Consider the following 507,240-nt stretch of genomic DNA (forward strand, 5'->3'; position numbering starts at 1 on the left):
GTTAGCGATTCTGGTCGTTATAATCCCTGTATCATTATATTCAACGATTAAAGTGAGGTGGCTTTATCAAAATTTGCTTTAACATTTGAGAATTTTTTGAATATTCGGGTTTTTAACGATTATCCTGCCTAGTCTACAACCCCGGTTCGTTACATTTAGCGAATCAACGTGTGGGCTGTTCTGCCAAATTTTATTTAAGAAATTTCAAATAATTAAAATTTTTATTATCGTAAAAGAACCACACAGGCCCGGATCGTTACAGGGGCGCTTAGATAGACATTGCATGCTGGCGGCAAAGACTCTAGCGCCGGTTCTGATGTGAGGAACCTTTTTCTGGGTCTCTTTCGATTAAAGGTGAGTTAGCCGGTCTCATATAATGATAGAGGGTTTTTCACCTGGAAACTCGGGTTTTTTGTACCCCAGAACAGGCAAACCGTCCCCCGTGAATAGACGCATCTACAGACCTAGACACATATTATGTCACAATGTCCTTTCTATTCTTTCAATATCCTAATCGTATGCGATGGTACAACTTAAATAGTTGCGATGCTCGTTGTACAAGTTTATTATTTGTTACTATTTTTTGTTCTTACAAGATGTTTGCTGTGAATGTCATATTATTAGCTTTTTGTTATAGTTGCATTATACAAAAATTGTTCAAAAATTGGATTTATGTCTATTATAATTTTGGTATCCTTATAAAGGATCTTAATTACTTTTATTAGATGTTTTCATTATCCAGTGGATAACAAAACACGCCTTTATAGAAAGTAATTAATACCTTATTGTCCTGCCTTTCGTAGTAACAACACTACTCAAATGCATCTTGAGAAACTTTTAATTTCTGGTAGAAAGTCTGAGGAACTTTCTGAGGTCTTGTGTTCCTCTAATGAAGATGGGTCGTTCTGACTGTTACTAATGCGTTATAGGTTTGCAACCTATCGCATGGATGATTAATAAAATAAAATAGAATAAAAGAGTGATCATCCTTAAAATCGTCGTATCATTCTTCTCTACTTTGTACTTCTATATCAGAAGCTTCGCATTTCCCCGTAGTTTTACGTAATACATGAAGTTATGCCTTTATCATGTTCAAGTAAATTTAATTTTCTTCTTGTAACTTTTAATAATTGCATATAATCTTCACAATCATTACTCATTTTGAAATCTTAACATAAAATCCATAATAACCGAATGATGTTCTCATTTAGAAATGTTAAATTTAAAAAAAATTTGTACCCAACGCGAACGCCTTTGTCATCCCTCTTGTAATTCTATCCTTTTGGTTGTTAGTCTTTCTCTCGGGTTCGGTTTCGGTCTAACACAGGAGTATCAAACTCAATTGGTTCCGCGGGCCATTCGTATCTCAAAAGTGTATCTCAAATGGGCCCCCAAAAAAAGTTTAGACTAAAAAAACCTTCACTAATTAGAATCGAAGGGAAGTGAAAGAATGAGTATAAATAAATTGGAAAATTAATAACAAAAATTTTATTTATTCTAAGTTATTACAAGACATATAAAAATAATAGTATAATGATTATGACAACTAAAAATAATAATAAAAATATTTTATTATATTTATGTTACGGAAATGAAAGGCGTTAGCTGAATTTTTTTATTAATATTTACAATAGATGGCATTTAAACCAAATTAAACCGACATTAATTTTATTGTTGCTTTGCGTTTGAGTTAGTGGACGCACTCACACACACACACATCTAACTGAAAAAAAAAAAGTTTTTAGTTAGATACTGTGTTTGCCGGTGCAACATATAGTTTTCCTTGAGTCTTAACAGCATGGTTAATGTGGGAGGAGATGTGATTCATTAGTTAGTGCACTGTTTATTCCAGTTATCTCTAATTGCACTAAAGAAATATATTACACAGACACCAAATGTCTCTATACTTTATTCAGTGGTACAATAAAACTACTTGTTTCCCTTACATCTGCAATATAGTGGCAGTTGGGAGAGGGCATGTTGTTTACCGCTGGGAGCGAGTTATCATAAAGTATTTTTTTTTCGTAAAGTAAAATCAGGGGTGCGAGTGATACGCGAGGGCGAGTCATATTCGAGTAAATACGGTAGTTCTGTTTTTTTTTTTTATAAAAAGCAACCATCCTTTTTTTTCCCATCTTTCCTTGAGGCGTCGTGGACCGCAAGAAATTACTTCGGGGGCCTCATGTGGTCCGCGGGCCGGCAGTTTTACACCCCTGGCTCTAACGTGTAGGAATAATTCTACTCTGTTCAATGAGCCATGATAGCGAGTGTCAACAAAGCCAATCACGTGACTCTCATGCCATCGTTTGTCCTCTGCCTTGGTTCAGTGAGCACAAAAGAAGATGGTTTGGGGGGGAGGAGATAAAGCCATCTTATTTCCTTGTGCGTATAAGCTCGTCTATCAACAGCAGATGCAATTATATAAAACCATATTTAATTCTGATTGTCCAGATTTCACAACTGCAATCGATATCAGCTATAATCGTGTAGGTGTCAACAAAAGACATAGTATGTCTGCTCAACTAAGTTATTCGTCCATAGAAAGAAGAAGTAATTTTATTTAGTGAAGACGAGGACTGTGTTAAATACTGTTCTAGTATTTTCTAATTAACCTTACAATAAATTCATTGGATTGAGAAGTAGCATCCGTCGTGACAATGTTGTAACAATATTCGCAAACCAAAGTTACCTGCAAGTTTGAAGTCACAGTTGCACTGACCAATGAAATGCGAATATTGCCATCCCTTTAAAGTTTCTGTTCGTCATCCATAAACTGTTTCGAACTCTTGAAATGAGACTGTTTGCTTTCTAATTGCTATATCACTTGTAGTTCTCATCTGAAAAGATGGCCACAGAATAACTTGGTAGGCTTCGGTTCCATGCAGTGGGGGATCTGAGCATCGGTAAATTCTGTATAGAATTTACCGATGCTCAGATTTACTGCAAAAAACTTTTTCTGCTTAATTAAAAAAAAATTAATTAAATAACAGATTATCGTTTCATTGACTAAAAGGTCAAAAGATAATATATAAACACTAATACTGTCAATTATACTATCTGTTATTGCTCAAACATTTGTAATGTATTTGTCAATTCAGTCCGCTAGTGATGAGTTATTCTATTTGCAGATTTCAACATGCCCTATGAGTCCCTACAACCAAGAAGACGGGGATTCACCATCGGAGGTATTTACTTCGCCGGCAGATTTATCGTAGGCGTTATCATGGCCGGATTCGGTGTGCTATTAGTTGGGGCCATCATCATAGCCATTTCCTTTGGAAGCCAAAGGAGGCCTCTGTTAATGCGAGAGTCTGCAGAAGAACAGCCGAAAGATACATCGAGACATTTGGCTATTAGCGCTATTGCATTCGTTTCAATTGGAGGTTTTATCATGCTCGTTGGAATCGCAATGTGTTTTGCTTCGTTCAGGGCCAGAAGGCGTGAATTTTCTGAGGTTCTTCCGATTCGTCCAGAAACCATACATGCTTCGTGTAGTGCCGAACCGGTGTCGGACTCTAAGAACCTATCGCCTGCAGTGAAATCCGTGGCAAGTACAACCACCAAAGTTGTCTCTGAATCCCCAGAATTTGTTGGGGAAAAGAGAGCTATGATTACTGAGGAAACAGTCTCCAAAAACGTGGAACTCAACGTGATAGTCCCAAGAGAGAATTCTTCCAATCCTGATTCACTATGAACTGGCAGGAATCAGTTACATATGAAATAAAAGCAATTGACGATCTCTCTCTCTCTCTCTCTCTCTCTCTCTCTCTCTCTCTCTCTTATATTTGTTATCTCTGAAAAAGATGACTACTGTTTTTTGAAGAAAAGAATCGTGGAGTTGTGGTGAAATTCACTTGATGTATGTAATATGAATCAATTCTTCGATGTAGAGGTAACTGTGAATCCATAAAGAAACATAAAATACACACGTGACCACAGTGGAAAGATATCTGTATAAAATTTATATTTGACAACATACATATATTTATATCAAGGAATTGCTTCTTTTTTTTTTTTTTCAGGAAAAGAAAAAACTTCTGAACTCCACAAGTGCGTAAATATATCTTGAATCAAAAATTAAAATTATAAAGACAAAAACACAAACATTGCTAAATGAAAAAAAAAAGTAAAACAAACAAATAACTTGCATTCCCTCTTTACCAATTAACCCTACCTTTTTTTTAAGATTTGGACCGAAATTTCTAACGTTATTTGGAACTCTCTTTGGATCTGCAAGCTTCCGACTCCTCACAAGTGTGGTAAATGTCAGCAAGCAAGAGCTTTATATAAGCACCACTGGCACGATGATTCATATTAAGTCACAAAGTAGAAATTGTGACCAAATCAATTTAATAATAATTCACAGTAATGTCACAGTCTCTTCATCGATTCCCCAAGGAATCCATTAGTAGACACGATGATTGAGGAAGAGTCTGTGAGATCACCTTTATTGTATATGTAAACAATATACGTTTAATAAACAATGCCTGTATTTGTTTCAACGTTTGATTTAAGAACAATCACCCTATTTACTTGAAGTTTGACGAAAAATTCCACGTGCGTTATTGAAAGCAGAAGACCAAGATTATCGCGATGAATTCTCCCAGGATGCTAACTGTAGTGTTTCCAATCTTTCTTCGGAGATTCACAAGTAATTTCTCTTAAAAACGTGTTCAAACTTGCTCCGAAGTTGTCTTGACAACAAATTTGACCTCTTCTCGGAATTAACAGCCGCTATGTCATCTTAAATCTTAATTTGTAGATTATTATTGGAATCACAGTGTGATTTTTATTGTCAAATTTGCCGAGATTTAGAGTTAAAAACTTGAGGTTTTGAGAAAATATGCCCTACTTGCTTGGCACTAAACTAATTTAGGATCTGGCTGAAAAATAGCATCTAGCATTTTTGGTAGAAAGTTTTTTACCTTGGGTGTAATATACGTTAAGGATACCAAGAAATTTGATATTTCGTTTTAATCCTTTTCCCAAGTAAAATATATTCACGTCAGAGCTACTTGTATATAGAAGCTAATGATTTCATATCACTTGCCTTAGTATGTATCCTATAATGCAAAGCACCCTCCCCCCTTTCAGGCGTTTATAATGCAATGGGAAGGGCCACTACCCAGACCGATTTCGACCTTATGGATAAGTAAAGCCGTCTCTAAAAATTTGGACGATCCCTAGGCCTCTCAATTCTGGGCGAAAGACCGTCCATCTCAGCGTTGGCTTCACTCAGTGATGGCCTTCCACCCACCACCACAACCGCTCATATTCCGAAGAAAAGCATTCACTGACAAAGCCCCTCACCGGGCCGTGACGGAAAACACTTTCCCCGGAGACTCAAATTGCTCCCTTAAGGCAAAAACCTTAAGAGAGCAAACTCATAATAGCCTCCCACCGATTTCAGCCTTTTTTGAGGCTTCATCAGTGAGTAGCTAGACCACTACCCAGACCGTTTTCGACCTTTACTGAGGAAGTGGAAGTCAGACCGGGGAGAGATACCCATATCCTTATATAAGGACTGGCTTAAAGGGGCAAAGCAAGAATGCTTTTCATCTTCCCCGTTATCTGTAGAGGACATGTGTAGGGATAAGGTGTTACTGAGCTATTAAAGCTGATCATGGCAGGAGGGTAACAGCAATAGCGGAGCCTCAGTTAGAACTTCATTGGCTGCAGCATTATCATCCATTACCCTCCAAGGGTATTAATTACCGCATCTCACGGTCCAGATACCCAGGTTGAAGTAATGCAGAAGTCATATATATCTCATATACAAGTAAACAAAAGGTGCTTGATCTTCTTGATAAAAATCACTCGATGAGAGAAAGATGTAGAAAGTTTTTTATCTTGGGTGTAATATACGTTAAGAATACCTAGAAATTTTATATACTTGGTTTTAATCCTTTTCCCAAGTAAGGAAAACAAAGTTTTGCGCGTGAAATACATTCACGTCAGAGCTACTTGTATAATCTTTGCATTATGGGATACATACTAAGGCAAGTGATATGAAGTCATTAGCCTCTATATACAAGTAGCTCTGACGTGAATATATTCTGTTTTGCTTACTTGGAAAAGGGATTAAAACCAAGCATAAAATTTCTTGGTATCTTTAAAGTATATAACATTTTTCTTTAGCCAACTAGAACAGAATCTTTGCATTTCTTTTGGCAGTCTAGCATTATAGAGCCTGAAACGTCGCCATAGGCAGGATCGTCCACCCGCTAAGAAACTACTACAATGCGGGAAGTTTGGAAGACGGCAAACACCGGCAAAATTGTATCTTAACGAACAAAAGCACCGCTTTTCTTTTATATATTCTCTTTAATTTAAGGTAGACAAAATAGTGTTTTACTAGGCGAAGCATATATCCTAACAACAGGCATCAATTATTTTGAAGTATAACATTTAAAAAATTCGACTGCATTTTAAAGCCAATCAATGAAATATCCTTCATTCAGGCTCATAAAATAAGAAGACATGCGTGTCATGAATGTAATAATCTCAGAAGGGGAAAAAATCGGTTCATGATGTTACTTGAAATTTTGTTTGATTTTATTGTTTAATTAATTATTGTGAGAAATGGAAATTTTACAACTCACCAATCATAAACTCTATTACGGAGAGAATGCACGTTCCCATGGCTGATATTAATATATATATATTAATATATTAATACAGTATATTAATATCATAATATGATATTAATTAATGGTGAGACAAAAATATACTTCACTATATTTTATAACTGCGTAAGAAAGTTCATTTTGACAAACAAAGGTTTAAAACAAAGCAAGTTAAAATCCAAAAGTTAAGGATGTATAAACAAGCCAATCAGCTTCTAGATATGGTAGCGAGGCAAGAGTTTTAAGCAGACGAAACAAATAAAGATCAGAATTTGATCAAATGAACTTTCTTACGCAGTTATTCGGGTGAGTTAGACAATAACGATAAAAAATTCGTGTAAATTACGTTTATCATATATAGTGAATGTAATCCAAACATATTAACAAAACAAGAAATACATATACAATTGACTTTTAATTCAGCAAAAAATTTTACGAATAATATCTGTGTGTAGAGAAAGCTTGGTACTAGATATCAGACTAACGTGTAATTAAATCCATTTACAACCAGTCCGTAAGAGGGTGCAAAGGATGCAATGAACCTGAGCGGCACAATTTAGGGGCGGTATAATCGAACACGTTCATAAAAAAATAGGGAATAAATAATACGCTGAACTGCTTGTGCATATTTGTAACCTTCGAATGTGAGAGATTTCGGTGAGGGGTTGAGTCGCTGGGTAGTTAAATAAATGGTACGACCTTCAACACAACTTACTTTAATCACTGCTCTCAGCACACTGAACAAGCATTCTAGGAGTAAAATAGAGAATAGAATAATTAATAACATACATAATCAACTGTGTGCTCATAGTACATAAGTTGATGATTTTTAGTAAATATCTACGTTAGTATTAAAGAAGGTAAGTTTTAATATTAATTTGGAGAAAAATGAGTTGTCTGAGGATATGAGCAGAGACGCAAATTCAAAATTTCACGTAAAGTGTTTGGCAATTAAAATAAAATCATTTAAATTTATCTGCTCAGTTGTGATATGGTACAATATTAGTCACGAGTGAATGTAGCTAGTAAAGTGTTACAAGAAAATTGATTCCAGTATTGAAAATGGTATAGAAGTTTTACAAAATTAAAAAATTTATGTATATTTAGAAAATTATAGGTCTGATGATGAATTTCAAAATGTTTTATGCGAAGCAAGAGAATTAGCAAAAGAAATAGAAGCTGATACTACGTTTCCTCCTCTGTCAGTAATTCGACGACGTAAAAAGAAAAGAATTTTTGATTATGAAAGTGCAGTTTTTCATTTTAGATTCTGTACGATGAATCTATTCAAGAGCCAGAAACGAATTTTAAAATCAATTTCTTTTTCGCCATTTTGGACACAAGTTTAAATTCTTTAAATGAAAGATTTGAGCTATTGAAATTATATAACGATAATTTTGGCTTTTTTGTGACATCCCCAGTTTATCAAACATGCCGAAAGAAACAAGAATGAAATATTGTCTAGATCTACAAAATAAATTATCTACTGACACCAGAAAAGAAATTGATATAAATGCCATAAATTTATGCGATGAATTAGATACTATAAAGATTATTTAAAACCACAAATGACATGTTTAGATATTTTGCAATTTATATTTGAAAATAATTTAACAACGTTATTTCCGAATTTGGTAATAACTTTACATATTTTTTTAACAATACCATTAACAGTTGCTTCTGGAGAAAGTTCATTTTCAAAATTAAAATGAATAAAAAAATCACTTACGATCGCTTATGTCACGAGAAAGATTAAAAAAAAAATTATCCATATTAAGTATAGAAAATGAAATCTGTAGCAATATAGATTTAGAAGATATTATAAAAGATTTTTCGTAATGAGAGCCAGAAAAACATCTCAGTAGGATACGAATAAAAATAAGTTTTTTTTTACTATTTGTGTTTTTTATTTATTTTAATATATCTTAATGTGCAGTATAATAAAATGATTCGTAACATGTTATTGTACTTCGCGATCTTTTAATTTTTAATGGAAGGGAGGGGGGGCACACAAAATCCATTTTTTTTCTAGATATATCGTATTATTCCTATAAAATGTGCACTTAAAATTTTTAAATAAGTCAAGGTGTTGCATTACCGAATTCAAATAGTATAGTTAAGGTGGCGCTATCTAGTGGACAATTTAACTATTAACACATGTTATAGCTCCCATTTATTGAGCCATTTCTAAGGTTTTCGAGGACGATATTTGTGAACTGATACGCGCTGAGCACTTAAAAAAAAATACATTAAAGCACAGATAATATAGAATTTATAGAGATGCGAAAGTTAGTAAGGAAATAAACGACATCAGAAAAAATAACAATTCGAAAGATAGCAAGAAAAAAAAATCGAATCAAGAAAAAAAAAATCATCGAAAATGATGTCAAGGTTACACGTAATAAAAAAAAAAAAAAAGATTCCAAAACTTACAAATAAGTAAATAATGGTACAGTATAACAGAGAAAAAATAATGGAAATATGCAGTCATTTTTATAGGAACCTATACAAAGGCAGAGAAAGAGACACAAATCTTTTAGTAAATTTAAATGACGTAGATTCTAAACTACCATCATAATAGAAGAATTATGAAACTCATCATATCAGAAATGCAAAATTGAGAATTGAGAACAAGATGGAGGGATAATGCATTAAGGTTTGACATGAGATGGTAGATATTAGTTCAGGACAGAGACAACTGGACATTTATGAGGGAGGGGACCTATATCCAGCAGTAATTAGCAGGCTGAAGAAAATAAGAGCACAGAAAAAATGCAAGTTCAGAGGGGGGGGGCTATTTTGGAGGTATAATTTTTATGCGAAATAAACGTTCTTGTTTTTGCAATGACAAGGAAATGTTGACCTTTCTAACTGTATGTGTTTTTCATTTTATATTCTGTACGTTGGATATGAGGGAACACACGGACACCGAGAAAGCTGTGTGTGTGTGTGTGTGTGTGTGTGTGTGTGTGTGTGTGTGTGTGTGTGTGTGTGTGTGTGTGTGTGTGTGTGCGTGTGCGTGCGTGCAGTGGATGTCGTGGCCCAGTAGCAGCAGCTTTGTTTTAATTCTTACTATAATCTTCAGAAACGAAACCTAAGAAAAAATGGAACCAAAAAAATGTCTTTCTAAAAGAGGGTGGCTCTTCGTTGCAATCTCTAGTTATCAGGAATTTCAAACAGAAGATAAAGCAGGGCTTTGTGGAAATATGTTTATTTATAATTGAGGAAATTAGATGTGAGTGATAAAATTTTGCTCAAGTATAGTATTTAATTCAAGGCTTTCTAGAACACGCTAAGAACGAAGTGGTCACTATTCGCTACACACACACACACACACGAGGGAGATCCAGAAAGTAAGTTCCGATAGGCTGTCAAGAGAAACAAAAGTATACTTGCAAAAAAAACTTTATTGGAAATTAAAGTAGACATCTTTCACTACTTTTCTACATAATTTCCGCCATTGTTCAGGCACTTATCATAACGGGGCACCAAGAGTTGTATACCTTCGTGGTAGAAGGTTGCCGCTTGTAATGTAAACCACGTATTGACCGCTTCTTTGACCTCGTCGTCGTCTTGAAACCACCTGCCGCCAAGGAAAGATTTCAGATGTGTGAATAGGTGAAAGTCGCTTGGTGCGAGGTCAGGACTATATGGGGAATGATGGAATTGTTCCCAGCCGAAGGCGGCGAGAAGTTGTAGTGTTACGCGGGTCGTGTATGGGAAGCCGTTATCACGAATCAAAACGCCATCCTCATGGTAGCATGTCAAGAATTCATGCACTGCCCAGCCGATTCACTCTCTGTTGTACTGTAAGCGACTTCGGCATCCAGCGTGCACACAATTTCATGAAGAGATGAACGTGAAACTTCTGTAAATTGCAGCGAGAGTGACGTCATAACGAATCCTCTATTCTGTCAAATCTTCTCTTCAACTGAACGCATAAATCGTCAGTCACTAAAGATGGTCGCGCGCTCCATTCATCATTGTGCATACCTGTCCTTCCTTCCTTCATTAAAAAGTCTTACCCATCTTCGTACCATTGAATCACTCATTGCTTTTTCTCCATAAACCTCAATAATTTGCCGATGAATTTCAGCTGCTTTAACGTTTCTCGCATTGACTGACTAATTCACATGCGATTCGATTTTCTTAGACATTATAAACACACACCAAGGAGTGTACGACTGCGAGAATGTCTGAAAATGGCACCAATGCCTTGCTAAGGAATTGTTAAATATTTACTCTGCGCCATTGTTATGTCGTTACTTTTCCAAGACTTAAACAATTCCCCTGACTCCAATATCACTTCTTACGTGTTAATTCTATAAGGAAAGCAAATTCTATATCTCTAGCCGATTCGTAATTTTACTCACGTGCTTACCCTGACTGTTAAAGGTTATTCTTTGCTAAAAGAAACGAATCCTCTAATTTCTTTCTGGGGCTGTCTCCTCTTCAGATATTGACAATTTTTTTTTAAAGCTGCACCAGCCAATATCTTAGAATAGAGGGGACTCTTATTTAGGGAGACTTTTCCAGACTTTTGGTGCACATAGGTGAATAAATTAAGCTTAAACTCATAAATTAAACGCTTTACTGTGGCTAAGTAAATTCTGGTTTGCAGTCGTAACCTCTATAACAACATGTTATATCCTTCTTTCAATTCCCCCCCCCCCGCTATGGTTCAGATTAATGAGTGGTAGTTTTGATTCATATCACAGGCAAAACTCAGGTATAGAAGAAAAAACATATTTATTGGAATCTAAAGACATACACTTAGACCAATCTCACTTTCAATTAGTTCAATGACATGCTAAATCAAACTGATTAATACTCTAATGCATGAACAATAAATCCTTCTTTTAAGTTAGAGATTAAACACACATAATATACACTTCTAATCAATATTCTACCTACTATGTTAGTCTTCCACATTAAACCAGTCACAATCATCTATAATCATTCCAGACAATTTGTCTTATGGACATTAGCCACTGCTGAATAATCACTTAAAGTTCTTAAATACTGTCCATACTCGATTATTACACTACAATGATCTTTCCCTTTTACTGATTGGGTAATTATACAACAAAATCTGTATTTGACCATTTCTTGAGGCAGGATCTCCAGGTCCGTCTGAACTGTCCTTTGTTTGAATTATCTCTTGATACTTCCATAAGCCTGCGTCCACGTCGTGAGTCGCTATGGTCATCAGCTTACGCTATGTTCTGCACCTGGCGTTTTTCCCTCGTCTATTCTCGATCTGTTTCGCGCCATTCTCGTTTCTACAGGATACATCCCCGATAGTATTGCGTCGGAACTTTCAGCGAAGCAATGAAGACAGCATATCCCGACATCTCACGCTTTAGTACCGGAAGAAATTCAGACATCGAAGGGAAAAGCGCACCGTCCGATATCGTGCTATCGCCAAGAAACACCATCAGGAATTTCCGATTCACGGGAGAAGTCGAATCATCATCCAGAAAAATAGGCGAAAAAAGCCTTGAGGAAGGGTGCAAACCCTTTTTATTCTCCCTTCACTCTCCCCCCACCCTTTTTTTTTTAGTATCCTGTGACTAGCTGCGATAGCGTCCTCTTACTTTCTACAATCTTTTCCCGTCAGTGGGAATCTCGGCACATCGTGAGATCTCTAGCAGTGTCTTCCGGGAAAAGAATGTTCGTCGCTTTCCAAGATTGCCAATGCCTCAGGCCCGCCCGTGATCTTTGGACTATTGTTTTCATCTAATTTACCCATTCATTGTATACATGATGCATTCATATAATACTAATTTATACACAAAGTTCTTTACATGGTATTGCAATTCTACTAAAAGGAGGTAATTCTATTTCTATTTACAGTTAGTACTTTATTGAATGTGTTCTTTTGTCGGTTTGCTGAATAAGTAAAGTAATTTGCAGAAAGAAAAACCTGAGCTTCAGTGAGGAAAAATCGTGACGTATTTGAATAGGCAAGGGTGGGAGAGTGTTGTTACATCCAAAAATAAAAATAAATTAACAATGTAATTTAATTTATTTTTATAATTTTAGTATGTTATAATTTTAGATCGGAAACACAGCATAAACTTCAAGATATTTTTATAAAAGTATTAAAATAATTTTTAAAATATCTTAAAGTTTATGCTGTGATTTTAAAATATGAATGTTCCTTATTATACGTAATTATTGAGATTACAAATATGTTCACACACACACACACACACACACATGGGATAGAAGATGAAATAAAAACTTGCACAGTTCAGTTCCTTTTCCAGCTGGTAGATTTTGCAACACCCTGTCGATTGGAGGCCAGGCCTTGACCTTAGGACGACAGGTGGAAACTAGCCTGTAGGTGATAATTTTTCAGGCGTTGTGACTTTTAAAAAGAGTAGCTTAACTATGTAGAACTTACGACATTAAAGCGCTACAACTGCTTATTAGGCTTAATATTAAACTGGTTTGCGATAATCCTTAAACAAAATAAAATAAAATAAAAAACTCAATAAAAAAAAGACCAGTAAGGGAAAAGCATTTATGATTCTGCGCATTGTATATCTTACTGGAATTTTGAGATTAGCGTCGTCTGCCTCATTTATTACCCACTTTATTCATCAGTACTGCTTTTAAAAATACAGCAAAACCAATTAAGATATTTAAAGTGGTATTCCCTAAGACAGTGTTTCTCAAACTTCAGATATCCGCGTACCCCTTTTAAATTTTCATCATTACCAAGTACCCCATTATCAAAATAATAAATAAATAAAGCATATTGCATTGTAAATGTCTATGTTATTTGAATTTATATGTTCATACAAAAAATATGATTTATTTTTAATAGAACAAAATTTGGAATAGGTTCCACTTCATTTCCCGTCCATGAAAATCCACATTTCAAGTAATTCATATCATACTTACGAAGATTTTTCATCTTGTTCCTAGTTGGTTCTCTAGAGATGTCAGACGACACACCCTTATCAATTTCATTTGATCCAGATGCAATATCAACGTTTTCTTGTTGCTTACAGCTACTTGTATTTGCTATATTGTTCTGTTTTGTGCGTTTTATAAATCCAGTCTTTAACCAATGATCCACACCTAAGAATTTGAAAGCTAAAAAAATTACCGTATTTACTCGGATATAACTCACACTTTTTTTTTCTCCAAAATTAAAGCTAAAAAATGCGAGATATATGCGGAGATTTTCGGAAACTAAAGTTTTCAGTAAAAAACTGAAAATGGTGTGACTTACCAAGAAACTCTTATTCGCTATCGCTACTTTTGGCATCGAGAACAGTTTCCTTGCGTACATCGTCAAAGTCATTTACCCAAATAGCTTCATCTTCTTTCGCATTATTTCAAACAAAAATTACCAGTAATTTACAAGACTTGAGATAGGTAATGAACAATCTTTCACAAATGACTAATGAGAAGTAAAAGCACAGCACGAAACGGATAGTAATGGTAGGCCAGTAGAGATAGAGCAACTATGAAGTGCATATGATTGGTGTGGAATTAACAAAAGATCGCACGAACCAAAGACAAAGGAAAGCCAACAGTTGAGCTGAAATGCTAATTCTCTTTAACCGAATTCCATAATATCTGAAACACATTCACTATATATTTTTTAGTTCTAACACGTTCACGACGGGGGTGGCGTCAAGCAAAACCATATGCTGCACCGGCAACATGGTTTTGATTGAGTCTATACAGCATAATTTCTGTGGGAGGGAGATGTGATTCATTAGTTAGTGCCGTTTTTATTCCAGTTGTCTCTAATTGCACTATTTGTTGAGAAATATATTACACGGATTGCAAATGTCTCTGTACCTTGATTGAGAAATATATACGTTTAAAATAATTATTATTTTTTCTTAATAATGATCCATGTGTTAATGATGCATAGCCGAAAATTACCACGTACCCCCTGAAGACTTTTCGCGTACCCCCGGGTCACACTTTGAGAAACACTGTCCTATATCAACAATTTCGTTTGGAATATAGGATTTTACTACTGCTAAAAACATAATACTACAGCGATATATAATTGTTAAAATTAATCACCGAATTGTATTCAGTATTTGAAAAAAATGCTCATCTTTCTGACTCATAAGTTAAAATGAATGTAAATAAACGAATGTTTATGTAAATAAACAAACCTGTAGAATATTTATTAAAAGGGAAATATACAATCAATAAACGTACCAAGAGACAAACCGAAAGAGAATCTACGTAACTTCCAATTCAGTGAGCCCAATGCATTCCTTTGCCATTATTCCGATCACCAAGTATATATTGCCATTTTAAGAAACTTAATCTGGAATTCTTAAAAACAAGCAAATATTCAAGATCATCATTATGCATCTTGTGATATCATTTGTATAGTGAGCGCATTTCTTGTTTAAATAACTGAATCTAGACCGCAGGGAGTAGTCGGCGCGCTCATGACCTAACTTTTTGAGATTTCCAAAGACAGCTGAACTCAATATGGTCCAAAATTGATATTTTGGACTTTATCATTGATAGATATTGCCAATATCTCTCAATGAATCAGGATTTTGAGGAGAGACATTACGTAATTCAAGAATTTAAATTCAAGGTATCTTTGATACCGTAAATCTGTCACAAATATAATCATAGTTTTCACAAAAACGACCGCTTTTTTTAAGAACTGAAACTTCAGCTCTGAACATTTATGAAATACACCATTTTTTTCCCCCTATAGCTCGAGAAAATGATCGGTTGGAAACAAAAATGAAATGGCCACAAATTTTCGAAACTTTGAGTTTCAGTAGAATCTATCACCCAGAGTAATCCGAAAGGAATAATTTTGGGAAGGAGGAGCGAAAAATATCTAATAGGTACGCATTTTGAAACGCACCTAAAATGACAACTACGATATATATATATATATATATATATATATATATACACACACACACACACACGATAAGTCATAAGCCAGAGCAGAATTTCCTGTAAGTCAAAATAGGAAATTCATATTTCTATACAGTAGTTCCTTATCTTTATAAGTACTGATGTTGAGGAGCGCCATCATGCGGAATTCTTTTAGTTCTAACTTTTTGGAAATCACTAAGTGACCATCTCCACCCTTGGCCATGATCAGAAGCTAAGCTCATGGCTATTGCTAACTTCGTAAGCATCGGAGAGATGTAAGGGGAAGAACTGTCGACATCTCGTGATCTTTACCCTAACACTTGCATTATCTGTGATGGAGTGAATTGTACGGTCGATTTTTCCGAGTTACGAAATAGAAAAAAAAAAAAAAACTTTGTTTCTGAGGAGGGGGAGAACACAACTGAAAAAAAAAAAAAAAAAAAAAAAAAAAAATATATATATATATATATATATATATATATATATATATACAGCTTGGTCTTGGTTTGGCATAGAAAAGTTTCTCAGACCACTAAGTGTTGTCTTTGTCGATCGTTAGCAGCTATGCATTTAAAAGGCACTTCGCAGAGCACAAACGTACTGCTAATAACCATTGATAGCACTCAGCAAACTATAGTCCAATCATTAGCTTACTATTCACCAAGAAACTGCGCATAGTGGGACTATGGACTTTAGAGAATTAAACGAAATTCTCTTTTTTTTTTTTTTAATTCTCTAATTAAAAAAAAAATTAGAGAATTAAACGAAAGCATTCCTGGTGTGGATGGTAGATGATTTCCGTCCATCATCTGGTGAGATCCCCCCCCCCACATTAATTATTGGAAGACTGAAGTGATTTAAAATGGTACTATATTTCGTTTATGGATTAACCAACCTTTCGTTCACCGGTGGTACTAATGTAGTATAGATTTAACTACCTTTCATGGGAGGGATTCATTCAAATATACATAATGAATAAATGTAAATTGTATTTTTTTAAATCCCAGCTACGGCACATGTTTGTCAAGAACTATATACAAATATACAAAGACCTTGGGAACAGGACTCAACGGTCTTGAGGCTTAATGCAATGTAATTTTTTTTTAATATTATTAACAGTAACAAAACTGCCACATATTAAAGATGAAAGTGGGAGGATAACTTTACCCAGCATGCTTTCTTCAATATGAAGTATAAAAACGGTCTACTGCTTATTCTCAACGTTGTCCTATTAGAAAAAGTAGACATCTGCGTTATATTGGATTTCTGAATTTATAGGCTTTCATTTTTTTAAAATGTTTTGCAGTTTAAAAAAAAAAAAAAAAGGTCGGCTTAGTGTTAAAATGACATTGTCGGTTTTAATTTGTTGACGAACAAGCACACTAGTTTAGGAATCTAGACTGGAAAGAATTCACGTGTCTATTTTGGAGGCATTCCAAACTTGCTCGTGTGTAGGAGCGAAATAGCATGACGTCATTCACCAACATCCTCCGACTCCGCCAACGTTGCTTCCCACCTGGACTGATAGTCATCCTTCTACAAGTCTTTCGAAACCCCCCCCCCCACCTTACTCCCTCCGTTTTCGATGGGCCCCTTTCTCCCCACCTTATCCCTTACACGTCAACAGACCTACATATTCTCACGCAACAGCTGTACAGACACGCCAATTGCCAGGAATATATAGGTCTTCTTCCGGTAGGCTAGTCTACGTGGTGGAGATAATGTATTGCATAAGAGGGCGTACGTTTATCGCTCTGGTGTCCTATTTTGTCTTAGGGAAAAACTAATGAGAAATGTGGGTATTGCTTAAAAACAAACAAAAACAACATTTCGAGCTCGTTAAATACATTCACGTGTCCTTCGAAGTAGTTGTTTGTGTCAAATTTCATACTTATATATCAAGGTTTATCCCTCCTTTATTTTTACATATAGAGTTTTGTTTACAATTGGTATTAATCATAATACGTAGTTGCAGTAAAAAAAGTTCCGTTGTAAATTATGCCCCAATCATAGCTAAAAATTTTACTCTTACAGTATATGAATACCTCGAAATGCCATCTATCAGTAATTCCCGTTAGGCCTAAAATACGATACAGTATACGCGTCCATCATACAGTACGTAGACAGCGAAGAATAGAAATGTTGAACTTTTGGCTTTATCATGTAGCCATTTAACCTTTAAACATTAAGTCACCATTTACGTATAAACAACCGTCCAAAGAACTAACGATCATTAGCTAAACGCTGCATTTTACGAAACAGTATCTAAATTAAACTTTTATAACGAGCGTCATAAGCGTTACTTAAAACTGAAAACGTATACGTCCACGAATTTGTTACAACACTGACGAGCGCCCTCTACATTTAATAATAAAATGAATGTAGTGCATTTTAAACTTTGCTACATAATTATTGCTATTTCTTATACAGTGATGAAATTAATCACAGGAAAATAAAATAATTTCTCTTAATTTCTTCATGTTGAGGTATGTTTGACCGCCTACTTGCATACTCCAATATAGGATAATGATATTCCGTGCGATTAAAGTGAAAAAAAAAAAAAAAGCAACAATTAGTTAATATGGACTCACAGTTAAAACATTTTTACAATATTATCTTGAGACATTCTTCTCGATATTCTTTCCCACCGCTTTAAAATAATCTAAAAGTACTTGAGTTTAATCAGAAAACACAGCTGTTGAGTGGTTTTATGTTAAATAGATGAAGTTCAGAGGATGTAGCGCTCCTCAGTGCAGGACTCAAGTACTTAATGGACCGATTGAAAGCTCTTTGAAAGCTGTATGGAAGCTGTGAAGGAGGGTTGCGCTAACCTCTTAAGGGGGGAGGAGTCTAAGGAATCCTAATACAGGGAAGTTACGCAAGTTTATATAGCTTGAAAAATAACACAAAATTAAAACTTATGTTTGTATTCAAAAAAAACAAACCGTCTCGATACATCTTTTTTTTTTCTTTTTAAAGAAAGAAAACTCAATGCTAAGTTTTCACGATTTAATGAGGATTTATTAAGTCCAGATGACGAGTTCAAGTCTTCATTCTGAAATCGTCAAAATCAGGACTACACAGACTCGATTATAGGAAAGTATATTATTATTATTATTATTATTATTATTATTATTCCTGATGCCTCCAAGGAGTCCGAAGACTCATCGCGGGAGGACACCTACAACTGTCTCACCCACTACACCGAACCTCTACTACGAATCATCTCCATCAACGCCATCTACCGCCCACTCCACCACCACAACAACAACTAGTATTTTTTTTTGTCTGTAAATTGCGTGTGTTCTGAAGGGCCAATTTGTCTGTATGCTGGATGAAAAACCCGAGTTTCCGGGAGGAAAAAACCCTGCTACTACCCCGGTATGAGATCGGCTAACTCACCTTATATCTCAATCATGCAACTGTGAGAGACTTTTCATGGGTCTGTTCTTCTGTTCTGTTTGGAGAAAAATGAGAGCTTTGTTATTACTTGTTAGTTGTGCAACAGCTTATATGGGATTTTAGTGATACATGATCCGTTTCAGATAATAGCAAACCCCTCATTCAGCTAATATTTTATAAAATAGATGTTCTAGATTTGTTGTACTATATAAGTTTTAGGAGAGCTATCGCTTTTCCCTTTTTTAAAAAGAAGTTTCTATTTAACTATTTTATTATTATTATTATTATTATTATTATTATTATTATTATTATTATTATTATTATTATTATTATTATTATTATTATTATTATTATTGAGATAGGGATCAGCTCATTCTTATCCAGATATTCGACACAGAATAAATTTTTGTGGAGTAATTTCTGTGGAGTTTCGCTCAGTAGAAATGTCAAACATACAGTATGTTGCACACGTAATTTGAACGCCAAAGAGAAATAAAGCTTGACTTCTGTATCAGTCGTTTTTCTCCAGTTGTTGACAGAAATGATGGAATGTAACAGATGAGCCATCAGTTAGCACAGGGACAATGGAGTGTGCTAGGCAAACGACAGAAGTAGAACAACAACAACAACACCAACAAAATAATTCTATCTATCATGTTCTAAGCACCTCAAGACATTTTCTACTGAAATATTCAATAGAGAATTTTTCTGTTGAAATCGAATTGCTATGAGGGTTAGATTTTATGGCTATTAAAATAGAAAAATTGAAAAAAAAAAAGATTAGTCAGAAAAATGACAGAAGTTTTTTTTAGAGCAGACTTCACTAGCATCAATTTAGATTTTTTTTAAAAAGCGTTTCACAGAATTAAACAATCCATAAATGATTACAACATCGCAACTGTCTATAACTTCATATATTTTGATCTCACATATAATGACAAACACAGATTTGTTTGAATTCAAACAACAGTGGAATCTCTACATACAGATCGGAAGATAATGTCTTCTAAATCATATAAATAAAATGTCTCCTCAATCACACTAAATAAAAAGAAGAAAAAAATAAGCTTTCTAAAAATATTAGTATATTTTAAAATACCCTTTAGTTGGAAAGACCGAGTTCGAATAATCCCATCCACAACCCAAAGAATCTCTATGAGCCCTTTTCAAATGAGGGTGAGTTATCTGGTCTCATACGAAGGGGAAAGATTTTTCCTTCCAGGAAACAATAAAACATACGCAATTAGCAGGCAATGTACCCCATCAAATCGTTTAAATGCTTCGACAGTAATTCTGAATCATCAAAATATTTTTGTGGGTGATTTTTGCTTGTTTACTCGATCGGTTTGGTCTTAGTAGACACAATCGATATAAGACTTACTTGATGTTCGACTTTTTTGTTTAGCACTGAGTTAGTCTGTCACAGTCTGCTATTTTGAAGTTGGTTTGCCTGCGGTTGGCTGGTTTTCCCTTAAAGCCTTCCTGATTTACGCTCACGCGTAGACCTACACTTAACCGTACAGGTTTTCGAAGCCAAAATCCGATGGAACAGGTTGGTTCATCCTTATGCCGAGAGTGTTAGGTCCGTGTTCACGGGGTAGGGGGGGGACGTTGTTTTCCTGTTTTGAGGGATGAAAAACCTGACTTTGCGGAGAAAAACACCCTCCCCTTTATGATACCAACTAACTCACCATTTGATTGAAAACAGCTCATAAAGATTCCTCACGTCATGGACAGAATTCGGACCCGAGTCTTTTCACCCAAAGGGCTCAATGACCCTAGAAAGATTGGTTGGTCTAGCAACTATATCGGTAGAGGAGGACATAGTTTATAATTTAAATTTAGAGGAGTTTATAAACAGTGTTATTGTGTGATATTCGAGTAGAGCAAGCATTTAATTAATATTATTATGTAATCGCTTTTCATTAATGTTTCTCTTGTAATAAAAACAAAATAGCAATTGATGATTTTCTTATATTTTTGTCTTATAATCCATCAGGGGCGATATTTAATTGTTTGCCACAGGGTGCGATCTAATCTGGCGACGGCCCTGCCGTTGGAGCACTCGCAACTATCTCTGGCAATCCACTCCGCTCATTCGCTACTCTCCAAACAAAGAACTTAGTCCGCACACTCTTACTAACCACACTCTCACACAACTTCCAGAGGTGACGCTTTGGTCTTCCCCTAATCCTTATGAATTGAAAATTTTCTTTTGCGTCACTCTTATAGGATTCCTTTAGTAACTTATAAGTTCCTATCATGTCCCCTTTCCTCCGCCTGTGAACTAAACTTTGCAACCTACACACTTTCAATCTATCCTTACAGGGAGTATTCCACATTCCTGTCAATTGCTTGGTCTCTCGTCTCTGAATCCTATCTACCACTTCTTGATCTCCAAAAAGCCAGGTGACCAATCTCCTCTTCTTAAACTTATTATTATTAAAGAAGTCGACACACAGTAGTCGTCATGATGAATTCTGATGAATTCTTCGACATCCAAGTAATCTTTTGAGCTATTTGCCAACTTTTGCAATACGTCCCCTGAACTGCAAATCTCTATCCACCATCAACCCCTAAATCCTTATCCTGTAATCCAGTATCATCAATATGATACAAAGTATGTAATCTTTTCTTCTCGAAGTGCATTAACTTATATTTTACAACATTAAATTGACGACCATTGTCCTTTGTCCACATGTCAATTTATTGAAATCATCCTGCAAGATATCTACGTTACCTTTAAAACTATTCCTCTTGCCAGTTTTGCATCATCAGCAAAAAATCAAATACCCCCTTATAACCTTCCTCTATATTATTAATATACAAATTAAAGAGTAGTGGCCCTAGTAGAGAACCGTAGGCATCCCACCAGTCACCTCATTTGCCTTGATTGCACTCCCCCATACACCACCCTCTGATGTTTTTCTGTCAGCCATTCCCTCTATCCATTCCACCAGCCTCATATCTATTCATATTTGCTCCGAATTATGTAATAGTTTTCCATGCGGTATTCTGCGAAATGTCTTTTCAAAGTCCAGCAGTATCATAGTGTAGCCATTTCCTTTATCCAACTCCGTTGTCATTTTATTATAAAATCTGTATATATGTATGGCTTTTTCAGTTGAAGGTGAGTTATCCGATCTCATAAACAGATTTTTCGACCAGGCATTCCAGATTTTTGATACTGGACAGCATACAGGCAAATCGGTCAGAAAGCACACGTAATTAACAAACAGAAATGCTATTAGTATGCGATAGATGGTGTAGTGGTGTAATCTGAAGCCGAAAGAGTAAGTAGAGGTAGACGGCGGATTGTGTGGTGTAGAGTACCCTCCGGCGACGAGTCTGTCACGTAATGATGATAATAATAATAATAATAATAATAATAATAATAATAATAATAATAATAATAATAATAATAATAATATGAAAATGACTTCGAACACATTTGATAAAATTGTTATATGTAAATTAGGTTTAATGATGGCTCCTCTCGGAAAGCTAATAATAATAATAATAGTATAAAAAGGTAGCAGCAGCATCAAGTTTAAATTCATGCTGATAATGCCATTTTACTTCTTCATGTTCTTCACGGGTTCCAATATATATATATATATATATAAGAGGATCTCAAAGCGCTAGACTGTGGGAAATTCATGAGAAATTAAATAGTCAAATTAACTTCACATTCATTATTACTGGAGAGAGAAAAAAAAAAACTGAAGATATTCGTAGACTATACTTGTCACTGCTTTCGTGCAAATACGAAAAGCAAAGATAGCAAGTGAATTGTGAAAAGCGAGGGAAAAATTTTCCGTTATGTAATATATTTTTAGCTCCTTCTCTCTCTCCTCCTTTCTGTCACTCATCACCACAAAATCACACCTTCCGTTTGCTCAAGGGTGTTACGCAATTTACGGAAGAAACCCGTAATAGATGTATCTCAATTTAACCAGGCCCTGTACCCCATAAATATGCTATGCGACCAGCGAAGTGCCAAAGAGTTAGAGTGCCGTTGAGAAAAATAATTAATTTCAGCTTGCCTTTCTTCATTTTTCAACAGATAACGGTAATTTAGCAGCCTCACAGAACTCATTGCTCCTCCCTGTTCTCCTTTACTTGGCTATGCTTATTAAAAACATTCGAATATTGCAAAACATTGCAGTAGAAACATTTGCATAACATCCAAATGACGCATAGAATATCATTGTTCTCTCTGGATTTTGGCTCTTACAGATTTTTGTCATGTGTTGTTTAGTTGGAAAAAATTGCTAGAGAAGTCAAAAGACTTTTTTCTTTCGCTATGCTTTTTCAACTCATGTGAAATTAAAGTCTTAGATGGAGATCAAAGAATGTTCTCTCTGCAGAACAAACCAACCGGTACATGAACACAGAATTATGGACATAGAGCTAACCTCATCGTGCTACATAAGTTCTGAAAGACAATTATTTCACTGTAAGACCACCAGACTTAATACAGGAAACAGATGATGATTAAAGGGTGGGAAGGGGGAAGATCAACATTAGATGCCAACTGATAGAAGAACGACAATGCAATAATTAGCTAGTCTAAGCACGGAGCAATTGCCCAACCACTCTAATGTTCAATTTATTGTTCGCCTCAATTAAAAATACAGTATAATCACATGACTCGTTTTTCACGTTTCTTTCTTTCTTTCTCGGTCGTTCTATTATTGCATTCATTTCTACGTAAACACGAATAGCGTGTGTTTGTCGAGTTCGTCATTTCTCCGGTGTTTAATGGGTTGTTCTTGCTGAATGTGTGGCCGTGTCGGAAGATGCAATCAGCACGACTTATTGATGTTACGCTCCTGGGATACATAATCTCAGCAAGACCAGTTACCAATGGGATTTGGAATCCTTCCATGTAACATTCCAAACATGTACGGATATATATCACGTGGAGGGAAAGGGAAGGGTTCCGATGACAGAGAAATAATCTGACAATTTTAATGGCCAAAAGGAGTTGTCAAGGGTATAGTTTGAGATCTACTCTAAAGCTTCCTGTGAACTTTATTCCGAGAAATAATCGCTGTTCAGGGTCCATAGTTGGCGTGATGCATGTTTAGGATGGACGTAAGCTTTTCAGCCATTTTCCCATCTTGTGTTTAAGGGGAAGATGAAATAGTAATGTTTGCTATACTTTTAAAATAGCAATGGGAGGTACAAAAACTGCTGCACCTCCCGAATTACCGACCTTCTTTCGTAAACTATTACGCTACGTTTATTTATATATCTACATATGTAGGCGTGGGACAGGGATGGGAATGGAAGACGAGAGAAAGCAAAAAAAAAAAAAGAAGGCAAACAAAAATAAACGGAAAGGAGAGCCCTAGTTATACAAAGAGAACAAAGAAACAGGAAGAATTCATTAACTTAGCAGATCAATATTTTTTTATGATAGCGCCATGCGTGGAAGGATGTAAGCCTATCGCACATTTTTATAATGAATAGGATGCAGAAATTCTGGATGGTATTTTTTCAAGCCACTTCATGTATTCAATGAACAAGGTATCTTACCGAACTATGATTCCTGGTTTTCCCTTTCAGTCGTTTCCGACCGTAGGTGACTTTGTAGGTATTGCCCACAAAGTATTCCTGGTGAGATTTTCACAGGGTAATTCACCATTGTTTTCCCCAAATCGAGAATTTTCTCCAGTCACGTATTCATGACTGTAATCCATGTGTGTGTTCAGACGGGCCTGTTTTCTGGGGTACGAAAAACCCGAGTTTCCGGGGGAAAAAACCCTACCTCCTTATGAGACTGGCTAACTCAACTTTAGTCGAAAGAGACCAGATAAAGTGGTCTCTGATCGAAACAGACCAGGTAAAAATTCCTCACGTCACTGACGAGAATCGAACCCAGGTCTTTCCGACCAAAAGGGCTTCGTCCATACCTACTGAATATTCATATTACTTAGGTTTACCAAAGAAAAGATTTTGTGTGTAACTAAACTATGTTACCTCGTTGATTAAGTTAAATTTAAACACAAATCAATATTCCGAACCTCTCTCCGATAACATAATTTAAGAAAAAATAAAATCCTTTTATACCAATTGCACCATAGTACTCGTATTATCTAAACAAATTACTTCGGTAAGCGATATTTGTGTTGGCAGAAGAATATACTCATTAAAAATTGGATTTGTATAATTCTGACGGATAACAGTGAAAAAAAAACAAAGTGAACGATGTGTTAAGATAAGCTTATTTGTGTGTGTGTGTGTGTGTGTGTGTGTGTGTGTGTGTGTGTGTGTGTGTGTGTGTGTCGAGAAAGATAATTATTTGATAGAACTCTAAAGATTTGTTATTGAAATATATATACATGGCTGAAAATCTAATAAATAATTTATTATTATTATTTATCACAAATAAAAAGGATTTTTTTTTTTAATATATAAATGAAGTCGGCACCAACCATTGGCGACAACGTCGATTCAAAAACGTATTTTTTGTTAATGTTAATAAATCCTAACAATCGATAAGTTAAAGAAATCACCGAATACCAACTGTTGGCATTAAGCTCTAAATTAGCAACTAAGGTAAAGCTGAAGACACTGTAACACACTGAAAAATACTTCACGCACTGTGGATATTGTGAGCTCTGGGATTGAGGTAAGTGAAGAAAGAATAGTTGCCCTATTAAGTCTTTGAAATTGATACATTTAATACCAAAAAAAGCGTCAAAAATCTGGATAAAAATCGAAACATTTATTTGCTCAAAGATGATGGTGTTTGAAATTCTCTACGTACGCTAGATAATAATAATTAATATATACTGTATCTTTAGCAAGGCAGGTAATTACCATCACAGTACTAGACATAATTATCTCACGTGCACTGTGATTGATAGGTGCACTTGACTTCTAACTTCATACCTTCCATCATTCAGGAAGATATTTAAGTATTTTTAGAGTGTGCAGGCATTTTTCTCTCGCTTCTGAGACATAAAGAGGTTTTTACAAATGTACTGTAGATAGCTCCGTATATAACACTCATAAATAATCCATCTCTCTCCACACACACACACGCGCGCGCGCCTAAAAATTTTGAATAATATGATACATAAAAACACACAAACATAACTGGAATTTCTCTTGATTAACACTTTCATTGCCAAGCTGAAAATTGGAATTTCATGTGGTGGCCAACTTTTTTTTATTTTTTTATTTAGTTAACGACGTCCACGCGATAACGCGTAATCGGCCGTTTAGTGAGAACTCGCATCGCGCGATATCGCGTGATTGGCAATGAACGTGTTAAAACCTAGAACCCGCTCTAGAAAAAAAAAATTAAAAAAAGAAGATTACCGAAATATATAATGTCTTTGAAGAATATAATGAGGGAAAGGTGTAACATCTATTTGTTTATAAATATATCATGTCTGGTTATTTTTTCTTTTAGGGGAGATTCATTTTGTACTCACAAATGGACATCTGTTTTGTCTTTACGTTATTATTATGATTATAATTATTACGTAACACCTCCAAGGGCTTATCGAGGGAGGGCACATTACTCCACAACTGCCCATCAGCTTTTTATTTTTAATTAGAAAAATGCAAATTTAAATATAATTAATTAAGGAGTGAATAAAGTTTCTATTTCTACACAGAACAACGCAAACGTATGCTAAGATTCACCTATTCGCAAGAGGGCGCTGCATCGCATTTTCATTTTGATAAGTTAAAATATTTGTCGGGGGTATTTATTAGCCCTTTTATCAAACGTACTTACGGGGTGTTACTTCGTATCCTAATTATACACCTCTCGATCTGTTATGTTTAAAATTGAAGAGTCTCTGCGGATAACATCTGAGTCTACATCGTCGAATCAATTCTTCAAATTTCTTAGCTACCCACGCTCTGTCATCAGGATTCTTGCTTGCGAGTTTAATCTGTGAGCGATATATACGAATACCCCCTTCTCGGTCTGGGCGTTCCCTTGTAATACTCCTATCAGGGACATTCTGAAGTTTGGCTACTGCACGACCGAAAAACAGTACAGAACTGTCTCCGCGGATAAAACGGAGGCCCAGTCGGCAAACCTGTTTCCTTTGCCAGTTGGCCCATTGATAAAGCGACCAGCCCCGGCGGGCGTCCGTAAACCGTGCCGTTTTAGGCATTGCGAGGAGGTGGGCAGCTGCAGGGTCCAGACGTGACGAGAAAGTCTTCCGACATCGACGACCACGTAGCTCGGGTGTGCCAGAGAAACTGGATCCTACAAGCAGGGGAGCGGGGGCGCCGACTCATGCCAGCGTCTACGTTAGAGGCCTAGCTTCTCGTGCCACTCGCTTGGTCATAGATAGATCGGCGGTTGTAACGGACGGGGTTAACTCGAGAGGAAGTGTCTGTGATTATAGGAAACCCCACCTTTAAATTCAAGACGGTGAACAAAAATACGTACTAACATCAAACCGGCGTTCATACGACTAAAAAGACCAAGCAAAACGTGCCGCCTTCAGCGTTGAACTCGTGCCATACGACCACATGATGTCTCTTGTTCGAAATTCGGTAAAAAGAACGCCGCCACCGTCCGCTAAGCCGAAGAGCAACGAAATGCAGGGATCGCCAGTTAATGATGAAAATAAACCGCCATCAACAACTATTAGTACGATAGCTGTACAGTCCGGAACTACTAGGATCGTTCTTGCCCTCTTACAGGTATGTGAACGAGAGTATGTTGTTACTATAGAGATTGATATATTTATATGCATATACATGCAGTTTCCTGTGTTAGTAATATGTCTGAATATTGCGCAATTTGGAACTGTCAGACTGCTAAGAAGCTAACCTTATAATAATAATAACAGGAAGTTATCATTGTAAGTTTATACAGCTGGATTATTTCATTATTTTCTTATTCTTCATCACTATCCTGCTGTATCGCCGCTATTTCATTAAAAAAAAAATGTGTCCAGGAAATCTAGGGTGTGTGGGGAAGTTATATTGAAACCAAACGAATGACAATGCACACTGCAGTGTAATTTTACATACCGTTTAACATCATAACTATTATGACCAGGGTTATGCACTTCTTCAAAATTATTGTAATATTTTTGCGCTATATTACAGCAAATAGTTTGCTATTCATAAATTACGTTGTGCTTTTTTTGTGCACAAAAAAAGTCATTAATAGAATTCGACCTTTTATTTATCACTATCCCTTCAGCCTTGATATGTATCTCGTTCTATAAACAAAGTTACATTTCACGTACACAGTTATTATTTATTCTACGCTTGGCATTCAAGATCATTTTCATGGACAGAAAACATACCACCAGCCAATCATAAACTAAAGTTTACGATGATAAAGTTTTGGATGCTAAACGTCATTACTTACCGCAGAGTTTCCCAAATTGTGTTCCGCGGAAAGTGAATAAGTGTTCCGTGAAAAATTATCAAAATTAATATTAATTAATTTAATATTAGTATGAGCCAGGAATGGATTTAAATGCTACGAATCTAACCAAGGAGTTCCGTTAACATTTCAGGATTTGTGAAGTGTTCCGTCGTAGAGAAAATTGAGGAAACGCTGTCGGTTTAAACTCTATTTTATCCTGCTTTATATATATATATATCAAATTTATAATGATATCAAATACGATAAAATATTCTTTATAAATATTACTGCATTTATAAAATAACTTTTATAACTACCTAATTTTTATAATGATTGTTTTTATAAATATACAATAATAATAAATTTTATACAGAATATTTTATAAATAAATAACTTTTACATAAATATCATTAACATTAACGAGAAAATATAAGGAAAATAACTTCAGTTGCACCACACCCTATAAGCAAAATGGATGACTTTTTTTTTTAATATATTGTATTAGCTAATCAAACTACAATCAAGTTTTACGAACATTTATTACACGTAAATAAACGGCTAGTTTTAGCAACTACAGTGGCGCTCACTGTTCGCAAAATGGATGGTTTTTACGATTGCTTGAATTAGGATACCAGTAAGGAGAAATATATTATAAATAGAAGTTAATTTACATGAAATAAATATAAATTTATTGTATGATAAATAAATAAATTTATTTAAGCTACAAAAGGTAATTTATTCTAAAAATGACTTTGAATTTGATTATTAAGCATAATGTTGCAGATACTATTACTACTACTAATATTATTACTACTAATAATAAATGCACGTACAACATGTAAGAATATTTTTCTTGTCACAAAATCACATTTAAAATAAATAAATGTCTTCTTACGAGAGAAATTATTAAGAATCAGTAAATGCAATCTGTAATTTTAATTAATTATTATTAATATTAGTATTATTATGCATAAAACTATATTCAAGTAAAAAAAAAAAAATTCCGCTACCAAAATGTTAACATAAGTTTTCTTTTCTTTTTCTTTTTTCTTTTTTTTTTTTTTTTTTATCTGATCAAAGAAATCAGGAGGAAGATATATATATATATATATATTAAATGTCATCTCACAAATGAATAGTTTCTTTATTATTCATATATGTAAAATGTAAGTAACGCCATAATGAAAAGTGAGTTTGGTAAAGATCTGTTGTGAATGTGTGAATAAGTCTCTGATTCTCTGGAGGTCTCTTGTAATAATAATATCGAAGTTGGCCGGCTGTGGCTTAAACATACCAAAGTTATTCCAATAGTTATCGGTGCACATGGCGCAATTTCAAAGAATCTATCCAACTATTTACAGCAATTAAACATCAACGAAGTGACCCCATACGACCTACAAAAACACAGCATTATTTGGAACAGTCCATATTTTACGACGCTACCTGACAGACTATTCTTAGATTCTTGGGTAGAATCTGAATTGTTCTGTATCTCCAGTGAAATTGTTGTTTAAATGATATCTTGTTTTGACTGTGAATCAATTATGTGAATAAATAATAATAATAACATGGAAAACCTATCCATAGGGTTTGCGGAGCCCAGGACCTTGTACTGAAACCGAACCTGATTGTATTGAATGGTTTGTGTATGTATGATGTATGATCTTACAAAGTCCGTTTAACTCTGTACTCTTTATTTTTTTCTTAAAACTCTGTTTTTAGCCTTCCCTCAAGTAATCCATGAGTTTAATTTCTGCAAGCCCCCAGAATTTTAGTGTTAATCATTCATAGTTTCACTTGTTTCATTCCTTAAGTATTTACATCAATGGCTGTTAGGTCAACATTAATAAAGTGAATTTGGTCGCATTTAATATGAAAAACAAAACTAAATAAAGTCATAATCTTAACTGTAGAACGTATCCGAGATAAATGTGGTACATTGAAAGTAACAACCTTTAATACTCCGATGTAACTTATCCACAGCCTTGCTTTTCTTTCTTGGCAGGTCGCTGCCCTTGCTTTCCAAATTTGTGTTTGGGTTTGCTTGTAATGAGCAAGTACGCTAAGATTGATAACAGCGGTAGTCAGGGACAACACAGCAGTAGTTCATTACCGTTGAAGTGTGTCTAGGGTGCTTTGAGGAAATGGAGAGGGCCCTTCCTAACGTCTTCAAGAGTAGGTGTGGAAAAGGTCATCGAAAGCCGAGGTTAAATATCAAATGAAAATTTCTTTTTTTTTTGTGTGTGTGTGTGTGTGTGTGTGTGTGTTTCCGATGAATTGACTACTGAATTTGCACCATTTACGCTACGCATCCTGGCACATAGATGACGTCAATTAATTTCGCTGTTCAAACAGGGGAATAAGTACGAAACATAAATAGTGAAAAAAAAAAAAACACGAAAATAATGTTCAACGCTCAAAATTTATTTCATTTTGACAATCTCCAACGTAATGTTAGCAAGGTAAGCTGTACTATCTTGCAGAGATTATATTGGAAAAAGGGCAGTCACGTTATCATTAATAGTGGGCTACTAGATTCGGATATCCATCCAGTTGGATATCATGGATATCCATGTAGAATGATGGATTCAAGCCTTTCTGCTTTACCAATTTATGTGCCATTTTATATGTCACACATGTCATGTAACAGCTGGATTCGCAATTAGCTTCGTTGGAAATTGTAATTTCTCAGAATTTTTCGTTTCTTGTCTCCCATATATGATGCAAAAGATAATGTAGTATCAGTCTTAATTTGCTTGCGCTAGGTAAGATTGTACTGAGATTCTACATCATAAAATTCTACTGAGGGAGTTAAAAATATGTGAAGAGATATGATAAGAGATATATGTTGTTGCTTCTTTATCAAATAACAACGATTATATGAATTCAGAAAAAAAAAGAATGTTATTTTTATTTGACAATGAAATGAATACATTTCATTGTGAAATAAATCTTTTCAAAAATTTCGGAGCCAACTAACAGCAGCGATATAAAACTTCATTCATTATAAAAATATAGAAGGATTTTTCATTCGGAAACTCAGATATTCCCACAAACAAACAAACTCGCCTAAGGAACATAATGACATTTAAACAAAACTTTTTAAAGATGGCACTGCTGTAGCTAGTACAACGTTCCTCCGCCAGGTGTAAGTGAAGAAAAATCTACTAGAAAATTAGCGTTTATTTCATTCAAGCTACACATCCCGGTATTGCGTTGAGTGTGGTTATGTCGACTTATGCCTCCTATAAACCTGATGAATTTCAAAACAAAAAATCAGGCAAAAAAAGTACTGCATATACATAAAGTTCTAATTCAAATTAGGGAGAAAAATGCCTCAGTAACTTTTGAGATGTTAAGACTTGCTTCGGAAAACAGATAGTAACAAGATTGCGAAAAGACTGGTTTTGCAAATTAAAGGGTTTATTTTATTTTAATTTTATTTTTCTTCTTTCTATAACTCAAGTGATTACTGAAGTGAAAAATTTTGATTTCATCATCTAGATTCAAAATAATAATAATAATAACACTACTTCTGTTAATGTTCTTAACAACGGCTTGAAGAGTGTGAACATAGTGTTGATCAAAGTCACAAGATTATTAACTTCCTTGAAGGTTTAACATGGAATAGCAGATAAATGTAATTATCTTATATAAGAAATGGTAATTTAGAAACTTTTGGATCATAGTTCGATCCATTAATAATTACCTGTCTTAGCGTCTTTCTAAGATGATTTACGCAATCTATACTGCTACCATACTAAATAGTACCTGTTGTTGTCTTTTTCTTGTATTCAATAAGGCTGCAATAAAGATAGGGGTATAATGTTTATGCGTTTATTTACAATATTAAATGTCACGTTTGTCCCCCAACAGTTAATCATACACAGTAACTACTGGGTGTGGTATGTCGCCTACAAAAAAACTTCTTTTTTTATGTAACTTTAAACACTTAAGGAAAAGATTACGATAATACAATTTGAAATGGCATCAAGCCAACATGCTGCAAAGAGATGTGATTCTTTGTCATAATTAGTCAACTCCAGGACAGAGCGAATAAAAGCTACGTGAATAGCAGGTTTAATGCAAATATTATGAAATATTATTGAAATCATTAATTCCAATGATCAAAGATTAGAATATGCATAATTTCGGACAGCTAAGACTAAAGAAATGGTTAAGTCAATAAGTAAGAAACTACTTTAAACGTGGAGGATTTATCAGTCAGTAAGCTAGAGGTTTGAGTGCAAATATCGACGATAAATTTGTTTAGAATTCCAGTGTTTTTTAGAAATCCAGTATTTAGACTTACGGTAGAGACAAAGGTCAAACAAACAATACAATTCGAAGCAACTTATTCTGTTTTTCATTTACCTCAATGAACAACTTTGATGAATGTGTTTACAGACGGTTATATTAGAGCTAAATTTTTAAGGCATCAGTAATATATGTGAAGACCTGGACCACTGTAAATTCCCGTCTACACTGACAAGGCAGTCCCTCTCTGATCTCACATTTGTATCTATTCTAAAGAAAGTTTATCTATCCGAACTTTCTCAGAAGAGAAATTCAGACAACCTCTGTTATAATAATAATAATGAGTTCAGATTATAATCAAAATCTTTCCAAAACATTTCTGAACGTGTCAACAAAGGCTTTCGTTGTCAAATTATCGTAATATTTGCAAATGTGCAGATAATTCGCTTTTATCCATCAAACGCTTAGGTTTGATGGATAAAATTTATTGCTTTATAAAGGAATACCTTTCGTTACCTAAGAGAAAGTCGCATTTTAATCACCCTAAATAAATATAAAATCTCGCATTAAGCGGTTTTAAAAAGTAAATAATTACATAAATAAAATAGCGCACGAACTATTTTTTATGTGCACTTTTATAGCACTTTAAGCAATTAGTGTCAGCCTAAAAAAAAAGGTTGAGAATTGGGTTAGGCTAGTTGATTCTTGAAACCATCCCTTTTCTGGTAATTAATATTTTAATGGTCTTTCGTTGAAATGACCTGTTTACTTTTAACTTTAAGCTGGGTCCAAAATACCATACAGATGCCCTTAATTAATTTTGACGATACAGGATGGTCAGCTGCTGTTTTTCCTGCAATTTAATTATTCCAGCATTGAAAATGCCTGCTTTCAATTGATTTTCCCGTTTCGAATGCTGAAAAATCAAGTTTCTAGAAAAGAAAATCCTAATGACTTCCGTTTAAATACCGAGTAATTTAATTTTGCTTGAAAAATACCTCAAATATTCCTCTAGTCATGGAAGGGATTTAAACTAACTCAGGCCTGTTTTTCAAGTGACTGTGATAAAACCGCTTAGCGACTAGACTTGTGAGAAATTCCAAATAATAAAAATAAACATTACTAAACAAAAGCAGAATGGAACTGTGCTAAACTGAAAGTGGAAAAACTACTTGGCAAAGAATAAAGGCGAGACTTGAGTGGGAGGTAAACAAAAAAAAAAAAGGTGGGAAAATCAGGAAGAGAAAATAATGATGTAAATATAGGAGAAAAAAACAACTAAAGAAGAAAAGGAAAGAGGAAGGAGAATGATGCTGTAGACAAAAAAAAAAAAAAAAAGAGGGTGGGGAGAAGATAATCGGAATTAGAGTGAAAGACAAGGAAAAGTGAGACAATTACAACAATCATTTTTATACTTTTATTCATATTTAGTGAAGAATTTTATCTTGCTTTATGACTTTTTGATAATAATTGTAACAAAAATTATTGTCAAATAATTACAAATCTAGGAGAAAGTTTCGGTACCAGGAAAGAGGCAATAGAAGGATGATCTGATTTACTGAATGGTAGCATCTCCAACTGACAAACTCTTGATTCGAATCTTGATGTGTGTGTGTAGTCTAGATATTTATGAAAGTCCTTAGAGAACTGATAATTTTCACCGCCAGTTTAAAATGGCACAAACGAGCAACATGTTTGATTTCTAAAACAGGATTCTCACTTTATTTGCCTCATAGCCCCATTCATGTGCCTATCTAGGAGGTTTGACCACCATGATGTGACTCATGGGCGTAATGACATGTGGTGAGGCTCTATCTCTTCCACATATTGTCGTAAGTATTCATGGCTGTAAATACGTCTCTCTCTCTCTCTCTCTCTCTCTCTCTCTGTGTGTGTGTGTGTGTGTGTGTGTGTGTGTGTGTGTGTGTGTGTGTGTGTGTGTGTGTGTGTGTGTGTGTGTGTGTGTGTGTGTGTGTGTGTGTGTGTTCACAGGGCCAGTTTGCCTGTTCTGAGGGACGATAAGCCCTCTACCTCCGTATGAGAACGACTAACTCACCTTTAGTCGAAAGAGACCAGATAAAGGTTCCTCACGTCACTGAAATCGAAGCCAGATCTTTCCGACCAAAGGGCTATGTCTATGCCGAGTGAGCTACGGAGACTCTGCCCCATATCCCACTCATGATAATAAATGTATGATAGGTTTACTGTACATGGTGAGATTAACAAATATCACAAAAGAAACTATCTCAAAAATATCGTCTGATACGATATTTTCAACCGCTCTTCCGCCTAAATGATTTTTGTTAACCCTGATCCCCCCCCCAAAAAAAAACATTGAATTTTTAATATGAAAAAAAAAAAAAAAGAAATTTAACTTAATCCCATCATGAATATAACTTATTTATAGTACTGTATTTCGCAGTCTTATTTTCAAATTCTTTAGTCTCAAACAGAAGTTTAAAATAGAAAATAGAAGTTTAAAATAAAAGAAACAAAGATGTGTCTTTTATTTTAAACTGCAGTCTGCGTTCATCCATGAAAGGATTACATAACTTAATCGATCCCATGGCACTAAACCTGTAGCACATTCGGTATCATAGGTCAGTACAGGGTTAGGTAATATGGCAACTATCCTAATGACCAAGGTGGGACATTTCAAGTCACTTCTGACCTGTACTAAGCAAGGTAGACCATTCTGAACTCTGAAAATCATTTACTACCTAAAGATATTTACAGATAACCATGCCATAGTAGGAGCGGAACCTACAGCCTGTGAAGAAACGCAATCCATTCAGCCAACTAGACTTACCATGAGTTGCTTTTATCTACTATATTATTGATTATATATCTCCACCGCATCCCAGTATTCATTCCATGTAGAAGTGGTCTTGCTCACACAGTCTCAGATAAACCACCATCAGTCGTTCATTACTCTTTTTTTGGCAAAACATCCCACTCTTTAGTCTGTAGACCGTCATCTCGTCTACAGAAGATCCAGGCAAACACTAGGTCTTCACAGAGTAGTTCAGATGTAACAAATCAAAACCTTATAAGAAGCAGTAACAACTTTCTTATTTCTGAACACTGCAGTTATCTTCTATCTTGTCGTTTCCGCCATTGCAGCATTCAACTCCATGTCCATTGGAGTTGAATGAGATTCATTGATCAGTTGCTTTGTCAGTTTCAACCGATTTACCATTAATTAATGTCTTCTTATGCAATGATTTATGCAATCTACAATCTCATAAGTCCAAAATACAAATGCCTTCGAGTTGGCAACTGCGATTCCCATTCTCTTCTTCTTTGCTCCTTCATACACCCTTTCATATCTGTCAGACAACCATTCTCTTATCTATGCTGCCAGCATTTGAGTTTATTTATTCTTATTTTTTGGATTGTACAGGACAGCCTTTTTAATAATAAATAAAGAATACGAAATTGAACTTTATAAACATTTTGAATATTACTTGAAATTAATATATTACAGTATGTTAACATTAAATCTACATAAACTGCTATTTAAGTATAACATGTGACCACTAGGTTTGAGAACTATACAGTTAAAATTCAATAAAGATTACAATGTTAATTGAAATTTTGCAAAGAATATAAAATATTTACATATTCTATTTTTCAAGGTTCATCTACGGTGTTCGCGTAAATATATCACCGTCCAGTCGTAAGTTTTTATTTTTTTGTCGATAGAACAACTCTCCAGACTTGAATGTAAGACTGAATCACATAAATCATCTAAATAAAAGATGGCGCTTTTTCTGTAGTTTAAGAGTATCTAGCAGTCACCTTCGATGTCTTGTTTATGTATTTTTTCCTCCAAGACTTTTTCAGTAGCTTCTACTGACAAATAATACTGACCTTCTTAAGTCACTTACAAGGAGGTTCATTAATTCTTTGAGAAGTACATCCCTGTTGTTCTTGAAGTTAGGAATGAAGACTTTCTGGTATACGAAACCGCGGTGAGTGTGCAGCATTTCAAACGTGGGTTGGTGTCAAGTGGCAAGTTAATGAACTGTGGCTAGGACGCAAACCATTGCTGGTAGGAGAAAAACAGAGAATTTCTTTCTGAAATGCTATAAGTCTGGTCAAAGTGATGCAAACCTTGAGAAACGATAAGCTATCTAATCAGAAGCACTTGGGTTTCAGCTGTGTTACAAATATAGCAACAAAAAAAGGATAAAAAAAAATTAAGTCAAAAATCCAAATATGTTTTCATAGCTATATTTCAACAATTTCGAAACTTTAAAGAAGTATTCCATGATACTTCGTTATTTAACTAATACTTTTAGTAAAATTTAGATTTATTTTTTTATGCCTGAAATTGGAATAAAAATATTACAATCCCAAAAAATTTCCATACTGTTTTTGCTAAGTAGGTTATTTTGTCTGCGTTTTAATTTAACACTCTCCCTAATTAATGACTTGCAATTGAATATTGCAAATTTCTCCTTGACTAATTATGGACTAAATGTAATTTATATGTTATATATAAATTTTAGTCCATATAAATATATGGAAAAATACACATATCTTCAAAGAACTTGAAATCAAAGTATATAGTTCAACGGTGCTCTTCGCAGTTTTTTATATTCCAGAGACTTGCGTTGTCAAACAGAAGAAAGAACAAAGATTAACAGCTTTGAAAGCAAGTGTTTGAGGAAAATAAATAAAACACCATCGACTGAACTGAAAACCATTTAAGGAATCAGAGAGGAATTACAGTACAATATTTCAATAATAATAATCGGAGAAAAATAGTTACAGTGGTATGGACATGTGTACAGAGTGCTTACCAAAAGGGTTCCTCAAATTCTCCAAAATGGAAGATTTGAAAGAAAGAAAAAACCGGAAGACCTAGAAGGAAATGGATAGCAAGCATCAAGAGTGATCTGAAGTCTTGACTGCTGAAAGGTATTGCCCATGGTAGCCTCAACCCACCTTAGGCGGATGTGGAAGACAATTATGTGAATTATGTTATATTTCATGATAACATAGAGTAAATCTATCTGCACTGCATTTCCTTCCAAATAATATCTACAGGCAGCCACATATTTTTGCCAACTTCTGGAAAATTTCTGGACAGTCGTCGGGAAGCGTTATTATTATTATTTTGTGAGCGGTTCATTTGTCACACTAAGACAGATCACTTTTCAATTATAGGAAAAAATAAATATTGCAACTGGGCCCAAATCAGGACGTAAGTGTTATGATGATATTTAGGTATAATTTGTAAAGGATAATGCAATTCTTTTTTTTTTTTCGCATTTCTTGGGGGAGTTTCCTTCTGGTGGCATTAATACCTCCATATCTCTCAGTGTTGAAAAGACCTGAATTCGAATTCTGTTAAGAACGCTGAAAAAAAAAAAAAAAACCCTTTATCAGGATTTTGCAACTGAAGGTGGATTAGCCGATATCTCCTTTAGCCAGAGTCGTACTTACTTTTCCCGAGGCTAGTGGGGTACGAGGCGCTAGAGTGCTCAGGGGGCCCTATCCTCATTGTTTTTGGCCCTTAATTGGTCCTAATTTTTCGGGGCCCACAGCTAGCGCCTCGTGAGCCTGTGCATAGGTAACCTTGCCTTTAGCAGTGGCAGTCAGAGAAAAACTCAGGCTTTTCATCCCGCAATACATGCAAACCTGTAGAAGAATACATGCAATTTAAAGACAATACACGTCTCAAAGCCTCAGTTGCTTCGTCGCAGTTCGAACCAACAGTTTCACCCTTCTCTCAGACAGAGAAAAACAAGGATAGAAATATTATCGTATCTGAGCTTTTATCACATAAATAAAATATTCTTCCTCTCTCTCTCTCTCTCTCTCTCAGCAGTGAAAAAAAAAGATAATCCTGATGGAGGGGAATATATATTCAATCAGCAGTAGTAGTGACCAGCAGAATTAGAATCTTAAAATTTATTTAGCCTTGCGAACAATTTAGAAAAACTTCTCCTTATCAGCCTACCTACATTATCCGTATTTCTTCCCACTTGACATTTAGACGCCAATGTAACTTTCATTTAATAAAGATATTATTTCTAAGTTGTCAAGTTGGCGGAGGAGGCACCTGTCTATCCTCTAAAAAACTAAAAACAGTGAAGCGATTGAGGAAAGTACATAAAAACACTATGAATTTAGATCACTACGATGTAATGTGTAAAACCCCATTCATACATGTAAATCAAATCACTACATGCAACATTTATATAAAACGAAATACTGTACCATACAGCACACAAAAAATGATATAAAGCAGATGCTTGTAGCAAAAACAGCACACATATTTATAAGGTTTCTATCACTTACAGATAATTCTGATAGCACATTTTAAGCACTGCTGGTATATCAAGCTCCCATCACGTACACAACTTTCTTTTGTAGTGATATTATATACTCGTAATAACTAATCATTCTAAAAACAGAATAAATAAAGGAATATTTAGTGACCATTGCACAAGTTCTAGAAAACTAAATTGTTGATTAGTTTCAATGAAAATGAACGAGTTCATTGAGAAACAGTAATGCAAGCCATTCCATTAGTATCACAAGAAAATCTGATTTACGAGGTTGTTAAGCCTATCGATATGTGCCACATATCGCTTTAAATGTGAGCCGCTTAACAGGCGTTATGAATGTGTTAAAAGCCTGCTTCTCTTTCTTTTCATTAAATACTTATATATATATATATATATATATATATATATATATATATATATATATATATATATATATATATATATATATATATATATATATATATACGAAAATTTAACTAAATATCTGTTTCATTTGTGCGGCATTCGCGAATAAATGTCAGAAAAAAACACTCCGAGTTTACATTGCATGCTGCGCGGTGAATTGTGTGATTGAAGTTATTTCAACATTACTTCCCCCTTGACCCAGATTCTCCTCCTCGTAAGGGAATGTGCCTCATTGCTTGGAAAACACTGCTTCCCGAAAATCTAGTGATACCACGACTATTGTCGATGGCGAAAGACTACGCTATGTATATTTATCTCGTCATGGCCGGAAAGAATCTCGCTAATAATTTTAGAATTTAGAAAGATACTAAGAATGACTAATTGACTGCTTCAAAAAGCAACTCATCCAGATATATTTTAAGGAATATTCAAAATCTCAATCCCCTAGTAAATAAATTTCATATATAATCTGTCGACTTCTGCTTTTGATTAACTTTCGAAGCTGTTGCTACGTCCTAATTCTGCATTCAAGTATTCAACTTTCTCCATTAACTTGACACGTCCAATTTTTTCCAATCAGAAAAGTAAGTCAGGCTTGTCTTTTGTGGGGTAAATGGCCTACAGCAGGGGGTGCTTCTATTCCTTTAGAAAACAAGCCACTATTTAGGCCATAAGTATTCATGACTTGTATCGTGGTGGATTATACTGGACTGCAGCTATTCCAGCTACTCACCTACTGAGAGAAATTTAATTTAAAGTTAGTTATTTTATACTCCGAACAATTTAAATCATGAAGAACATTTAGTAAGATTATGGAAAAGGGACACCTCATTAACATGATCATTAGTCCCATAGCCCACCCAGTAGGGTTTATAGATTCAACAAAAGAGAGGAATTGCAGTTGATGTCATAGGTAAAAATACACTAATTGACCAGGAACATCAGAATTACCTTCAAATTGAATCCCCTTCTCGACGGAGAGCAAGCAATCATCATAAATTGCCATTCAAGCAAACGTCTAAGTTTGAACGAAGATATTACAAATAAGAACAAGCATTAGTAATTCGAAGGGAACGGTATGATTAAGATGTTAACGATCTTTTGGATATTCTGAATGAAATAACGAATGCCAAAAATCACCTTTATTAATATTTAATTACCTGAATGTATCTTTCATCGCAGCTGCATTTATTCAAATCATGGACAGTTTCTCTACATCATAGCGATACTATGGCGCTTGTCCATACATCTACCAACATGACAAAAGCACCGCCCTCATATCACTACAATAATTACTATTTAATTCGAAGGGAACACCATTATAAATGTGCCATTTTTTTTCGATATTACGTCACACTGATAGGTTACCCTTATGAGAATCCATCTTTTGAAGATGGCACACGATATCAAGAATGTCATTTGATATTTATCAAAATTTGAATCAGAGTACATCACTGATAGAAATAGTGATGCAGTTGCTGAAAAAATGGATCAGTATAGACTGGAACCGTACTCTCTCTCTCTCGAAAGTTGATGGTGAAGGCTTAAAGGATAGAGAATTGCTGCTTGCCTGTCTCCAAAAATTTAGTTAGGAATAAAGGAGTTCTATCTACTCTCTTTGGGAAATAAAGGTGCTAGAAGATTTATTTATATATTATTTTAAATATTTATTTTTTTCCCTGATTTTTTTAATATGAATCCCACCATGAAAGGTGTTAGCTTATAGCACATGATCATTAGTTCCATAGCCAACCAGTAGGGTTTATAGATTTAAAGCCATCCTCCTATAGAGACCTGCAAATGAAACTTTTTTCTTAATCTACTTTGGATCTGCAATAAGAGGGGAGATGGTCTCACACAGATTTATGAAATTTATCTCCTACAGAAAGACAATCCAACATCCTTGGTCAAAGTGGAATTCGAACAGTGTTGGTTGGAGAACTGATATGCTAACTACTCGGTCAACTGGACCGTCTAGAAAAATCAAAGGAAAAAAAAAAATTATCAACACACAGAGACACAATCTGCGTTTATATATAATTCCGTATGCAGGATCTTGTAGAAGTCATCGCTATGAAAAATGTTTCACTGAGTGTGAATTTCAAAATTTTATGATTTTTTTTGAAATATTTAAAACACGATAAAAAGATGAGATGTACCGGTATCATTTTATTCCATTAAAGTATTTCCAGTTCTAAACATTTTTAAGAAGGGTGTTAAAGTATCACGTATACTACCATGATCGCAGTCTTAATCACAGACATGAGTGATCACAAAGGTCATTGGATAACGCTTCATATGAAAGTTGACATACTTTCTCAAAGATCGTCTATGTATGTTTGGTCACATTTCGTATTGAAAAATTTAAACAGTAGAAAACAGCAGATTTATCCTGCTTTCTATATATTTTTTCCTTTTTTTCCAGTTCCAACCATTTATATTAGCCGTATTATACTGATTTATCTAATCTCTGTAACTTGAATTTTCTTTAGTATTGTTACATTTTCGATTCTTAATATTTTCATCTGAATACTTTTATTTGCTGTACTTTCTTCACGTGTTTCTATTGCATATGTTAGTACTAAACCGTGACAACTCTTTTATAGGATTCTTGTTTCTTTATTGATATTCTTATTCTTCCAGATAAGGCTTTTACGACACCCAAGATATTCTTTTATTGCTTGCTTTTAGTAAACAAAGTTTTGGAAATCGGTGAGCGATCAGTCTCTTTGAAGGCATTGGGATGAGAGTATGGCAAACAGCTATCGCCACTTCGTATCCCTGAATCTTTACCCTTGTATTATTGCCAGGAATAGTGTGAGTTCTACGGCTGTTTTTTTTTCAGAGTTGCGAGGTTAGAAACCTGCGTTTCGGAGAGGAAATCAGTCCTGCCTCTGCCAGATATCGCTAACTAGAGAACCGGCTGAAAAATAACTTTGGAAAAAGTTGCACTAATTGGTGACTAGAATTGAACATAATATAATGGTGTTTCGTGGAAGCTTAGCATTATGAACCAAAAAAAAAAAAAAAAACAACTTCGTTGGCATGATCTTTTTATTAAAAAAAAATGTGATATTCTCACATGCCATTTTGCAATTCATCGTTGTTCTAAGAATCATCGTAATTAATAATAAATGAAAAGATTATTATTGCTGTGGTTACAACTGTTTAATTCACGTGCCAATTTGTTATTGCATCTTCTTAAGAATTCAAAAATTACACTTACAAGAAAATTTATGTTAAAGAAGTGTCCCACCTTTAAATCTACTTTAACTTAAAATGAAGACACACGTCTTCATTTTAAGTTCATTTAAAGTTACTTGATATTTGATGAGAGTGATATTTGACCTCTCCTACATCATACTGTTGCACAGAATCATAGATATATGCTTATATTTGTAGAATACGCAATCGACTAATGACCTATATTTGCCTGCATGGTGGCGCGTTGTTCGTCTATCACCAATACCTATCTTGTACATAATTTTTAAGTGCAACTACTAACACACGTTTCATCAAGTCGCTTGCAGCAATAATGGTGGTATTAGTTTATACTGAAAGGAAACTATTTTAACAAATAACCACAATAATAATAATAATAATAATAATAATAATAATAATAATAATAATAATAATAATAATAAAAGCCTGAAGCGAAAGACAGATGTATATTGATTTCATTATGGACGTTTACTTAAGGAAGATTATTATGAACTTAATACACAAATAAAACTTAGTTATTTATAGAATAGATTAATTTTAGCATAAATTAGAAAGTAAACAGACAGACAGACAGACACAGAGAGAGAAAACAGGAGGATGAATTTTATTATTAGCACGCTTCCCGTAAACAAACTGCATTGCATTTCAAAGAAGACTGAGCCGTGTTATGTGGAAGGACAGCTTATTTTAAGATTTTTTTTTTTTTTTTTTTTTAATATGCTAAGATATTGGTTGTTTGTATGTCGTGCTATTTTAAAACTGGATTTTTAAAGAATAATTTGTTTCATCTAATTTTTGGTAAATGACATCCATAAATTTTAAAAACAAAATTCCCCATAGAGGTCGCTATTATGAAACAAAAAATCAACAAACTATATTTTGACTGCTGTTTCTTTCTGTAAATTTATGCTATCTGTAAGGTCATTGAAACCTATTCTGGAAAAAGAACTTCCTGTGTCGTACATTTTACGCGTTTCTATTAAAAGTTACAAAATTAAATGGATATTAATAGCTGTGCTAAATTAAGTCTGGTTTTTTTTCCCTATAGTTTTTTCCCCCGTTACTGAGTTAACAAATAAAAAATTGTACCTGTTACTTTCTTGTGCTAATATTCACGTTTGTTTAGCTATTTAAAATTTGGAATTACACTTTAAATAGTGTTTAAAATCGTTTTACGATTTCAAATAAAGATAGAATAATGCAATCTTAGGTCTAAGATTTTTGGTAATTAAAATTACCAAAAATATTTGTATTTCGAAATTCAAACCTATAGTGTTCAGTGTATTATGCAAAGATCATAAGAAGTATAACTATCCCGTGTTACACAGCTATGCTAATTCAAAAACGTCTGCTTAATCACCTGATTCATTTGATGTTTAAGATCAGAGGATAAAAAAAAAAGCTTGTCTTTTAGTTTTAGTACAATTCTCGGTAGACTGCACGTTTATTTAGATTCTTTTATTATTTTAAATAAACATTTGTTTATTTTTTATGATTCATTATACCTTATAACTTATTTATTTAGCTTGCTACAAATTAAAATATATTTTAGAAAATATATTTTCTAGTTTACCGCGCTGAAAAAAATACCAAGTAAGCACACATGTCTCTGAATTCACGTCACTTGCAAATATATTTTATTGCAAGTAATAGGTTTTTAGTTTTGCATCTGCGTGATGTCATGTATCATGGTAAAATACTGAAGCAGAAATTGTCAGTTCTAATAGCGATAATGGAACCGATTTTAATGATATTATAAAGCTACTAAAATGGGGAAAAAAATAGTAAAAATAGAGGAAGGAAGGAAGGAAGTTATATTTAGCGGATGTAAAGCCAACTCGACTTCGCTGAGTCTGAATATGAGGTTTCTGGTTTTAATAATACTGTACAAGTATATTTGCATTATTAATTCATATAATCTCACAAAGAGAGATCTTCACTCACAAAACATGAAAACATAACACAGAATTACAAATGTGAAAAACTTACCTATTTTTAATGGCTTGAAGCACGTGCTTGCTAATAGAAATGTATAAACACATCCAGCACTGGGCATCTGCTTTATAAACCATTAAATGTAAACTCCTATTTAAGTAAAATGACAGATCAAATTATCCAATATAGAACAAACTCAAGTTTATATTTGAGTAACTTTTCTCTATAACAGTAGACATTAAAATCCACCTCAACACATTTTTTGTTTGTATGTAATGGACGCATGATGTTCTGTTAGAGAGTTCTCTGTTTTACTATCAGTTTTATTAGTAAAGAAAGAGTACAAAATGCTAGATAAATAGAGCAGATAATGAATACAGTTTCACAACATATAATCTCATGGGTCCTACTGAAAAAAAATCATGCGAATATCCATTCGCATGATTTTTTTTTTTTTGCTGACATCGAGGTCAGTCAAGTACTTCAGAGTTAGCGCTTCTTTATTTACAATTCAACTTTCCGTTCTGTTCAATGAATTCTATATTCGTACCCCTCATTCTTCACTCCTGCAGAGCACCAATGGGGACTTTTCACCAGGCCACTCATCCTGCTTCAAGAGGTTTGTGCTTGTCAATGGCATTTCTAAAAGCTGGTTATGTTGATGATTACGTAGGTGGTAGGACAATTGAAAGGTGGATAAGCTAAGCTTATAACGAGGAGAAGGGCAGTAACGTCGTTATAAAAATATGCCCTAACAGATAATGAAATAATTATGGTTAAAAACATGCAACTCAGGATTTTTTTTTTTTAGGGCCCATGAGTTCAAAATATATGCTGATATACCTGATGAATTCCAAATGAAAATACACCAATTCTTTTTCTATAATTATCGGGTATTAAATTGTTCATTTGAAAACATTGCTTAGAAAGATTGAGCAATAGTTTATTTATTTATTTATTATGATTACTATTAAAATTTTCAGTCTAAGAATCCTCAGAAGATCATGATTCCATTGTTTTATTTATTTACATACTAAAATTTGATTCTCAAAATTTATAATAATAGAACACATTATGGACACATCTGTTCTGTCTACTATGACGCGCGTCAGACGCCCGAACATATTTTACTACAGTTTCTTTGTAAAATATAAGGAACATTTTGATTTTGATCCAGATCAGGTCATTTGAACGCCTACTTTACATTGAGATTCATTATATGTAACACTCGTTTATAAAAAAATCTGTCTTCCATTTTAGGTCGTCTTTATATGTTTCTATTAGCAAGACTGCTTGTAGCAACCTTTCTCTGCCATTCCTTATACGTGAAAACTGACTGATATATGACCTGACCTGACCACAGAACTATGAAGGCAGTATTCACTCATATTTCAAAAAAAATCTGGAGATATTAAGAAACAACAAGATCTAAAGGAATCTAGTAGTTAACACCTTATCAAACATTACTTAATAGACTTTACAAGCCAATAGGAACCATATGTTTGAAATGAAATCACGTGAAGTCTGTGCATTATACGCATAGCAACTAATACTCCAAGAGGCCTTCCTTTTAGGATGCAAAAAATGACTTCTCTTCCTCTTCATCATCATTATTACTAGGCATAAAAGAGCTCATTTATTCTTTCTTTCTTTCTTTCTTCTTCTTCTTTTCCTTCACTTTTTCTAACTCTGCTTTCTTGATTTAGCAAGGAGATAAGGCGCTAGGCTGAGAATGATGATATACGGAATCAAATTAATCTCATGTGGTGCATTCCCATTCTCCAGCACATTATATAAAAATGCTTATGTAATCTAAAGAGTATATCCAAAGAGTCAAGTTTTTAAAAACAGGACTACAGCAGAAAAATGACTCGTTCATTGTAAATCTGGGTTACGAGGGAAGTAGGTAGTAAGGCAACTATTACTAAATGGATAATACCATTTGCTGTTGCTGACACCCAAGTGCCCCGACAATGCAAATGTTTCACTATGTAATTGGCTAGCCAGTTTTATTAATAATGCATCCATTTAAGCCATGTCTTATTTTGGTCAATGATTCTATATTTTGTGCCATCTTCAGGAAAGCATAATGTTGCTGGAGGAATACTTCAATGGCTTACTATAAATGGATGAAAATGGAAATCTTACGGAATCCAAAATAGCGATAAAAGTCAGTGTACATCTAACAGGTAATAAAGATAAAAAATAGTATCTTTATCGTGGGAGGACACATTTCTTCATTACAACTCACTATCTTGCTTACATAACAGTATTACCATCAACACAACGCCATCTACCGCCTACCACCAATAGTATATATTTTGTCTGTAAATTGTGTGTTCTCTAGGCCGATTTGCCTTATGCGGGATGAAAAACCTGAGTTTCTGGGAGAAAAACCTTGCAGCCTCTGCGCGAGATCGACTAACTCATCATCAATTGAAAAAGCACATATAAAGATTCCTCTCATCACAACGAAAATCGAACTCAGGCCTTTACCAATCGAAGGCGTTTTACAGAAACAGATTCTAAAAATAAACAATTTCGATAATTTTAGGTTAACTAATTCACAAATAATCAGCTTGTGTAATTAGTAAGTAATATATCCAGTATTAATAATATTGAATATTAATTAGTGGCTGGAATTGGTATTAATATGGTGAGTAATTAAGAAGGTTAATATATTTAATTACAGCTGTATCTCAGACAATAACAACAATATCATAATCATCAGTCATTTTATGGACCTATTTATTTTTTTTATTCATGCATCTTCTTACATGTTTAGGCTCAATGGCCTATCACAACCAGGTAATTTGGTTTCATAAAGACCTAATTAATTAACGTTACAATGGGACCGTTGCTGTTTACAGTGTGTGTGTGTGTGTGCGCGCGCTATGTCTCGTAACTGCTTGTTTCATAACCGGTTTGTCTGTCTGTTTTGTGGACGAAAATTTTGAGTTCCCAGAAGGAAAGCACCTTGCTATCTCAGTGTGAGGCTCCATATAACTACCATTACATTGTAATTATACTTTATATTTATAATTATCGGTTATTTTAAAGTTATAAGAATATTGGTATAGTGACTGATAATCAATACTAGCTTAAGATGATTAAGGAATATGCAGTTACCACTATTGAGCGGTGGAATTATCTAATTTATCTAATTTTCAATAACAATTAATATAAATATAACTAATTAATAATTAATAATAATTGGAACTGTCGTATATATGGAATTTTTTAATTAAAATAATAAACAGTTAATAAATAAAATAAAAAGAATTTTTAAAATAAATAAATAAAAATTAAATTTAATAAAAGGAAAAATAAATTAAACTAAGTCTGTGGATATTCACAGTCCAATCTGTACGTGGGTTGGAAAGATTTTTTATGGAAATTTTAGTATTTTGGTCAGCAGTCAGAGTCCATTTATACTTTGGACTCTGACTGCTGAACTTCTTTTACATTTTTTATACAGGTCCCACCAACTGAAAGGTTTCTAACTATATTACATTTACCAAGGTAAAATAATCTGAAAATCTCCCTCTAGAGAACAAAAATGGAACTTTTTCAAGCTCCTTCAGGCGTGCAATATCAGGATGGTGGCTCACACACACAAGGAGATGGAAATCATGCGATGCGTTGTGATTCGCTGTCTTCTTCCTTCGAGCTAAGTAGATACATTTCATCAAGTTCAGGTGGTACGTCAATTTAAAGTTCGTTTGTCAACTGGACCTATCCACAGATTGAAGTAGGAAGAAAGTGTCACGTGTGCATTTTTCCTTCTTTTTTGATTATACTTTCGTGTGATATCTGTTTATTAGTTTGTTAAGGTTCAACTTAATTAACCATACGCTTTATAAAAGAAAAATAGGTCACTAGTTTAGACCACACTCTTGTATTTCAGTAAAATACACTATGCTGAACCACTGTGGTGGAGTGAATGGAGAGCGTTTGCCTGGTAGAGCGAAGTGACCTCATTTCTATTGCCAACTCACTGAGTAAGCTTTAGCTCGGACTGTGATTGGAATTTTACAAAAAAAAAAAATATATATATATAATATTTTCTTCGGTATTGTTCTTACAATAGACAGAATGATGACCATTTTCTTCCAGTTCATTTACAGGAAGCGTATAAAAAGGAATTGTTTCCCCTTTTAATGAATAGCTGATTATTCGATTTTATACCTTATTGCCAAACCTAAGACAAAACAAATAAAATCATGCGATCAGACGCCATTTTATTATAGTTTTCTGTAATATATTGCATTGCGTGCTAATGTACCATTTTGTATATAACATTTTAAATCCAAATATTTTTGTATTTTTATTATAAAATTATTACAAAAATTTTCCGGTATAAAAATTTTGGGTTGCCACCAGCAGAATATTGCCAAATGATAAAAAGAGAATATGGGTTTGTTGCTACGTAGTTCCGTACAAATGATTTCAGATGAGTTAAGTGAATTAGGTGGTTTAAAATAAAGCCAGAAAGGCTTGAAGATGGAAGGCTTTCCACGTTTTAAAACAAAGTAAAATGACAATTAATAAAAACAGAAAAAAATCCTATACTAGGTTGACACCCTTTCTTAGTAGGAACTTACATAAAAAATATCGTCCTTAGTGCATCGAAAAATATCAAGATGACACTCGATCTCTCTTAGTGGATGTTTTAAAGAATATTTAAAAGATGTTTGGAATAATATGGAGGCTCCGCTAGAAGAGGTATTGATGCATTGCATAATTTTGTAGCATGTTCCGGTACGTTAATGTGATTTCCAAGAAGAATGGCCCAATCCGGAATCAAGTTAGGCAATGCTACTCGTTTTCAGTTCGGAACTTAATTAAAACATGAAATCCAATCATTGCATCCCTCAGAAATATAAAAGGCAGCCTCATCAGAGAAGGCAGAGAAATACAATAGCATCATCATCAACATCATCACGTGTCTGTGATAACATTTCCAGCGAATCTGGTCATTTTCGTATAACATTTTGCGCAAACTAAATGTCTACGCCAGAATCGTTTGTACACCACATTGTACAACTGTTATATTTCTTTACTCCTTCTATCCTCAAATATGTTCAAGAGATTAAAACAATCACTTGTAATTGTCTCAAGTTCTCAATGTGACAGAAAATTTGCGCCATATCTCATCAAATTTGTTCTGGACATATTAAATTGAGTTTATTAGTTGCCAGTTTGCTACACGTGTTTTCAGCTGGAGATTGTTAACTTAAAGAATTTATTTTTAACATGCATTGCTTATAAAGATAAATATGTAAATTTAAAATTACTTTATGCAATATGGGATTCATGAGCAGCTGCGGCATAGATGCTCCTTCTGATAGGTTTTATCTTTTTAATGAATATCGCCTCCCTCCCTAGCTTAAAAAAATGTAATTTATGTCTTTCGTTCTGCATAATTTCTCAATAAGCATTGAAAATTTAACCATTAAGCTAAAAGTAATTTGTAGTGGTAATGAACGAACAAATTTTCACTCATTATGAGTTCAGAAGGATTTTTTGCATTTATTTTTATTGCAAGTGCAATAAATATTGTCTGAAACCGTACAGTTTCAGAAAAGAATCAAAGATGGTTCACCATTTACAATACACTTAATTAAATTTTGTGTATGAATTTCGAATTTTAGATTGAAAAGTGAGGCCACGACTCTGGCCTGAAAAGTGTCATGTTTGATCTTTATTACAGTAATTCCGGATTATCTAATCCGTCTATCCACGATAGTAATGTGCTATAGATTACACCCTTTCGTGGGTGAGCGTCGCATTAAAAAAAAAAAAAAAAAAAAACATAATACAGTTTTATATATTATTATCGTTTGATTTCTTCTACATGAATATAAAAGTTTTCTTTCAGAACCATATTTCTGCAGTATCATAAAAATAATAAAAGCAATTTGAAGCATTAATATTTAAAAATTAATATTTTCTTCTGTTTTGAAGGAATATGCTTTTCAAGCTGTCGAATAACTGGACTAATAGATACTGCTGCCCTCTGGGAGAAAAAAAAACCTGTGAATTCGATTTATACTGCTGACTATTAATTTCCAACAATAAAAAGAAATATTCAAATTATCCTAATTAATTAAAACAGCCCTTTCGTAATTATTTCTTGGTAGACTGTAATTTTCTATGCCATATAAAGTGTTCAGTTCAGTTAACTTCTCTTTAACGGCTCTTAACTTTTTCCTGTCATCAACTCTAAGCCTAAAAGTAAGTATTTTGACCTTCAGACCAGGAACAAACTGTGCTTGGCGTTGTGTTCAGATATAATGGTTATTTTGTAGTTGGTGCTTTGTTTTTTGTTGAGCCTTCAACAAAGACTTGATGTAATGTCAAGTTGTACAGTGCAAGAAGATTGGATTTCTTTCTACAAATATTTCAAAGCATTTGCATTCAGTCAAAAAATGATTACAAACAATATTGCATAAGGGAGTGTTGTAAATATCATTTATTTATTGTGGGAAGCATATTACTATACCACTAGCACATTATTAAACAAAAAAAAATTATACTCGAAAATAGCATTTGTTCTATCTAGCATTCAAATTGACCCCTCGTATAATTCTAGCATTTGAAGTGGGTCAATTCCCCCCCCCCCCCACTCTCTCTATAGGAGCTTTTCCAGTCAAGTTTAGTTAGCTAGGCTACAGAAGTAACAGAAATTTTCCTCTTGGTAACGCGAGTTTTATTTCATCCCGAAAAACAAACCGGCTGAGAATACACGCTTTGATAGACATAGCAGACTATGTAAATAGGATCGATGTACTGACACTGATGATGTGAGTTTACATGAAATCAAGTTTTTGGCCGTGACAGGCCATAAACCTAAACATATTAATGGAAAGAGTACGACAGAAAACTTAAATATTAAATAAATTTATATACCTATTCATAATATCATTTTAGATTGTGTAATAATAAGTATAATGAATTTTTTTCTTTTTTTCTGATTTATACCATCATTGGGTGTGTCAGATTGAAAGATTCACATAATTAAGATTTCGTGATTAGTTTCCGATTAACAATTTTTGTTTTGCTCATTCAACCCACAACCTTTTTGATATGCTATTTTGTTTTGGTTCATTTTTCATCTTCCATTCTGTTAAGTGGCAAAATATACCATGTACGATAATCTCTGTTTACAAATTATTGAATGCTAACAACGTAGTGTTCTTTTCTGATATCTTCGTTTTTTTTTTTAATGTAATTTTGCTATTGATTACCATATGTTCACTCCCTTTCCTAATTTTCCCCTAAATTCATACATGTAGTCAGTGCCGGATTAAGGGACAGGCTGTCCGGGCATCCAGGGCGCCAAAACTAAGGCGGACATTAGCTTTCGCAGATTTAAAATCAAGAAAAAAATACATCTAAATTATAATTGATTAAATTAAAATTACAGTGTAAAATCAATCATTTTTGTTTGTAATTTCTTTCTTTCTTTTGTTATGTAATATATCTGAGTGAATAAAAAATGAAAAGTAGAAATAATGAAGTTATGAAATTATTAATAATTTGAAAAAATACTCACTTACAATTAGGAAGTACTTAAGTACTGTATAAAAATAAAATTAAAATAAAATAAAAAAAAACAGGGGCATCACACACACGGAGTCTGCCCGGGGTGCGAAATTATCTTTGTCTTTTACTGTATGTAGTCCCCCAGTCTTTAATCGCCCTGTTTTATTTTTAGTTAATTTCTTAGATCCATATGCCAAAATTGGTCTTAACCTGCCTTTAATACTGCTAGATTAGTCATTTGGTTTATTTTTCTATTATTGCATATACTCATGAATTTCTTCAACTAGTTTGCGCGACCATACCATACCAGTCTTACCCATTTGCATGTTTAATTTGCCATCTTCACTAAAAATTGTTCACAAATATTTGAAATGTTTTGTTATTTATTTTATAATTTTTCTTTTTATTGTTGATTTCCACATCAAATTTACCACAGCAATTATTTTGGTTAAACTCTTGAAGATCGGTAATAGATTTATTTAAGAGGAAATAACAGGTGCTTTGCACCCAATTTAATATCAAACTTTTTTTTTTTTTTTTACACATCCTTCAGTTGAACCCAATCTTCCAGTCTAGTGTAAAATCCATTAGCTGATAAGGATGAAGCATGCTTCAAAAGTAAAACTGTTTAAAAGCAATTCTACCATTTTCTCATAGTACTAAACCATTATTGTAGCATTGAATTTTAAAATATATTTCATTGACATGTCTTTAATAAAATAAATAAATAAAACTTTTACCTTCATCATCAGATAATGGACACTTCATAAAATCACTTCGCCGTGATTCTTTTTACTATGCTACTGAATCAATTACACATAATGAACTTCTTGTATAAAGTATAATTTTTCGGAAAAGAATTAAACTGTGCATATTTTATAAATAATAAAGGAAACTGTAATTTAAATAATATTATCTAATGTCAGCCAACATCCATTAAGATTATGGAATAATGAACAGATTTATATAATCATTAAAGGGTATTTTGTTGTTGTTACACTGGAAATTTGTAGTCTTAAGCTGGTCGTTATATTTGCATCTTTTATTAAGTATGCGAGCAATTAAATAAAGATTAGTTTTATTGACTAGTCATAAATTCTAGTTCGTCTGCGTGTGCCTGCGATAACTCCACATAAGGAAAGTTGCGTTTAACCTAATCCAGAAGCCACTGTAGGAGTTGAAACTGACGTCATTGCATTGAATATCAAAATTGCCGATAGGTTACCAAACGAATAATTTTTTATATATATAAAAATAACAGGACGCAATAATTGTATTAAAAAAATCGATTAGATTTTTTTATAATATTTGAATATTTAATTACAACTGTTTTATTTTTAAATGAAGCGTTTAATAATTCTCCCTATCATGCAGTCATAACCTCATTACCACAACGAGTAGTACTGGGCGGAACGGTGTCAAACCTGTAGGCACTGTTTTTCACTCAATAAAGCGATGACGACTTCATACGATAACTTCCCTACCCATTGTTTCTATGTATATACGCACTGGTAGTTTAACCAAATCATGCTCTCGCTGTTATTTTAACCAAATGGAACTGTTTTTGTCGTTTGGCGAATGGCAACAAACCGTTCTCTCCTTTTCAGTATCACATTTTCCCTCTCTATCTCTAAAATTGTGCAGTTATCTAAAAATAGCCCCAATTCCAAAATTCTTGGAATAATAAAATCATGAAAATGGTTTTCCTGCTATATATATATATATATATATATATATATATATATATATATATATATATATATATATGTTAAGAATACCAAGCAATTTTTAAAACCTGGTTTTACTCCATTTCCCAAGTAAGCAAACAGACAAATAAGTCAAGTTTGCGCCTGCAAGTGATGCAAGTCTAGCTGATCCTACAGGTAGTGCAAGACCAGGGCAACTCGTGGTAGACGTGGAACAAGCTCCAATCACTAATCTTAATATTTTCCCTTAATGCCAAAACACATCTCCAATAAGGGGATGTATGATGTTTTGTATTAAAGGCAAGGGGCCACTAACTTGACTTATTTGTCTGTTTGCTTACTTGGGAAATGGAGTAAAACCAGGTTTTGAAAATTGCTTGGTATTCTTAACATATATTATACCCAAGGTAAAATACTTTCTACATTTATATCTCCTCCAGAGATTTTTATTTAATAAGGTTAAAACACCTTATGGCAACTTGTTCTGGTAAAATACTTACGAGCTCTGTATTACTAAATCTTGGTATTTCTATTTCTAGCCGAGCTCCCACTGATGAGGCCTCAATAAAGGTCGAAACCGGTCTGGGTAGTGGCCCCTTGCCTTTAATACAAAACATCATACATCCCCTTATTGGAGATGTGTTTTGGCATTAAGGGAAAATATTAAGATTAGTGATCGGAGCTTGTTCCACGTCTACCACGAGTTGCCCTGGTCTTGCACTACCTGTAGGATCAGCTAGACTTGCATCACTTGCAGGCGCAAACTTGACTTATATTTGTCTGTTTGCTTACTTGGGAAATGGAGTAAAACCAGGTTTTAAAAATTGCTTGGTATTCTTAACATATGGTATTCTTAACATATATTATACCCAAGGTAAAATACTTTCTATTTCTACATATTTCTACATATACATATGTAGAAATACATTTCTATATATACATATACATATATACATGTATATATATGTAGAAATATATATATGTAGATATATATGTAGAAATAAATATAGAAATATATATATATATATATATATATAGCAGGAAAACCGGCCTTGAGAACTACAGATATAGGATACGCTGGGGAGTAGGGCTGACCACCTTATCCTGTGAACGGCTTGAGGTCCGATTTAATAAATCCTCCGCAAGGTAAAAGAGGGAAAGGAAGATGAGATGAGATATAATATATTCATATATTAAATAAATATATGTATGTAGCCTCCCTCGATGAGTCCCTGACTCCCTGGAGGTCTCTCTTAATAATAATAATAATAATATGCAGTTGAGCCTTGAAGAACTCGGGTTTGAACTGCGCGGTTCCACTTATACGCGTTTTTTTTTTTTTTTTTGAATAAATATATCAGAAATTTTTTTTGGAGATTTGCGGCAATTTGAAAAAAAAAACTCGCAGACGAACCGCATAGCCTAGAAATATTGAAAAATTAAGAAAAGGTTAGGTATGTCATGAATACATAAATTATAAGTAGAACTAGTCTCTTTCATCCTTTACTACCATTAAGTATACACAAATCTATTATAAAAAGTTGAAAAATTTATCTACGCACACAAACACTTACGAACTGTACTCGTACATGGCCATTTGCAGTCGAGAGAAATGTAAACAAACGTAAAGATGCAGTATTAAATCATAACTGCACAAAATTAACTATTATTAATTAGTTAAATTAATTAATTAGAATAAAATAAAAGTTTTATAACGATTCTACCGCGAAGCAGTCGTATCGATTGCACTAGGATAACCTAGTGCAATCCTATTGCTGCTTCTTCGTTATCAATGCATGAATCGTTATACCTGTAAATAAATATGAATTTCTTTTTCAGATTATCTTTTCATTTTTGATGTGTAGTTTTTGATTAGTAATACATGTAACATCGTTATGATTTTCTTTAATAACATTTTCTTTTCTCTAGCTTACTTTATTGTAAGAATATAGTATATAACACATACATGCCATACAAAATATGTCTAATCGACTGTTTATGTCAGGGCTGCCCGTGGTGCGATTTTATGCGGCTCGCCTGTGGGCTTTGATTTTCACCAGCGAAAAAAATGAATTAACAATTTGAATCGAATGCGTCTTAGATATTTTAATTTTATCACTAATCGATAATCTCTATGTTGGTAATTTTATTCGGTGTTTTTACATCACTATATACCCACGTGTTTTTCAAATATTAGATGCGTCAAAGAAGCGTTCTTACACTGTTTTGTTCCAAAGCGCATGCTCAGGGCGCTCACGGGGAACGTGAGCGCGCGATTAGTGCGCAATTACTGTTGTTCGTTTGTTCAACTTTCGAGGTTGTGTCGCTGCTGCTCACCAAATTACTAGATCAAGGGTCAACTGTATATATAAACCGACTGAAAACTGAATCAATGCAATAAAAAAAAAATTAAAAAAAAGAGGCGAATATACGGGATTTTTGGTCCGAGTTCGTGTCTTTTAAGTAGTACAAACCAAGGCAACTCCGATGCCAAAGGTTACATTTTCATAAATTCTCTGTTAAAATTTCGAAACGTTTCAAGTTTTATTTTTATTTGGTGATGAAAAGATGGATTTTTAGTATCCTCATTATTAAAATAAGTTATTTTGTGAATAACAAAAATAAAATAAAACTCTGGTCTATCTATCCAATCATCAGATGCTTTTTCTTTAAAATTTTGGGAGTAAATGGGATATGAAAGTGTTCAAACAAGCACGGATTAAGTAATATTTAAATGAAATTATTTCAATAAAAGATTGAAGTAACATCACACTGTAAACTCATCACGAATGTGTTAAAACTCTAATTAAAGCAGTTTTGTCTGTATATTTGATTACATTTGTTGAAAAATGCAAACTTTCAGGATTATCTTAGAGATTTTGCAATTAATCTTAAAAATATCATTTAAAGTAATATAAAAGAAGAAATTTTTAATAAAGTTATTCTTAAATTTAAAAAATTACTGTTTAATAGGAATTTTTGAACAATACCATTTATTAAATTATTGCTTAAATATATAGAAATATTTATTATTATTTTTTTTCTTCGATAATCAACATTGTAAGTGACAGTCGCTCAGTTCTGTTTTCTGTTTCTGTTAGAAATTACGTTATTTTTATTTTTATTTTTTAAGTAACCCTACTACAGCTAAGGCCACGATATGCATTTATCAAAAAAGCTTGTCCGTTGGAGAGAAATCACTTTCTATCTTCATCTATGATTGATTAAGTCAATTTAATTGAAAGCTATAATTTTTTTAATTTTTTTTTCATTCTTCTTAATGAGATTTAAGCCTAGGTCTTTCAAACTAACGATCTCTGTCCTTGTTCCGATAATACCATGGAGGCGTCTTTTCTACAGGAACAATATTATCGAGAGGAATTAAGGTCAAGCTGCCAGATCGATATCCATTTTAATAAAATAGTTTCATTGATTTGACCAAGATGAATATGACATAAAACTTTCATGTTTCCATGGGAACGAAACGTTTTGTTAGAATTGAGGTTGAAGGGGTAAAGGTTTAATTTGTAAGTAATTAGAGGAAACATACAGGATATTGCGTTCGAAGCGCGCTGCGCACGTGCCATAAAGGATAATTTTTAATAAAAGTAATCTGTCTCCGTTTGATAACTGGTATTAATAAGACAACTCGCTTGTCTAATATTAATAAGACCCATTAGATAGCGAGGGCTTCCTTTATTTTGATTTGATTCAAATAATCAATTCAAACGAAAAATTTAATAACACTGGTGTCCAAAACCTAAGGACGAAACACTGTTTCTGAAGATTAAAACCACAAATTCAGACGAATCAGCTTGTGACAATTTGCATAACTGACGATTTCAAGTACAGAGTGAGTACATACACGTTCAATAAGGGATCACGTGGTAGCACTAAACAGGATAAAAGGCTGCGCTAAGCGAATTGTGTTTGAAGAAAGCTTTTTTCGTGAAAAAATGATGTCTCAAAGACATCATCTAGATGAGTTCAAGCGGGGAAGAATTATTGGAAAGCTTGAAGAAGGCCGCAGAATTACTGATATTGCCAGAGAGTTTGGAATCTCACATACCGTTGTATCCAGGCTCTGGACACCTTTTGAAGCCAATGGAATGTGTTCCAGATGTTTGCTAAGAGGTTGCCCTAGCCCACTACAGAGCATGAAGACAGATTTTTAACAGCAAAACGTAATCGAAGCACCAAGACAGGTCAACTCGCAAGTCTGCTCCATTCAAGCACTACGCGGATATATCGATAAACTGTGGCAAGACGCCTGCGACAAGTGGGCCTATACGCCCGAAGGCCTGTAGTCTGCGTCCTTTATCCACAGCTCATCGTAGAGCACGTCTTCAGTGGTGTTGTATCCATAAACATTGGACAAGACACCAATGGGCTAATGCACTCTTTACAGATGAGAGCCTTTCCTCCGATTCTAGATGACACTTGATCTGGCGTGAAAATGGTACTACTTACCATCGCGAGAATGTTTTTGAAAGGGATAGATACGTTGGGCGTGGTGTGGGGAGGCATTATACTTAATGAATCCGAGCTATAAGTGCTGGGAAAAGGGGCTATGACTGGTGGACGATATTGCAACGACGTTTTTCAACGCCATGTTCGATTGTTCTGCGGTGCTGTAGGCGAAGCATTCATTTTTATGTATGACAATGCCACACCCCATCGCATGAGCAGTGCAGATACTTCTGGAGACTGAGGATATTAATTGATTCGAGTGGCCAGCACACTCTCCAAATTTCAACCTAATAGAACAAGTTTGGGACTCAATAGGGAGACACATTGCTGCTCGAAATTCCCCTCCAGAAAACAAACAAGGCCTTATCCTTGCTCTGAAAGAGGAGTGAGCCAGTTTGCATCAAGAACTCGTGAATCATTTAGTACTCAGTATGGTACGACGTTGTGAGAGCCGCATCGCAGTTCGGGGTGGACATATCCATACTGAAATGTCTCTCCGCATAGTTTTCTGTAAGCACTGGACATTAATTCCTTTTCTACGTTCTTAGGAAATTTGTAAATTGTGCGAAAAATTTATTGCAATTTAATTTGTACGAATTTTCTAACACATTTTTTGTGTAATATAATTTATTAGTATGCTGGCAATAAATTTATGTATTCATCAAAATGTTTTTCATATACAGGTTCGTCTTTAGCTTTTGGATACCAGTGTATTTTGATGCTGCGAGGTCGCATTTTGCATCAAAATTATGATGCAAAAACAAGAAAAATTTTCCAAGAATTATGAGATCCCTTTCAGGAGTTACAACATCCACCATTTAAAATTTCGACCTCTGTAGTTCAAGATTTGAAATATTTAACATTCAGGACCAAAATTTCTTTATGATAACCAGGCATCTTTTCTGATTATTTCTATCATACGTTTTCACATCAAGTTCTTCAAATAATGATGTATGAATCATAACAAGTATTTGACCCCCCCCCCCTCTTCTCAATACTTTCGACTAAACAGGTGTTCGAAGAAATTGCCAAAAACATTTTACCATTCTTTAGTTTTCTGACAGAGAGATCAGGATACAACCGGAAGTAAAGATCATAGTGCATACCAGTTTTACTAGAAAAGAAAAACAAGGCGCGTGGCCCGCATATAACATCATCTATTATTACGGAAGGCAATACTAAGAAAGTTCAAAGACCCACACTTAGTATTTTAACTCCAGATGTTCAAAGTGAAAATAGGCCTCATTATATTTATATAAAGTAAATATAAAGTTTATTAATTATTAAATTATTTATTAAATAAAAATTGTGGTATAAAGTTTTTTGTGTATTCAGTAGAAAGAAATACAAACGAAAAAAAAAAAATGCGCCATTTATATCATGGACACAAGAAAGAGACACGCATACTTGATTGGTGATTATATCTTATATGCTTGTCTTTTTTTTTTCTTTTCTTTTCTTGTGTCCATGATATAAATTGTCTATTTTTTTGTATTGTTTTTCTGATTTAATGTTTTCCCGATCTATTTTCTTGTATTGTGTAAGTGTCACTTAATTTTTTCATTATTTAATTACAAAAAATATACACATACGTTTGCACATGCGCAGTCCACCCTGGTGCTCTGGAAGCGGGGTTAACTGTGACAGTTTTTGCGAGTTATGAATACACATCTTAAAATGTCATGGAATTCTCAAAATAATGGACAAGTTACATTTCAGCTGTTGTCCTCGTGTTTGGAGGTATTATTATTTAAAATTAAATCCAAAGAAATCTGTTTTCCTTCTTAAAACTACTTTAATTACATACCTACATTACCATTAGTTTACTACGGCTATAGTGTGCTTACAAATAAATAATACGTATGCCTAGAAGTATTTTAATGATTTTTTCTCAGCATTTAACTACACAGAAAACCTCTTGAGAATGCTTTAATAACCACATATGTTTATCTAGCGAGCGAAGCTGTTTCGACAACCCACTTTTGTTCAAGGGCATTACTTATATGTGACTTTGTGCTTTTCTATTTGTTTAATTTAAAAAACAAAACAAAACAAGGTAAAACTCGAATGAATAAAGTGTGCCAGTAGAATCAAGTTTAATTGGAAATAATAATTAAAAACAGTAACTACTTAAAAAAATATTATTTTTGTGACGTAATTATTATAATTCTAGTAATATGTAGTTATGGTTTTTATAAATATTTTATATGACGGGAAGTTTTTTCGTGTACTTAAAATCATAAATATTGCACTTTACTGTGGTATGTCAAGCGAACTACTACATCTGGAATGTTAAGCGATGCGAAATATGACTGATGACGTCACAGCACGTGTTGCATCGCAGACGACACCAGAAGGGAAATGTAAGGCTTAGTTTCACAAGCACAATTGTCAATTTATTTAAGTGACACCCACTGGGTATCAAACGTTTGCCGAACAGGAGGTGAAAATGCCGTCAGTGATAAATATTTTAACTTGAAAAAATGCAATAATAAAAACGATAGAAATGCAAACGTTCTTGTTTCAACCTTCTCTCATCATTATTGGTGCATTTATAAGCTAGTCTGCATGCCAAACGTCGTGGGTTGCAGTACTTGTTTTAAAAGCAGTTTTTTTTTTTTTTTTGCACGCGTGCTTAGAATTGACCCCCAAAATACGTTTTGCTGTCAAGGTACGTTTGGCTTTCAAAATGAAGCTTCCAAAAAACTCAGAACAGAGCTGGTTCCTGATACAGGTTTACAACATTAAGTCTGTGATTTATTTTGACATTCCGATAATAAAAAGGAATGAAAAAAAAACACCCTTACAAACTTAAGTATCTACAGTCCGTCTTTATTTTAATCAATATCTATGGGAGCGTGGTACACGCATCTGTAAGTGACTGAGTTGCGGGATGAACATTGTCAGAATGCGAGTTCAACAGTCACGCTATTAGCGTTATGTAAACATGGTCATTCAACCGATTTCTGTGCTCTGTTATATAACAATAAAATATTGCAGCCTGTATTACCGATAGAACCCTCGCACGCAAACAGATGTTTATTATCACGATCTCATCCAAGTGATTATATAAGTGCTCTACTCCACATTCTTGTCTTCTGTCAAACTGGTCAGAAATCACGTGACGGATTAGTACCGTGGCTTGACAGCAGGTGCGTTTTATGCATTCATTGCATTGTTAATTTGGGAGCTAAATATCTGATAGTATCGTCAGGTGGTCTATGGCTAATTAATCTCGGTCAAAAAAAAAAAAAAGCACAGGTGAAAACTTGTTGATTTAATGATATAAAGTACAAATACTTAAAGATTAATGGAGAATTTTAATCTAGCAGGTGCATATTTTTGATCATATGCATAGAATTTCAATGCTAATAAGCATTCGATTACTGGTTAGGGTTGTAGTCAGAAACTAAGCAGTTAATGACTATTTGCACACACAGTATGTTGATTCTTTACTTTAGTTTTCTTCAACAATAAGCTGCTGAATGATTTCTTGCAGAAAAAATCTTCTAAAGCAACATTTAGAGTCATGCAACATATATGGCAGTTTAGTTTGGATAATAAGAGATTGAATAGTTAATACGTTTAATAGTTAATTGCGTTTGAAGGAACTATATCTCAGAGGTAGGGTCACACAGGGTTTTCTGCCTTTGTGCTGTTACTATTCGAATTGTAGGTTAATGATTTTGCGACTAGTATACGGGGAGATACTGCCCGTGGTAGCATACAGACTTTATTAAGCAAATAAATATAACATTCAAACATTTTGGTCGAGTGGTTAGCGTATCCACTCTCCAGCCAAAAGGCTGCGGGTTCGAATCCCGTGCGGGACATGGGTGTTTGTGATTGTCTGTGAAAATGGTGGTGGTGGGCAGCAAATGACGTTGGTACAAACGATGCGTTGGAGATGGAGAGGTGTAGAGTATGTGCCCTCCCTCGATGAGTCTTTGGACTCCCTGGAGGTGTCACGTAATAATAATAAGAATATCTTGTTCATTTACAGATGATGTAAAGTTTAGCAAAGCTATTCAGAATAGCGAGGACTTGTACGACTTGCCACGTCCATAATAGGATGTTCACCAACAGCAATTAGAGATTTACTAAGAATGGTGGCTCACAGACAATTGTGCGTTCAGAAAGTAATTTATTCTTGGCTGAAGGAGAGTGAAGAACATTGTTGCATAGAACCAACTTGCTGAACTGGCCCAAATGATGTCTCAGTACAACTGCGGTCAACTCCGCTACGCAAATATAGTAGAGAATTTGTTGTGTTCGAGATTATTCACCATCGAATTAGCGAAACTTGAAATGCGCTACCATTAGATTTGATCTGGAGCAGTATGCTAATCCCAGAAGATTTAATAGCAGAATTAATCCACGATATCATAAAAACAGAACATTATTGACATCCCCATTTAGTTCATAACAAACTAACGGATGAGTTTATATATGACTTTGGGACTCATCCACATCCATTCTGTTCCCCAATGTGTGTGGAGTTCATTTTAAGGTCACTTCCTTGCGATAATAGTGGGCAAGCAGGTTTCCCACCAACGTGCCTGAAAACCATTATGTAGTTGACCAATTACTATTTGAATGACAGGAAAAAAAAAAAGCTTTCAACTGCTTCCGATCGCATTTTTTATTGTTGTTACTGCTCACCTGTTTGCAGGCGAAGGTCATTAAGAATAGCGCATATGTTTATGTCAGCTCGTTCTGACACGAGGAGTTGAAGGATGCAGACTTTGTGATGTGTACATAACAATAAGAGTTAAAGAACTGCCCAATTTCTCATTCCTTCCTTCTTTATTTCCCTTCCAGTTTTGGGAGTCACCACCCCATTGCATGTTTTGCCAGTAAACTCGTTGCATTTCAAGTAACAAGCAGAGCTATTCATAAATGTCTCCTAGCCTGACATTTATAGCATTATCTTCGCATTTTACTGTGTTTGTTCGTTTCATGGCTGCACTTTCAGATGAAAACACTTCGTCTCTGTCTAGCATTCGAATTTTAAAATCATTTATGGAACATTTCATTAACGAAGCGCGAAATTAGGAACATGAAAAGTGACTTACTAATTCAAATCTTATTTTTTTCAGTCTCACTCCAGATAAACCTGTCTGAAAGATTTAGAATACTTTACCGTAGCGAAATTATTTCGACATCGTGGTTCAGCGACTAAATTGTAAACCTTTGGCGGCACTTATAATCTCATTCCCTTCAGGGCTTTCACCATTTTTTTTTTTTTTTGTCTCGAAATTGTCCACCATTCTTTTGCAAGGTCAGTGACAACGGCCGCAAAACGAAAGTATGACCTGATAGGATGCTCCAGTGGCTCGTAGTAAATTTTTAAGTTACCAGGTAACTTACGTACACTCCTTAAGGGGCCCCGTGATTAGCAGAAGAAATATCACGATAACGTATTTTTATAGAGTGTGAAAGTATTATGTAATAAAACTTAAAAATATATTCAATTTATTATATAAAATGAATAAATAAATAATTCCTTAAATATATTTGCGCGCGCGCACACACACACACACACACACACACACACACACACACGCACACACGCCATTTATTTCCTATACACCCCTCTGCCTTTCGAGTGTGGAAGTAACATAAAAAAATGAATAATAAAATAAACAAGTACAGTATAATAAAATCTTAACTTCATTATTGAAGGCTTGTTTTGTAAACAGTTAATCAAAATCTTTTGCAGAAAATAATTAAAAGCATAGGAATTAACGCTGTTCAATGGAGCGCCATCTATCTATATATACATATTTATTTATTTAATCCGATCATTGTAAACAAAGTTATAATCCACATAATAAATATACGGTCAGCTTGTGCAGTTATTAATTTCAAACTCAGCTTATGCTGTTAATAAGACTTAATTTTCACCTTAAAATGTAAAATTAATATTATGTTTATCTGACTCGTATCTAAAAAAAAAAAAAAAACTACTTGCAGACGATAATAAAAAATTGCCTTTCGTAATAGAATTTTTGTTTCAAGCGCCATTGCTAATAATAAGAACAATCTGATGCCCTTAAAAAGAAACCGAAAAAGTTATTTAAATCTGTTTTAATTAATTAATTAAATTAATAAAAATTTCTTACTTTAAGTATTTGAATATACATATTTCTAGAGATCGTTCAGTCGATATTATTTTTTAAGAATAATTTTGCTTCGAGATGTGTGTTATCGTTGTACATTAAAATATGATCTCGTATTAAATAATATAAGCTAATCGGAGTAGGATGTCGCCTATTTAACTAGATATTCAACGTCTTCCTCTGTGAGTAACATTCTGATTGCTCAGTAAGATAAACATTTTTGCAGAAGAAGAAGGGGAAAAAAAAAGTGAAAGCAGCTGCTGATTATCACACTATTCTCTCTCTTGGAAAGTGAACTGAGTCATGTTCTAGAAAATAGAATTAAAACACACACACACACACACACACACACACACACACACACACACACACACACACACACACACATACACACCATAATCATAGACATATCCAGCAGATGAGAAAGAGAGAGGAGATGACACACACGCACAATGGTATTGGTGTTTATTTATGTAGGCGAACGTGGTTTTCACTAGCAGGAAAAGAGAACAATCACCACTTCACACTAAACTGTGAACCTATTTGCGGCTAGTTTATAAAAATATCATACGCTGAATGGTCAAAGTTGTTTTCAACTACAAGCGCGATATGACACATTGAAAAGAAGCGGAATTATTTATTTTTCAGACTGCAGCGGAAGTCGTCTGCCTCCAGTAAATTATTATTAAAGTCATTTTGGAACAATAGAGGGCAGGTTGTATATCTGTATCGCGTTTAGTAGCGCAACGGAAGGGTCCATAGACGACATTATGGAGGCCCGAGAAAGAGCCATGAAAATTTAAGAGCACGTGGAGGAAAAAAAAAAAAAAAGCGCAAATACTAGAGAAATGTTAGTCAGTCAACTTCCTAAAAATGCTATTATTAGCAACATGTAGATATTTGATTTAATTAAATATTAAATCAGAATTTTCCTCGAATTACAATTCTTTTTTAGAGTATAAATACCAGTTAGCCATTGTATTTCTAAGACTTTTTTCCCCTGTATATTTCTACTTGATGTAGTTCCTGATAGAAAAAGGAAACTAAATCTCCTTTAAACTGATGAAAATAATTAATTTTTTTTTTTAATCAGTGTTTTACAACCAAGAAAGCTTAAACACACACACACACTTTCAGATAAATTTCCAATTTTTTTTTTTGAACTTCGGTAATTAGTTCGCTATAATTATTTAATAACTACAATAAATTTTATTAACTATACTTTTTTGAAATTCAGGTAATTTCTTTTTATACTGAACAGTATTTTTAGTTTTTAATCGTTCAAAATAAACTTTGTACGTTTCTTTTTTAAAAATTATGTTCTTTAAAAATAAAAATAGTTTTATATTAAAATAATTTTTACGTTTTTTTTTAATTTTAGATTTTTAAGCTTTTAAAAATATGCTAATCAAAAAAATTATGTGAATAGAAGTTATCCATCTCATACGAAAGAGCAGAGTTTTTGCCTCGGGATGGAAAACCCGGAAACTCGGATTTTCCATCCTGCGCACAGACAAATCGGTCTTCAGCACACACGCAATTTACAGACAAAAAATCCTGTTGTTAGTGATTATGGGCCGTTGATGGTGTAGGTCGTAGTAGGATAATTAAGTAATAGTGGAGAGGGTGAGTGGTAGATGTATTTAGTGAAGTACAGTAGAGTGTCCTCCCGCGATGAGTCCTTGGACTCCCCAGAGATGTCATCACGTAATGATAATGATGATAAAAATAATAATAATTTCAAGATTTAGCACTTTTTAGAAAAGTGCCATTAAGAATGAAAATATTAACGTTAAAAAGTGATTATTACCAGATGTTTTATTTATTTATTTGCATTTTTTTATTTTATGAAAAATAGACGCTCCACATAGTTGTGCATCACCAGAAAAAAGTTCTGTATATAGTAATGTCCCATTGTAGGTTCATATTCTACCCTCTCCCATTTCCTCACTGCACTGGTGGAGTAACTCATATATCACGATGCAATGCTCTTCCTTGTTGAACTTTCAAGATGGATTCTTCACGCTAGAATGGTTTTAGCGGTAGATTTATGCCTAATATTTTTCCTTAACTTGTATTGCTTTACTTCCTATCGTTCAGCAATAGTCCCCCCCCCCCTACACACACACACACCAACATTCATCTCCCATAAATATTCATACATACGCCATTCTACGAACGATCAAAGTTAGGAGATAAAAGTGTTTACTAAAGTAGCCATTAGTAACTTAACGAGCTTTGAAGAAATAACACCAATGTGGTCGCGATTTTTTACACATTCCAGTGAAAAACCAGTCTTCTCCACATCGTTCAATATAAATGCGACGTTGCCCAACCTCAGGTGCCAACCGTTGATAATTATAGGTCAGTACTAACCTAGAAGAACCATGTTTATTGCCGTATACATTTGTGTACAAGTTACGAGACTTTTTTTTTTTTAATGTGATATCCACCCACAAAAAAGATGTAAGAATTATTGGACGTGTAGCGTGGGAGATCTAAGCGTTTTTTAAAACTTTTTCAAGCCACTTCAGGCCTCCAATAAGTGGTGTGGTCTCATATCGGTCGATGAAATTCATATCAGCCTAAAGACATTCACATACATCCATGCCATGGCAGGATTTGATCTTTTTTTGAGTTCAATCTTTTTTTGAACCCACAGCTTGATGGATGGAAAGCGAATACGCTACTTGGCTAATCAGGCCGGAAAAGAGTGGCCATATTTTATTGAAATTTGGTATTTAGAATTTTTACAAAAATTTGTTTCAATTGGAGATCACATACAGCGACGTAAATGTGCCAAAATTTATATATTACAATTACTCCTGTCTGACTTGATGAAATTTAGGATGTGTACAAGGGGGTTTATAAATATGGTTCAGTTTTCATTATCCAATCTTTTTTTTTTTTTTTTTTTAAATTAGCAAAACGATTCGAAATGGATCTCACACTAGCTGGACGAATAGAATGAAATTTACTCTTTTTTGAATCTTTGTTAAAATTTTTTCAAGTCGTTTGGTTTTAAGCACACCATTTGTAGCAGCAAAATTAGGCAAAACGAAGTATATGTCTACAGTTTTGGATTAAGCAACTAAGGCCCACGAACCGAAGAACCTATGACCATGAGAAATACTTAAATACCATGAGAATTACTTTCGTATTATTTATTTTATAATAACACCATTTATCTCGACAATGATGACACTAAAAATGAGTGTAGTATACAGGCATAATATTGTTTTCCATAAAAAATGAATCTTTATAGGTCAGTATTGAACTTTTTCCATTGAAAATAAGTTAGCCGATTTCGGATGAAGGTGGGAAGTTTTTTTGTTTTTTTTTTAATAAGAAAATTGGAGTTTTCATCCCACGCGGGAAAATCAGATAGAGAAAACAAACAATTCATAGATAAAAATACTATTAGTGGTTGGAAGATGACGTAGTTTGGATAGTGACTGGCGGGGTTATGTAGTGCAGAGTATCTTTCACGATGAGTTCTAGAACTCCATTCAGCGTAATAATAATAATAATAATAATAATAATAATAATAATAATAATAATTTTGTAATTAGAATGGCCCATTTGAAATGATCCGACAAATTTTAATTTTAATGCAAACTTGCATTCCATTGTGGTGATGGTGAGGAATTAATATCTCGAATCAGTTTGCTAACAAAATCGATTCAACTGAGGAAATTATATATAATATAATATAATACATATAATTAAAAGAAAAACGGAATTATACCAAAAATAAAAATAATCTTTGAGGAACAAGTCTTGGAGCTAATTAAAGGTGGTTGAAAAATTAAAATCACTATACTGAAAACGTATCTACATGTCCAATTAATGAATCCCACAACCTGGCATTCTCTTTTAATTATTTACGTAAGATACTGTTTAAAATTAATATAAAAATTAATATAAAACTGATCTCTTGAGTTTGTGATTGTCCACATTTCTGGCATCTCCGCGAAAATTGCCACAGTAGTAACTATGCGTATTTACAGTTAAAAGAGGGGTTGACTCGAGAAACTTGTTGTGTAAAGAACAGAACTATAGATGCACGACAGAAATGTAGTATTGTTTTTCTTTATTTTGCCACCACAAATGATCTAACTGTATCCGGACACCACTTGTCTGGCAGGCCGTACATGATGGATACAGTCGATAATATGTTGGACCACCCTTTGCAGAAATAGCCGCTGCAACATATGCTCCATCAATAACAGGACATGTGGCTTGCACAGGCCTATGCGGAGCTCCAGAATATCCCACATCACTTCAATGGTTCAAATCGGGACAAGGGAGCAGCTTAATGGCCACCTCTGTGAACCACCTTTGTGTTGTACGCCCAGCATTGCATGGCACATTTTCAATCGGTTGCCTTTTGGCAGTTCAGTATATACTGTTTATTTATATGGCTTTTTAGCGTGTAATCCAATTCAAATCCTATGATATTTTTGTAACGTAGATTTCTTCGGTATTTCTCCACGATTTATCCGTGTTGTTGTTATACATTATGGAACCATAAACCTAAGATATTTACTAGAATGTGGGTGGGGAGGGGTCCTATAAGCGTTGCTCATTTCTAGCATTCATTGGTGTTGGTTAATTTTTAGGCCAGTCCAATTTATCAAACTAATTCAAAGTGTAATACACCAGTCAATATCATTCCCTATAAAGTGAACGATGTCATTTGAGTGTCATAAAAGACATTTTTATTTTTTTATATAAAATTCCATGTTATATTTGACTTATAGTTAATTTATTTTGGTGTAGTTAGTTTCCTTTAGTATTTTTAATAATTGAATCAAATATGAAGAATAATTTATATATAATTCTATTAACAAAGGATATTGCACGAACAGCGAGTAATTTGCCTAACAGCTTAAGCCTTTTGGGATTCATAGTGTTTCCTACAGTCATTTTGAGTATATATGGGGTCGTCCACTAAATATTATTAAACAGTTGCATCGTAAAACTCGGCGATGGTTATCTGTCTTACTGATGTGCCCAACATACATGTAAATGATGAATACGTTTGGCTTTATTCTCAAATGTAGATATATTTTTCGATATATAATGTCGATAAGATATGGATTTTTCTCATTTCCTATCATTCTTTATTTATTTCTCTGTCATTCTCTCTCTAGTAATATCGTTAACTGCTACCCTACTCCAAATTAGTTAGTTTAATCAAATAGCAACTAGACAAAACATTTGTAATACATCTACCTTTCTCTCTTCCCTCCCTGTGGTAGGTCGCATTAATGCGACCTACCACGGAGACGATTTATGAACCTTCATAATATTGGAATGAGGAGTTCCGATGGGAGGAGTACACAGTTGAGATTTTTGCAGTATTAATCATTTTTTTGTTTGTGTGTGTGTGCATATATTATCTTAGGTACTGAGATGAAGCCGTTCACACAACTTGTTTTTCCTTTTCTTTTTTTTCCCCTCCTAACAGGATGTTATTCAAAAATTTAGAGTTCACAAGACCCGATTCTTTAACACCCACCTAGTCATATAAATTATGCTTTTGACGGTTAGGCCATCATAATTGGTGCAGACCAACGCAAGAATGTAAATATTTATGCATGTAGGCGCTCAGCTGCAATAACCGTCGAACAACAGTTCTAGTATAAGTGTTCCTATACATTCATTTGAAACTTGGAGGTAAAATAAAATCCTTAAAAAGCAGCGATCAGACCGATATTCAGAAATGGTAATAATTATGTACCAATGATATTAAAAAAAAAAATGTAAATGTAAATTTACTAGAAAACTTCGACGTCATTACGTAAAAAAAAAAAAAAAACGAAGGAAGTAGACAGCTTTTTAGCCTTTTATGTAATATTTTATTCCTTGCTGTTTTTTTTTTTTCTTTCTTTCTAAAGATAATGCTTGGTTTTTGAAGTATAATTTTACGGATAGAATTTTTCACCTTGTGAAAATTACTTGGTAGAGGAACGGATTTCTAGAAATCTTTCAAGTAGTGCATCCAGGAGGTTTTCAAAGGTAAAATCTATGTTACCTTATATTCCTAAGGGATAATAAATTGTGTGCGTGAGTATTGAGTGTTAGTCAGGTGTGAATTCTCCATGCTTGCTGCGCAAGCTCATTAATTGAGAAAGAAGTGATGTTTATTTGTTAATACATGCATGCACTTATAAGCATTCTGTTTAGGCTTTTATTTTTGTAGACAGAAACGTCTTAAGCTGCTTGCGCGGCAATAATTGAGCTTTGCGTTGTGTATCGAAGGCCGATGTTTGCTTGTCTAGTCAAAACTACCTTGGCTTGCTCGGTTGTAGGAGCTTCTAGCTCCTCGTATCAGCACTGTGATTTCATGATTTCGTATAGCCATTTCACGTCGTCTCACTCTGTTGCTTAAACACAGGCCGTACGCAGTCAACGTAGCTCTTGCCAGTGAGCTTCGGCCAGCCTTTACAAGTGTGCGTGTTGCTTGGGAAAATTAAGTTACAACCAACTTTTTATGACGATGTTATTGACCAGTTCATAAAGAAGAACCGTAGGGTAGAATTTGTATTCAGGTAGCTAAACTAAAAAGATAGAATATCATTTGTAAAATGAATGTTGTATTTGTATGATTAAATGTACATAAATTTCTAAATATATAGTTTTAAACTGTCAGTAATTCATTATTCCGCTAATCAGACTTCAATCACACCTCTCACTCCCTGAATGATAACAAGAGCAAGCGTGAATTTCAAGACCAGCATTCGCCCCTGGTGTTAGTTATATATATTTAACAACCCACTTTCAATCAGTGATGGATCTGAACAAAATAATATTGTGAATTTTTATTTGAAAAAAGATAAAAGAAATAATTTATATACGTTTGTAATTATTATTATTACGTCACACCTCCAGGGAGTCCAAAGACTCATCGAAGGAGAACACCTACTCTACAACTCTCTATCTCCACCACTCAACCCACCAACTACACCGAACTGCAACTACATCAACGCAATCTACAAGCCGCCGCCACCACCAGTGTTTTCACAGACAATCACAAACATCCATGCCCACGGCGGGATTCCATCCGCAGCCTTTTTGGCTTGAGAGCGGATGCACTAAACACTCGGTCAACCAGGCCGGCAGTAATTGGAATATAGATTAAATATTAGAAAAATGTTCTATAATTTAAAAAATTGTGAAAAAAGAACCCCAAAAACATTTATCAATCGCTCTACTATGTCAACTGGTCCTCCAAAAAAGTAATTTGGATCCACTGCTGCTCTCAGTTGCCATTGATATTCATTAATAATTTGCCGGCTTAGAAGGCCGAGGGGTTGGCATATCCTCTTTCCAACCAATAAGCTGTGAGTTTGAATCTCCGTCCTGGACAGGAATGCTTGTGATTGTCTTTAGGTGGGAAATGTAGTTCATCGTCACGTGTGAGACCAGCACCCTGCTCATTGGAGGCCTGAAGTGGATTGAAAAAGTTCCATGTTTGGTCTCTAGAGCAAGTTTCCGAGTTATGTAAAAAATACATAAAATATATAAAACTGATAAAAACTACAAAAATCCCTATCCTTCCGACTGTACGATAGGTTTACAAAAATCTTTCATGGGTGGTAATCACCTAGAAACTCACGTTTTTTTTTTTTTTTTTTTAAGATTATAAATAACATACTTCCGTTTCCAGGCGTCTCATTAACGAAGTGAGTTCTTGAAAAAAGTTCCATGCTATAATTGTGTTGGAAGTAGACATGGTAAAGAAACAACACAAAGATAATATATATATATATATATTTCCAAATTTCAATGTTCCAAATTTTTTTTTTTTCCATAAAAGAAAGTTCGTTATCCTTCTCTGTCACATGAAAATAAATTAAAAAAAAAGTCATTATACACACACACCACACACATACACACGATTTATTCGAATTTAAATTGTATGCTGATGCATGCTAAGGGTCTTAAATGATGCAAAGAAAGAGGCGCCAATGGGAGAAGGAGGCCCTGTACTGTAGAATACTCTCTCTCTCTCTCTCTCTCTCTCTCTCTCTCTCTCTCTCTCTCTCTCACACACACACACACACACACAGAGAGAGAGAGAGAGAGAGAGAGAGAGATCATTTTTCCAAGTTGTAACTGATCCCAAGACTAGTACTTCTGTGTCATAAATGCACTTGCTATAATTGTGTTGGGAGTAGATAAAAGAAACGAGACACAAAATATTTTGTTTTGCAGGAAAAATGCAAGACCATGTTAGTTATAAATATATTAATTGTGTCATTGATAAAAATCGTAGTCATCAATAAATCTTCCAAAGATTTATTGATGACATTTATATTAATCTATTTCATAAATCTTATGAAATAGATCGATATAAAATAGCACGGCAATTTAATTACAGTCTCGACTACTTTGATTAATGTATTTTAATTTATTAAAAACGTTTTTATATAAATTAAGGGACATCGCTAATTTAATGACAGGTTATATAAAATTCCCAGAGAAGGCTAATTTCTAAATCACCTATTTGATATTTGATTGATTATGCATAGAATTTTTTGGTGTTTATGTGTGTGTATAGAGAAATGTATATTTAAAGATCATATTTATTATTGTTATATATTCAAAAACTAAAAAAAATTATCATTGCGTAACACCTCTAAGGAGTGGATTGTGAGAGGGCACTCACCTCACAACCCACTATCTATGCTACTTAATCTTCTGCCGTCCACTAATAGTATTTTTCCCATTACCGGCTTACTTTCCTTCAACTGAACAAATTCATATAAAGGATTCTCTTCATGATGAAAATCAAACTCATCTTTTTCCAGTTGAAGGGGGCGCAATGTCCTGTTGTTCTTCCACTAACTCTATCCCAGAGACACTTAATAAATTATACATAGAAAGAATTATATATATATTATTGCTGTTATAATTGAAAAGCATGATAATTACTTCCTCCATCCAATTCTCATCCGTCCTTAGACGGGTTCGGTCCCTTAATTAAGGGGGTGGGGTAGACAATTTAACAGATCTTTGGGCTATAACTGTAGTTAGAAGCCTAAGATTTAGTCAGGAAAAAATTCTAGGAATATGCGAGATGGAGAAAGGAGTAGTTGAATTTGTGTTATCGTGATAATTTGTCGCTAATCAGAATTCTAACGACCCCATTGAAATTAACTTTCTTTTCTTTTCATTCATTCTTCTATTATTTTGTATTATCCTCCTTAATCCGAATTTCCTATGATACGGATATTCAAATTCAAATTCAAATATCATTTTACTTCTTTCTTTATAACTTGGAACTCATCCACACAAAATTAGTACTACATCCTTTTTTTTCTGTGTATGAGCTTGTCATTGAAAAAAGCTTCCATTAAGATGAACTTAAAAAATAAAAAAGAACAAGTCTAAAATATAAAAAAAAAAATCACCATTAACAACTGACATAATAAAAAAAAAAAAAAATGGCAGCGGTAATACGATGCTGGACTGAAAACTCATCATCAGTTATTCGATTAAGTCCCCAAGGCGACATTTAGCCACATACGTTACTTTAAAAAAAAAGTAAAAAAAAAAAAAAAAACTTTCGTTTTTGTTATCCTGTTTGACTAATTTCTAATTCAAAATCTATTTCATTTTTTGTCATGGAAACGCTACAGGGAAGAAACATTAAAGTTACCGCTCTTTCATATCATTCGCCATAACAGCATTTAGAGGGGGAACTAGTGATTCAAAATCTGATTAGAATGCACAGATAAGTCTGATGGCATGTAACAGACAACAGAAACCAAAGAATGATCGATAGAATCCATGTTACCTCCCCCCCCAAAAAAAAAAAACCCAAAACGAATAATGGAATTTTGATAATAAAAAAGTGAGACCTCTTGGCGAACAGCATATTTTTGCCATCACATCGAACAGAAATAATATTAATTAAATAAAATTTTATGTTTTTTGCAAATGTAATTAGTTTATTTTGGTAGCTTCACATTTCGATAAATTTAAAAATATTAAATATAATTAAAATTATTTAAATTCCTTTAATTAGCAGACAAAAGTTAATACATTGCTATAGCTTCTGATGCGGATTTCTTTATGGTACATCGATGAATACTCCCCCCCCCCCTCACACACACAGATTCCCAGTAAAGAATTCTAACATTATTGTATAATTTTATTGTATAATTTAATATGAGGAATCATATTATTACAATAATGCTAATTTTAATACACCCAATAATAAAAAAAAATGTACTGAAATTTTGTAATAAAACTATTTTTATTATTATTGTTATGACCAATTAAGAGCTATAAAGTAAAATAGAATAATAAATATTTCTAATTATTTTTACTTTCATTTCAACAGCGAGGATACAGATCTGTATTCATAATCGATATATTACTAGCTTGTAGTATTCGTTACGTTTCTTTTTCTTTTTTTTATATAATTAATTTTCAATACTGTATTCTATTTCATTTCGAAATTCATAAAAGATAAATTCGAGTATTACACATTATGACATTTCGAATGATTTGACAGGTGACAAACAGACGTTTGTCACCTGTCAAATCATTCAAATGTCAAATACTGATGATGATGATGCAAAGATAGGTGTGGGATGATCAGAAATGCAGCTAAGATGCAGTACTTGAAGAATGATTTGAACAGGCTGGAACTGTGGGCATAGGAAAATGGATGGCAATTTAACGTTAGTAAATGTAAAGCTACGCATGATGTAATAAGATATCTAATGGATTAATATATTGGTGGAATTATGTTAGAAGAAAGTGATGAGGCCAGGGATATTGGACTTTTAGTAGATAGGAAGTTGAAGTTTAAGGACCATGTAGCAAAGATTGCAAATACAGCTCAGAGGATAATTGCAATAATGAAATGAACATTGGTATGTAAGGATGAGGAAGTCATTTTGTCTCCCTCGATGTGGCTTCTCTCGATGAGTTCTTGATTTCGAGTCCATGCTGGGATTTGAACCTGCTGCCTGTTGGTTGGGGAGCGGATATATATATACATATACGAGGGCTTTTCGAAAAGTAAGATAGTACATTTTTTCCCCTTAATAATGGTGAAAGAGAATGGGATAAAACACGGTGGACAGATAGACCCTTTAATAAAGTTCAAAAAGACCGCCATTGCAGTGTGGAGCTACTGTTGTCTCACAGCTAATTACAGTTGACAGACAGATGGCGGCTACCGTGCGAGTGTAGTCCAAAACGGGTATCCGTGAAGTTATTCGTTTTTTGCCAGCAGAGAGGCTTCACCAAATGACATTCACCGTGAACTAGTTGCTGTGTATGGCGAAAAGATAATATCAAAGAATTTGGTGCAATGAATTTAAAGCGGTGACATTGAAGATCGATATCGGGGCGGACATGCCTTCATTGAGCAAGACAGAAGACACAACATTTCGAGCATTAACGGCATTGTTCTTGAAGACTGGCCAGTGATACCGCATGAAATTGGGCAAGTGGTGAACTTGAGTGAGGCCGCTGTTGGCGAAATTGTTCGCTATCCTTGCTTTTGAAAAGTGTGCTCTTGCTAAAGTGCACATTCCTCCTCCGACAATTTTGAGATGAGCACAAGGCAACGCTCATGGGGATGTCTGGAGAATCTGTGGCGATATAGGCGAGGATTTTCTCGCTCGCCTGGTCACAGGAGCCCAAAACGTTCATCACTTTACCCAGGAGAGTAAACAAGGCTTCATGACTTGGAAACATCCACAATCGCAAAAAAAAAAAAAAAAAAAAAAAAGTTAAAACATTGTTCCCACTCTCCGAAATGTCATGGTCACAGTGTTCTGGGGTTCCCAAGGCGTTCTTGCCGAAGGGAGGAACAATCAATGCAGAGCTTTATTGTGCAACGTTGGACAAACTGAAAGCCAACATTCGATGCAAACGACTAGGACTCCTGTGTGGCGTATTTTTGGTGCATAACAACGCTACTCCACACACACACACATACTGCTCGTGAGTGGTTGCGCTGTAATTGTTGGGAAACTTTTACACATCTCCCCCTACAGCCCAGACTTAGCGCCTACAGACTTCATTTGTTGTTCCTCCTCAAGAAACACCTTTCCGGAAGTACATCAAGCGGTACGATGCGTTGTTGATTACTGGATGTGAGCATGAACTTCTTCAGTACTGGTATGGATAAACTGATCTATTGTTTTGACAAATGCATCAATAAATTTGGAGACTTTGTAGAGAAGTAGTGCATATTCACTTACTTCTTGGTGTAGAATTTCAACTTCCTATTATTAAATATCCTCGATAAAAACGTGTTACCTTGCTTTTCGGAAACCCCTTGTATTTACAAACAATATGCAAGCCCCACATTACTCAAACCAACATGCAGCGTCGTCTAGAAACTTAGAAAGCTGTGTTGTGGAGCGACGAATCATGCTACACCCTCTACCGAGCAGATGGACGTTGTGGGTGTGACAGATGCCCGGTGATGTCTCTTACTAGAGTGGGTAACCCCCAACGATGAAATTTGGAGGTGGCGGTGTGATGATATGGTCCTGTTTTTCCTTATTTGGCCTCAGACCTCTGTTTGTGGCGCCACGAAAATTGAACTACGACAGGAATCTGAACATTCTTGACAATGCGTCCAGAATATTCTACAGTATGGCGTTTCTACAGAACTGACTATTGTCTCTTTAAGCAAGACAATGCACCGTGTCATAAGGCTGCTGCCAACTGCGTAGTTTGTGGACATGAACGTCACCACCACACTTGACTGGCCTCACAGAGTCCTGATCTGAACTCTTTCGAATATATGAACTGGAGCGCCGAGTGAGGTCAAGAGACGTCCGCCCTCACAACCTTCCAGGACTTCATTACATTCTTCCAGGAAGAATGGTCGAAAATTCCTATTCATCGCTATCGTACGCTTATGGAATGTATGCTCCGTAGGATTGTTGTAATCATCGCAGCGAAAGGAGGTCCTGCATCTTATTAAGGTGGGCACCATAGCTGCTTGTTCCTTGCACTATGGTGTCCATTGACTTCTTTCCAAGCAGTGTATATGGGTTACAGTAAGATCATCACTATCAGTGATGACTTCTCTATTTTGGTTTTAAGCCTACAAGTTGCCGAGCGCCCTTGGCTTCGTTTCTTTAATTTTTAGGATAAATTGGTTATTATCATTCCTGTTCAGTATATTTCGCCTCTAATTTGCGTGTGCTTTTCTGGAGTTTGTTGCCGAGTTTCTGGGAGAGAAAACGCTCATCTCTGTATGAGACATCCAAACTTACTTTCAAATGAAAAGCTCTTAGAAAGATTCTTCCCGACCTAGTTGGCAGTCCGTAGTTCAGTTGGTATCGACGATACCAACTGAACTACGGAGGTTCAATGCCATACCTAGAGACATACCCAATTAATTATCAATAACTTTGCTTTAACTTCACGCAGAGTTCATTTCAGCAGATAATGATTTTTTTTTAAGAATTTCATATAAGTAATATCACCAAAGACATTGAAAAATTAACTCCTTATCTGGAATCTGAACCTATCAGAGAACTCCTATGCATTTATAATAGAGTGCCTTTCCAAGATTCTCGTAATCCTTCCTTATATCAATGACCTGTCACAATCAAGTAACTCAGCTTAATAGAAAGCTAATTAATACTCTTCATAGGGCTGTTAATCCTATCTGTATAGTCTGTGAGCTATGGAAGCCCTTGTCTGCAAACTCTACAACTGTCAACCAAATTAAATTTTTAATGCAATTTCCGTTAAACACTCAAGTTTCAGTACACTTTTCGAAAAAAAAAAGTGTACTGAAAGAGATCGACTAACTCTCATCCGAATTTTCAAAAAATAATCTTGTAGTCCGTGATTGAAACCTAAAGTCGAATATTCCTACTTCAAACCAAATGAATACATACTCAGGCAGATGCAGTAAAAATATCATTGCGGAATTAACGATGAAATTAAAATATATATAATGTATAATTATTGAATCGCTGTTGGAATCCATAGTCACTTACTAATACGGGAATTATGGGAAATGGCAAGGCTAGCGAGGAATAGATCAATGATGCGATTTTTTAAAAAATACTCTTGGTTTTGTATATCGATGTTGAATTTGATTATTAAATCAAAGAATAGTGCCTAATAATCCCTTACACTAAAAAGTAAAATATTTTTTCAAAAATTATTTTTGTAATGGCGAATTACTGGATCTTTATCATTCAATATATCTCTGCAAATTAATCAACGTTTACTTCTACTCAATGCATTTCCTTGTAAACAGCTAACCACCACACCGTATGAGATAAACTGAATTCATCTCCATTTCATCTGTGTGTCTTTCTATTGAGCTATAAACGTTAGTGTTTAAGAATTTATCTAGTAACCAGTTCCCATCTGAATAACGCTTTGGAGGTCACAGGAGAAGAGATGCCTAAAACAAACAACTAACTGTTTATCTAAGTAATTATACCAGCGGAGACACCACATGTCGCTGGGGTACATTTTATATTATACTACGACGGGTATAGTTCAAGGAAATTTTAGTTAGGTCAAATCCTCTGTATACAGAGAAGCAGGAATCTTGTTCCTCCCAACCTCCCTCTTTCGACATGAGTCATAAGCCTAATTTTGCTGAAGTTCGGAAATGAATTTTAAAACCCCGAAAGGAAATGTTGTTATATATTTTCGATTTGTCTTGTCTTGTCTGTTGTATTCTTTGTTTTCTGCATGCGGTTACAATTTTAAGTTACTGGTTGCCAATTGTGAATAAAAAATTCAAATATTTTAATACGCACCTTTCAGCAGCTAGCGAATTTATTTTTGAATCCACCTCAATCGAAAACAGATGAACCAATTTGGATAAAACTTAAGATTTGAGACCGTAGGAAAATTGTGGAGAATTTATGCGTCTAAATCTGATAGTAATAATATCAATAACAGTAACATTTCCTTAATGGCATCTCTACCTTGACGCGATAAGGAGACTTGCGCGCACCAATAACCCCAAGAGTTATGCCAACGGTAGCTAAGCTGCTGGTAGGACCTTCCTAGCTGGACAGGTTGAGAGGCAGGGCCAGTCTAAGAGAGATACCCTGGTCCTCCAGGTTGCGGTTTTGAGTATGACTGGTTACCTTACCAAATAAAAAATTTTTACAATTGAGACACTTCAACTGGAAAATTCATCGAACAGAAACAATGGAAAACGACCAAGCAAGGATAAAGGTAAAGAATTAGGAATCTCGGATATTTTAAAAGTAGCCACGTGGTAAAAGTAACCGTGATTTAAAAAAAAAAAAATTACAGGGAACTAAAGATATAGATGGTTCTATTATGTTATATAATGGAGTAGATCAACATATCAGAGCTTCTAATGGAGTGGCCATTTTAATCGATACTATATGGAAAAATAGAATACGAAAGTACGATTTTGTAAATGATCGAATTATAACAGTTAAATTAAAAACAAAAACAGAAGCTACTTAAATATCATTGGAGTATATGCTTCCGAAGAAGGTGGGGAAAAGGACTCTGAACAGGTTTTATGAGGAACTACGAAAGCCGTTAAATGAATCTAATAAAAATGACTACATATTAATAGCAGGAAAACTTAATGCTAGGATTGGAAATAATCCAATCCCAAATATGGAGAACTTTGCATGAATGACAACGGTCAAGAACTATTAGACTTCTGTACTTTCAATAATTTTAAAATAGCCAATACTTTTTTCAAAAAAAAAAGAATATAAATAAATATACTTGGAATGGCAAGAGAAACAAGAGCTATAATTGATTATATCATTACTAATCAGAAACTAGTTTCATGTGTGAGAAAATTACATGTTTACAGTGGAAGTGAATTTTTTTCAGATCATTATTTAGTAGTCTAATATTTTGGTTCTTTAGAACACAAATATTTTCTATATTTGTGTTCTAAAATTAAAATTTTAGAACACAAATATAGAAAATGCAATAAAAGAAAAACAAATGGTATACAAATCACTCCTTCAAAACGATACAAAGGAAACAACAAATATAGCTAAAACCATAGTAGGGAAAGCTCACCAAGATTCTTGGGACAGATTTATTAATAAAATAGAAGGCATACATAGAAGACAAAACATAGGCTACAAAATACTGAGGAAATTAGACAATGAAGAAAGATATCATATCAACGCAAAGAAACAATGGATAGAATATAATAAGAATTTATGATACGACCCAAATTTAATAACAGAAAATAATAATGAAAAAAAGCAATGCTGACATAGAACGAATAAAACTGAAAGAACTAAAAGAAGCAACAAAGATATCAAAAAATAGAAAATCAACCGGATTTGATGACATAAATACAGAGCATTGGAAATACGGTGGAGAATATTTACATCAGATTCTTAAATTGAATAAATAACTGTTGGAGGAAACGTGAAGTTCCATCAGATTGGTCAAAAGCAAAGGTTATCTTTCTTAAATATATATATATATATATATATTTAAGAAAGAAGACAGAGATGATTGTGGAAATTACAGAGGAATAAGTTTATTAAATACGGGTTAAAAAGTTACAGTAAAATCCCGAATAAAATACTTAGAAATATTGCAAACAACTACTGTCGGTGCCAGGTTATTTTGCGCCCTAGGCAAAGTTTACAAGTGCGCCCCTTATTTCCCAAGTTGGATATTTTTTAAAATGAAATTTTAAATATAAAAAATAAAAATTATTTTGGTATGCTTTATTAATAATATACAAAGTAATATACAATATGTATAATATATGAAAATCAAATTTTAATTTTTCTTGCCTTCAATTTTGCAAAATTGTGAAAGTTTTGCGCCCCTTCATGGCTTGCGCCCTAGGCGGTTGCCTAGTTTGCAGCTAAATGGTAACGCCGGCCCTGCAAACAACCTACTCTTAGAAGAACCAAATGGTTTCAGACATGAAAGATGCACTCGTAGAGACAATATTTATCTGTTAAAACAAATTATTGAAAAAAGATGAGAATTTAATTCAGAGACTCATATGGTTTTTATAGATTACGAGAAAGCTTTTGATAAAATACACAGAGAAAAACTATGGAATATAATGTAAAAACAAAAATATTCATTATATTTGGTGCAAACTATGCAAAGTTTATATGAAGATACAAAAATACAGTTAGGTAATAATTAACAAAATAGATTGAAATAAATCAAGGTGTTGGACATGGATGTAGCTTATCTCTAACTCTATTCAATATACATATTGATCAGATTATTAAAATATGGAAAACGACAATAAAACAAGGTATCTGGTTAACCAGAAGAACTGTTATCAACATAATGCTGTATGCAGATCAGAAGATTACATTACAAGACAATGAAGATGACCTCCAAAAAAATTAGTTTATGAATTAAACAAAATAAGCCAACAATAGAATTTAAATTTTCACAAAAGTTCGAGAACATGTTAGATCAAAAATAGGCATAGAAAATTAAAGAATAAATCAAGTTTAATTGTTTAGGCTGCATAATAACATATCGAAAAGATATAGATGAAAAAATAAATCAAAATACTATTTCACTGTTTTAATGACGCTAGAAACTTCGCTGCACAGGAACGATGCGAACAATACAAACACCTTAGGCATCTGTTCGATCGTATCGAACATAATGTTAATATCACTTAACATGGAAAAAACCATACTTGGAATTCTCTTCCAAATCCTTGTACTGAAGTTTTTCCAACAGATGGTCAACAATTTGCAGTGGCTTAAGTTATATTGACGTTTCGCAAATACTAAATTATAGTCATCTGCCTTTCGTGCAATACATCATTTGGAAAAATCATTCCTTTTGATAATATTAATAGTTATTAGGAATTAAATATTAAATATATATATATATATATATATATATATATACTGTATATATCATAATTGGGGCATAATTGGGGCTGCATTGTCTTTCTAAACTGTCTGCAAATGTTTCTGCTTTTTCTTAATGTTTGTAGGCAATTCTACATTCACCTTGAATTAGAGGGAGTGTGTTATGTTATGTTTTGAGCGAAGCGATCTCATAATTTTCCATAATGAGTGATCTTCTGTGTTTCCAAATTTGGTTTTGGTGATCTTTTAGTGCATACCGAACCTGGTTCGTTGCTCTGTTATCTGCCGGATCCATTGTTCTATGATATTGTTTTCGTAACCTGTGTTTTTCTCGGATAAGATGTTTTATGTCCTCTGGGAATCTATTTGGCGGCGCGCGTGTGGTTGTATTTGTTACCTGTGATATTGCTGTTAGTATTTGCTTTTCAAGGGTTGTCACACTGCCTTTTCTATTTCTCCAGTGGATGTTATATGTGGTACTGGGGGGCCAAGGTTTTCCTGGAAGGCTGAGGGGAGTTGTTTCCAGTTAGTAAAGGTGGTGGTGTTTTCAGTTAGATTTTATATTGTGCCTAGTTGCAATATGATTGAGTTTTTATCAGAACTCAAGCCGTGAATTGCTTGTATTTGATAGCTATGCGCTATATCTTTTTAGTAATGCAATATCGAGTACATCTGGATGGTCGGTTGCTCCGCAGTGTGTGGATTCTTTGGGTCTTATTACTGTCGTGTTTCTTGTAGTAGTATATGAATTGAGTATTCTGCCGTTGATATTTGCGTTTCTATGTTACAGATGGAATGTTTAGCATTAAAATCTCTAGCTATGATTATTATTCTACCTGATTTAATATCTCATCTAGGTCTAATTCTAGGATTTTTTTATTCGGGGGGGGGGGGGTTGTAAGCTGCGAAGATCGTGATACTGCTTGTGTCACGAATAATGTATATGTATTTCTCTTCCTGTAGTTTCCATGAGTTCTGTTTGGAGCTCGGCTATTGTGTTATGTTTCATGCTTCTTTTGATAAAGATGGCAGTGCCTCCTCTTGCATAGATTCTGTCTGTGTGGTTATGTAATATAATTGCTGATTCTGATCTTGTCACTTGGACAAAGGTATATTTCGTTTAGGAGAATGATGTCTGCTTAGGTTTCTACTGCAAACTTCTGTAGAGTTTGTATTTTGTTAGGTAGGTAGTTGGCATTCCAGTTGACGATATGTAGGGAAGAGGGTTTACTTTGGAGTTATCCATTAAGGATTTTAGAGTACAGTGACTGTGTGTGTGTCTTAGGATGATATCTTTGGCTTCTTGAGTTGGGATGGTTTGCCGGAGTTCTTCTGCGAGTATTTCTCCTATGCAGCTTGTTACGTTGTGGAGGTTAGTTTGTTGTGACTGGTTTGGTTTTGGCTTTGGGTTCTTTAGGTAGGTTGGTCTTGCTACTTCAGCGTACGTCCTTCTGTTGGTTGTGGAGACCATGATTTGTTGGGAGAACCTGCGTTCTTGTAGGGATCTGTTGATTTGGAGTTCTGTCTTCTAGAAAATTAAATAACAAAAAGGAACCGGGTCCAGCTGGAATCACAAACAAGGCGCTCAAGCTACTCCCATGTAAAGCTATTATGCATCTAGTGGTCATTAACAATGCTAAATTACTTTCCCGAATGATGGAAACTTGCAAATGTCTTCCTAATTCCAAAACCCAGAAAAAATACGACTATGTCATACAAGACGAACAATTTGGCTTTAGGAAACAGCATTCTATAACTCTCCAAATCTGTAGAATAATTGAATACATCACCCAAGGATATGAATGGCACCAACACTTTGGCGCAGTCTTCCTGGACATAACAGAAGCATTTGACAGAATTTAGCATTATGGACTAATTTTCAAGCTACACCAAGTAGGAATTCCATTACCACTAGTTCTACTCATCAAATCACATCTGAACAACAGAAAATTTAAGATAAAAATCAATGGAATCAGATCAGCTGAAAGAAGAGTAACGGCTAGAGTCCCTCATTGTTCTTTGCTATCTCCTTTACTCTTCTCCGTATACATAGCAGATCTCCCCAAGTTGTCCCCATCCATCACGCCCTCTATGCCGATGATAAGATCATCATAGCCAGGTCCCTACGTCCGCAACTGGTCATAAACAATAATATAGTCAGGCAAAGCAATCCGTACACTGTTATCTTTGCATAAAGATTAAATTTTCTTTCCGATTTGCATTTATGATACATTATGAAGCATTAATAGCTTACCCGAGTTCAGATTGTCCTCATATGTAAAGTAAGCCTTCTGAAATTAAAAAAAAGGTAATTACGTTAATTAAAAAAATAGATATTTTATGGCCTACTAATATGAAGGTCATACAGTTGTCAATCTCGAAACTTAGTTAATCTGAAAAACTAAATTTTAAAGAATTATCAGGATTCTAGAGTGCAGGTAATAAACATGGTTCATTAATAAACGGGTGAATTTTTAAATATGGGCATGCACCTTTTCAATTCGATTTATCAGTTTGTCTGTCCGCATATATATTATAATTTCGTTCTTTCTAAACAGATTATACAACCAGTTCAAAGACTTGACCGAAGCTGAACATTTTTTTTGCATACGTCCCTTTTGTTCCTACTGCCGATGTACTATCCGGTTATTCAACAGTTCTAAAATCCCTTTCCCATGCATCTCTCTCTCTCTCTCTCTCCCCGTCTGGCAGCTCTGTTACATACCACAATTTGATAGAACTTTGCGAATTGATCACTTGTTATATGAACGATCTCATTTGCTTCCGACACAAGGATATTCAAGTTTTTCTTCCACATTCATTTTTTTCCTTTTACTTGCAATCTAACGATAAAATTCTTTTAGGTTGCCGTTACCTGCATATTCACGTTGTTTTTTCATCAAAAATTTTGCTTTCGGTACAATAATCAACTTTTTCTGCCTTTAATTTTATAAATTTCATAATTCCTCTCATCCCTTTTCACGATATTCCTTAGTCATGTTCTTCCTATAAATCACATAGTTCCCCCCCAGGGAAATTCCAAACATTCCAAACTCATGACGTCACAACACAATGACGTCATCAAATGAACAATCAATCACCTCACGATTCCTTATCTTGATCTTGATCTGGCCAGAAGTGCACCACCAATCATAACACGAATCCTTAACTCTGCCATCACCCATAATTCCATACGTGAACCAAAACACAAGAACCACGTCACTCACACATATGACCCAAGGAAATTCCAAACATTCCAATCTCATGACGTGCCCACAATGATGTCAACTAATGATGTCATGGTTCCTTATCTTATCTTGAGCTTGATCTGGTCACTAGTGACCACCCTACTACTAACCTGCTATAGTTAGACTGCGACCCAATTATTAAATACTGAATAATCGTTAACTCTGATTCTCTAACATCCGTATGGATTTATTAATTAAAATATTTCATCTCGAGTATAGTTTTAAGTAATCTCAATAAATTTTGTAATTTTTTCGTTTGTGTTATGTTATCAGCTCTTGAATGTTATTATTATTATTACCTTATTCACATCATAGATACACAGTCAAAACAAGATAACATTCAAACAACAATTTGCATGTGATGCAGAGAAATTCAGATTCGACCCAAGACACTAAGAAGATAGTCAGGTACTGTGGTAAAATATGGACTGTTCCAAGTAATGCTGTTTATTGTCGGTCTTATGGGGTCACTTCGATGATGTCTGATTGCTGTAAATATTTGGATAGCTTCTTTTGAAATTGAACCAAGTCCACCGATAACTATTTTGATGATTTTGGTATGTTTAAGCCACATCCGGCCAACCTCGATTACCAGATCTCGACATTTAGTGATTCCCCCCCCCCAGTTGTTTGTTGTTAATGTTGCTATCACTCGTTACAGCATTATCAATAATTCGAACCTGTCGTTCTTCGATAATTGTGATGTCGAGTCTATTGTGTTCCAAATACCAAACAATTTGTATTCTAAAGTCCCAGAGAATTTTTTCCCTTTCGTTTTCAATACTGTATCAATTTTAAGTTGAATTATTTTAGCCAACTGATCATCACTGCATTTATAAACGGAGAGATCTATTTTGCTCCACTGAATAGATGTTCTACATTTTCGTATTTCTAATCACATAATCTGCATTTGCTGTTATTATTGATGTTCAAAATGTTTGCTTTTAATGCATTAATTAGTAGCGCCTGTTGTTGAGCTGCTAGAGTAAATCCATCTGTTTGTGGTTTAATATATCCTTAGCACCACTCAGGAACAGCATAACAATCTATGCTAACACATCAAACAGCCATCTAGCCAAATAGAAACCTTACATCGGAAAATTATTTCCATAGCGATTTGGATGCCCGACATAAACAGCCTAGTAACCGAACCCTATATGGCGATGCACAAAATATTGAGCATAAAAATCTGAAATACTGCTTAATATTACTAAGAAATTATTTCAACAATGCTTATCGTAACAACAGAGACATATATCGCATAACACGACCCACCACAACGGGTTACACCTCAAGATCCTTCACAACTCATACGGTTCTTTTGCGAGATCACGTTATACCCACGCTACTCAACAACCTACCGCAAAAGTTAAAACTCAAAGACAATTACAGAACATTAAATCACGAACTGTGGAAGCTATACCAATCAAAATTAATATAACTGTGATTAGTATTGCAGAGAACCTAGGCTGGTGTTCCCCAGGGCTAGTACTCAGTCCCTTACTATTCCTTTTACATGTCAATAACATTCATCCCTACTTACAGAAGACACAAAAGTAGCTTGCTACGCAGATAATATAGCGATATTTGACCGGATGTACCAACGCAGATGATATAGCCATATTCATACTTCTAACATTCCAAGTTCCAATGTTGTGGGTTCTTGTGAAACAGGAAGCCACCTTTTTCCAACCAGCAACATCCGCTACCAAGCTTCCTTCCGGGTTTGACTTGGACATATCATAAGATGTGGAAGTCATAATTGTAGAAGCTATCTGTTCTTCCCCAGTTGCATGTTGGCGTCATGCCAGTGGGGGTGGCATCCAGCACCATATCGCTCTTTCCCATTTTTGGCATGTTCATAGAATCTCCCAGCTGGTGACAGATCTGCAGAATATTCGATATGAAGATAGATTGAGGGTGGGCGGATTGCACAGATTAGCTGATAGGTGCAAGACCAGGGATATGATAGAAATTTTAAGAGAGTATAAGAATTCTCTAAGAGTGACAAAATAGAAATTTTTCAAGACATCGCAGCAAAGAGTCACAAACGCAAGTTTTGTACGAACTAGGTTCTTAACCTGTACAGTGATTTATTAGTGGAATGAATTGCAAGAGGTGGTTCTTAGCATCCGAAAGTGATAGTTAAAGAGCTGAATAATAGGTATCATGTTAACGGATAGTGTTGGTCTCCTACGATGAGCCTTTTGCTCCATCATGATACGGTATTAATAATAACAGCAATAAAATAGAAAATCCCTATAAGGATAGGAATAATTATCGCTGAACCTCTGTGAAGTTATTTTGATTTGTTAGTAAAATTATGAATACACAATAACAATTTAGAAACACTTTTAGAAACAAACTTTTAACATACGCGATTCTCCTAAAGAAGTGCAATGTCAGCTAAACATAATCAAGTAATAATTCAAATATTGATTATGAGACTGCTTTTTCGAACTAATAAAATATTTCTCTGAAGTAAATAATAAGGCCGATTTCCCGTACCATCGATGAGCATTCTTTCTCTTCGGATGATTAAAAAAAAACCATATATCGCACTGTGGAAGCTTATCTTATGTTGACCTACCATTAACACATTGAACTATATTTATATGTTAAGAGCAATAGAAATATAAAATACAGTGTGCACATGTAGAATATCTGATATCCACATTTAAAATGAGTGCTAGTCTACATACAACGAACTATGCATTACCTACTTTCAATAATGCTGCAAGTTGAGCGCGAGTTCTGCTGAGTGTGGAGATTTATCACCTTTCTTAATGGATATAATTGAGGCCTTCCACTATCTTAATCGCGTTTCTCCAATTCTACTATACTTAAGACTCGCACACAAATCATAGAGGTTAAGAAAGCTAATCATGGTGCAAATAACCCTATTCCCAGGTAATAACTAAGATCTGCGATTTGCATCCAACATTCATAATAATGGCGTTGTGTGTCTTTTCTTTAGCTTTAGCAAGACTTCTGTTTCATCCAAGTTAAAGTTTGGTTTATATTTTCTTTTTTTAAGAAATATATAAACAGTATATTCCATTTTGTCCACGTTGCTGTTATTCGCCAGTAGGCAAAATCTGCTGAGTGTGCACGAGTGTATTTGTTTGAGCCATGGCCATCAGAGACTAGGAGAATGAGAACTGAAACCTCTGTTCTATTCCATCACAATGTGAAGGAAGCCAAGCTTCCCTAAGGAAGGTCACCACGCGTGACATGTAATCAAAGACATAGATGTCACGTGTAGTGACATGTATGTCTTTGATTAGCACTCCACCACATGAAAAGAAAATATATACTGGGATAATATTGACTCATGATTCCCTCTGGCTGCTACTAAACTGCCGTATGTCGAGTTAACCAATGAAAAACATTAGCACAGACATATGCAGTGCCTTGTTTCTATGCATAGCTTGGTTTACATACTTCTCAAAACGATTCACAGGATTGCAAGCGACTGATACGAAACTAGATGGAGGATAAGTCTAGAAAGGTGACACCGAACTTTTTTTGTTTTGTTGTGCTTTGCTTTTAATGCATGCTGCTCTGTAGATAGGCACCGTCAATGTACGCTAACGATCGTTTCTTCAGCACTATTTGACTGCGTTGCAAATGGAGACATTTATTCGACATTCCCAACATTATCATATAACATTTGAGTCTTTTTGAAGATTCTTATAACGGATTTTTAACTGAACAGGAGTTATCCGGTCTTATAGGGAGGATCACATTGAAAAAAAAAACAAAAAAGAAAAGTAAAATTTTCTTTTATTCCTACTTTTTCTCATATCCCATGCATTGTTTTAATTGAAAATTTCCCCATCAAGATTTAACTGTTTACGGTTGGAATTTTCCATCATTACGATATCTTGATTTCTCTTCATAAATCAACAGACTCACTCAAAAATATATTACTATTACATACAAGCTCCTCTATGAAGTCCGTAGACTCATCGCGAGAGGTCGATTTCCAAAACATTAATAAATGATTATCAATACTTGTACAATATCTGTCATATTTTGCCTTGAAATCATTCACCGATAAACAACACACCACTGACTCTGACAATCCGTTCCACTCATTCACCACTCAAAACAAAATATCTGCTACTCACTTCCTTACTGACCACACTCTTAGTCAATTTCCATAGATTATGTCTAGTTTTCCTGACATTATTCATGTACTGAATCTTTCCGCCACATCAATCTCAAAAACTTCCCCTCTTCCAAGCAACTTATACGTCTTTATCCTATCCCTCCTTATCGGAGGATCAACCAACTTCTGTAACCCACAAATCTTTAATCCCTCCTCACATGGAGCATCACACAGTCCTGCCACTAACTTCTGTTATTCTCTTCTGACTATAATCCACCTCATCCAAATCTATAAGAAATCCAGGTAACCAGAATTCTGTGCAGTCATCCAAATGAGGCCTTATCAAAGCATTATAAAGTGAAATAATAACCTTATATCTGCATGTTAGGATGTTTTTCAATAACTAGGTAATCCCATGAGCTGTTTTGATCACTTTTGCAATATGCAGTATAAAATTAACAAAATTAGGAAATCAAATCTTCGGTCAACTCACCGCGTTAACTTTAGGTTTTCAACTTTTCATGGGTGAGAATCACATAAGCATTTTTTAAAAATAAAGTTATTAAGAAACAGAAAAAAGTTCGCACTTATATAAACACATACTCACCACTGAATAAGAAACTTTTATTTAATCCCGCGTTGAACCTCATTTATTCCGGAATTACACTACATAACTTCTTAAACTGTGGGTTGCGACACCAAATGGGGTCGCGAAAAATTTGGCAACAGTAAAAGGTTTCTGAACGCGCAACGACCAAAAATTAATTCAGATTCAAGGCTATTGTTTGTAATTCTTTATTTAAATGGTAAAATTATCTATGTATACCAAAGAATTATTTAAAATAAATTTCTTTATGATTTATGTTTGATTTGTATATCTATTTTATATACCTATATACTCGGGGTGGCATAAAACTTTTTCGGATGAAATGGGGTCGTGAGTGGAAAAAGTTTAAGAAGCACTAGTCTACAACATACTAAGCGCTCACTAGACAGTCCTTTAACTGACTCAGATTTCACAGAAAAGGACATTGATCCCAGATCTCTTTTCCTAATGTGTTCCACACATTCTCAATGGGTTCAGTTCGTTTTTTTTATGCTGGTGAGGAAAGATGGCTGAAGTTGCTATCATGCTCGCTGAACCACTGCTAAACAATCCTTGCGCGATGGTCAGTGGTAGCATTGTCGTGCATGAAACAACCTTCACCTGCTGGATAAAAAGTCAACATTGCAGGATGAACTTGATCGAGAACAATGTTCAGATATTCCTTGGAGAACACCCGACCTTCCAGTAATATTAGGAGATCTGTTCCATACCAACAGAACATGCTCCACACCATGACACCACCTATAGAACCTTGAGATGTATTTACAGGGCAAGTTAGGTTCATTGCTTCATGGGGACTCTCATCAAACTCTCTGCCTATGGTATGCAGAACAAGGTTACTGTGACTGTTCAGACCACATGACTTTTTTCCAGTTTTTAGTCATGGTGTGACACCACTGCAGACGACCGTTCGGTTCTTCGCATAACGGGAACGTTCGTATGGTTTCCATATAGGCATGCGACCACCAATACCGAACCTCTTCAATTCCCTATGCATAGTTCGGGGAGATATGAGTCGAGAACAGCCTTCATTAAATGCTTCGTTTAGTTGCTGTACACGGAAAGTTCTGTTTGTCCGTACAAACCTTCTCAGACGATCGCGTTCCTGACATTCTCCTAGGAATATAATTATGCCTCTTGGAAAAGTAATGTGGGTTGTTTTTCTACTGATTAAACACCAGGGATATCTCACCTTTTGAAAAACCATTCAACTCTGCTGTTTTCAAAATCGTGGCTCCAGCTAGACGGACACCACAATATGTCCTTTGCTGAACTCAGAAAGAGGCTTTGTTTTTCCTATTGTGATCAACACCGTTGACGATTACTGATCAGCAGCATTGTTCAATTGTTGCCTAGAACACGTGGTGACTCGATGCTCAAGTGTTTTACATATACGCTGCGCAAGTGACGTTTACGTATAGCTTATTTTCTACCTTTTCCTCACCTATGAAAGTTTAAAAAAACACAAGGGAATTGCAGATACTTTATTAAACAAAAGAGTATTATGATTTCTGAAATTAATAAATACATGAATTATAACAGCCGTGACAAAACAAAGAGACATTCTGACTAATCCTTTTCTTAGCGATTCTAAATTACCCTAGGGAGGTAAAACCCAACTTCCACGGAAGTTTGAACGACTAGAATCGAACTTTTCAAAACAAGCGTTTTGATGAGCACGGATAATAAACACATTAAACATTTTAAATCCTTCTGATATTCAGATGATATTTTTCAAATTTTTAGACAGCTATATTCCGAATTCATTGAATGATCTATTGACAGGAATTGAGGAACTTTTAATGAAGGGAAAGTGAAAACAAATAACAAGTTCTAAGAAACTACCAACGCGTAGCTTATTTTGGACATCAATACACCTCCGTATACACCTAACAATCTAGTTTACCTACACATTAGCAAGTTAGTGGTTGGAAGTGAGGTGATTGTGGCATGTTTTAAAACAATTTTCCTCATGTTTTCGTAGGTATGTGAGCAATCTGTTTATTGACTGGAAATAAATTTTAATTTATACTGAGAAGAAAAAAAATGAAAAATGAACGTGTGTTATCTACTGGCATTATTAGAATGTCATTTTATATTGTGTTGCGTATAGAGGGCGCATTACTAAAAAAAAAGTCCCCAAATAATTCAAGTTCTTTGTTTATCTGAATATACATATACCATTTATTTCTATTCTACATGCTCACATTGCTAATCTGGTGTATGTATACGATCAATGGGTACTATTAATGACATGTATTTATGTATATTATTATCTGCTCTGGTCCATCGCAACTAAAAGCAAAAGAATCATAAATTGAATAAATAAAACATACAAATGAAACGGTTTGTAGGAAGATATTTATTAAGTGAATAGCTCTTATGAGGTACGCATGCAAAATGAACTATTGATACTGTTATAATTCAGAATGAGCTTACTCGTATAATACACGTAAATTATGGAAAGAAAAATAAAGCATATAATATAAATCACGTATATTTCGTGATGAGTATCTTATCACATCATCAAAGTGAAAACAAAAAGAATGGACAGTTATTATTATTATTATTATTATTACTATTATTATTATTATTATTATTATTATTATTATTATTATTATTATTATTATTATTATTATTATTATTATTATTATTATTATTATTATTATCAGACTTTCATGAAGTCAAGAGACTTATCACACGCAGTCCCATTCTCTCTCTCTCTCTCTCTCTCTCTCTCTCTCACACACACACACACACACACACAGCCCATCATATTCTGACTTCAGTGCATTAACTGTGTCGTCACCCACCACACACTTTCAGGTAATGCATTCCAATCATCCACCACTTTCCACTTAAAAACTTACTCCTCATCCCGTTGCTTGTACAGTTTTCGGCGATGGCCTATTGTTCTTTCCCAGCGATTTTATGAAAAATCATCCACATTAATCTGGTAATTACCCCTTACCAACTTGTATTTCTTGATTATGTCCCTACTCATCCTATTTCTATCCATGAGGCTTTGCAATTTCCATTCCGCAAGCTGTCCTCATACTCAACATTCCAGAAACCCGAAACTGCCTAGATTAATTCCCTCTGAACCCTTCCCAATATTTCATCATTTTGAAAACCAAGCGACCAACTCCAGCGTCATAATCTGTTGTGCTGCTCTCACAATTTTAGCAAAATGTCCCCTTAATTTCAGATCCCTATCCACCATCACTCCCAGATCGTTCATACCCTCCACCTCTTCTAAGATATTCCCAGCAATCTTCTAATATTCACCCCATCTTTGCTAACCAAGTTTTAAAACCTTACACTTTGCTACATTGAACTGGAAGTCCTACTCATTCATCCATCCACCACTCTATTCGAGTCCTCTTGTAGAGCTACAACATCTATTCTACTCCTCACAGCTTTCATGAAATTCACATAATCTGAGAACAACTATAAATCCATTCAAGTCGTTTCTAATGTCATTTACACACAAATTAAACAATAACAGTCCCAAAACCTACCCTTAGGGCACACCTTTAGTGACTTTCCTCTTTTGGGATATCGCCCATACACAACTTCCTGATACCTATCAGACAGCAAATCTCCAATTCAACGCACTAATCTACCATCCAACCCCATCTGTTCCAATTTAATTACCAGCTTGTCATGTGGGAATCTATCAAAAGCGTTCACAAAATCTAAACATACTACTTTATAAGCATCTCACCTTGTCTAACGCATTTGTCACTTTGTTATAATAATTAAGCAAATTACTAAAACATGATCTTCCTTTCAGCACACACATGCTGTTTACAAAAGAAAATTTGGCTGCTGTCAACCAGTGGCAGCTCGTACATAAGCACTGCGAAACTGCAGCACCTTCCAAGGAAAAAATGAAAAAGTTAAATTTTGTCTGTATTTAAAAAAAAAAAAAAAATCAGCTAACGCCTATGTTCCCGTACAGGGAGTAGGCGGCACCGTTTACCTATCTAACTTATGGAGACTGAGTGGGCAGTTCAATCTCCACCGGTAGCCAATCAGATGTAGCTGGCCCAGGCAGGGTAGCGCCAGTAGTGTCCGGCCCTGGTACCTGTGTACATCGCACACATTGCACATATGGCAGGCGTGCCCATGGGCCCAGGGCAATCACTGATTCATCAGTACGCAGTGAAGAAGGCGGCAAGCTAGTGCAGCCATCTAGTGGTCCCTAACCCTAACACAATATTTATAATATCTCAAAATAGTATGGGTTCGACGGTCGATTTTCTTGAGTTTACGGGACTAAAAACACGAGTTTCCGGGAAAAAAACCCCCGCTAGTCTGTGCCAGAGATCGACTAACTCGGGAATCGGTCGAAAAAAGGCTTAAACAAATTTCCTCTATTCGGCGACTATATTTGAACCACCAAATCCTTTCTTCGTGCGATCAAGTGCTATAGAGTGATAACGCCACTTCTACTGAGCTACACAGATTCTCGCTTGTCTTTCTTTATAAATATAATTATAATAACAATGCTTACAATATTATATAAATGCAATACAACATGTTCAAGGTTACAGTTTATGTTTTGGCATTGATTGAATAGTTCATCATCATCAAATTCCTGCAATGTACAGGATATGATAGTACTAGATGAAAAATTTACATCATTACTAACTTCCTATTTACAATTTTCCTCCAGATCAGTCTGTTACTTGTCAAGACTCCAATATTATGAGATCTTACATTTCTATCGTCTAAGGTACTTTGTACCGTATCAATCCACCTATATCTTGGTCTTCCTCTAGGTCGTTTTCCCGCCAACCTCGCAGAGAATACTTGTTTGTCCAATCTTTCCTCACCCATTCTGTTTAAATGACCATACTACCTGAGACTAGCTCTGCTAATGCATTCCTGGATGTCGACAATGTCAAGCTCTTTCCTAATATCCTCGTTTTTAATATGATATTGCCATTGATGCCATCTGTTCACGCCTCTAATCTTTCTCAGTATTCTCATAGCTGTGGTCTCTAGTCTTTGGTCAAGTGTTTTACTTTTGACCGAGCTCTCAGATCTATAAGTTAAAATTGGTTTGAACACTCCCTTGTATACAGCTAATTTAGTGTTCCGACTAATTTCGCTCTTATTCCATGTGAATTTATTCAACTGACTTCCTATTATACCAGCTTTATTGATTCTGTTGTCTATTTCCATATTTAATTTACCATCATCACTAAAAATCGTGCCTAAGTAGGTGAAAGGTTTTACTTGTTCCACAGGTTCTCCGTTCACAATGCAGTTGACATTTTCAAAGATTCTGCCTATTATCATTGTCTTTGTTTTTCTATTGCTGACCTTCATACCATATCTATTACAACAGTATTCAATTTAGTCAAGGAATCTTGAAGAGTCGTAGCGGATTTATTGATAAGTATAACATCGTCTGCATAAAGCAAAGAGCTGACATTAACATCTTCAATTTTGATATCATGTTTAATACCACTTTCCTTCATAATGTGATCCATATAGATAATGAATAACAGAGCGGATAATGTACTTCCTTGTCTCACACCAGATTTAACATTAAACCATCTTCCTGTACTTCCTTCAATTCTAACTGCTAACTTGCAACTCAAATAAAGACTAAATATTGCTTGATATAGTGTCCCATTGACACCATATAACTGTAATATGTTTGAATAGCTTCTTTCTTGGCACCTTGTCGTATGCCTTTTCCAAATCTACAAAACTCAAATAGATATCTTTGTTATATTCCCATGATTTATCCACTATTTGTTGTAAAGTGAAGATCAGATCCTGACAGCCTCTATTTGGCCTGCATCCAGCTTGTTCTTCACCAAGCTCTTCTTCTATAATTCTTCTCAACTGTTTCTCAAGTATACTTGCATAAATCTTGCCAGGAACACTCAGTAGGGAAACACCGCTGTAATTCTTACATTCAGTTTTATTTCCCTCTTTATATATGGGTACTATGAGAGCTGTAGTCCAATCATCAGGAATTCGTCCCTCTGTCCAGGCCTTTTGAACTATGCAGTGCAGCCAGTGTAAGACTTTTATATCAATATACTTCAGCATTTCTGGTCGAATAACATCTACTCCTAATGCTTTTCCACATTTTAAGCTTTTGATGGTTTTTTCTACTTCAAGTATGGATATGTATTCCTGACTGTATGCTTGTCGAGTGTTTTTTACCACTGTGCTATCATTGCTTGTTTCAATTAGCAATTTCTCGAAGTAATTACTCCATACTTCAAGGAAATTTTTTTCTCCTGTTTTCATGTCACCTTTATCATCTCTAACTCCTTTTACAGTACTCTTTCCTCAATTTCTAAGCTTCTTCAACAACCTCCAAAATATTTTGTCTCCTTCTTGATATTTATTTTCTATGTTCTTGCCAAGGTCCTCCCATGACTTTTGTTTAGCCAGTTTTGGACAGTGTTTAGTTTTCTTGCATTTGTCTCTGTATTCTCTAAGAGCACAAGCTGACCTGTTTGCCAGGAAAACTTTTGATATACTTTCTTCTTTTCCTTCACTGCCTCTTTAACTTCCTGTGTCCACCATGGAGTTCTGATTTTTCTATCCTTGCAGACAACCTCACCACATGCCTCTCTGGCTGAATCAATCAAGGTTTTCTTCAAGGCTTGCCACTGAATCTCTAAAGTTTTCCTGTTCTCAAACTCTTTCATTTTTTCTTCAATAATCTTTGTGTATTTTAGTCTACAGTTCACATCTGAGAGCCGCTGAACTTTTATTCGCTTTAAAACTTTCTTACATGTTATTCTTTTCATTAAGTTAAATTTTATCCTGCTCAAGACTAAATAGTGATCACTTTCAATTTCAAATCCTCTGTACACTCTGGTGTCCTGCACAAGGGAGAACCACTATCAACAATAACATAGTCAATGAAACTTTTCTTATTCCTAGCCTCTTCTCTCCATGTGAATTTGTGCACATTTTTATGTTAGAACATGGTGTTATTAATAGCCAGTCCATGTCTTGAGCAGAAATCCAACAGGTATTTGTCATTATTATTAGCTTTGCTCTTTTCTTCAAATTTTCCCAATATATTTTTTTATGTCTGGTATGTTCCAACAAGGACCAACTTTTTCTTTTTCATTGTATCAGATGCTTTCTCTAAATCTTCAAAAAATTCCTCCACTTCTACCTTAGTGGAACCTTTGGTGGGACCATAGGCACAAATAAGTCTCATTGTCCAGTTCCCCATTCTGATATTTGCCCACATCACTCTACTTGAGACTGTCTGCCATTCAAGAGGATTAGCTTCGTATTTAGTGTTGAATACAATTGCTACTCCTTCTTTTCCTTGATTCTCATTGCCTGAATATAACATTTTGTATTTATTGCTCAGAAAGATCTCACCAATTTTTGTCTTTTTGGTTTCAGTCACCCTTATTATGTCGATCTGGTATTTATCTAATTCCTCAGCTAGCTCCATTTCTTTGCCATTCAGGCTTCTTATGTTGATAGTACTGATCTTTAACTGTGGTGATGTTGAGTTGGGGTGTCTTTTCAGATTTGTTCCAGTAGCTGACTTTTCGCTGTTCATCCTGGTTCCCTGGTGAAAACAACGGGGACCTTATTTAACCGAGCGACGCCCCAGCCGGCATGAAATTTTGTCATGTTGTACCATAACATCATTTTGTAATTTGGTTTAAGCCAGTAAGAATTACAATTTGGTCGGCTAAATCCCAAATTGCCAGCCCATCCTAGTTCGTTCAATATCCAGGTAGATATCCAACAGGGTGCACCACGAGAAGGTGAGGATTGGACATTAGGTCAGAAGCCATGGTCGGTTCTCCACATTCCTTTAAAGGCTATGTGGAGGTCTCCTCTCAGTTATACAGCTTTGACCCTTAAGCACACCTGATTGAATAATTAATAATTGGAATTGTTCGATTAAAACGCTTTAGCTTACGACACCAATGCACTGCGATGTAACGCCAATGTTCGTTTGCACTTGTCATTGCACGTTACGTCATTGGATACACTGCTGCTTGGGCAGTGTATTATAAGCTTGCGCACGTTATTTCTGTGAGATATGAAACGTTTATTATTGGTGTGTGTTCGTGGCGAACTATTTTTGTAAATCTTATTTTATTTTGTTAAAATAACATATAATTATTTATTTATTTATTATAGATACAAGGCTGAATTATGACGAGTGTCCCTGTTTGAAAATATGAAAAGAATTATATATTTTCAATTATCGTTACACGAAAAAATGCACTGCCATCTAACGCCGATATTTGTTTGCGCGCTTGTCATTGCTATTGATACGAAACTGTTATTATTGTTTAATCCTAGCCCTCACTAGTCTCTCTAACACCTTGACCATACTTCAGACAAGCAGAACGGCCTATAATTCGAAACTTTAGTCTTATCACGCCACCTCCCTCTTTTGAAGAGGAACAACCTTGTCCTCTTAGAGAGAGAGAGTTTAATAAGCCAAATTTATTAAATTAAAAATAAGATAAATAAAAAATTAAATTATACTATTTGTATAAAATTACATTTATTTAATCCTATGGAGTGCCCCCCCCTTTTCTCCTCCGTGACTAAATGAGGGGGTTAAATATTTTATGATTGTAGATCCGTGTGTTCACGGGGCCGGTTTGCCTCTTCTAAGGGACGAAAAACCCAAGTTTCCGGGTGAAAATATCACCTACCACCGTATGACACCGATTAACTCACCTTTAGTCGAAAGAGACCAGAATGAAGCTTCTTCACGCCATGTTTGTATAATTTGAGTCTCAGCTCAGGAATGATACCACAAGAATGGAAGAAATGTATGACAGTTCCATTGTACAAGGTGATGCAAAAACTGATGTGTCTAACTACCGAACTATCAGTATCTCTGGTGTGGTAGTGGAGAGAAGTTGGTAAGAACTCGCATACAGAAATAGGTAGAAAAACAAGCTATACTCTATAAGAAGCAACATGGGTTTACTAAAGGAAGGTCATGTTTTAGCAATTTGCTCATATTTTATAACACTGTTACTGCCGAGTTGGATAAAGGCAATGAATTCACTATGATACTTTTGGATTTTGCTTAATAATTTGATACGATACCACACGAAATGCTGTTGCATAAACTGGAGAACATGGAATTGGAATTTAAGCTCTTAACTTGGATCAGGGGATTGTTGACAGACAGATATCAAAAAGTGGTATAAGGTAGTTGTGAATCTGACAGATTTAAGATGGCTTGTGGTGTACATCAGGGCTCAGTCGATGGACCATCATTGTTCAATCTATACATTAAACATCAGGCAGGGTTTAACATCACATGTGCAATTGTTTGTTGATGATGCGAAGACAGGCAGTGCAATCAGGGATGATATCCAGCACTTACAAAATGATTTGAATAGGCTGGAAATGTGATCAAACGAAAATGGCTATCATTTTAATGTTAGTAAGTGTAAAGTTATTATTATTATTATTATTGTTCCGGGCAACTCCAAGGAGTCGACAGACTCATCGAGGAAGGCCCTAACATCATGTCAAGAACAACTATTCGACATTCACACAGTATCTATCATACCTTGCCTTGAACTCATTCACGGTCGTAGCACCCACAACAGACTCCGAAGCTTATTCCACTCATTCACTACTCTCCAAGTAAAAAATCTAGCTCTAACACCCTTGTCAACCACGCTCTTTCCCAGCTTCCATTCATGGCCCCTAGTCCTCCCACCACCAGTCATTTTTTGAAAAACATCTTCTGGATCAATCTTATAGAAACCCTTCAGTAATTTGAATGTCTCAATCAAATCTTATCACGCCAAAGTTATGCACTTTGGCGTGATGAGATTTCCAGCGGGATGTTATATTAGCGGGGTTATGATACACGAAACTGATGAAGTTAGGAACATTGAAGTGATGGTGGATAGGAATTTGAAGTTCAAAGGTCACATAACAAAAGTTGCAAATACAACTCAGAGGATAATTGCGATGTCGAAGCGAACCTTGACATGTAAGGATAAGGAAGGCATTTTGCCTCTTTTATAACACCTTGATAAGACCTTACCTGGATTACTGTGCGCAGATTTGGTCTTCAAGGTTACAAGGGGGGGGGGGATAGGGTTCCAAGAGCTGTGGAATGGATGCAAAGAAGAGTTACGAAGATTATAGGATTTAAGACAGATTCAAAGTATGTGAATTGCAGACTCTGTTTAACAGGAGAAAGAGGGGTGATATGAGAGAGAGATCTATAAACTTCTGAATGGGTGTTATAGGATTTCAACTGATGAAATTTTTCATTATATGGAAGGTGGGTAGAGAACATGGGGAATCCATGTAAGTTAAGTTTGTTCACCATCAAGGAAGGGGGAAGAGCTAGGTTTTTCTCTCACAGAGCAGTGAATGGAATAGTTTGCCTTTGGCCTTTGGGATAGTGCGTGCATCTAGTGTGAATGAATTTAAAGGAAGGTATGACAGCTGGTTTGGTTGATTTATTGCCTCTCTCAATGGGTCCTTGACTCCCTGGAGGCCTCAGATACTACTACTACTACTACTACTATAATAATAATAATAATAATAATAATAATAATAATAATAATAATAATAGAATAAAATACATACTGTATATTTTCTTGGGACAGTATGCCATAATAATGGTGTACCATTAACCACTGGCAGGACCGTCGCCAGATTAGATCGCGCCATGAGGCAAACAAATAAATATCGCCCCTGATGGATTATAAGACAAAAATATAAGAAAATCTCCAATTGCTATTTTATTTTTATTACAAGAAAAATATTAATGCAAATTAATGCTTCTGTCGCCTCTATCGATATAGTTGCTAGACCAACCAATCTTTCTTGGGTCATTGCTGTTCGCAATAATTTCAACCTATGAACACACACAAACAAACAAAACACTTAAAGTATATACATAACCTAATGAGACATTCGCTCTTTTGTCCATTGGCTAAGGTTTTTTTTTTTATTGCTGTAACTGTTTTTACAGTTTCACTCGGGTTTTAATAGGATCACGTGATCAACCGGAGAGCTCTGGAAAGAAAGTTGGCCTCCGGAGCATAGTTGGCAGAATATCGGAACATTTCTCCCTTCGATTGGAAAAGACCCGAGTTCAATTCTCGTCGTGACCAGAGGAATCTTTATATGGACTTTTTCCAACTGAAGCTGAGTTAACCGATCTCATGCGGGGTAGCAGGGTATTTTTCCCCGAAAACTTGGGAGAAAATCCGTGCGGGATGAAAACTTTATCATCTTTCACAGACCAATCAGCCTTCAAAACACACGTAATTTACAGACAAAAAATACCATTGTTGGTGATGATGGACGGTAGATGGTATTGATGGTAATAGTGTTGTAGTAGGAGAATTAAGTAGTAGGCGAGACTGTGGGATGTATGTAGCGAAGTAGAGTAGAGTGCCTTCCGCGATGAGTCCTTGGACTCCTGGAGGGTTACGTTATAATAAGAAAGTACCTTCCTGGTAATGTCTGTGGTGTTTGTTGTAATTTCATTTTCCTATAACTATCCGTTCTTTTTTTTTTTGTGTCTTTTTTCTGATGATGTAATGAGATTGCGCGAAATATAATTCTTTTACGTTTAAATTCTTTATTTTAATTTTACGTGGTTTACGTGTATATAAGTTCATCGAGGTTCGCAAATACATTTCTGTGCATTTTGTAAAACTGGTGTTTTTCGATACTTTTTAAGAATTGCATCATTGGCAATAGAAATAGAAGTTTAAGCAGATTTTTTCAAACTTGGAAACGTAATTATATAAAAATGAAAGTTGTTTGATTATTACTATTAAAATATTAATATATTTTATTACAGATTAAATTAAAAAAATCTTGCGCTTACAGTAAATAAATTAACAAATGAATTCACCCAACCGACTAACTAGTAAGTGTATAAAAAATAGTGAAGCTAAAAATGTGAGCGCAAGTCAGTCGGGTAGGTCAATATTTTGTTTAATAGATAAAAAAAAAATCCTTTAACACCTTTTATCCCCATGGAGAGCAGGGGGGAGACCGTTTTAGCTGCATCTAACTTTTGGAGAGTAAGGCGCGGTCGTTTTGTTTATTATTTGGGCAGTTATTCTATTTAATTATTAAAAATATATTTTGTTCTATCCGAGATCTGTTGTCTTCCCTACTTCCTCCAGTACAGCTCCACCAACAGAGTATGCTGTCTCCCATCGATGTATCCCAAACTTCAAGACTTTACATTTTGCTGCATTAAACTGACACTTGCTCCTGTATTTTGTAGATCATTACTCCACCTGCTTTTAGAAGTCCAGCTATAATTCCATCTTCACCTGCAGCTTTTCCATTTTGCAAACTTTGGATACTTCACATAACTCCCCTTGGTTAAAATTTGTTGCACTTCAGTTATTTCATAGCTGTCTTCTTCTTTATTTGATTCTTCATCCTGATATAATATTCAGTAAAATTCTTCAACTGTTTTTTTTTTTTTTTGCTATGGTATATCTATCTCTAGTTATGGTCCAGTCTCATAGTTTGACTGCAACCATCAGTTTATTGCTGTTGTATGAATTTACAATTGAATTTTCTTAATTCAGTGTATTCAGTTTTATTTTGTAGGTTATCTTCCAGTTTCATTTTCCTTCATTTCTTCAGAAATCTGCTCTGTGGTACCAGCTATTTCAATTCAGCATTGCAAAAGATTTTGGGTATTAATGTCATTACTTTCTGATGGATCAACATTGTCAACTATAATAAGATTTTTAAATGTACTGTTTAGTTCATGTTGATTATATTATTTTAATGTTGAGTTTATGCACATCTATATTTTGCTTTGATTTTCAAAACATTTTTCTTCTTTCTTCTTGGCAATCTAACTGCATATCATACGATGGTCATTTTCAATGTTTAAGGTTTTGATAACAGAACAATCCTGAAAAATGTTTTTATTGTTGCTGAGGATAAAGTCAGTTTCACTAGTTTTTCCATTTGGACTTTTCCATGTCCACTTCTTATGTTTTTTCTTAAAAAAGGAATTAATGATATACAGGTTTTCTTTTTCTTCAAATTCTATTAACCTTGCTTCTGTATAATTTCTCATGCCATATTCAAAATTTCCCATTGAGCTTTCATCTGATTGTTGTATACCAGTTCTGGCATTAAAGTCTCCCATTACATTTCGAAATGATGTTTTCTTTTATTGTAAAGTTGGGATACATCATGATAGAAGTCTTCTGTTTCTTTATCAGTATGGCTTATTGTTTGTGCATAGACTTGAACAAAGGATGACCTTGAGAGTGTATCTTTTTGAGATTAGGACAACAATACCTGCTATTCGATCAGATACACTGTCAAATTCTATTACATTGTTCTTCAATTTTTTTTTTGTTAATCATGAATCCAACTCCACTGATTCTTTTTCTATCTTGGTCTCTACAGTACAGTTTGTCTTCAATTTTTAATTGAAGAATTTCTTTTTCATTACATCTAACTTCACACAGTCCAAGAATGTCTCAGGATCGGCTGAGGAAATGTGGACTGCAGAGTTTGGTGGATAGAAGAAGGAGAGGTGATATGATTGAGACTTTTAAACTGTTGAGAGGTGGTTACAGGGTTGACACTGGGGAGTTCTTTCACTTCGTTGAACAGCGGGAAGGAGTGATGACAAGAGGCCATCCCTGGAAGTTACGAAAGGAAACTGTGAGCAAGAGGGTGAGGAGTGGTTTCTTTGTGTGGAGGGTGGTTGAACCGTGGAATGCATTGCCTGATGGAGTGGTGAGAGCGAGAATGGTCAATGAGTTTAAGGAGTGGTATGATAGACTTTGTGTTTCTTAAGGGGGCCTCCCCTCGATGAATCTTGACAGACTTTATGTTCTTAGGAAGGACCTCCCACGATGAGTCTTTTGACTCCATGGAGGCCTGAATAATAATAATAATAATAATAATAATAATAATAATAATAATTTTAGTCACTTTAGCTCTTCAGTTAGTTGTGCTTCACTGCTTAGAATCCTACAGTTTCGAGGTCTGGTTTCCTACAGCAGCATGATCCGGTTACCCAGGGATTTTTAGCACCTTCTGCCTTCATGTTTAACTGCCTGCTGTTATAGGTAGTGACAGTCTGGACTCTGGGAAATGAGAGCCATTTTATTGCTGCTTGTTTCATCTTGGAAAATTAGTCCATAATTCACCATACTAGCCTACTTTTGATTGGTGAATGGCAATAGTTTCACATGGGACCATCAGTCCCAAAACCACTGGTTCATGGCTCTTTATTTAGTTGATAGAAACATATAACTTATTAAAGAGGTTTTATAGTTAACCCAAAAGACTTTTTTTCGATACATGGGGAGAAGTGGGAGAACAAAGTGTCACCACTGGAAAGTGTGTTTAGTAAGGGTATGAGTATTTTTATTTATTTATTTATTTATTTATTTATTATTACATGACACCTCTAGAGAGTCCAAAGACTCATGGAGGGAGGATATCTACTCTACAACTCCCTGTTTATTTATTTTTGCTTGGAAAGTGGTAAACGGATGTGGAATGAATTGCCTGAGGCAGTTGTAAATACTTTTTCAGTGAATGAGTTCGAGAAGTATGATAGGTGTTGTGTGAATAACGGTAGTACAGGCCTCCCACAATGAGTTTTTGGCTCCATGGAGAGTACATTTTTATTTTATTTCTCAAATTAATTTAGTTGAAAAAAAAAAATGAAAAAAAAAAAAGAGGTTTCCGATTTTTGAAGCATGGAAAATATAAGGTCTTCCTAGTTGTCCACCTGCTTCTAAACAGTTTTCCAACTACAAAAAAAAAAAAAAAAAAAAAAAAACTTCTAATGCCTTTTATTCTTGCAGGGAGTAGGTGTCAGCTAACTTTTTGGAAGGTTGGTGGGCATTTGGTTTCATCTTAGCCATCATTGATAGCTAAGTTCAAGGCAATCAGTGATTTCAAGGGTTATGGGTGGAAGACAATTGCTACCATTCCTTGGTCTTAACCCCTAACAGGTGAATATTACTGTTTGAAATAATGTGAGTTTCATGTTGATTAAAAACCTGAGTTTCCAGGAAGAAACCTCTACCAAACTTACCTGTTACAAAGTTGGCTAACTCAGCAGGCAGTTGAAATAAAGTTCTTGTAGTCGCTGATTAGAATCAAACCTATAACAGTCATTCTTCTGTTGGTCTAATTCTATGAAGGTACCCATTTTCAGTTAATAATGAAATTATTTAATGCATTTGTAATTTTAATTAGTTAAAAGCTTTGTATTTAACACTTAGATGTGTTTATTTTTATTATATATATATATATATATATATTTATTTATTTAGAGCAAGAAAAGCATGCAACTGAAAATTCAGGAAATGGATCCTGCAATGGCAGAAATTGGAGCAACTCTAGAAGATGCCATCCGTTTGCTTCAACAGCATGATGAAGCACTTCACAAATTACAGGTATTATATATATGTGTGTGTGCAGTATATATTATTTCTTTTAATGTTAATCCCACCCATGAACTTATAGCACATAACTTATAACACATATCATTCTCGGGGTGGACTAAGGATTAAATTCAGGCCTCCAGTAAGTGGGATGGTCTCTCACACTAGGTGATAAAAGCTGTGTACTGTGTAAAGACTTTCACAAAAACATCCATGTGACAGTGGCAAGCAGCCATATGATTATAGCATCTGAAATTATGAACTGATGACTTTCAAATATGTGATGAAACAATTTTTGTCTCAAGAATAAAACATTCTCTTTTGAAATAATATAACTTCATTATGATATAACACTTCATTTCTATTTCATCTGTTTGAGGCCAAAATCTTTATTTTTTTCCTTTCTTGATATGAGCATACAATATTGCAGATGATAGGTGTTCATTTTAGTGTGGTATCAAGGCCTTGATGTAAAGCTGTCCACATGTGGAACATGGCTAAATACAGTGACAATCGGTGATAGTGCCACATTTGCCATCTGTTATTTAGCAGTTATTTGTTAAATGTAAATTTCTTTTGGAAATCATCATCCCATCCTGTAAAAAAACGTTTTTTCATCGGCTTAGACAGTAGTAAATAGTACTAAACAAGAAATTATATTCTTGTTTTAATCCTTTACTTAGCATAAACAAACAAAAAATTTGTGCATTAAGTATTTTCTGAACTAAACTACTTGTATACTGAGGCTGTTGATTTCACATCAGTTGCTTCATTATCTTATAATGCACAGCTTGTTTTCAGACATATATTGCTATGCATAATAGAAGGGTCACCACATATGTAATGTCTCTTTCCATAATCAATAGAAATGTGACGTCAGTAGCTTCTCTATATAAGTAGTCAGTCATCAAGGTACTTTACACAAACTTTTATTTGATCATGTTTTTTTTTAAATAAAGGATTCAAGCAAGAATATATTTCTTATCTAGTATAATTTTTCTTCATGTTCTGTTATCTAGACTTTGGAGCCAATGATAAATTTTTTAATGAGCAGTAAAATTCTGAGATACCAGTCTCAATAAGTTATTTCTCTGTGAACATGTAGGATGTCTCTGGGTAGTGTCAAAGTCATCATGGAAGATATAGTAAAACTGACACTTTAATAATAGTAATTGCAATAATTTCAGTGATAATCTTTAATTAGAAAAAAAAATTTTTTTTTTTACTTAATAAGTTAATACATTCATGGAAGAACATGGTTCATGCTGCTAGCTCAGTATAAGGCATGACATGCAGCCTGGCTTGAACATGTTAATCTGCAATTCGATTATTTAAAAATGCATACTTGCAAAAGTGTTTGGATACATCTCCAATATCATTAAAGCTACAGATATAAATCCTATAACAGCAGATGATGCCGTCGGTTTGCTTCAACATAGAATCCTACAACAGTCAATATAGAATCCTAATTTAATTGGTGTATGTCTTATTATAATTAGATAAAAATTGTAAGAATGTTGGAGAATGGTAGTAAGTAAACTCAATAAAAGTTCAGATGGATCCCAATTTAAGTTGAAACTTTCACATATATGTAATGATTAGTTACCATTATTTTAATTTAACTGTTATAATTCAATCAGTTACAAAAGTGTACTTTTGTATTATATTTTTCCATCAAGGATGGAAAGATATTGGATTATCAATGCTGGAAAGATTTATGATATAGGTTAGAAAGATATTGGCTACCAAAAGAAGTGGATAAATATGGACCAAAGGAAAGAGAGAAGGAGGAAGATTAGCTTCAAGATTGAAAGACCACTGAAGCCAGAACAGGCAAATGCCTAATCCTTGATGAGAAGAAGTTGCCATTATGGGGAGTTATTCATGCTAAGCCCAAGGTAATTATCCATGAATGCCTTGGACTTAGTTATCAGTGATGGCTAAGATGGAAATCAAATACCCACCAGCCTTCCAACTCAACCAAGACAATTGAATAATGTCTTGGTTGATTAGAGAAAGCAAATCCGTGAAAGTGTGGTAATGGTAGTGTCATGAAAATTAATTTTTTAAACATGGTAAGAAGATTAGAAGATAAGGTTAGAAGAGGAGATATGATAGAAACATTTAAATCACTAAAAGGTTTTTATAAGATTGATGCAGGGGAAATGTTTCAGCTGTGTGATAGTGGTGGAAGAACAAGAGGTCATCCCTGGAAATTAAGGAAAAGTGTGGTTAACAAGGGTGTGAGAATCAGTTTTTTCGCCTGGAGGGTGGTGAATGAGTGGAATGCATTGCCTGACTCATTTGTGGGTTCTTCATCTGTAAATGAATTCAAGAAGAGATATGATAGATATTGTTTTGATAGTTTGGGTCTCCTGCGATGAGTCTACTGATTCCATGGAGATACCCATAATAATAAATAATGATAACATAATTCAGATGATTAGCTGTGTTTGTGTAATCTTTAAATCAGCATCATATATGTACTGTATTATGATAACTGTGGTGCTGCAGCACAAATCCTACAATCCTATGTTATTTATTATTATTCTTCAGTGGCGCACCCAGGGAGGGGGCCAAGGGGCCCTGGCCCCTCCCAAACGAAAAAGGAAAAAAAAACACAAGAAAAATTTAAAAAAATCTTTTCCTAACTAAAATTCATTTTTTTATTTATGTTGTGTCGTGTCATGTCGTGTCTTCTATTTCTACTTATGAATTAGCGGTCACATATGGTAGGATTACCCTATAGCTCTCTGGAATCACTGCTGCTGTAAACGCAAGGTGAACGAAGCAGTGCTCAGGCAGACCTGAGTGCTACTTCGTTTGTCTGAGCTGGACCAGAGGAGATCACTGGTATCATGTATTGATGATCACTGCAGATGCTCAGTCATAGGTCGTATGCAATGTGTAGTGTGTATTCTCAAATCGTCTACTCAACTCGCCTCCCCCCAAGATTAAATCATGAGTGCTCGGCCCCCTCCAAGATTAAATCCTGAGTGTGCCACTGCTATCCTTTAAGTTATATGATTTAGAAGGTCTTTAAAGTTAGTAGTAAATTATTGTTGATATTATTACATGACATCTTCAAGGACTCAACCCATCATCTACACTGCTTAATGTACCACCTACACACTGCATAATCCACCATTCACCCAGATGGTGGATTATGCAATGTTTGTGCAGTTTTTTTCACCTGGAAACTCAGGTTTTTCGTCCCTCAGAATATGCAAACTGGCCCCTGTAAACATAGACAGATAAAGCCATGAATACTTACAACAATGTGAAAAGATAGGGTCCTCACCACATTCTCCTTACAACCATTGTCAACTATGAATCACATCATGGTAGTCGACCTCTTGGACAGAGACGACACATGATAAGTACTATCTTAAGCATTTTTTTGGTCATTTTTGCATTCCTGTACAAGCACTTGCCATTCCCCCCCCCACCCTCCCTAATTGCTTTCATTTTCCTGATTTTGTTTCTGCACACCTGCATTCTTCCAATTCAGCAGTACGTTTTTAAAAAATCTGAACTCCAAATTTGTTTACATTTGAACTGTCTGCCTTTATATAAGTTCTTTTATCCATTCAGTCACTCCACACATCCACAAACTACTCATGATTCATCCTTCTTAACTTGCACATTGAATTTTTTGCAATCATAGACCTCTTTCTCAATTCACCTCTATCATATCATGGCAGTGGACTTATTATGTTTACTCTCGCATTCTTTATGTTTGCTATTTTCAGTAACTCTTTCATGTCCTCCCTCAAACTGTGCTTGTCACTTTTGAAATCATTCATACCTGCCAAAACAATCAACTGCTTCAGTTTGGCTTTCTTGATTCTTAATAGCTTCACTAACATTATTAATCTTGGCATTCTTGAAGCATGATTTTATAATGCTTTTGTCACGTACTCATCTTATCATGGAATTTAGTATAAATTATATATATATATATAATTATTATTAATTTTTTTCCTGATCTATATTACTTTTATTGTTTACTATATATGTTATTTTTTAAAAATTGAGTTACAAATCAAGCACTTCCATAGCACAATTGGAAGATCAGCAGCATTGCACTCTTTGATTGGAAAAAGACCTAAATTCGATTCTTTCATTATGAGAGGAATCTTTATATGGACTTTTTCCATTGAAGATGAGTTAGCCAATCTCATACGGAGATAGCAGGGTTTTTCTCCTAGAAACTCGGGTTTTTCATCCTGTGAACAGGAAAATTGGTGATGAGAACATTTACGGACAAAAGATATAGTTGTAGTTGTTGATGGGTAGTAGATGGCATTAATGGTAGTAGTGTTGCTGTGCATAGTTGGAGAATTAAGTAGTAGAGGAGATGGTAAGATGTGTATAGCAGAATACAGTGGAGTTTTTCCCAACACTAAAGGCTTAAGTGCTGGGAAAAATGTTTGTGCTAGTCTGAAAAACTCATGATAAAAGGTTAATGGAGTGAAACAGCACTGGGAAACAATTAAAAATAATATTTAACGCTTCCAATATTTCAGAAAAATCCAGAATCTTAAAGAAATACAATCCTTGCACCACTTTCAAGTCCCACTTCAAACTAGTTACCCTTATCCACTCCACTAAAGACAAACTCCCTCCCTTTTCAGTTCCAGGTACATAAATTTTTTGGTCTTGGCCTTGGTTGACTCTTCCTGGCCACAGATGGGGATTTCAACTATGGTAACATTGATTGGAAGAGAGGACACATGTGAGAAAGGAACTGGATTTTATTCAATTATTAAGGGATAACTATCTGAGACAGCATGTAATTGAAAATACTAGGGGTTTGAGAGTGCTTGATGTGGTAATAGCATCTGAGAATTTGACTGTAATGAATATGACCATGTTGCCACCTATTGGTGAGAGTGATCATAAGGATTGACCTGGGAGATGGCTAAAGGTGTGGAATTTTCGATTAAGACAGGGTACATATGGAATTACCATGCTGGCAAGTATGACAAGCTTAGGAGATTGCTTGGTTCAATGCCATGGCATGTAAAACTGCAAGGGCTGGATGTCGATAGAGCATGGGAAGTGGTCAAGGAGCATTTATAGGAGGTTATGGCTGATTGTATACCTAGGGTCCAAATAGTAAAACAAGTAGGGGTTAAATGGATGAATAACACCATTAAGCTTGAGCAGAAAAAAAAAAAACAACTGTGGAGGGAATTTAAAGAGAAAGGTGACCTGCAGGCACACGAACGGTATAAAGCGCAGGCCAGAAGGGTGTGGTAAAAAAAGCAAAAGTGGATTATGAAAGGCAACTAGCAATGCAAGCTAAAGAGAATCCCAAACAGTTCTTTCAATATGCTGTAAGCAAAAAAAAAAAAAAACTATACACGGCAGAATGATTTTAAGGAATGCCGATGGTAAGGAGGTCACTGAATCAGTCGATATAGTGGAATTACTGAGTAAGCACTTTGCAAGAGTATATCATCCAGGTGGTGACATTGAAAGAATGAAGGAACCATTAATTTATACGGGAATTGTGATGAATGAAGTGGAGGTGAATAGTCTATTACAGAACCTTAATGTGAATACATCTGTGGGATTGGATGGTATACGGGCACGGGTCTTACGTGAAGCGGCTAAAGAATTATCAGTGCCCTTGACCATGATTGTTTAATCTGAGTCTCAGGTCTGGTTTAATCCCAAAGGTGTGGAAAGAGGGGAAAATAGTTCCACTGCATAAAGGAGGATCTAAGACTACTGTTGCAAATTACCGACCGATCAACATATCAGGAGTTGTTGTCAAGGTCTTGGAGAAAGTAGTCAAGGGAAAAATACAGGAATGGATTGATGAAAATGAGATACTGTACAGGGGACAGCATGGTTTTGTGAAGGGAAGATCATGCTTCAGTACCTTGCTCAAGTTTTATAACACAGTCACGGCTGAACTGGATACAGGTAATGGGTTTGCAGTGATACTGCTGGACCTGGCTAAGGCCTTTGACAGGATACCACATGGAATTCTAATCCGTAAACTGCAACATATGGGAATGGATATAGGGTTGTTGAGATGGATAGGTGGGTGGTTGATGGAGAGATATCAGGGAGTAGTTTATTCAGGAGTAGAGTCCAAAAGACAGCCTGTAACTAGTGGTGTGCCACAGGGTTCTGTTCTTGGACCACTGCTGTTTAATTTGTTCATTAATGATATAGGGAAGGATCTAAGATGAACAGTTCATTTGTTCGCTGATGATGCAAAGTTGGGTAGGGCAATAGTGAATGCAGAAGATGTCAAAATCTTGCAGGATGATTTGGATAGATTGGAGTTCTGGGCTAAGGAGAATGGATGTCAATTTAATGTGACAAAATGTAAGGTTATGCATTTTGGGGTGAAAAGATTAGTAGCAGTATACCACATTGGTGGAACTACTCCAGGAGATTGATGAGGACAGGGACTTGGGAGTGTTGATGGATAGGGATATGAAGTTAAGGGGGACACATTGTAAAATTGGCTAAATCAGCTCATCAACTCACTTGGTTGTTGAAAAATACTTTGACAAGCAGAGACAAGCAAGTTATTGTTCCTCTCTACCGAGCCTTGATAAGACCTCATCTCAACTACTGTGCCGCGATTTGGTCACTGAGGTTTCTTCTTGATGGGGAGGGGGTTGGAGGATCCAGAGGTGAGTGACCAAGATGATAGCAGGTCTATGTAATGAACCTTATGAGAACAGGTTGAAGATTTGTGTGTTGCAGAAATTGGTTGATTGGTGGAAAAGGGGAGATATGATTGAGACATTCAAATTGCTGAAGGGTTTCTATAGGATTAATTTAGAGGATATTTTTGAGATCAGGACCGGTGGTGGGAGAACTAGGGGACCTCTATGGAAGGTGGGCAAGAGTGTGGTTAGCAAGGGTATTAAAGCTGGATTCTTTACTTTTAGAGTGATAATGAGTGGAATAAGCTGCAAGAGTCTGTTGTGGGTGCTATTACCATGAGTGAGTTCAAGGCAAGGTATGATAGATACTGTGAGAATGTCTAATAGTTGTGTGGACATGATGTTTAGGGCCTTTCTCGATGAGTGTAAGGACTCCCTAGAGTCGCCTGTAATAATTATAAAGAGTTCCTAGTTCCTGCAAGTTGGCCTACTATGGATAGACAGAATGATCAGCTACCATCCAAATGGAAGAACATAAAATTAAAATAGATCTGCAGTCATGACTATCATTCAATCTGCCCTTGCAAACCATGCTTTGAATGCAGCTTGCAGAATTAATTTTAAAAAGACCATTATGCTCCATCACAGTAAATTTAGAAGAGAAGGACTATTTTTAGAATCTGCTGCTCTTAAAAATCAGCCTAATTTATATAAATATGATTGCATAAAACTTCCCAAAATATGGGAAACACTAATACTTTGAGATCTCAGTTTACATCCTACGCTGCCGACAGTTGAGGGCATAGAGGGCACCCCCACCTAGTTTGAACGCTAGTCTTTTGTCGCTGTGTTTCAGTCAGTTTTGTGCTGCTATTATGTGTGTGTGTGTTACAAGTCCCATAAGGGAAATGTCGCTGTGGTTCTCAACCAAATTGGCTATACAGATAAGCTTAATGCTTTATTGTTAGATCGGGCAACCTACCTTCCTATTGAATATGATCCCACTAGCTCCCAAATTAGAACACTCCAAAGGCTCCTTAAGAAGGTCACTTCTTGGCCTGTGGAAGTTACTAACAAACCCAAACCTTTTAACTGTAGAACCCCCCCCCCCCGAATATATGGACTTCCAAAAATATATAAATAAAATATGCCATTACGTCCCATAATGGATGGCATTGATTCCCCCATATACAAATTAGCCAAACATTTAGCCAAAGTGCTCACTCACTATGCTGGCAACACACCATCACACATAAAAATCTCAATTCACTTCAAAGCCAGTATAGAAAGCCTCTCACTCCAACACACTGACATAATGGTCAGTTTCGACGTCCCCTCCCTATTCACAAATGTCCCACTCAAGGAAACCTTAGAGCTCATCCAAGCCAAATTTCCTCCCGATATCTGAGCCCTATTTCAGTTCACAGTGAACTCAGGCTATTTCGTTTGGCAAGGAAAATTTTACAAACAGACAGAGGGGACAGCCATGGGTTCACCACACTCTCCACCCCTGGCCAACTTCTTTATGGAGACTTTTGAAGCCTTAAATTCAGCCCCACAAAAACCCACTGTTTGGCTGTGCTATGTCGATGATGTGTTCACTATTTGGCCACATGGCTCAGATACATGCCACTCCTTCTTAACACACTTAAATAACCAACACCCCAGAATCCAGGTTAACCTTAGAAAAAGAAGAAAACAACAGTCCTTTTCTTAGACACTAATCACTTGCCAGCATGATGGATCCTTGACTTTTTCTGTTTACAGAAAACCTACCCATACGAGTAGATACATTCACCAGCAATCTATTTCCCCCACCCACAACAATATGGAGTTATAAAAACATTATATAACAGGGCAAAATTAATCTGTTCAGATGACAATGCCCTAACCACTGAACTAAACCACATCCTTAACACTTTCTTAGCCAGTGGCTACAACCCCCAAAAAATATTAAAACCAGTTAACCACAACCCCCCCCTTCATATCCATCACTGTTCGCTGTATCCGGGGTACCTCTGAAAAGTTAACCAAAATCTTAAAAAAATATGACCTGACTTTTTGTTACAAACCATATAAGAAATTGGCATCCCTTATCGGCTCCACCAAGACTAGCCACTTCCCCTAGACCTACCTGGAGACCTACCAGATCCCTTACAGCTGTAAACTCTCCTACTTTGGCCAAACAGGCAGGACAGCAAATGTCAGGATATCAGAATAAAAAGACTACATCTGGTTTCACCAATACAGCCACTCTGGGCTTGCAGACCATGCTCTGGATACCTGCCACAGAATACACTGGAAGAAAGCCATGTAATTACACAGCAGCAAATTTAAATACAAAACATTGTTCATGGAATCAGACTCAGCTCTAAAAACTTTCCAAACCTCAACAAATTTTGGTGCATGAGACTGTTCCAAATTTGGGAAGCTTGCATCTTGAGAACTTCAGCCCAACAGCCAAGACAACCCAATATAGCCCACTAAGGAGCACCTTTAGGACTCGAGGAACAATTCTAGTTTTCTCTCTTCTGCCTCATTTGCTCTTTGTAGCCTGTGTGTATGTGTCATAGTTTTATGTTCCCATGAAGATGTCGATGTGACATTGCTGAAATATAGGAAGTATTTATTAAAGTTTCTTTTAATTAATATTCCAATATACATTGTAAATTCTTGAAATAATTTAATAGTCATGTGTTACCAACGTGTAATCCTATATACAAGAAGTCTCATTTTGTGCTCCCTGATGATGTCTCTGCAACTGAATGAAATATTGGAAGCATTAAATACTTAAATACTATTTGTAATTGTTTCCTAGTGTTGTTTCAATCCATTAAACTGTTACCATGAGATTTCATTCTTTCTTTCATATGATTCATCAACTGGCAAGCTTAGCCATCAACCATCAAGCATATCTGGCAAAAATGAAATAGTTTTAAAATGAAATAAAGATATTAGATGGATTCCTTTCAACCCAAGGTTGCCTATTTCTCTTCTAAAATTATAGAGGGCAGTATAGAAGGTTATTGCTGACTAGTCATTTGGCTACAATATTGAACCTGCATGGGAGTTTTTACATCTGCTGATGGAATATTCATTTGAATTAGTTAGTGGGATAGAATGTGATGGATATAGTGTGTTCAGGGAGGATAGAGAAAAAAGAATGGGAGGAGATGTATTATTGATGATAGCTGATGAACCACGACCAAAGAGACTGGAAGTTCAACTGCAGGCCATCTGGTGTGAGATAGTGGCCGGCAGAACAAAATATGCAGTTGGATACTTCTATAAATCAGAGAACGTAAAGGGTGATGGGAATAGGATTCATTGACAAATAAGCTCAATGAGTGGACGGTGGCTAATTATTATGGGAGATGTCAACTATGAGAACTTAGATTGGAAGGAAATGGAATATATGCAGTCACTAAAAATAATTACCCGAGACAGCATGAGGTGGAATGTACTAGGGTTTGAGTGCTAGATCTAGTAACTGCATCAGAGAATTTGTCTGTAATCAAAATGACCACATTGCCACCAGTTGGTTGAAAGTGATCATATAGTATAGTCTTGACATGGTATTTTCAGTTAAGGGGGGGGGGATATATGTGAAATTACAAAGCTGGTAAGTATGACAGGCTTAGGTTATTGCTTGGATCGGTGCCATGGCACGTGAAATTGCAAGGGCTGGATGTTAATAGTGCATGGGAAGTAGGAATGGAGTGGTTGAGGGAATGCAACAATAGACGGTATACCTAGAATCAGGAGAATAAATCAAGTGGGAGTTCATATGGATGAATACCATCATTAAGCTGGAGCTACAAAAAAGTGTGGAGGGAATTCAAGTAGAAAGGTGATCAGCAAGCATATGAGCAATACAAAGCACAGGCCAGAAGAAAAACTAGTGTGATAATAAAGGTGAAAGCAGGATATGAAAGAAAATTAGCAGTGCAGGCTAAAGATAATCCCAAAGTGTTTTTTCGGTATGTTGCAAGTAAAAGGAATAATGTTCATGGCAGAATGATTTTAAAGAATGCCGATAGTAGGAAGGTAATTGAATCAGGCAAAATAGTAGAATTACTAAGTGAACATTTTGCAAGAGTATATCATCCAGGCGAAGATATTGCAGTAACAAGAGAGGCAAAGGCTTATATAGAAACTGGCTAATGAACTGAAGGTTCATAGTATATTAGAGAACCTTGATGTGAATAAAAGTATGGGAATAGATGTATACTGCTTTGAGTTTTACAGGAGGATTTCTTTGACCACATTATTTAATCTAAGTCTCAGTTCTGGGTTAGTCATAAGTGGATGGAATGAAGAGAAAATAGTTCCACTGCATAGAGGATGCTTCAAGACTGATGTAGCGAATTACCAACTGATCAGTATATCAGGAGTCATAGTCAAGGTATTGGAGAAGTTTGTCAAGAGCAAAATACACAAATGGATAGACAGAAATGGGATACTATGTGTGTGTGTGGGAGGCAACATGGTTTTGTGAAGGGTAGGTCGTGCTTCACTAACTTTCTCATGTTTTATAATACAGTGGCATCCGAGTTGGATAAAAGTAATAGGTAATAGATTTATAGTAGTGATACTGCTGAACTTTGCAAAAGCTTTTGACAGGATACTGCATGGAATTCTAAGATATTAGAGAGTAGTTTATTCAGGAGAGCCTCTTTAGCTCAGTCGGTATAGATGAAGCCTTTTGGTCAAAAAGACCTAGGTTTTATTCCTGTCCAAGAAGTGAGGAACCTTTATTTTGTCTCTTTCGACTAAAGGTGAGTTAGCTGGTCTCATATGGAGGTGGGGGGGGTTCACCTGGAAACTCTGGTTTTTCATCCCCCAGAACAGACCAACTGGCCCCCTGAACACATGCATCTATGGACATATAGAGCAGCCACCTCATCCTTGAAGCGATCATGGTTTTGAATCGTAATAGGCCATGCCTAATACGAATGTAATGGGACACTAGGCCTAATATGCGAAAGGAGGAAACTCGGGTTTTTCGTCCCCCCAGAACAGGCAAACCAGCGCCCCATGAACACATGCATCTACAGACATAGGACACATCGAGAGGCATAGAGCTAACCACTTTATCTTTGAAGCTGTCATGGTTTTGAATCGTAATAGGCCATGTCTAATACAAATGTAATGGGCCACTAAGCTTAATATGTGAAAGGAGGAGGAGTTTATTCAGGGGTAGAGTCCAGCAGAAGGCCTGTGACTGGTGGAACACCAGTTATTCTTTTATAATAGTCATGTGACCTGTGACTCTCTGCCATATTTGCATAAAAAGGCATTTTTAGTAAGGTAAAGAAAACACATTAAAATAGATTTTTCAGAATATAATTCTAACCTATTTAATTAACCTAACATTTAATGCAATGTTGTACTTTCATCTGGGAAACCAGCTTTAAAATTTGCAGCTGAGTGTTCGTTAAAGCCAACCTTCTCATCCTCAACATTCAGTCTGTTTCTTGCCTTTGTTTTGATATGAAGAAGTGTTGAAAATCCACTCTTGCAGAGATATGTAGAGGCAAATGGAAGTAAAACTCGAAAGGCAAGCATGGTGACATTTGGATATGACTGATACATAGCACACAAGAACTGAACCAGCAACTTTTCATAAAACAAATTATGTGCTGAGGAATTGTTCTGCAGATCCAGTAATTCATCCACTACTTCATTGGGAATGCTGGCTACATTTAGAGAAGCAGAGAATGGGTTTTGTACCAGTGCAGCTTCTTCTTCTGTAAGCTCTGGAAAGTACCACTGAAGTTCCTTTTCAAGGAATTCAAGGTGCCCAGGAATCTCCTCCTTCAGATTCTCAGTGTTACAGCCACTAGTGGAATATTGCAGTGTAGTCATATTGAAATAAATAAGTGTTGAAAACCTTTGTGGTGAAATTTCCTGTAAAAATTACTGTAGCAACCTCCTATAAAATACTTTGTTACACCCCTTGGGGGTTGTGACTCACAGGTTGGGACCCCAGGAACTAGAGGATATGACATTTGACCAAAATGATCAATTATAGAAAAGATTTACTGGTGGTGGTGCTGTATAATTCAGAATGTCTGGTCAGAAAATTGAATTCCAGATGATTGAAGTAGAGTTCTAATAGCAACCATCTTTAGAAAGGGAGATAAAACTGAATCTCTCAGTGGAACCAAGATGTAATGGCTATGACAAGGCATATTTTATATCTACTTGTATGCATATATTATTATTATTATTCAGGCCTTCATGGAGTCAAGACTCATCGTGGGAGGTCCTTCCTAGGAAACACAAAGTCTATCATACCACTCCTTAAACTCAGTGACTGTTCTTGCTCTCACCACTCTATCAGGGAATGCATTCCACTGTTCAACCACCCTTCATGTAAAGAAACCATTCCTCACCCTCTTGCTCACAGCTTCCTTTTGTAACTTCCAGGGATGGCCCTTTGTCATCACTCCTTCCCACTGTTCCACCAAGCGAAAGAACTCCCCAGTGTCCACCCTGTAACTACCTCTTGAGAGCTTAAAAGTCTCAATCAAATCACCTTTCCTTCTTCTATCTACCAAATTCTGCAGTCCACATTTCCTCTGCCAATCCTCATAACTAACATTGTACAGTCCTGAAACCATCTTTGTTATCTGCCTCTGTACCCTTTCCACAGGTAATTTATCCCCTTCAAATCCTGGGGACCAAATTTGAGAACAGTAGTCTAAGTGTGGTCTGATCAGGGTGCTATACAATTGAACGATAACTCTTTTATCTGTGCAAGTCAGCATCCTTCTCAGTATTGCAGCAGTCCTCTGGATTACCTTCACTACCTTTACAATTATGTTCCCTGAATTTCAGGTTTCTATCTGCTTCGTTTGATGAAAAGGATGATCATCCTTTCATCTTCCAATCATCACCCCGAGATCTCATGTCTCCCCTACTTCCTCCAGTACAGCTCCTCGAATTGAGTATGTAGCCTCCCATCGATGTGTGCCCATCATATGCACACCATTTTCTGTATTATGTTTACTTTTTTTCTCTATACATTTATTTTCTACTTTTTTAGAAGATGTTAGGTGAGGTACTCATGAATTGTAAATGTTAATTCTAATTTAGTTCTCATTACATGCTGTTTACATTACTTCCAAAATATGTTCTAGTATATTAATATATCAGCATGCAAAATTTAAACAAAGTATACTTCATTTTTTACTTGTTTTGTTTGTAGAGTAAACAGAGTCCTGTAGAAGAGCTTTTGAGCCAAGTGGATGAGTTGATAGCTAATCAAAAGCCTCAAGCAGAAGTTTATGAAGCCATGGCCGAAAACTTGGGATTAGCTTGGAAAGATCTTAATGCACAACTGGAACATCGAAGGACCATACTGGAGAGGGCTGTTGTTTTCCATACTAAAGCCAAAGAGGTATTATTCACTCATTTTTTTAAATACCATTTCCATACATGAGAGGTTGAAGAACCTATGGTACATTAGTGCCATAGGTAACTTATATCACTAATACAAGTTAATTATTATTTTCTGTATTTTGCCAAGTTAAATTGGTATCATCAGGGAACAATACATAAGTACAACAGATGCATACACAAAGGTGGCATATGAATAAGAGAAACAAGGCTAGTCTTTAATTGAAAATAAGTGTTTTCCAGAATCGAGAAAGTATTATGCAATCGGTTATTCAAACCGAATTAGTTGTTGCAGTTTAGGACCTCAGCACTCGCTTTGTTTCTTGATACTAGTTTTTCTTAATCATGTAATATCTGCATGTACATATCTTTAATGATGATTTAACCCTTCATTCGTGTCTGACTCTTGGTAACTTTATAGGCAAGTGTTCTTGCTACAAAATGTTTCTGGTGAGATTTTTACATAGTAGTTCACCATTGCTTTCCCCTCCCCCCATTTTATCTTGGCTTGGGACTGGCATATAGCTGATGAATCAGGCTGGTGTTCACAGACTGGTTTGTACAATATTTTTTACAGAAGACACATTCCCATACTTGACAAAATAGAATGCTTGACAAATAGAATTTCAAGTTTGCATTATGGGAAGTATTATATTGGAATATATTTATATAGATCAAAAGAAAAGTAACATACCCAGATAGTAGATAAGACATCATCTTGTATACTAGCTAGGTTCTAGTTTAAATTTATGGATCTGTCAGTTAGATTGAAATAGAATAGTTGATCTAAAATGTAAGACCGTGGATAAGAGAGTTCTGAAGAAAATTAGAGCAGTGAGCAAGGTATTATTGTTATTTCGTGTTCCTTCCATGAAGACAAAAGAACTCATCAGACTACTGTACGCTACACAAAACTGTATACTACACAGTCTGCTTGAATGGGTTTTATTCTTGTCATGACAAGAATACTATGGAACATACAGCATGTTCTTCTGATACATTTTTTTTGCTTCTGATACATCTGTTTCACTAATCTTTAATCTCTCTTCTGTTTAATAATTATTATTATTATTATCATCATCCAAGACCTCATGGAGTCAAAGACTCATCTGGGAGGTCCTTTTATCGCACACACATCTCATCATACCGTGTCTTAAACACACTCAAACTCCTTGCAGACACCACACTCTTAGGCAAGGCATTCCAATCATTCACAACTCTGCACGAAAAAAACCTGCCTCTCACTCTCCTACTCACACCCTCTTTATACAGTTTCCAGGGATGATCTCCGGTTCTCCCCTGATCTCCCAGTATTCTCTGTAGAACTTCTCCACCATTAATCTTATAACAACCCCTTACCAACTTGTAGGTCTCTATCATATCTCCCCTCTTCCTTCTCTCCACCAGACTCTGCAAATTACATCTTCTCAGTCTTTCCTCATACTCAACATTCCAGAGGTCAGAAACTACCTAAGTCAGTCGCCTTTGGACCCTTTCCAACATATCTTCATCCTTCTGAAAACCAGGTGACCAAATCTGGGCACAATAGTCCATGTGTGGCCTAATCAAAGCCTTATACAACAGAACAAAAATCTCCCTACTTCTACATGTCAGTGTCCTCCGCATCATTCCCAGAAGCCTTTGTGTTGTCTTCACAATTTTGGTGATGTGCCCCCTAAATTTTAGATCCTTATCCACTATCACCCCCAGATCTCTTATTTCCTCTACCTCCAACAATATATTCTCACCAAGCATAAATTCTGCATCCCATCTTTGTTTTCCAAATTTTAAAACCTTACATTTTGCAACATTGAACTCGCATCCCCATTTGCTTGCCCAATCACTCAATTTATTCAAGTCTTCTTGCAAGGCCACAACATCTTTACTACTCTTTATGGTTCGTCCCAACTTTGCATCATCTGCAAACAACTAAATATCTCCATCCAAATCTTCACCAATATCATTAATATACAAGTTAAATAGTAATGTCCCTAAAACAGACCCCTGAGGCACTCCACTAGTGACTTTCCTTTTCCTGGATATCGCACCCCCATACACAACTTATTGATACCTATCAGATAGCCAGTCTCCAATCCAATGCACGAATCTAATATCCAACTCCATCTGCTTTAGTTTGACTGTCAACTTATCATGAGGTACTCTATCAAAAGCTTTTGCGAAATCCAAGTATATTACTGTGTATCCTTCTCCTCTGTCCAAGGAAGCAGTCACTTTATTGTAATAAGTAAGTAGATTACTAAAACATGACCTCCCTTTAGCAAATCCATGCTGTCCATCAAAGATAATACCATTGTTGTTAACCTAACTCTGGATCCTAGTTCTCACAAGCTTCTCCAACAACTTAACCACAACATCTGACACAGAGATAGGCCTATAGTTTGATGCTTGAGTTCGATCACCTCCTTTATGAAGTGGCACAATCTTGCCCTCCTTCCACTCTTTAGGAACTTGACCAAGTGCAAGACTCGTATTAACAAAATATGTCAAGGCAGGTGTCAACTCTCTGGCACATTCCTTCAGAATATGTGGTGCTATATTATCAAGTCCCACAGCCTTATTTACATCTAGTTTACTCAATTCCCCAAACACCTCTTGCTCACTTATGGTCAGTCTCTCCTCCCCATCATCAACTGCTCTTAATCTCTCCATGAAGTCACATTCACAAGATTGAAAGATCTTTATGAACTGCTCATTAAGTATCTCCACCACACATTCTGCAACAGCTGTCTTTATATCATTTCCTCTGATCATTGTCATCCTTCCATAATCATCTTTCGTTTGCTGGCTACATATCGAAAGTACTCCCTAGGATTCTTTCTGACTTCATTAGCTAACTGCTGTTCATACCTCTCTTTAGCTACTCTCACCAACCAAGTCACCCTCCTTGCCTGTCTTTGTAGACCTCATGAAATTGGTTACTTCCACTTCTCTTATGCTGCCTCCACAATGCCCTTTTTCTCTGTATCGCATGCTTAATCTCTTTATTCATCCATCTCACGTCATAACCATAACCTTAACATAATCATAACCTTATATTATCTCTGCTTACACATTCTTGAATTTCAATAAGATCAATCTTTATTTGATATTTTGTCTCTGATAGTGCAACTGAAATAATATAAGGTTATGATTATTAAACAGAAGAGAGATTAAAGATTAGTGAAACAGATGTATCAGAAGCAAAAAAAAGCAGGGAAAAGCCTAGTGGAAGACTAAGATATTGATGGATTATTGCATTTTGATCTTTAGAAGATATGATTGCCTTTTATAATAAAGTGACAAGAGCAGTTGATGAGAGAAAGGTATATTCTGCCATTGTTTTGGGATTTTACAAAGGCATTTGACAGGGTGCCACATGAAAAGCTGATATTTAAGTTGTAACACATGGGTTTAAATGTCATGTTAGTCAACTGGATTCAGGTTTGGTTATCTAATAGGTATCAGAGAGTTGTGTATGGTGGGGCAATATCAAGGAAGCAGAAGGTTACAAGTGGGGTTCCATAGGACTCAATACTGGGACCTGTATTGTTCAACCTTTATATCAGTGACATTGTCAATGGATTGCAAGAGGATATTCAGTTATTTGCAGATGATGTGAAGCTGGGAAGCGTTATCAGTAATAGTGCAGATGTGACAGCCCTGCAAGAGGTTTTGAACAAACTAGACAAATGGGCAAATGAATGGGGTGTTGGTTTAATGCAGCAAAATGTAAAGTCTTGAAGTTTGGGATCCATTGATGGGAGGATGCATATTTAATTGGAGGAACTATACTGGAGGAAGTAGGGGAGACAAGAGATCTAGAAGTGATGATTAATAGAAAATTGAAATTCAGGAAGCATATTGTAAAGGTGGTGAAGGTAACCCAGAGGATTGCTGCAATACTGAGAAGAACGCTAACCTACAGAGATAAGAGTTATCATTCCGTTGTATGTTCTCAAATTTGGTCCCAAAGATTTGAAGGAGATAAATTAACTGTGGAAAGGGTGCAGATGTGGATAACAAAGATGGTTTAAGGACTGTACAATGTCAGTTATGAAGATTGACTGAGCTAATGTGGACTGCAGAGTTTGGTGGTTAGGAGAAGTGATATGATCTTTTAAACTGTTGTGAGGCAGTTACAGGGTAGACATTGGGGAGTTCTTTCACTTGGTGGAACAACAGGAAGGAGTGATGACAAAGGGCTGTGAGCAAGAGGGTGGGGAGTGGTTTCTTTGCGTGGAGGGTGGTTGAACCGTGGAATGCATCACCTGAAAGAATGGTCAATGAGTTCAAGGAGTGGTATGATAAACTTTGTGTTTCCTAAGAATGACCTCCCGTGATGAGTCTTTTGACTCCATGGAGGCCTGGATAATAATAATAATAATAAAAAAAGACCTATGATCAAATTAGATGCTGAGAAATAATAGATTAATTTGAAAGAATTTGTCAATATGAAACACGTAATAAAATCTTAATTATGTTGACCACTCATAGAATCCTGTACAGCCCTTGAGGGTAAATGCTAGGCAGCAATTATGATCAGTCCTCAACAAATTATGCAAAATTCTACTCACCATGAAAAAAGTGTACTCATTCAAGCTCCCTCCTCTCCTAATTTTTTAAATTAAATATCTTGATAGGTCAGTTGGAGTTCCATAAAGTGATTAGTGGTGCTGTGTCATTGTTTGGAGAATATTTCCTTTTTTGTGAGAACCATTCCCATAAAGAGTAGTCAATAAATAGCATAGATGTTTTTTAAAAAATATAATTTGTTACATTAATTTTTGTTAGTAGAATGGCTCTTTATATTATGAATATTCTCCTGTGTTTTCTGAAAGTTAAAAAAAAAAAATTGTTTAGAAAGTTATGTTTTATTAAATAAAAAAGATTTGTATTTTGTCCAGTCTGTAATGATAAAAAAATACTCACCATGTTAGAATGGACAAGCATATTTATCGAGTCCTGATTATGATGATTTATTATTACCCAAGACCCCATGGAGTCAAAGCCTCATGATTCTAAATAAGGCCTAAAGTTAAACTGCGCTGGTTTGAAAAAATTATACATGTAATAAAATGGGGATAGATAATAATCACTTTCTTGTTATTATTATTTCACATACAAATGGTTTTTAATTATTCTTTACATAAATAAAATTTTTTTATTCTTTTATTTGTATAGTTTTCACATAAAATGGACATTGCTGAAAAAGAAATTTATGATATCGATTTTCCACTAAATGAACAACTTTGTAAAACTCTTCTAAATCACCATCATGATTCTAAGAAATGTGAGTATCCATATATATATGTTACAGATTTAAATACTTTTTATACATTATTTATAAATAATTTAAAAATTAAAGAATATGATGTGTTGTCTGCACAGTTAGCCTAGTGGCTATGCGCTTTGCAACCATAGCCTGGGGAAGGAGTGTCCTAGGTTGATGATGTGAGGAGCTTAAGGATCTTCCTCAACCATAGCCAAGTTAGCCAGTCTTGGCATGGACAGCAGAGTTTTTCCACCATTATCTGGGGTTTTTCATCCCGCAAACAGGCAAACTTGCCCCTTGAACACACAGGCTACAGTCATAGGATATAGTACGGCAAGGAATTCAACAGGAAACCACCTTGCTCATAATCATTTCACTAGTATGATAGCATATAGCTTCCCCCCCCCCACACACACACCACCAGCTGTATGTCTGAGGAAATAGAATAGAATAGAAATATGTGTTGCAAATTATTTACCGTTTAAAAATACTTAATACTTTCATAATAATGCTTCATGGTGTAAACAACACCAAGAGAGGAAAAACATATTTATTAAACTCACTAATATTTAGGAAGACAATTTTGCTGGTTTTATACCCGGTATCACACAATTATAACTGTGACAAGAATACAGCACTGAATTAAGTAATTGTGGAAAACGATTCAAATTCTAACTGAAAACAGAACTAATGTCCCTACATGGGGCTTCTATTGGTTGAATAACCATAAAGTGAATTTAGAGAAGTCAGGCTATCATCAAAATATAGTCTTCCAGATCTTTGGTAAATTAATGCAACCATACTTGTTGAGGTTATTATTATTATTATTATTATTATTATTACGGGTATCTCCATGGAGTCAGTAGACTCATCGCGGGAGACCCAAACTAGCAAAACAATATCTGTCATATCTCTTCTTGAATTCATTTACAGACGAAGAGCTCACAACTAAGTCAGGCAATGAATTCCACTCATTCACCACCCTCCAGGCAAAAAACCTTGTTCTGACACCTTTGTTAACCACACTCTTCTTTAATTTCCAGAGATGACCTCTTGTTCTTCCATCACTTTCACACAGCTGAAACATTTCCCCTGCATCAATCCTATAAAAACCTTTTAGTAATTTGAATGTTTCTATCATATCCCCTCTTCTTCGCCTATCAACCAATCTCTGCAATCCACAAGCTCTCAATCTATCAATGTAGGGAGCATTTTTTATATCACTCACCAACTTGGTCACTCTTCTCTGAACCCTCTCCACAGCCTCCTCATCTCCAAGAATTCCAGGTGACCAGACCTGAGCACAGTAATCCAAATGTGGAAGTATCAATGCTTTATAAAGGGGAATAATAACCTCTTTATCTCTGGATGTCAGTGTGTTCCTCAACAACCAAGTAATCCTATGTGCAATCTTGGACACCTTAGCAATGTGTCCTCTGAACTTCATCTCCTTATCTACCAATACCCCTAAGTCCCTAGCCTCATCAATCTCTTGGAGTACCTTTCCATCGATGTAGTACACAGCTGGTAATCTTTTAATCCCAAAATGCATGACTTTACACTTTTCCACATTGAACTGACATCCATTTTCTTTTGCCCATTTTACCAGCTTATTTAAATCCTCCTGCAAACTTTCAACATCAGCTTGATTTTTTATTGCACTACACAACTTTGCATCATCAGCAAACAACTGAATATCTCCCTTTAAGCCGTTTCCTATATCATTTATATACAAATTAAACAACATTGGCCCAAGCACAGAGCCCTGAGGCACACCACTGGTCACCTGCCTCATTCTGGACTCGGCTCCTCCATACACCACCTTATGGTATCTCTCCCTGAGCCATTCTCCTATCCATATCACCAATTTAATATCCATTTCCATCTGCTCCAATTTGCGTAACAGTGTTCTATGGGGTATCCTGTCAAAAGCCTTAGCAAAATCCAGAAGTACCACTGTGTAGCCAGTTCCTTTGTCCAACTCAGATGTTATTCTATTATGAATAGTTAATAGATTGCTAAGGCAGGATCTACCTTTAACAAAACCATGTTGGCCTCTATAGAGTATCATATCCTGATCCACCCATTCTTGAATTTTGTCTTTAACCAACTTTTCCAATACTTTTACCACTACTCCTGAGATGGTGATTGGTCTGTAATTCAATACCGCAGTTTTAGAGCCACCCTTATGCAAAGGAACCACTTTGCCTAACTTCCACTCCCTAGGGACCATACCAGAGTTCAAACTTAAGTTAAATATCCAGGTGAGAGGGGTTGACAATTCATTTGCACATTCCCGCAACACCCGAGCTGATATTCCATCTAAGCCTACCGCAGTGTTTGCATTTAAGTTTTGCAATATATTTAATACCTCTGATTCTTTAGCTTCAATTCTCACATTAGGTATTGCTGTAGGTATAGAGATATCTCACTTGGGTGATAGACATTTGAAAAGTGATCACTCAGTAACTCGACTATTACATCTGATTTTGTCACCTCAATACCATCAGCACCCACTAAGGTTATCCTTCTGAAGTCATTCTTCCTCTTACTTGCCACATAGCGGAAGAACTCTTTGGGATTACGCTTGATCTCTTTGGCTAAGGTCTTCTCATAATCTGATTTAGCTTTTCTTACTATGCTGGTAACTTTCCTAGCTTGAGCCGCTTCATATCTGTAAAGCACTCTTCATCAGCATCATCTATGATGCTGCACTCTCGCAACCTCAACAGGTATAGTTGCATTAATTTACCAAAGATATGGGAGACTGTTATTTTAAGTCCTCATAGACTGACTTCTCTAAATTAACTTTATGGTTATTCAACCCATAGAGGCTGCCATGTAGGGTCAATTAGTTCTGTGTTCAGTTACAATTTGAATTGTTTTCCACAATTACTTAGTTCAGTGCTGTGTGCCTCACAGTTATAATTGGTCTATGATGATGCTGGGTAGAAAACTAGTGAAATATTAGCAAGTTTAATAAATCTGTTTTTCTGTTCTTGGTGTTGTTTATACCATGAAGCATTATTATGGCTAATCAATGATACCTAAGTCTTTCTATATGTATACTTAATACTTTAATGATCAAATGTATTTTATCTAATAATAATTAAGTACATTTGGTAGTGACAATGCTCTTTGATTGGAAAGACCTGGGTTCGGATCATGTCTAAGACAAGGAACGTTTACAAGGTCTTTATCACAAGTGAGTGATAAGACTGAGGCATTGAATTATAGGTACTTGTAGTTAAGATGCTAGAGAGGTTCATGAGAACTAAGATTCAGAATTAGGTTGGCTGTTGCAGTAGCATCCTCTTTTATGGATAGCATACACTTCTAAATGAAGATTGTTAACTACTCTCATATAGAGATAACAAGATTTTTCCATCCTGCAATTCAGATTTTTTTTCCTACAAAGCAGATGAGCTAGTCAGATAATATATACATAGCAGACTCTGGCAGCAGGATTAACTACTAATTAAGATCATCGCAGTCAGCACCATTGTAGTTCCATAGGACATAAAAGTCATCAACAGTGTATTTAGAAAAAAAAAATAGTGCTTAACAAAAGGTTCTGCGTGTTAAGGGAATAATGAATTATCTGGCATTCTGGTAGTTGGTGAATGATTTGTGTTGCTAACAGCAAACAATTTTGTTTTTTTCATCTTGATCTGTGAAGGTAAAGAAGGATTGCAAGTGAGAATTATGATGTTGAAATGTTCAAGGAAGATTATCTCATTGTTTGTGTAATTAGAATGTATATGATCAACTGTTGCAGGTAAATAATCAAAATGATCATTAAAGTCATCATAATTAGGAGGCAGCAAATGGAGGACCCAGAGAAAGAGGTAAGGAAATCTTAAGCCAGAGCAGATCATATAAAGAGGATTGTGCAAAGCAGATCATATAAGTACTTGAGAAATTATGGGAATATAATAAGGATTTGCATTTAAAATTTTATAGATCTGGAAAAGGAATGTGACCAGAGAACGACTTCAAAATGCTACAGCTGTACATTGTGAACCAGATGTTATATTGAACAGTATGTATTTACCCTTCAGCTTTATGGCTGGTGGGGCAGCATATACTACTATACCAGGAAGATGATCATGAAGCAAGGTGGTTTCCTGTTGACTTTCTTGTCGTAAGTATATTTATGACTGTAGCCATGTGTGTTCACCAGACCGGTTTGCCGGTTTTGAGGGATGAAAACCTGAGTTACCAGGAGAAAAAAACCCTCTATTTCTGTATAAGACCGGTTAACTTACCTTTAGTCGAAAGAGATCAGATAAAGGGTCCTCATGTCATGGATGGGAATCGAACCCAGATCTTAGTACATTGGGGCTGCATTAGTAACAGTCCAGGGCCACACGTGGCCTGTGGGTTGGACACTCCTAGATTACATAAAATAAAGTATTAGTACATTAATTTGAAATTCTGTACTTTAGTCAAACATAGGTTATTACAGAAAACTGGAAACATCAGCTCACTTTTATTGCCTTCCTTTTTAAGCTATTTTTTTTCTTTTTATTTTCTCAGCATTCTCTATGGTATAGTAGAACATATTATGATGTTTAATATAAATGTAATAATGGTTGATAAATGTTCCTTTACCTTACAGAATAAATTAATATGTATATTTTATAGCTGTTCTTGAAGCATCTATGCAGATGATGAATGAAGGGCAGATTTTACTTGAAATGCTTCGTCAAATCAGTTCAGAAAATCTGGGCGATGCACGCCCATCTTACATGGATCCTAGTGTAAGTGCTTCTTGTAGCAATGTAGAACAGCAGATTGAATCACTCCAGGATCGTAGACGCCAGTTAGAGCTATTATGGAAACAAAGAAAAGTTCTGCTAGAACAGCATATTGAAATGTGTCTGATATCCATGCAATTAGATGAGGTATGCAATTGTTTTTATTGAATTTTTATTTAAGTTCAAGAAAAGTTTAATGAAATTATATAATTAATATAATAATAATAATTATTATTATTATTACATAACCAACTACATGGAATCTGTAGATTCCTCAATCTACAGACTCCATAAAGTTGGTTGACATTGATGTTTAAGGTTTCCCTTAAACATCAATGTCAAGCACTAACCATTCACACTATGGGGCAATATTCACACAATATACATGGCACCCACAACAGGCCACCCGGCCTGGTTGGCCAAGTGGTTAGTGCATCCACTCTCTAGCCTAAAGGCTGTGGATTCGAATCCTGCTTTGGGCATGGACGTTTCTAATTTGGGGCAGTAGAATGGTGTTGATGTGAATGATGATGGTAGTTGCAGTCCGTTGTAGTTGGTGGAGACAAAGAGTTGTAGAGTAGGTGTCCTTCCTTGATGAGTCCCTTGTACTCCCTGGAGATGTTATGTAATAATAATAACAATAAAAATAATAAACATATAAGAACATATAAAGCACTGGATCTATTATGCTCATTTACTGCTCTCCAAGCAAAAAAATCTCATCTAATTCTCACACCTTTGCTAACTATTCTGTTGTTCCATTTCCAGGTATAACTAATACTAGTGTGTTCCTCATCTCCATAAGTACTGAAAAATTTCTTTATCAACGTGGCCTAAGATTGTTGGCATTAATGAAATCTGTCTATCACAATCAGATATGGTAAGTGGGATCGAGTGTAATGGGATATACTATTTTTAGGAATAACAGGAATGAGGTTAGGAATGATAGGAGAAGAGGAGTGCTACTAATGATATCAGATGACTTAAGTCCAGTTAGGGTAGAAACACAAGAAAACAATGATGGTAGCAATGTCCCATGTAGCGGTGAGTTTGAGTCCATCTGGTGTGAAGTGGAGGTTAAAAGAATGAAATATATGGTGGGATGGTGCTGCTACACACCTGGCAGCTCAGTTGCAGGGACGAAGAAATGTATCGTCAATTTAGCCTCATTGGTACCAAGCGAATGATCATTATGGGTAACTTTAATTTTCCAAAGATTGATTAGATAGAAGAGAAATCTCATGATAAGAAAGAAAGGAATTTATTGAATTTTTGGTAGACAACTTTCTCATGCAGCATGTGAAAGAAATAACTCAAAGTCAAAGGGTGTTGGATTTGCTCATAGCATCAGAAGGGGTCTCTGTAAAGAATATGGCTATTTTACCACCAATTGGTGACATGTTGATCATGCTGTACTTTCTTGGGAAGTATCTGAAGGGGGCGCTAGTGGGTCAAGCGCTACGAACGTCTTTTGAAGAGCTCCTGATTCAGATAAGTTTTACTAGGAATAATTAAGTATATATGCGTAATTGTTTAAGTAAGAGCGGCTGTAAACGTTGTACGCTACCGATATTATTAGTGTGGGGTTTTTTTTCTTGCTTAAACTAAATACGAAAACGTTAATATTAGACCTAGTAACCTGCAGAGAAAAAAAAAAAAAAAAAATGGCGGCGGCATTGTCATTCCATGATTTTAATTTGGATTTCAGTCAGTTCGTTAAGTGTGAGGTCTGTTATATGTATTCCTTCGACTACATAAATGATTTGTGGATGTTTAGTGCGGATGGAAGAAGGGTGTGTGCGAAATGTGACCTGAACGAGGAATTGATGAATGCGAATATGAAGTTGATGACAGAAAGTGCTAGTACCGATAGTGTCGCGAGTGCACGTTTGAAAGAGACGGATGGCGGGAAAGACAGGCGAAAAAATGTTAAAAAATCAGGAAAAAAGAAAAAGAGCGATTTGACAACCGTAACGGATGTTAAAAGGGACGAAAGTAAGGCGGAAAGAAACGAAATTGAGAGAACGAATGAAAGTAGAAATGGCGTGGTGCAGAAATCGCAAGTAAAAAAAATCGAAAGAATGAATGATAGCGAAAAAAGAATGACTGATGGCGAAAGTTGGACGCATGTTGGAACGAAAGTACTGAACCAAAGAAAGATGAATGACAGTAAAAGTGAGAAGAATGATAGCGAAAGTTGGACGCATGTTAGTCCGAAAGTACGGAAACAAAGAAAGATATGTGAGAGTGAGAAGAATGATAGTGAAAGTTGGACGTATGTTGGACCGAAAGTACGGAAACAAAGAAGGATGAATGAGAGGGAAAGTGAGAAGAGGGGGTCGAGAGTTAGAAAGTTAGAAAGATTTAATGATAGAGTGAATGTGTCGCGAGGTTCAGAAGGTGAATTGGATTGGATGAAGCAAGAAATGAAATGGATGCGGAATGAAATTGAGAGAATTCAGGTCAAAACTATTAAAATAAATCATGATGGCATGAAAGAGATAACAAAAGATGAGCGAGTGGCATTGTATGGCGACTCCATTATTAAAGGTGTGCTAGAGGATAAAATGCACAAGGTATGTTTTCCAGGCGGTAAAATGAGTAGAGTGATTGAGGCATTGAATATGAGGCGGGAACGAGCAAAAGAGTTAATTGTATTAATTGGTACGAATGATTTGAGAGAGAACAAAGAGCATGTCAAAATGAATGTCAGGAGACTGCTTGGAAAGATAAAGGAGAATAGTGTGACAGGAAGGGTAGTCAGTGTGTTGCCTAGATGTGATTGTGGTGAAATGAGGCGGAGAGCAAGGATTATGAATGATATTCTGGCTGAAATGTGTGAGGAGATGGGAGTAGAGTTTGTTAATGTGTGGAATGAGTTTGAGGGACGAAGTGAGCTGTATGGGAGCGATGGACTGCATTTGAGTGGTTATGGTGTGAGTCGCTTGGAGAGACTGCTGCTGGAAGGTAGAGAAGTGAATAGAGAGAATGAATCAGATCGAGAGGGGAGTTATGTGGAAGAGCAGGAGAGTAAGACAGGAGAGATTGAAGGAGTGGAAATGAATGTGGAAGTGAGTGGTATGAGTATAGAAAATGAGAGAATGGGTGTGCAAGAGGAGCAGGGAAACGGCGAGGCTCAGGGTGGACAGGGATACACAGCGTGAGAAAGGTGGATGCTCCAAGAGGAGGTGAGAGAATGTGTAGGCAGGAAAGGAATGGGATGATCAGGGATCAAAAGGAAACAGATGGAATTGCAAAGAGTTCTAAAATGAAGAAGCAGAAAGGGAAATGGCCCCAGTCCAGCATGGAGAGATCACATCGAGTGAGTGGTATCAGTGGAACTAGCTGTAGATCCAGAAATGAGTTGTTGTGTTTGTATACCAATGCTAGAAGTATAAGAAACAAGGTGGATGAAATGGTTGCACTAATTGCGTCTGTGCACCCAGAGATTGTCGGAATAAGTGAGACATGGTTAGATGAGGATGACATCCTGACAGGAATAGAGATGGAAAGGTATGATGTGTTTCGTGAGGATAGAAGGGGTAAAAAGGGAGGGGGAGTGCTATTCATGATAGAGAAAGAGTTATGTCCATACAAGGTAGAGATGCAAGAGGGAAATGGGGCCAGTGGTTTTGAGGCAGTATGGTGTGAGATAGAGGTGAATAGAATCAAATACTTGGTGCGATGTTGTTATAGACCTGGTAATGTGGATGGTGGTGATAGTGAAATGTATAGTCAAATAAGCCAAGCAAATAAGAAAAGGGTGATCATTATGGGTGATTTTAATTATGGCAATATACACTGGAATGAAGAGATAGCAACTGGAAGTAAGGAAAATGAGTTTCTTGAGTTTTTGAGGGATAACTACCTCAGACAGTATGTAACAGAGAGCACAAGAGGATTAAGGGTCTTGGATTTGGTCATCTCATCGGAGGATGTAATTATCAATGAGGTATCAAATCATCCACCAATTGGTGAAAGTGACCATGAGGTGATTACTTGGGTGGTTGCCAGCAGTGCAAGGACCCCAGTGAAAAAAGGGTATATGTGGAACTACAAGGGGGGTGATTATGAAGAGCTCAGGAGACAGCTTGCAGGTGTAGCATGGAATGAGGAGTTAGCTGGAAAAGAGATCAATGCAGCTTGGAGGATTTTCAAAAACTATTTAGTTGATGCAATGTCTAAATGTATACCATGGGTGAGAAGGTTAAATAAGTTAGGTGTGAGATGGATGAATAAAGAGATTAAGCATGCAATACAGAGAAAAAGGGCATTGTGGAGGCAGCATAAGAGAAGTGGAAGTAACCAATTTCATGAGTTCTACAAAGACCAGGCAAGGAGAGTGACTTGGTTGGTGAGCGTAGCTAAAGAGAGGTATGAACAGCAGTTAGCTAATGAAGCTAAAAAGAATCCTAGGGAGTTCTTGCGATATGTAGCCAGCAAAAGAAAGAATGATTATGGAAGGATGACATTGATTGGAGGAAATGGTATAAAGACAGCTGTTGTAGAATGTGTGGTGGAGATACTTAATGAACAGTTCATAAAGATCTTTCAATCTTGTGAATGTGACTTCATGGAGAGATTAAGAGCAGTTGATGATGGGGAGGAGAGACTGACTGTAAGTGAGGAAGAGGTGTTTGGGGAGTTGAGTAAACTAGATGTAAATAAGGCTGTGGGACTTGATAATATATCACCGCGTATTCTGAAGGAATGTGCCAGAGAGTTGACACCTGCCTTGACATATTTTTTTAATACGAGTCTTGCACTTGGTCAAATCCCTAAAGAGTGGAAGGAGGGCAAGATTGTGCCACTTCATAAAGGAGGTTATCGAACTCAAGCATCAAACTATAGGCCTATCTGTGTGTCAGGTGTTGTGGTTAAGTTGTTGGAGAAGCTTGTGAGAACTAGGATCCAGAGTTGGGTTGACAACAATGGTATAATCTTTGATGGACAGCATGGATTTGCTAAAGGGAGGTCGTGTTTTAGTAATCTACTTACTTATTACAATAAAGTGACTGCTTCCTTGGACAGAGGAGAAGGATACATTATATTTGGATTTTGCAAAAGCTTTTGATAGAGTACCTCATGATAAGTTGACAGTCAAACTAAAGCAGGTGGGGTTGGATATTAGATTAGTGCATTGGATTGGAGACTGGCTATCTGATAGGTATCAACAAGTTGTGTATGGGGGTGCAATATCCAGGAAAAGGAAAGTCACTAGTGGAGTGCCTCAGGGATCTGTTTTAGGGCCATTACTATTTAACTTGTATATTAATGATATTGGCAAAGATTTGGATGGAGATATTCAGTTGTTTGCAGATGATGCAAAGTTGGGACGAACCATAAAGAGTAGTGAAGATGTTGTGGTCTTGCAAGAAGACTTGAATAAATTGAGTGATTGGGCAAGCAAATGGGGATGTGAGTTCAATGTTGCAAAATGTAAGGTTTTAAAATTTGGAAAACAAAGATGGGATGCAGAATTTATGCTTGGTAAGAATATATTGTTGGAAGTAGAGGAAATAAGAGATCTGGGAGTGATAGTGGATAAGGATCTAAAATTTAGGGGACACATCGCCAAAATTGTGAAGACAACACAAAGACTTCTGGGAATGATGAGGAGGACACTGACGTGTAGAAGTAGGGAGATTCTTGTTCCATTGTATAAGGCTTTGATTAGGCCACACATGGACTATTGTGCCCAGATTTGGTCACCTGGTTTTCAGAAGGATGAAGAGATGTTGGAAAGGGTCCAAAGGCGACTGACTAAGGTAGTTTCTGACCTCTGGAATGTCGAGTATGAGGAAAGATTGAAAAGATGTAATTTGCAGAGTCTAGTGGAGAGAAGGAAGAGGGGAGATATGATAGAGACCCACAAGTTGGTAAGGGGTTGTTATAGGATCAATGGTGGAGAAGTTCTGCAGAGAATAGTTGGAGATCAGGGGAGAACCAGAGGTCATGCCTGGAAACTGTATAAAGAGGGTGTGAGTAGGGGAGTGAGAGGCAGGTTTTTTTCGTGCAGAGTTGTGAATGATTGGAATGCCTTGCCTGAGAGTGTGGTGTCTGCAAGGAGTTTGAATGTGTTTAAGACCCGGTATGATGAGATGTGTGTGAGATAAAAGGACCTCCTAGATGAGTCTTTGACTCCATGAGGTCTTGTTTAATAATAATAATAATAATAATAATAATAATCTACTTGTATTGAATCTCCAATTAAAACAGGTTACATGCTGAACCACAAAGCTGGAAATTATGATCAACTTAGGAGAATACTATCTTTGGTCCCATGGTATCAGTTATTGAATGGGGAAAAACATCAACAATGCATGGGAATTTTTGAAAAAGTGCTTGAATGAGGCGGTATCTCAATGTATCTCTAGTGTTCGAAGAATAAATAGGTTGGGAGTGAAATGAATGTGCAACCTTATTAAGCAAGAGATCCACAAGAAGAAGATGTGGAAAGAATATCATGAGAATAAGAGTGAGAAGAGTTATGAAATATATAAAGCTCAGGCCAGAAAAGTAAAGAGTATTGTGAGAAAGCTAAAACAGAGTATGAAAAGAAATTGGCCATGCAAGCTAAAGGCAATCCAAAAGAATTTTATTGTTATGCCATGAGCTAAAGAAAGAATGAATGTAGAAGAATAACTTTATTGAATGCAGATGGCAACTGAGTGTCGGAAGCTAAGGAGATTGTTCAGTTAATGAATGCTCACTTTGCTAAGATATATCAACCAGGTGTATGTAATATAGTGCAGAGTGCTACTGCTATGTTGGATGAAGACTTACAGGTTCATGAAAATGAGGTTGAAGAGCTGTTACCTGGCCCAGAATTTGTCAATAGGGACACATGAAATATCAGCCCGTTTCCTAAAGAAATGTTCAGCCGAATTGGTTAGGCTTTTCACATTTATATAACTTTAATCTCAGCTCAGGAATGATACCACAGAAATGGAAGGAATGTATGATAGTTCCATTGTACAAGGGCGGTGCAAAAACTGATGTGTCTAACTACCGCCTATCAGTATCTCTGGTGTGGTAATGAAGATTTTAGAGAAGTTGGCAAGACTCGCATACAGAAATGGGTAGACAAACATGATATACAATGCAAGGAACAGCATGGGTTTACTAAAGGAAGGTCATGTTTTAGCAATTTGCTCATATTTTATAACAATATTGCAGATGAGTTGGATAAAGAGAATGGATACACTATGATAATGTTGGATTTTTCTAAGGCATTTGATAGGATACCACATGAAAGGCTGTTGCATAAACTGGAGAATATTGGATTGGAATATAATCTCTTGGATCAGAGGATGGTTGACAGACAGACATCAAAAAGTGGTGTACAGTGGGTGTAATCTTCCAGATTTAAGGTAACCAGTGGTTGTACCTCAAGGTTCAGTCCTTGTGCCATTATTGTTTAATCTATTCATTAATGACATCAGGAAGGATCTAACATCAGATATGCAATTGTTTGCCGATGATGCAAAGATAGGTAAGGCAATATCAGTAGCATCAAGGATGCTACTGATATTGAGAAATTACAAAATGATTTGAATGGACTGGAAATTTGGATAAACGAAAATGGCCACAATTTAATATTAGTAAGTGTAAAGTTATGCACTTTGGCATGATTAGAGTTCCAGCAGCATATTATATTAGCAGGATTATGCTACAAGAAACTGAAGAGGCAAGGGGATCTTGGTGTATTGATAAGAATTTAAAGTTCAAAGGTCACATAGCAAAAGTTGCAAATACAACTCAGAGGATAATTGTGATGTTGAAGCAAACTTTGACGTAAGGATAAGGAAGTCATTTTGCCTCTTTATAAGGCTTTGATAAGACTACACCGAGATCATTGTGCACAGATTGGGGCTCCGGGTTCCAAGGGGATAAAGAAGCTCTGGAAAGGGTGCAAAGAAGAGTTATAAAGATTATATCTAGATTATGGGATTTAGATTATGAGGACAGATTGCGAATATGTGAATTGCAGACTCTGGTTAACAGGAGAAAGAGGGGTGATATGATAGAGGTCTATAAACTTTTGAATGCATGTTACAGGATTTCAACTGATGAAATTTTTCGTTATATGGAAGGTGGGAAGAGAACATGGGGTTGTCCATGGAAGTTAAGTTTGTTCACAGTCAAGAAAGGGGTAAGAGCTAGGTTTTTCTCCCAGCAAGCAGTGAGTGAGTGAGTGGAATAATTTGCCATTAGGAATAGTGAATGCTCTAGTGTGAATGAATTTAAGGGAAAGTATGATAGGTTTGGGTAATTTATAGCTTCCTTGACTCCCTGGATGTCTCAGATAATAATAATAATCTTATAAAAAATTTTTATATCTCTCATCATACCACCTCTTTTCTGCCTACAGACCAGTTTCAACCTACAATTCAACATATTCTCATAAGAAGCATTCTACCTAAGATAAAAAGCCAAACGGCTATTTTTTCTGGCGAAGTTAATTAAATTAAGGGGATAAAAATCCCTTATTATTTTACAGCCAGTATTGCAAAACTCTGAGATTGAAAACTACGATCTAAGAGTTTCATGCCGAAGAACTATCAGCGAATCCAAGCATAAGTAAACACTTGGTAGTACAACACCAAGGCAACTCGAAGCAAAGATTGAGCAAGCTCCCTCACTATCCTTGATACTTTCTCATAATGTAAAACACAGCTCCTAGGAGACGTAATACTGCCTTACATTATGAGGAGAGGTCACTACCCAGACCGGTTTCAACCTTTTTTGAGGTCTCATCAGTGAGTAGATAGACCTGGATGATATCAAAGTTTAAGTGAAAAGAACTTGCATACCTTCACTATACGAATGTCAGAAAGGTGTGCCCATATATTATAACTAAGATAAAAAGCCAAACTGCTATTTTTCTGGCGAAGCTAATTAAATTAAGGGGATAAAAATCCTTTATTATATTACAGCCAGTATGCGAAACTCTGAGATCGAAAACTACGATCTAAGTATCATGCCGAAGAACTATCGGCAAAAGGTTGAAACCGGTCTGGGTAGTGACCTCTCCTCATAATGTAAGGCAGTATTACATCTCCTAGGAGCTGTCTTTTACATTATGAGAAAACATCAAGGATAGTGAGGGAGCTTGCTCCACCTTTGCTTCGAGTTGCCTTGGTGTTGTACTACCAGGTGTTCACTTACGCTTGAATTCGTCGATAGTTCTTCGGTATGAAACTCTTAGATCATAGTTTTTGATCTCAGAGTTTCGCATACTGGCTGTAAAATAATAAGGGATTTTTATCCCCTTAATTTAAGCATTCTACCTGTCAACATCTTGGTCACTTACTTCTGGATTCTCTTCTCTTCTCCATCCCCAAGAAACATAAGTGATATGATCTGTGTAGATTGATCCATATGTGGACCTATAAAGAGACATAATAACTTCCTTATCACCTCTTCTAAGGGCATTCTGCTTCCTTTGCTTCAGACAATGGAGGTGGACAGAATGAAAGAGGAAGAGGAGAAGTATATTTGGTGTGCTTGCAGTTGCATAGTGAAGGAGTACTGGGAGGCTGCTGCACTTGGATTAACAGCGGCAATGATAGTTGCCATTTCAGTGGAGCAATGACTGTTGAGATATTGAGATGAGAATGCTTAGGTGGATGTGCAGTGTGACCAGAAAGGATCATCTGAGAAATGACTGTGAGGGGAACAGTGAAAGTTACGAACTTAGGAGCGAAGATACAGGAGGCAAGGTTGAGATGGTTTGGTCATGTGATGAGGAGGGAGGACGAATATGTGGGAAGAAGGGTCATGCAGATGGATGTGCAAGGAAGGAGGAAGCATGGGCGGCCGAAGAAGAGATGGAGGGAGCTGGTGGGATGAACGACTTGAGGATGAAGAACTTGGATGTGGTGACAGCCCAGGACAGGAAGATGTGGAGGAGACTCATCATCAACAGTGACCCCACTTAAGTGGGAGAAGCTGCAGAAGAAGAAGAATTACTGTTGAGATAGTGTAGAACAGACACAGTGCTGAAACATTGCATTTCTGAGATAGGGATTGAAGTAAATCTGTAAGAAAGAGAGCAGTCATCTGTGAACCAAATTGCTCCCCTCTGGACATTATCAAGAATTTTTAGAGTTGTTTTAGTTGCATTACCCCAAACATGTGAGCAGTGTTCTAAGGATGGGCAGATTTGAGATTTGTATAAAGTTAATAGCTGGTTGGGTGTAAATTAGCATCTTAAATGATAGAGGATGCTTAGTTTTTTTTAGATACTGAGAAACCTATTGATGTGATGTGTTTATGCCAGGAGAAACTGGGGATAAGTGTAACAGTCCAAGCAGATAGAGATTTGATCATGTCTGGTGATTTGTGTATTATGAGGGTAAGAGTAGGTGAGCTGAGATCTCTTTATAAGAGAAGAGACAAGACTGTGTTTTGTCACCATTGTTAAAAGTTCCCAGATTGTTCTTGTCCCAATTCAGGGTTGTACATAGATCAATGTTTAAAGCATTGATTGTAGATGATCTTGATGCCTGAGATGTTTGTGCACTGCATGGTTTGTCAAATGAGTAGGTTGAATGAAGAGTACTACCATCTGCAAAATTATAAATAGAATTAGTGGTGATTGAAAGTAAGTAATTTTTGTACAGGAAAAGAGAGTTGGTGATAGGACACGGCCCATCCTGCAGTGAATGATGGTGAAGTTCAAAGAGAGGGAGCCATCCATGATGACATGTAGGTAATGAAGGAAGAAAGGAAACTGGTAAGATTATGGAAATTAACAGATTGCATCAATGGCAATGGCTACTACTAATAATAATACATGTTTCTTTCTCATGTCTTCTTCTTTCCAGATATTTTGAGTGATGTTTGTGTTTATAATGAGCCAGATAAATGATTTTGCCTTGGGTATTACATACAGCATGGAACAATGCTATTGAGGGAGGTGAGAGCCAGTTGTAGTGAGTGGCTGTTGCCATTTTTGAAAGGGAAACATAATATTCTTCAAATAATTCTATAGTTGGAAAAGTTGGAGCGAAGAACTTACTTTTTTTATTTTTTTAAAATTTTTTATATTTTTCTTAGTGTTTAAAGTTGCAACCATAATGTAAGCTTGTGATGCATTAATAGCGATTTATACCTTAGTCTTAATTAAATTATTATTATTCAGGCCTCCATGGAGTCTTTTGACTCCAGGTGCTTAATAGATAAACATAAGGTCGTACATTTTGAATATGAATACATAGTGGATAATAATAATAATAAAAAAAATCGATGTATGTGTATTGCAATTTTTTACTTTATTTTCATAATCATTGTATGATACCATTTTAATAATAAAAAACAGTTTATTTCATGTGAAGGAGATGACAAAAAAAAAAAACAAGTAAAAATTTGTGGTATTATTATCAGATACCAAAAATATTATAATAAAATAATAAGTATGATTTAAGTTACCTAAGTCATTTTTTAGGTTCAAATGTGGCTAATGACAACTGGAACAGATTATAAAAACAAAACAGATCTTGGAGATTCAGTAATCAGTGTGGACAAATTACAAAATGAACATCGTGTTGTGGAAGTTGAATTTAAGGTGAGAAGCTTATTTTTGAATTTTGAAACTGAATTTAAACCTTCATTTTAAGTTTAATGATATTGAACATCCCACCACAAGAGCAAAATAATAAAGATATTTATTTAGCTGCTAATTTTTTTGTGGATTTTGTGTATTCTCTCAGAATAGAAGCTGACTTACTTGCTAGAAACATTTGATGCACTTTCTTCTTTTCCATGACTTTAATTTCCTAAGTCCACCATGAAGTTCAGATTTCTATCATTGCAAACATCATCTCTTCCCTCTCTGACTGAATCACTGCTTCTTCAGAGTCTGCCTCTGTTTCTCTGTGGTTTAATTCTTGTTTTCAAATTCTTTCATTTTATTTTTGAATGATATTTGTATAGTTGAATCTACAGTTTTCACCTCTAAAATCTGCTCAATTGGAATTCTTTTTAAAACTTTTGTACATGTTTTATTTTTCATTATGAAATTCATTTTTATCCTGCTCAAATCTAAATAGTTATCACTTCCTATTTTAAATAATCTTCTATACACACTTGTCTTACCTCTTATGTTCAGTTTTCTTTGAGGGCAGTATAGTCACTTTTTTTTGCATTGTTTGTAGTGTTACATACTTTGTAGTTTTTTGCTGAATGGATGTCTTTTCTTGTAAATTAACCTTATTTTAGTGATTTTAATGAATAATTGACCTTAAGTTGTAGATAGTTTTCCCTTCTGATACAAAGTAAATTAAACTTTTCAAGAAATTATGGTTGGCCAAGTGGTTAGAGTATCCTCTCTCCAGCCAAAAGGCTGTGAGTTTGAATCCCACAGCGGGTATGGATGTTTGTGATTATTATCAACACCCGACCTCCATGGAGTAAGAGACTCATCTTGGGAGGGACTCACTATTGCATACAATGCTCATCCAACCACATCTTAAACTTATTCAATGTGTCCACATCCACAGCATACTCAGGCAATGCATTCCACTCACCAACCACCCTCCATGCTAAAAACCTGCTTCTCACTCCTTTGCTCACACCCTCCTTATACAGTTTCCAGCAATGGCCTCTTGTTCTACTTCCTTCTCCAATTCTATGAAAAACCTCTTCCATGTCTACCTGATAACAACCTCTGACCAGTTTATATGTCTCAATCATATCCCCCCCCCCTTCCTCCTATTCACGAGGCTCTGCAACTTACATTCCCCTCAATGTCCTCGTACTCCACATTCAAAGATGACCACTGACTACCTTTGTGAATCTTCTCTGTACCTTTTACAACATATCCTCGTCACCATGAAAACCTGGCAACCAAATCTGTGCACAATAATCCATATGAGGCCTGATCAAGGCCTTATACAATGGAATCATAACTTCTCTATTTCTGCATGTCAGGGTTCTCTGCATCATTGCCATTATTCGATGTGATGGCTTCACAACTTGTACAATGTGGCTCCTGAATTTCAGGTCCTTGTCCACCATCACACCTAGATCTCTCATCTCCTCTTCTTCTGTTAAAGTTTCCCCACCAAGTGTATACTTGGCATCCCATTGTTGCTTACCAAATCTCAAAACCTTACACTTGGTGGCAACATTGAACTGACAGTTCCACTTACCTGCAATCTATTTAAGTCCTCTTGTAAGGCATTAACATCAGCCTGACTGTGCATTGCTCTCCCCAGTTTGCATCATCTGCAAACAGCTGATGATGCAAAACCTTAATTATTGTCTGTTATCCAATCCCACTCTTTCAATTTAATTAAGAGCTCGTCATGTGGCACTCTATCAAAAGCCTTTGCAAAATCCAAGTACACCACTGTATATGCATCTCCTCTGTCCAAGGTATTTGTTACCTTGTTATAGTACATAAGTAAGTTAGTGAAGCATGATCTCCTCTTAACAAACCCATACTGATAACCACAGAGAATACTGCTGTTATGAACCCATTTCTGTATCCTACTTCTCACCAATCTCTCCAGGACCTTCACCACAACTCCTGATATACAGACCAGTCTATAATTTGAAGCTACAGCCTTATCACCACCTTTATGCAGTGGAACAATTTTACCCTCCTTCCACTCTCTTGGAACCTGTGCTGTTGCAAAACTGTTGTTAAACAGGCATGCCAATGCTACCGCCAGTTCCCTGGAACATTCTCTTAAGATGTGTGGTGATATTTCATCAAATCCTATCGCCTTATTAACATCAAGGTTATTTATTTCCTAAAATACCTCCTGCTCACTCAGAACTAAGCTATTCTCTCCTATATCCTCTACACTCAATTCCTCATGATTCCACCCTGATCAGGATGAAACGCACTTGTAAATTGATCACTGAATACCTCAACAATGTCTTCTGCAGCAGTTACCATTCTACCACTTTCATCCCTTAACTTCATTTTTCCATGATCATTCTTCCTTCTACTTGCCACATATCTAAAAAAAAACTCTAGGGTTTTTCTTAGCCTGATTTGCCAATTTCTGCTCATACTCTACTTTTGTTTTCTTACTAATTGAGTCACTCTCCTGGCTTGTTCTTTATATTCTTCATGTGACTGATTACTATTATTCATCTTGTACTTCCTCCAAAGTACTTTCTTTTTCTAGATTTCATGCTTAAGCTCCACATTCATCCATTTTACACCAACCTTATTCAGCCTTTTGGCCTTTGGGATACATTCGTACATTGATGCTGTTATGTATTTCTTTGTAAGTTCCCATGCAGTATTTATTTCCTTACCGCTCAACTCCTCGTTCCATTTTACAGCTCAAAGTTATCTCCTAAGCTTGTCATAATCACCAGCCTTATAATTCCACATATATCCTTTCCTCGCAAAAGACTGCATATGACTAGCCACAACACAGCTGATTACTTCATGATCACTTTCACCAACTGGAGGAAAATGTGAAACCCCTCTAACAGTTACATCCTCTGATGAAATGATGAGATCTAGACCTCTTGATCCTCGTATGCCTTTCTTTACATGCTGCCTGAGATAGTTATCTCTTTCCTTATTTCCAAATGCTATCTCTTCATTCAAATCTATACCGCCATAATTAAAATCACCCATAAGAATTACCCTTCCTTTGTTCACTAATCCAAGTTGTTTATACATTTCTTCATCATCACCTTCGACATTCCCTGGCCTATAGCAACATCCAACTAAATATGTCTTCCTCTCAACCTCCACATTACACCACACTGCCTCATAACCATTGCCACTATTTCCCTCCATCTCTACCTTATGTGGACTTAATTCCCCTGCCATCATCAGCAGCAGCACTCCCCTCCCTTCCTGCCCTTTCTATCCTCACGAAAAATACCCTTCCATTTCTATTCCCATTACGATATCATCTTCATTTAACCATGTTTCACTTATTCCAATGATTTGGGGGCGAATAAACTCAATCACTGAAACCATTTCATCTCATTTATTTCTGATACTTCTGGCATTTGTAAACAAACACAACAGTTCATTTTTAGGTCTATAGCCAGTCCTATCCAAGCCATATGTTGGTTGTGATTTTCCCACTACACCTGCCAAATCACCACTTCTCCACCCACATTGCAATATACCCCATCTTCATACGTACTGCCACTTTCAACATTCACACACTCTCTCTCTCTCTCTATGCATGTCTCCTTGTCCACCCGAGCTCCCCCCCTGTTCCCCTTATATTCCCATTCTCTCTTCCTCTCTCACCCCACTGCTGTTTCCACTGCTGTCTCTTCAGTACTTCTCCTGATTTTTCTCTTCATCTCTTCCTTCTGATCTCTGGCACGCATCACACACTGTACTTCCACACACTATACTTTCATCCAGCAACACTTTCTCCAGCACACACTCCAAAGCCATTTAAATGCAACCCATCACGCCTGTATAATTTCATTCTTCTCTCAAACACATGCCATACATCCACAACCTCCACTCCCTTCTCCTCACACAGCTCCACCAACATACCATTCATGATTTTGGCTCTCTGTTGCAACTCATCATCATCATACCTGAGTAACACACTGACAACCTTTTCTACTACACTGTTATCTTTCACTCTTCTCAATAGTCTCCTGATATTTGTCCTCACCTCCTCCTTATGTCCACTTAGATCATTCGTCTCTACAATCACAATTAACGCTCTCGCTCGTTTTTTTCCTCATGTCCAACACCTTAATTATTGTACTCATTCTCCCACCCGGATAGCAGACCTTATGGACTCGGTCAGTAACTAGCCCCCTAAAAATATTGGGTCTCCATATACTGCTATCCTGGAATCACTCGTCACTTCTTTTACTCTTTGTTCTTTTATTCTGTTTTCTTGCACACTTTCATTAATTTCCACTAGACGCCTAACATCACTCAACATATTCTTCATTTCACTTTTCATTTCCAATATCTGGTTCATTAAATCTTGCATTCTGACAATTTTACTCTCTATCTCGCTACCTCTCATTCGGCTGCACTTTATTTTCTTTTACTCGTTCATACTTTCCTTCACCCCTTTATCACCAATTTTCGCTTGTACATCTTTGTATTCTTTCACTCCTTCAATTTCTCCAACTTTCATTTCATTTCCATTTTTTCAACTTCTGTAACTTTCTCTTCTACATCTTTGTATTCTTTAACTCCCTCAGCTTCTCTCACTATCATTTCATTTCCGTTTTTCGCAACTTTTTCCATAACTTTTGCTTCTACATCATTGAATTCCTTCACTCTGTCAGGCTCTCTATCTTTCATTTGATTTCCGTTTCTTTCACTTACACTATCGATCTTTTCAGTTTCACATTCTGTGTATCATAATCCAACAATATATCGCACTTACGACAAATCCATACTTTCTCTCGTCTTTCGTTCATTCTCTCCCTCTCCACAAAGACATCTCTTATTACATTTCGCCATGCGTACATAATTTATAATTTCAAAACTATTTTTATTTTTTAACATAATATCCCTTAAGACTAATACATTTATTCCAGCGATGCTCCAGCACCATTATCGCATCCCTGTAGCAGTTTTCAGTAAGATCTGCAAAATATCCCTCTACACTGCAATCATCCCTTGATTCAAAGAAAAACGCTGACCAGCAAGGAAGGGTTTTAATTTTGGGAAGGGATGGAAGTCAGAGGGAGCCAAATCTGGTGAATAGAGTGGATGTTCCAACAATTCATAGTGTAGATCCCTTAATTTTCTCATTGCCAAAACACCTTTGTTGGCAGGTACATTGTCCTGATGAAAGATGATTTTATTCTTCTGCAAACCAGGTCTTTTCTTACAAATTTTTTTCATCTAGTCTGGTTAAAAAGATCAGAATAATATTCCATGGTTATTGTTTTACCCTTTTCAAGATAATTAATAAACAAAATGCCTTTAGCATCCCAAAAGACCGATGCCTTGACCTTTCCTGCTGATGGAACCAACTTTGTCTTCTTTGGTGCTGAACAACTGGCTTTTTCATTTGTAATTCTTCATCAAAATATATCCTACACATTCTTTTGAAATGCCTATAGTCTCAGCAATTTCATAAACTGACTAGCCGGTTATCCAATACCATATTGTGCACTTGATCAATGATTTCTGGTGTTGTTACACTTTTTGGATGTCCTTCACGTGGATCATCTTGAAGGCTGGTACGGCCACTTTTAAACTCAGCAGCCCATTTCTTAATTGTCGAAAAGGAAGGAGAGTATCCGTCTTCGGATACATTCACATATATTCATGATATTTTGTGCGTACTCGTAATAGTTTACTTGCATGCATGTGCTTTGTTTCGGTAGCATAGCATTAGTAGCTTTGCTAGTGCAAAACATGTGATGTTTAGGCTGTTGCTGGAGTAATTTTTATTAATCATTATTAATATCAGTTAATATGTCTGGGGTTAAAAGAAAATGAGTAAACTTGATGATAGCACAGAAACTTGAGATAATAAGTAAGTTGGAAAGCTGTGCATCTGCTGCTCATGTTTGTGAACTTTACTTCATGAAAAAGCAAACAGTTTTGGACATATTCAAAAATAAAGACAAACTTACTCAATTTTTGTAAATATAGTGTTGAGAGCTCCAAAAGTGGTTTCACTGTGGCAGATAAGAAACATGTGAAGTTGGCCAATCATGAGAATTTAGAAGAAGGAGTTTACAAGTGGTTTGTTCAACAGCAGTCTAGTGGTGTTGAACTAAGGTTGTGGATGCTGAAAAACTGGCACAACACATGGGCATATAGTTCCAGGCGAGTGATGGGTGGATTTGGCGCTTTCATAAATGCCATAGTATTACAAACAGGCAAACATGTGGTGAAGCACTGAGTGCCGATAATGAACAAGTTGAGCCCTTCAGAAAATACATCAATGAAGTCATTGAATCTGAGGGTCTTATTTTGTCTCAAGTTTACAATGCAGATGAGACAAGCCTGTTCTATCATGCTGTTCCCGAAAATACCCTTGTGAACAAACATGAGATTAGCATGCCTGGTTGCAAATTAAATAAGGAGTGCATTTCAGCCCTACTTTGTGCTAATGCCATTTGGCAAGCATCGCCTCAAGCTGATGGTAGTCGGAAGTGCACAAAAGCCTCGTGCTTTGAAGATTGTTACGAACCAGTTGCTTGTCATCTGTTCCAGCTCAAGGACTGCCTGATTTATAAGTGACATTTCCGACTGGTTTTTCAGTCACTTCATATTTGAAGTGCAAAATTACCAAGAAGAGGTCCTAAAAACTCTCCTGAAGATGTAAAAGCTGTTTTACTTCTTGATAATGCATCAGCCCATCCTAATGCTGGGAAGTTGGTTAGTAGGAATGGAAGAATAAAATGTAGCTTCCTTCCTCCAAACACCACTACTGTAATACAGCCTGTAGACCAGGGAGTCATTGTTGCCTGCAGGTGGTTGTATAAGAAGAAGTTTCTTGAAGCGCTTATGGTTGTCTTGGAGAATGAAAACGATCACAAAGAAGATACAAGAGGAGCCAGGACACTTCAAAATTTGCATGCATATAACATCAATATGCCATCTTTAATTTTGTTGCCACTTGGAAGGAGATAAAGACTACAACATTTGCTAATGGCTGGACCAACTTACTGAATGGGAGTGAACCAGAATACGATTTCAGAGGTTTTGAAACCTCTGATTTCCGTGAAACTGATGCGAACTGGTGATAATGTCAGTGAGAATGACATTGAACAATGACTATACATCGACGAGGATGACCCAGGCTACCAAATTTTCAGCCAGGAAGAGATTGCTGAAGATGTTCTATGGGGCGATCAGGAGGTTGACAGCGAGGAAGATGAAGAAGAAGCGGTTCCAGTTGGTCCGAAACTATAGATGGTTAGAGAACACATGGACGACATCATCTCGTTCATAGGTGCATCTTCAGATCCAGAGGTGATTGCTTATCATGAGCATTTTCGGCAATTTCAATCGTTAATTATTAAGAAACAGTATAAAAGTGGAAAGCAACTGAAACTTGATGCTTTTTTCAAGTCCAGTCCTCAGTAGAATGGTATTTACATAAAGATGTTCTCATTAAAATATATTAATATTGTACCACTGAAAGTGTTTTATTTTTAGTACTATTTAAGATTCACAATTTAGCGGACTTTCGATTTTGCAGATAACCCTTATCCCCTAATAGTCTGTTAAATTGAGAGTTTACTGTATATATATATTAAAGATACCAAGTTATTTTAAATATAAACCTGGTTTTTTACTCCATTTCCCAAGTAAGCAAACAGACAAGTCAGTCAAGTCGGCGCCTGCAAGTGTTGCAAGTCTAGCTGACCGTGCATGTAGTGCAAGTCTGGGTAGTGGCCCCTTGCCTTTAATACATAGCATCATACATCTCCTCTGGAGATGTGCTTTGCACTAAGGGTAAATATTAAGAAATAGTGATTAGAGCTTATTCTACCTTTACCACGAGTTGCCTTGGACTTGCACTACGTGCAGGGTCAGCTAGACTTGCAGGCGCAAATTTGACTGACTTGTCTGTTTGCTTACTTGGGAAATGGAGTAAAAAACTAGGCTTATATTTAAAATAACTTGGTATCTTTAACATATTATACCCAAGGTAAAAAAAATTTATACATCTATCTCTCATCCTGAGATTTTTATTTAATAAGGTCAAAGCACCTTATCCTTGTGTTGGTAAAATATTTATAAGCTCTGTATTACTTACAACTTAGTATTTCTTAGCTTGGCTCCCACTGACGAGACCTCAATAAAGGTCGAAACTGGTCTGGGTAGTGGCCCCTTGCTTTTAATACATGGCATCATACATCTCCTCTGGAGATGTGCTTTGCACTAAGGGTAAATATTAAGAATAGTGATCAGAGCTTATTCTATCTTTGCCTTGGACTTGCACTACATGCAGGGTCAGCTAGACTTGCAACACTTGCAGGTGTAAACTTGACTGACTTGTCTGTTTGCTTACTTGAGAAATGGAGTAAAAAGCCAGGTTTATATTTAAAATAACTTGGTATCTTTAACATATTATACCCAAGGTAAAAAAAAAAAACTTCATCATCATCAAATTCCTGTCATGTACCCTCAAGGGGTGTACAGGATATGATAGTACTACATGAAATAAATTACATTATTACTAACTTCCTATCTACAATTTTCCTCCAAATCAGTCTGTTACTTGTCAAGACTCCAACATTATCAGATCTTATATTTCTATCGTCTAAGGCACTTTGTACCGTATCAATCCACCTATATCTTAGTCTACCTCTGGGTCGTTTTGCTGCCAACCTGGCAGAGAACACTTGTTTTGCTAATCTTTCTTTGCCCATTCTGTTTAGGTGACCATACCACTCTGCTAACGCATTCCTGGATGCCGATAATGTCAAGTTCTTTCCTAATATCCGCATTTTTAATATGATATTGCCAACGCCTATAATCTTTCTCAGGACTCTCATATCTGCAGTCTCTAGTCTTTGGTCAAGTGTTTTACTTCTGACCCAGCTCTCAGGTCCATAAGTTAAAACTGGTTTGAACACTGTCTTGAATACAGCTAATTTAGTGTTCCGACTAATTTCTTTCTTATTCCATATGAATTTATTCAACTGACTTCCCACCATACCAGCTTTGCTGATTCTCTTGTCTATTTCTATATTTAATAATCTTCAGTAAAAATCGTGCCTAAGTAGCTGAAATATTTTACTTGTTCCACAGGTTCACCATTCATAACACAGTTGACATTTACAATGATTCTGCCTATTTTCATTGTCTTTGTCTTTTTATTGCTGACCTTCATACCATATCTATTACAACAGCTATTCAATTTAGTCAGAGAATCTTGCAGACTTGTAGCGGATTTATTTATAGTATAACATCATCCGCATAAAGTATAACATCATCCGCATAAAGCAAAGAGCTGACATTAACATCTCCAATTTTGATATCATTTTTAATACCACTTTCCTTCATAATGTGATCCATATAGATAATGAATAACAAAGGGGATAATGTACATCCTTGTCTGACACCAGATTTAACATTAAACCATCTTCCTGTACTTCCTTCAATTCTAACTGCTGACTTACAACTCAGATAAAGACTAAGTATTGCTTGATATAATGCCTCATTCACACCATATAACTGTAGCGTATTGAATAGCTTCTCTCTTGGCACCTTGTCATATGCCTTTTCCAAATCGACAAAACTTAAATACAGATCTCTGTTATATTCCCATGCTTTCTCGACTATTTGTGGTAAAGTGAAGATCTGATCCTGACAGCCTCTATTTGGCCTGAAGCCAGCTTGTTCTTCACCAAGCTTTTCTTCCACAATTCTTCTCAACCGTTTCTCAAGTATACTTGCATAGATCTTGCCAGGAACACTCAGTAGAGAAATACCTCTGTAATTCTCACATTCAGTTTTATTTCCCTTTTTATATATGGGTACTATGAGAGCTCTACTCCAATCATTGGGAATTCATCCCTCTATCCAGGCTTTATGAACTATGCAGTGCAGCCACTGTAAGACTCTTATACCACCATACTTCAGCATTTCTGGTCGAATATCATCTACTCCTGCTGCCTTTCCACATTTCAAGCTTTTGATGGCTTTTTCTACTTCAAGTATGGATATGTATTCCTGACTGAATGCCTGGGCAGTGTTTTTTACCACTGTGCTGTCATCACTGCTTGTTTCATTTAGCAGTTTTTCAAAGTAATTATTCCATACTTCAAGGATATCCTTTTCTCCCGTTTTCATGTCACCTTTATCATCTCTAACTCCTTTTACAGCACTCTTTCCTCCATTCCTAAGCTTCTTCAACAACCTCCAGAATATTTTGCCAACTTCTTGATATTTATTTTCTATATTCTTGCCAAAGTCCTCCCATGACTTTTGTTTAGCTAGTTTTACACAGTGTTTAGCATATCAAAAGTTCCTGTCAAATAAGTCAGCTTGTGCTCTTAGAGAATATAGAGACAAATGCTCTAAGAGCACAAGCTGACTTATTTGACAGGAACTTTTGATATGCTTTCTTCTTTTTCTTCAATGCCTCTTTAACTTCCTGTGTCCACCAGGGAGTTCTGATTTTTTTATCCTTGCAGACAACCTCACCACATGCCTCTCTGGCAGAATCAATCAATGTTTTCTTCAGAGTTTGCCACTGAATCTCCAAGGTTTGATTCCTGTTCTCAAACTCTTTCCTTTTTTCTTCAATAATCTTTGTGTATTTTAGTCTACAGTTCACATCTGAGAACTGCTTAACTTTTATTCGCTTTAAAACTTTCTTACACGTTATTCTTTTCAATATGAAATTCAATTTTATCCTGCTCAAGACTAAATAGTGATCACTTCCAATTTCAAATCCTCTGTACACTCTAGTGTCCTGCACCAGGGAGAAAACATCACTATCAAAAATAACATAATCAACGAGACTTTTCTTATTCCTAGCCTCTTCTCTCCATGTGAATTTGTGCACATTTTTATGTTGGAACATGGTGTTAGTAATAACCAGTCCATGTCCTGAGCAGAAATCCAACAGATATTTGCCATTATTATTAGCTTTGCTCTTTTCTCCAAATTTTTGCAAAACATTTTTGTATGTTTGACAATCTTTTCCTACTCTGCTATTTAGATCCCCAACAAGGACCAACTTTTCCTTTTTCATTGTGTCAGTTGCTTTCTCTAGACTCAAAACATTCCTCCACTTCTACCTTAGTAGAACCTTCTGTGGGACTATAGGCACAAATAAGTCTCATTGTCCAGTTCGCCAATCTGATATTTGCCCACATCACTCTACTTGAGACTGCCTGCCATTCAAGAAGATTAGCCTTGTATTTAGTGTTTAATACTATGGCTACTCCTTCTTTTCCTTGATTGTCATTGCCTGAATATAACATTTTGTATTTATTGCTCAAAAAGATCTCACCTGTTTTTTTTTTTGTCTTTTTTGTTTCAGTCATAGCTATTATGTCGATCTGGTACTTATCTAATTCCTCAACTAGCTCCATTTCTTTGCCATTCAGTCTTCTTATGTTGATAGTACCGATCTTTAACTCTGGTGATGTTGAGTTGGGGTTTGTTTTCAGATTTGTTCCAATAGCTGACTTTTCGCTGTTCGCCCTGGTTCCCTGGCGAAAACAACAGGGGTCTTGTTTAACCTGGCGACGCCCCAGCCGACATGAAATTTTGTCATGTTGTACCATTATTTTTTATTTTGGTTTAACCAATAAGAATACAATTTGGTCGGCTAAATCCCAAATTGCCAGCCCATCCTTGTTCGTTCAGTATTTAAGTAGATACCCAACAGGGTGCACCACGAGAAGGTGAGGATTGGACATTAGGTCAGAAGCCCTGGTCGGTTCTCCGCATTCCTTTAAAGGCTATGTGGAGGTCTCCTCTCAGTTATACAGCTTTGACCCTTAAGAACATAAAAAAAAAACTTTATACACATATATACAGTGGTGACTTGATTAACAAGGCCTCAGATAACGACGTATTTGGTTAACGACGAGTGGCTGTAAGAAAAATATCTCTTGGTTAATGACACAGGCTTTGGTTAACGACTCTCAATTATGTGAACCTGTATATAATCTAAAAAACCGGAATTTTCCAATCGCACTCAGCCTCGCGCGGGAAAACATTGTCGAATAGAGAACAGCCACGCGGCATAGCTGTGAATCTCAGATATGTTTGACCCATCATAGCCAGCTGTTTACGTTTTCCGTTTATTGTTTCTTTTCTTGTTGTGTACTGTGCTTTATTTTTAAATTTGTGGGTATAAATTCGTTTTATGATGAAAATGAGTATTTAGGCATTTATTTTTTATGTGTTGGTTCATATAGACTATAAATCGGCTGGTGCGTGCCACTGTTTGTTCGCCATCAAAAGGCAAAATCAAATCTCATTTGTATAATAATCATTGTATCTATAAGCTGTTAATCAGTGTATGTTACGGTATCTAATATCTAGTAGTAAGACTTATACGTTGGTTAGACATAACTGGTAATTAATTTACGGAATTAACAACGCATATGAAGTATTTAATTAAAGATAACTTTAATGAATCACTTCTATATTTCGGCAATGTCACATTGCCATCTTCAGGAACATAAAGATATGGTATGTGCACTAAGGAACTAACAAAGCAAATGAGGAAGAAAGTAAGAAACTAATTTTGTTCCTAAAGTCCTAATGGTGCCCTCTTGCGGGCTAATTTGGTAGTCTTGGCAGTTGGGCTGAAGTTCTCATAATGAAAGTCTCCCAAATTTGGGGCAGTTTCATGCACCCAAATTTGTTGAGGTTAGGAACGTTTTTTAGAGCTGCTGAAGATTCTTTGAATAATCTTTCATATTTAAACTTGCTGCGATGGATTATTTTTGTTTTCTTCCAATTTGGAAGAAAACAAAAATAATCCATCGCAATTTTCTTCCAATTTGGAAGAAAACAAAAATAATCCATCGCAGCAAGTTTAAATACGAAAGATTATTCAAAGAATCTTCAGAAGCTCTAAAAAACGTTCCTAACCTCAACAAATTTGGGTGCATGAAACTGCCCCAAATTTGGGAGACTTTCATTATGAGAACTTCAGCCCAACTGCCAAGACTACCAAATTAGCCTGCAAGAGGGCACCATTAGGACTTTAGGAACAAAATTAGTTTCTTACTTTCTTCCTCATTTGCTTTGTTAGTTCCTTAGTGCACATACCATATCTTTATGTTCCTGAAGATGGCAATGTGACATTGCTGAAATATAGAAGTGAGTCATTAAAGTTATCTTTAATTAAATACTTCATATGCGTTGTTAATTCCATAAATTAATTACCAGTTAGGTATCTAATATCGTCACCTTACAAACAAAATGCACTAAGTCAAAAATTGCAGGTTTCGAATTTAGCTGTTAATTTTTATTTCAAAAAGTTTTTTTTTTGAACTTTTATTTTCAGGTGACGATATATTCTTTGTATCCCTTGTATTAGTGTTGTACAATTTGTAATAATACCGTATTTTGCATATCTTTTTTTTATAGAGTGAATTTTTTTACTGTGTGACAAAACGGGTCCCAAAAAGAAAGCTAGTGAGGGGAAAAAAAATGGAAAAATTTTCTTTATTGAACAGAAGAAAGAAATAATAGCAATACATCATTAAGGTGTGAAAGTTATGCAGCTATCTCGAATAATATATGAAACCAGTCATTCTACAATATCAACCATTTTGGCTAAGAAAGAAGAACTTATGATAGCCAAGGTTGCTAAGGGAACTTCAAGATTGAATGTCAGAGGGCTTCTTTTTGAGCAAATAGAAAATCTATTTCTAATTTGGATCAAAGAAGGAGAAATGGCGGGCGATACTACATCTCAAAAATGCCATCTGTCAGAAAGCTAAACAGATTTATCAAGATTCGAAAAAGAAGACTTCGGGATCAAGTTCTGAGGTAGATGATGATGATTTCGAAGGTAGCAGAGGTTGGTTTGACAACTTTAAAAAAAGAACAGGAATTCATAGTGTGGTCAGACAAGGAGAGGCTGCTCGTGCTGACAAAGCAGCAGCAGATAAATTTGTCAATAGCTTTACAAGAATTATAGAAGAAGGAGAATACCTACCTCAACAGGTCTTCAATTGTGATGAGACTGGATTATTTTGGAAGAAAATGCCCAACAGGACATTTAACACAAAAGAAGAAAAAACACTTCCTGGGCATAAACCAATGAATGATAGGTTAATATTGCTTTTAGCAGCAAATGCTAGTGGAGACTGCAAGGTAAAACCAATGTTAATCTATCACTCAGAGAATCTCCGAACATTCAAAAAGTTCAATGTCTCTAAATTCAATCTCGGTATTTCATGGAAGTCTAACAGCAACGCCTGGGTCACAAGAATAGAATTTAGAGACTGGATTCGCGAAGTGTTTGGATTAACTGTCAAAGCCTATCTTGAGCAAAACAATCTGCCTCTAAAAGCAATTTTAACCTTGGATAACGCACCTGGCCGTCCAACGGGCATACAAGAAGAGCTACCAGAGGAATTAGATTTTATCAAGGTGATTTTTCTTCCTCCCAAGACTACATCTCTGATTCAGCCTATGGATCAGCTGATAATTGCAAATTTTAAAAAACTTTACACAAAGACACTTTTTACCAGGTGCTTTGAAATGTGTGAGGCTACCAACATAACCCTAAGAAAAGTTTGGAAGGAAGAATTCAACATTGTCATAGCAATTAGGCTAATTGTAAAGGCTTGGCAAGAAGTAACAATGAAATGTCTCAAAGCAGCATGGAGGAAACTGTGTCCTTCCTTTGGTAATGAAGAAACTTCAAACGAATGACACAAATTGGTAAAGGATATTGTGGCAACTGCTCATGATCTTAACTTGGAAGTAGACGAAGAAGATGTTGAAGAATTATTGGAGATGCATGACTGAGAACTGCCTACTGATGAGCTAAAAGAACTTTTCAAGCAGCAATGTGAAGAAAAGGAAATGGAAATTTCATCTGAAAATGAGGATGGAGAGAGAAAGAACAAATTACGACTGCTGAAATCAAAAATGTTTTGACAAAGTGGGAGGAAGTTCAAAATGTTGCTATGAAATGGAATCCAAACAAATCTGAGATTATCAGAACTGCAGATCTATTTAATGAAAAGTCCATGCAGTTTTTGAGAAACATTTTAAAAAAGAGGCAGAAGCAAACAACCCTAGACGTGTTTTTTACAGGTCCATTTGTCAAAAAACTCCGAAGTGAGCCCAATTGTCCATCTGGTGAAGATTGATAATTCAAAACTGTTTTCATGAACAATTCATTTTATTAATGTTAATTGTTTTGTAGCAAATACATACGGTGTATTGTATAATAAATATATGATATTTACTATATTTGTATGACAATATGTACTATGGTTGTGGAGAGGAGCCAGAACAAATTAATCAATTTTCAATTAAATCTTATGGGGAATTGCACCTTGGATAACGATGGTAATCCTGGAACTGATTACTGTCGTTAACCAAGGCACCATGGTGCGTGTGTGTATATATCTATATATATATATATTTTTTTTTTTTTTGATGATCTTATATTTATTGTGTTTTAGACTTTTTTTGTTTCATTAGCACCAATTATGAGTAGGTCGACATATTATTTTGGCAATTCTTTTGTAGCTTCTGATGCCTCTTATGCTGATGATCTTCAGTTCCATTGAGCTTGAGGTTGCTCCATTAACTGACCTTTCACTCTTTGCCCTTGTTTCCTCTGATAAAAAGAGCAAATGCCTTGTTTAACCAGATAATGCTCCAGCTACCATGATGTCCCATCCATCTGTGTCGTAAATAACATCATATTTGTTTATGGTTTTAAGGTGGTACAGGATGCAATTTGGTTAGCTTAGTACATATCTAATGTGCATATCTAATGGACTTAATGATTTGCTAATCAGAAGATTGTGAGCTCATCTTCTTTCATTTGATATTTCTAGTTATCTGAAACTTTGATAGCTAGAAAAATGAGAGAGACAGCTTCCAAACATCTGACATAAACTTTAGTTTACCTGCAGATATTTTATAATTCATTTATAGTCTATGTAAGTTATCAAGTTAATATGTCATTCTTTTATTAAAACACAGTGGATAAATTATATAGTAAAATAGTTTGTTTATTTAATTAATTAGTTAAAATATAATCATTAATATCAAATAATTGTATATTTTGTATGTAGATAATGTTTGCTGTTGAATGCAACTATAGTTAACTTATTGTTGCTTGTAGATGAATGCTAAGTTCTTATTTAAATTAAAAGTTTAGTTTTCTACTGCTGTCTTCTTTTACAGGAAAAACAGGACCAAACAATTCGTTTGTTGCATAAAGCAGAACAGTTGTTTAATATGGGTTACCCATCAGGAGAGGAAGTTAAAGCTAAAGCATATACTATTTTGGCTGAAAGCTCTGAATTATTGGCCAACATGGATAACAGACTACAACTTCTAGATATGGCTAAGAAATTATTTGAATTAGCCGAAAAGGTATGAAAATGTTTTATAAAAATTTATATTTTCTATAATTAATATTTTATAATAAAACTCATCTAATATTTTGGCCATCTCAGTGGCCAAAATAATAGATGAGTTTTTAATGGTGCTTGTATTGTGCTTATATGTTTCTAATAATCAAAATATTAAAAACATCCTAATGCTAAAGGAAATTAATCAGAAACACACAACGGCCAGCCTGGCTGGCCGAATGGTTAGTGTGTGTCTTCTCTCCAGTCAAGAGGCTGCAGGTTCGAATCCCACCATGGGCAGGATGTTTGTGATTGTCTGTGGAAATATTAGTGGTGGTGGTCGGCAGTAGATGGCATTATAGTTGCAGTTAGTTGGTGAATTGTGAGTGGTGGAAGCAGAGTAGATGCCCTCCTTCGAGGTGACAAATAATAATAACATACGAATACAGGCATCAGCTATAAATAGATTGCTTCTGCAAGATGCTGTCTGTGTTCAAGACACTCCAACAAGTGACAAAAGTTGAAGTCAGATGAATCAGTAAGAAATATCTCGGTAACTTTTGCCCTTCTAGGATGGCCACTTTTAACAGAATCTAAGATATGTCAAAACTGGTGTGATGAATAGGATGTATTAAGTCAGTATCAAGAAAGCTGATCATTGTGAGAGCTGATTAGCAAATCATTAAGTCCATTAGATATGTGCTCCAGTTGGTCAAATGAATGTTCGCTATGGCTAGGAGCTGTGAGGAAGTGTAATGGAATGTGGTGTTGGTCACTATATTGAATTGAGTACAACAGCAAACAGCTATGATGCTATGCCTATCTGTTAAAAACAAGCAGATAACAGCTGAAGCAAATGAAAAAATATCTGCATCTGAGACACCCAAGAACTGGAGAATGATAACATGAAAAAATCGATTTTCAATCCTGTTATTTCATATAAACAGAAGGACAAGAGTATAGAGACAACACGAAGCCATGGATCCATCACATATGGTCAAAACAATGTAATGCAATGGAGTGATGGTATGGAGATTATGTTTTTCTGACACCTTTAGGCTTCTTTGATATTACTAGGGTAAGGGCTGAATGATATAGCCTACCTGATCATTATTAATAACCAAGTACATGTTGATCATGTTGATCATTTACCCTGCATTTGATGGACATTACCAACAGGATAATGTACCATGTCATATGAATGTATAACCTGACAGTGACTTGGTTAATGTGGTGTAGAAAGTGTTTTCATTTGGTTACTTGCCAAGAAATTATATTCTTGTTTAATTGTGCAAATATAAGAAAATGAAGTTTGAAGTATCTTCATTACTAGGCTACTTGTATATAGAGGCTGATGACTTCACATCAGTTGCTTTAGTATATCTCATAATGCAAAGCATACTTCCTTTTGTAAGTATAATTTCCTTAATAACCAAGTGAAAAAACTTTCTACATCTAGCACTGATTCAGAGTATTTTAATAATAAGGTGATACACTATTTTACCACTTCTATTTGTGAAATATATGACTTCTGCATTAATTGTTGGTATCTTCCTGGTTCTTGCTTCCACTGCTGAGACCTTGGTAAAGGTTTCAGCAGAATAACTTCCTTATCTTTGCATGTCAAGGTTGGTTTCACTAGTGGAATTATCCTTTGAGTTTTTAATAACTTTGAACTGATAGCCATTTTTACATAATTTCACACAATTTCAGTCTGTTTAAATCATTCTGCAAGTATTGCAGATCAGCCATTCTTGATACCAGGATGACTGATATTTTTGCTGAATCATCACAAAAAGCTGTATGTCTTCTGTCATGTCCTCCCCAATGTCAATAATGTATAGATTGAATATCAATGGACCAAGAACTGATCCTTGTGGTACACCATTAATTATCTTACTCTTGCAGACTTGCATCCCTTGTATACTGCTCTTTCATATTGTCAGTCAACCCTCCTCTTATCCATGTTAGTATTTTATAATCCAATCCTATATTTTCCAATTTATGCAACAGTCTTCCATGCTGTATTCTGTCAAAAGCCTTAGTAAAATCCAAAAGTATCATGATGTATCTATTCCTCTTATCTAATTCAATGATAGTTTTATTATAGAATGTGTGCAGGTTCCTCAAACATGACCTTCCATTAGTAAATCCATGCTGTTCATTGTAAAGGATAGATTCTGTGTCAACTCATTTCTGTATGTAAGCCCTAACCAGTTTTTCAAAAATCTTCACCACCACTCCAGAGATACTGATAGATTGACAATTGGATACATCAGTCTTTGCATCCTTCTTGTGCAGTGGGATTACCATATATTCTTTCAACCCACCCATGTGGAATCTTCCTTGTTCTGGGACTCAAATTGTATAGCCTGGTCAAAGGAATAGCCAGTTCAACCGAACAATCTTTTAACATCTGTGCTGATATCCAGTAAGTCCCTATTGCTGAATTCTTATTCAGTTTGTTTTAGTTTGTGTAACAACTCTTCTTCATACACCTGAGTTTCTTCATCCATTGAAGGGATAGCACCTCCTGATGGTATCTCTACCTTGTCCTGGTGGAGGGGGGGGGGGGGGCTTGCACATTCCAATGATCCTGCGAGCTATACCAGTGGTAGCATTGCTACCAGCAGGAATTCAGTGTCAAAAGCAGTGGACAGAAACCGGTTGTTCAGCACCAAAGAAGATGAAGTTGGTTTTCCATCAGCAGGAAAGGTCATGGCATCAGTGTTTTCAAGGTGAAGAAAGAAAGATATGATATTTAGATTAGCTAGAATATTTGTGGTTTTTTTCAATACAGATGGTTTTTTTCAATGTGTTGGAAGTTCTTAATGAAGGCGTCTGTGTGTTTAATATGGTCCTTTAGAACATTGGCTAGATGTTTTGATAAAAGATAAGTAGGTAAACTAATGCCATCTACAACTGGCCTAGAATGCCAGTGTTTTTTACTTTGAGTGTTCCATATAGTTGGGAGTGTTAAAGGGAGCATTGATTCCAACTCTTTCTTTAAATCTATAGGCAAACTTATATTGTAATAACTCCTACACCTTTTTATGTATTTTAGTAATGTTGTGGTTCATGTTTATTGTATTTTTTGTTCACCCTAATCCAGAAGAAGCCACTGTATCTCTGGCAAAACTAGTAGGTTTTCATTTTTATGTTGTTCTGACTAAAATAAATCCATTGTATTTCCTTTTATAATTGATTTTTATTGGTTGAAAGTCTACATAATCATCTATTTGGATATTTGTTACGAAAGACATAAATGAAGTAATCACAACTGTTTCATATCATTTTCATATTTTAAAAACATACTTATGGCAATACAATTAATGATTTTAACCAAAAAAAAAATTTGAAAAGGATACAAACAATAAGATATGAAAGAGTTTTGATCATAGTTACTCTGTTAATTAGCCTTGGAGGTATGATTATTTACCATGGTTGGATGATAGGGCTTAGACATCATGTGAGTTACTGTATTTTATTTATTTATGTTTGTGTCTATATTATTGTTTGTGTTAATTATTTCACATTATTTAAGTGTTTGTACATGAATTATTGAGTTAATTCTCACTTTTTATAGGCTTTAATTAAAGTATCAGAAATTGAATTACATCTAGAAAAAAGCTCACCACAACTTAGTCAGATGGCACATCTGGAGAGACAAGCCGATGATCTTATCACAAATGCTTTGGAAGAAGGTTATGCTATACTTAGCAGAGTTCAGAAAAGTGAACCTGGAGCTGGAGGAGTGGCTCGAAAAGTTCGTATAATTTCATTAATATTTTTAAAAAAAAATTTATATTTTAAAAAAAAAATCTTAATAAAATTTAAAAACAATATAAAGATATACATATCTTTATATTGTTTTGTTTGATATCTTGTTATTTTATGATGGATTTTTTATCAATTTCATGACATATACTTCTAATCAATGTAAAATATTGATTAAAATAAAATAAAAGTTGATTAATTTTCTTTGTGTGTATAAGAAATATCTTGAAGTAGATGTTAGTTTGATCTGAAAGATTCCTCTTTACCCATCCTTAAAACAGAATGTTCTTCACCCAGCCACTCTTGATTTCATGTTCTTTGGTGTTGCAAAGGCATTACTGCTCCATCCAAATAACTGAAATAACTCTTTCTGGAATGAAGGACTTCATCCTTCATTCCATACCTAAATCACATCCAGACCTTATCCAAACCTTGGTTTTGGATAAGGTTTTAACAAGTTTTGGAGTGTTTTAACAAGAATAAAACTGATTTTGTGCATTGATTTTTTACTATGGATGAGACTTGGATTCACCATTACACACCAAAATCCAAACAGCAGTCAAAACAGTGGACAGAAGCCAAAAGAAATTCAGTATCAAAAACAGTGGACAGAAGCCAGTTGTTCAGTGCCACAGAAGACAAAGTCGGTTCCATCAGTAGGAAAGGTCATGGCATCAGTGTAGATGAAATAGATGAAAAAATTCATCAGAAAAGACCCGGTTTGCAGAAGAAAAAAATCATCTTTCATCAGGACAATGCACCTGCCCACAAAGGTGTTTTGGCAATGGGAAAATTAAGGGATCTGCCCTATGAATTGTTGGAACATCCACCCTATTTCCCAGATTTCACTCTCTCTGACTTCTATCTCTTCCCCAAACTAAAACTCTGCCTCGCTGGTCAGCATTTTTCTTCGAATCAAGAGGTGATTGCAGCTGTAGAAGGGTATTTTGCAGATCTTACTGAGAACCACTACAGGGACGGGATAATGGTGCTGGATCATCACTGGAATAAATGTATTAGTCTTAAGGGAGAGATTATGTTGAAAAATAAAAATAATTTTGAAATTAAAAATTCGTTTTTTCATTGTTAGGCCGATAACTTTTCAGACCACTCTTGTAGGTATTTTCATGGAAGCCATTCTAGTGGTCTCATTGTTACCATGAATGAATGTTCCCCTTTCATTTCTTTTTATCTCTGTGCTTTAGAGCAAGCTTCTTTCCCATAGAGTTTTCCCCCGCAACTTTCATCCTGTAAGCAGTCACCTTCAGGAGGATTTTAATAAGTTGGACAGTTGGACAAAGGAATGGGTATGTCAGTTTAATTCAACTAAATGTAGTGTCTTGAAATTTTGGATCCAGCAATGGGAGGTTGCATGCCGTGTTGATGGAACTGTTGGAGTAGGTGGACAAGGTAAGGAATCTTAGGATGGTGATTGATAGAAATTTAAACTTTAGGGAACACATTGTATAGATCGTGGCAGAAAGATCGTGGAACAATGGGATGCAAAGTATACATTTGGTAGGGAAATTTTGGAGAAAATTGAGTAGATAAGAGACTTTAGAGCGGTGGACAAGTATCTGAAATTCAGAGGTCACATTGCATACAATGTGAAGTTGCGACATCAGATAATGACAATGATGTGGAGGACCTTGACATGCAGAAATAAAGAGGTTCTGGTTCCATTGTATAAGGCTTTGATCAGGCTTCATATAGATTGTTGTGCACAGATTTGGTCCCCTGGCTTTCGTGGTGATGAAGATATTATTTCCAAGACCCCTTTTCCAAGACCTGGAGTCAAAGACTCATCTTGGAAAGTGTTCAGGGAAGACTGACTAAGGTGTTAACTGGTCTTTGGGATGTGGAATATAAGATAGATTCAGGGAATGCAGTTGCAAAACCTTGTAAATAGGGGGGAAGAGAGGGGATATGATTGAGACATTTAAATTGGTAAAGGATTGTTACCAGGTTAATGTGTAAGAAATTTTTCATAGAATGGGGTAAGGGGATAGAATAAGGGGACATTCCTGGAAGCTATATAAGGAGGGTGTGAGCAGGGGACATAAAGAGCAAGTTCTTTGCATGAAGATTGGTTGGTGGGTGGGTGGAATGCATTGCCTGACATTGTGGTAAATGCAGATACATTGAATGAGTTTGTATAATATAAGCTCTTCTGATTAGACATTTTATGATTCCTGTCTTTTGACAAGGATGATGGGCGATTCTTTAAGAATATAACGACCTGTGAACGTCGGTTTCCTGTAAACTGTAGTTGTAAGAGTATTTGCAGGTGACCAGATGAGGAGAATGTCTAAAAATGATAACTGGTTGTTTTTTTCCATTTCCATAATAAACTTTATACGATGATGTAAGGAATTGATACTGTTTAAAAAAGAAGGTAAGGAGTCTTTGTTGTGAGGCCATACAGTAAAGATGTCATCTATATATCTTACCCAAAAGGATGGTTGAGGGAAAATAGATGAGAAGAGGAAAACTAATTGTTCTACTTCTAATTTTCTACAGAAAGAACCTTTTATTATCTAACAGCACATGAAACTCAATGGCTTTTCCGAAAAGAGTACTGTATAATCTGCCACTAAACAACAAAGATTCAATACGTCGTGTTCTAATTCCATACATCTCCAGGATTTCAGAACCTCTCTCAAGAATTCTGAAGAAATATGAGTTAACAGCTACTTATTCACCTATTAACAAATTATCTTCCCATTTTCCTTCTCCTAAAGGCAAACGCTCAACTATGTCTCTTCCTGGAGTTTATCAAATTCCCTGCAACTGTGATCTCTCCTATTTTGGACAAACTGGACGCTCTAGAAAAAATAATCCAAGAACATGAATCCTCCATTCATCACAATAAACCCAAAAAATCTGGATTGGCTCAGCATGGGATAGAAACTAACCACAACATCCTTTTGTCAAAAACTCGCCTCTTACGTAGATCCCGCTATAAATTTGAATGTTTATTCAAAGAAAGTGTAGAGGCCTTACTCCATTGTCCTAACCTGAATCGGAATGACTGTATATCTGTATCAAAAATCTGGGAAAGTCTAATCAGGATAACTCATTATTTCATATTAATTTTATGTTATTTAAAATTATTGAAATTATTAATTAATATCTTTATTTCAATCATGTCTCTGCTTAAAATATTGCCTTTAATACTTATATAACATCTTATATACAATATGCGATATAATATCATGCGGCTTGTTCTATTTTTAAATAATCTATTGTTTGTATTTTTTAAAACTGTTCTTATAGTGCCACTGAAGATGGTCTGCAATTTTCAGACCGAAATATTTGTCTAATTAAATATCTTTCTTGTGTTTACGTGCTTATATTATACAATCTTTATGTCACAAGTATCCTTAAAATATCAAACATTGAATGAGTTTAAAGCACAGTAGGATGGGCTTTGTGTGTTGTGTGCCTCCCACTATGAATCTTTTGATTCCATGGAGGTCTGGTAGTAATAATAATAAGGATTGGTCATTATGTCAGAAGCTTTAGTTGTTATGTGTGTGTTTTTTCAGGCCACGTGAAAAAATCTTCTCAGTTTTGATCTTTTAGCAATCCCAAACTGAAATTCATTGCTGAAATTGCTACTGCTACTTGCTTATCTGTTCACATAGTGCATCCATCAACATTGTCAAAGCAAACATCTGGTCGGTAAGACAAACAAAAAATGAAATGGATATAGAAACTTAAAGTGAGTAATAAACTAGATCTTAATGCTATAGAATATTTATGGTCTATGGTAAAGCCATGTGTAGTGGCCATTGCCACCATCCCTTCTCAGCTGAGCTCCATATTCATGGATCAAATGCTACTCTTCTTCATTCACTTCCTCTTTTCTGTCATCTTAAAAACAGCCCCTCTTCACATATACTGTATTTGAAAAAAAAAAAAAGAGTATTATCTACAAGCATTCAGGTATAATGGCAATTATCTTTTTTTCTTTCTTTCTGAACTTCTGTCCTCCACAGGGTTAGTATACAGTTGAGTTAAACCTGTAGTGTTTAGTATATCATCATAAAAAATGAATTAAAAGATGATACATGCTAAACATGGCATCTTTTTAATAAGCTGGTTAATTTCAATACATTAAGAAGCAGATACGAATATATAAGTTGCAGACAACCAGTGTTATCAAAGTTATTAATAAAATTCTGAATTTAATGCAAACTTAATATAATTTGCATTTTTTTAACATATTAAATATATTTAAATTATTTATACATAGCATACAGTTAAAAATAACAGAAGATATATTGAAGTTTTAATAGTATAATTTATTAATTTAATTTATTAGATTTTTGATAAACTAGAATACATTAATTTTAATCATAAATAAAACATGATACTTTAGTGATAAATGTGTTTTATTACAGATTTTACTTAAGCTTTTATATTTTGGCGGAATAGTGGTATGATGCATAAGTTTTTTTTTTTAAAATTCTCTTCTATTAGGTAGAAGAACTTGAAGAATGCCAAAAAAGAATTAATGAATTGTTTTCCATCATTACAAAGAAATCTTCTGCTTATAATGCACTTTATGAAAAGTATAACAATGTAAGTAATGGAAGCAATTTTTTAAGTATATTTTGATATCATTATTACTATTATTATTACGGGTATCTCCATGGAGTCAGTAGACTCATCACAATAGATATTGTTTTGATAGTTTGAATCTCCCGTGATGAGTCTACTGACTCCATGGAGTCAGTAGACTCATCACGGGAGATTCAAACTATCAGAACAATATCTATCATATCTCTTCTTGAATTCATTTACAGACGAAGAACTCACAACTGAGTCAGGCAATGCATTCCACTCATTCACCACCCTCTAGGCAAAAAATCTTGTTCTCATACCCTTGTTAACCACACTTTTCCTTAATTTCCAGGGATAGTCTCTTGTTCTTCCATCACTATCACACAGCTGAAACATTTCCCCTGCATCAATCTTATAAAAACTTTTTAGTAATTTAATTGTTTCTATCATATCCCCTCTTCTCTGCCTATCAACCAACCTCTGTAATCCACAAGCTCTCAATCTATCAATGTAGGGAGCATTTTTTACATCATTCACCAACTTAGTCACTCTCGTCTGAATCCTCTCCACAACCTCCTCATCTCCAAGGAATCCAAGTGACCAGACTTGAGCACAGTAATCCAAATGTGGAAGTATCAATGCTATAAAGGGGAATAATAACCTCTTTATCTCTGGATGTTAGTGTGTTCCTCAACTACCAAGTAATCCTATGTGCAATCTTAGACACCTTAGCAATGTGTCCCCTGAACTTCATCTCCCTATCTACCAACACCCCTATGTCCCTAGCCTCATCAATCTCTTGAAGTACTGTTCCATCAATGTAGTACACAGCTGGTAATCTTATTACCTATTACATTATTTACCATTCTACTAGCTTATTTAAATCATCCTGCAAACTTTCAACATCAGCTTGATTTTTTATTGCGCTACCCGACTTTGCATCATCAGCAAACAACTGAACATCTCCCTTTAAGCCATTTCCTATATCATTTATATACAAATTAAACAACAATGGCCCAAGCACAGAGCCCTGAGGCACACCACTGGGCATCTGCCTCATCCTGGACTCTGCTCCTCCATACACCACTTTCTGGTATCTCTCCCTAAGCCATTCTCTTATCCATATCACCAGTTTAATATCCATCCCCATCTGCTCCAATTTGTGCAACAGTATTCCATGGGTATCCTGTCAAAAGCCTTAGCAAAATGCAGAAGTACCACTGTGTAGCCATTTCCTTTTTCCTTTGTCCAACTCAGATGTCATTCTATTATAAAAAGTTAATAAATTGCTAAGGCAGGATTGACCTTTAACAAAACCATGTTGGCCCCTATAGAGCATATCCCGATCCACCCATTCTTGAATTTTGTCTTTCCAATTTTTCCAATAGTTTTACCACCACTCCCGAGATGGTGATTGGTCTGTAATTAACTACCACAGTTTTAGAGCCACCTTTATGCAAAAGAACTATAGAGACCATACCAGAGTTCAAACTTAAGTTAAATAACCAAGTAAGAGGTATTGACAATTCCTTTGCACATTCACGCAAAGTCATTCCTCCTTTTACTTGCCATATAGCAGAAGAACTCTTTGGAATTACTCTTGATTTCCTTGGCTATGGTCTTGTCATAATCTGATTTAGCTTTTCTTACTATGCTGGTAACCTTCCTAGCTTGAGCCTTGTACTGCTCATGGGTGTACTGATCACCTTTCTCTTTGTAAATTCCATAACATTTTTTTTTTTTTGCAAATCATGCTTGATACTAGTACTCATCCATCTAATGCCTACCTTGTTTTTCTTCCTGACCATGAGATTACATTCTGATATTGCCTTCCTCAGATATCTGCTGATTTTATCCCATGCACTGCTAACATCTTTCCCCTGCAATATGTTCTGCCATGGGACGGCTGTAAGCTCACTTCGAAGCTTGTTATAATTGCCTAACCTGTAGTTCCGTATATACCCCTTAACCCCTTAATGCACTCAACCGAGTTAACTCAGGTCCAAGAAACTGAATTTTTTTCTGTGCACCCAAGTTAATACGTGTGACTGTGAATATTAGTGTCACATATAAATACAACTGAATATACATGCTAGACAATTTTTACGTTATATTTATTACCCTATCATGGATAGTGATCAAGACTGGTTATTTAGTTCAGAAGATGAAAGCGGGAAATGCTTCAAGGCCATAAAACAGTTTCTACATTTTTCAAATAATGATGGATTTGATCCAGCAAATGACCCTCACCCAAAGGAAATTGGCGGAAAAACGACCGCTTTCTGATTTTTAATTGGTGCATTAAGGGGTTAAGAGAGAAATCCACAAATTTTGCAACCTCCCAAGTCAGTACCACATGATCACTCTCACCAATTAGAGGTAACGAGGACACCTTACTTATGCATATGTCCTCTGAACCAATGACCAGGTCCAACACTGTCACACCACGTGTTCCTTCAGTTATGTGCTGTTTCAAGTAATTATCTCTTAGAAGATGTATGAATTCCACTTCCTTTTTGCTACGTGATATTTCCTCCTTCCAATTGATTTCACCATAATTAAAATCCCCCCATAATAATCACTAACCCTGCACCCATTGCACTAATTTGCTGATGCATGAATTATATCACCCCCTGTACTTCCTGGCCTATAGCAGCAACCAACTGTACATTTGGTTGCTTTGGTCACTATTTCACACCAGACTGCCTCAAATGAACTATCATTCACATGCATATCTATCCTCTTGATATACTACTTTCTTTGGTTGCAACTCATCGGCTGTCATCAACAGTACTCCTCCCCCCCCCCTCCCTCCTCCGTTCTATCTTCTCTATCCTCCCTGAAAATACTGTACCCATCACATACATTCATTTCCATTAACCACATCTTCTGCTGACAGCCAAGTTTCACTAATGCCTACAACTTTTGGTGAGATTGCACTGACTAATTCCAAAAATTCTTCCCTCTTATTTCAAATGCTTCTTGCATTAGTATACAAAAATTGCAGACTCCCTTTAGTTCTTGTACCAGCTTTAGAACTAATATACATGTCACTAATTTCGGTAGTCCCATCCTTATTTTTATCCACTCTATTCTGCAATTTATTCCATGAATAAGGATGAACAAATATACAATTACTGCATAAGTTTCCCCCTCTTGCACTCAAACTTTTCAATTTTAGTACTATTGCTAATTCTGGGCAAACTTTGAATTAGAAGACTCATTGTGGGATGCCAAGCTATTACAGACCACAGTACATATCATTCCTATCGTTGAAAGCCCTTTCTTTTAGTGTTACATGGTGATCAGCATTCATTTTTGAAATTATGGATTCTACAGCCGTGTTAAAATGACTCTTTTTATTATCCCGACGTTTCGAACTTCATATCAAGATCATCATCTGGAGCATACATAAATATACAAGACAAGCTACGTTACATTTCAAACCGAAAGCTAGAGAAACAATGATTTCATCACATGCTACTCACTGGCATGACCTCTAGTGAAAAAAAAAAAATAAAACATTACATCATGATAGATTTAATTTATGATTACATGAATAAACATTCTTGCTTACAGATGGCTTTCCTTCCAGTAACAGTGATGTCCTATTTCTATTATTACAATTGTTATTTTTGATTTTAAAAAAATAAAAATAAATAAATAAAATAAAATAAAAAATAAAATAAATTATTTATAAATTACAAGATGAATAAACATTCTTATAGATTTTTTCTTTAACAGTGATGTCCTATTTTTTATTATTAAAGTTGTTATTTTAGATTTAGGATCCTGGATTTTCTACAGTCCTGTTTATAGTTGTTCTTAGAGAGGAAGGATTCTTGGGACGAATATATGGCTTCCATATGTATGGGATTTTTATGCCATCATTATTGTTTAGATTGGGATGGTTGATAACGATCTCACAAGTTTCTTAAATTTGCGTTCATACCATGTTTTGGTATGAACGCAAACTAGTGCTTTTCCAGTCAATTCTATGTAAGGTGTTCAGGACATGATCAGAAAGGCCAGCTTCACCATAATTATTATATTTGATGTGTCGTTTATGTTCTTTTTGTCTGATCGGAATTGTGCGTCCTGTTTCTCCTATGTATAGTATGTTGCAGGTGCAGTAAATGCGGTATACTCCAAGGTGGGCCAGCGGGAGGAGTGGGTCTTTGGATGAGTTGAGTAAGCTTTTTAATTTTGCAGGAGGTTTAAAGGTGGCTTCGAGGTTGTATTTTTGTAGTACTCTGTTTATTTTGTCTGATGTCCCTTTAATGTAGGGAATGGTTATAGTTTTACTGTACTCTGGTTTATCTTTGTTTTTTATTGAGGGCTTGTAGAGAATTTTGTTAATAGTGTTTTGGCTGTATCCATTTTTTTGAAAAGTATTGCTGATCACTTTAAATTCGTCTTTCAGTGCCTGTTCACTGGAGCAGATCTTCAGAGCCTTGTTTTTTAGAGTGTTGATGAAACCTAGTTTTTGTGTTGGGTGGAGGTGGTAGGAGTTTATGTGTATATATTGGGCAGTACGTGTCAGTTTCCGGTAAACAGTGAAGGAAAGATTGCCCAAAGGAAGACGTGAGAAGCGAATCTAGAAAGGGCAGTGAGTTATGTTTTTCAATCTCAGTTGTGAACTGTATATGTTTGTGTTGCTTGTTTAGGTGGCTAAGGAATGTGTCTAGCGACCATGAGACCAGATCGTGAGAACATTGTCAACGCATCTAAGCCAGACTTTGGGTTTTAAAGGGGAGGAACCTAAAACAAGTTGTTCAAAATGTTCCATATAAAAGTTAGCAATCGGGGGGGGGGGGGGGGATAATGGCGAGCCCATGGCTGTGCCTTCTTTTTGTAGGTAGAAAGCATTTTGCCATACAAAATAACCAGAACGTAATACATGCGCAAAGAGCGCTGTGATATCTGGAGGAAATTTGTTCTGTAAAAGAAGAATTGTGTCATTAATTGGAACATTCGTAAAGAGGGCAGAGATGTCAAAACTAACTAATAGATCATCTTTTTCTAATGTAATGTCTTTGATGATGTTTATGAAGTGTTGTGTGTTTTTGATATAGGAGAGGGGAATGACTTACCAACTCCTTGAGTGTTGCCGCTAATTTTTTTGGCTAAGTAATAAGTCTGGCTATCAATCGCTTCAACTATGGGCCTTAATGGTGTGTTTTCTTTGTGAATTTTCGGAGCCCATAAATTCTCTAAGCAGTAAGCAGTTCCAAGCGTAAGCAAATACCTGGATGATATAGTGCAGCAACTGACCCTTAAGGTAGTGCAAACTGAGGCAACTCATAGCAAAGGTGGAGCAAGTTCCGATCACTATTCTTGATATTTTTTACCCATAAAGTGAACTTAGCTCCTAGGAGCTGTATTACTGTTCTACATTATGAGAGAAGGTCACTACCCAGACCGGTTTCAACCTTTATTGAGGTCTCATCAGTGAGTAGGTAGACCTAATTAATAATACCAAGTTTGTATAAGAACATGAAATCAAGAGTGGCTGGGTGAAGAACATTCTGTTCTAAGGATGGGTAAAGAGGAATCTTTCAGATCAAACTAACATCTACTCCAAGATATTTCTTATACATACAAAGAAAATGAATCAACTTTTATTTTATTTTAATCAATATTTTACATTGATTAGAAGTATATGTGATGAAATTGATAAAACAGAACTTGCATCCCTTCTCTGAGAATTGCCAAGACGTGTCCTAATAAATTACTAAATATATGAAGAGCCAAAGGCTTCAATTTGGTGACATAACTTATTTAAGTTAAGGGATATTACATCCCATATTGTTTTTTAGCCGAATAAGAAACTCAAAGAGTTTCATGCCGAATATAGAAACTGTATAAAGTTCGGCGATTCCAAGTGTAAGCAAATACCTGGATAGTGAAGCAACTGACCCTTAAGGTAGTGCAAGCTGAGGCAACTCATACCAAAGGTGGAGCAAGTCTGATCACTATTCTTGATATTTACCCATAATGTGATCCGCACTAATTAGTTTGGCAACTCCTATAGGTAGAGATGACTTTGCTAATGCTTCTGCCTGGTATCTCCACTTGGGCCTGGCTCCCTCTGAAGAGACCTCAATAAAGGTCGAAACTAGTCTGGGTAGTGGCTCTTCCCTTAATGCATAACATTATCATATCCGCAAGGAGATGTGTTTTGCATTATGGGAGATACTGAGATAGGAGTGATGTTAGCTTGCTCCACCTTTGCAACGAGTCACATGGTGTTGTATCACCTTACCCCAGTCCTGAAGATACTTTCAGGCACAAATTTTGTTTGCTCACACTTGGATAAAGGATTAAACTAAATATATTACATCATTACTAACTTCCTATCTACAATTTTCCTCCAAATCAGTCTGTTACTTGTCAAGACTCCAGCAGCGGGAAGGAGTGATGACAAGAGGCCATCCCTGGAAGTTACTAAAGGAAACTGTGAGCAAGAGGGTGAGGAGTGGTTTCTTTAAATGGAGGGTGGTGAACCGTGGAATGCATGGCCTGATGGAGTGGTGAGAGCGAGAAAGGTCAATGAGTTTAAAGAGTGGTATGATAGCCTTTGTGTTTCCTACGGGAGACCGCCCATCGATGAGTCTTGACAGACTTTATGTTCTTAGGAAGTACCTCCCACGATGAGTCTTTTGACTCCATGGAGGCCTGAATAATAATAATAATAATAATTATCAGATCTTATATTTCTATCATCTAAGTCACTTTGTACCGTATCAATCCACCTATATCTTGGTCTTCCTCTGGGTCATTTTCCTTCCAGCCTAGCAGAGAACTTGTTTTGCTAATCTTTACTCGCCCATTCTGTTTAAGTGACCATACCACCTGAGATTAGCTCTGCTAATGCATTCTTAGATGCTGACAATGTCAACTTCTCTCCTAATATCCTCGTTTTTAATATGATATTGCCATTGATGCTGACAATGTCAACTTCTTTCCTAATATCCTTGTTTTTAATATGATATTGCCATTGATGCTGACAATGTCAACTTCTTTCCTAATATCCTTGTTTTTAATATGATATTGCCATTGATGCCATCTTGTTCATGGCTGTAATCTTTCTCAGGACTACCCTAATCTGCAGTCTCTAGTCTTTGGTCAAGTGTTTTACTTCTGACCCAGCTCTTAGATCCATAAGTTAAAATTGGTTTGAACACTGTCGTGTATACAGCTAATTTAGTGTTCCGACTAATTTCTCTCTTATTCCATATGAATTTATTCAATTGACTTCCTACCATACCAGCTTCGTTGATTCTGTTGTCTATTTCCATATTTAATTTACCATCTTCACTAAAAATCGTGCCTAAGTTGCTGAAATGTTTTACTTGTTCCACAGGTTCTCCATTCACAAGCCAGTTGACATTTTCAATGATTCTGCCTATTTTCATTGTCTTTGACTTTTTATTGCTGACCTTCATACCATATCTATTACAACAGTTATTCAATTTAATCAAGGAATCTTGCAGAGTCGTAGTGGATTTATTGATAAGTATAACGTCTGCATAAAGCAAAGAGCTCACATTAACATCTCTAATTTTGATATCATGTTTAATACCACTTTCCTTCATAATGTGATCCTTATAGATAATGAATAACAGAGGGGATAATGTACATCCTTGTCTGACACCAGATTTAACATCAAACCATCTTCCTGTACTTCCTTCAGTTCTAACTGCTGACTTATAACTTAAATAAAGACTAAGTATCGCTTGATATAATGCCCCATTAACACCATATAACTGTAGTGTTTGGAATAGATTCTCTCCTGGCACCTTGTCATATACCTTTTCCAGATTGACAAAACTTAAATACAGATCTTTTTTATATTCCCATGCTTTCTCAAGTATTTGTCGTAAAGTGAAGATCTGATCCTGAGAGCCTCTATTTGGCCTAAATCCAGCTTGTACTTCACCAAGCTTTTCTTCCACAATTCTTCTCAACCATTTCTCAAGTATACTTGCATAAATCTTGCCAGAAACACTCAGTAGGGAAATACCTCTGTAATTCTCACAATCAGTTTTATTTCCCTTTTTATGTATTGGTACTTTGAGAGCTCTACTCCAATCATCTGGAATTCGTCCCTCTGTCCAGGCCTTTTGAACTATGCAGTGCAGTCACTTTAAGACTTTTATACCACCATACTTCAGCATTTCTGGTCGAATATCATCTACTCCTACTGCCTTTCCACATTTCAAGCTTTTGATGGCTTTTTCTACTTCAAGTATGGATATGTATTCTTGACTGTATGCGTGTTGAGTTTTTTTACCACTGTGCTATCACTGCTTGTTTCATTTAGCAGTTTTTTAAAGTAATTACTCCATACTTCAAGGATATCTTTTTCTCCCATTTTCGTGTCACCTTTATCATCTCTGATTCTTTTTACAGAACTCTTTCCTCCGTTTCTGAGCATCTTCAACAACCTCCAGAATATTTTGCCCCCTTCTTGATATTTATTTTCTATATTCTTGCCAAAGTCCTCCTATGACTTTTGTTTAGCTTGTTTTACACAGTGTTTAGCTCTCTCACATTTGTCTCTGTATTCTCTAAGAGCACAAGCTGACTTATTTGCTAGGAACTTTTAATAAGCTTTCTTCTTTTCCTTCACTGCCTCATTAACTTCATATGTCCACCATATTTTTCTGATTTTTCTATCCTTGCAGACAACCTCATCATATTCCTCTCTGGCTGAATCAATCAGGGTTTTCTTCAAGGCTTGCCACTGAATCTCCAAGATTTGATTCCTGTTCTCAAATTCTTCCATTTTTTCTGTAATAATCTTTGTTTATTTTAGTCTACAGTTCACATCTAAGAGCTGCTCAACTTTTATTCGCTTTAAAACTTTCTTACATGTTATTCTTTTCAATATGAAATTCAATTTTATCCTGCTCAAAACTAAATAGTGATCACTTACAATTTCAAATCCTCTGTACACTCTGGTGTCTAGATTGTCAGACATACAAAAATATTTTTGTATGTCTGACAATCATTTCCTACTCTGCTATTTAGATCCCCAACAATTTAGATCCCCTACATTTCCTTTTTCATTATGTCAGTTGCTTTTTCTAAAGCATCAAAAAATTCCTCCACTATTTGTTTATGCTATTTGTTTTATTATCTAAATAGCACATGATAAGTGTTTCCCAAACTTTCAGTATTCACATACCCCTTGTAAAATTTTAGTAACATCAGTATATTACTCCCATCCCCTTCTCAGGCAAGAACAATTTGGGAGAAATTATAATAATATTCCATCCAAGCACAAAAAATTCTATTATAACATAAATATTAAACAATATTATTTTTTAATATTTACATTATAATAAATTAAGCATGAATGAGTTCTTTCTTGAAGTTACTGCAATTATTTTCACTTCCTTCACTGTTTTCTATTGCATGTTTCAAACATTCCATTTTTAGGAAATGATTCATCTTAAATGGTTTGAGAAATATAAAAGAGAGAGATATTAATATTTGTTAAATATTTAAAAATTAATTATTATTAGACTATTCTTCAACATTTGTTAATAACCAACAACAAAAACACAGCTACTTAAAAAAGTGTCTGTGCACATATAACCTGTACATTCATCACAACTTATGACACAAAGGTGATTAAAAATACATAAGATGCATGCACAGGTGCTGAAACAATCACTGAGGACCATTACATTTTAAGATTCAAATGATTCTAAAATTTATTGGAGCATTCCGACCACTTGGTTAGATCTATTTGAATTTAAACCTTCAATGCAAACAGTTCAAACTACACAGTCAGAATGCAATATGCCATCAACCAGATGCAGTCGTGACGGAGGTCATTTGATACATGCAAAGAGACACATTTTGTTTAAAACTTCCTTTGGAATTTTTAGTTATTAAAAAATAATTATAGAATAAACCTACACTTATCTTAAGCTTTGAAGAAAACCCTGGTTGATTCAACCAGAGAGGCATGTGGTGAGGTTGTCTGCAAGGATAGAAAAATCAGAACTTGGTGGATAAAGTAAGTTAAAGAGGCAGTGAAGGACAAGAAGAAAACATATCAAAAGTTCCTGGCAAATACAGGGTGTTCGGGATAAATTTGACATATTTATAATTAATTATATTTTTCCGTAAGTTACATGTATTAACACACACTTCTCTTCATTTAAAAGTTTGGACCCTTCTTCATTCATATACAAGATGTCAGAAAGGATGGATAGCTGGAACCCACCTGAATCATGGAAGAGAATAACTTGTATCATGATGATTCGTGCCCGCCATCAAAATAAGGATATTACGACTGCTGCCCAATGCTCCCTGAATACAGTAAAAACAATCAGGCATGAACTAGAGACTTGCAATGGTGACTACGAGGATGTAGCAAGAAGAAAGATCCCTAGCAGACGATCTGATTGCGTTCGTACAGCAGAATTCCTCGCAAATCTGCAGGAACAGGTGTTGAAGAACCCTGGCATTGGAATTCGGGCTTTGTTCGTGGAGTTGCTAACTGTAGTCAAGCCCTGGATAACAAGAGTAGCCAATGGTAGGCCGTATGTATGGCAGCAGGATTCGGCCCCTTGCCACACCTCTGGGAAAAGTCAAAAATGGTTGTCTGAAAATTTCTACGACTTCACCAGTCCAAATGTTTGGCCTCCAAACTCCCCAGACCTTAATCCCATGGATTATTTTGTATGGGGCGCAGTTGAAAAAGACACCAATCGCACTTCCAGTAATACAAAAGCCCAGTTAATGGATAAAATTAAAACAGTTTTTGCGGCCCTTCCCAGGGAGACTGTAGCATCAGCTTGTTCGAGGTTCCGAAGCAGAATTGAAGCTGTGATCGATGCTAATGGTGGTTATTTTGAGTAAATCTTGTTGATAGTATTGTAATTAACTCTGCCTGTAATGTTTTTTTGTCAATTCATTAAATTTAATAGATACAAAGAAGATTTTCTTTTTCCTTACGAAACTGTCAAATTTATCCCGAACACCCTGTAAGTCAGCTTGTGCTCTTAGAGAAGAGAAATGTAAGAAAGCTAAACGCTGTGTAAAATGAGCTAAACAAATGTCATAGGAGGACTTTGGCAAGAATATAGAAAATAAATATCAAGAAGGTGGCAAAATATTCTGGAGGATGTTGAAGAAGCTTAGAAATGGAGGAAAGAGTTCTGTGAAAGGAGTTAGAGATGATAAAGGTGACATGAAAACGGGAGAAAAGGATATCCTTGAAGTATGGAATAATTACTTTGAAAAACTGCTAAATGAAACAAGCAGTGATGACAGCACAGTGGTAAAAAACACTGCCCAGGCATTCAGTCAGGAATACATATCCATACTTGAAGTAGAAAAAAGCCACCAAAGGCTTGAAATGTGGAAAGGCTGCAGGAGTAGATGATATTCGATCAGAAATGCTGAAGTATGGTGGTATAAAAGTCTGAACTATACAGTGGCTGCACTGCATAGTTCAGAAAGCCTGGACAGAGGGATGAATTCCCGATGATTCGCGTAGAGCTCGCATAGTACCCATATATAAAAAGGGAAATAAAACTGAATGTGAGAATTACAGAGGTATTTCCCTACTGAGTGTTCCTGGCAAGACCTATGCAAGTATACTTGAGGGAATTGTGGAAGAAAAGCTTGGTGAAGAACAAGCTGGATTCAGTCCAAATAGAGGCTGTCAGGATCAGATCTTCACTTTACGACAAATACTTGAGAAAGCATGGGAATATAACAGAGATCTGTATTTAAGTTTTGTCGATTTGGAAAAGGCATATGACAAGGTGCCAAGAGAGAAGCTATTCAATACGCTACAGTTATATGGTGTCAATGGGGCATTATATCAAGCAGTACTTCGTCTTTATTTGAGTTGTAAGTCAGCAGTTAGAATTGAAGGAAGTACAGGAAGATGGTTTAATGTTAAATCTGGTGTGAGACAGGGATGTACATTATCCCCTTTGTTATTCATTATCTATATGAATCACATTATGAAGGAAAGTGGTATTAAACATGATATCAAAATTGGAGATATTAATGTCAGCTCTTTGCTTTATGCGGATGATGTTATACTTCTAAATAAATCCACTACAAGTCTGCAAGATTCCCTGACTAAATTGAATAACTGTTGTAATAGATATGGTGAAGGTCAGCAATAAAAAGACAAAGACAATGAAAATAGGCAGAATTGTTGAAAATGTTAACTATGTTGAACGGAGAACTTGTAGAACAAGTAAAACATTTCAGCTACTTAGGCACAATTTTTAGTTGAGATTAGTCTAATGACTCCCTGGAGTTGCCCGTAATAATAGTAATAATAATAATTATTACTATTTATTATTATTATTACCCCAAGACCTCATGAAGTCAAAGACTCATCTGAGAGGTTCTTTTATCACACACACATCTCATCATACCATGTCTTAAACACACTCAAACACCTTGCAGACACCACACTCTCAGGCAAGGCATTCCAATTCACAACTCTGCACAAAAAAAACCTGCCTCTCATTCCCCTACTCACACCTTCTTTATACAGTGGTATGAAGAGGGTGTGGAATGTGGTAAATTAAATGGCGGTAAAGATGGAAAAGATGGTAAATTAAATATGGGAATAGACAACAGAATCAACAAAGCTGATATGGTAGGAAGTCAATTGAATAAATTCATATGGAATAAGAGAGAAATTTGTCGGAACACTAAATTAGCTGTATACAAGACAGTCTTCAAACCAGTTTTAACTTATGAATCTGACAGTTGGGTCAGAAGTAAAATGCTTGACCAAAGACTGGAGACCGCAGATATGAGAGTCCTGAGAAAAATTACAAACATGAACAGATGGCATCAATGTCAATATCATATTAAGAATAAGAATATTAGGAAAGAAGTTGACATTGTCAGCATCCAGGAATGCGTTAGCAGAGCTAATCTCAGGTGGTATGGTCACTTAAATAGAATGGGGGAGGAAAGATTAGCAAAACAAGTGTTCTCTGCCAGGCCGGCAGGAAAACGACCCAGAGGAAGACCAAGATATAGATGGATTGATATGATACCAAGTGCCTTAGATGATAGAAATATAAGATCTGATAATGTTGGAGGCTTGACAAGTAACAGACTGATTTGGAGAAAAATTATAGATAGGAAGTTAGTAATGATGTAAATTTTTCATGTAGTACTATCATATCCTGTACACCCCTTGAGGGTACATGGCAGGAATTTGATAACGATGACCTACACTTATCTGTGACAAAAATATAAAAGTAATCAAAATTAAAAAATAAGTGCCTCATATCCCTTAAAGATCTTTTGCGTATCCCTTATTACACGTATTACACTGATCTAGATGAATGAATGTATATTATATAAATAGGATATATATATTTTATAACTGCAAATAAATAAATACATAAATATATAGTAGTACTACTTGTTTCATTATCCTAAGTAGAGCACATATGATTGAATGAACATATATAAATATAATATATTATATAAATATAAATAAAGGAGGCTCCAAGATTTGAGGCTACAAATTATCAGCCGATCATTTTTGGAGTGGTGGTTAAAGAAAATATCTAGGTAATGTATGGGTAGACAAGAATTGTATACTATATGGGGGGAGGAAGGAATACAGCATGATTTAGTGAAGGGTAGGTCATGCCTCAGTAACTTAGTCACTTTTCATAATAAAGTGATATCTGAATTTGATAAAGGTAATGGCTACATGGTGATACTGCAAGGAATTCTGATATATAAACTGCAGCAAGTGGGGATGGATATAAATTTAGTAATAAAAGGCAAGGGTGGCTGATGTAGAGATACTAGACAGTAGTTTATTCATTAGTAGAGTCCAGCAGAAGGCCTGTGATTAGTGTTGTGTAATTGCAGTGCTCTGTAATTGGGCCACTACTGTTTAATTTTTTATTTTATTTAATTTATTTGTTTATTTTTTATGGAGAGCCCATGCGCAAGAGGTTGGTCAACCTATAGTACATTAGTACTGTGGATGGATGAACATGTATGTTAATGATATAGGAAATGATCTCAGGAGAAGTATTAAGTTGTTTGCCAATGATGCAAAATTGAGTAGAGCAATAGTCAATAATGATATTGAAAATTTTCAAGATGATTTAAATAGACTGGCAATATACACAAAAGAGAGTGGGTATCAATTTCATCGGGCAAAGGTTTAGGTTATGCATATTGGGATGAAAAGATTACCAGCTGTAGTAATCTTTAGGAAATTGAAGAAGCCAAGGATGGTAAGATTTATGCAAGTATATATGGTACATAGCAAAAGTGGCTAAAACAACTTATAAGATTACTTATTTATGAAGAACACCCTGAAAAGAAGAAATAAATAGGTTATTATATTAGTATATTTCTTTATAAGCCTTGGTAAGTCCCCATCTGAACTACTGTGCACAGATCTGGCAATCTGTTCCTTTCTTTTGGTGTTACACGGTGATCAGCATTCATTTTTGAAATTATGGATTTTACAACCGTGTTAAAATAATTCTTTTTATTATCCTGACGTTTCAATCTTCATATCAAGATCATCATTTAGAGCATACACAAATATACAAGACAAGCTCTGTTACATTACAAACTGTAAGCTGAAGAAACAATGAATTAATCACATGTTATTCTACTGGCATGACCTCTAGTGAAAAAAAAAAAATTACATCAAGCTAGATTTAATTTATGATTACTTGAATAAACATTCTTTCTTACAGATAATTTTCCTTCCAGTGACAGTGATGTCCTATTTTTTTATTATTACAATTGTTATTTTTGACTTAAAAAAAAAAAATATATATATATATATATATTATTTATAAATTACAACAAGAATGAATATTCTTTCTTACAGATTTTTTCCTTAGCCACGCTAGTGGCCAGGACGTATATATATACATCCAAGTTACCATGGATGTGAAGTGCTTATTAAAATTGTCATACCACTGATATTACATTGAAATATATGATGGATATGAAGTGTATGCGGATGCATATTTGATCCATAATGGGCGGTAACGTGGTTAACAGTGATGTCCTATTTTTTTGTATTACAATTGTTATTTTTGATTTACGATCCTGGATTTTCTACAGTCCTGTTTATAGTTGTTCTTAGAGAGGAAGGATTAGTGGGACGAATATATGCCTTCCATATGTATGGGATTTTTTTAGACCATCATTATTGTTAAGATTGGGGTGGTTGATAATGATCTCACAGGCTTCCTTAAATTTGCATTCATACCATGTTTTGGTGTGATGCAGATTAGTGCTTTTCCAGTCAATTCTATGCAAGGTGTTCAGGACATGATCAGAAAGGCCAGCTTCACCATAATTATTATATTTTATGTGTCGTTTATGTTCTTTTTGTCTGATCAGAATTGTGTGTCCTGTTTCCCCTATGTATGGTATGTTGCAGGTGCAATAAGTACGGTATACTCCAAGGTGGGCCAGCAGAGGGAGTGGGTCTTTGGATGAGTTGATAAGCTTTTTAATTTTCCAGGAGGTTTAAAGGAGGCTTTGAGGTTGTATTTTTGTAGTACTCTGTTTATTTTGTCTGATATCCCTTTAATGCAGGGAATTGTTATAGTTTTAATGTAGTCTGGTTTGTCTTTGTTTTTTAATGAGGTCTTGTAGAGAATTCTGTTAATAGTGTTTTGGCTGTACCCATTTTTTTAGAAAGTATTGCTGATCACTTTAAATTCGTCTTTCAGTGCCTGTTCACTGGAGCAGATCTTCAGAGCCCTGTTTTTTAGAGTGTTGATGAAACCTAGTTTTTGTGTTGGGTGGTGGTAGGAGTTTATGTGTATATATTGGGCAGTATGTGTCGGTTTCCGGTAAACAGTGAAGGAAAGATTGCCCAAAGGAAGACATGTGAAAAGTGAATCTAGAAAGGGCAGTGAGTTATGTTTTTCAATCTCAATTGTGAACTGTATACGTTTATGTTGCTTGTTTAGGTGGCTAAGGAATGTGTCTAGCGACCATGAAACCAGATCGTGAGAACATCGTCAACACATCTAAGCCAGACTTTGGGTTTTAAAGGGGAGGAACCTAAAAGAAGTTGTTCAAAATGCTCCATATAAAAGTTAGCAATAGGGGGGATGATGGCGACCCATCGCTGTGCCTTCTTTTTGTAGGAAGAAAGCGTTTTGCCATACGAAATAACCAGAACGTAATACATGTGCAAAGAGCACTATGATATCTGGAAGAAATGTGTTTTGTAAAAGAAGGATTGTGTTATTGATTGGGACATTCGTAAAGAGGGCAGAGACGTCAAAAACTGACTAATAGATCATATTTTTCTAATGTAATGTCTTTGATGATGTTTATGAAGCTTTGTGTGTTTTTGATATAGGACGGGGGAATGACTTACCAACTCCTTGAGTGTTGCCACTAATTTTTTTGGCTAAGCGATAAGTCAAGATATCTATCCCTTCGACTCTACGCCTTAGCAGTGTGTTTTCTTTGCGAATTTTCGGTAGCCCATAAATTCTCGGGGGACGAGGGTAGTGCAGAAATAGTTTTTTGATCGGATCTTCGGGCCATGTGGTAATTGATTTAAGTAGATTCTCTGTTTTTTCTTTTATTCTATTGGTTGGGTTATAGTTAACTAATTGGTATGTGTTATTGTCTGAGACCAGCAGATTCATTTTTTCCCCATAAGTGGTTCGGTTTAAAATAATGGTGGTGCTTCCTTTATCTGCTCTGGTTATTACGATGTTCGGATTTGACTTTAGTGATTTTACCGCTGTTAATTCGTGTTTAGTTAGATTGCTTGTTATTGTTTTGTTATGATTTAAAATGTTAGAAAAAATTTGTTATTTGGGATGAATCTTAGGCCTCTTTCAATATTACAAATAAATTCAAGTTTATTTATCGATTTAGGTGCTATGGCAAAATTTAAACCTTTGTTAAGTATCGAGATTTCGTCTTTGTTTAAAGCGTGGTTGGATAGGTTAACTATGTTACTGTTACCTGTAGGTGATTGGTGGCTACTGTTGTTTCTTGCTTCTGGTTGGTTGTTATTGTTCACTGTGGAGAAATTTGAATATGGCGGCTGGTTCTGTCGACTTTTTAGTCTTTAGAATTTGGAAATTAGGTTTTCTTTCTTCATTTGGAGAATGTGGTTCGCTGTGTTGTCAGTAATCTTTTCCGGGATCATCCAGATATCTGCGTTTACGTAGCTTGAAAGTTGCGTTTTTTCCTTTTGTAGCTGGTTTTGTGGTCTCATAGGACACATTCCTTAGCCACCTAAACAAGCAACACAAACTTATACAGTTCACAATTGAGATTGAAAAACATAATTCACTGCCGTTTCTTGTTGTTGTAATTTTTAAATAATATATATACAGCGATTCCGTTTAATTGGGGCAGCCGCTTTTTTGGGACAAATCTCAAAGAACGGAAACCAAACCAACATATTAATACATAATTTAAATGCTTAATTGGGACAGTAACTGAAAAGGAATTTAACAATTTTTGATATATTTTATGGATTTTTCGAAAATATTGCAACACTACGTACACTAATATTTGGCAACACTAGCGTGAAGCGAATCAGTTATCTTTCGTCGTGATTCTGACAAGTATGCGTCTGCTTAAGAATCTACCCTTACTATATAATGTACCTAGCGATATCAATTTATTGTGTCAATTTTATTTACAATTTTTAAATCTTTGCCATGATGCCTAGAAATGATTTTACACTTTCAAGTAAAATCGCTTTTCTGGATAAATTAAAAGCCAGCCATTAAATACAAGCTATCGTAGACTTGCTGATATAACTGGTGTACCAAAATCTACCATAGCGCGTCTCCTACAACAACAAAATCAACTGCATGAGGAGTGGACATTACAGAAAGAAATTCCAGGAACATCCAAAAGAAAACGTGATGGAAAGGATCCAGAAGTCGAAGAAACAATAGATCAATGGTTTTTCTATAGTTAGCAGGCGAGGCATGAATATCAGCAGCCCAATGTTGAAGGCGAAGTCAGAGGAGATCGCTAAAAAGCTGGACCATAACGATTTTAAAGTAACCGCTGGTTGGTTGTCTCAATGGAAAGCGAGACACGATATCAAATTTAAAAAAGCGCACGGTGAAAAGGGCAGTGCTTACAATGTAAGTGCTGAACAATGGCAAAATACTAAAATCCTTACTTTTTTGGAGAATTTCTGTTCAGATGATATTTACAACGCCGATGAAACCGGCCTCTATTACCATGTGCTATGCCAGACGGCTCGCTCCCCTGTGTTATAAGCACATTGCGCTGTCAGGGTATAAAAGGGCAATGGACCCCATTACTGTGTTATGCTGTGCAAATATATTGGGTACGGACAAACAAAAACTACTAATTGTAGGAAAAAAATGCTAAGCCTCGATGCTTTAAAGGGGTTAAGAATAGAGAGTTTACCAGTAGAGTACCATGCCAATAGTAATGCATGGATGACTTCTGAAATTTTTTGGAATTGGCTTACGAGTTGGGAAGTAGAATTACAACGTAAGCAGAGGAAAATTTTGTTGCTTCTCGATAATTGTGCTGCACACCCTCATTTAGATAATCTAAAAAAATATAAGGCTGGAATTTCTTCCTCCTAATACAACATCCTTAGTGCAACCAATGGACATGGGGATAATAAAAAATTTAAAGATGTTGTATCGAGGAAAAATGGTTAATTACATACTGGAATCCATTAACAAGTTCATCAACAGCCAGAGAGATCAGTGCAAAAATTTCCATTTTGCAAGCTATACAGTTGGTCTATGACAGTTGGCGAGCTATAAAAAGCAGCACAATGCAAAACTGCTTTGCTGTTTGTAGTTTAAAACCTTTGGAGGTTCTTGAAAGTTTGAGTAGTGATGAAAATGAAGACATACTGCAAGCTCCTATTATGAATAATGAAGAATTTTCAACAAGAGATGGCAATTTATCATGTTACGATGAAAATGAAAACTTTGAAGATGCAATTGTTGAAGTCATTAAATCCAAATGTCAAAAATTTGACGAAGAATGCGATGATGAGGATGATGACCCACCTGTGTTTGTAACTAATCGTGAGGCCAAAAAATTTATAGTCGGGTTACAGCATTATTTTATGCAGGAAGGTAATGAAGGAAGCCCTACATCCACACTGAATATCTGTGCTTATTTTGTAGAACTGCAAAATTTCAAAAGCAAAAGACAGACTACACTTGATGCATTTTTGCAGAATTAAAATTTGAATCCTGAAAATTAAAATTAAATTAAAATCCTGCAAATTTTAATTGCATTTTTTTTCTGCACAATTTATAGTACAAATATTTTCTGTATTTTGGTTTAATAAACCATTAAAGTAGGTACCTAATTATTATTATTTTTTACCTACTTATTCATTTACCTGCATATTACATATTTTATTTTAGAATTTATTATTAGTTCGTTTAATTGGGGCAGCCGCTTAATTTTGCCAAAATAGATTAGTCCCAACGTGTCCCATTTAAGCGGAATCGACTGTATATATATATATATATATATATATATATATATTTTTTTTTTTTTTTTTTTTTTAATCAAAAATAACAATTGTAATAATAAAAAAATAGGACATCACTGTCACTGGAATGAAAACTATCTGTAAGAAAGAATATTTATTTATATAATCATAAATTAAATCTAGCTTGATGTAATTTTTTTTATTTTTTTTATTTTTTTTTTTTCACTAGAGATCATGCCAGTAGAATAACATGTGATCAATTCATTGTTTCTTTAGCTTATGGTTTGTAATGTAATTCAGCTTGTCTTGTATATTTGTGTATTCTCCAGATGATGATCTTGATATGAAGATCGAAACATCGAGATAATAAAAAGTTATTTTAACATGGTTGTAGAATCCATAATTTCAAAAATGAAATCTGGTAATCTGGGTTTCTTGGGGATGAGGAAGAAGTGTGTGTGTGTGTGGGGGGGGCATATATTCTGAGTATGCTGAGTGTGTGCCCCAAATTTGAAAAATTCATGAAGTCATTTTTGAGCAGTTATTTATTTGAAATAAATTTATTTTTTATTTATATCAGTTATTTATTTGAAATAAATAGTCATGAACTGTTACATATATCAAGAGATTCACACTGTGATTGTAAATCAGAAAAAGTAAGTGTTGCTGTCACAGCACACCTGAGAAAGAGAGAGTAATGTGCAGAGTCTGTGGTGAAGCATCTGTGTGCATTTTTAATGATTGTAGGTGAGAAGAGGCTAAGCAGCACACTCTAAAAAAGCTTGTGCAGCTTAGAATGTGCTGCTCACAGCTAAGCTGACTGAAATTTGTGTGGGATTTAAAGCTGTACAGATTCTTAGCAGAACAGGTATCTTAGTTCTAAATAGTAGATTACCTGCATCCAAAAAAGAAGTGCAGTTAGTTATTCCTTGTGATGTCCTGTTAGATGTGTATTTTTTTTAACTGACATTTATTTTTATCCTGATCAACAACTCAAAATAGGGTTTGAGGATATTTTGTGTACCAACTTTACATAGCATTTACATCTTGGAAATGAAGGCCTTAAGTGATGCATAAATAGTGTTTTTTTTTTCTTAATAAAGTCATCATCATCATCATCATCAAATTCCTGCCATGTACCCTCAAGGGGTGTACAGGATATGACAGTACTACATGAAAAAATTTCATCATTACTAACTTCCTATCTACAATTTTCCTCCAAATCAGTCTGTTACTTGTCAAGACTCCAGCATTATCAGATCTTATATTTCTATCGTCTAAGGCACTTTGTACCGTATCAATCCACCTATATCTTGGTCTTCCTCTGGGTCGTTTTCCTGCCAACCTGGCAGAGAACACTTGTTTTGCTAATCTTTCCTCTCCCATTCTATTTAAGTGACCATACCATCTGAGATTAGCTCTGCTAACGCATTCCTGGATGCTGACAATGTCAAGTTCTTTCCTAATATCCTCATTTTTAATATGATATTGCCATTGATGCCATCTGTTCACGCCTCTAATCTTTCTCAGGACTCTCATATCTGCGGTCTCTAGTCTTTGGTCAAGTGTTTTACTTCTGACCCAGCTCTCAGATCCATAAGTTAAAATTGGTTTGAACACAGTTTTGTATACAGCTAATTTAGTGTTCCGACTAATTTCTTTCTTATTCCATATGAATTTATTCAGTTGACTTCCCACGATACCAGCTTTGCTGATTCTGTTGTCTATTTCTATATTTAGTTTACCATCTTCAGTAAAAATTGTGCCCAAGTAGCTAAAATGTTTTACTTGTACCACAGGTTCTCCATTCACAACACAGTTGACATTTTCAATGATTCTGCCTATTTTCATTGTCTTTGTCTTTTTATTGCTAACCTTCATACCATATCTATTACAACAGCTATTCAATTTAGTCAGAGAATCTTGCAGACTTGTAGCGGATTTATTTAGAAGTATAACATCATCCGCATAAAGCAAAGAGCTGACATTAACATCTCCAATTTTGATATCAGGTTTAATACCACATTCCTTCATAATGTGATCCATATAGATAATGAATAACAGAGGGGATAATGTACATCCTTGTCTCACACCAGATTTAACATTAAACCATCTTCCTGTACTTCCTTCAATTCTAACTGCTGACTCACAACTCAAATACAGACTAAGTATTGCTTGATATAATGCCCCATTGACACCATATAACTGCAGCGTATTGAATAGCTTCTCTCTTGGCACCTTGTCATATGCCTTTTCCAAATCAACAAAACTTAAATACAGATCTTTGTTATATTCCCATGCTTTCTCGACTATTTGTCGTAAAGTGAAGATCTGATCCTGACAGCCTCTATTTGGCCTGAATCCAGCTTGTTCTTCACCAAGCTTTTCTTCCACAGTTCTTCTCAACCGTTTCTCAAGTATACTTGCATAGATCTTGCCAGGAACACTCAGTAGGGAAATACCTCTGTAATTCTCACATTCAGTTTTATTTCCCTTTTTATATATGGGTACTATGAGAGCTCTACTCCAATCATCAGGAATTCGTCCCTCTGTCCAGGCTTTCTGAACTAAGCAGTGCAGCCACTGTAAGACTCTTATACCACCATACTTCAGCATTTCTGGTCGAATATCATCTACTCCTCCTGCCTTTCCACATTTCAAGCCTTTGATGGCTTTTTCTACTTCAAGTATGGATATGTATTCCTGACTGCATGCCTGGTAATTTTTTTTTTACCACTGTGCTGTCATCACTGCTTGTTTCATTTAGCAGTTTTTCAAAGTAATTACTCCATACTTCCAGGATATCCTTTTCTCCCATTTTCATGTCACCTTTATCATCTCTAATTCCTTTTACAGCACTCTTTCCTCCATTCCTAAGCTTCTTCAACAACCTCCAGAATATTTTGCCACCTTCTTGATATTTATTTTCTATATTCTTGCCAAAGTCCTCCCATGACTTTTGTTTAGCTAGTTTTACACACTGTTTAGCTTTCTTACATTTGTCTCTGTATTCTGTAAGAGTAAAAGCTGACTTATTTGCCAGGAACTTTTGATATGCTTTCTTCTTTTCCTTCACTGCCTCTTTAACTTCCTGTGTCCACCAGGGAGTTCTGATTTTTTTATCTTTGCACACAACCACACCACATGCCTCTCTGGCAGAATCAATCAATGTTTCCTTCAGAGTTTGCCACTGAATCTCCAAGGTTTGATTCCTGTTCTCAAACTCTTTCATTTTCTTTTCAATAATATTTCTGTATTTTAGTCTACAGTTTCCATCTGAGAACTGCTCAACTTTTATTCGCTTTAAAACTTTCTTACATGTTATTCTTTTCAATATGAAATTCAATTTTATCCTGCTCAAGACTAAATAGTGATCACTTCCAATTTCAAATCCTCTGTACACTCTGGTGTCCTGCACCTGGGAGAAAACATCACTATCAACAATAACATAGTCAATGAGACTTTTCTTATTCCTAGCCTCTTCTCTCCATGTGAATTTGTGCACATTTTTATGTTGGAACATGGTGTTAGTAATAACCAGTCCATGTCCTGAGCAGAAATCCAACAGATATTTGCCATTATTATTAGCTTTGCTCTTTTCTCCAAATTTTCCCAAAATATTTTTGTATGTCTCACAATCATTTCCTACTCTACTATTTAGATCCCCAACAAGGACCAACTTTTCCTTTTTCATTGTGTCAGTTGCTTTTTCTAAAGCCTCAAAAAATTCCTCCACTTCTACCTTAGTAGAGCCTTCTGTGGGACCATAGGCACAAATAAGTCTCATTGTCCAGTTCCCCATTCGGATATTTGCCCACATTACTCTACTTGAGACTGACTGCCATTCAAGAAGATTAGCCTCGTATTTTGTGTTGAATACTATGGCTACTCCTTCTTTTCCTTGATTGTTATTGCCTGAATATAACATTTTGTATTTATTGCTCAGAAAGATCTCACCAGTTTTGGTCTTTTTTGTTTCAGTCACCCCTATTATGTCGATCTGGTACTTATCTAATTCCTCAGCTAGCTTCATTTCTTTGCCATTCAGGCTTCTTACGTTGATAGTACCGATCTTTAACTCTGATGATGTTGAGTTGGGGTTTGTTTTCAGATTTGTTCCAGTAGCTGTCTTTTCGCTGTTCGCCCTGGTTCCCTGGCAAAAACAACGGGGGCCTTGTTTAACCGGGCGACGCCCCAGCCGGCATGAAATTTTGTCATGTTGTACCATCATTTTTTATTTTGGTTTAACCAATAAGAATACAATTTGGTCGGCTAAATCCCAAATTGCCAGCCCATCCTCGTTCGTTCAGTATCAAAGTAGATACCCAACAGGGTGCACCACGAGAAGGTGAGGATTGGACATTAGGTCAGAAGCCCTGGTCGGTTCTCCGCATTCCTTTAAAGGCTATGTGGAGGTCTCCTCTCAGTTATACAGCTTTGACCCTTAAGCACCCCAACTTCCCAACTTTCTTAATAAAGTAAGTATTTTAAATAAATTTAAATGATTTTTAATAATGTTGCCTTACTGCGGCACACCCACTGTACATCACTGGAAAGAAATAGAGAGGATCCAGAGACAAGTGACCAAGTTGGTGATAGGCCTAAGGAATGCTTCTTATGAAGATAGGTTGAAGATTTGTGGTTGATAAGCCAGAAGAGTGGTGATATGATAAAGATATATGACTTACAAAGATTTTATAGGATTGATGTGGAATAAATTTTTCAGTGCAAAACTGGTGGGAGGAGAGCTGGAAGAGGTCATTGTGTGGAAATTGAACAAGAGTTTGTTTAGTAAAGATGAGGATTAGATTTTTTTCTTGGAGAGTGGTGAATGAATGGAATATGTTTCTAGAATCTGTTATAGATGTTATGTTGGCAAATGAGTTCAAAGCAAAGCATGAAAATACTGTGCAAATATTGGTATGTTTGGTATAATGTTTCATCATCATCTTCAGCCATTTTCTATCCACTACTGGATGAAGCCCCCCCCCCCCATTGTCTTCATTCAGTGCTAGCATGAGTTTTTCTAGTTCCAGCCATTTCTTTAATCTCATCCTCCCACTGTCATTTTGGTCTTCCTGTAGCGCTTTCTATCTCTGGGATACCATTCAGATATTAACTTTGTCCATTTTTGAGTGTTTCTTCTTGCAATATGACCTGCCCATTGCCATGCATAATACTTAGGGCCTACTATTTAAATTACATGGGTACTCCAAGAGTGTAATGGACCCCATGGAGTTGCCCATTTAACAATAATAATAATAATAATAATAATAATAATAATAATATCTCTTCTTCATTTCAGCCATTTTCTGTCTGCTGCTGGACAAAGGCCTCCTCCAGTTCCTTCCACTTTTCTCTGTTCTTGGCAGTGGTTGACCAATTTTTCCCAATAAAATTTGACAATTCATCACTCCGCCTTCTTTTAGGATGTCCTTGGCCTCATTTCCCTTCTTTTGGAATCCAGTTCGTTAGTATGGTGGTCCATCGCTCATCTCCTCCTCTGGATAGATGGCCAGCCCATTTCCATTTTAATCGCTAGTGGTGAAGAATGATGTCAGTGATAAGAGTCTGGCTTCTTATCCTTTAATGTGATGCTTAGCATCAGCCTCTCCTTTTTCTTTGAGTTGTTGCTAATTTATTTGTCAGTGCTTTTATTAGACACCAAGTTTCACAACCATACATGATGACTGGAAGTATACACTGGTTAAATGTCTTCCTTTTTAAACAGATAAGTATGTATATATATATATATATATATATATATATATTAATGTTCATTATTTACTCGGTAGAACTGTATATAAAAAAGGAAATTAAATGACTTTATACCGAGAATGGCAAATTTATTGTTAAGATACAACTAGTTTCGTTGAAATACAACTTATCATTGGCAAAGAGTAAAATAAAAATAACAGGCACATGAAAAAATACATTAACAGATCTAGTATAAAACAAGTACATTTAAAAGTACTCTAGCATACATTCCTTTTAACTGTACTCGTTTTATACTAGATCTGTTAATGTATTTTTTCATGTGTCTGTTATTTTTATTTTACTCTTTACCAATGATACCTGAAGAAGTTGTATTTCAATGAAACTAGTTGTATCTGTAAATTTGTCATTCTCGGTATAAAGTCATTTAATTTCCTTTTATATATATATATATATATATATATATATATATAATGAAATGTATAATTCTAAGTAGATGACTGTGATATATATTAGTTTATAAATATATATAGTGCACATATAGTGCAGGAATTTTCCCAGAAATAATACCTATATATGGTGCACTTTTATTTTTCCTAGCTACATTCTTGGTCAGTTAATATTTTAGAGGCATTTCTGAAGAATAACAGAGAAATGGGAAGTGTTCTGAGTGGAGCCCAGGAATTTCTTGATGGACATATAAAATTTGAAAATGATGTTAGAGTAAGTAGTTCAATAACTTATATAATAAAAGAAAATCTGAAGAATGTTAGGAGAATTTCAAGTTCAAATAAATGTAGGTGTATTACTTTTGCAACATTATAATATTGTAATAGCATTACTATTCTTATTACAACTATGAATGAATTCAAAGTGAACCAATTAAATTAGAAAGAGATGTAAGAAAAACGCATTACTTATTATCACAACATTTTATATAAATAGTATGATACATTTTCAGAGGATTAGAATAGGATAAGAAAAGTTTAATGAAGCAGGTTGATGCGGGAATGGAATAAACTGCCATTTTTTTTTTTGATTTTACAAAAGCATTTGACAGGATGCCACATGATAATCTGATATTTAAGTTACAACACATGGTTTTAGATCTCAGGTTAGTGAATTGGATTGGGTATTGGCTGTGTATGAGAGAGTGTTATCAAGGAAGGAGAAGGTTACAAGTGAGGTTCCACAGGGCTCATTACTGGGACCTGTATTACATAACCTTTATATGAATAACATTGTCAATGGATTTCAAGGGCATATTGATGTTCAGTTGTTTGCAGATGATGTGAAGCTGGAAGAGGTTATTAGTAATAATGCAGATGTGATGGCAGTTCAAGAAGATTTGAATAAGCTGGAGAGATGGAGAAATGAATGGGATGTTAGTTTCAGTCAGCTAAATGTAAAGTTTTGTAGTAAAGCCTTGTATTCAACTCAAGAAAAGAAGAATGTTCCCATTTTTCTTTGCTAGTGTTTCCCATCTAACTGACAGCATTTCAAATAATAATGATAATAATAAATAGATAAATAAAAATAAAATTAAAATAAAATAAAAACACAATAAGTTCTTTCTCTCTTCTTAATGTTTAACTCACACATGTCACTATTATGGTCTTGGTTCTGAAACCGCTCAAGTGTGTATGATATATCAGGAATCATAGCAATTACTCTGAAACCAGGGACTATAGCAAGTCACCGATTACTCTATCTAATTTCAATAATCCAAACCCAAAATTCTGCCTGGAATGTATTGGAGAGATGGGGGCACTGTGTAGCATACAAATGGGCACATGGTGATATCGCTGTTCCCGTTTTTGTAGTTTTAAAGTGGTTCTAATCAAATTAAAAACGCTGTTTTTAATTTGAAATTGTTCAAAAGTTATTCTACTTGTCACACTGAAGACAGTGATATAAAATTCATTGAAACCGGCTAAGAAGAATCCATATTTTGAGTGCAGAAAATTGAACAGAGTGGACCGTGGTCAACAACGAGTGAAGAACAAAGGATGTCGCCATCTTTACAGTCACACTACAGTTGCTCAAGGAAAGAAAGGTGAGTCATGAAGTGCATCAAATGCCTGAAGAATTTAATGTCTGACGGAAATCGTATAACCTGTAGGAAATGCCGTAGGAATCTTCATTTTACATGTTCTGGCCTTTCAGAAACAACCTGGCAATGTAAATCCAATGCAAAACACGAGGAATGGATGTTCCTATTCTGCAGGGAAAACAAAAGAATGCTGCCACACATGGCACAGCTGATTATATTGGAGGCAGAATCAGACAAAAAATACAGGTGAGTCCTATAATTTGAATTCTTTAAATATACTAACAGAAAATAGTTTAGAGACTATAAAAGCCAGCTTAATAGATCTTGTCCAAGAACTCTTTGATAAGCCAGCAAAGGTTGGTCAATTGGTAGAGCCTCTGCTACTAATGGCTCATGCAAAAAGTTAAGCAAGTTTGAGCACAGTTAGTAGTTGGAAGGGGTTCAATTGTTTGATGCTGTTGGCACACTCTCCCTCGATGAGTCTTTGGACTCCCTGGAGGTGTCACATAATAATAATAATAATAAACAGAACGAACAAACAACAAAATCAAGTGAATGTGAGAATTTTGTTAAACATAATTTAGCAGTGGAAGAAGCCTTGCAAACAGAAAGACATCAAAATTGGTGTTAATGTACTAACTGATGGCATAATTTGATGAAAGAGACATCCAAACTCCATCAAGAACTTAATTCCCTAAAACTACAATATGAACTTTTAAATCAGCAACAATATAAAGAAGATCTTGTCATAAATGGTCTTCCTGAAACTGCACCTACAGAAAACTTAAGTGATGTAGTTTTAAAATTAGGCCAAGCAGTTGACATTCCTCTACAGCATAACAACATTCAGACTGTAAATTGGGTTCCCAGGAATAACAAAAAACAAGGCTTGCCACAACCTGCACCAGCCATAGTTCGTCTTACAAACAAGTCCACAAGAGGCAATCTCATAAAAGCTAGCAGACTGAAAAAACCAGTTGCTAAGACTTGAATGCATTGCAAAACAATACACCAACTTTCTATCTGAATATTTAACACCATTCAACCAGAATCTGTTGTATCAAGCAAGAGAAGCAAACATATAAGAAAATTACCAATTTTTGTGAGCCAGAGATGCTAAGATATTCTTGAGGAAGTCACAAACTTCAAAGTTGATACAAATCAAAAGTTCAGAAGAAATAGGCTGCAACAGTGAAAAAAAAAAGCCTTCTGATTAAATCAAAAAGAAGACCACAACAAAGAATGAATGTGAACCATCAGACACCTGAATATATCAGCAATTTCACTTTGATCAGACCTCTCAAACATCAGCCTACTTCTAACACAGCAATCAAACCAATAAACAATAACCAACCGAAGTCATCCTCAGATAAGCTTACTAAAAAGCTTTGAGGATGCAAGCTGAGACATTACATTACAGGTATCCCTCGATTAACACGATTAATTAATCCCTCGATGTTACCACGCATATCAAAATCACGTTAATCAAATCTAATAATCAATGGTAAAAATTACAATTCATCCATGATCAATTTACTGTATTAATAATTCATTTTATATGGTACTTTTTTAGGAAAGATAAAAATTGAATGCAAAGTAAATGTTTAATAAATATTTGTACCTATGTTATTTACATTTTTTTTATCAAAAGAAGTTATCAAGAGTCGTTTGAACAGTTTTAGTTTTTTTCTTATCGGCATAAATTCTACGATAACAAGCAAAGTGACTCTCCAGACCTTGGCAAACAAGCAATAAAACATAAATAAAAAAACTGCAAGTATAATACATGATGGTACAAATTAAGTGGATATTGAATCCAACATTATTTCATAGCTGAATATAGAAACTACAAGAGTTTCATGCCAAATATATAAAAACTAAAAGTTTTGGCGGATGCAAGCATAAGCAACCTTATGGGCAACTTGTAGTAATGGTGGAGTAAGCTCCAGATCACTTTCCTTAGTATTTTCCATAATGTAAAGTGCATCTCTTAGAGGACATGTATGATAAATAAGCCTTTGACTCTCTATTTCACATGATGGTTTATTTATTTTCAGTTACAATCTAGAAATTATTGAACAAAGAATAAAAAAAAAAAACAACAACTAAACCATGCTATACTGACATTGGAGGTCACGGTATCTCTCAGATACATTTTACTATCAAATATCACAAATCTGTACATAACATGTGTTAAACCAAACTGAGAGCGAAAAACAGTGCGGAATATCACTCATAACATTGAATGCACAGCTACTCATGACCACCAAGCTATGCACTGAATTGTGTAAGAATATTTATATTAAGCATTTTGCATGTATCTGTCAGATCAACTGCATGGTTAAGACGCATAGTGATATGTCATCAAATCCTATCGCCTTATTGATATCAGGGTTATTTATTTCCTCAAATATCTCCTGTTCACTCATAATTAAGCCATCCTCTTCTATGTCATCTACACTTAAGTTCCTCATTATTCCACCCTTATAAATTGATCACTGGATACCTCACCAATGTCTTCTGTGGCAGTTATCATTCTACTATTTTCATCCATTAACATAATCTTACTATGATTATTCTTCCTTCTACTTGCCATATATCTAAAAAAAAAAAACACCCTCTCTAGGGTTTTCTTCACCTGATTTGCCAATTTCTGCTCATGCTGCACTTTTGTTTTCTTTACTAACCGAGTCACTCTCCTGGCTTGTTCTTTATACTCTTCATATAACTGATTATTATCATTATTCATCTTGTACTGCTTCCAAAGTACCTTCTTCTTTCAGGTTTCATGCTTAAGCCCCTCATTCATTCATTTCACACCTACCTTATTCAATCTTTTTGCCTTCAGAACATGTTCACACATTGATGCTGTTATGTATTTCTTTGTCAGTTCCCAAGCAGCATCTATTTCCTTACCACTCAACTCCTCATTCCATACTATAGCTCCAAGTTGTCTCCTGAGTTTGTCATAATCATCTTATAACCATTGCCTCTATTTCCCTCTTTCATGTCAACCTTATGTGGAAATAATTCCCCTGCTATCATCAGCAGCACTCCTTCTCCCTTCTTGTCCTTTCTATCCTTGAGAAAAGTACTGTATCCTTCCATTTTTATTCCCATTAGAATATCATTTTTGTCCAGCCATGTTTCACTCATTCCAATGATTTTGGGGAGAATAAAGTCAGCCAGTGAAACCATTTAATCTCCCTTATTTCTGATACTTCTGGCATTTGTAAACAAACACAGCAATTCATTTTTAGGCCTATAGCTAGTTTGAAACATTAATTCCAATTGATGAAAGAAGCAAGGCTTTTAGATAGCAAGGAACATTCCAAACATGTGTTTCTTCTTCTTTTCATTTTCAACCACCCTTGCAGGTCATTATCATCTCACATTGTGTTTCAGACTGTTTCAATCGGTTTTGGAATATAGTTGTTTCATATGTTGCTGAAGTATACCTGAGAATTTCAGCTGATTTGGACAAATATAAAGCAGGGGTTATAAAGGTAATCTCATCTTATGTGGACAATTCTCCTGATCACTCTCCATGATAAAACTGATGAAGTCTTGATCAATTTGAAAAATTTTTTTTTTTTTTGCATTGTTTAAGGTCTGAAAAATTCAGTCCAGTTGGGATAAAATGAATGCATGTGTGTGTTGGTGGTGGTGGTGGGGGGAGAGGATGGTTGCTCTACAGACACACTTCTACGAGTTATATTGTGTACCCAATTTTGAACACATTTGGAATATAATTTTTTTCTTATGTTTATACATCACTTATCAATTTTAGTTCATTCAGTATTATAAAAGATGGGCAGCAGAAAAACTGAGAGAGAGAGAGATCACTTTTTCTGCAGCTACATCTACAGATCACATTCAACCATTTTTGAATCAAATTTTCAATATATTTGTTTCATATGATACTTAAAAAACCTGCGGGAAATTTATCACAGTAGTCAGACTAAAATGGAATGCAGTTTACATCTTCTTCATATACCTCGAAGGCAGTGGTCGCCAAAGTGGTCGATATCGACCCCCAGGGGTCGATATAACATTGTTAGGGGTCGATAGAAAAATATAAGACATCATTGTACGGGTAATATTTAATTCGGTTAACTTGGATTACCTCTATCCTGAATGAGAATGCAATTAAGAGTGAATTGTAGGAACAGTGACATGAAATAGACCTGTAAGATGGAGCAAGGTCATGAAAATAGTTACGGAGGCCAATCAAGTAGGCCAAAATGACGTATTTACCAATAAATGAATGTTGTGGTTCCCGCCTGGCCGGCGCAGCAGGAGCGAGATGGCAGCATGTGCACGGTTGCTTATTTACTTATACTTACACGTATTCGATCCCATTCTCATTTTTGCCATCGACATACAAGTGAGCGTTAATGTTCTAAAATTCATCAACATACATATCATAATTCAATCGTTCTTCATTCACGAACTAAACTTCTCTATGTTGAAGAATTGAGAAGGGCTGGTAGTAATACCAGTGATATTAATACCAGTTTATTAAAACCAGTATATTAATATCACTAGTAATACCAGTGATGTTACTAGTGATAGTAATAGTAGTTGTAATAGTAATATAATAATATATACTATATAGTACATACAATAAACACTGTAACTATACAATAAACAATCTAAAAACTCACATAAGCGTCTTTTTCTCTTGTCCTATTATAATTACATAATAGTAAAATAGAGAGGGTCGATAAAATCAAGAAACTCTTGAAGGGGGGGGGAATGGTCAAAGAAGTTTGGCGACCCCTGCTCTAAGGTCTTCTTTTTTTTCAAGATATAGGCTAAAAGCCTGTTTCGGCATCCTAAGGACTATATTTTCATTCTCTTTTTATGTCTTCGTATGTCTTCTTTTCCCTTCAGTTTATGGTTTGTTACTTCTTTTGGTAGCCTTCCCTCCTCCATTTTTTGTATATGTTCTCTCCAATTTGTTTGGTGTTCTTTGATTGTATCATTTATTGCTTGTATTTGTAATTCCTTTTCGATTTCATATTCTATCTATCCTTGTATATCCTTTAACTATGCTAAAGAATTTCATTTCAGTTATTTGTATTCTACTTCTTTATTTTTTCTTCTCTATCCAACTTTCTGACCCGTATGGTATTGTTGGCATAGCCATGAATTTCTAAAATTTTAATTGTGTTTCCTTCCTTCCTTGCTTTGAATTTTGTTGTTCATGTTATAGTACCACAGATTGTTTTGAAAACAGTGTAACTTTTTCTCTATATCAAATGTTATGTAACATCCTAAATATGGAAAATGTGTTTTACGTATTCTAGAGTTTAGTTTTCAATTACTACTTTTGTTTATGTGGGATATTTACCACACAATGCCATAGTTTTAGTTTTCTTGAATGAGATTTGTAAATTGTATTCACTAGTTAATTGCTGCAGATGGTGAATGGATCTCTGTAGATCGTCTTCTGATTTTTGTATAATTACTTGATCATCTGCAAAAAGTATTATGCTTAATGTTATATGTTGATTGATGTTTATTCCTGGGTTTACTACAGATTTCCACTTCCTTACTAGATCATCTATATATATATATATATATATATATATATATTAAATAAGGCAGGATAGAGGCTACATCCTTATCAGACTCCCTGATTAGTTTCTATTTCTTCTGCTATGTATTATTGATATTTATGATTGCTGTTGTATTGTTATATAGGCTCTTAATTGCATTTAATAAATGTTTTGGATTGCGTTGGTCTTCTATTATATTCCATAATTTTTTTCTGTTAACTCAATCAAAGGCTTTCTCATCATCTATGAATGCTAGGTGAGTCTGTAAATTAAATTCTCATGTTTTTTTTTTTTTTTTTTTCTATGAGAAATTTTAGTGTGAATACATTATCATCAGTGCAATTTCTACCCTTTCTAAATCCAGTCTGTTCTTCTAATAACAAACTGTTGGCAGCAGTAGCAAGTCTTTTATTTAAAATTTTCTTATATAATTAATATGCTCACATGGTTAGCCTAGTGGCTGTGTGCTTCAACCCGGGGAAGGAGTGTCCTAGGTTCGATTCTCGTCGGTGACATGAGTAGCTGAAGGATCTTCCTCAGCCATAGCCAAGTTAGCCGGTCTTGGGCATGGATAGTAGGGTTTTTCCCCAAGTTTATCCTGGGGTTTTTCATCTCGCAAAGCAGGCAAACTACCTTGAGAACTCAACACTTCAGACATAGGATACACCGGGGCATAGGGCTGACCACCTTATCCTGTGAATGGTTTGAGGTCCGATGATTAATAAACCCTTGACACTGCAAGGTAAAAGAGGATAAAAGAAAGATGAGAATTAATATGCTGTATTTAATAAGCTAATGCCACTGTAATTTTCACATAAACTTCTATTTCCATTCTTAAAAACTGATATTATTTTAGCCTTTTCCATTCTTTGGATATGTTGCAGGTAATCCAACAACTGTTTAACAGGTTGAGGAATCTTATTTTAAAAGAGATATCACTATACTTAATTAAATCTGAGGTAATTACAACTGTTCCTGCTGCTTTTCTTATTTTGTTGTTAATAAAGCTTCTTCCATCCCATCATCTCCAATAAGTCTATTCCTGTATTACTTACATTTTTATTTTCTATTTCTTCATCGAGCTTCCATAGCTCAGTCAGTATAGACATAGTCCTTTGGTTGGAAAGACCTGGGTTCGATTCCCATCCATGATGTGAGGAACCTTTATCTGGTCTCTTTTGACTATAGGTGAGTTAGCCAGTCTCATATGGAGGGTTTTTTCACCTGGAAACATGGGTTTTTCATCCCTCAGAACAGGCAAACCGGCCCCATGAATAAACATCTACAGACATATGGATTGACCAACCTATTCTACAGGATTTCGGTTTTGAATGTCTACACAGTGAAGTGTGGGTCTACACATGAAAGTAAATCAACAACAATTTCTTCATTACTAAGGGATGGATTATACCATAGTTGTTTGTAATGTTGTAAACATTCTTCTTTTGAGATACCTGAAATTTCTGCTACATCTTTTTTCTAATTTATTCAAATGTTTCATTAATTTATAAGCAGTGTTTTGGTGGTCATGTAGGTCATTTTCAATATTACTAATAAATTTATCCCAAGAATCTTGGTGAGCTTTTCTCACAGTGTTTTTTGCAATATTTCTTTTATTTCTATAAGCTTCTGGTGATTCTGGTGTTTGTTTTTGCAAGTGTAGCTTGTTAGCTTTTTGTTTTTTTTCTTCTATAGTTGTTGTTCTATAGTTTTTATGTATGTTTTATCATTCTAAATTTTCAGTCCTTTTTTTCTTTTGGTCTTTGTTTTTGTCCCAAGAACTATTTCTACTGTTTGTTTTATTAATTTGCTTATATTTATCTATTCTTTTATTGTACTCATCTCAAATTTCTGTTTCAAAAGAAACAGAAATTTGAGATGAATACTGAGTCAGTTGGTTTTGATATAGATTCCTAATCTTCCTGGAGTAGGTAAGTTTTATATCTTCTTTCTATATTTTTTCTTTTCTTTAAATTCTTCTGATACACTAAACGTTCATATTTTATTTGTAAAATCTTTATTTGTTAACTATAACGAACTTAGCTGAGTTTGAATTACCGCTGTGGACATTGTGGGAATTAAGCAATTAACTTTGCAATAATGCATATAATCACTTAATTGGAATAGTTGAAGTAATGTTAAATCTATAAAAATAAATGTTAATCTTAAATCTCTTATAAAATAATGTCGACATTATAATAGATTTAAGAAAATTAATTTTATATAATAGGAGGTTTAGAATTGTTATACTGTAATAATATGCTTATAGTTTGTTTCTATTTCCATCATTTTGTTTCTGTTTCCATCTCTAACTAAAATAACTCAGCGATTTCCGTGTTTTCTCATCACTAGATGGCGATACTGTATCGCCATCTAGTGATTTCCATTTTGTGATTTCCATTTTGCTCGTATTGGTATTTTGAGATTACTAGATAATAATCTGAATATCTGAATAAAGGTCTTTCAATCTTGTGAATGTGACTTCATGGAGAGATTGAGAGCAGTTGATGATGGGGAGGAGAGACTGACAGTAAGTGATCTAGAGGTATATGGGGAGTTGAGCAAACTAGATGTAAATAAGGCTGTGGGACTTGATAATATATCACCACATATTCTGAAGGAATGTGCCAGGGAGTTGATGCCATATTTTTTTAATGTGAATCTTGCACTTGGTCAAGTTCCTAAGGAGTGGAAGGAGGGCAAGATTGTGCCACTTCATAAAGGAGGTGATCGAACTCAAGCATCAAACTATAGGCCTATCTGTGTGTCAGGTGTTGTAGTTAAGTTGTTGGAGAAGCTTGTGAGAACTAGGATCTAGAATTGGGTTGACAACAATGGTATTATCTTTGATGGACAGCATGGATTTGCCAAAGGGGGTCATGTTTTAGTAATCTGCTTAGTTATTACAATAAGGTGACTGCTTCCTTGGACAGAGGAGAAGGATACAAAGTAATATACTTAGATTTCGCAAAGGCTTTTGATAGATTACCATATGATAAGTTGATAGTCATACTAGAACAGATGGGGTTGGATATTAGATTGGTGCATTGGATTGGAGACTGGCTATCTGATAGGTGTCAACAAGTTGTGTATAGGGGAGCAAAAATGAAAGGAAAAGGAAAGTCACTAGTGGTGTGCCTCAGGAGTCTGTTTTAGGGCTTTTACTGTTTAACTTGTATATTAATGATATTGGTGAAGATTTGGATGGAGATATTCAGTTTTTTGCAGATGATGCAAAGTCGGGATGAACCATGAAGAGTAGGAAAATGTTGTGGTCTTACAAGAAGACTTGAGTAAATTGAGTGACTGGGGATGTGAGTTCAATGTTGCACCACAATGTAAGGTTTTAAAATTTGGAAAACAAAAATGGGATGCAGAATTTATGCTTGGTGAGGATATATTGTCAGAGGTGGAGGAAATAGGAGATCTGGGGGTGATAGTGGATAAGGATCTGAAATTTAGGGGACACATAGCCAAAATTGTGAAGATAACACAAAGACTTCTGGGAATGATGTGGAAGACACTGACTTGTAGAAGTAGGGAGATTCTTGTTCCATTATATAAGACTTTGATTAGGTCACATATGGACTATTGTGCCCAGATTTGGTCACATGATTTTCAGAAGGATGAAGAGGTGTTGGAAAGGGTCCAGAGGTGACTGACTAAAGTAGTTTCTGATTTTTGGAATGTTGAATATGAGGAAAGGTTGAGAAGATGCAATTTACAGTCTAGTGGATAAGAGGAAGAGGGGTGATATGATAGAAACCTGCAAGTTAGTAAGGGGGTTGCTATAGGATCGATGTTGGAGATGTTTTACAGCAAATAGTGGGAGATCAGGAGAGTACCAGAAGACATCCCTTGAAGCTGTATATAAGGAGGTATGTGAGCAGGGGAGTGAGAAGCAGATTTTTTTGCATGCAGAGTTGTGAATGATTGGAATGTCTTGCCTGAGAGTGTGGTGTCTGCAGAGAATTTGAGTGTGTTTAAAGCATGGTATGATGAGCTGTGTATATAATAAAAGGACCCCCCCCCAGATGAGTCTTAGACTCCATGGGGTCTTGGGTAATAATAATAATAATAATAATAATAATAATATATATATATATATATATATATCATTGCTTCTATAAACTATTGTCTCTTACTTATGAAGATAGCATTTTATTAATGATCATAATCCTCTGGCATTCCAAGTATATTTATGGATATCTTTTTTTTCTTTTTCTTTTTTTGAAAAATATGTTTGTATTTTTTAATTCATAAAATGATGAGGAAATCTCTCAATTTGCTTCCATGCTGATTTAAATGTTGTTCTCCATATCTGCCTACAACCTGCAGTGTAACTAGAACCTAAGTCTTGATACTTAGGTTCCCTGCTCTAGCATTAAAGTCTCCTGCAATTATTAAATAATAATTTTTATTACAGTGTTTCATCAGCTTTCTATGTCATTGTAAAGTTTTTCACTTCTATTTTTTCTTCTTCTGAATCATATACACTGAGTTAGCTTGACATTAACTTTGTTATTATGTTTTCCTAATGATAACTTCGATACAGAAGTTTAAATGTTGTGTGTTATTTTCCTAATTATAAGTAAAGTAATTATTCTGATACATGTGTTTTTTGTCTCCATAAATTCTTTACTATGAATGCTGACCACTATGTAACCTTAACACGTTCGCTGCCACGCTCTTCGGGCATAGTTTGTTCCCACACGCCAAGCTCTTTCGCTCCTTCAAGGTCACTACAAGTAATATCGTAGCCGGCTTATCAGACAGAATTTCGTTTCATACACCAACTATGAGTAATCTCATATCGCCCACGTGTTCAAGGTCACTATGAGTAATCTCGTATCACCCCCACCTATATATTGCATGTGCTGACAACTGTGTTTATTGCGTATGACTCCAGGCTGGTGAAGCGTAGATGAGTATTGGACGAACCATCAGTTTGTATATGAGAAGTGTGATTCTGGTGCTCAGCTTACTGCTTCTGTTAATTAGCAGATAGAGCTGGGCTATGGTTTTTGATGTGTTTGCACAGAGAGTCTTGATATGGGAGCTGAAAGTCAGTTTTCTGTCTAATATTACTCCAAGATATTTGATCTCAGTTTTCCATGGGATTTTTGTGTTAAAAAGGAGGATATCTTCTTTAGGAAGCAAAGATCTTTTAGAGAATAGAACGGCTACGCTCTTCAGGGGATTCCAAGTGAATCCCCTGAAGAGCGTAGTCGCCATTTGGTGAAATATTGTTCGATTAGCAGTAGGTTTTCTTGCAGTTTCTTGAGGTGCGGTTTTAAAGATCTGGCCAGTATCACTGTATCATCTGCATATAGAGCTTTAATTGAAGATAATGGATTGTGTGGTATATCACACAAGTATAAGGAAAATAGGATTGGTGCTAGTAAGGATCCTTATGGAACTCCAGCCAAGATGCGTTTTTGTGTTTGAAACTACTCCACACATCTTGACTTGCATACGCCTATCGTAGAGGTGTGCCTTTATAAGATGAATGATTCCCATTGGTACACCAGATGATATCAGTTTGTAATGCACTGGCTATGTCAAGGAAAACAGCCCCAGTGCATTGATGCCAGTTAAAGCCCGTGATGATGTGTTCCACTAATCTGTGTATTTGTTACGTGGTGCTATGAGATTGTCGGAAGCCAAACTGCTCCTCAGGCAGGATGTTTAGTCGGAATACTGAATCTTGGAGTCTGGTAAGAATTACCTTCTCGGCAATTTTGCCGAGATTTGATATGAGGCTGATTGGTCTGTAATTTTGAGGCAATCTGGGATCTTTTCCAGGTTTATGGATTGGTATTATGTCTGCCAGTTTCCAGTAGGAAGGGAAATGTTTGTAGTGAAGGATGGAGTTAATTATATTTGTCAGATGGACAATAGCTCTACATGGTAGAAGCTTTATTACTTTGTTAGAGATACCATCGGGTCCAGGAGCCTTTTTGTTCTTTTTTTTGTTTGTTTATTGCGTCTAGTCTCTAAAAATCTTCAGTTTCGCCATGACCAGTAAAAGAAAACCTACTAATAAAGAATTAGAAGCTTACGCTAATATGAGCGATGATGAATTTAATGAATTCATCATCGCAAATGGAAAGATAAGAGGGAAGTTCTTTCCATTTCAAATATGCACAAATTTGAAATGGTTGAAGCGAAAAATCGGAATGATAAAATTCAGTTAAAACCAAATATTGTTAGGGGCTATAATTTGGGTATGTCAGGCATCAATCTTTCTGATCAAATGCTTTCTTACGATTCCGCCTTACAAAAGACAATTAGATGGCCAAAGAAATTGGCAATATGCATTTTTGATATATACATTCAAAATGCGCATCAATTTTATAATATAATTACTGGAAATGCAATGACTGCGTTAAAATTTAGAGATTATCTCAGTTTTTGTTGGAGTGGATGAGCTTACAGCATCACAGAATATCAGCAGGATTTGGGATCTTCATTATTTGGAAATTTTAAAACCTACAGAAAAAAAGAATCGCCTTACAAAGCCATGCCAAGTATGTACATGAAACAAACAACGATGCAGAACACGTTATTATTGTCCTGTTTGCCAGGAAAAACCACCATTGTGTGGAAAATTTCATTCTTAATTTGAATAAATTGGTTTTTATTTTATCGATTTCATTTTATTATTTTTATTGATTTTATTAGTTTTAATTTGATTTACAAATTACGGGCTAACTCGTGCTTGGCATAGGAGGTCAGTAATCGATATACGAGTATATTCGTAGTTGACTTCTGAGCCACATATATAATAGACTATATTTTAGCTGAAATTATTTCCCTTCTACCAAGCCCCCAGATGTGCTCTCCACTTTATTCACAAGTGAAGGGTCCAAATTAAGGTACTGATACTAAGGGCTAACTCGTGTTTGGTATAGGAGGTCAGTAATCAACCTACAAATATATTCGTAGTTGGCTTGTGAGGCTCATATACCAACTACGAGTATACTCATAGTTGGCAGCGAACGTGTTAAAAGAAAGGATAACATTATTATTTTAATTTCTTGAGAATGTAAATTCCCTTTGAAATCCAGCATTTCATAACCACAACTTTATGATATATTTATAATTTTTGTATTCTAATTTTGATCACTGAAGAGCATTATTCTACTTTCAGGAGAACAGTAAAGAACTTGACACTTTATTAACCTCTGCTACTTGGCAAGGATTGCCTGGAGATCTGCAAATAGTTGAGATTCAACAGAAAATAAATAACTTAAATCAACAGTGGAAACAAATGCACAAAGTGCTGGAGAGGCGCATTCATCTTGCCCAGTACTATATAGCTTTTCATAGGCTTGCAGTACAAGTGAGTGAATTTTTCATTCATGATTTCATGATTAACATTTAAAAATTAACAATTAACATTGATTAACAAAAAAAAAAAACTGCTACTATTGTCCTTCACTTTTCATATAATCAAATGAAGGAGAACAGGATAAATTTTGCTAGTATTTCACTTTTACCGGTGTTTCTCATAATGATAAATTTAGTAATTTTTTGAGATAAATTTAGGTATTTTGTATAAAATGCATATAAACAAACAGTCTGTCAGAAGTTTCATAGCAAAAAAAAGTTTTTGTAGATGATATATTTCTAAAAAATAAGCATTGCTATGGTGTATTGATTATGAAGTTTTTGTATTTTTAGAAGTTATGAAAATTATTTTTACTGCCAAATATTTAGTAAAAATACCTGTTGTTGTTATGTTCCATCGAGGTCGTTTTCGACTCCTGGTAATTCTATGAACTTGCATTCTCCATTTAGATCTGTCCCTGGCCATATCTTTCAGAATTTCTGTCTATCACTGATTTATTGGTTTGCTTTGCAATCCATGCAGTCCATGGTAAGAATACTTACCAAGTATTCTTAGTAAGCGTCTCCAAACCCATAATTCAAATGCATCTATCTTCCTTCTTTCACTCTTTCTCAGGGTCCAACTTTCACATTCATACAGTACCACAGGGAATACCATTGCTTTCACAATTCTGATTTTTGTTGCGAGGCTAATATCTTTAAAGATCTTGCTTAAATTTTTCATTGCTTTCTTTCCAAGTAATAATCTTCTTCTAACTTCCTCAGTACAATAACCATCTTGATCAATTCGGATCCTAGGAACACAAAATTGTTAACTGCTTCCATTTTCTCCCCATCTACTTCAAAATCATTATGTTCACATGGTGCCATAACTTTTGTCTTTTTGAGCTTAAGTTTAAGACCATATTTAGCACTTTCTTCTTTAACTTTCATAATAAGTTACTCCAAATCTTCTTTGCATTCTGCTAGCAAGGTGGTATCATTTGCATACCTCAAATTATTAATATTTCTTCTACCAATTTTAATTCCAACTGAAGACTCCTCCAGCTCTGCCATTCTTAAAATGTATTTGCTGTACAAGTTAAACAGGTACGGAGATAAAATATATCCTTGTCGTACCCCTTTACCTATTGTGAAATACTCAGTTTCTCCAAGATCTGTTCGGACCATAGCTCCTTGTTCATAATAAAGATTTCTCAGAAGGATAATGAAATGCTCGGGGACTCCCATTGTTCTTAACACATTCCACAGTTTCACATGATCTACAGAGTCAAAAGCCTTGCTATAGTCAAGGAAACAAAGGTATACATTCTTTTGATATTCCTGTGCTCTTTCTATTATGCATCTCACATTGGCGATTTGATCTCTTGTTCCTCTGCCTTTTCAAAATCCTGCCTGTTCATCTGGCATTTCTCTCTTCATAAATGGTTCCAGTCTTTTCTGAATGATCTTAAGTAAGACTTTACTTACATGAGAAATCAGTGCTATAGTTCTGTAATTTTTGCACTCTCTTGCATCGCCTTTCTTTAATAAAGTTATATAAATTGATTTTTTCCATTCCCTAGGCCATTTAGTTGTGATCCAAATTCGCTGACATAGAGCTGTTAAAATTTTAACTGCCTCTTCTCCCAGGGCTTTGAGCAGCTCGATAGGTATTCCGTCTCCTCCTGGTGCCTTCTTACTGGATAGCTGTTGCAGTGCCCACCTCACTTCACTCTCGAGTGGTACTGGCTCCTGCATATAATCCTGCTCTTCAAATTTCTCAGTTATTTTGGAGTCCTTTCTGTAAAGGGCTTCTGTATAATCTTTCCATCCTTCTTTGATGTCTGCAGCTTCTGTAAGATATCCTTTGTGTTTACTTTTCAATATTGTCACCTTGGCACTAAACTTCCCTGTTAGTTCTCTGATCTTTTTGAAAAGATCTCTTGTTTTTCCTTTCTTGTTTTGGTCTTCTATTTGTTGGAATTCTTGGTTAAAGTATTTTTCTTTGTCTCTTCTGGCTTGTTGTTGAAACTCTGCATTCAAAAATATCTGTACCTGTGTTTTATTATTATTAACATCAGATTTCCATGGAGTCAAGACTCATTGTGGGAGGCACACATTGTTACATACGAAGCCTATAAAACTGTGTTTTAAACTCATTCAAATGTATATACATTCACCACAATGTCAGGCATTCCATTCACCAACCACTCCATGCAAATAACCTACTGCTAATGATGCCACTGTCACACCTTCTTTATACAGCTTCCAGTGATATTCCCTTGTGCTACACCCCTTCCCCCCATTCTATGAAAAATTTCTTCCACATTAACCTCGTAACAACCCTTTACCAACTTAAAATGTGTCAATCACATCCCCTCTCTTCCTCCTATTCACAAAATTTTGCAAAATGCATTCTCTCAATCTGTCTTCATATCCCACATCCCAAAGACAAGTTAACACTCTAGTCAGTCTTCTCTAGACCCTTTTCAATATATCCTCACCATCATGAAAACCAGAGTTCCAATCTGTGCACAATAATCCACACGGAAACACAATATTTATTTATTTATTTAAAATTTGGTTGATGTTTGAGAGATTTTTGATTTTATTTCCTCTCAGAAATCAACCAAATTTAATAAATACGGTTGCATTAAACTACCAAAAATTTGGGAAACATTATAATCATCTGAGATTCCACCTTATATTCTAGGTCGCCTACAATCACCTATAGAGGGCGCACCACCTAGATAGGACTTGAGAGTTCACCCACGTGGTTAACTTAGTATTGTGTGGTATTTGAGTGTATGTTACATTTGTTTTTTGTAATCCCTGAAGATGTCTCAGTGACTGAGATGAAATATTGGAAGTATTAAAATCTGTTTTAATTTTCCGAGTGCTGTATATGTTCCATTAAGCCTCCAACATGATGTCCTCACAGCACTTAAGCCTCAACATGATGAAGGCCAAGCCAGACTGTAGGTGTAAATATACAAAAAAGCCAGGAGTTAACTTGTTATGTATATACACAAATTCCTGGAGCATCAGAAACCAAACGTTAGAGTTTGTTGCCTTGGTGAATATGTTTTGGCATAAGATTATTGGCATTAGCTAAACCTAGCTATCATAGCCAGATATAAGAACTGGAATCAAGTGAAGAATATAATATTTTTAGGAAGGACAGAAGAGATAGAACAGGAGAGGTACTACTAATTATATCAGATGATCTGTGTCCATTTAATTTGACACTTATCAACACAGCTCATAGTGCCACAAAAGCACTGAGTGAGTAGAAGAGAAATTTCATGATAAGAATGAAGGAGAAATTATTGAGATGTTGCGAGACAGCTTTCTCAATCAGCATGTGGAAGAAGAAACTAAAGGTTGAATAGTGTTAGATCTGTAATGAATATGACTATTTTGCCACAAGTTGATGCCCGTGATCATGCTATACTTTCCTGGGAAGTAGCTAATTATATAGATGTTTCAGCTTTGTAGTTATATGCTGAAATACAAAGCTGGAACCATCTCAGGAGAATGCTATCGTTGGTCCCATGATATCAGTCACTCAATGGGATAATGGATGTGCAACCTTATTAAGCAAGAGATCCATTAGAAGAAGATGGTGTGGAAATAATATTATCAGGATAAGAGTGAGAGGAGGTACGAAGTATATTTCGTACCTCCTGTTTGGCCAAGTGGTTAGCGTATCTGCTCTCCAGCCAAAAGGTTGTGGGTTCGAATCCTGCCGTGGGCATGGATGCTTGTGCTTGTCTGTGAAAATACTAGTGGGGGTTGTCGGCGGTAGATGGCGTTGGTGTAGATGACGAAAGTAGTTGGTGGATTGAGTAGTGGAGACAGAGAGTTGTAGAGTAGGTGTCCTCCCTCGATGAGTCCTTGGACTCCCTCGAGGTGTCATCTAATAAAATAATATATAAAGGACAGACCAGAAAAGATACAAGTATTGTACAGAAAGCTAAAATGGAGTTTGAAAGAAATTGATTGTGCGGGCTGAAGGGACAATCCAAAAGAATTTTATTGTTATGTTGCATGAAAAAAAAAATGAATGAATGTGGAAGAGTAATTTTATTTGATAAAGATGATACTCTTGTATCAGAAGCTGATGAGATTTTTCAGTTAATGAGTGCTCACTTTGCTAAGATATATCAAGATATATATACATGCTGCACATTGTTACCACTGCATTTGATGAAGAGATAGAGGTGCATGAAAATGAAGTTGAAGAGCTGTTGCATAACCTGGATAAGTATTTGGCAATAGGGGCAGATGAAATATAAGCACATATGCTAAAGGAATGTTCAGCTGATTTGACTAGGCCTTTCACATGTTTGTATAACTTGAGCTTTAGCTCAGGAAAGATTCCACAGCAATGGAAAGAATGTATGATAGTTCTGTTTTACAAGGGTTGGGCCAAAAATCAGTTTAACTGCTGACCTATCATTATCTCTGGAGTGGTGGTGAAGATTTTAGAGAGGTTGGTAAGAACTCACATACAGAAATAGGTTGATAGACAAGTTATACTCGGCAAGGAACAGCATGGGCTTACCAAAGGAAGATTACATTTTAGTAATTTGCTTATGTTATAATATTGTTATAGATGACTTGGATAAAGCAGATGGATACACTAGGATATTGTTCGACTTTGCTAAGACATTGGATAGGATATCATATGAAGAGTTATTGCATAAGCTGGAGAATATTGGTTTGGAATATAAACTGTGACTTGAATAAGTAGTGGCTGGTAAATAGATACCAGTCAAGGGGGACTTCACTACTGTTCCCCTTGACTCTCTGTAGGTCTTGGATAATAATAATAATGTAGATTATGATTTATTGTAATTTCAGATTCTTTGAACATTATTGTTATTATTATATAGGCATCATCCATGAATTGAGAAGATCATCAGAAGAGGCTGATTGTAATTGTTCACACAATAATTTCTTAAAGCATACACTGACAAAGCAATCGCAACCACTTTTGCAACCAATTCCAGTCATTTACCATTCTCCAAGGGGGGGGGGGGGGGAATCTGGTCTTCACACAACCACACTCTTACACAACTTCCACGGAGAGGTACCCTTTGTTCTCTCCCTACTCGTGATTCATTGAAAAATTTCTTCTCCATCAAACTTTTAAAAAAAGCGCTTTAATGACTTATAAGTTTTCTATTATGTTCCCTCTTTTCAGCATTCCCCCCCCAGCCCTTTTGCCATCTTATTATTATTATTGTACAGGCACCTCCACGGAGTGTGAAAACTCATTGAGTAGACCCAAACTATCCACACAATCTATCATACCTCTCCTTGAACTCATTAACAGACAATCTACTTACAATTGATACTTGCAATCTATTCCATTCATTCACCGCTCTCCAAACAAAAAATTTAATCCTCACACTCCCTACTAATAACACTGTTACTCAGCTTCTAGAGATGACCTCTTGTTCTGTGCCCTCTGCCAAGTTCTGAAACATTTCCTTGCATCAGTCATATAAAACCATTTAAGTGACTTAAGGAACTATCATATCCCCTCCTTTTTGCTTACCAATCAACTTTTGCAATCCACATACCCTGAATCTATCCTCATAGGGAACATTACACAGACCACTCACCATCTTGGTCACTGACATCTGAATCCTCTCCATCATTTTCTTTTCCCCAAGAAACCCAGGAGACCAGACTTGAGCACAGTAATCCATCTGTTTGGGATCTTCTTGCAAGTCTTTTCTTGTCCAAGAAGACAAGAAAATACCCTCATGCTGATACTGCTTATAGAAGTTGTATTTTGTTAATGTATAAGCAGAAAAAGAAAATAATTATTTTGTTCTTAATTTTTTAATTAAAGCATGTTTTATGTTAATTTGTTCTTATCTTATTTTTTACAGTATGCAAATCTGCTAGATTCAATAGAAATGATTATACAGGAAGAAAGTAATAAACCCACAGATGCCAAACTTCAACAACTAGAATCCAAATGGTTTGCAGTTGAACAGTTGCAGAATCAACTTGACAGTTCTGGAAAAGTATTTATTGAGAATGCATACAAAGTATGTATATTATTATATTTTTTGTAAACATTATTAGATAATAAAGGAAAAAATGGTAGAAACCACACTATCTACCTGAATCTATCTTTTATAACAAGCAGAAATCTTATTTTAACAAGGAAGAAGAATTATTGCGTCTTGAAGCATATTATAATTTTCTATAAAAATCCATTCTCACTCTAACAAACTACCAAAAACACCTCCAGAACATTATAGCCTCAGTTCTATTCTATTCCCATTATTTCTTTAATTTCTACAAGTTTGGTGTTGTGAGAATTGACTGTATAGTATACTCATGTAGAATAATTACATGACATCGTCATCTTTATGGATATTGATACTCTTTAGGTGCTTATTAGTAATGATTAAAATATGTTTTTTTTTTTTTTGTTTTGTTTTACTCCAACCCTAGACATAAAAGGTTGAAAACCTGTAATAACATGGAATTATATCTGAAAATCCTACTCTGAGTCCCAGTATGGTGTTTTCATCCTGCTTTAGACTTTCTTAAATTTCTGAGACCCTGTTTTGGCTACTTTTCATGGAGAGATATTATTATTAATTCTCACGAAGTCAGAAGACCCATTGCAAGACACACAAAACTCATCAAGCTATACTTTAAACTCATTTAATGTTGTCCACATTCACCACTCACAGGTAATGCATTCCACTTGCCAGCCATCCTCCATGAAAGGATTCTGCTCCCTACTCCTCCTTATTTTTTTATTCTTTTATTATTTTTTTTCATGCTACCACCCATTAAAGGTTTTCTTGTAAACCCTTAGTGCATTTATATTATAAGTAGATTTTGTTTTATTAATTAATATTTTTTGTATTTTTTATTCATTTTTTACATAGTCCATGTTAAGTCTCTAGAGACAATATGGAATTTTCATGGACTATGTAAAAGTTCCATGTTAAGTCTCTAGAGACTTAACATGGAACTCTTTCAAGCCATCTTGGGCCTCCTTCACTGGACAATGAAATCCATCTCCCACATAAAGATGTTCACAAACATCCAAGTTGACAGTGGGATTTGTACCTGCAACCTTTGGTTGGAGAACAGATATGCTAACCATTCAGCCAACTAGGCCTTGCTTACATTCTCCTCATACAGTTTTCAGGAATGGCCTCTCCTGTTTTATTTCTAACTCCCTAAACTCTATGAAAACATTTCCACATGTCACAATCATGTCAACCCTTTTCTGCCTGTCAACCAGTTTCTGTGACCCAAAATATCTTCAACCTGTACTCATAAGGTTCATTCCATAGACCTGATATCATCTTGGTCACTCATCTCTGGATCCTCTCCACCTCTTCCTCATCCCTAAGAAGAAACCCAGGTGACCAGATCTGCATGCAATAGTCAAGATGGGATCTTACCAAGGCTATATAAGGAGGTATAATAACCTGCTTGTCTCTGCTCTTCAGTAACCAAGTAATCTGACAAGCTGCTTTAGCCACTTTTGTAATATGTCCTCTAAACTTTAACTCCTTATCCATTAACACTCCCAAATCCCTGGCTTCATCAATTTACTGAAGTACAGTTCCATCAATGTGGTACACAGCTGCTAATCTTTTCACCTGAAAATGCATAACCTTACATTTTGCCACATTAAACTGATATCCATTCTCTTTTGCTCAGATTACAAGTCTATCCAGATTCTTTCAGATCTTTTCCTATATCATTAATGTACAAATTGAATAGTAGCAGCCCAAGAACAGATCCCTGTGGCATGCTGCTAATCATAGGCCTTCTACTGGATTCTACTCCTGAATAAACTACTCTGATATCTCTCCATCAACCACCCTGTTATCCACTTCACCAACTTTATATCCATCTCCATGTGCTGCAGTTTATTGATTAGAATTCCATGCGGTATCCTATCAAAAGCTTTTGCCAAGTCCAGCAGTATCACTATAAACCCATTATCTTTATTCAACTGAGCGGTCATTGTACTGAGGCATGACTCACCTTTCACAAAACCATGTTGCCACCCATATAGTGTCCCATTTCTGTTTATCCATTCTTGTATTTTGTTCTTGACCATCTTCTCCAGTACCTTAGCTACTATTCCTGATATTCTGATCAGTCAGTAATTTGATACATCAGTCTTGGAGCTTCCTTTATGCAATGGAACTATTTTTCCCTCTTTCAACCATCCCCATTGGAACTAACCCAGAGCCAAGACTTAGATTAAACAATATGGTCAAAGGTACTGACAATTTCCTAGCACTGTCTCATAAAACTTGAGCTGGTATATCATCTAATCCCATAGCTGTATTCACATCAAGGTTCTATAATATACTATGCACCTTCAGTTCATTCACCTCAATTTCCATATAAGCTTTTGCCTCTCTTGTTCCTCAGTATCTCCTCCTGGATGATATACTCTTTCAAAGTGTTCACTTAGTAATACTATTTTGTGTGATTCAGTTACTTCCCTACCATCAGCATTCTTTAAAATCATTCTGCCATGAACATTCTCCTTTTTACTTTCATCCCCCAAAATCTTTTTTGAATCTTAGTCAATCTTCCCTGCACCCTTTCAAATGCATCATCATTCCCCACCACTATGAAATAGGGGTGACCAAATCTGTGACAATAATCCATTTGAAGTCTAATACTAGGAGTATTAGGTATAAAGGGGATAAATTGATGGTATTTGCCATTGACAAAAAAAAGAATGTTCTGTATTTTGGCAGGACTAGGAAGGGTAAATGAGATAATGGAGAGAGGGAAAATGGGACTGATGGTTTTGAGAGCATGTGGCGTAAAGTGAAGGCGGGGTGGGAAGGACAGGAAGTCTTTAGGCAGTTTAATTTGGCAAGTACAAAACAAGTTACTATTATTGGAGAGTTTAACTACAGCAATATAATTGAGAACAAATAAAGGGGAACAGAGTTTCTGGAGTATAGAATTCATATAGTATTCAGGGAACAGAATTTCTGGAATACTTGATGGAAAAATGTCTTAAGCAACATGTAGTAGAGGAAACACAAGGTTGAGAGTTTGGAATTTAATCCTAGCATCAGAGGATCTCATTATAACTGACATGCCATCCTTACTCTTGGTTGGTGAGACTGACCATATAGTCTTGACCTGGAGGATGAACAGAGATGCAGAAGTATTGAAGGGAAATGGAATTTATGTGGAATAATAAGGCAGGTGACTATAGTAATCATCTGGGCAGGTTTGTGGATGGAAGAATTGAAATGGAGATAAGCAGTGAATGGGAGCCATTTAAGAAATATTTATCAACAGGTGAAAAAGATAACATGTTTTGAAGTAAAGTGGAATGACTAATGAAATCAAAGAGGAACTTAAGATGAAAAAGATCCTATGGAAAAAAAAGATATAAAGAAGCGTGGTGAAGAGCTGTAGGAGGAGGAATATAAGATTCAGACCAGGAAAGTGACTAGTATAGTAAGGAAGACAAAATATGCTAAGAGGTATTAGCCTCTTAGCATATTTTGCTAAGAGGACAGAAGACATAATGGAGTTCATCATCATCAAATTCCTGCCATGTACCCTCAAAGGGGTGTATAGGATATGATAGTACTACATGAAAAATTTACATCATTACTAACTTCCTATCTACAATTTTCCTCCAAATCAGTCTGTTACTTGTCAAGACTCCAACATTATCAGATCTTATATTTCTATCGTCTAAGGCACATTGTACCATATCAATCCACCTGTATCTTGGTCTTCCTCTGGGTCGATTTCCTGCCGACCTGGCAGAGAACACTTGTTTTGCTAATCCTTCCTCGCCCATTCTGTTTAAGATTAGCTCTGCTAACACATTCCTGGATGCTGACAATATCAAGTTCTTTCCTAATATCCTCATTTTTAATATGATATTGCCATTGATGCCATCTGTTCACACCTCTAATCTTTCTCAAGACGCTCATATCTGCAATTTCTAGTCTTTGGTCAAGTGTTTTACTTCCGACCCAGCTCTCAGATCCATAAGTTAAAATTGGTTTGAACACTGTCTTGTATACAGCAAATTTAGTGTTCTGACTAATTTCTCTCTTATTCCATATGAATTTATTCAATTGACTTCCTACCATACCAGCTTTGTTGATTCTGTTGTCTATTTCCATATTTAATTTACCATCTCCGTTCACAAGCTAGTTGACATTTTCAATGATTCTGCCTATTTTCATTGTCTTTGTCTTTTTATTGCTGACCTTCATACCATATCTATTACAACAGTTATTCAATTTAGTCAAGGAATCTTGCAGAGTCGTAGCGGATTTATTCATAAGTATAACAATGTCCGCATAAAGCAAAGAGCTGACATTAACATCTCCAATTTTAATATCATGTTTAATACCACTTTCCTTCATAATGTGATCCTTATAGATAATGAATAACAGAGGGGATAATGTACAGCCTTGTCTGACACCAGATTTAACATCAGACCATCTTCCTGTACTTCCTTCAGTTCTAACTGCTGACTTGTAACTTAAATAAAGACTACGTATCACTTGATATAATGCCCCATTAACACCATATAACTGTAGCGTTTGGAATAGTTTCTCTCCTGGCACCTTGTCATATGCCTTTTCCAGATCGACAAAACTTAAATACAGATCTTTGTTATATTCCCATGACTTTTCAAATATTTGTCATAAAGTAAAGATCTGATCCTGACAGCCTCTATTTGGCCTGAATCCAGCTTGTTCATCACCAAGCTTTTCTTCCACAATTCTTCTCAACCGTTTCTCAAGTATGCTAGCATATATCTTACCAGGAACACTCAGTAGGGAAATACCTCTGTAATTCTCACAATCAGTTTTATTTCCCTTTTTATATATGGGTACTATGAGAGCTCTACTCCAATCATCGGGAATTTGCTCTTCCGTCCAGGCCTTCTGAACTATGTGCAGTCACTGTAAGACTCTTATACCACCATACTTCAGCATTTCTGGTCGAATATCATCTACTCCTGCTGCCTTTCCACATTTCAAGCTTTTGATGGCTTTTTCTACTTCAAGTAAGGATATGTATTTCTGACTGTATGCCTGTTGAGTGTTTTTTTACCACTGTACTATCACTGCTTGTTTCATTTAGCAATTTTTCGAAGTAATTACTCCATACCTCAAGGATATCTTTTTCTCCCATTTTCGTGTCACCTTTATAATCTTTGATTCCTTTTACAGAACTTTTTCCTCCATTTCTGAGCATCTTCAACAACCTCCAGAATATTTTGCCCCCTTCTTGATATTTATTTTCTATGTTCTTGCCAAAGTCCTCCTATGACTTTTGTTTAACTCGTTTTACACAGTGTTTAGCTCTTTTACATTTGTATCTGTATTCTCTAAGAGTACAAGCTGAATTATTTGCCAGGAACTTTTAATATGCTTTCTTCTTTTCCTTTACTGCCTCATTAACTCTTCATGTGTCCACCATGGAGTTCTGATTTTTCTATCCTTGCAGAAAACCTCATCATATGCCTCTCTGGCTGAATCAATCAGGGTTTTCTTCAAGGCTTGCTACTGAATCTCCAACGTTTGATTCCTGTTCTCAAATTCTTTCATTTTTTCTTCAATAATCTTTGTGTATTTTAGTCTACAGTTCACATCTAAGAGTTGCTCAACTTTTATTCGCTTTAAACTTTCTTACATGTTATTCTTTTCAATGTGAAATTCAATTTTATCCTGCTCAAGACTAAATAGTGATCACTTCCTATTTCAAATCCTCTGTACACTCTGGTGTCCTGCACCAAGGAGAAAACATCACTATCAACAATTACATAGTCAATGAGACTTTTCTTATTCCTTGCCTCTTCTCTCCATGTGAATTTGTGCACATTTTTATGTTGGAACATGGTGTTAGTGATAACCAGCCCATGTTCTGAATAGAAATCCAACAGGTATTTGCGATTATTATAGCTTTGCTCTTTTCTCCAAATTTTCCCAAAATATTTTTGTATGTCTGACAATCATTTCCTACTCTGCTATTTAGATTCCCCCACAAGGACCAACTTTTCCTTTTTCATTGTGTCAGTTGCTTTCTCTAGACTCAAAACATTCCTCCACTTCTACCTTAGTAGAACCTTCTGTGGGACTATAGGCACAAATAAGTCTCATTGTCCAGTTCCCCAATCTGATATTTGCCCACATCACTCTACTTGAGACTGCCCACCATTCAAGAAGATTATCCTTGTATTTAGTGTTGAATACTATGGCTACACCTTCTTTTCCTTGATTATCATTGCCTGAATATAACATTTTGTATTTATTGCTCAAAAAGATCTCACCTGAAAGTTTATTTTCACTTGGTTAGAGTATAATAAATTTAGTTTAATCCTTTATCCAAGTGTGAGCAAAACAAAGTTTGCGCCTGAAAGAGTCTTCAGGACTGGGGTAAGGTGGTACAACACCAGGGCAACTCGTTGCAAAGGTGGAGCAAGATACCAGCACTCCTGTCTCAGTATCTCCTATAATGCAAAACACATCTCCTTGCGGATATGTCTAATGTTATGCATTAAGGGAAGGGCCACTACCCAGACTAGTTTCGACCTTTATTGAGGTCTCTTCAGTGGGAGCCAGGCCCAAGCTGAGACAAGCTGAGATACCAGGCAGAAGCATTCGCAGGTCATCTCTACCTATAGGAGTTGCCAAATGGTGTGCCACCCTTTTTTAATAAATTACTCTGGATTTAGAGAAAGATGTTGAAAGTTTATTTTTCACTTGGTTAGAGTATAATAAATTTAGTTTAATCCTTTATCCAAGTGTGAGCAAAACAAAATTTGCGCCTGAAAGTATCTTCAGGACTGGGGTAAGGTGGTACAACACCAGGGCAACTCGTTGCAAAGGTGGTGTCAAAACTAGTCTAGGTAGTGGCCCTTCCCTTAATGTATAACATTAGACATATCCGCAAGGAGATGTGTTTTGCATTATAGGAGATACTGAGACAGGAGTGTTGGTAGCTTGCTCCACCTTTGCAAAGAGTTGTCCTGGTGTTGTACCACCTTACCCCAGTCCTGAAGATGCTTTCAAGCGCAAACTTTGTTTTGCTCACACTTGGATAAAGGATTAAACTAAATTTATTAAGATCTCACCTGTTTTTGTCTTTTTTGTTTCAGTCATTCCTATTATGTCGATCTGGTACTTATCTCATTCCTCAGCTAGTTCGATTTCTTTGTCATTCAGGCTTCTAATGTTGATAGTACCGATCTTTAACTCTGGTGATGTTGAGTTGGGGTGTGTTTTGAGATTTCTTCCAGTAGCTGACTTTTTGCTGTTTGTCCTGGTTCCCTGGCGAAAACAATGGGGGCCTTGTTTAACTGGGCGATGCCCCAGCTGACATGAAATTTTGTCATGTTGTGCCATCATTTTGTATTTTGGTTTAAGAATACAATTTGTTCGGCTAAATCCCAAATTGCCAGCCCATCCTAGTTCGTTCAGTATCCAGGTAGATACCCAACGGGGTGCACCACGAGAAGGTGAGGATTGGACATTAGGTCAGAAGCCCTGGTCGGTTCTCTGCATTCCTTTAAAGGCTATGTGGATGTCTGCTCTCAGTTTGTATTTTATTAGGATATTTCATCCTGGTAAAATATCTTTCATTACCAGAAGGATGAGAAGGGTTCAAAGTTTCAAAGGGCATGAGGAGAATCTGTTTCAAATATTAAGTATTCTTGATATCAATAATGGCACAGATTTCGTCACCTGGTTTTCAAAAGTATGAAAAGATAATGGAAAGGGGCTAGAGGTGAGGGACTAAGATAATTTCCAGTTTCTGGAATGTTGAGAAGATGCAAATTGCAGAGTCTAGTGGATAGGAGGCAGAGGGGGTGATATAATACAAATGTAGAAGTTGGTAAGGGGTTATAAGATTAACGTCGAACAGGTTTTTCATAAAATGGTGAGAGATGGGGTATAAAGAGGTCATTCCTGGTAGCTATTTAAGGAGGGAGTGAGAAGTTTTTTTTTTCTCGCCATGGAGAGTTATGAATGATTGGAATGCATTTGCTGATATTTAAGGCATGGTGTGTATGACAAAAAAATTGTATTCTTATTAATTAAACCAAAATAAAAAAAATGATGGTACAACATGATAAAATTTCATGCTGGCTGGGGTGTCGCCCAGTTAAACAAGGCCCACGTTGTTTTCGCCAGGGAACCAGGGCAAACACCGAAAAGTCAGCTACTGGAACAAATCTGAAAACAAACCCCAACTCAACATCACCAGAGTTAAAGATCGGTACTATCAACAAAAGAAGCCTGAATGGCAAAGAAAAAAAATAGCTGAGGAATTAGATAAGCACCAGATCGACATAATAGGGGTGACTGAAACAAAAAAGACAAAAACTGGTTAGAGCTTTCTGAGCAATAAATACAAAATGTTATATTCAGGCAATGACAATCAAGGAAAAGAAGGAGTAGCCATAACCAACACAAAATACGAGGCTAATCTTCTTGAATGGCAGTCAGTCTCAAGTAGAGTAATGTGGGCAAATATGAGAATGGGGGAACTGGACAATGAGACTTATTTGTGCCTATGGTCCCACAGAAGGTTCTACTAAGGTAGAAGTGGAGGAATTTTTTGAGGCTTTAGAAAAAGCAACTGACACAATGAAAAAGGAAAAGTTGGTCCTTGTTGGGGATCTAAATAGCAGAGTAGGAAATGATTGTCAGACATACAAAAATATTTTGGGAAAATTTGGAGAAAAGAGCAAAGCTAATAATAATGGCAAATATCTGTTGGATTTCTGATCAGGACATGGACTGGTTATTACTAACACCATGTTCCAACATAAAAATGTGCACAAATTCACATGGAGAGAAGAGGCTAGGAATAAGAAAAGTCTCATTGACTATGTTATTGTTGATAGTGATGTTTTCTCCCTGGTGCAGGACACCAGAGTGTACAGAGGATTTGAAATTGGAAGTGATCACTATTTAGTCTTGAGCAGGATAAAATTGAATTTCATATTGAAAAGAATAAATAACATGTAAGAAAGTTTTAAAGCGAATAAAAGTTGAGCAACTCTCAGATGTGAACTGTAGACTAAAATACACAAAGATTATTGAAGAAAAAATGAAAGAGTTTGAGAACAGGAATCAAACCTTGGAGATTCAGTGGCAAGCCTTGAAGAAAACCCTGATTGATTCAGCCAGAGAGGCATGTGGTGAGGTTGTCTGCAAGGATAAAAAAATCAGAACTCCATGGTGGACACATGAAGAGTTAATGAGGCAGTAAAGGAAAAGAAGAAAGCATATTAAAAGTTCCTGTCAAATAAGTCAGCTTGTGCTCTTAGAGAATATAGAGACAAATGCAAGAATGCTAAACACTGTGTAAAACTAGCTAAACAAAAGTCATGGGAGGACTTTGGCAAGAATATAGAAAATAAATATCAAGAAGTTGGCAAAATATTCTGGAGGTTGTTGAAGAAGCTTAGGAATGGAGGATAGAGTGCTGTAAAAGGAGTTAGAGATGATAAAGGTGACATGAAAATGGGAGAAAAGGATATCCTGGAAGTATGGAGTAATTACTTTGAAAAACTGCTAAATGAAACAAGCAGTGATGACAGCACAGTGGTAAAAAAAAAATTACCAGGCATGCAGTCAGGAATACATATCCATACTTGAAGTAGAAAAAGCCATGAAAGGCTTGAAATGTGGAAAGGCAGCAGGAGTAGATGATATTCAACCAGAAATGCTGAAGTATGGTGGTATAAGAGTCTTACAGTGGCTGCACTGCATAGTTCATAAAGCCTGGACAGAGGGATGAATTCCCAATGATTGGAGTAGAGCTCTCATAGTACCCATATATAAAAAGGGAAATAAAACTGAATGTGAGAATTATAGAGGTATTTCCCTACTGTGTGTTCCTGGCAAGATCTATGCAAGTATACTTGAGAGAATTGTGGAAGAAAAGCTTGGTGAAGAACAAGCTGGATTCAGGCCAAATAGAGGCTGTCAGGATCAGATCTTCACTTTACGACAAATAGTCGAGAAAGCATGGGAATATAACAAAGATCTGTATTTAAGTTTTGTCGATTTGGAAAAGGCTTCTCTCTTGGCACCTTGTCATTATATGACAAGGTGCCAAGAGAGAAGCTATTCAATATGCTGCAGTTCTATGGTGTGAATGAGGCATTATATCAAGCAATACTTAGTCTTTATTTGAGTTGTAAGTCAGCAGTTAGAATTGAAGAAAGTACAGGAAGATGGTTTAATGTTAAATCTGGTGTGAGACAAAGATGTACATTATCCCCTCTGTTATTCATTATCCTGGATCACATTATGAAGGAAAGTGGTATTAAACATGATATCAAAATTGAAGATGTTAATGTCAGCTCTTTGCTTTATGCGTATGATGTTATACTTCTAAATAAATCCGCTACAAGTCTGCAAGATTCTCTGACTAAATTGAATAGCTGTTGTAATAGATATGGTATGAAGGTCAGCAATAAAAAGACAAAGACAATGATAATAGGCAGAATCTTTGAAAATGTCAACTGCATTGTGAACGGAGAACCTGTGGAACAAGTAAAACCTTTCACCTACTTAGGCACGATTTTCAGTGATGATGGTTAATTAAATATGGAAATAGACAACAGAATCAATAAAGCTGGTATAGTAGGAAGTCAGTTGAATAAATTCACATGGAATAAGAACGAAATTAGTTGGAACACTAAATTAGCTGACAAGACAGTGTTCTAACCAAATTTAACTTATGGATCCGAGAGCTGGGTCAGAAGTAAAACACTTGACCAAAGACTAGAGACTGCAGATATGAGAGTCCTGAGAAAGATTATAGGCATGAACACATGGCATCAATGGCAATGTCATATTAAAAACGAGGATATTAGGAAAGAACTTGACATTGTCAGCATCCAGGAATGCGTTAGCAGTGCTAATCTCAGGTTGTATGGTCATTTAAACAGAATGGGCGAAGAAAGATTAGCAAAACAAGTGTTCTCTGCCAGGTTGGCAGCAAAATGATCCAGAGTAAGACCAAGATATAGGTGGATTGATATGGTACAAAGTGCCTTAGACGATAGAAATATAAGATCTGATAATGTTGGTCTTGACAAGTAACAGACTGATTTGGAGGAAAAGTGTAGATAGGAAGTTAGTAATGATGTAATTTTTTTTCAGTAGTACTACCATATCCTGTACACCCTTTGAGGGTACATGGCAGGAATTTGATGATGATGATGATGTGTATGACAAAGAGACCTCCTGTGATGAGTCTTTGACTCCATGGGGAATCTTTTACTTCTTCTTCTTCTGTCAGTTCTCTGTTAGTTTATGCTAATGGCATCATTATGCTTGGAGGCTTGTTTAAATGCTACACATACTACATCTAATTTGATCAAGGCAAGTAAGCCTATGGATCATGGTTTAACCACCCTCCATGCAATATTTGGCTATTGACAGTTACAATTTTGAGCAAGTGGATAGTTTTAAAATATATGCATAAGAGATTGAGAGAAAATTTTGAATGTCATTCTTGTATACTTTGTAGTAGTTTTATGACTCTTGAAATGTAGAATATTATTAAGAAAATCCAAAATTAAAATTATGTTAAAGTTATTTATGCCCAGACTTTATCTACGGTAGAGAGACATTGCCAACAAAAATGGAGATAATAAAAAACATATTTCATTTGAAAGAGAAATACTGAGGAAGATTTTTTTTTTTCATCATCTTAAATTGCAATCAAAATACTGGAAATACTGGACTGTTCAAAGACATTATGAAGAACTATTTAAACCTGTTTCACAGATCCAACATTCAATCTTTTATAAGGAGTAAGAAAACTGAATGATTTGGCTATGTCTGGAGGGCAGATGACCATCAATAAGTATTCGCAAATAGAATTGCAAGACAAGAAGTGAGAGGACCTCAAACTAATTGGATGGATATGATAGTAAAAGGATCTGAACAACTAGATGAATATCTTACTCCAGATGCAGACTACAAAAGGAACAGATGAAACAAAAGTAGTAGTGATTTATTACTTGATTGGTCTATTAAGCAGCTAAAGAAGAAGATAGAGATACTGTGACTAACCTTGTTTCAGTTTTGCAGATTAATTGTGCTTTGCTCATCACACATTAAACTTCTTCAATATTCATATCTATGAATATTGAAGAAGTTTAGTTTCTGCGTTCAACATCATCCTTATCAAATTCCTGATATACAGGGTGTTCGGGATAAATTTGACAGTTTCGTAAGGAAAAAGAAAATCTTCTTTGTATCTATTAAATTTAATGAATTGACAAAAAACATTACAGGCAGAGTTAATTACAATACTATCAACAAGATTTACTCAAAATAACCACCATTAGCATCGATCACAGCTTCAATCCTGCTTCGGAACCTCGAACAAGCTGATGCTACAGTCTCCCTGGGAAGGGCCGCAAAAACTGTTTTAATTTTATCCATTAACTGGGCTTTTGTATTACTGGAAGTGCGATTGGTGTCTTTTTCAACTGCGCCCCATACAAAATAATCCATGGGGTTAAGGTCTGGGGAGTTTGGAGGCCAAACATTTGGACTGGTGAAGTCGTAGAAATTTTCAGACAACCATTTTTGACTTTTCCCAGAGGTGTGGCAAGGGACCGAATCCTGGATAACAAGGGTAGCCATTGGCTACCCTTGTTATCCAGGGCTTGACTACAGTGTTTAGCAACTCCACGTAGCCATCTGAAGTCAACTTGAGGCCCTCTTGGAAAAAATGCGGAGGCATCACATTGCCTTCAGAGGATACACATCCGAAAACCATCACAATTTGGGGAAATTTAGTCTGCATTACACGAGGAATGTCCTTTGTACTGTATGCAAGCCATCTGTTATTCTGCGTGTTGTGTTTTTGATCCTGGCAAAAGTTTTTCTCATCGGAAAAGAACCAGATTGTTTGTGGTTCCGCAGGATGTTTCACTCTGCTTAGAAGTTTCTTCGCGTTTATCAAATGTTTTTCACGGGCCTTTTCTGTAAGCAGCTGACCTTGGCGGTGCTTGTATGAGTAGTAGCGGAGGTCTTCATTGAGTGCAAGCTTCATAGTAGAGGCTGCAACATTCATTTCACGTGACAAAGCCCGAATTCCAATGCCAGGGTTCTTCAACACCTGTTCCTGCAGATTTGCGAGGAATTCTGCTGTACGAACGCAATCAGATCGTCTGCTAGGGATCTTTCTTCTTGCTACATCCTCGTAGTCACCATTGCAAGTCTCTAGTTCATGCCTGATTGTTTTTACTGTATTCAGGGAGCATTGGGCAGCAGTCGAAATATCCTTATTTTGATGGCCGGCACGAATCATCATGATACAAGTTATTCTCTTCCATGATTCAGGTGGGTTCCAGCTATCCATCCTTTCTGACATCTTGTATATGAATGAAGAAGGGTCCAACCTTTTAAATGAAGAGAAGTGTGTGTTAATACATGTAACTTACGGAAAAATATAATTAATTATAAATATGTCAAATTTATCCCGAACACCCTGTATAACCTCATAGGGTCTACAGGATATTATGATAATACTAGATTAAATCTTTTCATTATTACTAACTTTCTATTAACAATTTTCCTCTAAAATTATTCTGTTACTTGTGAGGACTCCAATATTGTCAGATCATATTTTCCAGTCTTCTAAGGCACTTACTGAATTTAGCCACCAAGATTTTGATCTTCCTTTGGGTGTTTTTCCTTGATATCTTGGCAAAAACACTTGTTTTGCTAACCTTTCCCATTCTGTTTATGTGACAATACCACCTAAGATTAGCTCTGCTCACATATTCCTGAATGCAAACAATATCAAGTTCTTTCTTAATATCCTCATTTTTAATATGTTCACTCTTCTAATTTTCTGAAAACCCTCATATCTGTGGTCTCCAGTCTTTGATCAAGTGTTTTATTTCTAACCCAGCACTCAGATCAATAAGTTAATGTTGGTTTGAATGCTGTCTTGTATACAGCTAATTTAGTTTTTGACTAATTTCTCTTTTATTTCATATAAATTTATTCAGTTGACTTCCTATCATACCAGCTTTGCTAATTCTGTTGTCTATTTCCATATAATAATAATAATTATTATTATTATTGATTCAGGCCTCCATGGAGTCACAAGACTCATCATGGGAGGCTCACTCTAGAAAACTCAGTCTATCATACCACTCTTTGAATCCATTGACCATTTGTGCTCTCATCACACCATCAGGCAATGTTTTCCATGGTTTAACCACACTACATGCAAAGAAACCCTCATTACCCTCTTGTTCACAGCTTCTTTTTGCAACTTCCAGGGATGGCCCCTTGTTCTTGCTCCTTCTCCCCTGTTTCACCAAATGAAAGGACTCCCCAGTGTCAACCCTGTAACTGCCTCTCAGCAGTTGAGGTCTCAGTGATATCACCTCTTCTTCTATCTACCAAACTCTGCAGTCCACATTCCCTCAGCCTAGCCTCGTAACTAATATTGTACAGTCCTGATATCATCTTTGTCATCTACTTCTGCACTTTTTTCCACAGTTAATTTATCCTCTTCAAATTCTGGGGACCAATTTGAGCACAATAGTCCAGGTGTGGTCTGATTAGGGCTTTATACAATGGAATGACAATTCTAATATGTGCAGGTCAGCATCCTTCTCAGTACTGCAGCAGTCCTCTTGGTTATCTTCACCACCTTTGCAATAAGTTCCCTGAATTTCAGGCTTCTATAAATCATCATCCCCAAATCCCTTCCCTCTCCTACATCCTCCAACAGAGTATGCAGCCTCTCATCAACGTATCCCAAGATTCAAGACATTACATTTAGCTGATTAAACTGACATCACCATCTCTCCAGTTTATTCAAATCCCCTTGCAGGGCTACCACATCTGCATTATTACTAATAACCATTCCCAGCTTCACATCATCTGCAAACAACTGAATATCCCCCTGCAATCTATTGACAATGTCATTGATATAAAGGTTAAACAATACAGTTTTTTAGTGCTGAGCCCTGTGAGACCCCACTCGTAACCTTCTGTTTCCTTGATACCGCTCCCTCATACACGACTCTCTGATACCTGTCAGATTGCCAATCCCAAATCCAGTTCATCTAAATCCATGCAGTGCAACTTAAATATCAGCTTATCATGTAGTACCCTCTCAAATCCCTCTGTAAAATCCAAAAAAAAAACAAAAAGGCAGAATATGCCTTTCCCTCATCATTTGCTCTTTTCACTTTATTATAAAAAGCAATCATATTACTCATATGATTGCTTTTTGCCCCTTAACAAATCCATGCTAACTCTCACAGATAACATTTCCCTTATCTGCCCAACACTGTATATGGTCCCTCATTAATTTCTAGAAAACTTAAAACTACTGAATGAAATAGAAACTGGTCTATAGTTTTGATACTTCCAGTCTGCTACCACCCTTATGTGATGGCACTATCTTATACTCCTTCCACTCCTTGGGCATCTTTCCATGGCTGACTTTCATTGAAAATCCAGGTCAGTAGAGCTGAATTTTCAAGCTCTTTAGCACATTCTCTCAAAAAAACCTGTGATGAAGTCCCATCCAGTCCTGTTGTGTTACTGACAACCAGAGTACTCAGTATTTGAAACACACACTCTTCTTGCACTTCTAAACCATGAACGTGCCCTATCCCTTTGGTATTAAAACGTACTTCTCTATGTTGAAATACTTCAATTAAGTGTTCATTGAACATCTCCACTATTTCCTTTGCATTATTCACTCTATTCCCATTTTTATCCAGCATTGTCCTTCTTCCACAATCATTTCTCCTCCTACTGGCCATATAGCGAAGGAATTCCTTAGGATTTTCTTTGGATCTCAGAGCCAGTCTCTTCTGATATTCCAGTTTTGCCTTCCTCACCATACTAGTCTCTCTCCTGGCCTGATTCTTATATTCTTCATACATCTACTCTCCACTCCTCTTCTTATATCTTTTCCATATCCTTTTTTACCTGCAGTTCCCATTTAATATTGTTTGTCATCCACTTTACACCAAATTGTGTTCTCTTCTTCACTTACGGTATACAACTTGCTTTGCTTCTATTAAATATTCCTTCACAAGTTCCCAAGCACTGATGATATCTTGCCTTTCCAATTCCTCAATCCATGGAACTACCCTTAGCCAATATCTAAGATTATTGTAATCATCTGACTTATAATTCCACATACATTACTTTCTCTTTGTGACTTCTATGTCTATTCATCTTCCAAGCCCAAACCACATGATCACTTTATACATCTGGTGGGGCAGAGATACCATTATTATTATTATTATTATTATTATTCAGGCCTCCAAGGAGTCAAAAGACTCATCGAGGGAGGTCCTTCCTAAGACTTAAAGTCTGTCAAGACTCATCGAGGGGAGGTCCCCCCCCCCCCCCCCGAGAAACACAAAGTCTATCATACCACTCTTTAAACTCACTGACCGTTCTCGCTCCCACCACTCCATCAGGCAATGCATTCCACGGCTCAACCACCCTCCACACAAAGAAACCACTCCTTACCCTCTTGCTCACAGTTTCCTTTCGTAACTTCCAGGGATGGCCTCTTGTCATCATTCCTTCCCGCTGATCAACCAAGCGAAAGAACTCCCCAGTGTCAACCCTGTAACCACCTCTCAACAGTTTAAAAGTCTCAATCATATCACCTCTCCTTCTTCTATCCACCAAACTCTGCAGTCCACATTCTCTCAGCCGATCCTCATAACTATCCTTGTACAGTCCTGAAACCATCTTTGTCATCCGTCTTTGTATCCTTTCCACAGTTAATTTATCCCCTTCAAATCCTGGGGACCAAATCTGAGAACAATAGTCCAAGTGTGGTCTGATCAGAGACTTATACAACGGAATGATAACCCTCTTATCTCTGCAGGTCAGTGTCCTTCTCATAATAGCAGCAATCCTCTGTGTTACCTTCACCACCTTTGAAATATGTCCCCTAAACTTCAGGTTTCTATCAATCATCAACCCCAGATCTCTTGTCTCCCCTACTTCCTCCAGTATAACTCCTCCCATAGAGTATGCAGCTTCCCATCGATGTTTCCCAAACCTCAAGACCTTACATTTTGCTGCATTAAACTGAAATCCCCATTCATTTGCCCATCTATCTAGCTTATTTAAATCCTCTTGCAGGGCTACCACATCTGCACTATTACTAATAATCCTTCCCAGCTTCGCATCATCCGCAAACAACTGAATATCCCCCTGCAATCCACTGGCTATGTCATTGATATAAAGGTTAAACAATATAGGTCCTAGTACTGAGCCCTGTGGGACCCCACTTGTAACATTCTGTCTCCTTGAAACTGCTCCACCATACACAACTCTCTGATACCTATCAGACAGCCAATCCTGAATCCAGTTGACCAATCTGACATCCAGACCCATGTGCTGCAACTTAAATATCAGCTTATCATGTGGCACCCTGTCAAATGCCTTCGCCAAGTCTAAGAATATTGCAGTATATGCCTTTCCCTCATCTAATGTTCTTGTAACTTTATTATAAAAGGCTAGCATATTGCTAAAACAAGAGCGTCCTTTCACAAATCCATGTTGATTCTCACAGATAACATTACCCTCATCTGCCCAATGCTGTATACGGTCCCTCACTACTTTCTTCAAGATCTTAACAACTACTGATGACACACAGACTGGCCTATAATTAGACATTTCCAGTCTGTTACCACCCTTTTGCAATGGCACTATCTTACCTTCCTTTCATTCCCTGGGCACCTATGCCAAAGCCAGACTTTCATTGAAAAGCCACGTTAAAGGTACTGTCAATTCCCTAGCACATTCTCTCAAAACTCGTGGCGAAATACTATCCAGTCCCACAGCTTTATTGACATCCAGAGTACTCAGTATCTGAAACACACTCTCCTCCTGTACCTCCAGACCTCGAACCAGTCCTATCCCTCTAGCATTAAAATTGACTCCTCTAGGATGAAATACTCTAGGATGAAATAAAGTGTTCATTGAACAATTCCACTATGTCCTCTGCATCAGTCACTCTATTCCCATTTTTATCCCACAATATCATTCTTCCACAGTCATTTCTCCTCCTACTGGCCACATAGCTAAAAAATTCCCTAGGATTTTCTTTGGATCTTAGGGCCAATCTCCTCTCATATTCCAGTTTCGCTTTCCTTACCACACTAGTCACTCTTCTGGCCTGTGTCTTATATTCCTCATGCATCTCTTCACCTGTCTCCTTATATCTCTTCCATAGCCTCTTTTTCGCATGCAATTCCTGTTTAATATTGTTTGTCATCCACTTTACTCCAAATTGCGTCCTCTTCTTCACTCGTGGTATACAACTTACCATTGCTGATAACAAATATTCTTTCACAATTTCCCACGCACTGGTGATATCCCGGCCTTCCAATTCCTCCCTCCATGAAACTTCCCGAAGTTGACGTCTAAGACTATTATAATCACCTGCTTTATAATTCCACATAAGTTCCCGTCTCTTTGATACGCCTGCATGCCTATTCATTTTCCAAGTCAACACCATATGGTCACTCTCTCCAGCTGGTGGGAGAGACGTCAACTCAGTTATTATCAACTCTTCTGATGCTATAACCAAATCCAAAACTTTTGAACCTCTTGTTCCCTCTGTTACATGTTGCCTAAGACATTTGTCCCTCAAAAATTCTAGAAATTCCATTCCCCTATTGCTACATGCATCTTCCTCTCTCCAATTTATACTACTGGAGTTAAAATCTCCCATAACAATCATTCTTCTTGCAAGAAGAATATAACTTATAACCGAGATACCATCTCAGTTATAATTAGATTTTCTGATGCTGTGATCAAATCTAAAACTCTTGAACCTTATGTTCTTTCTACTACATGCTGGCTATTTGTTCCTCAAGAATTTCAGAAATATTATTCCCTTACTGCTACATGCAGTTTCCTCTCCTAATTTATACTGCTGTAGTTAAACTCTCTCATAACAATCATTCCTTTTGCACTCACCAAGCTCGATTGCCTAAACATCTCCTGTTCTTCACTACTCTGTTCCCAGGCTTATAGCAACATTCCACTAAATATCCTACCTTGCCCACATCTACCTCATACCATAGGCTTTCAAAACCATTAGTGCCATTGCCCTGAGAGGACATAACTTATCACTTATCATAAGCAGTACTTCATCACTGTGTTTGCCCTTCCTATCCTGTCAAAAAATGCTATACCTTGCTACGTCTATTCCTGTCAGTATATCATCTTCCATCAACCATGTGTCAGAGATTCCAATAATCTTTGGACAGGTTGATGCAATCAGCATCACCAATTCATCTCCTTTATTCCAGATACTCCTTCCATTAGTATAAAGAATCGAGGCAGTGTCACTGTTTCTATACTTATCATTATGTCCTCCAGACCCAACTGGATTCAACATTACATTCCCCCTTTACCAAGTCACTGTTCCTATAAGAGGCCATCCCTGCTACCATCCACCCTGATAATTCTAGTTTCCTTGCATTGACATACTTACTTGTTCAAAGAACTACATTCTCTCCAGATGTGTACATCCTTCCTCATTGAAGTGTAAGCTGTCTCTTGCATAGAATTCCTTTCTGTCCTCAAATATTTAATTTGCCATTTGCCAAAAATTGTCTTGAATATTTAAGGGAAAAATATAAATATTTGCCTCTTAAATGCTGCTATCCAGTCTATTTTTCATTTGGAAACTAAAGATCTTAATTTCAATGCTAGTAAAGCTTAAACCCTTTTTGTCAACAAGAATTTTCTTTGTTACTTGCTGTAATAATATCCTGATCTTCAGATAAGATCAGATTTTTCTATTTGAAATAGCATTAACATCTTTATCTAATCATAGTATAATCATATTGATATTATAATAAATTCTTCAACATCAGAGAAGCTTGATCTTTCTTTGACTTTTATTTTATTTTATGTTTTTATTTTTATTTTGCTTAAGATTTAATTTAATGTAACTAATATTATTACTTATGTATCACTGAATTTAACAGTGTTAAAATTAATAAAATTGAATTTTTATTAAAATATGTTTCTTTTAATATAATTAATGTTATTTTTAGAATTATTTCTGGTTTAGGTAATTAATTTTTTACAAGAATAAATTGAATACTCTAGCATCCAGATGACCTTCATCTGAATATCAGAAGTGCTGTTTTGTGTGTTGAAACATTAATGGACCAGCTCCACGAAAGAAAAAATATTATTTGGACAGCATGGCAGACTAGACTGAAAGCATTTAAGGAACAGAAAGCTCAATGGAAAACTCTAGTCACTGATATTTTACAGGTATGCAACATTGTGATTTTTAATTAACTTTTAATTTCTCATCTAATCTTTTAAGTTCATATTCAGGTAGCTACTTATGCTCTGATTTTTGCTTTGGTTACTGTGTGTTAAGAAATAGTTAATGCAGTTGATTATAAAATATAAGTTATATATTGTGGTTTCATTGAACACTTGTTTTATTTATTTATTTTTTCTCATAGTCAGTACAGGTTATCACCTCTCTAGATGATGAATTGTTTCCTATAATTCCTAAAGATATGACTCATCCAGATTCTATATCACTTCATTTAGAAAGGCGCCTGGAGACACTTCTGCCTCTTATTAAAGTATGTTTTTTTTTTTTGCTTCTCTTTATTATATATATTTAATTTTATGCTGGTTGTTCAAAATAATATATAGTCTCGTTATCAGTTATAGAGATACCAACTTTTGTTTGGCATTAAGTTGTTATTTTATCAAGTTTTTCTGATGCATTATTGCAATTTTAATTTGATAAATAGTTAAAACTTTCCTTACTTTCTCTTTTCGAATGTGCTGTATTGATGATTATGAATGTCAGCCTGTTGCATCTCACTGTCGGGTAATAGCATCTTCCAAATATCTCTGCTCTTTTCTCTCAGGACATCCCCATCTCCAGTTGTATTTCTATGATCTTATCTCTCCACCTTATCTTCTCTCTTCTTCTGGATCTCTTGCTCTCTCTCTCTGGGAATCCAAACTAGTAAGGATTGTCCATCTGTCATCTTTCATTCTGAGTGCATGGTAAACCTAGTTCCACTTTAATTGTTTGGCTTTTTGAATAACATCAGTAATTTTGTTACCTACCTGATGTCTGTTTTGTATTAGGCATTATTAGCATTATTAAATGAAATATTCTCTTTTTCTTTAGTTTGTTGTAGTAGCATAGTGAACCATAAACATTGTCCCATAATTAATTTTTTTGTCCACCATGGGAGACACCTAATGATTATTTATATTTTTACATATGGAAACGTTTCTTGAAGTTAAGTGCAAGACTAGTCATTCTGTTTTTAAATTCCACAAAAGGTTACTAGCTCATAGTACATGAGTATTCATACAGTGAATGAGGTAATGATTTAGATAATCCAGAACTTGGCTCTTGAGGCCCAACTATGGAACTTTTCAATCCAATTCAGGCTTCTAATAAGCAGGGGGGTGGTCTCATACAGGATGATGAACTTTATCTACCATCTTGATGTTCATAAACATTCATGTCTATGTGGGATGTGAACTCATAGCCTTGGTTTGAAAAGTATATCACCTAATTATTAAATACATCAGATGAGAGATAGCTGTGAAAAATTTTTCCACTTGGTTTCAATGTATGTTATACTTGGCAAGAAATTATATTCTTCTTTTAATCTTATACCTAAGCATAAGCATCTTCACAACTAGTATACTATCTTCTTGGGTCTAGCTTCCACCGATGGAACCTCAATGAAGGTTGAAACCAGTCTATAGTGACCCTTCCCATAATGTTTTTGCATTAAAGGATACTAAGATAACTGATGTGAAGTCAACAGTTTAGATATATAAGTAGACTAGTCATGCTTTTTTTTTTTTCACATTTGCACTTGGGTATATGATTAAAACAAGAATTCCTAATATTTTTCTCACTTACCTGCTCACATGCTTACATCCTCACAATAGTTCTGGTTTCTATAATTTTGCCACTAAACTGAACAACAGTTTTTCCAGACATTTTGCATATCTGAAGATGACAAGGATTGTCCATCTATTAAAGTTTATTTTCTATTTTTTAATTAATTTTATAATTTTTTGTATTTTTATTTATTTTTTACATAGTCCAGAAACCCTGCTCTAAGAGACTAAACAGAAATTTTTCAAGCAACTTCAAGCTTTCAGTAAGCAACGTGTAATAGTCAAATGCTTGAGGTCTAACTTTTAGTTATTTGTTTTTTGAAATGGTTTACAAATTATGAGATCTCTTATTATTAATGCTAGTGCTGTTGTTTTTCAGTGACATAGTGACTTGATTAACTCCAGGTATATAATGATCACACCAGGCTATAAATAATGTTGAAAGTTTATTTTTCACTTGGTTAGACCATAATAAATTTAGTTTAATCCTTTATCCAAGTGTGAGCAAACAAAGTTTGCACCTGAAATATCTTCAGGACTGGGGTTAGGTAGTACCCAGTGTTGTACTACCTTACCTCAGTCCTGAAGATATTTTCAGGTGCAAACTTTGTTTGCTCACACTTGGATAATGGATTAAACTAAATTTATTATAGTCTAACCAAGTGAAAAACAAGTGAAACTTTCAACATCTTTCTCTAAATCCAGAGTAATTTAATTAAAAGGTGGCACACTGTTTGGCAACTCCTATAGGTAAAGATGACTTGCCATTGCTTCTGCCTGGTATCTCCACCTCTGGGCCTGGCTCCCACTGAAGAGACCTTAATAAAGGTTGAAACTAGTCCGGGTAGTGGCTCTTCCCTTAATGCATAACATTATACATATCCACAAGGAGATATGTTTTGCATTATGGGAGATACTGAGATAGGAGTGATGTTAGCTTGGTCCACCTTTGCTACGAGTTGCCTGGTGTTGTACTACCTTACCCCAGTCCTGAAGATATTTTCAGGCACAAACTTTGTTTGCTCACACTTGGATAAAGGATTAAACTAAATTTATCATATGCTACAAATAATCTTGCTGCAGATACTTGAATACTTGAACAGAGGTATTCTTAAAATGCTAATTTTTTTCTATTTTTATTTTTTCAAATCATTTCCATCTTGGATGTTTATTTGTTCATTAGGATTTCATGCTGAGTTAGGACTAATCCAATAATAAATTAAGTTTAATCCTTTATCCAAGTGTAAACAAACAAAGTTTGCGCTTGAAGTATCTTCAGGACTGAGGCAATTCATGTTAAAGGTGGACTAAGCTCTCATCACTTGTCTTAGTATCTCCCATAATGCAAAGCACATCTCCTTGTGGACACCTTTAGCATGAGTTGCCTCAGTCCTGAAGATACTTCAGGTGCAAACTTTGTTTGCTTACACTTGGATAAAGGATTAAATTAAATTTATTATAATCTAACAAAGTGGGAAAAAACTTCCAACAGGACTAATCCAAATTTGAATATCTTGAAATCTGATACATGAACAACAATTTTTCCAGAGATAGTTTGATTTTATTTTTATTGGTACTATTGAATGAACATTATTTCTTTCTCATTTTAGAAAGTTGAACTGGAAATGGAGGCTTACACTAAAGCAGCAGGAGCGAAATGTTTTCTGGGAAATATCGAAAGTGATAAAGATGAACTAACAGAAAAACTCAAAAAGAACTACCAGGACTTTGAAAAGAAAATTAATGGTTATGAAACTCTGGTGAAGGAAATGATTTCTTTCTTCCATAATGTGCAACAGGTAAGGTGATGAAAATCTCACCTTTATATGATGTAATGTTTATGTACTAATGTTGGAATGATTATTGTGGAAGTTTAGTTATAACTCAGTTTGTATAAATATTTTAGTATCAGGTAACTAAAAAAGTTCGTGCAGCTTTTCATAATAAATATTAAACAGCTGCAGAAATTTTCATTAAAATAAGCACCTTCACAATCTACAATTCTTTCCAAATGAGATAAAAGTTTCTAAATTCTGCTTTTATAAAACGTTTTGTTTTTAGAAATAATAAACCTAGCAACCTTCACTTCAATTTCTGTTTTATTATGGAACTGTCTATTTCGCAAATGACTGTCTAGCATCAAAAAAAGATGATAATCACTTGGAGAAATGTCAGGAGAATATGAAGGATGAGGGAGTATCTCCTATCCTAAAGCACAAATCTTCTCATGGGTAAGTTTTTCAGCATGAGATTTTTTCATTGTCCTGTAAGAATAGCACTTTCTTATGATTAGCTAGTCCTGGCTGTTTCTGAAGTAATGCATCCTGCACACACTCGAGTTACATGGAGTAGATCTCATCCATAATTGTTTGGCTTGCAGAGAAAAACTCGTAGTGGACAATACTGGCTCCTGTCCACCAAATAAAAAGCATATCACAGTTTCCCATACTACGTAATTCTCCAACTACACAGAATGACACTACCTACCATCAATGCCATCTACCACCAACAACAGTATGTTTTACATGTAAATTCTTCTTTACTGGTGGGATCTAATATGTATCTGCTGATTAATTAATCTTTAGTACAAGGACTATACCATTCATTCCCACCCTCCACATTTCCTGCCCTATAGTAACATCTAACTAAATATTTCATCCTACCAATCTCTATCTCACCCCATTCTTTCTCCAAACCAGTGCTACTATTTCCTCTTTGCATTTCCACATTATTATTATTATTATTATCATCCAGGCCTCCATGGAGTCAAAAGACTCATCGTGGGAGGTCGTTTTTAGGAAACACAAAGTTTATCATACCACTCCTTGAACACATTGACCATTCCTGCTCCAACCACTCTCTCAGGTAATGCATTCCAAGTTCAACCACCCTCCATGCAAAGAAAACCACTTCTCACCCTCTTGCACACAGCCTCCTTTTGTAACTTCCAGGGATGGCCCCTTGTCATCGCTCCTTCCCGCCGTTCCACCAAGTGAAAGAACTCTCCAATGTCTACCCTGTAACTGCCTCTCAACAGTTTAAAGGTCTCGATCATATCACCTCTCCTTCTTCTATCCACTAAACTCTGCAGTCCACATTCCCTCAGTCAATCCTCATAACTCATATTGTATAGTTCTGAAACCATCTTTGTTATCTGCTCTGTACTCTTTCCACAGTCAATTTATCCCCTTCAAATCCTGGGACCAGATCTGAGAACAATAGTCTAAGTGTGGTCTGATCAGAGTCTTATACAATGGAATGATAACTCTTTTATCTCTGCAGGTCAGTGTCCTTCTCAGTATTGCAGCAATTCTCTGAGTTACCCTCACCACCTTTCCAATATGCTCTCTGAATTTCAGTTTTCTATCAATCATCAACTCCAGATCTCTTGTCTTCCCTACCTCCTCCAATCAAGTATGCATCCTCCCATTGATGGATCCCAAACCTCAAGACTTTTCATTTTGCTGTATTGAACCGACCCCCATTCATTTGCCCATCTGTCTAGTTTATTCAAATCCTCTTTGCAGGGCTGCCACATCTGCACTATTACTGATAACCCTTCCCAGCTTCACATCATCTGCAAACAACTGAATGTCCCCTTTCAATCCATTGACAATATCATTGATATAAAGGTTGAACAATACAGGTCCCAGTACTGAGCCCTGTGAAAACCCCCACTTGTAGCCTTTTGCTTCCTTGATATTGTCCCACCATACACAACTCTCTGATACCTATCAGTCAGCCAATCCTGAATTCATTTGACTTACTCGACATTTCAACCCATGTGCTGCAACTTAAATATCAGCTTATCATGTGGCACCCTAATTCACCTGCTGTCATCAACAACACTCTTCCTTCTTTTTTTGTTCTTCCCGTCTTCATGAGAAGCAACTATGTTTCATTTACTGCAACAATATTTGTGCAAATAATCTCAGTTAGTGAAACTGTTTTGTTTTTGTTATTTCTGATAGTCCTGCTATTCATAAATAAACACAGTAATTTATTTTTAGGTCAGTAACCAGTCCTTTCAAATTTTCAAAAATTTTTGGATCATCCTAGTCTAATAATACAATTCAATGAGTAGACAGGAGTTATCTACAATTAGAATGTAACAGTGCATTATATTCTCATGCTTATTGGTTATTTCAACTTTGGATTGACTCTTTCAGTCTCTCTCTCTCTCTCCTTTTCATCTAAAGATTAATTTATAAAAAAAAAAAAAAAAAATCAACTAACGCCTTTTATTCCCTAATAGGGAGTAGGCGAGGCCTTTATACCCTATCTAGCTTTTGGAGACTGAGTGGACAGTTCAATCTCCACCAGTAGCCAATCAGAGATAGCTGGCCCATGTCTATCACTAATTATAGCAGCCACCGATGAAGAGGCTGGCAAACAAGTGCTGCCATCTCTTGGTACCTAACCCTAACAAGATAGGTCACTGTCTGAAATAATGTGGGTACTACGGTCGATTTTCTTGAGTTTATGGGACAAAAAACCCGAGTTTCCGGGAGGAAAAACTCGCTTGCCTGTGCCAGAGATCGACTAACTCAGGAACCGGTCAAAGATAGGCTTAGAAAAAGTTCCTCCAGTCAGCGACTAGACTAGAACCTGGGTCTAACTTCAAGCGGCCAAGCGCAGAGGATGCAAACGCCACTTCCACTGAGCTACACAGGCCTGTAAGATTAATTTATTTCAGAAAAATATAAAATTTCATCTAAAAATAATATATAATTAGAAAAATATTACTGTCAGTTTACTTAAGGAGCGATATATATTTGCTAGATTCTATAATAGTTTATTTTATGTGAAATTCAAATATTCAAAAATTTCCTTTATTATTTTTAGTGAAGCATTAATTCTTATATTCTTCTAGTTAGAGAGCCTTCTTACTGAAGAAGAAACCAGCTATTCTTCTTTTAATATTCTGACTGATGATGTAGTCAAAGTTAGTCGTCTACTACAGAAGTTCGATTCCAATAGTTCTTTAATTCTGAAATCATTAAAATCATGTACTGAAGACTTGGATCATCTCATCATCAAAATTAATGAAGTGGTAATGTAATTTACATTCCTTATGGTATCTGTTGTGTTATGTGTTAATTGCTTAAAATATCTTGTTTATAAACCAGAATATCCTGTGTTTTTGTATTTTAATTTCTTAAATCTAAATTGTGTTTTATTATTATTGTGGTTAAGGTAGGTGGAATTCAGGAATGGGAATATAATACTGTAGAGGGGGACAGCATGGTTTTGTAAAGGGTCAATCTTGCCTTAGTAATTTAGCAGAGTGTAGTGGAGTACATTGTGGGATTACAATATTGTATGTAAACATATTTTGATGGTTATTGATTGACTGGAAGGCCTCTAGATAAAAATTCATCAGTAGCGAAGAAGTTCACTTTGAAGTTTCTCCATTATTTCTTTCTTAGAGGGTTGAGTGATGGCAATAGGGTGGTAGTTTGAGAATAGACCTGTTTATCTCCCCCTCCCTTTTTTTTAATAGGATAAATATATGCCATAAATTGAGTTACCAGCTAAGTATAAAATATTGTAGAAATGATATAGGATAGATTACCTCTGGAGCACAATATTTGAGTACAGTTGACATTTGTTTTATGGGAAATTAGAGAGATGCCATCAAGACTGGAAGACTTTTTAGAGTCTAAGTTGTTTAGTATTCTTCTCATGTCTTTTATTATTATTATTATTATTATTATTATTATTATTAAACAAGACCTCATGGAGTCAAAGACTCATCTAGGAGGTCCTTTTATCTCACATACATCTCATCATACCCTGTCTTAAACACATTCAAACTCCTTGCAGACACCACACTCTCAGGCAAAGCATTCCAATCACTCACAACTCTGCACGAAAAAACCTGCCTCTCACTCCTCTACTCACACCCTCTTTATACAGTTTCCAGGGATGACCTCTGGTTCCTCCCTGATCTCCCACTATTCTCTGTAGAACTTCTCCACCATTGATCCTATAACAACCCCTTACCAACTTGTAGGTCTCTATCATATCTCCCCTCATCCTTCTCTCCACTAGACTTTGCAATTTACATCTTTTCAATCTTTCCTCATACTCGACATTCCAGAGGTCAGAAACTACCTTAGTCAGTCGCCTTTGGACCTTTTCCAACATCTCTTCATCCTTCTGAAAACCAGGTGACCAAATCTGGGCACAATAGTCCATGTGTGGCCTAATCAAAGCCTTATACAATGGAACACGAATCTCCCTACTTCTACACGTCAGTGTCCTCCGCATCATTCCCAGAAGTCTTTGTGTTGTCTTCACAATTTTGGCAATGTGTCCCCTAAATTTTAGATCTTTATCCACTATCACCCCAGATCTCTTATTTCCTCTACTTCCAACAATATATTCTCACCAAGCATAAATTCTGCATCCCATTTTGTTTTCCAAATTTTAAAACCTTACATTTTACAACATTGAACTCACATCCCCATTTGCTTGCCCAATCACTCAATTTATTCAAGTCTTCTTGCAAGGCCACAACATCTTCACTACTCTTTATGGTTCATCCCAACTTTGCATCATCTGCAAACAACTGGATATCTCCATCCAAATCTTCTCCACTAGTGACTTTCCTTTTCCTGGATATTGCACCCCATACACAACTTGTTGATACCTATCAGATAGCCAGTCTCCAATCCAATGCACTAATCTAATATCCAACCCCAACTGCTCTAGTTTTACTGTCAACTTATCATGAGGTACTCTATCAAAAGCTTTTGCAAAATCCAAGTATATTACTGTGTATCCTTCTCCTCTGTCCAAGGAAGCAGTCACTTTATTGTAATAAGTAAGTAGATTACTAAAACATGACCTCCCTTTAGCAAATCCATGCTGTCCATCAAAGATTATACCATTGTTGTCAACCCAACTCTGGATCCTAGTTCTCACAAGCTTCTCCAACAACTTAACCACAACACCTGACACACAGATAGGTCTATAGTTTGATGCTTGAGTTCGATCACCTCCTTTATGAAGTGGCACAATCTTGCCCTCCTTCCACTCTTTAGGAACTTGACCAAGTGCAAGACTCGTATTAAAAAAATATGTCAAGGCAGGTGTCAACTCTCTGGTACATTCCTTCAGAATACGCGGTGATATATTATCAAGTCCCACAGCCTTATTTACATCTATTACTCAACTCCCCAAACACCTCTTGCTCACTTACAATCAGTCTCTCCTCCCCATCATCAACTGCTCTTAATCTCTCCATGAAGTCACATTCACAAGATTGAAAGATCTTTATGAACTGCTCATTAAGTATTTCCACCACACATTCTGCAACAGCTGTCTTTATACCATTTCCTCCAATCAATGTCATCCTTCCATAATCATTCTTTCTTCTGCTGGCTACATATCGAAAGAACTCCCTAGGATTCTTTTTGGCTTCATTAGCTAACTGCTGTTCATACCTCCCTTTAGCTACTCTCACCAACCAAGTCACCCTCCTTGCCTGGTCTTTGTAGACCTCATGAAATTGGTTACTTCCACTTCTCTTATGCTGCCTCCACAATGCCCTTTTTCTCTGTATTGCATGCTTAATCTCTTTATTCATCCATCTTACACCTACCTTATTTAACCTTATCACCCATGATATACATTTAGACATTACATCTACTAAATAGTTTTTGAAAATCCCCCAAACTGCATTGATCTCTTTTCCAGCAAACTCCTCATTCCATGCTACACCTGCAAGCTGTCTCCTGAGCTCTTCATAATCATCCCCCCCCCCCTTGTAGTTCCACATATACCCTTTTTTCACAGGGGTCCTTGCACTGCTGGCAACCACCCAGGTAATCACCTCATGGTCACTTTCACCAATTGGTGGATGATTTGACACCTCATTGATAATTACATCCTCCGATGAGATGACCAAATCCAAGACCCTTAATCCTTGTGTGCCCTCTGTTACATACTGTCTGAGGTAATTATCCCTCAAAAACTCAAGAAACTCATTTTCTTTACTTCCAGTTGCTATCTCTTCATTCCAGTCTATATTGCCATAATTGAAATCACCCATAATGATCACCCTTTACTTATTTGCTTGGCTTATTTGACTATACATTTCACTATCACCACCATCCACATTACCAGGTCTATAACAACATCCCACCAAGTATTTGATTCTTCACCTCTATCTCACACCATACTGCCTCAAAACCACTCGCCCTATTTCCCTCTTGCATCTCTACCTTGTATGGACATAACTCTTTCTCTATCATCAATAGCACTCCCCCTCCCTTTTTACCTCTTCTATCCTCACGAAACACATCATACCTTTCCATCTCTATTCCTGTCAGGTTGTCGTCCTCATCTAACCATGTCTCACTTATTCTGACAATCTTTGGGTGAACAGACACAATTAGTGCAACCATTTCATCCGCCTTTCTTATACTTCTAGCATTGGTATACAAACACAACAACTCATTTCTGGATCTACAGCTAGTTCCACTGATACCACTCACTCAATGTGATCTTTCCATGCTGGAGTGGGGCCATTTCCCTTTCTGCTTCTTCATTTTAGAACCCTTTGCAATTCCATCTGTTTCCTCTTGATCCCTGGTCATCCCATTACTTTCCTGCCTACACATGCTCTCACCTCCTCTTGGAGCATCCACCTTTCTCGTGCTGTGTACTCCTGTCCACCCTGAGCCTCCTCATTTCCCTGCTCCTCTTGCACACCCATTCTCTCATTTTCTATACTCATACCACTCACTTCCCTATTCATTTCCACTTCTTCAATCTCTCCTGTCTTACTCTCCTGCTCTTCCACATCACTCCCCTCTCGATCTGATTCATTATCTCTATTCACTTCTCTACTTTCCAGCAGCAGTCTCTCCAAGCGACTCACCATAACCACTCAAATGCAGTCCATCGCTCCCATACCACTCACTTCATCCCTCAAACTCATTCCACACATTAACAAACTGTACTCCCATCTCCTCACACATTTCAGCCAGAATATCATTCATAATCCTTGCTCTCCGCCTCATTTCACCACAATCACATCTAGGCAACACACTGACTACCCTTCCTGTCACACTATTCTCTTTTATCTTTCCAAGCAGTCTCCTGACTGCTTTTATTTTGACATGCTCTTTGTTCTCTCTCAAATCATTTGTACCAATTAATACAATTAACTCTTTTGCTCGCTCCCGCCTCATATTCAATGCCTCAATCACTGTACTCATTTTACCGCCTGGAAAACATACCTTGTGCATTTTATCCTCTAGCACACCTTTAATAATGGAGTCGCCATACAACGCCACTCGCTCATCTTTCGTTAACTCTTTCATGCCATTATGATTTATTTTAATAGTTTTGACCTGAATTCTCTTAATTTCATTCTGCATCCATTTCATTTCTTGCTTCATCCAATCCAATTCACCTTCCGAACCTTGCTACACATTCTCTCTATCATTAAATCTTTCTAACTCTCAACTCCCCTCTTCTCACTTTCCTTCTCATTCATCCTTCTTTGTTTCCGTACTTTCGGTTCAACATACATCCAACTTTCACTATCATTCTTCTCACTTTCACTCTCATTTTTCTTTCTTTGTTTCCATACTTTCGCACTAACATGCATCCAACTTTCACTATCATTCTTCTCACTTTTACTGTCATTCATCTTTCTTTGGTTCAGTACTTTCATTCCAACATGCGTCCAACTTTCGCCATCATTCATTCTTTTTTCGCTATCATTTATTCTTTCGATTTTTTTTACTTGTGATTTCTGCATCACGCCATTTCTACCTTCATTTGTTCTCTCAATTTCGTTTCTTTCTGCCTCACTTTCGTCCCTTTTAACATCCGTTACAGTTGTCAAATCACTCTTTCTTTTTTCCTGATTTTTTAACATTTTTTCGCCTCTCTTTCTCACCATCCTACTCTTTCGAATGTGCACTCGCGACACAATCGGTACTAGCACTTTCTGTCATCAATTTCATATTCGCATTCATCAGTTCCTCGTTCAGGTCACACTTCGCACACATCCTTCTTCCATCCGCACTAAACATCCACAAATCATTTATGTAATCGAAGGAATACATATAACAGACCTCACACTTAACGACATGACTGAAATCTAAATTAAAATCATGGAATGACAATGCCGCCACCATTTTTTTTTTCTTTGCAGGTTACTAGGTCTAATAATAACGATTTCGTAATTTAGTTTAGGCAAGAAAAAACCCCCACACTAATAATATCGGTAGCGTACAACATTTACAGCCTCTCTTACTTAAACAATTACGCATATATACTTAATTATTCCTAGTAAAACTTATCTGAATCAGGAGCTCTTCAAATCGTGTCTGCAGTGCTTGGCCCACTAGCGCCCTCCTCCTAGGGTGCTAGATAAAACTTATCTGAATCAGGAGCTCTTCAAATCGCCGCAGCGCTTGGCCCACTAGCACCCTCCTCAGGCACTCCTTTTTGCCAGAAGATCATAGAAGGTTATGATGCTCATTTTCTGGTGTGGTGAGAGGTGATTGGCATCGGTCATCTTTACAGGAGTTGCAGGAAGAGTGATACTAGGAGATCAGCTTTATCTTTAGGTGCAATCTGGTGCAGAGAACTGAAAGCTCAGGTGAGCGGAAGTTGTGTCTAATGCCTTTGCAATAGCCAGAAAGCATTTCTTTCATTGGACAGGAGTTGAATTCTCTGCAACTGACCCTTACAAAGTCCGATTTAGATTTGTCTCATTTATTACATGCTTCAGCATAGGTAGTATATGCAGCTGGTGTTCTTTATACAAGCACCTATGATAAGCCGAGTTTTTTTTCCTTTGACTACTTTGGTACACTTTTTTGTTGAACTAAGGCTTGGAAAGTTGATGGAAATTCTGGCTGAAATGTGGAATGAAAGTCTTCATGCCAATGAGGATAAGTTTAGTTTTTTGACTTGCTCAGAGCAGGTATGTGGATCAGTTGAACAGAAGTGGTAGTAGAGGAATCCAAATATGGCATTTTTTAGTAGGCAATGTTGAATCGCAAAAAGACACAGGTGCAATCTTGTGAGTTTATAAGTGGTGCCACATAGTGTATGTAATGTTAGTGTTTATGCCATGGATGACAGGTTTGGGCCGATATATACTGTCTGGCAGCCGGCTTGTGGCACCACTGAGTAAAGTCACTCACATCGCATTGAGAAGGGAGGTAATGACAGAAATCTGAACCCTGCTCTTGATGCCAAACATGGCCCACTTCATCACTTCAGATCTCTAGTAAGAAGGGTGGTGGTGGCTGTGTTTCACTTGACAGTGAAGGTCATCTCCACCTAGATGATTTTGCTATTTGTTGTGGTTTCCTTCATAACAAATAGTTCTTCTCAATTGCCATATATGTTATCATATAGGATGATAATTGAAGTTAAAAATAAAATTTCTGAAAAACAAGGGATCACTTATACTCAGGGTATGTAATCTGAACCTTTGAATTCACTAATGGAAAATATCATCCAGTGATAGTATAGAGGATGAAACTGGAGGATGAGAATGAAGTTGAAGTCACAATTTTAGGTTCAAAGCATAGGCTTTTAATACATAGTGTCTTAAGTAAGAAATATTCTATTAAAATATACTAATAAAGCACATTGTGAATGGTTTAAGGTATTTTGTTTATATATTCTGTTAATTAGCATGTAATTTATACTAATATATTAATATATTAATATATTTTGTATATAAATAATCTAGTATAAATATAAATCCAAAATAATTTAAAATAAATATAAATCCAAAATAATCTAAAATAAATATAAATCTAGTAGTTTAATTGAAACAGATGTAATTTGATAACAGACTAGTAAGATGGATAACTGATTGTCTGTCAGACAGGTATCAGCACATTTTGTATGGAGGAGTGATATCTCAAAAGAGTAAGGTCACTAGTGGAGTGACACAGTGATCTGTTTTGGGACCATTATTGATTAATTTGTACAATAATGACATTGGGACCAACTTAACTGGAGTTATGCAGCTGTTTGCCAATGATGATGCAAAGTTAGGAAGAGATATGAAAAGTAGAACAGATATTGTGTCCTTCCTTGCAGGAGGAGCTGAATAGACTATGTGAGTGGGCAAATTGAATTGAGTTATCAGTTTAATGTTGCAAAGTGCAAAATTATGAAATTTGGTAGGCAAAGTTGGGATTCAGAATATACAATTAATGGAGAAATTTTGAAGGAGGAGATGAGAGATCTTGGAGTGATGGTGAAAGACATAAAGTTTAAGGATCACATTGTTAAAATTGTAAGAAAATCCCAATGTTCTTACAATTTTAACCGAATTTGGGTTACTGTGCACAGTAACCCAATTGCCTGGACTACTGTGCAGATTTGGTCATCTGGTTTTCAGGAGGATGAAGATGTATTGGAGAATGTTTACTAAGTTAGTGTCTGGTCTATGGAATGTCAGATATGAGGAAAGATTGATGGAATGCAACTTACAGAGCCTTGTGAATAGAAGAAAAGGAAATATGATTGTGACATATAAGTTGGTGAGGAGTTGTTACCAGATTAATTTAGAGGAAATATTTTGTAAGGTAGAGGAATGTGAGAGTAGAACCAGAGGCCATATCTGGAAGCTGTATAAGGAGGGCAGGGAAGTGAGAAGCAGGTTCTTTGCTTGGAGAGTGATTGGTGATTGGATTGCTTGCCTGAAAGTGTGATGAGTGCAGAAACTGTTAATGAGTTTAAGGCACAGTTTGATGATCCTTTTGCATGAGAGAGTATGAACCTCCTGCAATGAGTCCTTTGCTCCATGGAGGTCAGATAATAATAATAGGTATACTGTAAAATACACATTTTTAAAAGAAATTTTGAGGCTTATCTTATATGCCCAATTGCCTTGTACACTAGCATATATGGTAATTTATTCCAAAGCTTTATCATTCTCTTGTTGTCAGAAAGTCTATGTTAACCATATTAATTGAGCTTGATAAGCAGACTTATTATGATTCCAGCATGATAATCTGAATATCTTAGATTATTAATGCATCATTAAAATTGTGAGATCTTGGCATTCCTGCCCTCCAATGGATAAAATACTCTATACTCAAAAAAAAAAAAAAAAATAAATAATAATAATAATTCAATAGAGATTTAATGCTCGTTTGCACATTCTCACCAGTTCTTCAGAGAAGAAAAATTGAGAGAATCTCTCATGCACATTATTTGATGGCCACTCTTTTTAAAGCTCGACAAGCATACTTTTATGATATCTACAGGTGTGAGAAGAACTTAACAAAGTCAATATACTCCCAAGTTGGGAGTATATTGACTTTGTTAAGGCAAGGATTATTGCCCTTCCTCCCAGGTCCCTTGCAGCCCAGGTTAGGTACATAGATGTAATGTGTAGTGCAGGATGAGAAAAACCTCAACACGCATTTACCAATGCTGTTTTCAGACCCACATCAGAGTTAAAAAGCATGTACTACTTGTTTTATCACAGGAATCAGCCTTAAACAGAAAGAGTGGAACTTAATATTGGAGGCAAAATTAGAACTGAGATTAGCATAAGAAAATGTGATCATGCATTAATAAGAGATAGCAGTGTCATTGATTTTGATGTTAAAATAATAAATTCTAGTAGAAATGTGGAGCAAATAAATAATGAAAAGAAGGAACAGTACGTTTATGTTGCTGGTCAGCAAAGGCACTGTTTGGAAGGATTTAAAAGTCTACCTACTGTAATTGCTCTGAAAATATGTAATACGTTTTTATCTACTGTCTAGCAAAGCGACAGCCAAAGGAATGGAATTAGTGGAATCAGAAGAGGAAAAACCCCTGTTGAGCTTGACTGTAGTTCAGCACTGTGAACAGACATGAGAGGTATTTCTTTGCAGATGGTAGTGAAATATAACTGTTTTGCTAGACAGTGGGTATCTTGTTAATACATTCATGCATGTCACTAATTACATGAGGCATTTAGCTTTTGTTTAAAATCATGTTAAACTCTAATGCTAGAGTATATACATGTTTGTTACATTTTTATCCAACACTGACACAGTGCTCTAAGTAAGAGAATATTCACATCATTTAGAACTAATACCCAAAGGAAGCATGTTCTTATATATTATAGGGTACCAAACTAACTCATCTATTAGATATTGTTACAGCAAGTAAACTTTTAAATCCTTCCAAACAGTGTCTTTGCTAAGGCAAACTTAGTAAGGATAAATAGAACATCACATAGAGCAAAAGGACAAAAGCTAGCTTAATTTTGATTTTCAGTATGAATATGGACTGTAAAAGCAGGGTCTATTGATCCTTTTGATTTTCAGTTTTAAGAAAGGGATATCAGAAAAGTTACTACAGAGATAACTGGCTTGTTGCAGATAAGTGTTCATAGTAGTTCCTGTACTACCAAAGAAGAAAAGAAGAAGAGATAAGCTTAGGTAGATAGACTTATATGTTGGTTGCTCATAACTATTATTTTTCAGGAAATAACAACGTATACTAAAATATTAATTATAAAAACTTTAATTAAAAAACTTTCCTGTATTTTTGCAACATTACATTGCCAGGGATCACAAAAAAAAACCAAAAAAAAAAAAACCCATGATATGTGTTATAGGCACTAACACTGGGTAAATGAGGCTGAAGAAAAGCAATCAAAGTCAGCCCTAGAGTCATAAATGTCATCCCAAATGTCACTCCCTGCCCCAGTGGATAAACTGGGTAGTTTTGGCCATTGAGCTGAAGATCTGAGGATTAATGCTTCTCAAATTTGGGACAATCTTATGCATCCAAATTTGTTGAGGTTTGGAAAGTTTTTCAGAGCTGAGGCAGATTCAAGGAACAGCCTTTCATATTTGTATTTGCTGCAATGTAATAGAGGGGCCTTCTTCCAGAGTATCCTGTGGTGGGTGTCCAAATCATCGTCAGCAATTCCTGAGTGGCAATATTGGTGGAACCGGATGTAGTCTTTATGTTCAGAAATTCTGATATTTGCTGTCCTGCCCTGTGTGGCCATAGTAGGACAGTTTACAACTGCAAGGGATCCGGTAGACACCTGGTAGGTTTAGGGAATGTGACTGGTCTTTGGTGGAGCATATAAGGGATGCCATTTTTTTATGTGGTCTGTAAGGTTGTATTTCCTTAGGATTTTTGTCAGTTTTTCAGATGTGCCCTGGATATATGGAATCATGATAGATCTTGAGTAATCTCAGTGCTGAAGGGGGGGGGGTGTTGCGATTACAGGGTATTAATATTTTTTTTGGGGGGATGGTTGTAGCCGTCGGCTAAAACATTGCACTCTTTTTATCCTTTGATGTCAGCTCTTCCTATCATTGCAAAGGAGTTTGACAAGCATTAGATTGTTCACTCAATCTAATGTTGAGTAATCATTGTGATAGCAATTCAGCTTAGGATAAGAGAAAGCATAGGTTCGGACACTTGGTATATGTGCTTGGTTCAGTTGTCAGTGATGCAAGCTACCATCTGTGGAATTATGATTGAATACCTCTAAGTCAAACTCATACAGGCACTACAATGATACATACCTCTCATGCACATTGAAAGGTAATACTAGCTAGAGTTGCTTTTGTACTGTTATGGTATGAATGCTCTGGTGGTGAGGCTGAAAGAATAAAAGCATTAAGGCAGTTTTTGAGATGTGGGTACTGCTTTCTATTCACACCACTTAAGTGTGATGTGCAGGCACTAAATTATCCACAGACAACCTAGGTACTGGTCTAGGTGCTATGATTCAAAAATTGGCAATCGAATGACAAATGAATCGTTTGGTATTAAATCAAGTGAAAGACTTGACGGGACTGTTTTTATGTTGTTATTATTTATAATTTGCAGTTGATTCACAACTGACTCAGTGTATAGCAAATACCATTATAGTAAACTACTGAAAAATTCCAACAAAATCCCCATTTTGTGCAATGATGTTATAAACGAAATTCACTATAACTGACTGAGATTTGTTGTAATTAATTTCCTGTTTTCTTTAGAACATTTTCCCTGAGGTTCCTATGAGTTCACTACATTGAAAGGTGACTGAATATGGATGTTTTCAGTCTTCTTATTGTAAACATTCTGCAAACCACTCACCATCTTGATCACTTGCCTGTAGTTCCTCTACAGGGGATATGGATACTGAAATTTTGTTCAGTATCCATACCCCTTTTAAAATTTTAGTAACATCATCATATCAGCTCTCTGCCAAAGGCATTTTGGAAGAAGTTATAATAATATTTCCTTCAAACATGAATAATTATAAAGGTATTTATTTTTTAACATTTGTGTTATAATAAATTACAAATGTATTACCTCTGTGAGAAAAGCATATATGTGGAACTACAAGGGCTTATGAAGAGCTCAGGAGACAGCTTGCAGGTGTAGCATGGAATGAGGAGTTAGTTGGAAAAGAGATCAATGCATTTTGGAGGATATTCAAGAACAGTAGAAGCAATGTGTAAATGTATTCCAAGGGTCAGAAGTTTAAATAAGGTAGGTGTGAAATGGATGAATGAAGAGATTAAGCATGTGATACACAGAAAAAAGCCATTTATGGACACAGCATAAGAGAAGTGGTAATAACCAATTCCATGAGGATTACAAAGATCAGGCAAGGAAGGTAACTTGGTTGGTAAAGGTAGCAAAAGTGAAGTATGAACAGAAGTTAGCTAATGAATCCAAAAAAAATCCTAGGGAGTTCTTTTAATCTGTAGCCAGCAAAAAAAAAAAAAAAAAAAAAAGAATGATTAAGATGAAAGATTAAGATAAAAAAGATGATTCTTGTGAATGTCACATCATAGAGAGATTGAGAGCAATTGATGATCGGGAGGAGAGACTGACTGACTGTAAGTGAGCAAGAGGTGTATGGGTGAAATGAGCAAACTTGATGTTAATAAGTCTGTGGGACTTGATAATACAGGGTGTCCCAAAATTCACGTAAGATTTAAATTTAGCGCCATTTGTGCGGTAAAGTGTTGCCAACGAGAAAAAAAAGACAGCATGACAGCTGACAGGTCAGAGTTATTAAAAATGACCACACACAGCAAAGAGAGTTCGTTGAATGGATTATGGAACAACAACAAGTGGATGCTTATTTTTCGAACAAAATCATCTTCAGCGATATCAGAAGCATTCCTGATTACCCTATCTACCTACCTATGCTGCCTGTCAAATCCTTCCCAATATCATTAATGTACAGGTTGAATAACAGTGGACCAAGGACGGATCCCTGTGGTACACCACTGGTTATCTTAAATCTTGCATACTCACATCCCCCATATACCACTTTTCGATATCTGTCAGTCAGCCATCCTCTTATCCATGCTAATATTCCAAACTCATATTCTCCAATTTATGCAACAGCCTACCATGTCGTATTCTGTCCAAAAAGCCTTAGCAAAATCCAAAAGTATCATGTGTATCGATTCCTTTTGTCTAGTTCAATGGTAACTTTGTTATAGAATGTGAGCAAGTTGCTAGAACATGACTTTCCCTTAGTAAATCCATGCTGTTCATTGCAAAGTAGAGATTCTCTGTCAACCCACTTCTGAATGCAAGCCCTAACCAACTTTCCAAAATCTTCACCACCACTCCTGAGATACTGATCAGTCAGTAGTTGGAGATACATAGGTCTTTGCATCACTCCTGTGGAATCTTCCCTGTTCTGAGACTGAAATTATATAGCCTGGTCAAAGGAATAGCCAATTCAGCTGAACACTCTTTTAGCACCTATGCTGATATTCCATCAGCCGCTACTGCTGAATTCTTATTCAGTTTGTGCAACAGCTCTAATACCTCTTCTTCATACATCTGAGTTTCTTCATTCAGTGTAGAGGTAGCAGTAAATGCAATGTTACATAGACCAGGTCGATAGCTTTTACTGGGCACTCCTCTTCTACATCTGTCACCCTCACATCATCTATATTCAGTAGAGTTATTATTTCATGTTAATTCTTTTTTTTACTTGCAGCATGATATATGTTTCATATATTTGCAACTAAAAATAGTTATACAAATCCAATATACATACTGTAGAATCAAAAATTATGTGATTTAAATTTTTAATAATAAAATTTAAATCACATAATTTAAATCACATAAATAAAAAAATAATAAGTTTAATCAAATTTAGCAGAGTTCAAGCTGCATGGTTTGTACTACTTGTGTTCGACACAAATAGTACAAACCACACAGTTAGAACACGATCCTGCAATCAACCAGATGCAGCTATAATGGAGGTCAGTCAATACATGCCAAAAGACACATTTTCTGTAAAACTTCTGTTAGATTTTTTAGTTATTAAAAAACTATTTTGAGAATAGGTCATAATTCTGTATTGTCATAAGTGTAGACAATACAGAAACAAAATTCTAAAAGTAAAACAAAACTATATAAAAAAAGTTCCCCTGAAGACTTTTCTCATATTCCTGGGGGTATACACCACACTTTGGGAAACACTGTTCTACATCAAAAAGCAATAATAAATATCTTACTTTTATGTCTTCTTAAACAAGTCTAAGAGCAGGTTGTTTAAAGTGTTAGCTTTAAATATACTAAATGTGTCTACTTTCAACTGCGGTGATCATGTTGATAAACCTAGGATGTGGTTGTCTCTTTTTTTTTTGCATTATGATAACGAGGTTGCGTGTTATTTTCAAGACAGTGAACAAGGCCATTTGGTCTAGGTATACAACTAAGTCCAAAAAAAAAAAAAAACAAGTCTGATATTGTTTTTAGTTACTAACTAAATTATTATTATGTGACACCTCTAGGAAGTCCAAAGACTCATCGAGGGAGGGCACCTACTATACAACTATCTGTTTCCACTACATGAACCGCAACTACACCAACATGCCATCTACTACCCACCACCACCACCACCACCACCACTACTAGTATTTTCACCGACAATCGCAAACATCCATGCCCAATGCAGAATTCGAACCCACATCCCTTTGGCTGGAGAGCAGATATTATTATTATTACTACAGGCGACTCCAACGAGTACTTAGACTCATCGAGGGAGGCCCTAAACATCATGTCCACACAACTATTCGACATTCTCACAGTATCTATCATACCTTGCCTTGAACTCATTCACTGTCATAGCACCCAAAACAGACTCTGGCAGCTTACTCCACTCATTTTCCACTCTAAAAGTAAAGAACCCAGCTCTAACACCCTTACTAACCACACTCTTGCCCAGCTTCCATCGATGTCCCATAGTCCTCCCACTGCCAGTCCTGATGTCAAAAATATCCTCTGAATTAATCCTATAGAAACCCTTCAGCAATTTGAATGTCTTAATCATATCTTCTCTTTTTTGCCTATCAACCAATTTCTGCAACACACAAATCTTCAACCTGTTCTCATAAGGTTCATTCCTAGACCTGCTATCATTTTGGTCACTCGCCACTGGATCCTCTCAACTTTCTTCCCATCAAGAAGAAACCTAGGTGACCAAATCTGGGCACAGTAGTCGAGATGAGGTCTTATCAAGGCTCGGTACAGAGGAACAATAACTTGCTTATCTCTGCTCGTCAAAGTATTCTTCAGCAATCAAGTGATTTGATGAGCTGATTTAGCCACTTTTGCAATGTGCTCCCTAAACTTCATCTCCCTATCCACCAACACTCCCAAGTCCCTGGCCTTATCAATCTCCTGGAGTACAGTTCCACCAATGTGGTATACTGCTGCTAATCTTTTCAACCCAAAATGCATAACCTTACATTTTGTCACATTAAATTGACATCCATTCTCCTTAGCCCAAACCTCCAATCTATCCAAATCATCCTGCAAGATTTTGACATCTTCTGCATTCACTATTGCCCTACCTAATTTTGCATTATCAGTGAACAAATGAACAGTTCCTCTTAGATCCTTCCCTATATCGTTAATGAACAAATTAAACAGCTGTGGTCCAAGAACAGAACCCTGTGGCACACCACTAGTCACAGGCTGTCTTTTGGATCCTACTCCTGAATAAACTACTCTCTAATATCTTTACATCAACTTCCCGCCCATCCATCTCACCAACCCTTTATCCATTCCCATATGTTGCAGTTTATGGATTAGAATTCCATGTGGTATCCTGTCAAAGGCCTTAGCCAGGTGCAGCAGTATCACTGTAAACCCATTACCCTTATCTAGTTAAGTCGTCACTGTGTTATAAAACTTGAGCAAGGTACTGAGGCATGATCTACCCTTCACAAAGCCATGCTGTCCCACATACAGTATCTCATTTTCATCAATCTATTCCTGTATTTTTCCCTTGACTATTTTCTCCAAGACCTTGACAACGACTCCTGATATGCTGATCGGTTGGTAATTTGCAATGGTAGTCTTGGATCCTTTTTTATGCAGTGGAACTATTTTCCCCTCTTTCCACACCTTTGGGACTAATGACTTGACTAAATGGTAATGAGTATATTCAACTTCATGAAGATGCAAATTAATATGCCTAATGAAATAAAAATAAATTGAGCATGAAAAATAAGTTATATTTTAATTTTTCATGCTAAAAATATCAGTATATTATCTACTGTGTTTAAATTATTCAAGAAATAATTGGATTAGAAGTTTTTATCTTATTAAAAGCTTTATTATAAGTATAATTTTATTGAAATCTTTATAAGCTTATTAAAATCATTATTAGTAATCTTTAGTTTCCATTCAGCTTGATTGTTTCAATAACTTTTATAATATGCAGCCTTACTTAATTTTTCAGGAACCTTATTCAGCAGCAGTGAAAGATAGAGATAAAGTAACAACTATAATCAATGGTTACAAATCAAGGAAAAATGCCTTGGATGAATATAGGAAGAAACTAACTGACCATCAACAATATTTGACAGTTGGAAAAGATTTAAAAGAGGTAATTTTAACATTATAGCAGAGCTTTTAACATTATAACAGTTAATATTTTAACTTAGATAAGGGGTGATAAAATAAGAACTACATGTGATTTTTGAAGCCAAAAGATAAGTAGTTTTTTAAAATATTTAGCAATATTGACTAATTTTTTGGATTATTATATATATTATTATGTGACACCTCCAGGGAGTCCAACGACTCATCGAAGGAGAGTGTGCTAACAGCATTGAACAATTGATTCCCTTCCAACTACTAACTGTGTTCAAATTTGCTTAACTTTTGCGTGAGCCATTAGTAGCAAAGGTTCTATCAATCGACCAACTTTTGCTGGATAATTTATTTGTTCAGTTGTAAGGGTTGTTTGCTTGATTGTGTGGTTTTGAAGTTTTTATTCTTGTTTTGCTGTATTCTGTGTTGTATGTCAGGGTGCCAATTCATAAAACAATGGCAGGCCATTTCAACTTGTGTGACTTTGTTTGCTGAAGTGTGGGCAAAATGTATGCACTTTGTTGTCGTATGTCATAAGTGTTTTGAGAGTGAGGGCCAGAAGTGTAAGAAGAATGATAGCAGTGAGTTGAAAGATGAAATGTAAATGGTATGGTTGATGATGATGCATGCACTAAGCATTGATGGCAAGAATGAAATGATGGAAAAATGAAGAGAATGACCAGATGGTAATGGAAAGTGTGCTTACATAGTTCTCTACTGAACAAAATGTGAGACTGATTGGTTAAAAAAAAACACCTGGCAGATGTTATGACAGAGAAGTGAGCAAAGAGGGAGATGCAAGGGGAGAGAAAGCAGATTATGAAAGAGCAAAAGTGAGAGAATAATGATCAAATTTTGTATGGTGATTCATTGATGAGAGAAGTGCTTGACAAATCATGTTTCCCTGAGAATTAATGATTTTGGTGATGCCATATGGATGCAGAGAGAGGTAAAGGAGATGTTTATTTTGGTTGGTACAAATAATCTAAGATGACAGGTGTGGTATACAAGAGGATATGAAAGAGTTGTTAGTACAGGTAAATCAGAGGAGTGAGAAAGTAAAACATATGAGCCTGTTGTCACAGCATGATAGAAGTAAGCTGAGACAAAGAACTGTGATTACAAATGAGTCAGTGCACAGATTGGGTAGGAAGAACTGAACAACTTTCTCTAGTTGCTGGAAGTTTTTCCACTTGGTTATACTATAAATTAAAGATGCCAAGAAATTATATTCTTGGTTTAATCCTTTATCCAAGTGTAAACAAATAAAGTTTGCACTTGAGTATTTTCAGGATAGGGCAACTCATATATAGAGGCTAATGACCTCACATTGCTTGCCTTAGTATCCCATAATGCAAAGCACATATCCTTATGGACATGTATAATGCTATGCATTATGGAAATGGTCACTACGAGTTGCCCTGTCCTGAAAATATTTCAGGCACAAACTTTATTTGCTTACACTTGGATAAGGGATTAAACCAAGAATATAATTTCTTGGCATCTTTAATTTATAACTTTTTCTAGTATTGTTCAATGAGAATTCAGAAGTGCATAATCCAGGAAACTGGAATGTTTGGAGAGGATGTGAGTGAGTCTGGGTCCAGTCAGCCTAGAGGTTAGTAAGTGGGAGAGTGATGACATGACACTGACTGTAGCTAACCAGTTTCTTAACTTTAGTGGTTAAGCAACACATGGTGTAAAGAAGATTGTGGGATGAAGGAGGACTTGCAGTTCATCTATACTAATGCTAGAGGTATTTGGAATTGGTTAGCTCATCTTGGCCAAAAAGTTATAGGCATTAGTGAGACTTGGGTGACTGAGGATGATATAATCAGAGGGATAAAATGCAAAGGATACAGTATCTTCAGAGAGGACAGAAGAAACAAGATGTAGCAAGGGGTTTGGGTAAACAGCAGAAGAACTGAAGCCAAAAAGAGAAGTACATTGGGAGGACAGAGATGAGGGCATTTGAGCATTTGGTGTAAGATTAGAGGCCAACCAGATGAAATGTATAATTGGTTGCTTGCTGTTATAATCCATGCGATATAAAGGAGAGTGTAGATGCATACATTGACAAATTAGCATGATCAGTCAGTGGCATAGCTGGGGGGGTGGGGAGGTGGTCCGTCCCAGCTGGCACTTTGAACCTTACCCTATACGTGGTTTTGACTTGTTGTGGTATTTTCGGTGTGTATTGAGAGGGGCGGCAAACTCAAGGACTGCCCCGGGCGGCAAAAGCTCTAGCAACGCCACTGCGATTAGTGCAGGCAGAGTGATTATTAATGTGAAAGGAAATGGGGAATTTCAAATATGGGGGCATAAATTGATAGGAGGAATAGTTACAGGGAGAGAAGTAAATTGAATTTATATAGCTGCTAAAAGATAATTACCTGAGGCAACATGTAATGGAGGGGATACAAGGTTCAAGAGTGCTGAATCTGATCATGGTATCAGAGAACTTAACACTAACCAGTCTGGCTACGCCTGCCTCCACTCGGGAGATATTCAGATACGCAAAATTTTCTATTAAGAATGGATTTTGTGAAGGGTAAGTTTGGCTGAGTAATTTGTTTACTTTTTTATAATAAAGTGACAGTGGAGGTGAGTAAAGGAAATGGCTACGCAGTATACTGTTGGACTTTTCAAAAGGTATTTGATAGGATTTCACATAGAACTCTGTTGCATAAATTGGAGCAAATGGGGATCAATATGAATCTGGTTCTTTGAATTAGAGGATGGCTGATGGACAGATATCAAAGAATGGTTTATGGAGGAGTTGAGTATAGGAGGAGGCAATTTAATAAGGCCACATCTGAACTGCAGCATGCAGATTTGATTACCTGGATTTTATGGGAATGAAGAAGTGGATCCAGAGGTGAGTGACAAAGATTGTTGCAGGTCTATGGAATGCTTCCTATGAGAATAGATTGAAGGTCTGTTGGCTTCATAAACTAGATAATAGGTGAAAAAGAGGAGACACAATAGAAGCATTTAAGTTATTAAGGGAGTTTTATAGGATTAGCACTGAAGACTTTGTTTTCAGTACATGGTAAGAACGGAATGGTTATGAGTGCTTCATCAGTAAATGAGTTTAAGGAGAGGTATGATAGGTATTGTGTGAATAATGGGTTTTCTGTGATGATGAGTCTTGGAGACACCCATATAATAATAATTATTATTACAAATAACAGAAATACTATGCCATCATAACTGGTGTTACCAATGTGAAACATATTAAAGCAGGTGAGAGTCTTCTAAATGCTAAGTATAAAATTACTTATTCCATCCTTAGAGATGAAGGAAAGGAGGGAGCAGCTATATTTAGTGTGGCATTTAGTTTTCGAGAGTAAAGAAAGAAATTTTTCAACTCATTAGAAAAACAGGTGACTTAAAGAAAAAAAGGGTAAGCTGTTTCTTATTGGAGACCTCAACAGTGGTGTAGGATATGAATCTTCTCTTTACAAAAATGTTTCAGAAAATTTGCAGAAAATAAGCAGAGCTAATTTGTTGTCTAGAGAGAAAGCTTTGTTCACTGAGCATGCTGAAGTTAAAATGCAGGAAAACTTAAGCAATTAGGATGGAAGCAAGTGAGTTTGTGTGAAAGCATCCATGAGGCTAGTGAGTGTGAGAATGACCAAGTGCAGACTCTAGTCTCTCAAGCAAAGATATTGAATAAGGCAGTCAATTCAGGAAGTAAAAGTGGATGTGGGCCTAAAGAGATGCTGCAGTTTTTATATACTGATGCCAGAAGTATCAGAAACAAGAGGGAGGAGCTTTTGGCATCGGTTAGTGCAACCTCTTCAAAAGTTAAAAGCATTAGTGAGACTTAGTTAACAGTAGATGTTGTAGCTACAGGGATAGAATGTGAAGAGTTTAGTATTTTCAGAGAGAAAGATAGAGAAGATAGGATGGTGAGGGGATTATTGCTGATGATAGCAGATGAACTGCAGCCAAAAAGAATAGGAGACAGGCAGGAGGATGGCTGGTCATTTGAAGCACTCTGGTGTGAGATTAAGGCACATAAGACAGAATATACAGATGGTTTGTTACTATAGGCCAGGGAATTCCACTGATGATCTGGAAGACATGCATCACCAAATTAGTACAATGAATACAGGTCTAGTGATTATTAGCAGATCCAATACATCCCTAGTCCCCTCCATCACATGCTGCCTCAATAACTATCTCTTATTAGGTGTATAAATTCCATTTCCTTCCTGCCATATGATCTTCATTCCTTCTAGTCTACATCTCCATAGTTAAAGGAATGAAGATCATGTGGCAGGAAGGAAATGGAATTTATATACCTAATAAGAGATAATTATTGAGGCAGCATGTGATGGAGGGGACTAGGGGTGTGAGAGTATTGGATCTGGTCATAGGAACAGAAGAGCTATCCATAACCAAGCACACTCAGGATTTAATCTTGGGGGGTGCCCGAGTTGAGTAGACTATTTGAGAATACACACTACGCATCGCATACGACCTATGACTGAGCATCTGCAATGATGGCTAATTCATAAGTAGTATAGAAATAGAAGACACGACACAACATAAATAAAAAAATTTAATTTTAATTAGGAAATGATTTTTGGAAAAGTTTCTAGTGTTTTTTTCCTTTTCTTTTGTGAGGGAGCAGGGCCCCTTGGCTCCACTGGTGACCACATTGCCTCTGATTGGTGAAAGTGACCATGCAAACTTGACTTGGAAGATTGCAAAATAAGGAATATTCTGTCGAGAAGGAGTATATGTGGAACTACAAGGCAGGTGATTACAAGAAGCTTAGGAAGAAGCTTAAATCTGTGCCATGGCATAAAACACTGCAGGATAAGGATGTTAATAGTGCATGACACGATTCCTCTAGATCAGGTAGGAGTTAGATGGATGAGTAATATCATTAAGCACCAGTTGCAGAAGAAGAAAATGCTATGTCGGATATATAAAGAGAAAAGTGACCAGCAATCTCATGCTGGTCAATTTTAAGAACAGTACAAGAGTCAGGCAAGAAAGTCAACCAGTATGGCAAAATCAGGGTTATTCAAGTTCAATAACCCTGATTTTCTCTACATATTAACAAGTAGAGATAAGGAAGTTGTCATTCCTCTTTATTAGGCCTTGATATGTCCACATGTAGATTACTGTGCTCAAATCTGGTCTCATGGGTTTCTTGGAGATGAGGAAGCCGTGGAGAAGATTCAGAAGCAAGCAATCAAGATGGTGAGTGGTCTGTGGAATGTTCCCTGTGAGGATAGATTGAGGACTTATGGATTGCAGAAGTTGGTTTATGATAGATAGATATGATAGAAATATTTAAGTTGCTTAAAGGGTTTTATAGGATTGATACAGGGGGCATGTTTCTCTGGAAGTTGAATAAAGGTATGGTTAGTAGGGGTGTGAGAACCACATTTTTTGCTTGGAGAATCGTGAATGAGTTGCCAGAGCCAGTTGTGATGCTTTGTCTGTTAATGGTTCATGGAGAGGTATGATAGATTGTGTGGATAGTTTGGGTCTCCCTCGATGAGTCTTTGGACTCTATGGAGGTGCCTGTACAACAACAATAATAATAGGCTATTATTATTATTATTATTCAGGCCTCCATGGAGTCAAAAATCTCATCGCGGGAGGTCCTTCCTAAGAAACACAAAATCTATCAAGATTCATCATGGGAGGTCCCTCCTAGGAAACACAAAGTCTATCATACTACTCCTTAAACTCATTGACTGTTCTCGCTTTCACCACTGTATCAGGCAATGCATTCCATGGTTCAACCACCCTCCATGCAAAGAAATCACTGCTCACCCTCTTGCTCACAGTTTCCTTTTGTAACTTCCAGGGATGCCTCCTTGTCATCACTCCTTCCTGCTGTTTAACCAAGCGAAAGAACTCCCCAGTGTCAACCCTGTAACTACCTCTCAACAGTTTAAAAGTCTCAATCATATCACCTCTCCTTCTTCTATCCACCAAACTCTGCAGTCCACATTCCCTTAGCCGATCCTCATAACTAACATTGTATAGTCCCGAAACCATCTTTGTTATCGGCCTTTGTACCCTTTCTACAGTTAATTTATCCCCTTCAAATCCTGGGGACCAGATCTGAGAACAATAGTCTAAGTGTGGTCTGATCAGAGTCTTATACAACAGAATTATAACTCTTTTATCTCTGCAGGTCAGTGTCCTTCTCATTATTGTAGCAATCCTCTGTGTTACCTTCACAACCTTTGCAATATTCCACCTAGGACAGGAGCCAGTTATTACAAATACTGTGCTCCTACATAAACTGGGCATAAATTCATTTGGAGAGAATGTATACAAAACAAGAAAAATCTTAGTGATTACATTGTTGATAGTGATGTCTTCGTATTGGAACAGAATTCAAGATTTACAACAGGAAGTGAATACTATCTGGTTTTGCTGGATAGAAATGAGTATCACATTGAAAAGAAAATGTTTACTGAATTTTGTTTTTAAAATATCAGATTTGATCAACTCTCTGTGAATAAAGACTTGCATATACACATTTTATTGGAAGCAAAAGTAAAGAAGTTTGAAAACAAGAACCAAACTATACAAAAGTGAGTGTCAAATCTTATGAAAACTGATTGATTTGCCTAGGGAAGCATATGGCAAATTATCTGTTAGGGTAGAAACAAAAAATCCCATAGCAGGCACAGGAAGTTGAAGATGCAGTCCATAAAAAAACCAAAAAAATCATAGAAAGTTAATAGAAAAGGCAGTGTGTTCCCGGAGAATATACAGAACATTCTAGTGTGTGTCAAATAGCTAATTAAATGTCATGGAAAATTTCAGAAATAACATAGAAAAATAAATATCATGAAGGTGGGAAAATGTTTGGGAGGCTGTTTAAAAAAAGAAAAGTAGAAAGAGTACAGCAAAAGGGAATATCTAGTGGAGTTTCATGATGGCATTCTTTTTAGTAATGTTATTCATCATTATCACAATGACAACATAGAGCCATTTTTGGGTAATGTACTATAGTCATAAATTTGCCTACTTTTGCCACAGAAAATGATAAAATGAAAATGAAAATTGCGATGTCTGGACAAATTTTATTTGAACTCCTAAATTTTACACAATTTAAAGAATTTCATTTGGTCCTCTGGTTTTTGTGGTGATGAGGATATACTGGAAAGAGTCCAGAGTAGACTGACTAAATTGGTAACTGGTCTCTGAAATATGGGATATGAAGACAGATTGAGGGGATGCAATTTGCAAAGCTTTGTGAATAAGAGGAAGAGAGGAGACATGATTGAGAAAAAAGAGTTGTTACTAAGTCAATGTGGAAGAAATTTTTCATAGGATGGGAGAAGGGAATAGAACAAGGTAGCATCCCTAGGAGCTGTATAAAGAGAGTGGTTGGTGACAAATGTGAGCAGGTTCTTTGCATGGAGAGTGGTTGGTGAGTGGAATGCATTGCTTGACATTATTATTATTATTATGAGTATCTCCATAGAGTCAGTAGACTCATCATGGTAAACCCAAACTAGCAGAACGATATCTATCATATCTCTTCTTGAATTCATTTACAGATGAAGAACTTGCAACTGAGTCAGGCAATGCATTTCACTTATTCACCACCCTCCAGGCAAAGAACTTCGTTCTCATACCCTTGTTAACCACACTTTTTCTTAATTTCCAGGGATGACCTCTTGTTCTTCCATCACTATCACACAGCTGAAACATTTCCCCTGCATCAATCTTAATAAAACCTTTTAGTAATTTAGACATTGTGATGAATGCAGACACATTGAATGGGTTCAAAGCATGGTTTGATGGGTGTATAACAGTGTTTGCCTCCTGCAATGAGTTTTTTCACTCAGTGGAGATCTGATGTTGTTAATAATAAATAATAATTAAATTCATCCACCACTGTAACTGAATTATTACTATCATCTAGAATAATTTTGTCAATAAAAATGGCCCAATTTTAACCAAACTTCAGGTGAACGAACACATATCTCATTGTATTCCCAACTAGAACTAAGTTTATGCAGTGCAGATGTATGACATGCTTTGCAAAATTTTGCACTGCAGATGATCCAATTGAAACAAAAATTGAACTCACTTGACAAATTTTGTAAGGATTCTTCTTCTCTCATGTAGTCCTAAATGGACTGTTGAGTCATTCATGACTGGTAGGTGATATTCTTTGTTAGCCTTCTCCAATCTTCTCGGTCTCTTGTTCTTGATGTCAGTTGAGAAAGGGAGAAATTTGTTCATTTTTTGATGTTATCAGTCCATTTTAATCGAGGTCGGCCCCTAACTCTTGGTCCCGGAACGATTCTTTCTAGTGTTTGCTTTGGAATGCCATTAGCCCTCTCCTCATGTCCGAACCATTTCATCTGTCTTCTTTTCTGATGACTGTCAGAATATTTTCCCTTTTTCTCCCATCTATTGGATTGATCAGTTTTCGAACATTTTAATTGGTTTCGTGAGCGGTATAGGGAATTCTCAAAAGTCTTCTGTAAGTTTTCATTTCAAAAGACAGGAGTCTCCTGTCATCCTCCCTCAATAAAGTCCAGGCCTCACAACCATACAAGAGGATAGAATTCACCAAGGTGTCAATTAGTCTTAGTCTGGTTGTGATTGCTATTCTTTTATCTCCCCACGATGGTTTTAACTTCTGTAGGGCCACGGTTGCCTTAGCAATTTGGTATTTAATGTCAGTTTTTGAACGACCGTCTTGACTCAGTGTGCTTCCTAGATAAGTGAACTTGTTTACATTCTCAATTTGTTTATTGCCAATTTGTATCTTTAAGAATTCAATGTCTGATTTTGATGTTTCTGATTTTGAATGATGAGGTTATCATTGTTTTTGTAAGGATTACTGCTTTCAAATTGCAATAAAATCTAACTAGATGCAGCAATATTCAGAAATGAACAAAACTATTGTAATAGGAATCTTAGTGATTGTCCGATCTAATGTATTTTGCAAAACGTATCTAAAAACCAAAGGTAAAGATATTCTGAAGTAATTACTTTGAAAAGCAATTCATCATCATGAATTGAACATAGGTCTTTTCCTATTGAGAATGTCCCATAATGTCATCCTCTAAGTACCCAGTGGTACATAGGCACTTGTAGGATGACATGAAATTTGTTCTACCACACAGCAACTTACTGAAAATGCACACATAATCATACAACTCTAAATTATTGATACTTAATTTCTGTTTAATGAATGTATTTTTTATTCACTAGAGAAATTCTTTTCATTCTTAAACGTGCCAATTGTTTGCATATAGTTTAATGATGCATTAATTGTATTTGCATGCAGTTCTTTCATATTACATGTTAAACTCTATGTGGCATTGCATTAAGCTTTTTAGTTTCATGTGAGATCTTTAGTCACAGAATGCATGAATGAATTCATATTTTATAAGAATAAAATAATTAAATAAACACAGGAATAAAATAACAGAATAGTTTTTTTTTTCATAGTAAACTTTAATTAATTTATTATCCTGATGCTACTGTATATTCCTGATAACTAATTTATTTTTATAATAAATTAATTTAACATAACATATAATGCATATGTGTATGTATTTTTATATATATCTATATATACCTAAGTATTTTTGTTGAAAATACACTATTGCTTTTTACTGGCAGATAAATCAGCACATTGAAGATCTCAGTAAGCAGCTCTCATCTATTAAGGACAACTGTACGAAGTCTCTAAATGCAGCAAAAGCTTCATCTTCAACTTTCTCTGAATTTCAAAGTACAGTCAAGGTAAATCTTTTTTTCTTTTCTTTTTTTGTGACTATCTTTCAATATACACTGCTTGGAAAGAAGTCAACAGACACCCCCATGGGCAAATGTGCACTGCGCTATGTGACAAGTCATGTTTGTGACCAGCATAAATTGGAGGAATATGATGTTTCCAAGTCACTGCAACTGTGTCTTGGTGAAATGGTTGCAAGAAGAGAACTGACAGAGTTTGAAAGAGGCATTGTGATAGAATGCCATGTTGCAGGCTGGGCCATCCCAGGTCAACAACCAGTGATAACCATACTGAGGTTGAAGTGCAGGGGTCAATGGCAAGTACTACCTGCAGTGTATGATCTACCACACTCACTGAACATGACACTAGGATGCTATGAAGGATAATATGTAAAAAAGAATAATATGTAAACTGCTATATAAAAACGAGCTGATGGATGGTGTGGGTGTAGTGGATGTCTGGTAAGCATCTCTTACCAGAGTGCATAACCCTTGACTTTTTGAAATTCGAAGGTGGTGGTATGGTCCTATTTTTTTCTGGTTTGGCCTCAGAACTCTGTTTGTGGTGCCATGAACATTGAACTCCTAGAGGTATCTGAACATTCTGAACAATGCAATGCTTCCTACATCATGGCGTTTTTCTATGGAATTGACTATTGTTTCTTTCAGCAATACAATGCACTGTCATGTGGCTGCTGCTGCAGCTGTGGACATGAACGTCACCACACTTGACTGGCTTCAACAGAGATGGGATGAACTGGGGTGTCAGGTGAGATCAAGGGATGTCTGCTCCCACAACAGTCCAGGACCTCATTACATGCCCACAGGAAGAATGGTTCAAAATTCCCATTGATTGCTATCATATTCTTGTGAAAAGTATGCCCCATAAAATTGCTGCAGCCATCACACTAAAAAGATGTCCTACATTAAGATGGGTGCCATGGCTATTTGTTCCTCACACTATGGTGTTCATTGACTTCTTTCCAAGCACTGTATATGAATACCTAAAATGTATTTTTTATTATGTAATAAATGAAACAGTATGCTTTGCCATTATTGGATTGCTTAAATAAAGGAAAATCTCTTTTAGTATATTACAAAAAAAAGTTTTATTTTTTTACATATTGTAAAATTGAAAGAATACTTCTGAGTGGTGAATTCTTTTTCCCTCAGCAAATAATGTCTAATATACTGTCAGAATTATGATGATATTATAGGAGAGAGAAAGCTGCTTTTTATATATTAGTCATCTTTTAGTAATGAATCCTTCCGGTAGTAGACATCAGTCTATATATATAGATCTGTATATATGTGTGTGTGTTTGTGGGTGTCTGGTGATTTTTTGGCAAAGACATCGAGAAGAATACTAAACAGCTTAGACACTAAAAAAGTCTTCTGATTCATATGACATCTTTCTCCAGTTGTACTCAAATGTGCTCTCTAACTAATATCTGTAATATATCATCTCTACAATTTTCTGTATTCAGCTAAGTTAGAAGACTGCTATCAAACTCATATACTAGCCCTTCATTACTTTTTCGGAATAATGAAGAAAGTCATCAAGACTTCTCCACTATCAGAGGTCTTAATTAGCAACCACTAGTATGGATTCTGTGAATCTAGATTCATAGCTGACTTTTTAACCTACATTACCCACTACTGAACACATGCCTTGGAAACGTTCAGAGAAATATGTGCTGTTGCTCTTGACCTTTCCAGAGCTTTTGATCATATTTGGCATCAAGGTTTGCTCAGTAAACTGCCATCTTTTAGTCTTCCTGCTTCCCTCTGTAATTAGGTAGGCAGCTTTCTCTGTGGTCATTCATGTGTATCTTGGTGAATGGCTTCTCTCTTTGAGCTTTGCCACCAATGTAGAGCTTTGTTCTATCATTTACCTTCTTTCTCTCTTCTCTCTCTCTCCTATACATAAAATGATATACTCTATTATTTATGATGTTCTGTTTATAATGATCCTGTCCACCACTCTGCTGATGATAGTACACTCTTCATCCTTCTCATTTCACAAACCATGTGCTCAGACATCCCAAGCTTCAAGATCATTCTCAATCTGTGCCTTAAGCTGATCATCCATACCATTCTTTATTGGGTTGAGAATAACCTTATTATCTTCATTGCTGCCAAAATGCAGTGCTTGATTTTCTTTTGCAAAAAATGATCTTGGCTTATCTACCCTTACCTTCAGTAATACACAAATCTCCAAACAGGATAAGATCTCCCTCTCCCACTTTGGATTGACATTTACCTCCCACCTCTTCTGGCATAAACACATCACATGTAGCTTCCTCAGTGTCAGCATTGTTTTCCTCTCAAGAAGTTGTTTTTCACCCATTCATCTATTAACTCTATAAAAATCCCGAATCTGTCCCACCTATCTTTAGAACACTGCTCAAACATTTGGAATAGTGCACCTAAATTCTCTGCCAAAAAATTCTTAATGCTGTCTAAAAGTTTGGCTCACAGATGATCCTCCCTCACACACTCACTTCAACCTTTATGTCACAGATGCGCTATTTCAGCTTTGTGTTTTTCTCTACATGTACTTTCAGTTACTACTGCACTGAACTGGCAAACATTCCTACACTTTCTGTTGGGTCTGTTAAGACAAGTACAGCAACTACTCAACAATATCCCTTTTCAATACAATTGCACTGAACTTCTCCTCTTCTTCTGACCTCTAGGGCAGTTTTCCTCATGAAGTGTTTTCTCACTACAACATCCAAATCTTCAAGAAAAATGTCAATAAACTTCTCCTCTCCTCCCCTCACATGCACTGATGTGTCATAGGTTCTTCAACCTCTCATCTCATATGGGATCAACCCATATATACATTGCTTTTTTTTTGGGATGGTACAGCATACTGGCACCTCGATTAAACAGTGACATGTGACATGCAGATGAGATACATTTAGAAATTTGTAATATTCAGTAATTTTTTACATATTTATCTAATATTCATATATGCTTAGTTATATTTGCATTTTTACTATGTCTATTGTTAAGATATTTGCTATAAGTAATTTTAGAGTTTTAAATTACTTTCATGTTTATGTATTAGTGCGTTGAGGCCAGGCTGTGTCTCATGCTAATTGTGCCTCAAGCAGGACTATATTTTATAGCTACAATAAAACTTTTATTTTGGTTTGCAACGATGCAGTATGGTGTTCATTCCGGTTGTTTCTAGTTACTATATTTTTCACTAAATATAGTATTCATTGACCATGTTTATATGCTGTTTTAAGTGCAGCATACAGATTTGATTTACTTTGTTTACTTTGCATCTGTGCTTGTAAGGGGAGATGTGTTTCATTATATAGAATGATTTTCATTCTAGTACTCAACTACCAATATATACTGAATACCACAAACAGAAAGCACTGGACAAATTCTTCTCGCCTCCCTGAAGGTCAAGTACAGCAGGAGTTGATTTGTCTCTCCCTCCCCCCTCTCTCAAACATGTTATGTAGATCATTTTACTAGGTTTTATCTGACTTTTGCAGATGTTCTGTTTATCTAAGAAATAATACATTGTCTTGAACCATAAAGTAAAAAAATGAAAAGGTATCTTTTTCCTTTCCGCGGTTAAGCAATTAAAAACAAGTGACAAAATGAATGAAGAATTCCGTATAGTGGCTCTGTCAAAGACTGTTTTTGTTCATGATGGTATCAGTGTTCAACAGCTAGAAATGACTGGCCAAGTTGCTGAACTTTTAGTCAACAAAAATTACTTTCATGCGAATTTTAACTGGTGAATTATCAAAATAAGAGACTTGGATGCAGGATCATTGTTAGGGTATATGCCACCCCTACATTCAAGAAAACATGTAATTAAAAAAAAAAAAAAAAAAAAAAAAAAAAACAGAGATTTTTTTTAACAATTTTGCAGCTCTCTAAGCTCACTCCTAGACATTGCATTGGTTCCTTGGTGGGTTATGACCCTGCTTGGATGTGCATTATGTAAACAAATGGAAAGAATTGAAGTGGAAAAGAAAATGGGCAAGAAGATTTCTACAGAATGAACAGACATTGAAGTTGCCTATTATGGCAAAAGTAAGCATCAATAGTCACTATCCTTAAGAAATAAAAAATTATCATGCTATGAAGTAACAATATCGGTAATTATTTACTAAAATAAACAGCCAAAAGGTTTCAGTTCCGCAATGCAAAAATTACAATAATCAAGTGGATATTAGATCCAGCATTATTTTAAAGCCGAATGTAGAAACTGTGAAAGTTTCGTAAAAATAAGTTGACCAGAGAGCTTACAGGAATATGTCCACCGACATTTACGAGTCACTCTAGTGTGGACCACTTTAGAAAACATACACTCTGCCCCGGTATCCATATATTCGCTTTCTAATTGTGGCCCATTTTTTTAAGGTGTCACTGACCTGACAGCTGTTTCGAACTTGTTGGTTCTCTTTAGAACCAACAAGTTCTGAAACCTTAAAAAAATGGACCAAATTAGAATGCGAATATATGGATGCCTGGGCAGAATGCGTGTTTTCTAAAGTGGTCAGCGCTAAGGTGACTTGTAAATGACAGCGGGCGTATTCCCGTAAGCTCTCTGGTCAACTTATTTTTATGAAGCTTTCATAGTTTCTACATTCAGCTTTGAAATAATGCTGGATCTAATATCCACTTGATTTTTATAGGTAATTATTTTTTTTTAAAGTTTTCTTTTCATATCTTTTAAATCTTCAATTTTTTTCTGTTAGAAACAACGAATACTGATACCTATTTTTTTTTTAAATGAACTGTGTGTGTGTGTGTGTGTGTATATTATTATTATTATTATCCAGGCCTCATTATTATTATCCAGGAGTCAAAAGACTCATCGTGAGAGGTCGTTTTTAGGAAGTACAAAGTCTATCATACCACTCTTTAAACCCATTAACCATCCCCACTCCAAGCACTCTCTCAGGCAATGCATTCCAAGGTACAACCACCCTCCATGCAAAGAAATCACTCCTTACCCTCTTGCACACAGCCTCCTTTCATAACTTCCAGGGATGGCCCTTGTCATCGCTCCTTCCTGCCGTTCCACCAAGTGAAAGGACTCTCCAATGTCTACCCTGTAACTGCCTCTCAACAGTTCAAAAGTCTCAATCATATCACCTCTCCTTCTTCTGTGTGTGTGTGTGTGTGTGTGTGTGTGTGTGTGTGTGTGTGTGTGGGTATAAGTTACAGCAAATGGATTGGAAAATCAGTTGGTTGATTGGATAGCAAACTGGCTTTCTAATCAATATCAAACGGTGGTGTATAGCAGAGTCATGTTTCTCAGGAGGAGAGTTACCCATGGGGTCACACAGCGATGTAGATGTACTGGTGCTTCAGAGTGATTTGAATAAAGGCTATGTGGGCTGACAAGTGAGGGATATCAATTTACCACCAGTAAATGTAAAGTTTTTGCACTTTGGTTCTCAAAAAAGTAAAGCTGTGTATCAAATCAGAGGTGTTGTATTACATGAGGTGGAGGAAGCAAGGGATCTTGGGATATTTTTGGATAAAGAATTGAAGTTCAAGGGATATAGCTCAAAAGTGATACAAACAGCATGAAGAAATGCCAGTATACTAAGAAGAACACTGACAAGTAGAGATAAGAATGTGGTCATTGTTATCTACATACCGTACATACCTTGTACATACTTTGATTTTAATTAGGCTTTAATTAGACCACCTCTGGACTGCGTATCGATTTAGTCATCTGCATTTCTAGGTGAGAAGCAAGCTCATATAAAGAAATGCCAGTATACTAAAGAAGAACGACAAGTTGAGATAAGGACGTGATCATTATGCTATACAAAGCTTTAATTAGACCACATCTGGACTATTGTGCAATTTTCCAAGAATGACCTCTTTTCATTCTTGGAAGCTGTATAAAGGTGTGGTGCATAAGGGAGTGTGGCCTGACTTTTTTTTGCATGGAGAGTAGTTGATGAGTGGAATGTATTGCCAAATGATGTGGTGAGCATGCAAACATTGAACCATTTAAGACAAGGTATGATAAACATTATCCCTGTTTGAATGCATCTTACTCTTGTCTCCCTTGATGAGTCTTAACTTCAGGAGATGTTTGTATAATAATAATAATAATAATAATTTCATGTCATCAAATAATTGGTTTAAACATTTCATACCTTTCATATAGATAAGCACTATCAGAAGGGATTGTTACTCAGCAGAGAACAAATCTGAAAAATATTTGTTACACTTCTGAAGTAAAAGTGTTGATTTTGTTGAAATAAGAGTGCTTTTTCTGAAAATTATCTGATTAAACAGTCTTCATTATGAAATTTAAAGTTATGGCTAAAGAAATAATCTTACAATGATCCTGTATGTAAATATTTCTGAATGAAAGGTATGAAGTTTGTAGACCTATGGACTGAATTTGACAGGCAGAAGAACTTATTTCTTGTGTAGAGGCTTAAGTGCTGTGAGGGCATTATGTTGGAGGCTTAATGGATTTTTTACAACTCAAAAAGAATTAAAATAGAATTTAATACTTCCTATATTTCGTCCTAGTCACTAGGACATCTACGGGGATTACAAAGACAATTAATGTAACATGCACACAAAAACTTACAATACTAAGCCCAACCACGTGGGTGACAATAAAGTCCTATCTAGGTGGAGCGCCCTCTAAGGGCATTAGTAGGTGGCCTGGAATGTAAGGTGGGACCTCTGGTGATGAGTGTTTCCCAAATCTTCAGAAGTTTAATGCAACCATATTTATTGAGATTTGGTTGGTTTTTGAGAGCTGCTGCTGCTGCTTCTAAGAAAAGTCTCTCTTTCTTGAATTTGCTGTGGTGGAGCATGGTGGTTTTCTTCCATGATACTCTGTGGGTGGTGTCCAAAACATGGTCAGCCAAGCCTGAATGGCCATAGTTGTGTTTAACGATGTACGACTTGTGTTCCTCCAGGCGGATGGATGCTGATCTGCCTGTCTGTCCAAAGTACGCAAGCTTACAGGAACAGGGTACTTTGTAAACTCCAGGCAGAGAGAGAGGAGGGAGCTGATCTTTCGTAGAACGGATAAGGGTAGCCAGTTTGCGGTAGGGCTTATATGCTGTGTGTAGGTTATACTTTTTTAGTATCTTGGCTATTTTTTCTGAAGTGCCACGGACACCATACCCTACATCCGTGGCACTTCAGAAAAAATAGCCAAGATACTAAAAAAGTATAACCTACACACAGCATATAAGCCCTACCGCAAACTGGCTACCCTTATCCGTTCTACGAAAGATCAGCTCCCTCCTCTCTCTCTGCCTGGAGTTTACAAAGTACCCTGTTCCTGTAAGCTTGCGTACTTTGGACAGACAGGCAGATCAGCATCCATCCGCCTGGAGGAACACAAGTCGTACATCGTTAAACACAACTATGGCCATTCAGGCTTGGCTGACCATGTTTTGGACACCACCCACAGAGTATCATGGAAGAAAACCACCATGCTCCACCACAGCAAATTCAAGAAAGAGAGACTTTTCTTAGAAGCAGCAGCAGCTCTCAGAAACCAACCAAATCTTAACAAATACGGTTGCATTAAGCTTCCGAAGATTTGGGAAACAGTCATCACCAGAGGTCCCACCTTACATTCCAGGCCACCTACTACTGCCCTTAGAGGGCGCTCCACCTAGATAGGACTTTATTGTCACCCACGTGGTTGGGCTCAGTATTGTAAGTTTTTGTGTGCATGTTACATTAATTGTCTTTGTAATCCCTGTAGATGTCCTAGTGACTAGGACGAAATATAGGAAGTATTAAATTCTATTTTAATTCTTTTTGAGTGTTGTAAAAAATCCATTAAACCTCCAACATAATAAAGAAGAACTTATATAATGTTGATGGACTGCACTTAAATTATTATTATTATTACGTGACACCTCCATGGATCCAAGGACTCATCGCAGGAGGACACTCAACTCTACCTTGCCAAATACATCTCACCCTCTCCACTACTACTTAATTTTCCTACTATCACACTACTATCACCAACAGCATCTACCACCCATCATTGCCAAGAACAGTATTTTTGGCCTGTAAATTGCATGTGTCCTGAAGGGCAATTTGTCTGTGCATGGGATGAAAAAACCCAAGTTTCTGGGAAAAAAAATCCTGCTACTTCTGTATGAGATCAGCTAACTCATCTTCATTCTCGTAGACAGGCTTATATGTTGGTTATGCATTATTAAAACACTTAAGGAATAGAACAACGTAGTTAAGGATATAAATTAAATTAAACTTTAATAAATATTTTCCGATATTTCGGCAATGTCACATTGCCATCTTCTAAAGGAACTTACAAAAAAAGCACGTGCACGTAGGCACTACAAACACAGTAACTGGGAATGAAGAGATGAAGCTATTGTTCTCCTAAAAGTCCTGATGGTGCCCTCTAGCGGGCTAAGTAGGTGTTCTTGGCCATTGGGCTGAAGGTCTGCTGATTCTAAAGGAACTTAAAAAAAAATCAGCAGACCTTCAGCCCAACGGCCAAGAACACCTACTTAGCCCGCTAGAGGGCACCATCAGGACTTTTAGGAGAACAATAGCTTCATCTCTTCATTCCCAGTTACTGTGTTTGTAGTGCCTACGTGCACGTGCTTTTTTCGTAAGTTCCTTTAGAAGATGGCAATGTGACATTGCCGAAATATCGGAAAATATTTATTAAAGTTTAATTTAATTTATATCCTTAACTACATTGTTCTATTCCTTAAGTGTTTTAATAACTCATCTTCAATTGAAAAAGTTAGGTATCTAGAGAACTTTGTTCAGCTTTGTTCTCTGGAAAATAAAGCTATTAGGGTGGATGCAGGTACCCATGAAGCAAATGAGTGTGAGAATGTCCAAAACATCTAATCTCTTAAGTGACAAAATCACATTGAATAGTTACTACAAGGTGTAAAGGTAGTTGGGGGGGTTTAAGGGGATGCTGTAGCTTATGTATTCTAATGCTAGAAGTATCAGGAATAAGGAGGAGTTTCTGGCATTGTTTGTTGCAACCTTCCCAAAACTTATAGACACTAATGAGACTTAGCTGACAGCTGATGATGTAATTACAGGGATAGAATGCAAGGAGTATAGTATTTTCAGGTAGGGTAGAGAAATGGAATGGAGAGTATTATTGATGATTGCAGATGAATGGCAGCCGAAATGAGGAAGAGGAGATCAGATAGACACCTGTGGGTATGGCAGTTCATTTGAAACAATCTGGTGTGAAATAGAGGCCAACAAGACAGTAATACACGTTTGGTTGCTGCTGTAGGTCAGGATGCAAGGGATGATGCAGGTGACATCCATCAGCAAATTAGCACATTGCATGTAGGTCGAGTAATTATTATGAGAGACTTCAACTATAAAGACATAGACTGGAAGGAGAAACGATCACACGACAGAAAGAAAATGGAATTTATGGAGGGGACTCGGGGTTTGAGAGTCATGGACCTAGTTGTTTCAAAAGATCTGTCCATAACTAAGATGGCTACATTGCCTCCAACTGAGGAGAATGATCATGCAGTCTTGACTTGGGAAATTGCAAAACCTGTGGAAGTTTCAATTAAGAAGGAGTATATGTTTGGATCTACAGGGTAGGTGATTATGACAAGCTTAGAAGGCAGCTTGAAGCAGTGTCATAGGCATAAGAATCTGCAAGGGAAGGATGTTAGCAGTGCACGGGATGCAGTCAAGAAGTATCTGAAGGAAGCGATATCAGATTGTATACCTAGGGTCAGGAGGATAAATTAAATAAGTTAGATGGATGAATAGTATCTTTAAGTAAGAACTGAAAAAAAAAGTTGTAGAAAGTATATTAAAAGAAAGGTGATTAACAAGCTCACAAGCAGTACAAGGCTCAAACAAGAAAGGTGACTAGCATGTTAAGGAAGGAAAAATTAGATTATGAGAAGAAATTAGACAAGTGGGCTAAAGGAAATTTCAGAGAGTTCTTTTGTTATGTGGCAAGTAGAAGGAAGAATGACCATGGAAGGATAATATTAACATGCTGATGATAGCAATGCGATGGAAGTAGACAAAGTAGCTGAGTTACTGTGATCACTTTGCAAGGGTCTGGTCTATCATCCAAGTGAGGATGTTGTTGTGACAGATGTGACAGCAAACAATGTGAGAATAGAGTGTTGACTTGGAAGTGCTTAGGGATAGATGGGATATCAGCTTGCATATTACGAGAATGTGTAAAGGAATTTGCATTGTGTCTGATTAGGCTGTTTAAGTCTGAGCTCTGGCAAAGTCCCAAGAGATTGGAAGGAGAGTGAAATAGATTTGCATAAAGGGTGCTCCAACACTATGGGAGCAAATTATAGATCAATTAGTAAATTTAGTTTAATCCTTTACTCAAGTGTAGGCAAACAAAGTTTGCACCTGAAGTAGTTCAGAACTGAGGCAACTCCTTCAGAACTACTTCAGGCACAAACTTTGTTTGCCTACACTTGGGTAAAGGATTAAACTAAATTTATTATAGTCTAACCAAGTGGAAAATAAACTTCCAATAGATCAATTAGAATTAGAATTCTAATTGATGGATGAATAAAAATATGATACTCTATGATAGATACCAATCCAGCATGGCCTAGTGAAGGGCAGGTCATGTGTTAGTAATTCTAACTTTTTATAATAGAGTGATTGCTGAGTTAGACAAGAAAAATGACTACACAATGAAACTGCTGGATTTTGCAGAACTGCTTGATAGGATATCACATGGAACTATTACACAAATTAGAACAAATAAAAAGGATTTGAAAGTGGTGATATGGATAAAAGGATTTACAGTGGTATATGGAAGAACAGAATATAGGAGAAAGCAGATTTGTATATAAATAATATGGGAAATTATTTGAAGTGAAATATTCAGTTGTTCTTTGATGATGCAAAATTATGTAATGTAAATACCTAATCAAGGTGATGTGGGGAGCTTCCAGGGTGATTTAAATAGGTGAATAGTATGGACAAAAGATAATTCGTGTCAGTTTAATGTAGAAAAGTGTAACGTCATGAATGTGATGAAAAGATTATAAGTAGTATAACATAATAATGAAGCTAGGGAATTAGGGTATTAGTAGATAGATAGAGAGTTGAAGTTCAGAGGGCATATTGCTAAGATGACAAAGGTAGCTTATAGGATTACTTAGTTATTCAACGATACACTAACAAGCAAAAATAACGAAGCTATCATTCCTCTTTGTAAAGTCTTTATATGGTTACATCTGGATTACTATGCTCAGGTCTGATCAGTTGGGTTTCTTGGGCATGATGAAGTGGTGAAGGAGAGGGACAAAGATAGTGAATGTTCTATAGAATGGTCCATATGATGATAGATTGACGGTATGTGGATTGCAAAAGTTGGTTGATAGGAAGAAAAAAATGGGATATGACATTTAAGTTACTAAAAGAGTACATATAATATATATATATATACACACACACACACACACACACACACACACACACACACACACACACACACACTGCTTGGAAAGACGTCAACGGACACAATAGTGTGAGAAACAAACAGCCACACTGCCCGCCCTAATAAGATGTAGGACCACCTTTCGTTGCAATGACTGCAGCAATCCTATGGGGCATACTTCCTACAAGTGTACAATAGCGATCGATGGGAATTGTGGACCATTCTTCCTGTAGGCATGTATGAGGTCCTGGAGCAGACATCACTCGACACCTCAGTTCATCCTACAGATGTTCGATAGGATTGCAATCAGGTCTCTGTGCAGGCCAGTCAAGTGTGGTGATGTTCATGTCCACAAACCATGCAGTTACAGCAGAAGCCACATGATACAGTGCATTACTGAAAGAAACAATGGTCAGTTCCTTAGAAATGCCACAAAGTAGGAAGCATTACATTGTTCAGAATGTTCAGACCTCTCAGAATTCAGTTTTGTGGCACCACAAATAGAGATCCAAGGCCAAACCAGGAAAAACAGGACCATACCATTATAGTGCCACCTCCGAATTTCAGTTGGGGTTACGCACTCTGGTATGAGACACATAGACATCCACCACACCAATCTGCTTGTTAGAGGGTGTAGTGTGATTCATCACTCCATAACTTACCTTCCCATGTTTCCACATCCCACTGTGCATGCTCTTTGCACTACTGAAGATGATACTGCATGCATTTTGGCTAATGTGGGCCTTGTCCTACCATGGAAACCTATGTTGTCAACCTTGGTTCTAAATGTTTTTATGCAGATTCTTATTCCAGTCAATTCCTGGAATTCTGTATGCATGTTGGTTGATGAATGTCATGGTTTACGTATTGTTCTTTATAGCACCCTACAGTCATGTTCCGTGGGTGTGGTGGCTGTCCACAGTGGTAGCACTTGCAGTTGACTCTATGTGCTTTCACAGAACGTCACTGTAGGGTGCTATGACCTGGGACAGGCCAATTTGTCAACAATTTGCTGAACAGATAGGCCTGCAACATGGCATCTTCTCACAACAACACCTCTTTCAAACTCTGTCATCCCTTCTCACAGGCATTTCCCCCCCAAACACAGCAATTGCACTGACTTGGGATCATCATATTCCTCCAATTTATACCGGCTACAAACATGTGGCTTGTTACATGGCACGATTCACCTTGCCTATGGGGGTGTCTATTAATCTCTTTCCAAGCAGTGTATATATACTGAATACGAATATACATTATTATTATTAAGTAGTACATAATATGCTACTTTTGTTTGCTGATGAAGATTGCTAATATCAATAGCTGCTGAATGAGAAAAATAGTTTTCCCTTCCAGTAGAATGGATAGAATAATTCTGTTAATTTAAAACTATTTTTGGAAGTTCACATGTATTTGGAAACACTATGTAAATTATATTACATAGTGTTTATATTATTAATACCAGGAGTGAATATTCCGGGTGTGATAGGTGTGCGGTGCTCATCCACGAAATATCAGTATCACCGATATTATATTTTTGCGTTTATTCCCATTAAAGACTCACCCAATTATTTGCAGACTTCGCACGATTCCTGAAAATAAACACAATGTACTGTACTAATGCTTCATTGTCCTCTTCATGAGGATAATAAAGCATTAGTGCTTCATGAAGAAGGCACTTTTCACCGCGTAAACATTGCATCATATTTGCATATAGCCCGGGTGTGCTTTCAAAATGCATACACCTTTGAGCCATTTGAAAACATGTAAAAAGGGTGCAGTGTGTCAAATTCTTAGCATTGTATTATTTTTAAACCACTGAGAAGGTGTGGCTAGGTGAGCTTAAATTTTGAGCTCACTCAGCACCTAGCAGCTGTGATTGGTTATTGTCCCTTGTCATGAGTTGAGAGATTACTATATCCGATGGCTTTATTACAAACAGATCTTACACATGTTTTCTGGAACTGAAAATTTGAAAGTGAATATTAGGAGAAAAATGCTAATTGTTTTTTCTTTTGCTTGTGCAGTATAGCATCTGTTGAGGTTGCAAAGTTTTTTAACGGTATAGAGACATTTTTATTCTAGTCTTCGGAAACAACAGAGTAAAAAATATCTATTCCTGAATAAAAATGAATATTCTGTGTATTTTAAGACGTTGTTGATCTTCAACAAAATACCAGCATATGCCAGATTGATAAGACAGAGGAACTGCTGATACTTAAAAAAAACCCTAATGAATTTAGGATTCTCGAAATTGTGGATAATTCCGATAATGATCGGATGTCATGTATACTGAGTCTCAGTAAATAAAATAAAATTCTTGGAAAATGGAGCAAATGTATTGTTATTGTTGACTAGCGTTTACGAATTTGTTGCTTTAGCTAAAACTCACTTAACACATCTTTTTGAAGCGCCTCCGTAGTGCAATTGGAAGAACAACGGTACAGTGCACCCTTCGATTGGAATAGGCCTAAGTTCGATTCTCGTCTCGACGGGAGGAATCTTTATCTGGACAATTTTCAATCGAAGGTGAGTTAGCTGATCTTATACGGAGGTAGCAGGGTTTTTCCTCCCAGAAACTCGGGTTTTTCATCCCGCATACAGACAAATCGGCCCTTCAGAACACAATTTACAGACATAGAATACTAGTTTTGGTGGAGGTGGGCAGTAGATGGCATTGATGGAGATGATTCATAGTAAAAGTTCAGTGTAGTGTTTGAAACAGTTGTAGGTGTCCTCCCACGATGAGTCTTTGGACTCCTTGGAGGTGTCAGGAATAATAATAATATACACAATAAATTTTACGAGATGATTTGCTGCTCCATCAAACCATATTTATTCCTGCAATACTCTCTCTCTCTCTCTCTCTCTCTCATAAGTTTTTTTTTTTAAATTATGCCATCATAAATTCACTTATTCATGTTTAGAATTTATAGAATCGTGCTATCCGCCCGACCCAGCAACTTCTAGGACACACATATCACAAATGATAATTATTAATTATTCTTTACCATTAATGAAAGTGCTTCTACTCACACTTATTCCTTCCTATTCTCACGTCTTATAAATGATGGTTCACATATTTTCATCTTTGAGTATTTCAAATATACCAACCAAATATAGCATTCTGTTGCATTTTTGTTTTCTAATCAAGCATAAACTAGATTGTTCCCCCACTCTATGCATTGGACCAATTAAGATGAGTGCTGATGCACTATACCCTCTCAAAACTTTCATACATCGATAAAATGCAATCCCACGGTCATGGACATCTGCAGAGGGGGGGGAATCTCCCCCCCAGATCAATTAAAAAATTCCACAAATTATAATCATAAAATGATTGAGATATGTACATGGGCTGTTCAATAAGTAATAAGACTAATTTTACTGTGGCAAAACCACTCATCACAATATTAATTTCTATGGAACAAAGAAATGTTGCTGTATGTATTAACAAAAGAGGTTGATAGATGGCGTATACAGGCTGATGTGCCAGAGTGTCACGTGACTAAACACAAGTGCTCATCGGCGCGCCTACGAGGTGCGACCAGTCTTCGAAATGGAAGTGTCCTTGGAACAGCGTTATGCGATTAAATTTTGTGTACATTTGCAAAAATCTGCATCAGACACTTTTAACATGATATGCGAAACTTTCCACGATGAAGCAATGTCGAGGGCAAGTATTTTTCGCTGGCATAAAACGTTTAAGGAAGGAAGGCAAAATGTGGAAGATCTTGAATGTGAGGGAAGCCCTTCAACGTCCATCACAGAGACAATGATCAACACAGCAGCGATTATCATCAAGCACGTCAAAAGGAAGCGTCCATTGCTGAAGAATGGCTTCTTATTGCACCACGATAATGCAAGGCCACATATTGCTGGTTGTGTAGTGGACGTTTTGCAGAAGAACAACACAGATATCCTACCACACCCTCCATACAGTCCTGATCTCGCACCGTGCGATTTCTGGCTGTTTCCTCAGCTCAAGAAACCACTAAGAAGCCGCCATTTTGAAAGCAACAAATCATGTGTAAAAGCTGTGGAGGCGGTTTTGAAAGAACTCTCAAAGAACGGACTCTCGCATGTGTTTAAGAAGTGGACGCAACGTTGGGACAAATGCATCGCGTCTCACAGTAGTTACTTCGAAAAAGACCATGTAAATGATGACGATTAAAGGTAATCTGTTTTCTGTATAAGTATAGTCTTATTACTTATTGAACAGCCTACATAATCTTACACTCTCGACCCTGGAAATGCTTTGTCTGTCTTAAAATTTTATTATGGGTTGGCCTGCTGAGGGGTAGCTATAGAACATGTGTTTTATTACTGTAATAAAACACGTGTCCCTGTTTTTGGTTCATCTTTTTCTGATTTGTGAACAGTGACCAGTTAGTTTGCCCTCTGTCTAGTAAGTTACAGAGTGCAGTGTGAATTGTAAATTTATAGTGAATCAAATTTAAACAAAAAAATACATTTTTAAAAGGTAAGTGTATGTAATTTAATATTATTTTACTTGTTAGTTTTATGATTTTTTTTGCTTTTGAACTGAAATAATTTAATTTAGGATTAATTAATTAGTTGATTTTTAATAACATATGTTGGTCAATTTTTTAATATATGAAATTATGCTAAAAACTATTAATTCTGTATACCTTTTTTTTTCCCCCAAGAATTAATGTTTACATCAACAAATAATTACATAAAAAAAAAAGCTAAAAGACGTTTATTGATGTAATTATTTGTCTCCAAGCTTCCCCCCCCCCCCTTCCTGGAAAACATGACAGCACACCCAACTGAAATGATCATGCGACGCCACTGATTATTACATATACTCTCTAAAAATAATTTATTTTGATTTTCTTCTAAATATCATTCTCTGCCACCACCCACACCTCTCAGTAATGGACAATATTTCATACAAATGGAAGTTTGCTATATATCTCATTACTACTGACCAACTAAACTTTCTTTTGATTTTTATATTATTTAAAATTATAAATATAAGTTAATCGTAATTCTACTGATTACAAATATTCATTTGGTATTTGAAACTATTTAACCAGCCTCAAATACTATGTAGTTATTCATAACAGACAATATATGAATTAAGCATATAAAAGTAAGCCTGAACTAAGATAATAGTTGAAAAGTGTCTGTAATAATTTATGCTTTCAATTTCAGATGGTTGAAGAAAGTTTAGAGCATTTCATCAGAAAAACTGACCAGATATTGCAGAGCCAGTCAAGTGGAACAAGCCATCTCTTTCTACAGGTGCAGAATGTTAAGGAAAAATGGTCTAGTCTCATTGCAGAAGTTGACAGGGTTTCTAATCTCATTCAGGTTGCTTTGGAATATTTCCACACAATGATTGATGTAAGTGATAGTTCAAATTAGCGAATAAAACAAGGTTTTGTATTTTTTTGTAGGACTGGCTAAAAGGAGAAGAAAGAGGACATTTTTTTTTCACTTGCTGCAACTACCTTATATGCTGCATGGTATTATATTTCTATGGACCCCTCAAGAGCAGGGAACCTGGTATAACTGTGTCACTATACCAAGATTAATTTAGCATTGCTTATCCCTGATGTTGATGATTAAAATCCTAAAACTCTTCAAAAGGTTTTAGGATTTGGAAATGTAACTACATTTTTTAAAAATGCAAAAAAATTTATAAAATTTATCTGTAATATTTTTTAAAAAATATAACAAATCATCCTTTGTAGCCATGTGAAGGTGGCGTTTGCATCTTTTGTGCTGGGCCACCTGAAGAAAGCCATTCTAAGTTCAAATCTAGTCATTGACTAAAGGAACTTTTTCTAATTCTTTCCCAAGTTAGTCAATCTTGGCCACTAACAAGTGGATTTTTTCTCTAAGAAACTTGGGTTTTGCATTCCGTAAACTCAAAACAATCGACCATAGAACTTATACTATTTCAGACAATAATATTCTGTGTTAGTGACCAGGCAATGTGGCACTTCTTCGCCTCTCTTCATTGATGTTTTATACTTAGAGGCCAGCTATTTCTGATTGGCTACCAGTGGAGATTGAACTGTCCCTCAGTCTCCAAAAGTTAGGGCTAAAATGGCCTTGCCTACACCCTATAGGGAATGAGACATTAATGGATTTATTTTTTTATTTTAAAAATATTACAGTTATTTTAAATTAATCAAAAATATGTAAGTTGTTATTATGATTACATTATATTTTATACTTTCAACATGTTTAATTATTTCAATAACATATTGGGTCTAGATCTATATCTTATGAATTTGCTCAGTTGCATTTTTTTTATGTGAAATATATAGAGGTAAGGTAGCTTTCAAAGACTCAACATGCTATCATTTATAAGGAGCAAGAGAATTGAGTGATTTGGTCATGTTTGGAGAACAAATGGCCAGTTAATCAAACAGGTACTTACAAATAAAATTGACAAGAAAAGGCTCACAGGAATACCCCAAGCACAATGGATAGATGTAGTAAAAAGAGATTTTAGACAGCTGCATGAACACTTTACACCAAATGTAGCTTATGACAGAGACTGATGGCAAAATCTAGTGATGGCAGCATTAGACCTAAATGGCCCATTGAGCTGAAGAAGAAGAGAGTAGCTTTGAGAGTATAATATTCACACAAATGAACCAAAAATGGTTCATTTGTTTTACACAGATTAGGAAAAGGCAAGGAAGTAAATTATCTCTTTTCCCCCAAAACAACTTGCATAAATGTCCAAATCTCAAGGGTTTTACAGCCATGTATGCAACAGGGATTTTAATGTAGTTTCTCACTTACCCATTACTCTACCAAGGCTGGCATTCTGATATATCTGTTTAGTCTGTTTTCATTATGGGAAGTAAACTTTGTAACACCTTGAAATTTGGAATCCATCAATGGAAAGTTGCATATCCTATTGGTAGAACCAGATGAAGTGGAGTTGACAAGGAATCTTGGGGTGATGGTCAGTAGAATGAAGTTTAAAGGAAGGACATATCACAAAGATGGTGAATGTAATCCAGAGGATTGCTGAAGTGTTGAGGGGGACATGGACCAGCAGTGAGAAAAGAGTGGTGAAAGCCATGATCAGATCACATTTGCATTATTTTGCTGAGATCTGGTAATCAAGATTTGAAGGGGATAAATTATTGGAGCGAGTATAGAGGCAGATAACAAAAATGATTATCTGGAATGCACAATATTAGTCACGAGGATAGATAGGTCATGCAAACTGCAAAGGTTGGTGGATAGAAGATAAAGAGGCGATATGATTGAGACATAAACTGTTGAGAGTTAGTTATAGGATTGTCACTGGGGCAATCTTTCATATGGCAGGATGAGAGACCATCCATGGAAGCTATGAAAAGTGAATTTTTTTTTTTTTCATGAAAGGTGGTTGGACAATGGAATGCATTGCCTGATAGGGTGATCAGAGCACAGATGGTGAATGAGTTTAAGGAATGGTATGATAGATTTTATGTTGTCTAAGATGGGCCTTCCACAGTAAGTCTTGTGACTCCATCGATGTCCTGAATAATAATAATTTTTTTAAATCAGTCAATCAAACTTTATTATTCATACCTATGATCCTCTGTAGCTCATTCAGTATAGATGAAACCCTTTGGTCGGAAAGACCTGGATTCGATTCCCATCTGTGAAGTGAGGAACCTTTATCTGGTCTCTTTTGATGAAAGGTGAGTAAGCCGGTCTCATATGGAGGTAGGGGGTTTTTTCACCTGGAAACTTGGATTTTTCGTTTCCCAGAACACACAAACCGGCCCCGTGAACACACATTGATTACACTCAGGAATACTTATGACCAGCCATAGGCCTCATTCATCGGCTATGCTGGTCCCAAGCCCAGATAAAATTAGGGGGGATTGAGATGATGCCGTACTGCCTAGTAAAGGGTTCACAGCCATTGTATCATCATACGAAATTAATAAATAATTCATGCCTACTATTTATATTATGTACGCATACAAGTACATCTACACATAAGTTTCATGGATCTATATTTGTAATCTTGTATGAAACTTAAGATAAAATTCTACATTGCTGTTTACAACTTCTGTACTAAACATGCTTATATTAACTCGACATTCCAGAGGTTAGAAACTGACTAAGGTAATTTCTAACATCTGGAATATTGAGTATGAGGAAAGATTGAGAAGATGCAACTTGCAGTGTCTGGTGGACAGGAGGAAGAGGGGAGATATGATAAAGACCTACAAGTTATTAAGGGGTTGTTATGGGATCAATACTGGAGAGGTTCTACAGAAAATAGTGGGAGATCAGGGGAGAACCAGAGGTCATCCCTGGAGACTGTATAAAGAGGGTGTGAGTAGGGGAGTGAGAAGCAGGTTTTTTTCATGCAGAGTTGTGAATGATTGGAATGCCTTGCCTGAGAGTGTGGTTCTGCAGAGAATTTGAGTGTGTTTAAAGCATGGTATGATGAGCTGTGTGTTTGATAAAAGGACCCCCTAGATGTGTCTTTGACTCCATGGGGTCTTGGGGTGGTAATAATAATAATATGTTGCTCATATAATATGCATTTACAGCATATATTTTCAGTGCTGTACAATAATAAATTTACTGTTACAATAAATGAAATTTTATTTTTATTTTTATAATAATAATACATAATATTATTTTACACACAGTGTCTACATATTTACAGTTATTATTATTACATCTGACCTCCATAGTCAGAGACTTATCATGAGAGGTACATGCTATCGCACACAGTGCTTATCCAACCATGCCCTAAACTGATTCGATGTGTCTACATTCACAATACACTCAGGCAATGCATTCCGCTCACCAACTACTCTCTATGCAAAAAACCTGCTCCTTACTCCTCTGCTCACACCCTCTTTATACAATTTCCAGCAATGGCTTCCTGTTCTACACCTCTCTCCCATGCTATGAAAAATCTCCTCTTTGTTAAAACTCATTAAGAGTTAAAAACCAGTTAAAACTTATTATTGCATTTCCTGTTCAGAACAAATTACCAAGAACATTTGTTTTTGATAAATGTTCACAATAAGTTTCCTCACTGCTTGCACTTTTTTTTCTGTTTGTTCTGGTGATAGTACTGATATCTTCTTTGAAGCTTGCTAAATTATCCAAGAATGATATTATTATTATTATATGACACCTCCAAGGAATCCAAAGACTCATCGAGGGAGGGCACCTTCTCTCCAGCTCTCTGTCTGCACGACTTAATCCACCAACTGCAGTGAACCACATCATCTACACCAATGACATCTGCTATCCACCACTAGTATATTCACAGACAATCACAAACATCCATGCCAATGGCAGGATTTGAATCCACAGTCTTTTGGCTGGAGAGTGGATATGCTAACCATCGGCCAACCAGGCTGGCAGTGCCTTTGTGATTTTAATTCAGTATTCATAACAAGCCAGGTGTTGATTTAACTGTTCATATGTATGTGCATATAATACATATATATAAAATATATATACATATATAACTGTTTTTATTAGCTTGTAGAAACAAGTGTATTAACACAAACACGTACATTTGCATTTTAATCTTTTTTTAAAGATGGGGAGGTGTTATACAGGACATGTTTGTATCATTGAGAAAACTTTTTTTTTCACCCTTGAGTAATTTTCCTCTAATTTATCTTACAATAGTATCTATATAGTGCCATTTTAGCTCTCTGGAGGTCCCTAGGTTTCTCTTATTGAATGACTTGTTGATCATGTCAGATATGTAGAAGCTCCAGAGACTTTTCTGTAGTAATTAATATACTTATATATGATGTAGTTTGTTCAGTGTAGTCTTGTTATCTGATATGCTGTTCTGGTTATGTGTAGTTAGAATTGAAGTAGTGTTTTAGCATGAGTCTGTAGTAGCATAATTATTTTACCATAAGTATTTTGTGTTCTGCCATTGTGGCCCATATGAGTGTGGAACTTGTATTTGTTCCCGTCAGATCAGTTTTACCATTTTATATTGCAACAATTGTAATATGTTAAGTTTGTAGTCTTCATAGAATGTATATGCTGTAATTGCACATCTTAACATGTTTTCGCATATACCTTATAGATTAGTATTTTTATACATATGCAGGAGCAGTTGTGTTTTAATCAGTATAGCTTGCTTGCTGTTATTTGCAGTTTGTGGTGCAGATAATTGATATGGCTATTTCAGTTTACATCTGCATCAAAGTCCTGAGGTGTTGTGTTGCTTTCACTTGATGTTAGTTGTGGTTTTAATAGGATTGGCATTTTGTGCAATAGGGAAATGGAGGTCACATAGTGAGATGCTAAGTTTTTGTGGTTTGGGTCAGTAAGTTTTTGAATATTGTTAGCTTTGTTTTTTTTCAGAGTTTATGTGTATGCTATTTTCATTTAGCCAAGTATGTAGGTTTTACTACATTAATCTAGTGACCAGTTTAATGTCATATTGCATGTTTGTAATGAAAATGATATCTCCTGGTACGCAGATGACACTGCAACAGTAGCCATTCATAATTATTATTATTATTATTATTCAGGCCTCCAAGGAGTCAAAAGACTCATCGAGGGAGGTCCTTTCTAAGACATAAAGTCTGTCAAGACTCATCGAGGGGAGGTCCCCCCCTGAGAAACACAAAGTTTATCATACCACTCCTTAAACCCACTGACCGTTCTCGCTCCCACCACTCCATCAGGCAATGCATTCCACGGCTCAACCACCCTCCACACAAAGAAACCACTCCTTACCCTCTTGCTCACAGTTTCCTTTCATAACTTCTAGGGATGGCCTCTTGTCATCACTCCTTCCTGCTGATCAGTAATATAACTGATAACTAATAAAGTGCACAAAACATGCTTTCCTGGTGGAACAATGAATAATATACAATAAAAACAGCTACTGTTACTATGGCCATGTCATCTGCATATTGGATGATATTATTTTTTAAGGGAAGTTGATTAATGCTGTGCATTAATCAACTTCCCTTAAGAAAGAATAGCTCCTTGTGGTACTTACATTACCAGCAACTTTTCTGTGCACTGATCCTATGTGATATACTTCTGTTTTCCATGGATGCTTTGAATCACAGGAGCTCCTTCAGTTCCAATGTATGTAAATTTGTCCAACAAGGTTTTTTGTGTTAGTGTATTGGACACTTTTTTAAGGTCATTAAAAACATCTAATACTATTCTGTTTTTATCTAACGCTGTGTTTATTAGGAATGTGAAATCTTTCAGGAGCATTGTTATTCCTTTATTCTCTTGAAAACTAGATTGTATTTTTAGGATGGTGTGGAATTTTTCTATAGGTGTGGAAATTTTGTGATTATACTGTACATTCATTGTATGGGGACTTGATCATTAGAGGTGTGATAACTAATAAAGTGCACAAAACATGCTTTCCTGGTGGAACAATGAAGTAAATAACTGATGCGTTGCAAGGAAAGACCAGGCATCAAAATTAGTGATATACTAGTATCTTGGGCACAAATGACTGGGGGAAAAAAGAATGTTGATAGAGACTTGATGAAGCTGTTGTGGCAGGTAAAGAAGAATTGTTGTTGGAAAAGTCATAGGCATGTTTGACTAGATGTGACAACAGTGAATTGAGAAGGAGAGCAGAGATAATGAATAGTAAGGTGGTTGGGTTGTGTGAGACAAAGGGGGTTTGATTTGTAAATCTGCAGAGTGAATTTGAAGAAAAGTTGGAATGGTTTAAAGTTGATGGATTGCATTTGAATAGGTTTAGTGTTGGGCATTTAGAAAGGCTATTGTTTTCTAAGAAGGCCCAGAGTCAAGAAGTTAATGCAGTAAATGATCACAGTCTACTTGTGAAGCAGGATAGCACAACTAGACAGATTGTACGACAGGAGGAAGATGGATATGAGGTTGAAGGTGTGGTTGCAGTAGCATAAGGTGATGGAATGCATAAACATGAGAATGAGACATGTAGGAATGGAAATCAGAGTAAGGATCAGGGAAATGGGAGTGGTCAGACCAAAGAGAGAGGTGTGGTAAAGCAGCTAGAATAGAGAATGTTGGTGCTGGTAGAATGGCCTCAAAGACACAGGAATTGTTAGGTTTGTACACAAATGTAAGGAGTATTCAAAACAAGAGAGCTGAGTTTGTTGCATTGATTGAGTCAGTATGCCCAAAGATAATTGGAATAAGTGAAACTTGGTTGTCTGAGCAGGATGTGATGTCAGGAATAGAAATAGAAAGAATTATAATTTTACAGAAATAGAAATGTGAAAAGAGGAGGGGATGCTGTTAATGATTGCAGAGGAATTGTGTCCACAAAGTGTGGAAGTTTATAGTGCATGTACAGATTTTGAACCTGTATGGTGTGAAGTTGAAATAAACAGGCTAGTATATCTGATATGATGCTGTTATAGGCAAGGGAATGCAGAGAATACTGATTCTGAAATGTTTAAGCAAATTAGTTGGCCATGTAAAAAGAAGGTGATCTTAATGGGAGACTTTAATTACAGGAAAATAGAACGGAAAGAGGAGATCATGTACTGAAACAAAGAGTGGGAGCTTGTTGAATTTCAGAGAGATAAATATCTTAAACAGCATGTGACTGAAGCAACTAGAGGCTTTAATGTATTGGATTTGGTGATAACATCACATGGTTTACTTGTTAATTAGATGTTGACACTGCCACCGGTTGGTGAGAGTGATCATTAGATCACTTATTTGGGAAGTGATGAAACAAGAAAAGGTTATTGTGAAAAATGGCTATATCTCGCAGCATAAAGTGGGTGATTATAGGAAGCTCTAGTCAGTTAGCATTAGTAGATGAGCTGAGCAGAAAAGATGTTGACAATGCATGGAAATTCACAAGGCAGTATCTAATAAAAGCAATGTATAAAGTAGGAGTGAAATGGATGAACAGTGAAATCAAGGAAGTGCTGGAAAAGATAATGCTATGGAGGAGATACAAGACAGTTGGTGGTGATTGAATCCATGAAGAGTATAAAGTGCAGGCTAGAAAGGTGATGAGCATGGTAAAGAAAGAAAAGGTGCAGTATGAGAGGAGATTGGCTGGTCAGGCCAAGATTAACTCAAGAGAATTTTTTGGCTATATGGAAAGCAAGAGAAAGAATAATTATTGCAAGTTGACACTGGTAGTTAATCATGGCAGTAGAATAACAGTTGCAAAGGATATAATGGAATTATTGAATGAGCACTTCATCAGCATATATCACACTTGTGTAAATGATGTTGTGTAATATATAGAAGGGAGGCAGTTATTAGGAGAATTGGAAGTGAAAGAATCAGAGGTGTATCAGGTGTTCAGTGCTGGATTAAGCGGCAGGCTGACAGGGTACCACCCGGAGCACCAAAACTAAAGCCGGCACTAGGGCCTTAGAGCCTCTTAAAATTATTTGTGGAAGGATCAATTTCACTATGGAACTTGAATCAAATGGAACTATAAGGAGTGATTTCATTCTCCATATACCTTCATTGTTGTTTAATTTTTTTTTTATTTCAAGCTGTTTTACATTGATGATGATCCATGATACATGAATTGCAATATCTGTTATTAATCCATCTTAATTAAATATTTTCAACTGTATCTACATGCTACTTATTTAGAATGAATAATGCAGAGTTATCTATTAATAAATATTCCATTCTTTCTTTCAAGGATAATTTTTAGTAACATACAATAAATAAGTGGTTTCTATTTTTGTGTTCCTCTAGGCTGAAGAGTGGATTAAAGAAGGCCAGAAACTATTGGTTGCAACTACACGTAAGTCTATTACTTGTAAAACTGAAGATGATGTTGACAGCCTTTTAGAGGTTATTGAAAATTTCTTGAAATCTGGAAAAGTGAAACAAGATGACAGATTGAGGAGATTGTCATCTTTTGCTATGCAATTATATGGTAAGATATTTCCATTTTTTTAAGTAATAGTATGAGTATATATTCAGAAAATAAACCAGTAAATTTAGCAGCATAATATTTATAATTAAGAAAGTAATCTGTGCTTCAAAGATAAATGATCTGTCATATTTAATAAATCTTACTGACTAACAGTGTAAAAATCATTTCCTGCCACTAGTAGTATTTATTTTGTAGATTTTTTTTATTTATTTTATATACTTCTAAATAAATCTGCTGCAAGTATGCAAGATTCCCTTACTAAATTGAATCACTGTTGTAATAGATATGGTATGAAGGTCAGCAATTACAAGACAAAGACAATGAAAATAGGCAGAAGCATTGAAAATATCAACTACATTGTGAATGGAGAACCTATATAACAAGTGAAACATTTCCGCTACTTAGGCACGATTTTTAGTGAAGATGGTAAATTAAATATGGAAATAGACAACAGAACCAACAAAGCTGATATGGTAGGAAGTCAACTGAATAAATTTATATGGAATAAGAGAGAAATTAGTCAAAACACTAAATTAGCTTTATACAAGACAGTGTTCAAACCAATTTTAACTTATGGATCTGAAAGCTGGGTCAGAAGTAAAACACTTGACCAAAGACTAGAAACCGCAGATATGAGAGTCCTGAGAAAGATTAGGGCATGAACAGATGGCATCAATGGCAATATCATATTAAAAATGAGGATGTTAGGAAAGAACTTGAATAAGAGAGAAATTAGTCAAAACACTAAATTAGCTTTATACAAGACAGTGTTCAAACCAATTTTAGCTCATGGGTCTGAAAGCTGGATCAGAAGTAAAACACTTGACCAAAGACTAGAAACCGCAGATATGAGAATCCTGGGAAAGATTAGGGGCATCAGTGGCAATATCATATTAAAAATGAGGATGTTAGGAAAGAACTTGACATTGGTAGCATCCAGGAATGTGTTAGCAGAGCTAATCTCAGGTGCTATGGTCACTTAAACAGAATGGTCGAAGAAAGATTATCAAAACAACTGTTCTCTGCCAGGTTGATAGGAAAAAGACCAAGATATAGCTGGATTGATACGGTAAAAAGTGCCTTAGAAGATAGAAATATAAGATCTGATAATGTTGGAGTCTTGACATGTAGCAGACTGATTTTGAGGAAAATTGTAGATAGGAAGTTAGTAATGATGTAAATTTTTCATGTAGTATCCTTTACACATCCCTTGAGGGTACATGTCAGGAATTTGATGATGATGATGACCTGACACACAGATAATTTGATGATTTGATTTGAATTGATAACAAAATAAAAGAAAGAGAAATGCCATCAAAAACATACTTTTTTGAATCCAGTTGAAATGAACTTAAATGTTCTTGCACCTGAGAAGACCTTATACAAGAACTTGAAGCAATGAAAATTGACATTGCTGGTATCAGTGAAGTCAAATGGACTAATAGTAGAAAAATAAACAGAAAGAGTCATTCAATTATATACTCATGTGGAGACAGTCATAGGAATGGAGTAGCATTTGTACTAAAAAAATAAGATTGTGCAATCCTTATTTGGATTTTGGTCCATAAGTGACAGAATAATTGCATTGAAAATTACAGCTCAACCTTTTAATATTTTTATTGTCCAAATATATGCATCTACTTCTGATTACCCAGATGAAGATGAAGAATGTTTCTATGAAGACATTCAAAATGCACCAAACAATGCTAAATCAGATGACATAACTATCGTTATGGGAGATCTAAATGCTAAAGTAGGCTCAGAAAAGATCTCCTCCTGCATGGGAAACCAGGGCCTGAGACATAGAAATCCAAGAGGAGAAAGATTAATACATTTCTGTGAAGAAAACGATCTGGTGATAGCAAATATTTTATTTAGCCACCCTCCTAGAAGACTTTACACGTGGGAAAAGTCCCGGAGACAGATTGACTATATAATGATTAAAAAAAGATTCCGGAATAACATCTTACAAGCCAAAACATACCCAGGGGCTGATATTGGGTCAGACCACAACCCTGTGGTCATTAAGGTAGCAATAAAATTAAAGAACTGTTACTGTGTTGTAGAGTACTACAACACAGTAACTGAGAAATTCTCAGTTACTGTGTTGTAGTACCCTACGTGCACATGCCTTTTTTTATAAGTTACTTTTGAAGATGGCAACGTGACGTTGCCAAAATATCGGAAATATTTATTAAAGTGTAATTTAATTTATATTCGTATCTACATTGTCAATTCCTTAAGTGATTTAGTAATAGAAAAATATGATCTTGGCTCCCTTAAAAATCAAGAAATAAAAGATAAATTTTTAAAGGAACTGGCACAATCCACTGCTGTTAATGTTCCTGATCTCACCAAGTATCCTTACCCTAAAGATGAGATTGAGGATAGATGGCAGAAATTTAAAGAGGGCATAAAAAAGGCAGTAAAACAAACAATTCCCAAATTTGAGAAGAAAATTAGTAAATCCTGGATGAATGACAAGATACTGAAAATGATGGAGGAAAGAAAGAAACACAAAAATCATCCTGAATACAAGAACTTAAACAAGAAGATCAAGAAAGAATGTAGGATTGCAAAGGTTGAAAAGAACTATGGCTCAACAACAAATGCAAGGAAATTGAATTTTTGCTCAAAAAGCACAAAACCAGAGAACTTCTTGAAAAAGTTAGGGAGCTAACTAACAAATCTTGCAAAAGGGTAGACTCTCATTGCATTGAAGATACCAGTGGAAATATCCCAATGGAGAAAGACAAAATAAGGGATAGATGGGTAGAGTATGCAAAGGAACTCTACAATCATGATAGAATAGATAAACCAATGCAAGAAGATTTGGAAGGGCCTACTATTCTTACCTGGGAAGTAACAAATGCCATTTGGAAACTGAAACCAGGAAAAGCTCCAGGAATGTATGGATTTATTCAGAATATCTAAAGGCTTTAGATGATAAGGCTGTAAGATCACTGACTGACATATGTAACAAAATATACGAAACTGGACACCTGCCAAAAGATTTTAAGCACTCAACATGTAATACCTAAAAAAAATCGAAGACAATCAAATGTGAAGAATACAGAACAATCAGTCTGATCATTCAGATAGCAAAAGTTATGTTATATATCATCCTAGAAAAAAATAAACATAAAATCAAAATGGAAATTAATGAAACACAATCTGGTTTCCAGGAAAATAAAGGAACTAGAGAAGGACTCTTCAACATTAGAACTATTATAGAAAGATATCTGGAGAGGCAGAAACAAGTCTACTTATGTTTTATTGACTACACAAAGGCCTTTGACAATATACATCATGAACAACTAATCAAATGCATCAGAAATTTACAGATGGTAAAGATACCAGATTACTGATAAATCTATATTAGGAGCAAACTGCCTCAATAAAAATATCAGGAGATATCTCAGAGGAATTCCCAGTAAAGAAGGGTGTCAGACAAGCTGTGTTCTTTCTCCTATATTGTTTAACCTCTATACTGAAAATATCTTCCAGCAATTAGAAGAATTTAAAGGAGTCAGCATAGGAGAAAGGAATATAAACAACTTAAGATATGCAGATGATACAGTACTTCCAGCTGAAAATAAAAAAGATCTTCAAAACCTACTAGAAGAGATGCTGAAGCTAAGTGAAAAATATGGACCTAATTTCAACTTCAAAAAAACCAAAACCATGCTGGTAACAAAAGAAAAAGGGAAAATACACGATATAAATATTAAAAGCAGAGGAAATACTTTAGATCAAGTAGAGAGTTATATATATTTGGGTCAACTAATTACAGAGAATGGAAAGTGTGATAAGGAAATATTAAGAAGAATAGAAATTGCTAGATCAACCTTCCTTAGCATGAAAAACATTCTGACCTCAAGGGAAATTCACACAAAAACAAGAATTAGGCTGTCCAAATGCTACATATGGTCGACACTGCTATATGGAGCAGAAACCTGGACAATATCAAAATATTGTGAAAATAAACTAAAAGCCTTTGAGATATGGATCCTCAACAGAATTCTTAGCGTCCCATGGACTGCAAAAAAAAACTATTTAGAAATATTAGACATGATTGGAGAAGATAGGAATCTGTTGAAAACCATTAAGAAAATGAAATCCACCTACTTGGTCACATACTAAGGCATGAATCCCTACAAAAAAACCTTCTAGAAAAGACAAAGAACAGATTGGATGGGAAATATTAAGGACTGGACCTTTTTTGTCCCATGAAGAATGTAAAAGAGAAGCACAAAACCATATATGGTGGAAACTCATGGTAGTCAACCTCCTGGAAGGAGATGACATCTGACAAGACAGATCTGAGAAGAATATAACCCAATTCTTTAATAACAACAATATTAAGAATTCTGAATTTTAAAACAGGTGACACGATAGTGCAACATGTTGTTCATTGTACTTATTCTTTTTCCTGTTTTATAAAAAAAATTCCATGTTAATAAGTTGTATAATTTTTAATGATAAAACTTAGCAAAGAATTTTAACTAAAAATTGTTTTTAGAACCACTCATCAAATTTAGGGTTTTAATGCTTCTGTAATTGCTTGTTTTTGATATCCATATAAGTTAGCAGAACCGTGATTTGTAATTATTGCTAATTTAAATCTTTGTAATACTAGACAGTTTTCTTACTGTTTGAATTTGAAAAAGTTCAGTAATCCAATAGTGCAAAGCATAAAAATTTATTTTACATAAATTTTCTTTAATAGGTGGATACACCCCTGTTAGTATGAAAGACATTCAGGAGAAAAATAAAGAGTTACTTGATGCACTGGCAAATATTACTGTTGAATTAAGTAATATGATGCAGAGGATAAGAGAAAAAGAGAGTAGGGAGGAAAGAGTAAGTCATTCTGTTTAAAATTTCTTTCTTTCTTTGGATGATGTTTATTATTTTTTAATCGCAAATAAGTGAATGCATGTAGGTTATCTCTAGCTAACTGCAGTTACAAAAATTTCAGCATCATATTCAAAAACGTTTTTTTTTTTCTTAGTAAAAGAAAAATTATTATTATTATGTGACACCTCCAGAGAGTTCAAAGACTCATCGAGAGAGAGTGTGCCAACAGCATCGAACGATAAAATCCCTTCCAACTACCAACCACGCTCAAACTTACTTAACTTTTTGCATGAGCCAGTAGCAGAGGCTCTACCAGTCGACCAACCTTTTATGTCATATTTTCGTTTAAATCCAAGATCCTATTGAAAAAAATATCAACTCCTAATTACAGCAATAGACCAGTTTTTGTTTTAGTACTTATTACTTTCTTAATCTCTTTGATTCTATTTTAATTTCTCATTTGTTATTTAAACTTTAAGCTCCAGCACATTTTGTAAGCCCCTGAAGGTGTTCAAGATAGGGCATATCTCCATAGTACAGAGAAGAATGACCTATATCCTTTACTGGAAAGACCTAGGTTAAAATTCCATCTAAGATGGGGAAAAAAAAATGTATAAGAGTTTTGCCCCTGAAAGTGAGGTAGCAAACATTTGCATCTCTCTTCAAGTAGATTTGTTGGAGAACATGCACAATTTTCAGAAATATATAGAAATATGTGCCTAGCAAACCATCATGTGTCCCATTATACACATGCTACATGTCCTTAGTTGCCTTACCATATCTAAAAGACTGTTGTTTATTTATTTCTTATGGGGTTTCTTTTTCCATCCCTTAAGATGGGTTGAACCTGCCTGACAAGGGATTAAGTATGTGAACACACACAGATCTACAGTATTTTACGACTGTAGATCTGTGTGTGTTCCCAGGGCTGGTTTGCCTGTTCTGAGGGATAAAAAACCCGAGTTCTAGGTGACAAAATCGTCTACCTCTGTACGAGACCAGTTAACTCACCTTTAGTTGAAAGAGCCGAGATAAATGTTCCTCACATCATGGATGGGAATCGAACCTAGATCTTTCTGACCAAAGGGCTTCTTCTATACTGACTGAACTATGAAGGCTCAGTAAGGCTATGGGAATAGATGACATATCACCATGTATTTTTAAAGAATGTACAAAAGAGTTAGCCATGCTGCCCTTGTCCTGGTTATTTAATGAAAATCTTGCAGTCGGAAAGGATCCAAAGGAGTGGAAAGAATACAAAATAATACCTCTCCACATGCACGGTTTGAAAACAGAAGTTTCCAATTATAGACCAGTCTGTAGTGTATCTGCAGTTGTGATCAAAGTGTTGGAAAAATGGTTAGAAATAGAATACAGGATTGGATTGATGAACATGAGATTCTCTATGATGGTCAGCATGGATTTGTGAAGGGCAGGTCTTGTTTTAGCAATCTGCTTATGTTTTATGATAAGATGACGAATGTTGATGGATAAAGGAAAATCATATATAATGACATTCTTGGACTTTGCAAAAGCTTTTGATAGATTACCACATGATAAGTTGATGTACAAGCTGCAGAAGATAGGAACAAATAGTATATTGCTTTATTAGTATATAGGAACAAATAGTAAATAGATGGATTGGCGATTGGCTCTCTGAACTAGTGTCTCAGAAAAGGAAGTTGAGTAGTGGTGTGCCACAGGGTTCTGTTCTTGAGCACCTACTGTTTAACTTGTTTGTTAATGATATTTCATATGAATTGATTGAGAATCTTTGAAGGTTTATCAATGATACAAAGTTAGGTAGAATTATCAGGGTTCAGGGACAATTCATCGCAGCGTGGACAATACATCGCAGGAAAATTGATCACGAGGAAAATTCATCGATAGGAAAATTTATCGCAGGGAAAACTCATCGAGAGGAAAAATCATCGTGGGGAAAAATTCATCGAGAGGAAAATTTATTGCAGGAAAAATTATTGCAGAAAAAATTTGCTGAAAGCATTATTCACTAGAAAATTGAAGTCAGTTTGGTTTAACACATGTTATGTAGAGGTATGTGATATTTGATAGTAATGGTATCTGAGAGATACTGCGAACTCTAATGTTAGTATAGTATTGGTTTAGTTTTTTTTTTTTTTTTTTTTAATTTACCATTGAAAATGGCTGGAAAAATATATCGACAGGCTAATCCATCAGATGTTGAAGAGATTCAGCAAATGTTACTCAAATCCGATAATGAGAATGATAGAGTCAAATGTGAAAGTGATATTTAATAGTAAATTGTATCGGAGAGATACCACAAACTCCGATATCTGTATAGTATTGGTTTAGTTTTTTTTTTTTAATTTGTTTCTTTTTTCAATAATTTCTAGATTGTAACTGAAAATAAATAAACTACCATGTATTATATTTGTATTTTTTTTTTTTTTAAGTTTTATCGAATTCAGCACATACTAGTAATAAATGTATCTCTCGGATACACGCAACCTAAGCTGCAATTTTTTCGACCACGACCTCTGCAGGGTTAACCTCCCAACCGGCCAGGACGTATATATCCATCCAACAAATCCTGGATTCGAGTCAGACCACCTGTTGAAAAAACATTGATATCAAGTGCATTTAATAACTGTCATATCCATTAATAGGTGCGATAATCCTTCGCGCTGATGAGAACATTTAACCAGATTACCTCATGTACGTAGCTATGTTCAGTTACCTATTGCCAGAAATGCAGTTGCTTGCTGTTTGCTCAATAACTGGAATCTAAATTATATTACCTACAAGTTACATTTATTTTTGCTACTTGTTTTATCATATGGCATTTTTATCACATTGACAGGAATAGAGATGGAAAGGTATGATGTGTTTCGTGAGGATAGAAGGGGTAAAAAGGGAGGAGGAGTGCTATTGATGATAGAGAAAGAGTTATGTCCATACAAGGTAGAGATGCAAGAGGGAAATAGGGCCAGTGGTTTTGAGGCAGTATGGTGTGAGATAGAGGTGAATAGAATCAAATACTTGGTGGGATGTTGTTATAGACCTGGTAATGTGGATGGTGGTGATAATGAAATGTATAGTCAAATAAGCCAAGCAAATAAGAAAAGGGTGATCATTATGGATGATTTTAATTATGGCAATATAGACTGGAATGAAGAGATAGCAACTGGAAATAAAGAAAATGAGTTTCTTGAGTTTTTGAGGGATAACTACCTCAGACAGTATGTAACAGAGGGCACACAAGGATTAAGGGTCTTGAATTTGGTCATCTCATTGGAGGATGTAATTATCAATGAGGTGTCAAATCATCCACCAATTGGTGAAATTGACCATGAGGTGATTACCTGGGTGGTAGCCAGCAGTGCAAGGACCCCTGTGAAAAAAGGGTATATGTGGAACTACAAGGGGGGGGGGTGATTACGAAGAGCTCAGGAGACAGCTTGCAGGTGTAGCATGGAATGAGGAGTTAGCTGGAAAAGAGATCAATACAGCTTGGGGGATTTTCAAAAACTATTTAGTAGATGCAATGTCTAAATGTATATCATGGGTGAGAAGGTTAAATAAGGTAGGTGTGAGATGGATGAATAAAGAGATTAAGCATGCAATACAGAGAAAAAGGGCATTGTGGAGACAGCATAAGAGAAGTGGAAGTAACCAATTTCATGAGGTCTACAAAGACCCGGCAAGGAGGGTGACTTGGTTGGCGAGAGTAGCTAAAGAGAGGTATGAACAGCAGTTAGCTAATGAAGCCAAAAAGAATCCTAGGGAGTTCTTTCGATATGTAGCCAGCAGAAGAAAGAATGATTATGGAAGGATGACATTGATTGGAGGAAATGGTATAAAGACAGCTGTTGCAGAATGTGTGGTGGAAATACTTAATGAGCAGTTCATAAAGATCTTTCAATCTTGTGAATGTGACTTCATGGAGAGATTAAGAGCAGTTGATGATGGGGAGGAGAGACTAACTGTAAGTGAGCAAGAGGTGTTTGGGGAGTTGAGTAAACTAGATGTAAATAAGGCTGTGGGACTTGATAATATATCACCGCATATTCTGAAGGAATGTGCCAGAGAGTTGACACCTGCCTTGACATATTTTTTTAATAAGAGTCTTGCACTTGGTCATGTTCCTAAAGAGTGGAAGGAGGGCAAGATTGTGCCACTTCATAAAGGAGGTGATCGAACTCAAGCATCAAACTATAGGCCTATCTGTGTGTCAGGTGTTGTGGTTAAGTTGTTGGAGAAGCTTGTGAGAACTAGCATCCAGAGTTGGGTTGACAACAATGGTATAATCTTTGATGGACAGCATGGATTTGCTAAAGGGAAGTCATGTTTTAGTAATCTACTTACTTATTACAATAAAGTGACTGCTTCCTTGGACAGAGGAGAAGGATACACAGTAATATACTTGGATTTTGCAAAAGCTTTTGATAGAGTAACTCACGATAAGTTGACAGTCAAACTAGAGCAGATGGGGTTGGATATTAGATTGGATTGGAGACTGGCTATCTGATAGGTATCAACAAGTTGTGTATGGGGGTGCAATATCCAGGAAAAGGAAAGTCACTAGTGGAGTGCCTCAGGGGTCTGTTTTAGTGCCATTACTATTTATCTTGTATATTAATGATATTGGCAAAGATTTGGATGGAGATATTCAGTTGTTTGCAGATGATGCAAAGTTGGGACAAACCATAAAGAGTAGTGATGTTGTGGCCTTGCAAGAAGACTTGAATAAATTGAGTGATTGGGCAAGCAAATGGGGATATGAGTTCCATGTTGCAAAATGTAAGGTTTTAAAATATGGAAAAGAAAGATGGGATGCAGAATTTATGCTTGGTGAGAATATATTGTTGGAGGTAGAGGAAATAAGAGATCTGGAGGTGATAGTGGATAAGGATCTAAAATTTAGGGGACACAACACCAAAATTGTGAAGACAACACAAAGACTTCTGGGAATGATGCGGAGGACACTGACGTGTAGAAGTAGGGAGATTCTTGTTCCATTGTATAAGGCTTTGATTAGTCCACACATGGACTATTGTGCCCAGATTTGGTCACCTGGTTTTCAGAAGGATGAAGAGATGTTGGAAAGGGTCCAAAGGCGACTGACTAAGGTAGTTTCTGACCTCTGGAATGTCGAGTATGGAAATATTGAAAAGATGTAATTTGCAGAGTCTAGTGGAGAGAAGGAAGAGGGGAGATATGATAGAGACCTACAAGTTGGTAAGGGGTTGCTATAGGATCAATGGTGGAGAAGTTCTACAGAGAATAGTGGGAGATCAGGGGAAAACCAGAGGTCATCCCTGGAAACTGTATAAAGAGGGTGTGAGTAGGGGAGTGAGAGGCAGGTTTTTTTTTCGTGCAGAGTTGTGAATGATTGGAATGCCTTGCCTGAGAGTGTGGTGCCTGCAAGGAGTTTGAATGTGTTTAAGACACGGTATGATGAGATGTGTGTGAGATAAAAGGACCTCCTAGATGAGTCTTTGACTCCATGAGGTCTTGTTTAATAATAATAATAATATAATTATAGTGTTTAATGCCAGTGCAAATAAGAGATCCTTTCATAATTTTTCACTTAATGTTGTATCACTCTGGAGAACAATGCCACTATCATTTTTTTTGTGCTAATTATCTTAGCACAAAAAAAATTCTTACATAAAAATTCTTAGCTGTCTTTTCTATATGTACTGAGTTGTGAATTGTAGATTTTTTTTAGTTAATATATTTGCTTCAAAGTTAAATCATCTCGTACGTAATTTTTTTTGTCTTCCCAAAACTTGAATCCCAGAACTTGATTCAAGATACTTATTTTTGTCAAACAATTATTTTATAAATTCATAAAAATCCAAATCTTAAAATAAATACAGCCTCCATCTGTTACAAATTGTTTTCTTTATTTTTTATTCATAATCTTAGAAAATTCCCAGATTGCGTGAAAGTTCACTCTTTTACGATATTGCTTTATAGATAATCATACATAAATCTTGAATCATATCACATAATGTATAATATTTATAACATAATCTGTAGCGATAGGAGACCAACTGGTTTCCTGGAATCGCTCATTACATATTGAATCGTTCATTACATATTTTCTGCTAATTTTGATATTATTCGGCAATTTTGAAGTAGCGATACTTTCCCTACAGTTTATCATTCGAAACATAGAGGTGCATGCGTCAAAATGACATTTTATTTCCAAAATTTTCTTAATAAAATCAAAATTTTATTTTATCTTTGATGGCTCACTTTCTCCCCCCCCCCCTCCAAACTATCACACACACACAAATACTGCTAGGTAACATGTGTGCACCTTCTTTTTATTTGAATTCGTTATTTTCCCAAAGTAAGTGTACTAGATAACTTTTAATATTCTCATACTGAAATTAAATTGTGATTATTACAAATGAGCAAATTTTGTATATTTTCTTATTTAGGAAATAATATTTCCTGATAAATATAAATCATTGAATTATGTGATATTTGGAAAATTAATGTTTAAAAAACAGTGTTATCATACAAAAGCAATATCAGAATAAAATTTTTAAAAAATATTTTTTAAAAGAAATATTTTTTTAAAATGTTCCTTGTATGAGAAATTTTTTTTCTCACATATATCTGCGATGAATTTTCGTGCAATTAATTTTTCCCACAATTAAATTTCCAGCGATGAATAGTCTCTGTGATGAATTTTCCTCTGCGATAATTTTTCTCTGTGATGAATTGTCGTTGATCAATTTTCCCACAATGAATTGTCCAGATACAATTATCAGGAGGTGGCACTAATGTTAATTCTCTGCAGGAAGATTTAAATAGACTTTTAGCTTGGACAATGAGTGGGGTTTCAGTTTTAATGTTAATAAATGCAAGGTGTTATCCTTTGGGATTCTTAGATATAGGCTATGTACTGTATTGGTGGAGCTATACTTCAGGAAGTGGATGAGATCCTGGAGTGATGGTGGACAGTGGACTGAAGTTCTGTGGGCATATTGCAAAGACTGCACATCATATAGCTGCTATGATAAAGAGTACATTCACATGTAGAGGTATGGAAGTAGTGGTGCCTCTATAAGGCATTGGTCAGACCATATAATACCATATATAGACTATTGTGCTCAGATTTGGTCACCTAGTTTTCATTGTAATGTGTAAACACTAGAGAGGGTTCAAAGACGAATCACCAAAGTGATATCAGGACTCTGGAGTGTTGGCTATGAAGAGCGTTTGAGAGAATATGAATTACAGAGGTTGGTGAATAGGAGGAAAAGAGAAGATGTGATAGATTCTTTCAAGTTAGTTAAAGGATTCTATCAGATTAATACAGAAGAAATTATAAAAGGAGTGGGTGTTAATATGGGAAGAATGAGAGGCTATCCCTGGGAGTTGTATAAAGATGTGCTGAAGAAGGTTGTGAAGAGTAGATTTTTTATGGAGAGTTGTTAGTGGAATGCATTTCGTGAGTGTGTTGTGAGTGCAGGTAGTGTAAATGACAAGGCTCATTGTGATAGACTTGTTGCTGGTTGAGTGGGCCTCCCAGGATGTGTCTGTTGACTCCACAGAGGTTACTAAATAACAGTAATAATATCACAACCAGTTTACATAAAAATTCTTAGCTGTCTTTTCTATATATACTGAGTTGTGAATTGTAGATTTTTTTTAAATTAATATATTTGCTTCAAGGTTAAATCATCTCTTAAGTAATTTTTTTTGTCTTCCCAAAACATGAAAAAAATTTTAATTCAGTTATCACATCATTCTTGTTTTAATTCTTATTAAATTAATGAAGAAATTCATTGACAAAAGTATTTATTTAAATTGAGTACAATGACAGGATTGAATATTTGGTCATGATATTTAAGACATTTTATGGAGTATGACACAAAGGACTCAAGAGCTTTCATCTTTTGGTTTATCTTATCTCAGATATTATTTAAGATACTCTCATAGTTTTTCAAGTAATGCAAGAGTACTACTACTTTTATTCTCTTTTTCTTTTCTTTACCAATGATCTAAAAAAAATCCTAAATAAATAAGAAATTAAGTGTAATCTTGTAGTGCTATAATTAAAAGTCCTATAAAAAACACTGAAAAAAAAAAAGAAAGAAAGAAATAATATAGTTCCTCTTATCTTATTTGAACTTTCTCTCAGGCATGAGGTAAATGGTGAAATATTCAAAGATGTCTTTAATTATTATTATTATTATTATTATTATTATTATCCAGGCCTCCATGGAGTCAAAAGACTCATCGTGGGAGGTTGTTTTTAGGAAATACAAAGTCTATCATACCACTCCTTGAACCCACTAACCCTCCCCACTCCAACCACTCTCAGGCAATGCATTCCAAAGTTCAACCACCCTCCACGCAAAGAAACACTCCTCACCCTCTTGTGCACAGCCTCCTTTCGTAACTTCCAGGGATGGCCCCTTGTCATCACTCCTTCCCACTGTTCCACCAAGTGAAAGAACTCTCCAATGTCTATCCTATAACTGCCTCTCAACAGTTTAAAAGTCTTGATCATATCACCTATCCTTCTTCTATCCACCAAACTCTGCAGTCCACATTCCCTCAGTCAATCCTCATAACTCATATTGTACAGTCCTGAAACCATTTTTGTTATCCATCTCTGTACCCTTTCCACAGTTAATTTATCCCCTTCAAATCCTGGGGACCAAACCTGAGAACAATAGTCTAAGTGTGGTCTGATCAGGACCTTATACAATGGAATGATAACTGTTTTATCTCTGCAGGTCAGCGTCCTTCTCAGTATTGCAGCAATCCTCTGAGTTACCCTCACCACCTTTGCAATTATGTTCCCTGAATTTCAGTTTTCTATCAATCATCACCCTCAGATTTCTTGTCTCCCCTACCTCCAGTACAGCTGCTCCAATCGAGTATGCATCCTCCCATCGATGTATCCCAAACTCCAAGACGTTACATTTTGCTTCATTGAACCGACAACCCCATTTATTTGCCCATCTGTCTAGTTTATTCAAATCCTCCTGCAGTACTGCCACATCTGCGCTATTACTGACAACCCTTCCCAACTTCACATCATCCGCAAACAACTGAATGTCCCCTTGCAATCCATTGACAATATCATTGATATAAAGATTGAACAATACAGGTCCCAGTACTGAGCCCTGTGGAACCCCACTTGTAACCTTCTGCTTCCTTGATATTGCCCCACCATACACAACTCTCTGATACCTATCAGTCAGCCAATGATGAATCCATTTGACTAACCCGACATTTAAACCCATATGCTGCAACTTAAATAGCAGCTTATCATGTGACACCCTGTCAAACGCCTTTGCAAAATCCAAAAAAATGGTAGTTTATGCCTTTTCCTCATCAACTGCTCTTGTCACTTTATTATAAAAGACAATCATATTACTAAAGCAAGCGCACCCCTTAACAAATCCATGTTGATTCTCATAGATAACATTACCCTCATCTACCCAACACTGTATGTAGTCCCTTACTAAGACCTTAACAACTACTGATGATACACGAACAGGCCTATAATTAGACACTTCCAGTCTGCCACTGCCCTTATGCAGTGGTACTATCTTACCTTCCTTCCATTCCCTGGGTACCTTTCCTTCAGCCATTTATTATATTAAAAGTCAGGTCAATGGAGCTGTCAGTTCTTTAGCACATTCTCTCAAAACCCATGGTGAAATACCATCCAGTCCAACAGCTTTATTGGTATCCAGAGTACTCAGTATTTGGAACACACTCTCCTCTTGCATCTCTAAACCCTGATCCTGCCCTATCCCTCTAGTATTAAAACCTCCTCTAGGTTGAAATACTCCAATAAAGTGCTCATTGAACAATGAGCACTTTATTGGAGTCCTCTGCCACTATGTCCTCTGCCTCAGTCACTCTATTTCCATTTTTATCCCGCAATGTCATTCTTCCACAATTGTTTCTTTGCCTACTGGCCACATTAGCTAAAAAATTCTCTAGGATTTTCTTTGGATATTAGTGCCAATCTCTTCTCATATTCCACTTTTGCCTTCCTCACCATTCTGGTCACTCTCCTGGCCTGCATCTTATATTCTTCATGTATCTGTCCTCTACCCCTCTCCTTGTATATCTTCCATAATCTCTTTTTCAACTGCAGTTCCTGTTTGATATCGTTTGTCATCCACTTTACACCAAATTGTGTCTGCTTCTTCACCCATGGAATACAGCTTACTATTGCTTTTAACAAATATTTTTTCACAATTTCCCAAGCACTAATAGCTTTATTATACATATAGCACAAGAAATTTAAGCAAATGTTACTATAAAGCAACATTTTATAATATTTTAGCATAATTATATTCATTGCAATAAAATTTTTAACAAATATTTTGCACCTCCATAAGGCAGTTTATTGTGAGAGGAATCTTTATATGGCCTTTGTTTGATAAGTTAGCCGATCTCATATAGAGGTAGCAGGGTTTCATTCACATTCTGGATATCCCATCACACAGAATTAGAAGATAGCTGAGTTGCATAGAGGATTCTACAAGTTTGAAAGATTATTTTTAGAATCAGCATTAAGACTATGAAACATTTACTTTACCTCATTGGCTGCATTAATTTGATAAAGACAGAAGGAGGAACTGCCATGATGTTTTTTTTTTTTTTTTTGCTCCATGTTTGGAGAGAAAAAAATGTAATTTTATAAGATTCTTATAGTTACAAACTAAAAGGCAAAACTCATGGAATGCATTCAGTTGAGAAATGCTAGTTATGAATAGGAAAGAAACTGTGACAGCAATGCAAACTCAGAAGGGATGAAGCTATATCAGAAGGTAACAGTGAAAATGACGAAGAGTAATAGGGGAAAAAAGCCTTAAAAAATCAATTTGGAAAATCCTAAAGTGATCAAATAGTTGAGACAGCAAAGGCTGTGATCTTTTTCACTTAAGCAGATGAGGGTAATGTGACTGTCATAATGGATGGAATACAACAAAAATTTACTGGATTGTAGATCAGAATTCTTTGTAAATATAATCGCTGGCAATTTTAAACCATGCATCCACTTTTCTCAAAAATCTATTCCCCAAAAGACATGCTTCATTTACTTGTCCATCCTAAAGTGTATAAACTTCCAAGTGCCTGCAAATTAACTTGCTTTAGACAGACCAGTAGATCTGTTAATATTCACCTTGAAGAACATAAAAATGATTCACAGTTATCACAGCATGTTTAGACTGTTAAATCACATTTTAGATATCCCATCACACAGGATTAGAAGATAGCCAAGTTGCATAGAAGATGATTCTACAAGTTTGAGAGATTATTTTTAGAATCACCATCAAAATTATTAAACATTTGCCTCACCTCAATGGCTGCATTGATTTGCCAAAGATCTGAGTCATTCTAGGACAGCATATAACCTTACTTCTTTGAATTAACTTCCTTTACCCAGCTCTAGAGGATGCCTTGATAGGATCTTAGTTCTTTTTTCAGTTAAGATATGAATTATTTCTACAACCTTGGTTTATAATAAACCAGCATCTTGTGCTCCGAAGATATTGGTTGGAAATCCAGTGAAATCTTATCAACTTTATAAATTATTTATTTTGTTGCGGTGATGTTTATACTGTGAAGCACTACTATGAATGATCATTAACACCTAAGAATGTCTAGAAGACCTGGAAAGTTACCACCAAAGGACAAAATGTTGTTTGAAAGAATATGACTAAAATCTCGGTAGTCCTATTTTGGAAATAGCCTGCCAGCAGTTTGGTTACAGGGTGAGGATCAAGTTAGTAGTAAGACATTTTGTAAAGAGCTGCATAATCTCTATTACTATGGAAAGGTAGCTGCACATAAGTTAAACATCAATGATAATAACAATCAGATAACCACACTGGTTTAAGAAACATCATGACTGGTTGACAGATGTTGATAGTCTGTGATATGAAGTGATGAATGGTCTGAAGCTGTTTTGTAGTATGGACATGAATCTTGGTTCTAGTGGTGACCATAGAGAGATATTCAGTAATTATATATTGGACAAATTTTATATATTTGGCTTTGATTTTACAAGATGTTGTGTGTTAAAAGAATATGAAATATTTCTGAATTATGTCATGTTTAAAATATCGCTGTTGTAATATAGGGAATGAAAATTGCAGAATAAATTATTCATATTAAAATTCATATGAATTAAGTATTCATATGAAAACACTAAATAAATATTCATGTCTCATTTTTATAGATTTCATTGTAGAATAAATACATCAATTAAAGTTAGGAATGTAGGGTTCTAACCTTAAAACATGGTTAAAATTAAGTGGTGTTTAATTGATAGTCTATGATATGAAGTGATGAATGATCTGAAGCTAATGCTAATATCTTAAACTAATGCTTTCTCAATTCAGTAAAGCATTTATTCAAGATTGTCTTGTGTTGTTTTAATGAAGGACAGAATGGAGTCATCTTTGCAGACAGTTCGGGAAGAAGTGAAATCAAGTGTTGAAAACCTCACCAATTATACTTCAAGCACGTTAACCTCAGCTCATTTGGTGTCAACATTTGTCAAGCAGATGAAAAAAACCACAGCTTTAACATCAGAGGCCAGTACATTACCATTAAAATCAAGCTCTCATCTCTACATTGGTTCTGATGAATCTTTATATAAGAGACCTTATTTCACAAAATCTCTTGTTAACTGTGAAGTGCCTGAAGGTTCTAAATGTACTTTTCAGTGTCAAATTGAAGGTTATCCTTCTCCTACTGTAAGTATGAATATGTAGTAAAATTTTTAAGTAAGATTAATGATAATAATACTATACTGATTAATAATGGTAATCAGTAATTGAAATATTAGAGTTAGAAATATTATAAAACAGCAATTGTAATTTCGACTGTCACTAGTGTTTTGCATGGAAGTAGCAGTGTTGCACATGGAATACAGTTAAGTCATTTATTTTAATAAATATTCATGATTAATCATTATTGGTAGTATTTTCCTTACTTCGAGCCTCCTTAGCTCAGTCAGTGTAGACGAAGCCCTTTGATCGGAAAGACCTGGGTTTGATTCCCTTCAGTGACATGAGGAACCTTTATCTGGTCTCTTTTGACTAAGGGTGAGTTAGCCAGTCTCATATGGTGGTAGAGGGTTTTTCTTCCAGAAACTCGGGTTTTTTTTGTCCCTCAAAACAGACAAACCGGCCAGTAGAACACACACAATTTACAGACAAGAATACTTAGAGGCATAGGGGTAACCCTTATCCTTGTATTATAGTTGGGAAGTCCAAGGATACTTGGAAGGCCGTGGGCGCTTAAGTGCCTGTTAAAGCCACTGATGAAATGAAATTTTCCTTGCTTCAGACTGTGTAGTTGAGTGTGTTTCATTGTTTGTGAATCTTATTATGTGATATTGTTTAAAAGGTGTTTTATATAACACTGATGTATATGAGAAGAATAGCAGCCAAGGCTTCTTTATTCAATGAGTTTATTATGAGGTATTTCATACAATTTAGTGTATATTCAGTGTATTAATTGTCAAGTTTAAATGGTTTATGGTAAAAGTGAGAGTGGAGAGAGGGTGTGTAGGAAATGCAGAATTTGTGAGCAAGTGCAAGAAATGCAGGGTGTGTTGAAACTGGGAGAATGAAGTGACTAACATTAACAACATAAGACACAATAGTGAAAGTGTTGTAGAGAATGTAGTAGAAAAAGTGAGCATGAAATTTGAAGGAGAATAAGAAAGAAGTGGCTGAAGGTAATGCAAATGATGAGGTGTCAGTGAGGAGAGAAATAGTATGCCTACGTGGAGTCCTTCACAGAACAAAACATAGGCTCAAGCAACATGGAAAAACAATTGGTGTGTGGCACCACAGGAAAAAGAATAAAAGAAAAGGTGAATGGGAAATGTATAAAAGATAAAGAAACAGAGTAAGAAGCAAGTATCATATGGAGATTTCACAATAATAGGTTTACTTAATGAGAATGTGATGAAAGCATGCTTCTCAGGTGCAAAGATCAAGGATGTTAGTGAAGCTATTAGTTTGCAGAGGGGAGAAGTGAAAGAATTGATTGATATGGTTGGCATGAATGATTTAAAAGGTGAAAAATATCCAATGACAGAAGATATGAATGCTATTGGAAGTGAAAAAGAACAGTAAGAGAGTAAAGGTATGATAGGTAAAGGTCTAAGGTGAAAGAACTGATTGATTTGGTTGGCATGAATGATTTGAAAGGTGAGATATATGCAATGAGAGAAGATATGAAAAATACCAGAAGTGAAAAAGAACAGTGTGAAAGTAAAGGATTAGGAATGGAAGCAGACATCGGGACTGTAGCAGAAGAGCTTCGGGAGGAGTTCGTGAAAATGAAAAGTGACCTTCATCTCCTGAAAGAGGAATTGGAAGTGCTTAGTAAGGAGGTTCTGGAAATTAAAACTGAATTAAATGTGTTGAATAGTATGGAAGTGATTGGAAGTCAACAGAATGAAAGTACAAAAGGTCTAGAAGAAATGAGATGTCATGAAAGTGAGGGAGTTAGTAAAAGAGCTTTGAAGAAAAGTAATGAAACTGGGAGAATCATGCTGAATAGTGTAGAAAATGAGGCCATGAGTGACGCTTGTTTGGATTTGAATGTAGTTATGAGTGGTACAATATATGGTGATTCTATGATTAAGGGTATGGAGAGTGGTATGCCTGAGGAGTGCTTGGCTGGTGGAACAATAGAGAGAGAGAGCGACTTTAGCAATAAAGAGAGGGCATGATGCAGAAAAGATGATAGTTATGGTGGGTACAAATGACTTGAATGGTAGTATTAATCGAGTAGCAAAAGATTTAAGAGCACTGTTAGATATCGTGAAGAAGAAAAACGTCAAAGGGAGGATAGTGTGTGTGTGTGTGTGTGTGTGTGTGTGTGTGTGTGTGTGTGTGTGTGTGTGTGTGTGTGTGTGTGTGAGAGAGAGATGCCTCGTTTTGGAAATTATTAGTGAATGATATGATTGCAAGAATGTGTAAAAAAAGAGGTCTGGAATTTGTTGATGTCTGGAGTGTGTTTGCACACTACAAAAGACAGCTGTATACAAGAGATGGATTTCATCTGAACATGGAAGGTCATAAGCGATTGAAAAAATTACTGGTTTCTGAACAAGTTGAAGTAATTGGGCAGGGAAACTAAAATTGAAAGATTGAGTGTAAGTTCTGTTGATGATAGCTGATGAGTTGCAGCCAAAGAAAGTAGTATATCAAGAGGATAGACATGTTAATGATAGTTCATTTGAGGCGGTCTGGTGTGAAAACCAACTCAACCAAATATATACTTGGTTACTGCTATAAGCCAGGGGGATACAGGGGGTGATATTGAATTCATGCATCTGCAAATTAGTGCAGGGTTAGTGATTATTATGGGGGATTTTAATTATGGTGATATCAATTGGAAGGAAAATATCACATGGCAAAAAGGAAGTGAAATTCATACACCTTCTAAGAGATAATTACTTGAAATGGCACATAACCGAAGGGACTGGTGGTGTGAGAGTGTTGGACTTGGTCATTGGTTCAGAGTACATAAGAATAAGTAAGGTGTCCTTGTTACTACCAATTGGTGAGAGCGATCATGTGGTATTGGTTTGGGAGGTTGCAAAATTTGTGATTTCTCTCTTAAGAAGGGGTATATACGGAACTACAGGTTAGGTAATTATGAGTGAGCTTACAGCCATCCCATGGCAGAACATATTGCAGGGGGAAGATGTTAGCAGTGTATGGGATAAAATCAGTGGGTATCTGAGGAAAACAATATCAGAATGTATTCCCATGGTCAGGAAGACAAACGAGGTAGGCATTAGATGGATATGTAGTAGTATCAGGCTTGATCTGCAAAAAGAGAAAATGCTATGGAGAATTTACAAGGAGAAAGGCGATCAGTACACCCACGAGCAGTACAAGGCTCAAGCTAGGAAGGTTACCAGCATAGTAAGAAAAGCTAAGTCAGATAATGAGAAGACCTTAGCCAAGGAGATCAAGGGTAATCCCAAAGAGTTCTTCTGCTATGTGGCAAGTAAAAGGAAGAATGACTTTGGAAGGATAACCTTAGTGGGTGCTGATGGTATTGAGGTGACCAATTCAGGTGTAATAGTAGAGTTACTGAGTGATCACTTTTCAAAAGTCTGTCACCTAAGTGAGGATCTCTGTACCTGTAGCAATAACAAATGTGAGAATTGAAGTTAATAAATCAGAGGTACTTAGTATATTGCAGAATTTAAATGCAAACACTGCTGTAGGTTTAGATGGAATATCAGCTCGGGTGTTGTGTGAATGTGCAAAGGAATTGTCAATGCCTCTTACTTGGTTATTTAACTTAATGATAAATGAACTCTGGTATGGTCCCTAGGGAGTGGAAGGAAGGCAAAGCAGTTTCTTTGCATAAAGACTGCGGTAGTTAATTACAGACCAATCACTATCTCGGGAGTGGTGGTAAAAGTATTGGAAAAGTTGGTTAAAGACAGAATTCAAGAATGGGTGGATATAAATATGATATTCTATAGGGGGGCCAACATAGTTTTGTTAAAGGTCGATTCTGCCTTAACAATTTATTAACTTTTTATAATAGAATGACATCTGAGTTGGACAAAGGAAATGGCTACCCAGTGGTACTTCTGGAATTTGCTGAGGCTTTTGACAGGATATCCCATGGAACACTGTTATGCAAATTGGAGCAGATGGGAATGGATACTAAATTGGTGATATGGATAGGAGAATGGCTCAGGGAGAGAGACCAGAAAGTAATGTATGGAGGAGCAGAGTCCAGGATGAGGCAGGTGACCAGTGGTGTATCTCAAGGCTCTGTGCTTGAGCCGTTATTGTTTAATTTGTACGTGAATGATATAGGAAATGGCTTGAAGGGAAATATTCAGTTGTTTGCTGATGATGCAAAGTTGGGTAGCACAATAAAAAATCAAGCTGATGTTGGGAGTTTTCAGGATGATTTAAACAAGCTGGCAAAAGGTAATGGATGTCAGTTCATTGTGGAAAAGTGTAAGGTTATGCATTTTGGGAATAAAAGATTACCAGCTATGTACCACATTGATGGAACAGTACTGCAAGAGATTGATGAGGCTAGGGATTTGGGGGGTGTTGGTGGATAGGGAGATGAAGTTCAGAGGACACATTGCTAAGGTGTCCAAGATTGCACATCCATAGGATTACTTGGTTATTGAAGAACACACTAACATCCAGAGATAAAGAGATTATTATTCTCCTTTATAAGGCATTGACATCTTATCCAAACAAATATCTGGATAAGATCTCAAACAGGTGTCATGGATATTGTAAAATACATTAAACAGGCTAAGTGAAGATGGGCTGGCCATATTGCCAGACGCAGTGAGGAGATGGACTAGAAAAACAACAGAGTGGAGACCAGAGTGGTGACCAGACTTTGAATCAAGTCTGGTCACCTGGATTCCTTGGAGATGAGAAGGTGTGGAGAGGGTTCAGAGGAGAGTGACTAAGTTGGTGAGTGATGTAAAAAATGCTCCCTACATTGTTGATAGATTGAGAGCTTGTGGATTGCTGAGGTTGGTTGATAGGCAGAGAAGAGAGGATTTGATCGAAACGTTTAAATTACTAAAAGATTTTTATAAGATTGATGCAGGGGAAATATTTCAGCTGTGTGATAGAAGAATAAAAGGTCATCTCTGGAAATTAAGGAAAAGTGTGGTTAACAAGGGTGTGAGAACTAGAATTTTCACCTGGAGGGTGGTGAATGAATGGAATGCATTGCCTGACTGAGTTGGGAGTTCTGTAAATGAATTCAAGAGGCGGTATGATAGATATTTTGATAGTTTGGGTCTCCCATTAATAATAATAATAATCACAGGAGACTCCCACTAATAATTATTCACACAATATCTATTCTTCCTCTCCTTCAACTTGTTCACTGTTGGAGAACTTACAACTATCTCCGGCAATCCATTCTACTCATTAACCACTCTCCAAGCAAAAGAATCTAGTCTGCACACTCTTATACAACTTCCAGGGGTAACCCCCTTGTTCTGTCCTGCTTGTGATATATTGCAACGTTTGCTTTATGTAAGCCGTAGAATTCCTTTAACTTATAAGTTTCAACAATGCCCCGCCCTCTCCGCTGCCTGCCAATCAAACTCTGCATCCCATGCACACCCTCAGTCTATCCTCATAGAGAGCATTCCATAGATCTGTCAACAGCTTGGTCACTTGTCTCTGACTCCTTTCCACCACTTCTGTCATAAAACCTAGGTGGCTAAATCTGTGCACAGTAGTAAAATGTGGCTGAATCATAGTCTTTTAAAGAGGGATAATAACCTTTTGTGTTTTTTAATATCCAAGTAATCCGCTGAGCTATCTGTTCCCCCCCCCCCCTCCAGATCCATAGCCTTGTCAATTTCTTGCAATCCAATATCATTAATGTGATACAAGGTATGCAATCTTTTCATGCCAAAGTGTATTCCCTTATTTCTGGGAAAAAATGAGTTTTTTCCCAGAAATAATATCCGTATCCCCTTACTTTTGCAAATTTAAGTTGATAACCATTATCCTTTGCCCACATTGTCAATTTATTTAAATCATTTTGCAGGATATCTTACATCATCTTTATCAACTATTTATTTGCCTCTTCGGGTTTGCATTATTAGCAAACAACTGATCCTTCCTTAAATCTTTCTCTATATTATTAATGTACAAATTAAAGAGTAGTAGCCCTAGTACAGAAATCTGAAGCACTCCATTTGTCACCTCATTCTACTAGATTCCACTCCACCATATACAACGCTCTGCTGTCTGTCACTCTCCCTTCTCCCCATCCACACTACCAGTTTGATATTCATTCACATTTGCTCCAACTTTTGTAATAGTTTTCCATGCGCTATTCTGTCAGACACCTTTGCAAAGTCCAGCAGTATTGTGGTGTTGCCATTTCCCTTACTTGATTCTGCTGTCACTATTATAAAATGTGGGTGAATTATTAAAGCAGGACTTCCCTTTTATAAAGCCTTGTTGCCCACCATAGATTATTGTATCCTTATCCACTCATTGATGGATTTACCTTTAACCAACTTTTCCAATGACTTAACCAGCACCTCTCCTGAGACATTAATTGGTCTCCAATTTGTTACTTGGAGCCACCTTTATGCAGTGGAACTATATTACCCTCTTTCCACTCCCTTGGAACCTTGCTAGAGCTGAGACTTAGATTGAACAACTTCATCAGAGGCAATGCCAGTTCTCTTGCACATTCATGTAGTACACAGGCTAGCATGCCATCCAGTTCAACTGTTGTACTAACATTGATATTTTTCAATATGCTAAGCACTTCCTGTTTATCTACCTCACTTTTGACATGAATATCTGTCACATCAACAATTGCAAAATCTCCACTGGATGATACACCTTGGTAAGGATTACTTGCAAATCAATTATTTCTTTTGCCTCTCTCATATTCCTACCATTGTCATCATTGATTAACCTCCCAACTGGCCAGGACGTCTATAGACGTCCAGCTAAATCTGGATACGATGCATGCTATCTGTTAAAAGAACATGGATAAGAAGTGCAATTTGGCCAGCATGTCCATTAGAAGGTGTGATAATCCCTCACGCTGAAGAGAGCACTTAATCAGATTATCTCAGGCTCATAGCTGTGACTCAGTTACCTATAACAAGAAATGCAGTTCCTTGATCTATGCTAGGTAACTGAATTTTAGTTATATTGGATAAACTAAAAATATAGAAATTATTTTTATTTTCTCTTTTTATTGTACAATACAATTTTAATGCCTGGACAAAATAAAGATCCTTGTCTAATTTCTTCACTTAAATATTGCGTTACCTTCCAGAACCAATTTAATTTTTTATTTTTTGCTAATTTTTTCTAATCGCTTACTCCACAAAACATTTTCTTTGTTCTCGAAGAAATTAATTCACGATAATTATTTGAAATATTATTTAAAAAAACCGGCTGCTGACATTCGAGATTATGTTATATTTTTGTTCAAAATCATGATTTGAAGAATACTTCACAGATTTCCTGAAGGACCTGCTTGAGCAACTTTGCTTTATAGAGAATAATGAAATTCTTTAAACATATCACTAAATTTTTTTTCTTTATATTGTAATCTACTGTTCTTTGCACTTTCACCTTCTTAGTTTCCCTGTATAATTGGTCCTTACAAAATAAAATTAATGGTTATGATTTAAATTGATATGTATATATTTTCTGCTAGTTCAGATATTATGCTCCAATTTTATAATAAGCAATACTTTTGCTTATATATTTATATATATACTACAAAAGTTCGACAGAATCAACAATATTATTGTCATATTTCTTTTTCTCATGTGGGAGGAAAAAGGTAAAATGCCACTCTTGTAATTGTATCAGATGTTATAAAATCATTTGTACTTTCTTTTCAAAACACAAAGAGAGAACATTGTAAATTCACCCAATGAAAAAGAAAATACTCCATATTTTTCTTGTGTTATCTAATTTTTTTCTTGTAGTACAAAGAAGAAATCACTGTGCATAAGATGGTAGAATACAAGAGGGCAAAAATCTGTAGATTGATTACATTATAGCTGATAGAGAATTCATGCCAGAAAAATTATTTATATGAGAGTTCTAACATCAGCAGATATAACGACATTTTCTTCTAGTTTAGATACGTGGCATTATTGAAGTAGCTAAATCTTTGCTACTATTTACACTAAAATGAATGGGCATGTTCCCCAAGTGATTTACATTCATAACAGTTGTCTTGTGAACGATTTATAAAATAAATTCTCTGAAATATCTGCAAATTGAATAAGTCTTCAATATAACCTTCCTGCACTCCCCAAAAAATAAGATTATGTGAAGTATATGCTTCTTTTCTTTTAAAATAATTCAAGATAATTATATGAAATAATTAATAATTTTTCGATAATAAAAATAAAACTGATCATTATAAATTAAGAACTTATTTCAGCATAAATACTGTATCAGCCTGTAAAAGAAATGTCTGTATTTTTTTCTATGTTAGGATGTCTACTAATCAACAATTGAAAACGAAACATGACATTCTTGATGTATCTCGCACTATAGCTTGAGGCACTTTAGTGTCCCTTCTAGCTAAGCGTTCTCAATTTTCTTCTAGCTAAGCATTCTCAATAGCACTGAGAGTAATCTAAGCCTTTACCTTTCCCTCCAGCTAAGAAGATTACTACAAGTATTTCTAAAACGTAGATTGCTTCAGAAATAGCAACCAGAAGCAGAAGTAGAAGTAAAAATATTTAGATTATTTTAAGAAAAAGAAACTAAAATAATACTACTGAACTTTTTTTTGTGTGGTATGCATATAAACAATTTTATGTGGTGAAAATATAGCATAGTATTTCTAAAATTTCAAATCATTTCAGCAGACAGTAGAACAGCTGATTTTAGATTGCAAAGAAATAGTACAGAATTAGAAGCTTCAGGGTACAACAATATTATTGTCTTATTTCTTTTGTCGAAACAGTAAAATGAAGTAATGGATTTTGAATACTGTCTGGAAACGTTTTCGAACCTGTAGAAATTTAGAGTGGTTATATAATTGAATTCCAGGAAAGGATAAGGAGGGGGGGGGGTAAGCATTAGCAAATCTTCAAAATGAGCATAAATTTTTAATTATTCTGCATACGATAGCCTTCACATTATATTTTCAACATATCTATAGTGGTTACGCACTGGATATTATAGTAATGTGCATCCTACAGAAAAAAAAAAAAAAAGAAAGAAACTGCGAAGAATCCCTGCTAAAACATCATTGGATATAAATTTTTGATACTAAAAAGATTCACAATCGGAAACCGAGTTATGCAATATAACATCATTTGTTGTTCATAAAACAACAAAAAAAAAAACATTAGTTTCTAGAACTGAAATGTGATAATCCATATAACAGTATTTTGCTAGGAAAGAAAGCAAAAGGTCATATTTATTTCAATAAATATTATTTAAAAATATAAATATGTGACATAATATGTTCAATGAAAACATCTGAAAAATTCGCGAAAAAAGTTGTTTCTATATTGGAACAACCAGTGCAACTGTTCCGTTGCAGTGATTTGAAGAATAAATTTATAACACAGCAAATTTTCTACTACTAAATAGATTCATTGCAAAGGCTGATCGATGGTCATTTCAGGATTGATTATTTTCGCACATGTGAAATTTGTTTCAATTTTTGGGAAGAAACACAATAAATCATTTTAGAGGCAACAAAGTCAAATATTTTAGGACAGTAAAGAAAATTCCAAGTAAAACAGTGTGTGCAAAGACAGGTGACACAAACTGTTAGTCAGGCACTAACAGTCAATCCACGAATGGCTTTAAATAGCCGTAAAGGGATTAACAGTGGAGGGAGGTAATGGCATGATGAAAGGTACAATGCCGATGAAGTTTTGATCCATGCAGAATGCTATGGTGAGCTAGATATTTCATCCACCTCAGCCGGTAGGATGGTTAAAGTCATCCTTCCATAGTCATTTTCCTTCTTACTTGCAACTTAACAAAAAAAGCTGGATTAGTTTGACCTGCTTAGCTAATTATCAGTCATAATCAGCTTTGGCCTTTCTTACCATACTAATCACCCTTTGCACTGCTCACGAGTATGCTGATCATCTTTCTCTTTACATTCCTTTCAGTATCTTCTACTTTTGCAGCTCTTGCTTTATATCTCTACTCATCCACTTAACCCTTCCCACTTGGTTTATCCTCCTGCCTGTTGGGATATGCAGTCTGATACTGTTTCTCTCAAACAATCCCAGATCTGGCCACTTCCTATGTACTACCAACATTCTTGCTTTGTAGCTTCTTAAGCTATGGCACTGCTCCAAGATGCTTCCTAAATCTGTCATAATTATAACTTTATAGTTTAACATAAAAACTCTTTCTTGACAGAGAATTTCACATGTTTAGCAACTTCCCAGAACAAGACTGCATGGTCACATTCCCCAATTGGAGACAAAGTGTCTACTTATATCTGCTGACGCTGTTACCAGATCTGGCACTCTCAAATCCCTGGTCCCATCCATGACTACATGACTACCAAATTACCTGAAACATGCTGTTTCAGGTAATTATCCCTTAGCAACTGTATAAATTTCACTTCCATCTTCTTGCCATATCCCCTTTCCTTCTTCCAATCTGTTTCCCCATAGTTGAAGTCCTCCATAATTATTACCTATAGTCAGTGGTGAACTATGGAAATTTTAACAAAGGGCTCACATTGTTGAGAAAAAAAAAAAAAAAAAAGCCGTATTTCACCAAAACTTTTATTAATACAGCTTGTGTACAAATTCCAATCAAAAAGTATGAGAGGACAATCAACCTGTAAAGGCTATCATTTTTAAACAAATATTTCATGATCTAAACATGAAATATTTGCACACAATCAACTGTGTTAATTTATCTTACATAAGAAACACATTTTTTAAACTATCAAAATATAATAAGAATGAAATCTTTTATAATCTTTTATAAAACATATGATTGGCTACTGGTTTTACCATATGATTGGCTACCAGAAGGGTAAAGATAGCACATGCGCTTATTTTATTTTCAAACTTGGGTGCATTCGTTATAGAGGAGTCGAAACAATAATTCCAAATAATCTGTACACTGCAGAATAGACTAATTTTTGTTAGGCTACCGTATGAGTTTGTCGCTTCTCTTCTTCTTCTTCTTCTTCAATCTTTTGGTTCTGTCCACTGCTGGACGAAGGTCTCCCCCATGATTTTCCAGATCACTTGGTTTCTGCCTCTCCCATCCATCTCACTCCTTGCAATTTGTTCCAGTTTATCCCTCCACCTTCTTCTCGGTCTTCCTCTTTGTCTTTCTCTATCCATTGGTCTCCACTCTGTTGTTTTTCTAGTCCATCTCCCATCACTGCATCTGGCAATATGGCCATCCCATCTCCACTTAGCCTGTTTAATGTATTTTACAATATCCATGACACCTGTTTGAGATCTTATCCAGATATTTGTCTTCCTATCTCTTAATGTTATTTTTAGCATACTTCTTTCCATGTGATGTTGTGTTGCTGTCATCTTTTTGTTTAGGACTTCTGTTAAAGTCCATGTTTCTCCTCCATATATTAGGACAGGAAGTATGCACTGGTCGAAAGCATTCCAATTTTTGGAATGTTTTCGACCAGTGCATTTTTCAACCAGTTTTTGGAACAACATGTTCGACGAACACATAAGTCTGTCCACATGTTTAAAGGTTTATTGTATTCAATTGATTTTTCAATGAGCTGTCTTAATGTGTGAATATAGTCCAAAGTATTGTAATTCTTTCTGAATGCAGCTTGTTCACAGGGTTGCATTCCCTCTAGTTTATATTTTATTCTATTATTTATAATTTTTGTGAAAACTTTATGTATGGTGGGGAGTAAGCTTATAGGTCTGTAGTTTTTGATTTCGTTAGTTGCTTAATAGTTTGTAGTTTGTCACTTAATATGTTTCAAAAAAATTTTTTTTTGAAATAAAAAAGTAAACAAGAAGAATAAGGGGGCTTGCAAATTTGAGAAAAAATTAACAAAGGGCTCGCTCGAGCCCCTTATAGCTCACCACTGCCTATAGTCCTATTCCCTCTGTTCTCCCTGAAAATATAATATCCTTTACAATATCCCTGTAACTATATCTTCTGTCAACCAGATCTCTCTGATTCCTATAATTTTTGACCAAGTGGAGCTGGCAACACTAAAAGCTCCTCTCCCTCATTTCTAATACCTCTGGCATTCGTGTACATGCATTTTAACATCCCCTTTGACCACAGTTACCCTTATGTAATGTCATTACCAACCAATTGTGATTAGAAACCATTCTGTTTCAAATTGTGTAATCATTTCTGTACACACTTTAATTTGCCTCAGAGGTGGTTGAATACACACGTGACTGCATCCCCTCTAATACTTCTAGTTTTCCTAATTTTGCACTTCCAACAATCCTGTCATATTGAGGCAGCAGACTCACAATCTTTACTTTTGCACTCTTCCTTTTCACTTTAGTCGGCAACTTTTTCATGTCTTCTCTCATTGCATATTTCTCCGCTTTCAAATAATTTGGGTAAAAAAAATGAAGTAAAAGAATTGACTGTTTTGGCCAACCAAAACAGTCAATTCTTTTACTTCTCCCCAATGCAAACTAACAGCTTGATCTTTGCATCTGGGAAACATGCTTTCATCACTTTCTCATTAAGTATAACTTTTATCATTCAATCTCCATACAGTACCTTCTCCTTATTCCCATACTTTCATACTTCCATTCATGTTTTCTTTCATTCTCCATCCTGATGTTCCACATGACTATTGTTTCTCCAGTCACACTAGCTCGTGTTTTATCCTGTTAAGGACACTGTATAATATTACAGCAGTTCTCTCAGTTGTCTTCACAACCTTGCAATATGTCCTCTGAACTTCAAATTTCTATCTACCACCAAAATCCCAAGATCCTTTGCTTTTTTCACTTTTTCCAGTAGACCTCAAACCAAGTGAATATGAAGCATTCCAACTACAGATCCCAGATTTCAAAAATCTTTCAGTTAGTTGCATTAAACTGATATACCCAATAATTTGTTTGCCTTTCTAGCCTATTCAAATCCTTTCAAGCTTCATATCATCTACAAACAACTGAATTGAACCCTGTAGAACTCCCTTTGTAACCTTAATACTCCCTGATATTGCTCTCCCATATACAACTCTCCAATCCAATCCACTAACCTTATATCCAAACCATATATTGCAAAACTTAAAATCAATTTGTCATGTGGCACCCTCTCAAATGCCTTTGCAAAATCCAAAAAGATGATAGTGTTACACCTTATCTTCATCCATTGCTCTTGTTCTCTATTGTAAAAGGCAACCAAAGTATGAAAAACAAGAGTGCTTCTTAACAAATCCATGTTGGTTTGCATAAATAATATTGCCCTCTTCTACCCAATTCTGTATGAGTTCTTACCAATTTCTCCAAACAATTAGCATCCACAAAAGAAATATGAATTGGTGCCTACAGTTTGATACCTTCATTCTATCACCCTTATGCAATGGCACTCTCACCCCTCCTTTCACTCTCCAGTAACCTTCCTTATTGTAAGAGTTTTATTAAACAACCATATCAATGGCACTATCATTTCCACAGCACATTTCCTTAAAACATGTAGCGACATTTTTTCTTGTCTCCTTACCTTACTACTATCTAGCATACTTAGTATTCAGAATATATCCTTTTCATCCACTTCTAATGCTTCTCCCTTCCTTAGTTCCTTTGGATTAAAGTCTGCCTTATCAGGATGGGGAACTCTAATAAAGTGATCATTAAACTGCTTAACATCTGCCTTGATCACCTGAGTTCCATCTCCATCTAGTTAGGTATGCCTTCCACAATACTTTTTACCTCTTACTGGCTACATACGATTAAATAAGACTTTAGATTTCATTGCTAGTCTTTCCTCATATTCCAATTTTTTTCTTCTTGTTATACTATTCACCTTCCTAGCCTGAGCTTTATATTCTTCATGTTATTATTATTATTAATTATTAAACAAGACCTCATGGAGTCAAAGACTCATCATATTCTTCATGTTAATAGATGAAAATGATAAAGTGAAAACTGCTGCAAAGGACATAGCAAATATAAGAATAGAAAGCTTAGGCTATGAAGGTGACTATTACAGTAAGGCGAAAAATGAGAATATGAGAAAAATTAGCAGTGAAATCCAAAGAGAATCCTGAGAACTCTTTTTCTATGTAGTCAGTTGAAGGAAAAATGAATGTGGAAGGCATACCAGCTGGATGGAGATGGAACTCAGGGTTCCCTTTGGATTTCATTGCTAGTCTTCTCTCATATGCTCGTCTGCTTGTCTTCCATGCCTTACTGTACTAGTTACCTTCGTAGCCTAAGCCTTATATTCTTCGTGTTAATAGATGAAAATGTCAAGTGTTAACTGCTGCAAAGGACATAACCTAGGTATTCAGGGAGAAATTCTTCAAAATATTTCATCCTCATTAGGTATCTTCAGTAATATACACATGAGAGAGAGGAGACATAATAGTAGTCTATAAGTTTTTAAGGGGATCTTACAGTATAGACATCAGTAAGATTTGACAGCCTCGTGGCAGTCATTTCTGGAAATGTGGTCAGGGGCATGTGAATGCATGTTCTTTTCTTTGCGTGTATTGAACATATGGATTAGACATTGTTTGACCTGAAAGAGGGCTCTTCCTCAATGGGTCTTTAACTATGGCAGGGCCTGTGTAATAATAATAATCTAACCAGAATTAAGTGATAACTGGAGCCACCAACTGCCGTTAACAAACAGTCATGTGATTAACCTTTCTAGCCACACCCTGAACAATAATGAACTCTTGCTACTTAATAAAGGCTTAACTTTGTTGTGGCACCCAGGGCTGTTAACAAATTGGATTTTATATATCGTTGAAAGAAGCATAGATTTCTCCCAACCATCATAGCTGATAAAATACAATTACAAACCTCAAACATTTTAAATAATACTGTATCAATAACTTGTAACCTAACCAAATCTGAATTGGCAGCTGTGAAATCATTAAAAGCAATTCAGGGCATCATAATCACTAGAGCTGTTAAAGGCAGTGCCACTGTTATTTTAAACTGAACAACATACCTAGAAAAAAATTATTATTATTATTATTATTCCTGACACCTCTAAGGAGTTCAAAGACTCATCGCGGGAGGAGACCTATAACTGTCTCAACCACTACACCGAACCTCTACTACAAATCATCTCCATCAACATCATCTACCGTCCATCCTAATTTTAAATAAAAATTAATCAATAATCTTAGACAACAGCACCTATCAACTTGTAAACTATAACCCAACTAATTGGATTAAAAGGAAAACAGAAAAATTACTTAAATCAGTCGCATCCTGGCCTGTGGATACAGTTAAAAAACTACTTCCGCACTATGCTCATTCCCTGAGAATTTATGGTTTACCAAAGATTCACAATCAGAATGTACCCAATTGTCATCTAGCCAAGAAACTAGCATCAACACTCAAGGAGTTGGTAGGTCATTCTCCCTCCTATATTAAAAACACACAACACTTTGTTAACAAAATTAAAGACATCACACTTGAAAAAAGTGATTTATTGTTAGTTTGATGTCTCTGCCCTTTTCACAAATGTCCCAATCAATGATACAATTCTTCTTTTACATGACAAATTCCCACCCAATATCACAATGCTCTTTGCCCATGAACTTCGTTCTGGCTATTTTGTGTGGCAAAATACTCTTTACATACAAAAAGAAGGCACAGCTATGGGTGCACCGCTATTCCCTCCCCCCAATTTCTAACTTTTATGTTGGAAGTTTTTTCACTCGGTTAGGCTATAAATTATATATTTAGTTTAATCCTTTATCCAAGTGTAAGCAAACAAAGTTTGTGCCTGAAGTATCTTCAGGACTCTGGCGAAGGTGGACTGAGTTCTGATCACTTTCCTTATTATCCCATAATGCAAAGCACATCTCCTTGCAGACATGTATAATGCTATGCATTATGGGAAGGCATTATTGAGGTATCTTCAGTGGGAGCCAGACCCAGAGGTGATACCAAGGTTGAAGCAATGTAGAAGTCATATTTCCATATGCCAGTTGTCAAAAGGTGTCACACCTTATTAAATCCTAATTAATATAATAATTAATAATTAAACTGTAATCCAGATTAATTTAATAATAAGGTGTGACACCTTTTGGCAACTGGCATATTGAAATATGACTTCTGCATTGCTTCAACCTTGGTATCACCTCTGGGTCTGGCTCCCACAAGAGACCTCAATAACGATCGAAACTGGTCTAGGTAGTGACCCTTCCCATAATGCATAGCATTATACATGTCCACAAGGAGATGTCCTTTGCATTATGGGATACTAAGGAAAGTGATCAGAACTCAGTCCACCTTTGCCATGAGTTGCCACAGTCCTGAAGATACTTCAGGCACAAACTTTGTTTGCTTACACTTGGATAAAGGATTAAACTAAATATATAATCGATGCTAACTTTTATATGGAAGCTTTTGAGCGATATACTCTAGATTCCTTTACTTTTAAACCCAAAGTCTGGCTTAAATATGTTGATAATATTTTCATTATCTGGTCCCATGACCACCAGACATTAGACACTCTCCTCAGCATCCAAAAAACAACACAAATGCATACAATTCAAAATTGAAATTGAAAGTCAGAAATCACTTCCCTTTCGAGATACACTTGCCACCTGTCTTCCTTCTGGCAGTCTTTCCTTCACTGTTTACTGTAGGCCTACACATACTGGCCAATATATACATAAACTCTTACCATCACCCAACACAAAAACTAGGTGTCATTTATACACTAAAAAAACAGAGCTTTGAAGATATGCTCCAGTGAACAAGTACTTGAACATGAATTAAAAGTTATCAGCAATACCTTGAAAAATGGCTACAGCCAAAATACTATCAATGAAATTCTTCATAAGACACACCACTTAAAAACAAAAATAAACTAGATTACAATAAAACTGTAGCCATTCCATGCATTAAAGTTATATCAGATAAAATAAACAGAATACTATAGAAATACAACCTTAATGCCATAAAATAAACAGAATACTATAGAAATACAACCTTAATGCCATAAAATAAACAGAATACTATAGAAATACAACCTTAATGCCATAAAATAAACAGAATACTATAGAAATACAACCTTAATGCCATAAAATAAACAGAATACTATAGAAATACAACCTTAATGCCATCTTTAAACCTCTTGCAAAATTAAAGAACTTATTAACTTATCCAAGGATCCACTTCTTCCACTGACTCATCCTGGAGTATACTGTATTCATTGCACCTGTAATTTGTCCTATATAAGTGAAACAGGATGCACATTTCCTATCAGAAAAAAGGAACATAAGCGGCATATTAAATTTAAAAACTATGGTTAATTTGGCCTTTTTGATCATGCCCTACATACTCTACATAGAATTGACTGGAAAGGCACTTGTTATTTATATCACACCAAAACGTGGTATGAGCTTAAATTTAAGGAGGCCTGTTAAATTCTTATCAACCACCCTAATCTTAACAATAATGGTGGTCTAAAAATCCCAAGTATATGGCTGGCACATATTCTACCCACTTAACCTTTTGGTCTAAGAGTTAATTATAATTAGGAGTGTAAGCAATCCAGGATCCTAATTCTAATATTAAACAACACTGATGGTTAAATTATGGATTAGGTCACTACTTTTGCTGTATTAAAACTGTCTATATGAATTTGTTCTCTGATGATGTTATAAATAGAATATAGCTTTGATGTAGTTTATTTATTTTTTCTCAACTAGAGGTTAGGCCAGTAGAATAATGGTTGATCAAATCATTTTCACTTTGGCTTACTGATTGAAATGTAATATGGCTTGTCTTTGTGTGTATGTATATTTATATATATATATATGTGTGTGTGTGTACTGCAGATGATGACCTTAATATGAAGGTCGAATTGTTGGGAAATTGAAGTAATTATTCCTAACATAGTTGTAGTCTCCATAATTTTATGAAAATGAATGCTGATCACCATGTAACACTAAAGGACATTATGTTTGTTGTATAATGAAACCTGTGGAGCATTCATGACTAAACATATACACATAACCACAGTAATAAGATTTTTTAATAATAAGTAAATATTTCATCCTAAGTATCATAGGACATCGTCAGTACACTCAATTCAAACAATACTAGGAATTGCATACAGTCAGGGCGCATGCTTACAATGGACTCCCTCTATGCGTGCAGTAGAATGTTAAAGAATTAAATTATGTCTCAAAAAAATATATATTACATTAAAATGAGATAACATATATAAAAATTATTTTACACAATTTAGGATGAAAATTTCCCAGACTTTAGGGATAGTAAGAACATCATTATGGTTCAAATTAGGTCTGTGACATAGGGCTTCAACACTTTCTTTATATAAGCATTCATGTTTATATGAAGATCTATGTTTTCTTCCAATGGATCATATGGTTAGGGATTTTCAATTCCGTGTAGTCCGAGGCCAGATTTCTGTGGTTTGATAAGATGGATATGGTCTTGATGTTCTGAAATCCGTTTGCTAATGGATCTACCTGTCTGTCTGTAGTAGGACAATTTACAGGAGCATGGGACCTCGTGCATGCCAGGTAGCATCAGAGGTGAGAGTTTGTCTTTAGGAGAAGAGTCTTCTCTTAAGTTCTTTAGGAGAGTCTTCTTCTACATAGATCTTCATATAAACATGAACATTTATATAAAGAAAGTGTTGAAGTCCTACATCACAGACCTAATTTGAACCATAATGATGTTCTTACTATCCCTAAAGTCTGGGAAATTGTCATCCAAAATTGTGTAAAATAATTTTTTATATCTTATCTCATTTTAATGTAATCCTTTTTTTTTTTCAGACATATTTTAATTTAATTCTTTAACATGCACCCTAAATGTATGTGATTCCTAGTATTGTTTGAATTAACTGTACTGATAATGTCCTATGACACTTAGGACGAAATATTTACTTTATTGTTATTATTATTATTCAGGCCTCCATGGAGTCAAAAAACTCATCGTGGCAGGTCCTTCCTAAGAAACACAGTCTATTGACCGTTCTCGCTCTCACCACTCCATCAGGCAATGCATTCCATGGTTCAACCACCCTCCATGCAAAGAAATCACTCCTCACCCTCTTGCTCACAGATTCCTTTCGTAACTTCCAGGGATGGCCTCTTGTCATCACTCCTTCCCGCTGTTCAACCAAGCGAAAGAACTTCCCCAGTGTCAACCCTGTAAACACCTCTCAACAGTTTAAAAGTCTCAATGATATTACATCTCCTTCTTCTATCCACCAAACTCTGCAGTCCACATTCCCTCAGCCGATTCTCATAACTATCCTTGTACAGTCCTGAAACCATCTTTGTTATCTGCCTTTGTACCCTTTCCACAGTTAATTTATCCCCTTCAAATCCTGGGGACCAAATCTTTGAACAATAGTCCAAGTGTGGGCTGATCAGAGACTTATACAATGGAATGATAACCCTTTTATCTCTGCAGGTCAGCGTCCTTCTCATTATTGCAGCAATCCTCTGTGTTACCTTTACCACCTTTGCAATATGTCCCCTAAATTTCAGGTTTCTATCAATCATCAACCCCAGATCTCTTGTCTCCCTTACTTCCTCCAGTATAACTCCTCCCATACAGTATACAGCGTCCCATCGATGTTTCCCAAACCTCAAGACCTTAAATTTGAATTTAAGGTCTTGAGGTTTGGGAAATATCAAGACCTTAAACCGAGACCCCCATTAAACCGACTCCCATTCATTTTCCCATCTATCTAGCTTATTCAAATCCTCTTGCAGGGTTACCACATCTGCACTATTACTAATAATCCTTCCCAGCTTCGCATCATCTGCAAACAAATGAATATCCCCTTGCAATCCACTGACAATGTCATTGATATAAAGGTTAAACAATATAGGTCCCAGTACTGAGCCCTGCGGGACCCCACTTGTAACTCTCTGCTTCCTGGATGAACTACACCTTGTCTGGTCCTAACTTTTAACCATTGAAGAAGCCAGTCTGACTATGGAGTCCTACTAGGGGCTTAAGCTCCACTACAGTATAGCCACTTTCCTGGGTCATCAAGAAACATAAACCTCCTTAGCATAATAAGGAGGTAGCCCATATGTAAAGTTCTTTCCAATCCTTACTACAGTTATTCATCTTTGCTCTCTGTGAATTAATGAAATGAACTCTTTTTTTCTGCTTATATTGTTTTAGTAATTTTAATATTGCATTCCACTCTCTCACCACATGCTGATGCCATTTCTTATCTGCTGTAATAAAAAAAATCATCGAATCTATACAATTTTTTTCTCGGGCACCTTTTACTTTCTGTTTCATGATTCGCATCCCTCTAAGCTGAAATCTTTTAATTCAGAAATTATAGAATATCCTATATGAAGTGTTTGTGATGTATACTGTAAATCGTTCTTTTTATTCTTCATTAGGTAGAATGGTATAAGGACAAAATCTTGATCCTGAACAATCCAGATTACCGCATTACTAATAGCAATGGTATCTGTAGTCTTACCATTGAAGAAACACTTCCTGATGACTCAGCATGGTTCACTTGTAAAGCTACTAATGTTGCTGGAACAGCAGAGACCCATGGACAACTTCAAGTAAAAGGTATTTGAAAGAGTTTTATCATGCTTCATGTTACTTAAACATACCTGTGCATAGATTTTAATTATGACAGTTTTGTATTTGTTATCACATTGTTTTTTCTTAATAAAATTAATACCTGCCTTTTCATATTGTCATCTTGGCTGTTTATTTTAATTTTAATAATAGCATGGGAAATTCCATGCTAAGAACTTGAAAAGGTAAGAGAGATAGGTAGAGATGGTTGTGGTTGTTGTTATTTGGAATTACAGAAGTAGCAACTAAGGCTGTGAAGCCAATGTATTATGCCTGTTACGTTTTTTTTTTTTTTTTTTTTTTTTTTTCTGGCCAGTTACTTGGAGGAAAATCTTACTATCTCTGTATGAGATTGGCTCACTCACCTTCAGTGGAAAGGCCCTTATAAAGCTTCTTTGTATCATCCTAAGTGGATTCAAACTCAGGTCTTTGCAACTCAGTATGAAAATGTGGTCAAAGTTCAGGAGACACAGTAAGAAAAATTAAGAATAACAATATTATTGAGAGCAGGAGTCACAAGTAGAGACATGACAGTTATTATGCATCTTTATAATACCTTGTTGCCAGTCACATCTGGATTACTGTACTTAGATTTTGTCATTTATGTTTGTGGTAATGAGGAAGTAATGGAGAAAGTACAGAAACAGTAACTAAGGTATTATCAGGTGTTTGTGGAATGTTGACTGTGAGAATTGATTAAGAAAATGTAGATTCTAAAGTTTGGTGGACAAGTCAACAAGAGGATAGCAATGATACAGACATACAAATACAGGGATTTTATTGGATTGAACCAGTTTGTTGTAATAGTGTTTGTCACAGTGAGTGTTATCTCTATCTTAAAGCAAAAATCTGATCCTGATTCTAATTTGGTCTAAATCCAGCTTGCTTTTTCTCAATTTCTCTTCTACAATTTTCCAGAAGAGCAACTTTAGGAAAAACAATCTCAAGTATTATTATTATTATTATTATTAGACACCTCCAGGGAGTCCACAGACTCATCGAGGGAGAGTGTGCCAACAGCATCGAACAATTGGTCCCCTTCCACCTACTAACTGTGCGCAAACTTTCTTAACTTTTTGTGAGCCATTAGTAGCAGAGGCTCTACCAATCGACCAACCTTTACCGGCAAAGGTTGGTCGATTGGTATGCATGCATGCATCTTACCTCGGAACAAATAATAGTGAAATTCCTCCATATGTAATTCTTACATACATTTTATAGGTAGGTTATAAGAGAGCTATACTCCAGTAATACAGAATTTGACCTTCAACTTTTTAACTTTTGTAGTGTAGCCAATGTTAAACTAAAACTTCTTTATTTGAGCATTTCTAGTCAAATATAATCTACTCCTGCATGTTGCTAATTTTTTTTTTTTTAAATCTCAATATTGAAATGTGCTCATGGCTGCATTCTTTCTGGATATTTTCTAACACCATTCTGTCACTGCTTATCTCATTTTCTAACACCATTCTGTCACTGCTTATCTCATTTTATCAGACTAATTACTCCAGACATCCTGAATATCCTTATCTTCAGTATTTTAAGTATTTCAGTATTGTCATTTCATGTCTGATTCATTTTCAATATTTATTTCTAAGATTTTTTTCAATAGCCTCCAGTATATTTTGTCCCCATTATGATGTTTATTATATTCTTCCAAGAATCTTATGAATTTTTTAGTGATTTTACACATAGCTTAAAGCCTTCTTACATTTCTCTCTGTATTCACTAAAGCTATACATTAATTTACTTGCTATTTTTTTGTTCCGTATTGCCACTTTAATTTTTGATGTCCATTTTAATGTTCTGATTTTTTTTAAAACCTTGGAGACAGATTATTATTATTATGGACTGCTCCATGGAGACCTTAGACTCACATCAAGAGAAGCCCTAAACATCATGCTAAGCGCTATCCAACATTTCTGCATTATCTATCATACTTTGTTTTGAAAACTCATTCACAGTTATATACACACAACAGACTCTGGCAACCTATTCCACTCATTACCACTCTAAGCAAAAAGTCTAGTCCTGACACCCTTGCTAACTACATTCTTGTTCAGTTTTTTTTCCAAAGATGGCCCTTAGTTCTCCCATCACCAGTCCTGTTCTGAAAAATGTCCTCTGTATTAAGCTTGTAAAAACCCTTAGTAATTTGCATGTCTCAATTGTATCACCTCTTTTCTGCCTGTTGGCTAATTTCTAAACCCAAGTGACCAGATCTACACACAGTAGTCAAGATGAGGTCTTATCAAGGCTCTATAAAGATGTATAATAGCCTGTTTTTCTCTGCTTGTCAGGGTATTCTTCAGTAACCAAGTAATCCAATGAGCTGCTTTAGCCACTTTTGCAATATGTCCTCTAAACTTTAACTCGTTATCCACTAACACCCTCAAATCCCTGGCTTCATCAATTTAGTGGAGTATAGTTTCATCAATATGGCACACAGTTGGTAATCTTTTCACCTCAAAATGCATAACTTTACACTTTGCCACATTAAACTGACATCCACTCTCCTTTTCCCATCCTGATAGTCTATCCAAATCATCCTACAAAATTTTAACATCTGTATTAATCATTGCTCCACCCAATTCTCCATCATTGGCAAACAACTGAATACTTCCTCTCAGATCCTTTGCTATATCATTAATGTACAAATTAAATAATAGCAACCCACGAACAGAGCCCTGTTGCATTCCATTAGTCACAGGCATTCTAATGGACTCTATTCCTGGTAAAACTACTCTCTGATATCTCTCCATCATCCACCCTCTTATCCATTTCGACATGCTGAAATTTATTGATTAAAATTTTGTGTGGTATCCTTTCAGATGCTTTTGCAAAGTTAAGCAGTATCATTCTAAACCCATTAACTTTATCCAACTCAGCTGTCACTGTATTATAAAATGTGAACAAGTTAGTGAGGCACTGCTTACCCTTCAGAAAACCATGTGGTCCCCATATAGTATCCCATTTATGTTTATCCATTCCTGTATTTTGCTCTTTACAAACTTCTCCAGTACTTTGACTATGACTTCTGATATGCTGATTGGTTGGTAATTTGCTGCATCAGTCTTGGAGTCTCCTTTATTTTGTGGAACTATTTTCTCTTCCTTCCACCCTTTGGGACTAACCCAGAGCAAAGAGATTAAATAACATGGTTAAAAGCAATGCCAATTCCCTAGCACCATCTCATAAAACTGATATACAATCTCTGATATAATATAGAGCTGATATACAATCTAATCCCAGAACCTAGCTGTATTCACATATAGGTTCTGTAATATGCCATACTCCTACAGTTCATTTACCTCAGTTTCCATATAAGCCTTTGCCTCTCTTGTTACTGCAGCATCCCCAGCTGGATGACATACTCTTGCCAAATGTTCACTTAGTAATTCTACTATTTTGGCTAATTCAGCTACCTCCCTACTATATGCATCCATTAAAATCGTTCTGCCATGAACATTCTTCCTTTTACTTGCAACATATTGAAAGAACTCTTTGCAATTAACTTTGGCCTGTACTGCTAATTTCCTTTCATACTCTGCTTTTGTCTTTCTTACCACACTGGTTACCCTTCTGGCCTGTGCTTTATACTGCTCATGTGCCTGCTGGGCACCTTTCTTCCTGAATCCCTTCCACAGATTTTTTCTCTTTTTGTAGCTCCAGCTTAATAATGGTATTCATCCATTTATCTCCCAATTGATTCTCCTGAATCTAGGTATGCAGTCTGCTATTACTCCCTTCAAATGCTCCTTTAATAGACTTGTGACATGCTTCCATATCAGTGGATATTTTCTTCAGGTGTGTCATGCAGTCTCTAAGGTTTAGTTCTTGACTTCAAACTTCTTTACTTTTTTTTTCAGTAATGTTTGAAATATTCACTGTTGAATAAATAACAGAGCATGTATCCTTCAGTTGGAGTAGATCTTAGTTAAACTCTCATCACAATGAGAGGAATCTTTATATGGACTTTTTTAAATTAACTGTAAATTGGCTGATCTCATGTGAAAGTGAAAGCAAGGTTGTCTCTCCTTTGAAAGTTTTTTTGCCTCACGAAATAGTCAAATTGGCCATAGAACATATGCAATTGATGGTGTAGACTATAGATTGTGAGTGCTGTTGCTGTACATTCTAGAGTGGCTTCTGCAATGAGTCCTTGCATTATTATTATTTTATTTTATTATTATTATTTTATTCGTGACACCTCCAAGGAGTCCGAAGACTCATCATGGGAGGACACCTATTGTACAACTCTCCGTCTCCACCACTACACCGAATCTCTACTACCAATCATCTACATCAGCGCCATCTACTGCCCATCACCACCACCAAAGCTAGTATTTTTTGTCTGTAAATTGCATGTGTTCTGAAGGGCCGATTTGTCTGTATGCGGGATCAAAAACCTGAGTTTCCCAGATAAAAAACCCTTCTACCTTCATATGAGATCGACTAACTCACCTTCGATTGAAAAAGTCCATATAAAGAGTCCTCCTGTCACGACGAGACTTGAACTTAGGCCTTTTCCAATTGAAGGGCGCAACGTACCGTAGTTCTTCCAATTGCCCTATGGAGGCTGATACGTTTCTTTATTATTACGGCATGCATTGTTGACATAGTATCAGTACGTAGTGTCTTCCCTGGATTTTGTGTTTTGCCATTAGGGTTCAGTTATTTCCTGGTGTGTATTAGGCCTCCAAAGCACCATTGAAATGATTCTTCGGTGAAGTTTTTTTTTCTAAATTCGAAAAATTTAGAAAAATTTTTGCTTAGACAGTTATACCATACCTTAATATTGTTTCACAAATTCCATGATATTAGTTTTTTTACATTGGTTGGTATCATAACTTTTGCTTTGAAGAGTTTGAGCAACAATGTATAGTTTGTTATGAAGGTATTCTGTATGTTTAGTTCATTTAAGGTGGTTGTTAATGTATAAATTAATAATAATAACAATTAATAAAAATAATATTTACTATTCCTTTAAAATAATCCTTTATTATTATTATGTGACACCTCCAAGGAATCAAAGGACTCATCGTGAGAGGTCACTTCACTCTAATTAAACTCACTGTCTACACACTGCATTACAATCCATCAATTACACACACAATCATCTATCACCACTAATAGTATATTTTTGTTTCTAAATTTCATATGCACTAATGCTGATTGGCCTGTATGTGAGATGAAAAGCCTGACTAATTTGTATATTCAAGTCTACAATTCGTTTCTGAAAGCTGCTCAATTTTGATTTTATCCAAAACTTTCATAGATGTTCTTCATCATCAGACCTGATATTTACCCTCAAGGGAGATTCAGGCTACTATGACAGCACTGCATGATTAAGTTTGCATTATTATTAATCTCCTATCCGCAATTTTCTTGAAAATTAGTCTGTTACTTGTTAGCACCCCCAATATTGTCATGTTTAACCTTTCATGCTTTTAAGGCACATCCAACTGAATCAATCCACTTAGACCTTGATCTTCTTCTGGGTCTCTTTCCTGCCATGTTGGCGTCAAACACCTATTTTGCTAACTTAGTTAAATTAGCTAAATTAGGTAGCTAATAATAAATCCCTCTTAATAAATCTAGTTTTCCTGAGTCTGTACATCCACTTCCACATCATTCATCAACACTTTTTCAAGCCTCCGTACACCAACTCCATTCAAATGTAACCCATCCATCTTATATAAGTCCTATCGCCCATAGAACTCATTCCACACATCCACAAATTCCACACCACTCTCCATGCATAACCCATGCGTAAAGTCATTGGCAATTATGGCCCTCCTTCTAAACACTTCACTGTCATACCGCGGTAAAATACTCACCATCCTAACTCTCTCACTCTTCTCTTTTGCTACCTCAAGTAATTCCCTCACATCCTCTATCATTTCCATTTTGTCCTCTTTCAAATCATTTGTTCCTGCCACGATTATCATCTCTTTCGCCCTCTGTTTTTGCACTCGAATAGATTCGCTGACGTCCTTTATGTTCGCACCCGGCTGGTACGACTTCGTCAAACTCTCAACTATCACACCTCTTAAGAGCGAATCCCCATACAGCACTCGCTCCTTCATTTTATTGACGTTTACGAACATTCTATTATTTGTCATCACAGACTTACAGCGGTTATTAGTCGGTACGTTCAGCACACATTTTTCCATACGCTCCAGTTGCCTTTTTGCTCTGTGTATCGCACCGTTCAAACGTGCAATTTCACTACTCGCATTTATCTCACCATTTTCATTATCGATCAAATCATCCATTCGTTCTCTATTTCTACCTTCATTTACACTTTCAACGATGCTCTCACACCTATCTGGCACTACCACGCAATTCTCTATCACACCGACTGCCATTTTCTACATTCTGACTACCGTTAACGATATCACTCTCACCACCCGAAACACGCTTGAGATCCTCATTCTCCTTACACTTTCTGCACATATTAACTCCACTATCACCCTCTAACCAGACTCTCGCCGCTCTTCGCAAAGCATACATCTCACAGACAGCACATTGCATAAATTCGTTTACATCAAAACTCTTAAACAAACATGGCGACCTGGCCGCCATTTTTTTCTTTATCGGTGCCATATGTACGCTATCTTATTTTAAAAATAATACTTAAAATAACAAAAAACACACAAAAATTGCACAGACACACCAAGAAACAAAAAGCAAACAATACTACTTAAAATTCTAGTAAAATTGCCAATGTTAACACAAAATACTACTAATCTTTTCAGGAGCTCTCGACAAGCCGATGATCAAATCAGTGCCAAGCTACAAGCTGAATTAGCTCTGCTTACATATTCTTGAATGCTAAAAATATCAAGTTCCTTCCTAATGTCTTAATTTTTAATATTATTCTGCATTGATGCCATCTGTTCACTCTAATTTTTCTAAGAACCCTCATATCTGTGGTTTCTAGGTCTGATAAAGTACTTTATTTCTAACCAAACTCTCAAATCCATAACTTAAAACTGGTTTGAACACTGTCTTGTATACTGCTAGTTTGTTTGTTTTGGCTAATTTCTTGCTTATTCCATATATATTTATTCAGCTGGCTACTCACCATACCAGCTTTGCTTATTCCATTGTCTATTTCTCGATTTAACTTGCCATCTTCGCTAAAAACTGTGCCTAAATAGATGAATTTACTTGTTCTATAGGCTCTTCATTCAGAATGCAGCTGAAGTTTTGTATGCTCCTGCTTATTTCCATAGTTTGGTCTTTTTATTGCTAATTTTCATGCCAAATTTGTTCCAGTTTTATTCAATTTAGTTATAAAATCCTGTAGACTTGCACTAGATGTGTTTAGGAGTACAACATCATCTGCATAAAGCAAAAAGCTAAGTTTGAAATCTCCAATTCTAATACTAGGCCTAATGCCACTTTCTTTCATCATATGATCCATACATGTCCTCCGGCAGTGAGTCTTCGGACTCCTTGGAGGTATCAGGAATAATAATAATATGATGAATAAGAGTGGAGATAATGTGCATCCTTATATTACCCCCCCCACACACACTCCGATTTTATATCAAACCATCTTCCTGTATTTCCTTCAATTCTAACTGCTGACTTACAACTTAAATGTAGACTATGTATTGCTCTGTATGATGTTCCACTTACGCCATATAATTGTAGTGTTTTGAAAACCTTTTCTCTGGGCTCCTTGTCATATTCCTTTTCCAGATCTACAAAACTTAAGTACAGATCCTTGTCATATTCTCATGATTTCTCAGTTATTTGTCATAAAGTGAAAATATGATTTTGGCAATCTCTATTTGTCCTGAATCCAACTTGTTCTCCAAGTTTTTCTTCCACAATCTTTCTCAACCTGTTTCCATGTGCTGCATAAATCTTATCTAGAACACTTAGTAGGGAAATTCCTTTGTAATTTTCACAATAAGCTTTATTCCCTTTTTTTTTATAGATGGGAACTATTAGAGCTCTACTCATATCATCTGGAATTTGACCTTCTGACCAGGCCCTCTGAATTATGCAGTGTAGCATAGCACTTCAAAACTTAAACTTACCTATTTCAGCATTTCTGATTGAATATCATCTACTACAGCTACCTTTCTGCATTTCAAGTTTGTGATGGCTTTTTCTACCTTAAGTATTGATATGTACTACTCTTTGTATTTTTTTTGAAAATTTTCTACTACCTTTCTCTCACTGCTTGTTTCATTTAACAGTCTTTCAAAGTAATTACTCAAAACATCTAGGATATCCTTAAGTTTTCATATCACCTTTATCATCTTTGATTCCTTTTAAGTACTCTTTCCTCTATTTTTAAGCTTTTTCAATAGCCTCCAGAACATTTTCTCACTTTCCTGGTATTTATTTTCTATACTCTTATCTAAGTCTTCCCATGACTTTTGTTTAGCTATTTTCACACATTGCTTAGCTCACTTACATTTTTCTCTATATTCTTTTAGGGCATCTGCAAATTATCTGCTAGGAACTTTTGGTATGCTTTCTTCTTTTCCAAAACTGCTGCTTTAACTTTTTGTGTCCACTGTGGGATTCTTATTTTTCTATCCTTACAGACAACTTCACCACATACCTCTCTAGGTGAATCAATCATTGTCTTCTTCAGAGGTTGTCACTGAAACTCTGAGATTTGGTTCTTGTTTTCATACTGCTTCAGATTTTCTTCAGTAATGTTTGTATAGTTGAGTCTGTTGTTTACCTGTGAAAGCTGCTCAATTTTAATCTTTTTTAATACTTTCTTATGTACTGTTCTTTTCGATGTAATATCCATTTTTATCCTGCTTAGCAGTAAGTAATGGTCACTTCCAATTTCCTATCCTCTGTACACTGTTATATCTTGAATCAGCATGAAGATATTGCTATCAATAATGAGTAATCAATGATGCTTTTCTTATGTGTCTTCTTTCCATGTGAACTTGTGTACATCTGTATGTTGGAAGATGGTGTTAGTAATGACTAGTCTGTGTCCTGATCAGAAATCTAGCAAATACTTCTTGTTTTATAACCATGCTTGTCACTTTTATGGACTGCACTTTATATTCTTCATGCATCTGTTCAGTACAGACCATTATTATTATTATTATTATTATGGGCAACTCCAAGGAGTCCTTAGACTCATTGAGGGAGGCCCTAAACATCATATCAAGAACAACTATTCAACATCCACACAGTATCTATCATACTTTACCTTGGACTCATTCACATTCATGGCACCCACAACAGACTCTGTCAGCTTATTCCACTCATTCACCACTCTCCAAGTAAAAAACCTAGTTCTAACATCCTTGCTAATCACACTCTTGCCCAGTTTCCATGGATGGCCTCTAGTCCTCCCACCACCAGTCCTGTTCTGAAAAATATCCTCTGAATTAATCTTATAGAAACCCTTCAGTAATTTGAATGTCTCAATCATACACCCCCTTTTCCGCCTATCAACCAATTTCTGCAACCCACAAATCTTCAACCTATTCTCATAAGGTTCATTCCATAGACCTGCTATCATCTTGGTCACTCGTCTCTGGATCCTCTCCACCTCCTCCCCATCAAGAAGAAACCCTGGTACCCATATCTGGGCACAGTAGTCTAGATGGGGTCTTATCAAGGCTCGATACAGAGGAACAATAACTTGCTTGTCTCTGTTCATCAAAGTATTCTTCAGTGACCAAGTGATTTGATGAGCTCATTTAGCCACTTTTGCCCGTTAAACTTCAACTCCCTATCCACCAACACTCAAATCCCTGGCCTCGTCAATCTCGTGGAGTACAGTTCCACCAATGTGATATACTGCTGCTAATCTTACACTTTGCCACATTAAATTGACATCCATCCTCCTTAGCCCAGTCCTCCAATCTATCCAACTCATCCTGCAAAATTTTGGCATCATGTGCATTCACTATTGCTCTACCCAACTTTGCATCATCAGCAAACAAATGAACTGTTCCTTTCAGATCCTTTCCTATATCATTAATGAACAAATTAAACAGCAGTGGTCCAAGAACAGATCCTTGTGGCACACCACTAGTCACAGGCCATCTTTTGGACTCTACTCCTGAATAAACTACTCTGTGATATCTTGCCATCAACCACCCTCCTATCCATCTCACCAACCCTATGTCCATCCCCATATGCTGCAATTTACTGATTAGAATTCCATGTGGTATCTTGTCAAAGGCCTTAGCAAGGTCCAGCAGTATCACTGTAAACCCATTATTCTTATCCGTCACTGTGTTATAAAACCTGAGCAAGTTACTGAGGCATGATCTACCCTTCACAAAACCATGCTTTTCCCTATACAGTATCCCATTTTCATCTATCCATTCCTGTATTTTTCTCTTGACTACTTTCTCCAAAATCTTGACAATAACTCCTGATATGCTGATCAGTCGGTAATTTGCAACAGCAGTCTTGGAACCTCCTTTATGCAGTGGAACTATTTTCCCCTCTTTCCACCCCCCTCGGGACTAACCCAGACCTGAGACTCAAATTAAACAAAATGGTGAAGGGCACTGACAATTCTTTAGCCGCTTCACGTAAGACCTAAGCTGGTATACCATTTAATCCCACAGATGTATTCACATTAAGGTTTTGTAATATACTATTCACCTCAATTCCCGTATAAACTATTGGTTCCTTCATTCCTGCAATATCACCACCTGGATGATATACTCCTGCAAAGTGCTCGCTCAGTAATTCCATTATATCAACTGATTCAGTTACCTCCCTACCATCGGCATTCCTTAAAATCATTCTGCCGTATACATTTTTTCTTTTACTTGAAGCATATGGAAAAAATTGTTTGGGATTCTCTTTAGCTTGCATGGCTAATTTCCTTTCATAATCCGCTTTTGCTCTTCTTACCACACTCGTTACCCTTCTGGCCTGTGCTTTATACTGTTCATCGACCTGTAGGTCACCTTTCTCCTTAAATTCCCTCCACAGTTGTTTCTCTTTTTGCAGCTCAAGCTTAATGGTGTTATTTATCCATTTAACCCCTGCTTGATTTACTATCTGGACTGTAGGTATACAGTCAGCCATTACCTCCTTCAAACGCTCCTTTACCACTTCCCATGCACTATCAACCTTCAGCCCTTGCAATTTTACATACCATGCCACTGAATTAAGCAATCTCCTAAGCTTGTCATACTTACCAGCTCGGTAATTCCACGTATACCCTTTCTTAATTGAAAATTCCACACATTTAGCCACCTCCCAGGGGACTTATGATCACTCTCACCAATTGGTGGCAACATGGTCATATTCATTACAGTCAAATTCTCAGATGCAATTACTAGGTCAAGCACTCATGAACCCCTAGTATATTCCATTATGTGCTGTCTCAGGTATTTATCCCTTAATAACTGTATAATATCCAATTCTTTCCTCCCACTTGTCCTCTCCTCCTTCCAATCAATGTTACGAGTTGAAATCCCCCATAATAATTATTACCCTCCTTCCACTCATTGCATCTATTTGTCTATGCATACTATCTCCACCATCTTTTCCATCACCTGTTCTGTAGCAGCACCCAACTGTATATTTTGTTCCACTAGTCTCAATCTCACATCAAATAGCCTCAAATGTGCTCTCTTTACTATCCTGCAGTTCAACTTCAATTCTCCTTGGCTGCAGTTCATCAGCTATCATCAATAACACCCCCCCCCATTCTTTTCTCTCTCTGTCCCTCCTGAACACACCATATCCTTCACATTCTATCCAACTATATCATCTTCTGTCAGCAATGTCTCACTAATGCCAATAACCTGTGGCCAGGAAGAGCCAACCAAGACCAAAAATTCTTCCTTCTTGTTTCTAATACTCCTGGCATTAGTATACATGAAGTGCAGAAGCCTGTTAGTCCCACCCCTATCTTAATGCCTTATACTAACTATCCCATTCTGATTTGTTGTCCTTCATACTAGCCCAGGCATATTATACACATTCTTACACTCAATTGCCTCACTGATGTCTGCATATCCACTTCCTCCCCCCCACCCCAATAGCCTCTGGTTTCCCTGATTCTGCACATCCACTTTCACTTCATTCAGCAACACCTTTTTCCAGTCTCTGCACACCAATATACAAGTCCCTATCTTATACTTCCTCCATAACAACTTCTTTTATAACACTGCTTGCTTGATTTCATGTTCAGTTATCTCACTCTTACTCTATTTATTCACTTAACTCTTGGCATGCAGTTATGCATTGCTTGTATTAAATACTGCCTTATCATTCTCCATGCACTGTCAACATCTTTTCTACAAAATTCATTAACCAATTGTATTGATGCTAGTTGACTATGGAGTTTCTCATAAGCACCCACCTTATAGTTCCACACATAGACATTCTTTTTAACAACTTTCACCTGTGTGATTATCTTACAAAACAATATCTCATGATCCCTTTCACCAATAGGTTGTAGTGTTGATACCCCCATTCACAACCTTATCCTGTGAGGATATCACTAAATCTAACACCAATACATCTTATGTTGTTTCCATCACATGCTACTATGATAGTTATCCTGCAAAAACTCAACAAATTCACTCTACTCGTTACTATCTCTTCTTTCCATTCCACATTCCTATAATTAAAATCTACTGTTAGGATCATCTTCCTTTTACTTGCCGAACTAATTTGCGTAAATATTCCCTAGACTATGACAACATTCTATTAGATATACTATTCTGTTGATCTCAACTTCACACCAAATAACTTCAAATGTTCACACACATACTACTATTTTATACTTTCACTCTTGAAGGACACAATTCTTTTGCAGTTATTAACAATACTCTTCCTCCTCTCTTTACCTTCTTATCCTTTTGGGAAATTCTGTATCCCACCATTTCAAGTCATGATAGTATATCATCCTCAATCAACCAAGTTTCACTTAGGCCAATTATGTTTTGGCATACTGATTCGATCAATGCTACAAACTCAGCCCCTTTATTTATGATACTCTGTACATTAGTATACAAGCATAACAATTCTCCACTTGGAGGTTATTCCATCAACACAATCACTCTGTATCTTTCTCTGCTTAGTACAGTTCTCTCTTCATTTTGACCATCTCAGTTTTCTCAATTCTGATTATAATTTTCATTCATATTCTTTTCATCCCCCACTGTTTTGCACTGCACCACTCTGTCCTGCCATAATCACTTCCTTATCTTTGTATCCATCCTCTTCCTGTCCTTCCACAATCTGCTTCTCAACTCTCTCTCACTGACTCTTAGCAGTACTTTCGTATGAACTCTGTGTACTCTTAGTAAACAACAGTTGCTCCAAATGGCCAACACCAAACCTATTCAGATGCATTTCATCAGCTTTGAACCATTCTAACTTCCCTTGAAATCATTCCATGCGCTCACAAATTCAACACTCTCTCTCTCTGCCTGACACAATTCTGTCATCTTGTCATTCAGTATCATTGCTCTCCTTCTTGGTTCACTACTGTCATATCTGGGCAATAAACTAACCACTTTTCAAATGATACTATTATTCTTCACCTCCTACAATAACTTCTTCAAATCCCTTTCCACATACTTTGTCTCACTATCCAAATTGTTTGTGCCCACCACTATCCCTAATTCTGATGCTCATTTCTTCCTACTATGCTACATCTGATATTCATTTTATTGTACTATCTGGAATACATATCTTATGCACCTTATTTTTTACCACACCTTTAATGATTGAATCACATATAAAGCAACCCTATCATCTTTAGATACTTGCTTCTTCCTATTAACTTCATTTTCATTTACATCAGTTATTCTCTTCTTTAAATGTTCAATTTCCTCCTCCATATGTTTAACCTGACTCTTCATTTTCATTAACTCCTGCCTAAACTCTTCCACATCACTTCTATTGTTACCATCACAGACACTTCCATCTATTTTCTGATTATTCCTGGTAACACTGTTCTTACTGTTGAAATGCCCTAACCTTACATTACACTTCTCACACACTATAATACAGAGTCCGTCAAAAAAATGTATACACACTTTAACAGATGTCATCTGTGGACTTTTTTCGAAGTTGGATCGAATTGCGGTAACAGTGTGTAGTATGATGTTCTCTCATCTTTTGAGAGAACATTGTTACTCACATGAATACTAGCATCAACATGTGACGGTACTACAGTCAAACAAAATGGTCAAGGCACGATTGTCGTTCGAGGAACACAAGACCATTTTAAAGGGGTATTTCAAATTTGAGAATGTTGTCGTTGAAGTTCAATGACAATGGAGACATGAGTTTGCAACACAAACTCCAACATGCCTGATAATTGCGCATATTCATTTGTGTTTATTGGGCTCAAGAAATTCCAGGCATTCATGTGGACAAGGCAGTCAATTTACCAGGGCTCAATGTCTAGTGTGGATTGTCATCTAGAGGTTTAATAGGACCATTCTTCTTTGAAGGTATTGTTACCACCGAGATGTCAGAGCTTATCTCGATGAAAGTTTGCAGGAACAATGGATAGGAAGAAAGGAAGAAGAGGTGCAGTTGAGTCCTTCCCCCCCATCCCCCCACGTTCTCCTGATTTAACACCCTTGGACTTCTACCTATAAGGGACTCTAAAGGATGTAGTGTATTGTAGAAAACCAGCTACACTGATGGTCCTTCAGAAATAAATTGAAACGACATGTGCAGCAATCCCACTGGACGCTTTGGCCAACATTGCCCAAGCAGTAGTTTGCTGTAATAATAAGTGTTTGGATGCTGTGGTAACCACTTTGAGCACCTCGTGTAATTGTAGAAGTCAAAGGTAACTTGTATTCATCCCTTGATATCTGTATCAATTTAGTATTATAATTTTTATACAGGTTTTTCTTTTGTTGAAGTGTATATACATTTATTTCATGGACTCTGTATGTTCCTTCTTATCATTTAATCTCCATAAATCTTTAACATTTTTGGGCACATAAAACAATTATCGCATTGTATCCCCTGCGAAAAGTTCTAGGGAAAAACTTGGTCTCTGAGTTGAGACATTCTGCATTGCTGGCATCACTTCTTTACTGCCACTGCCACCATTTTTGTAACATGAACTAGCATATTAATCAAAATAACAAGTGAAGTGAACACTTTTAGAACCACAGTATCACAGTACAATGATTATATCCAGTCTGACTTTCACACAAAAGCACTACTATTAAAATCTACATAATTTAATCAAGGGGAAAAAAAAATCACTTTTTTTGTAACACCATTCAAATACACTGCTTCTTCTTCTTGCAGCACTCTCAACACTAGTGATATGTCATATTTCAGTTTCGTTTAGGCCAGTGTATTTTTCATTCCATTTTTTTCATGTAGCATGCTCTTATTACTAGGTATCCCAATGGATACCTAGTAATAAGAGCATGCTACATGAAAAATCTTAATTGGGCACTGGACTGGTCGGTGTTCTGCATTTCTTATAGTCTATGTGGAGGTCTAAGTTTTAAAAGAGGTAAATCGTGAGTAGACATATCGGTACAAAATAAATAACAGAACAAACTCGCGTAGAAAGATTATTTATTAGTATAATTTTCACCTGTGTGATGCCTGTGACACACAAGCGAAAATTATACTAATAAATAATCTTTCTACGTGAGTTTGTTCCGTTATTTATTGTGTACCGATATGTGGAGGTCTTTTCTCAGTTATTTAACTTTGGCTTTCAAGCTAAAGAATTATAATAATTCAACCAGTTCTGACATTAAACAGTATTGATTATTTTACTGAAAGCAAGTGAATAATCTTCATTGTCATGGAGAAGCATGCTTTTAATTTTATAAAAAATATTTTTAAATGTTCTTACTGAATTTTTATAAATTCAACAAGTTGTATAAATTGTATTTGTAAATTGAATTAAAATATTCATGCCAATAAAGATTATTAGTACCAAATCTAAGCAGTAATTATTATTTTGTCTTCTTTCTTTAGAAGGTCATCCCCAGGAACAATATAGAGCTCCTTATTTTTTGAAGTTAATGGAATCAGGTGTGGTAAAAGAAGGAGAATCATTCCAGTTTCATTGTCAAGTAGCAGGAACTCCATTACCTTTAGTCTCTTGGCTGAGAAATGGAATTTGCATTGATGCATCACCAGATTATACAATAACATATAATAATGGTCTCTGCAAACTTAATATTGATCGTGCTCGACAAAATGATGAAGGTACATATTCTTGTCGAGCAGTTAATCCAGGTGGAACATCTGAATGTAGTGGGATGTTGAAAGTCCAGCGTTCATGTAAGTTCTTCAAATTTTATTAGTATTGATCTAAATTACAATACAGAAGCTGTTATTTCAGTAAACCGCACTGTATATAGCATAGATGCAGTAGTTAAAAAAATTGTGAACTGCTGTTGAATAATAGAATTGAGAATCTATCTTAACTAAATGTTTATATTTTAATAACAGAAAAAGCAAAACTTATTGGATTATTATTATTATTACCCCCAAAACCTCATGGAGTCAAACACTCATCTGGGAGGTCCCTTTATCACACACACACACAGCTCATCATACCATGTCTTAAACACACTCAAACTCCTTGCAGACACCACACTCTCAGGCAAGGCATTCCAATCATTTACAACTCTGCACGAAAAAAAACTTGCCTCTCACTCCCTACTCACACCCTCTTTATAAAGTTTCCAGGGATGACCTCTGGTTTTCCCCCTGATCTCCGCTATTTTCTGTAGAACTACTCCAACGTTGATCCTATAGCAATCCCTTACCAACTTGTAGGTCTCTATCATATCTCCCCTTTTCCTCCTGTCTACCCAGACTCTGCAAATTACATCTTCTCAATCTTTCCTCATACTCAACATTCCAGAGGTCAGAAACTACCTTAGTCAGTCGCCTTTGGACCCTTTCCAACATTTCTTCATCCTTCTGAAAACCCGGTGACCAAATCTGGGCACAATAGTCCATGTGTGGCCTAATCAAAGCCTTATACAATGGAACAAGAATCTCCCTACTTCTACACGTCAGTGTCCTCCGCATCATTCCCAGAAGCCTTTGTGTTGTCTTCACAATTTTGGTGATGTTTCCCATAAATTTTAGATCCTTATCGACTATCACCCCCAGATCTCTTATTTCCTCTACCTTCAACAATATATCCTCAACAAGCATAAATTCTGCATCCCATCTTTGTTTTCCAAATTTTAAAACCTTATTTTGCAACATTGAACTCGCATCCTCATTTCCTTGCATAATCACTCAATTTATTCAAGTCTTCTTGTAAGGCCACTACATCTTCACTACTCTTCATGGCTCGTCCCAACTTTGCATCATCTGCAAACAACTGAATATCACCATCCAAAACCTCGCCAATATCATTAATATACAAGTTAAACAGTAATGGCCCTAAAACAGACCCCTGAGGCACTCCACTAGTGACTTTCCTTTTCCTGGATATTGCACCCCCATACACAACTTGTTGATACCTATCAGATAGCCAGTCTCCAATCCAATGCACTAATCTAATATCCAACCCCATCTGCTCTAGTTTGACTATCGACTTATCATGTGGTAATCTATCAAAAACCTTTGCAAAATCCAAGTATATTACTGTCTATCCTTCTCCTCTGTCCAAGGAAGCAGTCACTTTATTATAATAAGTAAGTAGATTACTAAAACATGATCTCCCTTTAGCAAATCCATGCTGTCCATCAAAGATAATACCATTGTAGTCAGCCCAACTCTGGATTGTAGTTCTCACAAGCTTCTCCAACAACTTAACCACAACACCTGACACACAGATAGGCCTATAGTTCCTGGCTACATATCGAAAGAACTCCTTAAGATTCTTTTTGACTTCATTAGCTAACTGCTGTTCATACCACTCTTTAGCTACCCTCACCAACCAAGTCACCCTCCTTGCCTGGTCTTTGTAGACCTCATGGAATTGGTTATTTCTATTTCTCTTATGCTGCATCCACAATGCCCTTTTTCTCTGTATCACATGCTTAATCTCTTTATTCATCCATCTCACACCTATCTTATTTAACCTTCTCACCCTTGGAATACATTTAGACATTGCACTTAGACAGTTTTTGAAAATCCTTCAAGCTGCATTGATCTCTTTTCCAGATAACTCCTCATTCCATGCTATACCCGCAAGCTGTCTCCTGAGCTCTTCATAATCACCCCCCCCCTTGTATTTCCACATATACCCTCTTCTCACAGAGGTCCTCACACTGCTGGCAACTACCCAGGTAATCACCTCATGGTCACTCTCACCAATTGATGGATGATTTGATGCTTCATTTATGATTATATCCTCTGATGATATGACCAAATCCAAGACCCTCAATCCTTGTGTTCCCTCTGTTACATACTGTCTGAGGTGGTTATCCCTCAAAAACTCAAGAAACTAATTTTCTTTACTTCCAGTTGCTATCTCATCATTCCAGTCTATATTGCCATAATTAAAATCACCCACAATTATCACCCTTTTCTTATTTGCTTGGCTAATTTGATTCCACCAAGTATTTGATTCCATTCACCTCTATCTCACACTAGACTGCCTCAAAACCACTGGCACTATTTCCCTCTTGCATCTCTACTTTGTATGGACATAATTCTTTCTCTATCATCAATAGTACTCCCCCTCATTATATCGCTATTCTGCTCTCCACCCAAAGACAAAATTATTATCATTAATAATTTGAAGGGAGATATTCAGTTGTTTGATGATGATGCAAAGTTAGGTAGGAAGGGTAATAATTAATCCAGGGTTCATGTAAAGTACTTGCAGGATGAGCCAGGAATTTAGGGGTAGTAGTAGTAGTAAGATAGAGTTGAAGTTTAGTGGTCATGTTGCTAAAGTAGCCATGGCAACTTACAGGATTACTTGGTTATTGGAAAACACACTAGCAAGCAGAGATAAGGGAGTTATCATTCCTTTTTATAAAGTATTAATCTGACTATATCCGGATTACTGTGCTCAGGTCTGGTTACTTGGGTTTCTTGGGGATGAGCAAGTGGTGGAGAGGATCCACAGGAAAGTGACTAAGATGGTGAGTGGTCTGTGGAATTCTACCTATGAGGATAGATTGAGAATTTGTATTGCAAAAGTTGGTTGATAGGTGAAAAATGTGGGATATTAGAAACATTTAATTTACTTAAAGGATTTTATAAGATTGATGCAGGGGAAATGTTTCAGCACTTGGCTAGAGGGAGCAGATCAAGAGGTCATCGCTGGAAGTTGGGTAAGAGAGTGGTTAGTAAAGGCATGAGAACTAGATTTTTCACTTAGCGAGTAGTGAATGAATAGAATGGGTTGCCTGAGTCAGTTGTAAATGTTTTTTCTGTTAATGGTTTCAGGAGAGGTACGATAGATATTGTGTCGATAGTTTGGGTTGATAGTTTTTCTTACAATGAGTCCCAGGACTCCATGGAAGTGCCTGTGCAATAATAATAATTACTATTATTATACTATATAATATTATAGTATATATTATACTATTATACTAATAATAATTACTATTATTATTATTACTTTACCTCCAGGGTGTCAAAGACTCTGAGAGAGGCTGTGCCTTCTGTCAGCTATCATACCTTCTCTTAAACTAAATCATATGAGATGCATTCACTACTTCAACAGCCAAACTGTTCTGCTCACTCATGGTTCTGTGAGACAAGAACTTCACTCTTACCCCTTCATTAACCACATGCAAACTTAACTTCCACAGATGCCTCTTTTCCCCACCTTTCATTTAATAAAAAAATTTTATCAACCGATATTCTATAACATCCTCTCAAAAGTTTATAGACCTCTATCATATCTCCCCCTCTTTCTTTTGTCTGTCAGTTCTGCAGCCCACATATTCTCAATCTATCCTTGTAATCTCATCATCATCAAATTCCTGCCATGTACCCACAAGGGGTGTACAGGATATGATAATACTACATGAAAAAAATTACATCATTATTAATTTCCTATCTACAATTTTCCTCCAAATCAGTCTGTTACTTGTCAAGACTCCAACATTATCAGATCTTATATTTCTATCGTCTAAGGCACTTTGTACCGTATCAATCCACCTATATCTTGGTCTTCCTCTGGGTCATTTTGCTGCCAATCTGGCAGAGAACACTTGTTTTGCTAATCTTTCCTCGCCCATTCTGTTTAAGTGAAATTACCACCTGAGATTAGCTCTGCTAACACATTCTTGGATGCTGACAATGTCAAGTTCTTTCTTAATATCCTTGTTTTTAATATGATATTGCCATTGATGCCATCTGTTCACACCTATAATCTTTCTCAGGACTCTCATATCTGTGGTCTCTAGTCTTTGGGCAAGTGTGTTACTTCTGACCCAGCTCTCAGATCCATAAGTTAAAACTGGTTTGAACAATGTCTTGTATACAGCTAATTTAGTGTTCCGACTAATTTCTCTCTTATTCCATATGAATTTATTCAATTGGCTTCCCACCATACCAGCTTTGCTGATTCTGTTGTTTATTTCTATATTTAATTTACCATCTTCAGTAAAAATCGTGCCTAAATAGCTGAAATGTTTTACTTGTTCCACAGGTTCTCCATTCACAACACAGTTGACATTTTCAATGATTCTGCCTATTTTCATTGTCTTTGTCTTTTTATTGCTGACCTTCATACCATATCTATTACAACAGCTATTCAATTTAGTCAGAGAATCTTGCAGACTTGTAGCGGATTTATTGAGAAGTATAACATCATCCGCATAAAGCAAAGAGCTGACATTAACATCTCCAATTTTGATATCAGGTTTAATACCACTTTTCTTCATAATGTGATCCATATAGATAATGAATAACAGAGGGGATAATGTACATCCTTGTCTCACACCAGATTTAACATTAAACCATCTTCCTGTACTTCCTTCAATTCTAACTGCTGACTTACAACTCAAATAAAGACTAAGTATTGCTTGATATAATGCCCCATTGACACCATATAACTGCAGTGTATTGAATAACTTCTCTCTTGGCACCTTGTGATATGCCTTTTCCAAATCGACAAAACTTAAATACAGATCTTTGTTATATTCCCATGCTTTCTCAAGTATTTGTCGTAAAGTGAAGATCTGATCCTGACAGCCTCTATTTGGCCTGAATCCAGCTTGTTCTTCACCAAGCTTTTCTTCCACAATTCTTCTCAACCGTTTCTCAAGTATACTTGCATAGATCTTGCCAGGAACACTCAGTAGGGAAATACCTCTGTAAGTCTCACATTCAGTTTTATTTCCCTTTTTATATATGGGTACTTTGAGAGCTCTACTCCAATCATCGGGAATTCGTCCCTCTGTCCAGGCTTTCTGAACTATGCAGTGCAGCCACTGTAAGACTTTTATACCACCATACTTCAGCATTTCTGGTCGAATATCATCTACTCCTGCTGCCTTTCCACATTTCAAGCCTTTGATGGCTTTTTCTACTTCAAGTATGGATATGTATTCCTGACTGCATGCTTGGTCAGTATTTTTTACCACTGTGCTGTCATCACTGCTTGTTTCATTTAGCAGTTTTTCAAAGTAATTACTCCATACTTCAAGGATATCTTTTTTTCCCGTTTTCATGTCACCTTTATCATCTCTAATTCCTTTTACTGCACTCTTTCCTCCATTCCTAAGCTTCTTCAACAACCTCCAGAATATTTTGCCACCTTCTTGATATTTATTTTCTATATTCTTGCCAAAGTCCTCCCATGACTTTTGTTTAGCTAGTTTTACACAGTGTTTAGCATTCTTGCATTTGTCTCTGTATTCTCTAAGAGCACTAGCTTACTTATTTGTCAGGAACTTTTGATATGCTTTCTTCTTTTCCTTCACTTCCTCTTTAACTTCCTGTGTCCACCAGGGAGTTCTGATTTTTTTATCCTTACAGACAATCTCACCACATGCCTCTCTGGCAGAATCAATCAATGTTTTCTTCAGAGTTTGCTACTGAATCTCCAAGGTTTGATTCCTGTTCTCAAAGTCTTTCATTTTTTCTTGAATAATCTTTGTGTATTTTAGTCTACAGTTCACATCTGAGAGCTGCTCAACTTTTATTCGCTTTAAAACTTTCTTACATGTTATTCTTTTCAATATGAAATTCAATTTTATCCTGCTCAAGACTAAATAGTGATCACTTCCAATTTCAAATCCTCTGTACACTCTGGTGTCCTGCACCAGGGAGAAAACATCACTATCAACAATAACATAGTCAATGAGACTTTTCTTATTCCTAGCCTCTTCTCTCCATGTAAATTTGTGCACAGTTTTATGTTGGAACATGGTGTTAGTAATAACCAGTCCATGTCCTGAGCAGAAATCCAACAGATATATGCCATTATTATTAGCTTTGCTCTTTTCTCCAAATTTTCCCAAAATATTTTTGTATGTCTCACAATCATTTCCTACTCTGCTATTTAGATCCCCAACAAGGATCAACTTTTCATTTTTCATTGTGTCAGTTGCTTTTTCTAAAGCCTCAAAAAATTCCTCCACTTCTACCTTAGTAGAACCTTCTGTGGGACCATAGGCACAAATAAGTCTCATTGTCCAGTTCCCCATTCTCATATTTGCCCACATTACTCTACTTGAGACTGACTGCCATTCAAGAAGATTAGCCTCGTATTTTGTGTTGAATACTATGGCTACTCCTTCTTTTCCTTGATTGTCATTGCCTGAATATAACATTTTGTATTTATTGCTCAGAAAGATCTCACCAGTTTTGGTCTTTTTTGTTTCAGTCACCCCTATTATGTCAATCTGGTACTTATCTAATTCCTCAGCTAGCTCCATTTCTTTGCCATTCAGGCTTCTTATGTTGTTAGTACCAATCCTTGTAATCTACATTCCATAATCCTGATATCATCTTTGTAATTTCTTTGTGCCCTCTCCACAGCCTGTTTATCCCTTGTGATCCCAGATCTAATGTGTACACACAGTAGTCCAGGTACAATCATTCAAGGCCTTCTAAAGAAGCAAAATGTTCACATAACAAAAATTGCATATACAACCCAGAACATATCTTTGTGTCGATGTTCATTTAAACATTGCAGTTATCTTCTGGGTTGTATTTGCAATTTTTGTTATGTGATCTTGAACTTCAAATTTCTATCTGCCATAACTAAAAGATCTCTCGTTGTTTCAGTTACTCCAAGCATAATCCCATCAATATAGTATATTTAGTATATTGTTGGATATCTCATCATGCCAAAGTACATAACTTCACACTACTAACATTGAATTGATAGCCGTTATCATTTTTCACACTTTCAGCCTATTCATATCACCTTGGAAATACAGTAGCATCTGTGATTGCCCTGCCTATCTTTGTATCATCAGCAAACAGTTGAAGATCTCCTATCTGGCCCATTTCAATATCATGCATATGATTAAGCAACAGTGGTCAAAGAACTGATTCTTGGGCATACCACTGGCCACCTTATATCTGGCAGACCCCCCCCCTCCCCAATATACCACTTTCTGATACCTGTCTTTCAGCCACCACTTATCTAAACCAATAGTTTAGATTCCAGTCCAATATTTTCCACTTTATGCAACAGCCTTTCATGTGTATCCTATCAAATGCCTTAGTAAAGTTCAACAGTATCATAGTGTATCCATTCCCTTTATACAATTCAGCTGTAACATTATTAGAAAATAAGAGCAAATTGCTCTGACATGACCTCCCTTTAGTAAACTCATTCTGTTCCTTGCAAAGTATATCTTGTTTGTCCACTTAATTTTTGTATGTGAGTTCTTACTGATTTCTGGAAACTCTTCACAATCACTAGAGAGAGATACTCATAGGTTGATAGTTAGACACATCAGTCTTTGCTTCACCACCCTTGTGCAGTGGGATTATTATACATTATTTTCCTGTGAGTTCTCTCCTTATCTAAGACTCAAATTATACAAATATGTCAAGGGCCTAGACAGTTGGGTGAACATTCCTTTAGTATATAGGCTGATATTTGATCTGTCTCTATTGCTGAATTCTTATCCAAATTATGCAAAGAATCTTCTCCTCATGCATCTCTATCTCTTCATCCAATATAATGGTAGCACTGTGCACTACGTTACATATAGCAGGTTAACAGATGAAGTGAGTACTCATTATTTGAACTATTGCATTTGCTTCTGAAACAAAGGTACCATCTGCATTTAGTAAAGTTATTCTTCCACTTTCATCCCTTTTACTTACAGCATAATGATAAAATTCTTTTTGGCTGCCTTTAGCCTGCAAAGTCATATCCCATCTTAGCTTTCTATACAACTTTCTATACATACTGCACTTTATGTACTTCATAACTCCTCTCACTCTAATACTCATGATATTTCTTCTATATCATCTTCATCGTATGGATCTATTGCTTAATAAGATTGCAGATCAATTTCACTCCCATCCCAACTGTTCTTTGAACTCTAAGGACATATTCAGATACCACTTCATTTTTGCATCTTTTCAAAACTTTCCATGCCCTACCCTTCCCATTTCGTAAATTAGATCTAATATATATATATATATTTTTTTTATAAAGACCATAGAGTCAGAGACTCATCTAGAAGGTGCCTTTTATCATACATATAGCTCATGATACCATGCCTTAAACACATTCCAATTCTCTGCAGACACTGTGCTTTCAGGCAATGCATTCCAATCATTCATAACTCTCCATGCAAAAACCTTCTTCTTACTCCCTTGCTCACATCCTCCTTATACAGCTTCCAGGGATGACTTCTTGTTCTCCTTCAATCTCCTACCATTTTATGAAAAACCAGTTCAATATTAATCCTATAACAACCCTTTACTAACTTGTATGTCGCTGTCATATTACCCCCCCATCTTCCTCTATCCACTTGACTCTGCAAATTGCATAGTCTCAACCATTCTTCATATTCAACATCAATCACCTCTGGACTCTTTCTCCAACATCTCTTCATCCTTTTGAAAACCAGGTGACCAATTCTGTGCAGAGTAGCCCACATGTGGTCTAATCAGTGTCTTATACAATGGAACTAGAATATCTTTACTTCTACAAGTCAGTGTCTTCCACATTATTGTCAGAATTACTTGTGTTGTTCTCACAGTTATGATAATATCTCCTCTAAACGTTAAATACATATCCACCATCACCCTAAGACTCTTATTTCCTCCAACTCCAACAATATATCCCAGACCAAGAGTAAATTCTACATCTCATCTTATGGGATGTAGAATTTCACTCAGTCTATTCAAGTCTTCTTGTAAGACCACATGTGCTCCACTCCTCAGAGTTCATCACAACTGTAAAGAGTGAATCTATGGAGGACTTAATATTGGACCATATTTGACTATAATTTGATGCTTGAATTCTGTCAACTCATTCAAATTTTCCCCAGTATCTTTAACATACAAGTTAAACAGCAGTGGTCCCCACTGTTGTTGATAATTATCAGACAGCCAATCTCCAATTCAGTGCTCTAGTCTAATATTCAACCCCATCCACTCTAGTTTGACTATCAACTTATCATGTGGTAACCTATCAAAAGCCTTTGCAAAATCTAAGTATACTTCTGTGTATTCGTCTCCTTTGTCCAATGAAGCCATCACTTTATTGTAATAAGTAAGTTGATTACTAAAACATGACCTCCCTTTAGCAAATCCATGCTATCCGTTTTGTCAACCTAATTCTGGATCCTGGTTCTCACAGGCCTCTCCAACACTTTAATAACCACAACACTGACAAAGAGATTAGACTATAATTTGATGCTCGAATTCTGTCACCTCGCTTATGAAACAATACAATTTTGCCTTTCTTCCATTGCTTTGAAAATTGACCCAATGTAAGACTCATATTAAACAAATATGTCAAGGCAGATGTCCACTCCCTGGTACATTCTTTTAAAGCCTTATTAATATCAAATTTGCTTAATTCCCCATATACCTCTTCCTTACTCAGAGTCAGCCTTTCTTCCTTATCATCCACTGCCTTCGAACTCTCCATGATGTCACATTCGCATGGATCAAAAAACCTTTATTAACTGCCATTATATATCTCAACCATATCCCCTGCAGCAGTTTTCTTTTACCATTTTCTCCCATCAATGCCATCCTACCATAATTTTTTTTGTTGTTGTTGTTGCTGCTGGTTACATATCAAAAGGACTCCCTAGGATTTTTTTTTTTTTTTTTTTTTTTGGCTTCATTAGCTAACTGCTGCTCATACTGAACTTTTGCTAACCTTACCATTCAAGTCACCAACCTTGTTTGTTCTTTGTATTCCTAATGGAATTGATTATTACAACTCCTCTTATGTTGCCTCCATAATGCTTTTTTCCTCTGTATTGTGTGCTTCATCTCTTCACATTCATCCATTTCACACCCACCTTATTTAACATTTTGACCTTTGGAATATATTTAGACATTGCTTCTACTAGATAGTTCTTGAATATCACCCATGCAGCATTGCTCTCCTTTCCACCCAACTCTTTATTCCATGCTACAGCTGCAAGCTGTTTCTTGAACTTCTCTCAATCACCAGCCCTGTAGTTTCATATATACCCCTTTTCTCACTGAAGCTCTCACACTGAGGTAATCGCATCATGGTCACTCTCACAAACTAGAGGAAGATTTGACACCTTATTTATGATAGCATCCTCTGATGAAATGATCAAATCCAAGATGCTCGATCCTCATATGCCCTTTGTTACATACTGCCTGAGGTAGTTGTCCCTCAAAAATTAAAAGAAATTCATTAAATTAAATGAATTTCTTAAAGAAATTCATTTTCTTTACTTCTGGTTGCTATTTCATCATCGCAATCTATATTGCACCAATTAAAATCATCCTTTTTGTATTTTCTTGGATAATTTGCTTATAGATTTCCTGGTCACTACCCTCTGCATCACCAGCTCTATAGCAACATCGAACTTAGTATTTCATTTTAGAAATTAAAGATACCAAGTATATAATTTCTTGGTATCTTTAATTTATAATATAACCAAGTGAAAAACTTTCAACTAGCTAAAATATTTTTCATTCTTTTCACCTCTATCTCACACCATACTGCCTCAAAACTACTACCACTACCACCACCACCACCATTTCCCCTTTTTATCTCTGCCTTGTATCAACATGACTCATTTTCTACCATCAATAGCACTCCACCTCCTTTTTACCCTTTTATCTTCACAAAACGCATCATACTCTTCTGTGTCTATTCCTGTCAGGATGTTTTTCTCATCCAACCATGTCTCACATATGTAATAATTTTTGGGTGAATGAACTGAATCAATGCAACCATGTAATTTCCCTTGTTTCTGATATTTCTTGCATTCATATACAACATAACAGCTCATTCCTGAATTAATAACAAGTTTCACTGATACCACTTAATAAATTTGACTTCATATGTTCTTTGAGCCATTTCTTTTTCTCCTTACTTATCCCAGAACCTTCTTCAAATCCAACTGTTTTCTCTACATCTCAGGACATCCTCTTCCCTTTTTTGTCTACACACATTCACATCTTCTTGGAGCATCAACCTTCCTCAAACTGTTTATTCTTCTTTATTCATAAGCACCACTTCAATATTTCTTTCCTTACTTTCCTGCTCTTTCACATCGCTTCTTGCTTGCTCAGATTCATTCTCTGCACTCATTACTCTCCTTTCCAGCAGTAGCAGTCTCTCCAAATGACTCACACCAAAAAATTCAAATGCAGTCCTTCACTCTTATACAGTTCAATTCTTCTTTCAAACTTATTCCATTAACAAACTCCACTCCTTTTTCGTCACACATTTCTTCTAACATATCATTCATAATTCTTGTTCTCTGCCCCATCTCATCACTGTCATTTTAATTTTAAATTATATTAAAAATGACACCTGGTTGTATAATTTTAGAAGGTAGGGATGACAAGATATCTGAACCAAACTTGATGAGCAGAAACATGCAATAAGCATATTGAATCATTACTGAGATTCAGTGGCGCACTCAGGATTTAATCTTGGAGGGGGCTGAGCGCTCAGGATTTAACCTTTGGGGGGGGGAGAGTTGAGTAGACATTTTGCGAATACACACTACACATCGCATACGACCTATAACTGAGCATCTGCAGTGATTGCTAATTCATAAGTAGCACACAACATAAATAAAAAAATGAATTTTAATTAAGAAAAGATTTTTGGAAATTTTTCTAGTCTTTTTTCCTTTTCTTTGGGGGGTGCCCGAGCACCTTGGCCCCCCCTCTGGGTGCACCACTGCCGAGATTGCCATCTTATAAGAATACTTATATTCCACAAATATAAGTATTCTTATACAAATGAAAACAATGATATAATAATTGTATAATATAATATCAATATAAATCTACTATTCAAATATCATTATGTACTATACAATCCAAACAAAATGCTGAAATAGAAAAAAAAAAAGATTTTTAAGAAAAAGATTCCAGATTATGTTGCTTTACATCAAAGAACTGATGCTCTCCCTTTTCTCCAAATATGATCAGATTGGTTCATATAACAATATGTGGTTCATATAACAATATGCCACCCAAACTCACTGTTACTTTGATCCCACCAAACTCTTCTTAATTCATAATCTTAAACCCACAGCTAGCTCATAGTCAGTTTTGTGATGTTTTCATCTAATGATATTTACCCATGAAATGGTCTGCACACTATTATGTTGCTGGTCCTGTATATATTTGACTAGTTTTTGTTTCATTTCAGCTACTTAGGCACAATTTTTACTGAAGATGGTAAACTAAATATAGAAATAGACAACAGAATCAGCAAAGCTGGTATCGTGGGAAGTCAATTGAATAAATTCATATGGAATAAGAAAGAAATTAGTCGGAACACTAAATTAGCTGTATACAAGACTGTGTTCAAACCAATTTTAACTTATGGATCTGAGAGCTGGGTCAGAAGTAAAACACTTGACCAAAGACTAGAAACCGCAGATATGAGAGTCCTGAGAAAGATTAGAGGCATGAACAGATGGCATCAATGGCAATATCATATTAAAAATGAGGATATTAGGAAAGAACTTGACATTGTCAGCATCCAGGAATGCGTTAGCAGAGCTAATCTCAGATGGTATGGTCACTTAAATAGAATGGGAGAGGAAAGATTAGCAAAACAAGTGTTCTCTGCCAGGTTGGCAGGAAAACGACCCAGAGGAAGACCAAGATATAGATGGATTGATACGGTACAAAGTGCCTTAGACGATAGAAATATAAGATCTGATAATGTTGGAGTCTTGACAAGTAACAGACTGATTTGGAGGAAAATTGTAGATAGGAAATTAGTAATGATGTAATTTTTTCATGTAGTACTGTCATATCCTGTACACCCCTTGAGGGTACATGGCAGGAATTTGATGATGATGATTGTTTCATTTTGTTCTTTAAATTTTAGTTTTTATGATTTTAGTTCCAAATTGATAGTTCATTCCATTTATCATGTTCTTTGTTTACCAATTATATTCATGTTTTATTTTTGGCTATTGGTACACATTTAAGTTCACATAATTGAGCTTCATTCTCAGCACCTTTCTCTTATTATATACATCTCTGCTCATCAAGTTTGGCTTCAAATATTTTGTGATCCCTATCTTCTAAAATTACACGACGAGGTTGTCTTTTTAATGGCTTTTTGTATATAGTGAAAATGGTATTTTATCAAATCATGAAGATACTTCATGAATTGAAAGACAGCCTGATGGAAGAAGTGTGACATGTCCAGAAAAGGAAGAGTCTTATTGTTTTCAATCTCAATAGTGTGTTATTGTTTTATAAATCTCAATCTCATCATTTCTTCCGTCAGGCTGTCATCCCTTTACATCTACCATTAACCTACATGGGACAATACATGCACAAAGACTTGTAACTATCCAACACAAAAAGTAAGGATCATTAGCACTCCCAAAAATAGAGCTCTAACAATTTTCTTTAATGAGCAGATCTGAAAATAGGTTCACATAATAAGCAAAACAGTTATAAAGAATGGCTACAATAGAAAAACAGAATCCTTCTCAAGAATGCTGCCAAAGATTTAAAAGAAAATTATAGTAATGCCTCCTGCCATAGCCATTCCTTATATTAGGGGAATATCTAAGAAAATAGAACACTGCAGAAATATGATAATAGTAAGCCTACATTCAAACCACCCACAAAATTAAAAAGCTTATTTTGCTCTTCTAAATATCCCATTCCTCCCCTTGTCTCCCTAGCAGTATACTAAATCCAGTACATCTATAATTTACCCTATGTAGGGAAAACAGGATGTACAATCCCAGTAAGAAAAGAACACAAATAGCACATTAGATTTCTTAATTATGGAAAATTAGGGCTTTCTAATCATGCACTTCAAACGTGCTACAGATTAGAAAGGCACATTTGAAAAGACACCTAGTTCTTACATAGACTGGAAAGGCAACCATGCACCCTTCCATCATACCAAAACATGGTATGAAAGAAAATTCAAAGCCTCTGAGATGATAATCTATCATACCAATCACAACAAGATTGATTTAACAGTTTAAAGAGTCTGGAAGGCCCATCTACAACCCATAGAGCATCTAGGAATAGAATTACAGAAGAACAGAATAGTAGAACTATGAAAACCTCGGAATACAAGAAACGAGGAGAAATATAGATCAAATTTTAACTAGTGGATGATGTACAATAAACAGAACTGCTAAATAATAAGACTGTAGGAATTAAACCCAAACCAATAGCAGCTGTAGTTTTGTAGCTTTGGTAGAGACTTCAGGTTTCTATCAAAACTACACAGTTTCTATCAAAAATACAAGCCATTAAGAAAAAGAAAACCAGGACGTCCTCTTAAATGATTCAACGATGACTTCTAAGGCTGGAACAGGCCATGCTAGGCCTAAATCCTTGATATGCATGATGATGATGATGATCAAAACTACACCAGTTCCATTTAAATAAGTAGAGTCAATGTAAGTGTTCAATTAGTGGCTTTTATTTTTTATTATCTAATTTTTCTCTCTTTTCCTTTCTCTCACTGGAGATCAGGCTAGGGTCAACAGTTGACCAGATCCTACTAGGTATATTGTGATGTAGTTTGTGCTGTAGTGCAGTGTTTCTCAACCGCTGGGCCGTGGCTTGGTACCAGGCCCTGCCATCAATTATAGCAAGCCACAAGAAGTTCTCCTGGAATTTGTCATTTTAATTTTCTAAGCATTTTTCATGAATAAATATTTTATAGTAGAAATATTCTGAGGAGAATAATATTCGTGAATGTGTTCAAAAAGCTCAGACCCAGAACGCCTAAATAACATCTTTGCAGCAAATGTCCATGACCAAGCCGCTATTTTTAAACATGGAGGTATTCATGAATTATCATTAATTTTCAGACATCGAAATCTTTCAACATTTGGGAAAGTGAATACCGCTGTTATGACCAGTTATAAAAATTGCCTGCAAACCGATTACAACAATGGGCAGCGTATTCTCATAACTGAATGAAATAACATCTGTGTTGCAAATGTCAGAGACAATTGGTAAAGGAAGTATAAAGAACATTTTCCTACTGAAATTGACGATCAAGGCAGTCTGTATTCAATTCTCAAATCTAGTAATACTGAATATTGTTTCTTTGCAAGTTCGCATTGTGATGTGTAAGTACTTGTTTTGAAATTCGAGTGCTGTGATTTTTTAAATTTAATAGGCCTACAGATTTAAATTTTAATATAAATAAGAGACAAGGGACTTAATTTTGGTGTTAAGAAGTCTTGTATTGAAGGTGTTTGTGATGCAATAAATAATGATTCATTCACCTCAAGCCTACAGAGCGATCTCTAGGATGTAGAAAAAGAGGGGAAAACTACCAGCACACAGAAGAAAACGTCTGCATTCACTCATAAGTACTTATAATAATATTATAAATTTTTGGTGATCAGAATGGGATATGTCAATGAAAATCAGCACAAATTAATTTAATGATGTTGGCCTGAGGAAACTACAATATGCTAAAGATTTCATTAGTCCAGTGATTGATAACTAATTTAAATGTAATTTTATACTTGTCAACATGCTACACCATATACGTAAGTGTACTAATACTCTTTATGATTATGCCATAATTAATTATTAATACTTATGTTAGTTTAATGTATGAATTTTAAAAAAAATTGGAAAGGTATTTATGAGTAAATTTGTTGGGACCAGGCCCTCGTCTTATAAAGAAAAAAAAGAACTTACAGGTCCGCAGTCTGACAAAGGCTCAGAACCACTGCCCTAGTGTATATATGTATGTATATATATATGTATGTATTCCTGATGATGACCTTAATAAAAATATTAAAATGTCAAGTGTTATTTTCATTTAGTTTGATGATGATGATGAACAGCCTATTTTTCTACCCACTGTAGGGTGAAGGCCTCTCCCATTACATGAGGTTTTTGGGTCTACTACTCCCATGGTGACTCAGTCCATATTGGGAGAGTGTATCTATACTTGGGTGAATAAATGTGTGAAGGTGGAAGACAATCACAAACATCCATGCCTACGTGGAAATCCCACGTAGGCATGGATATTTGTGATTTTATGTTCATGGATATTTGTTCGAATCTGCATGGATTCGAACCTGCAGCCTCTTGGCTGGAGAGCGGATACGCTAACCACTCTACCTACCAGAACGGCACTCATTTAGTTTAAAGTAAAGCAGTTGCTCTTACATGGAAGTTTATCTCCACAAACTTGTACACACAATGAATTATTCTTATTATTGAATTGCAGGTTTTTTGGGGAGGTTCGCTTTAGTTATGTGCATTGTTATATCACTCTAAGTAAGTTGGCTGTCAGAAATAGAAAATTTAAATGTATTCAGGACATATAAACAAGCAGTCTCTTAAAGTTTTTTAAACATTGGTATGTAGTTTAAGCTAATACAGAATCCAGTTTAGTTTGCTAAGTTGGAATTGCCAGCCTATCCTTGTCCTTTCATGAGGTGCACCACAAGAAGGGAGGATTGGACACAGGTCAGAAACACTCTGATTAATTCTCTGTATTCCTTGCAGGCTATTTGGATATCTTCTTCAGTTATTTTGCTTCGACTCTTAAGTGACCCACCATCTTACTGGAAGTTTTGTTAAATTGATGTTGATTTAAATAAAGTGGTGGTAGTGACAAATGCAGATTATTATCAAGTTAGGATTTGATAAATATGTGAAGGAAAAGAAATAGAAGTGTATCTCTATTCTACATTGAAGGTTCACCTTGTTCATGAAAGGAACTATTCTTAAACTATAATTTAAAATTAATGAAATCAATATTTTGCATTTGAAAAATGTGCTGCCTAGAATCATTTTCTTTCATATTTCATCATATGATATATCTGTTTGCTTTCCAGTGGTTCCTACCAGACCTCCTACTTTTTTAACTCCACTCTCAAATGTGATGGCTCGTGCAGGTCAAAAGTTACGTCTAGAATGCCATGTTAGTGGTCAACCCCAACCACAGCTCACCTGGTTGCATGATAGTAAACCTATCAGGGAGAACAGAGATGTGAAAGTAAGATTTTAATTATTAATAATAGAAATGCAATATTTCTACTCAGACATGCAAAGTGATATATCATTGATTTTATCATTATGAATTGCCCTCTCATGATGAGTGCTTGAAATCCAAAGAGGTGTGACATAATAATAATTAATAGACCTTCATAGAGTCTGTATCATTATGGAAAAAACTCACTGGTAGCAACATATATGCTATATTGTACTTAAACTCATTGATACTCTTCGTTTTCCAGTAATGCATTTCACTCATTCAACTCTTAATGCAAAAAATCTGCTTCTCACTCTTTTGCTCACCACACCTACTTCTGCAAATGGTCTCTCATTCTTCCCATCTCTGTCCCCCCCCCACCTGTGAATAATTCTTTCCACGTTAATCTGGTAGAACCTCCTCCCCAAAACTTCCTCTGCCTATCAAACTTTTCAGTTTACAGTTTATGTTCTCTCTACTTGTAATAATTAAGTTCCATTGTAGTAATCGTAAAACATTAGCCACTAGAGGGCTGCAAGATGTGTAGTGTTAGAAAAGAGCTCTGGAAAAGATAAGTGCTATTTTGAGTAACACAATGGTGGTACTCATGAGGCCAACCAGTGTGACTAGGAGAGCACCGCAAAAATTAAATGGCATTAACAACATAGTCTTTTCAAAAATAGTTCAATGTCATAAGTGTAATAATGTATGCGTGGCAGAATGTGAGAGATGTGTTTGTGGAGAGACTGAATAGGAGATGAGCAAAAGTATGGATTTGTAAGAAATGCGATATTTTATTAGACTGTGAGTTACAAGTTAACAAATGCAAAACACACTGAAGAAATAAAAGATGCCATGAATGAAAGAAATGGAAATGGAACGGAAGCTAGTGAAACTGAGGGAGTGAAAGAATGCAAGAATGTAGAAACGAAAGTTGTGATAAGGGAATGAAAGAAAGGTAACATAAGCAAGGTGCAGCAGAACGACAGGTAGCAAGACTACACGAGTGACAGAATGAAATTATCAGAATGCAAGATTTGATGCAACAGTATTGAAAATGAAATAAGGGATATGTGGAGTGATATTGGACATTTAATGGGATTTAATGAAAGTGTGCAAAAGAATATAATGAAAGAAAAAAGAGTAAAAGAGGTGACAAGTGATTTCAGTATAGCAATGTATGGAGATTCCGTTGTTAAAGGATTAGTTAATGAGAGAGTTCGTAAGGTCTGCTATCCAGGAGGAAGAATGAGCATGATAATTCAGGCTTTGAACATGAGGAAGAAACAAGCAAGAGAATTAGTGATGGTTGTGGGGACAAATTATTTAAGTGGACATAAGTAAAATGTAAGGGTAAATATCAGAAGGTTATTGAGAAGAGTAAAAGATAACAGCATAGTGGGAAAGGTTTTCAGTGTTATGCCGAGGTATGACAATGATGTGTTGAGATGGAGAGCCAGAATCATGAATGGAATGGTAGTGGAGCTTTGTGAGGAGAAGGGAGTACAGTTTATGGATTTGTGCCATGTGTTTGAGGAAAGAATGGAATTATACGGGCATTATGGGTGGCATTTGAATGCCTTTGTAGTGAGAGTGCTGGACAAAGTGTTGCTAAATGGAAATGCAGTGTGTGATGCAAGCAAGAGAGAAGTAAGAGAGGTATTGAAGAGACAGAAATGCTTGACAGTGGAAACAATAGTAGTGTGAGAGGTGAAGAGAGAATGGGAATGCAAGAAAAACAGGAAAATGGGGGAACCTAGGTGGACAGGGAGACATAGGACAGTGGATGTTGAAAGTAGCAGTGAATGTATATATCAGCACAGAAATTGAATATATTGTGATGTGGGTGGGGAAGTTGAGACTGAGCAAATATATGTGGTGAGCAATGATAAACTTGATTGGGCAAGGGGAGGTGGGGAAATCACAACCAACAAGTGGCTTGGATATTACTGGTTGTGATTTCCCCACCACACCTCCCCTTGCCCAATCATGTTTATCACTGCTTACCACATATATCTGCTCAGTCTCAACTTCCTCACCCACATCACAATATATTCCATTTCTGTGATGATCATACATATATACATTTCTCCATACATACATTAAATATGTTGTCAGTTTAATGAACCTCCCATGATGAGTCTGCCGACACCACGGAGGGTATGATAATAACAATAAAAATTTACAACTTTTTTTTGGGGGGGGGGGATGGGATTTACCTTACACCAGTGTTTCTCAATCTGTGGTCTGCAGGAAGACTTAAATTAAATAAATATATAGATTAGATTTATTATGTTATAAATGGCACAGTTTTTCCCACATGTTGATAAAACTGTGCAAACTGTGAATAAATTTATTTCCTGAGAGTTATATTAACACATTAATTTTCACTTGTTTTAGCTTCATTATGATGGAAGTGAAGCCACCTTAATAATATCAGAAGCTTTTCCAAAGGATGCAGGAGTATACACAGTTGTGGCCAAAAATCCAACAGGAGAGGCTACTTCCACATGTTCCGTTTCAGTAAAAGGACGGCTACCATTGGAAACCTCGTAAGTAATATGTAAATTAAGTGGTGGTGGTTGTATTTAGTACGCTTTTAAATAGTTAAAACTAAAAGTTGTACTATGCAATGTTTTGTTTTCCAGAGTTCATAATATATCACCATCATTATTTCCCAATATGTATGTCTAAGGAATGTATATTGAATGAATATTATAATATGCTAGTAGAATAGCAGTTTTAACTAGTACTATCAATCTTTTCAATATAATACCTTCTTTCAATCTGAAGATACTTCAGATATGATGAGCAACTAGAAATTCTAGTCATCCATCTGTCTATTCATTGGATATTATCATGCTGTTTTGTCTCTCAGATGCTTGGTGATGTGCCACACCATGCCTCACCAGATGATCCTGTTGTATGCTTTTCTGGAGGGTTGAACTCTGTGATGAACAATTACTCCAGATGCACCATCTATCCATCTCATTCCTGTTTTTCCAGATACTTTACCTTCTATTACTGTTTTGAAGTCCTCCTTCCATCCTTGCAGTGTGTCCAAAGTATTTCAACTTTCTTCTCTCAATATCCTTAAGGAATGTTCAAGTTCTGCCAATCCTTCCTAACACCTCTGTTTGTCCACCTTTCAGTATATGATATTATCAACAGCCTTCTCTAACACCAATTCTCAAAAGGCTATGTTTTTCCTATTAGACTATTTTAAGTTCTAAGTCTCACATCCATAAGACACTGTTGGAAAAACAACTGCATCCAAAATCCTTAACTTTCTTCCTGTGGAGATAGATCCATCCTTCCAGATTTTAGACAGGTCTCTGACTGTTGTGTTAGCCATTCCTAATCTCCTTTTGATGTCTTCTTCACATTAATAACGAATACTAGGTACTCAAATTTGCTGACTTCTTCAATTCTTTCTCTATTAAGGTACATTTGTTTTGCAGAGCTTCGTTGTCTATATTTCCTTTGAGAACCATAATCTTTATTTTGCCAGGATTGAGTTGAAGTCATCTGTTCTTGCTGATCTCATTAATTTTGTCAAGGATTTGCCCTAATTCTTCTTTATCATTGCAGTGGAGTACTGTATCATCAGCATACCTCAGATTACTGGTCAATCCACCACTATCCTAATTCCTCTCTTAAGCTCATCTAATACTGCACACATGATGTTCTCAGCATAGATACTAAGCAGATGATAAGAGAGTAGGCATCCTTGCCTAATTCCCTTTCCAACCTGAAGCCAATCAGTTAATCTTACACCTGTTCTTATCTTGCCTTCTTGCTCACTGCACAAGTTAGCTATTAACCTAATTGTGTGTTGAGGAAAACCAATTATTTTTTACTTCCCATAGTTTCACATGCTGAATGCAGTCAAAAAAGCTTTACAATAGTCTATGAAGCACATTACCACAGGAAGTCTAAATTCCTTCTACTTTTCGATGATCTGTCCAAAGCAAAGGATTGGATCTCTGGTACCCTTACCTTTCGTAAAACCTGCTTGTTCCTCAGGGATCCCTGCCTCAATTTTTGCCTCAATCTCAATCCTAATAATAATGATATTTAATAAAATCTTGCTTGTATGAGAGAAACTAATAGTTCTATAGTTCTTGCAATCCTTCATATCTCTCTTCTTATGCAGTAGTGTGAAAATGGACTTATTCCAGTCTCTAGGCTATGAACCTTTCTCCCATATCCTTGTAATCCATATTTGAAACACTTATCCCTCCATCCTTTGTGTCCTTAATTAACTCTGCTGGGATTCTATCTGTGCCCGGGGCATTATTGTTGTTAATCTGTTTAATTGCTCTTTCAGCCTCATGCCTAAGTAGAGGAGGTTCCAGATCAAAATTTTCCTTATCCTTCTTGCTGTACAGTTCATCATAGTATTCTTCCCATCTGTGTTTGATTTTCAGTTCTTTAAGTACTGCTTCATTCCTGTCTTTGATGACATTCAATTTGGGCTTAAACTTGTGGTTTGGTCACAAACTAAATGAAACAATGAAACATCCTTTTATAATTGGGCCTCCTCATCTGGAATTCTATCTCTTCACATTTATTAGTATAAAAATTTTCCTTGTCCTGCCTGGTGGCTCTTCTGACTTCTCTGTGTATTCTCTTATATTCTTCAGTCCCTGTGTCTCTTTGTTTCGCCAACCACCTTCTTTCGATTAGATCCTATATTGAATCTGTTAGCTGGCTATGAATTAGCTAGTCATCTTAGTCTTCTAATTGGGCCAAGATACCACGATACAGGATACTTGGCTGTGTCCTGTATTCTGACCCTTACTAGCTGATGGTCTTCGTGTGTAGAGGCTTAAGTGCTGTGAGGACATCATGTTGGAGGCTTAATGGATTTTTTACAACACTCAAAAAGAATTAAAATAGAATTTAATACTTCCTATATTTCGTCCTAGTCACTAGGACATCTACGGGGATTACAAAAACAGTTAATGTAACATACACACAAATAATGAACAATACTGAGCCCGACCACGTGGGTGACAAAGTCCTATCTAGTTGGAGCGCCCTCTAAGGGCAGTAGTAGGTGGCCTGGAATGTAAGGTGGGACCTCTGGTGATGAGTGTTTCCCAAATCTTCGGAAGCTTAATACAACCGAATTTATTCAGATTTGGTTGGTTTTTGAGAGCTGCTGCTGCTTCCAAGAAAAGTCTCTCTTTCTTGAATTTGCTGTGGTGGAACATGGTGGTTTTCTTCCAAGATACCCTGTGGGTGGTATCCAAAACATGGTCAGCCAAGCCTGAATGGCCATAGTTGTGTTTGCAGATGTAAGACTTGTGTTCCTCTAAGCGGATGGATGCTGATCTGCTTGTCTGTCCAAAATATGCCAGCTTACAGGAACAGGGTACTTTGTAAACTCCAGGCAGAGAGAGAGAGGAGGGAGCTGATCTTTCGTAGAACGGATAAGGGTAGCAAGTTTGCGGTGGGGCTTATATGCTGTGTGTAGGTTGTACTTTTTTAGTATCTTGGCTATTTTTTCGGATGTGCCACGGATGTAGGGTATGGTGATGGCATTTTTAAATTCTTGTTGACGAGAAGGACAGGGAATGGGGGAGGAGTTGATTATTTTTTTGATACTGTGATCACTGTAGCCATTGGAGAGGAAAGTGTTGTGTATGTGGTTAAGCTCAGTAGTGAGGGCGGTTCCACTGGAACAAAGATTGTAGGCTCTCTTGGTAAGAGTTTTAATAATGCCAAATTGTTGAGAGGGGTGGTGGTGGGAGAGTTTGTGAATGTATCTGCCTGTGTGTGTGGGTTTTCTGTATACAGTGAAGGCAAGTGTATCATTAGGCAGGGGTGTGACTAAGGTGTCTAGGAAGGGTAAGCAATTGTTTTTTTCCTTTTCTATAGTAAACTGGATTCTTGGATGTAGGCTATTGAGATGACTGAGGAAGGAGTCTAACGTGTCTGGGCCATGAGGCCAAGTAGAGAACACATCATCTACATATCTTAGCCAGATAGAAGGTTTGAGTGGGGCTAAGTCTATGGCTTGTTTTTCGAAATCTTCCATATAGAAATTGGCAAGGGGGGGTGAGAGGGGGGAACCCATAGCGGTTCCCCTCTATCTGCTTGTAGATTTTGTTCTTCCAAAAGAAATACCCAGAGTTAATGGCAAAGGAAAAGAGATCTAAGATGTCGGGGGGAAAACGTTTTCTAAGAGAGATAAGGTGTCAGTTAAGGGAATATTGGTAAACAAAGAGGAGATATCAAAGCTTACCAATATGTCTGTCTTATTCAAGGTTAAATTTTCCGTGAGGTCTTTAAAGTGGGTAGAGTTTTTTATAAAGGAAGTGTACCTTCAGGTGAGGGGGGTCAGAGAGTTGGCCAGCTGTTTAGACAGTCTATAGCAAGGTGCATTGATGGCATCATCTACTATAAGCCCGAGTGGGGAATTGGATTTGTGGATTTTTGGTAAACCGTAAATTCGGGGGGGGGGGAGCTGAAAAGTTTAAGTTTTTTTGTGACGTCAGGGGGCCAGGAAGATACTTTTTTAAGTAAGATTTTTAATTTCTTAACTTGTGTTTTTGTGGGGTCGTGTTCTAGCGGGATGTAAGTAGCGCAATCGCGGAGTATAATGTTCATTTTACGATTGTATTCAATGGTGTTAAGAACGACTGTGGCATTACCCTTATCCGCTCTAGTGATGACAATACTTTTTTCTTTCCGTAGTTTCAGGAGAGCAGTGCGTTGGGCATAAGATAAATTACTTTTTGGCGGCGATGAATGAGCGAGAATGTTAGCTACGTCAAGTCTGATGTTATCAAGCACCGGCACTCGAAAGAAGTGGCGGTGCTTGACGTAATGGTTAACATCAAACGGGGGATCGGTTGCTTACCGTCGGAGATAGCCAACAACATCAGACTTGACGTAGCTGACATCCTCTTTCATTCATCGCCACCAAAAAGTAATTTATCTTATGCCCAATGCACTGCTCTCCTGAAACTATGGAAAGAAAAAAGTATCGTCATCACTAGAGCGGATAAGGGTAATGCCACAGTCGTTCTTCAAAAGTCGAACCAGCCAATAATAAAAAGTATGACAGGAAAAATAGATGTATGAGTGTGAACATGAACAAAATGAAGGATAGAGTGCTGTATGGAGACTCGTTAGTACGAGGTGTGATAGTAGAGGATTTGACAAAATCGTACTAACCTGGTGCGACCATAAAGGATGTAACTGAGTCTATTAGAGAGCAAAAGGAAAGGGTGAAAGAAATGATTGTTGTGGCAGGTACGAATGATTTGAAAGGAGACAAAATGGAAATGATAGAAGACCTGAATGAATTGTTTGAGGTAGCAAAAGAAAAGAGTGAGAGAGTTAGACTAATCATTCTAAAGTTTTGCCACGGTATGACAGTGAAATGTTTAAAAGAAAGGCCATAATTGCGAATGACTTTATGCGTGGGTTATGTATGACGAGTGGTGTGGAATTTGTGGACGTGTGGAGTGAGTTCGATGGGCGAAAAGATCTATATAAGATGGATGGTTTGCATTTGAATGGTTACGATGTAAGAAGACTTGAGAAAGTGTTGCTGAATGTGGTGGATGTGCAAATTCAGGGAAACTAGATTTATTAAGGGGGGGAGGGGTAGATATACAGTCCTTAGGGAGGCAGTTGAATGTAAGAATGAATATAATATGCCCGAGCAAATAAGGAGAACAAATCAGAATGGGATAGTTAATATAAGTCATCAAGGTAGGGTTGGGGGTCTTAAATTCATGTACACTAATGCTAGAAGTATTAGGAACAAGAAGGAAGAGTTTTGGGCCATGGTTGGTATTTCCAGACCACAGGTTATTGGTATTAGTGAAACATGGCTGACTGTAGATGATATAGCTAGTGGGATTGAATGTGATGGGTATAGTGTGTTCAGGAATGACAGGGAGAATAAAATGGGGGGAGAAGTATTGTTGATGATAGCTGATGAGCTGCAGCCAAGGAGAATAGAAGTTGAATTGCAGGATAGAGAAAAGAGCACATTTGAGGCCATTTGGTGTGAGACTGTGGCTAGCAGAACTAAATATACAATTGGGTGCTGCTATAGACCAGGTGATGTAAAAGATGGTGGTGACAGTATGCACAAGCAAATAGAAGAAATGAGTGGAAGGAGGGTGATTATTATGGGAGATTTCAACTATGGTCGCATTGATTGGAGTGAGAAGAGGACACACGGGAGGAAGGAATTGGATTTTATGCGGTTATTAAGGGATAACTATCTGCGACAGCATGTAATGGAAAATACTAGGGGTCAGAGAGTGCTTGACCTAGTAATTACATCTGAGGATTTGGCTGTAACAAATATGACCACATTGCCACTAGTCGGTGAGAGTGATCATAGGGTCTTGACTTGGGAGGTGGCTAAAGGTGTAGAATTTTCAATTAAGTCAGGATACATGTGGAATTATCGGGCTGGAAAGTATGACAAGCTTAGGAGTTTGATTGGTTCAGTGCCATGGCATGTACAACTGCAAGGACTAGAAGTCGATAGTGCATGGGAAGTAGTTAAGAAATGTTTGCATGAAGCAATGGCTGACTGTATACCTAGAGTTCGAATAATAAATCAACTAGGGGTTAAATGGATGAATAACACCATTTAGCTTGAGCTGCAAAAAAAGAAACAACTATGGAGGGAATTTAAGGAGAAAGGTGACCGGCAGGCACACAGACGGTATAAAGTGCAGGCCAGAAGGGTAACGAGTGTGGTAAGAAAAGCAAAAAAGGATTACGAAAGAACATTGGCCATGCAGGCTAAAGAGAATCCTAAACAGTTTTTTAGATATGTAGCAAGTAAAAGGAAAAATGTACATGGCAGAATGATTTTAAAGAATGCCGATGGTAGGGAGGTAACTGAATCAGTTGATATAGTTGAGTTACTGAGTGAGCACTTTGCAAGAATATATCATCCAGGTGGTGACATTGCAGAAACGAATGTACCAGTAGATTATACGGGAATTGTGGTGAATGAAGTGGAGGTAAGTAGTTTATTGCATAACCTCAATGTCAATACATCTGTGGGATTGGATGGTATACCAGTGTTGGATTCTGATTATATAGAGATTGAAGTAATTATTATTTGTTTCAGAATGCAACATGATCTTCCATCACATAGGCAAAACTTGTAAATATTATTTAATGTAAATCACTTATTTTACAATTAAATATTCATATAACTACCTTAATTTTGTCTAATATTAAATTAATTAATCAAAGATATATGTATTAATAATGAAAATGCTGTATTAAATATTATTAAGTTATTTTATTTATTACTATGTTAATATTATAGAATTAATTCTTGATAATTTTAACTGCATATTAATTGAAATGTAAATATTCTCTATTTATTTCTGTTATAGAAGTTTAGAGTTATGCAATAGCTCAGTTTTATTATATTTTATTTGTTGTCATGGAGACGCATGAAGAAGCGAGCGCGAGTTGAACAGAGAGTGAGCTAGGACAAGGATAATAAAAAATTATATAGAGGTAACAAGAGAGAGAGTTGGAACGGAAATTTTGAAGTGAAAGGAAGCAAGGGTATAAACTAGAGAGGTGGAAGTAAATAAAAAGTTCTCAAGGGCAGAAGTTAAAGGGGATAATAATTATAAGCGAAAATAGACGAAGTGAATTTTATAGTTAGCTGAAAGTAAAGTCAGCAGTGATAATTAAAGGAATTTAATGCCGCAATCAGATAATATGAAGAAACTGGATGTTCAGTGAAGAATTCTGATTAAACCCAGTTAATCTAGAATTGCGACTTAATTCTAAATCGCCCTAAGCAGAACTGCACAGTGTTTAATTATTTAATGAGTGGTAACAAGGATAATCAAAGTACCTTACAGTTGATATCCATAGTCGTGAAGCGTGATTAATAGTGTTTTAGTTATAACTGCGGAGAAGTCTTATAAATGTGTTCTTAAGTGCAACAAATATATTTTGAAAGTTATTCGCAACGTAATTGATGTACTAGGAACTGTTTCTGGTAAGCACTGACATATTGATCATTTTCAATGTATGAAGAATTGAATGTTAGTTATGCTACGTTTAACCTAACTTTAACTGTGGAAATTCTTTGCGAATGAGAATTTGAAAATAAGAATTGTTGAGAGATATTTACAGCAATTAGTGCCTGCGGTGTTCTTTAAGCATATAGCATAGCTGAGAACTGTGTGGAGACCATTCAGATGGGAAGTTCTATTGTATTAATTAAGTGTAGGAATTTTGTGACTCAGAAACTGAGAAAGTGTATGTAATGTTTGGAAGATTGAACTAATGTGATTGACTTGACCTAATATTTAACTTTGTTCTATTGTTTAAAATTAGAGGTAGAATTTATGTATGTGTCATATAGCTTATATTAAATGTTTTATTTTGCTAATCTAATTATTGTGTTTGCCTGAATTCCTTTTTATTGCACCGTTCATAAAAATTCGAATCTTGCAGGAATCCCAAGTCGAAAATAAAATACCTCGGCCAGAATGAATGAGGAGACTGCTAACTAACTATGAATTGATCCTGCTATTTTATATAGACTAATCTAAGGATAGAGTGGTGCAGTATAATAGAAATTTCTCTACCCTTGGATTGGTGATCAATTTACAATTAGTTTTTTTTTTTTTATGAAAGTGACTTGTAACAAGATGGCGGATTAGAACACAACATGAAAATAGAACGTCACGACACCAGCTCGTGTTGTACGAGAAGCAGCTAAAGAATTGTCAGTACCCTTGACCATTTTGTTTAATTTGAGTCTCGGGTCTGGGTTAGTCCCGAAGGGGTGGAAAGAGGGGAAAATAGTTCCACTGCATAAAGGTGGTTCCAAGACTGCTGTTGTAAATTACCGACCGATTAGCATATCCGGAATCAATGTCAAGGTCTTAAAGAAATTAGTCAAGAAAAGAATACAGGATTGGATAGATGAAAATGGGATATTGTATGGGGGACAACATGGTTTTGTGAAGGGTAGATCATGCCTTAGTAACTTGCTCACGTTTTATAACACAGTGATGGCTGAACTGGATAGGGGTAATGGGTTTACAGTAATACTACTGGACCTTGCCAAGGCTTTTGATAGGATACCACATAGAACCCTAATCAGTAAACTGGAGCAGATGGGGATAGATATAGGGTTGGTGAGATGGATAGGAGGGTGGTTGAAGGAGAGATACCAGAAAGTGGTTTATTCAGGAGCGGAGTCTAAAAGACGGCTTGTGACTAGTGGAGTGCCACAGGGCTCTGTTCTTGGACCACTGCTTTTCAATTTGTTCATCAATGATATAGGAAAGGATTTGAGAGGAAGTGTTCACTTGTTTGCTGATGATGTAGAGCAATTTGGGTAGAGCAATTATGAGTGCACAGGATGTCAAAATTTTACAGGATGATTTGGTTAGTTTGGAGTACTGGGCTAGGAAAAATGGATGTCAATTTAATGTGCCAAAGTGTAAGGTTATGCACTTTGGGGTGAAAAGAATAGCAGCAGTATATTGCATTGGTGGAACCGTACACCAGGAGATTGATGAGGCCAGGGATTTGGGAGTGTTGGTGGATAGGGAATTGAAGTTTAGGGGGCACATTGCAAAAGTGACTAAAACAGCTCACCAAATCACTTGCCTTCTGAAAAATACTTTAACATGCAGAGACAAAAAAGTTGTTGTTCCTCTGTATCGAGCCTTGATAAGACCCCATCTGGGCTACTGTGCCCAGTTATGGGCACCAGGGTTTCTTCGTGATGGGGAGGAAGTAGAGAGGATCCAGAGACGAGTGACCAAGATGATAGCAGGTCTGTGGAATGAGCCTTATGAGAATAGGTTGAAGATTTGTGGGTTGCAGAAATTGGTCGCTAGGCGAAGGAGGGGTGATATGATTGAGACATTCAAATTACTGAAGGGTTTCTATAAGATTGATCCAGAAGATATTTTTGAAAATATGACTGGAGGTGGGAGGACTAGGGGCTATGGAAGCTGGGCAAGAGCGTGGTTGACAAGGGTGTTAGAGCTAGGTTTTTTACTTGGAGAGTAGTGAATGAGTGGAATAAGCTTCCAGAGTCTGTTGTGGATGGTACGACCGTGAATGAGTTCATGGCAAGGTATGATAGATACTGTGTGAATGTCGAATAGTTGTTCTTGACATGATGTTAGGGCCTCCCTCGATGAATCTGTCGACTCCTTGGAGTTGCCCGGAACAACAACAATAATAATAATAATAAAAGATACTGAGAAATAACAGCACAGAAATCAGGCCTGGCTTATCATACTATAAAGGGAAAGCATCGGGCAATTTGGGAACAAACAAGAATGCCATCTTTATAATTTGATAGCTATATCCAGCTTAAAGAAGCCTTTGAAATGATATAATGTCCAATACAGACAATCAAGGCCTTATCCTAAACCAGCTCTGGTCAGCCAATACAAAAGCACTCAGACATAGATCAGTGATGAAGCATGGGTAATATCTTCATATGATATGTATATAAACTGATGTTAGTGGAATTATTATTATTACATGATACCTCCAGGGAGTCCAAAGACTCATTGAGGGAAAGCACCTACTCTACAACTCTTCGTCTCCACCAATCCGTCAACTGCAACTACCTTTATCATCTACACACCAACGCCATCTACCGCTGACCACCATCACTAGTATTTTCACAGACAATCACAAACATCCATGCCAGGATTCGAACCTGCAGTGTATTGGCTGGAGAGCGGATACGCTAACCACTCAGCCAACTAGGCTGGAATTGTTGAACAATTCCATTAACATCAGTTTATGTATTAAAAAAAGTCATTCCTGCTATTATATTTTTTCAAATTGAAAAGTAGTGCATAGAAAACTAGTCGAATGAATAAATAATTTTACTTTCATAGACATGTTGTACTTATAAAATGTTGTAGAGGGCGTATAAGGAGAAAGATGACTAGCTAACTCATGAACACTACAAGGATCAGGCAAAAAAGATGACCAGCATGGTAAGGAAGGCAAAGTCAGATTATGAGAAAAAATAAGCCAAAACAAGTAAAAGGAAATCCCAAAGAATTTTTTCATTATGTGCGAAGTTTGCAAAAGAATAAGTATGGCAGGATAACTTTAACGAGTGTAGATGATAGAGAGGTAACACAGGCAGATGAAATCGTTGAGTTACTGAGTGACCATTTTTCAAGGTCACTCAGTAACCAAATAGTAATGGACGAAGTGAAGATATTGTTATACAGAGGTGACAGGGACTGATGTGACAACAGAGGTTGATGGATTAGAAGTACTTAGGATATTGCAGGATCTGAATTCAAATACAACTGTGGGATTAAATGGAATATTGGCCTTTATTTGACTGGGCTTTAAAATTTCACAGGCTTTAAAGAAGCCTGTGAAATTTTGATTAACCATCCTAATCTTAACAATAATGGTGGCATAAAAATTCCAAGAATTTGGAAGGCACATATTCAGCCCACTTAGTTCAAGTTTTCCAGCAAACCCTGACTTTAAGACTCTAAGCAATTATTTCAGCTTTTATTGGCCACCATCCATACTGTTTTGTTTTAATTTATATATATACTTATATGAGTAACTTTGTGTGAACATGTTGCTCTCTAGCTTAATTTACTTTTTTAACCAAATAGATAATAATAATAATAACAGACTCTAGTGTTGATGTAGTAAGGTTTTTTTCCACCAGAGGTCAGGCCAATAGTTTTAATGGTTAATAAAATCAATGTAACTTTAGCATACCATGTAGTATTGCAGTTTTTTGGTATATATGTGTATACTGCAGATGATGACCTTAATGTGAAGGTCGAAACATCAAGTGATTAATTTGGTTTATATTAAACTGAAGTTTTACTTTAACACAGTAGCTTGTTCCCTAATTTTTATGATCAATTCTGATCACTGTATAATGATGAAGGAAAGGACAGAGATCAAGGGATTTGATCATCACAGAAGATGTTATTGTAAATGGAGTGTTGAATCTCCCATTAGATGGTGTTGTAGCCAGCCATATTGAAGGCTTCCGTAAGGAAAGGTTATATGTGGACCTACAAGGCTGGTGATTATGAAAAGCTCTGGAGAGATATCTTATATCTATATCATGAAATGAGAAATTTGGTGGAAAGGAGATTAGTACCATAGCTCTGTTCAAGAACTTGGAAGTTTTTTCCACTTGGTTAGACTATAAATTACATATTATTATTATTATTTTTACCACCCCAAGACCTCATGGAGTCAAAGACTCATCTTGGAGGTCCTTTTATCACATACACACAGCTCATCATGCTGTGTTTTAAACACATTCAAACTCTTTGCAGACACCACATTCTCAGGCAAGGCATTCCAATCATTCACAACTCTTCACAAAAAAAACCTGCCTCTCACTCCCCTACTCACACCCTCTTTATACAGTTTCCAGGGATGACCTCTGGTTCTCCCCTGATCTCCCACTATTCTCTGTAAAACTTCTCCAGCATTGATCCTATAACAACCCCTTATAGGATCTCTATCATATCTCCTCCTGTCCACCAGACTCTGCAAATTATGTCTTCTCAATCTTTCCTCATACTCGACATTCCAGAGGTCAGATATTTAGTTTAATAATTTATCCAGGTGTAAGCAAATGAAGTTTGTGCCTGAAGTATCTTCAGGACTGGGGCAACTCGTGGCAAAAGTGGACTGAGTTCTGATTTCCTTAGTATCCCATAATGCAAAGCACATCCCCTTGCAGACATGTATAATGCTATGCATTATGGGAAGGGTCACTACCCAGACCAGTTTCAACCTTTATTGAGGTCTCTTCAGTGGAAGCCAGACCTAGAGGTGATGAAGAGATCTCAGTAAAGATCGAAACCAGTCTGGGTAGTGATCCTTCCCATAATGCATAGCATTATACATGTCCACAAGGAGATGTGCATTATGGGATACTAAGGCAAGTGATGTGAAGCTTAGTCTACCTTTACCATGAGTTGCCCCAGTCCTGAAGATACTTCAGGTGCAAACGTTGTTTGCTTACACTTGGATAAAAGATTAAACTAAATATATAATTTATAGTCTAACCAAGTGGAAAAAACTTCCAACATCTTTCTCTAATCCAGAGTAATTTAATAATAAGGTGTGATACCTTTTGGCAGCTCGTATAGGTAAATATGACTTCTACATTGCTTCAACCTTGGTATCACCTCTGGGTGAGGCTCCCACTGACGAGACCTCTAGGTCGAAACCGGTTGGAAACCTGGGTGGTAGGTAGCAATGAAGTTTACTGAGACATAGCTGTTGCTGCTACCCAGGGGGTGGTGGTGGTGAGTGGGGTAATGAATGGCAATGTTGTAGCCCATGAAGCTAACTGAGGCACGGCTGCTACTGTTACCCCTCAGATGAAATATGAGCAGCTCTGCTTGGTGGTCAGGTGAGCCTGTCCCGGGTTAGAGCCAACGCTGAAAGTTCTTCTTGGTGACAGGGTGAGCCTGTTACTGAGGGGGGAACAACGCTGAGCTTTTAAACCTGTGGGTCGCTCATTATTGGGTAATCCGAGGGGGGGGGGGGGATCCCCACAAGTTTTTGGAGAGGTAATCCTGCACTTATTACAGGGAAACCGGCCTGGGTGGTGTCCCTTCCCATAATGCATAGCATTATAAATGTCCGCAAGGAGATGTGCATTATGGGATACTAAGGCAAGTGATGTGAAGCTTGGTCCACCTTTACCACGAGTTGCCCAAGTCCTGAAGATACTTCAGGCTCTAACTTTGTTTGCATACACTTGGATAAAGGATTAAACTAAATATATAATTTATGTTCAAGAACTGTTTAGCAAAAGCAGTGTCCAAATATTCTTGTGTCTGATGTTAAATAAGTGCAAAATGGATGAATGAAGAGATTAAGCATGAAACCTGGAAGAAGGCATTATGGAAGTAGCATAATATGAGTTTCATAATGAATACAAAGAGCAAGCCAAAAGGGTGACTCACACGATAATGGAATAGTAAATGTGCAGTATGAGCAGCAGTTAGCTAGTGAGCCAAAAAATAATAATAATAATAGAGTTCTTTTGATTTGTAGCGAGTAGCAGAAAGAATGATTACGACGGGATGATATTTGTTGGTGATATATATATATATATATATATATATATATATATATATATATATATATATATATCACCATATATAAATATGTCACCATATATAAATATGTACATATATATCACCATAATATAACATCTTAAATATATGCAGAGCATATATTTAAGATGTTAAATGAGCCATTTATAAAGGGATTATGAAATTATTCGGATAGGAGAGGAAAACGTGGTGGTGGTGGAGTACTGCTTATGATAAGTGATCACTTGTGTCCTCTAGGCAGTGACACTAGTGGGTTTGAAAGCATATGGTGTGAGGTAAAGTTGGGCAAGACAGGATATTTAGTGGGGTGTTGCTGTAATAGAGGGAACAAGAGGTTCAAGAGTTTTTGATTTGGTCATAGCATACGAAGATTTGGTAATAACTGAGATGACATCTCCCCCCCCCCCCAGTTAAGAGAGTGACCATGTGATTTTGACATGGAAGATGAATAGATATGCTCAAAGAAAAGGAAACATATGTGGAATTATAAGGTGGGTGATTATAATAGTCTTAGATATCAACTTGGGTGAGAGGTGTACAAACAGAGAAAGCAAGAAGCCAAGAGAGTTGTGGCACAGGCGAAGACCATGGCATATCAAGATCTGTATGATCAATTAGAAACAAAGGAAGGACAGAGAAAAATTTACCAACTAGCGAAATGTAGAAATAAAGCAGCTAAGGACATCTTACATGTGAGGCAGATCAAAGATGCTGAAGGAAGAGTATTATGGAGGGATGTGGACATAAGAAACAGATGGAAAATATACTTTGAGGGACTTCTGAATGAGGAAAATGCAAGGACTCACAGAGGAGATGGGCAGCCTTCTGAGGGGATGGTTCAGAACATCAGTAGAATGGAAGTGACGGAGGCCATGAAGAGGATGAGGAATGGAAAAGCGGTGGGCCCCGACAGAATTCCAGTGGAGGCATGGAAGGCACTGGGGGAAGAGGGAATTGACCTACTGTGGGACCTGTTCATGAAAGTTTGCCAACAGGAAAATATACCCGAGGAATGGAGGGAGAGTACTCTTGTTCCCATCTACAAGAGTAAAGGGGATGCACAAGACTGTAAAAATTACAGAGGAATAAAGTTAATGTCCCACACAATGAAGATCCTAGAAAGGGTTCTTGATGGTAGATTGAGGGAGGAGGTGGAGATTGCAAAGGAACAATTTGGCTTCATGCCTGGTAGATCAACAACAGATGCTATCTTTGGGTTACGACAGATGATAGAAAAATATCGAGAGAAACAAAGGGAGCTACATCTGGTATTTATTGATCTGGAGAAAGCATACGATAGAGTGCCAAGGCAAGAAGTCTGGAGGTGTCTGAGGGAGAAGAAGGTGCCGGAGAAATATGTCAGGTTGGTGCAGGAAATGTACAGAAATGTGAAGACAAGTGTTCGGACCTGTTTGGGACAGACAGAAAGTTTTCAAGTAACAGTTGGCTTGCATCAAGGGTCAGCATTAAGTCCGTTTCTGTTTAATATTGTGATGGAGGTAGTAACAGAGGAGGTGAGAGAAGATGCACCTTGGACAATGTTGTATGCAGATGACATCTTGCTGTGTGTAGATTCAAGAGAAGAAGCAGAAACTAAACTGGAAAGATGGAGAAAAGTACTGGAAGAGAGAGGTATGAGACTGAGCAGAAGTAAGACAGAGTATATGTGTTGCGCAGTGGGCGGTGGCCAGGAGACAGACCTGGAGCTGGAAGGAAATGTCATCAGGAAGGTGAGAGACTTTAGATACTTAGGTTCGACAGTGGAAGAAGATGGAGGAGGTGAGAAGGAAGTGGGATGCAGGATACAAGCAGGTTGGAGGAACTGGAGGGAGATGGCTGGAGTGTTATGTGATAAGAGGGTGCCGATCAATCTGAAAGGCAAAATTTATAGGACAGTAGTGAGGCCAGCTATGACATATGCTATAGAAACTGTGGCCCTGAGGAAAAATAACATTAGCAGGATGGAAGTAGCAGAGATGAGAATGCTTAGGTGGATGTGCGGTGTGACCAGAAAGGATCATCTGAGAAATGACTATGTCAGGGGAACAGTGAAAGTTACGAACTTAGGAGCGAAAATACAGGAGGCAAGGTTGAGATGGTTTGGTCATGTGATGAGGAGGGAGGACGAATATGTGGGAAGAAGGGTCATGCAGATGGATGTGCAAGGAAGGCGGAAGCGTGGGCGGCCAAAGAAGAGATGGAGGGAGCTGGTAGAAGAGGACTTGAAGATGAAGAACTTGGATGTGGTGACAGCCCAAGACAGGAAGGTGTGGAGGAGACTCATAAGAAACAGTGACCCCACTTAAGTGGGAGAAGCTGCAGAAGAAGAAGAAGAAGAAGAAGATATCAACTTGGGGCAGTTCTATGGAAGGCAAAATTGGAAGGCCAGGATAGCATTAGTGCTTGGAAAATTGTGAAGGAATATTTGTTAGCAGATAGTAAGCTGTATTCCATGAGTGAATAAGAAGCAGACACAATTTGGTGTAAAGTGGATGACAAACAATATCAAACAGGAACTGCAGGTGAAAAAGAGATTATGGAAGAAATGTAATGAGAGGGATGGAGAGTAGATACATGAAGAATATAAGACTCAGGCCAGGAGAGTGACTAGTATGGTGAGGAAGACAAAACTAGAACATGAAAAGAGATTGGCACTAAGATCCAAAGAAAATCCTAGGGAATTTTTTAGCTATGTGGCCAGTAGGAGGAGAAATGATTGTGGAAGAATGACGCTGTGAGATAAAAATGGGAATAGAGTGACTGATGCAGAGGACATAGTGGAGTTGTTCAATGAGCACTTTATTGGAGTATTTCATCCTGGAGAAGGTTTTAATACTAGAGGGATAGGGCAGGTTCGAGGTTTAGAGGTGCAAGAGGAGAGTGTGTTCTAAATACTGAATACTCTGGATGTCAGCAAAGCAGTAGGACTGGATGGTATTTCACCATGGGTTTGAGAAAATGTGCTAAAGAACTGAAAGCTCCTTTGACCTTGCTTTTCCGGTAAAGTTTGGCTACAGGAAAGGTACCCAAGGAATGAAAGGAAGGTAAGATAGTGCATACTCGATTGGAGGAGCTGTACTGAAGGAAGTTGGGGAGACAAGAGATCTGGGGGGTGATGATCAATAGAAAACTGAAATTCAGGGGACATATTGCAAAGATGGTGAAGGTAACCCATTTGATTGCTGCAATACTGATAAGGATGCTGACCTGCAGTGATAGAAGAGTTATCATTCCTTTGTATAAGAACTTGATCAGACCCCACTTAGACTATTGTTCTCAAATTTGGTCCCCAGGATTTGAAGGGAATAAATGAACTGTGGAAAGGGTGCAGAGGCAGATAACAAAGATTGTTTCAGGACACTGTACAATGTTAATTATGAGGATCGGCAGAGGGAATGTGGACTGCAGAGTTTGGTGGATAGAAGAAGGAGAGGTGATATGATCGAGACTTTTAAACTGTTGAGAGGTAGTTACAGGGCAGACACTGGGGATTTCTTTCACTTAGTGGAGCAGTAGGAAGGAGCGATGACCAGGGGCTGTCCCTGGAAAGTACAAAAGGAAGCTGTGAGCAAGAGGGTGAGGAGTGGTTTCTTTGTGTTGAGGGTGGTAGAACTGTGGAATGCATTGCCGGATAGAATGGTGAGAGCAAGAATGATCAATGAGTTCAAGGAGTGGTATGATAGACTTTGTGTTTCCTAGGAAGGACCTCCTGCGATGAGTCTCTTAACTCTATGAAGGGCTGAATAATAATAATAATAAGAAGAAGAATATTTTGTCCTTATGAGAGCGACATCATACAGAGCTTGAGTGCAGTGGGAAAGAAGGAAGTTGGATTGATGGTAAGTGAACAGGAGATATATGGAGAATTGAATAAACTTAATGTTAATAAAGTGGTTGGACCTGATTACATATCATTATGTCGTTTGAGGGAATGTTCCTGTTAGATAATAACTGCTTTGATGTACTTTTCTATGAGTCTACAGTGGGACAAGTTCCAAAATTGTGGAAAGGAGCAAAATTCCTCCGCTTCATAAAAGAGGTTATAAGACTGAATCTCAGAATTATATTGTGATCTGTATGTTTGGAGTTGTGGCTAAAGAACCAAATGGGTAGTTAAGCCTTTATCCATAACTGAAATACCATCAAATACCAAATCAAAGCAATTACTGATAACAGCAGTAATTGCTTTGATGGATAGCATTGTTTACTAAACGAAATTCATGTTATAGCAATCTACTTGCATATAACAACAAGGTTAAGAATATGAACAAGGGAAATGTGCATATAGTGGCATATTTGAATTTTGCAGAGTACTTTGAGTTTCCCGAGGTGAGTGACAATATCAGGACGTTTGGACTGCTGGCTATGGAGAGAGGTTGAAAAAATATGGATTGCAGAGTTTAGTGGATAGAAGGAAAAGAGGTGATATGATAGAGATATTTAAGTTAGTCATAATCATCATCATTCTCGTCAAGGATTTAGGCCTAGAGTGGCCTGTTCCTTTCTTAGAAATCATTGTTGAATCTTGAAGACATTGAGTGTTAAGGATGCTAAGATCAGTATGATAAATATATAATTACAAACCATTAGGAAAAAGTTTGTAATTTAAGGTTGTTTTAGTAATCTTTCTGTTTTCATTCTTTCAACGTGTTCCATCTGGTTATGTTTATATTTTTAAATTTTTTCTATTACTGATTCCTGGTTTAATTCTTTCATAATTTCTTCATTTCTTTTGTGATCAAATAGAGTATATTTATCAGTTTTTCTCATAAACTTCATCAACTGTTATTAATCTTTGTTTGTCTTTTTGTTTTATTGTCCAGATTCACTTCCATACAATAGGACTGATGGGGCTAATGTATTGTATACTTTTAGTCTGATTTGTTTTTGAACTAGGTTTGGTTTAAATATAGAGTTAATTGCACCTGTTATTTTTAAATATGTTGCAATTTTTAGGTTCATATTTTTTCATGTTCATATGTAACCATACATCGTAGGTAGTTAAATGAATTCACCTGTTCTAAAATCTTGTTATCTATTACTATTTTAGTTCTTACTGGATCTTGTCCTTTAAAGGCCATCATTTTTGATTTTTCTGTTGATATTGTCATTCCATAATCTTTGGCTATCTCATTTAAATTTAAAATATCTTTCTGTAAGTTATTATTATTATTATTACGGGCAGCTCCAAGGAATCCTTAGACTCATCGAGGGAGGCCCAACATCATGTCAAGAACAACTATTCAACATTCACACAGTATCTATCATACCTTGCCTTGAACTCATTCACAGTCATGGCACCCACAACAGACTCTGGCAGCTTATTCCACTCATTTACCACTCTCCAAGTAATAAACCTAGCTCTAACACCCTTGCTAACCACACTCACACTCTTAGGTAGTTAAACGAATTCACCTGTTCTAAAATCTTGTTATCTATTACTATTTTAGTTCTTACTGGATCTTGTCCTTTAAAGGCCATCATTTTTGATTTTTCTGTTGATATTTGATATTATCATTCCATAATCTTTGGCTATCTCATTTAAATTTAAAATATCTTTCTGTAAGTTATTATTATTATTACGGGCAGCTCCAAGGAGTCCTTAGACTCATCGAGGGAGGCCCAACATCATGTCAAGAACAACTATTCAACATTCACACAGTATCTATCATACCTTGCCTTGAACTCATTCACAGTCATGGCACCAACAACAGACTCTGGCAGCTTATTCCACTCATTTACCACTCTCCAAGTAAAAAACCTAGCTCTAACACCCTTGCTAACCACACTCTTACCAAGCTTCCATGGATGGCCCCTAGTCTTCCCACTACAAGTCCTATTCTCAAAAATATCTTCTGAATTAATCTTATAGAAACCCTTCAGTAATTTGAATGTCTCAATCATATCACCCTTTTCTGCCTATCAACCAATTTCTTCAGCCCACAAATCTTCAACATGTTCTCATAAGGTTCATTCCATAGTCCTGCTATTATCTTGGTCACTCGTCTCTGGATCCTCTCCACCTCCTCCCCATCGAGAAGAAACCCTGGCACCCATATCTGGGCACAGTAGTCTAGATGGGGTCTTATCAAGGCTCGATTCAGAGGAACAATAACCTGTTTGTCTCTGCTCGTTAAAGTGCTTTTCAGCAACCAAGTGATTTGATGAGCTGATTTTGCCACTTTTGCGATGTGTCCCCTAAACTTCACCTCCCTATCCACCAACACTCCCAAATTCCTGGCCTCATCAATCTCCTGGAGTACGGTTCCACCAATGTGATATACTGCTGCTAATCTTTTCACCCCAAAATACATAACCTTACACTTTGTCACATTAAATTAACATCCATTTTCTTTAGACCAATCCTCCAAACTATCCGAATCATCTTGCAAAATTTTGACATCCTGTGCACTCACTATTGCTCTACCCAACCCAACTTTGCATCATCAGCAAACAAGTGAACACTTCCTCTCAGATCCTTTCCTATATCGTAAGTGAACAAATTGAAAAGCAGTGGTCCAAGAACAGAACCCTACGGCACACCACTAGTCACAGACAGTCTTTTGAAATCTACTCCTGAATAAACCACTCTCTGATATCTCTCCATCAACCACCCTCCTGTCCATCTCACCAACCCTATATCCATCCATATGCTGCAGTTTACTGATTAGAATTCCATATGGTATCCTCTCAAAGGCCTTAGCAAGGTCCAGTAGAATCACTGTAGACCCGTTACCCTTATTCAGTTCAGCCGTCACTGTGTTATAAAACGTGAGCAAGTTACTGAGGCATGATCTACCCTTCACAAAACTATGCTGTCCCCCCAAAGAGTATCCCATTTTCATCTATCCAATCTTGTATTTTCCTCTTGACTATTTCCTCCAAGACCTTGACAACAATTCCTGATATGCTGATCAGCCAGTAATTTTCAACAGCAGTCTTGGAACCTCCTTTATGCAGTGGAACTATTTTTTCCCTCTTTCTACTCCCTTGGGACTAACCCAGACCCGAGACTCAAATTAAACAAAATGGTCAAAGGCACTGACAATTCTTTAGCTGCTTCTCGTACAACACAAGCTGGTATACCATCCAATCCCATAGATGAGTTGACATTGAGGTTTTGTAATAGACTATTCACCTCCACTTCCTTCACACAATTCCCGATTAAGCTGTTTGTTGTTCCATTTCTGCAATGTCACCACATGGATGATATACTTTTGCAAAGTGCTCACTCAGTAATTCTACTATATCAACATATTCGGTTGCCTCATTACCATCGGCATTCTTTAAAATCAATCTGCCATATACATATTTTCTTTTATTTGCAACATATCGAAAAAACTGTTTGGGATTCTCTTTAGCCTGCATGGCTAATATTCTTTCATAATCCGCTTTTGCATTTCTTACCACACTTGTTACCGTTCTGGCCTGGACTTTATACTGTTCATGTGCCTGCAGGTCACCTTTCTCCTTAAATTCCCTCCACAGTTGTTTCTTTTTTTTTTCAGCTCAAGCTTAATGGTGTTATTCATCCATTTACTTGATTTGATTCATCCCTACTTGATTTATTATTCGGACTCTAGGTATACAGTCTGCCATTGCCTCCTGCAAAAACTTCTTAACCACCTCCCATGCACTGTCAACATCCAGCCCTTGCAGTTTTACATGCCATGCCACTGAACCAATCAAACTCCTAAGCTTGTCATACTTACCAGCCTGATAATTCCACATGTACCCTTTCTTAATTGTAATTTTCACACCTTTAGCCACCTCCCAAGTCAAGACCCTATGATCACTCTCACCAACTAGTGGCAATGTGGTCATATTTGTTACAGCCAAATCCTCAGATGTAATTACTAGGTCAAGCACTCTCTGACCCCTAGTATTTTCCATTACATGCTGTCGCAGATAGTTATCCCTTAATAACCGCATAAAATCCAATTCCTTCCTCCCGTGTGTCCTCTCCTCACTCCAATGAATGCGACCATAGTTGAAATCTCCCATAATAATCACCCTCCTTCCACTCATTTCTTCTATTTGCTTCTGCATACTGTCACCACCATCTTTTCCATCACCTGGTCTATAGCAGCACCCAATTGTATATTTAGTTCTGCTAGCCACAATCTCACACCAAATGGCCTCAAATGTGCTCTTTTCTCTATCCTGCAATTCAACTTCTATTCTCCTTGGCTGCAGCTCATCAGCTATCATTAATAATACTCCTCCCCCATTTTATTCTCCCTGTCATTCCTGAACACACTATACCCCTCACATTCAATCCCACTGGTTATATCATCTTCAGTCAGTCATGTTTCACTAATGCCAATAACCTGTGGTCTGGAAGTGCCAATCAAGGCCAAAAATTCTTCCTTCTTGTTCCTTATACTCCCAGCATTAGTATACATGAATTGCAGACCCCCATTAGCCCCCCATCCCTACTTTGATGCCTTATACTAACTATCCCATTCTGATTTGTTGTTCTTATTAGCTCGGGCATATTATACTCATTCATACACTCAACTGCCTCCCTAAGGTCTGCATATCTACTCCCCCCCCCTTAATAAATCTAGTTTTCCTCATTCTGCATATCCACTTCATTCAACAACACTTTTTCAAGTCTCCTTACACCGAATCCATTCAAATGCAAACCATTCATCTAATACAGATCCTTTTGCCCATCGAACTCACTCCACACGTCCACAAATTCCACACCACTCATCCTGCATAACCCACACATAAAGTCATTTGCAATTTTGACCCTCCTTCTAAACTCTTCACTCTCATACCGCAGCAAAAGACTAATCCTCCTAACTCTCTCACTCTTTTCTTTTGCTACCTCAAACAATTCATTCAGGTCCTCTATCATTTCCATTTTATCTCCTTTCAAATCATTCGTACCTGCCACCACTATCATTTCTTTCACCCTTTGCTTTTGTTCCCTAATAGACTCACTTATGTCCTTAATGGTCACACCAGGTTGGTACGATTTTGTCAAATTCTCTACTATCACACCTCGTAATCTCCATACAGCACTCGCTCCTTCATTTTGTTTATGTTCACAATGATACTCTTATATTTCCAATCATACTTTTTTTTATTGGCTGGTACACTCGGTAGACATTTGTGCATATGCTCCAGCTGCCGCTTTGCTCCATGTATCACTCCGCTCAACAGCGTGATCTCACTCATTGCATCTATCTCATCTTTTTTATTATCTGTTAAACCATTAATTTGCTCTGTATTAATACCTTCATTCACACTTTCTACAATCATGCCCTCACAGCTCCCTGGTACAACTTTGCAATTTCTTATCATATCACTATTTTCTACATTCAGAAATTTGACAAAAATATCATACTCACGACCTGAAATACACTTTAATTCCTCATTTTCCTTACATTTTCTACACACATTCACTCCATTATCATCATCTAACCATACTCCAACCACTCTCTGCAAAGCATACATTTCGCAGATAGTACACTGAATAATCTCCTTTATATTACAGTTATTGAACAAAGATGGTGAACCATTATTACTAGCCGCCATTTTCCTTCTTACTGGAGCCATGTGCACGCACTGCACTATCGTATTTTATCAAATTAATAATTGAAACACCGAAAACACACAAAAAACACACTAAGATACGAAAAGAAAACTAAACTACGTAATATTCAAGGAAAATTGTCAATGATAACTTAAAATAACACTTATCTTATCAGGAGCTCTCAACAAACACCACAGACCTCAAGTCCCTCTAGTGGCAATTATCTTCATATGTAATTATTATTTGGTCATCAGCAAAAAGGAGAGTGTTTAAGTTCACAATAGGAGAAAGTGTAATATCTTGATGGAAATTTTTATTCCATTTTATTATTATTTCAATTTTCAATTTAAGTTATTGAGAGGATTTTATTAGATTAATCCAATATTAAATTCAATGAAAAGAATAGAAGGCTAGAGGGGGGGGGGGAAGAGGTCATCCTTCAAAGTTATGTAAGTGTGATGAAGAAGTGAAGAGGGATATGAGAAGTAGATTTTTTACATGGAGAATTGTCAGTGAATGGAATGCATTACCAGAATGTGTTGTTAATATAAGGAGTGTTAAGGATGCTAAGATCAGTATGATAAATATATTGTCTGTTGAATGAACCTCTCATGATGAGTCTGCCAACTTCATGGAGAGTGCAATAATAAAACCCCTTTAATAACTTTGAAGCTTCTATCGTGTCTCCTCTTTTTGCCCCTCAGCTAATTTTTGATTCCACAGATCTGCCACAATCTTTTTCACTCGCTTCTGGATCCTCTGCACAACTTCTTTATCCCCATAGAATTCCAGAGTCCAGATCTGCACAACAGTCGATGTGTGGCCTTAATAAAGCCTTATATAGAAAAACAATAGCCTCTTAATCCATACTTGTTAGTGTTCTTTAACAATAATATAATTGGATGTGCTGTTTTGATTACCTTCACAATACGCCCTCTAAACTTTGACTCCTGTCCACGATCATATCCACATTGTTGGCCTCATCTGTTTCTTGCAGTTCAATTTCATCAATCTAGTACACAGCTTCTGATCTTTTCTCGAAGTGCATCACCTTACACTTGACCACATTAAACTGCAGCCATTTATCTTTGTCCATACTGCTAGTTTTGCATCATCAGCAGCAAAAAACTGAATATTTCTTGTCAAATCACTTTCTATATTATTGATATACAAATTAAACAACAGGGGACCAAGTGCTGAGCCTTGTGGTACACCATTGGTCACTTGCCTTCTGGACTCAACTCTTCCATAAACTACTCTTTAATAGCTGTCCATCAGCTACCCGCTCATCCAAATCACCAGATTCATATTTATCCCATTTGCTGCAATTCATGCAATAGAGTTCTATGTGGGATCTCATCAAATTCTTTTGTAAAGTCTAGCAGTATCACTGGGTTAGCCATTTCCCTTATCCAATTCCATTGTCACTTTATTATAAAAAGTAAGCAAATTAGTAAGGCAAGACCTATCCTTCATAAAACCAAGTTGTCACTCATAGTTTATTATATTCCCGTCGACCCAGTCCTGAATTCTTTGTTTCGCCAATTTCCCCAATACCTTAACCACCACTCCTGAGATGCTGATTGGCCTATAATTTGCTATTTCTGCCTTTGAGCTTCTTTATGTAGTGGGACTATTTCATTCTCTTTCCACTCCACTGGCATCTTCCCAGAACTGAGGCTTAAATTAAACAGCTTGGAATGATGAGCTGATAATTCCCTTGCATGTTCTTATAATACACTGGCTGTATGTCATCTAATCCCATGGCTGTGCTCACAGTAAGGTACTGCAATATCCTAAGTACCTCTAATTCGCCTACCTCTATTTTCCCATCTGGAATTTCAGTATCACCACCTAGATGTACACTCTTGCAAAATGATCACTCAGTAACTCAACTATTTGGTTTTCTTCTGTTACTTCCTTACCATGAGCACTTTTTAAATTCATCCGTCCACAGTCATTCCTCCTTTTACTTGCCAGATAGTAAAATAACTCTAGGATTTCTTTTGCCATTATCTGCTTACTTTCTCTTAACTTTGGGCTTCCTTACCATACAGGTTACCCTTCTTGGCTGCGCCTTGTATATCTTGTGGGAATGCTGATTGTCTTCCTCTTTATACTTTCTCTGTAACTCTTTCTTTGTCTACAACTCCTGCTTATATTCATTCATGTAACTCTTATCTGAATATTCCTCCTAAGTTTGGGGATATGTTCAGATCCTACTTTGTTCAAACACCCCTGGACCACCTCCCTTGCACCACCAAATTCTTATGCCATGTCACTGCTGAAAGCTGACTCTTCATCTTCTCATACCAGCTTTGTAATTCCACATAAAACCCTTCTTAACATTAAATTCTTGATCACGTTCTCCAAGCAAAGGCAGCATATCTACATTGGTTAGTGTAAAGTTTCTGATGCAGTGATTAGATCCAGCACTCTTGAACCTCATGCCATCGGGGGAGGAATGGTCACAGACATGTGACCATTCCTCCACCCAATTTATGTCGCCGTAATTGAACTCTCCCATAATAATTACTTAATTTGTACTCATCATGCTAATTTGCAAGTGCATGCCATCAACATTCTCCCTTATATCCCCTGGATTATAGCAGCAACCAGTCACACATTTAGTCCTTTTGGCCTCTATCTCACATCATATAGCCTCGAATGAACTTCCCTCTTAATTCCTGTCCCTCTAACATACTTCTACCCTTTTTGGCTTTGTTTCCTCTACTATCATTAGCCACTCCCCCCCCCTCATCTTTTTCCTTCTGTCCTCTCTGAATACACTTATATCTCTTGCATTTCTTCTTACAACCAGACCATTCTTGGACAATCAAGTCTTACTAATGCCTATAACATTTGGTGAAGTTGTGCTAACTGATACCAAAAACTCCTTGCCCTTATTTTGAATACTTGTGGAATTAGTATAAATCCTGAATATCCCCTTCATCCTACAACCTCCCTTACACCTCGTGTTACTTAGCCCACTAAAGTTAAGAATCTAGGATGCTACATTTCATATAATTTTATTACTCTCCCACTTACTAACCCTAGTTTATCTAGGACCCAAGCTGACCTGTATTCCTCCAAACTCTAGTTTCTCTGGTTTCTCCTCTAGTTTCTCTAATTCTGCACTTTGGAACTCTCATTGAACAACACTTTCTCAAGACTCTTAACACCACACCCATTCAGATGCAAGCATTAATTTTATATATATCCTCCTTTAGATCAAATTCACTCCGCAGATCCACAAACTCCATGCCATTACTCCTGCACAATCTGTGCACTGACTCATTCACAATCATAGCTCTCCATCTCGGTTCACCTCTATTATATCATGACAACAGACCTACAACTTTTACTTTTCCACTCTTGTTTTTTGCATGCACTAGCAACTCTTTCATGATTTCTCATACAGGTCCACACTTGTCACCTGCATCCTTGCAGCATCACTGACTTCCTTAATCTTAGCACTAGGAAAAACATGATTTTGTCACACTCTCCTCAAGGAGTCCTCTTATCACTGAATCACCATACAAAATCAGCTCCTTATTCTCATGCTTTTGCTCTTTCATACTTTGCTTTTGCTCTTTCATACTTTGCTTTCTCTTCCTTTTCTTTTGCTTTCATGTCATAAATCTGCCAGGTGTTTCTCCAACCACTCAATCTCATGTTTTGCTCTTGCTCGTAGATAGCAAATTTACTCCATGTAAGTGTGCTCTCTTTTCCGTTACCAACTGGTTCATCTGGTTATTTCTTCATTTTCCTCCAGGTCATTTGTACTGTCACTCATACTGCTTGTAACACTAATTACACCAATTGCATTATCACACATTTCATTCATCATTCTTCTTACTATCTTCACACTTTTGGCATTTGCTCACAAAACACATTTGACAAACACATTCTCCTTTCTTAAATCTCTTGTTCTGTGAAGGTCATATACTTTGCACACACTGCAATGAACATAATCACGCACGTTAAAATCGCTCACCATTGTTTTGTGCATCAATGCTGATACGCGATACAGCGTATAAGAAAACAAATATTAAACCTTTGAAAATCAGAAAATTAAGCACACTGCCTTTACAGTTAATCAAACAAACACTCATAAATATAATGATGAAAAATGAATGAATTTGTCACTAAATACTTCCAAAAAGAACTTCTTTCAGCACTAAATAATCATCTCATAAACTATTTTCCACCTTTCACGGTTTATCTTTCATATTCCTGCCAAAGTCCTTCAATGATTTCTGTTTGGATACTCTCATGCATAGCTTTCTTACATTTTTCCTTGTTTCTCTTAAAAGACTTCTTGCCAGGATGTTTACATAATTTCTTCCTTTAAAGAGCTGTTTCTTTAACTTCTTGACTCCACCATAACGTGCTGATATGTCTGTTCTCTATACATTTCACCACATGCCCATCTTAATGAATCACTCAACAGTTTCTTGAGATTTTGCCACTCAATCTCTAATATTTGCTTCTTGTTTTTGAAATGCTTTCATTTTTTTCTTGAATAATATTTGTATGTTTGTTTTTAGAGCTCATCTCTAAAAGCTGCTCTTTAGAGCTCATCTCTAAAAGCTGCTCAACTTTGATTCTTTTTAAAATTTCTGTACACATTTTTCTTTCAATGTGATTTCCATTTTTATCCTCTTCTTAACTAAATGATGATCACTTCCTGTTCCAGATCCTTGCTTTGTTCACCTGTATCCTGAAGAATAAGACTTTTATTGTTTCTTGTGTGTTCTGTCCATGCACATTTTTGATGCACAGTGTTTTGTAATAACTATTTTATATCTTGAACATATTGAACAGGTACGTACTTACTGGTGTTATTTGTTTTGTGCTTTCTTCAAATTTTCCAAAGGTTTTCTGTGTGTGTGTGTGCAGTTCATCTTCTACTCTGCTGTATAGATTTCAACAAAAATCAGCACCAATCCTTGTTTGTTTGGTATCCAGGTAGATACCTCATAACAGGATGTATCATAAGAAGATGAGGCTTGGACATTAGAAGACCTTATTAGTTCTCATCATTCCCTATATGCTATGATCTAGAGTCCTCTCCTGGTTAACTAGCTTTGATCTTTAACTAACCCCTAGAATAAAAATTTCTCTTTTGACTTTAGAATGCACTCTTAAGTCATAAAAGAAACTCAAAGGTGTTTCTTTATTGAAGGTGTTTCTTTTAAAAGGTGAAGGAAAAATCAGATTTCTCCTTCACATTCCAAATTTCCAAATAAACTTCCAAATTTATAAAACATGTCTCAGAAATGGGCACTGTTGGTAATTACAAGTTAAAGCTGTGCAATTACAGTATAATTATGGTATCTGGTATTTTTTATACTAGTTGTGACTGTGTTCATATGAAAATAAGGTGTTTCTTTTCAGATAAATACAATTTGAGAAATATGTATAGATGAGGATTCTTTATATATAAAGTTACTTTAAGGTTTGAAATTCATATTCAAAATATATTGCCAATATTGTCGTTCCAAAATTAAAAAGCAGCATTCCAAATGCAGCACTATGCTAGGTAGGGAGAAAAATGTCACTTTAAAACTTGGTTAACCGAAAGAATGTTATATTACCTTCCTTTCATATTATAGTGACTTACTAAAAATGAAAATAAATGTTATTAAGCAGTGGATTCATAGTGGTGATAAAGTATCTTAAGCTTAAATATTCTTGTGTCAGTCAGGGATTAAAGTTGCTTAAACTTTCTTGTACCACTGATGCAAAAATCAGAATATTATCAGAAAAATTACAAGTGATAAATGTTTTGAATTATCTGGTTAAATAGGTCTTCAACTATGAAATTTAAGTTTATTCAAGAACTAAGATTTTTAATTGTGGAATATAGTATAACATCATATTTCATGTTTTAATTTAAAGTACTGCAATAACACATGCATTATTATTATCTCTTGTGGCTGATATCTAATAGGATATTTTTTATTTATTTTCTAGTGATTCAGAGCTTCCATCTGATTTAGAACCTGTAAAACCTCATGTGATAGAACATTTAAAAAACCAGACTGTGGCAGAGGGTAGCAAAGTTCGTTTGGATTGTGTTATTGTTGGACAGCCTGAGCCTGAAGTAAGACAAAAAATTGTCTTATGTTATAATTAGAACCTTTATTTTTGTAAAAATACTTTTTCTCATACATGCATGCATGCATGCATATGCAATCAGGCACACATCCACACACACACACACATATTTTCTCTCAGAATGTAATTTTTTTTTATTGCGATTATTGTATTAATGCTAAAAAGAGCAGTATTCTGTATTATAGTGAAGTTTAATTGCTCAGATATGTATTTAACATTGTCTTTGTTTTCTTATTTACTTCAGGTAATATGGTATCACAATAAAAATCCTGTGAAAGAATCCAGTGATATCAACTTATTATTTGAAGGTGACCGCTGTTCTCTGGTCATCAAAGAAGCATATCCTGAAGATAGTGGTTGGTACAGATGTGTAGCCATTAATTCAGCTGGTGAAGCCTCAAGCCAGTGTCATATTGATATAAAATGTATGTAAGCCTTAAGAAATTACTTCTGTTATTTTATTGTTTTAATAATAAATTTGTTACACACATTTTTGTAGACATCTAAAAAACAAACTTTTTTTTGTTTGTGCCTTAAAGTTGCAAAGAATTAGTAGAACTCATGCTTATAATAACTTAGTGTTACTGTGTTCATTTCCAGTAGTTTTATGTTTTTATAGATGCTGTGGTTAAAAATAAAAATTGCAGAATGAAACTCAAAATATAATCAGTGCCTATAGCCTCGAAGAAAAAAACCAAAAACAGAAATTGAAGAATTTTTGTGGGGAAAAAAAAAATATATATATATGTGTGTGTGTGTGTCATAAGCTTAATTATTAAGGCTCACAGGAGACTTAAATGCAAGGATCGCAAACAGTATGCTACTAGGAACACGTCAAATATTTTGTGAAACAACTAAAAACTTAAATGGGGTAAGATCACTTCAATTTTGTACAGATCATGAATTTAGAAAATAATACTAATGCTGACCAAGCTGGCTGAGCATATTCTGCTCTGTATCCAAAAGGCTGCAGGTTTGAATCCTGCCTGGGGAAGGGAAGTTTGCGATTATCTTTCACCTTTGTGCATTCATTCATACAAATATATATACACTCTTCCAATAATAATAATAGTGGAGTGGGTTGCCATGGGAGAAGTAGACCTAACCCTTCCACAATCGAAGAGGCCTTCACCCAGCAGCAGTGGGAAAGATACAGACTGAAATACAACTTTCTTTAATCACAAGAGTCAAAACAAAAAAGACCTGGAGAAATAAAATATTGGATAAATCTATTGGATAAAATAGACTAAAGGAGCAGTTTCAAGATAACGTTATTAGTCAGTGGATAAATATCTATTATAGATTATATAATATCAAATAGAACAGTAAAACCAGATGAAATATTGGATAAAATAGACTAAAGGAGCAGTTTCAAGATAACGTTATTAGTCATTTGGAAGATATAGCAATTTGGAGTCAAATGGATGACAAGAAAAATAAAAGGAGAATTGCAGGAGGAAAAGAGATTATGGAAGACATATAAAGAAAGAGGTGGAGAACAATTACATGAGGAATATAGGACTTAGGCTAGGAGAGTGAGTAGTATTTTAAGGAGAGAAAAATCAGAATATGAGAGGAGACTGATTATGATAAGATTAATCTTAATGGATGAAAATGGTAGAATGGTAACTTGTACAGAAGACATTGTTCAGGTATTTACTGATCAGTTAATAAGCATGTTTCATCCTGATCAGGGTGGAATCATGAGGGAATTAAGTGTGGAGGACATGGGAGGGGATGGCTTCATTGTGAGTGAGTAGGAGGTATTTGAGGAAATAAATAATCTTCATGTCAATAAGGCAATAGGATTTGATGACATATCACCATGCATCAAGGGAATGTTCCAGGGAATTGGCAGTAGCATGCCTGTTTAATAAGTCTTACAACAGCACAGGTTCCAAGGGAATGGAACAATAAGGCAATAGGATTTGATGACATATCACCATGCATCAAGGGAATGTTCCAGGGAATTGGCAGTAGCATGCCTGTTTAATAAGTCTTACAACAGCACAGGTTCCAAGGGAATGGAAAGAAGGTAAAATTGTTCCACTGCATAAAAGTGGAACAATTTTGTTCCACTGCATAAAAGTGGAACAAAAAGTGATAAAGTTGTGGCTACAAATTATAGGCCAATCTGGAGTTGTGGTGAAGGTACTAGAGAGAATGGTGAAAAATAGGATACAGAAATAGGGTGATAACAACACTATTCTATGTGGTTATCAGCATGGATTTGTTAAAGGGTGATCATGTTTTACTAATTTACTTATGTATTATAACAAGGGAACAAATACCTTGGACAGAGAAGATGCATTTATATACCATTGTGTACTTAGATTTTGCAAAAGCTTTTGATAGACTGCCACAAGGCAAGCTGTTAAATAAATTGAAATGGATGGGATTGGATAACAGACTTCTGAGTTAGACCAGTGACTGTCTGCCAGATAGGTATCAGAAAGTTGTATATGGGGAGTGCAGTATCCCGAAAGAGGAAGGTCACTAGTGGTGTTGTGCAGGGGTCAGTTTTGGGACTATTGTTGTTCAATTTGTATATTCTTGATAATGGGATGAGTTTATCTAGTGATATGGAGCTGTTTGCAGATGATGATGATGCAGATTTTGGGCAGAGCAATGTACAGTCAAGCAGATGTTATGCCCTTACAGAAGGACTTGAATAGATCGCATGAATGAGCAGGTAAGTGGAACTATCAGTTCAATGTTGCAAAGTGTAGCATTTTGAAATTTGGTAAGCAATGATGGGATGCAAAGTATATTTGGTGGAGAAGCTTTAAAGGAGGTAGAGGGGAGAGAGAGAGAGAGATCTGTGAGTGGTGGTGGACAAGGACCTGAAAATCAGGTGCCACATTGCACAAGTTCTGATGACATCACATTGGATAATGGCAATGATGCAGAGGATCCTGACATGCAGAAATAAAGAGGTTATGATACCATTGTATAAGGTCTTGATCAGGTTTCATATGGATTATCATGCATAGATTTGGTCAGTGGGTTTTCATGGTGACAAGGATATGCTAGAAAGGGTTTTCAGAGACGATTCGCAAAAGTGGTCAGTGGTCTTTGGAATGTGAAGTATGAGGAAAGATTGAGAGAATGTAAATTGCAAAACCTTGCGAATAGGAGGAGGGATATGATTGAGACATATAAACTAGTCAGGGATTGTTATCAGGTTGATACTGAAGAGATTTTTCATAGAATGGGAGAGGGAGGAGTAGAAAAAGAGCTTATTTTTTCTGATATTGGCAGTGCTTTGATACAGTTATTTCATCTACTCACCAAAATAAGGGATGACATTATTGATAGTTGATTGATTTGCTTCTGTTATTTGATAATGGACTCAGGAGTGGTTTTATTCTCTTAACAGAAATCATCTTTACTTAAGCTTGACAAATACAATTTTTATGGGTCTCTAATCATTTAATTACTTTTTTATAAAATTATAAAATGTACAACAAAAGTATTAGATATCAGTAAGGAAATGTTTATTGGACATGCAATTTCCTGACTTCATATTGCTTTTGGTAATTATATATTTTAATAATATTGCATGTCTTAAAACTATTTGAGACTATTAACTATTATGTAATACTTGTGTTGTTTTCTTTTAGCTTTCAGTGAAATGAGTACCTTAGAGCGTAGGTAAGTTATATTTGAATATTCTTATATTTAATTTAAAAAATAATAACTTTACTGAAGATGTTTCCTTAAGATAACCTTTAAAAGCAAATAATTTGATTATTAATTATTATTATTATTAACATCTGACATCCATGGAGTCAGAGACTCATCGTGAAAGGTACATACTATTGCACACAGTGCTCATCCAACTATGCTTTAAAATGATTAAATGTGTCTACATTCACAACACACTCAAGCAATGCATTCCATTCACAACCACTCTCCATGCAGAGAGCCTGCTCCTCACTCCCCTGCTCACACCCTCTTTATACAGTTTCTGGTGATGACCTTTTGTTCTACCCCCTCCTCTCTCATTCTATGAAAAATCTCTTCCATGTCAACCTGATAATAACCCCTGACTAGTTCATATGTCTCAATCATATCCCTGCTCTTCCTCCTATTCAAGATGCTTTGCAATTTACATTCTCTCTATATGTCCTTGTACTCCATATTCCAAAGATGACTGACAACCTTGGTGAATCTTCTCTGGACCCTTCCCAACAAATCCTCATCATGATGAAAACCCAACAACCAGATCTGTGCACAATGCTCCATATGAATCCTGATCAAGGCCTCATATGGATCATATGTTTTGCAGAATACCACATGAAAAACTATTACAAAAACTGTAGAGGATGGGAATGGATATGAGGCTAATAGATGCTATTAGCCTCATAAGGGGATGGCTGATGGACAGACACCAAAGATTAGTATATGGTAGGGTGGAGTCTAGGAAAATGATGGTGACTAGTGAAGTATCTCAGGATTTGGTACTAGGGTCACTACTGTTTAATTTGTATATATCAGTGTCATAGGGAAAGATTTAAGAGAGGATATTCAGTTGTTTGCTGTTGATGCAAAGCTGGGGAGAGCAATAGTTGATAAAGATGATGTAGATATCCTGTAGGATGATCTAAATAAATTGGCATTGTGGGCAAAGGATAACGATTGTCAATTTAATGTTGCAAAATGTAAGGTTATGCACTTTGGATTGAAAAGATTACATACGGTGTGTCATATTGATGGTATTGGTTTACAGGAAATTGATAAGGCTGGAGACTTGTGAATAATGGTGAACAAAGAGTTAAAGTTCAGATGGTATATTGCAAAAGTTGGTAAAATATTTGAGAGATTGAATTACTGGATGTTGAAAAACACACTAACAAGGAAAGATATCCCTCTTTATAATGCTATGATTTGGCCACATCTTGACTACTGCACACAGATTTGGTCACTTGGGTTTCTTGGCAACCAGGAGGTGGTTAAAAAAATTCAGAGATGAGTAACCAAGATGGTGACAAGTCTGTGCAATACTCCCTATGAGAATAGATTGGTTTGTGGATTACAAAGGTTAGTTGATAGGCAGAAAAGGGGGAGGGGACATGATAGAAACTTTTAAGATATTAAAGGGATTTTATCATATTAATGCAATTGAAATTTTCAATATATGACAAATAGTCAGAAAACTAGGGGGCCATCCTTAGAAGTTGTGTAAGAGTGTGGTTAGTAGGGGTCTGCCGACCAGATTTTTTGCATGGAGTGTGGTAAGTGAGTTGAATGGATTGCCAGAATTGGTTGTGAGTTCTCTGACAGTGAATGGATTCAAGGAGAGGTATATGATAGGATTTGTGTGTATGATGGTTGATTTGTGTCTCCTGCAATGTCTCCTTACTCCAAGGAGATGCCTGTAAAATAATAATAATAATACTCTTAATGTAACTGATTATTACCATTATTTATCTAGTACTGCCTCCAAAGTGCCTTCATCTTACAGATTTCATGTTAAGCCCTTCATTCATCCATTTTATTATTATTATTATTAAGAGAGACCTCCAGGGAGTCAGAGATTCATCAAGAGAGGCCACATACTACACACACCAGCTATCATACTTATTCTTGAATTCATTCACACTGCTTGCACTCACAACATCCAATGGCAATCCATTCCAATCACACACCACCCTCCGAGAGAAAAATCTAGCCCTTACAACCTTCTTGGCAGCCTTCATTCTCAGCTTCCAAGGATGCCCTCTCGTCCTTTCCCCACCCTCCATAATTGAAAAATCCCATCAATTGAAATCTTGTATTACCCTTTCAGCAGTTTGTAAGTTTCAATCATATCACCCCTCTTTCTCCTGTTAGCTAGTGTCTGCAGTCTACAAATTCTCAATCTGTCTTCATAATCAGTATTCCACAATCTTGATATCATTTTTAACACTCGCCTTTGTACTCTCTCCAATATATCAGAATCACAATGGAAACCAGGAGACCAGACCTGCGCACAGTAGTCCAAGTGAGGTCTTATCAAGGCCTTGTAAAGAGGCAAAATAACATCCTATCTTTACATGTGAACATTCGTTTCAGCATTGCAATTATGTTTTCAGTTGTATTTGCAATCTTTGTACACATGGCCCCTAAACTTCAACTTCCTATCTATTAACACTCCAAGATCTCTAGCCTCATCAGTTTCTTCTAGCATAATTCCACCAATATAATACAACATTGGATATATAATCATGCCGAAGTGAATGACTTTACATTTACTGACATTGAACTGATACCCATTTTTCCATGCCCACAATTCCAGCCTATTCAAATCATTCTGCAAAGACTGCATATCAGTAGCATTCCTGATTACCCTACCTATCTTTGCATCATCAGCAAATAACTGTATGCTGCCTGTCAAATCCTTCCCAATATCATTAATATACAGATTAAATAACAGTGGACCAAACACTGATTCTTGTGGTACACTACTTGTTACCTTAAAGCGTGCAGACTCAGATCCCCTCTATACCACTTTTTGATATCTGTCAGTCAGCCATCCTCTTATCCATGCTAATATTGTATAACCCAAACCCATTTTCTCCAATTTATGCAGCAGTCTGTCATGTTGTATTCTGTCAAAAGCCTTAGCAAAATCCACAAGTATCATGGTGTATCCATTCCCCTTGTCTAGTTCAATGGTAGCATTGTTATAGAATGTGAGCAAGTTGCTAAAATATGACCTTCCCTTAGTAAACCCATGTTGTTCATTGCAAAGTAGAGATTTGCTGTCAACCCATTTCTGAATGCGGGCCCTAACCAATTTTTCCAAAATCTTCACCACCACTCCTGAGATACTAATTGGTTGATTAGTTTCTCAGGCGTGATTATACTAATTTTACACCTACCTTATTCAGCCTTTTGGCCTTTGGAATACATTCACACATTGATGCTGTTATGTATTTCTTTGTTATTATGTTGATGTAATGAAAGAGTTTTTGAATGAGAGAGAGAGATCTTTCAGAAGTAGTTTTACAAATCTGTATTTTGAAAGGTGCGTCTAACAGTGACAAGAAGTACCTTTTGAATAAACGATGAACTTTTTGAGTGTCATATCACAATTTAAATCTTTCTGGGAACTAGAGGAATTTTCTTTAATCTTTTAATAAAAACAGAAGGATTTTAAAAGTCTCCTGGAAACTCCGATTTTTTTTTGTTCTGCAAAATGGATATCCACCTAAGACAAATAAGCGAACAATTTATGGCCTTACTTCAAAAGGGAGACATTCAATGGAAGTGGAAATGCAACCAAGTGCATCTACTGTGTAACTAGAAGAAGTATCATTGAGTAAAGGATAATATTACAGTACTATTATTATCATTATTATTATTACATCACCATCTCTGTGATGAACCAAGACTTATCATGGAAAATTCACAGTGTCTGTCATACCTCTTTTTTCAAACTCATTCATTGACAAAGCAAGCACTCACAACTGTCAATTCCATTCATTTCACTCTCCAAGCTAAAAATCTAGTCCTCATGCCTTTGCTAAGTATAATCTTATACAGATTGGAAGGCATGATTCCTTATTCTCTCTCTCTCTCTCTCTCTCTCTCTCTGTATGTGTGTTTCTCTCACATTGGAAAATTTATTCCTCATCCACTCTATGAAACTCCTTTAGTATTTACATGTTTCTATCGTATCTTCTCTTTTCTACCTATTAACCAAATTTTGTAACCCACAAAAGTGTATGTTACACATTTTTGGGTTATGAAATGTACAATTATGTCCTCATGAGAAGAATTCACAGATCTGTGACCGTCTCAGCCAGATGCCTCTACAATTTCTTACCATTTCTCATCCCCAGATGAAAGCTCAGTTATCGGTTCTGGTTCCACTAACCCAGATGTGTCATATCAAAGTCTTCTGAAGAGGAATAATAATAATAATTATTATTATTATGTGACATCTCTAGGGAGTCCAAAGACTCATCGAAGGTGGTCACCTACTCTAGAACTCTGTCTCCACCACTCAATCCATCAACTACAACGAACCACAATTACACCAACATCATCTACCGCTTACTAGTATAATGACTTTCTTATCCAAACTTGACTTGTCAGTGTGCTTTATAGCTGTGTTGCCTACATCTACTATTTGGTTTCTGAACTACAACTCTCTTTCCACTTCATCCTCAAATCCCTAGCTTCATCAATTTCTTGCAGTTCCAGTTCTCTCTATAATACATAGCTTGTAGTGTTTTTGTCTCAAGGTGCATAATTTTGTACTTGCTTCTTCTTCTTTGAGTGCCATCTCCTATCGGATGTTGGCGACCACCTTGGGAAATGTTGAGCGATCCTCAGCCACTCTAAACAGAGCTCATGCCAGTCTGATGTCTGCCAGCCAAGATTTTCTTCGTCTTCCTTGTCCTCTTCTTCCATTTATCTTCCCCTTTATAAGCAATTGAAGTATTTTATATTTTTCATTACAAACTAGGTGACCAAGATATGCAGTTTTCCTTCTTTTTATGGTATCTAAAAGTTCACGTGATTTCCCCATTTGTTCCAGAACTTCCTGATTGGATGTTTTTGCTGTCCATGGGATTTTTAACATTCGTCTGTATAACCACATCTCAAAGGCTTCAAGTTCTTTTATTGATGTTGTCTTCAAGGTCCAAGTTTGTTGTGTTGCACTGCACTGTTCAGCAGTATAGACCATACATAGCATTTAACCATGCGTACTCTAAGCTCTAAGTTTAAGTTGCGGTTACACAGTGTTGATTTCATCAGGAGAAAACGTTTTCTTGCCATTTCAATTATAACTTTTATTTCCATTTCTGGATTGCATTCTTCATTTAACCAGCATCCAAGATATTTAAACTTTGTCACGCTTTCTATTCGTTTTCCATTTAAAGAAAGTGATGAATTAAGAATTGGTTTCTTGCATATGACCATGAATTTAGTTTTGGTGATATTTATTTTTAATCCCATTTTTTCATTCACTAGTTACAGAAGATTTTGAAGATCCTGAATATTGTCAGCCAGGAGAGCTGTGTCATCAGCATATCAGATGTTACTGATGATTTCACCATTTACATTAATCCCTTCCTCTCTTCTTTTGTACTTTGGTATATTGAAATAGCCATCATTATCCTTTATCCAAACTACTGGTCTGTTTATCATGCAGGATCTCTACATCACCTTTATTAACTTTTGACTTCCCCAGTTTAGCATCATCAGCAAACAAACAAATGTTCTATTTCCAGTTCCCGTTAATGTACAAGATAAACAGCAGCAGCCCAAGTACAGAGTCCTGTGGCACATAGAAGCAAAAGTTACTGCTGTAATTCACATTGAATGAAAGTAATTAAATGAACTTACCTCGGTATGCAAAAAATTGTGAAATGAAGAATTGTTATACAGTTTGGCTCTTTCATTGTGAAATTATAATTAAATAAACTTTTCTACAATGTCAAGAAAGAACTTGATTGTTTCAAGCCCAATGCTGGAAAGCAGTAATGACAACACACAATGGTGGATTTGAGCAGAAGTTTCGTAGTTCTATTTCCAAGCATGCACAGAAGCGAAAAGAATGCTATCAAATATTGCAAGGCATTCAACTGTTCATGGAGTAGGAAAGGAATACAGCATGAGAAAGCTGAAGATTTTTGTGTTTTCAATATATATATGAAGACTAAGGAGAAATTAAAAAAAAAAAAAAAAAAAGAAATTAGAAATGTAAGACTGAGAGAGGACATCCTTTTATGAACAGATAAGTGACATTTTTGTAGTCAATAACCCATATATGATTTATTTCAGTTAAAGCTGTAAAGAACATTATTAATTTCTAGTTCATATAGAAAAGGCATCAGAGAAACCAGTCTGATAAGTGATTTCTAACAGTTCATATGGTTTTAGTTATTTATATAGAAATAACTAAAACCATAAGAAAGTCTCTGCATTATTTAAGAAGAATGCCGAGAATTTACAAAATTTTTTTTTTATTCATCTTTGTACTGGTTATTATTATTATTATTTCGGGCTACTCCAGGGAGTCCTTAGACTCATCGAGGGAGGCCCTAAACATCATGTCCACACAACTATTCAACATTCTCACAGTATCTATCATACCTTGCCTTGAACTCGCTCACTGTCTAGCACCCACAACAGACTCTGGCGGCTTATTCCACTCATTTACCACTCTAAAAGTAAAGAACCCAGCTCTAACACCCCCTGCTAACCACACTCTTGCCCAGCTTCCATAGGTGTCCCCTAGTTCTCCCACCACCAGTCCTGATCTCAAAAATATCCTCTGAATTAATCCTATAGAATCCTTTTAGCAATTTGAATGTCTCAATCATATCTCCCCTTTTCTGCCTATCAAATAGTTTCTGCAACCCACAAATCTTCAACCTGTTCTCATATGGTTCATTCCATAGACCTGCTATCATCTTAGTCACTCGCCTCTGGATCCTCTCCACCTCCTCCCTATCAAGAAGGAACCGAGGTGACCAAATCTGGGCACAATAGTCGAGATGAGGTCTTATCAGGGCTCGGTACAAGGAATAATAACTTGCTTGTCTCTGCTCGTCAAGGTATTTTTCAACAACCAAGTGAGTTGATGAGCTGATTTAGCTACTTTTGCAATGTGCCCCCTAAACTTCATCACCCTATCCACCAACACTCCCAAGTCCCTGGCCTCATCAATCTCTTGTTATACAGTTCCACCAATGTGGTATGCTGCTGCTATCTTTTCACCCCAAAAGGCATAACCTTACATTTTGTCACATTAAATTGACATCCATTCTCCTTAGGCCAGAACTCCACTCTATCTAAGTCATCCTGCAAGACTTTGACATCTTCTGCATTCACTATTGCCCTACCCAACTTTGCATCATCAGCGAACAAATGAACTGTTCCACTTAGATCCTTCCCTATATCGTTAATGAACAGATTAAACAGCAGTGGTCCAAGAACAGAACCCTGCGGCATACCACTAGTCACAGGCCGTCTTTTGGACTCTACTCCTGAATAAACTACTCTTTGATATCTCTCCATCAACCACCCACCTATCCATCTCACCAACCCTATATCGATTCCCATATGTTGTAGTTTACGGATTAGAATTCCATGTGGTATCCTGTCAAAGGCCTTAGCAAGGTCCAGCAGTATCACTGTAAACCCATTACTCTTATCCAGTTCAGCCGTCACTGTGTTATAAAACTTGAGCAAGTTACTGAGGCATGATCTACCCTTCACAAAGCCATGCTGTCCCCTGTACAGTATCTCATTTTCATCAATCCATTCCTGTATTTTTCCCTTGACTACTTTCTCCAAGACCTTGACAACGACTCCTGATATGCTGATCGGTCGGTAATTTGCCACCATAGTCTTGGATCCTGCTTTATGCAGTGAAACTATTTTCCCCTCTTTCCACACCTTTGGGACTAAACCAGACCCGAGACTCAGATTAAACAACATGGTCAAGGGCACTGATAATTCCTTAGCCGCTTCATGCAAGACCCGTGCCGGTATACCATCCAATGGGCAGTACTACCCTTACATCGCCTCCAGACTTGATATAGGCCTAAGCCTTTACAAGTGTTTTACCCTATACCTGTTCTGGTTATCATTGTAGTCATTCTCTGGTGGCAACGTCTTGCCACCAGTGTGCCCTGTAGGGCCCTCAAGGAAAGAACTTTTCTATCCTTCTGCGTAAGCCCAAGCTGTTTTAAGTCCTTATAGCTATCTGCGCTCCATACGGCATGTGAAGAGATGGTGGCACTGGTGAACCTCGAAGTTGCCCCATGCTCCTCCTGTATCTTACTAACTAGATCTTGGTTATTCTTATAAAAGTTTACCTTATTATTATGACTATAGGCTAGTGGGCTTCCTGTTTCCACCACCTTGGTATCAACTACTTTATGTAGTTGATACCAAGGTGTATCAACTACATAAAGTTGATACACCTTGGTGTATCAACTTTATGTAGTTGATAAACTACATCAACTCACCATCTCTTTTAATCACTAATAATTAGGAATGAACTTGACATTGTCAGCATCCAGGAATGCATTAGCAGAGCTAATCTCAGATGGTATGGTCACTTAAACAGAATGGACGAGGAAAGATTAGCAAAACAAGCGTTCTCTGCCAAGTTGGCAGGAAAACGACCCAGAGGAAGTGTAACAGACTGATTTGGAGGAAAATTGTGGATAGGAAGTTAGTAATAATGTAAATTTTTCATGTAGTACTATCATATCCTGTACACCCCTTGAGGGTACATGGCAGGAATTTGATGATGATGATGTTTTAGAATAAAGGTCTCCCAACCTTTGTTCTTAAAGCTGTTCAGAATGGAGACCATGGCATCATGTCTCCACACGCAGATCCCATGGGTGCAGAAGCAACAATGGTTGATATTGAAATAGATCTAGAAGTTTTGTTGAAAGAAAAATCTAGCTCTCACCCTGTTTTGACTGCATTCATTCTCAACTTCCATGGATGCTCTCTTGTCCCTCTTATCCACATCCCCTCCATATAATGAAAAATTTCATTGACTGGTATCCTGTATGACTCTTTCAAAACTTTATAAGTCTCAATCATATCATCCCTATTTTTTTTGTTTGCTAGTGTTTAGTTCACAAATTCTCAATCTGTCCTCATAATCTACATTTCAGAGTCCCAATAACATCCAAGAAGTAGTGTCCATGGGACTCGTTGTAGAACCAGAAATAAGATATTATGTTTGCATGTGAATGTAAGAAGTATTGAAAATAAGGGGAATGAAACTGTGCATTGATTGAGTTCATTTGCTTACAGATTGTTGGATTAAGTGAGACATGGTTGGATTAGGAAGACATCCTGACAGGAATAGAGATGGAAGGATATGACGTTTTTTGGAAGACAGACAGACAGGAAAGCAAATAAGGAGGAATGCTGTTGATGCTAGCAGTGGATTTATGCCCATTTAAGATGGACACGCAAGGGGCTAATAGTGGTAGTGGTTTTTAGACAGTATAATATGTGAAGTGGTGGTAGATAGGATGAAATATTTAGTCTTTTTAATTTGAATTGTAGATTGGAATAAGTTTCAAAGGAGTGGAAAGAAGGAAAAATTGTTCCCCTTCATAAGGAAGATGTTAAGACTCAGGCTTTGAATTATAGGCCAGTCTATGCATTTGGGATTGTGATTAAAATGTTAGAGAGCTTAGTCAGGAAAGATTCAGAATTGAGATGATAACAGCATCATTCTCTTTGAAGGATAGCATGGGTTTCCTAAAGGAAGATCTGTTTTAGCAATATACTTATTATAACAAGGTGACAAATGCATTGGACAAGGTAAATGCATATGCAGTAGTATATTTAAATTTTTCAATGGTCTTTGATAAATTGTCACATGAAAAGCCGGTAATTTAATTGTATCAGATAGAGTTGGATAGGAGATATGTGTGGTGGATTGAAGATTGGTTGTCTGATAGTTATTGGCAAGTTATGTAAGGGGTGGGGGAGAAGCAATATCCTAGAAAAGGAAAGTTTCTAACGGTGTGTCCCAGGGGTCTGCTTTAGGGCTATTACTGTTTAGCTTGTATGTTGATACTGGGGAAGGTTTGACTGGTAATGTACAAATTTGTTTCTTTGCAAAAGGACTTGAATAGACCTGGTGAAATGGAAGTACAAATGGAATGCAGAGTATGCAATTGGTAAGGAAATCTTAGAGGAGGTGGAGGGGATATGAGGGATGGTGAACAAGGGCCTGAAGTTTTGGGAACATATTACTAAAATTGTGAGCACAACACTGTGGATTATGGCAATGATGCAGAGAAAACACTGATGTTTAGAACTAAGAATGTTCTTGTTTCATTGTATAAGGCTTTCATCAGGCCACATATAACCTATTATGGAAAGATTCAAAATTGAGATGATAACAGCATCATTCTCTTTGAATGACAGCATGGGTTTCCTGAAGGAAGATCTGTTTTGAAGAGATGTTTGAAAGGGTTTAGATACAATTGACTAAGGTGGATTGCTTGTCTCTGGAATGTTGAGTATAAAAACAAATTGAAGGAATGCAGTTTACAGTTTCTGGTGAACAGGAGGAGGAGAAGGCGGGGGGGGGGGGATATGATTGCGAAATGTAAGCTGGTAAGGGGATTATTACCAGATGTAAATGGGATTTTTGATAGAATGGGGCAGACATAGGAAGGAGAAAAGAGGGGAGTCATCACTGGATGGTTTGAGCAGAGGGGTGAGGAGTAGGGTTTTGTATGAGGAGTGATGAGCAGTTGGAATGCATTGCCTGAGAATGTGGTGAGTGTGGAGACAGTGTGAGTGTATTTAAGGCACAGTATGATGAATTTGTGTGTGTGTGTGTGTGTGTGTGTGTGTGTGTGTGTGTGTGTGTGTGTGTGTGTGTGTGTGTGTGTTACAGTGAGGCCTCCCACGATGAGTCTTTGGACTTACGGAGGTCTGATGATGATGATAATAATAATAATAATACAGTTTATTTAATTGTAACTCTATTTTTTTTCTAGTCATCATATATCAATGCTATCCGAGAGAGTATCAACTGCACCTCTATTTGTAAAATTATTGCTAGATACAACTGTAGAAGAAGGTAACTGTGTACAACTGCAGTGCAAGGTGGCTGGACAACCATTACCTTCTATAACATGGTATAAAGATGGTGAAAAGATTGAAGATTCTAAAGATTACCAGGTACAACTATTGTCATAAGTAAACTATTAATAAATTATTAATTTCAGTTGATTTTTATATTATATTTATTAAATAGTTTTTTTTCCATTGCTCTTCTAGAGATGTCATAATCTTCAGTAGCATTGCTTATAATGCATATTTTGGTTGTGCTTGTGTCACAAGTGAACGTGGCCATCGTTTTGAGCTATGCTAGAAAAAGTGTTTTTAAATTAAAGTAGTGAGGCTTTTTGTCTCAAATTGTGCTACAGTTGTGCTTCGTTGGATACAAGTGTCCTTCAGTGGTGTTATTGTTGATACTTTGTTGTATATATTGTGTTTTCGCTGCTGTTTGTTGCACTACATCAGTATATAAACATCCATCAAGAGACTTATGTCAATGGCCCGGAAGTCTACATGAAAGTCTAGCTCTGCCTTGGATTTTTTGCAGTGGATGCGTTGTGGAAACTGCTATATGTATGTGTCGAAGAATGTGAAGGATCTGTGGACTGTATGGCTAAATGAGAAGAATGAAAATGTCGACGTATGTGAGAAGTGTCAGGATAGACTGGAGCAATTAGGAATGGAAGCAGACGATGGGACTGCAGCGGAAGAGCTTTGGCAGGAGTTCATGAAAATCAAAAGTGACTTTCATCTCCTGCAAGAGGAATTAGAAGTGCTCAGTAAGGAGGTTCTGGAAATTAAAACTGAACTCAATGTGTTGAATAGAGAAATTAGGACTTTGGAGATTACTTTAACTGAAGTAACTAGAACAGGATTAAGTAAGGGAGAGTCTTTGGTGAATGATGAAGTAATAAATAGTATGGAAGTGATTGGAAGTCAACAGAATGAAAGTACAAAAGGTCTAGAAGAAATGAGATGTCATGAAAGTGAGGGAGTTTGTAAAAGAGCTTTGAGGGAAAGTAATGAAACTAGAAGAATCATGCTGAATAGTGTAGAAAATGAGGCCATGAGTGACGCTTGTTTGGATTTGAATGTAGTTATGAGTGGTACAATATATGGTGATTCTATGATTAAGGGTATGGAGAGTGGTATGCCTGAGGAGTGCTTGGCTGGTGGAACAATAGAGAGAGAGTGACTTTAGCAATAAAGAGAAGGCATAATGCAGAAAAGATGATAGTTATGGTGGGTACAAATGACCTGAGTGGTAGTATTAATTGGGTAGCAAAAGATTTAAGAACATTGTTAGCTATCATGAAGTAGAAAAGTGTCAAAGGAAGGATAGTGTGTGTGCTGCCTCGTTTTGACAATTATGAGTTAAGTAGACAAGCAATGATAATGAATGATATGATTGCAAGAATGTGCAAAAAAAGAGGTCTGGAATTTGTTGATGTTGGAGTGTGTTTGAAGGCAAAAGACAGCTGTATGCAAGAGATGGGCTGCATCTGAACATGGAAGGTCATAAGCGATTGAAGAAGTTACTGGTTTCTGAACAAGTTGAAGTAATTGGGCAGGGAAACTAAAATTGAAAGGTTGAGTGTAAGAGGGAAAAACTTATGCAGTGAATGTATATTTGTTGATCCTTTTTCATGGAATAAATTGCAGAATGGAGTAGATGAAAATTGGCATGGGACTACTGAAATTAGTGACATGTATATCAGTTCTAAAGCTGATACAAGAACTAAAGGGAATCTGCAATTTTTGTATCTAATGCAAGAAGCATTCGAAATAAGTGGGAAGAATTTTTGGAATTAGTGCAATCTCACCAAAAGTTTTAGGCATTCGTGAAACTTGGCTGTCAGCAGAAGATGTGGTTACTGGAATTGAATGTGATGGGTACGGTATTTTCAGAGAGGATAGAGAAGATAGAACACGGGGGAGGAATACTGTTGATGATAGCTGATGAGTTGCAGCCAAAGAAAGTAGTATATCAAGAGGATAAACATGTTAATGATAGTTCATTTGAGGTGGTCTGGTGTGAAATAGTGACCAACTCAACCAAATATATAGTTGGTTGCTGCTATAGGCCAAAGGGTACAGGGGGTGATATTGAATTCATGCATCAGCAAATTAGTGCAATGAGTGCAGGATTAGTGATTATTATGGGGAATTTTAATTATGGTGATATCAATTGGAAGGAGGAAATATCACGTGGCAAAAAGGAAATGGAATTTATACACCTTCTAAGAGATAATTACTTGAAACAGCACATAACTGAAGGGACTTGTGGTGTGAGAGTGTTGGACCTGGTCATTGTTCAGAGGACATAAGTAAGTAAGAAAGAATAAGTAAGGTGTGCTTGTTACCACCAACTGGTGAGAGCGATCATGTGGTATTGATTTCGGAGGTTGCGAAATTTGTAGATTTCTCTCTTAAGAATAGGTATATATGGAACTACAGGTTAGGTAATTATAACAAGCTTCAGAGTGAGCTTACAGCCACCCAATGGCAGAACATATTGCAGGGGAAGATGTTAGCAGTGCATAGGATAAAATTAGCGGGTATCTGAGGAAGACAATATCAGAATGTATTCCCATGGTCAGGAAGACAAACGAGGTAGGCATTAGATGGATATGTAGTAGTATGTAGTATGATAGATATGTAGGCTTGATCTGCAAAAAAAGAAAATGCTGTGGAGAATATACAAGGAAAAAGGTGATCAGTACACCCATGAGCAGTATAAAGTTCAAGCTAGGAAGGTTACTAGCATAGTAAGAAAAGCTAAATCAGATTATGAAAAGACCTTAGCCAAGAAGATCAGGGGTAATCCAAAGAGTTCTTCTGCTATTTGGTAAGTAAAAGGAAGAATGACTTTGGAAGAATAACTTTAGTGGGTGCTGATGGTATTGAGGTGACCAATTCAGGTGTAATAGTAGAGTTACTGAGTGATCCCTTTTCAAAAGTCTATCACCCAAGTGAGGATCTCTGTACCTGTAGCAGGAGGAGAGTGTGTTTCAAAAATATACTCTGGATGTCAGTAAAGACTGGATGGTATTTCACCATGAGTTTTGAGAGAATGTGCTAGGGAACTGACAGTGCCTTTGACCTGGCTTTTCTATGAAAGTCTGGCTGCAGGAAAGGTGCCCATGGAATGGAAGGAAGGTAAGATAGTGCCATTGCATAAGGGTGGTAGCAGACTGGAAGTGTCTAATTATAGGCCAGTTTGTGTGTCATCAGTAGTTAGTAAGATATTGGAGAAAGTAGTGAAGGACTGTATACAGCATTGGGCAGATGAGGGTAATGTTATCTGTGAGAGTCAACATGGCTTCGTGAAGGGGTGCTCTTGTTTTAACAATATGCTAGCATATTGTTAAAACAAGAGCGATGATGATGCAAAATTAACTGGCATGGGTTACGTAATAGTTCACCAGGGTAATGCAGAGAGCTTGCAGGATGATTTTAATAGGCTGACAGTATGGGTAGTGATAACTGGTGTCAGCTTAATGAACAAAAAAAAGTGTAAAGTTCTGCAGTTTAGGATGAAAAAATTACAAACTGTGTACTACAATGATGCAACTGTACTCCAGGAAATTGATGAAGCTAGTGATTTGGGGATATTGGTGGATAGGGAGTTGAAGGCATATTACAAAAGTGGCTTGGGGGGGGGGGAGGATTACTTGGTTATTGACTAACATACTAACAAACAGAGATAAGAATGTTATAATTTTTCTTTATAAGGGTTTCATAAGGCCACATCTAGATTACTGTTCATAGGTCTTGTCACCCAGATTTCTTGAGATTAGGAATAGGTGAAAAGGATGCAGAAGTGAGTGACCAAGATGGTGGATGAAAACAAGAAGAAGAACCAAACCTTGGCGTCTCAGTGACAGACTCTAAAAAAATATTGACTGATTCAGCCAAGAGGCATGTGGTAAAGTTGTCTGCAAAGATAGACAAGAACTCCAGAAGTTCTTATTTTTCTATTATATCATCTATTATAATGTCTATTATTTGTCTTTTTCGATAAATAAGAACTCTAGAAGTTCTTATTTGTCTATGTGAACTCAAAAAGTAAGAAGCATTTGTGAAAAATGCCTAATAGTGGTTTTGGGGATCATATTTTTACTTTAAGACAAATAGTTGAGAACTCGTTTGAATATAACAAGGAACTGCATTTAAGTTTTGTAGATCTGGAAAGGCATATGACAAGGTATGAAGAGAAAAATTATTTGAAACATTACAAAAATATAATGCAAACAGGATATTATATATAGATTTTTATATATTATTATTATTATTATTACTTGACACCTCCAGGGAGTCCAAAGACTGAGCGAGGGAGGGCACCTACTCTACAGCTCGCTCTCTGTCTCCACCACTCAATTCACTGCAATGAACCGCAACTACACCAACGCCATCTACCACCAACCACCACTACCACTAGCATTTTCACAGACAATCACAAACATCCATGTCCACGGTGGGATTCGAATCTGCAGCATTTTGGCTGGAGAGCGGATACACTAACCACTCGGCCAACCAGGCCGCCATATAAGAAGCCATATTTAAGTTGAAAGTCAGCAGTTCAAATTGAAGGAAGTACAGGAAAATCCTTTCATGTAAAATCAGGTGTGAGACAAGAGTGCACACCTATCTCACACCTGATTTCAAATGTATTCACATTCTTATTCATCCTGTGTAAGATTCACATTATGAAGGAAACATTAAGCTTGATAATGAAAGGTGTAATCTCAGGTCTTTATTGTATTCAGATGATATTGTATTCTTAAATACATCTAGTTACAACCTTAAATAAATAAATTTAGAGTTCTTAACTAAATTACATAATTATTGTAACAAATTTGGTATGAAAATCAGCAATAAAAAGATAAGAAATGTGAAAATAGGCAGATCATTGAAAACATCAATCAGCATCCTGAATGGAAAACCTATAGAATAAGTAAAACATTTCAGCTATTTAGGCAATTTTTAGTGAGGGTGGCAAATTAAATATCGAAATGGACAATATAATAAGCAATGCTAGTAGGGTGGGGAGCCCTATCTTGATTTATGCTCACATGTAGACTAACACTTAGCTGTGCAGGCATTTGAAACCAAAATCTACAGAATAGGTTAGTTAATCCTTATTCTGGGAGTGTGTTATGTCTGTATATGTGTTTGTTCACAGTGGTTTGCCTGTTTTGAGGGATGAAAAAAACCAATTTTCTGGGAGGGAAAAAACCCCCTCTACCTCCTCATGAGACTGGTTAGCTCACCATTTGAATTGAAAACACCTGATAAAGGTTCCTTATTATTGTTATTATTATTTTACACCTCCAGGGAGTCCAAGGACTCATCAGGGGAGGACACCTGCTCTACAACTCCGTCTCCACTACTCAATTCACCAACTGACTGGAACTACACAATGCCATCTACTGCCGACCACCACTGGTATTTCCACAAACAATCACAAACATCCATACCATGGCGGGATTCGAACCCACAGCCTTTTGGCTGGAGAGCAGATACGCTATCCACTCGGCAACCAAGCTGGCCCTATGTCATAGATGGGACTCAAACCCCGGTCTTTCCAACCAAAGGGCTTATCTAAACCAATTGAGCTACATAGGTCTACTAGATATTTACTATATAATTTCTATTAATTTTCTTTATGGAATAGTTAATTCTATTACATGGGTTGCACCAACTTGATAGTGTTATTATTATTTTTTTTTTTTTCTTGCAAGTATGCTAGACTACCAATTTACAAGCAATTAGAATCCTGCAGTAATACTGATATAGTTGCTTATTATGATATATGGAATCAATCCTCATACAAAAATATTCATTTACTTTTTTTTACCTTCATTTTAGATTAATTTTGATCGATATGGCTGTGCTACTCTCACTATATTAGTAGTCACCTGTGAAAACAAAGGCCTTTATCAAGTAAAAGCCTCTAACACAGCAGGACATGCCCAGTGTTATTGTAGATTAAATGTTACACCTAAAAAGAAGCCTTCATCCAGATCTACTTTTGGAGAATCTCCACCGCATTTTGAAATGTTTTTGGAAAACCAACACATCAAAAAAGATGATGAAGCCAAATTTAAATGTATAGTTACAGGCAAACCTGTTCCTCAGGTACATATCCTTTAATTTTGTTTTAAAGTACTTATCATTATTATATTTATATTACAAAAATAACACAGACTACACAGTCAAAATATTCATCATAGAAAGTTCACTCTAGATATCAAGGTACCTGCCATACTACTTCACAACACTTGTCAGCAGTGTATTTCAATCATCCACTACTCACCATGTGAAAAAACCTACTCTTTGCATTTTTATGTGACTGTATATGAGATATACATTTTTATGTATATCTAGACATTATTTTCATTTTAGCTATAATGTTGCTTAAACATAATAGATAGTAGGCAAATAAGTGTAACTGATATGAATATGAACTATCATAGTGAAAGCAGCACTGACAGAGAACACTGCATAACACATTTGGCTGCAACATTGTTATAACTTAATGTGAGATTTATGTGAGGTGACTTAAAGTATAGTGTGCTTTGTATGGAAACAGAATGGTGAGAATATAGAGGGAATATTGAGGATGTAGACAAAAAATTGTATAGGCAAATTGGCTTAATGAGCAAGCAAAGGGTGATCATTATAGGTGATTTTAACACGTTCGCTGCCAACTACGAGTATACTCGTAGTTCATATATGAGCTTCATAAGCCAACTACGAGTATACTCGTAGTTCATATATGAGCTTCATAAGCCAACTACGAGTATACTCGTAGTTCATATATGAGCTTCATAAGCCAACTACGAGTATACTCGTATTTTGATTTACTGACCTCCTATGCCAAACACGAGTTAACCCTTAGTATAATTACGTTAATTTGGACCGTTGAAAGTTTATTTTTCACTTGGTCAGAGTATAATAAATTTAGTTTAATCCTTTATCCAAGCATGAGCAAACAAAGTTTGCACCTGAAAGTATCTTCAGGACTGGGGTAAAGTGGTACAACACCAGGGCAACTCGTTGCAAAGGTGGAGCAGGCTACCAACACTCCTATCTCAGTATCTCCTATAATGCAAAACACATCTCCTTGCGGATATGGTCGAAACTAGTCTGGGTAGTGGCCCTTCCCTTAATGCATAACATTAGACATATCCGCAAGGAGATGTGTTTTGCATTATAGGAGATACTGAGATAGGAGTGTTGGTAGCCTGCTCCACCTTTGCAACGAGTTGCCCTGGTGTTGTACCACCTTACCCCAGTCCTGAAGATACTTTCAGGTGCAAACTTTGTTTGCTCACGCTTGGATAAAGGATTAAACTAAATTAATTATACTCTAACCAAGTGAAAAATAAACTTTCAACATCTTTCTCTAAATCCAGACTAATTTATTAAAAAAGGGTAGCACACCATTTGACAACTCCTATAGGTAGAGATGACCTGCTAATGCTTCTGGCTGGTATCTCCACTTGGGCCTGGCTCCACTGAAGAGACCTCAATAAAGGTTGAAACTAGTCTGGGTAGTGGCCCTTCCCTTAATGCATAACATTAGACATATCCGTAAGGAGATGTGTTTTGCATTATAGGAGATACTGAGATAGGAGTGTGGGTAGCCTGCTCCACCTTTGCAACGAGTTTCCCTGGTGTTGTACCACCTTACCCCAGTCCTGAAGATACTTTCAGGCGCAAACTTTGTTTGCTCACGTTTGGATAAAGGATTAAACTAAATTTGTTAATTTGGACCCTTGGATTCTGAATAAAGCAGAGAGCATGTCTGGGGCTTGATAGAAGCGAAATAATTTCAACTAAAATATAGTATATTATATATGTGCCTCAGAAGCCAACTATGAATATACTCGTATGTCGATTACCAACCTCCTATGCCAAGCGCGAGCTAATCCATACTAAACACGTAATTTGTAAATCAATTTAAAACTGATAAAATCAATAAAAATTATAAAATGAAATCAATAAAATAAAAACCAATTTATTCAAATTATGAATGATACACTTTAAAACAATTTTCCACGCACAATGGTGGTTTTTCCTGGCAAACTGGACAATAATTACGTGTTTCGCGTCGTTATTTCTTTTGTGTACATACTCGGCATGGCTTTGTCAGCGAATATTTTTTTCTGTAGGTGGTAAAATTTCCAAATAATGAAGATCCCGAATTCTGCTGATATTCTGTGATGCTGTAAGCTCATCCATTCCAACAAAAACTGAGATAAATTGATCTCTAAATTTTAACGCAGTCATTGTGTTTCCAGTAATTATATTATAAAACTTATGCGCATTTTGAATATATATATATCAAAAATGCATATTGCCAGTTTCTTTGGCCATCTAATTGTCTTTTGTAAGGAGGAATAGTAAGAAAGCATGTGATCAGAAAGAGTGATGCCTGACATACCCAAATTATAGTCCCTAACGATATTTGGTTTTAATTGAATTTTACAATTCCGATTTTTTGCTTCAACCATTTCAAATTTGTGCATATTTGAAATGGAAAGAACTTCTCTCTTATCCTTCCATTTATGATGACGAATTCATTAAATTCATCATCGCTCATATTAGCATAAATTCATTATCAGTAAGTTTTCTTTTACTGGTCCTGGCGAAACTGAAGGTTTTTAGAGACTATACGCAATAATCACATTCTTCAATGCATGTAATATATGGTTGGGCGTGATACGAGATTACTCGTAGTTGGCATATGAAACAAAATTCTGTCTGATAAGCTGGCTACGAGATTACTCGTAGTGACCTTGAAGATGCGAAAGCGCTAGGCGTGCGGGAACAAACTATGCCCAAGTAGTGTGGCAGCGAACGTGTTAACTATTAAATATTGAGTGAAATGAGGAGGTAGCATCAAGGAATAAGGAGAATGAATTTCTTGAGTTCTTAAGGGACAACAATCTTAAGCAATGAATAACAAAGGGCATATGTGGGTTGAGCCTCTTAGATCTAGATATGTCCTCAGAGGATAGGATTGTGAATGGAGTGTCTAATCGTCCACCAGTTGGTATGCGTGACCTTGAAGTGATCACCTGGGGTTGCAGTCAGTCATATGAGAAATTTGTTCAAGAATGGATATATGTGGAATTATAAGCCAGTGATCATGAAAAGCTTAAGAGAAAACTGGAAGCATGGAAAGAGGAGTTGAGTGGAAAGAAAACAGATGCTGCTTGGACATTGATCAAGAGCTATTTAACAGCAGCAATACTGGAGTATATTCCAAAGGTAAAAATGCTAAATAAGGTAGGAGCAAAATGGATGAATAAAGAGATTAAGCAAGAAATCTGAAGAAGGCACTGGAGGCAAAGCAAGATGAATGTTGATATTAATCAGTTGCATTAAGAGTACAAAAAACAGGCCAGGAAGGTGACTTCATTGGTAAAGACAGCTAAAGTGCAGTATAAAAAGAAATTAGCCAATTAAGATAAGCTAAGAAAATTCCTAGCATGTTCTTTTGATATGTGGCAAGTAGAAGGGAAAACGGCTTTGGCAGGATAACGTTAGTTAATGATACTGGAGGATTGGTTAATGATGCAGAGAATATAGTTGAAGTATTCAGTGAGCAGTTAATCAGTGTATTTCATCCTTGTGAAGGTGACATCTCATGAAGCTAAAGTGTACTAAGCGTGGTTGAGAATGAAGATCGGCTGATGGTGAATGAGCAGGAGGTACAGTAGAATCTCTCTTAAACCAGCAACAACAGGACTTAGCCGATTCTGAATGCGAGATTTTGCCAGATGTATATATTGAATATATATTTCAAGAACTCACCTGTTCGTATTTTATGATGCCATGTGTAGAAATTGCAGCATTTGAAGTTCGTTTGTTGGTTGTGCTTTTCGATCTGCCAGTCATAATTAAATAAATAACATCAAAAATCATGCGGATTTTTTAAAATTTAAAACACACACACACATAATTTTATATTTCACAAAATCAAATTTAAACAGCATTTAAAAATTACAGTACATATTATCGCATGAAAGTTATTGTGAATTTCTTAGTGTGACGACATAACATAACTTCGAATGTCTGCCTGCTTACAGGATTGTCGCCAGAGCTTTAAAAATTCATTGTGTATACAATGAAGTTTCATAACATCATCTGCTGACATAGATGAACATTGTTTGGCAAATCTTGCCAGAATGCAAGCCCATTGCATATTTTTCTTATCTTGTAGGCTTAAATTTCGGGTTTAAATTTAGACCTTCGTGTGCCGATGTTTTGGTATTGTCGGTTAATTGGGTGCCGCTTACGAGAGATTTTACTGTATATGAGGAATTCATGAAACTTATGTTAATAAGGCAGTAAGACCTGGCAATAAATCACTGTGTGTCCTGAAGGAATGCTCTATGCAGTTAACAACACTTTTGGCACACCTGTTTAACATGAGCCTTTCAACAGGGCAAGTCCCAAAGCAGAGGAGGGTAGGAAATGTTCCACTTCACAGGGGGGGGGGATAATAAGACTGAAGCTACAAATTATAGACCAGTGGGTATCTGGAGTTTTTGTTAAGGTTAGTGCAGTTGATGAGGACAAGGATTCACAAATGGATTGATAACGGCAGTATTCTTTATGATGGTCAGCATGGGTTTATAGGGTCACACTTTAGCAGTCTGCTTACATATTAGTAATACATGAGCAGATTGCTACTTACATGCATTCCACTCACCAATCACTCTCCATGTAAAGAACCTGCTTCTCACATCCTCCTGATACACCCCCCCCAGCGATGGGCTCTAGTTATACACTTGCCTTTCTCTACTATATGAAATTGCTCCTCCACATTAATCTGTAACAACCCCCCCCACACACACACCAATTTTTATGTCTCAATCATATCCCTTCTTCTATTCACAATGCTGTAAGTAACATTTCCTCAATCTCTCCTTCTATCTGATAATCTGACATTCTATAGACCTGACACTACCTTTGTGCCTTCTCTGGGCCCTCTCCAATATATCCTCATCTCCCTCTGAATATCAGGCTCAAATTTAATTATTATTATCCTAAGATCTCATGGAGTCACAGACTCATCTAGGCACAGCTCATCATACTGTACCTTAAACACATTCAAATTCTCTGCAAACACTATACTCTCAGGCAATGCATTCCAATCATTCATAACTCTCCATGCAAAAAAACCTGCTTCTCATTACCTTGCTCACACCCTCCTTATACAGCTTCTGTGGATGACATCTTGTTCTCCCCCAATCTCCCACCACTTTATGAAAAACCTCTCAATGTTAATTCTATAACAACCCCTTACCAACTTGTGCGTCGCTGTCATATCACTCCACTTCCTCCTATCAGCTAGACTCTGCAGATTGCATCTTTTCAACCTTCATATTCAACATTTCAGACACTATTTTGGTCAATTGCCTCTGAATCCTCTCCAACATCTCTTCTTCCTTTTGAAAATCAGGTGACCAAGTTTGTGCACAGTAGTCCATATGTGGTCTAATCAAAGTGTTATACAATGAAACCAGAATCTCCTTACTTCTACCAATCAGTGTCCTTCACATCATTGCCAGAATTTGTTGTATTGTTCTCACAATTTTGGCAATATGTCCTCTAAGTTTTAGATCCTTATCCACCATCACTAAGCAAGTAATGGTGGATAAGGTCTCTATCCTACAATTCCAAAAATATGTCCTCCACCCGGAGTAAATTCTACATCCCATCTTTGTTTTCCAAATTTTAAAACCTTACATTTTGCAACATTGAACTAGCATCCCCACTCCTGTACCCATTCACTCAGTCTGTTCACATCATCTTGTAAGACCATGGCATCTGCTCTACTCCTCATAGTTCATCTCAACTTTGCATCATCTGCAAACAACTGTATATCCTCATTCAAATCTTCTCCAATATCATTAACATACAGGTTAAACAGCAATGGCCTTAAAACAGACCCCTGAGGCACAACACTAGTGACTTTCCTCTTCTGGGATGTTGCTCCCCATACACAACTTGTTGATACTATCAGAGTCAATCTCTAATACAGTGCACTAGTCTATTATCCATTCCCCTTCTGCTCTAGTTTGACTATCATCTTATCATTCAGTAATCTATCAAAAGCCTTTGCAAAGTCTAAGTATACTACCATGTATTCATGTCCCACGTCCATTGCTGCTGTCACCTTATTGTAATAATAAGTAGATTACTAAAATATGCCCTCCCTTTGCCAAATCCATGCTGTCCATCAAAGATAACATAATAACTTTGTTGTAAGCCCAATTCTGGCATCTGATTTTCACCAGCCTTTCCAATACTTTAACCACAACACCTGACAAACAGATTGGCCTATAATTGGATGATTGAATTCTGTCACCTTCTTTATGAAACAGCACAATCTTGCCTTCCTTTTACTCCTTTGGAAATTAACTCAATGTAAGACTCATATTAAACAAATATGTCAAGGCAGATATGCACTCCCTGGTACATTCCTTCAAAATATGTGGTGATACATCATCAAGTCCAACAGCCTTATTAATATCAAGTTTGCTTAATTCCCCATTCCTTCTCACTCACAGTCAGCCTTTCTTCCTCATCATCCACTGCTCTCAAACTATCCATGATGTCACATTCACAGAAATGAAAGACCTTTATGAACTGCTCATTAAATATCCCAACTATATCCACCACAGCAGTATTATTTACATCATTTTCTTCAATCAGAAATTTATTTCTGCCTTTAGTGACTCTTATTAAGAGCACTTGTGTTCAGTTGCTCTCTACATATTGAAAGAACTCTGTAGAATTTTTTTATTTTTTATTTTTTGGCTTCATTAGCTAACTTCTGCTCATACTGAACTTTTTTGCTACCCTTGCCAACTGACTTACTCTTTGTATTCCTCATTGAAGTGATTATTACCACTATGTTATCTCCATAATGCCTTTTTTTTTTCTCTGTATTGCATTCCTAATCTATTCATTCATCCATTTCACACCTAAATTATTTAACCTTATGACCTTTGGAATACATTTAGACATTGCTTCTACTAGATAGTTCTTAAATATCACCCAAGCGGTATCAGTCTGCATTCCACCCAACTCCTCATTCCATGCTACAGCTGCAATCTGTCTCCTGAGCTTCTCATACCCACCAGCATTGTGGTTCCACATATACCCTTTCCTCATGGACATCTTCACATGATTAGCAACCATCCAAGTTATTACTTCATGATCACTCACCAACTGGAGGGAGATTTGACACCTCATTTATAATAACATCCTCTGATGAGATTATCAAATCCAAGACCTTTAATCTTCATGTGCCCTCTGTCACATACTGGTTGAGGTAGTTCTTCCTCAAAAACTCAAGAAACTAATTTTCTTTACTTCTGGTTGCTATCTCGTCATTCCAATCTGTATTGCTGTAATTAATCACCCTTTTCCCATTTGCTTATATATTTCCTGGTTACTACGCTCCACATTACCAGGTCTATAACGACAAAGTATTTCATTCTATTCACCTCTATCTCACATCATATTGCCTCAAAACCACTATCACTATTTCCTGCTTGCATCTCTACCTTGTATGGACATGTCTTTTTTCTATCATCAGTAGCACTTCACCTCAGTTTTTACTCTTCCATTTTTATTCCTATCAGGATATCATCCTCATCCAACTATGTCTCACTTATTCCAACAATTTTTGGGTGACCAAACACAATCAATGCAGCCATTTCATTTCCTTTGTTTCTGATACTTCTAGCATTCATATACAAGCATAACAGCTCATTCCTGGATCTATAACAAGTTTCACTGATACCACTTGTTAGATGTGACTTCTCCATGCCTTCCTCGAGCCAATTCTTTTCCTTCTTCCTATCCATTCCAGAACCTTCTTCAAATACAGCTCTTCTCCCTGCATTCCATTCCCTTTTTATCTCTATATGCATTCACGTCATCTTGGAACACCAACATTTCTTATGCTGTGCTCCACTCTCCACCCAGTCTCACAATTTTCTTGTTTGTCTTGTACACTTGTTCTCTCATTCTATACACTCATGTTACCCTCTTCTTCATTCATAAGCACCACTTCAGCCTTTCCTTCTTTACTCTCCTGTTCTTTCACATCACTTCTTATTTACTCAGATTCATTCTTTGCACTCATTACTCTGCTTTCTAGCAGCAGTCTCTCCAAATGACTCACATAAAAATCATTCATATGCAGTCCTTTACTCTTACACAGTTAAATGTTTCCTTCAACTCATTCCATAGATTAGCAAACTACATTCATTTCTCTTCACCCATTTCTTCTAACATATCATTCATAATTCTTGCATTCTGTCTCATTTCATTACTGTTATACCTGGGCAACACACTGACTACCTTTCCTATCACACTATTAGCTTTTATCCCTCTCAACAATCTCGTGATATCTAATCTTACATTCTCCTTGTTCCCATTCAAATTATTTGTCCCATCACCCCTTTGCTTGCTTACTCTTCATATCCAATGCCTCAGTCAGTCTATTCATTTTACCTCCTGGAAACAAACCTTGTACATCTTCTCATTTACCAGCCCTCTAATAATCAAATCACCATACTTTGCTACTCATAGGTTTTTTGGTACCTTTTTTCATACTGACATTATTTGTTTTCATTTTCTTCACTCTTCCATACATATCTTTAATTCTCTTTATTTCACTCTACATCTACCTTATCTCTTGCTTCATCTTCAACAACTCAGCTTTCAAATTTTGCATTGTTTTTTTTTCACTGTCATTTTGCTCTCACTATTTTATTCCATATCTCTCTCACACACACACACACACACTTGTTAAAGGTTTTTCCACTTGGTTTATAATATAATTTAAAGATACCAAGAAATTATATATTTGGTTTAATCCTTTATCCAAGTGTAAGCAAACAAAGTTTGCACATGAAGTATTTTCAGGAATTTGGCAACTCTTGGTGAAGGTGGTATGACTTCACATCACTTGCCTTAGTGTCCCATAATGCAAAGCGCATCTCCTTGCGACATGTATAATGCTATGCATTATGAGAAGAGTCACTATCTCTAATCCACAGTATTTTAATAATGAGGTATGACACATTTTGGCAACTCGTATAGGATAATATGTCTTCATTTTAAAAATTTATGGAATTTACAACCGTGTTAAAAAACTTTTTTATTATTCCGACGTTTTGATCTTCACATCAAGATCATCATCTGGAGCATATATCAATATACAAGACAAGCTGAGTTACATTATTAACTGTAAGCTAAAGAAACAATGATTTGATAACATGTTATTCTACTGGCATGACCTCTAGTGAAAAAAAAAAAAAAAATTACATCAAGCTAAATTCTACTTAAGATGACAGGAATAAACATTCTTTCAGATGGTTTTCTTTCAGAAACAATGATGTCCTATTTTTAGTATTACAATTCTTATTTTTGCTTTTAAGATACTGGATTTTCTACGATCCTGTTTATAGTTGTTCTTAGTGAGGAACGTTCCGTGGGTCGAATATATACCTTCGATATGTTTTAGATCATCATTATTAGTTTTTAGATTTTTAGACCATCATTATTGTTCAGATTGGGGACGGTTGATAATAATCTCACATGCTTCCTTAAATTTCCATTCATACCATGTTTTAGTTCGATGTAGGCAGCTAGTGCTTTTCCAGTCAATTCTGTGTAAGGAATTCAGGGCATGATCAGAAAGGCCAGCTTCACCATAATTATTATATTTATGTTCATTTTGTTTATGTTCATTTTGTCTGATAGGAATTGTGCGTCCTATTTCTTCTATATATAGTATGTTGCAAGTAAAATAAATCCGGTATACTCCATGGTGGGCTAGTGGAGGGAGTGGGTCTTTGGATGAGTTGAGTAAGCTTTTTAATTTTGCAGGAGGTTTAAAGGTGGCTTCGAGGTTGTATATTCGTAGTACTCTGTTAATTTTATCTGATGTTCCTTTAATGTAGGGAATGGTTATATTTTTATTGTAGTCTTGTTTTTCTTTGTTTCTTATTGAGGTTTTGTAGAGAATTTTGTTAATAGTGTTTTGGCTGTATCCATTTTTTTGGACAGTATTAAAGATAATTTTAAATTCATCTTTTAGTGCCTGTTCGTTGGAACAGATCATCTGCGCCCTGTTTTTTAGCATGGTGACGATACCTAGTTTTTGTGTTGGGTGGTGGTAGGAGTTTATGTATATATATATATTGTCCCGTATGTGTCGGTTTCCAGTAAACAGTGAAGAAAAGATTGCCAGAGGGAAGACGTGTGACAAGTGTATCCAGAAAAAACGGAAGCATGTTGTTTTTTTCAATTTCAATTGCATGCATGTGTGTTATTTGTTTAGGTGGCTAAGGAATGTGTCTAATGTCTGGCAGCCATGGAACCAGATCGCGAAAACATCATCAACGTATCTAAGCCAGACTTTGGGTTTTAAAGGGGAGGAACCTAAGGCAAGTTGCTCAAAATGTTCCATGTAAAAGTTAGCAATAGGGGGAGGGATAACGACGAGCCCATGGCTGTGCCTTCTTTTTGTAAGTAGGAGTTTTACCATACAAAATAACCCGACCATAATACATGCACAAAGAGCGCCGTGATATCTGGAGTGAATTTGTTCTATAGGAGAAGGATTGCGTCACTGATTGGGACATTCATGAAGAGGGCAGAGATGTCAGAACTGAGTAATAAATCATCTTTTTCTAATGTAATGTCTTTGATGGTGTTTATGAAGTGTTGTGTGTTTTTGATATAGGAGGGGGAATGACCTTCCAACTCCTTGAGTGTTACCACTAATTTTTTGGCTAAGTGATACGTTGGGCTATCAATTCCTTCAACTATAGGTCTTAACGGTGTGTTTTCTTTGTGAATTTTCAGTAACCCATAAATTTTTGGGGAGCATGGGTAGTGAAGAAATAGTTTTTTGACCGTATCTTCGGGCCAAGTGGTAATTGACTTAAGTAGTTTCTCTGTTTTGTTTTTTATTCTGTTGGTTGGGTTGTAGTTAACTAATTTGTATGTGTTATTATCAGAGACCAGCAGATTTTTCTACATAATTTTTTCTACATAAGTGGTACAATTTAAAATAACAGTGGCATTTCCTTTATCGGCTCTGGTTATTACTATGTTCGGATTTCTTTTAAGTGATTTTATTGCTGTTATTTCATGTTTAGTAATGTTGCTTGTTATTGTTTTGTTATGATTTAAAATGTTGGCAGTTTCTAAACGTATTTTGTCTGCTATTCATCCCTTATTAGGGTTGAATCTTAGGCCTCTTTCAATATTACACATAAATTCAAGTTTGTTTATCTGTTCATGAATCAAGTATCTGTTCCAAAGAACAGGCACTAAAAGATGAATTTAAAATTACCTTTAATACTTTCCAAAAAAACGGATACAGTCAAAACACTATTAACAACATTCTCTACAAAACCTTAATAAAAAACAAAGACAAACCAGATTACAGTAAAACTATAACCATTCCCTACATTAAAGGAACATCAGACAAAATAAACAGAGTACTATGAAAATACAACCTCTAAGCCACCTTTAAACCTGCAAAATTAAAAAGCTTACTCACTCATCCAAAGACCCACTCCCTCCACTAGCCCACCCTGGAGTATACCGGATTTATTGTACTTGCAACATACCATATATAGGAGAAACAGGATGCACAATTTCTATCAGACAAAATGAACATAAGCGACACATTAAATATAATAATTATGGTGAAGCTGACCTTTCTGATCATGTTCTGAATTCCTTACACAGAATTGACTGGAATAGCACTAGCTGTCTACATCGCACTGAAACATGGTATGAACGTAAATAGAATTTAGCTTGATGTAATTTTTTCCCCACTAGAGGGCATGCCAGTAGAATACCATGTGATCAAATCATTGTTTCTTTAGATTACAGTTAATAATGTAACTCAGCTTGTGTTGTATATTGATATATGCTCCAGATGATGATCTTGATATGAAGATCGAAACGTCGGGATAATAAAAAGTTTTTTAACAGGGTTGTAAATTCCATAAATTTTTAAAATGAATGCTGATCACTGTGTAACTCTAAAAGAAAGGATTACAATAATTCATGGAGATTCGACCCACAAGCGATGCAATCAATACGGTAAGCTGAAGATTGAAGTTTCAAATTTGATCAATCGACTGGCTTTTTTAAAATGGCGTAGGGACAACAATATCACTGCTAATTGCATCAGGCTAAAGAGAAAATTCACCTCGACAAAATCGCAACGAATATTCCCCCGCATGGAGAAAGCACTTCTCAGGGAGCTGATCCAAGCTACCAGAAAGAGCCTAGCTGTTACACAAAACCAGCTACTAAAAGAAAAAACTGAACTTTCAAGCTACATAAACGAAGATATCTGGATGATCCTAGAAAAGATTACGGACAACAGAGCAAACTACATTCTCCAAATGAAGAAAGGAAACCTAATTTCCAAATTCCAAGGACTAAAAGAACAACAAAACCAGCCGCCATATTCAAAGTTTGTCACAGTGAACAACAACAACCAACCAACCAGAAGCAAGAAACAACAGGAGCCACTAATCACCCACAGGTATCGATAACGTAGTCAACCTATCTAACCATGCTCTAAACAAAGATGAAATCTCTATACTTAACAAAGGTTTAAATTTTGCTATCGCACCAAAATCGATAAACAAATTTCAATTTATGTGTATTATTGAAAGAGGCCTAAGATTCATCCCTAATAACATAGCAGACAAAATATGGTTAGAAACTGCCAACATTTTAAATCATAACAAAACAATAACAAGTGACATTACTAAACATGAATTAACAGCAATAAAATCACTCAAGTCAAATCTGAACATCGAAATAACCAGAGCAGATAAAGGAAGTGCCACCATTATTTTAAACCATACCACTTACGTAGAAAAAATGAATCTGCTGGTCTCTGACAATAACATAATTAGTTAACTACAACCCAAGAGAAACTACTTAAGTCAATTACAACTTGGCACAAAGATACGCTCAAAAAACTATTTCCTCACTACCCACGTTCCCCAAGAATTTACGGGTTACCAAAAATTCACAAAGAAAACACACTGTTAAGACCTATAGTTGTAGGAATTGATAGCCTGACGTATCACTTAGCCAAAAAATTAGTGGTAACACTCAAGGAATTGGTAGGTCATTCCCCCCCCTCCTATATCAAAAACACACAACACTTCATAAACACCATCAAAGACATTACATTAGAAAAAGATGATTTATTAGTCAGTTCTGACGTCTCTGCCCTCTTCACGAATGTCCCAATCAATGACACAATCCTTCTCCTACAGAACAAATTCCCTCCAGATATCACGGCGCTCTTTGCGCATGTATTATGGTCAGGTTATTTGTATGGCAAAATTCATGGGCTCGTCGTTATCCCTCCCCCCCCCCCATTGCAACTTTTACATGGAACATTTTGAGCAACTTGCCTTAGGTTCCTCCCCTTTAAAACCCAAAGTCTGGCTTAGATATGTTGATGATGTTTTCGCGATCTGGTCCCATGGCCGCCAGACATTAGGCACATTCCTTAGCCACCTAAACAAACAACACAAATGCATATAATTCACAACTGAAATTGAAAAACACAATATACTTCCATTTTTTCTGGATACACTTGTCACACGTCTTCCCTCTGGCAATCTTTTCTTCACTGTTTACTGGAAACCGACACATACGGGACAATATATATATATACATAAACTCCTACCACCACCCAACACAAAAACTAGGTATCGTCACCATGCTAAAAAACAGGGCGCAGATGATCTGTTCCAACGAACAGGCACTAAAAGATGAATTTAAAATTATCTTTAATACTGTCCAAAAAAATGGATACAGCCAAAACACTATTAACAAAATTCTCTACAAAACCTCATTAAGAAACAAAGAAAAACAAGACTACAATAAAAATATAACCATTCCCTACATTAAAGGAACATCAGATAAAATTAACAGAGTACTACGAATATACAACCTCGAAGCCACCTTTAAACCTCCTGCAAAATTAAAAAGCTTACTCAACTCATCCAAAGACCCACTCCCTCCACTAGCCCACCATGGAGTATACCGGATTTATTTTACTTGCAACATACTATATATAGGAGAAACAGGATGCACAATTCCTATCAGACAAAATGAACATAAACGACTTAATAAATATAATAATTATGGTGAAGCTGGCCTTTCTGATCATGCCCTGAATTCCTTACACAGAATTCATTGGAAAAGCACTAGCTGTCTACATCACGCTAAAACATGGTATAAACGGAAATTTAAGGAAGCATGTGAGATTATTATCAATCATCCCCAATCTGAACAATAATGTTGGTCTAAAAACATATGGAAGGTATATATTCAACCCACAGCACGTTCCTTACTAAGAACAACTATAAACAGGACTGTAGAAAATCCAGTATCTTAAAAGCAAAAATAAGAATTGTAATACTAAAAATGGGACATCATTGTTTCTGAAAGAAAATCATCTGAAAGAATGTTTATTCCTGTCATCTTAAGTAGAATTTAGCTTGATGTAATTTTTTTTTTTTTTTTTCACTAGACGTGCTGCCAGTAGAATAACATGTTATCAAATCATTGTTTCTTTAGCTTACAGTTAATAATGTAACTCAGCTTGTCTTGTATATTGATATGCTCCAGATGATGATCTTGATGTGAAGATCGAAACGTCGGGATAATATAAAAGTTTTTTACTAAATTTATTATAGTCTAACCAAGTGAAAAATAAACTTTCAACATCTTTCTCTAAATCCAGAGTAATTTAATAAAAAGGTGGCACACCATTTGGCAACTCCTATAGGTGGAGATGACCTTGCTAATGCTTCTGCCTAGTATCTCCACTTGGACCTGGCTCCCACTGAAGAGACCTCAATAAAGGTCGAAACTAGTCTAGGTAGTGGCCCTTCCCTTAATGCATAACATTATACATATCTGCAAGGAGATGTGTTTTGCATTATGGGAGATGCCGAGATAGGAGCGATGTTAGCTTGCTCCACCTTTGCAAATAGTTGCCTGGTGTTGTACTACCTTACCCAGTCCTGAAGATAATTTCAGGCGAAGTGTGAGCAAACTTTGTTTGCTCACACTTCGATAAAGGATTAAACTAAATTTATTACAGTAATTGGGTATTTTTTGTTGATAGAAGATTTAAATGCAGGAATTACAATGCTCAAAAGATGGACTTTAAAAAGAATCTAGGAGGGGGGGGTAAGTATTATCTGTATGTTTCTTATCAGACCAATATTGTATTATTATTATCAACAGACCTCAATGGAGTTAAGATACTCACTATGGAAGGTCCCACTCTTCAACACACACAGCTCATCATATCTTGACTTAAATACATTCCCTGTCTCTGTCACTCTCCATTATTGTTATCAATAGACCTCCATGGAGTCAAGAGACTCATTGTAGGAGGTCTCACTCTTACACACACACACACACATGCGCGTGTGCATGCAGCACATCATATCTTGACTTAAATACATTCACTGTCTGCCACTCTCCAAAAAATCTATTTCCCACCAATTTATACAGCTTCCAGAGATGGCCTCATTCTCTTTGTCTCCAGACATTTTAAGAAAAATTTCATCCTCAATAATCTGATAATTACCCCTTACCAAATTATGTCTCAATTATGTCTCCCCTCTTTTTTCTATCCACTGCATTCTGCAATTTGCATTCTCTCTCTCTCTCTCTCTCTCAATCTGTCATCATACTCCACATTCCAGAAACCAACTTAGTCAGTTGTTTTTGAATCCTCTCTAACAACTCATCATCCTTTTGAAAACTAGGTGACCAAATCTGTGCATAGTAATCCATATGAGGCCTGATCAAAGCCTTGTACAATTGAATCATAACATTCTTACTTTTATATGTCTGCATAATTCCCATAATCCATAAAACTCACATTTTTAGCACAATATCCACGAAATTCCCCCCCCCCAGATTTTCATCTCTTCCACCTCCTCCACGATATCCTCCACCAATCCTATACTATGCATTTCATTTTTACTTCCCAATTTTAAAACCCTTACTCCATAGCTCATTTAGTATAGACAAAGCTCTTTCATTAGAAAGACCTGGGTTCGATTCCTGTCCATGACATGAGGAACATTACTCAGATCTTTTCAGCTAAAGGTGAGTTAGCTGGGCTCATATGGAGGTGGTGGGTTTTTCATCCCTCAAAACAGGTCAACTGGTACTGTGAACATACATTTCTACAGACATGAATGTTTATTGCAGGGCAAGGAAGGCAATAGAAAACCACCTTGTTCCATAATCATTATTTCCTAGAAAAGGAGCATATTGCTATCACCAACCATAAGGTTGAGGGAGAGAAGAAGACACTTTAAAGCTGACATCTCCCACACACACTCGTCCATTCAGACAGTTTATTCAGGTCCCTTTGCAAGGCTACATCTGCTCTACTTCTTATGACACTCCCCAACTTTGCATCATCTGCAAAACAACTGTATATCATCATTTAAATCCTTTTCAGTGTCATTTACATGCAAATTGATGTGGCTACAAAAGAGACTACAGGGGCACACCACTAGTAACTTTCCTCTTTTGGGATATCACTCCCCCATACACAACCTGTTGATACCTATCAGACAACCAGTCTCCAATCCACTGCATTAATCTGTTATCCAATCCCATCTGTTCCAATTTAAATACGAGCTTGTGATGTGGCAATCTATTGAAAACCTTTGCAAAATCTGTCAAACATGTTTTAGCAAAGCTATACTGTCCATTAAAGCGAATTCTCCTGCTGTCAACCAGTTCTGAATTATTGTCCTAACTAACTTCTCCAACATCTTGACCACAACTCCAGACAAGCAGATTGGCCTATAATTTGAAGCCTTAGTCTTATAATCCCTTTTATGAAGAACAGTTTTGTCTTCTTTCCATTCCTTTGGAACCCAAACCAATCTAGGACTCAAGTTAAAATGATAAGTTAAAGCTGTTGTTAACACTATCTCAAGACATGCAGCGATATACCATCGAGCCCACTCATTCACCATCAGTGGTTCCTCTCCCCATTCCCACTGCCCTCAAGCTCTTCACTATGTCACAATCACAAGGATGGAATACCTTAATGGACTACTCACCTAGCATCGCCACTATATCCTCCTCAGTATTTTTCATTCTGCCATTATCACTGACCAGCATCATCTTCCCATAATCATTCTTCCCTCTACTGGCCACATATCAAAAAATCCTCCCTAGGATTTATTTTAGTCTCATTTGCCAACTACTGTTCACGCTGCACTTTTACCACACCCACCAAGTGAGTCACCTTTCCGCCTGCCTTTTGTACTGCCTATGCAACCAATCATTGTCACTCATCCTGTACTCTCCCCATATTACCCTTCTCCTCCAGATTGCATGCTCCACTTCTTCAGTTATCCAGTGTACACCTACTCCATTCAATCTCCCAATCCCTGAAACACACTCACAGTCACCCTGTCAGAAATTATGGCCCACAACTTTGCTTGTCCAGATTTTTTTGCATATCAAAGGAATCAAGGTATTAAGAGAAGGTTCATTGAACAGTTAAGGATTATATCATGACAGTTATGAGAATCAGTTGGTTAGTTGTAATTTGTTGAATTTATCTAGGGTGATTTAATTGCTGTTTCTAATTAATTCAGGGAATTAGGAGAAATGGCATGAGTTTGTTGCACTTGGCTGAACTGAGCTCTACTTAAGAGGGCATAATACAAGTGAGGAAGATAATAGATCACATATTATAAGACTCATTGAAGACTATTCCACACATTTTATTCTTAAAATGTGTAGAATAGTCTTCATCAGTGGGTTATAGAAGGGAATTTATGTACCTTCAAGAAAGAATTAGAAGAAAAATTTATGGTTAGAAGGTTGTTTAATGGAGAAGATAAAACAAGCTATATACTTTTAGCTTACTAGCTTATAGCTTCCATTTATAGCCACAAGACAAAGATAAGCAATAAATCAACTTGTGTGCACCTGAACACACACACACGCGCGCGCGCACGCGCGCACACACAAAGCCAGTCTATACACAAATGCATCTCTTGTGTCTTATCAGCATAACCACAGTGTCGATCACACTCAGTATACAATTCACCTTGATTTTTTTTTTCCCCAGTCTTGTACTATGGATATGGGACTGGTTTGTCTTTGAGTAATTTGATTTTCCCTTAAAAAAAACTTGAATATGTTTGGCATTAGTGGTATTATTCCATCTATCATAAAACTATAAAGTAGGAATTTGGGTAATTTGTGGAGTTTATGCTGCTGTTGCCTTATATAGATTTGAGTTTCTATCTTGATAATTATATGCTGTCCTTCTGGTGATTTTATGCCTCATTTGTTGCAATTATTATTTTGCTAAGTAAAGCAAATTTTATATTTATCATTTTTTAGGTTGAATGGTTCTTCAAAGGCTCTCCTATAACCATTAACAGGGATTACAAAATCAGCAAAAGTGGTGGTGAACATACTTTAGTAATTCCACAAGTTAAATCACATCATGAAGGAAGGTATACAATTACAGCAGAAAACGACAGTGGGAAAGCAACTTCCTCGGCTCTATTAACTGTGGATGGTAAGTATGTGACACTCCTTTCTGGACCTAGAATAGTCTTTAATTTCTTTTGTGTCTCATTCCTTCCTATCTGCTTGCTTATCTTCTCACCACATCACTTTATTCTATGCATGTATATTATTATTATCATCATCATTATTAACACCAGACCTCCATGGAGTCAAAAAAACTTATACGAAGAGTGATTGTGCATCGTGTACTGCATGCTGGCCAGGTTGGCTGAATGGTTAGTGTATCTGTAAAAGGCTGTGGGTTAGAATCCTGCCTGGGGCATGAATGTTTGTGATTGTCTTTCACTTCATACAAATATATATATATATATATATATATACACACACACACACACTCTCCTGATATATAGAGTGGGTCACCATGGGAAAAGTAGATCCAACCCTTCCATAATGGGAGGGTTGGATCACTAGCAGCGGAGAGGATACAGGCTGAATATCATCATCATATACTGAACTCGTATCTTTCTTTCATTTATGAAATTTAGCATTGCAGATAGTGATAAATTTGAGTAAAAATAGAATATATATTCAAAGTATATACTACAATTTTTATTTATTTTTATTTTTTTTTGTAATTTAAAATGCTAACATTACTTAATACTGTAAGTGGAAGAAAGGATATCAACCTCATCATTTCCTGATATGTACCTTCAAGAAATATACAGAAAATAATCATGAGGGGTGCTACACAAGTTACCATTATAACTAGCTTCCTATCAACAATTTTCTTCTAAAGTAATCTGTTATTTGTTAGACGTTGTGTTAGACCTTGCATTACCTTCTTTCTTTCTAAAGGCACTTTTAACTGCCTTAACCCAACAAAATCGAGCTTTTTCTATTTTTTTTTTTTTTTTTTTTTCCTACTAGTCTGGCATTTTCTGTTTTGTTAACCATTCCATCTCCCTTCAGTTTAATTGATTGTGCATTTTAGATTAGTTCTGCTGACATATTCTTGAATGCCAATTATATTGAGTTCCTTTTAAATATCTTCATTTTTAATATGATTCTACCATTAAAGCTATTTTTTCAGTACCTTATTTGCTGAGAACTCTCATATCTCTCATCTTTTAACAGTTTTATTCCTAACCATTTTTCCAATTCATATGTTAAAATGGTTTTAGCACCCTCTTGTATACTGAGAGTTAATTCTTTTGGCTAATTTCTCTGTTATTCCATATAAATTTATTCAGCTGATTCCTCACCATATCATCTTTGTTTATTCTGTTATGTAATTCCATATTTAACTTGCCATCAGAGAGAAAATGAGAAGAATATGAGGGAGTGCTGGAACCAGGGTTAGAGTGATGCCAGGACAGCAGGTAAGTAGGGAAACACAGAGAGAAAGGGTTAGGGGAGAGAGAGAGTGAGGGATGCAGGTGAGCAATCAAGGAACAAAGTGGTAAGAGGTGTGATGTATGGAGATTCGATGATCCGTGGTGTGCAAGATAGGATGCCAGAGGAGCGTTTGCCTGGAGGGACGATAGAAAGTGTGGCTATGGCAATTAAGAGGGGCGAAGGGATGGATGAAATGATTGTGATGATGCGCACAAATGACTTGAGAGGCAATGTAAATTAGGCAGCGAGAGATCTGAGATTCTTGCTTGAGGTTGTGCAAAGAAAATGCAGAGAGGAAAATTGTGTGTTTGTTGCCCAGGTATGATAGTGATGAGCTGAGCAGAAGAGCAGTAATACTGAATAGCATAATAGCCAGAATGTGTCAGAAGAGAGTATTGGAATATGTGGATGCTTGGAGGGCATTTGAGGACAGAAGGGAACTGTATGCTAAAGACTGCTTGCATTTGAATGAGGAAGGATGAAGGCATTTGGAGAGATTGCTGTTTTCTGAAAGAGTTGGTGTGTCAATGCAGGGAAGCTAGAATTCCCAGGGTGGATGGTAGTAGGTGGTGGCCTCTGATGGGAATGGGTGCTTGGGGGAAGTGGGACGACATCAGATAACATTAAGTCCAGTGGGGTCTGGAGGGGATAATGATAGGTAGAAGCAGTGACATTTTTATGCTTTATACTAATTCCAGGAGTATCCAAAATAAAGGAGATGAATTGGTGGTGCTGATAGCATCAGCCTGGCCAAAGATTATTGAGATCTCTGAGACGTGGTTGACGGAAGATGATATAATAACAGGAATTGAAATAGCAGGGTACATTTTTCGGCAGGACAGAAAAGGAAAACATGGTAGTGGTGGAATACTGCTTATGATAAGTGATGACTTATGTCCTCTACATAGTGGAAGGCAGTGATACTAATGGTTTTGAAAGCATATGAAGTAGAAGTGGCCAAGACAGGATATTTAGTGGGGTGTTGCTACAAACCAAGGAGCACAGAGAGTGGGGAGTAGGAGATGTTTAGGCAGCTGAGCTTGGCAAATGCAAGAATAATGATTGTTATTGGAGATTTTAACTACAACAGTATAAGCTGGGAAGAGGAAAATGCGTATAGTAATAAGGGAATGGAATTTCTAGAACAAGAGGTTCAAGAGTTTTGGATGTGGACATAGCATCAGAAGAGCTGATAATAAGTGAGATGACATCTCTCCCACCAGTTGGAGAGAGTGACCATGTGATTTGGACTTGGAAGATGAATAGACATGCAGGAATATCAAAGAAAAGGGAACATATGTGGAATTATAAGGCAGGTGATTATAATAGTCTAAGGTATCAAGTAGGGGGAGGAATTGGAAGGGACAGATATCATTAGTGCTTGGGAAACTGTGAAGGAATATTTGTTAGCAGCAATAGTTAGCTGTATTCCATGAGTGAAAAAGCGGACATAATTTGGTGTAAAGTGGATGACAAACAATATCAAACAGGAACTGCAGTTGAAAAAGAGATTATGGAAGAGATATAAGGAGAGAGGTGGAGGGCAGATGCACGAAGAATATAAGACACAGGCCAGGAGAGTGACTAGTATGGTGAAGAAGGCAAAAACTGGAATATAAATAGTGATTGGACTAAGATCCAAAGCAAATCCTAAGGAATTTTTTAGCCATGTGGGCAGTAGGAGGAGAAATGTTTGTGGAAGAATGACATTGTAGCAATAAAAATGGGAATAGAGTGACTGATGCAGAGGACATAGTGGAGTTGTTCAATGAGCACTTTATTGGAGTATTTCATCCTGGAGAAGAAGGTTTTAATACTAGAGGGATAGGGTAGGTTCGAGTTTTAGAGGTGGAGGAGAGTGTGTTCCAAATACTGTGTACTCTGGATGTCAGTAAAGCTGTGGGACTGGATGGTATCGAGTAGAGGCAGTTCCATGAGTTTGGAGAGAATGTACTAAAGAACTGACAGCTCTGTTGACCTGCCTCTTCAATGAAAGTCTGGCTGTGGGAAAGGTAACCAAGGATGGGAAGGAAGGTAAGATAGTGCCATTGCACAAGGGTGGTAGCAGACTGGAAGTGTCTAATTATAGGCCAATTTGTGTGTCATCAGTAGTTGTTAAGGTCTTATCGAAATTAGTGAGGGACTATATACAGCATTGGGCAGATGAAGGTAATGTTATCTGTGAGAATCAAGATGGATCTGTTAAGGGGCTCTCTTGGTTTAGCAATATGATTGCCTTTTATAATAAAGTGACAAGAGCAGTTGATGAGGGAAAGGCATATACCGCCATTTTTTTAATTTGATTTTGCAAAGGCATTTGACAGGGTGCCACATGATAACCTGATATTTAAGTTGCAGCACATGGGTTTAAATAGTCAACTGTATTCAGGATTAGCTGTTTGATAGGTATCAGAGAGTTGTGTATGGTGGGAAATATCAAGGAAGCAGAAGGTTACAAGTGGGGTTCCACAGGGCTTAATACTGGGACCTGTATTGTTCAACCTTTATATCAATGACATTGTCAATGGATTGCAAGGGGATATTCAGTTGTTTGCGGATGATGTGATACATAAAAATCAATATATATAGAGCCAAGAAAGTTTATTAATAAAATATATAACCAAATATTTCAATCTAAAATTACAACTCATCCTCAGCGTAACTAATAATTCAAAGAGTTGGAATAAAATTAATGTATTATTATTATCGTACAAGTGCCTTTGCAGAGTCAGAAGACTCATTGTGGAAGACCTACACTAACCATTATTCACACAGTGCTTATCATACCTCTCCTTAAACTGATTCACTGTCAGAACACTTACAACTACCTCTGGCAATCCATTCCAGTTATTCACCACTCTCCAAGCAAAACATCTAGTCCAAACACTTTTATTAATCAGACTCTTACAGAACTTCCAGGGATGACCCTTAGTCTCTCTCTCTATTCGTCATATATTGAAAAATTTCTTTTATGTCAATCTTATCAAACTCCTTTACTAATTTATAAGTTTCTATATGTCTCCCTGCCTCTTTTCTGTCCATCAAAGATGTGGCAGTACTGTAACCTAATAAAGAGGGATAATAACCTCCCTATTTCTACTTATCAGTGTGTTCTTTGGTATCCAAATGATCCTGGTCAATATGTACTTGTGTTCTTCAGTATCCAAGCTTCTGCAATATGCCCTATGAATTTCAGTTCTAAACCGTCTTTAGCCTCATCAATTTCCTGCAAACCAGTACCACTGATGTAATGCACAATATGTAATATTTTCATAGTCATCATTATTAATACTCATTTACATCACAGTAATGATTCTATATAGTGAACAAGTTTTTTTTTATTTATATTATTTTTATTATTACTTTTTTACTATAAACTTGAAGTTTCAATAATCATTTCCAAATTTTAGATAGCTAAGTTATCAGAAAAGAAATGTTTGACTAATACAGTAGTTTTCATTTTGACTGTGGACAACAATTACTTTTTTTTTAAACCCTCTCATGCATGAATTTTTATATTCATTTAAAAAATGTATAATGGCATGATACAGTACCATTTAATCTATTGAATTCATTAATTTTGCTAAATTTATGTCCTGTACATGTAAAAAAATGATGTCCTCAGATGAGGACATCATGCACTAATGCCAATAGACTACAGACATATTTCTATGGAAATTACTTGACTAAGGAAAATATTTTCATTGAAAGACATTACAAGTATGACCAAACAGATTATAAACAATATATATTTTGCTGAAACACTGCATGAATGATCAAAATTTGGATTACTTAGTACATACAAAAAAGTAGAACAATTAGAATTTGCAATAGAGCGAGGTAAATCAATAACAGTCTTATTCTCTTTGCCTTATTTTGTATGGAAAGGCTGAAAACATTCCAGACAGATTGGAACCTCACATCTACCTTAGATGTATCTTGTTTTACTCTTGCAGTGTACATCTCTGCAATGATTGGCATCAGCATCTGTTGTTGTTGTTTGGGAAGTCCACCACCGTCAAAACGTTTCTCATGTGGCACAGAGTGAGTTTTGTGTTTCTTTAGTGCTGGTGGTGTCTGATTCGAAGGGCATCCTCGTTTCTTTGTACATAGCTGAGCTAAACCTTGATATATCAGAGCAGTTGCCATTCTTGATTTGAATTCCAACAAATCCAATTTTTCTTTTTCTTCCCATTTCCAAATGATCCATGCATTATAAACAAGTACATTCAACATATGGTAAAAAATTCTCATATACCATCGTTTGTTCCTGGTATCATTTGGATACAAAGCCACAAGAGAGTCCATAAGGTCCACTCCACTCATGTTTGTTATAAACAGCTATGCTGCGAGGTAGTAGAATTTCAACATACTTTTTTTCTTTCTGGCTGAACCTCTGACATATACTGACAGGCTCCTTTCTTAAGTAGCTAGATACTACATGTACTATTGAGTTATCAACCCATCTAGTGGTAGTAATGCCATCAGAGGATGTGGTAACTGATATATTTCCTCGTCCCATCTGTAAATCCTTTTCATTTTTCAGTTTCTTGTCAGCATCTTAAAGTCGATTTCTTCTGCATGTACCCACATAATAAATATCATCTTCCTTTAGTTTCTTAATTAGGGGGATGCTCTTGAAGAAGTTGTCTGCATATAGCTTGAAGTTCTTACCAGCAAGATCATGACAAAGCCTAAGTACTACATTTTCATTTGAATGAGTCTGAATTTTGTCTTCCAGGATCTGCACTTACATAAAGATCAAAACAATATACATAGCCTGAAATGCCTGCCTTCACCCACATTTTGAAACCCCATTTTTTTGGTTTCTTAGGTAAGTATTGTTTGAGTTGTGAATGTCCCTTGAATGTAATCATCTCATCTACACTCTGAAATTCTTCTGGACTGACAGCAGCATGGAATGTTTCATGAAACTTTTGCAGCACTGGTCTTATACGTATTGCTTTGTCTTTATTGTTGTAGGTGTTGTGTCTGAATCAACAAAATGCAAATATCACCGTATGTCCTCCCATCTGTTCACTGACATAGCATCAGCTATAACATCCATGCACAGTTCATGTTCAGAAGACCAATGCTGCCTTACACGTGGGTATTTTATGTATGTCATATGTATGTCAAGTACAATTCCAAGGTAAATTTTGAGTTCAATTACAGTAAGTATTAAATTATCTTTGCCTTTACGGCATGCATGCAGATTAGTTTGTTTCACAGTTTTATCCATCACTTCATCTGGAAACAACTGAAAAATAATCTACAGGGCTCTTTCCGTGAATATTTACTTGGTGTTTTCCTCTAAACTGTGGTTCAGTACCAGCAAAGGAATTATCTTTCTCACTAAACCACACTGGTTGTCTCTGCAATGGCATATGACCAGCAACAGCTGTATTTTGCATACTAGCTGGACTTTGAATGTTGTGAGTCTGACCAACAGGGGAAGGACACTGAACATCACTGTCTTCACGTGAACTGTCACTCTCTGTAGGATCATTTTGTGGCTGCTGGTATGTAGGATCATCATCAGAATCACTCAGCTCCAAACCATCTTCAAATTCCTCCAACAGTTTTTCAATCTCCTTTTCAGTAAGTTTGTTGTGGTAATAGGCCTTTTTTATGTCTGATGTTCAGTGGCTTTTGGTTATCCATCTGTAAAAGAGATGATAATGCCAATTAACACACTTACTATTCATTTATGTTTGCAAAAATAAAACAAATAAAATTATAAAAATATGGTACAAGAACTTTTTAACCTCAAACTATTTGCCACATAGATTAACTTACAAACATATTGTCCTCATGTGAGGATAGGTTGTTTTCAAGTTCGTTTTATGAATATGGTAATAAACATTAACAAATTAAATATTCACACTTCATCTACAAGGTATAACAATATATAAAACCATACTAACCAGAAGACTCGTAAAATCACCAAATTCAAATAAACAAAACAGCAGCTTTTCACTTCCTCCTTGATACCACCATGCACTGCAGAGAGATTGGTATTCCTGTAACTCTGTTGAAACTCCTGCCATCTGGTGTGGTTTCTAAGAACACTTTGGTCTCCCCAGATGAGGACTACATGTATACAGTAGCACTAAATTATGAATGAATAATTATTATTATGAGGGAAAATATGTGTCCTCATATGAGTCTCTTATGCATGAGAGGGTTAACTCATCTTCATTTGGGGTTGATAGTGGACAGAGAGCTGAAGTTCAAAACAGCATATTGCAGAAGTTTGGATGTTGAAGAACATATTGACAAGTAAAAATAGGGAAGTTATTATCCCTCTTTCTAAGGCTATGATACTGCAACATCTTGACTATGTGCATCTTGGTTTCTTGGTAATGAGAAGATGGTGGAAAAGATCCCAAGACAAGTGACGAAGCTGATGAATGTGCCCTATGAGGATAGATCAAAGGTGTGCAAGTTGTAAAGTTCTGGTTGAAAGGCAGAAAAGAGGAGATATGATGTGTTTTTGTTATGTGGAACACTACACTTCTTATATGACTATTGAAATCATAAAATATTTCATATTTCTTTCATGCTAATCTGTTTTGTGAGCTTAACAATGATTAATAAATTTGTATTAAATTTTATCTTTGACTCTTAGAGCCCTTTGGTGAAGTATCCTTAATTAATGGATTGGAAAACAAGAGGTAATTAATTCTAATTTTATAAATTTAATGGCGATTTCTTGATATATATATATCATCAAAAAGATGCACATAAGTATCAATGAATTTAAGATGTTTTGGATTTGTCTAATTACTTCAAACTTTTTAAGTAAGAGTTTTTAATTATGCTATTATAAGCTTAAGGCTGGTAAATTTGTTTCCTGTATGCAGATGACACAATCATAAATAAATGCACTACAATTTCTGGCTCATTCACTAAATTGAATAACTGTCATAGCAATAAAAAACTATGCATGTATTCAACCAGAACTGTTATTTATATTTTGAATAATGAAATGATAGATCAGGCAGCATATTTGTTACATTTTTGACACAGTTTTCAGTGAGGAGAGAAAATTAAATATGCAAATTGATGAAAGAATTACCAAGCAGGATATTGATAAAACACAAAACCAGTAGTATACAAAATAATATTTAAACCATTTTAGTTGGGAAACAAAACAGTCGAATAAAGGTTGGCAATGATCACAATAGTAGTTTTTTAAAAAATCCACAGGATATGATGTCAACAATTAAAAATACCATAACAGTTAAAATGTGCACAAAGAACTCTACATTTACTAATATGTAAACTAAGTTAACTGGTCATTTATGCAAAATGGAAGATGGAAGACAGGAATTAATCTGAACAGATTAATTTAGCCCTCTTATATAGGGTTGTTATAATCCCATATTGTTGTGAGGGGGGGGGGAGATTGCTGGTGAATGTATCTACCTGTATGGATTGGTTTTCTGTAAACATAATGACTTTACATTTTTCAGGAAATGACAACGTATACTAAAATATTAATTAAAAAACTTTAATCAATACCTTCCAATATTTCGGCAATGTTACAATGTTACAATGTTACATAGTTTTATGTTCCCATATTTTGGGAACATAAAACTATGATATGTGTACATAGGCACATTTCACAGTTTACAGGAAACCAACCCATATACAGGTAAATACATTCACCAGCAATCACATCCCCCCCCCCCTCATAACAATATGGGATTATAAAAACTCTATATAACAGGGCTAAATTAATCTCTTCAGATAACAATGCTCTAACTACTGAACTTAATCATATCCTTAACACCTTCTTAGTTAATGGCTACAACCCCCCCCCTCTCCCCCTTCATAACAGAGATTACATTAAATCTATCACCATTCTTTTTTATTATTATTATTATTATTATTAGACACCTCCAGGGAATCCAAAGACTCATCAAGGGAGGGCACCTGCTCCACTACTCAATCCATTAACTGACCGCAACTAAACCAACGCCATCTGCTGCCACCCACCGCTACTAGTATTTCCAAGGACAATCACAAACATCCATGCCCACGGTGGGATTCGAACCCGCAGCCGTTTGGCTGGAGAGCAGAGACACTAACCACTCGGCCAGCCAGGCTGGCAATATCCAGGGCAAGTCTGGAAAGCTAACAAAAATCCTAAAAAAATATGACCTGACTACCCATTACAAACCACCCATACAGGTGGTTTGAAATGGGCATCCCTTATCTGCTCTACCAAAGACCAGCCACTTCCCCTAACCCTACCTGGAGTATACCAGGTCCCTTGCAGTTGTAAGCTGTCCTACTATGGCCAAACAGGCAGGACAGCTAATATCAGGATATCCGAACACAGACTACATCTGGTTTCACCAATACAGCCACTCAGGACTTGCTGACCATGCACTAGTGTTATTGTCCCCGTTTTTCTCATGCTGGTTTATTTACTGTTAATATCTTTACTTTAACTTTACTTATAGTTTTGTATCTCTTACTCTCAGACTTCGGTTGCCGACAAATTTGTATAGATTAAGGCTGCGCCAGCCGGCAACTAAATTCTGATACACCATCTAAAATACTTAAAGAAGATTGTAGGGATCAAGATATATGCAGTCGTGGTCCCTATTCTCATATCACTATAGGTTTCCCCTTTAAATGCATGGTACGAAATTTTCCAAACGGTAATTCAAATCCGCAGAAGATATGACAAACTCAATTGATTATATAAAGAAAAACACATTTATTATTCCACAAAGACAAGTATACATGTTATTTAAATTCTTAACCTTAGAAGAGTCTGGATTCCCCTTACTTAATTAAACACATTTAAACTTCTGCACTATGATCTCTTACTGGGCATAAATTCTTCACTTCTGTACATATATCTATCCTCAGACTCTCACAATGGCAAACTCTGAAGGAAACATTGATTGATTCTGCCAGAGAGGCATGTGGTGAGGTTGTGTGCAAAGATAAAAAAATCAGAACTCCCTGGTGGACACAGGAAGTTAAAGAGGCAGTGAAGGAAAAGAAGAAAGCATATCAAAAGTTCCTGGCAAATAAGTCAGCTTTTACTCTTACAGAATACAGAGACAAATGTAAGAAAGCTAAACAGTGTGTAAAACTAGCTAAACAAAAGTCATGGGAGGACTTTGGCAAGAATATAGAAAATAAATATCAAGAAGGTGGCAAAATATTCTGGAGGTTGTTGAAGAAGCTTAGGAATGGAGGAAAGAGTGCTGTAAAAGGAATTAGAGATGATAAAGGTGAAATGAAAACAGGAGAAAAAGATATCCTTGAAGTATGGAGTAATTACTTTGAAAAACTGCTAAATGAAACAAGCAGTGATGACAGCACAGTGATAAAAAACACTGACCAGGCATGCAGTCAGGAATACATATCCATACTTGAAGTAGAAAAAGCCATCAAAGGCTTGAAATGTGGAAAGGCAGCAGGAGTAGATGATATTCGACCAGAAATGCTGAAGTATGGTGGTATAAGAGTCTTACAGTGGCTGCACTGCATAGTTCAGAAAGCCTGGACAGAGGGACGAATTCCCGATGATTGGAGTAGAGCTCTCATAGTACCCATATATAAAAAGAGAAATAAAACTGAATGTGAGAATTACAGAGGTATTTCCCTACTGAGTGTTCCTGGCAAGATCTATGCAAGTATACTTGAGAAACGGTTGAGAAGAATTGTGGAAGAAAAGCTTGGTGAAGAACAAGCTGGATTCAGGCCAAATAGAGGCTGTCCGGATCAGGTCTTCACTTTACGACAAATAGTCGAGAAAGCATGGGAATATAACAAAGATCTGTATTTAAGTTTGTCGATTTGGAAAAGGCATATGACAAGGTGCCAAGAGAGAAGCTATTCAATACGCTGCAGTTATATGGTGTCAATGGGGCATTATATCAAGCAATACTTAGTCTTTATTTGAGTTGTGAGTCAGCAGTTAGAATTGAAGGAAGTACAGGAAGATGGTTTAATGTTAAATCTGGTGTGAGACAAGGATGTACATTATCCCCTCTGTTATTCATTATCTATATGGATCACATTATGAAGGAATGTGGTATTAAACCTCATATCAAAATTGGAGATGTTAATGTCAGCTCTTTGCTTTATGCGGATGATGTTATACTTCTAAATAAATCCGCTACAAGTCTGCAAGATTCTCTGACTAAATTGAATAGCTGTTGTAATAGATATGGTATGAAGGTCGGCAATAAAAAGACAAAGACAATGAAAATAGGCAGAATCATTGAAAATGTCAACTGTGTTGTGAATGGAGAACCTGTGGAACAAGTAAAACATTTCAGCTACTTAGGCACAATTTTTACTGAAGATGGTAAACTAAATATAGAAATAGACAACAGAATCAGCAAAGCTGGTATCGTGGGAAGTCAATTGAATAAATTCATATGGAATAAGAAAGAAATTAGTCGGAACACTAAATTAGCTGTATACAAGACTGTGTTCAAACCAATTTTAACTTATGGATCTGAGAGCTGGGTCAGAAGTAAAACACTTGACCAAAGACTAGAGACCGCAGATATGAGAGTCCTGAGAAAGATTAGAGGCGTGAACAGATGGCATCAATGGCAATATCATATTAAAAATGAGGATATTAGGAAAGAACTTGACATTGTCAGCATCCAGGAATGCGTTAGCAGAGCTAATCTCAGATGGTATGGTCACTTAAATAGAATGGGAGAGGAAAGATTAGCAAAACAAGTGTTCTCTGCCAGGTTGGCAGGAAAACGACCCAGAGGAAGACCAAGATATAGGTGGATTGATACGGTACAAAGTGCCTTAGACGATAGAAATATAAGATCTGATAATGTTGGAGTCTTGACAAGTAACAGACTGATTTGGAGGAAAATTGTAGATAGGAAGTTAGTAATGATGTAATTTTTTCATGTAGTACTGTCATATCCTGTACACCCCTTGAGGGTACATGGCAGGAATTTGATGATGATGATGATGACTCTCACAATTAAGTTACCTGATAATATCATACATGAAACATTACATATAAACACTAGACAATTCAATAAATCTGACATGTAATTCTCTAGGACAATAGTACTTATTTCCACTTAATTCTTTCCCCCAAAATATCTGTTAACACTTAACTACTTTCTGAACATATGACATTACTTTTCTTAAATCACTTAAACAGTTCGGAGCTCGGCCTCCTGTTCAGCTGGAGCCTAATATGTTTTCCTCTTAGCAGTAGACAAAAGTGTCCAAATTGCAGACTGTTCTTGTGGCAAAACACGTAAATAGCATGTGTTCTTAACTTCAGTTTCTTTACTCCACGGATACTTTAATCCTACGTTAATATAAGAAAATCTTCGCTTACCATTCTTGCTTTGACTAGGTATTCTGATCTGTTCACTGTACCTCCTCTGATGGCGGGCTTTGTTCTACACGAAACGAAAACACTCATACGCTGACGTGGTGTATGCTGATGTGGATTTCATCAGCGGCTCTTTCTCCAAAATGCGTTGAACACATTGTAGTTGCAGCTTTGACCGATGTAACATGCATAGCAAGGGGAGATCCTTGCTACATGTGGCAGCAAGCTCTACATAACTCTCCTATGGGAAACTTGGTGCCGACGAAACTTGGAGACGAGACACAAGCGATCCGATGTAAGAGACAAGAGAAAAAGAGAGCAATTTGAACTCCCGCCGAAGCTTTTATACTCCGAAGCAGCTCCCTCACTCGGCGTTGTCGTCACGCATATGGCGGCAGCCGATTGGACGCCGTGGCTACGAACTGTCTTTACACGCCTTAAACTTGTACTTAGCTTACACATATTTATCTGTTAATACTACATGACTTTCTACTTTAATTCATTCACAATTACTATCTTAATAAACTTTGGGCTATCTTGACACAGTTTAGAATTTACACATCTGGTTATTTACATTTTCCTGGGATATTATTCGGTACATTTCCCATCAGGAGGCATAAGCATGTCCTTATCCCTTCCTTCTGAGGTAACGTAAATGTTGGGTGGGAAAAAGGATGACTCATCGCTTTTTCCGACAAAACACTAGATACCCACCACAGAATACGCTGAAAGAAAGCCACTTTGCCACACCACAGAAAATATAAATATGAAAGATTATTCCTGGAATCAGCCTCAGCTCTAAAAAAAACTTCCCAAATCTCAACAAATTTGGGTGCATGAGACTGCCCCTAATTTGGGAAGCTTGTATCCTAAGAACATCAGACTAACAGCTAAGACAACCCAATTTAGCCTGTAGGGGGCACCTTTAGGACTCTAGGACCAATGTCAGTTGCCTTCTTCAGCCTCATTTGCTAGTTGTTAGTATCTGTATGCACATATCATAGTTTGACGTTCCCAGAAGGTGGCAATGTAACATTGTTGAATATTTGAAGGTATTTATTAAAGTTTTTTAATTAATATTTTAGTATACGTTGTCATTTCCAGAAAAATTTAAAGTCATATATAACCAACGTATAAGTTTATCTACAACAATTAAGATCTGATAATATTGGAGTCTTCACAGAGAACAAATTAATTTGAAGGAAAATTGTTGATCGGAAGTTAGAAATCTTGTACCCCCCCCCCCCAAGGATACATATCAGGAATTGGATGATGATGATGTGATGATGATGATAATGATAAACTCCATCAATAAAACCATTTCATCTCCCTGATTTCTGATGTTCCTGGCATTTATAAATAAACAGAGCAATTCACTTTTAGGTCTATAACCAGTCCTGCCACTTGTAGGTTGTGATTTCTTCACACCTAACCATTCCCAGTTGCATTTATCACCACTTATCCTATCTCTTCAGGCTCAACTACACCATTCCCATTCTGACCATTCATGCACAACATAGACTACATCTGGACATCATGCACAATGCAGACTACATTCACTACTACTTCCAACATCCTCATGGATGTTGGAAGTAGTAGTGAATTGTGCATGAGGATGTGTCCTTATACTGTGTCTCCTTCTCCACCCTGACTCTCCCCTGTTTCCCTGTCCATCTTGCATTCTCATTCTATCATTAATTATCACTCAGAGGACTACTATTCTCATTTACAATCACTTCAGTCTCACCATTTCCTCTGCACACACCTCTCTTCTATGTTAAAATATAGAAATCTATTGATTTTTAAAAGGCTGTCAGTATGTGTGTGTGTGTGTGTGTGTGCCATTACATGAATAGTATCTATATATGGTGTCAGCATGGATATCTTGTCTTAGTTTTATATAAAATAGTTTTTGAAGAATATATATAGGTTTTAGTATTAAAAATTAATAGGAATAAAGGAGATGACCCGTTCGTTTTATCTAGTAATATTTATGATTGTAATATATAGTATAGTATATTTGACTGTTGTGAATTAAGTATTAATCTCCCTCTTGTAAAAATTCCTGAAGAGATAAATAGCAGTAATGTAATTTGAGAAGGAAAATTTCCTTCTACAAAGTAGCAAGTCAACTAGTCCATCATTTCCTTTCTCCCCCCAGCATCCATTCACAACACACAACCAAACAGGTGTCTACACTACAGACTAACACTATGAGCAAGACTACAGAAATAACTCGAATGGAAAATCATAGTGTAGAGCATGTTTCTGATGTCAGGCTTCACTCAACTAAAGAACGCTTTCGAGAGGTAAGTAATCATTATAGCATTTAGTTATTAACCATTAAAATTAACACCCCAACTGGCAATGACATCTATAGACGTTCAGCAAAATCTGGATACAATTCTGTAACACCTATTGAATGACATTGATAAGAAGTGCAATTTAGTATCACTATTTCATCCACCATTGCCGGTAGAGAGGTTAAAGCTACTTGTTATGTTCTCCCATGTGATATCAAATATTTGGTGGATTAATTGTTATTGTAATTTTTATTATCAGATCCCCCATTAAACCAAAAGAATGGGAAAGGGCCACATCATGGGAATTCATCATTGAAAAAAATAAAATAATAATTCTCCTCAAACAACACTTTAAACATTTTACTGTTTCTGTACTCATCATGCTCTCCAACAGTGCATTTACTCACTCAGCACTCTCCAAGCAAAAAACTTGTTCTTCACTCTCTTTGCTCACTCCCTCCTTATCTAAGTATACCTGTTGTTCTCTGCTTTTCATCCACTGTCTGAATAATCTCCTCTACAAACTTTTTATGAAGTTTATACATCTCAACTATATTTCTGTCTCTGCTTCCTCTTTTCCCTTTTCCACTAGTCTCTGCAATCGGCATTCCTTCTCTCTGTCTTCATATTCAGTACTTCAGATACTTCATACTACTTGGTCTGAATCCTTTCCAAAATCTCTTTTATCTCCTTGAAAACGAGGTTACTAAATTTGCCCAAATGTACGATGATCAACTCCTTGTGTAGTGGAACTATTAATTTCCTTTCTAGTATAGTGATACTTGTGGAGTGTTCATATTTTTGACACACATTAAAAAGTTATCTATTATGGCATATGTGTTATTTTATAGTTATTAATTTCTTTATTTCTGTCATAGTTCTCTTTCAATAATTGCTGCAATTCCTGCAATGTGGTCCTTAAATCAAAGCTTTGCCAGCTCCTCCATCACCATTATCACCCCCCCGAGATCCTCATTCAGTATATCCTCATTAATCAAATAGACATTTGATCATTGTACATGCTCATGTGCTGTCCTTATCTTTCATATTTCATAATCTTGTGCTTCACAACATTGAATTTTCATCTGCCCATCCTCATTAATCAAATACACATTTGATCAGTGTATATGCTGATGTGCTGTCCTTATCTTCTATATTTCATAATCTTGTGTTTCACAACATTGAATTTTCATCCACCCATCTCCCACACAGAAAATTTATTCAAATTCTTCTAGAAAGCCATCACATCTGTGTCTCCCTCATAGTTCTACTCATGAGGAGTGACACAGATTCAAATTTGCATCATATGCAAACAACTGCATATCTTCATTTGAATCTTGCTCAGCATCACTAACATATAAGTTGAAACAACAGCAGTGCTAAAACAGGTACCCATGACACACTATCATTTGCTTTCCTCTTCTGGGAGGAAAGGAGAGGAAATTGGCAGATAAGAGATTGACAAAGAGCTAATCTCTAATCCAAATTACTAATCTGTTATCCAACTGCCATCTACTCCAATTTAAATATCAACTTGCAATATGGCAAATCACCAGATGTTCATCTCCCACCCTATTCCAATATATAAATAAATTGCTAGAATGCAGCCTCCCTTAATAAAACCCATGCTAATCAACCTGCTCTTTCTAATACCTTAATCTTTACTTATCTTTCCAGCCTTAACTACTACTCTATGCATAGATTCACCTCTAATTTTATTCCTGAATCTTAGCAGGAGCAACTTCACTTTCTGAAGTGGAACAATTTTGTCTTTCACTCTTTTGGAAACTTCCATGTTGCAATGCTCTAGCTAAAACACATCTCTCAAGGGAATGGTTAAGAAATCAGGAAGCAGTGCTAAAACAGGAGAATCAGGAGGATTTCATTCAAACATGCAATGATATATCATCAAAACTTAATTTGTCTTTATCAACATTGAATTTATTTGAAAGTTTATTTTTCACTAGGTTAGACTATAATAAATTTAGTTTAATCCTTTATCCCAGTGAGAGCAAACAAAGTTTGCGCCTGAAAATATCTTCAGGACTGAATATAGTGTTGTACTATCTTACCTGGGTAAGTAGTACAACACCAGGCAACTTGTAGCAAAGTTGGAGCAAGCTACCAACACTCCTATCCCAGTATCTCCCATAATGCAAAACACATCTCCTTGTGGATATGTATACTGTTACGCATTAAGGGATTGGCCACTACCCAGACTAGTTTCGACCTTTATTGAGGTCTCTTCAGTGAGAGCCAGGCCCAGAGTTGGAGATACCAGGCAGAAGCAGTAGTAAGGTCATCTTTACCTATAGGAGTTGCCAAAAGGTTTGCCACCTTTTTTTATTAAATTACTCTGGATTTAGAGAAAGATGTTGAAAGTTTATTTTTCACTAGGTTAGACTATAATAAATTTAGTTTAATCCTTTATCCCAGTGAGAGCAAACAAAGTTTGCGCCTGAAAATATCTTCAGGACTGAATATAGTGTTGTACTATCTTACCTGGGTAAGTAGTTGTAAAAGTTTGCACCTGAAAATATCTTCAGGACCGAATATAGTGTTGTACTATCTTACCTGGGTAAGTAGTACATAATTAATTAACATAATAACATAATTAACCTATTTAACCATGCTCTAAACAAAGACGAAATCTCTATATTTAACAAAGGTTAGAATTTTGCTATAGCACCGAAAACGATAGACAAATTTGAAGTTATTTGTAATATGGAAAGAGGCCTAAGATTCATACCCAAATAGAAACTGTGAACATTTTAAACCATAACAAAACAATAACAAGCAACATAACTAAACACGAATTAACAGCGATAAAATCACTTAAAACAAATTCGAACATAGTAATAACCAGAGCCAATAAAGGAAATGCCACTGTCATTTTAAACCATACCACTTATATAGAAAAAATGAATCTGCTGGTCTCTCACAATGACACATACAAATTAGTTAACTACAACCCAACTAACAGAACAAAAAACAAAACAGAGAAACTACTTAAATCAATTACCACATGGCCCGAAGATACAGTCAAAAAACTGTTCCCTCATTACACGTGCTCTCCTAGAATTTACGGGCTACCAAAAATTCACAAAGAAACACCCCGTTAAGACCTATCGTTGAAGGAATTGATAGCCCGACGTATCACTTAGCCAAAAAATTAGCGGCAACACTCAAGGAGTTGGTAGGTCATTCTCCCTCCTATATCAAAAACACACAACACTTCATAAACATCATCAAAGACATTACATTAGAAAAAGATGATTTATTAGTCAGTTTTGACATCTCTGCCCTCTTTACGAATGTCCCAATCAATGACACAATCCTTCTCCTACAGAACAAATTCCCTCCAGATATCACGGCGCTTTTTGCGCATGTATTACGGTCAGATTATTTTGTATGGCAAAACGCCTTCTACTTACAAAAAAGAAGGCACAGCCATGGGCTCATCATTATCCCCCCATTGCTAACTTTTACATGGAACATTTTGAGCAACTTGCCCTAGATTCCTCCCCTCTTAAACCCAAAGTCTGGCTTAGATACGTTGACTATGTTTTCGCAATCTGGTCCCATGGCCACCAGACATTAGACACTTTCCTTAGCCACCTAAACAAACAACACAAACGCATACAGTTCACAATTGAAATTGAAAACACAACATACTTCCGTTTCTAGATACACTTGTCACACGGCTTCCCTCTTGCAATCTTTTCTTCACTGTTTACTGGAAACCGACACATACGGGACAATATATATATACATAAACTCCTACCACCACCCAACACAAAAACTAGGTATCGTCAACACGCTAAAAAACAGAGCTCAGACGATTTGTTCCAGTGAACAGGCACTGAGAGATGAATTTAAAATTATCAGTAATAACTTACAAAAAAACGGATACAGCCAAAACACTATAAACAAAATTCTCTACAAAACCACAATAAAAAACAAAGAAAAACCAGACTACAGTAAAACTATAACCATTCCCTACATTAAAGGAATATATCAGACAAAATAAACAGCATACTACAAAAGTACAACCTCAAAGCCACCTTTAAACCACCTGCAAAATTAAAAAGCTTACTCAACTCATCCAAAGACCCACTCCCTCCACTAGCTCACCCTGGAGTATACCGGATTTATTGTACTTACAACATACTATATATAGGAGAAACAGGACGCACTATTCCTATTAGACAAAAAGAACATAAACAACACTTTAAATGTAATAATTATGGCGAAGCTGGCCTTTCTGATCATGCCCTTGAATACCTTACACAGAATTGACTGGAAAACCACCAGCTGTCTACATCACACTAGAACATGGTATGAACGGAAATTCAAGGAAGCCTGTGAGATTATCAGCAACCACCCCAATCTAAACAACGATGGTTTAAAAATCCCAAACATATGGAAGGTATATATTCGACCTTCCTCACCAAGAACAACTATAAACAGGACTGTAGAAAATCCAGTATTGTAAATCAAAAATAAGAATTGTAATACTAAAAATAGGACACCAATTGTTTCTGAAAGAAAACCATCTAAAATAATGTTTCTTCCTGTCATTGTAAAAATAGAATTTAGCTTGATGTAAAAATTTATTTTTTATTTTATTTTATTTTTCCACCAGAGGTCATGCCAGTAGAATAACATGTGATCAAATCATTGTTTCTCTAGCTTACAGTTAATGATGTAACTCAGCTTGTCAGTATATTTATGTACGCTCCAGATGATGATCTTGATGTGAAGATCGAAATGTTGGGATAATAAAAAAAGTTTTTTTAACACGGTTGTAAATTCCATAAAATTTTTAAAATGATGCTCTTTCCTTGACTACTTTTTAATTGTCCTCATTTCCCCCCCAGATTGCCTGCTTAATTTCACCATTCATTAATTTTACACATTCTCTCCTTATTCTCCTAACATTTGATATAAATTCAAACATCAGTACAGTTAGATATTCTTTAAACAGTTCCTAGCATCACTATTTTCTTTCTTCTGACTTTCCTAATTTCATTCTGTTGCTCTGACCTGTCTCCTGAGCTTTCTGTGGTCATCATTTCCGTCGTTCTGCATATATATCCTTTCCTCAAAAAATCATAATATGGCTAGCCACACCCTGAGTTTTTCATGGTCACTTTCAGTAACTTCATGCATATTAGACACCTCATTTAGAGTAGAATCGCCTGATGCTATAATCAAATCAAAGACTCAGTTCTTATGATTTGGTGAAGCCATTTCAGTGTACTAAAGTCTTAATGGTGCCATATTTTTGACAATTATGATAAATAAAATGTGAAAGAGGATGAATGTAAAGTCTGGTATGGTTTTCTTTCTGCTTACTGAGAAGTAAAGGCTACTGTCTGGTTGATAAAGTAATAAGATATCTAAAATTGCAATCTGATTGTTTTCTTTTATTATTATTATTATTCAGGCCTCCATGAAGTCAAAATGAACTCATCGCAGGAGGTCCTTCCTAAGAAAAACAAAGTCTATCAAGATTCATCGTGGGAGGTCCCCCCCCCCCAAGAAACACAAAGTCTATCATACCACTCCTTAAACTCATTGACCGTTCTCGCTCTCACCACTCCATCAGGCAATGCATTCCACGGTTCAACCACCCTCCATTCAAAGAAATCACTCCTTACCCTCTTGCTCACAGTTTCCTTTCGTAACTTCCAGGGATGGCCTCTTGTCATCGCTCCTTCCCGCTGTTCAACCAAGTGAAAGAACTCCCCAGTGTCAACCCTGTAACCGCCTCTCAATAGCTTAAAAGTCTCAATCATATCACCTCTCCTTCTTCTATTCACCAAACTCTGCAGTCCACATTTCCTCAGCTAATCCTCATAACCAACATTGTACAGTCCTGAAACCATCTTTGTTATCTGCCTTTGTACCCTTTCCACAGTTAATTTATCTCCTTCAAATCCTGGGGACCAAATCTGAGAACAATAGTCCAAGTGTGGTCTGATTAGGGTCTTATACAACGGAATGATAACTGTTTTATCTCTACAGGTCAGCGTCCTTCTCATTATTGCAGCAATCCTCAGAGTTACCTTCACCACCTTTGCAATATGTCCCCTAAATTTCAGGTTTCTATCAATCATCAACCCCAGATCTCTTGTCTCCCCTACTTCTTCCAGTATAACCTCCTTCTATAGAGTATGCAGCATCCCATCGATGTTTCCCAAACCTCAAGACCTTACATTTTGCTGCATTAAATTGACACACAGATTCATTTGCCCATCTATCTAGCTTATTCCAATTCTCCTGCAGGGCTGCTGCATCAGCACTATTACTAATAATCCTTCCCAGCTTTGCATCATCTGAAAACAACTGAATATACCCTTGCACTCCACTGACAATGTCATTGATATAAAGGTTAAACAATATAGGTCCCAATACTGAGCTGTGTGGGAAACCACTTGTAACCCTCTGCTTCCTTGAAACTGCCCCACCATACACAACTCTCTGATACCTATCGGACAGCCAATCCTGAATTCAGTTGACCAATCTGACATCCAGACCCATGTGCTGCAACTTAAATATCAGCTTATCATGTGGCACCCTGTCAAATGCCTTCACTAAGTCTAAGAAAATGGCAGTATATGCATTTCCCTCATCTAATGCTCTTGTAACTTTATCATAAAAGACTAGCATATTGCTAAAACAAGAGCACCCCTTCACAAATCTATGTTGACTCTCATAGATAACATTACTCTCATCTGCCCAATGCTGTATATGGTCCTTTACTACTTTCTCCAAGATCTTACTAACTACCGATGACACACAAACTGGCCTATAATTAGACACTTCCAGTCTGCTACTGCCCTTATGCAATGGCACTATCTTACCCTCCTTCCATTCCGTGGGCACCTTTCCCACAGCCAGACTATCATTGAAAAACCAAGTCAAAGGCACTGTCGGTACCCTAGCACATTCTCTCAAAACTCGTGGTGAAATACCATTCAGACCCATAGCTTTACTGACATCCAGAGTACTCAGTATTTGGAACACACTCTCCTCTTGTGCCTGTAAACCTCGAATCTGCCCAGTCCCTCTAGCATTAAAACTGACTCCTCCAGGATGAAATACTCCAATAAAGTGTTCATTGAACAATCCCACTATGTCCTCTGCATCAGTCACTCTATTTCCATTTTTATCCCACAATATCATTCTTCGACAGTCATTTCTCCTTCTACTGGCCACACATCTAAAAAATTCCTTAGGATTTACTTTGTATCTTAGGGCCAAACTCCTCTCATATTCCAGTTTCGTCTTCTTTACCATATTAGTCACTCTTCTGGCCTGTGTCTTATACTCTTCATGCATCTTCTCTTCACCTGTCTCCTTATATCTCTTCCATAGCCTCTTTTTTGCATGCAATTCCTGCTTAATATTGTTTGTCATCCACTTTACTCCATATTGTTTCCTCTTGTTCACTTGTGGTATACAACTTACCATTGCTGCTAACAAATATTCTTTCATAATTTCCTGCACACTAATGATATCCCGGCCTTCCAATTCCTCCTTCCATGAAACTTCCCCAAGTTGACGTCTTAGACAATTATAATCATCTGCCTTATAATTCCACATACGTTCCCATCTCTTTGATACTCTTGCATGCCTATTCATTTTCCAAGTCAAAACCATATGGTCACTCTTTCCAACTTGTGGGAGAGATGTCATCTCAGTTATTATCAACTCTTCTGATGCTATAACCAAATCCAAAAATCTTGAACCTCTTGTTCCCTCTATTACATGTTGCCTAAGACATTTGCCCTTCAAGAATTCTAGAAATTCCATTCCCTTATTGCTACATGCATCTTCCTCTCCCCAGTTTATACTGCTGTAGTTAAATCTCCCATAACAATCATTCTTCTTGCTCTTGCCAAACTCAACTGTCTAAACATTTCCTGGTCCCCACCCTCTGTGCTCCTGGGTCTGTAGCAACACCCCACTAAATATCCTGTCTTGCCCACCTCTTCCTCACACCATATGCTTTCAAAATCATTAGTGCCACTGCCTTCCAAAGAGTCCACTCTTAGAGGACATAGGTCGTCACTTATCATAAGCAGTACTCAACCACCACGCTTTCCATTCCTATCCTGCCGAAAAATGCTGTACCCAGCGACTTCTATTCTTGTCATTATATCCTCTTCTGTTAACCACGTCTGAGTGATCCCAATAATTTTTGGCCGGGCTGATGCTATCCGCACCACCAATTCCTCTCCTTTATTCTGGTTACTCCTGGCATTAGTATAGAGCATATAAATGCCATTGTTTCTATACCCAGCATTATCCCCTCTAGACTCCACTGGGCTCATTGTTAGCTGATGTCGTCCCCCTTCTTCCAAGTACCCATTCCCACAAGAGGCAACCCCTGTTACCATCCTCCCTGGGACACACTGACTTGTTCAGAACAGTGAGATGCCTATGTCCTTCCTCATTCAAATGTAAGTGGTCTCTCGCATACAATTCCTCTCTGTCCTCAAACGTACTCGAAGCATCCACATATTCTAGTCCTGTCTTATCACACATTCTAGCTATTATGTCATTCAATATTACTGCTCTTCTGCTCAGCTTGTCATTATCATACCTAGGCAACACACACACACTATCTTTTCTCTCTGTGTCTTCTTTCGTACCACCTTAAGCAAGAATCTTATATCTCTCTCGCTTCCCTATTTACACCACCACTCAAGTCATTTGTTCCCACCATCACAATCATCTCATCCACCCTTTCACCTCTCTTAACTGCCAAAGCCACACTTTCTGTCGTTTCTCCTGGCAAACACTCCTCACGCATCCTATCTTGAACACCACGGATCATTGAGTCCCCATACATTATATTCTCTCTCTCCTATTGTTTCCATTTTCTCCTCTTCTTTCATTCCCAGACCTCTCTCATTCCCTCTCTCCTACTGTTTCCATTCTCTCCTCTTCTAGCACTCCCATACCTCTCTCTCTCATTCCATCTCACCTATTGTTTCCATTCTCTCCTCTTCTAGCACTCCCATGCCTCTCTCTCATTACGTCTCGCCTGCTGTTTCCATTCTCTCCTCTTCTAGCACTCCCATCCCTCTCTCCTACTGTTTCCATTTTCTCCTCTTCTAGCACTCCCATACCTCTCTCTCTCATTCCATTCTCTCCTCTTCTAGCACTCCCATCCCTCTCTCCTACTGGTTCCATTTTCTCCTCTTCTAGCACTCGCATACCTCTCTCCTCTTCTAGTACTCCCATACCTCTCTCTCATTCCGTCTCTCCTACTGTTTCCATGCTCTCCTCTTCTAGCACTCCCATACCTCTCTCCTACTGTTTCCATTCTCTCCTTTTCTAGTACTCCCATACCTCTCTCTCATTCCGTCTCTCCTACTGTTTCCATGCTCTCCTCTTCTAGCACTCCCATACCTCTCTCCTACTGTTTCCATTCTCTCCTTTTCTAGTACTCCCATACCTCTCTCTCATTCCCTCTCTCCTACTGTTTCCATTCTCTCCATTTCCACATCAAATTCCATTCTCTCCTCTCCTATCATTCCCAAAACTCTCTCTCTCTACCCTACTCTGATTTGCCTTGCATTTATCTCTTCCATTCTGCTAATCTCATCTTTCATACTTCTCCCAAGACATTCCACCTCCTCTTTCAGTTCCTCAATCTCCCTCTGCAGGTCAGTCACTCTTAATCGAAATTCACTCTCCCAAACAAAACCATCTCCTAAACTTTCACAGTCACTCACGCCTTCTACACTATCAACTATTATTTTCTCATTCATATTTTTTTCTTCATTCTCTCCTATCACACTACTCGTCTTCCGGTATTCATTTCCCATTCCTAGAGCAACAAGGTCGGTTATTGAGATATCTACTGCATTTATTTCCTGCCACTGTCTGCACTTTATGCACACACACCCCTCCCTCTCTCACAAGCCAGATATCCAATTCCCGAGAAGCATACATGCCACAAACTCCTTTATTATATTGCGTATAATAAAGTTCTTAAATGGCAGAGGACTTGGCGACACGCCATTTGCGACTGCAGCTGAATCCGCCATTATTCATTACTGCCGAGGGACTACTAGCATAATCATTAATTATTCAAAATAGTGTCACTAATTAGTGTCAAAAATAAACGCTAAATAAGTATTAGGGAGTATAAATAAATAAGAAAAGTACAAACAATTACAAACAAAACAAAACATTAAGTACACTAAATAAAATGAAATAAAACTTAGCTTCGTCTTGTCTTCCACTGTTATGCATCCAACCCAGTCTTCTCGGTAACCAAAATACACAATATCACGACAACAACTAACTTCAAAAAACAACCACTTAAGTACACTCGTATTCCAGAGAAACAATTTAGCACTCAAAAATGTAGAAAAACGGACTATTCACCGATTAACTGGATACAATGGTAAAAGGTGTTGATTATATTGACGAACTCTTGTAGGATTCTATACGGAATCCGTGCCACACTGTGAAAACATCATCAACATATCCATACCATAAAGGGCGGCTTAGGAAGGATGCTATTCTGTAAACATTATTCAAATCTATAATAAGTTTAGTTTAATCCTTTATCCAAGTGTGAGCAAACAAAGTTTGCACCTGAAAGTATCTTCAGGACTGGGGTAAGGTAGTGCAACACCAGGCAACTCGTTGCAAAGGTGGAGAAAGCTCTCTCATCACTCCTATCTCAGTATCTCCCATAATGCAAAGCACATCTCCTTGCAGATATGTGTAATGCTATGCATTAAGGCAAGGGCCACTACCCATACCGGTTTCGACCTTTAGTGAGGTCTCGTCAGTGGGAGCCAGGCCCAGTAGTGGAGATACAAAGGCAGAAGCAATGAGAGGTCATCCTGACCTATAGGAGTTGCCAAAGAGTGTGCAACCTTATTATTAAATTACTCCGGATTCAGAGAAAGATGTTGAGAGCTTATTTTTCACTTGGTTAGACTATAATAAGTTTAGTTTAATCCTTTATCCAAGTGTGAGCAAACAAAGTTTGCGCCTGAAAGTATCTTCAGGACTGGGGTAAGGTAGTGCAACACCAGGAAACTCGTTGCAAAGGTGGAGAAAGCTCTCTCATCACTCCTATCTCAGTATATCCCATAATGCAAAGTATAGCATTACACATATCCGCAAGGAGATGTGCTTTGCATTATGGGAGAGCTTTCTCCACCTTTGCAACGAGTTGCCTGGTGGAGAAACTTCACTTCCTTCACTTACTTTCTTATAAGCACTCTGTTTTTCTGCATTATGAATTTTTTTTTATATAGATACTTTCATCAGCTGCATTGAACTGGCTACTACCATTGCTCTGCTTTCCTATAATCATCTAAGAACATGAGTAGCCACTGATCAACATTTGTATAGTCTAGTTCAAAGCATATAGAACTAATCTTTTGTTTTCTTCTTTCATTCCATCTACTTCTGTTCTTTGGAACAACCCTTCCTATACTGCCTTTTCATGAACACAACTCTTAGCTTTTCAAGAAACTTAATAGATTTCTTATTTTACTTTAACCAGTTTACTTTAACCTTCACATGGCACTGTTTTGTTATAGATCTTGTTGTCTCTCATGTGCAGGATCACTGTATATGCATAAAGATACAGTGGGTAGATCATTGTAGTAGAAGATGATTTTCCTTTGTGAGTGTATGTGTGCACACGAGCGTGTCAAGAGCCATAGAAGGACTCAGACTGAGAGGTCAGCATGGTGTCATCTGGATGTATTAGAAAGGTGGAAGCATAGAGCTTGGGGTTATTTTCCACAGAAGCTGCTCCCATTAGTTTTTTACAAAAGACCAGAAAGTTCAACCACCACTGAGCAAGAATCAAATATACATCACATCAGCATATCCTGCAGTGAAAATGTGAGAGGCACAACAATAAAATGCAAATTTTAGTTACATCAGAATAATCAGAATTTAGTTTGAGTTTGCTTCAAGATTATGAGATATGCAGAAAATGTGAGAGGCACAACAATAAAATGCAAATTTTAGTTACATCAGAATAACCAGAATTTAGTTTGAGTTTGCTGTGTACCGAGGACCAAGAATTTTGCTCCATAATATTATAGTTATTAATAGTAACCAAAAAAAAGTTAGATTTAGATGTTTAGATATGCTCAGAATATCCTGTAAGTGGTGCTTGACAGGCAAATGCATAATGGCAGTAAATTAGAATGTAGTGTGATGATTGGCAAGTTTGCAGATTTAAATAAATTCATTCTAATTTACTGCCATTGTCAGGATACTGTCCTTTTTAGTGCTGTGCTGTATTTAGCAATACTAAAATTCTAACTCTTTGTTTTGTGATTGAATTATTTTATTAAAATTAGAAACAAAGATATTTTCTTTTATTCCTTCCTTTATTCTAATTAGTCATAATGTTTTTCTCTAATAGTTAAACAGTGGAATATCTCATCTACACAATACAGTCAGCCAGGAATCAAGTTCCCCTTTATCTATTGAATTACCATCAACAATAGTCACTACTACTTTAAGGCCTTCTGGGACCTCTCCGAGGTTTGCAATTCCCCTTAACTGTGTCCTTGCTAAAGAGGGAGAGGTAATCAAGTTGGAGGGACATATTGAAGGTAAAATAAAATATTTCATGTCTTTCTGAAATTATATTAATTAGTAAAGTGAAGACAATATTGATTAAGAATAATCAACTGTGAAGACTATCATTTTTCAAAAGGGAAGCTTTATGCCTTTCTGGAATCGAGAATTCTGCTGGCCATAGTGTTTTTTACACAGTCAAGCACATATAGGTCTCAGAGAAAATAGCAAAGGTGGAAGCATATCCACCTTTATTGTGGATAGGTGTCATCTACACCTACATCATCTGTTGGTGTAGATCATAAGTTGCCAAACTTTTTTAGGCCACCTCCCACTTTGCAAGACATAAATTTTGTAACGTCCCCCATTATAACAGTTTGAATAAAACCATATTTCAAATACTCAATACTGTACTGTCGACATTTCTTCTTATTTTCAGACATAATGAAGTAATAAAATTTGCCAAAATATTCACAAAATAAAAGATTTAATTTACACTTTGTATGACTCCACTTATCTATCACACTTTCGACTGATGATTGTTGGCAAAGCACATAAAAAATAATGAAACTTATTCCTAAACCACTGGTATTTATAGATTTGAAATCTAGCCTGAATCGACTTGCATGCATTGACTTGTTTGTGATACCATTGTACTCATGCTTTGAACAAGTCAGTGCAAGCACCCATATTCCTGTCAAAACATGCTGAATTGAGTGAATTACCTACATAATAGTTGACCGACATACTACTAGTTAAGACTCGTCTGCTGCATTGATAGACTAAAGCCTGTATGGCATGATCAATTTTTACAATAGCAAAAAATGAATAAATTCTTTGAGTATATAAAAAATAGAAGTTAAAATATCATGTATGACACGTTCAATTTTCTCATTGACATAGAAAATTGACATCCATTTCTATCTGACATGGTAAATTTTCAAATGATTAAATAATTGAAATAGAAAATTGATAAAAAAAAATTGATCGTGTAAGACGGGCATAAGATGAATTAAAATTCAATATTTAAATTTTAAACGATTATCTAATTGCAAAATCACGAAAATAATTCATTTTTAAATATATATTATTAATTTCTTCTATAAAGAACCACCGACACCTAAACCACCTGAACGCCCCCAAATTCTTCTGATCCCACTATAGCCCCCCTAGAAGGCTTCAGCGCCCACTTTGGGAACCTATGGTGTAGATGATGATTGTAGTTGCGGTTCGTTGTAGTTGACGAATTGAGTAGTGGAGACAAATTTGTAGAGTAAGTGCCCTCCCTTGATGAGTCGTTGGACTTCCTGGAGGTGTCGTGAAATAATAATTTTACTTAGCTGTTTATCCTGGATAAAATACATAAATGCTGTCCAAGAAACTAGATGCTTAAAGCTTTTAATTTAATTTAATATTAATATAAAAATATAAATATAAAATTTACTTTAATTTTAACATAATTCAATTTGCAATTTGAAGCTGTAATATAGTTTATTATTTGGCCATTTTATCTTGGGTATAACTGAGTCCGAATCATAAATAATAATACTTAAAATATGATGGTATGCACTTATCTACTTGCTGGTGGCAGTCATACTAAAGCTCATAGCAATTATAAACAAATTATGGGTATGTGAAAAATAATTTTAAAACACAAATTATTTAATTAATTTTAAAAGAAAAATAATTTTATCAGTCATATTATATCTGATCCCTTGCCAAAATTATTGGATGCAGTTTCTGTCTAACTCTACATATGCCTTCTTGCATTTGTATGGTTGGGTTTTTTGTATCATTTACAAAGATTTTGACGATTTGATTAATGATAATTTTATTAATGAGATGACAACATGGATGATGTAATAAATAAAATAATTTAATTATTATTTCCTATATTTCACCACTGTAAAATTGGTATCATCATGGAACAGCACACAAGTAAAGACACTACATGTATAAGAGAAAGTGGTATGAAGAAAGTAACTGGCAGTTGGGCTGATGGTGGTCTGCGAATAAGTTTTCCTAGATGAAAGATAGTTGTATATATCTGGACTTATTCAGGTTATGATTTTTTTTAGGATACAGGCAGAATAAAGGAATAGTCTTTTATAGTTGTATTTGTTTCTGTGAAGTAAAGGGCCTTCTTCTAGTGGACTCCATGGTATGTATTCAAGACATGGTCTGCAAATCATGAGCTGCTATACCATATGTAGTCTTACAGAAAGAATTTACACAGCCAACACCAGATTCTGGTGTTGGCTGTGCTGTCCTACTTGGATTTTTCTGGTAAATACCAGGTAGATCTTTGGAATGCAATTGGTCTTTAGGAGAGTGAATAAGGAGCTCCACAGGGCTCAGTACTAGGACCTATATTGTTTAACCTTTATATCAATGACATTGCAAGGGGATATTCAGTTGTTTGCGGATGATGCGAAGCTGGGAAGGATTATTAGTAATAGTGCAAATGTGGTAGCCCTGCAAGAGGATTTGAATAAGCTAGATAGATGGGCAAATGGGTGTGTCAGTTTAATGCAGCAAAATGTAAGGTCTTGAGGTTTGGGAAACATCGATGGGATGCTGCATACTCTATGGGAGGAGTTATACTGGAGGAAGTAGGGGAGACAAGAGATCTGGAGTTGATGATTGATAGAAATCTGAAATTTAGGGGACATATTGCAAAGGTGGTGAAGGTAACACAGAGGATTGCTGCAATTATGAGAGGGACACTGACCTGCAGAGATAAGAGGGTTATCATTCCGTTGTATAAGTCTCTGATCAGACCACACTTAGACTATTGTTCTCAGATTTGGTCCCCAGGATTTGAAGGGGATAAATTAACTGTGGAAAAGGTACAGAGATGGATGACAAAGATGGTTTGAGGACTGTACAATTTTGGTTATTAGGATCGTGGACTACAGAGTTTGGTGGATAGAAGAAGGAGAGGTGATATGATTGAGACTTTTAAACTGTTGAGAGGTGGTTACAGGGTTGACACTGGGGAGTTCTTTCGCTTGGTTGAACAGCGGAAGGAGCGATGACAAGAGGCCATTCATGGAAGTTATGAAAGGAAACTGTGAGCAAGAGGGTGAGGAGTGATTTCTTTGCATGGAGGGTGGTTGAACTGTGGAATGCATTGCCTGATGGAGTGGTGAGAGCGAGAATGGTCAATGTGTTTAAGGAGTGGTATGATAGACTTTGTGTTTCTTAGGAAGAAACCTCCCACGATGAGTCTTTTGACTCCATGAAGGCCTGAATAATAATAATAATAATAATTTGTGTGTGTGTGTGTGTGTGTGTGTGTTGGTCTGAAAGTGATAATCGGATACATGAGATAGCAATGGTTGTTTTACTAGTCTTATGTTTGGTAGGCAAAGAAAAGTACTTGGGTGTGAGATGTTAGTATTTTTTGATCTGGTGGAGTCCATAGCCATTGGATATTACATATGTCATTAATTCATGCATGAATATGTGTTCTGTAGACAGAAAACACTAGGGATCCATCTGGTTGGCATATAATCAAGGTATCTACGAAAGCAGACTTTTTTTTTCTTTCCAAAAAGCAAATTTGTGTATTAGGTCCCCACCAGATAAAAAATATTGACATTTCTTATCTACATGTACATTTCCCTATTCCTCCCTCCCAAACATCATAGACTGCAGTAAGATCATCACCATCCCATGTATAATACATCTCAGAAGTTACCAAAAATCCTGAAGAAATACAGTTTAGTTACTACCTTCAAACCACGCAGAAAATTGATATTCCTTATTTGCTCTCCCCCCCCCCTAAAGACCAGCTGTGTTCTTTAGATTATTGGTGTCTATCAGATGTCTTGCAGCTGTAAGCTGTCCTGCTATGGTCAAATAGGCAGAAAAGCCAATCTCTGAACACAAAGACTACATTCAGCTGTCGATGTTTTTTTTTTTTTTTTCCTGCATTCATCCTTTTAAATGCCAAAACAACAATCAGGTTCATTCTTATGAATTGCTATTACTGATCTCAGACTCAAGTGTTCAAACTCAGTACAACAAAACCTTATTTTAATTATTCTAGCTGAAGTCAGAAATTACTTCAGATATATTCAAATAATATATTTAATTGATCAAATATTATTTATAATAATTATATACAATCATTAATAAACATATATACCATATATACACAATCATTGAACTATAAATTAATAATAATTAATTCACTCTCTAACCATCAGACATATAAAATTTATACAAAAAAAAAATACATAGTAACACTAGAGTAGAATCTTGAAGAAATGAAAAGTCGATGATTGACTATGTGATAGTTAAGAATGAAGCTATGAAGTATGCGAGAGATGCTAGAGTACCAAAGTGCTAACGGTCCCTAATTGCTTACTGGAGATGGTGAACAAGGAAAAGATGAGCAAAAAAATTACAACAAGAGATCATACAGAAAGATTAGATTGCAGTCTAGAAACTAAAAACAAAGGAGAATCATGAAATGTTCTATATAAGGATAGCTCTAGCTCAAAAGATTGAAACCCTAGGAGATGAGAAATATACAAATTACTCAGAATAAAGTTGGAAGAATTTTAAAGATTGTTAACCTCTCCACAGGTGTGCTGAAAGTCAAAGGGAGGTCAAAAGGCCATCCTAGTAGACAGAAGAGGTGAAAAGAGAAGTAAAAATAAAGAAAAGTTTTGTGGGAAAAATACTTAACAATGAAACCAAGAGCCAACTATGGTTCTTACAAATTACAAAGAACAAAAATGAAAAATGCAGTCTTAACAGAAATCATGAGAAGAATTATGCAAAACAATAGTAATAATAATCAGAAATTATAGAAGTTCTTTCAGTTGGTGTTACAAAGTACAAATATACTTGATAAGAAATTAATTCTTCATAAGCAAACCAAGTTTGTGTGTTTAAGTATCTTTACAACTCAGCTACTTGTGTATAAAAGCTGTTGACTTCACACCAAATACCTTGGTATCCCATAATGCAAAGCATGCTTCCTTTTCAATGTGTATGTTGCCATGCATTATTATTATTAAGAGAGACCTCCAGGGAGTCAGAGACTCATTGAGGGAGGCCACATACTACACTCACCAGCTATCATACTTATTCGTGAATTCATTCACACTGCTTGCGCTCACAACATCCAAAGGTAATCACAACATCCATGCACCACCCTCTTAGAAAAAAATCTAGCCCTCACACCCTTCTTGGCAGCCTTCATTCTTGGCTTTCAAGGATGCCCTCTCGTCCTTTTGCCACCCTCCATAAATTGAAAAATTCCATCACTTGAAATCCTGTATGACCCTTTTAGAAGTTTGTAAGTCTAAATTATATCATCTCCCTCTTTCTCCTGTTTGCTAGTGCCTGCAGTCTACAAATTCACAATGTCTTCATAATCAGTATTCCACAATCCTCCAACATCCAAACAACATCCAAAGGTAATCACAACATCCATGCACCACCCTCTTAGAAAAAAATCTAGCCCTCACACCCTTCTTGGCAGCCTTCATTCTTGGCTTTCAAGGATGCCCTCTCGTCCTTTTGCCACCCTCCATAAATTGAAAAATTCCATCACTTGAAATCCTGTATGACCCTTTTAGAAGTTTGTAAGTCTAAATTATATCATCTCCCTCTTTCTCCTGTTTGCTAGTGCCTGCAGTCTACAAATTCACAATGTCTTCATAATCAGTATTCCACAATCCTGATTATTTTAAATACTCTCCTTTGTACTCTTTCCAATATATCAGAATCACAACAGAAACCAGGAGATCAGACCTGCGCACAATAGTCCAAGTGAGGTCTTATCAAGGCCTTGTAAAGAGGCAAAATAACATCGTTATCTTTAATTAATGAAATAAAGAGCCAAAAGGCTTCACTTCAGCGATGTAAAAATTATTTAAATTAAGGGGATATTTAATCCCACATTATTTCAAAGCTGAATAAGGGGATGAGTTTTACATTAGGGTTAATGCTAAGAATAGTGATCCTAGCTTTATCCACCTTTACTACGAGTTGCCAGGTATTTGCTTATGCTTGGACTCGCCGAACTTTTATAGCTTGCTACATTTGGCATGAAACTCTTTGATTTCTATCTTAGAGTTTCTTATTCGGCTTTGAAATAATGTGGGATTAAATATCCCCTTAATTTAAATAATTTTTACATCACCAAAGTGAAGCCTTTTGGCTCTTTATTTCATTAATTTATTTGTGTACCTCTTTAACGACTCGTACTGTAAAGTACTAAAGCTATTATCACTACAATCTTGGTATTTATTGGCCTACCTACTCACTGATGAGACCTCAATAAAGGTTGAAACAGGTCTGGATAGTGACCTATCTCCCTTAATGTAAAACAACATACATCTCCTAGGGGATGAGTTTTACATTAGGGTTAATACTAAGAATAGTGATCCTAGCTTTATCCACCTTTACTACGAGTTGCCCGGTATTGTACTACCCAGGTATTTGCTTACGCTTGGACTCGCCGAACTTTTATAGCTTGCTATATTCGGCATGAAACTCTTTGATTTCTATCTTAGAGTTTCTTATTCAGCTTTGAAATAATGTGGGATTAAATATCCCCTTAATTTAAATAATCGTTATCTTTACATGTGAACTTTCGTTTCAGCATTACAATTATCTTTTGAGTTGTATTTGCATTCTTTGCCACATGGCCCCTAAACTTCAACTTCCTATCTATTAATACTCCAAGATCCCTAGCCTCGTCAGTGTCTTCTAGCCTAATCCCACCAATGTAATACGGCATTGGATATCTAATCATGCCGAAGTGAATGACTTTACATTTACTGACATTGAACTGACACCCATTTTCCTATGCCCACAATTCCAGCCTATTCAAATCATTCTGCAAAGACTACATATCAGCAGCATTCCTGATTGCCCTACCTATCTTTGTAGCATCATCAGCAAATAACTGTATGCTGCCTGTCAAATCCTTCCCAATATCATTAATGTACAGGTTGAATAACATTGGACCAAAGACTGATTTTCCCTGTGGTACACCATTGGTTATCTTAAATCTTGTAGACTCACATCTCCCATATACCACTTTTTGATATCTGTCAGTCAGCCATCCTCTAATCCATACTAATATTGTATAACCCAAATCCATTTTCTCCAATTTATGCTACCATGCTGTATTCTTTCAAAAGCTTTAGCAAAATCCAAAAGTATCATGGTGTATCCATTCCCCTTTTCTAGTTCAATGGTAACATTGATATAGAATGTGAACAAGTTGCCCTAGTAAACCTTCCCTTAGTAAACCCATGTTGTTCATTGCAAAGTAGAGATTCACTGTCAACCTATTTCTGAATGCAGGCACTAACCAATTTTTCCAAAATCTTCACCACCACTCCTGAGATAGTAATTGGTCAATAGTTGGATAAATAGGTCTTTGCACCATTGTGCAATGGAATTACCATAAATTCCTGCAGAATCTTCCCTGTTCTGAGACTCATATGAAACATCCTAGTCAGAGGAATGGCCAGTTTAGCTGAACACTCTTTTAGAACATGTGCTGATATTCCATCAGTCCCTATTGCTGAATTCTTATTCAATTTGTGCAATAGCTCTAATACCTCAGCTTCACATACCTGCGTTTCTTCATCTAGTGAAGAAATAACAGTGAGCTCAATGTTACGTTCACTAGTTTGATAACTTTTAACGAATTAGGCACTCATTAACTGAACAACCTCTTCTGCATCTGTAATGCTCACACCATCTGGATTTAGAAGAGTTATTCTTTCATATTCATTCTTTCTTTTATTTGCAGCAGATAGAATTCTTGTGGATTGTCTTTAGCACACAGAGCCAGTTTCTTTTCATACTCAGACTTGGCTTTCCATATAACAGTTGTGACTATTCTAGCCTCTTGCTTATAACGTTCATAACAAAACATCATCCTTATGCAAATGGTATTCCTTCCACATCATCCTTTTCTTACTTCGAATATCTTGCTGAATAAGATTACACATCCATTTGACTCCTACTTTATTCTTTGAACTCTTGGGACACATTCTGATATCGCATCATTTAAGTATTGTTTAAATGCTTCCCATGCACTGTCGATATTCTTTCCATCCAGCAACCGATCCCATTCCACTGAATTCTGTGTACTCCTCAGTTTGTCATAATTTCCTGCTTTGTAGTTCAGCATGCAAACTTTTCTGAATGGAACATTCATAAACTTAGTCACTTCCCAAGTGAGTACTGCATGATCACTGTTACCAACTGGAGGCAGCATAGTTACGTCTTTAACTGAAACGCCCTCTGACACTAATCAAATCTAACACTCTTTGACCTCGAGTTCCTTCTGTCACATGCTGCTTGAGGAAGTTGTCCCACACTAGCTCAATAAATGCATTTTCATTCTTCTCATGAGATTCTACTGCTACCCAATCAATATTTGGATAATAAGTCTCCCATTATGATTACTCTTTTCATGCTCATCTTTTCTATTTGTGATGCATTTCTTCATCACTTGCAACCAATCCACCAGGTCTGTAACAACGCCCCACTATGTAATTAGTCTTGTTAGATTCCACCTCACACCCAGATGGCTTCATACTCACTGCTACATGAAATATTGTTAGTAGTAGTAGTACTATAATCATAGGTCTTAACTCTAACTGGATTCAAGTCATCTGATATCATTAGCAGCATGCCCCCTCTTCTCTATCCTTCCTAAAAATACTGTACTCATGATACTCGATACCAGTTAGTAGGTCTAATTCTGATAGTCGGGTCTCACTAATACCTGCAATGTGAGGTCACAACATATTGACTAAGGCAATAAACTTTATCCCTTTGTTTCTAATACTTCTAGCATTTGTGTACAGACATAATAATCTACCTGTTGATTCTTTTGTATTTTGTTGTCTGCAGTCTGCCTGACACAGTTGGACAACTTGCAGATCTCTATTATTCTCTAATTCCTTACACATGTAGACATCTTTGCACACATATGATGGATCCGAACTGGATGAACACAAACCCTCATCAACATTTCCATGACAAAGCCCATTCCCTTCATTAAAACAGTTATATAACATTGTCGCTCTTGCACTCACATTCACACCATTCCTCCCTTTATAATTTAGTTTCCCTGACTCTCTGTGTTAGGTCTCATACCAGTTATTAGTTTTTCTAGACTCCTGATACCCAACGCATTCAGGTGTAGGCCATCCCTCTTATACAAATGCACTCTTCCCTCAGACTCACTCCAAACATCCAAAAACTCACATCCATTCCTTGTACATAGCCTATGCATCGAATTATTTGCCATCATAGCCCTTCTTTTTAATTCATTTTTATCATAGCAAGATAAAATACCAATGATTTTGGGAAGGATCACTACTCAGACCAGTTTCAAGCTTTATTGAGGACTTCTCCAAACACTTTAAGTGATCTGCAAGATTATTCTAAATCTCATTGAGTATCTTGAAAGAGTCATTACTAAACTCATCACTCCTCACCTGAATCACTCCAGGGCAGAGAAACTCAGCAGTCATTGGCAAGCAAAAACCTACTACTGAGTAGAATCACTTTACTCAGGAGCAGGCCTGTCATTAATGGGAGCCAGACCCAAGAAGATGCCAAGGTTGAATTAATGCATAAGATATATTTTCCTATACAAATAGTAGAAAGGTGTATCTTATTGTTAAAATACTCTGGAACAGAGATAGTTGTAGAAAGTTTTTTCACTTGGTTACAAAGCATATTCTTATTTAATCCTTTATCCAAGTGTAAGCAAACAAAGTTTGCACACAAAACAACTAGGTTACTTGTATATTTTTGGCATCCCCTTTAATACCAGATGACACAAGACAGAAGGGCTAGATGGTAAGTTTTTTTTCGAAAGTGCAGAAAATGTGGATCAGGTTGTGGTCTACGAGAAAAACTAGCATCCACAATGTAACTGGAAGGGGACCAGTTACATTACATAAAATTAAACAAATATCTATTTTGTTTAATTAGCAGATTGAAAAAGTACTATCTCCCATAAAGGGGATAGTACTTTTTCATCAAAGCTATTTAAATTTAAGCATTGAAGGAATGTTTCACAAATTAATCTTATTTTGGAGGACTCTGTGGCATGTTTAGCAAGCCCAGATTGTTCAGACTCACAGTATCAGTGTGAGTCTGAACTATAATCTTCTGCTCTTCACAATGAATAAAAGCAAATCTTCCAGGTTGTGCATAATAAGAAAACCACAGGAGCAAGGAATCTCATCAACACCTAGAAAACCATATAGAGGAAGCTTGTTCATGAGAGGCTTTAAAATTTGTGCAGTGCATTCAGATATTCCTTTCACATAAGGCAGTGGAATATGAGTGATTCACTCTCAAGCAGAAGAGGCAGGAATTCTGTAGATATAAGTGTATGAAGATTTCACTGAAATGCTGTTTTTCTATGTGAGCTGTAATTCTTTTATTATTGATAGTATGGCTTACTCACAGCTTTTCAGTTTTTAAACAGAAGGGGAGCTTGTGATGAACAGGTTAAGGGTATTGGTAAGATAGTAGTGGGAGTTATCTGGTAGGAATACAGACTGTTCTTTTATAGATACTTGTGCCATATGGTTTCTTCAATTCACATATAACACTAGGAAAGGAGTGAATAATATTTATTCACTCAATGAGAGGCTTTAAAATTTGTGCAATGCATTCAGATATTCCTTTCAGATAAGGCAGTGGAATACGAGTGATTCACTCTCAAGCAGAAGAGGCAGTAATTCTGTAGATATAATGTGTATGAAGATTTCACTGAAATGATGTTTTTCTATGTGAACTTTTTTCTATGTGATGTTTTTAAATATTATTCATTCCTTCCATTGTGTTACTGTGTTAGGTCATTCATTGTCAATGGCAAATACCTCAACATCTCTGTCTGCTTGATTGGTGGAACTGGAGAAGAGAAGACAATTTGAGTTGTGGACATTGGGTTCCTGAGGAAGATTATCTCACTATTTGAATATTTTGGCTGTAGAAAATCCATCTTTAGAGATAGGGCACTCCAAGAGGCCAGAGTGGTTATCTGAATTGGGGGAACAGTAGACATAGTAAGTGAATGCAGTATGGGTTGATAGGAAAATTTTGAGCCTGTGCAAATTAAATGGTGGGGGAAAATTCAAGGTTTTGCATTCTCTGGCATAGGATGTCACATGATTGTACAAGTGGCATCCTTGTGGCAGAAGGAATTGTGGGATGCATAATTTGGGCAGTTGTTGAGGTCACTAGCTGAGGTTCCAATAGGAATAATAAGTCTGGTTTTGATGACTGTAAGTAATGGTGATATACATAATTTAAATTGCTGCCAAGGCCATGCATGTTCATGAAGTTGTTGCTTTTTTTTTTTTTAGATTTTTATTGTTTTTTTTTTTGGGAGATATTTTTGTAATCTGCAATATAACCAACCATATTTCAATAAGTTGTCCTTTACTGTATGTGAAGAGGAGAGTTAAATAAAGACGTGATAGAAGGTGAAGACTTGCAGAAATACCATCCACACAGGGGGAACCCAGTCTCCTGACCATGAACTTCACAGTTCCCCTTACATAGCACAATACTTGGATTCCTTCTAGGCACAATCTGAATAAGTTCAGAAGGATCACTAGCTGATCAAGTATCCTCCAGATTTGTTACTATCTGGTATGGTCCTGTTTACCAGCTAGCAGCTGGCTTGCAAACTATTTTACTGCTATATCCTCAAATGAAGGAGGGTCGGATACATACAGCATATTTGTATCCAGTTGTTTAAGGGAGTGGGGAGAGAAACCAAAGCCCTTGCTCTGATGATCAGACATGGCAGTAAGCCACTTTCGTCTTTCATAAACAAGGTGGTGGTGGTGGTGGTGGTGGTGAAAGGCATCTAACACCAAAAAGTCTAGTGGGAATTTTCTCCAACTGTGCCTTGGCTGCAGAAATACTCACCGAATTTTTCTCATTTGTGGAAACAGGCTACACCTCAGGAAGATCGAGACTGATTTGACTATGAGAGACCATAGTGCATTGATGCACATGGAACTGATTTTTTCCTCATCTTTCGTGTGTGTGTATACATATATATTGTGTGAATACAATAAAGAAAAAAGGTTGTAAATTTATAGTACATTAGCAATGTAGTAGGTAAATGGTTATATCTAGAAATTTTGCTCTAGAGACCAAATAATGTGGAACTTTTTCAAGTTCAGTATTATGACACATGGAATAGAATTACCTTGGACTACAACAGCCATAAAACTAAGTTGCATTAAATTAACTTGAAACCATGTAATAGATAACTGGTTGCATGATGGCAATCAAGTTGCCAAGTATATTGAATTAATTACAAATAATAATGACAGAAAACAGTATTATTAGTTTTAAAATTCCAATATGTGGAAATGATTTGCACAAATATTTTGTTATAATCTAATATCACTTCCTTTGTTTGTAGGTTCCCCAGAACCCAGTGTAAAATGGTTTAAAAATGATGTAGAATTACCTACTTATAAACCAGGGATGACAATTAGTTTTTCTAATGGAAAAGCATGTCTTAGGATCTCCAGGGCAAAAGAAAGTGATTCGGGATCCTATACTTGTTCTGCAACCAACACAGCAGGCACCGCAACCTGCACAGCTGATGTTCTTGTGAAAAGTGAGTGAAACATCAACTTAAATTATTAGTAAATGTGAATATATACGTGGGCTGTTCAATAAGTAATAAGACTAATTTTACTGTGGCGAAACCACTCATCACAATATTAATTTCTGTGGAATAAAGAAATGTTGCTGTATGTATTAATAAAAGAGGTTGATAGATGGTGTATACCGGCTGATGTGCCAGAGTGTCACGTGACTAAACGCAAGCGCTCATCGGCACACCTATGAGGTGCGACCAGTCTTCGAAATGGAAGCGTCCTTGGAACAGCGTTATGCGATTAAATTTTATGTGCGTTTGCAAAAATCGGCATCGGACACTTTTAACATGATATGCGAAGCTTTCCACGATGAAGCAATGTCGAAGGCAAGTGTTATTCGCTGGCATAAAACCTTTAAGGAAGGAAGGCAAAATGTGGAAGATCTTGAACGTGAGGGAAGACCTTCAATGTCCATCACAGAGAAATGATCAACACAGCAGCGATTATCATCAAGCACGTCAAAAGAAAGCGTCCATTCCTGAAGAATGGCTTCTTATTGCACCACGATAATGCAAGGCCACATATTGTTGGTTGTGTAGTGGACGTTTTGCAGAAGAACAACACAGATATCCTACCACACCCTCCATACAGTCCTGATCTCGCACCGTGCGATTTCTTGCTGTTTCCTCAGCTCAAGAAACCACTAAGAGGCTGCCATTTCGAAAGCAACAAAGCATGTGTAAAAGCTGCAGAGGCAGTTTTGAAAGAACTCTCAAAAAACGGACTCTCACATGCGTTTAAGAAGTGGACGCAACGTTGGGACAAATGCATCGCATCTCACAGTAGTTACTTCGAAAAAGACTATGTAAATGATGACGATTAATGGTAATCTGTTTTCTGTATAAATATAGTCTTATTACTTATTGAACAGCCTATGTAAATAATGATTTTAATTATATAGATTTATGAATTATTACACAGTTTCTCTCAGTATAATGTAACAATTATTTATGCCGATATTTTGTCAGACCTAATTTTAGACCAAGCACAGAGAAAACTGGATGACAGTGAAACTGGCAAAATACCATGGCAAGAATATAGTGTTGTCACACTGTTTTCAGCTGGCATATTTCTAATTAAAGGCCTCTTAATGAGATCAGTAAATGTCTGGATTTTGATTATTTTTTCAGTTCTTCAGGCTAGTTATATTGTATAACAAATATTGGCACGTATATAGAGCAGAAAGCATATACTCTTGCAAAGATCTCATAAAATTTCAAAACTTTTACTAAAAATAGGATCAGTAAGCCTAACATAAAAATATTTAATTTCAAAACAAGAGTATTTAAAAGAAGTAAAGCAAGCTGTAGTTCAGTTTGAAGAAAACAATTGAATATTTTGGGCATGTACATTATGGCAATCATGGAAAGGTCTGGGAGTGGGAGGTTGTTAATTTCAGTGCTGTTAAAAAAAAAAATAAATGAATAAAAATTCAATTGAATTTCTGTTACAAAGTTTGCGATTCAGGTCTGAAAACAGCAATTGCATTCCTATATGGAACACTTTCAAGAAATAATTTAATGCCAATGGAGAGGAAAGCATAAAGAAACACTGCTTGGAAAGAGAACTGAAATAACAGGTGGCTTATGAACTAGTACAAAACTTGCAATCACTACTGCAAAAAAAGACAAACAGCCTTTTGAAATGCCTATAAGGATTTTTTGCATCATCATCCTACTGAAACCAGACAGACAGACAGAAAGGGAGAGAAATTATTGAAAATCAAACAGCAGGGGGTAAAGGTTACAAAGCATGTGAAAAAAATTCAGACAATGTCATGAATCGGATAAGAATTACTATGTCCTTTGCATTCAAAACAATTAATCAATTAATAGAACGCTCTTCATTAGGTCAAAGTTGTAGTAAGGTCTTAACATTGACCAGGGACATAAACAATGAGATATTTGGAATTAATAATACAAAATTTTCATATACCTTTTCACATACCTTCCAAGAGGCTATGGGTTCAAATCCTGTCAAGGACATGAATGTTTGTGATTGTCCTACTAATTGTGATTGTCCCAGGGAATCAAGGATCTATGGAGCTTCTTCCAGGTCACATAGTGTATCTCAACATCCAATGGCAGCCCATCCTACATGCTTTTTAACCACACATTTACTTAGTTTGCAGGAAAGATTCTGAGTTCTTCTCTCACCTACCATATATTGTAAAATCTCATTTGTATCTATATTATAAGATTGCCTTACCGACTTATATGTTTCTATTATATCTTCTCTCTCTTCCATCTATTAAACTTTGAAGTCTGTGATATTCCTTCAGAATATCCTCATATGCACAACTCCATAGGCCAAATATCATCTTGATTAACTTCTGATGGATCATTTCAATTGTTTTCTCATCTCTTCTGAACTCAGATATGGTGACCATATCTGAACACAGTGGTCTGGATGTTGTCTGATCAAGCTTCATACAGAAGAAGAATAGCTTCTTATTCCTACAAGTTGGTGTTCTCTTTAGCTTTTCAGTTATTTTGACTTAAACTTCCTTAACAGTGTAGCTGTAAATTTCAACATCTATTTATATCCCTAGGTCTCTAGCTTCATTGACTATTTATAGCAAATTCCCATTAATATAATTTTCTGCCTTCCATGTCCTCAGAATGCATAACCTTGCACTTAGCTACATTAAACCGATATTCATTGTCATTTGCCCATAGGACAAGTTTGTTTAGGTTAGTCAGCTAGAATTCCATATCAGAAATGCACTTATCATCATTCCTATTTTTGAATCATCAGCAAATAATTGTATATTACTATACAGTCTAATATACTTAGTATACAAGTTAAACAAAATGCCCCAACTTTACAGAACTCTGTGGTAGCTCACTGATCACCCTCCTTTCCTTAGACCAACCACCTCCATATATTACTCTCTGATACTTGTCAGTAAGCCACTCTTTTATCCATGTCACAAGCCTATTTTTCATATATCCCTTGGAGTTTGTATAACAACCTCTCAGGTGGAATCCTGTCAAATGCCTTGGCAAAATCCTCAAGTATTATGTAAATCCAACTCTGCACTTGTCTATTATAAATGTGAGCAAATTGCTAAAAACAAAGCCTATCTTAAAGACTGCAGAAGATTAAGATACTACACACACACACACACACACACTCACTCACTCTCTCTCTCTCTCTTCATGTAAGCCTAATCAGCCTGTCTGACATCTTGTATTATGGATTATCTTGCTCTCCTTCCACTCATTAGGAATTGTGTCATTAAGACTCAAGTTGAATAACACTACTAAATCAGCACATTTCTGCACCCTTTTTTGTTCCATCTGGTTCCACTGCTGTATTCAAATTAATCAAGCAGTAGCTCCTAATTCATCTGCTTCTGTCCTTCTTTCATCTAGATTCACCTTAGTGCACAGATAGTTAATAGATCTGCTTGAATGTATAACTCAGTAAAGTCATCACTTTTTTTTTTTTTTTGGGTTCCCAACCATGAAACACTTCTATAAACCTATAGTACAATTGTACTGTGGGTGGGTTAAGGATTTTTTTCTTTATATATATATATATATATATATATTGTCTTTTTTATTTGTTTTTATCAGGTCTGAAACTCCTCTCTAAAGAACAAACATGGAACTTTTTTTTCAAGTCACTTCAGGCCTATAAGTGAGGCAGTTGTCTCACACCAGACAATGAAATCCATTTCCCACCTAAAGACATTCGCAGATTTAACTCTCTCTGCCTTCCCCATTCAATATGGTCATTTTTTTTTTATTTTACTTGTCACATAGCAAAAAAAAAATTCTCTCAGATTTCCCTTTGTTAAGGCTATCTGAATTTTCCTTTTCACCATAGTTGGTCACTTTTCTAGTCTGCTTTTTGATACTGCTCCTTTGCATAATCTCCTTTTTCTCAATATTGAATCTGCAATTATTTTTATGAAACTCTTGCTCTTTAAGTCTTAGTCATCCATTTAATTCTGATTGATTTACATAACTGTATGGGTGAAATCAGATATAACTTTCTGATATCTCCTGATCACTTCCCAAGTACTGCTGATCCACAGTTTATATCAGCACTGTTGATTTAAGCTGGTACTGTTCAAAGCTGCTTTCTTATTTTATCATAATCACATATTTCATATTTTATACTGTAGTTCCACATATATTCATTTAAAATTCTCATGCATAATTTGACACCTTTCAGGCTGAAACTTATCCCTATTTTTGAGGGTTCTTTGCATTATTATTTTCATTATTACATGACACCTCCAAGGAATCCAAAGACTCATCGAGGGAGGGCACCTACTCTACAACTCTCCGTCCCCACCACCACCACCACTCCATCCATCAACTACAGTGAATCACTACTACCATCATCACCTAAACCAGTGACATCTACTGCCCACCGCCACTAGTGTTTTTTTGTCTATAAATCGCATGTGTTCTCAAGGCCGATTTGTCTGTATGCAGGATGAAAAATCTGAGTTTTCGGGAGAAAAAAACCCTGCAACTTGCATATGAGATCAGCTAATCACCTTCAACTGAAAAAACCCATATAAAGATTCCTCGCATCATGATGAGAATTGAACTTAGGCCTTTTCCAATCGAAGGGTACAATTTTCAGGGTAACCCATACAACTTTCATTGTGTGTAACTGATTTCAGTTCCCTATCCGCCAAAAGTATCCTGGAAGAACTGAATATCCACACAAGACTGATAAACATAATTGACAAGAGAATGGTGCAATATTTTGGACACATATGTAGAAGGGAAGGCAACTACCTGGAAAAAATAATCATCCAGGGTAAATCGTGTGGGAAAAGAAAAAGAGAAAAAACCCCAACAGTGATTCTTGATATTTGGATTGACCAAATATCAAAAATACCAAATATCAAGCAATAAGAGAAGCACAGGAGAGAAAGAAATGGTGAAGCATCATCAGGAAGGTCACGAGTCCTCAGACATGAGGAAATCCGAGAGAGATATAGAAAGATCCACCAAGAATGAAATGGGTTTTAAGCAAATTAGCAAGAACAATTATAAAAATGTGTATATGACTTGATATATGTTTTTATTATGAATATTAAAATGTATTTGTATATTAAAATTCTTAATTGAGATTCCAATTTTGGTGACAAAAAAAAAAAATACAATAAAGAAACGAATTACATAATTACTCTTTTCAAACTTCTGAATACATTTTCAGTGGCTCCCTATTTACACAGCTGTCATAGGTTCTGCTTCACTAAGTGAACAACAGGAGTCAAGAGTTTCTTAAACTCAACAATAATGTCTTATTTTACTTTTTTTTATTTCAGTGAACTGCACACCACCTGAATTTGTTCGCCTTCTCGAAGCCAAAAGTTTCAAACCAGGAGAGAGTATTCATCTTGAAGTAGAAGTGAGTGGAGAACCACTTCCTAATGTTGAATGGTTACACAATAACATACCTATGGTGCATAATGTTCGGCAGCAAATCACTTCAAATGGAGCGGTTCACTCTCTTTTCATTCCTAGAGCTTCACCAGAGCACACTGGAAAAGTGACAGTGAAAGCCGTGAATAGTGGAGGAGAAGCCCGATGTACTGCAGACCTACTAGTGAGTGAAAATATTTCAGCTACAACTTATAGGACAACAGCATATAAAGAAATGACTGTAAACAGAATGGAACAGAGAAAGGACATCAGTTTGCCCATTACTTACCAGACTGACATTCAGTAAAACCGGTTTATTTTTAACTAATGACTTTCATATTATCAAGAGCATCGAGGTAAAGGATACTAACATTCTGCCTGTCTTTTGAATTATCTGAATATACAGTTTTTGTACAATAAATGCTATTTTTTTTTTCTTAATGTGTGAGGTTTATGAATGAAATAAACACATTAATATTTATCATTAAATTTTACCTTGATGATGCAAGTAGTTAAGCAAATAAATTTGCTACAAGCCTTCAAGTCTCTTAACCAAATTAAATAAGTGCCCTAAAAACTTTAATATGAAAATTAGTAATATAGCAATAAAAAGGTGAAAAACCATGAAAACAGGTAAGAAATAAAACATAGTTGCATTTTCACTGGTGAATCTAAGAGCAAGTAAAATTTTAACTCTCTAGGCACAATTTTAAGAAGATTTTAATTTTTAAAAAGAAGATAAATTATATATGAGAAACAGGTGATAGAATAAAGATTGTACAGTGGGTGACAAAAAATCTCCAGTGGGGAACTAGAAACAAGAGAGAAATCAGCCAACACACCTAATTAGTAGTATATAAAATGGTGCTCAAACCAGTTTTAATATATGGACCAGAAAGTTAAGTAACAAAGCAATTGATCAGAGAGTGGAGACTACAGTTATTAGGAAAACTGTAGGGAAGAAGGTGGGAACAGATAGCTTCATGGACAGAACCATAACAAAAATAAAAATATTAGAAAATGAATTAATTGTTATTAGTGTTCAAGAATGCACCACTCTTGAATATTAATATTGCAATATGGTATTCAGGTATTATTGAATATTGACAGATGCAATGACGGGAGATGGACGGGAGAGGCAGTAAACCCAGTGGTCTGGAAAACCATGGGGGGAGACTTTCGTCCAGCAGTGGACAGAACCAAAAGGTTGAAGAAGAAGAAGATGGTATTCAGGTGAGATAGTATTCAAGATTGCCTATAATCTCAGCTAAACTAAGGTGATTTGGTAACAGAATTGGATAAAAAGTAGTAGCAAAAACAAGTCATTGTTTCAAAAACGATAAGAAAAACACCTAGTGGAAGATCAGTATTTCAATGAATGGATGCAGTTAAGAGTCTCTGTCTCTAGAAGACAGTAATGTACAAACTGATCATATTGGACCTAAGTAATAGACCAATTTGGAAAAGAAAAATTCATTGATAGAAAACTATAATGAAATGAAAAATTCTTAATCAAAGGCTGACTCTCACTATAGAGAAGTGATAGGGATAGTTGGCTCTAGCAAATTTCCTTTAGAATTTCTGTTATAATTGTATTTGCTGTATTGAAAGTTAAGTGTAATTAGGTTGTCATACTTTCCAGAGTGCACCAGTTCATTAGCCATTTATGCAGCTTTAGACAAATATTACTATAGTTCTAAATGTTCTTGAGAGATATACAGTTGACTCTCACTACAGCAAACACCACAATAACAAACAACAAAAAAGTTTTGATTAAAATCTCATGGATGCAATGCTATGCTAAAAGAAATTCACCATAGCAAACTGTTTCTGTGGTCCTCACAAGCTTACTGTAGTAACAGTTAGCTGTATTTTTTTTGGGGGGGGGTCACCACTTTGCATTATTTATTTAATTCATCCACCCTTTAAGTAGTAGACAATTTTTGTTAGCCAGTGAGACTACTTCTGACTTGTTGGAAGCCTGAAATGGCTTGAAAAGTTCCAATACATTCTCTGGAGCTTATTGGAGGTTTGAATTAAAAGTTCTAATTGGTGTCTACAGCTCATTTCCTAGATTATCTCGCACATAGCTCAAAAAAGGTGTGCCAGTGCAGTAAAAGAAAAAAAAAAACCTCTGCATGCCACGAATGGCTCAAGACCAAAACTCCAACTGCTCACTTTACATATATACTGTGCCTTGTAACAGTATATATGTAAAGATATATAAAAGATGTATAAAAGAATATATAAAGAATCAGTATATATAAAAGAATCATCACCAAGTCCAAATCAGACTTTGAAAGGGCTAAACTGATATCACTCTTCTCTTCCAATTCCTGCATTGATGACCTGGCAAAGTTCCCTCCATTCCACCAAGAACAGCTCTCTCATGTCTTCTGCCAGAAAGAAATCCAAAGAATCCTTAATATGCTGAACACAAACAAGGTATCTGGTCAAATGTTATTCCACCTGTTGTGTTAAAAAATTGCACCCCCTATCTTATATCACCTCTTCATTCTATCTTATTCAGCTAGCATCTACCCTACAATATGGAAACAGGCCTACATCCAGCCTCTCCCAAAGAAAGGTGATAAGTCAACTAACAAACTACCATCCAACTTCTCTCACTTCTGTTTTCTCTAAAATTATGGAGAACGTCATCAACAACTAACTCTTGAAACACCTAGAGACCTACCAACTAATCAGGGACTAGCAGCATGGATTCTGCACTCATGATCTACAGCTGATCTTTTCACCACCCATATCTGAACTCAAGCCATAGAATAATTTGTAGAAACTTATGTGGTTGCCTTCAACATTTCAAAGGCATTTGATCCTCTTTGGTACAGGGCCTACTTAGCAAATTGCCATCCTATGATGACCTGCCTTTCACACGCTCCAACTGGATCACGACCTTTTTAACTGCTTGCTTACTACATGTAATGGCCTCCTTTCACCCTCTGCAACTCGATCACCAACTTTTTAACTGCTTTCTTATTATATATCATGGTAGATAGCTTCCTCTCCTCAGATTTCTCCACCAATGCAGGAGTACCACAGGGTTTCATTCTTTCCCACTCTTATCCTCTTGCATATGACCTGCTCTCACAGACTCCCAATCCTATCCATAGCTCTGCTGATGATAGTACACTCCATTCCTCCTTTTCATTGGACAAACCTTGTAATCAATTATTAGAATCCCCAAGATCTACTACATCCATTGGCCTGAACTTTCATCTCCTAGCTATATCTCAATGGGACAAGGACAACCTTGTAGACTACAATGCCACCAAAACTTAGATCTGTCTAATCTCTCACAAGAAAGAGCTCGAATCTCTCCCCATATTGAGATTCAGTAATTTCAGTAACATCCAATAATACTGAGATATCCAAACGCAATCAGATTTCTCTTTGTGGACTGGCCTGCCACATTTCGACTATAGTTTTTGTAGCTGCTAAAAAACTTGGTGTACCTTTTTGCACAAGACAGTACTTCACATCTGCTAACTCTATACAAATTCCAAATCTGCCAAATTACAGACTATTGCTTCCATATTTGTAGTGGTGCACCAAAATCTCTAGGACTGCTTAATTATATCCAGAAGAAGACAATCTGATTAATTAATGATCCCTCTCTCACATATCCACTTCAATCTCTCTCTCACACACACAAATGTTCAATTTCTGCACTATTATTTCTCCACTCTCCTCCAAAATCATTAGAACAAGAGCCGCTGCTAACCAACACCCTTTTACAGTCCATCTTGAAACTTGCTGAACCAACTTCACTGACTCCTCTTTCATTCCATCTACTTCTGTTATTTGCAACAGTGTCCTCCACTCTGTCTTTCCCAAAGATTACAACCTTCTGCTGTTCGAGCAAAATGTGAACAGATTCTTCCTTTCTTCTAAAATTCTCTTGCCCACATACAGAATTAATGTGCTATAGGTTTGTGGCCTTTTGTATGCAGATCAGTATATTGAAAAAAAAAAAAAAAGCAGTACTAATGTACTAAAATTTATATTTTGTGGGTAAGATTCATATACGTATAAAAGAAAAAGTAATATTGATGCTAGTGCGAAAGACACAATAATATTAGTTCTCATAAATTGCACTATGATTTCTGCATTTTAGAAGCAAACTGCCAATAAAAAACTTGAGTTATATTATAAGTTGTGAGCTGCATACATTTCAGTCAAATGCATTTTTGTATGAGTATTATCAAATATCCAAGTATTGTTTCCCCCAAAAAAAACTATAAATTAAAGATGCCAAGAAATTATATTCTTGGTTTAATCCTTTATCCAAGTGTAAGCAAACAAAGTTTGCGATTTTCAGGACAGGGCAACTCGTATATAGAAGCAAATGACTTCACATCACTTGCCTTAGTCCCATAATGCAAAGCATATATCCATACGGACATGTATAATGCTCTGCATTATGGGAAGGGTCACTACTCAGACTGGTTTTGACTTTTATTGAGGGTGTCATCAGTGAGAGCCAGACCCAGAAGTGATATCAAGGTTGAAGTAATGCAGAAGTCATATTTCCATTAGCCATTTTGAAGCCCAGTCATGAAGTTACTTCATGTGCAAACTTTGTTTGCTTACACTTGGATAAAGGATTAAACTAAGAATATTTCTTGTCATCTTTAATTTATAGTATATCCAAGCAGAAAAACTTTCAACGTCTATCTCTAATCCAGAGTATTTTAGTAATAAGGTATGACATCTTTTGGCTACTTGTATATGGAAATATGACCTGCATCACATCAACCATATCACTTCTGGGTCTGGCTCCCACTGTATGCTTTTGAGCAGAAATGATCACTGCACGGAGATATGAGCAGCTCTGTTTGGGGAGAAGTCTCTGAGTGGGGCTATTGCTGAGTTCGTGGCTCTGCTTGGTGGTGGGAGATGAGCCTGCCAGTGGGAAGAGCCACTGCTGAGGGTTCTTTTTCATGGAAGGGCAGGCCTGTCACTGAGAAAAATGATCCTTCGGGTCACTTGCACTTGTGGAGTTTAGAGTGATCTATGAGATCACCTGAGTTTTTGGAGACTTCCCTCCACTTATATAGTGAAACTAGTCTCAGTAGTGACTCTTCCTATAATAAATAGCATTATACATGTCTGTAAGGATATGTGCTTTGCATTATGGGATATTAAGGCAAGTGATGTGAAGTCATTAGCCTCTATATACTGAGTGGTACTCTTAGTGACATACAAATCACACTGTAGGGGGCCTGGACCATCCCCTGTTTGATGGTACAGCAGTAAAATGGTTTTGTAGGCTGGTCACTGGTTAGTGCACTGGACTGAACTAGTTAGCAATGAATTTAAAGGCTTCCTGATCGGCTAGCATCTGCAGTCACATATTTTGCTAGCTCCTTACTGGAGGGAGAACAAATATGTGGCTGAATGGGGAACTGTATGAACAGGAGACCAAGTTCCCTCTGCGTGGACAGTATGTTTGCAAGTCTGTCACCACTCACTGCATGCCCCCACTTGCTTTTTATCTCATCTCCTCACCCAAAAAAAATGCTATTTTACTGCAGATCACAAAATTTCTCCCACAAAAAATAGTTTAAAAAATCATTTAAAAATAAATCCAACCAAAAAGCTGTAAAAAAACAAAAAAAAATCCAACCCATAAACCTCAGCCCACACAATCCACCAACACTGATTCTTACCAAAAAAAAAAAAAAGTTTCCACATCCACTTCACCAACATCAGTGGCCTAAACAGTGATATAAACATTGTGCACCACCACCTGCAGTCACCTAAATCAGAGTTACTCTTCAGAACCCCAACTGGCAACATCAACAACCACTGTTCACCTGAACTACATATTACACAGTTTTTTCCATCACAAGGACGGCACTTGTGCATTATTCAGAACTGACATACCATACCAGAGATTACAAAACCTTGAATCCTCACTGTTTGATCTGCTTTGGCTCAAAATTTTCCTACCAAATCCACCTGCCCTTTTCATATGCTCTCTCCATTAACAGCTCTGCCCTCTCAAAAGCTGAACTTTCTACAGCCAAAATACAATACAATAGTGAGGTCATCCTTCTTGGTAACTTCTTCAATGTCTACAACTTATATTGGCTTCCCTTCTCCAGTTTCACTGATCAAGCAGACAGGGGACTCGATACTGATCAATACTACCAGAATACCTGACAACTTCTCCAATTTGCCAACACATTTGACCTCTTCCTAATAAGCTCCCCCTTGCAAGTATACTATGGATGTCAATTCACCTCTTGAGAACTCAGATCACAACCTCATACAAGTCTTGCCACAGAACAACCTTCATACACCAATTCTTAGTCTCATGTCCTTTGGCACTACAAGAGTGCCAAATGGGACAACCTCTGTAATGTCTGTTTTTCCTTTCCATGGTCTGACAACTATTCTTGATCCAAACACCCCCAGACCAAATAACAGAAATCATCCTCACAGGAATGAAGGCTTTCATCTCTTATTCCACACCAAATTCTCAGCAACCATCCAAGCCATGGTTCTCAAAAAAGTGTGCCAATGCAGTCAAAGAAAAATGCTCTGCATACCATGAATGGCTGAAGACCAAAACTCCAGCTGCTCATTCTGTACATACTGCCGCTCACAACTAATCCAAATCAGACTTTGCAAGGGCCAAATGCTACAAACTCAGCTCCTGCCCACATAGCTCACTTCTTCTGGTTGGTCCTTGACCACTGGGCACAAGTTTAGCCTACCTACATTTCCACCACTCTCATCTGGATGGCACTATAGTTACCTCACCTAAAGACTAGGCTAACTTACTGGCATCACTCATCTTTTTTTGATTCCTGCATTTATGACCTGGGCAAAGTACCCCCCACAAAAAACAGCTCTCTCCATGCCATCCATAGTCTTCTGCCAAAAATAAATATGAAGCATTCTTAATGATCTGAACACAAACAAGGCATCAGGTTCAAATGTCATCCCACCTACTGTGTTAAAAAATTGTGACCCAGAACTATCACTTAATCTGTATTGTCTATTTAGAATATCCTAGTTAGTTAGCTACCCTACAACATGGAAACAGATCCACAACAAACCCATCCCAAAGAAAGGTGATAAGTCCAACAAACTACTGTCTAATTGACCTCACTTCTGTGCTCTCTAAAATCATGGAAAAGGTCATCAACCACCACCTAGAGATCTACCAGCAGCACGAATTCCACCTAATCTGCAGGTGATCTTTTGTTTTCACCACCATCTTTTGTTTGGACTCAAGCCATAGAAAAATTTGTAGAAACTAATGTTGTTGCCTCAACATTTCAAAGCCATTTGATCCCCTTTGGTAAAGGGGCCTACTCTACAAACTGCCATCCTGTGGCCTGCCTTCCACATTTGTAAATGGATTGCCAACTTTCTCATTGGTCACTTATTATATGTCATGGTGGATGGTTTTATCTCTTCAAATTTTCCCGCCAATGCAGGAGTATCTCAGGGTTCCATTCTTTCCCACCCTCTTCCTTTTGTATATAAATGACCTACTCTCATAGATGTCCAATTCTATCCATAGCTTTACTGATGACAGTACAGTACATTCCTCCTTTTCATTTGACAAACCTTGTACACCCTCTGTCCAAAAAGAAACCGAACTTTTCGAAAATAGCAGTGGCACCACCTGTTGTATTTTTTTGTTGTCGAAAGCGGCAACCTTCATTAGTGTTGTGTCAACTGCTTATGACATTTGTTTCATTAGAAGCTACATTATAGTGCCAAGAGTGACAGTGTGTTTTGACGAACGGTCGGAAAATGAGTTTCAAACAGAGAGCCGCGATTGGCTTTTGTGTTCAACTTGGTAAAAGTTTTACCGAAATGCATCAAATGCTTCAAAAACATACGGTGATGGATGCTTATCCCGTACTCAAGTTTACGAGTGGTTTAAGCGATTTCAAAGTTGGTCGTGAGATGCTTCAGGACGATGAAAAGCCGGGCCATCCAAAAACTGGACCGAGTGAAGTTAACATCCAAAAAGTGTGTGATTTCATCAAAGAAAAACCGAAATTATCCATGAAATTGATTTTTTTATGAGTTTGGACTCAAATTCCACAATTCATCTTCAAAAATTGAAGATGAATTGTGGATTCCAAAATCAACTGTGCACAACATTTGACTGAGAGTTTGGGCCTTCGTAAATTGAATTCGCGATTTGTTCCCCACAGGTTGACCAATGACTAAAAAATGTATTGAATTGAACACTGCAAGGACCTCATTAAAACCACTTGTAAGGACTCAGACTTCCTTGAAACGATCGTTTACTGGTGATGAAACGTGGTGTTTTGAGTATGAGTCCAAAACAAAGCACCAGAGTGCTAAGTGGAGACCACCAGAAGAGGGGCATCTGAAAAAGAGTCGCTTTCAGAAGTCAAAAGTAAAGAGCCAATGGTGATTTGTTTCTATGATTCCAAGGGCATTATCCAGAAAGAATTCGTTTGGCCTGGCCAAATGGTCAATGGTGAGTTTTATCTCGAAGTTTTGAAGCGATTGATAGTGAGAATTCATCGCGCATGGCATGAATATCGTGATGAAGGCAGCTGGTCACTTTTGCATGATAATGCACCATCTCATCGTGAGACAGTTTTTGAGAAAAAACCAAGTTTGTGTGTTGGATCACTTGCCGTATTCACCTGTTTTGCACCCTGTGACTTCTTTCTCTTTCCCCGACTTCATTTGCTGATGAAAGGAAAGCAATACAACACCATTGAAAATGTTCAAGCGGCAGTAACCACGACCCTCAACAGTATCCCAAAAACTGATATAAAAAACTCATTTAATGAATTAATTGACTGTGCCAAACGCTGTATTGAAGCTGAGGAAGAGTATATTGGTTGAAATAAATGATTCGAATAATTATAATTGGCCTGTGTTTTATTTTCTATCAAAAGTTCGGATTCTTTTTGGACAGAGGGTGTAGTGCTCAAGTATTAGAATGCTCAAGATCTACTACATCCAGTTACCTGAACTCTATCAGCTAGCTATATCCCAATAGGGCAAGGACAACCTTGTAGACTTCAATGCCACCAAAATTCAGATTTGTCTGATCTCTCAAAAAGAAAGAGCATGAATCTCTTCCCATACTGAGATTCAATAATTTCAGTGATTGTCAATAATATTGAGTTATTCAAACACAATCAGATTTCTCTTCTTGGACTGACCTATATCTCTGATCTTTCCTGGCACAAACACATTTCAACTTCTGCAGCAGCCAAAAAACTTGTGTACTTTTTTGAACAGGACACTGGTTCACACCTGCAAAGCTGCTAACTCTATACAAATTCCAAATCTGCCCAACCATGGAATATTGCTCAATTATTTGGAGTGATGCACCAAAATCCTCTTTAAGATTGTTTGATTATATTCAGAAGAGAGCAGTCTGGCTAATTAACGATCCCTCTCTCACACAGATATTCAGTCTGCTTTGTACCTCTTCTACAGATACTTTTATGGAGAGTGGTCTGCTGAATTGGCCACTATCATTCTTCCACTTTCCTCCAAAATCAATAGAAGAGCCACTGCTAACCAACACCCTTTTACAGTCCATCTTGAAACTTGCTGAACCAACTTCACTGATTCCTCTTTCATTCCATCTACTGTTATTTGGAACAGTGTCTTCCACTCTGTCTTTCCCAAAGATTACAACCAGATTTCTCTTCTTGGATTGACCTATATCTCTGATCTTTCCTGGCACAAACACATTTCAACTTCTGTAGCAGCCAAAAAAACTTGGTGTACTTTTTTGAACAGGACATTGGTTCACACCTGCAAAGCTGCTAACTCTATACAAATTCCAACACCTTTTACAGTCGATCTTGAAACTTGCTGAACCAACTTCACTGACTTCTCTTTCATTCCATCTACTGTTATTTAGAACAGTGTCCTCCACTCTGTCTTTCCCAAAGATTACATACAACCTTCTGCTGTTCAAGCAAAATGTGAACAGATTCCTCCTTTCTTCTTTTCATCTTGGCCACACACACGCACACACACACACATCATTAATGTGCTTATAGGTCATGTGGCCTTTCGTGTGTGGATAGAAATTAAAAAAAAGTCTTTGCAAAATCCAAAAAAATTGAGTGTATGCCTTATGTCACTGCATTACAGTTAATCTATTAATGGCTCTAAAATGACCGTTGAGGGATTAATTCCAAAGTAGGGTAATTACATGATAACAGGCACACAACTGCTCATGTTTTGATGCCTTGAAAAATTCTAAAGTGGTTTGTGTCTTGCGGTCACTTCAGCTGGTAAGAGGTTAAGACATAAGGTGATTTGTCTTTTTGTTTTGTACACTAGATGATTAGCCCCTCATTATCACTCACCCTCAGTTTCTCCTCATGCACTTTATAATCAAGCTACTCATGATGTCATACTTATGAGAATGAAATAACTTAATGAATTAATCATTGCATCCCTAAACTGTATCCTCTGCAGTCATTACTAATTTACCATTTTTTCTTGATCGCAAACACTTGAGTGGTGTTTGCAATCAAGAAAGTAATGGAACAAACATTGCCAGACAGAAAAGCCAAAGAAATGGTAGATCTCTCGGAGGAGACATTAAAGATAATTCAAGAAAAAAAGAGTTTTAAAAATTAGGAAAGAGATCACTGTGGAAATGGAACAGTGCAGAGCAAAATTCAATGAAGTGAAGAAGGTGGTTAGGAGAGACAAATCAAAATGGCTTGGGAACAGTGCAAGGATATCAATAAATTCTTTGGTAAATACAGAACAAGAGAGGTATATAAGATGATTCAGAAACATCAGCAAGAAATGGAGTCCAAAGCAGAGTGCCATAAATAATGAAAATGTTGATGAACATAGACAAAATATGACAGAGGGAGAGATGGACAAGATACTTCTCAGAGTTATATAACATATAAGCAGATGTTTAGGTCCAAACATCTGTATTATGTTTCTCCTCAGTTGAATTGATGAACTGAGGAGAAACATAATAGATGAACTGTACTGGTTATGTAAAATGACATGGGAAGAAGGCAAAACACCAAAAGAATGGACAAGATCAATTCTAATACTTATTCACAAAAAAGGAAGCAAAATGGACTGAAAAAATTACAGAATAATAACTAACAAGTCATGTGGGAAAAGTACATGATGATATTAACAGAAAGAATAAGGAAACTAATGGAAGAAAATATGCAACAGGTGCAAGCAGGATTTAGAAGAGGCCGAGTACTGTGTACCAAATATTAATGTTAAGATTAATTGTGGAGAAAGCTCTACATAAAAATAAAAATGTTTATACCTGTTTTGTTGGCTTTCATAAAGCATTTGACAGTGTATAGATCCGAAATATTATAGAGGGGACAAGAATGTGATATATCTCTTGCCAAGTAAACCCAAGAGTTTTTTCATTATGTAGCAAGAAAGAGCGAAAATGAATACAGTAGGAAGAAAACTGAACCAAAAGAAATTGTTGAGTTGGTAGGCAGGGACGCGCTACTAGTGTCCGGCACCGCTTGTGTGCAAAACTTTAGTTTTGCACACAGGCACCAGGTTTTTTTAATACTTGATGACAAAATGTCTTTTCAAAGTTGGAAAACTATTACGAAAACTGGAGAGGATGGGAATGGATATGAGGCTAGTAGGGTGGATAGAGGGATGCTGATGGACAGGCACCAGAGAGTAGCATATGGTGAAGTGGAGCCTAGGAGAATGATGGTGACTAGTGGAGTACCTTAGGGTTCTGTACTAGGTACAGAAATAAAAAAATTTGCAGATGACATAGTCATTACTGAAGATGATGACGAGGGATTAGAAAGAAGAATGTTGAAGGAAAGAGTATGGGCTGATAATGGACATCAATGAAACAAAACCAATGATATTCAGAAAAAGAGGATGAAAAGGCAAATAAAGGTCAATGGACAAGAACTGGAAAAGGTTAGGAACTTCACATATCTAAGGAGCAAAATGATGAATGATTTTTACTGTAAAAAATGAAATCAGATCTCAGATAACAAAAGCTGAAGTAAACCTACAGGCAATGGACAAGATATGGAAAAGTTAAATCATTACGCCTTCCCATAAATCTGAGACTGTTGGAAACATGCATATTCTCAAGTGCTCTCTCTCTCTCTATGGTTGTCAGTTGTGGGTAATGGTTAATAGTCAAAGACTTTGCGAGAGAAATATTGGGTTTCAAAAAACATGTTATAGAAAGATGCATCGATTTGAATGGGTACAAAATAACAAATGAAAAACTGTACCGCAAAGTAAACTACAAAGAAAACAAGTCTAATGCAGAAAACAATTCCAAGGAACCTACAGTTTTTTGGGCCAATCTGCACAATGGATAACAGAAAGATCAAAACCATGATTATGGTTATTTTACTCAAGTGTAAGAAAATATTATTTTTTGTCAAATACTGGAGAAAGTTGCTGGATGGAAGTGCAGTGTGTGATGCGTGCAAAAGATCAGAAGAAAGAGATGAAGGGAAAAATCAGGAGAGTGTTACTGAAGAGACAGAAGTGCTTGGCAGTGGAAAGGGTAGTAGTGTGAGGATGAAGAGAGAACAGGAATGCAAAAGGAACAGGAAAATGGAGGGGAGCTTGGGTGGACCGGGAGAGTGGTTGTTGATAGTGGCAATGAATGTGTGTATGAAGATGGAGTATATTGTGATGATGTGGGTGGGGAAGTTGAGATTGAGCAGATGTAAGTGATGATAAAGGTGATTCAGCAGGTGTGGTAGGAAATCACAACCAACACATTGCTTGGATAGGATTGGTTATAGACCCAAAAATGAACTGCTCTGTTTGTTTATAAATGCCAGAAGTATCCAAAATAAGGGGAATGAATTGGTTTCAGTGATTGAATTTATTTGTCCCAAAATCATTGGAAAATATAAACATGGTTGAATGAAGATGATATCGTAACGGAAGCAGAAATGGAAGGATACAGTATTTTTCGTGAGGATAGAAAGGGCAAGAAGGGAAGAGGATTGCTGCTGATGATAAGCATGGGAATTAGTCCACATAAGGTAGACATAAAAGATGGAAATGGTTATGAGGTAGTGTGGTGTAACATGGAGGTTGAGAGGAAGACATATTTAGTTGGATATCGTTATAGGCCAGGGAATGTAGAGGGTGGTGATGAAGAAATGTATAAACAACTTGGATCAGTGAACAAAGGAAGAGTAATTATTATGGGTGATTTCAAATATGGCAGTATAGATCAGAATGAAGAGATAGCATTTGGGAATAAGGAAAATGAATTTCTCGAGTTCTTCAGAGATAACTATCTCGGGCAGCACATAAAGGAGGATACGCGAGGATCAAGAGTTCTAGATTTAATCAGAGGATGTAATTGTGAGATTTCACACTTTCTTCAGGTTGGTGAAAGTGATCATGAAGTAATCACCTGTATTGTGGCTAGTGATTATGACAAGCTTCAGAGACAGCTTGGAGCTATAACATGAAATGAGGAGTTGAGCTGTGAGGAAATAAATGCTGCTTGGGAACTGACAAAGAAATGCATAACAGCATCAATGTGTGAATGTAATCCAAAAGGCTGAATAAGGTAGGTGTAAAATGGTTGTATGTGGAGCTTAAGCATGAAATCTGGAAAAAGAAAGTGCTTTGGAGGAAGTACAAGATGAATAATGGTAATAATCAGTCACAGGAAGAGTATAAAGAACAAGCCAGGAAATACTCAGTTAAAGTCTGTCCACAGAAGCGAGAGCTGTTGTTGGCAGACTGCCAAGAAGGGTCAATTCATGTTGAAGGGGAGAAAAAAATAAGGTGATGTATGAATTGGTCACTAACATGCGAAATCACCTGCTTTATACGTAAAATTTTCCAACTGTTATATAAGCATAATAGTTACCACTTTAAAAACTACAATGATCATAAAAGAGAAGTTAATTTTCTGACATGTAATAATAAACACTCATCCCACAATACAGATTGATTACTCTATTATCAGAATGGATTATCCTTCTTTTGACATGCACAGAAGTGTTTTGTATATGTGGGCATACTATAGTAAGGAAAATAAAAGTAGAGTTTGAGCAGAAATTGGCAAATCAGGCAAATAAAAATCCTAGAGAGCTTTTTAGATATGCAGCAAGTAGAAGAATGATCGTGGTAAGATGAAGTTAATGGATGAAAGTGGTAGAATGGTAACTACTGCAAAAGACATTGTTGAGGTATTCAGTGATCAATTTATAAGGGTATTTCATCCTGGTCAGGGTGGAATCATGAGGAACTTAAGTGTAAAGGACATAAGAGAGGATGGCTTAATTGTGAGTGAGCAAGAGGAATTTGAGGAAATAAATAAACTTGATGTAAATAAAGCAATAGAATTTGATGACATATCACCATGCATCTTAAGGGAATGTACCAGGGAAATGGCAGTAGCATTGTCATGCTTGTTTAATAAGTTTTACAACAGCACAGGTTCCAAGGGAGTGAAAGGAGGGTAAAATTGTTCCACTGCATGAAGGGTGATAAAGCTGTAGTTCAAATTATAGGCCAGTATGTATATCTGGAGTTGTGATGAAGGTACTGAAGAGATTGTTGAGAAGTAGGATACAGAAATGGGTTGATAACAACAGTATTCTCTGTGGTTAGCAGCATGGGTTTGTTAAGGGAAGATCATGTTTCACTAACCTACTTATGTACTATAAGGTGACAAATATCTTGGATAGGGGAGATGCATATACGGGACTTAGATTTTGCAAAGGCTCTTGATAGACTGCCACATGACAAGCTCTTAAATAAACTGAAACAGATGGGATTGGATAACAGACTTCTGAGTTGTATCAGTGACTGGCTTCTAGATAGGTATCAGAAAGTTGTATATGGGGGTGCAGTATTCCGAAAGAGAAAGGTCATTAGTGGTGTACCATAGAGGTTAGTTTTGGGGCTGTTGTTCATTTTGTATATTAATAATATTGGGATGGGTTTAACTAGTGATATGCAGATGATGCAAAACTGGGGAGAGCAATGCAGAGTCAAGCATATGTTATGGCCTTACAAGAGTACTTGAATAGATTGCATGAATGGCTGGTAAGCAGAACTATCAGTTCAATGTTGCAAAGTGTAAGGTATTGGGATTTGGTAAGCAATGATGGAATGAAAAGTATACATATGGTGGGGAAATTTTATCAGAAGTAGAGGAGATGAGAAATCTAGGAGTGATGGCAGACAAGGACCTGAAATTCAGGGACCACATTGCACAAGTTGTGAAGATGTCGCATTGGATAATGGTAATGATGGAAATAGAGAGGTTATGATGCCATTGTATAAGGCCTTCAGACCTCATATGGATTATTGTGCACAGATTTGGTTGCCGGGTTTTCATGGTGATGGGGATATGTTGGAAAGGATCCAGAGAAGATTCACAAAGGTGGTCTTTGGAATGTGGAGTACGAGGACTGATTGAGAGAATGTAATTTGCAGAGTCTCATGAATAGGAGAGATATGATTAAGACATATAAGCTTGTCATGAGTTGTCATCAGGCCGACATGGAAGAGAGGAGGTAGAACAAGAGGCCATTGCTGGAAACTGTATAAGGAGTGTGTGGGCAGAGGAGTGAGGAATAGGTTCTTTGCATGGAGAATGGAATGCATTGCCTGAGTGCGTTGTGGGTGTAGACACATTTTATCAGTTTAAAGCAGGGGTGGATGAGCATTGTATGCAATAGTGTGTACCTCCCACAATGAATCTCTGACTACATGGAGGTCAAATGTTAATAATAATAATAATAATAATAATAATTTACTTTTCTTCAGAGTGAAAAACTGTTATTAAATGCCTTTTCAATGTGCATCACTTTCTGATCAGTGCCCGACTTGTCAGTTTATTAATTACTGTGACAAATCTGTAGAATACTTTGCACCTTAATGTAATCCTACTAACATAAAAATGGTGATATAAAGCACACATGAAAGTAAACTGATTAGCCAGAAATTATTTTTAATTGAATAAGGTAGGAATAATTCATAGTAGTATTCTTTTCATGTTTGTACATTGATGTGCTACCATCAGTTATGGCTCAGAAACATAAAAGTGATTAGAATCACTTATGCAAATATAAATCCTGCTGTGCGTTAAAAAAAATAATATATAACATTTCTTGAAATAAAAACCTTTTTATTAAGCATTTTATACATTTTAACAAGGGTCTTAATATACAACATTAATATACATTAAGATTAGCCTTTAAAAATAAAGATATGGCACTCATAATTACAAGTTAATAGCAAACTTTGGTAGAATATACAATATAAATAACATATGTTTGAATAAAAAGAATTTATAAAAATAAGACAATATCCTCAACACCAAAGGACAAAAAACATACCTGAGTATACTGTCTTGTTCATGAGAGAGAGAAAATCATTTTCACAAAATGCACATTAAATACAATTTATTTATTTACAAGTTATTAATTATTTACATGTCACAAATTTGAAGTTCAGGTTTAAATGACTAATAATTTTAATCTAGGAACCAAACATTTATAGCATAATAAATATTAGAGGTAAGACATGACCTTAAATGTGATGTTCCAATAGTTAATTTTAGAAGAAAAAAAAAATTATATTCCCTCACAAATATTATTCTGATTTTAAAAAATTAATTTAAAATAAAAGTTTTAAGGAGTTCAACTTAAAAATTATTGTTTTTAATCTTCCACAAACCAACAACCATCCTGCAATACATTAGTATACAGTTATAAATTATTTGTACTAAAAATATGTGCTTTGATCAATAAAAATGTCTTATGACTAAAAGTTAATTACAAATTCACTTCTGTACTGTAACATACAGGTAATCTGTCAAGACAATTCCTAGCAAAATATAATAATTTTCTGATGCTGATATATTACCAGTAAGTACACTATATAAGTACAATGTATAGTGCTATAAGAAAAGTTAAGTCTATGCTAATAAATATTATAATACTAAGAAACCAAAAGAGTAGGAGTCTTGGAGCTGGTAACAAGAAAATAAACACCAAGTGCAGAGGACAAATACAAAATGTATTGCATATAAAGAGTGCATCCCTACAAATTTTTAACTTGGAAGTTACAAAAAATTACTTAAAGTGAAAATATGCTACTAGTAAATATCATGTGATTGCTTCTCATTTGATTTCCAGTTTTCTAAGTTAAGATTTTTAACTTGTTGACCTTTTTTATTTATTTCCTTAATATTTGAAGCATTCAAATATTAAGCATTCAATAATTTCTGCATTAAAAAAATCGAGTCCAGGATTTCCTGGTGTGGCTGGTATTAAGACTTGCAATTTTGACACTTGTCAAAATTACTAATGACGTGTTATATTGATATTTCAGTATTAAATATTAACTCTTTTATCAATCTAAAGAGACTGCTCTGCTGGGAGAGAGAAAACAAAGAAATTAATGATGAACAGTGCAGGAAAAAAAGAGAGAGAGAGAGGGATTAGGAATTTTAATTTTGCTTCAAAAAAGAATTATTAAACACTATAGTTGATATAAAAATACTTGATTTTTTTTATTTGATTATTTTGATCAGTCATGTAGGCCTGAGGATGTAGGCCTGAGAATTAAGAATGATAATATTGGTTATGTTTGAGTCATTTGTGGACTTCCTGATGTAACTCCATTGTTACATCAGGATAAAAAAAATTTCACTGTTCTTTGTGAAATTATTATTATTTTAAATATAGTGGTTTTAAACCACCCAAATGACCATGACAGATGAAATATATCAACCACTGATGCCTTTGTGTCCATGGTTTGATTGATGTTAAAACACATTATGGCCAGTTTTTTGTGGTTAATAATCTTTTCAATTATTTTTCATACAACCTATATGAGTAGATATTATGTTTGAGCATGGATTCTTACAGAAATAGTCACAGCAATCAACAGTGAACTTCACCACACACACACAGAGAATACTGAACGGAGAGAAACAATTGGCATGATAGGCTAGGCCGAACATGATATTGGCTATCTGTGGAAGAACACAGTTGGCTGAAATTACATCTGAGGCAACTAACACTATGAGGCTAGTATATTATGTCTAGTAATTGTTTGTGTGTTCTACCAACTTCCCTCTTATGAGACTAGCTAACTCACCTTCAGTTGAAAAGTCATGAATGAACAAGAAGACAGAGATGCCAGCATGAGAAGGGTGGCAAAAAAAGAGCAAATGAGCGAGAAAGAAGGAGGAGGGCACAGAAAGTGTGATGGATGTAGGCCTGAGAATTAAGAATGATAATATTGGTTATGTTTGAGTCATTTGTGGACTTCAAGTTGGGAAGGTATAGATAAATAATGACAAGCAGGCTTATAGGTCTCAAGTATCCAGGGTATCAGAAATAATGGAGATGAGATTGTAGTACTAATTAAATTTCAAAAGTCCAAAAGATTATTCCATAAGTGAAATATGGTTTACCAACTGCTGTGTTTGTTTATAAATGCCAAAAGTATCAGAAATAAGGGGGATGAAATGATTTCAGTGACTGAGTTTATTCACCCCAAAATCAGTGGAAAATTTAAACACAGTTCAATGAAGATGATATTGTAACAGGAATAGAAATGGAAGGATACAGTATTTCTCACAACAATAGGAAAAAGAGATGTGTGTGTGTGGGTGCGGAGGGGGGTGAGGAGGATTGCTATGTAACTATACTGATGGAGCTCTATTCTAAATGTGGAGGAGATACGGCAGAATGAGTGGATAAAGTACTAAAATAAGAGAGAGTCATAACCGTGACTAGCAATGACAAGGATGTTGACAATTAGAAAGTAAGATTACTGTTTCTAACTGCCAGTGTTTTTTAATTTCACTGTATAAGAAATTGAAGCATTAAGCAGTAGCAAGATATGTATAGGGCAAATCAATACCTTTATGCAAAAAGACATACGCTTTTGATTGTTTAATTTTTTTTGTTATGAAGAAACTGGAAAGAATCTCTCTCTCTCTATATATATATACAGAGAGATAAAAACTGCGCTCGTTCAGATTAGCGAATTTTCCCCCAAGAGGCAACAGTAACTAGCGTTTAAGACAAAAATAATCAGATTCTAATGGTACATCAATTTAAATCTGTAAATAAATGAAGTAACTGATAGAAAAAAAGCTACTGTACTGTAATATAAAACTTAGAAAATAATACAGTACACAAGTTTATTTTAGTAAAAAATTTAGTTTGTATGTGTACCTGTTTTGTTGAGGATTCTGATTTAATAAAATTGCATAGTTCAGTACATAACTTAATTTGCATAAAAAAATATCACTTTCTTGTACATAACACAAAAAAGTTTCACAAAATAATACAAAAAAAAAAGTTTTTTCATTTCTTTGTCACTGATTTTCTTTTGCTTCTTGGAAGCTAAACTTTTTTTGAATGCTTCTTCTCAGAGCTGCATTAGCAATAAAATTTTGTGGAAAGACGTATCATTCTGCTTAGCCTATTCTATATGCATATTAAAACTATCAACTGCTTCTTCATGTTTTACTTTTTTTTTTTCCTTCAAATTCTTTATCATCATCAACGTCTGCTAATTCATTCTGTAGCATCATATTTATAATTTCAGCATCTGATTTGATTTCGAATTCACTTTCGGTTCTACCTGTAATCCATTCCGTGACATCTGTCTGTGAAATTTCAACATTTGGATTTATAATTCTAACCAAATTATGCACGTTTTGAATTTCTGCTTTTTGTGTATTCACCGTAGTTATCTTCATAAATTATAGAAGGCCACAGTTTTTTCATGATGCTCGACGGCGGTGATTCATGCCGACAATACAGTACGTACTGTACAGTATAAAAAAAACAAACGTGAATACACAATAAATCAAAATAGGCCTACAGTGTAACCATACAATCGACAGTATGAAAAAAAAAAACTGTACTGTAATAATAATAAAATAATAATTATTAAATAAAAATAATAGTACACAAAATAATAATACGTAATAAATAAAACTTTTTTTTCCTTTCAAACCGCAGTTCGGATTACTGGAGGGTTCGGACTAAAGAGGTTCGGATTAGCAAGATACTACTGTATGTATGTATGTATGTATATATATATATATGTATATATATAAGCAGATAAAGTAAACTGGACTTTGGAATGCTAGTTATAAAATCAAATTGAGGGAATCTAATTTTCAGACTTAGTGGGCTAAAAGAAAAAGAGAGGCATTTAAGCAGATCAGAGAATTTTATCACATTGATGCATAAGAGATTATTCATAGAGTGGAAATAGAATGAACCACCATCCCTGAAAATCATATGAGGATGTGGCAAACAAGGAAATATGTAGCATTTTTTTACTTCTAGCGTGATGGATAAACAGAATGTGTTGCCAAAGGATATGGTGAGTTTGGAGACAGTGAATGAGAGATCAAAACAGGTAAGAAATGAAAAAATGGGAGGAGCTGGAAGAGAAAGAATGGAGACTGATAATGTAATGGATGGAGAAGTAGTGAGATTTAAGAATAAGAGAATGGGTATGCAACATCAGGAAGTAGAAAAAGTGAAAGCAAATGTGACATAGAAAGTCTGGACTCTGCAAGCAATAGTGAATATTTTTGTGCGAAAGGGGTGGTCAATATGAAGATGGATAGCTTGCCATTCATGGAAGTAAGTCTGGGAAAAATAAAACTGGTTGTGAAAATGGAGACAAGATTATGTGCGCAGGATCTGTGGAAGATGGTACAGACAGGATCATTTACAACCAAAAAATAAGTTACTGCATGGAAATTATGACAAACTTGCAAGAATACTATCTTTAGTCCAATGTTATCAGTCACTGAATGGGAAGGATCAGTAATGCATAGGAAACTTTGAAAATATGCTTAAACAAGGTAGTACTAAATGTGTCCCAAGATTTCATGGATGTTCTGTATACATAATTTTGTTAAAGGAATGTTCAACCAAATTGGCTTGGTCCTGACATGTTTGTATAACTTGAATCTCAGCTCAGGAATGATTCCACAGGAATGGATAGAATTTATATTTCTGTTGAACCAGGATGGTGCAAAAACCAATGCATCTAACTGCCAACCTATCAGTATATCTAGAGTAGTGGTGAAGATTTTAGAAAGTTAGTAAGAACTTGCATATAGAAATAGATGGACAAACAAGCTATGCTTTTCAAGGAGAAGCATTCTTGGGTTGCCACTCTCAAATAGAATGGCAGTATTTTATGGAAGTACTGGAAGTATACATTATATATTGAAAAAAAAAAGGTGTATTTTTTTTCAATATATAATTTGTTTCAGTTTTTCCACTTAAAATTATGAAACAGAAATAAGATAATTGAAAATTTGGTGTAGCGATTTATGATACCATTACTTCTATATGCATATTTTAGATAAACATCGAATCAAATATACATGTGGCAATTTCTTTAGTATTTTTCTTTACTCATTTTCCTTTATTACAATAAAATAAAATTTAAAATATAATTTATTTTAAATTATATTTTTAGATACTACTACATTATTAATTATATAATATCAATATTATATATAATAGCAAGTGTATATTACAATAAAAATTAAATTATTTAAAATAAAACAGTACTTAAAAATACAGGAAAAAAATGGTTTTAGTTTATAGTATTTCTAATATTAATAATTCAAAATCTGTGCTAAGAAATTAAATAACAAACAAAGGGGTGCTTAAAGGTCAAAACTATATAGCTGGCAGGAGACCTCCACATAGACTTCAAAGAAATGCAGAGAACCAACCAGGGTTTCTGACCTAATGTCCAATCCTCACCTTCTCGTGGTGCACTCTGTTAGGTATCAACCTGAACACTGAATTGACGAAATGGGCTGGAAATTTGGGATTTAGCCAACCAAAATGTCAAATGACGGTAGTACAACATGACAGAATTTCATGCCAGCTGGGGCATCGCCCAGTTAAACAAGGGCCTCTGCCGTTTTCGCCAGGGAACCAGGGCAAACAGCAAAAACTCAGCTACTGGAACAAATCCTAAAACTTACCGCAACTCAACATCACCAGAGTTCAAAATCGGTATTATCAACATAAGATGCCTGAATGGCAAATAAATGGAGCTAGCTGAGGAATTTGATAAGTTCCAGATTGATATAATAGGAGTGACTGAAACAAAAAAAGAAAAACTGGTGAGATCTTTCTGAGCAATAAATACAAAATGTTATATTCAGGCAATGACAATCAAGGAAAAGAATATGTAGCCATAGTATTCAACACTAAATATGAGGCTAATCTCCTTGAATGGCAGGTAGAATCAAGTAGAGTGATGTGGGCAAATAAGAATAGGGAACTGGACAATATGACATTTGTGCCTATGGTCCCAGAGAAGGTTCTACTAAGGTAGAAGTGGAGGAATTTTTTGAGGCTTTAGAGAAAGCAACTGACACAATAAAAAAGGAAAAGTTGGTCCTCGTTGGGGATCTAAATAGCAGAGTAGGAAAAGATTGTCAGACATACAAAAATATTTTGGGAAAATTTGGAGAAAAAAGCAAAGCTACTAATAAAGCAAATACCTGTTGGATTTCTGCTCGGGACATGGACTGGTTATTATTAACACAATGTTCCAACATAAAAATGTGCACAAATTCACATGGAGAGAAGACAAGTAATAAGAAAAGTCTCATTGACTATGTTATTGTTGATAGTGATGTTTTCTCTCTCTAGTGCAGGACACTAGAGTGTACAGAGGATTTGAAATTGGAAGTGATCGCCATTTAGTCTTGAGCAGGATAAAATTGAATTTCATATTGAAAAGAGAACATGTAAGAAAGTTTTAAAGTGAATAAAAGTTGAGTAGCTCTCAGATTTGAACTGTATACTAAAATACACAAATATTATTCAGAGAAAAAATGAGAGTTTGAGAGCAGGAACCAAACCTTGGAGAAGGTATAAAGGTTGTACAGTGGCTGCATTGCATAGTTCAGAAGGCCTGGACAGAGGGACGAATTCCAGATGATTGGAGTAGAGCCCTCATAGAACCCATATGTAAAAAAAAAAGAAATAAAACGGAATGTGAGAGTTGAGAAGGATTGTGGAAGAGAAGCTTGGTAACGAACAAGCTGGATTTAGGCAAAATAGAGGCTGTCAGGATAAGATCTTCACTTTACGACAAATAGTTGAGAAATCATGGGAATATAACAAAGATCTGTATTTCAGTTTTGTTGATCTGGAAAAGGCATATGATAAGGTGCCAAGGGAGAAACTATTCCAAACGTTACAGTTATATGGTGTTAATGGGCATTATATCAAGCAATACTTAGTCTCTATTTGAGTTGTAAGTCAGCAGTTAGAATTGAAGGAAGATGGTGTCAGACAAGGATGTACATTATCCTCTCTCTTATTCATTATATGGATCACATTATGAAGGAAAATGGTATTAAACCTGATATCAAAATTAGAGGTGTTAATCTCAGCTCTTTGCTTTATGCAGATGATGTTATACTTCTAAATAAATCCACTACAAGTCTGCAAGATTCCCTGACTAAATTGAATAATTGTTGTAATACATATGGTATGAAGGTCAGCATTAAAAGACAAAGACAATGAAAATAGGCAGAAACATTGAAAATACAACTGCATTGTGAATGGAGAACTTATAGAACAAGTAAAACATTTCATCTACTTAGGCACGATTTTTATTGAAGATGGTAAGTTAAATATGGAAATAGACAACAAAATCAACAAAGCTGGTATGGTAAGAAGTCAAGTTAATAAATTTATATGAAATAAGAGAGAAATTAGCCAAAACACTAAATTAGCTGTATACAAGACAGCATTTAAACCAATTTTAACTTATGGATCTGAGAGCTGGGTTAGAAGTAAAACACTTGACCAAAGACGACTAGAGACCACAGATATGAGAATCCTGAGAAAGATTAGGAGCATGAACAAATGGCATCAATGGCAATATCATATTAAAAATGAGGATATTAGGAAAGAACTTGATATTGTCAGCATCCAGGAATGCATTAGCAGAGCTAATCTCAGGTGGTATGGTCACTTAAGCAGAATGGGAGAGGAAAGATTCAAAACAAGTGTTCTCTGTCATGTTGGCAGGAAAAAGACCCAGAGGAAGACCAAGGTATAGATAGATTGATACAGTAAAAAGTGCCTTAGAAGACAAAAATATAAGACCTGATAATATTGGAGTCTTGACATTTAACAGACTGATTTGGAGGAAAATTGTAGATAGGACGTTAGTAATGATGTAAATTTTTCATGTAGTACTGTCATATCCTGTACACCCCCTGAGTATAGATCAGGAATTTGATGATGATGACAAACAAAAAAATAAAAATTATAAATTCAGTTTTCCTCACAGTATTTCAAATTTATAGAATGTATTTTTTTTATCATATTTTACAAGCTTTACATAATGTTACAGATGACTGCATAAAGGGAATGGATACACTATGAAAATATTAGACTTAACATGATAAGAAATCATGATAATATAACAAGGATCTGTATTTAAGTTTTGTAGATCTGTTAAAAAGCACATGACAAGATGCTGAGCAAAAACTGTTCAGAACACTATAATTGCATGGTTTAAATGGCACATTATACAGAGCAATATGTAACCTATATTTAAGTTGTCTGTCAGATTGAACTGATGGAAGCAGGAAAGTGGTTTGATGTAAACTCAGGTATATGTCAACAGTGAATGCTGTCTCCACATTATATGGTTCACATTATGAAAGAAAGCAACATTAAACCTCATATCAAAATCAAAAATATCAAACTTAACTCTTTGCTTTATGCAGATAATGTTGTACTCCAAAAAAGAATTCTAGTGCAAGTCTAAAGGCTTCTTTAACTAATTGAATAAAAGTTGTAACAAATTTGGCACGAAAATTAGATGAAATGAAATTGTGAAAATAGACAGAAACACAAAAACTTAGGAAGACCTGCTGTATTCTTGATGTAACCTACAGAACAAGTAAACTATTTCAGTTATACAGGCCCAATTTTTACTGAGGAATCTAACTTGCTGAGGATGGTAGTGCATAATCAAATTAGTCAAGCAAATAAGAAAAGAGTGATGATTATGGGCAATTTTAATTATGGTAATATAGACTGGAATGAATGAGATAGCGACTGGAAGTAAAGAAGATGAGTTTGAGTTTTTGAGGGATAACTACCTCAGACAGTATGTAACAGAGGGGCACACGAGGATTGAGGATTTGGTCATCTCATCAGAGGATGTAATCATAAATGAAGTGTCAAATCATCCACCAATTGGTGAGAGCGACCATTAGGTGATTACCTGGGTGGTTGCCAGCAGTGTGAGGACCTCTGTGAGGAAAGGGTATATGTGGAATTACAAGGCAGGTGATTATGAAGAGCTCAGGAGACAGCTTGCAGGTGTAGCATGGAATGAGGAGTTAGCTGGAAAAGAGATCAATGCAGCTTGGGGGATTTTCAAAAACTATCTAGTAGATGCAATGTCTAAATGTATTCCAAGGGCGAGAAGGTTAAATAAGGTAGGTGTGAAATGAACGAATAAAGAGATTAAGCATGCGATACAGAGAAAAAGGGCATTATGGACGCAGCATAAGAGAAGTGGAAATACAAATTCCATGAGGACTACAAAGCCCAGGCAAGGCAGGTGACTTGGTTGGTGAGGGTAGCTAAAGAGAGGAATGAACAACAGTTAACTAATGAAGCCAAAAAGAATCCTAAGGAGTTCTTCTGATATGTAGCCAGCAAAAGAAAGAATGATTATGGAAAGATGACATTGATTGGAGAAAATGGTATAAAGAGTGGAGATACTTAATGAGCAGTTCAAAAGTCTTTCAATCTTGTGAATGTGAGTTCATGGAGAGATTGAGAGCAGTTGATGAAATGGGGAAGAGAGATTGACTGCAAGTGAGCAAGAGGTGTATGGGGAGTTGAGCAAACTAAATGTAAATAAGGCTGTGGGACTTGATAATATATCACCACATATTCTGAAGGAGCATGTCAGGGAGTTGACACCTGCCTTGATGTATTTTTTTTTCGTATGCGTCATGCACTGGATCAAGTTCCTAAGGAGTAGAAGGAGGGCAAAATGTGCCACTTCATAAAGGAGGTGATAGAACACAAGCATCAAACTATAGGCCTATCTGTATGAAGGTGTTGTAGTTAAGTTATTGGAGAAGCTTGTGAGAACTAGGATCCAGAATTGGGTTGGCAACAATGGTATTATCTTTCATGGACAGCATGGATTTACTAAAGGGAGGTCATGTTTTAGTAATGTACTTACTTATTACAATACGGTGACTGCCTTCCATGGACAGAAGAGAAGGATACACAGTAATATACTTAGATTTCGCAAAGGCTTTTGATAGATTACCACATGATAAGTCGATAGTCAAACTAGAGTGGATGGGGTTGAATATTAGATTGGTGCATTGGATTGGAGACTGGCTATCTGATAGGTATCAACAAGTGGTGTATGGAGAAGTGATATCCAGGAAAAGAAAAGTTACTAGTGGTATGCCTTAGGGGTCTGTTTTAGGGCCATTGCTGTTTAACTTGTATATTAATGATACTGGTGAAGATTTGGATGGAGATATTCAGTTGTTTGCAGATAATGCAAAGTTGGGACGAACCATGAAGAGTAGAGATGTTGTGGCCTTACAAGACTTGAAGAAAATGAGCGACTGGGCATGGGAATGTGAGTTCAATGTTGCAAAATGTAAGATTTTGACATTTGAAAAACAAAAATGAGATGCAGAATTTATGCTTGGTGGGGATATATTGTCGGAGGTGGAGGAAATAAGAGATCTTGGGGTGATAGTGGATAAGGATTTGAAATGTATGGGACACATTGCCAAAATTGTGAAGACAACAGAAAAACTTCTGAGTATGATGCGGAGGACACTGACTTGTAGAAGTAGGGAGATTCTTGTTCTATTGTATAAGGCTTTGATTAGGCCACACATGGACTATTGTGCCGATTTGGTCACCTGATTTTCAGAAGGATGAAGAGATGTTGAAAAGGGTCCAGAGGTGACTGACTAAGGTAGTTACTAACCTCTGGAATGTCGAGTATGAGGAAAGATCGAGAAGATGCAACTTGCAGAGTCTGGTGGACAGGAGGAAGAGGGAAGAGAAGATAGAGACCTACAAGTTAGTAAGGGGTTGTTATGGGAGCAATGTTGGAGAGGTTCTACAGAAAACAGTATGAGATCAGGGGAGAACCAGAGGTCATCCCTAGAAACTGTATAAAGAGGGTGTGAGTTGGGCAGTGAGAAGCAGGAGTCGCATGCAGAGTCGTGAATGATCGAAATGCCTTGCCTGAGAGTGTGGTATCTGCAGAGAATTTGAGCATGTTTAAAGTGCGGTATGATGAGCTGTGTGTGTGTGTGTGTGTGTATGATAATAGGACCTCCTAGACGAGCCTTTGACTCCATGGGGTCTTGGGTAATAATAATAATAATAATAATATAACATAAAATTTACAGAAATAGCCAATAAAATAAGCAAGGTCAGTATGTGGGGAGTCAAATGAATAAATTTATATGGAATAAGAGAGAGAAATCAGCCAAAATCCTAAACTGGCAGTACATAAGACACTATTGAAACCAATATTAACTTATGAATCTCAAAATTGGGCTAGAAATAAAACAGCTAATCAAAGATTTGAGACTACAGAAACAAAAGTTCTGAAAAAAAAATTAAGGGAGTAAACAGATGGCATCACTGGCAGAATCATAATAAAAATAAATATATTAGGAAGGGACTTAGATACACAAAACAGGTGTCTGTTGCCAAGATAGCAGGAAAAAACACCCATAGGAAGACCGAGATGTAGGTAGATTGATGCAGTTCTAAGTGTCCTAGAATACATAAATAAAAGATCTGACACTAGAGTGCTGACAAGTGATAAACCAATTTGGATGAAAATTGTTGGCCTGAGATTAGCAATAATATAGCCTGATGATGACTTAACACTGCTACACTGGGGAAGAATTGTTGACCATGGTCAAATCTGCTTTTGTATGTACTTGATTAGTGAATTAGTACAAAGTTTTGGTAATTTGATAGCCTGTATGACTGGTAGATAGCATGTCTACTGTCTATCCAAAATAGGTCATGGTTTGGGCATGGATGTTTGTGAACATGTTTGGGTGGGAAATTAATTTCATCACCCAGGTTCAAGACATCAATCTGTCTATTAGAGACTTGAAGTAGATTGAAAAAGCTCCATATTTGTTCTCGAGTAGGATTGCCCCAGATTTATCTAACCTCAGCTCATCTACTCATAGTGCTAATATACAATAGGTTTATAACCTTTTGGGGTGGGATTCACATAAAATTACATATATTTATGTTTAAACCTGATATATATATATATATATATATATATATACACATACACACACACACACACACACACACACACATGCCACCACATTGTGATTCAAGTTTTGCTTTATCCAATATTTACATGTCCCTTTACTTAATATCAGTACTAATATACAAGAAAATACATATTTACATTATATTTTAATATTTTTAAAAATGTCACAATTTTAAAATCAGCTTTTTTTTAATAGTAATTCCAAACATTCAGTATTATATGTACTTAAAAAAAAAGGAGAACGTCTCAAAAATTACTCAAAGAACTACAAGGAATAGTCAGATAATAGAAGCCAATTAATCCATGACATGAAATATATTATCTATTATTAGAGATATTCTTTAATTATGGATATCCTATAATAAAAATTTAATTTGCTTTAAGGCAATGTATATCTTTATTTTATATGAACCATTAAATGCAATTAAAATATGAAGAAAGAAACAAAGACTATAAAATAAAGTGTGTCCACTTATTTTTTTAGTATTCATACTCTTAATTCTTTGAGATAGAATTTTAATCATATTGTGCCCAAGT

The 507,240-nt window shown here is 36.2% G+C and overlaps 2 protein-coding genes across 2 annotated transcripts in view; both read left to right on the top strand.

Annotated features, from left to right (window-relative positions):
* LOC150109559 (uncharacterized) overlaps positions 1–3,926 on the top strand; it is a 12,428-nt gene extending 8,502 nt beyond the window's left edge. Inside the window, exon 2 of the mRNA XM_090409010.1 lies at positions 3,129–3,926. Within this exon, the coding sequence (XP_090265136.1) occupies positions 3,137–3,694 (558 nt within the window). The 5' untranslated portion in view covers positions 3,129–3,136 and the 3' untranslated portion in view covers positions 3,695–3,926. The remainder of the gene's footprint in view (positions 1–3,128) is intronic.
* A 23,066-nt stretch (positions 3,927–26,992) lies between these two features.
* On the top strand, positions 26,993–478,755 carry LOC150109560 (coiled-coil domain-containing protein 141-like). Its single transcript, XM_090409020.1, has 37 exons — positions 26,993–27,605; positions 105,378–105,500; positions 119,340–119,531; positions 124,712–124,820; positions 129,450–129,709; positions 141,015–141,134; positions 157,365–157,556; positions 161,121–161,300; positions 165,797–165,898; positions 191,688–191,810; positions 205,858–206,049; positions 211,946–212,107; positions 232,220–232,390; positions 232,591–232,716; positions 235,624–235,812; positions 238,887–239,066; positions 254,748–254,894; positions 264,518–264,640; positions 281,250–281,441; positions 289,761–289,944; positions 294,674–294,807; positions 307,230–307,544; positions 327,886–328,066; positions 344,033–344,341; positions 361,450–361,610; positions 363,987–364,138; positions 393,249–393,378; positions 393,637–393,817; positions 397,016–397,046; positions 407,888–408,071; positions 413,823–414,092; positions 432,456–432,636; positions 440,614–440,659; positions 447,500–447,647; positions 460,069–460,261; positions 472,681–472,881; positions 478,224–478,755. Exons 1-37 carry the CDS (start codon positions 27,432–27,434, stop codon positions 478,625–478,627), a joined length of 6,462 nt encoding a protein of 2,153 aa, XP_090265146.1. The 5' UTR covers positions 26,993–27,431; the 3' UTR covers positions 478,628–478,755.
* Positions 478,756–507,240: the final 28,485 nt, after the last annotated feature.

Source organism: Typopeltis vanoorti, chromosome 2 (assembly GCF_054136105.1).
Source record: "Typopeltis vanoorti isolate ZY-2024b chromosome 2, IOZ_Tvanoo_1.0, whole genome shotgun sequence".
Taxonomy (NCBI): domain Eukaryota; kingdom Metazoa; phylum Arthropoda; class Arachnida; order Uropygi; family Thelyphonidae; genus Typopeltis; species Typopeltis vanoorti.

Coding starts and splice junctions, on each gene's coding strand:
- LOC150109560 (XM_090409020.1), top strand. CDS start 27,432: ATGATGTCTCTTGTTCGAAATTCGGTAAAAAGAACGCCGCCACCGTCC. Junction 254,895..264,517: donor TTGGAAAAGATTTAAAAGAG/GTAATTTTAACA, acceptor TTTTACTGGCAG/ATAAATCAGCACATTGAAGA. Junction 294,808..307,229: donor AAGAGAGTAGGGAGGAAAGA/GTAAGTCATTCT, acceptor GTTTTAATGAAG/GACAGAATGGAGTCATCTTT.